A 527297-nucleotide genomic window follows, 5' to 3' on the forward strand; every position below is an offset into this window, starting at 1 on the left:
GTAAAACCATTTACAGAGTAACGTTAATCATTTCATCCCAATCTGATTCCTCAATCTCGACTATAAAAAACGCATCTTAACAGGAAGTCGCCTTTATTCATTCCTGGATTTAGCGTCAGGTGAAGGAAAGGTTGGGCTGTGGGGTTTTCCCAAGTATAGCTCACTTGTGACACAGTTGATAACACTGTTCACATTTGTTCAGGAGTGGCCATAATAAACGTGGAATTTCCTGGAAATAGATCTAAACTTCTAGTCAACACAGTAAACCAATATGGCTGTACGCCTCCGTCGGCCAGTCAAGTTCCAGGATGTGTGGTCACAATCTCCCCGTCCATTCATGGGCTATGATGTTTATTATATGCACTTCATCATCAACATTCGCACTAAGGGAGCACCGAATTCGGATCTGCTCTTTTCAAGAGAACATTTCAACCGAATTTGAGCAGAATCCCTCAGGATCTTCCTGACATCACGTTCACGAGTGGAAACCTCCTATTATCATTATTTTTTACAGTGTGTTGTTTTAGTAGAAGGAACCGATTATTTTCATGCAGACGGCAGCTACATGAAACCGTTCATGCAGAGATTTAAACTACTGAAAAATCACAGTTGAACAACACTCATTTCAAACTCTCGATTCCCCCCCCCATCTTTTACTTACTTGTGAGTTACAGAGCATCATTTCTACAGGCCGCTTCAGTCATGAAATATATGTGATTACTGGTGAAATGGGTATTTTTCAGGAACGCCTTGCTTTTCTAGTAATAACAGCCTAATAGGTAACTGGTAAACATTGAGGAATATTCTGTCACGGTGTAGTGTTTTCAGTGGAGCACTTTTTAAAATGAAGAGACAGTGAATAGGATGGAGGGACACAGCAGGGTCCAACACAAACATCACTTCACATCCCACTGCTCCAACACAGTGAATTCACCCAGAGGCAAAACACAGGAACAACCTTTCACAAAATAACCGTATCCATTCTGCTACAGAAGAAAAAGCAAAGCTGAAGAGTAACTTTATATAGTGCCATCATAGAGTTTTTATTGAACTATATGATGATAAACCATTTTAATGCTCATTGCATCAGCAGTTGAAACTTATACAGCAAAAAAGGCGTTTGGGCAGAGCCAGTGCAAGAAGAGGAGGAAAGGGGGGGAGGAGCCTCCACTGAATCACACGGGAGCGCTCAGTTTACCACGATTCACTTCAGCCATTCTGCCTCCAACACAAGAGCAAGGAATCAAAATAAAACAAACAAACAAACAAAAATAAACCCTATCAACATTTTGTTCAAGTAAATGCACGAGGACAAGCAGAAAAAAACAACACAGCATCACTACTGCACACCTCCATGCACACCGGATCAACTCAGGGCCACAATGTACTTATCAATGCTAAATCACAATAATAATAATATTAATGACACACAATACAAAATGAAAGAATGGATAAAACAATCAATTAGAAATGTACTATTTGAAAAAAAAGAAAATAATCAAACATAATAAAACAACACTGATGGCAAAAAGTCTGTGCACTGACAAAAATACTTCAACACACAATTGACGTCCAGACACAGCCTGAGGCCAAAGATTCTGCAGTTTCACACTTTCAAGTATTGATGTTTCACCATATCACAATTTAACCAGAGAGGCAGAGTGAAATACAAAAACAAACAAACAAACAGAAACACAGAAAATAACAACACCACTAAAGTCATTTGTCATTCATCAGATCAAGATCACAGTTCAGACTGGAAAAGGACAAAGGAAAAACCCCAAAGTTCAAATCAATTCATCAAGTGTGTGTGTGTGTGTGTGTGCCTTCACTGACACAGGGCAGCAATGCCGTTTCATAAAACATAGCTTTTATTAACATAATGAATCCACCATTAAATTAAAAGGGCAATAACTTATCACAGGGAAAGTTTCAAACCAGAAACAGTTGAGTGGCAAAAATCACAAGATATTTGTGAGGTGATGAGAAACACATTTGTGTTGTTCTTCTACTGATGTAGTAGAAGCTTAATAAAAGGAATCTGTTCCAATGATATGATGAACGCTGGTTATGTACTGCACAAGGTCGACTGAGTCAAATTACAGACTTATTCAACGAGCACTGATCACTCTATATTTTAACGTCTATGAAGAGTCATGAGCCACAGCTATAGAAACTCATAATATAATAATAATAATAATAATAATAATAATAATAATAATAATAATAATAATAATAATAATAATAATAATTCATGATTGAGTGTGTGTTGTTGAGCAGGTGAGCTGGTGGAGGAAGAGGAATGGCTGGATCACAAACACCACCAACAGTTGTCACTCACTCCTAGTTTCTTTTCATGAGGGTAGACTGAACACTTCATCATTATTACCGATCGTTTTTTTCCTGCAGACCATTAAGTCATTAGATTTTAAACGAGCTGGGCCAGATGTCGCCAACGTGACTACTTCACTGGGATATTTTGGTGCTGATCCTGGAGGCTAAAAATAGCAGACAATCTGCCAGACAGCACAGGGGGCTGAGTGCTCTGCAATGCCCCCGTCTTCCTTATCACATCAGTGACGTCACTCAGCTATCATCAAGCTTGGATTACAGCCATCTTCTAAATTACTTTTTGGAGACAAATCTATTCTTCAATCTCGGGCAGATGGCCATCTGGCCCACTGTAATCGTCCCCTTTGCCTTATCTCCTTGTGACGATCTCCCCGACAGATGTTGAACTGCATCAGACCTGCTGATTAACGAGAACGGCCAGACAAATGAGGCAGAGAGACGGCGGTCGGCCGAGCTCACCTCCAACAACCCGTTCAGGAATCCTCTCAACCCCGTTTCCTGTCAAATGTGGACTTCAAAATACTATCATGATAAAAATGTAAATTAGCGCTTTGGGCTGCTGCTTAGACAATTGTGCTTAAATATGATCTCTTCCACCATTAAGCTCTTTTATAAATATAATTATATTTAAAAAATAAACATCTCATATGTTACACAACCATGATACCAACGGCATCAAGAAGTAATGAAAAGAAGCGGACCACTGGAGGTCACGTTCACAGGACCGACAGTACTTGACTAAATGACTAAATTTGCTGATTTGCAACAGCACAGGAAGTTTCTTTCAACTCTTTCACAACACTCTGACAAATAAAAAAATTTAAAATCAAATAGTCCACTTTTACACCGCAAATTAAAATGAGAAATTATTTGTATCTTATAAGAAGGAGTTTGCTTGCCCTTCATGTGCTTCAGCATCCTGTGTTATGTAATTGCCCTCGCTATCACTCAGCGGCCACCTTAATAACCAACACAGCTGGAGTGGCAGAACGCAGCGAAAACAGTCTTAGCTTCGAGTTCAAACAACAACCACAAAAGACAGGGAAAGAGAGAGAGAGCGAGCGAGAGAGAGAGAGAGAGAGAGAGAGAGAGAGAGAGAGAGAGAACAGAGTGGTTTCTGTGAACAAGCGGACAAACTGCTCAGCTTTGACCTCTTCGTGGGTCTCGTACAGCTCTGTTCATGTCAGGCCAAGGGCAAGCTCCATGTTCAATATCCGTCATCCTGAGGAAAAACTGGTTGTTTCTTAATGTCACGTTGGGTTTCCAGGGTTCGGAAAACAGTTACAGTGCAGATTTGACAGCAGGTTTTGGGGAGAATAGATTACAGACACATCCTGTGTCAAGGCACTTCTGCTGGTTAGGAGAGGGAGAAGCTTTGGAGGCTGGAGCGAAAAGGGAGAGAGACGAAGGAGGACAGAGAGGCCCTGAGCGCAGGCACTATGCTATAGAGTCCTCCTCTCCACGGAGGTTGAGGTTTTACTCCAGACAGAGAGAGTCAGCAGGACGGCAGCCGGAGAGCGCCACCTGCAGCCCAGGCAGGGTCCACAGTTGTGCGGTGTATTCCGAGCACCACGCTCCCTCCTCCCTGTGAGGGATTTTCAGGCGCTAACGAAGCGACACCTCAGCTGAAACTGAAGCACACAAACACAGACAAGTTGAGTTAACTGGTGTCACTTTAAGTAACCAACCAGTCAAGTTGCAGTTTACACCTGTAGCTGTCCAGACCATAGACTGTAAATAAAGTTGCAGTCTATGGTCTATTACTTCTCCACTTCATCCCACTCTCTATCGTAAATATCCCAGATCAGAACGCCGCCATCTTGCACATTACTGTTCAGTAGTGATCGGGGAAAGGATGCTTGGTGGTGAGGTCTCGTGGATACACACACTCAGCCAGTCTTGAGTCTTGACAATCTTGACTTTCAGCTGTCAATCATGACATCTCCCCCTTATCATCGAATAACTAATTAAAACCCAACTTACTGGAACAATTATGATTTGAACAAACATCAGTGTAATAAGAACTACCTAAAATGACCATCTTTGATCCATGTCCCATCAGCTAACATGGAGGAGAAGGGGTTATGACCTATACTGCAACCAGCCACCAGGTGGCGAAAGGGACACTTTGGCTTCACTTTTGGGGTCATGTCGTCCATCTTTATTTACAGTCTATGGTCCAGACTTGTATGATATATGTAATAAAGACACATTCTAATCAGTTCATCCTCGAGTCCAATTGAACATTCACAAGAGCCAGAACACGTTTTGACCTTGAAAATTTACCTTTGACCAGTTTTATCTTTATACCAAATTTACAGGAATTCCCTGATGGCATTTCTGAGCTATCGCATTCACAAGAGTGGGACAGACAACACAAATGTACAGGGCCTCTGGCTTCGGCTGTCATGTGTGTGGACAAATAAAAATAAACAGAGCAACTAAGATATTAATATTTGCCATTTTTGGGGGGAAATTCTTACAAAATATCTGTTTAGATTCATTTTCAACTCCAGACAAACTAAAAGGGGAAAATGAACGACATGCAGTTTAAAATACATTCACTGATAATTAAATCTGTTCCCTTGTGTCTTCTGCTGATGACCCCAAACTACAGCCATGATTCACTCACTTTAACGCTGCTGGATTCCTTGTCTGTTCTATTAATCACCGTGAGCGAAAAATGAATGAGACTGGGAGAACTGAGGTTGATTATAAATGGAACATAAATTGAATCTTTTGTTGCTTTAGGGGGAGGTCAGGTTTTCTTTTCTTAAGGAAGCTCAGATGCTCCCAGCCCCCCTATAATTCAAACCTTGAAAGTAGGAGAATATTACTCATCTACTTACATGAGGAAAATTCATTTGATTCACTAGAAGATACTGAGCTGTCTTCAAACGATGGAGAAGTTTTAACAGCACGATGATTTTCGATTTTAGTCCAGATTTCAGTTTCTGTCATACATTTACACAAGCCTTCATTTTAGACCGAATATTGGCTCATATTATTCCAACAAAAGCTATAGAACACCTAATGGGATCCAACATGTACCAGCAACACTCCTACTACTCTTAAAAAATACAAACCAGGTAAGATGATGCTCTGACAAATTTGTTCATATTTGCAGTAGAAAAATACCCAAACCAGCCGCTAGTTTTCAACAACAGTGCCTGAATGTGTTCTGTCAAAGCCCAAACTGATATTCCAACATAGTAAATGAATGAAATACTTACAAAGAGGCAGACAGAGAAATGTGGACGTTCCGACAGTTTTACCTCCTGGTGTTACTGCTAAAAGACGTCTGAGGGCTTTTAAAGTTTATGTTCTCGTACACACTCGACGAATCATCATTTGTCATCCTACAACAAGAGAGAAAATATTCACAGAGAAAACAAATTAACAACTTTATCAGGGTGTCTTCAGATTCACCAGGCTGAATTTGAGACTCCTTAATCTCACATAAAGTTAAATTTAATTCCAGTTTCATGGTGAAAGTATGATGGAGAACCAAAAAGGATGATATGAGCCGTGACTAAATTCAGAGGCTGCATTCTTTGGAGGGTGCGTTTGAAGACCAATTGCGTTACAGTGCCGTGACTAGATTGTCCCATTTCGAAGGCTCCTCAAGAAACGAAGGCTCCAAGGAGCGGATCCTTCCCGGCCCAAACTATCCCTGGATTAATTAATCGTTTTTTAAATGCTTGAGTATCACACTTCAACCCAACCGATTGTTACATATGTTCAAATCAAGGGGCATTAAAACTTGCTCGCCATGTCCAACTTCAGCTCTGTTGCTCAGCAACAGCAATAAAGGCGGAACGAGCTGGTGATGTTGATCATAGAAAGCTTTATTCCCGAAAAACGGTCTTATATCAGTTGGGCTTTCGTGGTCTACGTGGCCCACAAAGGAAGCGGTCTTATTGGGCCGTGTAGACTGCGTCCTTCTGAACTATGCAGCCTCTGAATTAAGACACAGTTATGGCCATGAATTATTAATAATTATATTCATGATTATTTCCAGTACTTCCCAACAGTATTCAAAAATGACTCCTAATGATATGATTAATTAAATGAATTCACTCTGGATCTAGGTAAGCAGTAGAAAATCGGCAGATGGATCCAACAGTGAAAAAAGGATTAATTCATTCAAGTTTGTCTCATTTAAGTTTTTGCTGAATGGAACATTGTCCATAATGAGACGACAAGCTTCCCACTGTTGCATCAATCCTCCTTTTAATTTATACTGTATATTTGTACCTATGATATATACGTTTATTTCTCAACAGCCTGCCATCACATACAACACCATATACGACACCATTACTGGCAGGCCAGGAAAAAAATACGTTTGTAATCAATACATTTTAAGGCCTCTCTTTTTTTAGACACATCATTGGACTTTTCAGTACTTTTCAGATTCCCTGTTTAATCCATTCTCTAATATTGTTCTGTGATCCTGTTTATCAATCAAATAATTGGCTGCTTAACCATCCCCACTGTACAGTAGGAGTTATACTTACACAGAAGACGAGCGTGAGGATGCCATGCTGGGTTTGGATCTTGAGTTGGTCATCTGGGGATATTTGATATTGGAATATTCCCTCTCCTTCAACTTATTTCTCTGCAAAGCATCAACATGAGTGAATGAGTCCGATTCAGGCTACAACCCATGTTACACACTATAACTGTCCACATGAGCGTTGTAGCTCTATATCAGTAATAATACCTGTCCATACTAACCCACCTGAAAAAGTTTATCACGTGACTTTTCACGTATACTGCAAATGTGCATGCCGATGTATACAGGAAGTAGATTGTCTACTCTGAATTTGGCTGCTCAGTTACAGAAAATATTATGAACGAGAAACAACAATTGTGAAAAGTCAGACGAAAGGAGCTGTAACTGGCAATTTGTGTTTCTGTCATCTTAACACTGCTGGTAGTCAAGTCATGACTGATAAGACCGCATAATGAAGCCAATGTGGACGACTGCATCATTGTTTCCAAACATCTCTGTTTTTTGCCCGTCTTAGTTTAGTTTTCAAACTAAGACTGGGCCAGCAGCGTTTCCAAACTTTTCTCTTTTAGGCACTCTAGTAGTGTGGGTGGCAGGTGTAAACATAGCAGCAATGATGCATTTTAAAACTAGAACTAGGACGTGGTCGTGTGGATGCAGCCTCAGTTTAAAAGACAAGATCCTTCGCAAAGACCTCACCAGCTGTCGCGAGTCCAAGACCTGAATGAAACTTTGAACAGTTCCACATTTAGTGGAACATCCCTTTGGAGATAGTTGTTTGCTTCACTGCTCTACCTGTCATGACATAACAAATGCTGCCGGCCTTCACACTCTGAGATCAAACACATAAATGTTTTAAAGCCTTCATTACTGTGCCAAAAAAGTGTTTTGTCCTCAATCTAAAGTCACCATAGATGTTTGATTTAAAATGCAGTGGAGTACCTGCTCCTCCTCCAGTCTCTTCTGAGCCGTTTCTATGTGCTGCTGCACAGCCATGTAGATGAACTTATACTGGGCCTCTGTCTGCACCATGCCCGACCTCTGCTGCCGTACCCTCTGGATGGTCTTAGGGATATCGATGTCACAATCTAGACCTAGAACACACACACACACACACACACACACACACACACACACACACACACACACACACACACACACACAGGAATGAGCCCAAACTTTCAAAGAAAAATAAAAAGTCAATTGTGTTACTTTTATATCTAAGAGTCGTACCTTGGCGGTTAATAATATCGATGAGAATGTCAACAACGATAATGGTGCCTGTCCTGCCGATGCCTGCACTGTGGGAACAACAGAGTGAAAAGTCAAACCATGTGTAATCAAAACCCTAAAAAAAAAATATCAAGGCAAATTTTTTTATAATTTTATAGTTATCAACATGTTTCATTAGGATCAAGAGCAGAAGGGTTTTCGCAAAACCTACATGTCGATGCAAGTAAAGTTTACGGTGGTGAATTGTAAGTTGGAACCAGAAATAAAGAGGCTTGTTGTTGCGTCAAATATAAAAATGCTGTTAGATCACTCTGAGAACTCAAAGTTATTCTCCCCACAATAACAACATTCATTTATCAACAGCCCACTGATCAGTGAATGAGTCAGATGTTTTCTGTCGCTCGGTCATCACGTTTGAACAACATGTTTTGGTGGCTGGGTATTGTGAGAGACATGGAGCGAGACTGGGCTTTTCTATTCACATCTAATGGACAAATCTGGTATATTAGCAACCAAACATGTCTGCTGTGAACGTGAAATACATCAGTGAATGCTTGCTGACAGCAAAACATCAAAAATATTTAGACATCTGTCAATCCAGCAGGAATTCATTCATGATGAACTAAATCTGTGTGACATCTGACATGAAAATGATATGAAAATATTGACATTTCTCAGCTTTTTTAAACCAAATCAGAAATTATAACTCTGGTCTTTTCTGTCAAGACGAGGTGGACGCCCTGACCACAGCAGAGCAACAACAAATTGTGCTGCTTCAAAACGTTTCAGTTCAAGTGGCAACACAAGGATTAAGTGTAATTAAGAGCCATTGTGTTTGTACTAGAGAGGACCAGCTTTATGTGATGAGAGAAAATCTTTGCCAACTCTGTGAAGACCTGTTGCTGTAACAAAGACACAATTTTCAAACTTAATTAAAGTGCACATCACTGATCAATTCAAAGCACATTTCATCAAATTTAAATTTCATAAATTCATGTCAATTCCAGCCAGTTAATTGTCTGTGTAAAATAATCTTATAATATCTTGCACCAAACAAAGGACATAATGTGTGTTTTAACTTGATAAGTGAAACTGGATAACTCTATCAGTTGTGAGGAGAAAGACAAGGTGAATGGTAATCCTCCTTACATTACACGCAGGTTCAATTTCTGTTCAACACATTAGTTAAGAGGAGAGTGCCACCTTGTGTTTTGTGTGGGTCTTAGAATAGTTAGTTTTCTTTTTCCCTTGTTTTCTTCTCTTTATGTAGATGTTTGTTATGTTTAGTGAGTTGTATTATATTTTATTAAGTCCCCTGATTTGTTCTCTTCTTTTCCCTCTCTGTCTGCTACAAACATCAAAAAGACAATTGCAACCTACAGAGCTTTGCCTAAAGCTACTTTATTGTCTAATGTTGTGAATGTCCTCACCAGGACTTGTTTTATGTAATATAGTAAAGCTGCCCTCATGTCTTTAAGGCTATCAGCCCTATGTGTGTGCATGGGTGTTCAAAGGAGTGCACACAAGATGGAATTCTAATTACTGTTGTTGATATCTGATAATAAAACTGTGTTAGTAGATCATCTCACTTATTCTCTCGACCCGACTGAGCAATATTTACGTTAAGGCCCCACCACTGTCTTCCAAGCAACATAATATAAAAAGTGTCCCTCCGTCCCTCCTGGTTGTACCTGCAATGGACAACAATGGGTCCAGTGTCTGGAATGGTGCTCTGAGTGCGGTTGACCTCCTCTAGGAACCAGAGCACACCGCCAGGCTCGTTGGGTACCCCGTGGTCGGGCCAGCTCAGATACTGATAGTGCCAGATGTACCTCAGAGGCTCCTTCTATAACGAAGACACAACAAAAAAAATGATTTGAAGAGGTGTTCCAATTTTTCATTTTTCATTACACACATACTCGTTGTTTTCTTATCTCTTTTGTCTCCATTCTGTCTCCTCAGGGTTCATCAAAACAGAGAGCCTCACTGTAAGACAACACAACGTCTACAATCCTTTTCCACACAGAGATACACTGTGAAGTCCAGAAAAGCTAATATGATTCTTCAGCAGTTTGATTCAGGCAATTCAAGTAGGTATTTTTCACATCGATAACCAGTAAAAAAGGTCTATGTGCTCACTTGAACTATGTTAACTGCTGCACTGTGATGGAGGAATAATCTCTGGTAGTCTGCCACACTGCAGATACACCAGCACTAATCAGTATCCCTGAATGCAGGACTATGCTTTTGTGCAAAGTGCGGATTGTTCCTCATTTCTTACAGTGGACTCAGGAATTAATGATTAGGATCAGAACGGAGGATTAAAGCAGCCGGGAGCCGTTACTATAAACAGTCAGTGGCAAGGAGCTTGGGTAGACTTCTCTGTCTGCTTCTGTCTCCTGCTTGACAGTAACCTTGATTAACTACAATATCTCAGAGAATAAGTGATGGTGGATTTACTTCAGCTCAACTGTGTTTGTCCAACACACAAACATTATGGTTTGACTGAGGCATCACTTGGGGGCAGTCTGTGGAGACATTTTGCCAGGTTGTTCTCAGACAGGCTTAGTAGACTGAGCTCCACCATTGTAGTTTTGAGTAGAATACAGGATTTTGAATAGAAATATACAGGATATTACATCTGCACACTAACTACAACAAGACTGGGTATCCTCAAGTTACATACCATTTTAAATTCCTCCATGTTCAACCAAATTAAGGATCACTGCTCTGATCAGTGGTAAAAAAAAAAACAGCCTTTTATTTACTATTATTTAACTATTATTTTCAGGTATAAATGAACAGCACTAAATCAAGGTTTTTATTATCTAAAGCTTCAGTGTAAGAAAACCTCTATAAGGATTTATAAAAGCTTGGGTGAGCTTTTACTTTCTACTATTTCTGAATCTGCTTCTTGTATTCTTCAGGGCCATAGAGTCAAACCTCCTGTAAGCTCAAGCACGTGCTAGAGGATTGAGTGTGTGTGTGTGTGTGTGCGTGTGTGTGAGTGAGTGAGGTGTAAGATAATCTGACCCCAGGTCAGTGGGTCAGCGCTGACTGAGAACACAGTTCTTCCTACCCGGTCCAGTCGGGTCACCTCCAGCTTCCTCAGGATGTAGTCTTGCGCTGACTGCTCATCCATGTTCCTCACTAGCACCTTCCCAAACTCCTTAGTGGCGTGGAGGTCCGGCCAGTAGCACACACATTTGTTCTGAAACAGAGGAAGTAGTGAGAGAGAGATAGAGAGAGAGCAGAGGGAGGGTGACAAGCATTAGACAATCTAAAGAATCAGCTCATCTCAAGCAGCTTTCCAATCAGCTTAACTGTCATACTATCCTTGTCAGCCGTCTCGCTCTCTCCCCTCCCCCCCCCACACACACACCATCATCCCTACTAGGCATATCCACCCATCTCTGTTAGAATCAGATAATTATATCTAGTGCACTCTTTCATCTGAAAATGAAGAACAAAATGGTTGATGGCAACACAGTTAACCAAGAGAAATGGGCTAAATCTGTAATGTACCAGTGTCAACACAGCTGATTTTATCAGCCCTGTAATGTTCTTTCACTTGTTAAAGGTGGTGAAAGCACCTTCTCCATTTGTTCACTGCTTGATTTTTAACATGTTGTGTTTTAGATTTGGGTTATTTCACTCCCGCTCTCACAATGAAATATTAAGTGTCCGATTACAAAACACCCACCACGGATCACAGATCTCCATCATTACAAATAATCAATAATCAATCAGCTCAAAGCAGTGGATTATTGAAACAACGTGAGAAAAACAATTTTTACTTTATGAATTACCTTCCAAGTTAACCAATATAAAAGACAGACGCATTTCACACCATTTATCTCCACTAGCTTACTGACTATTTTCTCTATGTTTAAGCAAAACACTCACCCGCCCTCGCTCTATCTCCTTCGTGGTCATGACAATGACGTGTGTATTCTCCTGATACACCATCTTCCAGAAGTCATTGACTGTGTTTTGTAGGCACCCCTGGGTGGCGATGAAGACTTTGCAGTCGTCCACGTGGCGTCCCTCTTCATGCAGACTCTGTACAGCACATACAGTTAATGTAGTAGTTTTGCTCTGAGACCTTAGAATCCTATTCTCACAGAAAATGCAATGATGATAAAGTAAAATATACAGAAATATAAAAAATATTTCACAATTAATATAAAAAAAACTAAATGAAGTGCTGCTACTAACAAAGGGAGTTTCTTTTTGAGACATTATCTACATTGACTGATAAATTTGAAGTTTTCAATTGATGCTGAACTAAACCTTATTTCAAATTTCTTTTTAAAGATGAAGCTCCCCTTTAATTCCACTTATATTGAGGCTTTGCTGAATGCTGTGTATTAATGTTATCAATCGAGCATAGGTGTTGATACAAGGTTTGTATGAATCTGAAAAGACTCACTCTGATGTAGTTGGCATTGATGTAATCTGACCCAGGAATATCTGGATCCATTTCCCTGAGTTCAACACGAGTTGTGTCGACTGAACAAAACAAAGTCAAACCGTCATTACTGCACAACAAAATGTTCACCTTTTTCAAGTCTAATGTCAAATGATAGGCTGTGAGTTATCAAAACCAAATCTTGACACTTAGCGGAGGCCTCTATAGGGTCTGTCGTATATTTGTGTCACTGTTTCCACAGGAAGTTGGAGAGACAGGAAATGTCAGGTTGCTGCTTGACTCACAGGGGAGGATATTCTTGTATCTGTTTTTACTCTTGTTTTCCGGCTTCTGGCCGTCTTTCCGGGGATACAGCAGTTTGCACTCCTGCTGCTGAAGTACCTGATGGTTGATGAAGAAAGAAAAAGGAGAGCGTAAAGAAAAATGACACATTTTCCAAAGAGGTTCGTAACTAAAAAGAACATCCCCTGTAATGTGACTGCTACTAGTGAGGTCATTAGGCATCACCGCTGAGTCTAAGAACATACAAACTGCATGTGTCAGTATTTGGGGTCCACACTTCAGAAGAAGAATTTTCTTTTCAAAAACACTAAAATAGACTAATTGTTTATGCATATGTGATCTTTTTTATTAACTGTTATAACTAAAACCAATTGTATGTCATACATATGGAGCCAGATAGACTCATTAATATGTTTGCACTGTTTTCCTGACTTCCAAATAATCTATGAGGTAAAAACATACAAGCAACAAATGTTAATTTTTTTGTATAAATTCAACAACCAGACAATGATCAGTTAATATGATCTTATTGACAAACAAACTGTAAAATACTTGTATTGGTTCAGTAAAAGCCTATTAATAATCCATCGCTTAATATGGACTCAAAAAATGGAAAATATTCGCATTTATAACATTTGTGATTTGTATCAGTTGCACAAAAATGACAAAAACTGAAAGAACACATAGGAATCAAATCATCCAGCTCTTAACTGAAATCTCATTTGATAAAGATGTTGAAAAATGTTGACCAACACTCTTAGCTGAAATATAAATATCCCCATATTGGTTTTAAATGATGATTGATAGTAATAATTTTGTTGTTGACAGTTTTGAGGATACATACCTCAAATTCTTCCCAGAATCCTTGTTTGGGCTTCTCAGAGTTGTCTGCTACTTTGTTGAGCTCCCGTACCCGGTTCTCAATGTTGGCTGCGTTTATCCTCGTGGCATTAAATGGCTGTTGTTGTCATGTTGGAACAGGAAATTAAATTTATCAACACAAAAGAAAACTAATTAATTCATCTAAATTTAAAAAAGCACAACAACAAGAACAGGAGAATAACATTTGAGTGTGGTTTGAATTAAACCAGCATATTGGAACACATCCACCTTCATGGTACTTTTTGCAAAAGATTCACCAGATTGGATTATTTAGTTTTTTTGTATATGTTAAATTTTAATTCCATACCTGTTTGAGGTGCACTACAATGCCACTTTTCTCCACCATGGGGTTTTTCTTGTAGTGATCCACCAGATCAGCCAATGTGTCAAACCTCTCACCTCCGCCCACGTCGTATTTACCGTCCTGCTGGAGACAGACATCGACAGTTGAGGCGTTATTAGGTTACATCCACACTATGTTTTAGTTTTAAAACACATCACTGTTGCAAAATTTACGCTTGCAACCCACACCACTCAAGAGCCTAAAACAAAGAACCCTCTGGTGTGTCTTAATCCATTTAAACAAAACTCCTAATAAACGCAAGTTTCTGTATATGTCAGGGGTTCTGCGTTACCTCACCTGGTAGCGTATCATAACATGTGTGACCTTGGTCTTGCGATCCACGTTTTCATGTTTCTCCTCATTGGTGAGAACCGAGAGGACGAAGTCGCCCGGTTTACTCTGGCTCTCCCGTACCAGGAAACTGCCGGCCTTGCCTTTGTCTGAGAGCAGTTTCTCTGCATCTCGCCCAGACAGGTGTCCATGGTACCACCTGCAGATGAGTTAGAGAACAGACTGTGAGAAACATACACTATAATAGAGAAACAAACTGGGAACTAGAGCCGGACTGACATATCAATATGAGCATTTCACAGACATATGTGCATCTGTATCAGTGTTTATACTTGCTGATATGTGCAGGTATACAAACTTTTATTAAAGCTATAAACAAAACAGAGAAGATATTTCTGTTTACGAGTATACAAACTTTAAAAAATTTGCTTAAATTCCCCATAATCATGGCTGTAAGTGTTCAAATCATATTTACTGGCTGTGACTATTAACGTGAAGCTACAGTACCTTAGAGACATAAAATATAAACATACAGCTGGCAAGACGTGTTCAAAAACAGAGTGACTATCAGCGTTTATTATTTCAGACTGGATGATTTCAGCAGCTGCTTCTCCAACTCATATGGAGATCAATACGCTCAGCCTCAGGCTGGCTGAGGTTTCAAGGTAGATGAATTACCAAGACAAGTGAGAGGAGAGCTGAGGCAGAAACTTGACCAAATGAGTGGGAGGACAAGCATTATGCTTCCTGCCACAAGGGAATTTTTTTTTTATATTGGTAGGTTATGGGTTAACATAACGTCTATCTATATGTGCACTGTGAGAGAAGACGCATACTCAAGAATAAAATTGTCTCTTACATCGATGCATCCTCACTCAGATGCTGATGAAAACCTGCAAGTCTGTATTTTTCTTTTTACCTGTGTGGTGTGTTAGAGCGTGTAGGAGGCTCAGATGTATGTAGAATGGAAAAACCACTTAAACCACAGCCATAGATCACAAGTTCATAGACCTAAACAGAAACTGGGATAAACACACTGCAATGTGCAAAGGTGTCGAAAAAGTGAATGTATACAACTCGCTCAGCAGCCGTTATATTTTTTTCAAAATGTTCAAAATGCTTCCTGTACGTGTGTGAGTGAGGGCGTGCATGGACTCCAGGCTTATACACGTGCTGTAATAACCTCACATTTCAAATCAGGTGTGTAGGTGTGATGACGTGTTTATCTGCGTCCAGCCCGTGTATACAAGAATGTTTGATGTTTTCGTGTAGCTGCTAGTGAGCATAAACAACAGCAGCACCACCCACTTTGTTTTTTTGAAGACGCATGTGGGAATATGCCACTATTTATGCATGTGGATGTGAAGTGCATCTAAGTTTATTGTGTGGGTGTGTGTGCACAGAATGCATCCTCTCTACACAAAGTCTATCTAAGCACACATATGTGAATTAGTAAATTTAATAAGTAAAATTCTAAGTGGAATTATATTGTGACAATACCATCACGCTGATTAAAAATCCTGCTGTTCAAATAGATTTAAATTAACAATTTATATATATTTTTATGAATATAAATAATGGATTTTTTAATTATACAAAAATACATGGCAGGTAAGCTCTACTAATCGACTTCGTCATTTTAGAAATGTGTTAATGTTGTGTAGTGTCTTGACAGTGTGCACTCTGAGTACTCTGTCTTTAAAAAACTCAACATCTTAACCATTGTTGCAAATTTAGCCTTATTTCACCATTTCAAGCGTTTTATGCACTTTAAGCACTAGAGACGGGACAGATACCTGCTGCCATCAGACGGATGCAAAGCAGTGGTCACCAACCTTTTTTCTAAGCGTAAGCGGAGATCTACCATCACGATATCTTCCAAAAAAAATCACTTATGAGGGTCATATTTACTATTTTTGTCATTTCTGTTAAAGGCTGAATGTACAAACATAAATATACACAAAGAAAGGCAGTTATGCAACTTTATATTTTTCCATGCGCAATATTCACAGTAATATCAATTCATATATACAGCATCTGTTCAATGCACAATATTTAGCTTCTCAGTTCAACAATATGTTTTGCAGAGGAGCTGCAACTGCAGCACAATGTTTTTACATAGAGGCTTTACCTTGAATATGGCCACAAATATGACTATTTCCTGTGATTCAAAATAGTCATGTCTACTCAAATAAATACCAGTACTATACACTATGAAGCTGTGCATCTTCCGCTCCTACACGTATCTCACAATAAAAAAAAACTTTTTAAACAAAAGAAAGGATTAGGTCAACAGAAAAGCTGGAGTGCTTTTATTTTAAAACGTTTACATAAAGTGTTGCAACAATTTGTTTGTGACAAAGCACTGGTAAGTATTGTTGTGGTAAAGAAGAAGTGATCATTGGTAGTGTATCGTTAGCCAGAGTTGGTTAAAATGTCACCATATTTTACACTGGACAGTCACAAAACTAAAATGGCGATGTGTACTGTATGCAAGTCTTCTGCTTTGATGGTTGTTGTATATGCCTATATTTATTAATTTGTGTTCTCTTTCAGGTATGACTTCCAAACTGGATGATGAAAGAAGTTATATCTTATTCATTCTATGTATGTATTTGTTTTTCAAAGGGTTTAACCTGAGCCAAGCCAACATTGATAGCAATCACCTCTTCCTTAGAGGTAAGTAGCAAAATATGTTATATACTTTTTTGGATCTAGTATTGGATCGGTACTCGCTATCGGCCGATACACAAAAACCTGGTTTCGGAATCTGTATTGGAACATCTCTAGTATAGACCTATGAACTGTTCAAGAAAATACCAGTTCACCTGGGAGCCTCATCTTTCTGCACTGGTGATGGCACTGATATGACGCCACTCACTTGTTCGTATGATAAGATGTAAGATGTTAATTGCAACTCTTCACTGATCTCAAAACTGTCTCTGTAGTTTCAGTATGGAATTTGCCTCCTAATTATGCAAAAACCTAAAGCATAATATTGAAAAAGTGCCTTAAAACAAAATTAGCATTAAAATCACAAGTATTCAGTATTTTGTCAAGTTTTAATCCCTGTAGGGTGAAAACGCCTCGCAACTGCATTTAGGCTGTAACAAGACTCTGTAACTGCAGTGAGAGCTGGCCTCATAACATTTCTCAGCTGGTTTGGCTGCTTCTCATGGCATTTACAAGCTCTTGAGTCCAACACTAAAGATGTGGGTATAAAAATAACCTATTATAATAGCCTATGGTCCGACACATACATGTAGTTTTAATGAATTCAGAGAAAACACTAGTTGAGCTATATTTTAATATAATATGTATATTTTAATATGGTTTTTCCACATTGTGTTTCTGTGTACGCAAATGTGAGCATATTTGCATGTGTGTGGGCGTTAGTGTCAGCACCTCTCAGAGGTGGGGTCCTTGCAGTTGAGTGGGTACTTGAGCTCGATGACATGGCCGTTCCTCTCCCGCAGCAGATCCTGTTGTTCTGTGTAATACTGGATCAGCTCGGCCAGCGTGGCAAACTTCTCCCCTCCATACAGGTCGTAGTAGTCGCCTGAGTTCTGGATCTTAATGTGGGTCACCTCATCGTTACGCCTGTGCAGGGGGAAAAATAAAACAGAGGGAATCAAGTCACTCAGTTTGTTATCATGCCTGTAAACAGAGGTGGACTCACTCCAAAGAGGCACTCAACATTTTTTCCGTTTGTATTTTTCTTGTTTGCTTGCACCCTCCAGACACACACACGCACAGTATATGCTCACACACCAAAAAATCAAGATCGTACACACTTTGTCGCCCACACTCACTCCCAGAGTACAAATGCACATAAATTACAGTATAAAAAGGTCCAGTTTATCAAACCATATGCTCCCATTTTAAAACACGATCTAACTTTCTTATACGTAGAAAAAACAGCAATTTGGGTGACATCTTTCATTTGTCTGCTGTTATTTTCTCACATTAATCTACCTAGTTTTGTATCTGCAATAGCTAGGCTTTTCTTATGAGGCTGACAGAGTAATAAGTGTATAACATGTAAATTTTATGAAATAACTTTGACCTTTTCCATCTGTGCCAGAACGTAAATGATAAAATAAGCCACAAGCCACAAGCTATTGCAGGAAAAGAAAATGTGAGCAAAAGCTACAAAGACGCAGTGATTAAAAAATAATAAGAGATCCACTTTATCTCTCGCAGAATATTTTTCACTTCCACTTCTCTGCAGAAAACAACACAAATCTTCTCAATACACAGTCGTTTTCATTTCTAATGTATTCAGAGGAAGCAGAGCAGGAGAGAAAAAAGATTCACGCAGCTGCCAAGCTCAAAGACCGATAAGCCAGAAAAACATTTGTTACCACTTTACATATTCAAAGTCCTCTGGCTGGTTTGAATAGGTGCACACAACACACACATGTATATAGAATTATATAGGATTTGCCTGGAAGGTAGTGAAGAAAAAGACGAATGCTTCTGTACTCCTGCTATGTAAATCTACTTTTCCATTTTCCATCTCAAAGAACTGCGTTGAACATGTTTCCTGAGCGGAGACAAACAAACATCCTGTAAACATATTAACAAGGATGACACACCAACGCATAACTGTGTCAGGGACCAAAGGGGAGTTAGCCAGGCAGTCAGTACAATCTGGTCTCCAGGATGAGATACCACAGTATCCTCTCTTCCTCAAACTGATTATCAGCTAATGGTCGTATCAAATGGCACAAATCCTATTTCCCTGCATCACTTTTCTTATTGTTCTCAAAAAATTCACATTCCTTTTTTTTCTTGCTTTTTCCCCATCCTCGTACTCAAAATACTGTAAATCCTCTGCTCCATCCTTGCATTCATCTGTCCCATAATCCATCTCTCTCCCTCTCAGTGTTTCCTAGTAATTGCTTTATGGCTCTATTAGCAGCTGTTGGCAAGGTGCCACAGGTCTACGACCGTGTTAAAGGCCCATTCTCATCTCTCAGACCAGAAACCTCTTTCATCTCAGAGTTTAACACCATTAAACTTTCAGTCACTTCCTCCCTCTCCCTCTCTCAGACATAGATAACCTTTATAGATGAATACAGGGAGGCAAGTTCAGCATCATGTCTGCTCAGCTCTGGCTCAGTAATGTTTGTTCTGATGACAGATTACTTGATGTAATGCCTTTTTTCATCTATGTTTTTCGCCATAAACATTTAGAATTATAACTACACTTTACTGCTCTTTTTGTGTAAAACTGTGTCAATCCTCTATTGACACACATCATAAACTATTATGGGTCTAGTAAGCTTATCCTTCAAACAATCTACCAACTGTTAAACATCCTAGCAGCAGAGTAGACGTGTGCATAAATCTGTCAATCTCTGCTAAAATGAATGAAATATTTTTGTATACATTATGTAAAATGACAGACTATACATAAAATGTTAATATCCACAAAGGGCAGTCATTTTGATCCATGTAGGAAGTTTGAAAGATTTAAAACATTTTAAAGTGAAGTACAAGGTTGTTCCTCCTTACTGAACAAAGTTCTGCATTTTCAAATGAGTGAACTTACATTCTCACCAACATCCTATATGGCTGCTACTGCTGCCATGGAGGTTATGTTTTCATGCCTGTCTGTTGTTTTCATCTCTAAAGGGACTGTTGGGTCTTGGCGGATGTATGAGTGCCCATCTAGTTTCAGCTGCAAAAGAATGACGATCTGCCAGAAAACGGCACGTCTGGAATAAGACTGATTGATTCATTCTGAAATTCTACTCACAATTTTTGGGATTTACTGACAACAAACTAGATTAATCTCAGCTTTACTGTTTTGTTCCACACGATAATCACATAAACCCAGCTAATTTTGTGTTATTATCCAAAGGCAAATAGTACAAACTTTAGATTAAATAACTACAAATGAAACTGTGAATAACTGTACACGTTCAGCATGACCGGACGAAAACCAATGTGTGCTTAGTATATCGTAAGACTATAATGTGGAGGTTGAGTCAGTCTTTAAACATATTCAATTTCATGGTGTGATGCTATCATGCTTTACTGGAAAAAGAAACGCAGCAGAAAGAGAGAAGATCATTTTGTCTTTGATTAATCTATGAGCTGGTTTGCATTGATAGGACCAAGCGAGCAGAGGTCCAGGCGTACGGAATGTCACACAGTCAGATCAGATAACAGCATTGTTATTCTGCTAGTTCAAAAGCCAGAGCAGCAACAAATCATATCTATGAGCAGGATTATGTGTACATTTTTCTCGCAACATTCAAACCAAAGCACTGAATCTTGAAAAAATAGTGTGTTCTAGTAATAAACAGCCTTTAGATCACTAACTCATTCACCCAGAAGATGAAGTACACAAACATGGACAACTGGGGAATATATTGCTGCAAAATGCACATACTTATGCACGTACAAAGTCTAGAATATATAAATTATTGCTTGCTTTGCCCCGAAGCCATTGCAAGTAATATTCTTCACTCAACACAGCCTGACACCACTGAGAAATCCCCTTTACTGCTCCCTGTCCACTTTTTAAATTGAGGCAGATAAAGTTACTATTCCACTCGTGCATATGAACTAGACTGCTGCACTGCTTTTTAACCTAGATTATCAAGGAGCCATGTTTGAACCTGACCTAAAATTTCAAATGTTATGTCAGGACAGCATGTTCTGTTTCTGAGGAGCTTGTCCTGAAAGGCTGTGGAAAAAACAGGCATACATCAAATTCATCATCTGGTAAAAAGTTGAGATTTTATTGAACTATGTACACTCGATATAGTCTCAGCTGTACACTGCCGACTTCTAAAGGCTGACCAAATTGAGACAAGAAGTGTTTGCAAACAAAAGGCACCCAAGAAATCTTACTCTTATCTTGTTTGTTCATAAGAGGCAGTAGATATGCTAAGTCAAAGGCTAAACTGAGCTGATAAAAAAAACAACAATAATCAGCAAAGGAATTGCTGGAATCACACACACACACGCAAACTCAAAAGTGTGATTATACCTCACTCAGGTTGATGACAAAAGGGCAACAAGTCTTTAGCATGTAAGGGCGGCGGAAACATGAGCAGCTCGTTGATGAGCTGTGGAGAGAGTGCATCACATACAGGTGGAAAACTACACAGGTTTTTCTGCCTAGCTCGTAGTTCAGAATAGCACAGTATAAAGCCCGACGCCCTCACACAGAGGCAGGGGTTAACAAAATTATACAAACATTAGTTAAGAGCATCCTATCATCTAATAGTCATCAATTAGCATTAAATTGTTCCCTATATTCAAATACTATCTTTTTTTTTTTTATTGAAAATGTATGACTCTGCTGTATTGTTAATGGTACATGCAATAGGAACTTCATGTTCTCACTTGTCAGGAAAGAAGAAACACTGACACAAGCATGTGCACGCTTTATAGTTGTGGTTGTTGTGTCTTTGTCCTTGCTGACACGCAGATCTAGTTAGTACCTAATGCCACTGTCAGCTGCGAGTGTTAAACTGGGCCATGTCACAATGAGGGAGGATAGATGTCACAATGCAACATTGACATTCAACACAGAAAGTAAGAAACTGCTGAACCACTCGGAAAAGAAGACTTGTGGAAAATATGCAGTTTAAATGCAATTTACAATCATAGATTGGTGAACTTCTCTTTTACTCAACTGTGTAAACCTATAAATAGCCTCACTGCAGTGGAAACAGATCTAAGCAAACCCAGGCTAGAATTATATAATACAGAGGCTAGGAGAAAATCCATTTGCTCTCTGTAGTAATTTGCCCTGGAGAAAAAAGAAATCTTAAAATTGACCTTAAAATTCCTCCTTGGGGTCTTTCGAGTGTATAAAGAGCATGAAAAATGATGGAGGAAACATGAACAGACAGCTCTGCTTACAAAGTTGGATTTGGATATAAATTATGGCTAAACTTTTCTACTTCCAACTTTCTCCTTTCCCTCTTTGAGGTTCATGAAACTCTGAATTGATTACATTTTCAAAACCCTCAAAAAGCTCTCATTAGCATCTTAGATGTCAGGCTCCCGACGCTTTTGAGCAGCTTCTGTTGACCTCGTGGACCAGGAAAGAAAAGAGGTGGTGGAGATAAGAGAGGGATGGGCAGAGAGAGGAAGATAAGAAAGAGCAGGAGGGACAACAGAGTCCCTCAGCATCCATTAAATCTGAACACTCACAGTAACTGTCCCGCTCCTAATGGCCACAGTAAGATGAAACCTGCCTCATGACGAGCTAATTAGACTCTCTGATTAGACACTGCCTGTGTGTGTGTGTGTGTGTGTGTGTGTGTGTGTGTGTGTGTGTGTGTGTGTGTGTGCGTATGTGTGTGTGTGTGTGTGTGTCTGTGATAAGGCTTGCTAAGAATTGCTTCAATTTGATATCTTCAGTAAATTCCAATATTTTCACATTTGATAGACTTCATTTGAAGCATGCCAGTCAGAGATATACGGCAGTGTAGCCAATTAAGAGCCCAGAGGGAAGAAATTCAAACATTTAAAACACTGGCTGAACTTTTCGGGGAGAGACTGTGAGTTGGTAAGAGACTACAGGCACCAGTATGATGTTACTTCATCCAGACACAGGGACAACAATGCAACCACACCAACGCAAAGGACGAATGGAAGCATGTGGGCAGTGACGGTTGCATCGTTTGTAAAGGCAGCATAAATGACCACAGTATTTGCATCTATATCAAGCTGCTCATCTGTCATTTTGAGTTTTGAATACAAAGTGTTGAGGTGTATGAGGCTGCATGTTCAAATATCATATGGTATAAATATAAATATGAAAATCTAGCTTGTACTAAATTATCACTAAATAATGGTAAAAAATAAAAGAGAAGGCATGTCTATAAGTCTGTTTATATTTTTTTTTTAAATGTGGCCCTGCTTGTGTGGTGTCATCAGAGTGTCCGGTGACATTCATATTCTACTCACAACGGCGTCATTTATACCATGTTTTGAGCCTATATGGGCAAGTGCGCGTTAGCATCGCTACATCCGCTATAGTAGCATCACCACTTCCGGTTGCCAACCTTTAGACTTAAAACGTGTCTACACGTCAACACTAATTACCCCTGAGACTCCAAAAGTGTTTTGTAGACTCAAACACTTCACCCACCCATCAATCTGCATAGTGGCAAAAGATAATGAGTGAATTTTCATTTTTCGGTGAACTATCCCTTTAAAGTCTGTAAAGACCACAAACCATGACAATAACTCAGCCCATATACACACACACACACAAACACACACACCCAGACACACAAACCACAGAAAGTGAATGTCAAAGGCTTAACAGGTCCCTCATTCTTCAACATCATTTAAAAGCTAAATGCTGTCTAACTACTCCTTCCTTGTCCTCTTTCTCTCTGTTTTATTTCCCCTCTCTCTCCCTCATGCACTGACACACATGCACACGCACACCTTACACGTTTTAGACAAATGTCGCCGTGCCAGCTAGTCCCAGTGTAACAAATGCATTTGGACTTTCTACCAGGCACATGGGTGACCGATGCATCTCTTAAAAGCTTCCGTTGCCAAGGAAGAGCCACTCTTCCAACTGCCTCTTCTTCTGTTTGTTTCCTGCTCTCTGTAATCACCATGGCATGATGCTCTAAACCCCACTTACCAGAAACCGTCTCTCTGCAACACACCCAGGCTCTCAATTAATGAGATTAAGATAAATGTGTTTTAGGTATGAATGACAGACATAACACAGAGTTACACTCAGCTGGACGTGATCGGCTCATTTCAGCTCTGAAAAAAAACTGATTAAGCCATGGTCACATAATTACTAAAAAGGTCCTGAATGTTTGACCTTTGCACTATTGAGCTTTGTTTGTGTGTAATCATATATCCAGACATTCAGATATAGACTAAAGCGCAGTGGACTGGATCACTCACAACGTGTCTAAAATGTAAATGTCGATGTCTGGAAAACTGTCTGACTTACCTGACAGAGAGGGTAAAATCCCCTGGATTGCTCTTGCTGGGCCGGGCCAAGAAACTGCCGTGGACTCCCCGGGTCAACAGGAGCTGCTCTGCCTCAATTCCGGTAATGTTGGGGTGGAACCACCTGAAAATGAGGGGACAAAAGAGTTGTTTTGACCACGTATGCATGTTGGAAGAATGTACTGTATGCTATCTGTGCCCCATCACACACCAGTGTCCATGCCTACGGAGACAAAACAGGCACCAGCACAATCGATCACCTGAGTTTAAAACAGTATATTCATTATTTGTTAAATTTACCAATCTAGTATTTAGCAATTAAGTATGTGAAGGTAGTGAATTTCAGTCCGTTTTACCTTCCGTGTATTTTAGCTTTCACTGCTCAGCTGCTGGACGTGAACATGAAATGTTTTGGTGCACAGATGATGAGAGCATCCTCATTCATCGAGCGGCTGTTCAATTTAAATGCTTTTAGGTTAAGCTAGTGAATTGTTCACAGCAGCCAGTGAGTCTTAATGGAGATGTGATTAAGGGAGCAGACGTTTAATGTTCATAAGGCACAAACTTGGGTAGTAGTTGTACATACATTCTTTTCCAACGTAGTCAGGAAGATATTCATTAAATGTCAAGTCTATCCATACACTTAGTTTTCAAGTGAATGGGTCTATGTCTCTTCTTTTAATAAAATTAATTGATAATAGATTTTGCTTGGAAATATTAATCCTAATCCTTCTCTTTTTAACACAATTATGAGCATTTCTAATAGTGGTATCATAGCATCATTTACCCTGAATTTATCCAGTAAACTCAATGTATCAACCTAAAATTAATTGTACTTCAGATCCTATCAGTTACCTGCTTTTTATGGTGTCACATGATTCATGTTTATTGATGCTTTAAAGTTACATTACGTCAATAAACAATAATATAGCAACATAAACTATGTAGAACTGTAGCAGTCTGACATTATTTCAAAGGGAGTTGTATAAAAAACGACCACTTATAAATCTAGGGCAAAACTGTAAGCAACTGTAACTGCAAATGTTTTACTATAATATCTGAAGTCATGATCATGGTAGTGGGTTAGGACATAGAATAGCTATATTTCTTTTAATTCAAATATAAAGTAACATGTTTTTCTTCATGAATCAGTAAATACGTGCAAACCTTATGTCGTGTCCATGTTTGAAAGGGAAGAACACAAAGTTTATAGTACAGCAAAGCCAAAGCTAATAATTACACGTTACTTCCTCTGTTGCAAAACACTGTGGCAAATATTTAGCCAGCGCACTTCTCAGGTAGGTTGACTGTTTATCTGCGTTGTGCACCCTCACTGAGTGTGTTTGACACTGCGACCTACACAGACCAGAGCATAGACATTATTCATTCTGCAGAAATAGTCGCAAGACATAAAGTGAGTACATCTACACAGTGGCATGAATAACAACTCTTTAATGTGTGATGGACTATATTAGTCTTAAACGAGGCAGTGGGTCGGTAGAGCAGAAATGTTGCAGTGAATGGCTGTAAGTCAGCTGTGTGGAGATTACACATAAACAGTGTATGATCTGTTGTCGATCAGTGGCGACAAAATATGTGCAATGGTTCAGGGACATGGGAGTGTGCATTTGGGGTCGGGGGGGGGGGGGGGGGGGGGGGCCAGGTGGGAGTAGGCTCAATGTAATCACTTTGGTAAACGTGTTGGAAAAAGTGAACGGGCCGCTTTTTCCTTCATGTGCGTATTTTGAAAAGATGCAGATTATTACTTTTAGGAAAAAGTTAGTAGCAAGATTATTCAAATACCAGAAGAATCTTTAGTTGCAGCCATTGTTAATGTCTATGATTCAACAAGAATGGAAGATATTTCCGACACTGACAGTCATAATGACTCGTGGAAATGATGCGTTTCCCATCCCAAATTGTAGCCATTCACAACAACCCCCGGCACATTACACAGGACTTATTATTGATTAATATATCCCAGTGTAGTGCAGGCAGCAGGCAACAGAAGAGCGCCTTTATGTAGCTCGTGCTGAGAAGATAGTATCTGAGGCTTTAACAGTGGGCGAGCATTTAGCCGTTTCTGTTTTTGCACACTGTACGACACAAACCCAGAAGTAAGACTCATGTGTCAGCTCAGCAGATCTTGTGTCACCTCAGAGCCTCAAACACACACCAGAATAATGTTGTGGTCCCTTCACGGTACAAAGGTCTGAAGCTCTGCTCGTTATGTGACAAAATGCTTTCTATCAATTTCTTCTATAAACATTATTGTGATCACTGTGTAATGAGAATATTTAGGCCTGACATTCAGCCGCTGGAGTTTCTCTTTGACAGAATTAATTAACAATTCAGAACAAATGAACTGCGAGTGACATTTATTATAACCAAATGGAAAAAAAGGCTCAGAAATGCTTTTTGGGAGTTAAATCTAAACTTCAGATGTAGGGTTGTGGAGATGAAGCAGCTGTAACCATGTTGCATTGGACACACAAACAAAGTGACACTGCTTGTCAATCACGAAGCAGCCTGACCTGTTTTTACAATGACCAGGTGGAAATATGAGAATAGTGGATGAAGAGACAGGTGAATTAATGATGCTAAATGTGTGATGGGATTTGTACAAGAGGGAGTTCAGACCAAGACAGGGCACAACATATCTCTGTTGTTTGTCATTGAGGATATTAAATTATTGAAGGTTTAACACTAGAGTAGTAAACATCAACTTAAAAAAAATAATAAAATCTGGTTGATCTACCCTGATGGAAAGGATATGAAGTATAGAGATGTGATATAAATGCCTATATCAATCGACAGGACAGGACCAGATCGTAAAACACGAGCCGTTTTCAGACATGAACCCTGGAGAACTGGCTCCCAGCTTTCTCCACAGTTTGCCTTTCATGTACATGAACAATACAGCAGAACATTCTCTGGTCAAGTGCATGACATGTATGGCACAGACGATTTTTCATCTTGAGAAATTTGTATTATTATTATTATTTTTTATTATCTGTCACGTTATAAAAACGTCATCAACACCCCCACGCTCCCAATGGGTGAATCCTCCGGAGGATCTCTTAAGCCATTTTCAGAAATGACATGCGGGTAAAGTTCGGAGAATTGGATACAGAGTTTACTGCAGTTTGCCTTTCACACATGCACAATGCAGCAGGAGCTTCTTTGCACAGACGCGTTCACAACAGCATCAAATCCTCCACATGATTCAGGTAAGAAGTGGGCAGCCGGGTGCAGCCGGTAGAGGCAGGAAGTGACGTATTAATTCCGCTGTGTAGATCACGTGACTTTCTTTACAACACACATTACCGCTGTCGGCTCTCATCGCCATAAACTCTCTTGACATCTTCATCGATGTCTTCTATGTGTGTGTCACCGCTTTTTCAACGGGAGATATTTGTTTTCTTTTTGTTATCAATTTTGTGTCTGTTGCACGTTAGAAGCATCACAAACCCCCGCATCGCCGGATCCCCTGCTGTGTTCTCCTGGATTTCTAATTTATACTAGGAGGCGAGGCAGTTTGCAGATAATCCGGAGCCTCTCACACGGACTCTAGAAAAAATACATAGGATCTGCAGAGTTCAGTGCATGTCTGTCATCTGACCCCAGACAATACTGACCTGCTGCACCATCTCTCATTGCACAAGCAGAGGAAGGATATTATAGGAGGAATTTCACAAAAAATGAATTGTAAGTGATCACTGGGGGATTAGTCACAAATATATCTAAAATGAGAGAATGATCTAAACAGGGCATAAGACATTACTGGAATCTCTGAAAAACTAAGGGGGAGGTTTGGTGGTTAGCTTGACCCATTTGGTGACAAACAGGAAATGATTCGAAGGCACTGAAAGAGTGATAAATGTATTATCCACAATACTCAAAGTAAATCCCATTGTTGTCTACATTTCCATTACATAATAAGGGCAAGTTCCGAGTCAGTCTGATTAATTTAGGAAAAGTCTTCTTAGCTGTGGACCACAACGCTAACGGCATCACTGTTTCTGTGCTTTGTTACTTACCAACTGGTAATCTGTGTATTCAATCTAACCAGACTATGTAAACCAATTCATGCTACTTGACTGTTTGCGGTAGTCAAAGTAACAGGCAGAATTTATTTGATAGTTGTTGTTATCAATTTGGAATTTCCATTTTTTATTTGACTTTATGTTTCCACTTGTCACAACTGTCTGTACAATAAAACCCAACCTGGCCAACGTATTTAGGTTACAGTAGTACTAGGGAGCCATTGACAGGTCATGGTGTCATCTGGTGGACAGATTACTTGTGGTATTGTGTTTAATCCTACACAGATTCATACAGAAAAATAATAACAGAGGGGCAAAATGCCTTATGTCACTAATCCATATCTAATCCCTCATCACAGTGCTGCTGTCGCTCGTAAAATAATCAAAACAATGGAGACGAGATGGAACCAGACACAAACATCGGACTGCTGCTTTAAACACAAAATAGAAGCAACTTCTCTACACGGCAACTTGTCAGATTAACGGGTAGCTGAGGGCAGGGAGATACCTTCTCCAGAGTGTCTTGGCATGCAAGTCAACAACATTCTTTATAACTAGATTGTACTCTTTGCTTCTTCGTAACTAATTCTCCTGACAAACCCACCTTTAAGTGGAAGAAGGGGTTGAATTTATACATGCACACTTCTGCACATCCTCATAGTTTCTCAAGTACACTTGTTCTCCTACAGCACTAGAGTCTGTGTATTTAATTAATTCAACAAGGAATCAAAGCTGTTATTTGTGGAGAGAGGGGTTCAAAGTGTTTTGAGGTTTGTCTAACAGCAAAAACTTGAATTAAGATGAATGGGATTGCTTCTACCCTACCTCACCATTCTGGTCGAAGCCTGACAGCCCCTTGCTTCAGCAGCATCAGATTTTAGTAATCCAGCACTGGGCACTGTTACACAAGGGAGGATGAGAAGGAACGAGGGAGATATAGGGACAAAAGGGTGAGGGAGGGGGCTGGGGGTGCTTGTAAAAGAGTTACTGGGTTAGATAGAGTAAGACTGAGACAGTGAGAGAAATGACAGAGAAGTGTGTGTGTGTTTGTGTGTTGTGGGGGGTGCTTTGCAAAGAGTGTTAGAGAGCGAGTGAGTGTGGGGCGGGATGGAAAGCAAGCCCAGGGGGCGGAGGCCTTTTAATCTGGGATTTGGACGAGCGTGAGCAGGCCTGATACCAGCACTCATCAGTGCTATCAGGCGTCCCCCCCCACATTCCCTTCTTTCCAACTTCAGATGCATGTGACAGGCACTGGTTGACTGGTCCACCACCCTTTGCTCACCTCAGTCAGCCTCACCCTCTCTCCTACATACCCTTAGAGGTCAGGGGCTGTCAAAAGGCTGCTCTGTAATGCCAACTCTGTGATCCTAACGCCAACAGAGCTTTTTCTGGCCGTAACACAGCCCAGGCCAAGCCAGAAGATCTGGGTGCCAGGTCTCTGGGAGCCACAAGGCCCTTGCTATCTTGTTGGAGGCTAAAAGCAACAGCTGTGTTGCCCGTGCCTAGAGATTACACCTAATCATGCAAGGCGTAGTTACATCGGATCATAGTTAGCCCTTGCAATCCAGCCAATTCAGCAGTACGCCATTAGGCTATTAATTTTGCAAGGGTGGGTTACAGATATTTGTAGATGAGGTAGAAAAATAAATGCAGAGGACAAAATCCCAAGAATGTGGTCACCTCAAAATGAACTACAATGACCCCTTGGATTATACCACTATTACAAAGGGCACATACTGTAGTGATTCCTTCCACTTTTCAGATATATAAATACAATTCCACTACTGGAAATGGCGATGCTAGCGGACGTGGCCTCGGGCAAGAGTGTGTGCGGTGCTCCAGAAGTTTTTTTTGGTCTCAAACACTTCACCCACCCCTCCATCGGCATAGTGTTGAGAAGAGAATGAGTGAATTTTCATTTTTCAGTGAACTATCCCTTTAACTACATTTGAAGTCCAAAGATGTCAGTGACTCTGTGCATCTAAAATGCTCATTGAATGAATAAATTGTCATTACAGTGTATATCAAACATCCAGTAGTTTAGCTTGGTATCAGTAATATATCGGTTGCTAATTTTAAACACAGCAGGAGGTTTTCTGCACAGACGCGTTCACGACAGCAACAAATTCTCCACATTATTCAGGCGAGAGGTGGAGCAGTTGGGTGCATCAGGCAGAGGCAGGAAGAGGTGTCAGCTCTTATCACCACAAACTCTCTTGACATCTTCATCGTCGTCTTCGTGAATGACACAGCGCTTTCACAGAGAAAAAGCTGTGTTTCCTAACTTCTCAAGTTTGGGTGCTCAAAAACTCCAGAGTAATATGGATGGCAGGCATAAACGGAGCAACAGTGATAAACTAAAACATAGTATTGTGGTTGTAACCTAAGAGAAAGTCTTCGGTTCAATAAAGTCATTAGGGTTTATCCCCTGGGGACCTTAAATGCCTTCCATCTGACAGTTGTTGAGATATAGTAGTCTGGGTGGTGAACCCAAAAAGGAGAAAAACAATGAACAGACCAACACTTCCATTGCAAGAGTTATGCCTCTAGCGTAGCTAAAAATATTATGGACATTAACTATATAATGTTGTAAACCAAGTGTACAACCCAAGAGGCCTTAAGCTGTGTTTGTACCAACAACAAACCGGAATGTTTTTTGCTCTGAAGCCACTTGACAAAACTGTGCATGGATATAAACGTGCCAGACCTGCTTCTCCCAAGTCCTTTTGGGATTGAGTATTGTCACAGGAAAAGGCAAGTGCTTAACAGACATAAATGTTGCATCATGAAGCTCCCTATGAAGCTTGCAGGGAGAACAAGGCAGCAAGTGTTTTTTCTCCCAATTCTTTTACTTCAATGGTGAAAGAGGAAGCTGGAATATGGGTGAACTGATGTTCTGACTCTGCTAAAAAAGAAAAGAAAACAGACTTTTCTGATGTTTTCTTTTCTGGCTTATGACAGGAACAATGCATTGGTTTCCTATTTTTTCACAGGAGTCATAAAATAATTAACCTTGTAAACATTCTGAAATCAGACGAAATTCTGGAAATGAATAGCTTTGGCTTTGAACATTTGGCTTAAATGCAACACTGGGACAATATAAGATTTCTGGGTATATCTCCCCAAACTATGTGGGGCCACCAAGATTCAAAGTTTTTTAACTTTAACTTTATGTTGTATTAATTCACATGTTTATAAAAAAGATCCATGCACTGCTTCACCTCTGAGAGCTGCGGTTCTTTTACATTTTAATGAAATACTTACAGTACTATTTTGATGCACTGCTTTAATGTTTGCCTCTGATTCAATCACTCCTTTTCCCACAGGGTAAATTAAACAAGGCATTTTCTTTTTAATTACAAAACTGCGTTTCTGTAAATGTCACTTATGCAATCCTGGCTGCAAGGCTCTTTGTAGGTTTTCTGGGAAGCCTTTTTGCGATTTGCAGTGAAGCTATTATTTGGTGATTTGGCTGCCTTCGTTGTCTACGGTCAGGACAAAATGTATTTGCCGTCTCTCTTTCTGTGTGTGTTGCTCTGTTTAATAATTAACTTTTAGGTCATCACTCACCAGGAAAACCCTGTATAGACAGAACAGTAGCATACAGAGTCTTAAGCTGCTTATTTGCTTACAAATGTTCATGCTCCAAATTAACTAGCAGTGGTAATATGTGGATGTAATTTCCATAACTCTATATCTGGGAACAATGTAAAAATACCAATTGTTTTTTTTCCGGAGGCAGACAGTGCTGATTTAATAACATTAACGTAATCTGCCATGCATTGATTATCCTATTACAAAGCTAACATGGCAGTAGGGTGTCAATTTAAACACATTGTAAAGCATACAATCAACTCAGAGGAGTAAACCTCTTTCAGATCTCTGGCCTCTATTAACCAATCACCATACACTATGTTACAAAATCTTCTCTAAACTCCCCAAATCTCTGGATATTTAAACCTACCAGGCTTGTTTTTACATAAAGCAGTGTAAAAAATATCTATAACATGAAGTTCAAGTTTTGTACCTTTTACTGGACCTACTTCATAATAACTGATACTCAGAATTTATAATGTTTCTTTAGTCCAAAATACATACATTTCTGGATTACCAAAAAGTCTATCTTTACACTTTTACAATTAGTCTGCACAGATCCTGCAGTATCAAACTCAAGAGATTATTTTTGTCCTAGACGTTATTTGTAGCCTTTAAATTCTACTGAAAAGATGTATCTGTGTAGTACAGTCCAATTTTAGTCATTGTCAATTTCAAGAGGTCTTTCGAACAGAGTGAACAGCATGGCCTCTCTATACAACCCTATCCGTAATCTCTCTCCCTCACCTCCTCATATCATGACCACAGGAGCAAGAGTGACTCAGGGCTTTCCAAGAATAGGATTCCCCTTTGAAAACCACCAGGTGCCCCATTTCCTTGCATCTGGCCTTGGGCAGCGAGAGAGAGGGGGAGATGGAGGGGGAGACAAGACAAAAGAAAAGGAGATTTCAAATAGAATGGTTTTATGGGATGAGGCATCCGCAGGGAAGTGAAAATTTAGTGTTGGAGAGTGCAGGACAGCTGGGAGCGGCAGGTTAGGCCCCAGGCTGGTTGAGGGGAAATGGGCCCAGTGTGGATCCAGCCACCACTCTATCCTCTTACATAATGTCTCAAGTTCAATATAGCTAAAGTGGGCTATTTAAAGCACCCCTGTCTAGGCCCACTGACAAAAAGGTGATATACTTAGTAGCCGCAGCGCAGCATGAAAGCCTCTGCTAGGGATATATTGGTCACAGGCAAGCCCTGGGGTGTGGGTTTTGGTAATGTTGCAGCTATTTTTAGCCCAGCTGATGATTCGGGGTATTTACATGGGGCACAAACCTCGCACACACCCTATCGCTGAATATCTTACTTCTCTGTGCAGTCCAAACAGTCAATGTAGTAGAATTAGCTAAATTACTTTTTGACTAGGCATGTGCATGCAGTTCGTTCTCAACACTTGCACATACAGTATGTAGAGGCTGAATGCTAGCGGTGATATGACGAATTAGGCTAGATAGACATTTCTTTCAAGAAACAACTAGTATCCAGAGTTTCCTGCTTTTTGTATTTTCATGGAGTAAACAGGACTAATCAAACACAGAGTAAAAGGGGTTTCCAGGCATCAGTGGTTAATAAGTAACTCCTGTTTTTTGGGGGGGTTTTTTTCATGGACACATCCAACCTTTTATTAGTAGACATCGGGAAACGCTATGGGAAACTGAAACTAGTACATACTCACTAGACGTCTTGCTAGGAGTGGCAAACCCAGATTCACCAAAAAACTGTGCATACACATAATTACTTAATAAGTATTCATCACTTTCACCATTTTGAAAAGCACAAAGAAATGCATTTTCTAAAGTGCTGGTCTTTGCACTTTTGTCTGATATCTGTGCGAAAACATGGGGAAATATGCGTATGCATAAGATTAAAATAATGAAATAATCCCTGTCTCAATTTGGATTGAATGCTTTACGGGGGGAAAATACAGTATGTTTAACATAAAAGTTATATTTTTGTGAAAAGTGTGGAATGGTCTTATGCCGTTTTCCCCCTTAGCATGCAAAACAATAAGGGACAGCACATTATAGATGTGGTTTAGTTAAGCATTGTGTTCACAGGAAAATGTTACTGATCATAATCAAAATCTATGGTGATGTCTGGATTTTCCATATCTCATCTGCAATGCAGAACTAAGGGCAGTGTTTCCCCTTATATGCAGGCGTTACCCACACTAATGAAAGAAGAAGAACAGAAAGAGCTCCATACCAACTCTTTAGAGATTATGTATATCACAATTATTTCAAACTTTTACCTTGTTTATGATTATTGAACGATTATTTTATGCGGCCCCCTCACACCCCAGCCCACCCCTGCTGTGTGCACATAAAATGTTGTCCCTTTTTTCAGTAAATTGCCCAGCCCTACATCCAGGTCAATTAAGGAGATAGCCTTGTCATTACATTACACAGGTAAATTAATACTGATGATGCAACAGTCTGGTGAAGCAAGTTAATTCTGGGAAGGAAAGTTAAGAAAGAAAATTTGGAACAAAGAAGAAAGGATATAAAAGTTTCCCTAAATCTTGAGATATCAGATGTCAGAGAGACAGACATTTCCCCTTCTCACGACTGTGCACAAATGAGTTGCGTGTACTTAGGCCTCAAGAGTCTTCCTGGTGCCAGCAAATACATAGATACCTTCCAGCACGTGCACAAAATAAACATTTTCACAGATGCTTCACCTCTGCTGCTACAACTGCATCCTAAGGGAAACGCTGAAGGGCATGTTAGTTTGAATGTAGTTTATGACCTACATATAGAAAGTAACAGAAAATGAATGCTTTTCACCATTTTAGGTCATCAGAAAATTAAGATAATTGGATTTGGCGGCCAGTTGAAATTATAAGCTAAAATAAAATTGCTAAATGTATTATTATAAACTTATTGATGTGATAATTTGGCATTAGTTTATATATATGACATGAGTGCAGGACAGCTCTTTTCCTAAGGAAAAATAGAAATTAGTAGGACTATTTGATTTGTATTGTGTGATGATGGGAAAAAAAGCCTATTGTTCCATATCTAATGTTTATTTTTTTAGTGTCACAAAATGTGCAACACAAACAATGAATGTAACGCATCATTCCAAACCAGAGAGACTCCAGCCAGCCAAGACAAAACAAGGAGCTCATACCTAAAGGAGAGAAATACTTCTGACACATGCTTTGGGTTTGAAAAGTCTGACACAGACCAGAAAACGGACCAGAAAACTCTATAATCTAATATATGTTAGTACCTTTTATTTGTCAAGTATCAATTGGTAATTATGGTAATTTATTCATTGAATCTACAGACAATGTGCATTGTTCATATGGGTCCTTGGTCATATCAAACATCCCTAATTATTGGTTGCAATACTTATACATTTGAACCACTGAAAGAGATGACACACAAGCATTTGAAATATGAATTTCTGAAAGTATCACCTTCTGTGACAAACTTTTTAATATGAGCATTGACCTCTCACCAAAGAGAGGTCATTAGTTCACTTTATATACCAGCCTTACTTATTTCACCAGTCAAAGAAAGTGAGAGAACGGCACTTCTTACTGAATCCAGTGAGCGTGACTTTAATACTCAAAGTCATTTATCTATAAAGAGGATCCAGAGGCAACAGCAGGTGTTTCAGCGTTAACCCCCCGACAGCTAAGCTTGGATTTACATGGCTCAGTCTGAGAGGAATGTTGTTCTGATACGTCAAACATCAAATATTCTACATACGCCTGGTAAACCGTGTCTTGTTGCCCTTTATAAGCACCTTGCCATTAAATGTTTAAGCATACAAGCCTAACTTGTATGATCATAACTATGATCATAGACATGTGAAGATGAACATTGTAATGCTTTGTCACAACTGCTTTCAGTTTGAATAAAATGCGAACCGTGTATCTGAAGAAAACCAACCGTTGGTTCAGGGCACTCCTGGAAATGTTGCCGGTGTTATCTTATTCCTCCACATGGGCTGTTGTTTTCCTGTCGGCTTATCGACAAAACTGACTCACTGTTCTCAGCTGGTCAGAATGAGTTTCAGTGACAGACGAGTTCTGCTCCATAAACAAAGAGGAGCAGAGGTGGTTTCCAATAGTGGAAACTTTGTCATCAAGAAAAAACTGGCCAAGTAAAAATGGAACAGCAGCGTTACGTGATTCTGCGTCATAACGTCTTACTCTGGGCCAGCAGTTACACTGAACACATTACAATGCTTTATCATTGTTGGCATGGTACTGTTACAATAACGTAGAGTGTGAATATTTCTTTTATGACTAAACTGCCACAAATGTTCACTACCAGAAACAATAACAACTTAGGTGGAAATTCCCGCCCCACTTAACAGTATGATGAATTAAATTCCTTCCTGAAATGGGGATCTGAAATGACACAATCAAGAGCAGAGCAGGTCCGTCAGATCGAGATGACACGCACAGGAGTATTGTTCCCCTGTGGTATTTCAGCCCAGGAAGTAGAGAACAAGCCACAGAGCAACAGCAGTGTGTGCTCTGGCCGGCGACACACCATGGAAATTGGCTGGCAAGAAAACAGCTTTTAACTTTGTCTCAGTGTTTCCGCTATCTCTGATCTCATCCTGCTGGTGGCTTTGGCCCCTGGGGCAACTCTAGTGATATAGTGAGGAATTGTGGCAAAAACAGTTCTCGCTTTAAATACTGTTTATCCACTATTCTTATCCATTGTGTAACATTTTATTCACCGTGAGATTTTAAACAAGAGGGGAACACCTTTACAATCTACCGTGTACTGTTTGCATCTTTTACCCAAGAGCAATTTATTCCAGTCATCTGAAACACACAAAGTGTTTTAAAGTGAAAATAAGAGTGAAATTCTAAGTTTAAGGAAATAACCCCAGAGTTCTAGTCAACATGGGCGATGGGGACTTTTGCAGAAATGAGAAACCCACTTACGGTCAGCACACACAGAATTTGATAAAGCTTTTCATCTGTGTCTTCACGTACACACAAATAAAGGGAAACGTCAAGTTGAGAGGAATTAGTGACACACGGTATCACTTTAAAATATTTACTATGAAATGTTTTTTTCTTGAATGCCACAGCCAGACTGGCCGCTTTACTGTTTCCGATCTCCCTTTGAAGTAACGTGCATTAAGCCATACCAGCTCGATTCTATTATGAACAATGCTCTTTTGCTCAAAAACTCGGCCAGAATTCAGCAGTCTTTGTTCTGTCAGAGTGGAAATAACGGCCTTTGTGTATTGTGGAGCTGGACTCAAATCAGCACGGTGGCCTTTTAACCTCCACGTCATTATTTCACCACTGCTTCACCTGGCAAAGGCACACCACGACACAACAGTCATATGTCAAACATCATCCGACACAACAACACGTCTGCTACCTTTTCCACCCTTATAGTGGCAGACTACTTGTATCAACTGTAAACTCTCTAAATTGCTAACATTGCATTTTTCTTGAGTCCAAAGCAGCCGTGATGAACAGGGGACAAGCTGAGTTCACATTTCAGAGGTCACCTTCCACAGAAATCTGTGGCATCAATGTTAAGCAGGCCACTGTCCCTGGTTTGTTTAAGGTGAACGGGCCTTTTCTGCCAGGACTTCCACTCTTTGGATCAATCTCCCTGAGGAGGTCCGTCTGGCAAACGTCTTACTCTCTTTTAAATCTCTCTTAAAGGAACATTTGATAGATAGTTCTGATCTTTCTGTCTATTTTAATCATTTTATGATGTTGTATTTGACCTTGTTTTTACTCGTTTCTCATCTATAACATTTTTTAAATTTCTGTGTCTGTGCTGTTGCTATTGCTGTGTGCTCTTCAAATTGCTTTTGATTGTTTCTTATTGTTTGCTTTTTAACTGATTCCAATTGTTTGCTTTTTAACTGATTCCAATTGTTTGCCTTCAATTTTTCATCATGAACTTGTAAAGCGCCTTGTAACAGTTTTTCAAAGACGTTTTACAGAATAAGTATTATTACTATAATTACTTGTATCAATATTCCTAAAGGTGCTACGACTGTTTTACTAAACAATAGTATGAATTGGTCATTTTAAATAGTTAATAGCGTGCACAGTTACTGTTTTCAAGTTGCAGTTACATACGCACTTACATGAGTGGATACCTGACACTAATGTGGCTGTGATGTTTCTATGAAAACTTTCATTTTTGGAGTTTCGCTGAAGTGTCCGATTTTTTTAGTTTTTGTTTTGTGTTTAAAACAATGTGTGGGACTCAGATTCACAGGAAGCTATAAACCAGTTTCCTGCACTGAACACACACACACACACACACACACACACACACACACACACACACACACACACTGGGGGGACAGACACAGAAATAGCCCATAGCACCAGACTGACTGGAGAAGTAGACTTTACACCACAAAGCCTGTGTGCTGTGTGGATATAAGTACATTCATATTAAAAGACTTAGCTGCAGCTCAGACACTCACACACTCACACACACACACACACACACACACACACACAGTGTAAATGCCCTATAACACTTTCACCGTTACCTCTCAGAGCAGCAGCTAAATTACACTCAACTCAAAGCTCGTCGCCCCTTGTGTTACTTTAAGTGCGTTATATAAGAACTAATGCTCCCTCACACGCAACAACACGGACACACAAAGACTCGACAATACGAGGAGACAAGTGTGTGAGTTCACTGTGTCGCTGGGACGGTGGAGAGAAAAAAAAGGAAAAGAAAAGTTGAGGCGCCGCTGCTCAGACTGTGAGTGAGTGTTAAATGTTCCGGCGCCATGACACACGGGTTTCGAACCCTCACACACACAGAGACGCAGCTCCACTGTACCTGCGAGATGTCATAGCAGTCTCTGGAGCTGTCAAGTGTCCTCACGCGGTGCTGCTGCCTCTGCTGAGCCGCTCACCAGACTGAGGCACACGGTGTCAGCGCCTGCTCGACCTGCGGGCGCCGCTGCTCGCAGGCACACACACTGCTTCCGGTTAGCGCCTTCAAAACAAAGGCCCTGTCCGGGGGCTTCAAAGAGGAACAGGTGAGTTTTCATGTTTGGAGCTTTATGGTTTTTTTTTTCTCCAATACGTTTTAATGAGAAATGCATGTGCTGAAGAATGACTTAATGTGAATAAAAACATTGAAATAGAAATATGTTTTATTGTCTTCGTTTGTGTCCTTGCTCACATGTGCAAACGAGTTATAAAAGGTAAATTAAAATAATATGTGTAATAAATATGTGCAATAAATAATACAGTAAATAACCTTTCAGCCAAATACCCTTCAACAACTGAAATCTAAAAAAAACTTTTGATACTGTGTTTTTATGTTTTATTTTTTTATTTGTGTATTACAAGTGCTCTGACCGATACTTTATTCTGTATTATTCATTTCCCCCTGGTATTTTATTCTTTTTCTTTATTCTGTTACATAACCCCCCCCCCCCCCCCCATTTGCAATACAATACAATGTAATACAAAGTTTAAGCTAAACATAAAATACATAAATCATTTATTTAAATTAAAAACAACAACAACAAACAAAACAAAACAAAAACCTTTCTTTTTACACAATAACAAGGTCAGTGGTAAACCAAAGGAACAGGTACAATTATATTTTAAATTATTATTATCAGTGTATATCAGTAATAGATGTTCATTTGTGATTTAGTTTTGTTCTTTTTCGATCAATCATCAATCAATCAATCAAGCGTTATATTTCTGTTTAATCTATTTTATTTAGATAATATTGATGATCTAAGTTAGGCTACACACACACCACACACACACACACACACACACACACACACACACACACACACACACACACACACACACAAGCACACATGTAGAGCAAGGGCTAGCACTGAGATCAAAAATAAATAGAAAAATTAAAAACATTCATTAAAAAAAGTGAACTGAGGAAACGCTATATCACCAATTGTCAGGACCTGTCCTGATGCCCTAAGGCATCTGGACCCGATCGCGCCCCACCTCCCATCAGAAAGGCCTTCCCAGCCCCAGCCATCCAAATAACCTCTGTGGGTCTTTTACCTGTGTAACTGCCCACCCTCAGCTGGAACCAGAGAGGACCCTCGGACAAGAGGCGAAACATCCCCAAGAAACACAAGCAAGCCCAGCCGCCCATGCACACCTGCACAATTGAAGATACCAACAGGGAAATACGAGAGGCAGAATTTTAAAAACAATAAAACTCAAATAACCCTAACCCAACCCCTAACCCGAACCCTAATGTGACAATTTTACTCTTATGTGTTGCACTCCACGTTTCCCTTCCTGTCCTGTTCTGTCTAACTCCAGCTAACTTGGTGCAGCCTGGAGAACATTAGAAGTTCTAAGTGACATATTCAGGTTAATATCAGCGGCCTCATGACCTGCAGGGTCCCTGAAACATGTGCATAAATAGATCATTACGTCCTCACTTCTGATTGGCTGACTAAGGTTTGAAACAGAAAATAGGAGCTCACACAAACAGTGTGTGACAATATTGTCAGCGATCATACGGTCTATGTTAATCTATTAGTAACTTTTTTTATAGAGCACTTTTCAGCACAAATTACAAAGTACTGCACAACAAGAGAACAAATGATTTAAATACAAAGTGCTGCACACCAGAGAAAAAAGGTTAAAATACAGAATTAATCAAATAAATAATAATGGTAACATGATAATAGAGATAAAAGAACAATAATAACCTGGCACCCGGAGTAAATTCAGGAATGTGCTTTTTTGAAAAACATATTTTTTTCGGCGAGACTTATAAGTAGACACCTTTTCATTTCTTCCTGTAATTGACTTACATATCAACTGTTAACTCCCCCCCCAAAAAAAACAGACGGCAAAGCTTCAACCAAACAACATATATCATAAAACTAGAATGGCACTTGGTAGAGCCCATAACCCAACGGTCCACTTAAAAATCAAGGTTGGATCTCAATATTATTTATTTATTTTTTATAAAAGAATACAAAGCTTAAGTGAAGAAAACTGATGACGGTGGTTCGAATATGACGCTGCGATTATGAACTTGCAGTGTTTTGCTCAGTGAGCATAAGCCCTGATATTGTGGTGTGGGACATTACGCAGGTCTCTACCTCATCATCTGTTCTGTCATAGAGTCATGATGGGACAACCTCCCAGCTCAGGAGGATGACGGTGGCGGCGGCGGCGGGGGAAGAGGGGTAAAAGTGAGGCAGAGCAGCGCTGACGTCACTTGCCTGTGGTTATCAGTGGAGGTTAATCTACTGGGGGATGGATGGGCTTATGCAATTGTCTGTAAACCCACAGGCCTCATGTCTATGGATTTGCTTTTCCACTGTTTGACCTAGTGTGCTGCTGGAGCCTACAGACAAACACTGAAATCATGCAGTGGGAATTTCTCCTCTCCGCGGAATCTCTCTGCGCCAAATGCAATGTGCGTCAAACAGGATAGATGGGTTTGAACACAGGGTTTATTGTTTGGGTCTGGTGAGCAGTTCGAATCATCCTGCTGCAGAACGGGAGGAAATTACTCTCTGATCGAGGACTTTGGGGAAATTGGTGAAGAGGGAGAGAATTAGCAAAATATTGGAATGAACCTCGTGCGTACTTAGTGTTAAATAGTACATGTGATTGAAATAGATTGGTTGACTTGAAAACAAAGCCATTCATTGGGTGGCTTGGCCCTTTGTATGTTATGTGGTGGTTTAAAGGATGATGGGAAACCGTTTTTGTGCTGCACCTATACGTGCACTTTTCAGGAGGTTAAAGGGGGAATATCGGCACATCAAGCTGTGTGTTACTGAGTGTGTGTGAGAGAGAGAGAGAGAGTGTGTGTTTTTCCATTAGGAAAGAGAAATCCTCTCGGCCCAAGTCATTGTAATTGTGCCCATTAGGGATGGTCCTTTGACTAAAATGGAAAAGATAATCTGCTTTAATTAAGGTGAAGTATTGATGTGGCCATAGGCTCTATAGGACTGTGAGGGAGAGCTGCTTTCACCCTGGCAACCAGTTCTTTACCAATTTAAGCGCATATCAATTTGAAATTTGTTGTATCCCAACAATAATGACTCAAAATACCGTAGACTTGATGCATTACACAAGTCAAGTAAATTGTCCTAAGTAAGAGTGTCCTGGTAAATGTTCACGCCATTCAGAAACAAAGAGAAAACAGTGGATGCCTGAATTGAAATTCCAACAGAACAGCTGGATTTGCCTGTGATGCAGAAATTATATCACTTGTAATGAAACTGCTGAAACATGAAAAACCACGGGTACGGAGCAAAACTAACTATTATCCCAAACTGTAGAATTGGTAAAGTCAGGGACGAAAGGGATCCTGGACTTGCAACATTCGCTTTTTATCACGACGCAGACTTACATCCTGTTGAGTCTGACAGCGATAAATAGACTCCAGAGCACAAAGCCTAGTTTCCCACCCAGGGGAATGGAAACCAGGATGTTCCATCTACCCTGAGGTGGCTGCTTCTATGGGCTCGTGGCCTTTGACCCCCTTTGCCATGAGACTTGCAGATCTGCCTGTACAAAGAGAGAAAAAATCCTAACGGGGAACAAAGGGGACTTATACTGGGAGTGATGCAGCTGGACAGCTGGAGGAGCCTTGATAGACAGAAAGATATTTTATTACCGCTTGGACTTTAAAAAAAGCTGAGAGAGGAACTTTGTTTCACAGAAGGGACTGAAGTGTGATTATGCATTAGGGCTTTTATGTAAGGGGAGCAACTGCGGTTTCTAAGGTTTTGAGAAGACATTTCTTAGAAGATCATTCAGTGGTTTTCCAAGAACAGAATCTACCATCACCGATGATGTCATGTTCTTGCCCAAGACTCTCGGGCCTACGTTTGGCTCAGGATGGAAGATTTCATGATATTTCTTCCAGAGAAGGCCTGAATTTGTTGCATAATTCAAAGAAATTCCCTTCAACCATTGAAAAGACTGCATTCCCAGAAGTGTGATAAACACACACACTCACACACACACACACATCTTTAAATGTTCTGGATGACTCAGAGCTCTTGCGTCTGCAGCCTCTCTCACAGGCAGGCAGTTGCTCAACACATGAATCAAAGTGGGCTTTCTGTGTGTCCTTGCTCGGTGAATCCTATATCCTCTGAAAACAAAAGTTTAACCGTGAACAGCCTCAACCCTCCAGCTCCCCTGAGTGTCATCCCGGCAGCGATCCTCCATTTCATTCATTATTTAGTTAAATACTTAGATGTCATATTTTGTGTTGTTCTAAATTCCCACAAGACTCTTTAATCAAAGCACTTACTCGTATTAACTTGAAAACGATCTCTCCCCAGAAGGATTCCTCAGTGGGCAAAACGATCTAATCTACAGCATTTCATAGAATTTTAATTAACACAACACAAGATTCAGTGTCCTTCACTGTCATTAGCGAGGAATACATTAAACTTGTTAAATCTCTCTGAATGAAAAATGCTCAGGACAGATGTGGGATGTGCTGAATGATGTATAAACCAATTTTTCCCCCTCTTGAGTTCTAGGCTTTCAATTAGCAGTAGGCAACCAGAGATTGCTGTAAGTGATTTAAATAATAATGACTGTAGCCAGAAATGCTGTTTATTGATGTGTGTAGGTGTATGAAGATTTAAATTGCTTTTGATTTGGAAGAAACACAGTTTGTCCGGACTGAAGTATTGACTTGGGACTTCCTCCATGCAGGTGCCTCCAAACTAACAATGACTTGGAGACTGACACTGCGAATTCATAACATACTCTGTCTTCATAGCAGACATGACCATATATAAAGAACATCCAGCTCAATGGGCTCACTTTCATTTGCTCTATTGCTACGTCCAGAGGTTTTATATGATTACCACCACTTGAATATATTATTTTACTTATTTCTTATTAGAACTTAACTGTCGCAGGCAAATGTGTAAAGTGATGAGCAGAATAATACAGTCATTTTCTCCATCCATTCATGAACAGAGTTTGCTGGCTTGTAACTGAAGGATCCAGAAATTATGAATTTATCAGATCCCAATTACTAAGGCCAAGAATAGACTTTAAGACTAAATAAACAGGCAAATTGGTCATTAACACAAACCTAAAGTAGAATGGCACCCAGAGAGCACATACCTCCGCCAAGGCCCAACAACTTTAATTGCACACACAAAACTCTGTCCCCTGAACATGCTAGACAATTATTCTCTGAGAAAATGTTGAAAAACTCTATCTCGTAATGTTAAAGGGGAAAGAAAAAATCCTGGATCTGCTCCTTTATAAGGATCCACACCAAAATGTGATGGATTCCTATACCCCATACTTCTACCCAGTTTCGTGGTGATCCATCCAAACAACCGGACAGGGGTGGAAACAGAACATTCTTGGCATACGGGCAATAAGACCACCCCTAACCCCAGAAAATGACAACAATCAAGATGGCTGACAAGAGTGGGATCCATTTGGTTGACATTTTATTTCATGGTGGTATGAACACAAGACAAAGGTCATAAAGTTAGTAATGTTCAGGTCATGCCACTCTTACTCGGTGCACTGCCCTTTGAGAAGGTTTGCGCAGTCAGACAGTAGTTTACAGAGGCCGGACATGGAGGCTAATCCACATGTAGACATAAATAAGAAAAAGAAAATAGATTCGGAAAACAGTAAATAGAGGATTTTTTTTTTTTTTGTAAAAAGCTAGAGGGGACATTTGCAGAGGCCCCCTGGGATTTTGTTGTGTATGAGCATTATTACTAATATAATTATTATTATTATGCTTTACTCATTTACATTATGGGGATGAGGCTAATACACTGGCTAAAGTAAGGAAACAGTTATATGGATGACGTCTTTGTCACCTGCTCAGAGTCGAGGTGACCGGTTTTTAAGGCAATTCATAGTTTCCACCCGAACCACAGACTGTTGTTGTCTTTACTGTTCTCCAGTCCATTCAAATATACAAGAATCCCTCCTCCACCTGAACGGGTCAAATTGGAACAGTTGTGGTAAAAATGAGACCAGTCTAAGGTTGACAGGTTGAAATGTGTCTGAACCAGAGGAGAGTTTCCTGGGTCTGGCACGGACACTTGATTACACACAACACAGTTTTAGCTCTCGGGCTATCCCTCCCCCATGTACATTAAGTATATCATCGTGTAGGTGAGCAGACAAGTCAGACATGGTTCCAGTGTATATTACTAAAAACATAAACCTCCACAGAGCAAACATTTGCTAAATTTACACTTAAAAATCGCAGGGCTGTACAAAAACAGGTTGCTTGATGATTGAAGAAGGGAAACATAATTAAGAACGCAAGGAAGGACAAAAAAACCCCCAAAACAGTACAAGACCATTTGATACTCAACCACAAACAGGCATGATTATGTCTTAGAATATTGCCAAGATTCTCATATCAAAACGAGAGTGTCTTTAGTCAGTCAACGCAGCTTATTGTGGTCCAGCAAAGACGACTCCACGTTGCATCAGTTCACCGATAGTTACAGAATTCGCACTAGTAATACAAACTCATGCGTCGCTATGTTAATTTGCAAGTACTGTAGGATTATGTATCTTATTCCCATTTTTCCGTGGCTGTTATGGCTTTAAAAGGTCACAACAACGTCACAGTCTCTTTCGCTCGCTCGCTCACTGCCAAAAGACTCCTCCAGGAATGTTCCTAGGTCAAATACGAAAAAAGGAAATCAAGTCTCAGAGTTTTTTTTTTTGTTGAAGCATTTGTGTTGACTGTTGTTGGACAGGACAATCCCAGGAGTAGTAGTAGTAGCTCTCCCCATGATAAGATCTCTCCTTGCTTCCTCTCTGTCTGTCCTTTTCTTCAGTCTTTGCTCTCAGCACCTCCTTAAGGTCAGATACGGTAACAACTCTTCCCCTTATTTGCACCGTTCAAGGTCCTGCTAAATTAACAGATCCCAAGAAAAGAAAAAAGAAACTTGACCAAAAACCAAACAAAAACACACAGGGAATGAACAAGCATCAAACATTATTCAGCTCTGTAGTTTCTGAAATTACATCAGTGGAAATAAGAGAATAAAAGGAACCTGTTTGAGTCAAAAGAGACAGAACAAAAGAACAAAACAGTGATATTTTTTCAAATTATATTGTTTTTTGGAACAAAATGGATAAAAAAATACCAACAAAATCCAGATTCAAACCAAACACTGCAGAAGTGCATGCATTTATAGTGGTCATCATTAATTCATCTGCTGATTGTAAAACAGAACGCACAATAGTACATGAAAAGCACAATTCTCCAAAGAGAACCCATCGTACATATTCACAGTCTCAGGTATTATTTATATACTCTATATTTATAACATTTATTCATGTTTATGATTAATGTCTTGACTTATGACTAATGATATGCGAGTCATCGTGGAATGCAGCGCTCTCCCTGCCGTGGCAGTTTGCAGTGTTAGTGAGTCATATTTCAAAACTAAAGCCTCTGATGGAATTCAGATCGAGTGGAGAGTTTTTTTCTTTTCTTCTCTTTCTTTAAATATTTTTCGGGCGCTGTGAGATGGGGGCTGATCGAGTGGTTATGACTGTGTACTTTGTCACTGCAGCAGCTTGACTGATATCTGAAAAGTCCCATTAGTTAAATACAGTGGACTACCGGGGGCTGAAAACAGAGTCATGATGGTAGACATGAGCCGGCTGCACCATTAGAAGAACTGCGCCTGCCGATCTACAGTGGTTGGCCGCGTCCAACCCTCCCGGGGGGGGGGGAATGTGTGTCTATGTGGTCATGGATGTGTACGCCATGCTTGGGGGAATGTGGACGATACATATGGCACCAAGACAAGGCAGCAGCCAGAGATCGTCAGCAAGGTCCAGCAGTGTTCAAGCGAGGAGACGGAGCAGGACTTTTTGTTTTTTTTCAATGTTGGCGTTTGTTTTAAAACAACAAAACTGACAAGAATAAAATCTCTTTTTTCAGAGATGCCTGTTTTTTCTTTTTGAAAAAAAAAAATAAAGAGCCAGGGTAGTAAAGAAAAAAAAACAGTGTGTTCTGTGAACAGAGGTGCGAAAACAAAACATATCAAACAAAAATTAAAACACCATATTAATTTTCTCTCCTTATAAAAAGCAATGAAAAGTATACAAAAATAGAAAATAATTACAGCAGGAGACATGAGCGCTATGGAGGGAGCGGGTGTCGGGAGGGGTTTTCTTTCCCCATTTCTCTCGGTATATATTTGTCCCTGCTGGGTTATTTGGCGGCGGAACAGTGTAATATTTTGGGGCTGTTTAAGGCGTCCTCCACCAGGTGGAGCTCCACGCCATCCACAACCACGTCTTTGATGCAGCCAACATAGCCGGTGCTGTAGGCCTTGGGCAACCGACGGGCCACAGCCAGCTCCTCCAGACCACCTGACGGGAGACAGAAGCAGGGGTTAATGGGATGATGATTCAACTCACACTGAAGAACAGGCGCGGCACGCATCAGAAAGATAATTACTACAAATTGAGACAAGCTCGCCCTCTCTGACGTAGCAGCGGCTTTTATGTATTTGTATTGATTTACTTCTACTACATAACAGCACTGTTCTAAACTCCACGCTCCAGGCTTTCTAAAAAAAATGTTTAATGTCAAAGGTCAATCCATGATATCCCTTCATGACATCTTTATTATGTCGGCTCGTCCAGAGCCACAGAAGACATTACACAACTCATCTTGAGTGTAAAATACTTGTAATTTACCAGAATAGGTTTTTGGATTTCATAACAAATTAAGCGTATCAAACGGGTGCTCCTTAAATGTTTATTAATGGTATAAAGCAGCTACGCGTCCTCATCTGATTGCATTAAATGCTTTGATTTGTTTTTCTGACACCTAACGGTAGATGATGGACATGACAGGATGACACTTTATATGTCAAACCAGCGTGATCAAAGAGGGAGGACGCCTCTGCAGACACCCGAGTTAAGATGCATGAAAGAATTGATCATTTCAAACTTGACAAGGTGCACAAAGAGATGTGCTGCACATGAAAGGTGGTGACAGAGTATGAAATTATGAATATCATCCTCATTATTTTTAATTTGTTTCTATCTTTGGTGCTTAGTGCTCGTTGCCATGCTTTGCACTCCCAAGACATCATCACCTGTCCGTCAGGCAGCGTGTTCAGAAGTGTGGCAGCTTTTCCTAAAGGTGGGACTTTTTACAAGGACAGCGCTTTTCTCTGGTTCTGCATCCCTGGCAGCTAACACAGCTAACTTTACTGTGTAATGATTACATATTGAGAACAACTAGAACAGACAGACAGAAAACAAATGCCATGACAAAAATAATAAAAGGAACAAACAAATATGACATCATGGGATAATCAATATATAAAAAAAGATTTGCCATATTTACTTGATATACATAATTATTATAGAGAATTTGTTTCTGTGTCTAAATGAACACACCATTTTCCCCATCCTTTTTCTCCCAGTTCTTTTTGGAGCCTTATGGAGTAAATCATCTGCTCTAAAAGGTGTTAATGTTTAACAATATTGAGGAAGTGGCCGGCATCAGGGAACCCTTTCTTAAGCCAGTATTTAGTAATGGCTTTTTTAACCGCTGCCAACAGAACCTTCAAGAGATACGTGTCATCTTTACTGAGGCCATCTGGGATATGTCCAACATAGAGAGATGATGATCAATGCTGTTTCCTTCCAACATTGTTAACTTGTCCACTACAAACTTATGAGTATTAGGGCTATTTTGAAGAATAAATATTAATGAGGTCTTAATATTACGAAACTCAAGGTGTAATTTAATGAGAAAAAAGTTTTGTTGGGAAATAACCAGCAACCAACAGAACGGGCAAGAGGTTCTCGTGGGTCTTTCTTCTGAATAGACACATTTTCTTGTACAGTCTACTTATAATGATGTGGAGCTGATGAACCAAAACATTGAGTATTTCATTATTTGTGAAGCTTATACCTAAGTGTGACTTAATACGATAAGCTGCATGAATCTCATTTAAACACAGGCGGCGGACTGATCTTTCCCCTCTAAAGTGAAACATACTGTAGCCTAACATTACGACTTCATTCTCATAATATTGTGACTTGTTTCTCAAAAAAGTATGGCTTTATTCTTGTAATATTATGACTTTTTATCCCATAACATTACAACTTTATATCTCGTAACATAGCGACTATATCCTTGTAATATTATTACTTTATTACTCAAAGTTCAACCACCTTAAAACTAAACAAAGAATCAAAGAAATTCTTAAATAGTTTTTTTTAAATCAAATGCTTAAATGCTGTGTGGGCGTCTGAAAACTAAATATCATTCACCTCCATCTAAGACTAATATTCTTGGTACGATGGAGGTATAAACTTCAAGGCCATAGCACAGGAGTTCATTGAGAAAATATCAAATGAACCAACTGTTCAGTGTATCTGTGAACTGGATGTAAGATGACTCACTTGTGTTGTTATCTATTGGTCACAGAAAGAATAAAAAAAGGGAAACTTCTTCTTATGAAAAGACCATGGATTTCTACTTCAAAGCAAAAGCTTCGGTCACTTGTGCTTTTCTTTTTGCTTTGGCTTCACATTTTTCTTACACTCTCAAATCATCCGAGCCTCTTTTTTCTTAACTAAATCTCATGAAGTTCTTTTTAGGAGGCTTGATGACCTAATTGCAGGCTGTGTGGCTGCCTCCTCCGTGATGGTGTTTTGAGCTTCTCTTTTGAGCCAGCACACCCAAAGTAGTCATTAGTGTCTTTCTCAATAAATCAGCATTAAACGTCTTTATTCAGAATTTCATCTGTTCTTGTGGGGAAGAGGCTGACCCTGAGTTTTGATGTTTTATCTGCTGCTGCTCTCTCACTCCCCCACCCCCCTCTCTGCTCTGCCGGAATCCTCCTGCATCCTCATCCCTTTTGTGTAAGTCTAACTCCTTTTCCCAAACACGTCTCCATCTCGTCCGTGTTTTTCTCTTTTCCGTCTGTTGGGATGAGAGTGTTCATATCCCTGTCGAGCTCTCTACATCCCCCCTTAAATCGGATTGTGTGCCTCCGAATCAGGGATGGACAGGGCTAATTTCATGCGTTACAGATGAATTAATGATGAACAGCGAAAAGGGGATTTAAAAAGGAGAAGAGCTCTCGATGGGAGGGCTGTGTGAGGATTATGTGTTCTTGCTGCAGGGCTCGCTCAGCACCTGTTCCACTGCACTGCCTCCCTGTGTGTACATATGCGTGTGTTGTGTTTGTATACGTATTCCAGACTGCACGAGTGCACCTCTGACGTCTCGGCGTGTGTCCCTTAAATGTCACTCAGGCTGCTTCTCCTCTTCCTCGCTGCGCGCTTTGCATTTTAAAGAACGGTCCTGACTTTATTTCACCGGCTCGTGTTATTTGTGCGGAGTGTTCATTCCTGCCGCGCCATGTGTGTTCTTTCAGAAACCATTTATTTAAGCCAAGTTCAGACCAAATTGAACTGGAGGTAGATAACTGGCTGACTTTGGTCATTTTCAATTCAAGGGAGCAACTTTAGAGTCAGTCAGATAGCCTTTCATTTCTCAACTCAACACCTGAATAGGCCTGGACAATCTGCTTCTTTTTTCCCCTGCCACAGACTTTTGCTTATCCTCTGCAATGCCAATGAGTTCACTGCTCATTTTTGGCAGCCTTCTACCAGTGGCTCGGATGAAAGAGTACGACAGAATTACAAGTATTCCCTCGGCTTGATGTATGGCATTTGTAGACACATTCTCAAGTTTGAATGACAGTTTTCTTTTCTCATCTCTTTTCTGCATGCAGGCACCTACCCAGCCACAGGGCTCCGTCTGTGTCCAGCTGTGTTGCTGCCAAAGGCGACGACCCTGTTATTGCTGCCTCGTTGCCGACCTGCAGAGATCCGTCTCTAAGTGCTCTGAGGAGGAGAAAGAAAACCAGACAGATGTAGTTGGAAGTTGGTGTGACGCACGTGCATCACACTGAATAGCAGCAAATTGCAGTTTCATTTAATCTGAAGCATGGAGACTCCATTGCTGCGCTGCCAGCACACTAAGCACTTACAAAACTCCCTTTGCCAAGCAGCATTTTAAATGTGCCTGTCTACCAGTTAACAGACGCCGGTGCAGCACCGCTCATTTTAGGTGGCTCTGCGTTATGCATTAGCAAACACTTAAGAATTGGGACGGCGGGGCTAATTTGAGCCCACTGAAGTGGGAATCCAGCAGCGAGAGCGTCATTAAAAGCGAGCGGCAAACACAGATAGCTTCCGTAACTATGCGAGCTCTGTGCCACATGCCGAGATTTACACCATCATCAACATCCAAATTATGTCATCTTCCAGCAACTCATGTGGTCTCCCTGTAAGCCTGCCTGGGATGAGATTTGGCCAAATCCCTCTTTGAAATGGATGCAGCAGCTTTTCAAGGATTGATTATTCCTGCCTTCAATGATGAAACCAATCTAATTATCTCCAACACTTTCGTTCTCAGCAACGTTGAAAGCAAAAGTTAAGCAGCGATAAGGCAGGGATCACACGAAAAGGTATTAAGTGGGTCATTTTCAAAGATGAGGCTGCTCAGTTGCTTCTAATGAAGGAATCCATTAGTGGGACGTCTCTGTGTTTTAAAAAGTAGTGCATGCTTGCGTGCTAAGCCTTTGATAGTATGTCTACTTGATGGGTTTATATTTACACTGTAGACAAGAAAGAAACCCTTACATATGGATTCATTATATATTTTTTCCACGTATGTGAGATAGGGTGTTTTTCAACACATTTTCGTTGATTTCTCAAAGAATAATTCATGGATCTTAATGAAAGAAAATCAGGGCGCTGACATAACAAATAAAAATGTGGATCTCCTGAATACGAATTCTAGTTTGATAGTTGTTCAATTCTAGTTGCCCAAGGCATATATGCTGCATATACTTAATATTTTACCCTATAGTCTCAATTTATTTTCCCTTTGTCAGAATATCTTCAAAAATAAATTCAAAAGAACCAATTTTCGACACGGAAAAGAAAATATTGTTGTACCAACTTTAAAAAGTTACTAATTTGAAAGAACTTAATTAATTTCTGTCCAATTTAAGTATTTCTTTTAACTTTATTTTGTTCAGTGTATAACCAGACTATGTTTATACAAGTTTACTGAATAAGAGATGAAAGAAAAAAGGTGTATAGAGTAAAATGAGACAAACTCAATATATAGCCCGCACACAGTCATTGGCAGCCTTCAGTGATATTTGGTTGCAGAGCCGATCGGCAACAATGGCAGCCTCTAAGTGTTTCTCTGAGTGCTGCCATCCTGAGGCATCTTTCACCTTTCTGCTGGTAGTTTCTGTCATTCCTCCATTAGTGTGCATTCAAGCTATTTCAAGTTTGCAGCCCTTTTCACAGCAGAAGATGTCATCTCTCTGAAGGGTTTCGATAGGATTTAGGTCAGGACTCATTGCTGGCCACTTTAAAACTGTCCATCTTTTCTTTTTCGAGCATTTTTCGCCTGAACATTGGACCTTCAACTCAAATTTAGTTTTTCTGACAATAAAAAACAGACACATTTTTCACTTAAATGCCTTGGTAATCTACTGATTTCATCATTCCAGGCTCCACAGCAGTGTAGACCCTCCACCATGTTTTACTGTATGTGAATGGTTTCTGCTCTCTTTTCTTCACCACTGTGAAAGAATTAGCCCCTTTTTATGAAGTATGACTTATATAACTTATATAATCTTATACATTGTTGGGTATTTTGATTGAGGAAAGGTGCCAAAAATTGTGTCCGGGATACATTTTGTCACTTTTTTGCTTTTGTTCAGTGCTAAATATATTTTTTACATAACTATAATCTAAAAGGAAATCATACAAAATGTGCATTTGCATTCAGGACCATTACAGATATTTTGAATTATATATTGGTTATTCAGGGCTAATTCAGGACTGCATGTGTTAATGCAGAAACTGCTATTAATTTTTAATTATTTTTTTCATTCATATCCTATAATATACCAAAATATGTTGGGATGATGCCACACGTTCTTCCTTTTTGAACATTCATTAATGTGCCTAAGCAATTTGATGTGCAATATGTTACACTCATGCATGACCAGGCATGAAAATAACCTTAATCTGAAACTAATCAGTCATCTCACTGCAAGGGATCACTGTGTAGCAGAGGATTTATGCAATAGATCACACAGTTTGCATCAACACACATAATACAGTATGGATGAAGACTAATCCTGGCCTAACTTTAAAAGCTTTCACTCACGATTCAACACTACCTGCAATATCCCATCTTACCTGCTGGCCTTGATGCGTATCCAGCGGTTGGTGTCGACACGCACTGAGGAGCGCAGCACCACAGGCTTGGAGCCCAAGTCGTATATCATCTGGACGTGTCCGTCCACGATGGCCAGGGCGATGTAGTCTGACCGCTCCACGCCCTTGCCGCTCCACAGCACCAGGCCCTGGGTCGCCTCCGTCCGGATGCTCAGCTCAAATTTGTTCACCAGCAGAGCCTTCTCACTGGAGAGAGCAGAAAACACATTAGTTAGCTGGTGGTCGAGAATTCATCAGAAGCTATTCCAATATTTGTTATCGCTGACACAGCTCAGTCGCTGCTTGTGTCATTTGTCGCTGCGTATGTGGAGCGAGGGACTTCTGCTGTTGTCTCGTGGGTTACATTACAAATGACTCAAGCATTACGTATGGTTCTGTTTGCTCGCACATTTAGCCAAGAAAGCTTTGTGGCTTGAGCTCGGAAGCCCCAAAATAACAGAGCTGCAGTGATTTTTCCGGAGAATCAGGAGGCAGACAGAGTTTAAGAGAGGCAGGGGGATGTTTTGGTATTAGCTTTCCTACATCCTATTGAGCCTGAGCTGCAGTGCTGCTCAGTGCTTCTCGTGTTGCTTTATGAGTGTGTCTGTGAGTGTCTATGAGTGTGTGTGTGTGATCCGTCTATCCTTAAGAGGCACTGTACGTCACTGATGTGCGAGTCGAATACACTCTGTGACATGACCTGACTCTACACCATCGCACATCCATCCCTGCATACAAACAAACTTACGTCAGACTAAAAAGTCCCTCTGTTTTCTAGGAGTCCAGCAGAGATACAGTGGAGCTCAGAGAATCCCACCTTTAATTTGTGTGCGTTTGTGATTGTGCGTCATCAATCAGCATCTGTGCAACTGTCTGCACATCTGCCAGATGGAGCTACCTCCACATTCTTCAAAGTGCAATCAAACACAAAGACATAAACAAGGTGAGAACACACACGACAAAGTGTCGATGACACATGGATTGAAAAGAAAAAAGATCAACAGCAGCATGGAGCCGTAGATAAAGATTAGACAAGACAGACAACAAGACAAGTGTAGCAAACAGAGAGGCTCATGGGAGTACAAACAGGACAGGAAATGGGAGGGGATAAGGGGAAATTGAGTCTTGGACCTTCTTCTTAAACTATCATTTTCTGTGCTTATTTATATTCAATAGTGAGCGGGAATAAAAAAGAAGCAATGGGATGATATTTAACCTTTTACAGCTCAGACCAACAAAAATCCTTGATTTTCGACTTAAAAGACATGTTTCTACTTCCTTGATATCAACTGAATCAGCAAAGGTAAACAAGAAAACCGAAAAAAAGTAAAAAAGGCATGACTTAACAGCGTCACATTCGTTTTTTCTCCAGTGAGAAAAAAACCCCACAAATACAGATCGGTGAATCCTCTCCTGGCAAACCCTCAAAGAGCTTCCAAGGCCCCATGAATCACCATGAGAGCAGCGCGTCAGCGATAAGGTCAAGGTTATTGAAAACACTGAATGTATCATGAGTAAAACAGCACAGCGTTGTAAATCTTATATACTCCACTGGCTTCTTAGATTTTCAGCGTGTATCTGTTTCTCTTTGTCAACAGAGGGATTTTATCTGCATACATGTATTCAAATTCTCAGCAGGCCTCCAGGTAGCAGTGCTTCTTTTTACCTCTAGGTGGCAGTAGTGGTTAGAACAATGATAATTAAAAGCCATCAGGGAGGACAGCGATTGCACAGAGGCTGCGGCTCTGAGTGGTTTTGAGCTGTTATCAGAGCTCAGAACTTCTGAATTAATTGAAGCATATGCAGCAGCGGCTCTTTGTGATTGGTATTAGTAACTCTATCTCAATAATGGAAACAATGTTGTCTCTGCGGAGGAGGATTTAGCCCAGTGAGAGGTCGGAGAGGGGTTGCCTGGAGAGGAGGGAAGGATGGGGAGGCGAGAGGCGAGCGGACGGCACCAACGTCTGAAAGCTTCGAGAGACTCACCTCTGCTCAGATGGGTTCTCCAGGGACTCGGGACTTAAGGGAGCAGGGGGAGAGAGTCAACGGCATGCAGTGTAAGCGCAGGAGGCCAGAGGGAAAGAAGGAAGGAGGGGAGGAGGATTTTGTGAGTTCACTGGGTGACTCACAAAGGTCTAGTTTAGATGTGGAGCTGCAAAAAAGCTTAACTTATCTGCTGTACTGCAATATCTACCGTGTCAACAGTCGATAACAACTTTTTGTGTGATCATAGGAAGTGTGTCGCTTAGCCCTGATCACACCACGACCATAAAAGGAGGTTCCCAAGGGAACCGCTTGCATCATGATGGATGATTTAATGCAACAAAATGCCCTCTGGATCAAGCAATGTTTTTAAAAGTAAGCATCAAGATTTAGTACATTCATGGTTAGTGTCAACTTTAAGTCAGCGTCCAATTATTGAAGACCTCCTTTGTATTTATGGCGCTGCACGCCAAAGTGCAGCAGCAATTACCTTCTGTCTGGAGATGAAAGTGGTGAATGAGAAAAATTGGTAACTTTTCTAAAAATGGGGTCAAGCACCATATCAGCGGAGTGTCATGGCCAGATATGATTTGTCACAGAAATAATGGGGCTTGAACAAATCGACCTGAGCTTTCAGAGAGAGGAGAGAGAGGTGAAGGAGGAGCGAACCGAAAGGTGCTCTAAATAGTAACAGAAACATTAACCCAAGGTGAGCGTTTGACATTTTGGCCTCAGCCAGCTCTTAATGGCCTCGACAGAAACGTATTAATTTCCTTTACAAAATCAAACCGTGTTCTGCTTTGCTAAGATTCACGTTCATTTTTGGTAAATGTTAGATCCATTTAACTTTTGACAGCCTGGCCCCGAGGACCACTGTCCCCTCCTGCTAAGTGAGATTGATGCCCATGGCTGCACACTGCAGAGATGTCTCAACTGGAGGTCTAATCTACAAAGGGAGACAAATCTGTGATTAACATGTCGCTGCCTCCCTGTGTGACCCACTCTGCAATTACTCACAATTACAGTTAGAGATTTGGCAAAAGGGAAATGATGGAAGCCCTGGTATGGACTGGAGCTCTGGCTTGAGTCCAGTCGGCTTCATTTTAGTTGAACTCCTTTTCAATGCTGTGGCTTTTTTTTTTAGGTTACTTACTAAGCTAATGAGCGGGGAGAAAAACCCTTAATAACTCAGTCATGACCTAGGGCTTTCCCGAGCAGAACCTCCTCAGGCACCAGAAACTAGGTTGAGGGGTATTTAGTATATCCTCCATATGCAGTTTTCAAGGGGTCTCATTAATTTCCACATAACAGATTATGCCATTCAGTGTAAAGTGCATGGCAATTCATTTTGTTTATGAAGGACTTACAGCCATGCATAAAATATTGCACATTCTTAGCACAGCAATTCATTTTCCTCTCGGGGGTTGAGCACAATGCAGATCATGCACTCATTCATGCTTCCCTTTGCACTGGGGAGAAAAAAGAAAGGATCTAATGGCACTGAAAATAATGAAATCTGTCAAATTAAATTATGGTCATGGAGCTTGAACGTAGAATATGACTTTAATGGTAAAGATGATTTTTTTCCCGTGTGGAAATTATGACAGGAAACTGAATGTACTTAAATCTCTTGAATTGGGTTAACTATCAAACATGGCTTCTTTGTTGGGGTTAGTTGGGCTTGATTTGAAACTGGGCAAATGCCCACTCGAAAATTCTACTTACTCTGGGATCTCATTGGTCAGTTGGCTTGAGTGAGAAGGAAAGACAGTGAAGGACATTTACATGAGACAAGACGTGTGGACAAACAACAAGGGAGGTTCAGACTTAAGGGACAGGACAGGACAGGACAGGAAACTGGAAACGCTGATAAGAACAGCAAAGACACACAGAAAGGCACACACATGTATGCAACAGTTTTCCAGCAAGTTGATTCTGAGTGAGTGCGAGTTGTGCGCGTCTCCTTCGCTGCTGTCAGACATGCATTGAACTCCGGAGAACCGTAGGACGTTCTCCGGAGGGGCTGCGTGGGAATGCATATGTCAGAGTGAGAGGCTCCTCCGAACTTTCTGCAGACTCCATAATAGCCTTTCTCCGGTTCATGTCTGAAAATGGCTAGTGAGAGTGTGATAATGATGTGCAGGCCATGGCCCAGTTTTCACACTTTCTGTGTGTTTGTGTGAAGAGCTGTGAGACTCAGATACAGAGCCATATGCCTGGTCTCTTTTTCAGGTTCATCACGGTAACATTTTTTGTCGATGCCAACGTGAAGGCGCACTCTTGGCAACCTCATAGATGGATGGAAGAGTAAAAATGTCTCATCAGCTGCCTAAAGGGACAAGATTTCTTCCTTTTTTTCTTTGGACACACATTCTAGAAAACATCTTACACTGACGTCATCAGCTTAACGTGGTGCATTATGTCTCCGGACGCCAGTTTTATGGAGAACAGTGATTAACACATTCAAAGTACGGTAACAAAGTTGAATCATGCATGTGCCCTCATTGTCCAGTGTGAGCTAAGCAGTAGACCACAGATTGAACTAAGTGCGCCCAGGGCAACACTGTGAGTGTTAACCGTCTTGCTAATTAGAGAAATCCTGTCAAAAGAGCAGGACTGACACAGACACGAGGGATGAGCTATTAGCCAAGCGCCTAGTTCACCCTGAAGACCTTGCACTGATGATATCATCAGCACTGTCATCACAGCTTACCCAGGGAGGGGACGGATAGACAAAGGGGTTATTTGGCTAATAGCTATTACAGTGGAGATGTTAGATGAAGCCGAATAGATGAGGATGTTCCCCTTGTCCTCTCTCTTACCTCTTTGTAACAGCGTTGTGGTACTCGATGAACGTCCGCCCGTCAAAGGCCACAGCCTCGGTCTCCCCGGCAGACTTCTCGTAGATGGCTGTGAAGACAGGGGCGGGGTGAGGGGAAAAGAGGATGAGATCATCGCAATCGATAAGACAGAGGGCTCGGTTATCATAGCTAAGGGCAATGGAGTGTGAGCAAAAAGGGCGCAGGGGGGGCGGGAGTGCGGGCGCGTTTGCAGTTTTAATTAACGTGAAAGGGACGGCCGGTCAGACGCACAAGGTTAATGGTGAAGGCAGGGACGGTAAGACGGATCAGGCCGGAGCGAGCATGTGTCGGGCAGAGTGACATTAGGATGATGATGAAAGGGACGTGCAACTCTTGAAAAGAGCATTTCATGAATATTCAAGTGACACGTTTCATCATTTTTATAACTACGGCCTTCATCTGAAACCACTACATAATAACCCCCGACATAAAAGAGACTGAACATGTGTAATGCCAACATTCTTAACTCTCCTAGGCAAATAATAATAATAATAAACAATAAAAAAGGCATTGTAGGCAGATATAAAAATCTAACTAGTAGCTCAGCATCCACTGATGCAAGCCAAGAACAGACTGTATTAGAAAAAGCTCCAGTGATTTCAATCCCACTCATGCCACGCTTTAAAAGCAGCCAGAAAGCTGCCAGGTATCCGTTTGGAGTAAAACCAAAAAATGTGGAATGAGGAAATAGTGTGCACAGTTAAAATGACTGATTGCAAATACACAGCCAATAGAAGGTGATCTCAAGCCAGCAAGTATTGACCAATCATATATATCTGGGCTGAGAAATGTGTTTAAACTTTAGGATCTTAGCCAGCTCATTGACTTCTCGTAGAGCGAAGACAAATGTGTAAGGACAGACAGCTGAGACGGCAGTAAAACTTACTGTTCTGACAGTGTCCCCCTGAGAAACCGTTCAGACAAACGCACTCATACGTGTCCAGCTGGGGAGTGCACTGCCCGCCGTTGTGGCAGGGATCCTGAGAACACGGGTGGTGCTGGAACATGGCTACGTTGCTGGAGCGCTGCGCGTTCTCCTCCCGGAGGATGGGTGTGCCCATCAGAATGATCTGGGAGCAGAAGACACGGGGGTTAAAGAGGCCACACTCTGAAGTCAGGTCACTCATTTCGGTTTATTACTACGCAGCCCGTGTAAACAGCTGCAAAGTGTCACCTGAGGCTCGGAGGGAGTTTGAATCACGCCTGAGAGAAGAACCTCTGTGATGTCATAAGGTGTAATGTCAGCTTGGGCTTGGAGAGCGCACATGTGCACAACGGAAAGCTTGCAGTGAGGCATGGGGTTTGAATAACTAGGTTTTTACCAGGAGGTGAGGGTTTGATCAGATGTAACAGCGGCGTGCTAACCCCACAGCCCTCGCTGCATTTTAATTCAAATGTTGCTGAATCCTGACTTGTGCACAGAAATATGCAGCATTAGCTTTTTTTCCCCCAACCGAGCCTTCCACACTTCAAACTAAAGCAAGGAAAAAAAGAAGAAAACCTGTCAAGTGAAACTGTTTTCACTTAGGCAGAAAAATGTGTGTTTATGTAGGTGTAAGAAGAAAATAACAATATATTTTCATGACCTCGAATTCATACAATATGTTTGATGTATAATAAATACATTCTTTTGCAAAGATTTAAAATACAGACTCGATTTTTACTTAACAATTGTAGATGTTCGACAAATGTGTCTAAACATGTGTTTATGTAAAACATGAATTATTCATTGTATTTTTTTAACCTTTCTTTAAAAGGGTCACCTTCATGATTCTCCTCTTTTTCATCTCTTACCTACATTTCATTGCTTTCTTAGTTATTGTTATTGATCTTAAAACACTTGATTGTCATTTGTTTCCACTCTGGGCTGTTAAGCGTTATGCAGCCTTGTGTTTTTTTCATTACAGTACAGCGTAATGAGCACAGTGATACTGTAGATAAGATGCTTTTCCTCTGAACATGAATGTCACGCTGTCAACATACGAGAAAACACCTCAGATATTAGGCGTTGATAGGAGACACATGTTAAACAGTACATCAAACCAGGAACACATACCATCCTCCTTTAATTAACTATTCCCTGCGAGCCAAGAAAGACAAACGCCACATTTAGTTTTTTGATTTGCACGAAACTGTCGAGGGAAAGTTTGCAGCAGAGAACTAATGACAAGTTTTGCGTAAACAGAAACATCCTGCCTTTGTTCTACCGAGTTATTTTTGGCATTCCGAGATGAAGTTTTGACTGGAAAGGGGAGAGAAAAAAAAACTGGAGGGCTGTCAGGCAAAGATCTGAGAACGGCAAAATGTAGGGACTTCAAAATGTGCATTCTATTATTAGTGCATGCTAATCCAAATGAGCAGAGCCACTGCCCGTCACTGTGCGGGCTTCTAATGGAAAATAGCTAATGTGGGGGTCTGTTGTGTGACAGCTGGGCAGCTAATAAGTTATCGTCTGACTCTGCTACTGTATGTCTGAGGGACACAGGGGCCCAGAGTCATTAAAATAACACAGTGTATTTACACCAGCCGAATGCATAAGCAGAGCACAGTGCTCCAACAAGAAACAGAGGCGTGTAAACATTTACCTTTTGGATTGTTCCCTTGAAACCATCCGTGAGAGCGGCGACTCTTGCCAGTCGGCTGTAATCAGGAGCTCCCCCGACGAAAAGCGACTCTTTCAGGTTAAGATCTACATGCAGATTCTGATGAGACAGGACACACAAGGGTTTTTAAACTAGTAAAGTAGAGCTCCACGTACTGTGCATCTTTCAAAATGCCCAGTTTTACCTTTTCCATACTGAACCCTCACTTTCATTCAGGGGTTTTCTTTTCAGCACCTCCTGCTTTATGGTTTTACTTTAGTTCATTATCTGTTTGTGTCCAGAGAGCCTGGAATAAGTTGTTATACTTGTAGTGAGGTAGTAAAGTGAGATTAATATGCTACATTTGCAGACATGTCACAATCATATGGATTGCCACAATAAAAAAGATTTATTCATATTGTGGCTGGCAGACGCTTTAACTGCACTTCCTTGCCTTCATTCTGTGTCAATACACTTGATACATTAAAACATAATTGATTCAATGTCTCTCAGACAGAGTGGTCAATTTTACTTTATCTGTGAAACATAAAAAAGAGACTACAAAGGGAAATCAGGAGCCGGTCGGACTGGAGATATGGAGGCTTCTTTACAGACATTTCTAATGAATGGAGAATTATAAGCACCGACCTTTCAGTTGAGTGTGGAGACACATTAATTGCAATTCATTTGCGCGACAGACTGCTATGAAATTCGATTCTTTCCACCGAACCTTTGGGAAGATTGCTTTGCATCAGCAAGGTGCCGCTTCCTTCGTTTTGCACAGAGGAGCCGAGGCAAGGAAGGAATTAATGATCTTTATTTTATGTAGGGCAGTAATTGCCAGAGGGGTAAAGTGGAGTTAATTGCTGGAAAAATGATGGAAGGGGCCAAATAAACAGGCTTTGTGCGGGCAAGCTGGCAGCGGCTGGGCTTTTATTTAGGATGGGATTTGGAGTGCAGGAGGCAGCGGTGCTTGGCTGCAGCCCGAGGCTGTGTCACTGCACCTTGAACCACTTCCAACTGAGACGGGATGGGGACCTTGGCCAAAGCTGCTGGACCCAGCTGTGGCTGTTGCCGCTAGGCTTACCCCAAAAGTTGAGACCGACTGCAGGAAGGAGTGGGCCACCTCAGTCTCTGTTACCGCTCTGCAGATACATCCACACTACTAAAGTTTCGCATCAACTCTGATACGGGTACGTCTTGCAATCAAACTACCCCGGAGTTTTAGAGCCGCTAAAATGGGAAGTTTGGAAACATTTTAGTTTTAAAACTCCGGGGCTGCATTTAAGTCTGGACGAGCGGAAATTGAGATGTTTGGAAACACTCATAACCGCTTGCTGATGCGGTCAAGACGTAGCCTTTGCTACAACAGCTCACGTGCTCAGGAAAGCTATTATTCGAGCAATCTGCATCAATCCCCATGTCCACGGATACGCTCATGCCCAGCGTACGTGTGCGTTTCCAGGCATTTTAGTATGGACAGGGATTAAAACTGATACAGAGGCAAAACGCTTGTGTGGACAGATCATTTTAGCTTGAAAACATAGCAGTATGGATGTAGCCTGCAACACTTGTTCTGCAGCTGAAATGACAGGTGCATACTGGCTGACGATGGTTTTTGTCTTGTTTTGTCACTTCTCCATGACTCTAACGTAAGATTTCATGCGATGAGAGGACGCATGGTGTTCTGACTCGGCTCACACAGGTGATAATCAGCATGTGGTGAAAGAAGACAGCTGGTTCCATGAGTGTGACTCCAGACTCTCGGTGACGTTCGGTGAGTGTTGTTTGCGTTGTGGCTGAGTGAGTGGGTGAAAGGAGTGAGCGACTTCGTGAGTCGCTCCTGATTGCGAAAGAAGTGAGAGCAGATGACAAAAGAACAGCCCAGCTTGGCTTGGCACCTCACCGTCTCCTACAGTGTAACACCCCCCCACCCCCACCCTCACTTCGCTCGCCTCACGTCTTCGCTCTCACTTTTGGACGGCCACGCAGCACTGGCGTGATATCTCCGCCTACACCAGACTAATGAAGACGTTCCCTTTGTTGCTAAAAACAATGGCCATCACAAAGATGACTGCCTTCTTTCCTCCCACCTTCCCGCCCCCTTCCACCCCCACAGCAGATGGACCGAGGTGAAAGCCAAACCGTGTTCTTTAAGAGCATCTCTACTTCAGTGCTCTGTGAGTGTGTGTGTGTGTGTGTGTATGGGCTTATGAAATGGGAAAGTTTTCCTACAGAACTGGCACCTTTAAAGCTGCCCGTCGCTCTGCAGAAGTACCTTTTATTTTCAGTTCGGTGCTGTTGTGTATGGAGAGATGAGGGTGAGAGGACATGGTGAGCGACTCAAATGAAACATGGGCTAAGGTGTGACTGGGACTTGTCTCATTACCTTGCGTGATTTCTTATTTTCCAGACAGCACATCATAGAGAAGGACAAAAAATAGGGAGGAAGAGAGTTAATAAGGGAAGACTAGTAAGTGTCTGTGCAGAGAAAGGCATGCTGAGCTACAGTAGGCAAAGTGCAAAACACACACAGACACACACCCTCAAGTGCACGTACAGTACACACACACACACACACACACACCGGTCACATCTGTGGAAGCATTAAACACAGTCGCAGCGTAGCACAGACAAGTGAGGTAAGTACATGTAATTAGAACACAACAAACCCACTTTCTTCTGCACATGCACCTTTGTATATGACACCGTTCACATGCACATGCGACCACAGAGCTGTGCGAGTGTGTGTGTTTACACTAAAGAGAGCCAACGCAAATAAGACAGCAAGTCTAAGGAGGCCATGCATGAAGCAGATGGTGTCATTAAGAAAAGATGAAAAAGAAAAAGAAAACTTCATGGATGAGAGGCTGCGAATGAAGCCACTTAACCCAAGCTCATTTACAGACTGCTGCCATTTAGAGAGGTGAGGAAGACTTTCATATCTTCTATCTGTACCTTAATGCATCTGACAGGTGTATTTCCCATCTTTGACATGACGACAATATCCCGGCATGCAATATGTATTCATACACATGCGTGTGTGTGTGTGTGTGTGACCACCTTTGATATTTTATAGGCTTCTCTGAGCAATGCGCACAGAAAGGTCCTTCCAGTTCTTAAAGCAGGACTGGGAGAGAGCCACACTTGATGGGGTCGCTGCATTGAGCTCCATAACTAGTCTAAGCTCATCCCTTGTGCCCCCCCACCCCCCACCCCCATCCCCTCATCCTTGCTTTCGCCTTGCTCTTCTCTTTTAATAAGATTTTCTGCCTGTGTTGCTGGAGTAAAACACAATTACCATACAGACGATGGGAGGCAGTGGGGGGGGGAAGGACAGCGGCGATAGGAGGAAAAAAAAGAGGAGCATTGCGTCTCACAGGACGAGGATGGAGTTGACAGAGTGCATGTTCGTCATCACCAATCACACAGCTTAATATAATTGGATGACTTACAGGCTTATCAAACTATTAGATCGCCTTCATTTGGACGCATGTACCTGCTTTTATTGGTCTAGACGTGGAGCTGAAGAGATTCATTACGATATTCCTGCTTCTGCTGTTATCTCCTTTATCTGCCTCTGCCTCTTCCTCAACGCCACCTCAAAGCCTGCGTTTATTAAATGGACTGTACACCATTTCTGTGGCTTTCTGTATGCAACACCAAGTTTTATCTCCAGTATGTCAGCAGCAGGATGAAAGGCTGAGAGTTTCTTTTCTTAGTTTTTTTTCTTTAAGTGGAATCATAAAGCTTCCAATATGAAGACAGGTTGTCAAACTGGCCGTCTACATCTGGAGCTCTCCCTCTCACCCTGACGGATGCTTGGAAATAGTGGCGTATTTTCAGGTGTGAAGCGTTGTGTAAAAACCTCAAAAACAAAGGGGGCAGAAGTTTTAGGAGTCAAATGTGCCTCAAGTAGCAAGTCGAACCACTTTAACGAAGATAAAGGGGAGCGCTGAAGCCAGAGGTTGTGGTGACGATGATCATTCCCAGGCAGTTGTTAGCTTGCTGTTTCTTACCGGTGCCTCCCCTCGGACAGGGTCCTTCTTGTTCACCATGATCTCTCCTTTGCGGTTGGAGCGCTCCAGGTTGATGGTGTTCCACACGTTCAGCTGGATTGGTTCTTTACTCCTACACCACACACACACAAGTACACACACATAGACATTCATGCGAGTCATATATCAATTGGTTAAAACATTGGAGCTGCCTGTTGGATGGAGGATTCAACTTTCCTAAGAATGTTTTGTTTTGTATCAAAGGGTAATTTCACCCCAGTTTTGGGTGAAGAGTCTCTCCCTCCAAATTCAAAAAAGCGCCTTGAGAATGCAGCGCTGGGAGGCGGAGCTAAGACACATCTTCATCTAGCTATGAGTTATGACTCGAGTAGCAGCGCACACTTTTCCGCAGAAATGCCGTTTGAAGTAGAGGGTTCTTGCCTCCAGAGTTTCCTGACAGCCAAGACCGCGGTTGTCCCGAGCCGTTTGAATCGCCGGCGCAGGCTGCTGTCTCAGCTAGCGATTCAAATAGTGTGTGTGTGCGTGTGTGTGTGTCTGTCAGTGTGTGTGTGTGTGTGTGTGTGTGTGTGTGTGTGTGTGTGTGTGTGTGTCAGCTGGGGAGCAGGAGTGGATGAGGGACGTCTCTGAACAGTAAACTATGTGGTGGTTTAGGGGTTTAATTTCAGGATAGATTTGAAAAACGAACGCAGCTTTCCACAGCTTCTCAGTCACGAGGGGCTACTCCAACTTTGATTAGAGGGTCTTAACATTTTCCAATATATATAAATGTCGTGACGTAAAGACACATCTCTAACGGCTGACTGTACGTGAGCATTGGCCCTGAAAGGACAGTTTGAAACACTGGGAGCCGTAATGAGCCACGTTCAACCTATAAATGTATAAATTTGGAATTAAATGTGATATTAAAACCAGCATTAATGTATTTAATGAAAGAGCGGTCATATTTTGGGGTTTTCAGCTCAAAAGAATGCAGAATCACTTCAATTTTCCCTAGTTGTCTAACTGAAACACTTGGACATACTAACCTGATGGTAGCAGGTCCCTTGCCCAGGTCGTAGCGGAACTCCAGGATCCCGTTGTTGAGGGACAGAGAGATGAAGTCTCCTTTTCCGTCCGACTTTTGGCCGTTGTAGAAGATCACACCGTTGGAGTCGTTGGCCATGAGAACCACTGTCATGCTGACCTTTTGACTACAGCCACAGAAAGAGACAAGTCAGTACACACATGTAAGAGTCAAACATATACCTGAACCTAAGCAGAGTTTGCTTGGTGCACCGGTGCTCTTTCTACATCATGCAGAGACATAATATATATATATATATTCTACATGCTAAGGCCAAGATAACTTGTTATTTATGTAACCCTCATTGTTAATTCAGCTCAGGCTTAAAGAAGAAGCTCTGCCCTGGGCGCAGAACAAGCTCGATGAAAACCAACACGATATCCAGTCTTCAGTAACACAAACTGCACAAGACTTGGCTGTGTGGATTTCACACAGGGACATGGGACTTACCGCAGATCGTGCCCGTAGAGATGGAGCCCCTTTAGCTCCAGGTACGAGTCTCCGTTGAATAGCGGCATGTAAGCCCCTCTCCTCTCAGCCACTGAAAAAACAAAGAGACTACATTCATCCTCAGGTCGCGCCTTCGGTGCTGACAGAATCAAAATTGAGGGATAGTCGGTGCATCTTGGAGGGACCTGTCAGCATTATGGAAAGAGATGGATTTATGTTTTCATAGCCTTTAGGATTAAGACTTTTTCCTTGACAGATATTCAAAGAAAAAAAAAAATATCAAAAACCTTACGCCAGACTGATTACACAGCCCGCCACGGTATGACAAAGAACCTTTGGAGACATTTGGAGAGTTAACACCACAGTCGGGAACCATTAAATAATGTAGCCATTGTATTCTGGCAGGCCTTTATACAAATTCATGTCTTTGTAACGGGGTCTATGTCTGGCTGTCCCGTCTCTGGCTGTCTGGAGTGATTAGAACAGGCTCTGTGCCATCCCTCTAACAAGTGGCCTGACATTAAAAACCATCCAAGTGTCACCCCGGGGTATGTGTTCATGGTGTTGGTTGAAAAAACGACCATTATTCAGAGGCGTCTGCGAGCTGCTAACACACATATGGACACAAACAAACACACGCACCTATGTAGCCGGCAAGGAAGCTTTTATTTGTAATTGGCTGGGATTAGCAGAGCCGAGTCGAGGATGGAAGAGGCAGACGGAGATGAGAAAGCTAATTAGCTTTTTTGCAGAAGACTGCTAATGATGATGGCGCGCAACATGGAGGAGAAGAATGGCACTAATCTATTAGAGTAACGGAGCTGCTGAGAAAATAGTTCCTTATAGGGGAGAGTGAAGGGTGGGGGGTGTCTCTCTTTCACCCTGTGCTGAAAATAAAAGCTCTGTGATCAATATGTCACCAGAGGTCCACGCATCGGAAAGAGTGAGTGACCAAGAAAACCCACATGACGTATGAGGGAGTCGATACTGGGAAACAGTTGAACGCTGTTGCATCTATCACTGAGGACGATGGTGAGACTTTATCCAGAGCGACTCGCTGCTGAGGGACGACACTCGGCTGCTGTACAGCAGGGGAGCGAGTGGGGTACCGAGAGCTAAATCCGTCCAAAAAGACAAAGTGCAGGAGATCGGGAAGGGGAAGCAGCAAGGCCTGCACTGAGAGGCGTGTTGGGGTGTTAGAGGTGGTAGGAGAGGACCGACCTCACAAGAGAAGAGGTTCTTGAATGTGGAGAGAGATGCTCTAGGTCTGACAGTGTTTGTTGGCTCACTCCACAGGTAGTTCTGTTTATATTTAAGAACTGTTACCAGTATTTGCTATAAAACCCATTAAACAATATCAAATGAAAAACACCCACTCATATATATCGGGCGCTTCCAGCTTATATTTATATATATAACCTTTGATCTATATTAAATATTGATCTAATATGCATCTACTCGAGAGATATATTTCTGTAGATCTCTGGTTAATTTAATGACACACTGCTTATTTTTTAATTTAGCTTGATGTTAGTATTATTATTATTGAAATACATGGGGACATGTATGTGTCCTCACTATTCCAGGTCATTTTGTTATAGCCCTTGTGATAAACATTTGTGAAGATTTTTTATAACGAACGTTGTAAGATAAAGAAAGACAAAAATAAAGCAGCCGAAATGAACAATTTTGGAGCTGCACACACACACACACACACACACACACACACACACACACACACACACACACACACACACACACACACACACACACACACACACACACACACACACACACACACACACACACGTTGGTTTAATGTCGCTACAGGGCAGAATGTAAAACATTGTTAAGATTTGAACTCTCCCCTGTAGTTCGTTTTTTGAGGGTGGGATTAGTCTAAGTGATCCAGCTTTCATCACTACAGTGTAATGATTTACACTATCACAGGCAGAGAGCACTGAGGAAAGTAGGCCATTCAATACTATTGGAACACCATTGAGAAAAGTCCTTGACGGTGATCTTATAACGGTGCCAGCCCTGAAGAACCCTGTTGGAATTGAAAAGGAAACCACAGCTCAGCTGCACATGTACACACTCAGATACACACACACTTTATATTATGACTAATACACCTGCAGGCTTCAGATGAGAGGGCTCTGGGCTACATGTCTTTTTAACTGTTCTCAGTGCAGCCCTCAGAGGGTATGTCCGCCTGGCTGCCACCTTATCTCTGAGCTCCTGTCTGGGGCCGACACTCTGGCTGAGTGACGCTCCCATTAATCATCACAGGCAGGGAGGACTGATGCGATTAGTCATCTCATTGATTCCTGTGAAAAAATAGCCTTTTGGAATGGGAGATGCTCTCGCTCACATAGCATTGATTTTGGTTCACCTCGATTTACTTTAATCACCTACTAACTGGGACTTGAGGCTCAGAGGGAGGTTGTTCCCATCTGGTTCTTCTAAATTCCCAGAGCTGCATATTCTCTTTCATTCCCAGTTGATCGTAGTCAACTTCTGCAAAGACTCGTGACAACATCTACAGATGCAGGGAGGGACGACCCACAGGTAGAGTTCAGAGTGTGACACTGCCAAAAGTGGTAATGATGAACATTAAAAGCTGCTCTGGTCTGTTCCCCAGCCGAGGCCTGACTCTGCCATGTTTGTAGCTCAGCAGGAACAAACCCGTTTGAACACTACACCTGTGGGCTGCCGGGCAGGGAGAGAGGAAGTGGAGGAAGGCTGCAGCCTCGCTGTCACTTAGCTAACAAGCCCTGCTGAGTCAATGTGGCGGATGGCCCGATGGGGCCAATCATCCACTTTACTTCTACATGCAGCCCACCAACTCACCAATCCCCTCTGACCCTGAAGCCCCCCCACCTTTCTGTGTTTGATCTTTCTCCTCAATTCAGGATTGATGGAAATGTCACAGAGCGGAAAGAAAACAGGAGGAAGAGAGGCTAAGAGGTGGGTGGTGCTGCGCCTTGATAAGCACCAGAGGGAACAATCGAGGCATGAGAGACAAGAGTTAAACCAGGTTATTCACTCTTTAGTCAAATTACCTTTTTCACAGTGCCTTCCTTCACGCCCCATGGGACACTCGCATTTGTAGCCTCCTTCTGGCAGCGCCTGGCACTGGGAGGATGGATGGCACCTGTTGGGCTCACATGGGTCGTGGACATCAGCACAGGTTGGACCTAAACACACACACACACATTATGAGAAAACGATAAATGATAATTATGACAACCACTGACATTTTCAACCACTTTCTCTCTCTGAGAGGAGGGTGTGTGTGTGTGTGTGTGCATACGTGTGTGTGTGGGGATTTCCTCTGTTATAGAGGTCATTTCCTAATAGGATTTGAAAATATTACACGTCCAGATTAAACAGTGGCGAGCATCCCTGCCATGTGGCTGTGTTCCGGGGCCAACGCCGGGTGTGGGAACGGCTCGCGCTCGTCTGGGGGGTGATGGTTTAGCCCTCTGCCTCAGCCCATCTGAATTCACCCGTCATTACTTTAGCAGTCGGAGCCTGTTGTGAGGAGAGCACTTTAATGAACCCCATCCCCGCTAAGCTCACAGGGCTCCCCCGCTTTTTTCTCCTTACTCACACCATTTGGAATCTGTCTTTTATCCCCTGCTCTTACTTCCTCCCTACCACAGCTCTTTTTTTTTCATATCGCTTCCTCCTTTCCCATCTTTTTATCTTTTAATACTCTCTCACCTCCCCCATTCATCTGGCTGTCCTGACATGTCCTCCATCTAAGTACACCTCTCTTTCCCCATTTATTCTCTCGTTCTCTGATCAATCCTTCTCTTTGAGACCAGACCATCTTGGCCACTTTCTAAATTGACATGATGACAAAATTAACTTGACTACCATTCACTTTACGTCCTGTTGCAGACACAAGTTTGATTACAGCAATGCCTCTTCTTCAGAGCAGAGGTTTATCTTTCATCCTTCTCAGGTCTCTCAGTAACAAATCATAAAACTATATGAAAGGTATTAATATTGTAACATGATGTTATATTGATCCACACTTTAACTTTAAGGAAAATCGCTCTTTTAGGGAAAATAGTTTCCCATAACCGCCGAGATGTACGAGTATAAAATACTTTACTATTAAAGCAAAAAAGTTAACTCTGACAATTTATTTGGTTCTGGAATGAAACTTTTTGAAGTAGCTGCGGAACAACCGGGCAGGCGTACGCTCGACTGGGCCCTGAGTGTGTCGGGTCTTCACTATTTTCTCTCAGAGTTGCTTGTTAGTCGGCATCTGCTGGAGGGAATAAGGGAGGAGGGAGGGAGGGACGTGCAAGTAGAGACAGGCCAAAGGCCAATCGCTGAGGATTGGGTGGAAGTTTCCATGTTTTCTGTGCTGATTCAACATTTAATCATTTCGGCATTGGACACTCTGATATGATGGAGTCGGTGTTTACAAAACGTCCACCGGCGCTCCTGCTGGGTGCAGAGTTACACTGTCAAATTAGGCTGTCAAGCTTACTTAGGATTTGTGAGTAAATCATGACCAGTGTGAATCCATGAAGAGAAGGCAAAGCAGAGATATAAACATCATTTTAACGACGAGGTGTTAGAAAAGTCTGAAAAGTACTTCTGAATGAGAATTCTTTTCTAAGTTTCCTGCGCACACACACGTGAATTAACTTCTCAAAACACCATGACTGAGAAGAAATCCCAGCGCAACATTAGAGAAACTGCTGATCTGCACCTTTTGTCGGCGTCTTACCCCAGAATCCTCTGCTGCACTTGCAGTGGAACATCTCGGCCTCCTTCACCTGGCACGCTGCGCTGTTCTTACAGGGATTCGGCTGACAGGGGTTGTTGCCACATTCACCCACGCCGCTGCCGTACAGGCTGTTGCCCCCGCTCTCTTGCAAGTTGAGCACTCGGTTGTTGACGTCCAGCAGTCGGATGCAGCCAACCAGACCTGTGGCCACCGCTGTCCTCTCCTTCACACTGAGGATGACACGGGAACCAGTAAGAATGTGATGACTTTTAATGTGTTTCTTTCAACGCACGGACAGATCAATTACCACACTAATCACACTCACAACACAGAACTTATGGTTCAGATGATGCAATGTGCTCAATATCCCAAGTGTTGTTAATAGGGTATAGGGCCAATTAAAGAAATGTCAAGAATAAAGTCACAACATTAAGAGAATAAAGTCTGAACATTTGGTGACTTATGTCCTAATTTTAGGCGGTTTGTCGTAGAGCAGTGATATCATAAGATCACCCAATTTCACAAATAATGAAATACTTTAATCTTTTTTCACATCAGCTCCACATTATCACAAGTATCAGGATTTTGAAATAAATAAATTGTGTAAGAAAGTGTCTGAAGAAAGAACTACTCAGACTTGGAGGAAATTGCCTCTTATGTGGAGGAGGAAACGTTTGGTAGTGGGCGACTGTCAGGCCATCGTTAATTACGTGTGTGCTATTCAAAGAGGTTTCATTGTTTCTCAAGAGACAATGAGATTGGATCCAGAAAGAGAGGAGCTTATTTCTTATTATTATTTCCTATATATGATTTTTCTCAAATTATCATGGCTTTATTGTCTTAATATTACAATTTTATTCTCAACATCTCCGAATTAATTTTTTCTTCAATATGGCCGTAATACTCTGTGTATTCTTGCTGAGCATGAAGCAATTTTATTCCTTGGCATATTACAGTAGAGGATGAGGCTGAAGTTGATGGATTTCAACACCTAAGACAAAGATGTTGTGTGTACCTAATTGTAAAATACTACAGATCTAACGCTGTATTATCCTATGAGACCAATAAATAAATGCTCCAGGAATTTTTTTAACAGTTAGCACACATCCAAAAACCTCTAATCAAGTATCTATACATAAAGCTGATCTACGTTAAGAGTTAGCCTAAGTAAGGCTGGATCACCAAATATACTCAGTAACTACAATAATACTTTGAACACATGCATTGTTAAAGATTCGAGCCTTAAGGTAGTTCCAGTCTAGTCCACCTGTTTTAAAGGAGCCTTCATAAAAAATAAATTATGATAGTAAATATATATGTGTGTGTGTGTGTGTGTGTGTGTGTGTGTGTGTGTGTGTGTGTGTGTGTGTGTGTGTGTGTGTGTGTGTGTGTGTGTGTGTGTGTGTGTGTGTGTGTGTGTGTGTGTGTGTGTGCAACTGGAGGTCAATATCAGCTCACAGCTATTTCTTTTGTCCAGAGGCCTACTACAAGGTTAATCTGGACAAGGGAGTGGGAGATTGGAAAAAAGGTTTGCTGTGTTCAATATAATGTATAAAATATAGAGATTTCCATAAATAGAAACCACAGTTGATGGATTTTTGTGTGTGTGATTCATTTCCTGCCATAATTGTTATCATAACGATGTGGAACTGCCGATGGAAGGTCTTACTCCTGCTTCATCTCCTCAGTCACTCCTCCGATGAAGAGGTTGGTGTCCAGGTTCAGGCCGTCTGTGCCGCGGGGACTCTCGCCCTCGATGTGCGGCTCGTTGTCCACGCTGAGCATGGCGTTTCGCCGATTGCGAGTCACCACCAGCTGATGCCAGCGGCCCTGACTGATTTGCACTTTGCTGACCACCGTCCCTGTGCCCGAACCCGTGTTGAACCTGAGGAGAAGGCGAACAAAAACTTGTTAGGCGCTCATTCCGTCAACTTTATACCTGTGTACTTTCAAACTTCATATCAGATTACAGCGCTCGAGGAGTTTGTTTTTCACACAATGTGTTGGCTCTTTATCAAGGCGCCTAATGACTAGAAGAAATCTGCTCATGTTGCTCAACAAAACAGAGGGATGAAATAAAGAAGGTAAGAGACTTCCCATTTGGGATTGCAAACTATGTGACAGGAATGAGCCAGTTATTCATTTAAGAAATGTCTTTCACGCCCTCTTTCTTATTGAACAAGACAAAGGCCATACCTTCACAGGGAGAGCTGTTGTGTATGTGCACCCACACATACAGAAGTATGAGCTCAACCTGAGAGCAATTATTTGCCACGAATAATTAGCTCCTCTCCCCACGTCTCAGATTTGCAGAGCTGTTTTGCAGTAATCTCACAGCTGTGTTTCTGCAATAGAGGCAGAGCTCCATTGGAAAGCACAAGTGACTAATGATCTCCTTTAGTTTGCTATTGATTTTACTCTGAATAGAGAAGTCCAACGTGGCCAGGTTGGGAGGAATTTAAAGGACTTCGAGGGTCAGGCTGAGACAAAAGACTTAAAATGATTAAGAAAGCGGACGGTGTTTGAAATAATAGGTCCATAACTGACGTGGTGGGGAATTTCTAATTAGTTCATTCGCATTTCTTCTGAAGGAGCAATTATGCTGTTTTTCCGGGAAAATATTTTTTATTCATACAGTTCCAGGACAGAGACGAGAAGTGTCTGAGGGTGTCTGACAGGAAAATTGTCTAATTTAAACAGCAACTGATGAAACTTTCTGTCGCTTTTAGCTTTGAGTCCAAAACTGATACTGTGCTGGAGGAGGGAAAAAAATGTATTCTCCTTCAACTCCTACCACACATCTTCACTGGGCATGACACCAATTTAACACGTCTGCATCAATTTACCAGTCGTGAGGAGTGACACTCAGCGTGGTTTCAAATCTAAAACATTTCACAGAAACTCTGAGTCACTGTAGCCATGGTGATTAAAAGAAGTGTCTGTTAACCAGGCAGCGAGGGTCATTGTTCAGTCTCATTATGGAACGTGTCCAGTGTTTCTGGAGTTTGACTCACACGCATCACGATATCCTGGTCTCTGCAGCATTGATTTTGTCCTTCCGAGTATCAATAATAATCACAGAATGACCAATAATGACAGAAACTTGCAATCACTTGGGAGATGTCGATAAAGTACTGTTTTAATGTAAATGTAATTTGATATCATGATAATAATTAAGGGCATCTCACAGTAAGAGGATTTTGAATCCCATTTCTTTCATGTTCACCCTGTGTCTGCGGGGGGTTTCCCTGAGTACCTCGGCTTCCTGTCACAGTCTAAAGTCATGCAGGTTAATTTAGAATTGACCGTAGGTGTGAATATGATCGCGAAAATATTTTTGTCTCTTTATGTCACTCGCACACTGGCACAGCTGTCAGGGGCCATTTGGGGTTCCACACACGGAATGGGGGAGACTGGGATCGAACCACCAACCCCCTGGTTAGTGGACGTTTCACTGCGACTCCTGAGCCACATTTCTCAGAAGTCTCAAGATAAATCGTCATATAAGTAAACTAGAATGGTACTCAGTAGATTTTTTGGAGATCCATGGATTATTCTCAGTGAATTCAGGGAAAATGTTGAAAAAGAACCAATGTCACAATGTTAAAGAGAGTGAAAACAAAAATCCGGATGTGCCCCCAATACAAATCTGCACCAGAATGTAATGGGTTCTGCCTTTGGTTAATGGAAAGGTAGTTTTTGGGTAATCCTGCTAACAAACAAACAAACAACCAGTCGAAAACACAACATCCTTAGCAGAGGTAACAGGGATATAATTCACCATATTCAAATTCAGAAATCTCTAAATATCCCTCTAACAAGACAATTCTTATAAGCATAGATTTACAAAATGTATTTCTGTACATTCTATATCTGTATGTAAAACCCCAGACAGTCAAATGCGTTGGTGAGTCATATCTGGACCAGCTTCTATACGTCATCGCTTCCATCTGTAAATGCACATATCCCACTTGTACGTCCAGCCCTACCTCTAAATATAGAGCATGTGATTAAAAAGAACAAAACTCAGATGTCCTGCACATATTTCCGTGCATATGTTCCCACCATCTGTAATCATGATATGTTTGAACATATCTCTGAAAGAACCGTATCACAGCTCTAACCTGCAGATCTGTGTCTGTATTTATTTTCTGGCAGTGTTGCTTTCAACATGTTTACTTGCTGTAATTATTTGCCTCATTATCTCTGGTGCTTGTGTTTGTTTCTTATCTCCTCGTCCTCTCTGCTGCTGCTGCTAATGCAATGACCCTCTTTCCTCACGGCGATCATTAAGAGTTTCATCAAATTTAATCAGCCGACACTCACCTGAGCTCCACCCGGCCGTTGACCAGAGCCAGAGAGATGAAGTCCTTCTTGCCCTCCTGGCCGTTGTAGAGCAGGATGCCGGTTGTCTCGGACGCTCTGAACTCCATGGCGATGCGGACCGTGTGGTAGGCGCTCATAGTCTGGAAGGCCAAGTAGGACTGGCCTCCAAATGACGGGATGAAGTACTTGATCACTGTGGAGGAATGGAGACAACAGGCCAATGCTCTCATTACAAGGTGATTTGTTTTATTGTGGCATAATACTAATGTGCTTGATTAAGGATGAGAGCTGCTCGTCGTGATAATCTCTCAGTTTAGTTCAAGATTGATGTTTTTCTACAACACACAATGAATTTATCACATGAAGAAAAGCTGAGAAAGAGGAGGGGCGGAGCTTTTCACACTTTCTTCCTCATACGCACACGCACACACACACACACGCACAGAAACCTTTGTTTTGTCATTACTTGACAATGATGATTTTCTCGCCCAGCTCCCTTTCTTTCTGTCCATCTGTCTTTCTGTCCGTCTCTCTGAGGAGAATGGAAGCTGATGAGCTCCCTCTATTCAAATGATTTGATTGATCTTGGGGAGGCTTGTGTGTGTGTGTGTGTGAGACTTAAATTTAGCCACTCTAACTCAAAGACACACACCGATTGTCACCAGCTAATCCCCATCAAAGCAAGTGTCAATTATCTTAAGATGCAGCGGCTTGAATTTGCTCTCGTCCCCAAACATCCAAAAGTAGGGTAAGAAGGATGGAACAAAAGAGTTGTGCTTCTCAGGAAGAACTTCTACTGCAGAGAAGAGTTCTCTCTCACTACCTGGAAAAGCTGCCGTTAAATTAACAATCTGTCGATGTGAAAGCCCATCTGGCTTTTAAAGGGAATGGTTTAAATCTATATAGTTTATTGCACCCAAAACACACCGTGATTCATTTACAGACCAAGTAAAACCAGTTTGAGCAATGCACCTGCTGCGGCAATCCCTTTTTTTGCTGTTATGGATTTGGCGATGCTTGCGAGCTAGTTCAGGCAGTAAACTGGAGCGGTACCAGTCTCATCATGTGACATGCCTGACGTTGGCAGACTGTTTAAGCTGCAATGATTTCCCATCTCTCCCTTTGCTTGTCAATGCCTCTGCTGCCCTGCGTCAGTATCGCTGCCTGATGATTCAGCCCCTCCACCACCCCAGCATCCACCTGTAGGCTCATCACTCCCCTCTGTATCTATGTGATCAGTTGCTTATATCATTAAAATGGAGCCCTCAACCTTTTGTGCTCAGGTTGAAAAAATTTGAAAAAGAATAAAACATGAGCTTTTCCCTGAGCTCTGATCTCTGTTGCCATGTTGAGCTTCAGATGTCACAATAAATCCACATCTGTGAACATCTGTCATTTACAATCAGTGAACTGAGTCATTACTCAAACTTCTATTCAAGTTTCCCCACTTTGTTTTAAAACTTCTTCCTTCTTCAAGAATAAATATATTTTATTTATACCCCCCCCCCCCCTCCCATGTACTCTCACCAACCCTCCAACATGCCGGAGACTCATCTGCCAATAACCACTCATCGGTTGAAGTACTTAAACCCTTGATCCTCACTCCAGTGTTCACCAGATCGTACCGAACTTTTGAGTTTTTTCTCGTCAGCGGGCTTGCTCCGCTCTAATGGAATCACTGTTTGCTTCACAATCTGCCTGCCCTGCTCAGCCTGTGAGGACTCCTGCCTCCAGTTCCACACCTCTGTATATCCCCCCAGCAAGATTAAGTTTTACGATAAGAACCTAAAAAATCGTGTCCGTCTCGTGTCCTGCATTTTTAGTCCAGTCCTTCAAAAGCCCTTCACAAAAACTGCCCAAAACCCTCCTCAAACCTTTGCTGCAAAATCAATGTAAAGTCAAAGTCGGCCACTGGTGGGTTCTTTGAAACAGTAAATTCTGACAGTATTATATTCAAACTCTGTTCCAGCTCCTTTTATTAGACGAGTTTGAAATAAAGTCAAACGTGATATAAGAGTTATCACAAATATTGGAGAAGAAATAAAGCTCACCCTTCTCGCACACCGAGCCCCCTCGGCCGGCGGGACACTTGCAGCTGAAGTCGTTGCCGTCGTCCTCGCAGGTGCCCCCGTGGAGGCAGGGGTGGGAGTCGCACGGCTTGTGGGCCTTGTGATGAAGCTTGCCCCGGAAGTGGGCGATGGTGGTAGCTGGAGGCTGAGAGGTCGTGGTGATGGCTGCTGTTGTGAGGAGTGGCGTGGTAACCGGTGCTGAAGTTGTGGTCGTGCGTCTGCGGGTGGTGCCCGGTGGCCGGCGGGTGATGTAGGGGGAGGTTGGCGGAGGCCTGGTGGTGGTGGTGGTAGTGGTGGTAGTGGTGGCGGTGGTGGTAGTGGTGGCGGTGGTGGGAGCAGCTGTGGTGACGGATGCCGTGGTGGTGGTAGTGGTGGAGAGGCCTGCGGGTGATGCCGGAGAGAACAATCAAAATTAGAATAGGAGAAAACATGTATTTAAGCATGTTGAGCCTGAGGTGCTGAGATTTCTTTTTCAAAACCCTTAAACCCTTCGATAAATCACCTCATGAATAACTTAAACCCCCTTTTCATTTTGTAAATCCCTACACACTACTGTATTACCATAATTGGTGAAGCGAATATTCTCGTCCTCCGGCTTCTTCACGGCGATGCCGGTCTCTTTGGAGGCCTTCAGCTGTTTCAGCAGGGATCCTTCGATGTCCTCCACTGTGTATCTTGTATCTACAAGGAAGCAGAGGTAGAACCACTCAGGACAAGTCTCCTGAGGAACACTCCCAAGCAAATAGAGGGCCCGAGCTTCCTTAGTGATACACTGGATACTATCTGAGAGCCTTGTGTAGGACAGGTAGAGGGTCTGTGGGGACCGCTTGTCCTCCACCTATTGGCTTTGTTCTAGATGAATTACCCTCATAACGTTCACTGCAGATGCTCGCTTTACTGGCCATGGAGGAGTGTTGCTGTACAGCGTTCCGATGCCCTGTACGAAGTGTATGAAGGATGCTAAATGACGCTCATAAAAGAAAAGAAAAAAAAGACAAGGCGGGGAGGTGGTGTGGTTTGTGTTGTGCAAAAGAAGCCTTGTAAATGTACGGTTGCTCCACATCAACCGGAGCTCAAATTTTATACATAAAAGATTCTAATTTAATGAATACCAGCACATTGAAGTGTGGCAATTAAAAAATACAGGCCTGTAATTACACCATTGTTAAAATAAACAAACCTTTAACGGATTAAAAAAACATGAGCAACTCACATCTAGTTGTTAAATTGTAAACTATCATAATATAACACAATATTTTCTGTACAGTGGATGTTATGCACAATCCAACATTTTTTACCATCGTTTTGGATGAACCTATCACTGGCTCTGATCAATATCAAACACCAATCTCAACATCTACAAAATCCAAATCGTTGCGAGCAAGCGATGAAGTTGGCACTGAGATAAAAACTGGGAGAAACATTCAGTGGCTCACAATATCATGAGCCAAATAAAAAAAATAATGAGAAAACACTCAGACGGCATATACTTCTGCCAAGGCTTCACAATACTCTTGAATGTGTGGTTATAATAATCATAGTGAGGTGTAGATGTTTTTAATCTGCAGCAGTGCACGCGGCAACAAAAAACAGATGATCAGTTTGCGCGATACTTAAGACCTGGTAATGTTTTACATATGGAGGAACTGTGGGAGGTGAGGCATAAACACTGAGTCACGGTCATTTCAATCAAAGTTTTTACGGCTGTAGTACCACTTACTGTTCAGTTAAGTTCCCTGGATACTCGGAGGGGATATGTGCAAGTACAGTTTGGTTTGCTACCTTCAGGAATAATGGGAATTCATGTCAAACAGGCCACTGATACTCGGATTTTAGTAAGAAGTTTTAAGAGAATGTGATGGCTGGATATTTGAAAGATCATTTTAAACTGTTAGGGGGTGGATTATGTGACAAGTGTGTGGAATTTGTTTAGATATAAAATTATGGAGCTCTACACAAACTCATCTGTGCATGAGAAGAGGCTAAAGGTGAAGAGTGAAAAGTAAATAAAGGTTAGTGCTTAAATAATGGTAACACAATGGCTTATTCTGCACCAAAAATCTATGTAGGTCTTCCTTGACAAATGGTCTAACTGTAATCCCAGTTTCATATAAATCATTCAAGTCATTTCTGAGATAGCCTGCTTGCTAAAAGACAAAGGGCGACGAACCATAACTGATTCCAAACACGTACAGTTCATTTTTCTGTTTGCAGTTCTGTTTTTGGGGGGAAATCTGCTCTCACCTGGTCTGAAGTGAGCCTCCACAAAGGCCAGGATGGAGTTGCTGGGTGCCAGGTTACGGACGCGAACGCTCATGAAATCTTTGTGCACCTCCGACTTCCTGAACAAGTCATTGAGCTGGAGGGGGGCAGAGAGAGAGAGAGAGAGAGAGAACAGACAGAGAGGAGAGATGATAAATGGGGCTGGTAATGAGCCCTGTGCTTTCATAGCAGCGGGTACAACACCAGAAGACTCTACTGTGGCTCAAAGGAAGAAAAAGAGACCCTCCGAAATTGGAGTGCAGAGAAGAAATCTTTTGGGTGTGGGTGCACCAAATGACATTTAGCAGCAGCCGTGGCATTAATTACAGGAACAAGTTTTTCGGGAGGAGCTACGATAAATGTCATGCTACCCTGACATGTGTTCGTGATTGGTTTTGCTTCTGATGCCCCTGCTGAGTGCGTGTTGTAACAGCCGGCGGAGCTCCGCGAGGACTCATACATTTCTTTAAGCCAACAGTGACATTACAGCAGTCGCACTGAAGTTGCCTTGAGCCAGAAATAAAAATGGACCAATTTTCATGCTCGAACTTAAAACATACACACGCTCAGCGACGGCGGTGGATTAATCTCAATCACACGACGGGCAACAAAAAGGAAAATCCTTCGCTTCGTCCTCGCCGCCGCCGCAGCTGGTTAAAATCACAGGAGCCACAGGGCCTGGTAACCCACTTTACTGGAGCATCCTCTTCATGGCTGCCTCCATTGTTCCCACTGAGGGTTCTTCCACACCGCTCATCTGCATTTCTAAAGCCAGTCATTGTCCGCAAAATGATTCTTTTTTAACAAAATCAGCAGGAACTTGTGGTAGAGATGACATATTATTTTGTTCATGCTTTTTACAAAAAAACATATTATTGAGGTTTTAGACACAAGTGAACGGTTACATTTATAATCCTCTGACTGTGGCTTAGAGATGCAAATGGTTGGGGACAAATTCCCGCACTGACTTAGCCCCTGCTCTTTCTTTCCCTCTTTAACTTTGCTGTCGCTCCCAGGTTCCAATTTATTAACTCATAGTTAGAGGTTGCTCAGCTGCGAACGAAATGTGCTGCGGCTCAATTCTTTGTGTGTTTGGACTGTATATCTGAGTATGTACTTTGTGTGTGTGTGTAAACTGTATGTGCGCCGCTTATAATGTCAGTACAGCACTAATTTTTAACTGTCTGTGGACATTGCACTGATGTCATCGTTGGTTTTACTTGTGTTTTGCCTTAGAATTGCCCTCTGGGGACAAATAAAGTTGTTTTAAATTTGAATATGAATTTGCTCAGTGTGTGTGTTGGGAGATGGGGAAGGAGTGGTTGCTGTCAAGTGGCGCACCAGGCTTCAGAGACACACAGGCTGAGAGCGCTAACGAGGCAACACACACAACACGCGCACACACACACACACACACACACACACACACAGACACACACAAACTGCTGTGAGGTAGCAGATTAGGTCCCAGTGGGGGCTAGTGACACCGATACAGCAGCTGTTGGTGTGTACTGTGTACGCACACACACACACACACACACAAACATACAAACACAAACCCCCATTTCATCTGAGGAGTGAGGCCCTGGCTTGACATCAGAGACATGTTTTCAAAGGTCTGACCTCAACAGAGAAAAGGGAGAAATGCGAGCAGGGTAAACCGCACCACAGTGATTACCGTACAGAGACTCTGCGAGGACTGGCCTAGCTAACAGCGTCTGGATCGTGACCATCCACACTTGACTCATATCCAGAAATAGGACTTGAGTTGAGCGTTCAGATATCTGAATCCTAATTAAACTCACACAAGATGCTGCTTTTCGATACTGAGGCGTTTGGCAAGGAATCAACAAATTAGTCTTCGCACTAGTCTGCAGAGAGCACTTTTTAAAATATTATAATTCTCTTTTTAAGCTTGACGAGTTGCTGGAAGCCTTATGTGATTGATATATATATATATATATATATATATATATATATATATATATATATATATGCTAACTCATACTAAAGTTTGCATGCAGTGCATTGAATAAATAATAAAAAAAATCTTAATTAAATAGCAGTATATGTGAGGAATATATATTTTCCTGTTTATGAAAAATAACTTTTGGATATTAGAGTCCAAAACACCCACTAACATCTGTAATGAGAATGGATTCAATCAGCATTCACTCCCAGGTCAAATGACTGCAGAAGCCAGAGGTTTTTATTGGTTTTGTTCAACAGTAATGGAAGACAGAACCTGGGTGAACACTCTATTTTCTTCTTCTTCTTCTCTTTTATTCTGGCAGTCTAGACACTGACACAGCGTTATGATTTGCATTGAAATTCCGGGCATAATCGCCCTGAACCTTTGTGACCGTTTTACATCTTGGGAGAAACAGAAACCTTTTTTTTCTGAGCTTCTCAGCTTCTGGCACATGATGTGGCAAACTGCGTATACCTGCTAATTTTTGTGCAGAAGAGGTTTGATAAAAAATATTTGAACTCTGATCCACTTTATATGTCAAACACTGGTATTTAATCACTGTATAAAAAGGGATCAAGTGTAAAGGGATCATCTGATGAAACTGATTTCCAACATTTATTAAAAATCGATGATGACGTTTCTCCCTGGCTGCAGCCACCGAGTGCGTTTTTGACTTTTTATCATTGAGGAAAGAAACCACTCCAGCCCAGTTTGCAGTGAAGCTCGCCTGAAGGGGCTGGGAGAATTAGATTAGTCCGGCTCTCTTTGAAGACTTTTGTGTCTCATGATTCTCTGAAATGTTGACTCAGAAGCTTTTCTACTCTTGATGAGAGCATGCTTAGGAAAGCACAAAATGTGCAGCCAGACCATGTCAGTGTTAATTGAGTTCTTTTGGACACTTGAGGCCATTAGAACAAACTGAAAACACAACATATGGCATTTTATCAAATTACAAAGGTGCTGTGGTGAACATGTCAGCGAGTTATTTCTTGGTTACACAGCTTTTATGGTCACCTGAATCAAATCTGAGTAGAACTCGATTGTTTACTCCTCTTTCAGCTGTGTTTCGATCTCCACCAAAGCACCAACGTACAGTGTCTGTCAGTTTGTCAAGTTTCTTTAAAGCTGAAAACAGGGGTCTTTATGGAAATGGTGAGTGATGTTTGTAGAGCTGAGAACCAAAGGAAAGAGCTTAAAGACGTGTAATGTCCGCTGCGCACCGGAGGATTATCAACCCGATTTGGGGTCCGATTCAGCCCCTCGGACAATAGCAGGGGAGTTGAGGCTGATCCGAACAAATCATCTTGCCAAATGATCATGTAGCGTGAGGGGTTTACAGACTTAGTCTGACCAACTGAATCAGACCCTTCCAGATGTTTGATATCTATGAGGGCTTGTCTAGTTTGAGTTCGATTGGGCGAGGGAGTGAGTGTAAAGAAACCCACATATAACTATATTCCAACAATTTACCTTATTCAGAATAGACATTATTTCGATTATGGTGTTTACATGAGTTGCTTATAGGATATTCCATTCACATGTTACAGAGCCTAGCCGGCTTATGACTCAGGCCCTGTTTTCTTTCTAATTTTGCAAAAGCTACAACTCCTTTCTATTTTTCCATCTTGTTTACACCTAGGGCATGTGTCGACAAGAAATTGGTAACTGTCAAAACAGTGATTGCTGTATAAAAACTCCAATTGGGGCGTTATAAGGCGATTAAGACGTATACATGTTCACATAATGTGACAAAGTGTCAGAATACTCCATATCTTGATTTGATCATTGCTTATTCCCGAGTATGACCTTATTCTGGTGAAGATAATAAAACAATGCTGTTAACATGGCTCTGTCACAAGAAAAACCTTTCATGTTACACAATCATCTGATTACATTGCCGACTGGTGAAGCTTTAAAACGTTGTCATCATGGGACCAAGTCTGAAATCGTCAGAGGAAAAACTACAATATAATGTAACATTAGCAAAGGCAGAGAAGAGTCATTATGTCTTTCAACTGATTAATTCGTTTTTTGCACATAACTTGTTTTACATTATATTAACTAACACTAGCCACCATTAGCTCCTGGCTGTTGGTTAATATCAGACCACTTAAAGCTGTGGAAGCAAAACCCCTGAGAATAGAAAAGTGAACAAAGGTATTTTTTAAGATACATGTTCAAACTTTAAAAGAAAAGGAAATGTGGACAGAATATTGTTTAACGGCTGATTTAGCCGGGAAATCATTCAGAATCATTGGCTGGCTGAACTGTATTCCGGGCACTTACAGCGCTCTCTATGCTGCGGGCTGTCTCTCCGAACAACTCCGACTTGGGGTCCTCCATCTCCGGGGTGTAGAAAATCTCTTGGCCCTCCACCTGGTCCAAGTGCAGGAAACCACTGAACCTCATGGTGGCTGGAAGGAGAGGAGAGGAGGGAAAGAAGATGTGATACTGAGACAGACGAGTTCAAACCTTCTACTATCACTACTCAGATCCCACTGCCTTCACACGGTGCCCAGTTTTGGGGTGGTGCCAATTTTGGGTTAGTGATGGATTGGGTGTTTGTGTGTGTGTGACAAAGGGAGGCGGAGTGAGTGTGTTGCTGATTGAGTGGGGGTTTGAAAGGGAGTGCGACCGTTATAGGTGAACATAGCGGAGGTTGAGGTGGTGGAAGTGATGGACTGTGAGGTATGGGAGAAGGAAGGAAGGAACATAGAAGGAAGGAAAGTTGGGGAAAATGGGCCAGTTTTACCAGACGGAGACGTGTCCCAAAAGCTGGTCGGGGCATGGAGGGCTGGGTAAAAAGACAACAAGTTAGACAGACACACAAATACATGAAGAAAAAATCAACACACACACACACACACACACTAAAGAGGAAAAACAGCCCACAGCCATTCGCAAAAGTGCCTTCTTCAGCAAAGAGAATGCCTCCCAGTACGACCTTGGGGGTTGTGTTGTCCACCATCTATCAACTCTTTATACGGTTTCTTTGTACTGCCGCCAGAGGAGAGGACTTGAAATAAAGCTGAGAGTGGAGGGGATTGGTGTGCCTGCGCATCTGTGTGTGTGTGTGTGCGTGTGCGTGTGCGTGTGAGGTGAGGAAAAGAGGTGCATGCGAGGCACTGATGCCGGGCTTCCACGCTGCTCGTAATCAGTGGAACAAATTGCCCAAATCAATCACGGCTGCCCCTGCCTGAGCAACACCAGGGAGAATGGGAAGAGCACTTGTATGATTATCGTGAAAGATAGCCGTAATTGTCTCCTTAATGCCACCAGACCGGTGACTGACACAGCCTGGTTAAAATTGCATGAAACGGACAGCAGTCACCACACACACACACACACAGACGCGCGCACACAGCCACCACGCCCGCTGTTCCCTCCGTCCCCACTCGTCTTTACTTTCACGGGCTGCACACATCGATTCAGATGTGATGGCAGCCATAAAATAGAGGCAAACGGCCGGGGTTTGGCCGATAAGACTAAGGGGGGAAGAAAAGAAAGAGAGGTGGCGGCGAGAGAGATCTGACTTTTAATCTGCAAAGAAGACAAACATCAGAGAGAGTGATTTTCTGGCCCAGTGCCGTGACGGACATAAAGAGAGTCAGAGAGAGAGTGATAAAAGAGGGACAGAGCCATTTGACTATCAGATTCTACTGAAGTGGAAATTATAATGGATTTGTTAGACTTCCCTTAGTGTGCCATTAACTCTCGCATGAGCATTTGCTAGCCATTATCTATGATGTCATATTGCCCTGTTTGAATGTTACATATGGAAGGCCTACGTTAAAGGCATTAAGCTCAAGAAGCAGAGTTCTCAGAGGAGGAACAGGTGAAAACACGGCCAACCACACGGAGTCTGGTTCTGCTCGAGGTTTCTTCCTGTTAAAAGAGTGTTTTTTCTCTCCACAGTCGCCAAAGAACATGCTTGTTGTGGGAAATGTTGGGTTCTCTATAATATTGTAAGGTCTTGACCCTAACATGTGAAGTGCCTTGAGTTAATGTTGTGATTTGACACCATACAAATAAAGTTGAATTGAGCTGAATTAACCATGGTCTGACATCTGGTGTGAGGGTTTATTTTACTAAATAGAAAAAAGGTTTCATCGTAGATCTTCTCGAGTGTGTGAACATGTGGCCTCAACTCAACCCTGAGCCATTTCACCATTTAATGTCTCAATAAAATGAGAAAACTGGAACAGTAAACAATTAGTCCTTTTCATTTTGAGACAACCGGCCGCATTCCGATAAATTGTACGCTACAGTGAGATGGTGGCCGATGGATATTCTAGTATGAAGGACATGTCATTTCACTTCTAATGAGAGGGGGATTGGCTAAGCCCTTCTCAGGAGAAAAAAGATCCGGCGTATTGATCTGCCTATAGCGCTGCCTGCTTTTATTGGCAACACTTGAGCTGAATGAAGTATTGATCGCTGGTGTGCCGTCATTGTTGGCTGAGATAAATATTTACAGGCTTTAGGGGATTTGTTACAACTGTTGTCTTACAGCTAAAATCTGTGTATTTTGTTGTTTGGATTTGGGGCCAAATGCCAACAAATCCAACCTTAATTGACATGGTGCACCTCACCTCTGTTTCCTATAAATTCTGAAAGAACTAAACAGCAGAGGGTTGTGGAAGGCCAGAGTTTGCCTCATATCTTCAGATCACGCTGTGATGTGTGGCAGTGAAATATGCTGGTTTATAGGAGGTGATGGGACGTTCATGCCAGAAAAGAAACTGCGCAGCTCTTTCAAGTCATGACCTAGGGCTCCTATGGGAGTCAGAGAGAATCTCTCCTTTCACTATCAGTCAGACTAACATAGCTGGGACAAACAGAGAGCAGATTTCAACAGAGGAATGGCGGGAAAGAGAGATAGAGAGGCAGCGGGGAGAAAGAATCCCTTTATCTTTATGAACCGTGTCTGGCAGAAGGCACTGATTGGTACACCAGCGCTTGTCGGCCACTGGTAGTCTCTCAACTCTCTTCCCTCTCAACTCCAGAGAGAAATGAACTGATGCAAGACTGGATTTAGACCGACTGGGTGGAGGGGAGAGAAAAGGACTAAGACAAAGCTCAAGAGGGAGATAGCAAACGGTGGCACTGGCTGATAAAGAGAATGGCTCGGTGCAAAAAGAGGTGGGAGATTAGAAGAAAAGAAGAGAAGGTGAAGTAAGATAGAAAAAAGCAGGAGTAAAAACATGAATATGTGTGTATATGTGTGTGTATTTACACATCAAAGCACAGGGCCCCCAATATATGACGTTAAGTCTCGTATCAAACTAGGACTGGGGAACCTACAGCCTCAGGGTCTGCGATGCATTCACAGTGAGGAAAAATCTCAATCTCGAGCATCATTACAGCTCGAAACATGCAGCTTAACTGGATAAGTTGCTGGTACAAATGTTTTGGGAAATAGTAAATGCTCTTTGCTGAGTTTGGATGCCCAACAAGCTCATAGCTAGGAGCTGCAAGAGACAGGCAACATAAAATTGTTCAAAAGTGTTTTTTTTGTCTTGCAGAACCATTGCAGAGTAGATTGGCTCAACATAATAAATATATTTCTAATTAATATTGGTGAACACCGCAAGAAATTTCCACTTTGTCTCTCAAGCCTGTGATGAATTTGTGATTGGGATCTCTGCCGAGGTTAATACGACGGAGGTATTCCTGTCTCTGAGGACCATGCGTGTCACTCAAGGTTTGTTAGAGCAAGTTGTTTTGGCTAAAACCAGCTGTGAGTAGCATTATCACTACCATCTGACATCAGACTCCAAAGGGAAGCAGCTCCAGCCATCACATTATTGAGATATAGGTGTTACCTAAATTTGGTTTATGGCTGACAAAGGATGGAAAATTCAAAGGGCCTCTTTAAGAAAAAGGTTCCTTGACCCTGTATAAAACCAAACTTAATTCAAAAGTCCTGAGTATTACTAGAGGAATGAAAGTGTGCTTTGAGGGTGGCAGAGTATGACTAATATCAGAGTCACATTGTGAGGTGTTGTCAAATTTATAAACTCAAATTACTTATGTCAGACTTAACGGTTCAATGTGTATTTTTTTTTCTTCCACTCACCAATATGATCATTTACATACGAGGGAGGTGATTAATGAAAGCACTGCTGCAGAAAAAATAAAACACCTGTTCATCTGGTTGTTGGAGGCAGATGGCACAATATCACTAATGCCAAAATAAACATTCCATAAAAACATGATGATTCTTGATATATCAAGAAATTCAGTTTATAAATTGAGTTTAATAAATGAAGAGTAGAGAAGAGTAATGTAGATGAGAAATAGACAAACAATCTGTGCTGTGCCACTCTATTATAAGTAGTTCTTTACTTGTATGTGATACGTAACCCTGACACAACAAAAGGCCCAAGTTTTCCAAGAGTGTTTTGTTTTTTATCACCTCCAAAGGAGGATATGTTTTTGTCTGCGTTTGTTCGTCTGTCTCAGTTATTTTGAACAATTGCGCATTAACTACAACGAATTACCGAATTACAACGGAATTCGGTGAGAGGATGCAGGACGGGCCAGGGAAGAACCCGTTCAATTTTGGTGCAGATCTGGATCAGGAGGCTGATAAAGGCATTTCTTTTAAACATTGTGAAATAGGGCTTTTTTCCCCCCTTTATTTCTCAAAGAATAATTCATGGATCTTAATAAAGAAATCTGACCTTTGTAGGGAACTGATATTTATCAGTGTGTGAAATTTGGTAGAATTTTTTATTTTTATTAAATATAAATATATAGTAAATACATGTATATATATTTCTCCACAAGCCCAGAGGAATTGAAAGCAAAAGAAAAAAGTAAGCAGATAACAAAATAATAAAAACATAATTTGTTCTGTTTTTGTACAGATTAAACAGACACAATTAACAAGTGTTAGTTGGTGGGCTTTAGAGGTGCAGTTATATTTTTATTTGGGAGAGAGGCAAGCTTGGTCCCTCTGTAACATCTAACCTTCAAAATTTAAAAAGATTTCTACCGTGGTGAACTATTCCTTCAATGATTGCTGTTGTTTCTTGAAAGTTGACAAATTATTTGTTGTTTGAATTTGCTAAAATCACAAAGGGTTCAGACATTAATGCTCGCTAATCGCTTGAGCTGTAGTAGATACTGTTTTGCTGTATCTTTGAAGATGGATGGTGAAACCTAGGAACATATTTCTCTTTCTCAAAAACACCATTGACTCAGTGGAGATTTACGCTCCTCTGACTCGCTGCATTCAGTCAGAGAAGCTAGTAGAGCGGCAGCTAGTGTGGAAGTGATGTCAGGATTTCAGCTCTTTTATCATATCTTATCACAGAGTACCAACAGAGAGGAGATGGAGGAGGGACAGCTGGGTAAGAAGGGGATTTCTGAAGGGTCTGGAGGGGTATTGACTTACAGGGGCAGTTGGCGCCCTCTGGAGTGTTGGATGGCGTCCTGCCGTCAGGACAGCAGCCGAACTCCGTGTTGTCGCAGGACGACCTCTCTTCAGGTGCGGGTACAGTCGTGCTTGCCAACGTGGAACCTGGGGGTGATAAACAAGGGGCTCATAAAATTAATAAACGCAACATTTGAAAACAGCTTATCTCAGAAAACAAGGGGAGAACTGGAGGTTGGTGGTTAACTGTGCACGTTGAGTCTGCACGTGCTGTATCCATTCAGTGACCACTGTGGAGGTGCTGAGGACAGGAAGTGTTTCTTAGCTTCAGATCTACAACTTCCTTTTGTTTCTTTTGGTCTGAACGTCTTGCAGATGGTTTTGTGTTCTCAGTCTGCTGAGCACTGATCTGATAAAGGCATTGTCAGGAGTGATTGTATGGCATTTTCATGGGAACTGATTTTACACCTGGAACTCATTTTGTCCGGCAGAGAGCACATAATGACCACCGCTGCCAGTCATGTGGCTCAGGGAGCACGTTAAATGGGTAGGGGGTGGGGGTGTGTAGTAACCGTTCCCTGCTGATTGGTTGGCTGACAGTTACCTTCAAGGTTCACCAAGAGGGGAAAAAAAACATAAAGTAGTTTGTGTTACAGTCACTGTATATCTGGCTATCTTGGGACATAAAAGTGGCTGGTCGTTCTCTCTGAAGAATGAGTGTGGAACAGGAGCGAACCAAACCTGAGTCCTCTCTAATGGCGGTGCTGGCGGAGGCGTTGTCTTGGTCGAAGCGGCGCAGTTTATAGCCACACTGAGATTAGAAATAATTGCAGAGGCAAACAGCTAGCGGCTAAACAAGTCGTAAAGACGTCAGAGGCAAGGGGACGTCTCGCTCAAGGACTCGCGGTCAAAGGATGCGAGAGGAGGGAGGATGGGTTGGGGTGGTTTATAGGGCATCTGTTGGCATGTGGTCCGCAGATTTACAAATGCTGGGCTGAAGGGGAGAGTGCCGGCGGTGAGAGAGAGGGCAGCGCACAGCAGCCGTGGGGATGCTGCACGACTCCATCGGGAGCCGTGAGGGGCTGTCAAATAAACACGCACACAGACACACACACACACACACACGCACACAGCAACACAGACAGCTGAAGATGCAGGAGGAGAGCAGATTTCAACAGAGCACGGATACAAAACGTAAAACCACCCACCTCTGACCTGCTCACATTTATATAGTCAGACAGTGATATGTGCACTCGGAATCGGTCAAACTGAGAGACGAATGGAAAGGGAGATAAGGGTAAAACACACACACACACACACCCACACAGAACAAAGATAAGACTTTGATACGCACAATGTATAAAATACACAAACAGACTGCAAAACTAAATTTGTATGTTCACTATGTTGAAATCTATACTGTCTAATCTCCTAATCTGCTTTTATAAAGGTATAAATATAAAAAGATATATATATATATATATAGAAACATGTACCAAAGCATGCATCTGGGTTACACATTAATTCAGTAACACACACACACACACACACACACACACACACACACACACACACACACACACACACAGAGCCACAAGACACTGGGTCTCCTTGGCAGACGAGCGACATGCTCCTCGCGTCACTGAGCACTCTGGTCAGCCTCTGACAAGAGAATAAATCTCTGACTCTGGGAGAAGGAGCGAGAAGGGGAGGAAGAGGAAGAGTTGAGGAAGAGCGCATTGGGGCCATGCTGTTCCATCAATCCTATCCTGTTATGGCGAGCTGTCAGCCAAGGTGGATGGATAGGCGAAAAACAACAACAGGAGAAAAAAAAGTTGTGATTGAAAAGTCTCAGTCATCCCTTGTTGTCCGAGCACAGGCCCACAAACCGCAGCTGGCTGTTACAGTCAGGAGGGCATGTCGAGATAGATTTGAGACTAGTCATGTGACAAGGTACACAGCCTCCACACACACACACACACACACACACACACTCTCTCAGTCGCATCAGCCTGTCAAGTCGGACTCCAGAGATCCCCAGATGTGGGCCAACAGTTTCATCTGGCCTGCACAGAGTGTATTTTACAGAGCCTGGGTTTGTTTTGCTAGCTGCTGAGAGCAAACGCTGGTGGAATGGAAGAAAAGAGCATGGGTGATGTTTCAACACTAAACCATGCGAATACATTCCTTTCTCTCTGAAATTGAGATATACATCTTTTGCAAGATGAAATGACACCAACAGCATCTGTTTACTTAGATTTACCAGCCTGGCTTTGACATTTCTCTCTCCCAGCTGTTACAGCCAGGAGGGAGAATGTGGAGAATACATAAATACATAAGCCTGTGCTGATTTCTGTGTAACTCTCAATCAACAGATGATGGCATGAATGTGTTATGATGTCAGCTAAGAGATGTGTGAGTTTGTCTAACCCACTCTAAACAAAAGCCCCCCCCTACAAACACCCAAAGCATTGTGGATAATGAAGTGAAAGAGCAGTGATTTACCAACAGTCTCTTCGGCCCCACTGGCCTCTGTTGGAACGCCGCTACCTGGTTCCAGTTCTGGCTCGTCCTCTTCTTCGGTCTGGTCGTCCCCGCTTGGCTCCCCGCTGCCCGAGCCCTCGAAAGAGGACACTGCAGCGGAGGGAGGGGGGCTGCTGCGGGATGAGGTGGTGGGGGCGGCGGTTGATCGAGGTGGCTGGATGTGGATGTCTGGGTGGTGGTGGTGGTTAGCTCGCGCGCGGTTGTGGGTGAGAGTGGAAAAGGGGGTGGTGGTCTCTGTCTCGGTCGTCCTCGGAGGTGGGAGGGCCCACACCATGTTGGTGGGGAAGGGGGCTGCGGTGGTGATGGAGACAGCGGCATTGGAGCTGGGGGTGGTGGTGAAGGGGTTGGGGGTTGGTCGCTCTGCCGGCTCGGAGATGGTTTCTGGTGGAGGGAAGGGCAGGAAGCAAGGAATGGATGAATGACGGAGCAAAGATGGAAATGTTTGATTTTAGCCAATAAACCACATCAAAGCCACTTGATGATCATTACATCCTAGTGCTGACCACATCTTTACCTCTACGTTGACAGAATGAATATGGCCTTTTTCGACCCTCTAACCCTTCTCCCTGATGCACAACGTCATTATGAAATTACATTAGAAAAGAAAACACACATATGCTCTAATTAAAAACCCTGTAACGGATGAGATGTCTGGAACCTTTACTTGAAAAACCCTGAGGAATGATAGCTCATTGATATACAGAGTGGTTATGGGACATACCAACAGATGACATCATGCAACCAGAGTTATATGCAATGAAGTGTGCTCCAGCTTGAGATGAGCTATGTTGCCCAAACAGGGCTGAGCTACTCCAGTTGGTGTCAATGCAAAGTGTGTGGTGCGATTGTGTGTGAACACATATGGAATGCATTTGTTTGTATGTCCATGTTTGTGTGCTGCATACATGCTGTGCCAATGCCCATGAATTATATATCCATATTCAAATGCTGCCCTCCAGTAGCAAAGCTTTAATCACCAACAGCCAGTGCCTCCGGTGATGAATGATTGATAGAAATGGGGCAAAAAAAGCCGGCTTTAACTCCGGCTTCAAAGAAGGCAGGCTGCTGCTCGCAGAGAGCATGAGCATCCGTCAACGCCACCACAAACACTCCGCTGTCAACAGATGCACACAGACACGCACACACACTTCAGAAAAAGAAAAAAAGAATCCCTCCAAATGAGGGAGAGGCTCTCTGCAGAGACCATCATTACCAATGCAAAAAGCTCTGGTGCAAAAGGACAAACTGTCTGCGATAAAAGAACGATAAATAGGACAAAAACTCCTGAGGGGGAGAAGTGAGTTGGCAGGGAGATACTACGCAAGTAAGTCCTTCAGATTTTGCAGAGGCACGCAGGCGTGACGATACCGCCATTCCCCCTTTACTTCTTCATATACCAGGAATGTAGATATGTGTTAGCATGTAGGTGAAATGAAAAGAGGATTATAAACAAACCCTATAGCATAGATTTCCGCTTCATTAGGATTTACCTAACATTATGTATAGGCTTTAATTACACTACTATAATCGCCTATTTGATCTGCAATTATTTACTGAGGTGTGAAATGCGATACCTACTGAGACGGCAGAAAGCCTGGGAGACACACGGGGTGTCAGCTTAAAGCTCAGCAGATCTTTGTTGAAAGAGAGATTTGGAGGGGAGAGCGAAGAACTGTGATGCTATCGCCGAGAAAGGGTGGCATGCGTCGCCTTTCCTCATGGCTACACCTGTCAGTCAGGTGGCAAGCTTAGCGTCAGGCTGCTCGCTCCATGGAAAGTGTCTGATGTGTGTTTGGGCTGTGCGTGCACATCTACGAAGCAGCGAGCTCCTCTGACGTGGGATAAGTAAAGAAAAGAACAACGAGCAGCACAGTCTGTTCAGCTGATGCTTCTCTTAATTAGGTTTAACAGTCCATTTGCCTGTGTTTGGGCTTTTTATTTTTACCAACGGTCATGTCACAGGGTGGGAAGAAGAAAATCACTGTCATCTTGGCCTGTGTCAGCCGTGTGGTTATCGTTGAAAGGTGCTTATTAAGATTGTTTGTGATGTCAGCCGAGCTCAGTGAGGAGGAGGAAAGGGGAAACCGGAGACCGGAGCAGAAAGACAATGGAACCACACAGGCAAGAGGAAGAAAATGATAGGAACAAACTCTCTAAAGAAAAGGGATTAAATCAGAAAGAAAAAAAGAAATAGGTTAACAAAGTCTGCAGTGGAAGGACTACAGGCAGGGTAAAATGACTGAGGGATTGAATAATGGGAGAAAATCACAGGACATTGGAGAGAAATGGTGAAGGCAGCAGAACCCTGGCTAACACACACAGGCGGAGGGGAGGGGCTGCTGGGGCCATATGCTGACACACGTTGCCAATTTGCCGCAAACCTACAGGTGATAACACCATATGGAGGAGGCAGGTCTTCGCCAACTTGGTGGTCATTCCCCCCATGGTGCTAGAATTTGCTCATTGGCCCAAATGCCCTCCCTCTGGTGCTTGGTACAGTAGCTTTTGCTTTTTGAGCTGGATGTCTCAGATATCGCTTCATCTTTTGCTGAGACGCAGCAAAGAAGACAGAAAAACTCCTCCCCCGACTCTGTGGCTGCGCTGCCTTTCAGCTCAGAGACTTCAGAGAGCTGGGTAACATCAGAACTAGTTTCAGGTTCTCTGTCACAGGCAGACAGATTTGAAGGTGATTTTTTTTTACTTAGCATGCCCATTAGTGGCAGACTGTGCAGCAGTGGCAGCTTGTTAATACGGGGCGCAGCCTCTCCAACATCCTGAGAAAAAAAAAGCCTATTTAAACATGTTAAACATAATTTAATTAGATAATAATAGTTTACTCGCACAATGCGCCTGTTAGACCGTGTGAGCATTCAATTGAAATAGTCTTCAAATTGTATTTGGTTAATTTCTGTCTAAAAATACTTCCTGGTGTGGGGCGCCTGGCCAAATAAGAGTGAATGGAAGTTCTTAAACTTTTGGTAACAGCGGGACCTGAGGCTGCTCTTTAATTGGTTGTTGAAGATTTTCCACGGGGGGGGCAGAGAGCTCCCACTTTTATTTACAGCGAATTGGTTGGTATTGATACAGGTGGCAAATCGGTCATTTCTTTACAAAAACACCCTTTTACAGGGCGTTCAATCGAGGAAAAAAGTTATGTCTTCCCCTGTTTGCTGTTTCAAAGTGTCGGCACGGAGATACTGTGGACAACGACGTGGGTGCGAGACCTAAAACATCTCTTTGAGAAATGCAAACAGCATGAAAGTTCCCACAGTCATTTAGACAACACAATGAGGTTACAGTTTTGCGGAAGGTTAAGCATTGCTCAGCAGCTCGATGAAGGCTACAGGACTGGGATATTGAAGGTTGTGTTGTTTTTGAGTCTGGCTTCAGTTTGTTTGTCCCCCCCAAACACTGCGGCCCCCACAAATAAATTGTATCACCAGCCGCCAGTGCTGTGCAGCAGTAGTCACACCCTGCGGTATAATAAAAACTTGTGAGGAACCAATGATGTTAAAAAGAAAGATCAATATTCACACATTAAGCCCCTGGCATTGCTCTCTTTTCAAACTACATAGCAGCTTGGTGAGCATTAGCATGCCACAGCGCTGAGGCCGGGCGTCTGGAAGCGCTGCATGTAAGCAGCGGGAGGGAGGGCGGGCAGGGCTGCAGAGTGGCGAGGGGTGGAGGCAGAGCAAATGCTAATTCGCACCCAGCCACACGTGAAATGAGCTCGAGATCTAACCCCCGAGCCGACAGCAGCGGCAGAGCAGCTACCCGCGGTGCAACCGTGTCCGGAAGAAAAAAAATTAAAAGATCCTCTGTGGCTGTCGGTGGTCCCGAGTGCTCGCCTGTCTCTTCCTCCCCCGAGAGCTGGATAGAGAAAATGTCTGCTGTGAGGCGTCTTCTTGCCTTCTCTGAGCTGCAATGTTAGGTGAGGGATTACATACAACCCACATCACTATTGCCAGGCAACAGAGGAATGTGAAACCAAACTGGATTTTGGCACCTTTTGCTGGTAACCCACGGCACTGAATTTCTAATAACCAGATGTTCAGGGACTTATCAAAGCCTCGCTGATCTCTCGCTGAGCATATTTCTTTTTTTTCTTATTTGTGTACCTGCAACGGTCTATGAATATGGCATAGTTTGGGTTCGACAAAGAGAGATGAATGACAGGGACTCTGCTTTTTTCATGACAAAAGTATTTGGTCACTTGATCTATGCCCACTGAGCGATGAGGTGAATGGACATTTTAGCAACCCAAAATGCCAGACACCTGGCAGTGGCTTGTGGCCAGAGCCACACAGCTGGCACTCCCCTTCCCTCGCCGGTGGCATCTCTAGAACCCTGTTGTGATGCAAGCTGGCAGACGGCGCAACAACTTCGCTCGACATGGAAGCCGTGGCCCTGGCACATGTCGGAGCACCTATTACACTGATCCAAACAATGTCCATCGGCATCTGGACGAAGGGGCGGGAGCTGCACCTTTTAATCGGTACACATGTGCTCTACATCCACCGTCACACTGAAATAGCATTGTGCTTCTGCCAGAATAATGCTGCGAGGGAAACCGTACATTTGCCCAAAGGGGGGGTGTGAAGATGAAGCCAAATCCCGACAGAGGTTCGACAAAGCAAAGAGCAAGTGTCACTGTTATCTACTGGGAATGCAGAGCTCAAGCTCCAGTCAAACTGCAGAACGCCTGGATTTGAAATGCCACAGTATCTGACGCTTTCTTGTTCTAATGTTTCCCCTGTGTCGCACATGATGTTGCTGTCATCCGACCGTTCACGAGAGGAAGACGGGGCTTACTTCACTACAGTCTATGCAGGGAAATGAGCTAAATATTTCCTATTTGAAAATGTTAATCATAGAGATTTAGAAACTATGAAAAGTAAAATTCTCAGCAGAGAACGTGAATACAAAATGACTGCGAACATGTGACTTTGAGCTTATCCGCTAATCGGAAATGTGTCCTTTGCGATGAAAAATACTTGGATTTGCCTAATCTCTGATTAGAATCACTGCTCAAACTGCTGTTATGTGCAGGTAATTTCTTGCAGAAGGAAGCGATTAATTCACGCTAAATGTTCTTTCACTTTGCTGTGTCTTTACTTTCTGGGACAGACACGGAGAGATGGATAGGAGGAGAAACAGCAGGAGAGAGATAATTTGAGGGCCACAGCGCTGCTCATTATCTTGTGAACAGGGGGGGCTTGACAACAGTTGGCCGTCTGTTCGAGGTGTGATGCATGGGGTGTACGGATGGGGCTCACCTGTGCACTGTCCGAAGTGTTGCACTGTGATGTCCTTGTCCTGTCTGCAGGCTATGGTCCTCAGCTGGCACTGGTCGGCATAGGTCACCCCATCTGAGCCGCACACCTGCTCCACGGTGACAGAGATGGAGAGAGGGGAGTTTAGAACACATGTTGAGTCCCTGCGGGCCGCTGAAACAACGTCTCCCTATTGATGCCGTGTTGCAAACTTGTGGATTCAAACTACTTGTTTCTTCACACGGTTCCCACCTTGGATTTGTTTTTCTCGTCGCAGTCAGGTGAGGGGCACTCGCAGTGGGCTTGGTCGTTCACCTCGATGCAGGAGGCTCCGAAGCTGCACACCAGCTCTTCACATGAAGTCGGAGCCTCGGGACCTGCGGAGGACATGAGATTGTGTTGTTGCACCTCCATATTCAAACAGTTTAGAGCAGTGCGGAGAAGCTGCTTTATGAATTCTGACTGTAGCAGTTGTGCAAAAGTGTGGAGCTAAATTAAAAAATAAAGTTGCCTGCAGATTTAATGTCTTAAAATTACAGGACTCTTGCTCACTTTTATTAAAGTTCTGGCTATAAACAGCCATTAAAATGGTTTCTCAAAATCTGTACAGCATGATGAAATGTGAACGTAATCACACAAAATAGGGTTACACTGCATTTTACTAATGCAGCTGCCGTTGCTTCTGAGCGTATTCCACTTTTTTCTAGAATGTCACACTTAAGATTTCTGATTTCTACAGCATGGTGTTTGCAGATAGACAGTATATAAAGATAAAGGATATGGAGTGAGAAAACACTATGAATATGGCAATAATAACAAAAATCTTTCAAGCTAATAAATTCACTTGACAGAATGATTTTGAAGGCATGGATTAAGTGTCCTAGCGACACTGGGAGAGTTTATCTCCCCCCCCCCAGAAGTGAAATCAAAGAATCGCAATTGCCCCCTGGTGGCTGGATACAATATAGGTCATGAATCCTGCCTCCTCCATGTTAGTGGATGTGACAAGGACCAAATTAACAAGTCAAAGTTTCAAATACATTTTTCTCAAAGATGGTTTCCATCATAAGCAGTGGTTCTCTTTCAGGTAAGTCTGGTTTTAATTCGTTTTTTGATCACTACTGCGCAGCCTGTAGCTCCAAACGATATTATCAGCATTCATATCCGGGATATTTTGGTTTCATTTATGAAAAGTAGGAAGTGGAGATGTGTTGTCCATCTTTATATAGACAGTGTGTCAGTGTGATGTTAGCATGTGTAACTGTGGTTTGGTGTCAAAACAAAAGAAGTTGCATTGCATGTCGAGAATAATCCGCATTACAGACAACATTTATGTTCTTGATCAACTAATTGAGCATGTGTTGGCTTGACTTGGGGGAGTGGTAGCACTAGTATTAGTAGCTAGGGTTTTAGATAACCACAACCTCCATCATGGTTGAGTTTAAACTGTGTCAAAGAGTTGGGGACAGACTGAAAATCGGTATAACAGTACAGCAGTGGTAATATCATGATAAAATTGTCTAGCTACCTTTATGTCACACAGTGTGACTTACACCTGGTTTCATAGACTGCAGCACTTTCCCTAAACTATTTTACAGGGGTAGAAAATATGAGTAATGTTTCGTTTTGTGTAAAGGTGTGCACTCAGGATATTTTGCCTTTGATGTCTTGGAGCCTTGGAAGTTGCCGCAGCAGGAGCCGGAGCTGGGGAACCTGCCATCCACTGGCCAACTGTGAGCGTGGGGTGTTTGCATTGTTGCAACATTAAAGAGGCTTAGAGTACCCCCCACCCCTCTGCTCCTGCTTTCATGTGCCACCACCTTTTCATCTGGCAGGGTGTTTGGCACAGTGCCCCACCACTGTGCCAGGATTGCTGGCTTCATTAAGCATTTGACTTCCTGTCGATATCTGATGGTGCATCTTAATCAAGGAGCAACAGGCTCCCACAGCATGAGCCCAACTTTGCTTCAACTTGATTTTTTGCTAGTGCAACCGCTGGAGCGCTTTTAATTATTAATCCAAGTGCAATCAATAGTCCTAACGCAGGAGTACAAACATCCACGTTCAAGTGAATGGTCCAAAATGGAAGATGATGTAAAGAAAGTAAAATATCAATGGGTGATATGTCATGTGTCAGCTGTGCACTCAAGTATTTTCCTAATCAGTATTGATTAACCACCCTGGAGCCAGTTCGTCCTGTGCCGATAGACCAGATGGATGTGAAGAGCAGACAGAGAAAGAACTGGGAGCTGCAAGGCTGATCCACGGATCAGGGGAGTGACAGAGGAACACTTAGGAAGTGTGTGTCTGGTTATGCGTGTGAGTATGTGTGTGTGTGTGGTTTATTATCGCTCCACTGGTTGCCTCGGCACGCTCTCTTATTACCTTTGTCGCAGCCATTCATGCCCATCTTGCTTCCATCTGGACACACGTTGCACTTCATGCCTTTCACTCCCGTCTTGCAGGAACACAGGCCTGACATCTGCTCACAGTCGTCCCGGACCGAGCCTGTGGCGTCGCAGTTACATGCTGCCGTGGAGAGGAAGACAAAAGAAGGGGGAGAGGGGTTGATGAGGAAAAAGCAGCAATTCGGGACAGTGACAGAAAGAGGAATTATTACGTTTAAAGTGTGTCTGAGGCGACCTAAGCTTCTGAACCCTATTACATTGTTGTCGGAGAGTCAAGGGTTGGGAACAGTTCATCCTGCCTTAGGGGAAACTGAGAGAGGAGGAGGAGGAATATGTAACAGAAACTCAAGGAAACAACGTAGGGAAGGACATCAACCCCATCATAGAATCAATGATGTGTGTTGTTTTTTCTGCTCTCCAGCTCAACCTGGTATTGGTGCGCTGTCTGCTGTGTTGTTGGGTGAGTGTGTGTGTGTAAACCTTGTTAAGGTCAGGCCACGGGTGAGGCAACTGCAGGCTTCCCGCTGCTGACTGAAAATACCCTGTGGCTTTGGAAGCGAATGTCCTATGATACCTCAGTGGCAGGGTATGAGCTGGTCACCATATTGCATTACACCAAGACAAACAAGGGTCCATGACCCCAGTGTTCACTTGAATACAAATGAATACAGACCGTTCAGTACAGTTGTGACATGACTGAAGGGCATATAAACCACTATTCAATTGGAGTTTAGCTGCTGGGTATAGCAGCTTTTTACTGTCTAACACTTCACAGATATTAATCCTCATCTTGAAGTTAACATTTACAGTCTACATGGTATAAAATACAATGTTTGTACTTTACGAAACGTGACATTTATTAACTTAATATTTCAGTTCTGATTGTTTGTATGGTGGCACAGTGGTGCAATTATTTCCCAGTTCAAATCCCAGTTTGGCCGTCATCTTTCTGTTTGAGTTGTTCTCCCTATGTCTTTGTGGGTTTTCTCAGACGTTAGGTTAACTGAAGACTCAACATTGTCCGTAGGTGTGAATTGACCTTTACCAACTGACTGCTCCTACTCTTGGAGTTGTGTAACAGTACAGCAATGTACACATGCTCAGTCAGCACAGACGCAAAGAGGCGATTGCTTACGCGTGCAGCCGCTCATGTTCTCCGTCACGATGCCACGGAAGTTCCAGAAGCCCGGCTCGCATCGGTCACACTTCTGTCCCCCAACGCCCGGCTTGCAGGAACACTGTCCTGAGGCTGGGTCACATGTGCCCTTGTAGGAGCCATAGGCGTTACACTGACAGGTACCTGAGGAGAACAACAGATGTCACTTTCAGCTTCTACTCGTTAATTCTTCACTGACTCAGCTCCTTTGTAACTGGCAACAGCTGAATAGTGTTTACTATGATAGATAATCTGTATTAAAGATTTATACTCCGCTCAACTGATGGCCAAGCATTATTCCAGAAGAAAAAGCTTCCAGATAAAATGTGCTTAGGTGACTTTCCTCTTTACAAAATGTCTGTATATCCTTCTTCATGTGTTTGAATTTTCCCCGTCCCCACTGTACCCCCCCCCCCCACCCCTCCCAACAGCTAAATGCAGAGTTTTCTCCTTCATTTATCATTCGTCAAGATCATCAGTCATCAGATGATTTTTTATGTTGATACAGTGTGAGATTATCATAATTATTCCTTGGATTAAGATGAAACGTTTTCTGCTCTGCAACTTTGCAAATGTAACAGTCAAGGACAATAAGGCCTGTGTGCTGAAACAGCCTGATAGTATCTACGTTTTTTTTTTTCCCCCTAATGTGAGTGAACACGTCAACAGAACTCGGAGCACTTCAGAGGGTCAAAAAGCGGGACGTGAAAGAGGACTTACTGGGACATCCAGCCAGTCCGACTCCTGCGGCAGCGGTCATGTTGTCGGAGCAGCAGCCGTACACAGACAGACTGCAGTGCTGAAGCGCTTTCAGCTCAGGCAGAGATGTGGCTGAAATCACTGATGAGGGAGGAAGGAAAAGGAGAGGAGAGATAGGGGGGGGGCAGATGGCACAAGGAGTGGGAGGAAGAACACCAACATTTGAGTGGGATTTAGACGACACAATCTCGGAGCAACGTGTAACTTTTTGCCAACAATGAGTTTGGCTCGGAGGGGGGGGGGGGCAGAGGTGGAGAAGCTGGCAGTCGGCTTCAAGATAACGATTCTATTTTCTACTTTCCCCACAATGGCTCAAAATCAGGAAGAAATGATTCTACTACCTCCAGTGAAAACAAACAATGGTGTCGCTAGTGAATGTGCCGGAGAGGACATTTGCCACCCACTAGGAGGCACGTTGTCTTTCTCATTTGTTCTTGTCTAATATTATGGAATTGTGCCGCTGCCCTCCAACCTTCCAGAATTTTTATTTTATATTTTTAAATAAATAAATGCTGCGTAATGTGAAGGAATGTGCCAAGCGGTTTTCTGCCTGTGCACAGTATGTGGAGAGCTTCTTTGTCTAAGGATGTGCCAGCCTTCACACCAGTGTGACAGCTCCGGATACAAAACTACATTCAACAAAATAAAAACAAATGTGTTCCCGAAACCTGGCACTTCTTCTGAAATTGGAAGAGAATAACAGAACATACAGTGGGAGGATAAGGGCGTCTGTTTAATGGCCGAGGCAAAAAAATATCATTGTGCGCATTCTCTCAAGGCTTTGGAGGGAAAAAAGTGAAGTTGTGGAGACAGAAAGCCGAAAAGCAGAAATCTTCCCCTTGTCTTTTTTCCCTCCGTCTCTTTCAATTCCCCTCCCGATCTCTTTTTCTTGTGTTGCTCATTTGAGCATTGGAGTTTGGAGGCTGGAGATACCGGGGCCATAAATCACGATGTTACTGGTGTGGATATGAGCCTCAGCCTAATGCTGATGACTCGGCTCACTCTTTTTTTTTCTCCCCAGAGCTTTTCCCACTCCAGAGATGGTCTTTGGACACAGTTCATTAAACGTGCCACTTTCCTGCGCTCCATTTAGCTATCTGTACTGAGCCTATTAGAACAAGGAGAACTTTTAATTTCATATGTTCTTCCACCCCTCCAGGGTTTTTCCTCTTCAGTAGCCATTGTCCGGCACAATGCAGCTCATTGTGATGTACAATATTGCCTTCACGTTTTCCAGGTCTGTGCTTTCTCTGACTGTATCTAGACTTTTTTATTCCTCCGAGGGAACATCTGCACGTCTGCTTGTCTACTAAACCAATGAGTACTGTATTTCTTTGGATTTCACAGAAATCCCTGACCCAGATTTGAGTTTGCAGGCAGTTATAAAGGATGGTTTGAAGCGCTATAAGAGGCAAACTTTACAAATGTGTGCGCAGCAGATGACACTGTTGACAACAAACCTGCAATAGTTCCAGGTTTGTCAAAATCATAAGCTCTTAAAAAAAAAGGTTTCTTTGGTGCTCCGCTAGTGACAGGTAGCGTGTTTTGATTCTTTTCTACCGGAGTTGAGGTCAAGCGAAGTTTCCCCCTACATAGTTAATGTGGAGGGCAGTGAAATTCCCAAAGATCTGAGTCTTTCTTTTCCATCAGCCAATAGGAGAGGAGAGCCCAGAGGTCTTGTACCCATAGAGGGCTCTTCAAAAAAAGGATTGATTATCCATGGTTGGTAGAGAAGCGTGACAGTCAGTGCCCAAGGAGGCCAGCTTAGGAAGGAGAAGAATCTGTAGGGATGTGTGTGAAAACACTGGCAGCTCGCTCATTCTCACTCCCTCTTCAACTCTCTCCATCCTCCTCTCTTTTAGAGCCACGGGGAATCAAACAGGCCGCGATGATCACACAAAATCCCTTAAGTGCATTTTGCTCTGCTCCCCGACCTGAGCTCGCATCGGAGGCAAAGGCTCGCGAGGAAGAACGAACCTTTGCCACTTAACCACAGATCTGACAACTATTCTGCGTGATAGATGGCACTCATTTACATGCACAGAGTGTTTTTTCTCTCTTTTTTTAAGTAAGTGGGGTAAAGTGGTATCCTGAGGGTTAGGAAACAAGCTTGTGAGCACAAGTTTAATGGTTTAAATTGTCAGAATATCTGGCAAGGAAAAAGGCATCATTATTTTTATCTGTACACATGGGCCTGTGAGAGAGATTCTTAACTGGCCAGCCTCAGAGAAGCGGCTCTTTAACCACAACCTTCTTTTGGTTGATTTGCTTCAGGCTACAGTGGTCACACAACAGCAGTGCTACACACGATTTCTACCCCATCAGTGGATGAAATGAGTGGAGAAATGTGATGTCAATGACAATGAGTCTTGGTGAGGGTGCTTCTTCGCAATGTCACTAGCTGTGAGTGGTGTAATGCACCAACCTGCACACGGTCCCTGATTCTGAATCAACAAGTGCTCTTGATTCTCACATCTGGCCTTCTTCAGCTCACACTCGTTGCTGTAGTTTTTGCCATCTGAGCCACAAACCTGCCAAAAAAAAAAAGAAAAGTTGGATACTGCACAACATACGGTTTATTCCACAATTCAATGTCATACTTTTAATGTGAAAGTGAATTTGAATGCATGGAAACAGTAGTTTGTTTCAAAGTAAATATGTATAAACTTTTTAAACAGCATTTTATGGTCTTCACAATCATCACTTTTTTTTTTTTTTTGTGATCGAAACGTATCTCCATGACAACTGAGAAAACTACTACTGTGGTGTGGAACAGGATCAGAAAGCAGATCCAGGATTTTTTTTTCTCCAATTGAAAACCAATTGGAACTGATATTTGTTATATTTGATATCTGAGTGTGTGCAATTTGGTAATCGGGATCTACTGAATTTAAATGTGGGCCATAAGGGGACTGCTGCGCCTCTTTTGAGGTATATGCACTCTACTGAGTGCCCTTCTAGTTTCAGGCTAAGTTGTTCAGAAGTGCCATTAACTGGAATGCCAATTTTGCAGCACATGTTTGAGCACAGTTTTTCTTCCCTTATATGTCACTTGAATATGTTGGTGATCTTTTGGCACCAGGGTTTACATCATGCTTCAAAGATGGTTTCAATGGTTAAATTCAATATTATTAAGTCAGTGAGTCATTTGTAGGCTACATTTAAAATAATCTTATAAATCTTGTAAAAGTTATTGTCAGTAACTACTAACCTAAATTGCATTTATCCTTGATTAACTGTGGAGACGCAGTCATTACACTATGTGTCTGATGTTTGTGTGTTGCACTTTGTTACTCTTAGACATAATTTGGACACTAATTGTGTGTTTAGGGAATAAAGCATGCGAGTGGTCGTGGAGTGGTGCTGAAGGCAGCCGTACCGGGTTGTGAGGCACACTTTGGCAGGTGAAGTCACACACGCATCGGTCCTCCTCTGCATCCTCATCCCACGAGCCTCCAAACATGCGGCAGCGGTCCTGCTCGCAGCTCTCCACTCCTGAGCCTGACCCTCCTGAGCCACAGTCTGCTTCAGACACCATAAATACACAAAATCGCATTAATAAAACATTCACATGCACACGGGGGAGATGCCCCCTTTTATCAGCACATCAGATGAAGTGTGCTAGTTGCTTTTCTCTTTATGTTACAGCTTCATTTATACACTGGGAACATCAAAAACTGAAGATCATTTACATTTCCCTCACGCTGGTTGCAAAGAGAGAAGCAGAGGCACTGTTGGTAAAACAAGATAATGACCCACCGTAGTAAGGGCAAGAGACTGACTAAATAAATTAAGAACAACATCTCTACACCAGAGAGGCATCCTTTTCATTTCAATTAAATCACAGCCGAAAAGGGGAGGGGATTATTAACTCTGACCTCCAAGTGTGCAGGGAGAACTGGTGGCCTCCTTTATGGGTGCCTGCTCCCTGATATGAGAATGCAGCTAATTGCAAAGTAAAATCTAATTATCTCCTGAAAGTTTCAAGAAAGTTGTCCCAGCAAATATTTAATAGCAGCCCTAAAAGGCCTTTAATTTGTTTCAAAAGAGCACTTCTCTTGTTCGCTGCTTGAGCCGACATCGTGTTCCTGGTGACAGAGGCAGCAAACAAAAATCACTAATCACTGTGCAGGATTTGTGCCTTCACAAAACTGCCGTCATTGTTGACCTGCTGTGCAAACTTTAGAAAAGACAAGGAAAAATAGATTCAAGACGGGAGGAAAAAAAACTTTTCCAGCAGCCCTGCTTGCTGTTTCATTTATGAAAAACAAATCGGGGGCTGTTGACGAGTGCAGGCGAAGAAAGGGGGAGGATCCTGCTTTTGAAGTTGCAAATATCACCTACAGTGGAACTCCTGAGGGAGATTATGGTGAGTGTGTGTGAAGGCAGGGCATGAAAGCAGTCAGCAAGAAAGATGGAGAGAATATCAGACGGAGAGAGAGAGCGAGAGGAACGTTGGGGGCTGGCAGAGAAAGTTCATTTGAAACAAATTTGTTATTCAAAAAAGGGAAAGAATGCAGACCAGCTAAAAGCTCCCGGTGCAGCTGAAAGGCTCAAAAGGTAATCAAGGCGTATCTTCCTCTGTCTGTCTACTTTTAGGGCTCATTCCACTCTGTATTGATGCGCCACTGCTAATGGTGAAATCAATGTCGTAGTGATGGAAGTGCCACTTAGCATAGCCCATCTTCGAAAGCAGATTATGGAGCAGGTCACAGTGCAGGGAAGGGGCTGGGGCCCATGAAGCTCTGGTCTGGTCTTTTATATGGGTCATCAGGAATGGGCTGTGACAGCTCTGAGGGGTCGATACAGTGGGGTGGGACTGGTGGGGTGGGACTGGTGGGGTATGTGTGTGGTGCTTTACACAATTACATCACATTAGTTATAATAACATTAGTTTTATTCAATAATGAAGCTGGAGCTTTGTGGTCAGGCCACATCTCCTGAAAACATCAGAACTCGTTAAAGATTCGCTCTGTCTCCATTTTGAAGCGGCAGAACCTCCGACCCTGTTCCTTGAGCTGGTATTTTGCTCTTGCAGCTCATCGATTGCGCGCCGCAGGCCGAATTAAACATAACATTTTGTGATGGGGCTAATGGTCTGGTTAATTGCTTCCAACTGCCACTGACGGTATCGCAGGTTGTCTGGCGCACGATGCGACTTGAAAAGGAGACGTCAGCTGACTCCCGAGCAGAGAAATAAGAGCTGAGACCCTCAGTGGGCCGACTGTGTCTGTGTACTGTACGCCAGCTCAGCAAGACAGCAACAAAAGAGGAAATGCAGGAGCCACCAATTCATATTCCGCTCATGCCCCCTTACAGAGACAAGATAAATAAATAAAAGAGGTAAGACATTAGAATGGAATAAATAAAAGTGAAGGGCAAAGAGGGGTCCTAATTAGCTGTTGCTCTTTCATGTGCCCACCACCCGCGCTGCCTATGAACCTTTCAATTAATACAACCCCAGCTAAGATGGCTGTATCAGCTATTCTCTCTGCTCTGCCCATCCGTTCCTTTTTACTCAATCATGTCAGGAGCCAGAGTCTATTTAGCCAAGGGAGCTCCATTAAGAAGACAGGATTCAGCGGCGGCGGGGAGAAAGGAAATGAATAGCATAAGAATAATGTCCATGAAAGACGGAGGAGAGAAAAAAACATCACGAGGATTTGACGGTGCAAATAATAGAAGAAGTGATGGAGAAGAGGCTTTTGTCAAAGCTGTCCAGAAGTGTGTGTGTTCGAGAAAGAAGGAGAGAGAAAGGGTAAATAGTAGAGGGATGGCAAGAGGTGAACCAGATTAGCTGTGTCAACATCAGTGACTCCAGAAGTGACCGGTATTCTCATGGTGCCTCTGTTGTCATGACCTGTGTGAATGTCAACTCGGATTTTATCATTTGAAATTACGGCGAGGATCGAAAATGACAGCGGCGTTCGCTGAGGGACGCGGTGTGGCGCCACTCTCCTCTGCTTTCGCTCCATCTATCAGTCACTCGCACGAGCAGCTCTGCGCAGATGTGACAGTGAGTTTATCCAAATATAAGTTCCCATAAGATAGAGAGGGATGGAGCGTCACCACCCGTGGGGCGGCTGCTTGAAGGAGGCACAGGGAGAGAAAGAAGCTTGCTCCCTTAACAGAAGGTTACAGGGCATGTGATGGATGGAGCATGAAGGTAAAATCCGCTGATCTCACGCCAATGAGCTCACACCCCTCCCGGGCTCACACTTTACGTCTCTTGTTTTTACCCCATTAGGGTTTTTTTTGGAGCTGTGTTTATCTGATCAGTTTGATTTGAGGAGCGGGGTGGGGGCCGTGTATCACTGTGTGATCCCGCGCTCATAATCTTGTTTATTAAATGTCTATTCAATTAAAAAAGGTCTGGAAACCCCTGTAGGTGATACACTGCTCTCAGTTGCCACTTTGTCAGTGTCGAGGAAAGGAGCTGAGGCCAGGCCTACCCGAGTGTGAAATTAAACAGGTGATAAATTTCCCTGTATGGCCAACAGTGGGCACACTGTCATTTTTCATTACTGCTAAATAAAAAGGCAGGAGAAAACAACTTCCATTTTTATGCTCTGTGTCCCCCCCCCCCCCCGCAAGACTAATGAGGATGGTTTTTAAGTCGGCTCTACGTAAGAGAATTAATCACATGTTCACTCCCTCCTCTGGCTTATCTTAGATATGAAGTATGGAGGGGGGGGTTGTGCACACGGATGATGTAGAGCTTTGCTGCTGTCTACAACAGAGCCAGAAAATACAGTCTTTGGTATTACATTTTGCGACAGGGTGCTGTTTTAAACAATATGTAATCCTAATTTCGCCAAAACCTACCCCACAAATATCCAGGCGGGGGTGAGTATATCAACAACAAATCCTTTTTATGGTATGTAGCCGAGAAGTATGCCACAGACAAACACAGTCATTTTGAGGGGGAAAAACAGCAACTAGATTTTGATCGTTTAACAATCACACCAGACGTCCTGTGGAGGGTGTGCTTCAGAATTTAAAAGGACTGGGGACAGAGCCTGCAGAAAAAAAAGAAAGAAACATGACTAGTGGACGCCCCTAGGGTGAAATTTATCGATTTCAGACGATCCCATTTCCACCCCTATCTGTGAAAGCATTGGTGCCCCTTTTGTGGAGAGGCACAATTTCGATGGAGAGGAGTGCAAAATGGAGAGAGACATAAGGGGGGTGGGAGGCAGGGAGCGAAAAGAAGAAGAAGACAAAAATAATCTATTGTATAAGCCAGGTGGTTTTCTCCGAATCAAAATGAGAAAGTGATGGAGGAAAAGGAGGACGTTCAGTGACATATGAGAGAGGAATAAAACAGAAAAACTAAGCCATCAGGCACCCCAAGCAAAGCAAAGCCTCTGGGTAGGTGGAATACAGCGTTTCTGCCTGATACCACACAACCCAAGACAATGAGGACAGAGTGTGTGGGTGTCTGTGTGTGTAGTGACAGTGAGTCTGCATCGCGGGCGAACAGTTTCACATTTCTTCATGCTCCAAATACAAAAAAGGTCACTTGTCTCCGTCAATGAAACAGTGCTAAATCGACCACAAGGAGCTTTGGCGGCACCATTCGGCTCACAGGCCCCGGGCCAGTATGACAGACAATGGTGGACAGAAAAAATGAAAAGATAGAAACACCCCCGGCTAGCAATCAAAAAGGAAGTTGGTTCCTCTCATCTCTTTCTGCTGTGTTCTCCATCTACACCCTTTTCTTCTCTCCAGCCATCCCTCCCGCTGGCAGGTATAATCTGCTCCCCTTCACACCTTGTCAGAGGATGACTGCGTTTCTCTGTGACGACCCACCAGCCACAGGGGGAACGGCACCGCCGCCGTCTGCATGACAACCAGAGGTTGCCGTGATGCGCTCCCTCCAGAGTCGTCCCCGAGATGGGGCCCGGGCGAGGGACTGTGATATGCTGCCTCGGTCTGTCAGCGCTGATCAAGATGTGATTTGCACGGCGAATTAGAGTTCATTTATAGAGTTTGTGGGGGGAACGTGGGGGAACGACGGAGCAACAGGCGTAGAAATCAGGGGACGCTCACATTAAGTGCCATCGGTCACACACGTAAAGCATAATTGGATAGAAGGGCTTGATGAAATACATAACGCAAATTCTCAAACATGAGCTGGCATTCAATAGCTGTGAAGGCAGCCCCTAATAAAAGCCAAGTGAAATGACTTGGGTTATCAAGACTCAAATGATAAATGTCTGCAGAGACGCTCCCTGTTGTTTTAACAGAACCTAGTGCTACTTCTAAACCTGCCTGTTTGGAATGGTCTGTTCTCTTGTCCTGTGATAAAGCTCTCGAGCCTCTTCAGAATGATTCCTTGTGATTAGTGAGTCCTCCTCAAACAGTTCTACTATACACTGTCACTTTTTACTGTTTGTGAGCTGGACGTTGTGTGCAGAGCTTTTTATAAACAGTCGATGGTTCAGAGTGAAGTTAGAAAACTTTGTGTTCATCCTACCTGGTTTATCTGCAATGAAGATTTTAATAGTCAATGTTTTTCATTAAATGAAACTGAATTTGCTTTATTACTGTTCAAGCGTGTGGTTTATATTTATGTTTGAATGATTTACTGAACGGCCTTTATTTTTGCAAATATTACATGTCGGCTATTTCGGAGGTATTCAGACCCAAGTTCATAACTTTTCAAAATAAAAGCTCTGTAGTTCAGCTTGACATAAAGCATAACAGCAATAAAAGGAACATTGTGCTTTTACTTTGAAGACATACTGCAAAACAGAAAGTGATTCTTGGTTAAATTATTGATTGAATATCTGTGTCGGTCTGATTTGGTGAAATGAAGAAAAACTAATTATAGACCTATTATATTTTTGGAATTAGTAGGTAGATGTTGTTCTCACTCTCCAATATAATATAATATATAATTACTCCTGCAAATATTTCACACTAAAAGCCTCCAAGGAAAATGGGAGCTTTGTGCTTTGTACGCTGGAAAGTTAATTTAAAATGTGACAATTTTAAAACTTTTAATAAGACTGTACAAGAAGGGTTTGAAATAGAGGAATTGAAAGGTAACAAAAAAAGCAAATAAAAATGGAGGAAGTATTGAATTGCATTAACAAGAAACAGCAACCAGAGAGAAGAGGAAGCGGAACAGAAAACAGGGAGGCTTGTTATGAGCTTGGCTTTATGTGCTCTTGAGGTAAATAAAGAACCTGGCCGCTATCTTGCCTCTATTTACGGCAGCTGAGGAAATGGAGTATGAGATGCACTGATACACAAACAAACAAGACAGGCAAAGCATGAAGATTATCATCTCTAAAATATACAGTTGACCTGAACTTAATCAGCCAGAAGTCATTTCTGTTCCAGTAACAGCTTTTTTTCTTCTTTTTATGGCCACACAGTGACTCTCACTTCATCTTTTGCTGTGTTAGCCTGTTGGCATCCTGCTGGTGGCATATGCAACCATTATGAAAAATCCACAGATGACTGAATACTGTATCACAGGTCAGTTGATAAAGATAATTACACCATCGCAATGGCCGACTGGTTAACATAATTACTCCATTTCAAAGTCCATTTCCTACCTTCATCACAGCTGCCGGTTTTAGCCACATCAATCCTCCTCTTCTGCATGCAGGAGGACAATCCGAGTTCACACTTGCTGTGGTAGGTGATGCCGTCGCTGCCGCACACCGGCAACAAGGCCTCGCCGAAGCACTCTGGGCACTTGCACTTGTTCTGGACACACCGGGCGCCCCAGGCACAAACAGTGCTGCCACATGTTTCTGTATCACACACACACACAGCAGAGGGACGATTCAGAGCAGGAAGGGAAAAATAAATATTCATGGAGCTAATGGATTTCATTCTCACCAGAACTTAAAATTCATCTCTGGAATAGATATTCAAATGATTCAGGCCACTTCTTTCTTACATACACATGTTTCCTCAGTAATTTCCCATCTGAGTTTTTTGTTATAATATGACCTGCCAGCCTGCAGCTTTATAAGTAACCTTATTTTTTATATCAAAATTTAATTCAGAGCCTGAGAAAAAGAATGGAGTACATCTTTGTCTAAACTTAGGATTCATGCTTAAAATCCTTTATTACATCCATCAAGGAGGTTATGTTTACACCCCTGCTCTTTTGTTTGTTGATTGGTTTTGTTTGTTTGCTAATAATATATTGCTCAATAATTTTTTTCTTTTACTTTCTTTAACATTGTGAGAAGCGTTTTTTTGACATTTTGTCTGATTTCTAAGGAAATAATTTCTTGGATCTTGATAAAAAGGAACATTTTGGCTATTGCTTACAATACGTGTGTGCAATTTGGTGCAGCTTGCTTAAACTTAAGGGGACTACTGGGCCTTGGCGGACCACTGTGCACTACGTGTTTTTATCTGATGTTGACACTAAAAAAAGAAGATACAATCTCAGTATGGGACACAAACCATATGAACATGCGCATTACTTACTGCACTCTCCTTGGCTGAGCACTCTGAGGTCCATCTGTTCTTTGCAGGCCCGAACATGCAGCTCACACTCGCTGTTGTAGGTGGTGCCGTCGCTGCCACACACAGGCTGGTGGGAGTCCACGCACTCCGACGTGCACACACACTGTCCGCTCTGGGCATCACAGATTGCCCCGAAAGAGCAGTTGGCACAAGACTCATCTAGGGTAGTGAAAAGGAAGAAGGCGAAGGCTCAGTGTCTGTGTCTTTATGTGAGCGTGTTTCAGGTATTATTACGACCCTGGTGGCAAGTTGGCTCTAAAATACATGTATACCATCAATTTGAGAAATGTTAGGTCACTTTATACTTCTTCTTTTGAGGCAGACCAGCAAATTGGATCAAATTTATTTTGTGTCATTAATCTGAAAATCCATTGAAGCGGATTTCAAACTCGCTGAAATGGATATTAAGTTGCAAAGGAATTAGCTTTTGTCAGTCTTTGGTCAGCTTTGCTCTGTGAATCTTCACATTAAACTACATCAATATTGTCACCATGGTAATCTTTATGCACTTTTTTGGTAAATTTTCAATCGACAACAAATGATAACAATGATAAAGATGCAAATGTGCTATTTTCAAACACAGTTATGAATTAACAGAAAAATCCTCAGTGTTTCAAAATTCATAATATAGATGATTGGCCATAAAACAATTAAATAGTTAGAATTCGCTGTTGTATTTTCTTTATTGTTGCTCTTGGCAGCTGTTTCATGGGGTTTAATGCACCGCAGCAGCACAAATACAAGAAGTGTGGGGATGCAAAGTTTCCATACTGAGTGTAGAATTGGTGTAAAACTTTACTGGATAGCAGACACAATTGATTTGAAATCCTTTAGAAAGGCCCACACCTGTCTGTTAAAAGGTTCAACGGTTCACATGCATGTGGGAGCTAAAAACCAAGCCATGAAATTCAAAAAAAAATTCCCCACAGACAGAGTTCTAGAGAGGAACGGATCTGAGGAAGAGGATAAAAAGAAAATGCTAAAGCACGGGGACGTTCCCAGGAGCAGGGTGGGCTCCATCACAGGAGAAACCACCCAAAACTACCTTTTTTTAGACAGCTGAAACTGAATAACTGAACACACAGAGCTTCAGAGGTTCTCTGCAAAAACTGAAGAGGCTGCCAGAAGGACACACGTCTCTGCAGCACTCCATCAATCTGGACTTTATGGGAGAGTGGTCAGAACTGCTCCTGAGAAAAAGCCACACGACAGGCTGGCTGGAGTTTGCCAAATGACACTTAAAGGACCCTGAAAGCATAAAGGAAAAAGATTGTCTGGTCTGATGAGACAAGCATTGAACTTTCTGGCCCGAATACCAATTGCTGTATCTAGTGAGGCAGGTGCTGCCAGGTACTCCTCATCACCTGGCTACTGCCGTTCCTTTGGGGAGGTATGGAAGAAACCCTGCCAACATTATCTTTCAGGGATGCTTCTGAGCACCAGGTACTAGGAAAGTGGACAGACATGAGTGAGAAAAGTTTCACTTTCCTGTTATTTACCACTTTGAAAGGTTTTTCATATGTATTCTACGATCCACAGCGATCCGAGTTTATCGGGCAGATGATTTCTACATTTGCTCTCCAAAAATATGCCTTGAGATACCGAAACCCCTTGAAGAGATTTCGGGGGGATTCACTTGGATCATTTTGAGGAAGTGCCTGAAGGTAATAGCGCAGTGGGCTCAGACATGGGCAGACTGATGTCACACGAGGGCAGGAAATGAAGGAGAAAGCCAACACGAGGCCTCGCAGAGAGAGACACGGCTTGCAGTAGACGCACCTCTCCCTCTGACACCAATTACTCCTCGAAGACTGCATTAGCGCAGCTCACTATCACATTCAATTAGGGCCAGGCTAATAACCGCTGCTGATTGAGCACTAATTGAGAGAGGCGAGGCTGGCCGCTGGAACCTTCCACATTATTAATCTGTTTATTACTCTTTTAGAGTCTCTCATTTCATTCATCTCTCCATCTAGTGCTGGCACCCGCTCCCTTCCTGGATTAACAGCCTTGACTTTGAACTGCTTATGGTTGTATATGACACTTAAAATATAGTACGCTGCATGTAGAAGCAATAGACTGTATTTTAGCAGAATAAGACCTTCCTATGATGTCAGACCTAAAAAAGAACAAGATGAGTGGAGTGTACAGGATCAATGTTTCCTCTAAATCAACTTATTTTTTTCTTTGAGGCAATTATTTGTGGTCCATTTATTTATGAGTTACAATTGAGCGAACTCCGATGAAATTTTAGCAAATAAGTGGCAACAGTTCTGCAAGTCCCTTTCTTCTTTCAACCTGACAATGCCTCTGTGCACAAAGCCAGACATATACAAATTGTCAGCAAGGGGTTTTCTGTGACAGAATAAATACATATAAAATATAAGGGTCTTTAAAATGGGGGGGGGGGGGGGGGGGGGGGGTTCCTCTGTGGTTGCGGCAGCTATAAATCAGGAAGTGGCGATAGCGAGTGTTGTCCTTTATCAGGCACTGCGTCCTGATAGGAGCCTCGCTTCTTTATCAGCTCTTGCCCCTCGCACCTGGCTCTCCACAGTGCCTGATCCTCCGGAAAGCATGCATCGCAAACAGACAAAAATGGAGGGGAGCTTCAGTTCAAAGGCAGGAAAAGAGGGGGGAATTATCGCCATTACTGTCAATATTAAGATGTCCACTTTCTGTCATCTCATTCAAATGCCTCACATGTCCGCCAGTGCAAGAGCCTCTGCAGTCTAACACAACATCAAAGGAAAATGCTTCTCATGTCAGGTCTAATAAAAACGACTACTTTATCCAAAAATTGAGCTGGAAGAGTAAACTAAAAGAGATTTGACCCAGGTAATCACCTTGTTCTGTTCAACTGCAGCTGAGCCGAGCTTTGAGCCGACACAGGGACACTCATGAGTGAATATGGGATGATATTTGTGAAGTGTTCATCACAGTCCTGACGTGAGTCTGGCAATGTGGCGTATTAAATGTATGCTGCTGTTGTGGGAAACCATTTTGGTAGTTGGAGAATTATTTCTTAAGGGTCTAAAGGTGTACTTAAAAAATGAAATTCAGGTCTTTTTGTAGTTTAATTCAGCACCTGCCGATGGACCCACTACACATCACGTACATGAGATGCAAGTGTTCATGAGATGCAAGTGTTCATGAGATGCAAGTGTTGGCGCTTACAGAGGTGCAATGACTGTAAAGAATAAAATGTATTTTTTATGATAAGAAATTAGAAAGAAATGAATTACATGAAGCTTGGAAATGAGAGTTTTTAATACAAACTCTTACTTTGGGTTTATTTAGTTAGATTTAGAGTAAGGGTCTAATTTACGTGTTTAAAACACAAATATTTCAAAAATGGCCACAACTGAGTAAATGATGTGTCACTTATTGTATATGAGAAGTAATTACACAATAGGTCACTGCATCATGTAATTGGGTAATGTATGACAGTATAACACAAAGATGGTAGTTATTTTATACTACTATAGTCTCATCTTTCCAAATTTCCTCTTGTGTCACTCCTCTAACTATCAAACCAAACTTATTTCTTTAGCTGAGGACCTGCTAAATTTAGCCAAGGTCCCCCAGAAACAAACACTGCTAACTTGCGATGCCCTGTGACAGCTCCCGTTGTTGTGTTTGATGGTACTGTTTATGGTTTTGGAAGCGAGCGTGAGGAACAGGGGCAGGGTGCTATGAAAAGTGGCCTTGAAAGTATGAAGGATTGAGTCATTGAGGAGTAAGAAAAAAACCAAAGGGCCTCCAGCTTTACAGCGTTTTGTTGATATCCTCAGTGGGAAAACTCTGAATTGTGGCCGAGGGGGTCTGGGCGGAATATTACCTCAGGATTAAGCAGAAAGAAGTAGGCTGGTTTGTGTTTTGAAGGCTTGTGAACATGCCTGGATGATAACAACTCCCCTGTCGATGCCTGCCTGGCCAACAAACTATTAACTCTGCCCCCCCCCCCCCACCCTTCCTCTGCTCCTCCTCATCTTATTTACCTCCATCTACTCGCCTCCCTCCATTTATTACTTTCCCCACCCTTTTTTCCTCTGCCCTCTTTTTTTACTGTCCGTCTCCGACCACTCTCACGCTGCTGGTGTGACCTATATTTCCTAGTCAACTGTGTATATCATATCCAACACCTGTGGGGGGAATTTGTTATTTCCCCTTTTTTTCCCAAAATGATTCCGGCACCACTGCTCTCAACTGTTTGGCTAAGGCTGTACAAATGGCCCTTTTATCCGAGGCAACTGATATCCAGCTGGGGGGTCTATTAACCGAGCGCCCCTCCAGCAGCCCACCTTACAAGGTCGCCTGCCACTCAGACGCGAGTGAAGGAAAAATCTCGGAATAATAAGAAATGTCACTCATATCGCTACTGGGTTGCATCTGAGTCATTTAGATAACCACTATTTTTCCAGCTCAGAGGGAAGGAAATTAAATCATAGCAGCGCCCATGAGAGACTGTAGCTAAACACACACAAACACACACGGTTTAACACACGTGACATTATATCCCACCTTCTGCTGCCCTCACCTGCGTCTCCTAAGATCATAGTTTTGAGTCATCGAGCCATAAATATTTATTATAGTGCATTTGGTGGGAAATAACAAAACAGAGCCAGTAAACAATATTCATATTTTTCTATGGCTATAAAAATATGAAAACATATAAAGACTGATTTAATGTGGCAGAGAGAAAACTAAAGCAATAAATCTGGACATGAATTAATGCCAATTAACAGTTAGTGTTAATATTTAGTAGTATTAGTATACTGAGTATAGTATTTGGGCGTCACAGGAAATTCTATCTTTATTCACCACTTTCTTCCATTGCTCCTGCCAACTTTTAATTCCAATGCTTAGAAGGCCATCTGAAAGTAGAATACATTATCCTCCTCTCTCTCCTTTTCTGCTCTATAAACATGTACAGTGGGTTAGTGATGGGAAGAGCCTGTGATAATTAAGTGAGATAATAGCTTGAGTCAGTCAGTTGTTATGGTGCTGAATAAGGTCCACTGAAGCTGTGCAAACAGCCCAGAAATAACCCACATCATCATAGCCATCATTCCTCGGCTGGCTCCAGCCCGGCAAGCCGATGCCTCAGCATTTTTATGGCACCGTTGCACTGATGCAGGCCTGTTCCTCTGGGAGCCAAGAAGCATCCATAGCGCTGGAATATAGACAGGGCCCCACACTCCGCCAGCGCTCTTTGCCTCCCGCTTTTTAAAATAAAGACTATTCATTACTTCAGAAGGACCCGGGGCCGACAGACCTGCCATCCACCTGCAGCGCGGCGCACCAAATTGAATCCGTCCGCCTGCCCACCGACGAAACACGCTCGTGCTCCATTTCGTTGGCATATATTCTCCTGTGCTGGATGTCATACGTGGGCAGGCAGAGAGGAAAAAGAGTCCATCAAGGACCTCTCCAACAACCACACTTGTCATCTACCTCTTTCAAAAAGAAAATCAAACTGCTGTTTGTTTTTAGGAAACAATCTAAAATAAACACGAGCCTCAAACTGTTTGCAGGCTTAATACCAGCAAACTCAGACAAATTCAGTTGTATTGATAAACCGTTAACTGCTCACCTCATCCACAAATACAGCACCTCAGAGGCCAACTCTATTTCATTCTCATTGTCGTGGGCTTGAATATGCAGATAAAAATCTTTTGTAAAACTGACTGACTGCGGTAGCTGTCAGAGTCGGGCCAAGGGGTTGATAACGCCTGCACTTCTGCCCAGTGGGTGTGAAAAGCGAATGGCTTGATTGCAGACGAGGAAAGTATACTCACTCAACAATTACAGTTCATAGGAAACCTGGCCTTGCAAGATGTATTAAACCATTCAGAGTATTCAGAGCGGGTTCACCAAGCTTTAAAAATCATTCAGAATGGCTATGTGCTCGCACAGCAAGTCTGAGGATATTTTTTCCACTTGAGGCCCCCGCTGTCACTGGTGTAATAATGACTAGATGATACTCCGACACTGCGAGACAAAGCCAAGTGACTCATGTAGCCAATTAGAGACAAAAATGCTCTGTGCTCCATCATCTCTGATAGAAAAGTGCATCTTTACTAAAAGGTCAAAACAAGCAAACCCTGGTGTAGAAGGGCTGAAGAAGAGCAGCAGAGGAGAGATGAAGAGTAATGGCCGAGGGATAAGTAAATTCAGACCTGAAGAAGTATTATCTATTGTTTATACTTTGTTGGGAAGCCCCAGGGGTTCGCGCATGAATAACTCCACATATATTAGATGTTCCAATCTGTGTATTATAATTCTTATGGGTAATGTAGCACTACTAATTAAATTGAGCGGAATTATATTCCACAGGTTGAGATCTTTTCCTACCTGCGAGATATGACTCAGGTTTCATATTCATTACGTGACTGCACTGTAAAGCTGTTTTCAGACAGAAACTCTGCAGAATGTCCGGACAATCACACATGAATTCAGAAACGTTCAAAACAACACAGGAATCTCTGAAGTGTTAAGGTGAGGGATGGTGCAGCGGCAGAGGTAAGCTCTCGAATCTCGTTGTCTTTCTAATCTTTGTTGGTGTCTTCTACGTGTGTGGCACCTTATCCTGATATTTTTGTTTTCTTTTTGTTTCTTACTGAGTTTTGCACCCATTGCCTGTTAGAAACGTTAATGGACTTGCTCACTGTGCATCTTGTGAATCTCCTGCTGTGTGCTCACATGGGCTCACTCAGACATGTGTGCTCTGACATACAGCCCCTGTGGAGAATGTCAGGAGATTATCTAGAGTTCAGTGCATGTTTGAAACCATCTTCAGAAGTAAATGGGCAAGTGGGCTTGCTAGTGTTTGTGTGTGAAACACTAACACGCCCAGTTGCCCATGTACTCTTGTACAACTTCTGAAGATGCTTGACTGAGAATCTTTACCAGATATGTCTGTATGTGACTGCAGGAATAGGTCATCGTACTATATTTCTGTAGCTGTAAGGTGTTTAGTAGTGCCGATACTCACCGCAGGGTCCTTTGTGCTGGATCTGGATGAACTTCTGAAGGGCACAACCCATCGCTCGCATCTCGCAGTGGCTTCCGTAGCTGTGGCCGTTGGATCCGCACACTGGGTCGGAAATGTGCGCGCAGGCCTCGGGGCACTCACACACCGGCTCGTTGTTCTTCACCACGCACTCCGCCCCATGTTCGCACTGCTTATCCAAGCATGGGCTTGGTATATTGAGATCTGGAGGCCCATCACCCAAGAGATAGAGAGAAAAGTTAGAGGTTTAGCTAAGAACTTGGAGGCATATCAAGTAGAGGTTGGAGAAAGGTCTGGGGCTGGAAAGGGCAAAGGTGACAGGGAGGTAAGTTAATAGTATAGCTACATGGTGAGCTGAGGGTTAGAACGGGTTTGGGGGAAGGGGAGAAATTATGGAAAATGCAATACAGCCCTATTCCTGTGACTCCTCTGCTTCCTATATCATTTCCTCCCTTGACATATCCTGACTGTTTGAGGAGTCAGTGGCATGAGGACAGCGGTTAAAAACATGGTCCTGTGGCATAATATAAATGAAACAGCCTACAAACAATGGTCGCAGAGCCTTTCTCTTTTTTTCAGGCTAGTAAATGGCTGGATTAATTGACGTTCCCAATGTGCCCCTTCAAAGGCTTCCATTTGCATCTCAGTGAGAGCCACTGCTTCTGCCAAAGCTGGTTGAACTGACATGAAGGAGCAAGAGAAGGAAGAGCATGAGGGGGAGAGTGTGTGAGACAGAGACAAAATTAAAAGAGAAACAGGCGAAGAGAAGAGAAGAAAGAGCCCTCTGCTTAATAATTCACAAAATGGCAAGCTCCTGCGCAGAGGCAGATATGAAATTTGAACATCACAGAGAGGTGTCTGCTTCAGTCTCTCCCTCTCACCACTGGCGCCAGCATGACTTCATTAAAACCAAGACTTGATTTTGCACCTATGATCCTCGGCAGCGGCAGGGCTGATATAACCTGACTTGATCAGGAGCGAGAGGAAACCAGAAAAAAAAAACACGTGCGAACAAACCTTTGATCGCAGCTTTCCGCCCCGACACAATCAATTTGTTATAGCTTTATGTGTCTATGAAAAAATTTCGTGGCATTGTGTAGACGAAGACAGGCTGCAACTGTGAGTGTGTCAGTTCGGAGGACTTGACTTGAGAATGAGAAAATTGAGGCCTTAAGAGACGATGGCGTGCACTCTGGTATCAAGAGTGAGTGAGAGGCGATGGCCTGGCTCTGTGATGATTTTACACTTGGAAGACTTCGCGCATGAGGCACGGATCACTCAGCTAAATGCGTGTGTGTCTGCAGATTAGTGGAAAAAGCCGACGGAGGCATCAAATAATATTACTGATGAGAAGCGCTGGGGAAAATTGAGAGAGGTGCATTTTACACCCAAAGTCAAACAAAACTTCTTCCTCCTCTCTAGTCGACGCTACACCTCTTGAGGGGTGGGTGCTGTCATGGAAACTGGCCCTTGTAATGACACCACCCATGGCTCCATCATTATCATGACCATTATGGAATTAGATGGCATCACAGGGGGCCAAGTTGCCATGCTTGGAGCCCCCATGATTCATTTATTAGCTCAGAAGCGTTTGGTGGTGACTCAACTCAAAGCACTAATGCTGTGGGTTAATTATCAGCTGATAACACAGACGGAGGAAATTAGCTTGTTTCACTCTAGTTTAAGTGATGCAGGGTGGATGTAACTTATGGATCAATGTCACCTGAACACGTTCAGACAAACACTGACCAATATAGATGTTGAAACAGCTAAATGAGGTGATTGTATAGGTTGTCCACTACTGTCCTGGTGTTTCCGACTAAGTTATGGCTGTACAGTACGTAACGGATTTGTCCGGATCTCGAGCAAGGACACAGACTCTCCCGTTTGGAAAAGTGAATGTCTCAGATTAGAAGGTGGAACGCAGCTATTGATTTCTGTGTTGCGATGCCAAGCTGCTGTGCATCAGAGGAGCTTGGAGGTGCCGCATAAATATGTAAGCTGTTCGGTGCTGCTTAATTTGGTATGGCTTCAAAAACAATTGATTCCTCCAGATCTCTTTTCAACACCTCGTTTGTGTGTGTGCCTGTGTGTGTGTGTGTGTGTGTCTAACACTTGTAAGCTTGTGATCTGAGCTTAACTGTACAACCTTGGCCTCCATAAAAGTTCACCAGCCCACTTCCCAAGGACAGGCTCCTAAAAACACAGCTGCAGTCTCCGATAACGCCTTTGTCTCCCATGCTCTTTGTTTCACACACATAAAAAAGATGAAAGAATTCCCCTCCAAAACTAATTTTTTTATCATCCTTCCTCTGGGGGGCAAAAATTTCCGCCTGATTTATTAACTGGAGAGGGTGTACGGGCGAAAAAGAAGGAGACAAAATTCTCCAAGTGAAAAAATCTTATGACACAGTTAAAAACCAAAAGCTGTCTTTTTACTTTCTCTTAGATGCTGGCAGAGGCTTTGAAATGGCAGCCTGTCACAACTAAGGCTTGTGGGAAGGCGTTCACGAGCCTGTTCCAGCTCTCTCTCTCTCTCCCTGGTCTGCTCCAAAGCACGAACATCCATTGTGTCCTGCATGTATCAGTGTTTCTGTCAAGCAGGTCCAGAGTAAACCAAAGTTGCTGCAAGGGTTTAAAGCTGTTTACGCATTCAATATTAGCTTGTTGAATGGGAACATCAGTTATGTCTCATAAGGTTGAGGAATTGGTTTGGTGGCCGTGCAGGTGCAGTGAGTGGTCTACTAAAAGTAATAAGAAACAGCAGTAGATAAAGACTTAAAATAGGAACGAATAATTCCATCTAATAATTCTGCTCTGCCGGTGTGTACTCAGCTCGGTTTCTGTACTAACTCGCCGGCTGAGAGAACTTTACATTCTCTGTGTCACACCAAGTTGGTATCCTCTCGGCCGCTGTGCAACTTTTCTATTTTAATTAGTGTGGTATTTTCAGGGCACGACCCAGAGGGGATTACTTCAGGCGAGGCCGCGCTGTGTCGACTCGGCCCCAGCGGAGGTCCGGGCCCGGGCCACCTCGAATACTGAGAGGACACATCCCGCTGACGTTCTGATGTGTGCTTTCCTGTCTGCCTCAAGTATCACTCCTGCCCGCTCAGTGGTGTTATCTGACAAAGTGAATAAAGTGGCGACAATGCCACGGTGTAACTTCTAAAGCGTAACAACCCCCTGTTAGGTGGGCGTGACGGCAGAGCGAGCTCCGGGAGGACTCGCTAAGCAGGCGCACACGGTTAACCCTCCGTAACATGTTGGTAAAATGCTGGGAGATTATTTTGGCTGGAGCGTCCTCCCATCTCCGCTTAGCTCATACATATGCTAATTGGACTTTTCCCCCTCGGGTCCATGTGCAATTCCAAATCGCTGCCTGTATTATGCAGGGCAGTGAATCAGTGTAATCCAGGTGATGCTTGCAGTGGCCAACTGGCAGCGGGGATCACCTGCAACTGCAATCCATTACAACCAAGGACTCCAATGGGGCACAGCCAATCTGCAGCAAGCTCCGCCTTCTGTGTTTCTTCACCTGCAGGGCTTTGATCCGACTCCCTTCGCCTTCCCCCGCATTAAAAACATTTATGTATCATATTAGTCGAGGGAAAAGGCGGTGCAGAGAAAAGAGTATATTAGCATACAGCAAAAGGCATACCCGCGGGCTGTGTCTGTCTACTGCTGAATACTTATCACAGGTTGGAGGTAAGTCGAAGCCTCTTTGTGCATTTACCCCGACGAACGTGCCGCTCTTCACAATGAAGACGAGCACAGAAAAAGCATTTGGGAAAGAAGAAAGCCGATCGTGACACGTATCTATCAGAGGTGAGACATTGTTTGTCTAATCCAAACAAGTGTTCCTAACATCAGGTTGTGTGCACCACAGTGAGCGATAAACACAAAAGGGAACAAGTGAAAACGCAACTACCGAGCTGAAAATTTATTATTCAGTATTTCACCAGTCAGGAGCTACAGCATGAGGGAGGGCTCAGAGGAAACAGAAGATGAAATGAAAAATGTATAAATTGAAAAAGAAACAAAAAAAACAACCAGCGTGGTAGCTCAAAGCCCGACGGCACGTAACACCCACAATGCCTTGAGTCACTTCTGACACCCTGTTGACCCACATTTCTCATGCAATTCCTGCACGACGACAGCCTGTGGGCAACAGTAAGTGGACCGGCGGTCCCTGGCTGCTGTCAATCCGGCTCCCACGGCAATTCCTCTAATTAACTTGATTAGGAAAAGCAGCACTGATGATCTCAGGATCCGACTTACATACTCAGACTCCACAACTGTTTGTGAGTCCAATCACCGCCGCTGCGTGTCAGCGCGCAGGCGAAGACACTCATCAAATAAACATGCAAATGATAAAATATTCTGCACTGAGTCTTGACACCTAAGGTGACTGATTTTCCCTTCCTGCTTTGCAGAGCTCTTTGTCAATGACAATGCGTGCACCGCTGAGTGATTCTGTGTTAACCTCCGAAGGCGACAGGCAACACATTTCAAGCAACAACTGGCACAGGTTTCTCTGAGCGCACACACACACACTCACACTCACACACACACACACGCGCTCAGTTGTATACACACAGGAATGACAAAAGAGCTGTGAATAAAGAATTCGTGTCTGCAAAACTAGCTTTTCCATTTGTTCACTTCTAGTTTGTCTGCCAATGCATTTCTCTCAGAGTGTGTCTTCTTTAGTGATTTTACAGAATGATCCTCCTCTGTGCTCTCAAGTCACGCTGCGGCTCGTCTCACTGTTTCATGAACGGCCAAACTACTGATTGAGAAACTCCTCTTCTTCTTATTCTAATAGCAGACGGGGAGTTTTTTGTTGAGCCACTTCACACTCACACTGTCACCTCCATTGATTCAGTGGAAGTGATTATGCAGCACAATAGTGTGACTCCTGTTTGTGATACCAACTGGGCCAAGGTTTAATAAAGAAGAGATTTTTTTTAAATATACTTTTTCAGAATAAATATAATGCATTTTACAAACAGTCCATCTATCTGATTTTAAATGAATAGAACTTTTAAAATGTCTTATTGTCCAAAGAATGTTTCACACTTCCATTTAGGGAAACAGGAGAGGGACTAGTAGATCAAAAACTACAAAAAGAGCTCCCGCACACTGTCCAACTTGCAATCAGTGATTTATTATGCTGCAACGTTTCGGTACCAGACCTTCATCAGGCAAACAGTGTCTCATCGTGAAGTTATTTTGAAGTTGCCCCTTGTTGAAAGTGTCTCTGAAGTTTTTGTTTTATTTAAAATGATAAACCCTATTATGTGGTTTTCGATCTTTTGTATTAACTTTTACCATCAGATGGGTTTTAGTCCATTGCACATCTGGTCTCTTTCTTCACTGTAGAGCTTTTTGCTGCTTCAGCTCACTGGGAACACTGCTGTCTATTATACACACACACACACAGACACACACAGACACACACACAGACACACGGTAGGAACAACTCTAAACAGTGACTGAACAGTGACTTTGCGACACATGAATACTCAACCAGCAGCTTCAAATATACAGTATATTTATAAAGCTGCAGGCAGAGAATCCCGGGGCCAAGCCAAAAAAAACCCATTGTGCAGAGTACATTACACAAAGGTGATGACACATTCATCATATTTTAACAGAATGAAAATCCTGTTGATAAATAGACTTCCTGTTGCATATGATGAAGATAAATTAAGTCGTCTTACATATCATCCAACTTTTTATGGGGTTGAAGCCAAGTGACCTTTTGTACTAACTCTGAAATTTGTTCCAGAGTTTTTTTTAGTGCCAGTTTTCATAGAAAGAATAACAGCCTTTGAAATCATTAGAGTGCCAGTGCCACCCCACAGTGCTTGGTCCTTTAAATATACTGCAGCAGAACACTTAACACATTTCTAATACAATAGCTCTGTTGTGCACTCACGCGTCGTTGTGTAGTTTGTGCTGGTGACCTGCTGTGCTGACAGTCACAGGCACATGGGAGGGTGAGGAAAAACAAGATTTCCCTGCTTCAGGCTAAAAATATCCTTCATGTCTTCCACAGCTATGAGACATTTAATCAAAACCTCTCGCAAAGCATTTACAACCAATTACAAGTTTACCAAAGCAGATATTCACTCACGTTTTAGTCAGACACTGGTCGAGGGCAGTCTTTGCTCAAGTGTGAGGTTGAAGTGATGATTTAATCAATTCCTGTAGTTGGATTGGTGTGTGTGTCTGTGTGTGTGTGTGTGTGTGTGTGTGTGTGTCATGGCGTCGCAACATGGCTCTATTGTGAAGTAGGTGATGAAAATTACAGCACAATCAATCATCGTGACGGCAAACGTGATGGAACTATAGAGTAAGAAAAGGAACAACAACAAAGATCATATTTTGTAACAGCTGAGGAGCTGTGTCATTTCATCTGCTTGTGTGTTGACGACAAACGACTCATCCCATTGTCACACAACTCTTATATTCAGGCTCATAATCGAACTGGTCAGACCTATTCACCCTCTTCCTTCCCAGCAGCCCGCTCTGATTCACTTCCAGGAAATCCTTCACTGGCTCACTTGTTCTCGGACATCTTAAAGATCTGTGACTCCGCCTGGTTGTGCCTTAATCAATTTAATGAGTTAAAAGAGCTTTAGATATCAATCAGATTGTTTTCTGTGAGAGGGACTAGACAGAAGACCACAGAGGTGAGTTCTCTGCACGACGTTTTTGTGTGTGAGGGTGATTACAGACGGGGGGGCGGGAGGAATTGGGGGAATGACATGAAAAGAGATTTATGACAGTGTCAGAATGCGGGAATTTTATCCGTTTGACAGCTGGCAGGACGATCGATCACCCTGCCCCCTGCACCACTCAGCCAATGAAACCAGAAAAGAGATCATTATTTATCGAGTAATGATAATTTCATAAATCAAACCCTTACTTTTCAGACATATAAAACTTTTTCTGTCTCTGGTGTGTGTGTGTGTGTGTGTGTGTGTGTGTGTGTGTGTGTGTGTGTGTGTGTGTGTGTGTGTGTGTGTGTGTGTGTGTGTGTGTGTGTGTGTGTGTGTGTGTGTGTGTGTGTGTACAATGATGACACAATTCTCCTTGTGCTGTTGCCGTTTGACAATGCGAGACCACAAGCACAATGGAAGAGTGTGTCTCGCTATGTACAGTGTTTGTGTGCGCACACACACACACACGCACACGCTGCATGCATCCCTGGGTGTCTGTTATCTCTGAAGTATCGTAAGTTGCAGTGTTATTACAGGGAGGCACCTATAGCTCAATTTAACTCAGACCTACGAACACAATGGAGTGAAAAGAAACTTCAAAAGAACATAAGGGACAAAGAAAGTTCTAACATGTTCACGCACAGACTCACGCACGCACAGACGCACGCACAGACGCACGCACGCACACACACACACACACACACACACACACACACACACACACACACACACACACACACACACACACACACACACACACACACACACACACACACACACACACACACACACTTTGCAGGGCACATCATCTGTCTGACTAAACCAGAAGTCTCAGTGGGCACCTACGCCTGCCTCTTTTGATGTTTAATTAAAACTGAATCGGGGGGTGTTGTTTGTGGCTCCCTGTTTTGAACAATATGCAAATGTCAATAAAGAAATGCACATTAAAGAAACATGCTACCAGTCGCTGACGGCTGGCTGCGATGCGCAAGGGAAGAGAGGAAGGATGAGGAGAGAGGGGGAAGAGGAAGAGGAAGAAGAAGACGAGGGGTGGGGGCGTAGGATTCAGACACTATTTGCCAGAAATAATGAAACGGAGCAAAACACATAAACGCTCACACTGTCATTTCCATAACGAGAATTATGCGCAACTCTGACGGCTGAATACTGCAAATGAGTGCCTGGGCCTCCTGATGCTGACAACTGGACACACACTCGGTGTTCAGCTCCGTCCCCGTGTCGGCAGGACGGACAGATCGCTCTCGCCAGTGTCACAACAATGATCAAAAATGTGGACAGAAACTCTGGCCAAAATTACGCAGCGTGTCCGCTTTGTGGATTTGCTGACTGAGGAACTATGACATGAAGCAGCACGAGCAGTTTACTCAGGCTCTAGCATGGATGCTGGTTTATCAGAGGTTTCATGGGAAATAACAAAAAGGCCTAGGGAGATCAATTTAAGACGAGTAAAATAAAAAAAGACCACCAAAAATGATCTGTATATGTAATGTCTTAAAATATACACGTAAATAACAGAAATAAACATTGTCACTAATAGACCTAAAAGGGAGACAAATTTGACCTTGTCTACACTACTAGGGATTTTTTAAAAACAGATATTTTCCTTGTTTTACAAAATATCCCCAGACCAGAACAAAAAACGCTCAAACAAACATGCCGGGCCATTAGGTGGCGATCAAGTCTACATCAACTATCTGTCAAATACCAGAGAGGAAAATTGTGAGCGTGCTCAGTGAGCATCTGCTCCTTCGACTGTCATAACTTTAAAACAGAGTAGCCCATCATGTCTTTAGTAAATTTGGACCATTTAATCTGTTTCATCCATTCATGGCCGATCCTTTCAGTCACACAGCCTAAGGCGCTATGGTGAATCAGAAGCTAAAATGGGATTTGTTTGTTAATTTTGTTTGTAATTAGACTTTTCTGTGCCAAAGAAAAAACGGCATATAACATGTTTTTTGTTTCTGGCGCATGTTTATTACACAGAGCAACAATGGGCATGTGCAAAGTAATCTGTGACGTCGTTTCCCAAACTCTCTGTTTTACATGTGCACACGGATGCACAGAAACTGCAGTTTTTAAAAATCTACACTTTGGAAGGTGTTTGTAAACATCTGAGTTTTAGGAACTGAAAACGCTGTTTGCCTGTGGACGAGAAGCATAAACTCAGAGGAAAAGGTTTCTGTTATAAGTCAAAGCCGCGTTTAAAATGGACTAAAACAACAACCATAAAATTGTATTTTTGACTGGAAAAAAATTCAATTTTCATTTGTGTGCCTACATATTAAAAACCTTCATCACTTGTTATAACTGAGACACTATGATTGTCTGGGTGTTTCTGTCGATCCGTTTACACTGGGAAACAATTTGGAAACAAAGTGCCGAGTGCAATATGGACATTTTGTGATATAATTTGAAAATCTGCCAACTGTTTTCACATGTATATATATTTATGGAAGTCTGTGCTGCCCGGGCTTTGGTTGTGGGTTAATATAATTTGCTGCTGAATCACATCCCTCTTCATTCTGCTTTTATTGGAAACAAGAAATTTACAATGCACCAGGGCAACAGGCTTCTAACTTCTTACCACAGACAAAATGTTGACGGGGTGAATAATGATCAGGGACATACATTTTTCTAAATCAATGCATGGCTACGGTGTGGTCAAACGTATGGAACAATTATGGTTGTGGCAAGTAGTTTAGGAAACTGAAACAAGTGATTAAGGTACGGGATTGATTGTAGATAAGGATAAAAAGAAGTGAAGATTAATCGTTGCTCTGCCGAGGGACACAAACCCCTGACGTCGGGCCCCGTCCTTTCTGCCTAGTCACATAATAGACTCCCTCCTTTCTTTGACACTGAACAGTGGTTCTGAATGTAAACTACATTCTGCAGTACAGCCCCACACTTCCTCAGGTGGAGAGAGTGCTGACTGCTGCATTTTACTGGTTAAACCAGCAAACGTCGCCGGCTGCAGATGATATCAGCTGGAGCTAATAAACATAAACACCAGGAGCTACTTGCCCAATTTTCCACTGTATGTAGTAAACATGCTCCCCACTGGCCAGAGTTTATACAAAGCCATTAAATGAAATGATCCTTCTGATTTGTTTACATCAATTTTAGGGGCTTAGGATCCTGCAGTTACACTTTGATGCACATGATACGACTGATCTGAACCCAACGGCTGAATAAGGAACTCCAGCAGGGGCGGATCCAGGGGCCAGGGGGCACATGGCCCCAGCTGAAACCTGATTGGCCCCTGAAGTTCCTCTGTCCTGTCTTTAGTCTCTTTTCAAATGCACTTACTGAATTCACTGACAATACTTAATAATAAATATGACAATTTGTTAAGAATATTTATTTTCTAACCTTTCAAAATATATTCAATGATGTGTGGTTTTGCTTAACACTATACAACGGTAAACAAGGAATGACTTGAATGTGCACCTTACTGAACCAGGAATTGTGCATGGATGCTGGACATATAATTGGTCCCTCTGTGAAAACTGTGGCCCCTTTATGGCCCCTGAGAAAAGTCCTCCATCCGCCACTAAATTCATTCAAGGAAAAGACTACTATGCATTCAATGTTTAATCAACTTCTCATTGTATGTTGTAGCTAGTACACAACCTGGTGTGATGACTGGCAGACAAAACACACCAACGGCACCGCCCACACTTCGGCTTTCCACCATTTTCCAGAATGCACCGATGTAACAGTCTCTGACGTGTTTCCATTTACTTTTGAAGGTTTCTACATTCACTTAGAAAATCGTATTGATCTGCAATGACACATCATATAAATGTGGGTAATTCCGGACCTGCTCACACAGCTGGTCTTCAAAACTGTTGCTGATGCCCTTGTTGACATGCCCACTGACCCTGTCAAGGACTCACTACTGCCCCAGACCTTTATGAGGGTACTGCATCTTGAGCACGCGTCACGTTACTTTCTGAGGATATGCAGAACCTACGCACCAAACGGACACAGGATACTCGAAGCAGCCATCTTGCGTACGCATACGCAGGGTTAATAGCAAGTAGTCCACCTTCTGAGTCAGCTAAGGCCAAACCTTTGTGTTTGAGTTGTTTTCAGGTGTTCAAAGAAATCCTAGAATGATAGAATGTACGGCATTCAGAAGGACTTAACAAAACACAGTTAAACTTCAACTCTAGTGCAGCTTCCATGGTCACAAATGGTCAAAAAAAGAGCTGCGTGCATTCATCAAGCAGATACAAGCTTTTATGAGACAGTCCTATTGATGGAGAGAGGGACCGTTTTGGGAGGCGAGGTTGGGAGCTGGCGTGCAAGACTGCATGCAGAGAGAGAGAGGAGTGCTTCGGCAGTGGGAAACAGGTGAATTCTTTTTTTCTCCGTTAGACAGGGAATAAAACACAGGGAGCAGGGAGAGAGGAAGACTTCTCCAACCTCCAGTTTACATCTTTGCAGGAGCGTAAACAGAGGGGAAAGACATTAATGACACAGAGACACACACAAGGAGTGAGAGGAAAAAGGGCAGCGGTACAAGACCCCTCCTGTTAGGTCCACACGGTGAGAGGGGAAGGGCTTCACCCCTCAGAGTCCGCCTGATGAGGTCGCCCACGGGGTGACCCCACTTTTCACCTGCAGCCACACAGCCGGGAAGACGGCCACACGGACAAAGATAGACAGACAGACTGACTGACGCACTGAAACAAGAAAGAATAGCTTTTTTTTTATACAAGAAAGGCAACACACATAACATAGAGACAAAGACAGAGGAGGGGGAAAAAAGAAGATAGAAGCCACCGAAGTGGAAGAGTAGAGGAGGAGAAGGAGACAGACAGCGGCTGGATGAAATATGAAGGTGGGGTTTCAGTTTGGGTGTGTTTTTGAGATGGGGAGGATGGAGCGTGACGAGGGTGAGGAGATGAATGGTAGGTGAACGAGTGGAGGAAGGCACACCCGTCCTGTCTGTTTGAGTTACCCCCCCCCCACACCCCCCACCCCAACTCAGAGATCATTTATGAACCATTTCAGACACTTCTCAGTAAACACAGTGAGCCGAGGTGATACAGAAGGAGAAACACACCGAGTATACATTAAATATAAGCAGAGAAAGACAAAGAGGGATTGAGAGAGAACAACGTTAGTGTTTGTAAAGCCCCCCCCTTTCCCATCCTCCAGCGCCACTCACCACAGGGCCCTGGGTGCCTGATGGGGATGAGGGTCTTGCTCAGGCACTCGGCCTTGCGTCGCATGCAGTCGTTGGTGTAGCTGTGGCCGTCCATGCCGCACATGGGCTTGTAGGTGCCGTCGCACTCGATGGGCTCGCAGGAGCATCGGGCGTTCAGCTGCTCAACGAGGCACACGGCGTTGAAGAGACACTCCTCCTTACACTCTGAAATGGTAGAAGGGTAATAACATAAGTGAATTCAGCATCTGTACATCGCCTATAACCCCTTAACCCTAACCTATGTCCAGACGCCCAAATCTATTAAGTAACCCCTCATTCCTGATATGGAAGAATCTGCAATTATAATATTTTTGCAACTCAGTTATTCTGTTGTTTCCTGTTTTCTGTCACCCGTCTGTACAGACACTGATAAGGCTTTTTAGAGCCACATCCATCTGCCAGTTTGGGACAGTGTGACGGATCCAACACAGAGGAAAGGACAACAGAAGTACTCAGCAAGCGTAAAAAACCCAACATGTCATGCTAGCAGGGTAGCGACAGAGAGATGATTGTTCCCGCCGTGTGACACTGCTGGTCCAAGCATGGGGAAATAAATCCGTTTTCATCCAAACAGTAATTACATGTTAGACTGGACTGATGTCACCAGCAGCGCGTGTAAAAGCTTGTCGTTCCCGCGGCAGAGGTTAAGCCTTTTGTGGAAATACCTGAAACTGAATATACATTTACGACAATTAATTCTCATTCAAAGAGGAATCAAATGGCCTGTTCACAGCTGTAGAGAACAAATATCCCAATGCCAGACTGGTAAAACTGGTCGGACAAAAGAGCACGAGATTGTTTATTGGTTTCTGCTTTTCTGTCCTTTTGTTCAAAACGCATAAGGTGAAAAGCAAATCAGGGAATTTGTTTTCTTCATTTTTGGAAAATTTACTTTGTTCGATGATGAATTTTATCAGAGCTCTGCAGCCATCAACACAGAAATAATTGCTCTCTCAACACAGTGGACTGGATATGTTCTTTTTACCTCCACCAGATAGGTACGGTTCGGCCGTTTGTTTGATTGTTGCTTGAAACTGGATGGGAGGATGCATTATGGGTCAGGAAATAGCCCATTAACTTTTGGTGCGGATCCAGGAATTTTTAAGCACTTTCTTTAACATTGCGTTTTTCAACAGGATTAATTTATAGATGTTGATGAAAAAAATCTGGCATATATCAAGAGTGTGACATTTGGTAAAGCTTGATTGAATTTAAGGCGGAGGTGTGTGCTCTTGAGTGCTAATCTAGGTTTGTCATTAGTTTTATTACAATATTATTCATGGCAAAAAAAAAATTTAACAAGCAAAACCCCAAACACACTCTGTGAAGTGAGACTTAACATCGTGGACGAAGTTATTTCATGCTCTTTGGTGATGTAACTTATGACAACTTACTGGAGATCGGGTTTTCCACGCTCCCATCTAACTTTAATAATAAAGTTCCCCCATAACTTTATTCATTTGGGGAGCTCAAGAAAATTAATTTCAGGGTCAAGTTAAAGTCTTAACTATTTGATTCATTACATTTTGACTCACTAAGCAGAAATCTGCGGTATAAATTAAGAAGAAAGAAAGAAACACTGCTAATGGAAAAATGGAAAATTTTGCATTGAAGTGAGAAAATCCAATTTGAAGCAGGCCTCTGTTCTGCAGGGGCTCACCAGGCTTCGAATATATTTCATTCCTGATCAGTGGATCAAATTTGTACAGCAATTCAGTTGCTTCTTCTTCTTTTTCTTTAAAAAGCCGTCATGCCACACTTAATTACATCGCTGCTGTATCAGAGTGAGAGGGCTACAAGGATGTGCGATGTCATGGTTACAAGTCGAAATGGCCATTTTCATTAGTTACCAATTTGTAATTTGCTTAGGGGTACGATTTCATGGATCTCTGTTTCAAATTGAATTATTCTTTGATTTGAAAAAGGCAGAGCAGTAAGGGTGGTGAGAAGAGAAAAGAGAAAGACCTTAATCCACTTGCCCACAAACACACACATCCCAACACACAAAACCGACACGAAAACACAAACTCACAACGCTACTTAGGCTGTGCAATTTAAAACCCACACACTCCATCGGTCTGTCAAGCGGAGCAGGAAGAAGACCCGGGGTGTGTGAAAGAAGTGTGTATCAGCCCTCACTGTCCACTGAACGTAAGTGTGTCCAGAAGTGATCTATTCTTGTCTTTGCCGTTGTCAGAGGTCTCACTGCATGGACGGGGGGTCTCTGCACATCACTGCTATTAACCAGCACAGATGCTGCCGCATGAAGCCCCGTCGACAACACAACGGCAAAATTGGATTTCCTCCGATGGCTATCAGACATACAGTAAAAGCTGACAGCCCTTTGTTGACTAAGGCTTAAGGCGCGTGTTCTAATAGCACAGATAACAGCCCTGGAGGCTCTTATCAGACTGAAGGAGGCTACTGCTGGCACGGATACAGTACAGATCCCGAGACCTGAGAGTCATTTATCACGGCACCACAGCCAGATTTTAATTCCAGTTCGCCTGTTCCTGCTCAAATCTAGGACAGAGATCACGTGCAATATGTAAAATTACAAGATTACATGTATCATAGTGTGATGCAGATGCCTCAAGATTGTGTTTTCATTACTATTTGTTGATTGTTAGCCAGAACGCTTTGCTCAATCCTTCAAAACCCATCTCACTACTTGTCGTATACAAACGCAGATATGTTGCCATATTTCAATGTAATCATTTGTCTCCTCATATCATTTATCAGGATAATAAGAAGAAGACGACAGGAAGGATCTGCCAAAACACCAAATCATAAAAATGATGAAAACCCTTCATGAATGTGCAAAGTATAATGTAGGTCTTTTAGGTCTGCTATATCAACAAAAATGTCCAATATTCCCTGGATCTGAATCTTAATGTAGACTGAAACATTCACAAGTGATCCCAGGTCAAGATCTTTTTTATGAGATCTCATTGCAGCTAATATTTTTTCATGGGTTTTTAACCCCCTTTAAAGGAAGCACAAAAGGTGTCCTTACCCAGCCTCCTGCACCGTCCTCCGTGGATCTTCCTGAGCTTGATGCCTTTCTGGATGCCCCTTGCTGTCATGGCACACTCGCTGGGGTAGGTTTCACCGTCACTGGCGCACAGAGGCTCTCTGTCCGGAGGGCACGACTCCGGCAGGCCAAACATCAAGGTCTGGCGGGTGTGAGACTCCACTCGGCACATTGTGCTCAGACTGTTCTCGTTGTCTTTGCACGGGTCTGCGGAGACACAGGCATTCATGAGTACAGTATGTGCTGCAGTATACATTTGCAGAATATGTAGTAAAGGTTGATCTGGAAAATATTTATGCAGGTTATATAAGAGAGCTGTGGGGCTTTCATCGAAAACATCTCCTGGTCCTCTGGAGAAAACTGAACGACAATATTTGGCAAAAGGAAAACTGTGACAGGGTAATATTTGTCCTTGCTTAATTACTTCAAAATCCAGCAACTGTTGATTTTATTTCCTAAGTAAAGACCCTGTTAGATAGATTGTAAGTTGTAGTAAACAACAATATACCTGTAATATGATGTTCAGGACAAATCAACTGAATATAAACTGAATGCAATAACAATATTAGTCTTGTAAATTCAGAGGGTAGATAAGAAGAAAAGAGAGGAGAGTAAGAGTGTGAAGAAGACGAGACATGACCCTCCATCACTGCTCCTCCAGAGATATCATCAGCTCTGCTCGCAGCTGAGAGCAGCTCAGAGTGGGACCTTGGATGTGAAAGGGGAAGACAAGGAAATGGATGAAGAGACTGTCGGTTTGATTTGCTCCCTGGCAACTCTCTCCTTCCAGGGGAGCATGGGTCTGGCACGTTGGGCCATATCAGCCCGTGATCATAATGGAATTGGTTTGTGGATGTGCAGGACAGGGGTGTTACTCCGTGAAACAGAGACCTGGGCTTTATCCTCCTTGCCGTGAATTCAGCGCGTGGGAAGGCAAAGGATTTATGTAGCATCGCAATATATTAAATCACTGCCAAACTGCCAGCGAGTCGCTCAAATCGCACCGAGGATGAAAGACGGTATCATCATGAAAGGAGAAGAAAGAAAGAGAAAGAGAGAATAAGGGGAAATGGTTTCCAAAGACCTCTGGAAGACGTACAAAGAGCAACTATGCAGGGACATGAAATGGGACGGAGGAGCTTGGCTGTTGAGGGCGGGGAGCCGGAGTGACCACGGCGAGCCGAGCCAGGCCTGTTAGCACGGCCCAGACTGTTCTCCATCAGCACAATACAAGGCACACGAGTAACCAAGCAAGCAGGGATTTTATCGTAATGCATGCAGTGTGTCTGCATGAGGCAGTGCCTCTCCCGCCAACCGGACCATTATCTGTGAGAAAGACCATTACCTCCCATTAACTGAGAAGAACAGGATCTGTGCTTTCCTCTCGCTGAGCAAGTAGGGTAATTACAAAAGGAATGGCCTGTTTGCTACAAAAACTAGCAGCGCGGATAAATCAACAGCATGTGTCTGGCTGCAGCCACCAACTCGAAATAGCCAAGGCTTTAGATGAAATGGCTGTAGGAAGATTTAGAGGCCCATCAGGACCGGCTGGTCCCTTGAGCTCCGACCCTCCCCAGGGAGGACGGGGGCCACTTGGGTCACTTTGGCCGACTCCGGCTGGATTTATAGGACCAACATTCCGCCAGCAGACCTGCACATCCATCACTCATCACCCACCAACCCGCTCTGTCTCCCAGGGGCTCCCGCTGCTAAGAGACAGTTTGTGTCTGACGTTCATTCTCCCCCATCTGGCTCACCACAAGAAAAAAAAGCCTCTAAAGTTGAGTGCCTTGGGAGTAAACAACCATCGGCTGATGATAACAAGGATGTGCAAAGAAGCTGGGGCCGACTGAAGACGGCAGCACTGAACACCCACTTGGAGAAAACAACAATTCACACCTGTATGGAGCAAGGCAGCCTGAATGATAAATGAGAATTAGTAGAGGCGTGTCATCAGTAAGTGGAGTATGTGAGGGAGAAACAACAAAAGTCAGAGTAAGTAAACAGTGAAGAGGAGAAAAGCAAAGAGACGAAGGGAGAAAGAACAGGATGGAGAAAAGACATGGACGGTTTTCTGCTTTTACCTTGTATCATTGCAGAGTTAATATCAGACAAATTTAAAGAGGGTATTTTGGGGCTGTCAGAAATCATGAGGTGCAGTTTTCACTAAAACTGGACGAATAATGAAGAATGATGTTTTTTTACAGGTACCCGGTACTTGGCATTTTGGATTTGGTCCTAATTTGGAGCTGAGTTTCGGTTCCCAACACTACTCTGCAGGGGACACAGTCTTTAAGCGGCTCAGGCTATGATTGAAAGTAATGGAAGTGTGACACCCGGGTGAATGCGCTGTCCTCTTCTTCATTTTGTCATTCTGGATGCTAACACTGAAGATTTTCACTCGTTGAACTTCCTGGCGTTGGTGCGTAAAAAAGCCACAGACTATTGTGTACTTATTGTTTTTTTTACATCGAGGGAACCATGTGCGTCAGTGATTTTTCTTATCGTGCAAGATGCAACACTGGCAAGACAGTGAGGCTTCCGACGGATTTGTGACATCAAACATTAAGCACCGGGGGGGGGGGGGGGGGGACGACAACTGAAAGGTAAACTCCTTCACTGGCAAAGGGAAAGGAGCCGTTCGCCTTTGTTTTGTGGGTTTAATCACATTTCAAAAAACATGTATACCCACTTATTTTGGTGTAAAAGAGGTATATGATGGCCCTGCAGTGGTGTCCAAGGTGGACCCCATCTCTCGCCCAATGTCTATATAAGTGGTATATAGCTAATAGAAGGATGGACATGAGAGAGAGAGAGAGAGAGAGAGGGAGAGAGAGAGAGCGATATCTCACCACAGGGCCCTTGGTATTGCACACGGATGTTCTTCTGGCTCTTGCAGGCGTGCTGATGGAGCTCACACTCGTTGCGGTAGTCCTGTCCATCACTGCCACACACCGTCTCCTCGGGCTTGCCCTCACAGCCGAGCGGGCACATGCATTTAGCCGACAAGCCGTCTGTTGACTGGACACAGGTGCTGCCGTAGCTGCAGATCACGTCAGTGCAGGGGTCTTTGAGAGCTGCAGGGACAGACATCAAAACAACACTGGGTCAGAAACAGAGGAGTTCTCACATTGAAGAGTGCGACCTTTCAACCAGCTGCACTCCAGGACACTCGCTGCCACTGTACACTGGAGTGAATCCAGGCCGCCTTTTTTAAGAGGCTGCAGGGGCACTACAGGATTGACCAGCGCAGTTACTCTGGGTTTGGCGAACAACTTGACACCCCTGGTTAAGGAGACACTGCCACAGCTGTCTCCTCGGCCTAGTTGAGTTTCATTTCGCAGCGCGGAGTGAATTGAATTAGGAGCTTTGCATTCATAACACATTCTCTTTTGCTATGCTCGGGCATGCTTTAATCGCCACGGCTGAAAAGCGACTCTCTGAATATTTACTTTTCTACAAATGAGAGCGAGCGAGAGAGAGAGAGAGGAGGGAAAAGGGAGAGAGCATTACCCCACCTCTGCCGCCACCCCCCGAGGTCTTTGTTTCCACCCTAATTAAACAGCGTGCCACTTGTCGCTGAGTGACTCATTCCAATGATGGGAGAGGGTGCAACTTTTAATTTTGTCTGTGTTCGCCACCGATGGGAGCGTTTCTCGGGTTTCATATGCTCGACAAAAGGCGGCCACCAGATTACAATCGCTGTCATCTTGCTGCATGATACATATTTATGACTGTCACGGACAAACATGGTCTCCCACGAGAGAGGAGCCGAGCAGCGGCAGCCCTCTCATTTCCTAAGCCTGCCTCTTTTAGAACAGATATTTACTCATGTTTGATATTATACCCTCTTTTGTTACAACCGACATCAATGAATGTAATTTAAAGGGGGTGGCTGCATATATTACATTTCAAATTCTTTGCTGTGCATTTTGTTTTTGTTTTTTTCAAGTGAATGAATTTCCTGAACATTCCATACCTGCCTTCCGGATGGTATGGCGCCGGCTTGTTAATAAGAGACAGGAGTGTGTGCAGAAATATATTATGGATGTGTAAGGAGACAGCAGTGCTACAAGGAGAGCTCTTGATCAAAGGATATCTCCCCCCCCCCAACCTCCCTTTCCTCATCTTCGTGACACATTTCCCCCTCCTTTCTTTTTCCACTCTCTCCTGTCAAGTCCTTTTGAGGTTCGGTGCGTTAGACTCGTTAACTAACGCTTTTTTCTCTCCTTCCCATTTTATATTTGTACCGTATTGCAGCAGGGAACTTTGAAACTGACTCCACGCCTAATTTATGGCAGAGACACCACAAAAGTAACTTCAAAATACAGCGCTAAATTACAGCTGGAGCTTAAGGAGACTGAAGGAAAGTGTGAGCCTGTGACTGGCAGTGTTTGAATGGCAGCCAATTCAGACCAGAAAGCGACTGTGACACTTATTATTTGCGTCCCGTCATATGAACAATGAGACACTGATGGCCTGTGGGAAACAGCGCTGCACTAAAGACCTTGCTGCATCTCTCGCAGCAGGTAAAAGGTCAGTGCAACCACAAGTACAAAGTCACACTCGCTACACAATCAACATGTCTAAAATGGTTTGGGCTCTTGTTATGTAGCGTAAAAATAACCTTCAAAGGCCGTACTGTTTACATGCACCTGCCGTTGGGAGAGGGAGGCGGTGTATGTCCTGTTTCTGTAGAAGTGTGGTTGTTAAGGTGGAGGCGGCAGTCACAGCTACTCAGGAAGAGGAGGAAACGGAGGGAGAAGCCCAGTGATCCTACCCGCATGGAGACAGGGGCCCCTGTTTGCTTTGTGACAGTAAACAGCATCCCCCTCACACTTCTTGATCTCATTAAATAATATCCCAGCTTTCTCTCTCTCTCTCTCTCTCTACCCAGCCTTCCTTTCTTCTGAGTGAAGCTGGCGTGTTGACAGACAAAGAGGGGCACGGGCACAAGGGCTAGGTAGAATAGGAAGGGGAGGTGGGGGGCTCTTGATTTGAATGCTAACAGGGGCCGATTTGGATACGACGCGTACCCTCGAAGGGGCGTTAGTGCAAATAAAAACCTCTTCTCAGACTCAGACAAGCAGGAAAATTGCCTTTGCGAGTGTGATCGGTGTAACAAGCGCACATTACAAAAATATATACTAACCACATTAAACTTCAGGGAATTCTCTGTTATATTTTCTCATTATTATTACATGAAAGGTGGCAAAAGAAAGAAGAGAAAGCGAGAGGCTGAAGAAGTCAGCAGCATCGGCTCCATTAAATTAGAACGATCCTCGATACCAATTAGATCAGTCTCCCTCGCTGGAGTAAAGCTCGGCGAGGTTTCGATGGCGGAAGATAATGAGTAAAAAACACAGATAAGGATACAGATAGACGAAAAGATAGAAACGCAAAGTGACACTGAAGCAAAGGCATACCGGCACAGATAGAGAGATGACATCTCAAGTTCGAGACAAGGGAAGGAGAGGACACCCGAAAGGACAGCCGGCTGTCTGAGACCCAATTAAAAGAATATTCCCTTATGTATTCACATGTATGATTTCAAAGACGAGCGCAGTGCCTGTTCCAAACATGGCCGTTTAGTTGGTCTGTGGTGATGCTGGCTGCAGCTTTCTCTCTGACACTGACACTTTTTTTCGGCATCGATTTTATAGTCTGTCTTTTTCATAAAATGAAACTGAATTTGCTTTATTACTGTTCACTTCAAAACTCTGTTAAGCAACTGACACAAGTTCACAACGTTTCAAAAATAAAAGCTCCGTAATTCAGCTCGATATAAAGCATTGCAGCAACAACGCGAACACTGTGCTTTCAATTTGCAAAGGAAGTGATTATATAAATGTTGCCATGACGGAGATCATCCCCCACGACTCCTGTAAATGTCTGTCAGTTTGAAATGGTAGAAATAAAAATAGTCACATGATCAAAATGCTCTGGTGGGACAGATATTATTGCTGGCGGGCCCGTTTTGACCCGCGGGCCACTGGTGTAATTTATCCAAGGATGTAGAGGAAGACATGTTCAACTCAGTCCCCAGAATGACTGTTACACTCCACCCCAACTGACTGCAAGGCGCTGGTCGCCTGTTTATTCAAAGTTTATTAATATTGAATATACTTCGTGTCCAAATCATACCAAATTCAACACTGTACTTCCCTGAGTTATCAACCATACACATGCCCAATGTGCAGCCAATGCGATGAACGTTTCTTGAGATATGCATTCCCCATACAGCGAACAGATGTCGGTGGAATTGCTTTTTTTTAGAATTCTATAATTCTTTTATATTCTTGGAAGCCTTTTGAACTCTTCTCTCTCCATTACAGCTGATTTAATTGCTTGTTCTTTCTGAACAATCGCTCTAATTCTTCTAATCACCGCCATGCAGCGTTTGAATGGACACACCTTCTGGAATATCTCCGCTCAGCACCTTCATTTGGTTCAGAGTGAAAGAGGCATTGTCTGCCCATCAGGAACGTACTGTGACTGCACTACCCGTCTGCCAAATTGTGAATTCATGTGCTGCGGCAATTCCTGAATACACACCTTCACACATCAGGTGTAACACATGAACATCCCTGCAGCTGCGTAAATAGGGGCACAAACTGAGACAGAAATCAGTCTGGTTGTCATGTACTATGCTGTAGCTGCAGAGGTAAGACGGCTTCCAGCAAGTAACTTGTTAGAAGAGTTAAATTTTAATGTGTGTTCAGATTGAGGGCAAAACTAGGCAGTGTGTTACAAATGCAAAGTAGAGACGAACACACACAACTTCATTCTTCCTGAATGTGCACAGAAGAAGGAGAGGAGAGGTGCCGCAAAGAGAAATGATGAAAAGACGAGCTGTTGGGGATTTTGTAGACAGATGAGCTGTCTAACAATTACAGGACAGGCACACTCCACACAGACATCCTAACTAGCTGCGGTGAGCATCCTCACAGTGAAGAGATACACTGGAAAACATGCCAGAAACTCTGCAGCAGTGAAAGTCAGAAAATCCACTTTGCTCTAAATCAGACACAACTTTACAGTCAGTCGTCCACATGCCCAAACAAGAGGGCCGAGCTGATTCGATGGAGGTAGAGCGGGTCGTCCATCGAACCAGTAGGCCAGCGGTTCGATCCCAAGAGGCATAATACTGAACCCCAACCCCCTGATGACTGTGTGATTGATGTATGACAGAGAGACACTGTAAGAACGTGTCTGTGAATGGGTGACAAATAAAACTGTGCTGTAAAGCGCTTTGAGTGGTCACCAAGACTAGACAAGATAAATAAACACAAATAAGTACAGACCATTTACCATTTAACTATGTTTATAGCAACAGCCTTTCAATAAAACTACATTTACTTACAGCTAGAGAATGTTTGAAAACTGAAAAGTACAGAAGCATTAGCACGGCACCAAGGAGATGGGGGTGAGGTTTCTCTGAAAAGTGGAGCAGAGGGGTTTTGGAGGATGGGGGATTACAGTGATCCTCTCCCCTCTGATCTCTCCCTCTGGCAGTGTGCAGACAGCCAGGCAGGTGGGGACCACTGCTGCTCTCTGATCCACTGTTTTGTGCTGCAGTTTATTAATGCTTCATTAGGGACAGGGAGCTGTCAGCATCATGCTGGCTTTACCTTGCCACAGCACCAGCACTGTGTGAGTGTGGGTGTGTGTGTGTGTGTGTGTGTGTGTGTGTTAATATAAGCCAGTGCACGTTTACAGGCAGCCGTGGAGTTCTGATAAGTCTGAAAGTGAGATTGTGACGTGCATGCATGTGTATCTGTGTGTGTGTGCGTGTGTGCGTGCGTGTGTCTGTGTGTGTTGCTACCTGTTGTGCTGCCAGTGATAAGGGAGGGAGCAGGGGATTGGAGCTAATCAAATGCAATGATGCGATGTGGGGGGAACTTGGCGACGTGTGTTCTAATCAAGCAACCCCCCCATCACCAGCAGGAGAAAAGGGAAGAGAGACAGCGAAAGAGAGAGAGGGAGACAGAGCGAGAGGATGTGACAGAGGGAGGGAGAGAAACAGAAATGAGGGAACTCAGTTTAACGTTGTTGAGAGACACAGCAAGAAGAAGAAAAGGAGAAGACATTCAGACATTTAAAAAACTGTTTGCTATTTTAAACTCATCGTTCAAAGGAACCTCTACATTTGACCCATTTAGCATTTCCATATCCTTAATCCAGTGCTAATCTAATCAAGCTACGGATCTTTAGAAGTATTAAAATGTGCTCTTTCAAACGTTGTGTTGCTTTGTCAGAGATTGACTCCTCTGTCACCTAACGTATTGTGATGTGTTGGTTTATGTGTCCAGATTGGGTGTGTGTGCTATATAACCCCTGCTGGTTGGTTTGAAGGAAAAAAAAAGGGGCGGCCATGCGAGGGAGGACTTAGAGGCTGAGGACGGAGAGAGGTGTTATGGAGAAGTGTGTGGTGGCGAGATAAGAGAAAAGGGTGAGAATGGGAGAAAGGAAAAGGCATCAGCGAGAAAATAAACAGTCGACAGATGAGATCAATATATAGAGAGATCTAAGAATTAAAATGTGGATGGAAATGTGCAGCCAGATATAAGTGATGAGGAGCAGGAGGCAGGGACGGAGGGAAGGCCAAAAGATTAACGGTCCTGCGCACACCTCCACAGCATGCTGTCCACACACACATGTCCACACACACACACACACACACACACACGCACACACACACACACACACTTTGAGGCCAATTGCTGGAAGATGATTTCTTGTGTTTGATGTAGTTCTTCAAAGAGCTCCACTGAACTGCAGCTGTTTCTCTCTTTTACATGCTTTGCGGTTTTACCCTTGAGAATAGAAAATGAACCAAGCAAGAGCCCCCGTCCCACTCCAGGCTGCCGGCCACACTCACAGCAGAGCGAAGCCGTGGGAGCGCACAAGTGTTTGTCTGGACAGATTTTAATCCAAATGTCCGAGCCGTGGTCAATGCAGAACTGTGACTGAAAAAAAAAACTGGTTTAAAAAGGACAAAGAACGAGGACGTAAACTACTGCACTTCATCTTGGCAGACAAAAGGGCATTGTCCCACCCCAAAAAGATTAATGTTGAAGAAAAATATAAATAACCCAAGATAAAATACTAAAATGTTACAATTCTGTGAGGTCTTAAGATTCCAAAATAGTCCAATTTGTTTCGCGGCTGTCATTTTTCCAGCGGCACATATCTCACGCTTGAAAGCCTCAGTAAAGCACAGGTGGGGAGCTGAAATGACTACACAGGACCCATTTATTCTGCTGAGTGACAGAAAAAAGCCAGAACGAGATTAAATCGTCTGGATGTGGCATTTATGACAAACACAGATGGAGATGTACAGGTCCCTCAAAGGGACACCGTATGATTTCACAGAAACCACTTCACTTAAACACAACCTTTGTAAAGGTTGTCTGGTAAATCCACCGGTGTCTTTGCTCTCAGTTGTCTAAGCAAACTGTTTGCTATCTGCACATCAGGTAAACACGGAGAAACAATGGAGTGGTGTTCCTGGACACCAGATGGGTAGAAGGAGTCTGATATTCCCCTTTTAGCTGATTGGGTAACAACCAACTACTTAAGGAAGAAAAATATGGCTCTTTAGTCACTAAATGTGTCGTTATGTTCACCGGCTATTTCCTAACTTTGTCTTGTGCTGAGCAGGTAGCGTACAGTCAGTTTACAAAGAAAAAAAAGCAGCTGCTTCTGCTGCTGGAATTGGAGTTGATTAAAACGCTAAGAGGGAACAAAGAGTTGCAGGCAGTAAAAACAAGCAGCTGAAAGATGCTATAGCACCAGGAGCTGAGGGAACTGCAGCGTTAGTGGTACTTTTCTGTGTGGTTTGCATCAGCATCCCCACTTCATATTAATTAGTATTTGATCCTTTATAAAGATATACCTACTAATTCCACGAACGTCTATCTATCTGTATGTGTGTGGCATATCTCTTACACTGTTCATTTAACTGGCTTCACACTTTGCTTTTCTATTGTAAATTGCCAGAGAGGGATCAGGGCCCATTTGGTGCAATTTGGACACGCAGCATGTGCAATATCAATCAAAACTGAATAAACAGGGAACCAGCAGGTGGTGGGGGTGGGGCAGTGTGCCTTCAGTCTGTGGACCGAGTTGAACAATTACAGCAGTGGTCGGTAACTCAGTCCAACTCTGAATCAAATATTTCTTTTATTTTCACCACATCTGACACGGACATACACGGGCTGACTGATGCTGATCACCGTCATGGCAACAACATTCACACAATCCGTATGAATGCATGTATATATCTCCATCTGTTTAGTTTCATTATTTATGGAATAAATTCAAGTTCAGAAAATGGCTTGCACTGCACGTCCCTTGTGTTCATTAAACTGTTGCACGTGATGGAAGTGATGATGGTTTATTTCGCTGTATAATCAGTGCAGGGTTTGGAAGAGTTCCTGTGTGCGACAGTGAAGCTGCAGTGTCGGTGGCCACCCGGTTAGGGCTGCACACTTGTTGTGCTTAGGTCAGGTGAGAGTGTCCTCAGAGTCTTCCTGAAGGACCCTCGTGATGATTACACATCATGTGTCGAGCCATCCGCACAGCTCAAGTGTTACAACTCACTTCATTTCAGAGCTGTAATCCCTATAAGCGAGCTAAAAGAGATGAAAGATAAGAAGAAAAGACAGACACCACTCTCTGATGGACAGACTGTTTAACCTTACGGCCTCCCTGTCACATTTGCTGCCTGTGGGATAAGGTCAGTATTACCGATTGAAAAGCTGTCAGTGCTTGTACCCAGAGTGGTGTCTCCTGGATTAAGGCTGAAGCTCGTTGAAAGCAACAAAAAGGGCTTAAGTGGCCAAATGAATCAGGCAGAAAATGTGATTACCTGCTTGTTTGTTTACCTCTTTAAGAATCTCACATAATCAATAGTGCATTTATATTGTCTTCAGTAGTTGCATTCTGCACAGGCCAGACACCTGATTCAAGTGATATGAAACCCATTAGACCCAGTTAGCATTTTTAGCATTTCTGCAAATATTTATACCACGGCTCTGGTTCAGTGATAAAGGGATTTTGCTATGCATACTTAGTTTAAAAGCTAAAAAACATCAAATTTACAAAGCACAATCATGCACACAAAGTGACGGCAAACTGAGAAACTGGTGTTATTTAAATGAATGAACTTCCATCAGGGAGCGACGCTCAATCGTGGCCCCAGAAAGAGGTGCAGGGACTCGAGTGGGCTAAGTAGCGCATATGCCACAAGTTTCCTTTCATTAGCTGCTGATTTAGTGGGAGCCAGTGGTGGTGAGGAGCCAAAATCAGCATTGATGTGCAGCGAAGCGTTGGCTAATCACACTTAGCCTTTGCCATCAACACAGACTAATAAGTGATGGCCACTAGGCACGATATGTTATTCTCATCTGCGGAAAAGTCAGTTACAGTCGGCGTTGGTCCATGTGTAAGATATAAGAGACCTGTTCAGACCCCTGACCACGTGTGATCGGATCGCTCAGGACGCCTGTAATACCAGGTCTGAATGGGGTCACAGTGGGATAAACGCATGAAAGATGAAATTCTAATTCTGATCATTCTAACTCATTATCGCTCTTCTTCAACAGTCCCATGTGAATAAATAAATGTGAAACAGTTGTCTGTTATAAGAACAATTACATCTACAGCCATTTCATGGAAATCTAGACTGAAGATAAACATTTCTGCTGAAGGAAAAAGTTTTCTTCCTGACTTTTTCCTAATGTTAACTTTAAAGACCTTTTTGTGTAACTTAGATGTTGGCAAAGAAGGCGACACAAAATATTTTATCTAATTTTATGACTAAAATAAGACCACAAATGTTTGAATTGAATAAAGTAGGTACTTATTTTTCATGTACTCCTGTATAATAAATAGTTTTACTAACACAGGACTCTACTGATACAATGCAGACATTACACCTCTGTTTGAAATGCTCACAGCTCAGACAACAGCTCGTGACTTGACTGTAAAAGGTCAGATGCCAAATTCTGAACAAGCAAACAAACTCATGACTTTTACATTTCCTGTGATTATTTTTGCAATTTACTGAAACAACATCTTTGGAAACCTCATCAACGGAAAACACAACGAATTATCTCTTGTAAGCAGATTGAGAAAATACCACGGTGATAATTAGTACCAGAGATTGAGGCTCGATAAACAAAACGACAAAGATCCGATGGCTTAGTTTAAAACTCTAGCGAAAAAGGCCAAAGTGCTGTTTATGAACTTCTGATTTTGTCTCTTTCAATTTACCCTGCTCGCACGAGCACGTTGCACACACATACACATACACACATGCAATCAGATAAACCAGTCAAATCAAGCAAACCCCTTGCAATATAGGACCCTGCTTAACATGACAAGAATTTAATTTAAGGTATTTTGATGGACAGCATGAAGCTTCAGCAGGAGCAGAGTGTCCTGACATTTATTCGGATGAAAATAACTTGGGATTGATTCTGTTCCTTTTCTGGCAAGCATTATTACCACAGACACTGAGAGCGTGCGTGTGTTTCTATTATTCTAATTGTGAATAAAACTGTTAGATCTAGGAGTAAGAAAACAAACACACCGGCGAGGAATGAGTGCACGTTGGCCTGACCTCACAGATGAAGTTAATGTGATTACAGTGTAAACAAGAAACAAAGTAGTACTCACACTGGTGCCAGAGAAAATAAAGCTTACGGTCAGCATCACCCGTCAAGTGACTCTGATAAACACTGTGAAACTGACCTATTCAGTCCGCTGAGAAATTGCTTTTTAACAGCGTTTATTTCACCATGAACAGAACATTGTGTCGGACACACAGCAGAGATGACGTGTTCAAAAATGTCCGGGCTACACGGCAACAAACAACAGGCAGGGACGACTGAGACCTCCTGGTGTGTGAAAGCCTTTCAGCCTGGAAAGTTCTTACTAAAACTCTCACTTTCAGCCATCAGGATAATCGATGTGTCAGTACGATCACTAGTGTGCAGACTGTGGCTCGAATGAGGACAGCGGCACCTATATATATATATCCGGGATATTTTACCTTCATTTTTGCACAACAGGAGGAAGTGAAAAGTTTAAGAAGAATAATACTAGCACACTGGATTTATATTCAAAGTCCTGCACATAATGCACGTGTGTGAATGGGTGAATTGCACAGTAAAGTGCTTTGAGTGGTCATAAATACAGACCATTTACCATTTATACTTGCATGTACTTCAACATTGCAGTTTGTAATTTTATTGGATATAAATTGATCTCAAGGTTAACCGATGGCTGTCAGACATATTAAAACTCTATTAAGTTTCCACTAATGCAAACCAAACATTTCCTGCTCCTGGAGCTTTTTGTTAAAACTGTTCAGCTGTTGCACCACAGAGTAGCTTTTATTAGGAAGCAGCCACAAGAAACGCTATTTATTTGCCACCGGTTGGCGCTGGTATTGATTACCGGCCGTGACAGCGAGCCTGGTATTGTTTTCACCTTGTGAGTCCCCAACTCTTTTCACTGTGCCCTGCTGTGAGATAAAGCGATCACGGGGTAAAAAAAACATTAACACGCCATTATTCTGTAATTGTCGCTCGTGGCCGCAGCTCAACGGAGGTTATATTGTCTCGATTTAGATTTCTGTTCAAAGAAATCCCTCTACGTGCAGTAAAAGGGGGGTTAAAGCAGGAATTGTCCAGGGACGAAGTGGTCGCTAAACCTTTTTCTCTTGTGCTGTGTCCGAAATGAGACACTGACATAAAACGGCAGTGAGTAAACGCTGTGCACTACAGAGGAAATAGAGTGATTTACAGAGGTCTGTTTCCAACAAGCGAAGACCTCTCTACATATTCTCTCCTTTAGCGTTTGTCTGTGCGGCTCCTGAGAACAAAAGGCTGCAGGGTTTCTCTCCTCCCACTCAGTTAACATTCACAGTCCAGCCCAGGTGTAAACAGTGTCTCCACAGACTGCTAACACGAGCACCAGCACGACTCTGAGTCACGATGACCTGGATCGATAACCACTGCACTGTGTCATTTGGGCTTTGAGACGAGACAATGCAAGTTGATTCACAAAACATGCGCGGCTACATCCATGTGGCTGAATATCTCCACACATGGTGCTCCCTCCCCACTGCAGAGGCAGAAGTTGGGAACATCTGTTTGCACATTTTAAATCAGTGGTGGAGGAATTTACACTCAGGTAAATTACACAGTCTTCCACCGAATGTAAAGACTGCGTAATTTACCCTCTGCTACAACAAACACAGAACTATCTTGAGGAGTGAATGCAGTTGATATATATTCCTTAAATGAACAGCATGGCAGGAGCATGTGCACATAAACACGTGGAAAATTACAGATATTTTTTAGATGTTCAAATATTTTAGAGCTGTTGAATGCTATCGTAGATACTTCTGATCACGTTGTGTTGTACATACTCTAAACCAAAGGCAGTGTTTCCCATTAATTATCTAGACATATTCTAATTTGTCCCACTGGAGTTTCATAATGAACCAAAACATTTTTGTCATTGTGTGTAAGCACTATGGTCCATAAAGTTTCTACTGTCCACGCAGTCAGACCTCGTATTTTCAGCTGCAGTAGTGGAAGCAATGCAGATCTTATCTTTCACTCTCAAGTCTGTGTACCTGTAGCTCAGACTGACCTTTGTGCAAGTGCACCCCCGCTACCGCCGTCAATTGAATTAATTCTGTAGGTAACACGGAAAGGATGAATTAATTAATGTGTCTGCATAATGTAACAACTCCAGACTCACAGTATGTATATTTGCAATCCTCTGTTGGCTGGTGACCTGTCCAGAGTTCAGCGGGTGGGTGGAAAAATAGAAGTATTCTTTAGAAATCTGGATCCTGACAGTTGCCACCATTCTTATTCCACAAAAGTAAAATAACATATCCACTATTGTCTGCCATGCAGCTAGTTATCCTTGCATTTTCAACACGGCTCTGCTTTTATTATTTTCACTTCTTTCCAATTCTCCCAAACTGTACGCAGGGAAAATAACAAATAATGATGTATTATTCAAGAGAAACAAAATGCATAAATAGATTAAAAAGTCTCAAAACACAACCTCTCGTGGTATTAAACAGGTATGCGTGTGGATGTGGTTGTGTTTTTTTGTGTGTCTAATTGTGAGTGTGTTGCCTGCAGGTTTTAGGAAAAGGTGAACGTTGGTGAGAGAAAGCGATGAAGAAGAAAGGATTTGTATCAGTGGTTGCAGATGAGAGGAACAGCAAGGAAAGATGGATCGAGAATTTCAGCAAAGCCCACTATCATCTCCTCGTGTGTGTGTGTGTGTGTGTGTGTGTGTGTGTGTGTGTGTGTGTGTACATGTGAAGGGCGATAACAAAAATGTATGTTTTTCAACTATCTGTTTGCAAAATGCCTGCAGTGTGTATATATCTCACTAAGTATACTTGTGTGTATGTCCGTGTAGCATTGATACAGTATCAGTACATACCCACAAACACACACACACACACACTATCAGTCAGTCCGTCAGGTTCTGCATGTTATGGTTATGAATAACAAGCAAGAGTCAATGCCCCGGGGAAATGAAAGCACGAAAAGCAAGTTATTTAGAATGACCTCTCGCCCTCTATGTGTGTGTGTGTGTTAGTGTGTGTGCGTGTGTGTGTGTGTGTGCCCATGCACATAAATGTGTAATCACCCTGGAGAAATTTGATTCCTCTGTGTTGGTGTGTGTGTGTGTGTGTAAGCATGTTGCGACTGATGAGAGGTGCTGCGAGAAACAGAAAGAAATCTGTTTCTTAAAGTCTTGAAGAGGTAAGTGCAAGAGAAAGTAGAATGAGAGAAGGCAAGAGAAAGTGAAAGAGCGAAAGTAGCAAGACTTGGCTAGTCTAAAGCAAGCAAATGAAGAAGAGGTGAAATAAAATGGATTTATAAAGGAAGCAGGAAAAGGGAGGCAAGAAATGGATGATAAAAAAGATTAAGGGAAAGGGGAGAAACAAGAAGAAGAGGAGGGAGTGCAGGAAAGAAGAAATAGGATGGATAAAACCAAGAGGGAAGATAAAGGTAAACACAAAAAGAGGAAAGGGAAGATTAGAGAGAGGAAGGGAAAGGGAAAAGCAAGAGGAGGAATAAAAAGAGAAAAATGGAAGGAAAGTACAGAGTAAAAAAGGGGAGATGCAGAGGAAGAGATGACTCCTTAGACTGTGCAGAACACTGTTATCTACTCTGGCAAAGCCAAAAGTCATCTCCGCCATCTACAGCTATTACCACCACTCCACTGTCACCGGGGGCAACCGGGCTTGTCACCGAGGTTACAAAAGGCATGATCAAAGCACAAACAAAAATCGAAGCAGAGGAAGAGAGGAAGGGAGAATGTGGAGGTAAAGGTACGGGCAGGTTGGCTTTCATCTACTCCCTCGTTCCAGCTCGGCTCCAGAATGTGGCATTTGCTTGCAGGAGATTTCCTGAAACGTTCCTTCCCAGCCAGCTTTAGGCTCTATGAGAGGATAAATCAGGGCTTTACTCGGCCCGGCCCAGAAACCTTAACAACCGGCCAGACCAGCACCAGACAAAAGACAGAATGTACTACTGAGACCGCTTGAGCTTCGCTGGGAGAAAAAATCAAAAGTTCAGGAACAAAACTAAACTAAAACACAACAGACAATTAAGAGGAAGTAGAACATTTCATTTGGTAACAAAGTTGTTTTCCAAATAAATGTGTCCGCCTTCTTATACCGCCTTCTTCCAATGCAGTACAGCAACAAAATGTGAGTGTGTTATTATGTTTATATGAGCAACTTCAGTGCACTTTGCACATATAAAATATACAATGCACAGATAAACAGTGTCATTAAATGAGATAATCAGAGTTAAAGCCAGAGACTACAGTGCCTCTGCGAAAAATAATCGGGTTAATGTTTACTTCCACACAACAAACCAGGGTTGTTGCTACCATAAGCTGACATTAGGCAAAGATTACAGTTTTGGGTAAAATATTCAGAAACAAGCCCCATGTAATGCATCACGGCAGCGCTGGCTTTTGAATATTTAACCAAGACCATATTCTTTCCGAACACTAACCAAATGTTTTGAAGTTTCCAAAACCATAACCATAAAACTGTATCATGATTTAGTTGCCAGGAGGGAAACGAATCCAAATACAGTGAGCAGTTAAGTTGTTAGAAACTGTAATCTGGGTGGTGTTATAGCGGCTGCAAAACCTACTTGCAAATGCAAATGAGCTGTATATGAGACAGGTTTAAACCGCTCACAGTAAAATATACAGCAGAATTACTGCAGCTGAAGAACATCACTTAATAGCTCTGAAAATGTCTGTATCTTACAGCCTAATACCACAAGTTGCACCACGTACTTTATGTTTAAGATGGGGAGGTATTCGTCCCTGTAGTGTTGGGTCTGAGTGCCTGCAGTGTGTTCGAGCAGATAGAGCAGCAGGTGTGGAGTACTGATGCCTTTCTGCTTTCACTGTGAGGACACAAGAGTGTGTCGGTGCCGGAGAGATAACACGCTCTCCAAAGCCCAGAGTGAGAGAGTGGAGAGAGGAAGTCAGCGGGCCGTGCTCATGGCCAACTCCGTGCGCACACACACACACACACGCACACAAAATCAAACTCCATTGATCACTCACCAGAACCCCCAGTCACTTCACCCACGCACACTTTTTTTTGTTGTTGCATTACTTGTTGCACTTCTTCAACAAGAAAAAATAAAAAAGTGAGAGAGAGATTTTGAAAAAAAGAAAAGAAAACTCCATGTTCCACTAGAGTGGCCACACAAGATGAGTTTTGCAACACTTCTGTAGCTCTCTCTCCGGGAGGGGGAGTGTATTTACCACTCTGTTCCAAGTTCAATATTAGACGAGTCAACATGGTGCATGCTCCCTGGCCAATTCTGGTCTGTGCATGCCCATACACACACACTCTAATACGCAGATACACAGGGCCAAATGTCTCTTGTCTCTCTGAACCAGAAAGTGCTTCTGCTGGCTGTTTCGCTCCCTCTCTCGTCTTTCTTTTCTGAAACGTACGCTTTTCCTCCTCGCCTAATGTTACCAGCCGCTCCTGCTGGGCCAATTTTAACGCAGCTTCTCCTTTTAATTTCGATGATATCTGAGGCCATTATCTGCTCGCCGCCTGCCCACTTGACCGGACGACCGCCGGAAATCTAACCCCGCCAATCCCAAATCATCCATCTAGAACAAAAGTGAGATAATGAAGAAACTGGCCCGGAGCCGGCCTAAACCATTAAGGTTGCAGGTTATGTGAATATTAGAGAGGAGCTCTGGGGGCGACTAAGTGCCCACGCCTCAACAGCATGTGGGTCGTTTTGTCCAGCCCTGGGAAACTTGGGCCATCAACTCAGCACATAAATGTTGTAATAACCAGTTCAGTGTTATGAGTGAGGTGTTAAGTGAATGTGGGTAAAGGGATTTTTTTTTCTGTTGAGCCAAACTGAGCTAGGCTGAACTGTACCGGCAGAAGAGTGGGAAAAGACGAGTGTCTACAAGAGAGGGTCAACAGGGGAATGTGGTGACATTGCTGCAACCATGTCTGACAAAGTCCAGGAGTTTAAACCACATGAACACGCAATATATGTCGGTATAACACAGGAAAAGTGTGCGAGCAGCAGGAAGTTAGAAGCTGTAACTTTGACTGTTCTCTTCCAGGTAACAGCGGGGTTCATTGAACTCTATCTCAGCAAAGTCTCAACAAGTCTCAACAATTCCCTTCATGACTACAATGTTGTAATTACCAACAGGAACAAAGGCCAAAACTATGAAATAATGCAAAGGTTGTACAAAACCAGAATTTACCAATAACATGTGTGCATGTTCTTTTAAATGACCAAAGAACTAATGTGCTCTGTGGCAACAAGTGAAATTTACAGGATAATGTCAAATGTAATGTCAAATCCAAATGTAATTTGGCAGTTGTTACCCAGCAATATTGATTTTAGCCACTAAAGGCTCCTGGTAACATCAGACCAAGTAGCTGTAACAGTCAAATCTCTGAGTGTTTGACGTGAGCAGGGGTGTACCTTATTGTTGAGGAACGATGTGAATCTCACATTGGGAAATGTAGAGGTGTCAGCATCCGCCAGATATCAGAGATCTGCAGTTTGATGTTCCCCTCCCGTTGGAAACAAACCTACCCCAGGGCCCAGACGTGTACTTAGTACTAACAAAATGCTCCATTTAACTCCAGTCCCTTTAAAAGGGGGATAATCTGTGAGGAGAAAACTCCTTTTGTGGCGGCACTCCTGAGTGCCAGATAAGACTCCTGACTTGATTTGCATTGGACATGACGGCTTCTCAGAACAGTAGCCAATTCACTTACCCCAATAAAAACCCACCATTCAAATCCAATGAGTCAAATGAGGCTTTGCACAAAAGCAGCAATCCAACCGCCCACACTATTCTTTAAGTTTAAAGCTCTCTCATTCTCTCAGCTCCCTCTCGTCTTTCTCCATCTCCCACTCTTCCTCCTTCCCGTCTTTGCCTCTCTTTTCCCCCATCAGGCCTGACAACTTCATAATCTGAGCCAGAGTGACCTGCCCAGACCCTCCGTGCCGCCTGGATTTATTGGAGGCTGAAAGAGAATAAGAACCTGTCACTCGGCTAACCTCCTAACACGCTCTCTCTCTGTCTCCCTGGAAGTCGGGCATGTAAACCATCCCGCTGGCCGAAATCAAAAATCAATCATAAAATCAGGTATCCACATAATTGGATAATTTGGCTATTTGCATGTTTAATTTTTTTGCTTTTACCTAAAAAGTCAGCTGATCAAAGGGATCTTAATCAAAGGTAAGACGGAAAAGCAGGCATTTAAACAATGTGTGTGGATCACATTATAAAGCATGGTCTGCATTACCCTTGACGGTTGGTTGTATGAATGTTGTTAAGTCATGATGGTTCTCATTGAACTAGAGATCATGGGGGGGGGGGGGGTTAACACTATGACCTGTAAGGTGAGAGTCAATAGACACTTTTACTTCAGCAGGTTTGGTGATTGAATTCTTCTTGGCGGCGGACAAAGACATTAAAGAGTTTCATGCAAAAATCTATAATAATAATAATAATAATAATAATAATATAACAGCACAGTATCTTACTTTGACATGATTGTTAATATCTACTTTCTTATCTATTTCTGTAATGAACATTGTTTTTACATTTGAACATTTATTTTACTGATTGCAGTGGTGACATTAGGGACTAATGTCTTCTTTGTCAAGCCTAACCGTGGGTGAGATAATTGGAAGTGAGGTAGGTAGGTGAACAAGTCTACTGCAGTGGTTGCCATGCACTGTTTAGAGAATGAATATTTGAAATGAAAAAAATAATAAAACATCCAGAACACACCTGTCTGCGAGCTGTCAGGATCTGTGCTCTCTGTAAAGTAGTCTGAATCGATAATGACGTGAACGATGCAGGAATAGAAGGGATGAAAAGAAACGCGACTTTCGACTTTCTGTTGTAGATTTGATCTGACAAGAGAGAACATCTCTGTTCTGGTGGTGTGTATGTAGGATTCTATCAGCAATACTATCATTAGCATCATCATTATTGTGGGTTTTTTTTTTAATAGTGACAGCTTGCCGTTGTTTCCAGTGATAATTATGGTTCTTCTGATGGCACTGAACCCCCCATGAACCATCATTACAGCACTAGTACTGCTTTCTCTCTCTGGATCTCTCTGTGCACCCTTTCACTCACTCAGTCACTTATTCACTTGGCTTTCGAAGTGCGTTTTCACTCTTGAAAGTCTGGACCAAGGTTCATGTCTGTGTTATATTGTTCACATTGGATCAAGCGAGTTATGGTTTAACATTGAAATTTAGGGAGCACACTTAATTTTATTTGACATGCAAACGTGCTGCCATCATCATCTATGTGAGCTGCGTTTATCTATACTTGATATCGATTGGTTTGTAGACGGGTGAGCCTCTGACGTCAGCAGGTTGTAGTCTTTCCGTTAAAATGGAGAAACTGAATAAACCAGTTTATTATCAATGTAATATCATTATGGTATTACTACCCGCATCAAAAAAACGTAATTTCAACAAAGACTGCAATCTTGTGAGCTGCTTCAGCTTCTTTTTCTTCTTTAGTTGTTTAATGCCGTCTCAACCTTACTGCAATTGGTCCAAAAATCGGAACTATCCCAAAATGTGTTTTCACACTGCAGATAAACCAAACCATGGTTCAGCTTGATCCGGATCGAGACCACCTCTTTTAGTCAGAACAGATTTTGGTCCTTTAGTCCCTCTGTCCTCTCTCCATCCTTTTTATCTCTTTATTTCCTCTCTGCCAGTGGTGAACAGCCACCAGGCTTGTTATTAGTGCCGGGTTGAAGCTGGTACTGTAATCAGACCCCTGGAATTAGCAGTGGGCCCAGACTGGCAGGCAGGCACAATGCTGACAATTCACTCTAGCTATTATTGAGGTTGCTGCAATGTTGCAGCTTTGGCAGGAATCCGCTGCTCCTCTCAGAGCCCGGGATCTTGATGGGCTTTACTGAAGAGAAACAATGAGAGGTACAGCAGGAGTGTAGGCACCCACCTGAGGCTGACGGATAAAACACACACTGAATGGCTTCCAATGGGAGCAGTGAGTGGCACAGTTTTTTTTTGTGAGAGTGCAGGTGGCTTTTAAGCACTGGGAACCTGGCCATATTGGAAAGACAATAGATTGGACATAATGGGGATGTGTTTTATTATTGGCGGATAAAGATAGGGAGGCAAAGCCTGTTGTATTAGGACATGGTGTAATAGAAATCCATTTACTTGACAATAACAAGCAATTTAGCGTCACTCAGAGGCTAGCAGCTTTGTGTTGGGCTGCTAATCTTCTGTCCAAAACATCAAAACATCCCAAGTCCTGTTTGTGTTCGCTGAAAACCCCCAAGTGATGGTGCACCATGCTTTAAGCAGGTGTTTACTTTACTTCCCAGCCTTTAAATTCAACTCTCGCAGCAGGTAATGGAGAGTGTCACTCTCCCATCAGATTGCCTGTAGGAATACTTCACATTCAGTGGTCTTTCAGGGGTTGATCTTTTATGACTCAAAAGCACCAATTTCATCTCTCGAAATGTTTAAACCCCATATATACTAGTGGCAACACATCAAAAAACACGTGCTGACATAAAAAATCATGCCAGAAACCTTCGATGTATATCAGTCAGTTTTTTCATCACATACAGAATGCCCAAATCTTCTTAATCTCTTTTGTCTTTAAAAGGGAGAAATGCACAACTTCTGTTCTTTATAACAATGAGCATGAGTATTTAAATGTAAAAATTTAAGCTGACTTCATATTCTTTCCGTTTTTAAAAGTAATTATGTCTCACAGTCCCACTCTAAAAACCTTGAAATAAGATGAGTTCACTTCACTAGTGTTATGCATTGAAAGTACATGAAATGATCTAAAAAAAAAAACAACGACTGACAATGAGATGGCTTTTGCTGTTGAATGGATATTTTCTGCCAGTGTCTCCAAAAGGGGGTTTCTTAGGTTGGTAGGAGATGGTACTTACAGCAGGGTCCCTTGCGCAGCACCTTGATGCGTCGCTGCGTGTTGCACTGGGCTTTCTCCAACTCGCACTCGTTGGAGTAGGTAGACGAGTCGGATCCGCAAACAGGCGCCACCAAGGATGGACATTCCACTCTCTTGCAGACGCACTCGCCCTTGGCCTGGTCAGTTGGGTCCCGCTCACATACAGCACCAAAACCACACAGCTTTCCTCTACAGCCTGCAAGAAAGACAGAGAAAGAGGGGAATTCAAAAATTGGTATGTTCAACAACAGAGCTCAGTATGTTTCGTACACATTTCAAGTCGAGTTAGCTCAAAGCTGTCTGATCACACACCTATTCCCTTAATGAAAGTGTTCCTGGCATTGCATTTATCCTGCATGAACACATTATGCATGCAACTCCACTTTTTTTTTTTTTGCAGCTAACTTTCTTCTTAGAGGAGTTTATGTTATGTTATGTTTATGCTTTAACACCAGACAGGCACGTCCAAACAAATGAATCTCAATACGCGTTAGCCGTTGGGGTCTTTGTGCAGAGCTCTGCTCAGTTCAGCAACACAAATGCTCCGGGGATTAAATGTGATCCTAGCGTAAAGCACACAGATGCTCTCAATTCATCCAGGAAGAATCTGTCCACCCATGCAGAGCAAGCACAGTGTGTTGCTGGGTGTGCTGAGCCCTTTGCAGAATATGGAAAAGCTTCGGTGTTAAAAAATGTTTAAAGTCAGCAACAACATTAAAATCAATCCTCAGTGTTGTGGTCAGTTCATTTTCATGCTCTGAAAAGACAGCAGACTTTGAAACATCAATGATCCACCGTCCAGGGACACATGGAGGGACGGAACCAACGGCACGAAGACAAACCAAGGTTAGCCACGCACTTCAAGGCTTCACGAGTCAAACAACAACAACGCTTAAGACTTTGATCCCTAACTTCCCACTGACTCCACAGCTTTGATCAGATGTGAAACAGCAAACTCTGAACTTGGTCAGATTAACAAGTGAGAAGTACGTTTGTGCGTATTTAGTGTGTGTTGTGTATACACAACTTCAACTTAGAGAGTAATTGACCTGCATCGTGGCAGCTACAGCTGTTGTGGGTCTGCACCCATTTTGAGGGCTGTTGGGCAGCCAGATGGCGTGACATCCCTGCCTCACCGGTGGCGAGGTGGTGGGAGGGCGCTCACAGGTAACCAACCAGTGGAATACAACAAATGAAAGAATGTAAAAAAATAGAAGTCCTCTCTAAAAAAGTTGTCTTGTTTAAAAAGGCAAACAACAGTGTCACTGCTGGGGATATGTCACACACTTACACACAAACAAGCACTCGCACACAACTAGTTCTTATCGCTGGCACCCAGGCCCAGGACTAAACGCAAGGCAGCATGTCCACTCACTGGCAGGTGGCTTTTTGCCGTACTGGATAGACCAGCAGACAGTGTGATAGACACACACATGTACACAAACTCTTTGTGTGCGGCACAGACAACTGGTCCAGCATCTGCCCAAGGCATCTCATTCTGTCTGTCTCCTCACACCAAACCACACTGTGTGTGTGTGTGTGTGTGTGTGTGTGTGTGTGTGTGTGTGTGTGTGTGTGTGTGTGTGTGTGACAGGCGAGGAGGCGGTTTTTGACTTGCCCACTGTTCCCTGTGGGAGAGCACCTGACAGCTACCTGAGCTCACTCTCTTTTGTACCAGGGGGGAAAAGAAGTGAGTGCCAGTGTGTATGTGTGAAGCTATCCATGAATGCATCTGTATTCCTGACAGCGTGTGTGTGTCTGCGAGGTGTTGGCATTAGGTGTCTCCCAGACTTGCGCACGCACACGCACACACACACACACACACACACACACACACACACACACACACACACACACACACACACACAGCCAGGTGCTTGCATGCAGGCCTTGTCATGACTGGCCCACTGCTCTGCCAGCACTTCACACCACGCGCCGTGTGTTTCTCTGTGTGTGTGCATGTGAGTGTCAGTGTGTAGCGCAGAGTCGAAGCCACAGGAGCAGTGACAAGAGGTGAAATGCAATCGAACTGTGTCACATGTGTACAAGAGACAGGGAGGGAGAGTGTGTGATAGTAAGACAGGAAAAAAAATACCAGCTACAAAACAGACTGAGGCTGCAGTTAACAAACGCAAAATAGGCAACACGAGTATATTCCAGTGAAGTCATCAAGCAAATAACATTAATAAGTTACAAAAAAGAACTGACAGTAAACACTGGCAGTGATCACACCAACTGAAGAGGAAAAGATCACGATTGCCCGCGGTGATTTGTAACCACATCTCTTCTGCAATGTTTTCCTATAAGAAAATCTCACTCTAGCCTGAAGCTTAGCTGACTGACAAAAGACTGACACCAGAGCTGAGGGCTCTGTCAAAGTGAAGGTATCAAGTGCAGGCTCTCGACCTAGCATCCAAACTGCACAGTACTTATGTAGGAGTTCTTACCTGGGAAAAAATCCTCCTGCTACCTGAGGAAAGTTTATCTTTAGAATGGAAAGAGGCCCTCTGTAGTTAATATGAAGAACAATATCTACCAAGGTTGAAAACAAAAGAAGACCACACACAAAAACAGTCAACGGTAAATTCCAATAGCGATGTACCTGACCCAGATACTATAATAGTTAGGATCCTGTGGACATGTCCTCGAGACAGATAGGCATTACTTTACAAGAACAACAAAAGTGATTAAATGTAAAGCTTCCTCAATGTAAAGCTTTTCCCTGAGACAGTGGCTCCAGCAGATTCCAGGAACGACATCTGAGCTCTCTGTCCAGAAGAGCAAAGTATATATACATTTATACATTTACATTAGGATCCACTACTGACATCAGAGCAGTAGTTAAAAACACTTTAGCATGGCTATAGCCTTCATGAGATATCAAAATAGAACCTTTATCCTGAATCAGATGGTACAGTGCCAATATTACATATGGCTCGATGCTGTTCCACTGGGACTTAAAGGTGAGTCATGGATGTATCTTCAATGCATAATATGTGTTTGACGGGTTGGATGGTTACAGATTACAGTGCATCGTTCAAACAAGTCCTTTTCAATGTTTGATTTGGAAGTGAATCAAAAGGTGTTCAGAATAAATATTTGTTTCCTAATCTAATGGATTACAGATGGCCTTCTATTTAAAAAAAATGCCATGTAATGTTTATTGAGTAACTGACTACATTTCAAGGTAATCCGACCCAACTCTTTGTACATAACAAAGCCTATGTCTGCTGTTGTGTCCAAGCAAGACAGCCGCCTGCAGCCGAGCTGAGGCGAAGACGGTGAATACTATAAAAAAATAAAAGCCTCTTTAAAGATGGATTGGTTGGCTGCATTTATATGTTCTTACACTGTGCAGTGTGGACACTGTTGACAGCTTGATGCTGTTAAACTATAGGAATACTGTCGGACAAAACATAGTGTTATAAACCACCCAGCAATTATCTTTCATCTTTTAAACTTATACTGCACATATTTACGTCTCTTAAGACCTATTAAGAAAAACTAAGCTTTCAAAGGTATGTGTTTCTGTTTGGGTGAATGCACAGAAACACTTAAGAGTTTATGTAATGTCCACAATGAAACCTTGTGAAAAGAAAGACATTTCCTCAATGGAACCTTCTTTCATTGTGGAAAAGTCTTTCAGAGTGCAACGAGTGCATGTGAGTCGGTCCGTGTAGGTGTGTAAGGTAATCTCCCTCCAGCCCCGTGGCGTTTAAAGCTTCACATCCATGCTGCTTTTTTTTTTCTTTCTATTGGAGACAGGGGAAGAAAATCCCATTGGGGAGAAAAGGTAGCGTGTCCAGGTTGTGCTTGTCAAGGCAAACGTCTTGCCCAGGTAACACTTCCTCCCATGTTTAGACATCTCATCCATTAAATATGACATGATGTCGCAGCCTAAGGACGCTCTCAATGCATCAGCGTGTTATGAGAGGGAAGGGACAGCGCTGTTGTGATTAAACGAGCAGTGAAGCAAATGTCACGGTTTTGTGAGTTGAAAGAAAATCGGACTCTTGTGGCAATTTTCCCCCAATTTTTTTTTTGTTGCCAGTTCTGATGTTTCAGGGTTGAATGTTGGTCTAAGATGATTCAGGTGTTATTGTACAAAATAATGCTGCCATGCACAGTGGAGGAATATGTATTTATTTAATCTTAATTATATGTTACCTGTGTAATATACTGTGCTGGTTTCTTGCTTTTCAACATTGATTCATGCAGACACCGATTCAATAAATATTCCCCAAAAGCAGTAGATCCTATTACTCTTGAGATTGTTGCTACTCTGTGAAGAAAATATCCCCAAAGCCCGTTGTGGTCAAAGTCAGTGTCATTGTTTTGCTGCCTTGTTACATTTAGCTCAGACAAAGTGAAAAAAAGGGGCAGCAATGGACTGTCGTGGAAAGCATGAAGGGTTCAGGCCCAATAAGGCTTGACAGAATCGCCGGACAAACTTAAAATGGCTACTTTAGGAAAGGAAACACTATTCTCTGCCGGGACTAGATACCTGTCAGGTTTCAATTATTTCACTGAATTCCTGTTTGGTTCAGCCGGACAAGGAACGGGACCAGAGGAGGGGAGGGAAGGAAGGGAAAGGGAAGGTGCGCATGAATAATTAACAGACCTGAACTTTACATGGGTGACAAGAATAGTTGCTGAATTACCGGGAGAGCCGGGGCAGTGATGCACAAATGGCAAATGAATAACTGGTTTTCCGCTGGAGCCAGTGGTGCCACGATCAGTTTAGAATCTGAACACTGTGGTTTCAGCGCTGATTAATGACCTATTGACGGTCAGGAAATCAGGACACTGATGTTGATGGAGGGAGATGCAGCTCAGTGGCATTGAGGCGACATTGCGTTAGCGTTGAATGAGTCTAAATTCATTACGCTCTAGCACTCCTGAGGGACATCTTCCACTCTCTGGCTAATAAACGGAGCCATTCTTCTCAGCTCAGGCTAAGTAATACAGATGTGCTCCTCGGGCGGGCCACCTTTTAACAGTCGTCTCTCTCTCTCTCTCTCCTCTCTTTAAGAGGGCTTTAGACTCTACATCAGTGTAGCCGCGCCAGAGGACCTTTGCGGTGAGGGGACAGGTTGCTATGGCAACAGCAAGTCATGCACCCGGCGCAGAGCAGCTTGCCTCATCCGACTGAGTGTAAAGTTTCTGCGATGCACACAGGTGGTTCGTATAGAGTATGTGTACACACATTTGAGGCTTCTGTGCGATTTCACTGCCCCTATATCACCTTCCTCACAGCGCTTCTTAGAACATTATTGTTCAGTAGACACCCTCCCTCCGCGTTGTGCTCTGGGGTGAGAAACTGCTTCTGACAATCTAATTCTCTCACTATGGCCATGTGCAGCACTGAGACTAAAGGGGTACTGTGTAGTTTTGGAGAACAGCAACAGATCGGTGTGATATTGATTAACAGTTGCCGAGAAGTTGCCTTCCTTGTGTGTCGATAACAGGGCAGTAGTCATAAGAGTCAATGGGACACGTCTCCCCCCCAATGTTTAAATATGGTCAAATTCTCCCCCTCCCCAATAAATTGAATTTTAAACTGGACGATTAATAATAATAATAATAAAACTGTTGTGCTATGACAGCTTTATTAGCAAAAAAGAACCGCCGTTCGAAATGGTCACGATGAAACTTTGAAAGATTAGGGTATTACGGTGTAGTGCAGCTCATATCCTGTTTCTGGCAGCTCTACATGTGGTTTGCCCAATATCCCTTTTCCACCAATCCGAACCAGGTTCCAGTTCCGGACTAGTGCTAGTGCTGGTTCGCAGTTGCTTTTTTCTAAGAGAAGTTTAGTGTAGGATCAATCAAAACCAATTTGATAAACCTTTTGCTAAAATAACTGTACTTGTCTTCATAGATCTATAGCAATGCATATATTTCTGGGCCCTAATGTGTTTGCTGTCTTATGTCTTAAGTCAAATGTATACATGCTAATTTAAATATGTTTATATGAATGTATATTTTATAAAATTTGATATATTTATGTAATTGTATTTTTTTAAATATAAAACATGAATATATAAAGTTATATAAAATACACATAAACATGTTTATATTACCAAGCACACATTAGACTTACAATAGAGTATTAAACATTGGATTAAATATAAAAATTCATCTTGTGTGTTAATAATGAGTTGTGAGATTTCGGTCCCCCCCAATGTTCCCTTCATGACTAAGGCCTTGGTCGATAAGATTATTTACAGGAATGAGTCTGGAGTTCCAAAGTGATGTACTTTGTCTTTACAAGGGATTGAATTAAGAAAAAAACACGGCAGGGTGGTCAACAGTTACACCTGGTAAAATATCTGAAGGGAGAAAGCAGCCCTGCAGGGCCTCTATTGATCCCTGGTGTGTGGTCGTCAGGGGACCGATGCAGTCAATTATTGATCTCAGTGCAATCATACAACGCCCAGCGTGAAATAAAGAAAACATCTGCTCACAAAGGAACAGCCCACCTTACCAGCTCAATATGAGAAAAAAAGCGGTTAAATGAAAATAAAGGGGGTGAAGGGGGGGGAAAGAATGGAGACTCTTTCAAAGCAGTTCCAGAAGAAAACTACTTTTTTTCTTGTCCTGCTTTTTCAACTGTGCTGTTCTTATCAGGGCAACAGCAGAATGAACAAATTGTTCCAAAACAAACTGTAAAGAGCTATTCGTTTACTTTCTCTGTGCCTTTAGCTGCACTTCTTCGCTTGAAGATGGAGGGTCTCTGAGTATGGGAGTAAGCCTTTGCATGGGTGTGTGTCTGGCTGTGCAGGCTGGTACAGTATTTTCCCATTCCGTTGCATAAAGGGGGCAATCAATTTCGCTCTCCTCCTCCTCGCTGAATGCAACACATAGGCTCGTACAGCTGAGCGCCTGGGTCCTGACCTCGCTAACACGCAGGATGAACTCATTTACAAACAGCAGCGTCTCGCCCGTGCACACAGCAGAACTACACAGGATCCCAGAGAATGAGAGATAAAGTTGGAGTCAGAGAGTCAAGCCAGGGAGAGGGAGGAAAGGGGAGGCAAGAATAGCTTTTCCTGAGAGAACGCGGGAGAGAAACAGAAGTGAGGGAAGGTTAAAGAGACATTTGAGGGGCAGAGGGAAACCGCCTACAATTCAAGCACGTCCGAGTTTATAGACATGCCTCATTCAATGCAGTAGGTCAAAAAACATGAGCTGCAAATACTCTCTGTGGCTTAATTGATCCAGAAACAATGTGCAATCGTTTCTTACTAACAACATGAGAATATAAAGTTCCAAACGTGCACCCACTGTGTCTGCATACAATTGGCTTCAAAACAGCAGAGTTAGTTGTGTTCATTTGCTATATTTTCATCTCCGCGTGAAAAACAGTAGGTCATATTTTAAATGAATTGTGACTCTGCTTGTTACTGACTTTGTTGTTCAGTCACCTCAGCCACTACCGTTGCTGCTCCTTTGAGGTTTTGTCATTGCTATTTGCAGTCTCCCCTGACTATGGTTACTTTTTTTACCTTTAATGAAGTCCCACTGGCATTAAGCAGAAATAAACACACCATACCAAAGCTACAGTGAATACACAAAAATATGTATTCTTTAGGTTCGTGTTTTCAGTTTGGGCAGATTCGTATGTGAGCAGTTTGACTCCTGCAGAGAAGAACTGAGCAGAAATAGTTCAAAGTTGTCACAATACAGTTAAAAAGTGTCGTCCAGCTACAGCATCAGTTGTATGTTCAAGAGACAAATGAGTGAAGACTTCGTATAGCACTCAAGTGACAAAGCCCAAAAGAAAGTGACGAAGTTAGGCATAGAGAGGATGTGAGGGTGGATGGACGAGCCAACAAAACATCGGACCCTAACATGCGTGAAAGCTGTTCATTTCTCCTTTCCAGTTTTATAACACAGCCACAATTATTTCTTGACCCTTAAACACATGTTTACAATTGTAACATGACGACAAAGGTTCCCTTGCCTCAATGACGCAATCCTTTTAAACCAAAGCCACAGTCTTTCCCTATTTTGTACCTAAATATGACCAAACTTAAACCAGAGCAGATTTCCTTTGAAATTACAGGCCAAAGACGCATGATATCAAAGAAATGGCAGAAGCTGATTGACTTTTAGTGTAATGTATCAGGATAAGTATTTAATTTAAGATGACAAATATCTTGAGATCAACAAGCTTTCCCTGGGGTAAAGTGGCAAGTCAATTCGTGGCCAAAATGCATTTTTTTGCACTCACACACTTGGGTGTGAGAAGCAATTTCAAACCCTGAAGTTGTTTTTCCTTTTGTTCACATCGTTTTGGGCTTTTGAGAACACAATGATTGCCAAAGCAATTAAACTGAGACCTTGATGAGAGAGCTTTCAAAGTACATTACAAAACCAACCCTGGAGCTACTTATGGTCGGTGTATGATCAGCCAGCCATTCAACCCACATAAAGTGGATAATCATCATGGGTTGTAGCCACTGTGATTTATTGATTATCTATTGACCCTTGTTCATTTAGCCAGAATGATGGCAGGAAGACTTTCAATTGTGCAGTGCAATAAACCAAAACCGAACCACTTAGACCAGAGTAAATACAATGTGGGTATTGAAATATGTTAACAAGTTATTGGTCTTTTCCAATCTTTTCTTTTTTTACTCATATGTTTGAGGTCTCAGAATACAGCAGATGCTGCGTCTTCATAAATCAGGCCTGAAATATGACAGCTCTTGACAGCTGAGAACATCTGCCTAATCACGCTTGTTATGGGAGAACAATACATGAAGGTTATTTGAAGAAAAACATTTGGTTATCTTTCACAATCAGGACGGGACAAGAGCGAAAAACAAAACTAAAACTTGGAGGGAAGAGAATGTTGTTTTGGGTATGAAAGAGTGAACGTGACCAACACAGGAAACTGCACTCCTCCTCATTCTGACGGACTTAGAGACATACTTGGTCAAATAGCGTCATATGAACATGACCCATGACAGTGTTAGTGTTAGTGGTTTGCTCTCACAAACTGAGGAGGTGCCATCTGGGAATCACATCACAGACACCACAACGGGTTGACGTCAAGAAAAGTGACACGTCCAGTATTACACGGGTTCTTCTTGATGAAAAAAATTATAACGTGTGCCTTAGATATGTTTTCATAAGAGCTGCGAAACAAACATTAGTTACGCCTCCTCCTCTGAGAATTAAAATTAATATTTAATGGTAAACCTCATATGAATACAGCACCTTGGGCTCTATTTTCCTGCATGTGCAAAGACGACGTAGGCACAAATGCAGCTTTTTTGCAATTTTCCTTGGGCACAGGTCCAGTTTTTTTGCGTCTCTGTCTGTTTGATCATTTCTTGCCCTGAACTAACGGGTTTCTGCTGAGGTGGGAGGAGAGGTGCAGCTCACAGGCTGTGTTTCTGCTTATTAGACAGCACAGTGGAAATTTGGTTGATCTTGAATTTTGCGTGAAAACCGGCTCAAATCTTTTATCGGAAACACAGGGCATTTGTTGTAACAGTCTTGGTATGGGCGTGTGGCATCTGAATACCACATCAACTTGAAAGTATCCTAGAAAACACATCGGACCTGAATTCATGGCAAATAATTAATTGGGAAACTATTCACTGAATGATTACGTTATAATTTAGAAAGATAAAACAAGCTATTGATATTTACATGAGTACACCGGGTCCTTTCCTTGTGCGATGCAGCTGATACAGATGTTTGACAGACAGCAGCTCCGGTCTTCTCTGCTTCTGGTGGCTGAGGAAGGCCAGGCTGCTGTCTGTTCAGCAATACCTGCAGTTTCATCCAGCTACACCTGACAGCCAGCTATAAACTATGTTTGTGCTCACAGGTGGATTCCTCATGCACATGTACCAGCCACACAGCCTTTTGTTTACATCAACTCTATTGAATTCAAAAGGATCCAAACACTTGTACACCAAGTATCTGGGGTCTGCAGATATTGAACCATGAATCTGCATGATTCATTTATTTGGGCCAACTCTGTAATTCTTTAAATCTTCCACGGGAGACGGATGGTTGCTATAGTTACAGTGGCTATCCATTTCCCATACATTGTATGAGCAGAATGTAGTGTGTTTTCAACAGATGTTTTTAGCCCGGCCCAGTCAGTTATGAGTGAACTTTAAGTCAATAGGTTTAAGTGTCAGTAGTTTCGCACTGTGCTTCTTATTACTAAGATGTGTTTGGTCTTTATCGACAGGAGAGAATAGAAGTGTGACGGGGTAGAGAGCGCAGTGAAGATCACGGTCTGAACCAAACCTATGGAGCTGCTGAGGACTCAGGTGTCCAATAGCTCAACTGGGTGTTCCTGTTTTTCTAGTTCTCTCTCCAAGCTTCCCTCCGCCCCAACCTTATCAATAATAGATGCATTGGTGGCAGAGCCCTATTCTGTCACCTCACATCTTCTCCAGAAACTCAGCAGCAGGCAGCCCGAGATTCCCCTCCAGTGGAGATTACAGCTGCTCTGCAATATACATGAAGAAAACCAGCATGGCTGCCTGCATGCTCCTGAATTCAATTATTCAGCTAAGCCACTATTACGAGGAGCGGAGCCCTCTTTTGTTCACGTCTCCAAGCTCATTGTCTGAGCTCACCGTCATCTTCCAGAGACCTGGGATGGACTCTTTATATAAAGACCTGGTTTTCCTATTAAACACACACTCACACGAAATCTTTATGCTGGCTAATTGCAAGTAGGCATTGTGTGGGAGTGTGAGGGACGATTCACTTTCAGACATGCAGAAAACAGATGCAAAGACACGCACATGCTGACGCATGTAATGATGCACGCTGAAGCACACACACACACACGGATCACACCCCAGTGGCTACAGCTAATGCCGTCTCATGTTGTTCACGCCTGTCTTCTATTCTCTGCACTCTTTTTCGCTCCATCCCACACCAACATCATTAAATGTTTCATGGTTCCATTTCCTCTCACTTTAATACATTACAAAGGAGTGTCTGTGTCCATGAGGAACGGGAGCAGCAGACACAACACACCTCTCCAGTTTCTATGAGAAAAACTAAACAGGATAACTGGGCAGCCATGCCCACTTTGCACAGAGCCGTCGGTGTCACCTCGCAGCCATAGCCAATTAGGAGAGAGACAGCAGCTTTCCCCAGGGGTCATCAGCCAAAATCAGGCCAGGGTTGGCAAGTTTCTAAAGATTTGGAGGATCAGACTGCCTAAAAGTTGTTTTCACCCAGGATTTGACTGCTACCAGAGGTAAAAAAAAACAGATATAAACATGTGAGGCGCCTTAGACTAACTGTGGGACCTTCATCACAGCAAACACTTCCTAACAGGTCTGACTGAGTCGCAGACAAATGATTTAATTGTTTTCTATCCATACTTTTATCTCATGCATTAAATCATCTCTATCTGGGCATTAAACATCATAACTGCGTCCACAGCTCTTGGCATTATTAGGCGGCTATCAACAAAACTGAGCCAATAATGTTGATATTATTTAGTCCCAAATTGTGTATTTCATCTTAACATCATCATAACCTACCATCAGTCCAGTGAAGATGGTGGTGTGCCCCTTTATATAATGAAGCAGAAAGTAAATGTCGCACACCAAAGTTCTCTGACCATCAAAGACCATTTACAACCCTGGCTTTGGCGCTGGCTGGAGTTTTGTCTAATATTAATATAGCATGTGGCATGACAGGTGTTCTGCTGCTATTCCGTGCCTGTTAACCACATCTGTATATAAAGATGGATGACTTGCATCCACACAGATACGAATTTGGCCGTCTTGCACCAATGACATTATTTGAAGCCACAGTCTGCACAGCAGTGATCAGGGAATGGAGCCATGTCATCAGGGTGCCACCGATACACAGAATCATATGATTTATTTGATGTGTATTTTGTCCCATCTGCTAACATGGAGAAGGCAGGATTAATGAGCTTTACTCCTGTCAGCCACCAGGGGGAGAATGAGACACTCTTGCTTAACTTTTGAGGAGCTGTCGTGTCATCAATTTTTATACAGGCTATGCGGTTAACTTGCATTTTTAGTGTTTACTGTTTTCTGCAAAAGTCCCATTCCGGGTTGTTTGTTTTCACCCAGAATGCATCTCTCTGTCAGGCTGAAGGCAGCAAAGAAAATCTGTCTTATGTTCTCTGGGGCATCTAGGTCTCTCTGCATCCCAAATACTTGCTGAACAAATTTAATACAAACTTGTTGGATTAAAAAGGTAAGAAATACATTCTAAAAAGTGATGTAATTTGATTCTGTAAAAAGCTACAGGCGACCACACTTCAGGTTCTCCAAATTGTGAGTGCGGGCCAAAGGAGATAATTTATGCGTTTTGAGGAATTATGGTACTTTAAAAGTGACATCTCTCTGATGGCAAATACTGCCTACACGCCTGATTGCTTTATTTGCCTGAATTTCCTGAACACCTGCACTTGTAATAAGTAGAAAATTATGTTTTTCATTTTAAATCAGTAAAAATTAGCCAGCCTAGAGTACCTAAGTTATTTCGTGATTGCAGCTTCAAAAACTGCAGTGAGTACACATGCACAAGGTTTTTTATACTATGCATGCCATGTTCTTTTTGCGGCAAAATATCAGTTCACATTACTTGCTGAGTGAGGGGCTTAGCTTTTGATGGTTTGAACATGTGACCACTTCAAGCCACTTCTTTGAACCGCCAAATCACCCCGCCAGATATTCCCATATGACGATAATTCAGTGTTTCTAGTTGCTGTTGCTCCAGGGGTCTCAGGCCATCGGCAGTTTCCTTTAAAGTAAAGAGCTGGAGAGGAAACCGAGCCTCCATGCTGGCTCCCACCATGGAGAGTAGAGGGTGCTCCTTTTTTTCCAGGATTTCTGGAGGGAGCCCAAGTCGGTGGCAGATGGCAGCAGGATGAGACTCAGAGACAACCTGGGGAGAGCTTGGAAGGCGAGCCAGGAAGCGGCAGCTCTCAAGTGCTGAGCTGGTCTGCGCTGAATAAAAGGGAGATGGCCTCCTCCATATGCTCCGTATCGCTATGCCTAATCACAACGAGGTGCCCATGGACCCGTTGCCATTGTCACTGGAGGGAATTCAGGATAGTTTAAAAAGAAATTACCATTTTTGTGGGCAAAAGCATGTTGAAGTGTGTTTAAAGCAGGAGTGGGAGCCAACTAGCCTTTTGCCAATTGGAATTAGTGCCACCATATGGGAGAAGTGAAAATAGGATGGGAGATTATTTTTGATGTCTACATTTAGAAGGGAATTTCAGGTCCAGGAGGTAAAGGACATTATCTTCCCCTAAAGCTTATAGATTAATATTGATGTGCCTGGCTGAAAAGACCCTGGAGGAAATATCGAGCGTATAGAGCTTCGCCCAATCATAAGGAGTTGATGAATGCGGCCCCTCAAGGGAGATGCCTTGGCCGGCTGAGCCGTGGGTGCCCTGGTTTTGTACTCATCCATAATGAACCCTATGGGTCTAGCCGTTAGTAGGGGTTCCCCCCTTCTGGTTGCTCTCCTGGGCAGACAAAGCACTATATCATTTCCCTCTGCCCCTCCCTTATCCCCTCCTCCCATCCTTCAGTCCTCCCCACTCACTCTCTGGTCAATAGCCCTGACCCGTTGATCAATACGGTCACAAATCACTTCATTCTATTTTTCTCCTCCCTCCCTCCCTCTTTCACTGGTGTCCATTACAGCCAAGGATAGGGAAAATAACGATTAGGGATTGTTACCTCTTCCTCACTCCTGGATTACTTGTTACTTGTGCACATTTCAAACAGAGAGTAAGAAGCAAATAGAGCCTATTAGAAGACCATCTGTAATTCAGACCAGCCCAGCTCCTTTAAACCCTGTCACCATTGCTGTTCTACATGCACACACAAACTCACATACACACTTCTGGACACTTTTATCACAGCCTCTCTCTGTTAATAGCCCTGAGAAGTGAATGTAGCGTATGATTGTGTTATTTCCAGGAAATCAAAGTGCAGTGTCGGCTGCCTATTCATCATGTTGAACTTTTTCTCTGAGATACCTCAGAGGCCACATAATGTTCACACGTACACACACACACACGCACACACACACACACACACACACACACACACACACACACACACACACACACACACACACACACACTCGGAGTGGATGGGCAAATGGAAGAAATCAAGAGGGAAAGAGTGCCTGATGTAGATTCAAATTTATAGGCAGCGTCTATGCACTGCTGGCTTAAGCATTAGTATTATAGCACCACAGGCCCCCGTCAGCCGCCGCTGTGGAATTAATTGCCAGTGACGTGAAAGTACCACAAAAAGTGCCACGCTTTTGCGCTTTTCATTACCGTACAGAGGGTCTTTCTGTGTGGCTTTGTAATATTTTCTCAGGCAAAGGGAGGGACGGAGGCAAGGGGGAAAGGAGGAGGTAGGGGAGGGGGTGTGGAGAATAAGTAATATGGAGCTGACTGGAAGGGTGTTTAGCTCCTCTCTGTTCATTTGTCTTCATTTCCCCTCTTTGGAACGCTTAGCCCATCCTGACCCACACCGCTGTGTCTCCACCACGCAACAGCTGTGCGCGTGAACACACAAGTGCCTGCCCGCACACACACACACACACTTGTGAGCCACGTACAGTATGCAGCTTTGCACATATGCATTTACACTCACAATCAGAGCCAGGCAGTATCATCATACCGTGTGAACCAGTATACGCCTGTTTATGCATGCCAGAAAAATAAAGTGGGAAGCAACACACACAAACACAATCCCGGCAGGGAGTTTGAAAAATGTTGGCAGGCTGGTGGACAGGCTTTTGGTTCCCAAATTTGACAGAATGGTCGGCATATTTTATGTGTTTATAATGGAATGATAATTGTTCTGTGGTATTGTGCCCCATATTTAGACATGATAAAGTCATATCGATAATAGTAAACATTATAATGTGTGTGGTGTGTGTGTGTGTGTGTGTGTGTGTGTGTGTGTGTGTGTGTGTGTGTGTGTGTGTGTGTGTGTGTGTGTGTGTGTGTGTGTGTGCAGTGCAGTGCGTGTGTCACACATTGCTCCACATGAAAACACATTTCACTAAAAAGAAGTGGCAGTTTTAAAAGGTAATGGAGTAAAAGTAGCTCACTATATTTAGATTTCCACATTGGAGGGGTAGTATATTTAGGAACAAGAGCTGCTCTGTCATCTGTCGCTAGCGTCAGATGACTGATGCTGAAGATGACTTAAGGTTTCAAAGAGTTCTTCGTGATTCACAATCCCATGATAGGGGTGTAAGATTTAGCTGGAGGCCTGATTCCTGCTATTTATGGAGACAGCTAATCAAATGCGCAACTGCAACTTTGATGTTATGTTGCAGTAATAAGAACAAACTTAAATATTGACATTTTTAATACACATTTATCTTAGAATATGGATAGAAAGAGCGATGGCAGAAATCCTCAATAAGAGACTGCACTGTTACAGAGGATAGTCAAACAGAGACAAGCCTGATAATTTAACAGCTTGATGCCCATTGGGTGCGACTCCCTCTGTCCTTGACTTGACCTACAGAAGTGCCCACCCCCTCAGAGTGTATAGGTTCCCTCTGCTGTTTATTAACGCAGGCAGGAGCTTCTACACCCGAGGCCAGGTTGGACGAAAGCACACATTTTTAACAGAAAAAAATGATTGTTACCAATGCCAATAAGGCCAAATAAGAGGTTTGACAGCATTGCAATTTGGTTGCCCGGGGCAACTGGGCAACTGCTACCCTCGAACCCAGTGCACATTCATATCGCTCCTTCCCTGCACTCCCTTCTGTCTTTGAATGTGGCTTGGCATGCCAGTGGATGCGCTTATCAAATTACGGCACATTCCTCTGCCAAAGTGCTGCGTGTTTCCTACATAATAAGACATGTGTTTAAACATTCTGCTCCACCTGCACACATAAATATGCATTCACTAACTCCAGACAACTGGGAGGGTTATACACACAGGCTGACTCGGGAAGGCGTATTTGTTTCTGCGGAGATGGAGGGGTGTTTTGTGTAACTGTGACAGTCACTGTACGGCCGTGATATGCGGGTAATATTTTACAATTTAAGTGGGGGGGATGATAAAGCAGGATAGTGACGAGGCAGGATACGGGAAAAAGAAAGCGAGAATGAATTTCTTTTTAGTGGTGCGGCATATGGCCTCCGTGACACCAATATCCTGTCTGTCTATTTAGACACACACCACATGGTCTAATCCAGGCATCTTTACAAAGAATCGAAACCTACACACATGAAAAAAAAAGAAAAAGAAATATCGGATGCATTACCAAAGGCTCCATTATGTTAAATCCACATATCCATTCATGGACTGTATGGGCAGATAAAGAGAGCAGAGAATGTGTACTGCTCTTTAATGAAGCTCATCTCTTAGGTGCTGTAACACTGGAGAGCAGAGGCTCTGCTTAATGATATCATTAAAGCCATAGTGACATTGGACGTGTGTGTGTGTGTGTGTGTGTGTGTGTGTGTGTGTGTGTGTGTGTGTGTGTGTGTGTGTGTGTGTGTGTGTGTGTGTGTGTGTGTGTGTGTGTGTGTGTGGTGAGTGTGGTGGCTGGTTCACTGCAGTAATGCAATAAGATCCGGTGTCTGGTCTTACAGCGCCCTATGAGGTCTGTGTAGCTTTCTATTGATTCATGTCTTTTGTTTCAACCTGTCCCTCCTGTGGGACATCAGAGACCAGGCAGAGCGACTGGACAGCAGCCCTGCAGTCTGGGGGGGTGGGGGGCAGATGCTCACTGAGACATTAGGACTCCTGGTGGTTACATAACAAAGCCTCAGTGAGCCTCACAAGTCATCGGTTCATGTATTTGTACAAACACATTAATTCAATATAAGTGGATCTAATATAATTGGGGCGATGACTCCAAAAGGTCTGAGCGCTGACATGCGGAGTCGTGTCGTTAAATCCACAAGGTCAACTCTGGATCACAGCCACAGTGATGTAATAACTATGTGATGCTGTATTGCTCCCTGTGGGGAGCATCTCTTTGAGATTACTGGAGTTCAGTGAACATGTGTCACCTGGCTGAAGGAAGGTGGGTATCTATTTCCAATACGTCACACACCACTGCACACACGTGTCACTGCAACTGGGCTTGTTGTGCTTCCAGTGTCACCGGTGACATTAAGTCCATAAACTATTCGGGACATATAGGTAACCTCACTGCAACATGTAATATCATTTATGATTAATGACATAAATGTTTAAATATGATGACAACTTTATTAATGTAAGAGATTGAGACTGAATTTATAATAACCACTAAACAATAAACCAATTAGACAACTGAGAAATCATTTTATAAGCAACAATCATTTGATGGTCAGTTTCTGTTATGTAAATTATTTTATAACCCAAAAATTATTTACAATCAATTATAGTTTCCAAGTTCTCAAATTGAATTTATCTGTTTGTTAGTTAGCAGAATATCTTTGGCCTTCGGACAAACATTTGAAGGTGAGGAGATACGTCTTTTCTCAAATTTAATTAAGAAAATAATTAGGATTAGTTGATAATGAAATTTGCTATTAATATGTGGGAAAATGTAATTCAACTTAGTGCTGAAATAATGAATTAGCCATTTGATGGAATATAGAATATGTAGAATTATATATAATCTTAAGCAGCCAAACACTCAGTGTTTCCAGAAACTACGATGTAAACATTTCCTGATTTTGTAATTTACATTACTGTAAGTCAAATCAGTGCTTAAACTCTGAGAATGTTACATTTTAGTTTTGATACATCGAAATAAATAATGAAATGTATGATATCCTTTTCTACTGCAACATAAATGTTTCTGCATAAAACAGTAAAACATGATTGTGAAGCCAGGCCTCTCTTGTGTCGCAACATGTGTGCATTGAGGCCTGAGGGCAGCCTGACAAATCATTCAGCATCCATCAAACAGCAGTAAGTGGTGTTGGTCTGGAGGAAATCAACACCCGTGTGACAAGATAAACTACATCCAGTGTTCACATTAGGCTTTGGTTCTTGTTTAAAGGGTAGATGGGTGGGAATACTAACAGATATATATTTATAACCATCTGTGCATCCATTCTGTTTAATTATGTGCTTATATGTACAATAGGATTCTGCCCTCTCACATATGCATAAACACACAAACCACCATCTCACTCAGTACACAGCCTGTTGTTTTGTTTTCTCCCTCCCACCCTTCCTTCATTCTCCCGCTCTTATTCTGGCCCAGTATTGGAGTGAAGGAGCTGGTGTGTGTGCGTGTGTGTGTGTGTGTGTGTGTGTGTGTGTGTGTGTGTGTGTGTGTGTGTGTGTGTGTGTGTGTGTAAAGCAGAAAATCATGCAGCAAAAAATGTCAACAGGCTCTCTGACTGACCAATGGATGGCTGATGTGAGTGTTTCTGTGGACAACTCAGAGCGCGTGACACACTTCAACAGCTCATGTCAGGTAAATGCATGCCTGTGCATGTGCACACGCAATCTGACTTGGCAGTTTGTAAAGAACATAATTAGTGGCTGCCACACTGTTCCCCTTTCCAAGACAATAGTTGCCTGAGACAGTGGAGGAGAGAGAGAGAGAGATGGCTGTGTTAATGGTGTGGACCCTGGCAATTAACACTGACGTAGGGCAAGTGCAGTACAGTACAGTGTGTGTGTGTGTGTGTGCGTGCGTGCGTGCGTGCGTGCGTGCGTGCGTGCGTGCGTGCGGTTCACATCCACCAGTGACCTTACTGTGGGCGGTTTGGTCTAAATGTACAGTCAGTGCCCGTGGGGTCTAACAAACAAGGGAAGTATTGTAAAATCAATTCAAATGGCCACACACAGTGTACACGACTTGATTCACATGTCCACATATATTCAAATATTTTGAGTGGATTAAAATAGTCACTAAATGAATGCAGTCACACATTCATAAATCAAATGGGTGTTGATAACCTGACTCTTACAATAAAATGATTTGATGTCACCGAATAAATTATCACCCAGCCCCACAATTACCATAAAATGAATCAACAGCTATTTTAGTAATCAATTCCTTGTTAATTAAGTGAAAATGCTGAAAATGTACAGCTTTAAACTTTTCATTTGAGAAGATTTGTTGTATTTTCTAACTTTAATTTTATTGTTATTATCAAATAATTGTTAGAATGTTTCCAATATTTTCTTTTATTGACTTAACAGTCAATTGTTCAATTAAAAATAAAAACAGGTTAATTAATTATGGAAATAATCAGCAGTGTGAAACGACTGTGTACTGCAACCACATTACATTGTGGCCATAATCTATACACATTTTATCATTAATGATCACAATGTTCAAAGTGGGACCAGGAGGAAAGACAAAAGAAAACTACTGAACAACGGCAAAAAAAACCACGTCAAAATCAATACGATTTAAATAAATGAAATAAGACCATGAAGCATGAATCATTTGCAGCATAATTTACATGTGTAATACGACCTTAAAAGGAGGGAGGGATAAAAAATGAATATAAAAAACAAAACAAACAGGACCACCACACTGTAAATGAGGAGTTCCAGCTGTTGTGCTTAACAGTCGATCAACAGAGCGTCTTCAATTCACATCAGTGACAAGCTGTCCGTTCATCTGCTGTGGAAGAAGGTTCAGTTTCTGTTTTTCACTGAAACAGGCAGCGGACTTGTTCAGTAATACACCAGGAAAAAAATGGGAACACTTTTGCAGAGCAAACCAAACTCTAGACGAGTCAACCTCACTGCTGCTGTAAAGTTTCACTTGGGCTAAAAGCAGAGCTTGACGGAAGGAAGTCAGCCACAGTGGATGACTTTTATGGCTGCTGCGTTCATCCGACAAAATGTACAATTCAGCAAACTGCTGGAAAAGAACAGAGGAGTGGCCGAGTGGATCCATATTCCTGCTGAACAGAGGGAGCGGAGGCTAAACAAGTGCTGGAATGAGTTTCCAGTGGAGCTCAGATGTCAGGTAAATTGAGGTTGCTCCAACTGGCACGTTACAATTTGTGGGGGAAAAGGGTGTAAATCATTCAGATGAACTTACCCTCTGAAATTAGCTGACAGCCCCACCAATGGGTTTCAAGCAATAATGGGTGTAAAGAGCTAGCGCTACTTTTGTGAGTGGATGGAAATCATATTACCTGCATCAAGTTGATTTATGCCATACAGATATGCCTTTCCCTCTGGAATTTCAAAACAAGAGTGCTATCAGCGACGCCGGCTTTATAACCCACACCTTTATAACACTAGATTTCTTCTTACCAGTGGTGGAATGAGAGAATTTCATTCAACACACACATACAACACACACTTCTTGAATGCCAAGTGAAACTGTGCCCTGTGACAAGATGGAAAGCAGGAAGGCGATGTTTGCCTCCATGTCCATTGGAGCCTTGAGTGCTATGTTTTTCTGTGTAAGTCAATGCAGGTCTGTGTGTGAGGGTGCATGCGATCCCATTCTGTACCGAGACAAGACAATTCAGTCCAAGGCCTGTGTGTGTGAGCCCCCGTCAGCTGTGTGCTACCTGCTCTTTTGCAGCTCAGTGATGTTTGTATTTCGCTGTGGTTGTTTGACCTCGACAGAGGTCACATCAGCTCCGAAGGAGAAAAACTATTAAAATAACAAATTTACGCCTCAAAATGAACAGCTTTTAATTTCCCTCTGTTACTGTGTGATGCGTCTCCCTCTTTGTTGACGAGTGTGTCAAAATAAAAATGCAAATGTGCGAACATAAATTCGGCAGTATGACAACAGAACACGGTTTATTCACAGACAACGGTTCCTCTCCCTCCCCGTTCTGTCCCCGTTCACTCTGGGGCTTATCTTTTACACCGTACACCAACCAATTTATATGGAAAATACTTCTAATGTGTGGCGACAAAAACACATTGCCCACAAACGTCTTTTAAAACATATGGCAGGCATGTTTCATCTATTAAAGGCTTTTTGGCTGAGCAATTTAGCATCTCCCAATGTTCAACGCATATGGAAGTGCTGATAAATGCTTCTCTTTGTCTCCGCAGCCTCGCGCTCGCTCTCGTTCTGTGGCCGCCTTTTCTTTCCACCTTTGGGAACAGAGTGGGAAGAGGGAACGCGGGGAAGGTATTCATTTCTGAATCATCATCGACTCAACTGCACGATATGTTTTTTTTCCCCCCCAGAGGGCACGCTAATGATCCTTAGCTTGAACGACATATGTCTGAGGCCGATTAAGACGCTGCATCCTGACAACATATCAACGGGGCTCATGTCAGGCTGAATTAGTTCAGCTCCAGCTAGGTGGGTTGCAGACCAGTAAGGGAAGTGAGACAGGTGGGATTACATCACATGCGAGGCGTTCATGAGCAATCGCCTCTGAAATGAAGCCTGGAACCAATGTGGTTTCCTCTGTGCTTGTTGTTTTATTCTCGAGCTGCAGAGTAGCGATTACAGACCAGTGAGAGATGTTGGAATTTTCTAAACCAGGGGTCATAAAGGGGCCAGTCAGATCCAGTCAGATGCACATTTAAGTAATTCCTATTTTACTGTTAGCTCTATAGCTTTGAGCAAAGTCCCATTTACATTGTACATTTGGAAAATTGGTCCTTGTTCAAGCACATTGTGTGACGCTTCTTAAAAAATCGTCATATTTTTTTGTTAGTATTGTTAGGAAGTGACTAGTGGTTTTTTTAGGCAGCTGATCAGACAGGGGCACTTCAGGGCACTTCTGCCCCTGGATCCACCCCCGTTTCAGACACTCGGACTGTGCAAGGCATTTAAGGGCTGCAGGTTAACCTCAGAGAACAATATCCTGTCCCAAAACCTTAATTTTGGTTTTGATAAGAGCCGTCCTTGGCCTTGGAAAACACTGCTGCATGTGTTTTCCTTGCCAGCCTTTTGTTTTCTTTTCATATGGGGAACTATTTCGAAATGATTTTGCTGCTAGTGTCTCACACCGTCTTCAAGCTTTCCTCATAAGCTTCTTTCGCTGGAGTTCACAAACTGTAAATATGGTTCTTTTGGATATAACAGTAAAACGGACCCTGTAACAAAAGCCTTTTTGACTCAGTGGCTGTTGTTTTATTTCAGACAGTACGCAGGCCAAAGCTGCAGCTGAAGAAAATGGAAAAAAGTGAATAAAGCTTTCAACGTTGTCTACAGTTGTTTACATGTCTAAGGAAACTTTCTCCATAAAAACCACCACCAACACATCATTAAATACAATCACAGGTATCTTTTGAAATCCTCTCAACACCATAAAAAAACACATCTCAGCAGTTTACGAATCTCCCTACGCTATGACTCATACGAGCCATTTTGTCGGCTTGTTCGTTTGCGCTCAGCTCGTAATTATGATATCTCCTAAAAGCACTTGAAGGCAGAAGAAGGTGACAGCAGTATGTGGGCTCGCTGCAGCTAAACTAGGCACATGTGTGGAGAGTTTGTCATCGGAGAGGGAGCCAGAGTGTTTGAGGCGAAGCAGCATTGAAATTTAGATTGCATCAGATTCTCTTTCCATTTAATGGAGTGCCAGACTGCATTAACATGAATCACTTACATGAAATGCAGGGCTATTCATATGGTAAATGATGCTAAGTATGTAATTTTTACAGTGTGCATTTATGGATACCTGCGTAGTAAAGATATGAAAAGTAACAAACGCCTTCGTCAGGAGAAATAAGAGAAACGGCGAGCGAGAGGGACCCAAGGGTCTTGATGCCCATTATGTTTGCAGCATTTCATTTTCATACACGACAGCAAGAGATACAAGTCAGCTGGAGTGTGAGTGTGTGAGTGTGAGTGTGTGAGTGTGTGTGTGTGCGTGTCTTAACCTCCGGTTGGAGCGGCCATTACCGCGTTCGCTACAACACATGCTTAGTTTCACTGAACAATTAACACCAAATGATGAATTTGTTAAGTGCATTACAGGATTTCATTCTCTCACATTCACAGACAATCTCTAGCGGAATAATATCCCTGTCGTTTAATACAAATAATTTCAACATAGAACGCTGCTTAAGCTGCGACATATAAATACTAATGTCCAATAACCAGCGCCCACAACAGATTAATGTTAATGCTTCTAATGCTCAAATATTCTCATGGGTTTAAATAAATAGAATACACATGTTGTGTCTGTGATGATAAAAAAAATGCAGTTCATCAGTGCACTACAATAGATTATATGTGCCATTAGTATAAAACCCTAACATGGTTTATAAAGATTGATTGAATGGAGAGTGACTTCATTTGTTGATGTTATTTATTATTTAATTCCTTTTCAGGGCATAAAGAAGTTGTTCGCTCATTAACTAAAGCTAGCTTGTGTATTAGCAAGCAGCCGCCTACTTACACATTTAACACAAACTAAAACATTATATCATATACACAAATCAAATGGAGGAAATAAATGAACCGGTTCTTTTTGTTACCACTGTAATATCACTAAAGTATTACTACCAGCATCACCACTGACCTTTTATATTGTGTATAAATGTTCATATCATAATGAGACTGTGGTAAGACAAACATAATGTATATAGTGTAAATGTATTAGCCTATATAAAACGCACATGTAGGGTAGGTATCACACCTCCAATGCTTTTCAATGTACTTTTGTCATTTTTTACTCTAAAACATATTGAATGGTGCTATATGAATAAAGAGAGAGTTGTTTTGTTATATAGTGGAAAACCAAACAGTGACTTCAGCAGTACTACTAACCCTTTCATATTAGACTGAGTTACACTGAGCAAATAAATTAAAGCTTTGTTTTCCCATTCACTCCAAGGATTTTAAATGACTCTTTCTACAAGGAATTCTCATTCATGCTGTCGCTGGGCAAAGCTATCAATCTCCCAGCACTGTCGTCTCTGCTGCGATCAATATCAACCTGCAGTGCCCTGCAAAGTGGGGAGAAATATTTAGGTTGCCGCGTTAAAATAAAACGACCTAGAAGTCTAGATCTGCAACCATATTATTAATTTGATGTAGAATTAATTGAGTTTATGTTTCAGCCCAGGCAATCATTTAGACTCATGTGTTTCCACACATTCTTTACAGCAGCTGGAGGCCAGGGTTTCCCCTGCCATCATAACACTTAGGAGCAGAACTCTGGCCAAATGAAGAGGGACAAAACACAGAGCAGGGAGAATGCAGAAGAGACAGTGAGCCAGATGAAGTTGATGACGACCCACTGAAAAGAAAAAGTAGAAATGCGATATTTCCATCTGCTTTGTTCACAGTTGCTGTTTTGCACAACCACAGTGTGCTTGTTAAACCAACAGCAAACTGTTACAGCACACAAGCTATAAGGAAACTGTCTGCATGTGGCCCTTTATCTTAGTTTGCCACAAATCTTAAAATGCGGCAAAACCTTGTAATCTTGTGGCCGAGACAAACCTTCCCCCTGTGTACCTTGCGGTGTACAGGGACACCACAACAAAAGTTACTAAAGGAAAGGAAAGTTGATGTGTGGTACCTTACACAACCACAAATTTGCTCATCCCAATTTAATCCACCGAACCATCCCTCCGTCCGTTTGCTCTGTTGCTTTTTCCTTTCTCCCATCAAGCTTTCACCCGATTCAGTGTTTTCACTACTTAGCTACTTTGCTTCATTATGTGACCACGCTGCCGTGTGCACATGCTCACTGGTGCTTGGACTAAAACGTTAACGGCAGAGACAGTAAATGCACCTGCCTGAGCGAGCCAGAGGCCACAAGGTGGACCGGTCTAATAATGGTTGAGGTGTGTGTCTGTGTGTGTATTTGTGTGAGTGTGAGTATGTGTGTGTGTGTGTGTGCTTGCTGAGGATGGAGAAAGGGGCTAGTGGAAAGGTTGTCATGAATAGTACATGAGGGTGGGTGGGGTCAGGTTGTTCAGTGTCCATCACCTCCCTGCAGATGATCTCCAGCTGGTTTGGGTGGGGGTGTGCGACTGGCCAGACACTAGTTTGTGTGTGTGTGTGTGTGTGTGTGTGTGTGTGTGTGTGTGTGTGTGTGTGTGTGTGTGTGTGTGTGTGTGTGTGTTTGTTAGCAGGGACTCGTCCATATTCATGCTTCAACCTTACCCATAAGTATTCAGCTCCACATGAGGCCATTTACATCCTGGAAATTGGGCCGGAAATAATGGGACATGACAATGGGGGTGGGACTCTGACCTTTGACCCATGCTTTGTATGTGTGTGCGTGTGTGTGCGTGTGTGTGCATAGAGCAAATAAAGACGCCTTATTGGTGTAGATGGTGTGAATTGAAGCCTTGCATATAAAAACATTAACACGGAAACAACACAGATGGCTTGAACAAAAAGAGTCATTCTGAGAGCTGCCCCGCCGCTTACATTTCAATCCGGCTTGGTTAGTGAGTACATACAAACAAGATGAACAGAAGGATGGATACATCTCCCAGTTTTATCCAACTGTCACGCACTGAATAGTAATAGCTGTCAGGCGGATGAGGTACACATCTCCAGCCATCCGTACCTTTGCTAAAATGAGACCAATCAGTTAGCAGGGCAGGGATTAGACCTGTGTCTCCACATGCAAAAATACACAGGAAATTGCACCGAGGATTGAAATAAAACTGATTCAATGAGAGCAGCCGCTTTATTTGTCCAAGCGCTTCTATCCAAATGCAGGACATGAGCATGAGTAGAATTCGTTTCATTCTTTCAGTAATCACCCCACAGATGGTACAATTCTGCCTATTTTCAAAAAAATTGCTCATTTAAAAAAATGAAAATTGAAATGTTTATTGTTATAACATTACTGGGAAGTGTTATAATGATTTGGGTGTCATTTTACCTGACTCCCTTTAGTGAATGTAACAGTAAGAAAATAATCAATAAGAACAAGCACTGCTGCCACACACACATGATGAATGGCTACAAAAGGCGGAATCTCACCACAGTGCAGCAGTAATTTGTGGCTTTAAAGGGGCACTCCACTGTTTTCACAAGTCAAGTGCTGTCAGCTCAGTAATGATGAGCTGGTATTACCTAGGTCACAACCTTAGTGCATTAAAGCAAACTGCTCTGTATAGACATTTTTCATTTTTCTCCGGTTACCAATTAATATCAAACAGATCGAGAATAGTCTCCTTCAAAAGACACAATAAGAAAAACTGTGTAATTCAGCTCAGATGTGATTCCCTTGGTGTTATTCAGTATCATTATTTTTGGTGCATTATTATCGTATTTATACATTTCTTTTGTGCATCCTATTCTGTGGTTTCAAATGTAATGCAATTTTTATGTTTTAATGTTTTATGTTTTTAAAGGTGAACCCCAGCAAGATCAGATGCTTAACTTAACTTATGTTATAAGATAATTAGCTAATGGGGATCCTAATAAATAAACAAAAAACGAGTTGCATTATGGGAAATGCAGGCCAGTATTTTGGGAGTGGGATCCATCACTGTCTCTGTTGCATTGTGATATATAAAGTAAAATACAGAATCAGTGCATTACTCTTAATGCCTCATTTACATACATACTGGGTCCTAAGAGATACAGTCCAAAACCTGCTGGTGGTAAAAAGTGCCCAATGCTGCAGTTTAAAGGTTAAAAAAAGTTAAATGTATCCAAATACACTCAGATGTGAGGGAGTCATAACCATTTGCATTCGTTTTGATTCCCTATTGAAAAGTAGCACATAGCTTTTTTTATAGTACTCTCACTCAAACAAACTGTAGGATGGTCACAGTTAATGGTGAACCAGTTCTCTCCGATAAATTGCTCTGGAAACTGATATAGTTGCAGTGTGAGAAAACAACAGCCCGATTGGAGCGGAGGACGTGAATTATGTGCTCGACTCAAACACTCTCACAAGCCGACCAGCAAGAGAGTCCACTTTGAATCCATGTGTGTGAACGAGGCCTAATTCACCTCTCTCTGCATTCACTCACCATCTAATACAAAGACTCAGTCGAATCCAACTTACATAATTTAAAAACTTTCTGGCCGCACGTCTCTGAGTCTAAAGACTCAGTAAACAGCAGTGACGTTTCATGGACACTTCAAAAGGAAGCTTGCTGCAAAATACGGTGAAATATTTGAGACCTCTCAGTGACTGTTGCTGAGATTTTATCACATAATTTGAGGGATGAATGGAAGCAAATGAAATCACTTCATCGCCGCAACTTGAAATACAGAGATAATGGCTGAGCAGAGTGTCAGTGATCTGAATCCAAACACTCAAAATCGTCATCGTCAAGAGGCTTTTTCTAATATTCGGGCCAGTCAAGTGTCAGTGCTGAGGAAGAGCCGAAGCTCGGGTATACTTTACATAAACTTGGTTGGATTTTTACTGAGGTACACATCTCCAGCCATCCGTACCTTTGCGAAGATGAGACCAATCAGTTAGCAGGGCAGGGATTAGACCTGTGTCTCCACATGCAAAAATACACAGGAAATTGCACCAAGGATTGAAATAAAACTGATTCAATGAGTTTAAAGGGGCTACACGGGTCTGGTTTTCCTCACAAGTTGATGTCCTGCTTACGATTCCTTTCCAGTTGGAGGCGGTGATGCACTACAACTGTGTTTGCTAAATGCTACAAAGAAGCTGACACCTGGGGGGGCATGTATCATGGCAAGAGGCAAGTGTAATAAGAAAAGGTTGAATAAATCAAAGAACCATATGGCCATCAAAACAAGAATCTGTGTTCTTGTCTGCTGCATGTGCTATATGTACACTGTTCATGGTCAAACATGTTTGGCTGCAGATAGATGTCGGCATAGGGGTCCGCCATGGACAATGGAGCATCGGACCTTGGAAAGTATCATCTCGGGAAAACAAACAGGCAGAACCAACCCCTACACACAAACACACACACTCCATCTGTAATGTATCTGTACTGCCTGCGTTTTCTCTCGTCACTCTATTCATAAGCCCTTACACTGATTCTCTCCCTCTCGCTCTCTACACACACACACATTCTACTATAGGCTACTATTGCTTATTAACACTGAACCAAACAGGCTGCCATGTTGCCGTACCAGTGGAATGTTGCTTAATAATACGGTGTGACGGAATTAGAGGTGCGACATGTATCACGGCAGCATCTGCGTATGCCATTCCTGCCATGCTCTTCATTTTTACATAGATCCGGCTCTGTGAGGCGTTAAAGTGGATCAACAATCCCTTCCATCTTTTAGACTGAACAGCGAGGCCGAATCAAGGCGCAACACACACACACACACACACACACACACACACACACACACACACTTCAATAATTGATATATTTCCCAGCACTCTGGTTAAAAATAGTCTGATCAACATTGCCTTATTCACTCTCAATGTTTCCCCACAAGCACCAGATCCAGAGTCAAAGGTGGACTGGAAACTTTGCACACAACGGCTGGAGCTGCAATCCATATCCGACACACACCAACACACACATTAATCCTTTACTCCATGGAGGTGAGAGAGATAATAAATGAAGGGCTGAGGAAGACAATGTTGCACCTGGGATACTCATAACACAGAGCTTCCTGCTCAGCACTCGTCCCTCACCGGGACCTCAGACGGCAGCATATGGCCCCACCAACTCCCAGACACATACAAAGCAAATAAGAATCTATATTAGCTTGTGCAATGCAGAAGCAATCCCACATAATCCTTCACTGCCCTTGAGCCCGTACCCCAAAGTGGACAATCTGATGGTTTAAAGGCCTGACAGAAGCTTGACTTGTGGCAGAACAGGTACAAAAGGACATTTTAGTGAGTTAAAAGCTTGAACCTGAGTTTATCCTTCCAGCCACTGACAAAGAGGTGCCATACACGTAGAAAACACAACTTGGAAAGACAACATGTTTTTGCTGATAAGAGCTGACCCTGGTGTCGATGTGCTGTAAAAAAAAAAACATGTGATCTCTGCAGTGGCATCAATATGTTACGTCCTGCCTGTATGCTGAGCCACCCCTCGCCTGAACGCTCTGGATATTTCTGTGTTGTTGTTAACATGCCTGAGCAGAGAATCTCCTGCTGCGTTCTTCATATATGAAAGGCAAACACCAGAAAAACTACAGACCCAATCGTGCCTGTGAAGTTCTATAAAGAAGATGTTCATGTGTTAGATGGTGTCCACAGTGGTGTTGTGTCTCCACCCGTTCAAGTTGAAATGTAACAAAACAGAAAAGGTAAATCGTACCAGAAATATTGTTCTAAGTTCAAAAGTGATGGTGTACTTACACTGCAGAGAGCTCCAATTAGTGCTTTATCTTTCCCCGAAGGTTTATAAAGTTACACATCAGTGTGAAATAAGCTTTGTGGTTTTAGTCTTCTTGTGAATCTCTGTAAATTCAAGCTCATGGCGAAAGCTGTGAATGCAGATGGCGAACGTGGCTCGGTTTGTGTGCTTGGGTGTTCCTGAAAGCAGAAGGGAAGAGAAATCGAGATACTCACTTTTGATTCTGCTCACTGATACTGCCTCTGGTCCCAGTGCAGTTCATGTTGAGCGTGTGTGTGTGTGTGTGTGTGTGTGTGTGTGTGCATGCGCGCGCTCACGCTGCAACCACTTTAAAGACTGTAATATATCTCTTTAAGATAGGCTTTCCAAGTGTGCGGCACATCTCAGATGACACAACCTGAGTTATGGCTTCACTTCCCACCTGTGCCTACATATGTTTGCATTCACAGTGCTGTGAGTAAAGCTGAGTCCCACTATATGGCAGTGGTGCACGATGCTGCTGCGTTTACAAAAATACACAAGCACTGACAGACATGACCTCTGGTGTTGGTCTAAACTTAATTAGATGCCACTGCACTACTTCTGTCAGAGAGAAATTTCCTGCAGAAGAATCATTTCAGCACTGCAAGCATCATGACACATGTTTGTGTCAGAACGTCTGGTGCAGCTGTTACCTCTGGACACCTTAGAGAGCCCCCTAATTACATATTTCTGCATAACTTAATCCATCAGTATAACTGAAAATTAATGCTGGAGTCTTGGGTTTGAAATGTACAGCGAAAGAGGCTCCTACTAATGAAACGTCATCATATAAATAATTCACGATCAAGTCACTAAAGCTGCTTTCATGCATGCACTGGACTCTGCAGTTCCTCCGCAGCTACTAGAGACTTTCTCCACCTGACCTCCTAGTATAATGTCCAGAATCACCGTGAGTGAGTGGGTTGGGGGGTTTGATGCACTTCTAACACGCAAAAAAAAAAGGGGTAAAAAACAGCGTCACACACGTAGACGACACCGACAAAGATGTCAAGAGAGTTTGTGGTGATAAGAGCTGACACGTGATCTACGCAGCAGAGTTAATACGTCACTTCCTGTCTCTGCCTGCTGCACCCGGCTGCTCCACCTTTCGCCTGAATTATGCGGAGGATTTTTTTGCTTTCGTGAACACGTCTGTGCAGAGAACTTCAAACCAAAAAGTTACATCTCCACATATTTGCCATGGCTTAGAAGAACAAATGAAGACATTTATAATGTGTTAGACAAGGATGTGTGAATACGTTTGGAAGCATGTATTTACATATATATATATATATATATATATATATATATATACACAGTATATATTTGTGTCTTTCATATGCCGCTACATTTTCCCAGTCTCCTGGGAAATGACAGATTCACTATGGAGATTGAATCAGACGCTTTGAGCTTTTACATCTCATCAGCACAGCCACGTCTCCCTCTATAAGGCAAATAGCATTAGTGTGAAAAAGCATTAGTGTGATAATCCTGTTTTTCATTATGTGCTATATTAGCTGTGTTTAATCTAAAATTGAAAACAACTGACAGTTCTTGTACCTGCGTTCTGCATATAGCTCAGAGGAGCAGTGAGCTGGGATAAAGTCAAGTGTTCACTGTCTCTGTTGATTTCACTGGGAGCTCATTAAAACTTGATGAACCTGAACACTCCCACTAAAAGCAGCAGTGTCTCTTTGACAGAGCGGGGCTTGACTCCGACCATTAGCATAATGTGTTCAGTGATAGAAATGGTGGAGATCGTTAAGACGACAGGATTTATGTAAGTTAACCTTTATGCCGAGAAACTTTAAATAACGCCCAAACCGTTCTGGACAAGTTATTCCAAGTTGTTTTATTTCCTGCCACGATTTATAGACAATCATAATGATTAATGCTGCACTTAAACACATTTATATTAGAACAGTAGGTTGAATTAGTATGTGCAGCTGGTGTCGCTAATAGTGACCGTTCTCATCAGCATCGTTTCTATTTGCAGCAGGCGGCTGCTTTCAGTTACATTAACCCACTGTACACTACCTGCTACAATATTTCATAAAGCAGCACTCACAGAATGCAAATACACTGAATGGTTATTGCTGAGAAAATGTGGTAGTATCTCAAACAGGGTTTCATACGGTTTATTATCCTTTCTAGTAAAAAAATGTTGATACTAGAGCCTAATGTATCTGACTACTAACTCTGCAGTTCTTCTTCTATCTGTTGGCTACAATCCCGCTGCAGATGTGTGTAAAACACATCATTTCCTGTGCGACAGAGCACTTCCCCCCTAGTGATTAGAACAAATGTAAAACCTCTGATGATTGAATACAGACTGAATAATTCAACATGCTACTTCGATGGACGGGGAGCAGAAAGAACAAGAGATGAATTCATAAAAAAATGTTGCAGATTGTTGTTAAAATTGTAAAAGTTTCTCAAAGCTGCAGCTGTGTATCCATGTATCGCTGTTTACTCCGTATGCACCACAGTATACAGCAAAAAGCCAATTTTGAGCTGGTTTTGAATTTGCATGAAAATGTATTTGGTCAGTGAGCAGCAGGAAAAAGACCAGATATGATCTCCTACTTAAGTTGGCTTTACAGCGCATCCTTTGACAAACACCAATCCCTGTTTGTTTACCTGCATTGGCTAGAGGGTGTGCTGATGCATAATAATGACAGTGTGTGTCTGTGTGTGTGTGTGTGTGTGTGTGTGTGTGTGTGTGTGTGTGTGTGTGTGTGTGTGTGTGAAGTCCCTCAAGCTAGGCTCCTCCTATCTCGAACACCATATCTCATCTTTTGCAGGAGGACCACTGTGACCAATCTAACACTGCCCCAGGAAGAGAAAGTGTGTGTGTGTGTGTGTGTGTGTGTGTGTGTGTGCGTGCGTGCGTGCGTGCGTGCGTGCGTGCGTGCGTGCGTGCGTGCGTGCGCTGGCTGCCATCTGCCCCTGCCACTGGCCTGTCTCTTTGTCACAGCTCCTGACCTGTGCTGCCCACTAACAGGCAGTGCTGAACCGGGCTGCCGTCACTAACAGCTCCAGTTCAGACGCACTCCAGACAAAAATGGACGAGGGCTAGAAAAATACAGAAAAGCTTCGTTATCTGGTGGAAAGACAAAAAATACAGGGCGTCACATCATCACCCAAACCAATCCGTGTTGCACTCAGCAATAATGGAACTAGTCAGGGGGGTGGGGAAAGTGATTGAATCGTAGCGTGGCATCAGATGAACCCAGCATGGCACTAAGGTAATTGCACATTCTTTTTTTTTTCTTTGGTGCTTCAGTTCGCACATAAAAGTCTCATTTTGAACAATGTATTGCCTCTCCGGGGATTGATGAGTGTTCCATGGCTTCGAGACTCTGAATTAAACCCCACCCTACGTGGGCGTAAATGCATTGACCCATTGCTGTGATTAAGTCCAACTGAGAGAATACACTGATGACCGTCCACTTGGCAAAACACATTTCAGCACCGCAATGATTTATTGACTTGATCGAGCTGATTTTGATCTTTTATTTAAACCTGAGCTATTGAAGGAGCAATGCATTGTGGGACCATTCAAACGCTGAATTTCTGTGCTCGGAGCAGGGCTCTGTGAGAGGCGACATTTAGGCCAACCTGTTTTATTCAAAGTTCTCCGCCATTGATGAACAAACACATGCACGCACACACACACACACATTGCCTTCACTTCCTTCTTAATCTTTCTTCCCTTGTCCCTCTGTTGTTCTTTCCCCTCCTGTTCACTTCCATCTCAGTTTTTCTCTTCCTACTTCTTTTCAGTGTTACACTCAGTGATACTTGAAACAGTATAACAGAAGAAGGTATATTTATAAAGTTTTTCAAAGGAAAAAAAATAGGACGAAAAGATTAAAAGTAAGCAAATATGAGGGTTAGGTCCGGAAATGAAATGTACGGCAACAAAGAAAAAATAAATCTCTATATATATACAATGATTGATGATCATTGTGACAGTGCTGCTCAGGTTGGAAACAGCAGTTTTCCATAGCGTCGTCAGCTGTCAGCCTAACTGTCTCTTCCTTCCTCCTCCCCTCACATATTTCCAAAGAGCCGGTGCACCAGTGTTACATTAAGTTAGTCCCTCCACAGCAGCTGTAGTGCTGCTTCATGCATGAGCTGCCTGCACAACTAATGGACTGAATTAGACACGCTCCTTATTCACTTGAGCCCAGATGCAGGCATTTGTCCTCCACATTTCCTGCAAACCAAAACTCACCTGCAGGTTGCCGCCACCGTTGGGGGTCAGCGTGTGTGTGTGATGATATTATGGTGGGAAGTGTTTATATGTTACTTTAGAGTGAGTAGAAGATGGAGAGCATATAAGTATTAAAAGCAGGAATGCAAAACTAGAAAAAAAAATTACAAGCAGGGAGTGTGTAAAACCATTTTGTCCTCAATCATTATTTGGCCGCTATCGAGCTGATTAAACAACCCTTCAATGAGGCCTTCAATCAGGCTTGATCTAAAAAGCAAGTATCTCAAGTACTGCCACTCGCAATCGTCAACATCTTGATGAAGTGGCGTTGGAGCGATCCGTCACTTAATTCAGAAAATTAGTTAAAAGCCATTAAAATGAAAGAAAAACGTGTCAAGCCGCAGACGAATAACCAATAAGAAGTGAATTGTTACAGTAAGATGACGTTTGGCTGTGTAGTGACAGGAGACAGCTGTGGCAGATGAGAGCCGACTGACACCAGTGGGAAATGTCACAGCTAATTCACATCACACTGGATGCCTTGTGTTCGACAAGGTGTGTGTATTTGTGTGTGTGTGTGTGCATGCATCTGGATGTGTGTGTGTGTGAGAGAGAGAGTGAGGGGAGTATGAGCTCACTTGCAGTGAAATGTCACGTGTGCAGCACATGTTGAATGCATACGACTGGATCTGAGTGCTTTGCAGTCACTTGATACACAACCCATTCAACCATATATCAAGCAAGACGTGTACATAAAACTCTTCACTCCGGGCGAGGCTGATGTGTGTGCATACTGGAAGTCTGTGTTTGCAGGTGTGTCTATCGTCAAGGATGTTTAAAACAGATTTACTGGAGCAAAGACACATTATTCTCATCCTCGTGTGCAACAAAACGTCTCAGACAAAATAAAAAAAATGTCTTCTGGTATTGTGTTTAAAGGGATACTCCAGAGATTTATTCCTGCACTATCGTAAAGTTGGGGGCTCACATGAGATGTATTAAAAAAAAGAGACCGGTCAAGATTGAAGCAGCAGAAGCTGAGAGGGTTTCGTAGACTCAGGTCTAAAGTAAAATGCTACATTTCCCATAATGCATTCAAAAGCATCTTTTAATTAAAACAACTTATTCTTATCCTCACATCGTTGAATTACCTCTCCCAAGTCTGAGATAACTTGCTAAAGAGATGCATTATTGCCTGTTAAACTTAACCCGGATTTTAACAAAGGGTTGGACCCAACCATTTCCAGTAAATACAGCAGCAGAAGCGCGCGCGTGCGCACACGCACACGCACACACAGTGTTTGCCTTCAGTGACATCGACCCCTAATTATAGAGATACAGACTGTACTGGGGTGCATGAGGCTCCAGTGGAAAAACAAGCTCTGCAGAGAAGATCTGCACACACACACCAGCCTGCCTGTGGGATTATTACAGGAAATATTTGACACTTTCTATATGGACTTTGTGCTCATTCCATCGCATGAATTCACACAAGATGAATCCTGTTTGAATAACCAAATTACAGAGACACAAACACCTCGAGGCACATACGTTCATATGCTGCGTGCAATCAAGAAAAGACACAAAAACTTCCCTCCTTCGCTCAAACAATAAACAGAACAGCTAAATTGTTCAAATTGTTCTCAATTCCTTATTCTATTTCAATTTCTCTCCTCCCCTTTTTCTTTCTCTCATTATGGAAATGGGAAGGCAAGCAGACATGCAGACCCCGGCACACTCTTTATTTGTTCTCTCTCGTGGATGGCTAAAAAAAAACTGAGAGTGATGTAAGAGAATGATGTGCACAAGAAGGGAAAAAAGCAATATACCCAGCTAACATTTGGAGGTAGGGAGGTAGGTATAGAGAGGGAGGGAGGGAGTTAGGTAGGGAGGTAAGCTGGGGAGGTGTAGGGGGTAGGTAGGTAGTAGATATAGGTAGGGAGGGAGGTATATCTAACCCTTATATAGATGTCTATATATAGGTTTCTCTTTTGAAGTGCAGGGGAAGAAAAAGGAAGGAAACGTACTCAGAGATCTAGATGGATCATCTACAACTAATCATTGTGACACTGTTTTTTGTGCATAACCATTTTCCATTACCATTACATATGACATTTATTACATCTTAAGATGTTGGAACAAGAGGCAGATTTAATATATACACTAGGTGTATATATCCATCCATTTCCACCGACATAACCTTCTACATAATTTAATTGGGGCTTCAGCACTGAGGAATGTTAAAAGAGCCTGAGTAGGCAGATTGTGAGGAATTATTATGGGTAAAAATGACTCGGGTCGGGTTCAACAATGAGGCAGATATGTAGAATAACATTCACAGAGCCAGGTGCATATCTGAGAAGGATTTTGTCCGCCTCACGTGTCAGCTTCAGGACAAAGTCAGAAGTCAGTGCTACTCAATACTCACTCCTTATTCCTGCCACACGCTGACGGTGGCGGCTCAGTCTCTGCCATGTGCACACATGAGTAAACCATTGACCACTGGAGGGAGAAAATCAGCAAACCCTGAACATACAAACTGCATAAATGCAATAGTTGCATGCATAAATGATAATTTTGACTTTGACAAGTGGATAAACTTTACCCTGCACTCTACCACTGACTTTTACTCCTGTCCCACTGTGGCATATAATATGTTGTCTCCCTCCACTCCCCAGGCCACGATATATAATATAAACTGAATATGATCTGCATTTCTATGAGTTTCCTTACACTGTGGGAAAAGGCCGACCAGAAACATTCAAATAATAGAGATGTACAGTCTTTTTCTCTCCCTTTCTTTCTTTGTCTCACCAGCTTGTGCCTCCTGTCTCACTCCGTGCTATCATAAATCTTATTAAAGCACAGTGACAGGGCAGCGATCAGCATGCTACACAGACACAGACACACAAATCAAAGCACAACTTGATGAAATCCCCCCTTCTGACTTGTGTGTGTGTGTGCATGTATTTTGAAAAAAAGGGGAAAAGGACTAGCGGGGCGTAAATGGTGTCGCTGACATGCTGCTGGGCCATGTGTCAGTGTGTTGTAATTGTGTCCAGTGGAGCCTAACACATATACTAATCTCACACACATAAACACAAACAAACGCATACACACACACAACCACAAACACCCACATGCTTCTTCTTGACGTCAAGGTCCAGAGGCCAAATAAAAACGCCATGACGACAACAGATATAGGAAAGAGCATCCCACTGTGTGTGTGTGTGTGTGTGTCTGTGTCTGTGTGTGCACGCTTGTTACGGGGGGTATTTGGTTATATTTTTATTGCAGCAGATGGAGCAAGCATACAAGCAGTGAATGATGAACAAAATCTTTACCAGCATGGATATGGGGCTCTTCTGTGACTTCATTGGACAGGTCCACAACTAGTTCCACATCTGGTTGCCATGACAACCTCTCATAAATGTACTGGTACAGAAATCAAGCAAACACACTAATGTCATCTCTTATGAATTGACAATTGCACAGAGGCAACTGTTCCACTCCACAAAGGAATTTTCACGCGTGTGTTTGTGCAGCTATCCTTAGTAGGACTTCACATTAACTGCCAAACCAAAACCTTATCGCTAAGCTTAACCTCGACCAGTTCATGCCTAACTAAACCTAACCACAAGTCCCATCTTACCCCAAACCCTAACCAGCAGCTCAGACATGACCGTTTGCCCCACTAGGACTGCACTATGGACCCCATGAGTTACACTGGTCCTGATAAGGTCAGTGTTTGTACTGGGAAAAGTCCAAAAGAGGCAACAAAAACAAGCACACACACACACACACAGTTAGTGTCTCTTGAACATTTCACCTCTTACCTCTTGTTTTTCTTCACTCAGCCAGAAACAATGTTTAAAGATTGCAGTTGAACCTCAGGATGTGTGCATGGACACACACACGCACACACACACACACACACACACACACACACACACACACACACACACACACACACACACACACACACACACACACACACACACACACACACACACACACACACACACACACACACTTTACAGAGCCCCTTACATCCGATTTCACAGTTTTTATCAACTTTTTTCCATGCCCGTATCTGTGCATGTGTGCCCGTGCGTGTGTGTTTCACAGAGCAAGAGAGCAAGAGAGCACTGAACTAAAGATGCCTGACTCCAACAGACGCCGTCACTTCTGCAGAAAACTGAGACATGTGCAGGATCAGTGTACGTGGGGTGTCAGTACACAGCACAATGCTCCATTAACTTGCGTTTCTCAATAAGGCAAACACCGGCTGGGATGCAGGACTTGTCTAATAGCAGGATATCACAGCATAATATTTTACAGCAACACACTGACACGGCGTGCCACTTATCTTCCTCTAATTAACAACCTGACAATGAAACTCTCTGCACCGGTTACACTTCCCGGTGTTGTTGTTTTCTGACTGCGCCTTCCAAGAATTAAATGATCGTCTGCCCATCACAGCTTAAAGTGGAACGACGTCGGAAACAACTTGCTGTTGTGTTAGTGAGAAGGAAGGATGACGCAGCCTTGCACCGGTGCCGAATGGCTACCCTGCCGTCACCGTGCAAAGAACATGGAGTGCCTGTTTAAAAAGACGTTAGGCCCTTCCGCATGATAATTACATCCAATATATGACAAAGAGATGAGAACAGGTGGGCTTTCAACCAGCTCTCGGCACTGTCATGCCGAGTGATAAGAGATTCGATAAGCAGCTAGAAACTATTAATTAGCTCCCATGGTTTCATACTGTCTGCAGAGTTTTGTTTACCCTGCTAAAGACATTTCTTCTATTCAATTTCAGGGACTGGACATTCTTGAAATTGTATTTTCTATTTCATTGTTCTTATCAAATCTCTTGCTCCGCTCTTGCTTTAAATCTCTGACACTGATAAAGCTGAATTGAAGCTGATATGCCGATGGCAACTGTGCAGATCAGTAAGGTTTCTATATAACGGCGAGGCCTAATGCCAAGAAGTCAGACGTAGTTATCGGGGTTGCCGGCTGACAGCCTCTTGATCACAGCCACAGATAGCTCAGTGTGCCGTCCGTCCACATCAAACAACTGCTGATCCTTACAAGGCCCAAGGTCCTGGAATAACCTGCAGCAGCGGTCGGCGGGGGTTGCTCCTGCAGCCAGGGGACATCTCAAAACAAACCGGCATCACTAACCGTGTAAACAATTACTCTGTGTCATAGGGAATCAAAAGCAAATAGTGTTGCACTTTACAGCTCCTGCCCACTCAGTTCTCTCCTCTCTGGCTAATATTTTTGTTTTTGTCTCCTCGGACGACTGCCTCTGACCCATCCTGGCAGATCGATACTGAGTGAGCTAGGTGAGATGAGGCGAGCCTTAGTGGGAGCGCTGTCCAAGATGGACGGTTAGATGTGGGAGGTGAGGGGACATTTGCCTTTGCCTTTGACCTTTCTTCAAGAAAAAAAAAAACCCTACTTACTGAGTTCTACAGATGCTCACAAAAGCATCTGCTGAGTCCACAGACGTGAGGGGAGCCGTAGGGATACAGAGTTCAGCCGAGCACTTTGAGAGCTCTGTGTACTTTAAAAGGGCAACAAACTTTCCGTTGATTAAGTCAAGGCTGCCCGCTCTGCTTTTCCCCACCAGCCTGCACAATAGTGGGATAACAAGCTGCTCTCTGTTAACAGCCGGACATGACAACTCTTGTGTGAAATCGCAATCCTGGAGAGGTAACTTTACAGTGTACCTTTGATATCTTGATGTGAGACATTCTCAGCCGGTACCCCCGCCCCGGCTTAGAGATGAGGTAGATATTTTGCCTCTGTTGTGTGAAATCTATGATGTGAAAAGATTTAATTAAGATAGGCCGAGGAGTAATAATTAATTCCGCCTCTCTCAGAGTCAGGCTTACTGTCAAGAACACAGGGAAAGGCTCTGGCCGAATAAATTACATGAGGGTTGTGCGCATATGTGTGTGTGTGTGTGTGTGTGTGTGTGTGTGTTATTCCCCCCTTCTGAGGGGGTTATGGGTGTGGAGCATTTACTGTGTTCTCCCAGAGCTGACAAAGAGTTATGTCAGTTCTTTAGGAAGTGGTGCTGCTCTCAAAATGTAAGTGAGCCCGCTGGCACTTTTTTTTTAAGGCTTTCCACCATCTTTGATCAAATCACATTACAGTCCAGGAGTTTACTTTGTCTATCAGCGAGGAGCATCCTCTCGGGAACGCTGTCAGTGACAAACGCCAAATTGAAGGATTCAGAGCGAATGGGCTCCTGCCAGGCAGATTGTGCGAGAGGCGGCTGCAGTCACAGGAGACCTCTGAACTGTCTGATGCTCCGCTCCTCTATTACGCTCCCTTTCTTTTGAGTCGCTGGCCTATTTTGGATCTCGTCTGACCTGTGTTTTGTCATCTAAGGTTGTAATATGATGAAATGAAGGATACCTCCCGGGAGTCATCTGCACCTGATTTTCCTCTCAGCCCGAAGACCTTGAAACAGATTTCAAGAGGTGATTCTCTTGTTTGTCCTTGTTCAGTAACGACTAGATTTGCTATAAATCACATAATATAAATGTCTACTTTGGTAATAACTCCTCTTAAATCTCTGTTAAAATACATGCCATAAATAAACTTGTATCTAATCTCTATAAAACATTATTACATCCTCCTTCCTATGTCCTTAGGTGGACAAACATGTAGTGTTTTCACTGAATGTAGACGCTGACAACTGGGGGGCCAAGAGCCTCATTTATGAAGCATTTCTGGCAGTTGACCCCTCCTCTAAAGTCCAACGTTAATCCCTCTTGCTGCAAATTCTCTGAGCTTTCTCGCGTTGGCCAAACACGCAACAACTGTCTTATTATCAGGAGACGTCAGGCAATAATGAGCGCGGCCTGAGCCGAGCAACTGCTGCTTTGAGCTTTCAGAAGAAGAGCCTGATTAAAGGCCTCTTTGTGACTTTTGTCACTTTTTTTGACTGGTGATTATAGGCTGTTCAGTGAGGAGGATTCGTAAGCTATTTGCGGGTGGCGCGCACCATAAATATCTTCTGAGAGCTTTGCTTATGTTGTGCCGAAACTGCAATTTTCCACAGCAAGTCCCAAGATTCTTTCGCTCTAATGTGAAGAACAAATTTCTTTTTTACTTTCTGCAGAATCTCCTCGTGCTAATAAGGACGTCTCATCAAACGCAGTTCAGAGACAAACTAGGCTGTTTAAAAATGCAGAGTCCTTGGTATCTTGTCTGTGATTTCCTGTAATTAAGTACTGGGGAGTGGAGCGTCCTTGGCGCTGAGGACAAGTTCAGTAGAAAAAAAAAAAGCCATGTGCTCTTTGGAGCAGATTTGACTAATAGCAGAGCTACACCAGGCCTCTGCTTGTCGACAACATCTTCTAAATTGCGCCTCCACCACTGCTAAAACCATGCATCTCCAACAAGTGGCCTACTGTCGTATTTGGGCCAACTCTAATTGTCTCACTAATCTCTCCAGCGTTAAATGACCCAGAGAAACTGCGTCCCACAGGGCAGGCTTACCCACTGATTGGAGACTTTGCTTTTTGTTTTGCTTGGCATATTAAAACAGCATAGGCTGCTGATGGAAAGCCTACAGAACTATTGCAAATGTAATTAAGGGCTAGCAGCGGCTTTTAAACGGTTGACTAGTGCAGAAACAAACTGTGCCCCTAAGACAGAAAAAAAAAAAGTTTAATACTTGGGAAATGAGTGGCTCGATCGATAAGCAGGGCGTTATTTCTTTTGTAGAGAAAAATTCGATGGAGGACAGAAATGAGCTGCTTCACTGCCTGCATACTGTTTCTCATTTTCCCAGTAGAGAGCCAAAATTTATGGCAACATTTGCTTCAAAAACAGACAAATACAGACCTCTCGGTGAGATATAATGATTTGTCAAGTCAATTTCATCTGTCATTAAAACAAAAACAAACGGCTGCTTTGAACTCTGCCAGCTGCAATTGAATATGCAGCGGTTTTGTGATATGAGGCAGAAAAGGGAAAAAATTTGACTCCTGATGTGTCGAGGTGAGGCCAAGTTGAAAAACGCTCCAATCAAAAGAAATGATTTATTTATCGAAGTCAAACTTCAGAGCCATTTCACACAGACGGCAAAGAGCCTATTGTCCCGATGTGGACAGACAATCACATTCATAATAAACCGCCTCTAATTTGATACATTCTTTTTAGGATGACATTTTTCGTAAAACCGATTCTCCAAACAAGCCTATAGAGCAATTACAAGACACAGACTCAGCAAGCCCCCACTGTGGCCTTTTGTCCCTGGCATCAGCTGGACACCTCGCATCATTAGAAACATTTCTATCCTTGTGTTTTCTCCCAACAAACCTCTGGCTTTGTAAAAATCCGCACAAGCAGGAGGATACAACACCTTCAGAACTAGTCGGAGCCCGTCCCTGTCAGCGCAGTAAAGAAACACGACGCCAAAGTGTATGACACTCACTGTGATGCTGCTGATAAATATTCATGACAGCAGCCTGAAAACCAGCTGTTTTCCTCCAATTAAAACTTGCCGAGCTCCACCGTTTTGGAAATAAATTGCTACTTTCTTTAATTAACGGCGGATGTTACTGGATCAGAAAACGGCTGAAACAATACAGCGGCAATTGCAACGATTTATATATAGTGTGTGTGTGTGTGTGTGTGTGTGTGTGTCTGTGTCTGTGTGTGTGTCTGTGTGTGTGTCTGTGTGTGTGTCTGTGTGTGTGTCTGTGTGTGGGTGTGGGTTGAGAAAAGCAAAAGGGATAACAAGGTGGGGTGACGGTGTTGCTTTGCGCCAACAAACCCTCAGCAGTCTGCAGTAATGTAGAATACTCTGGGACAGGGGGGGATATTATCCTATTAGACCCCATCAGGCGGATGTGAATGCTGCCACGGTAACAGGTATTGAACATCAGCCCGATTGGCTGTGTGGAGCAGATCAAATCAAGTCATCAAAAGATCTTTCTCACATCAAAGCCCTGAGCAGACCTGGCCACGTGCCCGCCATACCAACGGCCGTGGATACAACAAGCGGGAGCAGCCAAATCTGGCAGCGCACACAGACGCCTGCCCACTTCAAAGGAAGCGATGACCGTCTGAGGTCATTATTTGCAGGCACCCCCCCCCCCCCTAAACACTGGTGGTCAGTGAAGGCCGAGCAGAGAGAAATCACAGAGGACTTACCATCAGGAGGCTGGGCCGGTGTGAAGTGAGGAGGTTTGTCTGAAAGAGATAAAAGAGAGAGAAATAGGTTTTTAGTTTTGGGGGGATTCAGAGACTCCCCTGGGGTGAAGGCAGTGTAATTGAGTTGCTATGAAAAAAAAAAAAAGACCCATGCCTGACTTTTCTATCTAACACATTCTAATGCTGTGACTGGGCCCCTGTGGAGCCCAGCTGAGCTGATCGGCAGGGCTACATTTCAGCGATAGCAGTCTCATCATTGTTGTGACATTCATTGTTTCTATGGTCTCGTCTCAAACCACACTGCTTGACTCTTGTTATTATAACACATGAGAATTGAGAACACTGGTGTTTTTATTTGGGGTTGAAAAGTGTGAGAGGGGATTTGAAATATCAGTGATGTCCCAGTGATGACAAGCAGTCCATCAATGAAAAGGACTGCCCGGCCCCCAACCCCCAGCAACCATATGCAGAATGAATCACAACTCGTTTCCTCCAATATATCAAATGACATCATGCTTTCTCTCCTGGTCAACACCCAGCAGACGATGACATAAGGCTTTGTAGGATTGTGGGAACCATAAGACCGGAGACCTGCAGTGTCAAATGACTGAGTGTGGAGCAACTTTCAGGAGCAAAAACCTCATGAAACCCGAGTGCTTTGCAGTTTTTAAATTTGGTATTTAATGGTTGAAACTGAAGACAAACTTAACCAGGCAATGAACATGAATCGATAAATGTTTATGTAATGAAGGTGGATGAAGAACGTTAACTTTACTTTTAGGTTTGTTTTGCCGGGACACAAAGCACAAGCAAAACATTTTTAATTAAGACTGCAAGTAACATTAATTTTATGAATTTATCTTTAATAATATTTTTTATCTCAGGTTTATTTTTGGGAATATGACTGTTTAGGCTCCAAAAAATGTCTCAAAATGAAAACAACGAAAAAGCAATTTCCAACAGCCTGCGGGGACGGCTTCTTATTACTTATATTGTCAGAAAAACAATATGAAAACCACAAATATTTATTTTACAATATGAAGCAGAGACAAACAGCAAACTGTCATTTAATTTAAGAAAGCATTATGTTCCTATCGAATTCAATTTGTGGCTAATGTATTTTCGGATGATTTGCTGATTGATTAAACAACTAATCATTTCATCACTCAACAGAAAACATCGAGGAGTATCAGCCTCTTGGTGATCTTGGTAGTTCTACAGCATACAGACATATAGACATACTGGGGGTTGATGACGCTTCTTTGGGTCGACAGACGCAAAAAGAAAAAAAACTAAAAGAAAACAAATATCTCCCCGTAAAAAAGCAGGGAAGACACTGACGAATGTGTCAAGAGACTTTGTGGTGATAAGAGCCGACATCGGTGTCTGTGTGTTATCAAAGAAATCACGTGATCTTCGCGGCAGAGTTAATACGTAACTTCCTGCCTCTGTCTGCTGCACCCGGCTGCTTCACCTCTCTTTTGAATAACGCGGAGGATTTGTTGCTTTTGTGAACGCATCTGTGCAGAAAACCTCTTGCTGTGCGGTGCATGTGTGAAAGGCAAACTGCGGGTAAACTGCGTAGCCATTTCTCTGGATTTTACCCGCAGGTCATGTCTGAAAACGGCTTGAATGAGCAGCCTTTCACAAACACCATCATGTTGCACTGGTCACAGTTTACCAGAGCACCACAGTACCGAACACAAACCCAACTAAACCACCATCTGCACACTCACAGTCAACTAGGCTGTCGGACTCACTAAGCCGAGACCTGATGAGTTGTCAGAGCTGCCTGCGCTGAACAAAAACACCAACACACACATTCAGAATGGATGTGCAGCCACCCGGGCCGTCTCTCCAATGTCTCGGCACTGTGAGAGATAATGAGGAAGATAACACACATCACATCAATTACGCCGCTAACACATTTTTCTGGGACCCCGTCAACCACTGCGCCGAAGCCTTTCCCGGGACTTCTGCTATACCCGTCGGCGTCCCGAGACTGAGTTTTAAATTTAGGCTCACTTAAAATTGCTTGTCAACAGCCAGGCTTCAGGGGAGGAAGAGAGAGCGAGAGAGGAGAAAAATGAGGAGAGGGGAGAGGAGAGGTGAGGCTGGTGATACATGTGAATAATGAAGTGTCTGCTGAAGCTTTTTCCCAGTCAGTCTTGGTGGTAACTGATTTCCAACTTGGGGGGGGGGGGGGGGGGGGGGGGTGGAGCAGACATGCACAAGGGCTGCACTTCATGTCTGAGCACACGCAAACAAACAGGAACAGATACAGGCGTACAGTCGCACCAGGCAGAACAGAAAGAGAAGGTGGCGCACAGAGTGAGCCGAGGTGCCGGGCGAAGCAAAATGATTTCATCACATTTCCATCACGAAAGGACAAGATAAGGTCTTTACATAAACATATCAGGCTTTCCCATCTCCACCTGCACCTGGAGAAGCCTGTGCGAGTTCCTGTTCCTGTGTGAATGTCACAACATAGCCATCGTTCACCCTATATCTTCAGCAAATCAATATGTGTTTCACTTTGACATTTAGCATTGTGCACAAAGACGTGTGTGTGTGTGTGTCTTTGTCCGTGTGTTACCTTCCCCTTTGGTTTGCTTGATGTATAGTTGAACAGAATGATAAAGTGAGTCTGTTTCTATGTGTGGGCTCCATTGGCAGAGGTCTGAGGGTGTTACACACAGTGTGCATGTGTGTGTGTGTGCGGTTGCGTGTGTGAGCGGGGCGGAAGTGCTTCACCCCATATGGTGAAAACTGAAATTGCAAATCTGAGGTTGCTTGACTCCTCTAACACCCCTCCTCCAAGCGCACACACACACACACACACACACAAACACACACACACACACACGCACACGCACACACACACACACACACACACACGTCACCACTACCAGCACTATCACTATCCCCCTCCAGCTGTCCTTGTGGCCACATGGCGAGGGCACTTGGCAGCATAACAGACTCCCTTTTACTTCATCAATTTCGGCAGCACGCATTTCTTTTCTCTCAGTCCTCTGAGTGGAGAAAATTGCTTTAACTGAGTTTGTATTACATCTGTGGCAGAAATTGATTCTGTTACATGACGGGGATACAAATGAACCGTTGTGCTACTGGTCAAGCACACCCGCCAATTAAAATGAGGAGGACAAACTGATAAATATGAAGGAAAGATACAAACGTAGAAGTGAATGAGGCACACTGACGTAAACAAAGAAATGTGACGCAGTGGCATCCTCAAAGCGACGAGGACTCAAACACATCAACAGGCTGATAACAGACTATAAGAGAAAGTCTCAGGAAAAGGGATGACGTTAAAAAACAGCCATGCCTGAAGAGAATGAACAGAGTCTCTCCCCTCGACGTTTAAACCACTTCAACCTGAATTTGGCATCATGAAAATGACGGTGCTTATTTTACTTATTTTTTTACAATTTGCAAATGATTATGTGGCACAAGTCCTGAGAGTTATTTACAGTCTAAACAGGGAAGGCACTAATGGCTTGTGTAGGTCTGTGAGAGAGTCAGTGTTAATGTAGACTGGGGAAGCCCCAGGCAAGCGTGCTGTTGGTGATGTAAAGAAAAGAAAAGGTTGCACATTGTTTACAGGTGACCGGTGAATTTGAGTTGTATGGGAAACAATTGGCTCTTTGAGGCTAAACCTGTCATGACTATAATTGGGTATACGATCTGTACTTAAGCCTCATTTGATATAGGTCCCTAGATTTTGATTTCAAAAACAGGTATCAAAACAGATTCTTCTGGACAACACAGGCCATGTTCAGACCGGATTTTCACACCCGTCGTGAGAGATCCAATCACAAGTGGAGTTAAGTTTTACACTATTTTCACACCTGGCTTTAAAACGAGTCCTGGATGCGTCTAATGTGACCACTTGTGATTGGATCTTGCTTCCCTGCTCTATATGCAGATAAACATATCTATTTATACATATTTCTCTTCGCTAATTATCTTGTTTTTACCCCGTCTGACTTTACAGATGTTTCCAATGTCACCGTGCTTCAGTGTGTTTTAAAAGTTTTAAAGCCTGCAGACAAACAATGAAAGGAGGGGGGCTGTGACTTTAGCTGTCTTGATGTCCCTACTCAAGTGCAGATAAGGCTGTTATGAGAGGTGAGGTTAGAAAAAGGACATTTAATGCAAGCTATGTTTTATGTTTAGTACTAAACCATTTCTTTCAAACTAAACTTTGACTCAAAGGCAGCGCTAATGCTTTAAACTGGGGTTTATGGGGAGGGTTGGGTTTCAATTCACAAACAGTGAGCGATGCATTTAGGTATCACAAAAATGCACTAGAGACGACAACACTTGAGAACAACAGTAAAGTTGAGTGTTTTGAACCAACGTACAGTTGTTGAGGAACAGGAGCACAGCGAAGCCCAGCGTAGATGTGGCCAGCAGGATCAAACAGATGTTGCAGGGGATCATAAAGTAGCGCACCACCAAGGACACCTTGTGCTGGTACCTGCGATCCCGCTCCGGCGGCGTTGGCGACGGATAGTGGCACCCGCTCATGCTCCACTCCAATGACCCCCTCCCCTCCAGGGTGGAGGAGATGACGGGGCGAGGAGGGCGACGAGGGGTGCCCAAAGACCCGTTGGAAAAAATGATGGCGGTGGGATAAGGACAGAGGATGAAGATGAAGAGAAAATACAAAGCAAAGGAGATTCCGTAATGGTCCGTGTCTCAGCTGTGGTTCCAGCTGAGCACCGTGGCGGGGACCCGGTGACTGTTTCTGGATGAGAATCGCAGCAGCAAGCTTTCAGCGGTTTCCAAGTAACGCATTTTCAGAGATAATAACATCCATTTGAGAAATGAGGACAGAAAGGGGGACAGGGTCGATGAGCTCCTACAGCCCCCCACCTGTCCACGCAACCTCCATTGAGCTGTGTCTGCTGGGAAAGAGACAAACCGATGGGCTTTCAATGTGTGAGTAAATGTGCGTATTTTGTGAAGTGTGTTATACTTACAGTGCAAATATGTGTGTGGATTTAAGTGGGTGTTGGTAATGTGTTAGTAAATGTGTGTTAAAGCGCTCTTGGCATTCATGTGTGTGAGATGCATCTGAGCCAGAAATGTGGCCATTGGGATGTGGGTATTTTAGGATTGTCAGATATCCACAAGGAAAACTTCCACAGGAGACTGACAGTAAATCCACAGAAGGAATCTTCTCAGTTCTTCCCAGTGACCCTGACTGGTAATCAGACGGAGGTGGAAGGGGTCTGACAGCGCCGGCTCCTTGAGAACTCCCTTTCTTTGTCAAAAGCCTTTTGAAAACAAGCCAAGGTCTGGTGCTCACCAACATGTGGTGTCACAATTATTACCCTATGAACTGATTTCTGAGCATCTTTTCTTGCCTCCCTGTGGCTGCTGCCTATTGGGGCAACAATGCTTGTCTGCTCTCCTCAGCGATGATTTGCGTGGCGCTCCTCTCAGTCAACACAACTGCTTCTTTGCATCCGAAGGACTGACTTCTTGAACGGATTGGTTTGGGAGTTCCTGCCACGCTGAACAGATATACAACCACGGCACGCAAGATCTGTCCAAACCTGACACCGTCACCAGAGCAACTTGTGTCTTCTGCAGTGTGATTAGCCGGATGGCTGGAAAGCAGCTGGCTGCCTCTCGCTAAACCATATGCTCCCGGGATCGCAGAAATGGTTTGGGTTCCCTCCCCTTCTCCCCCGTGTGCCTGCCACGCCTCCTCAGTTCAATAACCTTCATTCCTGGCCACTCTCATGTATTGGGTAAGCAACTGCCCCCACACGCTGCTGGTGTGCTGGGACCGAAAGCAGGTCAGCAGAAGTGACGGAGACGGGAAAAAGTTGGGAGAGGAGGACGATCACAATCCCCTCTCCACCCAACAGTGCCGACCTGTGTCCTCCCCCAAGCAGCCACGGATGAGCAGGAAAATACAGAGACACTCTGAATGAATAACTCACAGAAAGAAGAGAAAAACCTGCACGATCAGAAATCAACCAAGAAGCTCGAGGCGGAGATTTGTCAGGCTTTCTTCCCTCGTGTCAGCATCCTGACAGAAAATCCCAGCCTAATAATGAGAGGAGATGGTTCTCATTGGGTCCTGATCGTAGTAAGACTTGGGTTGATTTTCTTTCTTCTGTTGTTGCCTGTCAGCAAAGAACTTGTCCTGTCTTTTCTTTTTTCCCTCTGGTTTGTCGTCTCTCTGTTACTCGCTTCATCAAGCATCCAGTCCCTTTCTCACTGCCTCTGTCTTGTCTTAGTCCAGAGGCGCTCCCCGTGTCCCGGCCACAAGGATTTATGTTCCAGATTCTGCTCTGTGGGGATCCAACATTCACTGGCAGCCAAAACAACAAATTAGGCTCCGGGTATTCATAGCATGCTTAATCCCCAGACAGCAGGTAGTGGTCCCAGTGTCAGCGCACTCAGTCAGCCAGCTGAAGCAGGGAGGAGTGAGTCAATGAGAGAAGTCAGCGAACAGACAGAGCAATACAGAGGGAGAGAGAGAGAGAGAGCGAGAGCGAGAGAGAGAGAGAGAGCGAGAGCGAGAGAGAGGGAGGAAGTAAACAGGAGGGAGGAGGAGTGCTCGCAGAAGGAAAAGCAGCTCATGACACTTCAGTCCACCTTTTTGTGGGTTTTTGTGGGTAGGGCAGAGGGGGGTTGAGAGCAAAAAGCAGCAGCGTGTCCCCAGTTTCCCAAACGCTCTTCTCCTCTCCACGCACAGCTCTCAGCCAGCGGAACGGATGAGCGCATAATGAGAGAGAGAGAGAGAGTGAGATACGAGTGGGGGAAGTGGATGAGGGGCTGCCTTTAACAAAGGCGGACGGGAGGAGGGGGTTGAAGATGGGTGAGGGAACAGGAGAAGAAAAAAACGAGCAAGAATAAAGGCTTTGGGGAATAGTACTCAAGTCCTGTCAGAGAGGGGGGCAGCAACAGTGCAGCAGGAAAACAAAAGAGGGCCACGGTCTTGGGAGATGTCAACCAACTCCTCCATTTGTTTATAGCCTAATCAAAAGAAAGTCTCCTCCACTAGAGCTGGAGAATTTCCACAAAGATTTAATGAGGCAAACTCAGAGAAAATAGGCATGAGGCGGAGGAGGAGGAGGGAAGAGAGAGAAACTTTAAAAAAGATTAAAGTCAATCACATATTGAGTCTCTCCAAACAGCCCAACTCGCTGGTTTTTGACCGATATGTGCAACCGGTGCAGAAATAAGCCTGAGAAACTTCACATGCGTTCCACACAAACAAGCCAATTTTCATTAATTAACAATCCCATTTGGATGCTTTTTCCGACTTACTTTCATGGCAACAAGGAATAGGTTTATTTTTTTCCACCCCCCTGCGCTAAACAATATAGCAAAAATGAATATTCAGCAGATCTGGCAAATGATCTGAGGCAGAAGCACTTCTATAAACTATTTCATGTCTTCTTTTTGGCCCTTTTTAATGCAGCGCATTATTGCTCTTCTAATGAGATAATGAGGTCAGAATAGAGGGGTGGTTACGCTGTGTTTTTGCAAGAGCCTGCATCAATATCTACTTTGAACAAACTCAACAGCAGCAGATGCAAGGCGGAATCCATCATCAATTATTTATGTTTTTTTTCTTCTTTGCTCTCTCTATCTGTGCCTCCATCTCCATCTCTGCCGTTCACTCCCCCCCCCACTCTGCGCTTTACACAAGGGTGCGCGCACACACACACATACGGTGATGCACATAGTGGCTGCATCCATAGACGAATTGCATGAATGCACACACAATTGTCTTTTCCCTCAGATAGAAATGAGCACACACACACACACACACCACTAACACACGCACACCAAAATGGCTCCTTCTGTCTTTTGGTCCCTGTTTTCAGCTTACAAGCTAACACTTGGACTCGGACACACATGTCTGTACACACACACACACACACACACACACACACACACACACACACACACACACACACACACACACACACACACACACACACACACACACACACACACACACACACACACACACACACACACACACACACACACACACACACACACACACACACACGCACAGGTATGTGATCTTGCTTCTCACCAAAGTCATTTATCTCTTTGGACAGAGCGTTCATTCCCAGAACTTAGCTGCGCTCCATGGGGGAGACTCTAGTACGAGGGGGCCAGGTTTTCAGACTGCCCGCTGAGGGTCAAGAGTTCAGTCCCTCATCATCAGCAACACCACCCACCCAGAGGTGCCTCCCCCTCTCCACTCTGTCCGGACACGATACCCCAGACAGTCCCCATCAGCTCTCACCTTACGTAACAAAACCTGATTGATGGACTGACTGAAAACCAAAAGGAAACAGCTGCTGTCTTATTTGTCGCCGCTCTTTTGTCCTCTCTTTTCACTTTTATACATAACAGTGTCTTTATCTTCCCGATGATTGTCTCAGCAAGTGGGAATTTCAGATGCAGCAAGGAGTTGAAACAACTGCAAAACAGAGGCGTGCATAACACATCAGCATCACAGGTTGTTACCATGAAATGAAATGTCAAATTCTCCCAGCAGAGGGCGAATGGGAGTCAGCTTGCCTGGCACTCTGCTCTGTTGCCACGACCCAAATAATATCTTCCGTTGACATCAAAGCCGAGCCGCTTTGATTCATTTTTAATGCCGCAAGTATCACACGAGGTTAACATCTCTCTCCGAAGGCTTTGAAATGGCAATTTAAGAGCCAAAGGAGCTGAACTACTAATGGTGTGTCAGGGGTAAAAGTTGATGTGTGTGTGTGTGCGTGTGTGTGTGTGTGCTATTCTTTAAGCAGAGGGGTAGAAATCTGTCACTTTCAATAACTGATTGACAGTTATGCTTCAATCAAAGTGTGTGTGTGTGTGTGTGTGTGTGTGTGTGTGTGTGTGTGTGTGTGTGTGTGTGTGTGTGTGTGTGTGTGCATGCGTGTGCGTGTGCGCATCCCAGTGCACTTCCCGGGCTTCTGGCTGACCAGCATTAATCTATTTGATCTTTTAAAAGAGAGAATTTATTGTGAAATTATGTGGAGAAACATCCTCTACCAAATCAAATAGATAAAGGCGAAATGTTCTTCATACATTTTTCATACAAGCTACATTCGGGCTTCACTACCACATGGTCATAGGTCAGGTCTTATATTTAATATTGTTGAAACTTTGCAGTGATTAATGATATCAGCACTGTATTGTATTAAAAACACTTCATCAGTATTGGGTCGGTGCTCTGAGCAGGAGAGTAATTTCCAATTTAACAAATGAAATGCGCCAATGTTGCAAAAAATCCAACTGACAGTCATTTGTCAGAGATTTTAAAGATGACTAAGCACACAAGGGCTGAATTTCGGAGAAAACGACTTTCTGGTTAAGAACTGATGAAATAAATACAAAACTAAGTCACTCAGTTTGATGATATTATAGGATGTCATTGGGAGTTTTAAAACCTTTTCTAAACTCACTAACAAAGAACTATCCTGAGTCAAGAAATACTCAGCATCAGTTCATTCATCACTTAATCTGTTTGGGAAACACTATGTGTAAGGATCTTTTGCTAAAATGCAAAAAGGGCTTTGTTCATTTGGGTTTGTATCAAAGCTTTCTGTTGATGAATATACCAACCAATACCGGCTGCTGCTTTCTTTATCGGCATTAGAGATCATCCTTCGCTGTTGTCCATTGTAAATGATGGTTACATGATGCTGATTAAAAGAATATATGTTAACAGATTCCTAATTTGTTGCAGTGACAGTCATTGCAGCCAGTGGCATCTCAAAGCTCAATCAAGGGCAACTGACTGCATGTTACTATATAGACCTGTTGCCCCAAATAACATGAACAAGCTTCAATGTCAGGCCACAAATTCAGCTGTCAAGGGCATGAGGTCACCTTCCTGAGGCCATGTCCGAGTCATCATGTGTGTCAAGCCGTGCAGAGACGCCACCAGGTGAACCAATCGTCTCGCTAAGATATTAACTCCAATCACCAGAGGTCAAATTTCCCTGAACCGTCCAAAGGATTCCCAGACTTTGCAGTCATCAGGCCTCCAAACTGAGGAGCAGTCAGGGCCAGGCCCTCTCACAGCTGTGCGTGGCTAACAACATTAACCTCTGTTGATTGGAGATGTAAGAAAAGAAGAGTGGGTGGTACAAGAACAGATGATGAACAAGATGTTTCCACGACAACTAAACATCAACACTACAATAAATGGATAAAAAAAAAAAATACAGTTCATCTGCAGACAGAAGCAACAGCTGGGAGGCAAATAAAGACATTAAATATTAAATGTCTTTGTCAGGTGTTGGGCCTCAACAAGCCTCAAAAACACCTGCAACACTGCACTCCTCAAAGTCTGTGAAAGTTCTTAAGACTATGAGGAAGAATTTACAAACTCTGGAAAGTTTTCATATTGCAATGATCTTGAGGTAAACATACAAATTTCACATTATAGATTACTCTCCCAGGAATGTGCATGTGTTTGGCCCTCACAGGGATCACACATTGCGTTCCATCGCATTGTGCTTTGTCGCATTGCACTTTGTTGCATTGCATTGCATTATACACTGCACTGTTATGCCGCATAGCGTTACGTTGCATTTCATTTGCACATCTGTATATTGGCCTGGCTGTATGAACATGGCGTAACAAGTCTCTTCCAGTTGAGTTCAGTTGGGCTGAGATCCAGTGGCCAAGAAGACCATCAATTGATCAAATTGTATTTGTAAAGCCCATATACACAAATCCCAATTTGTCTCAGGACTTAACAAGGTGCCACATCCTCCACATGTTCGTAACCCTCAACAAGAGTAAGGAAGAAAACATAGATGTGAGGGATCCCTCTCCCAGGATCAGGACAGAAGTGCAATAGGTAAAGACAGCATATGATTCAGTGTAATTTTCATACTCATCAGACCATAACCTGAGCAGTTGTACCCTGTGCGTTACAATTTATTATGTTTTCACACTGATTTATTAGTATCTATTTATTATTTAGCTGCATGACTTCAACAGACATGACCAGTCCTTACACTTGACTACAGGGGATAAAAAGCTGTAAACGGTCGGCATACAAATACCATTTCACTCACACTAGTACCTGAATTCCAATGTCCTAAGTTTTCAAGTTAAAAGGACAAAAACCTGTTAAAATGTGGTGTGACATTACTCAATGGCTTCCCACTTTATTTAATATTAGTGCTGAATATTCAGATAAGAAGGTTGGTGTTGATTCAAAGTCAAAATACGCTGTTGCTGACTCAGCGTATGATGATGGTGCAGCCTTCATATGAGCACGACTGAGAGAGTTCCCACACCGGGTGGGCTCCACACAATGTGACTCACAATGTGACACATCGTCCAGTATTTAATGTCAACTGAGTTAAACCATGACGCTAAAAGCAGTGAAATGCAGCCTATAGCTCAACATGAATGTTCACAAATCCAAAGGTCACAGCCCTCGGGTCATCCTGAAGTCTGGCTATTATGTAAAATACATGGATGGTTTGTGTAATCTGTGCATGTTTATGTTGTTTAGACCGTGAACCAGTCCTCCAGCTGATGCTGTTTAGCCATCCAGGAGGAGAAGGAGTCAATGGTTAATAGTATCCACCTGGCAACATTTGCCTCCTCCTTCCACTCCATCCTGCACTGCCATGACCTGCTTTTTCAGTCAGCTCGTAGCCTGGGGCCTCATCCAGGACGTGTCCACTGCTAAGCATTCAGTTCCCTCTCATTTGGTGAGGATTGTATTCCTCGCCTCGGGGCTCATCTGGAAACATGGCCTGAGGGCTGATGTTCTAAGGACCACTGCCCATGGGCCCTCCTCCTTCCTTTTCCACCACTCTAAATAGAGAAGAACTAATCTACGGTGGAGCGACTTGTTATTAGCAAGTTCTGATTTCTGGGCAGCCCCTCATACACATCAACACCCACAACAATAATGATTACAGGATGTAATATCCTCCCTACTCCACTGCCTTGCCCTGTTATTCAGGACTTCAGCAGCAACAATTTCCCCTCAACAGTGATGGAGGAAATTATTCCAATGGACGGGCACAGGCAGGAAAATAATGAGAAAGAGAATGACATTGCTAAAAAATAAAAAGTAGGGTGACAAACAAAGAAGAGGTGTGAAGAGGAGAAAGAGAACAACCTGACAGCTTGGCTGTGGTGGGTAGAGATAGTGGAGAGTGACACATATCCATGCGGCTGGCATATGCAGCCAATTGTGGCAGCAGCACAGGAAAGCTAGGAGGGAATCATAGGAGGAGTGGCTGGCCCTGACAGGAAAGGCAGGGCTAATGAAGCTGAAGGATGATGCAGATGTCTGTCTCTGGCCAAGTCAGCCATCTGTCACAGGGAACTGGCCAAGTCACACTCTGGCCCCATCAAGCGGAGAGAGCGGTGGGAGACTTGCGATGACCACTCATTTTGAGTTGGGAGCTGTCCTTTGAATATGGCCGATGCCCAACAGTGGCTTACCTTGCACTGGTACGGACAGAGGGCACATAAACATACAAGGGTGCTGTGCTCAAAGAAAACTTGGCAGTGGATGTTCAGATTCTTAGGCCTTGATTCATTATTATTTAATTGATATTTCTTAATCTCAACTGAGAAACTTTAGACAACAAATTTTTGCCTTGACCTTCTCACGCGAATATTACAAGTAGAGTATGTTTCATTTCCCATTGTCATGTCACCACAGACAGCCAATGTACGGATGCTTTATACACATTTATTTACACAAACATTTTAAAAAAGGTAGTGAGTAGTAAAGGAGAACAGTATGGGAGCCCTGAATATTACTATTCAGTGAGTTAAAGAAACATTAAAGTCAACGATTCGGGGAAAAGTCATTTAAAAGCTAAAAACGCTAAGGCCATGGGAACATTCTGCTGTCCACAAATGAGGAACGATGGAAAGACGGTAAGTAACAAATTCTTTAACATTTCTGGCAAATCAAAGGTTTCAGTTATTTAATGAGCAGCATATCTGAAGCACAACAGTGTCATTAAGTACAACGTCTTGAACTAGATATATTCTATTTTAGATTCCAGCCCCATCAAAGGATTTGTGTAGTGTACAGTGAATCCCTTGTGTGCTGCATTAAGACTCCTGCTTTCTCTGAAAATAAAAGGGCTGGTACCTTTTGCTTAACTATTGCATGACAGATCAACACATACAGACTACACACAAGCCAAATGAACTGGCATTTAAAGTGACAGTGATACACTGGGACCCTGTCATTTGGTTTTACAGTAATGAACCCCCTCTCCCCCTTTCCGCTTGTCTTTCTTTTTATCTTTTACTCTCAGCCCATCACTGGGCTGCTGGCTTCACATCGAGTTGGATCTTCTCAGATAGAGGGCAGAGTGGGAATATTAATTGGCGAGCAATACCTCCTTGTTGAGACGCAGCCCATAACTGAAACAGCTATAAATTATTTATATGCCTAATCAGACAGCATGTGCTCAAGTTATTCTTTCAAACAAGACAGGTTCTGTGCTATTCCAATTCCTTTTGATAGGACTGCAGTCAGACAAGCCTGTGTGCTGGATAACGGAAAATATGGTGCCACAATGACGAAATAGCCATTTTCTGGCTGAAATCACGGTCCGGAAAATGAATGACCTGCTTAGCACCAGGTATTAAAATACACCCTGAGTTTGGAGGGTTTCATTCTGCTCGACCAAAAAACAGATACAATGCAAGTGTAAATGCATGCAAAGTACACTGACTAATAGCAATAAGAGCATGCTGCTGTCATGTAACAATAAACAAAAAGGATTTGCACTGGGAATGTTAGACAAATCTGACCGGTGACATTTTTAAAGTGTATACCAGCCAAACATTTGAATGAGTGCTCAACTTTACGTAAATTTTTTTTTCAATCAAACAAACTCTATGGACAGAACCACTTTAATGATGTGAAAACACTGTTACAAAAACAACTTGGTTTGTTTTATGGAAAGATCATGGCTTGGAGTAGGGACCTTCATCACCATGGTTATAATTCAGCAGATAAAAAGGGCTTAGTATTTTACCTCAATACCTGTTAAATAAAAAATGGTTTCCAGCCATCACGAACACCACCACCGTTGTTAGAATTCTGCTGGTGCAGAGAAAGTAAAGTGAATTTTCCTACTATTGGTTGGTCTGCTATCTTGTACCATGAGCTCAGGGGTGAGCAAGGTCAGTGCAGTCATAGGTGGTTTGCAGTTAGAAGGAAACAGAAGCCAGAAGAGAACTGCTGTCGGACTCTTCCGCCCGCTGACGGACAGCAATATACCCTCCTGTAACCCTAAGACCGGCTGTCTGTCAACCACACGTCTGTAGCTGCCTCTTCTCCAGCCACACAATGCTCGGAGTCTCTTCAACACACACATTTCTACAAGATAAGTGCAATGACATGGCATTCACACACTTGCTAGAGAAAACTATAGAGACAGACACACATCTTCTTTCAAATGCTACAAGGTGCTGCAGGGTTAAAATAAATGGACTGTCACGAAATTTGCAAGAAAAACGAAATAAGAGGGTGAGAACCAGGTTCAATGGATGCTTTATAATTTCCACCTTCCTCAAAAAAAAGTTGAAGATCAGAAAAAGGCTCTAGCAAGTAACTGCAGGGATTTCTGCAAGAGCCAGTTTAAAGGACTCACTGATGTTTGCTGACCTCCCTTTTAATGCTTCAGCCAAGAAGTCACTCACCAACACTGATTAAGTGCAAACCCCAGTTTCAAACTCCTGTTTTGTCAAACATCCAACAAGAAGCTGAATGCAGCTTCTAAGAGCTGTCCTGTAGCTCAGCCTGACCTCTGACCTCCATCTGTAAGGGTCAAGGCAAGAGTATTTCTCTACATGGATCAATAAAGGATAATTATTCGTGCTGCTGGGTCACAGCAGAAAAAACTCCATCTTCTCTGTGACTGGCCTCAAGGTACAAGGTATCCTCAAAGAGCGAGGCAGATTTTACAAACAGTAGATTAATTAAGTCATTTCCCTTCTGTTGGCTGAACTAAATAAGGTGTGCTAAATCATGAGCACAGCAATAAAAGCTTTTCATGAATTTCTACAGTTTGCATTGCTTTCTGTGTAGAGTTCATACCGAATGTTCTAGCCTCGGTAATATGGATTTCCTCTGGAAGCTCTAGCATCTTGCTCTAGTCTGCAGTCTTTGGAGAAACACAGATGCCCACTGGTATAAAAATGTTGTTTTACTGTGAGTGTGTAACCTTTGCAGTGTACCTGTTTAATGTGCTTCCTTGCTTTTCTCCATGTGCTGGGATAATGGGTGGATGGAGTGATGGATGAATCTTGCCGTAGAAAGCCATTCTATGTAGGACATGGTGTGAGTAACCAATAATAATCTAGTGTGAATCAATGAAGGGTCTTTGTGTGCATATACATGTCCTTCAATCATGGCCTTTCTGCTTCATCTTCATCAGCTTGTGCGGAACAGCCAAGACTGAATCACTGCAGGGGCGCTATGTGCCGATGTGTCAACTCGTCTGTCATTCTGAAGTGGTGGGGGAGGACTCAGGGAGGAGGCGGAAAAGGAAGGAGGTCAGTGGACATGGTTTTTGCGAGCAAACGCATGACAATGATGAGCCTGGCGTGTCGCCGAGGCAACACGGCCTCATCCATTATTCATCTGGGTAACAAAGTGATAAACGAGGTAAATGAAGAGGAACAACGGCAGCGAAAATCATGCCGACTGACCGAAAGAGACATTTAGAAGCCGGCGGCACCAGCAGCATCCTGAGGTGCATATTAATCTGCGAGGTAAACAACAAAGTCTGGACACAGGGTCAAAGCACAGCCGCTCTCATCCTTGAGAAAAGTAACGCGGAGCAAGTCCAGAGCTTTGGAAAATGGGATATCTTCCACACAAAAAAGAAGAAAATGTGCTCGATCAGACCAGCAAAGACATGCAGGTGTTACAGGGGGGACTTGGCATCTTTGCAGGATGTATGGTGGCTAATTCTCACATTGTCAATCACCCACGTACCATTTACACCCCAGCACCCTTCACACCAGACATGTCACTGCGTTCCACCATCAGGAAACAGACGACTGAGCCCTCTACAGCACATGTTAAACTCCCGAACAGTTGCAGCAGTCTACCCGCACAGGTAAAGACAGCAAAAGCATTATCACGGGTCTCACATGTCCTGCCAAATTCATGCAACACGATCTGTACGAGACAGCGGGGGGAAGAATTATTGCCCTGTTGCTACGGTAACGCCTCGTATGCTGAAAACAGCATGCCGTGGTTTGAAACATTTTGATTTGTTGGATTTCATTTTGAAAACCATTCCGGTGACGCGGGCGAGGAAGGAATGAAAAAGAGAAAAAAAGGCCGATGTGGAAAGAGGTTGAGACAGATAAGAGATTCTGATACGGTGAGAAAAAGGCAAGAGGAAGAAGGAGAGAAAAGAGACGAGCCTTCACTCGCAGCAATTCAGAAGCAGTGCTTGAGACAATCTGGGTCACTTCTGTCACTGTATTTCTACAAGGCGAGTGAAAACACCTCATCTGCCACTCATTTCCATTCCAACACCTGCAAGCCATTTGCATTCTGCCAGTTTTACCTCTCCTTTTCATTTCTCCGCGTGCCACTACATTTCCTGAATGATAACACACTGGCAATTTCTACACTGGTGTATAGCATGGGCCAGGACACGACACCAGCTGCATCCAAAGCAGGAGCAAAACGGTGATCCCTTTTCCAATCTTGTCTTTCTTTCTCTTTCTCCGTCTCTCCAGCCTGGAGTCCCAGTCCTCCGCTCATGTTTCCACCAGCCCTCCCTCCCCACACACGCCCCCTTGATCTAATCCAGGTCTTTGCCATTTGACCCTTAAGAGTCCTCGCAGGGCCCGGTGACTCCCCCGGGACACAAGGTCGGATCGTATGTCTCGCCTTTCCACAGCAACAAATGAACCAGGCGCTCAATAGCTCACCTGATTGGCTGTCGTGAGAGCTATGCCATCAGTCCTAATAGCGGAGAACCACAGGGCCACCGCGCCCTCATATACTAGTATTTCTGGCAATTTGTAGCATAGCAATCAAACAGCCGTGCCGATCCGAGCAAGTTTCATTACAATCAATTATTTTTTCTTTTTTTTTTTCAAATCCTGTTAGAATGAAGACCAACCCCATTTTCACCAGCAGCAACGAATGTGAAAATGAAAATTACTGTCGTCTCAGGGAAGAGTCGCTCTACTCGTCAAGGCTGATCCCGCATGAGAAATACAACACGGCAAGAAAATAGACCTCAAAAAGATCATTTCATAGGCATATGGGCGGGAGAACTTTATATGCTGCCAATTGAGATATTCACAATGCATACATATTCATGAGAGTTTAAGAAGCACTGTGCAATTATTACACACTGGGAGCCTCAAAATGTCAGAGAGATTAAACTGGTTTTGAATTTTGAGGATTAAGAACCTGCATGCAGCACTTCATGTTTACCTATCAGGCCCTTCCACAGAGTTACCAAAGGAATATAAAAGAAAATAAGGATCTAACAGTGGCCAGCCCGACTTCCTTATCCAGCACTTGCCCGCCACTGTTTGCGAGACAGGATTTCAACTCCAGTGATAATCCTCGAATTTCATTTTTTCTTTAAACTTTACAATTTGAAGATTGCATTTATTTCTTTAGTGCAAACAGCAATGTCCTTTTCTTCAGATTGTCTGTTTCGATGACATTCAGTTTTTCTTTTTGTCTGTTTAGCCTTGGTGACCATAATTGCTAAAAGTAGCCACAGACCACTTCCATTCTGAACACACAAAAAGCATCAATCAATCCAATACTTCTCAGGATTCTCCTCTGAACGATTGACCAAACATCAATTATCAGACAGAAAGAATGAAAAAGCCTTCAGGTAGATTCATGCTGTGTCAAAAAATGAGAAAAATACTATTCATACTGTATGTATAAACATGTTTTGTTAATTAATGACCAGGAATTTACATTTGAAAAGGATGCAATCATTATTTTCATTATGCCCCAATGTTGATTATTTTTTTTATTTTGATGAGTCAATTAATCTTTCACTTCCTAAAAATTCCACAAGATAGTAAATCACCACAAACTCCCAAAGCCCACAGAGACATCTTTATCGGACCAGCTCAGAAATATTCAAACTATTCAATAGAAAGCAACATCAATAATTGGTAAAGGAAAATCCTTCAACATTTTGATAAATAATTGTAGGATCAAGAGATTGATAATGTCTGCACATGAGCAGGAGTCTCGTCATCATGGTGACTGCATCTGGACTGGTTCTGCCCCCATGTAAAAGCACTATAGGTTGCGTTTATACTTATACAGATTAAAGAAACAATACTGTTAGTTTAAAGGTTCTAGTTGCCAGATACTGTTTTAATTCGGGCAGAGCCAAGTTAGCTGTTCAATTGTTTCCAATCTTCATGCTGAGCTAAGCTAACCAGCTGTTGGGTGCAGCTTCTGGTATATAGGACAGTCTTATGAGGATTTTAAGTGTCAAACTGTCCCTAGTTGATAATTTGACAATATAATACGGACTCTGTTTACTTTTCTCAACAACATTTGACAATTTTGATCTGCTGATGATCTCATATCCGTGACATCAGTATTTGAGATGTGGTTAAAAGATTATGAAAAAGATTAAAAAAAAGTGGAGCCTAAGCAAAGATCATGTTGTCCAAAAACTACTTCTCAGTTCAAGAATGAATTTTCTCGCTCAGCTCAAACGATTATCAAACTTGTCCAATATTTTTTATGTCATTATTTGAGCAAGGCAATTTCGCTTCCCCTTTGACAAACTTTGATTTGGGCAAATGGTGCTTGTGTGGAAGCCCGACGGATATTTTGGCTGATTAGACAGGTGTACTTCTGGGGTAAGAATTGTGCCCTTAACAGCTGTAACAACATGTGCAAGGGGGGGTGAGCATTGCAAACCCCTTAAGTGGAGAGAGAGAGAGAGAGAGAGAGAGAGAGAGAGAGAGAGAGAGAGAGAGAGAGAGAGAGAGAGAGATCATCAGAGCCATTACTGTGTGATAAATGATTTGCTAGCTGGTGAGTTGCCCTGAGGGAGGTGGTAGGGCAGAGTGTGTGTGAGTGTGTGTGTGTGTGTGTGTGTGTGGGTGTGTGTGTGTGGGCGGTTGGGTCGGTGAGTGGTTAAGGGGGGTTTAAACCTGTGGCTTACGTCTACCAAGATCCCTTGGTACCCATGTTCTGCTAATGCAGTCTGTTTCATTAGAACCAGAGAGGGGGGTTGAAGGTACAGTCACGTACACACATCCACCCACACACAGACACACACACACACACAACTGAACTCTAACTGTATGAATTTACAGTTCCTGCCTTTTTCTCAAATGCACATATGCACCCGCACACACAGTTTGAGCTCAACTCTGTGCACTTTCTATCAGAGACAGGGACACACAATCAAACTTCTCCACACACACACCACCTCACACTTGCTCTCACGCACACTCTGCAGGCAATCACATCTCAGGGGAAAAGGAGCTGGAGCCACGGCCGAGCCCAGAAGAGGAGGAGGCAAATTAGTACAGAGTTGAAAGAGCAGAGTGGTAGACGGAAGGAGAGGGAGAGATTGGGGGAGGCGGGAGCGGAGGGCTGGTGGAAGACACCAACGGGAGAAGAAGAAGTGTGAGTTTTTAAGATAGCAAAGGGGGAGAGGTGTGAGAAGAGAGGGAGATACTAAGGAGATTGAGGTGCAGTAAGCACTGCATGTAAGGAGCTTGGAAAAGGTGGATGAACAGAGAGAGAGAGAGAGAAGACAGAGGGGAACCAGAATGGCAGCAAGGAGTAGAAAGGGTGAGAGTAAGGGTGAGGCAGCGAGAGGGTAATGACTGGTGGGATAGGTGCGAGCAGCTCCTGCCAAGATAGAGCAAGAACAAGAGAGGGAGAGAAATTGAGCAGCGTAACCCTCAGGACCCCGCTGTCGGCAGAGGAGAGTGGTGTGTATAGGTTGATGCGTGCATGTGTGTCTACATCGTTATGCGTTGCACACTGCGCTGGCAGGTCTGAGAGTTTGTGTCAAGCTCCTTGGCTTCTCCATAACTGAGATTGTGAGGGTATATATGGTGCGATTGCCCCCAGGGGAGCTCTTCATGCTCGGGTAAGACAGCCTGCTTGCCTGGCCTGCTGGCACCAACCTCTGGATGATGACCAGGAGATGAGACACAGCTGGATGAGCTCTGGCTCAGAGTCTGAGAACCGAATCACCAGGCACTACACATCCTGAGGCCGTGTGCTAAGATACAGGTGGAAATATGAAGAAGCTGAATGCATGCATTATGTGGAGTGTAGCTGCCTTCTTCAAGATCATCTTGTACTTAGAGCATCTGGGTAATTTGAATTGTTCACCATCTTAATATTTTAGAGGCAAATGATGAATTATTGATAAATGGTGATAATTAATTAATCAAAGCTCAAAATCAATGTCTTGTTTTTTGGCACTAGCAGAACTCATATATAAGAACACAAAGACTATCACTGCTGAAATAATAAAAACTCAAATCATTTGTGTTTCTTCTGATAAACAAAACCAGGCAGCACATTCAACTTTTGTGTGGACACGTTGTCTCTTATATTTGTCATCTGCAGAAAGTCTGGAAACAGGACAAATCTTGAAAATGTTTAGAACAAATACACAACCGTACAAACTCTTGAATCTATGGGTCAATTCTTGAAGGCTTTATTCCCTCCCTTTCATCAATAATACTAATAGGTCTGAATTTATCAATAATATCACTATACATATTTGGAGGGATGTGAGATAATATGCAAATATCCTGTGCTGGCACTGAATAATGATCTTCTAGCACAGATTAGGAATATTGGTCTGATGGAGTGGGTTTCCAGTAATGGCCTATCTGATTTTGCAGGGTTCTATAAAGTCATTAGAGCAAATCAGAACTGATTTCAATATTCCCTTTACAGGATCAGCCTGAGACTGTCAGAATCGGAGAATGCCATGGTCTCTGCCAAATCTCTCAAAAGAATAATTTCAGACACTTATGCTCTACCGCTTTACTCTGATTCCTTATGATTCCCTGAAGCCGTTGTGGGAGCGGGGTATCATTTAGTCCCGAAGATTGGGCCAAGATTTTCAATGGGATCATTTCTGAAATGTACTTCAATTTCTATACACAGATGAAACTTGATTTTTTTTCCCACTGGACTTATTTGACACCTATATGCCTCCAAAACTTCAACAGCTCAACCCTCAGTTCAAAAGGTGAAATAGACTTGTTCATGTGATCACACCCCAATTTTCTGGAAAGCTCTATAGTTCGCACTGTCTTCTACATTTTGTTTGCTAAACCATACTTCCAATCTTTTTTTTTTTTATACTGAAACTAAATCTCTTTAAAGTTTCAATTGCGTAAAAGGTGTACTTTGCTGCGGTGGACCACATCACAGGTCCCCACGGCCATTATGTGGATATTCTCCCAATGGAAAAAGTAACTTATGATCTCAAACATAAATCAACTACTGGAGACTAAAAACCACCTTCATTTTCTGTCCTACTGAGACTGTGACTCATTTGTCCCGACAAGGCACTGGTTGATGGTGTCAATCAATTTCCTCATTTCCTGTCACAATGTATGAATTCATATGAAAACATGTCTATCTTGTTTTTTTCCACATTTTCCCCTTTTTTATGTCTCTCTTTGATAACATTTTTTTGCTATAGTGAAGCATGTGTTGTTGCTTTGGGGTGGAATTTCTCTGTTTTGTCAGCCTAATAGTTTCCTGGTATTGTACTGACCTTTTTTACAGCATATCTTCACCTTTCCTTCGTCAACTGTTTGTTGTCAAGGCTGAAGTATTAACAATGATCCGGGGGTTACAGTATGTGCCAAGAAAAATACCCTGAAATGAGTGTCTGCGTAGGATTGGGTCCAGATTTTGCAGAAAGTACAAGCAGTTCATTGACCAGACACTAACTACTGTATGTGATAATAAACACTGTTGTGTTTGTCATTGGTTCAAATAATGTACTAGTTTTTAAGCTTCTAAATATGTCACATATTAGTACATGTACAATGCAATGAAATGTACTGAGCTAATATAACACATCCTGAAGCTCAGATGTCTGACCTTGGCTCAAATCAGGCTTTGGCTTCAAAGCCCAAATGGCCAATGGTGCAAGACATAACTTATAGTAAGCTTGATCATCCCTTCAGCAGAGTTTATCTTTGCTCAGTCCCATATCCCCAGGTCAATAATGTTGACTCATCCACCAGCCCTTCCTCTGTTGTTTATAAAGCACACCTTAGCCTTTTAGCCCTCTGCTTTGGCTCCATAAAGGAAGAAACAAAGCGAATGACCCCAAAGGACTGATGAAGACCCAGGAAAACAGAGGCAGATGCTAACGATAAAGCCCCATTCACAGGGATGACCACTGTGTACTTTCTTGTGGCGGTTTTCCTCCTAAAACTCACAAAAATCGCATTGGCATTTACCCAGAGGGATAAGGCTTGACGGGGAGATTAACAAGGCGATGATTTGTGGGTTGGAAAGACTGAGACTGCTGTCGATGTGAAGAAAGAGAAATGATTTGGGCACTCCTGCCCTTTAAAACCGTTCTTTTTCTCTAGTGACTCAAGCTTTGCTCTTTCCACACATCACTCTCCATCTTATCGATCAGGAAATCAGCTGCCTAATAGACAGGTAGTGCTCAACACTGAGCAAGAAGGCTCAAGGCGAAAGAGTCATGGAAACGGTCCAGAATATTGAAATGGACAATTAAAGCAGTCTTTTTGGAAGACAGACAGATAAGGACAGGCTGTGAGTCACACAGGGCTCTTCAGGTGGGAGGAAGAAGGGGGAGATTATTGTCTCCCGAGACTGAGGGGCACACAAAATAATTCACCTGGAAATCAATTTTCATCACATCTATTACAGACCACCGATGGACCGAGAAAGAAAGAGAACAAGAGAGACAGACCAAGAGAGACTCTAATTTCCCCTTTTTATCCGTGTTGTATTTTTCTTCTCTTTCACTGCCCAAACCATTTCCACAGCAGAGTGCACTGGCCACAGAAAGACATCTGCAGTCGATCATGATAAACAGTCTGCATCTCTCCTATTTGTTTCCCTAAAAACCACAGAGCTGCATCAGTAAAAGCTGCAGATGCTGCATCTCCATGAAACAGAGTCTTTCGGCAGTAAATTGTGATGTATGGGATTAAAACTTGCAGATTTATAAATGAATGCCAATGTCCTTAATGACACACTAAAATTTTGATTTAATAACGCACCCATTTTATTAGACAAACTACAAACCGAGGCTGTGATGGAGAAGATAATCTTGTTAGGGGGCAAAAGCCTTGGCTAGAGATCAGATTTCCCTCTGACACCCAAACTAATGAGATTACAGATATCTGTGTGATGGTAAGGAGGAGACAGCGTAACACTAGAAGTGGACAATGCTGTTTTCTTTATCTTGAAAATAAATGCAGATCATAAAATCGATCCCCATTATTCAACAGAAGTGGAGTGGTTGATTGAAGAGAGAGAGAGAGAGTGCAAAGAGCATCAGGTCGACCACTTTTGCCCTCCTTGTTATAGCAAAAGCCCACTGTCCCTCCGGCCTCCAACCAAACCACCAATTTCTCTGGTTTCCCCCCCCCCCACCGACTCCTCATTATCAACCAGAGAAATCAGCGCTGATATGCCTGGGTGTGTGTGAGTGTGTGGAGGGGAACTGCTCGATAGGGGAAAGAGGATATGAACCAGAGGGAGGAGAAGTGATGAGAGTGACTGAAAGGGGGGGGGGGGGGGTCTGTCAGCGTTTGTGGGTCAGCTTAAATGTTTAATGCTTTATGCTGATGAGCTGACACTCTTTCTGTCTCTCCCTCTCTCATCCTCAGAAGGATGCACTCTGAGCGCCATCAATCCCCTCCGCCGCTCAGACACAAAAACAATTCCCACACATTTGCAGGCATTAACCGCCCTCTCCGAACCCCCCTGCTCATATTCTCCCTAACCTCCCGGCATGCCAATTAAGCAGGTATGTAACAAGATGGCCAAAAGTGCTAATTAGGGCAACCTACCTCTGCTGCATGTCCCCTTATACCCACCTCGCCATCCTTTTCCCAGCAGCAGCTCCCACTTCTCTCTCCCCACTGACCCTTAATGGATTTCCATGCCTGTATCTCTCTTCCAGCACTCCCGTTTTCCCCAGTTACATCACAATAGTGAGTCCAAATAATGTAACTTTAATAGGCCCACTTAAGGATTCAGTCGCAAAGTGAGGATAGACGTCTCTGCCTTGAGCACACACACAATGATTTACCCTGGAGTACACATCATAATTGAAAGCGTCTGATAACAATTTTGCCTTGTTACATGCACTACATTAAAAAATGGAGAGATGGATTAGTTTAACACGACAGGAAGGAGAAAAAAAAACAATTCAGTTTGCCAGGTTTAGCAAATAAACCCCATAATGGCCTGTTTATCTTATCAATTAGGGAACCATAATCTTTTTAGAAATGAGAAATGGGGCTTGCCACAGGGCACAATCACCTCATAAATAAGGTACATTGCTAAATAAATCCCCAAACCAGTTTATTCAATTCACCGTTCAATGGATAATGGCTTAATTTCAACAATAATGGGAGTAGACAACTTGAGGAAATTAAAATGAAGAACTTGTAATTTCATGAGTCGTTTCCGAATGACCCCCGAACAACACACGGTTGCCCCTCACATGAATAGAGTGGAAGCCAAAGGCCACTGTTTATGCCATTTTTTGTCTGTCTGATGTACAATCATTTCAAAGACTGGTGCAGTTGGAGACACATTATTTTCAACATGTAGTCATTAAGGATTCAGTGGAAGCCTGGCTGTTAATGGCTTTTAGATGCTGGCTCCCACACCCTACTTGATGGGGCATGCGTTCCATTAAAGTGAGAGTATTTGGGATGCTTACGGTTCGATCATAAAGCCCCATATGCCGCGTTCTTATTTCCTCTGCTCCGTTGCAGGGAAGCGTCATCGTCGTTGCCGTGTGGGGTGACTACGCTGTGTGAAAGCCAACGTGTCAAAATCTAAATTCATCACTGTCAACGATGATAATTGGTGCTTAAAAAAAGGAGAAGAAAAGCACGCTCTGTGCTGCGGGGGTGATTATAGGCATCACACAGGCATACACACAGTCTGTTACTTGGGGCAGCTTCTTGCTCATGCTGTAAACATAGCCATATCTTATTGTTCGGGTGTCAAAGAGGATCCATTACATCGTGTTAACGCACAGAACAGAGCGCTGGACCATGTTTTTGGTGCTGAATGGTGTTTGTGTGGTGGGTTAGAGCTACAGCGAGGCCTCCAGCCATGCGTGGTGCGACAAACAAGACAAAACTGGGAGCTCAGCACTGGGTGTGGCCTGGATTCACACAAAGCCCCCAATGGGTCAGTGCCTAAGGAGAAGGTCTGTGCACGGATGGATGGATGGCTGGATGTATTGGGGACAGCAGAGTGGATCCAAGGAGAGTCAGGGCCAGCAATGGGGAGCTGGAGGGGTGATGGAGGTACAGCAGATGTATATGGGGGGGAAGGGGACAGTCACATATGGAGGATCTGGGTTATCGCTTTGGCAGCTATTTCGGAATGTGCCGTAGCAGACATTTAATGCTAGAAAAACTAAAATACACGTACAGTAAATGTGCAATGTGTATCAGCATAAACTGTATACCATGATCAGATGTATTTAATGCAAGTAAGTATTGATAAACGCCTCAAAATGCCAGTAATGGTCACATTTCCCCAACTACACTGAAGAAAATCAATGCAACCTGCAGCATACAGTATATCCAACGATTTAAACATGATTTAAATGTTCAACCGCATTTTTAACAAATGTGTCCTCAATTTTATGCCCCCCGCCAATAACACTTTAAGCCCTCCACCCCAACCAAATGCACAGCTGACACTATCGCTTTTAGCCCCCATTTTTCTTCAGTGTGGGTCTACAGATGTAACACCACAGCCCACACATCAGGGGCAGACCTGCTAATGGAAACCTCACCCCATTTCTTTCCCATGAGGCCGTCTGTCCGGACGAGAAAATGGAGGTGAAAGGGGGGCATTTGGCAAAGCAGGGGGCCGTGGGTGTGTGCAGAGATGGGACAGAATAGGGTACGAATTCTGGGTCAGAGACTCAGCACTGGCCTCTTAATCTGGAGATGGACGGCGAGGGGATGTGGGGAGACTACGCACACATACATGCAAACACACCAGATGGGAGACCCCCCCCCCCCCATCCACAATTACCTACTTAGTATGCCCCTGGGCAAGTGAACACACACACACACACACACGTACACAGACTCATCCCTTCTCTGCAACCCTCTGCATATACAGTAGAAGCGATCATGGGTGAAAAAGATTATATTTCCATAACCTAGATATTGTAACCCCCCATGACCTAGTGGGCGATGATGGAGGCACTGCCCTTGGCAACACAACAACCCCATTAACACAACACAATGCTGAAGCAGACTCTGCTCTGGCTTCTCCATCACATTAATGTCAAGTTGGGGTAAAACTACGGCTCAAATGATAAATTGAATATGAATATGAATATGCATGAACCACCACCTTTCTTTCATAGTTTCCTCTCCATTTCCTTCCTATTAATGATCAGGATGTATATGATGTTCTCATAATATGTCTGTATCAAATCCATCTCACTGCCTCCCCGCTTCTCATTTCTCATTCCTGTCACTCCCAGCCCTGGTTTTATAGCAGATGCACCATTAAAAAAAAAAAAACATCATTAAACTAAAATACCTCTGTGACAGCACATTTTGCCTGAGTAGCAGTTGTTTTTCATGTGAAAAGTATGTATTTGAATGGTAATGTCCTCAGTCTGCTGTGATTGTATTTCGTGAAGCCCTGATGAGTGTGACCCCAGAGGGGAGGGGGAGGGCGCCAGCGGGGGGGCTGAGCTCAGGTTTGAACTCCTCGGGAGGCGCTGCTCAGCTGGTGGAGCCGCCTCCCTATACTCAGTGTTGGAGCATTTGCGTCCTCTAGTGTAGCTACCTGTCCTTGCAGCTTGACTGCTGCAAGAGTGAAGGCTCTGGCTGATTTCAGAAGACAGCAGAGCACTTTGAGGTGAAACACAACAAACCTCATCAGTGTTTAATGTGTTTATTTCAGTCAAACTGGATGAGGGGTTAACTATTATTTATGTTTGATGGTAAATGAATAAACTAATCCTCTGTTGAGGTATGTAAAGAAACATGGAGGTCAGGGTCAGCTACAGTAAAGAAAATTAAATCAGGATGAGATTTATTGTTTGGCTCAATACACACATCAGCAGGATTTGAGCATCGGGTTGTCTAATCGAAGGAGATAAGTCTTTGGTAAAAATATAGATTGTTGTGGGGGGTTGAAAGAGAAGATCTCATTCAGAACATTTCAAAGAGCAGATCCAGAAGAAAACAAGTGTAATGTAGAAAAGCTGTTAAGTTATTTTAACAGTGCTCCTGGCCTCAATACTCAAAGAGAGCATGAAAACTATTCTATAAGTGTAAGTCTCCTTCTGTATCAAGCTATATCATGTCTCAGTTATAGGCGACCTTCAGACTAAATCAAGAAACAATAAATAGATTGTGTGGTTCTAGTGAGGGGAAAGATCTAGACACATGCAAATTCAACTTTGGACTTATTTGACCAATGGAATAATGAAAGGCTGACTCCAGCTAACCTGCTACATATGAACCACTGTGGCGACTTATGGCAAAACAATCAGAAACAGATTCCCTTCAGGTGGAAAACCACAGAGAAACCAGCCAGCAGGTTGGACAACACGAGACATCCTACCACAGTGTCCTTACATCTGTCTCTTCCTCTGATTACTGAACGACAGGCTTTAAGGTTTAGGACAGCAGTTTACTGAGAGAGCAGCATGCAGCCATGAGAGGGCAGCAAATGCAAGGAGTAGCCGTGTTCTGTTCAGTCAGTGGCAGGAGAGAGAAAGACAATCCTCCACAGGTAGAGTGAACCTCTCCTAATCACTATACAGACCTCCATCCCATTACATGTATCACTATGACAGATGAAGTAATAACCTATGAAGTTCATTAACTGAGTGCAACTGTCAATATACTGCATGTGCAGTTGTCAATATTACAATATATTTCCCCTTCAAAAGACCATATATTACAGTAGATTTACACAAATCATCAGGATATATTCAGTTATAAATAAAAACATCAGTGACACAATATGTGGGGTTTTAATATCCACTATATTTCTCTGGTCAATACTTGCAGTACTTACACGTATATTTGGAGTATTTGGAGTGTAACGCATGCACTGATACATTTGGGGAAATTAGTTAAAGAGAGAAAACCTGACCTGAAATTCTGTTTCTCACTTGTGTGGCTCCCGCGAGGAAAATCACACACTTTTAGTCTAAAATGATGATGAAAACGTGCTAAGTTCAGGATTCACTTCAGGGTAAAAGAATCACTGCAATGCAGCAGATCAAATCACACATATAACTGTGAAATTCTAACACTGGCAGAGGACCCAAAAAGTCTTTGAGAGACTTGAAGCAGCTAATTGTTTGGTGTAGATCTGCAGCAGCATTTACAGCAGGTGAAGCCAAAGCACAAACCAGGAAGAGGCAATAACACACAATGCAGGAGGAACATGCCGGGGCTAATGAGCTTGGCCGGGTCACAAAGTCTGATGGAGTCTTGAAGATAAGAGTTTGCATATGGGTCAGGAATCATAGTAGGCGCGAGGACAGTAAACACAGCTGAGGAGCTGCCTGCGGGCGGGGGTGAGGTGGAGCAAAGACAAGTGTTTAGGCCTGCAGGGCCAAAAGTTTGGATCAGTGCAACCGCAAGGAACCTTGGTCACGTTCCAACCAAGTCAATTAAGTTACAGCACAGTATCTGTGTGTGTGTGAGAGAGAGAGACAAAGAGAGAGAGAGAGAGTGCAAGAGAGAGCATGAGAGAGAGAGCATTCCCAATAAGGAAGAGAAGAACACAGCCCTGACAATGAGTTAACAGCCAACTAGACTCTCAGTGGTTTTTGGAGCTGCCAAAAAGAATATGTGCAGCTCAATAAACATGCCTCTGAGCAGCCATGATCTTCGCACTGAAGTCAAAGCAATTCACATCTGTTCATCAGGAAATGTACCCTTGAAATACTCCATCTTACACTGTGGGTTCAGATCAGTACCTTACTGTAAGTGATGGATATGTTTTTTTTTTAAATGTGCATGGTTTCAGAATGTTTAATTTCAAAAAACACCATGGCAACCTGTGAATTTATTCTTAGTAAGTATGATGATAGTAATCAAAATTGTATTAATTATGATCTCTAGACTTAACATTTAAATTAGCTTCTAATCACATAATCATGTGGGGGAAATAGTAATGGTCTTAATTTTATTTTCTGATTGCTCTATGCGTATCGACAGGGTTTGTCTTTAAAGTGACTTTGTCATTGCTGTGATAAAAACTAAAAGCCTGGACACATATTCAAACCATGATGTTAACTATATTTATTTTTTCTAAATTTGCTGAACTGTTGTGACCACAATTGTTCTATGCTGGACAATACACTGAAACATTATTTGATGATAAAATATTCCTCTGATACATTTGAGAATCCCCTCCAGCGAGAGTTATGAAAGTGAGGGACAAGAAAGTTTTCAGCCCTGCAGTGCTTCACAGCACTAAACATGTGCTGCTCAGAGCATTTCCTCTCTTTACACAGTTTGGTTTTTGGAATTAAACACTGTGGCACACACAGATGTAGCGAGACATAAACACTCTTTGAGAGCGCATGTGTCTATGGAAATAAACAGTCATACACGCTTTTGGAAATAAGTGGTTGTGTATACCAGCAAGAACTGACATGTAAACGTTCAAGGCCCCGACACCTTGAAATAGATACAACACGTGCACAAGATATTTACTGACAAGCATGAATCCAGAAGAGAAAGCATGAAAACCAAGGGAAAGGAAAAACAGAATTGTCCCACAACAGTTACAGAGTTAATGTCTTCAGAAACGTTTAGCTAATTGCATCTGACATCATGTTACAATGCAAGGGCTTTAAGCATAGCCTATTGAAGAAGTATATTTAATGAAGAAGCTTGAATGTCATAATCCACACTATCCTTATCACAACCAGTCATATCACTGTCATGTTTGTCGTGTGGGTGTGATCGTCTGACAACATGCAGTGCCTCAGTAATGCAAAGTGTTTGGCAGAAAATAATCTCAAATCATGGGCGTTGGGTCGTCTTGAAAAACACCAACAAGGAAGAGCTCTTAAAACATTCAGAAAATGTCCAATGACAATTTAACATGACAGGACAGAAAAACCAGGCTGAAAGGTCACTGACTGAAATCGTATCACCGGCAAGTCTCTGCAAGTTGATTTGTCGAAAACCAACAGCTGCCTGAAAGGCCGGACACCTTTCCAACAGCAGGAGCAAAACTGTCTGCAGTGATGTCAAGTATAAGTGAGTCATGGTTAAAGGGCTGAACAGTGAAACATCACGAGTAAGGTAGTTGAAACTGTGGTCTACTTTGTGTGCGTGTCAGCTCATTAGCCTCTTATCTGAGGAAGGCCTGGTTGATACTGAAGGTCGGGATGACCCTGACTACAGGGAGGCTTTCTGTTGGACTGATAAACGAGGATGCCTCCAATCCAAGGCTGGGCTTCTGGAGGGACGCCGGGGGGCCTGGGGGCCTCGTTCTGAACCCAAGGGAAGAGGCAGAAAGGAAGCTAAACAGGAGAAGGAGTGAAGGGGACATGACAGGGGGGGGTGGCGGTGATGGATAGTCCATGATAACATATGGGGCTGCAGCTCGTCTAGCCCAAAGCCTTGAGTCAGGGAAACATTCAACTGATAAAAAAAAAAAAAGGAGTAGTCTGGATCAACTCATCTATCATTTATCATTTATTTTAAGAAGCATAAAATCAATTATTACATCGTAATCTGAGCACCCCCTCCTCCACCCTGGCATTGTCCTGTGAATCAGCAAGTTGTACATCTCCTTAGATTGTCGTTAAATGAGCAGCCTTATCAAACATTGTCTCGACATCAAGGTCAGGAGTCTACACGCCGGTTCACAAATACAATACAATCCTCAATTGAATCTGTCCAATTCTCTCCTCCAGATTGTGATCACCTTTCAAGGGATCTATTGACTCTCATTGATTTAAACTTAAAGGAAGCAAAGAGTTAGAATTATCCAAGAGATAAGCTGTTGCTGTTCCTTTGACTGTCAGCTGCCAGTCAGAAAGTGTGCCTCTACAAATAGTCCAGTGGGAAATACTAAAATAAGCTGTGCAGCAGTGAAAGACAGTTTTGTAGTGGCCACTTATCCACCCGCATGCTGGATATTATTGAGGATAAAGCTTATCATTCAATATAAATAACAACGATCCTCTTGGGACAAAAGGCTAAAAAGCTAGAAGCTACAGGCCGTAACCCTCTGATCCTGATTGCAGCGCAGACTGACCTCCCAAAGCAGACAGCAGATAATTGCATCCTCTCACATTTGGAAATCACATTAAAGTGCTGATAATGGAGTTCTGGCTCAGAAAGAAAGAAGATCACCGGAGCGGACAAGAGGGACAACAGAAGGAAGGAAATTGGTATCTGCTTGATTCATAGCTAAGCCTACAACAGATGTCCTCTCCACTGGCATGAATTCTTAATGGTGCATTGGTTTTGAAAAGGGCCAAACTACCTGTTCCATGTTGAATAGGGTTGCTTGAGTAGAATGCCGGTGAGCAGATAATAGAATCTGTTGCTGATGAAATCCCTGCAGCTCACAGCAGAACGTGCTATTCATGAGGTATCAAACTCTGCAATGGAGCAATGAGGAAAATGTCCTGTCTGACAATGTCAATACGACAAAGGTCCAGCAACACAGGGTATTAAGAATATAAAATATCGTCCCTCCCCTTACTCTTTCCTCCATCCATATTTTAAAGTCAAATAAAAAAGAAAAAAGTGTAAAAAATCAAAAGATTAAAGAGCACATCAGAGATAAAGCCAACATTAAGAAAGATTCAAAGTCCAAAAGTAAAACAGAAGAACAATCGCTACATGTCTTAACTAGAAGATGAAATGGAAAAAATAATTGGTTAAAATGCCCCAATTTTTTCGGGATAATATTTAATGTCCAATTGTTTGAATTCACTTTAACCTTGTTTCAACCAAATGAACCTGGAACTTTTAATCCCAGGGAGTTCATTCAAGAAACACTAAAGTTCCTGCAGACTGTTCACCTGCATTTTCACATTAATCTAAAGACTTGGGGAGGTGGGAGTGGTTGGGGGGGGGTGCTAAAACTGATACTTTTTGGTTAGTAAAAAGATTTCCCTGGAACCTCCCCAGCGTTGGAAATGCTGGGAGATTCTGCGAAGGTTCCCAGTTCGTGGGAGAGGTTCCTGCGGTTGAAACGCAGCTTATAGGCTGCTGTGACTGTGGTCAGGGGACTGCTTGAGAAACAGGGCTTCCATCTCAAATGAACTGTTAGGATATTTATTGGTTGTAAAACGACAAAGCGGATAAACCATTTGTGCGATAGATGCTACGAAACAAATTTCACAATTCAAGATGCTGTGTGTCATAGCACACAGTCATATTACAGTGCAAAGTAGTACTCTCATTGGAACAGTGGCAAGGGTAAAAGTGGCAAAAATTGGAAAATGTGGTGATGGAAACAACAAAAGGCACGAAAGGAAATGTCACCGCTGTTATTACCCTGTGGTCTGAACCCAATTTGGTCAAAGGGAATAAACAGACCCAGCTCAGTCTGCAAGCACTTTGGAGCTGTGTTGCATTCTCCTCTTGCAGGTGCTTGTTTGCAGTGCCTTGCTCAGGGAGGATGGGAAGCCTGTATAGCGGCTAATGAGATCCCCAAGGAAACCCAACCCTGTACGAGTCACAGACTGTTGAAGCACCAGGGCCTCCATAAAGCCAACATGCATGACCTTTGACCTCACCCCTACCCTTATCCTTCCCACATAATCTAATGAAAATCTAAAGCCTCACTTGAGAATTGCTACCACACACACTCTGCGGGCAGGCAGATGCACAGGTGTGAGTATTTGTTGCACATAAATACCTACACTTGTTAAAGCCAATAAGAGTCACTGCTGCAGCTATATGCGAAACACACAAAATGTTGTTATTCAGGGACTTACAGCTCCACTACTCAATACTTTTCAGTTAACAATTCATCAAATGAATTGTAGTCGCATGTGTACTCTGCAAGATGTCGCTTAGGGTGACTAATCCACACACGACGACAATTGGACAGTTTGCCGCTTTTAGCCAATGATTGCTTTGATTTTCGGGCCCATAAATTCACCTTTCATCAACTACATGTCTTTCCCTGGCAAACCCTTCCTGACAAGCAGAAGTTGGTGTAGACCAAAACAGAGCAAAAAGGAGAGAAAACCTTGGATTCAAATAATTTTTGGTGTTACAGGTTTAAGTAGCAAATGACTGCCAGTATGTTAGCCAAAACATCCTTCGTAAAAAGGGAGTATTGAGTTTATTTTTGATAGATTGTGAATTTACTCCATCCTCAAGAGGCCAAAAACATCTATGTAAAAAATTAAAATGAACTAGCATTTTGTATGATTATTATTAATTTCACATTTATAATGATTTGACACAATACAATCATATAATTAGCTACCTAACATGACATCCATTTGTGGTTCTATAATTTGTCGACACACCGGTGGCATAGCTGTGATAAATTGAACACTGCAGCTCTAATTACATCACAGCAAATTACATGCATATAGAATGTATGAAATTAAAGACCCCTGCCGTTAATTCTGTCAGCAAGTACAGCTATCAAGCAGAGAACAGGAGAAGCCAAGGGGCTTTCATCTCCAAATTTCATGCAGGTAAATTGTACCCAGTCATAAACCTCACAATATTCCTTTAAAGTGTGCATTCTATTAAACTTGCATACTTATCATAGAAGTCCCATACTTCATTAAATCAGGCACACACACTACTTCATACCATTGACGTTTGTGTGTGTGTGTGTGTGTGTGTGTGTGTGTGTGTGTGTGTGTGTGTGTGTGTGTGTGTGTGTGTGTGTTTGTGTGTGCGCGCGCATGGCATTGATCCTCAAGTTCACAAGCTCAGTGATTTATGCCTCCATGAGAATGCTTTAGATTTTATCTGATCTTATCCGATGAACCATTTAACCAACTATGTAGCAGGACACAAATTCCAATAAAGTTTGCTCCTTTTTGATCAGGTCACATGATGATTAAACACGTAGCAAAAGAAGCAAAGGGGGGAAGTTTGGGAAAAGCAAGCGCTTACCTGCAATGATATATTTGTGAGCTTTGCAAGCAAAGGGCGGGGGGAAAAGAAGGAGGAAAACAGGTTAGTTTGCAAAAAAAGTCACACGATAGCCATAAGAATATTTTTGAAAAAAGATAAAAAGAGAGAGGTGAATAGGCCTGGGATGAATGAGTGATAGGAAGTAGATTAAAGAGGAGGATGAGGAGGAGGACAGTCTTTTTCCCATGTAACAATCAGTGTCACTAGCAAAACTATTTGAAGCAAACGTACAGTATGTCAACAATCACTTCCATCTTCCATCTATTCAGAATACAGCTGAGGTAAAGAAATGCGAGACATTATGAAAATGTGTTGTAATATGCACAAAACGTTGGACCTCATAGTGGACCACAGTCTACATTTTAAATTAAACGGCCTAAAGCCCTGAAGCACGAACAAAGTAGGACAATGATGTGGATAGTACCTTCACAAAACCACCCTATGAAACACAGACAGATACACACACACACAGCCACACACAGGCCTGTCAATTTACTGTTTGTCCAGCTGATACAGACTGAGGGTGCACAGGAGAGGCTCATCAATAAAACATGGACCGGTCCGAGAAAAAACTAGGAGCTATTTACCAGAGAATAAAACAGAAACCACAGAGTTCCTCCATCGATTGTTTTAACCAGGAACCCACGCAGACAGCCTGTCTGTGCTCTGTATAGCTCAGCTCATTCTGCACAGAGATACTTATTGGCATCAAATCAAATTGTCTTAATAAAATGTTGTTCAATGCTAAGGCTGAAGGGACTTTGGATTTCAGGTATGTAGGTAGCCTAGGAAAGCTAAAACTAACATAGTGCTGTATATCATTTCATAGATTCTTGAAGATGATCGTGTTCAGTTTATTGTGAAACTGATTTTGAGAGGTGTTGAATCAACTGTAGGATAATCTATAATTGGAATTGCTGCTTGACTGTATTGAAAAGTATACGCTCACACACACACACACACACACACACACACACACACACACACACACACACACACACACACACACACACACACACACACACACACACACACACACACACACACACACACACACACACACACACACACACAGGTTTAATACGGTTTGCATTGACTTCCATTCATTGTGGACAGCCTAACAAAAATCTCACCCCTAACCTTAAATAATCTTTTGCCTCATTAAGACCAGGCTTTGGTCGCCATGAGGTGTACTGATCCGGACAAGGTCAGAGTGTATAATGAAAAAGGTCCTCGAGAGGTAACAAAACAGCAAACACAAACGGACCCTGTCCTGCTTTTCAGATTGTTAGCCACCTTGGTAAAGATTCCCGCTGCTACAACATATGTAAGAACAAAATATTTTATAAGACAAATGAGCAGGAGAAACCTACCAAGACAAAGCAGTATGCAGTGAGCAAAAAAGCTACAGACACAAGTTGGTTTTAAAAAACACACACACACACACACACACACACACACACAGAAAAGCACTCAAAGGTCTGACATGATGACCTCAATGTAAAATTTATGAACTGATGTTGATTTTGATTTTTTAAATCAGTCATCAAAATGTCAGAGCAAACTGGTTTACTCAAATGTTGAGCTTTTGTTGCTTTGTAAGTTAAACTGAAGCTACAGTATTTATTTTGGCCTTTACATTACACCCCCCGATATGTTTATTTAATTTGACATTAGACGAATTACTGTCAGCAAAGCTGTTAACTCAGATCATTTTTCTTTTAAAGTTGTAAGTAGGTCTCTGACCTTTTGCTCTTGTGTTATTACAGCATTTCAGACAGCTGCATTTGTGTGAACAGTCAAGACGTGTGTGTTCACTTGGAGTTAAACCGGCTCATTGAAAAAAAAAGCCACCACCAGGGAAGAGGCTGTTTCATTACGCTGCTCCACCACCACCACCCTTTCCCTAATAACAGTCAGCTACGAAAGAAAAAATCTACGAGTAGCTCCACACTAAAACCTCACGCCCCGAATAAACAGGTGTTTTGATGGGTTTTGTCCCGGGGCGGGTATTAGCCGAGTGTCAGCTCTCCTCCTCTGTTCCACCCTCTTGCCTTTTCTCTCATCCTGCTTTCTCTCCTCTCGTCTTGATCCTCATTATTCCGGACTGGAGTCTTTGGGGGAGCAAATGGTCTATTATCCAAAGATGGAGCTTAAGACAACTTAAAGCTTTGGAGGAGTGGCTATTTATTTGGGTTGAAAGACGGGGAGAGAAGGAGGGAGTGTGTGTCTGGCCTGGCGTTCCCATATCACTTAGGTTAATGTGATTAAGGGTGAGCGAGAAGGGGGGGGGGGGGGTTGGGTTCATTTAGCTCAGAGCATGTTAGTTCTAAGTGATTCATGTCAGAGAGAGTCTGGGGGTGGGGGGGATGTCGGTCACAGGACTTCCTTTAACACACACACACACACACACACACACACACACACACACACACACACACACACACACACACACACACACACACACACACACACACACACACACACACACACACACACACACACACACACACACACACACACACAATAATGGGTGTGTGCTTTAGCGCCTGGTACCAAAATTAGTACACATGAATGCGCCCACACAAATGCTCACTGGTGCCACCCAAGGTTTTGAAATTAACAGAGTTCTCGTTATTCAACTTCACCGTACTCGCTTTTTTTCATGTAGCTGTCAAACGTTCCTGCTCCAGTGCAGTTCCATACGCCTGTGAGCCTCCGTAAAAGGCAGGACAGCTTATGACCGAGTGACTCTTTCCCGTTAGTTCTGTGGCAGAAGATGTGTATGTTTTCTGCTGTCCTGATGTCAATGGGGAGCTCGTTCCACCATTTGGGAGCCAGTGATTTTGTGGAGTGGCTAGCTCGCAGTGAGGGAGCAACAAGCCGATTGGCAGATGCAGAGCGAAGTGGGCGGGCTGGGGTTTAAGGTTTGACCATGTCCTGGATGTAGACTGGACCCGATCCTTTCGCAGCACGGTACACAAGTACTTGTGTCTTGAAGCGGATACAGGCAGCTACTGGCATTATTCTCAAATTTTAAAGATCTCAAAAAGTGAACGAACACACACAGAGATACAAGACAATCTGGTCTAAACTTTCAAAAACAAACTGTGTCACATGAGCTGCTGTTTCTCTTAATGCTGTTCTCTCTAACTGTGAACACACTGTGAGCACACATGAAGACTCCAGTCAAATATGTTGTGTGTTTGTGTGGAAGGAGGTCTTTGTTTGCAGCTCAGCTGTATACTGACTGCATAAAGAAAAAAAAGAGAGAGAGACCCCCCTCCTCTGAGAATACTGTCCCCTCTCAATAAGACTTCCTGGGAAAAAAAGCAGGATTTTACAGACAGGAAGAAAAATGTGTCATCCCTCCCTTCCCCTCTCTGGCTCTATTGTACACTTTTAAATACCTCCCTCTGTTTTACATTGGTCGAGGCTTTTAGGGGGGAAAAGACTATTTGCAGAGCAGCAGTAAAAGTCTGTGATTGCAATTGTCAACCTGCTTAAAATGCTTAATAGCAGGAAACCATTTTATATTTCAGAATATATTATATCTCAACTTTACAAAAGTCTTTACAAAGTCAACCCCCTCTCCACATACTGCTAACCCTCCAATACTTTCACAGACGGTCCAGTTGTGAACTACTTGTGGACGTCATCAGGGGGAATGAAAGCCGCCTTTTTAGATTCCTGAATCAAAAGGGACGTATGGGAGCTTCAGGCAACATGTGTGAGCCTGGACTGGGGAGCCTTTAGGTCAGCCACTAACACAGCCAAGGACTGGCAGATTTCTAAAGCACTTGGACCAGCCACTGCATTTTCACACGCACAACACGGTGGGTTGTAAAAAGTCCTATCAGTTTCCAGCTGTGCGCTGTATACAGCCCTTTCACTGTCCCCTCCTTTTCTCCAACACTTGGATAAATAGTGGCTGAGAAATGGGCCACAGGGTGAGAGCAGAAAAAGGAGGGAAGGATCCCTTCGGTACTTGTTTACCTCATACAACACATCCTTCATGTCGCCCCAGTTTATGTGGCCCTTGGTGGACTTTGCCAAACAACTGCTCGCCAGAAGGAAAAGCAAAGCTCCCATTGCTTATCTTCATTATGGTGGAATTGTCTCAGCGGACAGGAAATGAGGCTTGTGCTGCAGAGGCCAAGCGGAATGAGATCCACCAGCTCTGTCTAACCTCATTCAGCCATCATTTGGTATTTCTACTCATTAGATATAGTGGCGGGTGGGCGTTGGATCACGGTGTCAAGCATTTAAACGAGTTTATCTGCAGTAGATACCGATGAGAAGTGTATGACTGTGTCCGTAGAGAATCGGCTGAGGTTAACTCTCAGAGCACAGCAGCTATAGATTTCATAATGAGCCATTTTCATATGCAGCATCGTGATTATGTATAAGAGAAGCTAGAAATGCAAAGAGGGTTTCATTTCACTCAAGCAGAATCTTTTCACAACAGTGTAATTTCACGCCATGCAAATCTGCAGCTCCTCTGTGGGCCTGTGCCTGCCTTGATTAAATTTAGTGCAAGGGGAAAGAACACATCCCCAAAGCAAATTTCAAAATAGACAGTCAGGACAGACTCGAAAAGCCACTGCTGTGAGCAAAATAAACTGAAATATGAAGTGAGATTTTCTAGCTTTGCTCGGTGCTGTTGTGCATGTCTTTACTGACCCTAAGATACAGGCTACATCCATGCTACTGCATTTCATTTCGTCCGAGTTTTAGAGACGCTTAAACGGAAAGGTTTGGAAATGCTGCTGGCCCCGTTTTAGTTTGAAAACGCCGGTGCAGCATTTTAGTCTGGATGGGCAGAAATGGAGACTGTTGTAAACGCTTGTGTGGACAGAGATTGCTTTAGTTTTCGAAATAAAATGTAGTAAGTATGGATGTTGGCATAGTCTGGCATCAGACACACTCACCAAAAGCCAACAAAAAGACAGAAGCTTTCCTGATGAATGAAAACATTTGACTCTCCAGATGCCCCGAGGACTCCTCTCTTTTTACAACTCATCATGGAGATACCAGGAATTCAGCTCCATATTAGGGAGTGCGCATTATCCTTCTGCTGACAATGGGGCCTTGAACCCTTCCTCCTACTCCCAGTCTGACAGTCTATGTCTGTCTCCATTCAGGCCCTGCAGCAGTTGTGTTGCCTTGACTGCACTGAAATATCAAAGGTGCAAACTGCTGCAATTTGGCAGGGGGGGGTCCTCAAAACATCTTCTAATATGTAAATGAAAACAAGTAGCTAGGCGGGACAGAGCTGAGGTTTAATGTACTCCGTCTACCCACTTTACACACACATCCCAGTTTGGTTGTTTTGCTGACTGAAACCAAAGGGATTTTGCGATTTTCCGGTTGTGTTTCCATTTCGGTGTGGAGTGAAAGCTTTTTTTTTTTTTTTTAAACATGAAAGTGTTAGTGTAGATAGAAGTTTGTTAGAGCATGTAAATGTAATTTTTCACACGAGGTCCCAAAGCAAAACTCTTTTTAGAAAACATGTTTAACACCAATTTCAAAAATGTTTTAAACCCTATCCTTTATATTTACGCTCTGCATGGCTGGTCATCATGGGGAACTCCAAGCTCTAGCGTTGATATTAGGTTCATACAACTTTGGCGAGGCATGAAGGTGAGGTTTATAAACTGGCAATGTCTCAATACATCTGTGTTGCCTATGAGCTGTTACTGACACTCACTTTCATCTAATGGCCTTTGTTGTTAAGCGTAGCCAGCGGCTGACTAGGTGGTTGAGAAACAATGCCAATTTCATACAACTCTTGCAATTGTACTTGAAGCATTTTTGACATTAGTCAAATGATCATTTTTGAATGGCCTCAGACATCCCTGAGCAGCTGATTAAAATAGACAATCCACAAAAAACACACTGACCACAAAGAGTTCCGAAGAGAAAGTGAACCAGAGCTTTTAAGAGGACACTACATCACTCCAAAAAGTGCCATCTCATATTAGGCTTGTCAGGTCTTGGCTGTGGCAGCTAATGAATCCTTTCTCCCTGATGTATTCATCAAATGGATCAGGATCATGAGTCCACTGCTAAACGCAGGCTTGGCATGAACGAGCCGTCCAAGTGGCCCCGCTGTGTAATTCAACCAAGCAATTAATGTCGGCCTGGTCAAAGTCAAAAAGACACACGGAAATGAAAAGTACTGAAGACATTCATAAAACAATGAGTCTGTCCAGTCATGCTTCCCAGTGCCACTGATGACATCCCTGAATCCTCTGCCCATCCCATTTTTTCCGTGCATGGTGTCCACCCTCCGCCTCTTCCCTTTAGATCCTATCAGAATCACAACCTTTTCCCCTTTTAGCAGAATAAAGAGAGCCCTTAATGGCTCCTAAAGCTCTCACTATTAAAGGAAATTACTTTTAATTTGGCCAATTAACAAGCTAGTGATTTCATCAGCAGAGCGAGAGATTTCTGGAATAAGACAGCAAGCATTACAGTGAGGAAAAATGAGAGGACGACTGGGACCACCAGCTATCCCATGATCCACTTGGGATATTGCACAGGGGTGTAATTATTAAGAACACATAAACAGAAGAGCAGAACATCCAATCATGAGAGAAGAGGGATCTAAACCTGATGAAGAACACAGGCTGGAGTGATTAAGTGGCAGACAGAGGACGTGCTGAGGACAGTAACTGAGAAGTGTAACGTCCTTGGCTGCTGATGGGTACAGGCATCCTGCAGATGAGGGATATTAGAATGTGATTCATGTCCACACACTCGCAGAGTAGACTGCAAGATCGGTGTGCTGGTTAATGAAGGAGCAGCATGGTGCATCTAAAAGGCAAATGTCGACTGACACTCCGGTCAGGATTCTTATCACAGGAAATTGGTCAAGAAAGTGAGTCACACCCAAAATGTCAGAGACCTTTGCTAACATCTGGCTTTTGTCTGCAATGGGAATAGATACAATCAGCTTTTAGTCCCGGGTCAAATGACTCCGCAGTAGACCAATCGGCAGAGATGGAAATTAGACCCCTGGGTGAACATGGTAATTCAGCAAGACAGCGTGGTGTGAGAGTGCCTCCATTTTTGGTGTGTGTACGTAACATCGAACATGACGCACCAGGGAAAAACTCAAAGGTAAACTCTTCTACTGGCAATGGGAAACGAGTGGATCACTCTTTTTAATGTGTTTACCTGTGTTTAAAAAACCTTTAATCTATTTAGCATGTCGTAGTGCAAAGCTACGATGCAGTCGCTGCACATCTCCTAACTTGACTGGAGAATTCTTGCTAATCATATATGATTGGCACAAACTAAACATTTTTGTTAATCAATACATCTTTTAACTTATTAGTCTTTCATAAACAAAAGTGCAACACTTTTCAACTTTTCAAATATGATTTGTTGTTTTTCCCTGTTTTATATCTATAGGTCATGGACGAATCAATATGATGAATGGATCGAGTTGTGAACGCAAAAACTGTTGCACCTTACATAACTCCTACAATTACATGATTAGATTTTTCGCAAACAAGTGAAAACACCTTTAGTGATCAATTGAAATCTTTTCACAGAACAAATTAATGCTTTATGTTTGATGACTTCTCAAATTGGTATTTGAGTATTGTCCCTTAAAACGTACCTTAACTATTAAAACCAGTGTAACTGCAGTTGAAACTGACCTTTTTCCTAAACCACAGACATTCTCTGAGGATGAATGTATACGGACTTACTGAGATGGACATTTCCTGAATTGTACCAACTTTTAATACCACGCATTGTTTGTACTTTCAAATGAATTCATCGCCGCCCTGTCTGAAGCCCAAACGACAGGTCATTAATATCCATAAATGTCAGGGTCTTTAGTCATTAGACATTGTCTCTCTTTTCTCCAATAGAAAAACAGAATGGGACGTGGACAAAGCTCCTGTTTTTGTCTTGTGTGGGCCAAGATAAAGCACCGAGTGAAAAGGTTACCATCCATCTTCATCCGCCTGGCATGTGCTTTAGTTACTCCTGCCCTCAATGTAGCCTGTGTTTTTTTTTTGTTCGCTCTGTCTGTGTGTGTGTGCGTGCCCGCTATAGTGAGGTTAATGAAGTGCATCCACCTTGCTTCCGCCCCAAAATGAGAGACTTCATTAAGCAGTCTAGTGACTCGTTGCAACTTGGTCCTGGTAATACAGATGACATTCATAGATATATACACTCTGGACAATGACAGCGATGCCCGCAGATGTCCACAAACACATCCATTTAGTCCTGCTCAGAGAAATCCCTGACATCCCTTGTGTGGAATGCATCTCCCTAAATGTCTGAGTATTCCTGGATTGCGGGGAGAAGTGGGGAGTGTGTTCCCTGCTAACTCGCTGTTCTTACTGACACCAGGTCAGTCTGACCATAACTGACGTGGAGCATTTGATAATCATCGTAAAGCAGGAGGAACCATCCCACAATAGTGATATCAGCATCATGTCCTTTATTTCCTCTCCCTCGCCACTGTCTTTCTTTCCCCCACTCCCTTTCTCTCTCTCTCTCTCTCTCTCTCTCTCCGCTGTCTCTGTCCCTCCACATCCTTTCATCTCAACCTCCAACGCGTTTCAGGACGCAATCGTCTTAAGTGTTCCAGCTGACAATAAGAGCTGATGAGAAACCTTCCTGTAAGCGTTGGCTGGCTAAGGTAAGCTCCTGATCCACCCCACGCTGCATACAAATGCGGGGAGCTCATCCGTGCCTTCTCTTGTCCTCCTTCTTATTCTGGATGGTTCTACACAGTTAATTGACTGCACAACAAAACTCCTTTCCTCAATTTAAAACCAAGAAGCATCATACAATTTTTTTCTTATATATATATATATATCCAATTTACCTACTTTAGGAGCTGAGGCAGGCTTTTAAGACATTTTCTTTCTGCTATAAAAAAAACTACTTAAAGATGACTGATCTCCATTATGTTCTTAATGCTTGATTGTATTTCCAATGTATCCAATTTCACTAAAAGAAGAAACATACTCGTGGTCAGTGACTATATTAATATTCACATACAGTACATCCCTCACTCTAATCTTTCCCCACCCCCCCTTTAAGAGCAGGTCACTGCATATGATAGAATGTATCAACCCCCAAAGGCAAGACGTGGCTGACTCAGCATAACTCTGCCATAATCCTCTCAGCTCAGGACATTGGTTCAGCTATATCATCGAAGATAAAGGGCATCATAGGTTGCTGCGATCATGAGAATATGAAAACCCAATCTGTGAAAGTAAAAAGGGATTATCCTCCTGCAGCTCATGAGAAGTTGGACTTGGAGGTTATTGATTTTTCGATCTTACATGAACAGTCTTCATTAATTTGTCCAAACTAGCTGTCAGATTCCAAACTAGCAGCAATATGCAGCCTCCAAGCTGCTCAGAGTGTGAGTTCGCCTGTAGACAAGTCACTGCACCCAGATCCTCAATGCTGACGAAACCTGCAAGCATTGCACGTGAATAATAGCTCACACTGACAACTGTGGTTGACAGAGGATGTGACATGAGCAAAACTAATGACACCTAAGACAGATTGACGATTGCTGATGACTGTATCGTGATGAAATTATAGTTACTTGATGCCGCCATCTGTGAGTCAATCTTGGCAGTGCCTCCTCTTACTCAGCCATGTGGCATAAAACAAAGGTTAAGTGCCAGGAAACAAAGAAACAACTGTAGTTAATCATTCTTTACACGCCCATTAATGTTTCTTACTTAATGAGTGACTTCAACGTCAAATACAAAGATGCTGTAACTTCATTTTTGTGCCAAGTGAGAGTTTCAATATTTCATCTGCTGAGCAATACTCCAAAAAGAAAATGATTACATTACACAGCGTAAAAGAGAAGGATAAACCAATCCACCAGCTGATTTATGTGCACAATGTGTGCTTACTAATAAACCTGCTATTACTGCTGTGGCAGTTGAGCTGTGCCCTCCAACTCCAGTTTTACAGGAGCAGTTTTGACGAGAGACTCAATCTTGGAAAACCAGAGGAAAACTGGTCACAGCATTAACTGAGAACAGCACAGTTTCATTTACAAGGACAAGGTGACAGAGACAGAGGTTAAGATTTCGCCCATAAGATGAAAACAGCTGAGCTCAGTGTATTTGTCCATGACGACACTGAGAGCAATAGTTCGGTTCAAGCTAGTGTATGGATTGATCACGATCATCGATTTCCTCTCTGACGGATGAAGTTAGCCAATGTGAATGTGGTGAAAAAGTCATGTCTTGACTTTCTTCTAACCTCCACAGGACAAATCGAATACTTATGTGTGCAGTAATGAACCCTTAGTAGGCTTTAGTTATTCATTACTTTTAAAAGAAAAACATAGAACTCATACTTTCTGCACTGTGATCAGAGGAAATAATTTCTTTATTTGAAATTCATTTTTAAAAGGCGGGCAGAGAGCTTGACGTTAATTAGAAAGAACACGAGGACTTGATGTGACTTGATGACATGGAGATTATTTGAAATGAAAATGACCTTGTGGAATATGCTTTCCATTTTTTGCAAGGCTGAGTGTGTTACATTTACATATAATTAGGTTTAATTCATTTTAGTGATTTCTGATGCCAGTATTCCAGCATAGAGGAGATTCTTTACAATTCCCTGGACAGTCAAAAAACTGAAAATCCTTTCCATAGACTAAACGGTAGTCAAGGAGTTTATATGTATCTACAAGCTAGCTCAGCAGGTTTTGCAGACAAAGCTTGCACCATCACCTGCAATGGCACTAAAAAGAAGATGTGTAGAATAGAACAACTAGATTCGAAATAATCTCTGTTTTATTTTAATTATTTTAGTTTTTCTCCCTCAACAAATCGGTACAACTGTCTGAAGCATGTTTTACCCACAGACCTCATTCACGGCATTTGAACCAAATCTCAAGTCACAATTGCTTTTCAGCTGAGCTAAGAAAAGAAATTTAGGGAGTCCAAACCAGACCTCACATGACCAGCCTCTTGTATAATGGACGAGGAGACGAGTGTATAACAGTCTAATTGGCTCTGGGTGGATTTAATTACTTCACAGAATGGTCATGTCACAAACCCTTTATTAAATGCTGTAATCAACATGCTGCCACATAAACTAAGTCTCTGATGTGGTGCTCAAAAGTCATGCCTCCAAGTGTGTGTGTGTGTGCATGCGTGCGTGCGTGCGTGCGTGCGTGCGTGCGTGCGTGCGTGCTCTTGTACAGCTGTCTTTGTGAGGACCAGTTTGAGCCTGCAACCTACGGAGTGAGGACATTTTGGGAAAGTGAGGACCTTTTGGCCGGTCCTCACTTTGTGACCCCCCCCCCTTTAATGGACTGTTTGGGGGTTAAGACTTTGTTTTAGGGTTAGGGTTAGAATTAGGTTTAGGTTAAGGGTTAGGCATTTAGTTTGGAGGGTTAGGGTAAGGTGCTAGGGAATACATTATGCCAATGAGTGTCCTCACTAAGACAGCTGTACAAACGTGTGTGTGTGTGTGCGCGCGCACGCGCTTCCCTTATCCCTTACACTATCATCAAGCAGGTGTGCAGACAGGCACTATCTGATCTAGTTGTACTGATCAATTGAGGCTGAAAGCCTTGAGATGTTTTGTCAGGGAGAGAATGGGTCAGGTAACTTTCTGCTGCAACAGTAACGTCTCTGGGATTGATGAGCGTCTGGTCAGCTCGTTCTTTCACATGGCTTCGCTGCGAATAGGTCTGCAACCTCTATGTTCATTTTCAATTTCCGAGGGACGTTTACAATTGCAGACCTTCAACCGGTTCGAGCATTGAAATGTGTGATGTAGCACAAAGATGTAAACAGACAACACTATCTGAAATTCAAATTCAAATCATGTAAAACAGACAAAGGCGGCACCAGTGAATGTTTTGCTTGAGGGATGATCAATCAATCAATTATCAAAAGTGTTAATTTATTTTCTCCTGGTTGACTGCAATTAATCAACTAATCATTTCAGCACAAATTTATTCATTGCTTTGTTATTTTCAGTCACAGTGAGTCAAGCTGAAATATATAATCTTCTCTTCACGCTGCGTACCGCTGTCATGTCCTGTGTCCATGCTTGTAATACACAGTCAGGTGTGTGTAAACCATGAGATACACACTTACTAACATATTATTTGTCATTGTCAATTAATCTGCAAATTATTTTCTAAAGTAATCAAGTGGCGTTTCAGTGAAGGAAATGTAGTTGTTAATACTTTTATCTGACAAACAGTCCAAAACCCACATTTCATTTGAAAGATTAAGTAGCCTGCATTGGAGAAGCTGGAACCAGAGAGTGTTGAGGATTTTTGTAATGCTGCCATATATCGAATTTAATTGATCCAACTCTCACCTCAACGCAAAAAAATACATTTACAGAAAATCGAGTTTGGTATTACCTTCCTGCTGTACACTACATCCATGGAAATAATCTCTCAGGAGTAAATGTGGTTTATTGTGACCTGAACAAAACCTCAAGAAAAACCCTCAATAATAACAGTTTTGGTTGGAGATTACACAAGTGAATTTCATAGAGTCAAATTCATGTGTCTTGGGTTTTTCATATCAACTTCTCTTATTAAGGGGAGTCTATAGAGACAATATGAAATAAAGGCAGGATGAAGTGTTAACCCATGGTCATAAAAAATGGATTGACTGGATAAATCTTCCACTCTAGTGACCCAATCTCTACCTTGAACAACTCCTGTATGGATTAAATAACAGCAACACTGGAGCACCAAATGAATCTGTTGAAGCCACAGTTGGAGAGGATACAGTATAAATCCAGAGCTGGCATCAGGCCGCACTGTGACAGACCACAGCCTTATTTAACATCCATTAGCTTCCCAGCATTTACGCCCATCAGCAGCAGCAGCAGCCCAGGAATAGGAGCAATTCACTTGTCTCTACTGGCTCCACTTCCAGCTGTTTGAAAAGTAAGAGAGAGGCAGACTTGAAGAGAGAGAGAATACTATTCTGAACAAACATCTGGGTTGGCACCGAGGGTCATTTCCCCAATTCCCCTGAACCTCAAAGTGTGATATGCTGCAACTGTCCAATACAACAGTGCTGACTGATGAGACTTACCCTGTTAGGTGACAAAATAAAAACACGAGGACAGTTTCACTACATCTCCCACAATCCTCTGCTTTAATTCAATCGGTGGAATAACGTGGTTTAGTGTGGCATGTGAATGAGGGCCTGGCTCCAAAGTCTGCTTCACACAGATAATTCAATTAAGATGTACAAGAGGTGGAAAAGGGTCAGAGAGGACAGTCGGGATGTGTTTCTACTGTGTGCACATGTTGGATGGGGGTATTACCCTGAGGAACACCTAATACACACTACACACACACACACCAGCACACACACACACCAGCCAGCGAGCCCTGTTGCCCCAGTATTTTTGGGCTTCCCTCCAATTTTATGTCAGTAACTCGCTCCCATCTTCCCAGCGCTCTGAGCAAACAACAATGGCCACCTATGTTCCCAGAGGGAGAGCAAGGGATGCTGCTAGGACCCTGCTTTCCGTACACACACACACACACACACACACACACACACACACACACACACACACACACACACACACACACCTTGGCTGACATGACAAGGTCCACATAGTGAAGTAATGTGCTTGTTGGACCACATTTGCAGCAAGAAGTAAACTCTCCCAATATGACGTAACTTTACAGACAACAACTGTGAATGAGGAAAACAGAGAAAGGACACACACACACACACACACACACACACACACACACACACACACACACACACACACACACACACACACACACACACACACACACACACACACACACACACACACACACACACACACACACACCTCCACAGCCGGTCTTTCACGAGGTGAGATCTTTTTTTTATGGACTAGCCACAATAAAGAACACATACAACAACGCCATTGTAACCACATCAGGCGTTTTGTGTGGAGAGTTGTGGTGAGCAGGATGCTGAGGTTCTGTTCCGCGCACACGTCTTTGATTCAAGAGCAGACACAAAGCAAAGCGAAAGCGGAGCCGTCAGACTTTGAGAAAGAGGAGAAGTGGAATTCAGGGCAGGGCGGCTCTGCCGTGGCCATATGGTTAAGAGATTTTGTGAGTTGAGTTAGGTTGCATAGAAAGTGTCCACAGGGGGGAACAAAGGAGGAATTACACTTCAACTATCTACTAAAGCAGAAAGAGACAGGCTGCAGAGAGGAACACGTACAGGGACCGCACTAGAATCACTATGACGAACAATATATATTTATTATGTGATTGTTGTGAAGTTCTTGCTCAAAGCCCCCCATGGAGGTTAGTGGTCATGGCTTGTCACAGATCAGCAGGGGGGGCGACATCTTACTCAAGGACACTTCAGCAGGATGTATGTTTGATGACAGGAAGATTTACACCTTGGACATCTGCCTAAAAGCTGTGTCTCTTCCCAAGATGTCACGCCACCAGAGTAAAGCATAACTGGAGAATCTCAGCAACAAGATATTGACTACGTGCTGAAAGTGAAGTAAAAGCAAGCTGTATAAGTGCCAAAAGTATGTCACATTTAAGAGCAGTAGTTAATAGTTTGACAGTGTTTTACTGAGAAGCTTTCAAGCGACCACCTACTGCAGAAAAGGATGTGAGGCCAAAATAAATGTTTTTCTTTACATTTATGTTGAAGTCATTTGTATTCTCTAGGAAGTGATCTCAGGAGGCCGAAATTAAATATTCTATCAATTTTAAAATCGTCAAATCAGCCAAGAAGTAAGGAAGCCAAGAACTCATGTCAAAGCTTGTCAAAAAAATATTCACGGTGAGATTATTAACGTCAACTGGCATATTCTCTGTAAAGATTGATGGCCTTCATTGATACCAAAGACCTCGTCATCTTGTTCATTGTCAAGTGTGTGAATTTATTTCAGCAGCTTATAAAACGTTAATTGCACTGCTGTAAACCAAAGGTCCCTTAACTGTCAGGAGCCCATTTCAAATGGAAAAAGGTGTCCTTTAACTAATATTACATAAGAACAAGTCTCTGAGGAAGAGAAAGGTGAACTGCCGTCAGCTAAAACAACTCTCTACTGGAGGAGGGTGTAAGTTACTTCACATTTGGTATGTTTTCATCCACCTGTTTTGCAGTTTCAAGGTGTAATGTTTACTTTGAGTTGGGTTTGTGTGTACACCGGCACGCGCATCGGTAATAGTAGTATGGATGTAGCCTTGCAGTTGAAAGGTCAGATATTTCTTTAAAAAATATTTGCTAATTGTAATGAAAAGGATATGTGAAAAGGAAAAATTGGTTTATTGAAAAAGAAAGTTGAGTTTGTTATAGCTTTTTCAAATACCGCTCAGTTTCAGAACTTCAGTCTGCTCCTTCTGCTCTACAGAGAGCATTCATGTAACGCTTCCACTGTTACATAATGAAGTACGCAACCAGTCCAGACGGGGGCCCTTGTGTTGTTACTGGCTGATAGAAAACCCCACAGGGTGGATCACAGGAGAAATACATTGATTGAAGAAAACACAAATGACGTCTTGGGCAGGAAGCAGCGGCAGAGAGTCACTGATGCTCGGGCTAATTATGTAACCATGTCACATCATCCTTACATAAAAGTAGCTGATGGAAACAAACAATAACATTTCTGATTCAGCAACAGTGAATTGGAAACATTTTCTAATCATTACTAATTAAAGTTCTCGAACCAAATCCAATGTTTATAAATTCTGTTTTACAACCGGGTCGCTGTCACATCTGTTGGTGAAGAGGGGAAGAAGAAGAGAGGGAACGGTGGAAATCCACATCCATATCCGAGTGATTAGCTCTGAGGCTATGCCCATTAGGCAAATGCTGATTATTGGCTGCTCATTATTAGACTATTACGGCGTCATTAAAATGACATTATGAGCCCATTTTGTGTCAAGTGCTGTTAAACGCACACAAACCCATCAGCTCTGCATGAGAGAATTTTTTGCCCATAGGATTCACATAATCCAAAGAAAGAAAGAAAGAAAGAAGGGAGAGGGAGAGGGAGAGAGAGAGAGAGAGAGAGAGAGAGAGAGAGAGAGAGAGAGAAGGAATGTAGGTACAGGTTGACACAGGTTCAGCTTCAGACATGTACGAACTTGTCAGCCTCTGCCTCTCAGAGCTGCACCATTCCTACCTGACATCTCCTCTCTTTGCTTAGGTGTGCCTTTCCTTCTCTATTCTCCCCTGACACACACACACACACACACGCACGTACACAGAAACGCACACTTGGAGCGCTTTGAAGTTTGTGTAGTACATCTTTTTCTCATGTAGCTGTGAACCAAGGAAGATGCTCTGGGAAAATGCCAGAGAAGTCCTATGTCGGACGTTGCCCACGCTGGGAGTGTGTGTGTGTGTGTGTGTGTGTGTGTGTGTGTGTGTGTGTGTGTGTGTGTGTGTGTGTGTGTGTGTGTGTGTGTGTGCGTACGTGCGTGCATCAGGAGGGCCAGTCATTATGGGTGAATGGGCAGGATGGGACTAGAGCTGTCACGTGGAGGGGCTCAAGTTGCACACACAATCTCACAGAGTCCCACACACATACCATGTAGTTGGTGGGTGTCCCAGTGCCTGTCACTGTGTGGGATCCCTGCACTGCACTGATACAGAGGCATGCAGCATTTTACACACATGCATGCACACAAACACACGGGCAGTCATGTCACTGGTATGATTGCATGCAGGGATTAACATGAGAACACACCGTTTTCACGAGCTGTTTGCTTCTGAATGCAAAGACACAGCCGTTCTCTCAGAGTGACAATTTTGTAATGACTTCATGTGTTAGAAAGCACAGCTTTGCATGGGAAGGGGATATGATGGGCTGTAATTTTGCAGGCTTTACTAAGTGTAGTCATTTTGCTTGGGCAGATCATCTACTTCCTAAACTGCTCTTAGCATTCCACAGAAGAGAAAGACGCGTATGGTTGTCAACCAAGACATGGAAAGGATTAGGATGAAAGAGGAATATATAATCAGAACGCAAACTGCTTATCGAGATGAAATTTCCTCACTTAAATCAATTCATGTAGCAGACAGGAAGTAGGTTTTAGCAGCAGAAATACATTTGTTGAATGGAGAACCTTGTAGGAACATTTGCAAAACATGTTCACTCGAAACATGGATGGATTCTGCTGAACAAGTCGACTGGACGCAGGCCCAGGAACCCAAGGGGTCAGGAGGCCCCCTGGGTTCCCCTGCAAAACATATCCGAGAAAGAAACACAAAACGACCGAAATGAGACACACAACTAAAAACAGATGTTAAACCAACACAGAGAGATGTTATACCTCCACAAAGAGGAGCCAAACATCTGCAAAGATATGAAAAACCACAGACACATGCAAACAGACGAATGCGGTGTGTTTGTTGAGCATTTTGGTTGAATATGAATTTAATTATACTTTCAAATGATATCAATTTATATTAAATATTTGTCTGTTTATCATATACAGTAATTTGGGAATAGAGAAAGTAGTGCAAAACTGAAAAACACTTGATTGAAACCACTTGAATGATCAAAAAATCTAAGTTATCATATATTTTTTGTAACAAAAAAAAGAGAAAATGATGGACAGCGAGTTGAGAGCGCTCTCGGTTGTCATATGACGTACAACAGAAAGGCAAAATACTGGCAATTGGAAAAGAGTCAAACAAAATTGCAGCTTTAACAGCTTTGAAAAACCGGCTAACTTTAGTGTAAAAGAAGAATGAGAAATTACCCTTGGAAATCTGCTCCTTTCTATGAACATATAGGGACAGTATTGTAAATCAATAAAGTGAAACTGTTACACTAGATATATTTAAATGCATTCACTCAGTTCTGAATTCATGGAAAAGCAGCTTAACTAAGAGAAAATAAGAAAGAGTGGCCACACTGTAGATGTAGACCTGTTCTGCACCAGCAGCAGAGGAATAGCTGGAATTCCTCCCTCAGATGGTACGTCCTTAATCTCATTATCTGAGAGGATATGAAATCTGCATTCCTGCGCGCGCGCGCACACGCACACACACACACACACACACACACACACACACACACACACTCTAAGCTGCTCAGTGTGCCCTTTTCTTGTCGAAGGGGCCCCGCTGTGTGTGACGCGGTGGGCAAGAGCCGCAACCTTCAAGGTGGTGTTATGGCTGAACATGAACATTCCGACATTGGCCACACATATGCGCGCACACACATGCAACAAACCGAGAGCATGGCAATTCACACAGCACAATTTAGAGAAGAAGAAAAAGAGTCAATCTAATGCTGGAAAACTCGTGTTGATGGTTGAAGAGGCCCATTGAAGTGCTTCCGCCTCCAAAAACATGGTATGAAGGAAAAGATGTGGGTAGTGCACTAAGTGACAAGAGGACCTCCCACTTTAACAGGCACTGTGATGAGGCGTGACATCTCCTGACAGGTGTTTTGTCTCACTCAGAGCGGCATGATGTGGCCATTGTAGTGGGCACTTCTACTGAAAGCCTGAAGAAATCCCACACCAAACAGGGAGAGGAGTTTGGCATGCTACAGCAAACAGGGGAGCTCCTGCCTTAACAAACCGGAGCTTACATAAAACTCGACATCAATCAATAAGCCAGTGTGACAATGAAGTGGTATAAACAGTCATGAATGGAGCCACTGCACATCAAAGCCCACACGATCTGCTGCTCGTCTCCTCGGCAGAGTTTTTGTACTTCTTAGGGTCTCAGGTGCGTTTCTTCTTAAAAGCTGGTTAAATTCACAAGGCCTGTCTGGAATTTAATCAGCAGAAATCTTCGCTGAGCCTCAAAGAGAAGGCATTAAAATCCTATTATGACACACAAAGCCTCCACTGTTTCTCTGTAAGGCTACAGTGCACTTTAAAGCGCTTGCTAATGCTAACTAGCACCAGAGCTACCGCCTCAATTAATCATCCATAATCTTTCAACTGCTGTACCAATAGTTGAACATGTGCTTGGTGACGTTTTGGCCTCTATTTTCAGTCAATGACAAAGGAGCTTTTCAAAACGGGTAATACGTTTCCTGACTTACTTTCTGTTGCACCTGACTATCACAGCTGTATACTGGGTTAAAGGTGTATATTTATGGATTACGCAGCAGCATCAAACGCATCTAAGCCCATCAGTGAGTTGTGGTGGAGCCACAAGGACTAATGGGAGAGGGGGCTTGGCGGGACTCCTTTAACAGGAAGGGAAGGGAAGGGCCCTGAGTAGGGAACACATGAAAGGACGACTCCGTCATCTGGGAGCTTTAATGACAGACTGTGCCGTCTTGTTTTGACTGAAGAGCTCTTTTAATATGCATGACAAAAGACATCCTTTCATGGCAACAGCACCGAATCCCCTGACAAACTCCCGTTGTTTCTGCTGCTGCTCTTCATCGTGTCATCATCAGCGGAGGTCGAGGTCCCATCACAGTGCAAAGGCATCTGTCTGGGCAAAACCCTGTGCTTTTGATGGCCCATCCAGTGTGCTGGAGATCAGTGCTCTTCATGTACAATGAGTTCAAAACAAAGGGGCAGACAGTTCAGCTGCTGGGCCTGCTGAAATGGGGCACTAGTCATTTTACTTATTGTCATCTCCTGTTCTCAAACTGTATAGAGCTCTTCACTAATTTTTCAATGTCCTTGTCTGTGCTCTTAAACAACAGAGCCCCTCTGGCTGAGCACTGTTGTAGAATGTGCCAAGCAGAAATAAAAGAGTCAGAACAGGAAGGTGACCTCCGATGTGGCATGTTCTGTTGAAAAGCTAAAACGTTTTGCGGTGCTATAAATGATTTAACAGACTTTCAGTTGTACACCTAAAATACCACAATTTAACGAATTTTCCATGTAGAACCACGTCAAATTCACAGGAGCTGATGACTACATGGAAAAAGGCAATGAGCTAAGCAGAGGATGGAAATGTTTATAGGCTTGGGTGGGGTCTTCTTGACACAACATGGGAAGAAAATGAAGTATGAAAGAAAACCTAAGGTACTAATTGTAAAACGTGTCTGTATGACACAGCATCAAGATAAAAACAGTGATGAGAACAGTACATCCACTCCCACAGATCAGGTGGTCTTTTTCTGTCTTTACTATGGGGCTGGTGTTGAGGGGGGTTAGTGTATAGCAGATGTGGTTTGGTTTAAAGACCATGGCCATTATGAGAGGCAGATTAAAGTAAAGGGAGTGGTCTTACCTGGTAGGGCGTTGGCAGGACAAAAGAGGAGACAGCACATGAAAGAGAAAGAAAACATTAGTCACTGTTTACAAGGGTTTAAGCTACACATCCACACATTTGTATCGTGTAGTATACAATCACTGAACTGATAAAGTGCAGTCTAGACAGATGTACAGATTGGTTTCCTGGGAGTTCGAAAACAAGCCAATACTATAATGGACACATTGTCTGGAAGGGAATGGTCTTCCATCTTAGTATAAACCTGAAGCACTTTGGGTTAAGACACATAATGGCTGAGGTCATCAATCATCTTCATATTTCAAGGTAAAGATCTATACTTTCATTCAGACTGGCACTGCACGTATCTGCCTTTTTGGAGAACAACAAAGTTACACCGAGGCCTCTGACTTGGACGTTGTAATGGAATAAGCATTGATTGTCTTCCACTGCAGCCGGGGTTTTAGCCTGTATTGTTGCATTTGTTCAATGTCTCTTGAGGCTTTTAGATTTTTTATGGCAGTGTCCTATCAGAACAGAAATAAAGGCACTATGGGATGTGACTGAAAGCTCTAAAAAAAAGCTGGACTCTCTGGTGAAGGTTTTTTTTCTATTTACTATTAGGTCCAGGGCAAGCTGCCGCGCAGTCTATTGTCAAGATTTACAATGGTCCCTTCATCAAAAAGTCACTGATGCTACTCCACGTTCTCATACATCTATCATCTCTATCTCAGTAGTTGGCAAAAGTGTTGGTGTTATAATTGAATTCCCGCGGTTATAATTAGTCTTGGACTTGACTCAATTATCCACCATCAAAATCACTTCCAGGAGGCAGTCATTGTTTATTGTGCTTAATCAGTAACCAGAGTTAAGTCCACAGATAGTAGGTGCTCATAGTTCACAGTCAGTGCGTCGGAGTCCCTGTTGCAGAAATTATGTATCCCTCCAGGATTAAATGCAGTACAGAGAAACTCCTCCATCCATTTGTGCTACTTAGAAACCATCCTTCAACTCTGAGACATGCACTGATATATTTACAGCCCAAGGATCAGCTCACCAACAGGGTCCAATTGGTACTAAACAGGAGCCACAGTGGTCACCTTCCTATGTCATCCATATTTCAAAAAAGCATTCTGCCGAGGAAAAGTTTGCTGACCCAGAATATGAATGAGCACTGAAAATCACATACAGTAGACCAACCAGATAAGGAGATGGAAACGAATGCAGCTTTAAACAAGAGCCAAGTTTGGAGAAAACATTGTCTTAAATGTTTGATCCAAATCCACTTATCACCTCTGGCTTCGCCTTATTTGGTGAAATATTTTCAAAGTAGGGTATGGCACGTATGTAATCCTTTGAGCTTAACCTGGAACCTAGGGCTAGTGATGCATGATTTATCAGTGCTGACTCGTGGTGAGCATGAACTCTAAGACAAATCGTATAACAGTTCTAGAGAAAATGTTTTTTGGGCACAATCAGGAAGAACATCTCTCTTGTGAAAACACTTAGAAGATGATGACTGAAGGAAGAGACAGAAAAGGAGAACAGAGATTGTAAGAGAAGCTCTTAGTTTATCACTCAGCTTGGTGTCTTGATGGAGAGATACCCGGCAGTGGGGAAAAGAGCTCTAGACAAAACAAGACTGCGGCCCTTTCTCTGCTTGTCTGTCTATCTAGTCTTGGTCACAGGAGCAGGGGTTGTACACCTAACATGTCCCTGAAGCCTCTCCTCAGTGGGCAAGTCTACATTAGCCTAGCCTAGTACTGGCGGTAGAAGAAAGTGACAGGGGTCACATTCATATTGTTAGGCTGAGTCAATCCTTTCTTGCGGCTTTTCAAAGGTTAAACCATGAATAGCACCAGTGAGAGAACATAGAGGTTGAAATCCCTCCTTCTTTAAATTCCTGATTTACTTGTAACTCTATAAGGTTAAGCTGTTGCGAATGTACAGATCTGCACCCAAGCCTGGAGTGTAGTCTACTATAAAAAAAAATCTCCACCTCATATGGAAACATATCTTTAAAAGATTGAGCAGTATATTTAGCAACACATCCTGGCTTTTAGCTGCGAACCTTCCAGTGGAGGCACAGTGATGTTTATCTCAAATGGTGACACTCTGAATGGCTTAGACGAGTCAGGATGACACTCTGAGTGAGGTGGCTTTAAATGAAAAAGATACAGTATCTGTTAGGATCCAATAACCCCTCACCCACCCCCGGCCTGTCCTGCAGGCATGATGCAGTTTGACTCAGTGCACAGAGGCTGAAATTATATGGCATCACCATTTTAAACAGCAGACCCATATATCAGAAAAGTTAAGTAATGGCCCGTACGGTGCAGGGGAAATTGCCAAGAACAGCCCTTTAACTTCAATGGCACTAAGAGTAATCAAGTTCCCAAGCAATCTTCATTACACAGAGAGCACTCAGCCTTATTGAGATTCAGGGAGAGGGAGGTTGCTCGCGTACAAAAAGGATTTATTGATTGCACTTAATGCAATAAGCATGCAGGATCCAACGCAACAATTTCATTAGATATTTCTTTACTGCCACAGGCTGTGGGTGCTTGGCTCGGAAAGAGGATCAGAGATGCTGGCAACTTTTGCAGGAAAATCTCTGAGTAAGGACGCTGAGACAGGCCGACATGCTGCATACATTCCCTTAATCAACTTTAACCTTTTGGGGCTCGATGGGACACAAAAGGTTTTCTCTTTTCATGACTTGGAGCTGAGGCTTGGAGTTTTTCCTTGCTTGGACATCAACTTTGCAGCTGCATCAATTTACTTTGGCCTCTCATTCAGAAAACTGCTTGGTTTCACTTTATAATTTATAACCTGGTTAGAATTTTTCATATCTTCTAAAATTCAAGTTTCTTCCAGGCAAACTCTTTCATTTTCATTTTCAATAGAATTATTGAAATATTATTTGAAGTTAAAATTACTTTCAAAATCCATGTATCTATCCATCCGTTAGCTATATTGCTTGTACCTGGGTGTTAAACAGGGTTCAGTGAAATCCTTAAATCAGAATTAGATTTGTGTTTTGGATAATAGAGCTGAAACTGAGGGGACATAAAGAAAACTTCATCACCCATCCACTGAAACAGACATATCAGTTTGTCCCGGTGGACAAGATCCATAAGATGCCAGAGGAGACTCTCCAGACTGACAGCTTCAACTGCTTTGTTAAAACATCTAGTGTTGGCTGAAGAAATAAAAGACAGACGCCCTTTCTTGGTCTAGTCAAATTGGCCTTTTTTTCTCTCATTTAAATCATCTCTATTCTCATTCAAGGCCAGCTGGCCCTCTCTGCCCTCTGCAAACTCAGAGCCAGGGAGATAAATAAACTGTAGGAGAGGGGGGTCAGGAAGAACAGGCCCAGGTCTTTGGGCTGCTGACAGGCAGCCATGTGTTCCAGCTGTTTGGTCTTCCTCCCCCAACGTGAACCACTAGACAGATGACCCCCACTGACACTTCTGTCAACTCTTCTTCCAACTCCATCGACCACCCCCTTCCATCCAACCTGCTAGCCCCCTCGCTGACCCTTTACTTATTGGGTCAGGGCAATAAATACTGTGTGCTGCTTCCCAGAGGCCTGTTGACTTCAATTCACCCCCTGACACCTGTGCAAAGAGTGAGCGTGATGCTGCTGTTGAAACAGTGCAAACATGAGCAAATGAGGAAAGCTAACCTAACCTAACAGATATATAAAGTACAGTAAATCACTTTGTTACCCCTTTACAAAAGGGATTTGTCAGGCCTCTTTGTGTGTGATTTCATGATTCAGGGTCTGTAATTCTCTGGTTGAGTCCTGCGGAGTTAGAATTAGGAGACTTTCCATTAAAAAACATGTCAAGGGGACATTGCATTTTTATTGTGTCATTATTGAAGGGGGGTTTAAGCTCTTGACTACAATAAGGTAAAGGGAAGATGGGAGAAGTGTTTAAAGACGTCAAATTCAGGAAATACGAAGAATCGAAAAAATTGTTAAGGTTTTTTTTCCCAGCTGCACTGAAATTAGATTAGTCATACAACATTACGGAAAGTCTGCAAATCAGACAGCGTAGACACTGAGGGGGCGGGGCATTTAACACTTTGGTCCAGACTCAAACAAACAAACAAACCCACCATTAAAACAACCGGAGATATCAGGTCGAAGCTGAGGTTGCCCAAGGCCACTTTGTGACGAGGAACAGGCTGCACCTCCTCATTTCTGCCATGATTCAGCTTCATCGCAGCACTTGATTTGTGAATTGCTCTGGCAACGCACTGGCTAGAGTGACGTAGCAAAAGCTGACTCATCCTTGGTCAGCGACTCTAAAGAATTCTGCATCTTCCATTTGTATAAAGAGCAAAGTCCTTTACATCAGATATTTCCATATGTGAATGTGAAATAATGTCTTCTTATGCGCTTGAATTTCATGGTGCTTAATGCACAGGAAGGTCATGAATCATTCTAGCCCTCGTCTTAAATCATCCTTCATTTACTCCTTTTGTTTCACTGCAGAAACTCTCCGCTTAATTTAGCCATTCTCATATTCATCAGCCTTGATTGAGCTGCCAGAAGCATATTGACCTGTACTTGACACTCTCAAGACATACTGTATGTGCTGAGGGAAGTGAATGGACGGATGGTGGGTTGGTATTCCTGAGATGGATGGACTCGATTCATATGGACACTGAGCACACACACAGTGGGTGTGTTCACGTCTCTCCCTGGTTATTGCAGTAACCGTTTTTTGTTTGCGTTACAGTGGAGTTATGAATGAATACAATCAGCCCTGGATCACATCACAGTAGGTCAGGCTTCTCACATAGCAGGTGCTAAGCCTTTTGATGTTTCGGGGTCAGTGCTCCGATATGTTATCGTTGACAAATCACTGCCATGTTTGTGTTGCAGAATGGAGGGAGTGCTACCATTATGATCTCTAAGGTACAAAGCCTTTCAGAGGCAATGGAGCAAAACACTTCAGTCTTTTCAGACAAAATATTCAATCATCACAAGCAGTGTACTTATTAATGAAATTATAGCAGGAAAGTGCTTAAAGTAAAAACCCCAAAAAAGAACGAAAAATGTAGTTTGTGTTCCGAGAGATTGTTCCTGATTGGGCTGATAACTGCTTTATGACTAAACTTGTAAGATCCAAGTGCGAGGATAGCAAGTGCCTAGATGAAAGTTTGCCTGCAGACAGTGAGATGCCTTGCTTTAAGGAATTAAACCTTGAATTGGAGCTAAATATCACAATGGAGGGATTAGAAGTAATGTAGGACTGATGCGCGTTGAATATAAATAAAGACAGATGCCAAGATACATGAGAAAAAAATAGGATACCCAGCCCTTCCTCTCCTTAAACAGTGCATGCCATTCAATACCAAACAATACACCAAAGCACAGCTTAGCCTACATTGCAGACAAGACAAGCTTACAGTTACAGTGTGGCTGGAACAATATCATTTATCCCATTTACCCTCAGAGAAAGCATCGCAGCACAATGTATCAGGACTCAATCCAACTTGGCCATTTGCTTTAAGGAAGCAGCTGAGCTTCCTTGATGCATGAATTAGTTGAGAATTAAGTGTTTGACACAAACACTTTCCTAAAGTAATGGTCATTGCATTGAGCCAAAATGGCTGCATTTAATAATGAAGAGTTCTTATTTTATCAAGCCATTTGGCAGAGTTAATTCAAAGCCAATTAAAAACTTGCTATAAATCTATAGCAGCAGCTCCTTGTCTGTCTAGTCTGAAATGCAGTGTCTGTTAGTCTAATCCACTTGGGTTGAGAAAAATGTCTTTACCAGTGTGAAAGGCTACTAAAACCTACGATAACACCAACTTGATAGGAAGTAGAAAACAGTGCATCTTGCAAAGCAATCTTATGTTTTCACTGTCCTGCATTATACAGACATGCACAGACAAATAGCTGTCTCTCCCTCTGTGAAGCTAAATGATGGGGTATAAAAGAAATAGTAGGGGGGAAATCCTGCAGCGTGTTGTATGTCTCAAAGATGCATGTTAGGTGCAGTAACTAATTCCTATGTTTGTAAGTGTGTGTGCGTGCGTGTGTGTAGCTGGCAGGAGGGAGTTGACAAAAACGGCCTGACATTGAGCTTTTTCCAAACCTCCACTCTGACAGATTTATGAGCACCAGCAAAGTTGACAGTATTAATTCTAAAAGGGGGGAAATGTCAAGATCTCTCAGGTGACGTTCACCTTTTCATTTCACGGTCGTTTCACTGGTTAAGTGTGACAGCTGTGATTCAGCATGGTTCAGCTTTTCATTGGGAAACTTGAAAAGTTCCTGAAAGCTCAACGTGCATCAGGAGCAGAAAGACCCGCCCCGTGCCCTGACTCCTCTTGTTGACACAATGACACTAAAACCATGAGGGGATTTGCTTGACTGACACATCAAACTTAACACATGATGTAGAAAAAGACAGAAACAAAATCTCAAGATTGGTCCATTTTGACTTATAATGATTATTTATTTATTAATATAGATCCCAATGTCTTAGAATGAGAACAAAGAATTAAATGATCAAGTTTGTGGCACTATTGTGTGTCACAAAGCTCTCTCTCCATCTTGTTTCCTGTCTTTCTACCAATGTCAACTGTGAAATAAAGACAGACAAGCAGGAACTACAAGCATCGTTGCCTAAGTGCATGTAACAATTAAATACTGTGACCTAAAAAAAATGGTTATGGCCTGTTTAATTAATCCTGAACGTCAACTGAATGCGTTTCTAAATAAATTACTTTTAACATTGATAATAACGGAGACATTGCTGTACAACATGTTTAACATTTGTGAGCAAGGTAAAGGAATTTCATTTCTACTTTCTTTTTCTACGTTCTTGTTGCCATTATTAGTGTGCATGCCTGTGCTGTGTGTGCATGTGTGTGTATGCCTGTGCTGTGTGCGTGTGTGCGTCTCCGACCTGTGGTTCCCACAGATTGGCAGCCTTAGACTACCTGACCTGAGGCCCCGAGCCTCTCCACCCTCCCACCACTTCAAGGCTGTCACCTTTGACCTCTGGCAGTGAGAACTCGCATGGCTCTGTGATCTTGAGTCTCTCCCTCTTTCCCTACCTTCCTGTCTTTTGCACATACTTTCTCTCAATTTCTATGTGCGAGTGTGAGTGTGAGCGTGAGTGTGTGTGTGTGTGTGTACAAACTTCCCAAAATGCTCTGATAAAAAAGCGTCTGGTAACTGGGACAGATTTGTATCTGGCCTGCTGGTAACGGTTTGTTGAGAATAGGGAGAACATCAAACACAAAATGCAAACACCAATTGTTTCCTGCTGTTTTATTTGTTTTGTAAAACCCTAATTTGGTCAACACCCACCAGACACAGTAGTGTATGTCGTGTTATATTGAACCAGAACTCACATGACCAACCCAAATTGGGTCAAGTTGGGATGGACGGCAGGTTTATTTTCTTCATGGATTCAAACACATCCATGAATGTAGTATTCAGAATACATTCAGTGTCATCAGAGCAGCACAGGACATTTAGGCAAATCATTGAGATAAGAGCCCTCATCAAACAAAGCCTGTCGCAGTCCGAGGTTTAATTGAAAGTGAGCTCAGTTTGGCTGGCTTTGTGTGACATTAGCCAGGGTATGTGTGTCCAAACTGTCGTTCTCCCATTAGATAGTGAACTGAAAAATCTCAATCTTTACCTTCCAAGTAACCAACAGTTCTTAGCCAACGAGATCTGTGCTACTGTAAAGAATTCCTATTTGCCTTTATCATACAAATAGTAGATACTTCAATATGCCTTTGTGCATTTGTGGCAATTTAACCATTTCACCATAGCACCAGGTTCTATTCACTGTGTTCACATATAAAACATTTCAAAAGCATTTAACTTGCTCCTGTTTACTGATCCCATCGCTCGTTCACTATGTTTTCTGAAAACAACAGGAACAAACAGATACTTTTCAGCCATTTCTGTCACGATTCTTTTAATTTCCCCACAGGGATGGTGCAGTCTTAATTTAAAGTTATCAAAATTGAATCTACAACTTTGTTACAACTCTTGCACCCATGAGAGAACATGTTTGTCATTACCAATGCAGCGCTGTGAAGAACAAGCGTGCATTAGCATCTGCTGTACAGCCGTTAGCCTGCAGGAAGAGCGTCAAACTGTGAAAACACGCCGAGTTTACACAGAAACAACAAAAGACCAAACAGAGGAAACGTGAGGGAACTTGCAGCATAAGCCTCACTGTCAACCTGCTGAAATATCTTGCTGATGAATCTGGCTGATTTCAAGTGTCCTGTGTTGATAATGTACATATTTTGTGCATGTGTCTGTGTAGCAGTACCAATAAGCTTCCCTAAAAGAGTTCCTGGTAACATACCACATATCAGTCAGCCAAAAATAAAACAGCCTTAATTCACAATTCATGCATTTCCTTTGCATAGTGGCTTCTCAGTGTGCTTATGTGTGTTGTGCTAATGGTAGTACTGGATCTGGATTTGCATGGCAGCAAATGACATTGACCTTCCAGTAATGAATCACAGTAAAGCTGAGAGATCTTATTGAATGTGTCGACAAAAAAGCCTGCCCGCAGGGCTCTCAGCGGGAAACGGAGTGAAGGCGGGAGGAGTGGAATGAGAAAGGATCCCATTGTTGCAAAGGAACTCAGAGTGCAGAGGCACCCTGACACAGGTATTCTGCTAAATAAGGCCAGCATTGTACAGTGAAAGAACGCATACTGGCACAAAAAATGACCAGAAGGTGGAAAAAGTCACGTGGGGCTTCAGACACCTGCATGGATTCTAATCTTGGTATGATCCTCAAATGGCTGACACCTTAATTGCTTTTAGACCTGCACTGAAGTCTGGGCATTTTGCTGAAGATTTCCAGAGGGGCTGTATGTAGGGACGCAGATCAGTTGTCAGTTGCAAAGTCATTTACTCTTGACATTTGCCAGCCCCTTAGTAAAATGTCCAATTTGAGAAGGGGAGCAGGAAAATTCTCAGCGAGCAAGTCGATGCACATACACATATCTCAGGATGACACAGGTGCCATACATGTAGAAAATGCTGACGAAGATGTCAACTTGGAAAGACAATGAGATTTAAGAGGTTTTGAGGATGAGGCCCAGTTTCCGCATCAGAGTTTATACGTCATGTTCTGCCTCCTGCATGCTCCACCCGGGCGACGACATTCACCTAAATGTTTCAGACATTTTCCTGCTGTTGAACACATCTGAGCCGAACTCCTGCTGCGTTCGTCACATGTAAAAGGCCAACTAGTACAGTCTGAAATCAGCTTTTGGTTGTCGCATGTTTGTAAAGATTGGTACGTTCAAGTACTTCATTCTTGGATTTTCGAGGCAATGCTTCAAGCACCTACTTTTCATGTGCAGTATAAAACACAACCTTTATGAATGCCTCCAGGGAGAGTGTCTGAATATGTGCGTTTGTCCCAAAATGTGTAATTTATTGTGTATTGACATCAAACAATTCTAAGAAGATGACAGAGACAGCGGAATGAAGCCAGGAAGAGGGTAGGCTTTTTGATACTGATATTATTACAAATGCTAGCCAGCAAATACACTGCCTGTAAACCTAAGCTGCTATTTGGATATGTTGTACTGAATACCAAATACAGAGCTATTTTGACCCCTTACTACTTTTTCAAATTGATTGCTAAAAACCCTTTGTGACTCTTAGCATTAAAACATACCGTATATTGCTTAAAGCATTATATTTAGTGCCTTTATCTTTTCTTGATTCAATGGACTTGAGAGAAAACCCAGGTAGATTTTCTTTTTTCCTGTGCCCTCAAGGGTATAGTGCCACATACAGACAACTTCCTGCATTTATATGTCTCACAGAAATTAAACAAAGTTAATATTTTCATTGCATATTTTAAATTAGCCACAGGCACAATGTAAGTTTTAAGTGGGCCCATCGACAAAAGAGGACTCCCAAAGTAACGGCATAAACTCCTCCCTCTCTCCACTGCCCAGGTCACCACAGCATTTTCATTAAAGCATTCCATTCTCCTCGTTGTCCCCCCTATACCAGGCAAATGGAGATACAGTGGCATTGATTCATTTATTGTGGGCCCAGTGTGCTTTTCTCTGGCTCCTCAGCAAGTGGTAGCTGTGATTTAATTACCAGTGGAGAGATGAAGTCGTCTCCCCGAGCATAGCTGATGGGACCATTCTTCTTCTGAATTGAAAAGAAGGTTCACATCAAGTCAGCTCCTCATGCAAGAGCCCATTAGTTACAGAGAAGCTCAGGGAACCATCGACTGAGCAGCCCGAACGATGAGGCTGCATTGATCTCCATCAGTGACAGAGAAAAGCATCCACTTGATTGCTACGGTGTCTTGTCCACTAGAAATGAAAGTCACCCTCACATAGTTAAAGGAAAACAAAGGGCCCTTATTGAAAGACCTCCCATCAAATCTCACCCATGGATTGAACTTTCCCTGGGAAAACCAACATTATTGAATTTTCACAAGATTGTCTATTGACATCTTCCAGTGCTAGACTGGAGAGGGATTGCCTCTGGCTAGGCAAGTGCCAAAGGTCAAACATGCCTCACATGTCAATGAGACAGTAACAAGGCTTTCTATGTACACATCCCATCCAAGTCCATGTCACACAAAACACTTCACATCCACTGTGGCTGCATTCCTCTGTCTTGTCCCTCAACAAAGTGGGTTCACCTTAGGAAACGGATTGACCTGCTCAAGCCAAAGTCTACGCATGCAAAGTGCTTTGTCTTGCCTATTTTACAACAGGGACAGGACCACACACATGCTGTGGCCATGACCAGTGCTGGTATTGTTCACATGGTTGTCAAGGGGCTTTGAAACAGTGGTAAGAAGGACTGAGGATGGCCACAGTTGTTCAAAGCTAATGAATAGCCTCAGTTCCTCCTGCCGTCACTGCTGATAATAGCTAGGCTGGATGGTTATGGGGAAAACAAGGTTGTTTGTAGGTAAAGACAAAGTTGAGAAGAGCTCGAGAAAACTCTTGTACATGCAGTCACACACCTCCTGATACACAGACAACATGAGTTATTGTTCTGTTTCCTGATCGCTCTTCTGAAGCAATGAACTTTCAGGTACAATTACAGTTGACGGCAATGATTATAACAGCCCCTAACAGACAGCATGCGTGAGAATCCAGACAGAATCTGTCTCATTAGGCATTCAAATGAAGGGGATTATATTCAAAAGTGTTTGAATCAAGTCAGGCATGTAAAATGCTTCTAATCCTTTTGTCAGGCCCAATGCAACACTTTTGTCTTAATAATCAAACTCATGATGAATCTGTCAGCTTGTGTTATGATCTGCAGTGTGAAGAGACACTTCTGTGAAGATCATTTCAACAAACTAAATGGCTGGATGAATCTGTCAGAAATTAGTTCGGTGGCCTGAATACATTTAAATCAAATACTGATGAAAATGCATTTTTTTTTATTATTTTGACTCAAGTGACTACACAGTCCTCTCTGAATGTATCTGGGAGGGTAACTGAGGACATGTCTTGTCTGTTGGCCTTATCCAGCAGAGTTAACTTGGGCACAGGGATAACACATAGTCGGAAAGACAACACAAAGGTTCATTACAGATCTGAGAGTTTCATCTCTGTTGAAAGTGTATCATTCAAAGCAGCTTTAAAGTCATAGAACTCAACGACAGATGTGCTCATAGCTATATTTCAGAATGTTCAGGCCTCAAATGAAGACAGTCCAACCACCACCAATAAATTTATATTTTTGTTATTCAAAGTGAAACATATACTTGAAGGTAGAAAAGGGTAGAGAAACTGGTACAGCTAAGAGCTATGAGATGAGCATATGTAAAGCAGACTTCAAGTTCATTTAACACATTTACAGTCTGAAGCAACGGCTCCCAGATGCCCAAATTACTGCTAATTTCTATTATCATTAGCATCATGTCTGCCAGTGTCTTGTTAATACAGGTTTAACATGACAATGAGGTTTTCTAAATTAGAAGCTGAAGGAGCTGCAGCTCTCGTATAATTACAGAGCAAAGCACTGCAAATCATGACTTTAACAAGATCTCCAGAATTATACCTGTGATGGGCTTGTTTCCAGTGAGGTTAAGTGTTTTCAGGCATGACAAGATTTTCACAAAGCAGAACAGGCTCTACGTTTTGCCCTTCGGGACAATTAACTAAACTGTTCTAAATGATTCTATTTGGATAAGCATATAAAAATTGCATTAAGTGGAATTGATAATGCAAATGGAGAGAGCTGCACCACTGAAGATCTTGGCGATCAACCAAGGCCAATGAGTTTTAGAAACCTTTTTAGAAGCGCGTAATCTCTGATAACGAGGAGAAAATGTTGCTGTGATTAAAGCAGGGCTGACAAATGGGAACAACAAAGCTTTTCTGATTTCATTATTGACAGAGGAAACTCATGACCTGGGAGAATAAACCACACAGATATCTGCTTCAGCGGCACCATGGACACTGTCATCTCTTATCTGCCTTTTTGACCCGAGAGCTGTCAGAGGGTTTAGTGATTCCTGTCCCAACAAACAGAAGACGCCAGTGGGCGATAACAGATACCAGGAATGAGTCACATTTTAACAATAAATTCCCGCAAAGTTACGAAGAATTTCCACATCAACGAGGTCAAGATATTTCTACAGCACACTGTGTAAAGGAAAGGAATCCCCTATAAAAGCTAAATATTGTTTATTCTACAGGAATTTTACCTGCTATAACAATGTCATAAGATTAAGATTAAGTTGTTATCTTGAAATGTGATTTTTTTTTTTAAGAACAGTACACAGGAAGATGAAACAGTATTTACTTTCAACAAATTATATAAAGTTTGAAGATACCCAACTGATTGCAGTTTTTTTAAATACTAACATATCTTTCTAGACTTTCCAGACCATTCTTGACATACTCATTTCGGTCTCCCTCGATAATTAGTACTTTCAATAATAATTGTGTTAAATTTAAGACATTATCTAATCTACACACATAATTACTGTGAGTGGGGGCAAATCTATTAAGTCCATTTAACGGACCAGGACCTTCTTTGTGAAATAAGCGAGCCAGCATATTTTCTCTTCAGGGACATGCCCTGTTGCCTTGAAACAAATTCAATAATCCAATGCAAAATGGTGCTTAGATATTTTGAATCAGTAAAAATGAGATTTAATCATCTAAAAGTCTGATTCTAACGTTCATGAGTTGTCCATTTTGCAGTTTATTACAATAAGTATTAAAGCAGTTGTTGAACAACATCCCAGTGGCTCACACTCACTGCTAGTGCTTTGACTGTGCGCACGTGGGTGTTGAATGATTTCATGCATGTACCTTTAACCCCTCCCCATAATTAGAAACATATGGCCTGTATGAAAAGCTATAGGGACAGCCAATAGATTGAGGCACGGTCTAAACAGCTGTAGGTTTCCTCAACAGTTCAACCTAATGTAATAAAAGCAGTTCTGATGAAAAACTACCAAAACAATCCAGACAGGTGCTTCTAGACCACATTCATAAGCCAGGCATACAACATTTCCTCTCTGAGCTCTGGGGGCTTAGTCAAGTGGGAACATATGTTTTAAGAATCTGTTTCTTATTATGTATAATAACTGCCACCCTACATTTGGCTTTGGTTTGTAGTGCTTTCAGCCACTGGATCAGTGGAGTAGTGACGGGTAGCAGGAGCCTAAGGCTATTTAGTTTGACACCAGCTGAGGTACAGCACTTATCGCATCCACCACAGCCAGGTGGCTCTTGGCTATACCCTTCCCAAACCTCTTCTTCTTGGTTTTACTTTTCCTTTAAGCGAATAAAAAACCTCCTACTCCTCAATAAGTGGAGAGAAATTGGCTGGGATGTCCACTGGAGGGGTGCCAAGGTTTTCCAAACCTGGAGGCCACCTCCGATGGGAAAAGGCAGCACTTCCTGGGTCAATGGAGAGGATGTGGTGGGATGGAGCTACTATACGCCAGCTGTCAAGAACAAGATCCTGAGAGGTCGGGGGTTAACAAGGCTTGGCAGGGGTGTTCCCATGGTAATCACCATGGTAACACGAGGCCTCAGTCAGGAGATGGCTGCAGGGGGAGTTTAAGTCGATCTGGACGAGAAAGCTGAAACATGGGAGATTATTGAGGGGGGCGGAACGTGATGGATTCAGCAATGTGGTATACTTTACAAGCAATTAATTACCCTGCCTATGTGGAGAGCTTAAGTACTCTTTATGATCCGAGACCTGTTGCCATTGAGCCATTTGGGATGTGTTCAATTTACAAAAAGCAAAATGAGGTTTCATTTTATGAGGAGCCAAAGTGATGTACAACTGTAGTAGAAGGAGTGAGAGCTATATAACGAGCTACTTGTAGAAGAGGACTGATAATAAAGTGGCTGTGATGTTTTGCAGCTGGCATTCGGGGAACTAAATCACTGGAGGACAACATAAATGTTCGGGCATGATTTCCAAGAGAGAAACTGTGACTTTGTCAAAGTGCACTAAACAGAACAGGGGATACTTTGTTAGTTCAGTGACAGGGTACAGTGGCAGAAAAGGTTCTACAACACTGGAGACAGACTGTTAGAACAGCAAGGCCTTGTTTGCGTTAGTGTCCCTCATCATCATCATCATCATCATCATCGCCATTACCTTCAAAGTATTCTCATATAATCTTGAAAAACTTGTTATTGCATTGTAAACAGAATTAATATTTCAAATATATTCCCGCGAGGTTGTTGAAAGCCATTTCGGGAAAATGGAGTCAATTACTAGTAAACTCACAGTAGATGAAGAAGTTTGAGGGAAAATGTTAAAACGCTGCATCACAAACTAACGTCTGAACATCGAACTGAGATCTAACACTGTGTCTGCGAGTGGATATTGTCATTCATGAAGCTTTTCAGTGTTATGCCTTTAGCCAAAGAATAAAGGAAAAGCCTCAGCCTCACTATCTTTTTTAACATTGAACGATCTTATCATCAAATTAATGAAAGCCATGTTCCTACTTTTTCTGGCCAAACAAAGAATTAAATTTTCATTAGAATGTGCCAATAAAAACTGAAAAGTATAATTTAATTATGGTCCACATGAATAACATTGCAGAACTCCAACTGTGATGACTAATCTGACAGATGATGAGATGTCTTCTTTTCCTTGAACTAAACCAGAGGGAAATTGAAGCAGTTCTTAGGGTTTGGTTTCACTGGTTTTGTCTGTTGTTCTACTGAATGGTTTCTGTTTGTAGCCCAGGGGCTTACTGGACAGCAGTTCACTCTACTGTCTGGGCTATGGTCCAGGCCAGTGGTGGATTCTCTGGCTTTGGTTTTTAACCCCCGTGGTTGAACCTGAGATCCACAGCTTCTCATTACTTTGCAGTGGAAGTGCTAGGATTGCTTTATGAGCCATGGGAAAGTCAAGGATTCTCTGCCCACTACAAGCTAAGCTATGCAGTTACATCAACAGTGAGCCCAGGGACACATGGCTAGCCCAGGCTAATCCCAATATCCAATTTAAAATGTTGAGAAATTATAACCAGATGTCAAAGGCTTATGTGTCCCCCTCGAAGTCCAGTGGGCTGCAAAGCAGAGGAGGTTATGGAGAACATTAGACATGAGCGCAGCCCTTCCAAGTGGGATCTGAATCAGTTCATCTGGGGGGGATTCAAATTGTCCTCTGGACCAAGGCAATCTTTCGAAATAATATTTTTGCAATATAAACGCAGATATAGTTTTCTGTATGAGGCTGAGTGATGGTACCCAATGGGATATTAGCACACCAGGAATTCCCTGAATAAGTATGCAAATGTTAGATTTGTATAACATGTATGGTTGTATGTATGTCTAACATTTCATGGGGTATTTTGAAATTTATTACCAGAATTTTTGGTTTATCGAATGTTGTTCCAGTAGCATTGAATTAACTAAAATAACCACTATAATTTTAATTGTATCAATTACTTCTTTCCATTACTAAGACGAGACCATGATAATTGGGCACCAATGTCAATGAGACTACATCAACATGTTGTATTGTTGACCAAAAAATCGAAACTTCTGTCCAGAAAATAAAGAAATTTACCAAAATATCTAGAGGGGACATAAATAACGTATACCTTTTCTCCACAAAACATGACACTTCAAGGTGCAAATCTTGAACTCAAGTTCCAGGCTGTGGGTTTCTTTAATTCCCACAATGTCTTTTTGTAGACCTCATCAACACAAGCATGTACTGGCTGATTCCCATCAGAGTCAAGAATATGAGAATGTAAGTACGTCAAACAGTTCATGAATGCTGGGCTGTGTCTGATCAAGCTGTTTCCCATCCCTTAACATGTGTTATGGATGCATTGCATTCTGGTCTATTTATGTTATTATCAGATTTAGCACAGCTGTGAGATTCCTTTGAAGTTACTAGTGTAGTGTGTTTTTTGTCTCACACAGATCTCAGTGTATCATATTGTCTATGTGTGTTCATGAATTGGAGTCATCAAGCCTTGGGGTAAGAACAAATCTTCTGCTCAAGTTGAAACACTTTCTTTGCCACAATCAACGCCTTCCAAAGCAAACACACCGCCACTTGCATCTTTACACCGACTTTAGTTGTAATCCACTCCCTCACACATGTACTTGGTGATAAGTGGGAGCAAACCTTACGAAAGAGCGTGACAATGACAATGATGTCATCTAGCTGTGCACATTGATGATATACTGTACATATTGCTTGATGTTATAAAAACGTCTTTCGTATTATATTATTCTCTATCTTTCTTCCCTGAACAGGGAGGGACTCTGGACTGCCAAGACAAAATGAATAGCTCGTAACTCAAAGGGGGTCTACTTCTGTTGCATGGTTATGGCTGGAAAAGTCTAACATGGATCATGGTAAACCATACATGTAAATTATACGCCAGGCTGGTCCTCATGGACAGGCTCAAACCTCTCTAGTCTCTTTAACCACCTACACAAGAATCACTTCAATTAGTACAGAGTGATTCAAAGGATGACAGCCACAACAGTACAGTCAAGTGCTGAAATTAAACCCCACACTCGGACGTTCCAAGAAGCCTTTGCAAGTGATACACCATATGGCAAAGAGTCATGAAGGTGGAAGGAGGAAACAGCTGATGTTGTAACTTACATCTGCACAAACGTTCCCTTATATTTTCAAATCTGCATTTAATTTCATAGAAAACATGCTATATAGTCACATGTATGTAAAGCTGTTTTCAAACATGCACTTTATCCGCCTGACCTCCTAGTAAAATGTACGTAGAAATCTAGGAGAAGTCGATGTGTGAACACAGCAGGGGATCCCCGGTGCAAAAATGAAAGAAACAAAAAGTGAAAAAGCAGTGACACACACATAGAAGACGCCGACAAAGAGAGCTTGTGGTGATCAGAGGCAACACCAGTGTCTGTGTGTTGTCAAGAAAATGACCCCTGCAGCGGTGTTGCTACGTCACTGCCTGCCTCTGTCTGCTGCACCCAGCTGCTCCACCTCTCGCCTGAATAATAATCCAGAATTTACCCGCAGGTCATGTCTGAAAACAGCTTATAAGATGTCATGTTGACTGTGTGTGTGGAGAGACAATGGAAAATACTGTACAAACTGGCCCAGAAGTCTGTGGTGTTTTACAGCACTAGTGACTATTTGAACTTCGGCGTGTTTAATTGTACTGTTTGGCAGACGAAGTGGAAATCTGACACAAACAGTGCTGTTGTGATTCACCCTCTGTTCCTCATCTCGGCTCGCTTACTTCGCTGAGTGCATTTCTCAAACCCCTGTAAATCATTAGTGAGCTGCTTTAATGAACCGGTTGTTCACCTCTCTCCTTCTCTCTCTCTCTCTGTGTCACTCCAGCCCTCTTTGCTCCTTATCACTGCCAATTGACAAATCCAAATGAGCAAACATTGAGTCATTGCACCTGCGTTTGCGACCTTCAATCACTGCGACTTATCACAATAGCCTGAATTCAAACGCAGCCTCCAACTGCAGAGTGAACAAGAAATGTTGAGAGGAAAGAGGTGAACTAAGAAGTGCAGCCATTAAGGCCAGGTACATGGTTCTCTGTGAGGAGGCCTGCTTGACCAATGAAGCACAGCTATTTTCATCAAACTCAGGTTTATCACAGCTTTCAAGCCCCAAAAATTGATACATAATTTTGCAATGTGATTTTTGACACTTTAATACATATACAAAATTTAAAACTTTATGCTGAATGGCACCATGCTGCTCTTCAGAGATCTTAACCCTGAGTATCACAATCTTACCGCTTCATCGATTGTTGTCTAGGCACAAGACTGGCCGCCAATTCACCCTCGTCTGTCTGCACAGTACACTCCCTCGACTTATTCAGACTAGAGTTTTCTTTTGTGTGTGAGACTTCCCACATTGAACAGGTGAGCAAAAAGACTGAATCTGTGTCCTTCTACTGAATGTTCCACCCTGACAATAAGTCTCCCCATCTCTGAGCTCTCCAGACTCAATAATGTTTCCTTTCTCCCACATACTCCTTCATCTCTGCTCGTCCTCCCCTCTGCTGCTCCGACAACACCTGCATCCACAGCACAGACTTTTGTAAATGCCTCCATGTTACAAGTAGCAATTTAGCCAGTGTGCAGTTTCAATAAATTTCACCCTTGGCGTTTGAGCGTTTATGTACAGATTATATGGCTAAGCAGCCGTTTCCAGAGACTCAGACAGGACAATCAAACTGTGCAGAAGTAGAAAGATGTAGAAAGAAATAGAACAACAAAATGTAATGTAAGATTGATGAGTAAAATTAATAGTATCAAGCTGTTTGACCAAAAGCCATATTGCAGTATTTACTTTCATTTTTGGACTATTCATATTTTAGACCTACTCATGTAACAGTATTGTTGAGAAAGTAAGTGAATCAATCACAGAAAATTAATCAACAACCATTTCCAGCATGAAAAAATCCCAACAATTCCCTCCTTTCTCTTTTTGATTGTACCTTGAATAGCTTTGTGTTTGAGCTTACTGATTGGACAAAATGAACAATCAGAAGGTGTCCCTTTGGTTATCCCTCTCAGATATTATGGGAAGTCAATGTCCTGATAATGACATAGTCGATAATGACATGAAACATTAACTGTAGCAAATAGCCAATGCCACCGACTGAATGACGTTTGATGGCGGGACTAAGCGCTCATTATATCTGAGTGCAGGATGCACAGCATTGTTGGAAGTTACACCAGAACAAGGCCACCGGTGCACTGACACGTGACGACATACACACAAAACATGAATGGACGAAGGAATTTGAGAAATGTCCAAAAGTCAACAGAGGCGCAAATACTCGACTAAATGGCCTCCTCAGGTTTCATTGTTAACTTGAGCTGTTACTCATTGCGGGAATATAATCAAAGATTGCAACCTGGCTGTCCGACCTCAGCTCCCACTGAAATGGTTACAAATAAATGAGCAGGCAGGTGACAAAGATGGTAGTCTTGTTATGACTGGCTAATTTTTGAAGCATGAATGTAGTCGAAGTCACCACAATGCTGGGAAGAATCTGAGGACAGGGATCAAAAGGTAGGAGCAAAGGTCATTGATTGTGGGAGGCTTGAAGGTAACGGAGCCAAAGTGGTGTAGAAGTGACTGTGCATGTTATGGAGGTTGGCCAAAGGGTGGGGCTATCAGCAGGGGGAAGAGATAAAACAAATTATGGGCACTGGGTGAAATAGAAGTAGCGATAAGAAATGACAGAAAGTCACAGAAAAATAAATTGAAATACAACCTACGAAATGCATTTATGTAAAGGTCAGTGGGCTGTTGAAAGGGTAGTCTCCAAGTTTTTAACAAATTGGATCGTATTTTCATTTCCGTTTGGCAATCATTCGTTCATTTATACAGGAAGTGATCTCACCAAGGTGATTACTGAGTGAATGGTCTGACTGCTTCTGTTTTGTTGATCTGATTACAAGTAGGCACAAACGAGATTGTTACACTCAAAAGGTTATATTCACTTTGATTTACATTTTGCAGAAAATTGTTAGATACTGATTCGAGCTCCTTATCTTTTGCAAAGCCTTCAATCCTTCAATTCTTAAAGATCCTTGAGAGTTAGGATTTGTAGAGTGAACACTATGTAAGTAGACTTGTCAGACTCTTGTGATGGATCTGTGCCAACAGCAGCAGCCTTGCCATCCTTTCTCCTCCAGGTCTCTAATACAGTATGTGCTTGGTGTTCACTTGGTCCATCCCCAGCTCTCTCTCTCTCCCTCTCTAGTTGCCATTCCCCTCTCATTTGGCCCTGTTTGCTCAGTCTCAGCACAATCAAGTGCCCCCATCAGCAATGTGCATTTCATTACCTAAGTGCCAATTCCTTAGCAACCGAGCAGGTACAGTACTAGGGCACTTAACCATAAGTTGGCAACTGAATGCTAATGAAAAGACTCATGCTAGTGCCTTAACCCTTAGTATATGTTATTATGATGAATAACCAGGTTGGGGTTAATGATTCCCAAATAACTTCAGTTTACATGATGTGTTTCAGGTCTGATAGAGGAAAACTTCAAGAGGTCACCTTCATCAAAATCTTATCACTTTCCCTTCTTCTGTTTTGTAATGCCCTGAAATGTGGGCTTTTTTACCTGTGTTGATGCTAAATGAAGATATTTCATAGAAAAACATCTCTCTCTAAATTAATGCTGCTCAGTTAATTAAGTTAAGCTTCATCAAAATTTGACTTTACATAACCTGACATGTGCAGTTTGGTTCCAGTCTAATTATAAACATGCTATATGATGTATTGATTTCTTGCTCTTTTTGTATCCTGGACATCTACTTGCTGTTCGATGCACATCGAGAAAACTGAGTAACTGAAAAAAATTATCCGAGGCATTTTATGGAAGCTGAATCAATATGTCTAAGTAGCCTGTTTGAAAAGATCTAATGTCTTTCCGGGCTGCTGTCAAGTCTTTGGAATCTCAATGTTTCTCTCCCAGTCCCTTTGTTCCATAATTATTTTTCTAATTTTATTAAACATGATTGATAAGAATTATTTCAGAGGCCCTGGCACAACAGATGCTTAAGGTGCCTTTGTACGACCAGTTGAAACTACGCTGATGTTAGACAAAAATTCTTGGAATTTGCCCTGAAATGAAGAATCCAGGTTCAAGCATATTTGTAGGCAAGCATCTACCTGCATCTAAGTGTCTTCAAGCAAGACAGTGAATCCCTACCAGCTCCGGTATTGTTGTGCCGCAACTATACCACAACCTCTGACCTCCATGAGAAGGGGTGGGGGCAAGGGAAATCCTCAAAATAATCTATAAAGTGCCACATTATCACATGAACAGAACGGCTTATTTTAACAAAGACCACACAACCAAGGAAAAAGGTGATTGGAAAGATGGTTAACACTGGCGTCCAAAAGGCAGCGTGGCTTTCCGGTGCGGAGGAACTTCTCAAACATCTCCCTTCCCCCAGGCTTGTGATGGGGGAAATGGCCGTCGTCAGGTAAAATGACCCTTAATGCCTTCTGAATAGAGCGGCTAACTTTACGCAGCCAGGTCATTAGGGAGACAAAAGGGCAGGCTAAACAGCAGGAGAAGACCCCCAACCACAGTAACACACCCCCTTCCCCCCAGTCAAAAAAGAACTCCAAATGTAGCCAGGCTCTGCCCTACAAACACTCGTCTCTCCATGATTTCCCCCTGACGCGTCAGCCCTCTGTGAGCAACACAGCAGAACAGGTCGCTCCCAAGTTGGAAAGGCATGAAGCAAGTGGCTGAATCTGGAATGGAAATATTACTGGGGTGTTTGCATTTGGCTGCCATTCAGCTGAAGTAATCTGAATGACTGAACTTGTGGTGAAACTGATAATGGACCGGCGCAAACATCCTCCGCTGCCTTCTGGAATAGGCTAACAGTCCCCGCATCGAGTATTTTAACGATGTTTGCAGATGACTCGGAGGCCAGAAGGGGACCTAAAGGACGACTGAGGAGGAGGAGGAGGGTTTGAACTGTGAAGCTGAGTTTGTGTGCACTTCCCAGTCAAATGCTTTACATGCACAAAGAGCTGTGCACACATACAAACACACTAAAACACAAGCAGTCTTGTCTCACTTCACTGTCTTCAAATGTTAAATAAACCTGTGGTCCAGACATCAAAGTGACATGGTGTTTGTGCATGCAGGCATTTACAGCACTACTGAGTGACCACACAAGTGCCTCCACATACTGACAGGCCCACAGCATGGCAGACAGCCAGGCCTGGAAGGAGCAGAGCTACGCAACAGCAACATGCAATCCCTTCCTCTGAGGACTTGGTGAAGAATGTGGGAAATAAGTGCTAAGTTGTGCTAACTGGGAAATGTCGTACCTCTTGGTTTCCGTTTCCCAAGTTTAGACAAACACAAGTTGGCTATGTGCCTTTACAGCACATGGCCCTAAAAGAAACTAATACAAGAGGTTGAGTTTCAGGAACTGGTTTTCTTTAATTTTCAATGAATTTGTTAATTTAGTAAAATGTCCAAAAATAAGGGAAATATCTGAACCCAATCTCCTAAACCCAAAAAGCTGCAAACCATAACAATTTGATAACTGGCTTGAGATTCAGAGACAAATAAATGTTCTGTCCTAAAAAGTTCAAAACTAAAAACAAGCAATTGAAATAATCATAAGTAGAGAGTACAAGATCATTGGATCTTTAACTATTGTTAAAATGGAACATATGAGAGGCAAATATTTGGAAAATAAAGACATACAGTAGTAGTAGAGCCACAGGAAGACCAACGTATCAACCCCCTGATAGTGCTTCATGGTCATCACTATAATAAAAGTTGAAACTTAAAGTCAGTGCTAAAGATTGCTTTTTCTTTAAGTTGAGCGCCTGTCAGATCCGGGGTCAGGTTACTCCGCCATGCCGGCCAACAAAGGGAAGCAGAACAAAAAGCAGCAGCTCAAGCCCTGGCAGTGACTTCTGAAAGACTTGGTTCACTGAGAGCAATAATTTCACCTCATTTAGAACGAAATCCCCGTGAATAATCTCCCGACATGAGAACCTAGCGAACCCAGAATGGGCAGGATGAAGTGTGCTCGGGTGAGTGCATGTGTGGGACTTTCTGAATCTCCTTGCAGAGACCTATTGGGACTGGCTGGTTTTTAGGATCTGTGTGGTCATGTTAACACAACCACAACGGCTGATTCAATCATTGACATTGTAAAAATTACAACATTACACTACAATTGAAAGTCAAAGATGCAAAACAGTGCTCTATTAACTTAAGTACATGTCTTGATAAATGATTTCTGAATAGTGGAATGAATAATACACTGAAGCAAAGTCCAGAAGGAAGGACAAAGTTGTTTTTAACCCCAAATGTTATGATGTCAAGCGGTTAATCATTATTTCTGAGTTACAGAATTAGTTGAAGGCCCTTACAAATATTCCACTTACAAATGTTGTAATGCCTCTTGCAGATAAAGACAAAACAGAAGGACAGAGATTGAGAATGAGAGTGTGGCATCTCAGAGTTCAGGGCAACATTTTATCTGAAACTTTTGGATTCTGTGTGGGTGTGTGATAGAGACAGAGGACAGCAGTGTACCTCCATAATACCCCCCTTCCTGTCACTCTTTCAGAGCTCTCTTTATGCTTTGATGAACAGGCAGCAACAATACCCTCAGTCTTTAGACGCCTTGGTCCCTTCTCCTTAATCCTTTCTCCTCCCCACAGTTCCTCCTGCCATGAACTTGAGATTGCTGCCTCAAGGTGGTGTATGACTTGGGGGGGTTCATTCTTTTCAATAACCCTCCAACCTGTAAAAACATTTTTGTTGCCCCTCATCTCACAAGATGAGAAAGGGGATGATAATCATAGTCTAAGGACTGATTAGCGTGCCCACTGAGCTCAACTTCAGATCATTGATAATCGGCCATGATGGAAGACAGGTGGTTGGGAGGAGAGGGTTCAAAAAGACAAGAAGCCAACAACAAAGGCTACCCCCCAGCCTCCCACACCCCACCAAAAGCCGGCCTCCGAGCCTTTGTCAACACTGATCTAAAAAGGAGAAGCTGTGGCGGTGGCCTGAGGGTGATAATTTACAATCTGTTCCGAGGCTGAATGTGTATTCCACAATCCTCGCTCAACACTTCCCCGGCAGATACAATAATTAAGCCCCGATCCCTCCCCTGACAAGCTCAAGCTCCCTTTCGGTGCTTAATAAACGAGTAAGTCTGATAGCAGTTTGTTCTCAAAGTTTCCTGTTAATGAAAAAAACACCTCTTTCCCCTTCTTTCTTCTCTGCACATTTCAATTCTTCCGACTAGCGTCGAAGTAAAAAAAAAACTGTCTGCTTGCTCTCCAGAGGTTTCACACCATGCCCTGGTGCTCTCCTTCATTCACATGTTTACACAAATGCACACCACAATACAACTGTGCACACATCAGCAGAAAGAGACATTGAGACACACAAGAATCAGGATGATACACGACCATCACCCCACTCTGCACATTTCCATTAATAAAGCTAAACTCTTGGGAAAATGGCTTTTTAATAAGCATCAGACTCTAATGGCTATCCACAGAGAGGAGGTCTCACCCTAACTGTCAGCAGTTCATCTCAAACCATCTGAGTGATTTGCATGGGTCTAATTTCAGCTTATTCAAAGTACTGATGGTCAGGCTAAAGTGAGCGAAACGAAAACATAATGGCCGTGACTGACTGCAGGTAATCCACCAACTGTAAACTGTGAGGCCAAATGCCTCCTGGGCTTCTGAGACTTGATGGCGTCCATTTCTGTTTGTTATCATTTTCTGTTGAGGGATAGTGATGCATCAGGTGTGCGTCACGGTGGCTGAAGCCTCGGAGGACGGGAACAGGGCATAGAGAATGAAAAATGGATATTTCTCATTGTTAAATAATAAAGTAGAATGATCTCACTTCTTTAGCAGTTCTTCATTTGTTGATTTAGGTGCAGTCAGAAAGATCCCCACTCTCCCGAAGCAAAACCAGAACGCAGCATGTGCAAGAATTGTTGAAGAATACTGAAAAATTCTTTGAGCAGCTGCTGACTTTTTTTCCCTAAGATTTAATAACTAGTCTATGGCCTGCAGACAGAACACTTCAGACGCAAGGGCTACAAAATGTTACTCCAAAGCCAAATACAACAAACAACAAAGCAAATATCTTATTATATTGCTATTCTGGTGTTGTGAATTGTTTGTACTGCACTGGGTGTTTGTTCTGGACCTCAGCTCTAATGAGAGATGTATCAAATGTGGTGCATAAATTAAGGCAAACCATTTTCTTTAGAAATAAATCCAGCTTACTGTTAATTTAGAAAAAGCTTTAGTAAACTTTTTTGCTATAAGTCTTTGATTAAAGTGACCAAAATGTTGTGGCGGGGTGAGGTGGGGGGCATCGTATATTAATTCCATGTTAGTTTTTTAGACTGGACCACATCACACGAGGACTAATAACTGGTTTAGGCTCCATGTCCCTCAAGTTCATCCTGAGTTTGGAACATCTGCTTTTATCTTTTTCTTCCTTTTACCTGAATTCACTACAAAATACTTGAAAATGAATTCCTTAACTTAAATTCCTTTAATTGTCATTTTTAATCCATAATCCCCAGCTATCTAACTTCTGTTTGTACTGCCTTTGATGATTTATGTGTGTTAGCCACTGAACAAGTTATAACATTACTCTCCGGAAAGTAATTTTTGTAACATAAAGTAACACAAACTTTAACAACAGTTAGGATATTTATACATTGACCATGGATAGGTAGCTTAGCACTCTGGAGGTCCCGTACACAGGGAAGCTGGCTGCTTCATGAATGTAGGCCAACAGTCAGTAGAAAGCTCCCTCCTATATTTGCAGAGACAAGCCATCTCAATCCCGCTCTAACAAACGTAGACATTTAGTCTCTTCTCTTAATGCAAAGAGATCAAAGTGATTTCAACCGTCCATTAAAACTGTGGTAAGACAGCAAACAGGCCAGCCCACCAATATGTAAGTATGATAGAATTACTTCTTGTCAGGTTATAATCTCAAACTCTTCATGTTAGTACAAAGGTACATAATAAATAGTTCATTAGTACATTACATTGGTACATTATAAATTTATACTGACTTGAAATACACATGCTTTATACGGTGTCAGTACACCTTTCCACCTAGCTGTCTGCTTATATACAATTAACATTGATTACTATGTCACGTTGGTTTTAATTTTGCAGCACTTAGTCAAATATGAAATGATTTATGCTTGTGCACAGTGCAGCCCGCTATTTGTGAGGGTGAATTCTGTCAAACAGGATCAGTGTTTGAATTGGAATGTGTGACTATGATACCTTGATGCCAAATGAAGCTTATCTTAATTGATGGGACAGTGTGGTGTTGTGCCATGTATGCACAGTGCCGCTAAGAAACTACTGGCAGAAGGCCGGCTGTGCCAACACAAGCTTATGTTAGGCTTTAATGTGTGTGTGTGTGTAAGTGTGTGTGTGTGTGCGCGACTGACAAGAGTGTGGAGTTCATTATCAGAAGGGCTGTGTCCTTTTGGGCACAGATGAAGTCCAGAAGCATTTAGCTTAGTCTACTGTCGAAGAGGCTCCCTCTCCATCCATTATTTTCTGTCTCTCAAGACACCCATCTTCTAAAAAAAAACACAATAAAGTAGGTGGTGTGGAGGCTGTTGGCAGGGACGCAGAAGAAGAGAGGAGGACAAAAAGAAGGACTAGGAGGTTCAAGGAGGGGAGAGGAGAGGAAAAAGAGAGAAATCGCCTTTCAATTCCTGCCATTGTCTCGATGTAAATTGGAGCTGATCAAGATTCCACTAGCATCGTAACCAGCAAGTTCAATCTGCACAGAATGAACAGAGAAGGAGAGAGCCATACTGAAGGACAGAGAGAAGCATAGATCGAATACAACAGCGTGTTTAAGAGTGACTCACATACACACAGACATGCAAAACAAAAAAGCACACAGGGACAAAGAAAGAGATTCGGCTTGAGTGGGGGCAACAAACACACCACTTTAGCACCAATATAGCCATGAAAAGAAGAGGAAGGGGGTGGATGTACTTTGGAACAAGAGCACACACACACACACATATATATAACACACACATCCTGATTTCAATACAGCAGACTTGTTAAGCTCAAATAGTCTCAGGCTCAGCCTTCAGATCAGCTTTCAGTTAAATTTAGGACAGTTTCAAATGCAAACAAACATAAAAGTCAGCAAGACTCATAATACAAGATGCTTGTTTGATGCATAACGCCATTACAGCTCAATGCTTATTATATTATATGGGGGATATTTATCATAACTCTGAGCAGCAGTGACTTAGTGGGAGAAGAACGTGGATTTATGCCTGATTGTCACTCTGGGAGTGCTTCAAGGGTGTCTTTAGGGGTGTGTTCGTCTGACCCTGATTCAACCTCTCAACCCACACTCCCTTTGGCCTCAGGTAAAGGCTAACTGGGGGATGAGCTGTTGCCTTTCACTCTTCCCTTGGCTGGAATTGGATGCCTGGAGGCTGGATAGTCCTGCAGCAGCCTGAACCCTGCCTGGACCAGAATGAGGCCCTGGAAGTTAATAGGGGGAAAAGGACCCAGGGGAATTCCAGTGGGAAATTTGTAACCAAGGCCTGATCAAGATCAACTGTGAGCCAGGATGAGAAAAAAGAATGTGTTTTGGCAGAGTTCCCTAAACCCTCACATTTCTCAAACAGATAAAACTACTGCTCCCAAACAACAAAAAATATATCAAATGCAGGTACCATGTACCTGAGAAAGTCAGTAAAAAATCCCTCTACATCAGAAATGCATCAAATCCACCATCAATAAAAGTCCAAGCCAACCCAAAACCTAGGTTTGGATGGATAGATAGACAGAGAGATGGATAGACAGATAAACAGTAATGTCTGTCCCAAGTGACAGAAATTCTCCTTTTGAAAGGGCTCAACAATACACACAGTACATTACTATATCACTAGATTAATTTGAGACAAATGTTGCCTGCAAGTCTTTTACAAAAAGACAGGACATGACATATTTTGTCCTTTAACCAGACATTACACTTGCATGCTGTCAACTTGCAAAACTGTAGAGGTTCGTCCTGTTGTGCACAGAAGAAAAAGGAAGGCCTGAGTTATCTACGATGCTCTTTTTCCGACAACTTGTCCAAACAGGCTGTATAGCCTGCTGAAAAAACCAAGACCCAAACTCTCCACATTCAACGCCTCCATCCATCTCAGGGCTCATATATTTCCCTAAGAGCCCACTCAAACATGTCTGCTTCAAGTGCTCTTCCAGGACATGCTTCTATCCACTCAGTGCAGAGGGAAAAAGACTGCTCTGAAACCTTTTTTGTAGTTGTCGCTGTTGTTCTAATGGTCACAAGAGAATATTGTGGAATTTCAAAAATGGCAGTGCTGCATGGTATTAAGGCCACAGTGTCTGGGTAAAATGGTGTAAGGGGCTTCAGAGTGACAATAAGGTGGGATTCAGGGAGTCAGATTTGGGCATACCCCTGGCAACAGCTCGCAGGCTGTGATAGAACTTGTTCCTTTAGGCCAAGACTCTCTGAGGCGCCGTGCTTCTGCTGGAAAATGCTAAAAGCTGCCTCATGGCACTTGCTCCCATTTTTTGTTGAGTGTTGCAGCACAATGTGAGAGAGAAGCAAAAGCAAAGGACAAGATAACACAGGCATTTTAAATGATTTCATTTTATGATTAAGATGTCAAACCCTGTAGCTTTTTAAAAGGTGTATTCAATCCCATTGCAGAAACGTATCCTCTCATGTGTGTTCGTACTGTTTCCTTTTTCTTTCATTTCAACTTTTTCTTGTTTTGTACTTTCTTATCTTCTTTATTCTGCTTACTGTTTTTTATCCTTTTCCTTCTCCTCCACTTCTTTTCCACTGGGCCCTTCACTGTCTGTTTCCAACTCTCTCCATCACTAATTCTATTTAATAATAGACTTCACCTCTCTTTCCTTTGTCCCTGATATATTACTGACCATACTTTCTCTGTTATAGTTATTTGTCCTCCTCGTAGTTGAACTCCATCCTCCTCATATAATGAAGAAAATGGGTTGTACAGAGTATACGGCACCAGGAACCTACTGAAGACTAAGAATTGTTCAAGGTCATCAATGCTGCACGTATTTCTCATTGTACTCTGTGTCTCAGAGACCACAGTATTTCCATTAAATATCCTTGAATTTCCATATCTGTGTTAGCTTCCGACCTACTGCATGCTGAGGACATTTTCCAGTGTAATTGTGTTTCACGTTTCTCATTTGCTTTTGACTAACTAGCTGAGTCATCTGAAGTTCATTGTGCTACTGAAAAGATCCATCACATGGTTTTATAATATTAGACTCACAGATGTGATCCTTTGATTGCACTGAGCTCATAATTACTCGCATCACATCATATCAGTTTTACAATGAGCTGCTGACTGGAAGAAATGTTGTCAGTGTCTTGTTTGTAAGATCCACATCCTAAAACTGTTCCATTAAGATGCAGCTTAGTTAATGTCACTCATACCTGGTTCATGAGCATTAGTCACATTGTTTTTTGCTACACATAAACTAGCTGCCGATTAGCTTATTTAAAACAATGGTAATGTCGAACTACAATCCCAACCCCAAACCATCTCTCTTGTGTGCACACCGATTACGACAACCCTGTGAAGTCAGGATTTCAGTGATGCATTACTTTAGAGGCGTGTTGTCTGTTGAAAGCAATAACACAGCAAAGGTCAGACACAGGGACACATACCACATCATGTTTATTTCTCAGTTCGATGGAGAGATGGTAAAGTCTGTGTCTATGTCTATGTGTGTATGTGTGTGTACACAGCTACACACTCAAGCCAGTGAGAAATCCTCAGCTAGATATCTGTGTTTGTCTCTGAAAGCCATCACGTCCTTGCCATTGTTGGCTAAAACAACATGGGCCGGCCGAGTGCCTCCCTAAAGCCAGAGAAATCTGTCAGCCTGGAGGGCAGGCAGAGAGCGAGGAGAGAGAAAGAGGGGGGAAATTCCTGAGAGGTTTCATCTGTCAGGAGAGTTGTCATCTTTAGGGGGTTTGACATAAGATACACATTTTGCAAATTCCATCACTCAGGGGAACAACAGAAAGTCTAACATCTTAGATGGCAATAAATTCCCAAAGTGAAAATCCTGATTTAATCCCCACAGCAGCTCAATATCAAAACACCAATCTGTTTATTCATTTTAGTAAGATTAGATAAGTGTGTCTTCTGAACATCTTTAAAGGAAAATTCTGATTTATTGCAACCTGGATCTTTTAAGATCCAGGTTGTAAAAGAGCACTGAGCCGATTTAACAACTTCTAATAAGACACTATTATCCTGAAACTGACGTTTTAATAATTCACTCCTGTAAGTTCCTGAGGAAGCCGAGCGGGAGACACAGACAGAGGCATATGGAATGCTGGTGACAGGCCTGCACAAACTGCACCTGGCAGTTAATAGTATGACAGCTTTACAGGACACGGGATTCCGATGTAATTACAGGTGGGACTGCTGAACTGTGAGATAGGAACTCTGGGAGGAGGAAAATGACGACTGTGAGAGTATAGAGAAGGGAGGCCGGGGAGAGGGGAAACAGGTGGGGCAACAAAGGACTCTGGGAGAATTAAACATGTGGTGATGCTAAGAGGGGAGACATAAAACCACAGAACGGAATGGGTCAGAAAACTGTCATATATCAGTCCCGCCTGCCACTGAGCTGCATCAGAGAAACATCGGATTGAGCCAACCAAAACAAGTTTCAGGCACGGCACATGTCCGCATACGCACACACATTGACAGACAGACACATGTGCAGGTCGTAATCAGAATGGGAGGGGATGATTGAAGGTGACAAATGAAAATGGGAAGAAAATGAAACACATAATGGCAAACACAGAAGGAAACATCAAGGACAAGTCACATGGGAGAGAGGAGCTGTTCATCCTGGGTTCACCGTGACAACCCATTGACAGGGAGATGGATGGGAAGAAAGAAAGGAAGTTACAGAGACTGGCTTGTTGTCCGAGAGGCAAAGCAGCACAGGAAAAGTCAGAACATCCCATGATATTTTGCCCGTGAACATGAGACCCCCAACTGTCGGGTCTCCCTTACTTCCTGTATGTACAGATTCCATGTAGGGGAGGGAGGGTAAGGTACGTGATTTGTTGCGACTGTATTTTATTGCTGCAACAGGTAGATAGCACAAAGTTTATACTCCCTGCACGGAGCCCTGACCTCAGCCCTGTGTAACACCTTTGGGATCAAACTGAAACACTCACTGTCAGCCAGGCCTGATCATTCAATTCAATTCAATCATACACCTGAGGCTGAGTGGAGGAAACTTCCAGCAGCTCCATGATCACAAGGAAAGCCTCGCTTGAAGAGCTGAAGCAGAAACAATGATACCAGCATTACGTTACCCAGCCTCATTGACTGGCATATGGACAGTGGTATGCAACAGGTGCCTACCACGAGACAACAGGGAACATGATAGGTCTAATTTACCAGCATTGAGTCAGTGAATAATGAGCCAACAACCAGAAGGTGACAGAACGTAACTAACCCCCAGATGTATCCAACTATGGAGTAAACTTATAGTAAGTGAATGTATTTCCAAAGGTTTTTCAAAGACGTCCTTAATGTATTCTACAACAAATATAATTTTACAGGGCAAGAAAAAAAATGTTTCATTCTTCTTCACTTCACTTCCTCACTTGTTTTGTCTTGATGTGAGCTGCTCTGGAGTGACAGCAGAGCTGACCTAAATACAAATCACATTAGGGCCTCTGCTAACCCCCCTGGTGTCGCACCAAAAGCCTTTTCCTCAAACCTGATGTTTTTGGCATTTTGACAATAAGTAGCCGTGCTTGCCACAGCAGCTGCCCTGTTTCAGAAATGCAGGAATTTTGTCACTGATCCAGTTTCCCGGGGGGAGCCCCGATCTCATGCAGACCGGTCCTCTGAGCTCTTTATGTCTGGGATAGAAGAGGGAGGTTTTACGGGTCACTGTACATCCAAGTCCCTGCCCAGAGCCTCCCAGGTCACTGCAACTTTCCTCCAACACTAAAGGAAAGCTTAACTGGGACTTTGACACCAGCTAACTTTACATCTTCTTTTCAAAACAACTCCGTTTACCAATGACTTACTGAGTGACTAGATCATGACACATTTCACCAATGAAAACCTTTTTGGTGCAAATTTTATTTTAGTGACTTTACAACCGCAGCTGCTATGGATGGAGGTGCCATGTCGGAGACCGTGTGCCAGGAATTTAAGGATTGCTTCTGCCGATGGCTATTATGTGCATACATTTTCAAATGAGAAGCATCAAGATCTTTTAAATATATTTTACCCTTAGGGAAGTAAACTAAGAAGTACCGCAGTGCACAGTGTTATACAACAAACATGCACGTATTTTACAAATCAATGGAATCATCTCTTGGTGCTTTGCAAGAAATGTATAGTTGTCCATTTCACATGATATACAGTATGTTTGGACATGTTAAATGTTACACAGTATGTCTGTGTGTACACTGTTGGCATGTTAAGAGACAGGCATGTCACTACATGTATGTCTCTGGGTCTATTTTCAATACCATCTATGATTCTTATCAGCACGAGTGATACACTCTTGGTTTGGGCTGGGTTACAAGTCAAGGTGAACGGACTGAGGCTAAGTGATCCGTTGCTCTCTTCCATCTTTCAAGGCTTTTTCATTTCAGAGTTCTTTATTGCTATGCCAAGCAGGTTCTCTGCTCCTGCATTTTTAATTAAAAGTCTAAAATGTGCAATAACTCTGGAGAGTGTGGGCTAGCTGGCAAACAGGTCCATCAGTCCTTGTTTCTCCCTTTGAGCCTTTGTTGCCCGTTTTCATCAAAGCCTCCCATCATGCCTTTCTGTTTGTCCAATTCTGTTCACTTCACTGCATATATTCTTTGAAAAAAGCCACACAGCAGACACAGATTTTGCAAGGGTACACCTTTGTAGAAAAGCTCTAAACCAAGCAATTGAAGTCTGACTCAGAACATATCGTAATCCATTCAAAGACCGCAGGAAAATACTCTTAAAAGTCAGACTTCTTGACTTTCCATGATTCCCTGACGACAGAACTGGATTAGATAAAGAGCCCAGTTCTTTAGTTCAGTTACCTGGGTGCAACTGCATAGTGTTATCACACACTTTGTACAGCAACAACGTAATAAAATAACCCCCATCTTCCCTCTGGAATTACCCACATGCCTGTTATATGTGGAAAAGCCACATATACAGGAGGTCGTCATGTTTTGCTGAAGTGATGTTCTAATCTGTCTCTGTTACGTCTTGTTGAGATAAAAACATGAACAGGTGGTAGTAAAAACTGATATGTAAATTATAAGGCAGCAAACTCAAGCAAAAGAATTTCCCACTGAGTTTTATAGACCACCACCAGTGAGCTCAGAGGAGTGATTACACTAGAAATAAAATTACCCTTCAGAGAAAAGAGGTGTGAAATCAGCTGGTATATAACATACAGCAGATTCAATGAGGGAGGCATCTGTATAGACTTATCATATAGAACCCAAACTAATCACTACGATCTCAGCTGAGAGTATTCCTGGGAGTAAACTTAAACAATCTCTGTGCACAGGAGTGTTTTTTAGAGTCCCTATCAGGTTTAATTCTTTAAAAACCCCTCTTGGACACGGGAATTGTCCAAGATTGCTGGAATAATAGCTTGGCTCCTACACATGTAAGCAGTTGTATCATATAAAATGCAGAATATAACCGCACAACAGCTGTGAGCAAAGACAACATCAGCAACGCTTGTAATTGATTATCCATGTTGCGTTATACACTGGTAGCCGAGGCTAAAGCTGGCTGTTGTCTTCTGGAACGGGGTAATGTCTCCGTTTTAGCCGCTCTAAAACTCTGGAGTAGTGTGGACACCAGGTGTAACCATAGCAGAGTGGATGCTTTTTTAAAATGAAAATGTAGTAGTGTGGATGTGTCTCTCAACATCACATAAGTTCTTCCAGGGCACTGATTAACTGAATGTGTGAAGAGGCCCCTACATTTTTGGAGGGTTTTGTATTGTTCTTGAAACGAGGGAAAGAATTACAAGTAGACACCATGGCTAAAAACTAGAGTCTCCACTCTGCTCCATTTGGCCTCATTCTATCATTATCTCCTCACATATCGTGGAGGTGAGGAGGGAGGAGGCAGCCAGGTAGGAGCATGCACAGGAAAGGTATTCCAGCCGATTCCGGGCCTCCTCCTTGCACAAACAGTGGTGGAAAAAAAACGTCAGATTTTTTTCCACGAGGGCCAGGCTCACTCACTGAAGGAACACTCGAGGAGGGGCAGTGGCGGGTAGGGGGTGGCTCACACAGTCAACCCACATCCCACCCACCCCGAGGAGCATTCCACAGGACTGCCTGCTCGCCCATCATTAAGCAAGACCACCTGCTGGCAAATCAGGACCCCCATCATGTTCTCAGCAAGCCTGGCTAACCCCATTACCAGTGAGCCTCTGGACTGCTGTACACACAGATCATAAAGAGTTAGTGGTATGTTGAGCTTTAAAACACTGCTCATTAACGTCCCACAAGGAGTTTTGATTGTTCAACAAATGAAGCACACTAGCTGCACTCAGCATTGCCTACTTAAATAGATGCAGCATAAAGGGATACAAAAAAAAAAATCTTCAATGCAGCTGTTGCATGACTATGCACTGATTTGTAACTGGCTCATCATTTAAAAAAAAAAAAAAAAAAGGAAAGAGAGGAGGAGATCAGGACAGGAGGAAGAAACAGCCCTTTGTTGCTGTTCTTCATCAGGGCCTTGCGGGAAAGACTCTGGCGTCATGTCATCAAGAGCTGAAACAAAAGCAGCCGATAAACACAGCAAGGACATGATAAGATCTCCCTGTGCGCTCAACACTTCTCCATCAAGACACCTTCCTCTCTTCCAAACCCCAAACACCTCTGCCTTCTTTGTTGTCATTAACACAGCAAAGGAAGAAAAAGAAAAGAAAGAAGAAAACAACAATAAACGCTGCACACGCTCTTCTTACCCTTTTAACAAAATCTGGAGGACAAAGCATTCTGCTGTGATTTTGAATCACCCCTTTTCATTCACTTTTCCAAAAGCAGAACTTCATTATTGTTTCCAAAGACACAGTAAAGTACTGTGACTGATCCTGTCTGACACACAAGTGTCTGTACAGCACAACCAGCACCGGCACATTTTACTGAGTGGTAGCTGGAGGACCAGAGAAAGAAAGACTTTTAGTGCCAAAGGCCGTCCCCTTATCTGCCCTGGCAGGAGGCAAATTCAACATTGCAAACAGAATACATGTTGAGTTTTACAGTAACACCTTTTCACTATTTCAACCAGACATGCCAGTGAGGGCGTCAGTACGAATAGATAAGGCATAGGGAAACAGAAAGTGGGCCACTCAGTTTCGCCGTAAATATGGCAGAGGGCATTTTAAGAGCTGGTCGGCACTGCAAGTGTTTACTGAGATCTTGTAAACACTCCTCTAGGGAGGGCCGCACTGTCGCCGATGAAAGCCTGTGGCCAAGTGATCACACACATGGGCCGAGTGGCCCTGAAGTGCCACCGCCCAGTCCGAAGAGCACAGGTGTAGAAAGACTGTGAAACATGACGCCTGAAGGCATCTATCTTCACCCAGCCCTGATCCAAACGCTGACAAATATGCCACGGCAAACACAACATCTGTCATGGCCCACGTCCTTACATGTACAAAAGACGAATCCTGAGTTTTTCCTACATTCTACATCACTCATCCTATTTTCCTTCATGTCTGTGTCCTTCGCAAAACTCTCAGTGGCAAGGAGCTCACACAAAGCCTTTTTTCTTCCACCTCAGACAATGCACCTCCCAGCCTTGCTCGCTGCCAGGCATTCCTGAGTTTATCCTAGCTATCGAAAATGTCAAGAATGAGGAGAAAGCAGAGGAGGGTACAATAAGAACTGCAGCAGGTAGAGTCTTGTCCCGCTGCACTGACATCCCACAGTCGCCGGGGGTAGTGGTTGCATAGAACGGATGGGATCTGACTTGACTCTCTTAATTAAAACTCTGCACTGGAACAAGCCTCAAAGCTCATTCTCCTCCGGATGGAGGCATGCCAGCTAATTTTACCCCTCAAAAACAAAATACAGTTTTCGTGGTGGGATCTGCACCTGACAATTGTCCCAGGCTTTTACTCTTTGGATGACTCATGCACAAAAAGCTCCATAGCTTCCATAAGAGAACGTTCAATCACTTAACACATCTTTATACTAGAGCTCTGTCTAACTATTTGCCCCGATGACTTCTTGAAGAATTTCCTGGGGCTATTCTTTCTACTTTAGGGTGATATGAGAAAATAAGGTTATGAGAAGTAAATCCTCTTCAAACACAAAGCCACGAAACAAAAAAGGGCACATTCTAGACAGTTTGTTAGAGCCAAGAAACTCCCCTTTCCACAAGAGGAGTCCAAAAAGAAGAAAAGGGGGCCTGAATGAAAAGGTTAGCAGTGCAGTGTTTCGTGCCCGGACAGACAAACAGAAGAAGTTTTATGTGTGTGCCAAATGCAACTTAACACTGCAAACAAGCTCCATCCATTGGAACATCCTGCCACCCAGATTGTTCAGAGAGGAAAGTACCCAGAATCTAGACCCTGCAACTCTGAAGCAGCCCCAGAAAACCTACACAGCAAGGTGGTTCGTGCTCTGATTCACCCCCCCCCCCCCCCCCCTCGCTCCAAGCCAATCTTAAGTGTTAGAGTCAAACTTTGAACGGCTGCCAACATTGTCAAGCACCAGTAAAAGTTAGACAGCAGCGAGCTAGCTGCTCACTGGCATGGGGCACAGGCTGCTACAGTCTCACAGTCACGGTAGATGCTGAGATTTATTAGTCACGGCTGCATGGTTCGTCTCATAAGAGCCTGACAAATTACTTTTCAACCAAAAAAGGACTCACAGGAATATAAGTGTTTCATCAACTCTTTTCATGCTCAAGTTCTAATATGCAAATCAGTAGAATAAAAAAACATAATGTTACTTCTCACTTTTTTCTCCCAAACTCAAAAATCCATTTTCCTGTGTGGGCAGCTTTCATCCACTCATCACCTACTTTCTGCTCTTGAGTGGTTTAAGAGTCATTCTGTTTTTCTTGTAGTGAAGATAAATTGTGGGAACCTATGATCCCATTGTAAAAGCAAAAGCGTGAGAACCTGTGTTACATGCATGTAAGTGGAAAGCAGTTTAACCTCTGACTTAATAAAAATGGCTCAGCTTCAGGGTGCAGAGGTCGGGAATCCTCTCTAAACTATTCAACCCCCGTCCTCAAGGTGTTTATCTGCCACCTCAAGGCTCTGCTGGGAAAAGCTGGAGCCTTGCCATGGCAACAAAGCTCCTGAAATGACTCAGGTGTCCTTGTTTCATTCAGTTCTGGGAAAGTTTGACACCATGTAATTTCAGCAGCCACCAACATATAAAATCCTCGCCTCTTTAAGTGATTTACAGTTACTGTGAGTCTTCAAACCACAGCACAGATCCTATAAATGTATCACGAGTAAAAGTAAGACGAGCCCTGATAATCTTCAAATTAGCGTCAACGCTCGTTTATCCTTCCAACGTTGTAGTAATGTATATTCTAACCTACATAGAGTTCACTCTGGGTCTCATTCCATTCACAACAGACTGGCTGCTTACCTTCCACACAGTGCTCCACGTCCTCCAGGTTGCGCAGGGTAATCCTCATCAGACTTGAGTTGAGCATGAGTTCGTTCTTGTGTTCGGGTCCCATGGAGGCCAGGGCAGGGTTGAGAAAGAATATGCGAGTGTCGCCCGTGGCTACCTGGTTGTCGCAGATGCCCGGGTTGCCGAAGCCGCCAATCATCAGCTTGTTGCCGCCATCCAGGAGGATTTCTCGGTTAACGTCGGACTTGCCTTTCAAGTAGCGCCACACCCTCACCTTTAGCAAAACAACAAGAAGGAGACATCATGCTTTTTAGTGTCTTGTTAAAACTGGAAAAAAAGGATATTTTCATTTATAAAAAGGTGTAGGTGCTGTGGGAAATCTTAGAAATCTGGGAAATCTGAATGAGGGTTTACCATGAATGTCATTGACACCAGTGCAAGAGAAATATCCACCGACATTGTAGATAATGAGAGTAAATCTTAAGAAATTCTTTCTACTTTAATTAATCTAATTACAAGTGATCCAAGCACAGACTTTTTCCAGCCACTGGAAAACTAAGCCAAAACACTTCATGCACCCAAAGATGCCGCATCACAGGAAGTGCAGCCAAGGTTGCGCTTTATGCACAGTCATGAGTCGCCCCTTCGCTTCCATGTTATCCTGCCTCGTCTAATTGCAGCAGCACTTGGTGGTGGTTTCTGTTTCCAGAATGAGAGCCGTGTGCCTCTAATCTACTCCACTCAGTCACCGGGAGACGGGAAGCCAGTGGGCGCTGAGGAAAAGAGCAGCGGCAGAGCTGACCAAACAGGACTTGTTTATTTTGACAGATTATAGAGTGGTACGCCTCAAGTCTGTGATTGTGCGAAAGTTACAATGAGTAAAAACAGAATGGGGACAACAGTGGGTTGCTTTCTAAAAAAAAAATTGTGGGACAGTGGATGTTTTTCTTCCACCATTTCCTATTATGTCGTGCATTATCCAGACACTATTTCCTGTGATAAAAAATAATCTGTGAATTTACATGCACAGGTCTCACACGTGTGACTAATGTCAGTGCAATACATGACTGCTCATCTTTATAGCCTTGGGCACACCTTACCGCACCTGTCAGTACTCTGCTGAGAGGAAAAATAAAATCATCTTTACTGTGTCTGGCATCATTATAACAGGGACTAAAAATGGCTTCAGTATTCTTTTTGGTACTTAAAGTGATTCTGTGATACTTTGCAGGGATCTCATTACATATGATGGACTTCTTTTATCCCCAAAGGCATCACTGTTACAGCTACAAGTCAAGTGGTTGCATTTGTCTACAACACTACAGAACAATTCAAGACTCGGCACATCAGGTTTTGCAGCCACCGGCAAACGTTGCCTGTTTTCCCTCGTTTATGTGTAGGGATGAAGTGAGAGCAACATCCAGGGTCCACTGAGCCTCCTGCTGCAACATGTTTGGGATGATTACATGGTCGGTTAGCCCTCCCCTGTAGCTATGTAATTGGGAAGTGGAAATACAAATAAAAAAAAGCACACACCATCTATCTGTTTCTGAGGGCAAAGTGGATCCACTGTCAGTGGCCGTGAAAACGCTGCCAAGCGCTTCTGGATGGCTGAGTTTGTAAAATGTTTTTCAGGAGCTCTGACTGACTGAGAGACTTGGAACAAACAAACTTGGTGCTAATGGCTTCCGTCAGCAGCACGAGGGTGGATGCATTAAATGATAATAACCTCCAACAGTTCCACATTCACATGCTTTCCTGCAGGAAGCAGGTGTCCCTTTCCCAGAAGCGGCGGACATAGTTTCATAAAGCACTTTCAGAAGCACTCACCTTGCAAGAATAGGTGTTGTGCACCGGGTCCATGTTGATGATCTCGTCCACGGTGCCGGTCAGGACGACGTGGGCCTCCTCTTCCCGGTCCTCCAGCTCTTTCTCCGGGCAACTGGCGGTGCACAGAGCCACGAGCAGCCCCGCCAGGAGCAGCGCTGTCCGGCCGGCTCGGACTGTCCGATGGGATCCCATGGCCACCACAGAAGTAAACTTTCCTACACTTCAATTTTCTAGAGCGTCCGATAAAGAAACTCCAAACTATTTAGAATGCGTTCAAAATTTATTTTTGGTGCCTCCTTTCTAACAACTTCCCTACAGACGACCGGTGTCTCTTTCACTGTGCAGCCCTGTTCCCCGCATCCGCAGCCCGGGTTAGAAATCCCTCTCTGCCGCCGCCGGCTGGGAGACCAGGAGGGACGAGTGGAAGGAGGAGGAGGAGGAGGAGGAAGGGGCAGCTCTCTCTCCAGGAATGTAACTGCACGTCTCTCTCCCCCTCTCTTTCTTTTCCCCTCACACACACGCACACGCACACGGTGACGCTCCCGGATTTGCATGCAATCTGAATTGCTGATCCCACAAGTGAGGGTGATGTGTGTGTGCTGGGGATTGCGGTGTATCCCTGTAGAAAGTGTCTGTCCTACGCCGCCCCCAGTCGGACACACGGTGTCTCTACCTCCGGTGCCCATCATCAGCCCGTCAGCCCCCCGGACCCTGCAGAGGCACAGAGCAGGAACAGCCATTCTACATTAGATGGATGCCTAATGTGCAAGATACACAGCTTTACCTCTAGATCTAAATCCTTTAGCATTATTTGTTTTGTCATTTGTCACGTTGAACAAACGGATATATATGTGAAGTCATGGCATATTGGTCCGTTCTCCCTGCACCCCTATCCCCCAGTCTGGAAGTTCTGGTGACAAATTATATTAGGCATACTACTTTTTATTTATTAGAAATAGATTGTAGAACTATCTGCACTGTAACAAATTGGACGTTCATCTTTATTTTAACAAGAGCAGTGCCAGTTCTAAACCTGCCTGCTTGGAATAGGCTGTTTGTCTATTCCTCTTTTAAGCTACTCCAGAATTATTCCTTGTCATCAGCGAGTCATCCTACAATATACTGTCACTTTTTGTTGTTTGTGTGATGGAAATTGTGTATAGCATCACAGCAACAAAGCGAACATTGTGCTTTTACTTTGATTACAAGGTGCTAAATGGGAAGTTATCCTCTAAACGTTGCTGCCGTGACGGAGATCAGCACCCGTGAATGTCTGTGTCAGTTCAATATGGTGAAATGAAAAAGCCAATTCTTAAAATGATTTTGGATTTTATTGACCTATTATTTGACCACTGCTGTAGTTTATCCAAGGACAGAGAAGAAGACATATTCAACTCACTCTACAGATTGAAGACATGGCCTCTGCCCCCACTGACTGCTACAGAGCGCTTGTCGCCTGTTTATTCAAGTTTTTATTAATATTGAACATATCACGTGTCCAAATCGCACAAAATTTTAACACCTCACTTTCTCGGACAATATACAATACACATGCCAAGTGTGGAGTTGATAAGTTGAACGATATATGAGATATGTGTTCCACATACAGACAGACAGGCGTTTGTGGAATTAGTAGGTAGATACAAGACAGTGAAAAATGAGCGGTTAGATGGAGATACTCTTTTGAGGTTTTCTCTCATCTAGACATGTCTTTTTAGGATTTGGCCATAACAGCTTAATAAGATAGTAATACATCAATATTTACAGCTTGTTTCACTGCCCCTGAACTGACCAAAGAGTTTTATGAAACTTTAGATGAGCATTGCATTCTGTAACATCAAGGGCCCAAATATTCATGAGCTTAAAACTTGGGACTTAGATTGAAGGACCTCAGTTGGATCCTTCAGAGTGCTCTTGAAGGTACCACGGTTGTCAGAAGCCTCTTCAATTTCACTCTGATATGATTTACTGGAGGAATATAGAGAGCAGCTATACTCTGGTCCAAAGTTAAAATGTCTATATGATGTCTTGGACACATAGATTTGTAAACTGTGTTCTGTAGAACTACTGTCTGCACTCAGTGTAAAACCATCTCTGTGATTGAACACCCATGTAAACTCCACAGCTAAATAGGCAGACTCTAAACTCACGCAATGTCATGTACTATTAAAGATTCCCCTCATATCGTAAACCTTCCCATGTTTAAATCTGTAAATGCTACCATATGTCTTTTTTGTTAGAGCTCCCATTTAAGAACAGACAGTGCGTAAATTTCCACTCCTCAAAAGCTGTAATTTTAACTACCCTTCTATTCCTGGGGAAAATGACAGGCTTGGTTATGCACAGTTGCTAGAGAGGATATTTGCAGAAATTTGCTCTAGTAGGCCTCGGCTCTGACAGCTAAGTTAACCCTAATAGACAACTGTCGTTTGAATGAAAGATAATACAGTTTGTCAGTGCTTTTCGTCATTCTTCATACAGATAAGGATCATATTTGCACAAATGGGCAGAAAACACTGTTCGAATGCAATTCCTCTGTCCATATACATTATATAGTAAGAGTAATACAATTCAAATACAAATAATCCCAAATCAATAAATGGCATAATTTGTGGCATGTAAAGTCTTTGGCTGCTCCAGCGAAAGTAAATGGCAGACAGTCCTTGTGGTCTTAAAGAACATTTCTCTTGGCTTCCACATCCAAAAGAGCTTTATTTCGTAGCACTAATGACTAGTTTGAAGCAGAAAGTGCCCCCAAATTCAAAAACATTTCCAGTGCGTGTTATTATATCTTATAAATTATTCTTAATGTAGCTGCACGTTGGTCTCAGACAGGAATCACTGCTGCAACCTGCCAACAAAACCAAGCTCACTCTCAATTCACTAAATTCCTCTGTGTCTGTTTTTTGGTAGTTTTAGGTATGAATTAAAACTAGTGTTTTTGCAAAATGAAAAATGTTGTGGTATGTCAACACGCTAATTACAGTATAGTACACCAACATAAATGTATGTCCCTGTTATGTGAAAGTTACGATTCGTAATGTGACAGGTCTCAAACCATAGATCACCCAACTCTACAGTTATCGGCCTCAGCTTTAGCGTTTTAGTGTCTTTCAGCTTCCAGCTCGTTGTTTTAGTTTTCTGTCCAAGAAATTTGTCTCAGATCATAGACATACACTTAAGATGCACAAAGCGTCTCCACTTCTGCCAGAAATGAACTGTCATCTTGCACCGATGACATCATTTGAAGCCAGAGTCTGTGTAGTAGCGATCAGGGGATGGAGCCATGGTATTGAGGTCTGCTGATACGTGTGCTCGACCAATCAAAAGTCAGTCTCAGCTGTCAGGATGTATTACCAAATTTTATAGCTTCAAGGAATGAATCAAAAACTGTAGACAGTAGACAGACACTACTAGCTTCTAGTTAGAGACTAGCTGGTTAGCATCAACAGCTAGCAGCTCAAGAGCTACATATTTTCCATTAACCATTAGTGGAGACCAAAATGGAGGTAAAAGTAGAATAATAGTTGGACTTACATCTATCAGGAGACCAGAAACACCACTTCAAAAGCAAGCTAATGTTGTTGTGTGCCGGCTGCATGTGTAAGGCATGTTGTGTGTTAGCATGTTCACTGTGTCTCCTTTATGTCAATGTTGAATTTATAGCTTGTTGCTCTGCCTCTAGTGGTCTAGTGGATACTGCAGGAGACAGATGTGACACATCAAGTCTGCCACTTCCTAATCTCTCTAAACTGATCCTGGATGTGAATATGCTAACTTGTCGTCAGACGATGGCCGATGGGCTCTGAGATTGGCCACTTTCCACCAATTAGACATCCATCCATCCATCCATCCATCCATCCATCCGTTAGCTATAATGCTCATTTTTTGAGGGTGGTGGGGGGGGGCTGGAGCTAATCCCAGGTGACATTGGACAAGAGGCAGAGTACACTCTTCACAGGTCGCCAGCATATCACACACCCAGCACACAGAAACAAACAACCACTCGGTCTGACATTCATACCTGGAAAGAGACACGCACACTGCACACAGAAAGACCCTAGAAAGGCCGGCGGTCAGGTTCCCAACCTGAGCCTTCTTAAATCTAAACATGAAGAAGCTTTATATCAATTTTATTGTTGGTTCCATTACATCATTTTAACACTGAATTAGGAATATGTTACATAAACTTTGCATGTGATGACACCTGATTGATCTATGCTTTCAGCAAGTACCCCACATGAAATGTATATAATTGATAAGGAATCAACAAGTGTGGCCGCCCCACACCGAAGATCTCCACAGTCAACAAGTGCTTGTCATTGTGGGAATTGTTCTCTATAATATTGTCAAGTCTCGACTTTTAAGAAAACGTATGTTGTGATTTGAATTTGTGTATGAACCTTTAAAAAATACAAGACTGGGGTATTTTACAGATATATGTGTTAGTGTACAAAAACAGGCTGGGGGTGTAGATGGTGTTTTTAGCCTAGAAATATTTTCTGTATCAGGAAACAATCCTGAAGATAGGATCTAAACTCTGCTGCGGATTATCAGTCACGTTTCTCTGTGGATACAAAACACAATTATCGGAAGATCTCTCATAATGTGAAACTTACCAGAGCACACAAACGACGACGCCTCTCACACCTCCCCTCTTCTATTTATCTCCTGGCAGCCCTCCTCCTCCTCCTCCAAATATGTCTACACAAAAAACCCCAGAAACCAAACAAGCATTAACAAGTATTGGACTGAAAGAGGACATTTCACAGGCTGTTTGGTGAATCAAAGTGTAGACAGATACAAAATGCAGCAGCAGATAAAGAGGAGCTGGGGAGCAAAGACATCAGGCTACGCTCCCTCAGAGGGGATTTACTGACTGACAAGTAGGAGGTGTATGGAAAAATCTGGTGTATTACTTTGCGTGGACTTCTTTCTCCTGTCATAAATGTCAGTTTTACATCATATTTTTGACAAACAGACAAAGAAAGGCTATGTTAGCAGGATTTCATGACATAAAAGTCTCTTTTTTATAGTCTTGTTTGAATGATATTCACCTGTGAGCTCTGTCATACTGGACCTAGCCGTCATTTTCACAGTTCTGATGGTGATAGATGCCGACGGAGCCTTACATTACGATCTATTTCAATGGGTTAAATTTATGTTGATGGCTGACACAGAGGACCACATGGCAGCTGGAAAGAGTTGACTCTGTAGTCATCCGCGTGCCATTGGAAAGAAAGAGGGGAAACCTGAGATGCAACATTAGCAGGCAAATTGTATGCAGGGCCCGGGGGCTGCGTTACACCAAGAGGTAGCTGCAGGGCTGCACCTCAGTGCATCGTGGACAGTCTGAGAATCACTGCGCAGCTCGCTGTCGAAAAAACCAATCTTTGTGTACGTCATGTGATATCTTACAGTACGGGCCACATAAATAATGCACCACTCCTGCTGAAGTTATTCAGTGTCAAGGCCTTTTGGTTTTGTGTTTTTCAAACATCCCTCATCCTGACAGTGTCTGTTCATATCCTCTGTTTGTTACTTGTTACTCTGTGTTTTACATGGCTCTTACAGATAATGTGATAATGATAACACTCCCCTTAGCTTTACGCACACGCACACGCACACACACACACACACACACAAATTGAGACATTCCAGGGTTATCAAACAAGGCTGCTGTAGCTGCGTTTTTTCCCGAGGACAGGCCCAGTTGGCTTTATCAGGTATCAGCATGAGAACAGAGACTGAGCCTCGCCTGCCTGGCATCTATCTGCCTCGGATCACAAACTCAGTGTCCAGTTTCCAGCCTGCCCACTCTCTGCTGTCTCCCTATGCAACAGACCTGGCTGGAGGAATGATGCAGAAGAACCTATCTGGTGATGTGCTTAACTTGAAAAAAAAAAAAAAACTAAAAAGCAAGTCATTATGGTAGTTTGTGGCTGCTGTGTATACAGGTCTCTGTGAGTAATATCAGGACAAGGCATGAGATTTGAAGCATCAGTGAACTTCACATTTCAAGCCCAGACCAGGTTGTTTCCAAAACACCAAAGACAGTGCCTGAACAAAGCACCCAAGTTGGCTTGGTGCCTTGGCAACATGCCCTTGTTTTGGGAGCATCTGCATGTCTGCATTTGGATTTAGATTTGCACAAAAGTTACCCTAACTTCTCCATACTCCATGCACCTTTGCATATATAATATGTATATAATATTATATAATATTTGTGTCCATATCATTATTACCACACCGCATGCTTATACTGTTTTAAGCATAAAAAAGAGGAGGGAGGTAACTGTTGTTATACAGCAAAAGGATCGACCCAAACTCAGACTCAGGCAACACGGGTTTAGTGGAAAAGAAATGATTTCTATATAAAGGTCCGCGTCACTGAGTAGTGAAGACTGGAGAGCGGGCTGACAGGTGAGCAGGCTGTGGCAAGTGGATGGGAACTGGAGAGCAGACACGCACCAACAACGACACAGAGACACAAGGGAGGGGGAAAACAAAGGAAAAAACACTGGGGTCATGGTGACATTACATTTTTTACAAAACAGGTTTCTTTTCACCTCAGTGTGCAAAATGTGTCAAAATAAATCATTTATAAAATAATGTGATCACATTGACCCTCTGAAGGATCCCCGGATGCTCCAGGGTACTACATTGAGCTGAAAAAATAATCTGACCATGGTGTCTTCCAGTCAAACACACTTTCCCATTGATGCAATGAGCTGGGGAAAACATGAATGGGTCTGCACAGATACCTGACCTGGTGGAGTAATGGAGACGAGGAGTGCTGAAGCAAATCCAGTCAAATCACTGGATAAGAACTGAAAGGTGGAGCACTAGATTTTCTTTCTGCTTGAACATGCAATGAATAAATGCTTTGAGATTCCATTAAGAGACTGAAAGAAGGGAGGAAACCAATGTAGAATGTAGGTATAAAATAACATTGTGAAAAGGATGAACCTGTATCATGTTTCACCAATGATGTGTGTGGAGCTGCAGTTGCATGAACATTAATGAGCAGGGAGTCAGTCTGACTTTCTGACGAGAACTGGCTGAATGTGTTTTCACTGTCAGGCTGTGTGGGAAGGTTTTATACCAAGAGGAGCAGAGAGGTCAATACATGACAATTAAAATATAAATACCTGAAACCTTCCTCAGATTTATGAAACAGTGAATGTACTGACTGAATCGACTTGGAGTCTGTATCGGCTGTTGTTCATGTTAATCATCTTGGAGCGATCGTCAGTTTAACTTCCTGATTTATTGTTCTTGTCATAACGGCAGACTTTCACATTTGTTTATGTGTCTGAGAAACAGTTTCATTAAATCCTTGTTGAGCGGCATATGAATCCATATGCATTTTCATGAGAAATAGCTTCTCAATTGTGTGTTTCTGTACTTCAGGTCTTTTTTGCAGCTATTCCAGTGGGTGGCAGGCAGTGATTGACCTGGTGTTAAACTGGTGAGAAAAGCCCACTGACAAGCTGAGGTGAAAATTTGGTGTTATCCTGTGTCGGATCACAATCCTCCGACTGCAGCTCCACTTTCCCAAAACAAACAGTGGAGGGAGACGAGCTGCAGCAAACAGCCTGTGTTTTAGCTGCCTGACAGTTTGCCAGATGGCCCTCTGCTTTGTGGCGTCAAGTCCAAACAGGAGAGGTGGTTTCACACCTGGTTTTATCCCTGTGCATTTAACTGGAATGTCAGATAGTTCAATGCCTCAGGTTTTTTTCTCTCGCTCTCCAGCTTTCTCTTATATTTAGAGAGTCTGCAGATTAGACCTTTGCATGCGAACTTCGAAATGATTATTGTCAGTGTCTTTAGAAGGAACACACAGGTAAATATTCAACCCTGTGGGTGCACTGTGGTGTACTCCTTTTTCTGTCTCTCTCTCTCAGACCCAGATACGTATGTAATGTTGTTCCAAGTGTTCCTTTCCAGTACAAATGCTATCCTTAAAGCCCTTGAGGTTGTGCACCATCATTAGTATCTGTCTAATCTCATTGGATTACCATAGATAAGACTGAGTGGAAACAAGATAAAGAGGTGTCAGTGACACACACCATGTACACAGTGCTCGCTTCATTACAGATAGGGACCCAGATAAACTCCCCTCACTTCCTCATGTCACACATGGCGACGGTATTATCTCCAAGAGAAGATTTAGTGTTAAAGTATGCAACTTTCTTAACATTAACAAGGCACCTTATTCAAAATTTGTTTGATGGTACATCGAGATTTGGATTAAAGGGAATGGAGCCAATTCCATACATTTATAACTTTGGTGAGCGGGTACGATCTCCTGCAAGAAGTGTGTAACTAACTGATGGTCGCAGCTGAAATTACCAGTGTCAGGCCCAGTAATTTAAAGAGTAATGCGGAACTGGATACCAGTAAAAAATACTTGGAAGGCAGAGTTGGGTGTATTTGTTACAACGCCAGGGCTTCGGGTTAGGGAAGGATCATGGGTAATATCCACCGATCAGTTGGATTTCAGTTCAGTGAGTGGGTCCATGCAGTCAAAGCTCTGCTCTACATAGTTTGTCTTTTCTCGACATGAAAACACCTCAATCTCTCAGACAGAAGTGGGCTCTCAATTCAGGGGCTGATTGCTTTACAGCGCCGCAACTAGACTGTCCACTGGATGGATCTTTCTCGGCCTCCCAGGATTCATGTGCTTGGATGCCGAACATTTTTTCACAGATGTAATGGCGCCAGAAAGCGATGAAATGTCCAATGCTTGAGTATCACACTTCAAGTGAACCAAATTGTACACGTGTTTAAAAAATACCAAGGAACATTAAAACTTCGTCGGTGTGTCCAACTTCAGCCCTGTTGCTAGGTGACAACAATTAGGACAGGGTGAGCTGGTGACGCCAATCATGGAAAGCCTCTGCAGACCAGACCGTCTCATTTTGGTTCAGGCTTTAGCGTCTAAGCGGCCCAGGAAGGAGGCAGTCTATGTAGGCTGTGTAGACTACGTCCTCCGAAGGGTGCGGCGCCTGAATTTAGACACAGCTACAGAGCCCAACATAATGAATCACCACGTGTGGCTGCAGAGGGCGCTGTTGCTCAGTAAAAGTTACATAGTTTCAGGTTTCTTAGAAGTCAGCATCAAGGTCATGTGATAGTTTTCATTAGGCCCACAAAAAAACAAACAAAACAAAAAGGTGCAAACATTAAATTCAATATGTCAGTATTAGTTTCCTGCAAATCATTATGTTTTCTTCACAAACTGTGAAGTGGTTACTGGCCATATTGATGGAAGGGCAAGAGTGAATGATAGCCAACCTGTCTCCATTACTACTGGTCGGTTTGGAGACCTCTCCATCCATCTGCTCCTGCCCAGCCCTTGCTTGTTTATGCAGACTGGCCACAATTTACAGACGGCCATTTTGTCTAATTGAGACCATTCATTCACTCCTGGCTTGCTCTTTGGCAGGGGCGCACCAGAGTCCATTTAGGAAATGAGTCTATTGCAGACGCACAGAACCACGCCACTGCAGATGAATGGAACGATCTAAATCTGTCCGACTCATAGTGATTTAGTCGTCACCGTTGAGCTAATTTAGTATTCTGTATATGTTGGCTACTCCTGTTGCTGGATGTGTAATGAAGCCATTTTGATGTGAAACTGAATACTCTACCTCACTTTTAATGCACTATGTCATCATCTCTCGGTTTGACGTATTGAATCTCACCATAACAAAAGGATTACCTCGGAAGACAAGGGTCTGTGGTAGAAATGATGAGTAATGCCTGTGTGGAAACAGATACTGGCATCAGTGTTCATTGTTATTCTCCCTGATTAAGGACTTTTTGATGAACAAGAACTCAGTGTCAAAGGGGATTCTTATTTCCATATGCTGGCCTTAGGTTTCCCCTGCAATCTGATTCACGGATTAGCAATAGTGTTTGATCTATATGTCTCACCAAGGGAGGGAAACTTGATCAATATGTTGACTCTGCATGTGTGTGTCTGTGTGTGTGTGTGTGTGTGTGTGTGTGTGTGTGTGTGTGTGTGTGTAGCTGATCGTCCTTGTCAGGGAGCGGAGCAGCGTGCCAGAAGACAGATCAAGCACTGTTACAAGAAAGTGCAGCATCATCATGTCCTCCTTCTCTGCAGACTTCATTCCACCCAACATGGCTGTCCAGTTGCATTAGTTGATTGCACACTCCATTGTCTCTGTGCCACTTTGCACTTTTCATTAAACTAACTGTGCTGATTCAATTCCGCCACATTGTCTACTCATTGTACTTCGATTAGTGAGTGTGGACCTACCCGTATCAATCAAAAGAATATCCCAGATTACTGGTTAAGTCATTATGAAACTTGTATATAGACATTCAGTTATTGTCACTTCCTCTCTCAGACATCCAACACTGTGCAGGGACTGCTGTTGGTGCCTTTTTTTGCCTTGACGATCATGGCACTATGATTGCTCTCCCTGAAAAGGATGCATCATGATCTAGTTGGGCTTGGTGTTGGATTCATGAAATGTCTGCAGAATGGGAGGAAAGGTTTGTGGTTATAACTACATTGTTAGCCTTAGCCTTAGCCTTATTTGTACTGCATATACGTACAATAAAAGATAAATCAGTTTCAAATTATGTCACTGTCACTGCTCACAAACCTCCATGCATCTCCATGCCAGGTTATTCAGCAACCAATCCACCAGAGGGCGGCGCAGAGTCAAGAGTTTCTGACTAACAACAAACATGGCGTCAGTGGAGGACATTATGATAATGTACCTGTAAATAAAAGAAAATGTAAATGGGAGAGGTAACATCATACAGGTGCCTGTGGTTTTTTGCTAACTTGCAAAGTCTCTCCTCAAAAAGCTGAAATATCTTCTTCGTTTCCTATGGTCGTCTCGTTTGAACTATTTTGGCTACACTTACAGTGGTACTGCTCCATTTTGTGTGTTTTGTCTACAAGCATTCAGAAGACGTGCACAAATACAGACAAATTTAATGTATAGTATGGACAGATAGTTATGCCTGTTTCCGGAAAGCTATCTTTCATTGAGCATAAATGAGTGTTTAGTTACACTACACAGCAACTCCTAGCCTAAATTAGCCATTTTATTGTATTACATATGTAAAAACTACTGCAAACAAACAGGTTACTTGGTATTAACGTTAAAGCTTGCTGCAAAGTTAGTTAGTTAGTTCTAAGCTAATAAGATATATATCTACCCTTAGTCAGAAATATAATTTTCAGCTCTGCCATTTTAGATGTTTTTCCCCTTGAAGGCTCGCAAGCCCCACTTTTCACTGAATTGGGTTAATCCCCTTTAAACTACTGCAAAATCAATGTTCCAAACTTACATAACTGTAGTAGTAAATTAAAAATGTTACCTCCACCATAAATTCAGACTAGGAGAGTGCTGGGCTGTGGTATGGGATGAGAGTTGCCCCCAGCATATAGAACCAGATGCTGCCTCATGAATCCTAGCCCAAGAATCTGTGACTCACAGCAAATCCCTCCTTCTGCTCAACAAAAGGCTTTGAGAACACGTGAGGGACTGAGGAGGGAAGAAGAAAGAACATAGACAGGTTAAGTGGGAGCGGGGGGTGGGGTTAAATCATAAAGTAAAAGAGGGTAAGAGAGATGAAGGTGGGCAGGATTAGCAGATGATGGATGTTAGATGACTCAGGTGGGTAGGTATAGGAGCAGTAGGTGCAGGAGTGAGCTCACCTTTTCAATCTCCCCCCCCCACTTTCCTCCTTTAGTCTAGATGGAATGACCGGCTCCATCATGGGGGAAATATTTCAAAAGTTCAGCTGAGTGAAGAGACGAAGCAGAAAATAAACAGGAGCGAGAGCCGAGAAATCAAAGTCTTGGTCTGATGAAAGTGCACCCAACATCATGTCTGTCACTTAGCAGAGGAGGCTGGCTGCCTGTCAGGACAAGAGTCCTGGTGGGGGGGGAGCGTGCATACATTTGTGCTGCTCGAGTGGTTTTATGTATGTGCAGAAGTCAAGTGACTGTAAGTGCGTTTCATCTCCCCAAAGCACCCTCTGTCTTTCTTTGTTGTGGCAGATTGAGTGAGTCGGTGTCTCATGAGTGGATGTCTGACTTGGCCCTGCAGGCTTGAGAAAGGGAGAAAGGGCCCTTGGGGGCAAAATTGGGGACCTTAACCCCTTCTCAGTGATGTTACACCACCACATCCTTCACACACACGCACACACACACACACAGACACACACACACAGGTTTGGTCCTCTCCTTTGGTCCCCCATGAGGTCTACTGGTCCTGATAGGGTACTAAAGGTAACAAAAACGAGTACACCGACACACCGACACCGACACACACCGACACACACCGATAAGCATTACACCTTATCATTTGTAGTGTCAGATGCGTGCACCGGCGCACTCTACTTCACACTGATTACAGTATTAACCTGATTGGAGTTTAATTAACCTTTGTTACTTTGCATGTTAGCTGACAAATCACCCACTAATTGAATCTGCAAAAAAAGGGCAAATTATGACATTTGCCATCATGTCCCCTGATTTACTAAATATAACAAGCTTATGATCACAGAATAATAAAAAGCTTTATACTAGGACGACATTAAGTAGTTTAATAAGCAGAACTATGACTGTTATCCCATTTAAATCTATAGTATTTTTATTAGAATACCAGGGTACATCAGAATGAAAGATTTTTAGTAAACACACTAACTTGCAGATGTCTGTTTTACTCTGTGTCTAAATGATTCAAGTCTTCCATTGACTGAGAGCAGTAACTGCTCTGAAAACCCAATTTGAATATGTTCAAATTTTAAGACAACTCTAACCAGATTCTTCATATTGATATTCAGAGGTGATCTTTGTTTTTGAGGCTTGTAAAGTGCAAGTTTAGTTTAGCTGCAGTATGAGTTAAAAACATTTTGCCAGGGTCACAGTAAGTCTCATCTGCTGGATTCAGAATCAAATTATTGTTTCGATGACCAGGCTACTGCTTTGACCAATACTTTAATGATCCAGTGCGAAAAAACAAATCAATACATTTTCATATCTTTTTAGCCTGTAAGTAGTCTACATCCACAGCGGGATTCTCCCTGTATGAATGCAATAGGCGTGGGTGAGTCCAATGAACTAATAATAACTAGATAAATACTCCAGTTGGAGTTTTTTTTATCTTGTTATGTAAGGTTGGAAGTAAAGGCCTCTGGTACTAGATCTGATATGGGGATCTGTGGGTTTGTTGGATGATGGTTGATTAAGTGGCAGAGGATGTTATATGGATATTGGAAATTGCACTTTGGAGGCCAGGCACAGTGACTGTGGATGAGCAGACCAGGGTGGTGGTCCCCATTTTCCAAAGAGTTTAATTATCTTGGGGCCTTGTTCTCTACAGAGGTGAAGATGCATGGAGCAGGAGATGGACAGGGGGATTGGTGCGTCATCAACAGTAATACAGGCATTGTAGCGAATTGTCGTGGAAAAGAGGCAGCTAAACCTCAAGGGAAATGTTTCTATTTACCAGTCGATCTATGTTCCAATCCTCACCTATGGCCATGAGCTTTGGGTTTGACCAAAAGAAAGACTTTGCGGATCATAGCAATTGAAATTAGTTTTCTCTGTAGACCGGATGGGCACAGCCTTAGGGTTAGGGTGAGGAGTTTGGACGTCCGGAGGGAGCTCAGAGTAGAGACGCTGCTCCTTCGTGTTGAAAGGAGCCAGTTCAGGTGGTTCAGGCATCTTATCAGGATGCTTCCTGGGCACTCTACCCACGAGAGGTTTTCCAGGCAAGCATAATACAACATGGGAGGAGACCCCAGGGTAGACCCAGAACTCCGTGGAGGGCTCAAATATCCCAGCTGGCCTGAGAACACCTCAGGATCCCCATAGAGGAGCTAGAGAGTGTTGGTAGGGAGAGGGATGGCTGGAAACCCTGCTTAGCCTACTACAACAATGACCCCTGATAAATGGAAGAAAATGGATGGATATAGCTAAGTGGCTCAAAAGATTGCCATTACCCCGCTCTTCCAAACAGAAAAATATACGCTTTTAAAGGTCAAAGAAAATAGACCAAGAGCAGTGAAAAAGGTCAAACGTCTTATAAACCAATCTTCATTATAGACTTTATCTATATTGAAATTATGCATAGAACCCTATTAAGGGCCACAGATGAAAACCTCTGATGTACCTGGGTCATTAAAAGAGTGAGTGAGATGTTTATTTGGTAGAGGAAAGATCTATCCCACCATGACCTCAACTTAATGATGACAGAAATGTAAAAGCAGACGGTAATTAAGGTTAATTTTTATGATTAAAATACATTTGACATTTAAGGTTCAATTCCCTGCAGATGAAAAATAAGAGGGTATGAGTGTAATTAGTGTGTCGCACAGCGGTAAATGTCACAGTTTAGACACGGAGATACAATAAGACAGAAATGTTCCTTTCATTCCCAAAAGCAGGTTATTCACATGGACTTTGTCTCCCCCTTGAGCCTGAGGCTGAAACGTATGGAACACTATGGAAAAAATAAAATACATGCACATGTTGTCAAATTGTTATTGTAATCCTGTCAAATGAACATCAACAGCTTGCAAATATAATGAAAAATACCTGTAAGATTTTTTTGGAGTGACTATGTTGTCTTTCCATTACTGTCGCACACTGACCTCTATGTTTTTAAATATCTATACTTCTTGTCTTGATTATTTAAATATTCCTGTTTTTTTGTTCTTATCTATTTGTACTAACTTTATAGGAGATAATTAAACTGAAAACTGAGAATCATGAGTTATGCATATGAGAACAAAGCTTTTGACTGGACTCTAAATTAAGCTCCCTGTGCCTCAGTTATACTGAATGTGAACTTTCAGTATAACTGAGGACAAAGTGTAGAGTGCAACAAATACGTAATAAGTACTACAGAGAGATTTGTGTCATTACTTCAGACCTGTGATGTTTGTGTCAGTATGTTTGACGGGTATGTTTGTGACAGAACCTCAGATCTGTGATGTTTGTGTCAGTATGTTAGTGTCAGTGTGTTTGTTTCAGTATGTTTAAGTCTGTTTGTTTGTGTCAGTACCTCAGACTTGTGATGTTAGTGTCAGTATTAGTCAGTATGTTAGTGTCAGTATATTGGTGTCAGTATGAGTCAGTATGTTAGTGTCAGTACCTCAGACTTGTGATGTTAGTGTCAGTATTAGTCAGTATATTGGTGTCAGTATGAGTCAGTATGTTAGTGTCAGTACCTCAGACCTGTGATGTTTGTGTCAGTGTGTTAGTGTCAGTATGTTAGTGTCAGTACCTCAGACTTGTGATGTTAGTGTCAGTACCTCAGTCTTGTGATGTTTGTGTCAGTATGATAGCGTCAGTACCTCAGACTTGTGATTAGTGTCAGTATGTTAGTGTCAGTACCTCAGACCTGTGATGTTTGTGTCAGTGTGTTAGTGTCAGTATGTTAGTATCAGTACCTCAGACTTGTGATGTTAGTGTCAGTATGATAGCGTCAGTACCTCAGACTTGTGACGTTTGTGTCAGTATGTTAGTGTCAATAGGTCAGTGTCAGTGTGTTAGTGTCAGTACCTCAGACCTCTGATGTTAGTGTCAGTATGTTAGTGTCAGTAACTCAGTCTTGTGATATTAGCGTCAGAACCTCAGATCTGTGATGTTTGTGTCAGTGTGTTTGTTTCAGTATGTTTAAGTCTGTTTGTTTGTGTCAGTACCTCAGACTTGTGATTTTAGTGTCAGTATGTTTGTGTCAGTACCTCAGACCTCTGATGTTAGTGTCAGTATGTTTGTGTCAGTACCTCAGACCTCTGATGTTAGTGTCAGTATGTTAGTGTCAGTAACTCAGTCTTGTGATATTAGCGTCAGTACCTCAGACCTGCACTCAGAACCATGTGCGCTCCCTCCATCTCTTCAGCAGCTGCACAGCTCAGGCTTGTGAAGATTCTCTCATCACTCTTCATTCCTTCACTCCTGATGCCTGGAATTACTTTGTAATCAACCCAAGTGGACGGAGACCCACCTCTAGTCTGCCTCTGATTGGGTTAAATTTAGGCATTACGGAAAACAATTGGTTAGAGTAAGGGAAGTATGTCATGGGAAGCCAATCAGAGGGGAGATGGGGGCGGGTCTTTTCCCACATGGGGTGGGGAAAAGCGAACGGCTGCTAGCTTCTGGAGTCGGTCCAACTCAGCAGAGGGATACCGTAGCTAGCTAACCTCAGCCTGTACGAGCCGGCAGACTTACAATGAGAGATATCCTGCAAGCGACGAATAACTATTAAGTGGCCGATATATTAATATAAACACGTAAGTGGTGCAAAGTGTCTTTCTTTACTTGCTTGAGCTAGATAGCTTGGCATCAGGTCCGGCTAACGTTAGCTAAACAAAATCAGCATGGTACATTCATAAGGCTCCGAATTAGTGTTTACCTGACCCGAACCTACTACTCAGTGTTGTTCTAATGTGTAGACCATGCTATCTGCTTAATGTCTCTTTTTAGCTGTTGCTAACTAGCAAGGTTGTCGATAAGCATGGCTACCGTTAGCTAACCTGACACGTTAGCTGGTCATAGCACCAGCTGCTAACAACAACAATAACATTGACTTGGTGTATAAACAACTCTGGACTAATGTCCTCGCTTCCCTAACATGATGTTAATACTTGTTGTTATTTTACATTTTGCCCCTGTCTCCATAATACAGAACATTGTAGTGAAAGAATAAACGTCTGCTTTGTGTTTGTCTCCTTGAAGAGAAGGCCATCCAAATGGTGATCATGTCAGGCACAGCCACTGTGCTGCAGCAGTTTGTCAGTGGGCTGAAAAGTCGAAATGAAGACACCAGAGCAAAATCTGCCAAAGATCTGCAGCACTATGTGACCACCGAGCTCAGAGAGGTAACAGCAAACAGAGCCATGTGTGTGACAGAAGTCTGTCATGAGGATTCAGATACACTGTGCACTACAAAAGTGTTACTCCAACAAGAGCTGTGGAGTAATTAGCTGCTTACACTGCTTAAGGACTGGACTTGAATCCCCACTAATTTGTGGCTGTTAATATTACATAACACGAAGAGATTGTAGACTTTTAAGAAATATAGTTTTTTTTTTATTACTTTACTTCCGACATATTGATTTTTTGAAATGCTGGTTTTGTGTCTTCCACAGCTAAGCCAAGATGAAGCCACTACATTCTATGATGAATTAAACCACCACATTTTTGAACTGGTATCCAGTTCTGATGTGAATGAGAAGAAAGGAGGCATTCTAGCCATCGGTAAGATGCAAACACAGAAATGTATTAAGATACTGAAATTAGCTTGAAACAACTTATTTCCCTTTGTGTAAATTACATGAAGTTATGCACAAGAGTACACACGGTGTATATGTTAAACAGCACATAACTGATACTATAACTAATTTGTTTCAGTGAGTCTGATTGGCGTTGAAGGAGGCAATGCCACCAGGATCAGCCGTTTTGCCAACTACCTGCGCAACCTGCTCCCCTCCAGTGACCCTGTGGTGATGGAGATGGCCTCTAAAGCCATGGGCCACCTGTCTATGGCTGGGGACACCTTCACTGCTGAGTATGTGGAGTTTGAGGTGAAAAGGGCCCTGGAGTGGTTGGGAGCAGACCGGAATGAAGGCAGACGCCATGCATCAGTAAGTGACTTAGCAGGCAGCTGTTTGTTGTTGAAATACCAGTCCTTCTTGGTGGTGTACTATGTGTGCTGGAGATGAGGGCAGATAATAACTTGACTCAGGATTGGTCCTTTGCCCTGGTGTTTTTTTTGTCATTTTTTACTTTAGAAAGCTTTAGTAGGTTAATTGGTTGATTGGTGATTTGTGTAGCTTTCCCTGGAAATAAATCTTACTTGTTGCTGTTGGCAGGTTTTGCTTTTCTTGTAATATGGCCAATGTTTGTTTTTTTTAATTAAGGTACTACAACTACTACTGTGTACATCCATATTATGGTCCACAAATAAGATATAATTTTTGCAGAGAGAATATGACAAACTTACCAGATTTTTATTAAAGGATCATTAAATATTTTGCACCAATGTAAGAATGTTTTTTTATTAATTTTAGTTAACTTTGAGTTGTCTCTGTGTTCCTCGATTTTCTGCCAGTATCTGTAATAAAACAAGAAATTTATGGTTTCTCAGTTAGTTGGGCCGGCATACTTTTCGGGTTCTTTATATATTTAACTAGTGCAGCTTTTAATAGAAGACACTGTAGCTTTGTACCAGTAATCCAGTCAAGGTTTGAGCAAGGTCAGACAGGCATTCATGTTCATTGTAACGTTCATAGTAATCATAGTGTATTCTGACGTGCTTTCATTTGAGTGGCACAGTTTTATTCAAACACATTAATCAATGACTGCCTTTTTCAGTTTGCTTGACACTGAATGTTAAAGATATTCTGCCGAGACACTCGACAGACTCCTCCATTCTTTTGCCATTTACAGTCACCAGGTAGTGTTTAAGTTGGCTCCACTAAGTTCACAGCTCACACTTTAAGTGAAGAATTTCCACAGAGACATAAAAAATGTTGCATCTAGTTAGCAACTATTTCAGGAAAGAACCCGAGTTGAGGGGTGGAACGGTGGTGTGGTGGTTAGAACTGTTCCCTCACTGTGAGAGGGTTGCTTGTTTGAATCTTGGTTTGAAACAGTCCAATCACTGTTGGAGGGTTTTCTACAACAGTGCAAAGACATGCAGATTGGGGATTAGGTTGATTGGAGATTCTAAATGAGCCGTAGGTATGAATGTGAGAGTGTATGAGTTGTATGTTGGCCCCGTGATTAGCTGTCGACCTGTGCAGGGTGTTCCCTGCCTCTTACACAATGTCAGCTGGGATTGGCTCCAGCTCCCCCCGCGACCCTCAAAGGACAAGGGGTATAGATGATGGATGCACGAATGGATTTCTAATAATAATATCTAAACTTACTTTTTATTGACACTGGAAAGAAATAAACCTAAGAGAGAGGATTAATGATTAATGTTTCTGTCTGTTCCAGGTGTTGGTGTTGAGGGAGCTGGCTGTGAGCGCACCCACCTTCTTCTTTCAGCAAGTGCAGCCCTTCTTTGATAATATCTTTTACGCAGTATGGGATCCCAAGCAGGCCATCCGAGAAGGAGCTGTATCTGCCCTGCGAGCCTGTCTCATCCTCACCACGCAGAGGGAGACCAAGGAAATGCAGAAACCACAGTGGTACAAGGTAGAGCATTCCTCTTTGCACTAGCAAATCCCATGTGTTTTGTTTCGTATAACAGTATATGTTATATTGTATTAAACATCATCGGGGTCTTCTCTGTAACAGCAAACCTTTGAGGAGTCAGAAAAAGGCTTTGATGAGACTTTGGCCAAAGAGAAAGGAATGAATCGTGAAGACAGGGTCCATGGCGCCCTCCTGATCCTGAATGAGTTGGTTCGCATCAGCAGCATGGAAGGAGAGGTGGGTCCTGATTTCACAGTGAACACATTCTCATGTTTAAAAGCAAAACATTCCTCTCACTGTCTTTTTTTTCTTGGACAGCGCATGCGTGAGGAGATGGAGGAAATCACACAGCAGCAACTGGTCCACGATAAGTACTGCAAGGAGATGATGGGATTCGGAGCCAAGCCCCGCCACATCACACCCTTCACTAGCTTCCAGTCAGTGCAGCCGCAGCAGTCAAACGCCCTCCTGGGCTTGCTGGGCTACAGTACTCCTCAGGGCTTCCTCAGCTTTGGAGCCACACCGGCACCTGCTAAGAACTCTCTGGTTGAGAGCAGATACTGCCGTGAGCTGATGGAGGACCGATTCGATCAGGTGGATAGGGGTGGGAGAGGGAGGTCGGGGATGATTACAGTGATTACCAACACATACGCAGGATTATTTCATGTGCACCTGAGACTCCATCCACATTTCTATGTTCTCATCTTTAAATCCATCACTGCTGCTACTTTTACACCTGCCGTCCATGTTTTCGAGTGCCAGGTTTGTCCAGTTTTAGTTTAAAAACTATGGCACTGTGCTTTAGTCAAGACGGGCAGAAACGGGGACAGTTGGAATTAATGACACAGTCACCCACATTTGCTTCCTGGTTGGTCTCACCTTGACTACAAGCACTGAAGGCAAAGCACTGCTAAAATTAACTCCCAGTTCCTCATTCCAACTCCAGTCAGAACAGTTCCACCTCATCGTGGGTCCAAGGAAATAAATCCTTGCTCTTATTTTTCACCATTGCTGTTTCACATTCATAGTATTTTCTGTAACCTACTGCAAAGTGGAGAATTTGTGTCCTGTTTACACTGATATGCACACACACCCAGTGTGTGTGAAAGGTCACTTGAAATGTGTTTGAGGGTTTGTCAGAATTAATGTTGATGATTACTGATGCAGAGCTCATGTGGACGTAGAATGTTTTAAAATAATAAAGTAGAATTGATTTATCATGTATAGCCAGTGCAGGTGCAATGTCTGTCTTCACATAAATTTGCCCATAAACCTGAGAAAAATTGAACAAAGACTGAACATTATAAATCAGTTAATATTAAATGTAAGTGACACCCTTTTCAGCTCTGACAATGTTGTAGTTGGATTTGAAGTTGTTTAAGAAATATGTCACAATGTGAACATCACAACGCCAGTGCTATTTTGGGTTTCACAAATCATATTCCACAAAAGCTTATATGATGTTTTTTGTCCAGGTGTGTCGGTGGGTGCTGAAATACAAGACCAGTAAAAACCCTCTGATCCAGATGACCATCCTCAACCTGCTTCCACGCCTGGCTGCTTTCCAGGCACCTTCCTTTACAGGTGGGACGAGTTCATGTTTGACTGTCGCCCAAGATCCAGTTGAATCTCACACAGTAACCATCTCCCATCTTCTTCGCATCGAATTATTCACTGCTTATGTGCTAGAAATCCGAAGAGATCCTGACCACCGCTCTTTGGTCTCTGGGTCGATATCAGTGGGTTTTGATGTAACAAATGACCTGTAAATTCCCCTAGTCGGTTGACATACGTGTCGCAGCTTATACAAAGACCTACATACAGTATGTGTTTAATCTTTTGCATTGCGGTTGTTCCGTCCACTGTGCAGACCAGTACCTGTCGGACACTATGGGCTACCTGCTGGGCTGTCTGAAGAAGGAGAAGGAGCGGACGGCAGCTTTCCAGGCTCTGGGGCTGCTGGTCGTGGCTGTCAGGACAGAGATTCAGCCATACCTCACGAAGATCCTGGAGATCATCAAGGCTGCTCTGCCACCTAAGGACTTTGCACACAAGTCAGTAATCAAACACAATATATTATGTCAGCTTGTAGTCTTCAGAAAGTGTCTATTTATTTAAAAATTACTGCTGTGTGACTACAGCTCACAGTGATGAGACAGAAATGGTGATTAGGTAGTGACTCTGTTTACATGGACAATATTTACCCGATGAAGACAATAGTAATACAGTACCAGTAAACAGTATCTGATTAAGTTTTGACAGTTTTCAATAATAATAATGCTCTGTGGGAGACCTGTTTAAAACAAAATGTTGGGATACTGTCAATGAAATGAAAAGAGACTTGTCGTTACAGTGCATGTTTTTTCTATGTGCAGGAGGCAGAAGACCATGCAGGTGGACGCCACAGTGTTCACTTGTATCAGCATGCTTTCCAGAGCCATGGGTCCCAGCATCCAGCCAGACATCAAGGAGCTGCTGGAGCCTATGCTAGCTGTGGGCCTCAGGTAGGACAGAGTAGTATTGCCACACTGCTAAATAATTCATCAAAATTTTCCAATGCCTGGATTAAATCTTTTGGTTGGGTATAGTAGAGTATAAATTCTATGTAGGAACCTTATTTAACCATTATTTAATCACCTAAATCCCACTGTTGCATAATTTATACAGTAACTTTTAAAGTTATATTTGTGGACAACTGCAACCCACTTCCATGTCCTCATCTAAAGATACAACGATGACATTGAGCTGTTTGTCCATTTCCTCCTGGTCATCTAGTCCTGCACTGACAGCAGTGCTTTATGACCTGAGCCGTCAAATCCCCCAGCTGAAGAAGGACATCCAGGACGGTCTTCTAAAGATGCTTTCTCTGGTGTTGATGCACAAGCCACTGCGTCATCCGGGCATGCCCAAAGGCCTGGCTCACCAGCTGGCCTCACCAAGCCTCACAAACATCCCTGAGGCAAGTGATGTGGGCAGCATCACACTGGCTCTGCGCACACTAGGAAGCTTTGAATTTGAGGGTAAGAGCTTTGAAAATTCCCAGCTTTTAAAAAACATTCGGATCAAAGCAGGACTGTATTCTTGGGATTTGTTAATCTTTGTTGAAATATCTACAAAAAAACAAGAACTGTGTTATATATTTTGTTGACTTGTGTACTTATATTATCCAAAATGTTTCCAAAAATGTTCAAACACAGAGAAATCTCTAGTTATATTCACGATAATGGGACATTTCATTTTGGTCGCCTTTCAATTGCATCAAATCTACTGAACACATGTCTTTTTACAAATCTTGCAGTTCACCCATTTTTCGTACTCTTTTTTTCTGTTCCCAGGACACTCTCTCACTCAGTTTGTGCGCCACTGTGCTGATCACTTCCTGAACAGTGAACACAAGGAGATCCGGATGGAGGCGGCTCGGACCTGCTCACGCCTTCTGACCCCCTCCATCCACCTGATCAGTGGCCAAATTGTCAGCCAGACAGCTGTGCAGGTCGTTGCTGATGTGCTCAGCAAGCTACTTGTCGTTGGAATCACTGACCCAGGTAGGACGTGAAAGAATAAGAATGCAGGAGGAAAGGTGTGGTTGTACCATGTGGATTTGTTAAGTGTTGTTTTTTAATGTTGATAATAATAATAATATATTATGGTTTCTGAAAATTAGAACTCAAAATAACAAGAACCAGCATTTGATTATTAGAAATTCTGCATTGGTGCCTTTTAGAAAGCACAACTGTGAACAGCTGTAATGGCCCAAGATGTTGTCCCTGTTCCCGGCAGATCCCGATATACGATACTGCGTGCTGGCATCCCTTGATGAGCGTTTTGACACTCACCTCGCCCAGGCTGAAAATTTGCAGGCACTGTTTGTCGCACTGAACGATGAGGTGTTTGAGATCAGGGAGCTCGCCATCTGCACAATTGGACGCCTCAGCAGCATGAACCCCGCCTTTGTTATGCCCTTCCTTCGCAAGATGCTCATCCAGGTGGGAGGTGGCACTATGAGTAGTTTCATGATTTATTATGTCGGAAGGCCCCATTTGGATTTTGTTTTAACACAGTAAAATCTAATTGTTAACTCGGTCATGTTTTTTTGCATAGTTTGGTATTAAAGGTCAAAGATCAATCCCAGATGTTAAACAGTGTCAGTATGAGCGAAATATTGATCAAATTGAGGTCAGGGTTACAGTCTGCACTTGTCCAAAAACTTGCCGTAGTCAATCCGCTCATAAGTGCTTTAAATCAAGTACAGCACGGTTCATTTTTAGCCTGCCTTCAATATTGAATGGAAGTCTTTTCTTTGTAGGTCAAATCATGAAAACATTTGGTTTAGGACATTGGAGAAATTAACTGTTTGTATTATTTATAAATTAACACCAGTTTACAAGTTTGCTTATTACATTATTGAAAGTTTAAATATTTAGCCATTTCTTAATTTTGTCCATCTGTCAATACATATTTCCTTTGCTTGAAAAACTTGTTATCTGTTGTTTTAGTCAGTTACCAGTAGAGGGCAGAATAGGCCATGGTATTGTGCACAGCTTAAAAAGTGCAAGTGGTTTTCTTCTTTAAGGCATTAGAGAGCAGTTTCAACACAGAGACGCTTCCTCTAACGCCATAATGCACAGTATGATCTAATCTCATTAAGATTAATTACAGATGGAGAAGAGTGAGTTTTTTATGTTTTACTCAATTTGGAATTTTGCTGCAGATCTTAACAGAGCTGGAGCACAGTGGTGTCGGCAGGAACAAAGAGCAGAGTGCTCGTATGCTTGGCCATCTGGTCTCCAATGCCCCCCGCCTCATACGGCCGTACATGGAGCCCATCCTCAAGGTACAACTCTGTTCCCTGTCCATTGTGAAGGTGTATGAATTCATGAATGTAAACCAGATGGTTACCTGAGGCAAACATGTGCACTATTGTGTAGTAAGTGCACTTTACCACAGTCCATTACATTCTCATTTCCTATTTTTTCTCATTGTTAAACCTGAGGGCAACATTAGAGTTCAATGGGCTAGGTAACTCTATTACCTTTCTTTCTTTTACAGGCTCTCATCCTCAAGCTGAAAGACCCAGACCCCAACCCTGGAGTGGTCATTAGTGTCCTTGCGACCATTGGCGAGTTGGCTCAGGTAAAAATGGACTTTATAATTCTGTCATGTTTTATAAGGACAAGTGAATAATGAGAGTCTGTTAACCCGTGAGCCTTTTGCTGTAACAATTTAAATGAAAATAACTTATTTATTTTTTATTAAAAGCCACAATGGGCAACTGTAGGAACACAGAGAAACTCAAGTAATACAATAAAAAATGATTTACTTAACAAAAATGGGGTTCAGGGCCATAGCAGTATGGTGCATATTCGATGTATTAGGAATACCGAGGTAGAGTCCTACCCATGGTTGTGTGTCTCGCTCCACCCTGTCTAGGTGGTACAATAGTCCTCACAGAGGAGTGTGGAAAGTTGGAAACATGTTTCAGCGGAATAAAGGTGTTAAAAGTAAAATTTATTTCGCTCTTTGGACGTTAACTATGAAAAATTGTTCAGAAATGAACAGAGGAGGACACAAGAAAACATAGAAAATGCAAATGAACAAATAATGTGGGATTTTAAGGTGAAGACACTGTAGTTAATGTTGCAGACCGCAAAACACCCACCCACCCCCACCCGGACAAATCTGACCCAGGAACGTTGAGAAGAATGGACTGAAAGTAAAAAAGACAAAGCTCCAATTTACATGAAGTTTCAGAATAATATGACACATTAGGGGATGAATTGTGGATATAGTCATACAAGATTACTTGTCATGTTTATATAATTTGTTCCTCTAGATGTAAGAGGATCCTATTGACAGAAAATTGGACAGTTATTCACAGTTTTGATTGTTTCTCCTCTGCCTGTGCCGCCAGGTGAGTGGCCTGGAGATGAGGAAGTGGATGGACGAACTTTTTCCTATCATCATGGACATGCTGCAAGACTCCTCCTCATTGGCCAAGCGACAGGTATGTGAAGAAAGTGAATATCTGCTTCATCTGGTTTTAATATTTAATTTTCCTCAGCACTTCTCCAGGTTCTGTAAGATATTTATTTTGAGGATACAGTCAATGCACATTTACTTTAGTAAACACAACAGGATATAATATCTGGAAACGTTTTAAGTTGGTCAGAAAGTCAAGAGAACGTTGTGCTTCTGGTATTTCCTGCTCAAACAGGATGGTGTGCCAGGAGTTGAGAGAAGATAGGATTATTCAGAAGTATTACATTATAACTCCTGCAGTATTTAAATGGCTGATCAATGAGAGACTTAAAACTAGTTTTGAAATGTTGGAAAGACCAAGCAAACAGAAATAATGGTTGAGATGATTATATTTATTCAATATTTATCTTTCAAACAAAACCTTCAGTACCCCTGTCAGTTTGTTTTTCAATTAAACTCAGGTCACAAACATTGCTCACATAAATTGTCATTTACTTGGGACAAGAATAACGATGCTTTTATTTTATTTAACTATTCAGTGTGCAAGTAATGGCTTAATAACTTCTGAGTATGTACAGTAAACTGGATAAGCTGCACACTTGCTATACAGAACAAGATGAGCCATAAGAATATGACAATCAAAATATAGTAACTTTTGTTGCATCATTTATTTAATGGGCACATTTCAATGTGAAGAAAAGTTAATTCTAAACATTTTGTGTCATGCTGTTCTATCTGCGATCAAAGAGGTTCTGCGTCTGACTTTTCCATCAGGTGGCACTGTGGACACTGGGCCAGCAAGTGGCTAGTACAGGCTATGTGGTGGAGCCTTACCGCAAGTACCCTTCCCTTCTGGAGGTGCTGCTCAACTTCCTCAAGACGGAACAAAACCAGGGCATCAGGAGAGAGGTATGCACAGGGGCCTCTGCCTTCATTTTCCTCACAGTCGTCTATATAGAAATGTGAGACTAACGCCGTTCGTCATAGTGACTCAGTATGAGGCCGGAAACCCTACCTGTCAGCATTTACCAAACAAACAAAGATCTGTTAAGATCTACTGACATTGACCAGTGAATTATAATCACATGAATACCTACCATATGAGGCCATGCACATTTTCCATAGTTATCTGTAGCTATGTGGAACTTTTTCCTAAAGTCTTGTGCTCTGATGCAAGTGATAATTTTATAATTTCTTCTGTCGCCTATTAAATTATGTGCAGTTCACAGTGTGACTTGTCACTAAGTTTGGTGTGTGGCACATGGATATTGGCTCTGGCTTCTCTCGCAAGTTGTCTCATCTGTTAAATGGATCTGGAATCCCATTGGGCTTATTATCCAATGGCCAGTGTGTGCCCAGCGTAGGTTGTTTATTTACTTCCTGCCATGACCTCCAGTATTACTTTATCCTGAATTCAGTAAAAATATATTAATGAAGGAATATCCCACTATCTGATATTATCCCATATAAGCATCAAATACTCACAACCTGCAGGCCTGAAAGATGGCTGTGCTTACTGCTTCCTGAAATCAACCAGGATTTACAGCACTTACTTTTGATTTCAGCGGAGACTCAAAAGCTTCTCATATATACAATGTACTTCTCTGCTGCTGCTGTTTTCATTTCATTTTCATCATGTTCCAAATAATCCTCACTTTTCCCAAAAGGGGATAAATATGCAACTTCAACAGAGAGTCAGAGCTCAAATGAAACAATGAAACCTTGTGACTGTTTGGAAAAATGATTCATGAATAGCATTGACTTAGTTTTTTAATACTTCATATTTTGTAAATACTGTAATCGCACAAATAATTATAAACATAGGTAGTCAAATCAAAATCAAGTGCAAGAATCTGTCAGGATTTCTAACTGTGTGTCTTCAACAGGCGATCCGTGTTCTGGGTCTTCTCGGAGCTCTGGACCCCTACAAGCACAAGGTGAACATCGGGATGATTGACCAGTCGCGAGACGCCTCTGCTGTCAGTCTCTCTGAGTCCAAGTCCAGTCAGGACTCAGGTAGGATTATGTCACTATTACTTAATAGTTTTGGCTGTGACGCTCCACCAGTAGACCTTTTCTCAGGGCAATGGAGAGTCCCACTGTGTGGGTCTATCAACTGAACACCTTGAGTTGTTGCTATGATTTTTGTGCGTCTGTTTGAACCTAATGGAAAGTATTAAAAAAGAGTTTGTATATGGAGGACTTGTTATTATTGAGGCCTTGGACCATAATGGAATTTTGAGGAATCTTCAGTTAATGGCCAAGGCAGAGGTTTTATCATTTATTTACCTTCATGTTTGTTGGTTTATACGCAAGATCACGCAACAACTGAACAGATTTCCATTAAACTTGGGGGAAGGATGTTGTATAGGTCAGGGAAGAAACATACAGATCATTTAACGTTGTGTTTTTTAGCATTTTCACCAATTTCCCAGCGAGTAATTAAAAGATCTTGATATCTATGATTGTGTGTAATTTGGTGTAGCTTGATTGAATTTAGGTGTCTGTTGTGCTGTCAGAGGTATGCGCCAAGTGCCATAGCGATTATATGCTGTTTTGTTTGTAGCAGGTTAGATTATTGTGTTTTTCAGGAAAAGAAATTCCTTGAAAAGAACGGTGGATTTCCTGTCTCCTTTAAGCCCCGACCATCTCCCAAACCACATCTGCATTAGGAAACAAACACAGGCTGTCTCTGTACTAACATCAACACTCCAGGCAGGAAGTGGACCGATCTGGCAGCAGGAGGCGTAGATAGTCACACACATCTTTAAAGATGGACTGTGAGGTCTCTGTTATTAGAACAAACAATTTCAGTTTTAAAGGTAAAAGTTTTTTTTTTTTCATTTTAGAAGATCAATGTAAATGTCATTCAGAAAAAGGCATCTCAGATGTAAAACCAGACATTTGCAGGCATAATTTGCTGCATCAGTTCTTCTGTGACATTTAGATTGATAATATTCTATATAAAGAATGTGGGGCTGAAAAGATGGTTTTACACATTCCAGTTTTCACAACATTTTTAAGATCTCTTTCCTCCCAATTCAGCTTTACTTTCATCCACACACATACAGCGGACCTTACCACACTGTCTCCCACAAAACTAATTCAATATATGGCAGTAACAGGGGTGCTCGTGCACACACATGAAGGTCACTCTCACGTGCAACAGCTTTCGAGTGACAGGTACACAGACTGAAGAGTGAGAGATAGGGTCTTGCGTTTGAGAAAGAACTGCATTGCATGCCACAACTGCAGCTGAAACTACGAGGTCTGACTGTCTGCTTGATCAGTAAAAACTTTTTGGACCATAGCGCGAGCTTGCAGTAGTTCACGGTAGAGCGACAGCGCGAGCGACTACAAATAGTGCTGCACACGCAAAGTTAGAGATCTCATGTGTTATTAGGAGAAATGCAAAAAGTTTTATGTTTCATTATGAAACTGTGGTGGGACAAATTAGAAAATGGTGGGCCGCAACAGTCTAGATAATTAATGGAAAACACTGTATCCATATCCATCTTCACCTCTACCATCATTCTGTTGCGAGGACATAATTATTCAGCCAAAGTGTTTTTCTACAACCTGTAGTTACCCGCCTAACCAGAAGGTCAGTGGTTCCATCCAAGTCTGCCCCATTCTGCATGCCGAAGTGTCCTTGGGGAAGATACTGAACCTCAAAATTGCCTCTTATAGTAGAGAAAGTGCTGCAAATGGATGCACTGTATGAATGAGTGAAGGGCAGAAACTGTATTGTAAAGCACTTTGAGTGGTCATCAAGACTAGAAAAGCAATATATAAATACAGACCATTTTTACCCAATAACAACATTGAAAAATGGGGAAAAAAAACAACAACCTGAGAACAACAAGCAACCTACATACTAAATGTACCATTGAAACAACAGCAAAGGCATTAGCTGCAGCAATGGTCCCACACAGCACCAGAAAGCTACTTGCAATGGAGATCACTGACGCATCACAATCATCACGACATGCCTACTGGTCTGTGAACTGTGCATTTTAAACTGTCAGCAATGTTTTCTATTGTGCAGATTCCTGTAACCACTGACTGCCATGTGTCATATGGTGGAGGACCTTTTTCATATATGATGTTTTATGCTTCTCTGAATTGATCAATATTTAATTGTAAAAAATTAAATATACAAATCAATCAATATTTACGGGTGTGATCATCCCCTGTTGCATATTGAAACATTAATGCTTACAAAATATTCCCTCAGTTAGTAATAAGTCAGTGGGTAAAACACACCATTTAAATCTTAAGCACAGTTTTTCTTTAATCAGAATATAATTCTTCTTCTAAGGAACTCAATACATCTTCAAACATCCGACTTGTTGAATCTGGCCCACACAAACCACTGAAATCCTGCCTGGCCAAAAAACACTTATGATTATCATGCATGGTTTGGCTTGTTGACGTTTTATAAATCTACAGTTCGTTATGAATAGAGTGCAGAGAAGTGATACGTTTATGTTGTCAAGACAAAACGCAAGTTTTCTTTTACCCTGCAATTGAAAAGTCAGCCGCAGCTTTTGCTTTGGGTTTGTGATTTGTTGGAGCCTCAATTCTTCAGGATCTGATTTCCGGGCTTGTGTCTGATCTACACCCAGTTAATCCCCAGGATGAGGCCCTGCCAGTTGAGAAAGAAATATAACCAGCTCCCATCTTTCAAAGACGAGATATTTAATTTAAGGTGATCCACTTTTGTCAGACTAAAATCCCCTGTTTGATATATTGCAAATGGTTGACATCACTATTTTTACGTGGGAGAGTTGATTACAGATACAGCCCTCATTCACTTAAATGCATTACCATACCAACTGAATCATTCATCATCCTATTGCTGTCTGTTTAGTCAATATGTTTGTTGTCATAAACCATCAAGACAACGAATGAAATGGATCTGACAGAACACAACCACTGAGGCAGCGTCTGTGTGGAAAGATGCATTCATGTCCAAGTACTGTCGATGCTTACCAGGTTTTACATTTGAGTCAGATTCTTTCCCGGCACTCTTCCTGCAACACTGAATTTGAACCCATGAGATTAACTTCAAGATGTCAACCAATGGCTGCAAACACTGAATTCAGTTAGTAAGCAAGGGTATACATACGATGTGTTGACAGTATTAAGCTCGTTTTTTTCCCACAGCATGAAAGAAATAACACAATGAGGATTTTGTTCTTTTTAGCCACACTAGATGTGGGGTAAAACTCCACCATAAATATCTGCATTCATCCTCTGTTGACAGTGACAAACCACAGAAACTGTCATTATAATTTAAGAGGTTTTTACACGCCTTATCGTGGATGGAAACTTTAAGCAGTTTGTCATCTGCCATTTTTCTCCGGGGGATCTTGAAAATTCATAATAATGGCAATAAAAATGCTAATCTGTCTTTCGTCATGTGAACTGGGTATGGAGAATGCAGGTCTGCACTTGTCTGGTCTAGTCATGTGTCTCAGTATGTGACCTTGGACGATGTGGTAATAGTTTTACCAGTTTGTTCTCCAGCTAAATGGACTGTGACCAGAATTGGACGCTGTATATCTGTTGGCGGATTTGCCAGAGTCTGTGTCTGGAGCGCTAGCATCCTTGGCAGCATGTGTTTTGTTATGTGGGAGGTCAGTGGCTGAGTCCATCTTCTCACCTGACTTCAAACAAGACCGACCACGTCACTTCAGAACACCAGGCCCATAAAACTGAGGACATGATGTGTGTTTCTCCCCAGTAAGTGTTTTTCCCACTACACATCTGAAGCCGGAATTTCTACCGTACTGCTGCCTCACGTAGCTACGCTGATGCCTGTTTGTGGGCTTAAAAGATAACAGATGTGTAACCATCAATTGCTGACATTATCTGGACTTGCTGAAGGCTGGAATAATAAAAGATCCAACAGAAAAGCTGCCCTCTTACCTATAGGTTCCTTGCCAATTGGTTATGTCTGCTGTCCAGTCTGAGGGGAGACAAGTGGAGCAGCCGAAAGTGCACTCCTGCAGAGGGCCAGTGAAACGCTGGATACCAGACGTCTGTATTCTCAGATGTCTTGTAAAACCCAGTAGCTCTGCGATGTATGGACAGACTGACCCCATTTGCATTGTCTGTCACGGAAAACATTTATAAATAAAATGAATTAAAAAAAGAATTATGCATTATTAATGTTTTAAGCAAGGACCCCAACTGTTGCTTGGTATATTTTAAGAAAAACTAGAAAGAAGACAGACAATGTGCTTTCTAAATCTGGGCATGGCTCCCAAATCCTTCAGTTTCCAGTTCCTGAAGTGTTTCTGAAAGTGTATTGCAGATGGCAGCAAACACATGAATATCTTAAATTCAAGGCTCAAACTGAGATTTATCATGTGCTCAGATCAAAATGGCACTATTTTAAAGTAAACGGGCTGTGTTAGCATTGGTGTGTTCCTCCAGGTACTCGAGCGAAGATAAAATCCGACCTAGGAAAGCTGTATTGATTTGTAGCTCCATGAGCTGGCAAACGTTTCAGACACCGAAACACTGTCGTTTTTATGATGCCATAGGACGTGAAGTCTGGTGTCTTATATCTCTCATTCAGCGATCACAAGGTGAACAAAAGTTTCACTCTCGGTGTTCTGACTTTAACTGATCAGGAATGTGTGTTTGCACTGATTTGATTGGTCAAGGTAGAGCCTTGACGTATGATTGGGTTGTGACAGAAGTTGACTTAACTTGGACTCTATCTGGCTGACGTGTCTCCACTCTTTACCGTGCCAATGCAGCAATCTCATTGAATGGAGGGAGGAGGCTTACATTTTTTCAATGCAGTGCTTACGATCTGAACCCAAACTTGGCACTGCATCCAATACATCATAATAACAAAACAAAAATGAAATGTATCCCAAAAGAGAAAGTTTGTGTTGGCAAATAAAGTTATTATTCCATCGTTTTTCTTGGTATTTTAACCAGACCAAACACATGGGACATGGTCATCAACTAATGAAATCAAGCTTTGTCTTGTTAAAAAAGGAGAGAAATATTCTCATTTTATTTGTTGGCCAACATTAAAAAGGAGGTTTGTGCCAGAACTGACAAAGGGCCGGCAGCAACAAGCCAACAATATCGGCTTTCCTCTCCTATCAGCCCATTATTGGTGTCAAAGCTAATAGCCAACACCAGAAGCATTTTCAGCTGTATTTAGTTTGTGGAGAGAAGGTGTTGATCTGGATAGAGAGGGGGGTGGATCTGGGATGCCATAAATCACTGTTGATATAAAACGTGCACACTGGAGAATTATTGCCTGGCTAATGGTCTCTGAGAATCATGACAGCACAGCCTTCAGTCCTATATATTCACACTCGGTTGGGCCAAAGACGTTGGAGCTTGAATTTGATTTGTAGTTTTGAAACCAACTGCAATACTCGTGATGGTTTGGCCGCATTTAAAAAAAAAAAAAAGAAGCTTTTAGTCTTGAGAATGGAGCTGGAGGCGTTCTTTTACCATCTAACTATAGAAAGGGATCATTGCTGCTTACTGGCACGTGTCCTTGCTTCACATCGTAAATTAAAACAAAAACTTTCCCATCTTTCAACCCAAAAATTAAACCACTTTTTCTTTTTTTAGTACGGGGCGACACTAGAATAAAACACATTTAAGATATTATTATCAACTAATGTATTAGAAGTTCTATAATACTTTTAAATAGCAGGAAAACCCATCATTGCTTCTATTAGATAAAAAAGAGATTTCTATGCAAAATGTAGATATTCCATCTGTAATTTCTGTACTTCTCAAATGTGTATAATGACAAAGATACAGTTTGGTTTCTAATCAAGGATCAAGGATTCGGAGGGGCAATTACCTCTACGTTTTCATTTGCTTTATTGCTGTTAAATTTTGATGCAGATCTGGATCAGGGGGTGGATCCAGGATTCTTTTGTTTCTTTCTTTAATGTCGTGAGAAAGGGTGTTTTTAGAGTATTTTCAACTAGTTCCCCCCAAAAACTAAATTATTAATATTGATGAGATAAAATAAGCATATCTATGGGGAATTATATCAGTGTTTTCAATGGAATTCATTCAAATGCAGTCTGAGTGACAGGTACACAAACTAAACACTTGCAGGTAAGCTCAAAGTTGCAGCTGAAATTTTTCGGGTCTGCATGGATGGTAACAACTTTTATGGATTAATAGCTCTGTACATGGCTATAAAATACAGCAATTTAGCAAAACACCAAGTTAGAGATCTCTTATGTTACTGCAAGAAGTGTAAGGATTTGTTTAAAATGAACAAAAAATCATTATTAAACTGTGGCTGGACAAACTAGAATATGGCGGGCATTACACATTCTAGCAAGGATGGATATCTATGAGTATGTCTAATTTGGTGTGACTTGATTTGAATTTAAGAGGATTGTTGGGCCTAGCATGGTGAGGGGTACCTGAGACTAGATGGGAGCATGGTGAACTCCTTCAACAGGGTGGCTAGGATCCAGTGCAGTTGACTGAGTCCTTTTCAAGGTCCTAATTCTGACTGATTAAACCTTTATGAAATACTTAGTGTTTTGTTAATAGTAAATTTGGACATGGGAGTGGCTTGTGATGAGCACTGTTTCATCTTATTGAAGATGCAGCATTTGGAGGAAAGCAAAAGAGTTAATGGAGCAGTCCTGGTAATTTGGTTTACCACCAGAATGCTTACCGTAGATATTTGACAAAGTAGGATATACTTTCTCATTGGCTTGTAGCACACCATATAATAGTTTCTTCCACAAGAGTATGAGATGTTGCAAGTGTTGTATGATGAGTTAGTAATAAGATCCTCTACTTCGTCTCCCTCCCAGCCGACTACAGCACCAGTGAGATGCTAGTGAACATGGGCAACCTGCCTCTGGATGAGTTTTACCCAGCCGTGGCCATCGTCACTCTGATGCGCATCCTGAGGGACCCTTCACTGTCCAACCACCATACGATGGTAGTCCAGGCTGTCACCTTCATCTTCAAGTCTCTTGGCCTCAAGTGTGTCCAGTTCCTGCCGCAGGTCATGCCCACTTTCCTCAATGTCATCCGGGTCTGCGATGCCAGTATCCGAGAGGTAGGTGGCTCTATAGTATAAAAAATAAGAGGTCGTCTGTTTTGTTTTTTTTGTTTACCTCCTTTTAATAATCAAATGTACTCTCTGTGTTGTCTGTGCTCTTCTTGCCCTGCAGTTCCTCTTCCAGCAGATGGGAATGGTGGTGTGCTTTGTGAAGATCCACATCCGCCCCTACATGGACGACATCTTCACCCTCATCAGAGTGAGTAACTCTGTCAAACCCCCCTTCTTCTTCTTCCTCCTCCTCCCCTAAATCCCTAAACACTAATCATCCAGCCTCTTATTTTCTTGTGAGTCAGGCAAACAGCTGCAAACTCTTAATTGCACTCAGTTTTGCTCTGTACTTTCCTCATTAGAAGTAAATGCGTTCAGTGCCCCTGGATGAAGGTCTGGCTCGGTGTCTCACAGCAAAACACATCATGTGTGGTACTTAACTGTCAAGATTGGAGAGGCTGTGGAACTGAGACAATGAGAAAATCATGTTATTTATGTTTGGCTAATATTCTTTAGTTTCGACCTTCTAGTGTTCCTTATTGTTTAGAGTGACACGCTTTAACTGCAGTGCTGAATGCAGCTCAGATTTTCACTCATGTTGTTTGATTCATTTCTAAGAGACAACTGGTGATGACCCCTGACATTCATTCGTATCACATGAGGTGCACTAACTGCTATAGCCCCTGCACTTGCCCTGCACATAATTACACAGCAAGGCACAAAATATCATTTGACTGTCCTTGTGTTGGAATCTAGGTTGGACTGTTACCGACACTTTTGCAAAGGCGGTAACTCCTCCTGGAGAGAAGCAATTGAGAGAACTGGACCACTGCGCCTCAAGTCCGTCTGAGTTAATAAATGGCGAGTGAAACAAAGAATCTATTCATTTTAGCTCCAGATCAGCTACTGCATCCAGATGAGAGGGCTGGAATAACCATTCAGGATGTACACTCACTTGCACTCTAGTCAGCTGCCATGGGGAGAGAGAGAGAGAGAGAGAGAGAGAGAGAGAGAGAAAGAGAGTGAGAGCAGGAAGTTGGGGGCTGCTCGAAACCTCTGGTCACTGACAAAACACCTCCACCAGATCTCACAGCTGAGGCCCATTGACTGAGTGACGTGTTGCGTGACTTCAAGTCTTGCACCTTAACTCCAATTGTCATTATGTCTAATGTAAACCGAGGCCGTGCCTAGACTTTCCAAATCGGTGTCACGTGCCACACAGAGCGGTGATGTCAAACTCAGTGGACAGGGAATTGTCTCCATTCCTGGCTCTCAATGTATTGTGACGCTCCCTCGCTCGTCTGTGGCACACGACCGCTGAGTGAAATCTGTCTAAAGGTCTCTCTCACACTCGCCTTGTTGTTGGAAACACATTTTGTGTCAGGGCCAGGACAAACTAAGCACTGTATCAAAGCAAGGTGAACGAGGTGGTGCTGTGTGCTGGGCGCTTTGGATGTACACAAAATTTTATATGGAGAAATTGGACTTGCTTTAATTTAGGCCTCTCGGTTTAAGGTAAGTCATGTCTGTCTATTAGTTAAGGAAGTGTTGGTTTTATGCAGATTGTGCTCTTTACTTTGGAAAGTTTTGGTGATTCTCTACATATACATTCTCTACATATACACACAAACTGTTAAATAAGGTGGTAATCACATTTTTTTTATCATGAATTAATATTAAAGCTTGGAAACTGGTCAGCCAGGTCAGTAGGAGAGTGGATATTTATCATCTGAACCTGTGTAGTCTACATTTGTAGTGCATTGCATTACATTTCTTAACTAAACATAACCAGGAGAGAGGTTCTGGGTTTATCTATATCCAAAGGAAATACCCCATATATGATATTGCTGTAATTAATAACAACACACTATTATGTTCTGTGCTGTAGGAGTACTGGACACCAAACAACCCCATGCAGAACACCATCATCCTTTTGATCGAGCAGATCGTGGTGGCACTGGGTGGAGAGTTCAAGCTCTATCTCCCTCAGCTCATCCCACACATGCTGCGTGTCTTCATGCACGACAACAGCAACGGACGCAGTGTTACCATCAAGGTGAGTGAACGGTCCAGATGACAAAATTCGCTAATCCTGCTGTGCAATTATAAGGTTACATCAGGACGAAGTGGTGTCAGCATTATTTTCCATGAGTAAATCGAAGAGTAGCCCAACCACCTGCAGAAAAGCTGCTAGTACTCCCACATGAACTCACTGTGCTACTGGACAAAATAATATTTTCCAGCACTGCAAAATGTCTAACAGTAAAGCCTGTCGTTTTGTATTTATGATAGAGAACTAAATGCTCCATTACAGATGACAAAAAATCTTTAAATTGAACATTACACAAATGTATTTGAAAAAATAAAAACAGTAAATATACAACAAACGGAGAAGTTGTGGAAATTAATCCAGAAAGAAAAATGTAGGTCACAGAGCTGGAGCATCTTAAAACAAATTACTCTCCAAACTTAATAGCTTAATAAATGAATGATTGTGTTTAAAAGGGGAAAAGCTGCCTCTACGCTCATGCAGCAGAGAGCAGAGCAGTAACAACAAGTAAAAAGAGTCTTTTGAACATAGTTTCAATTAAATCAAACTGCATCTATCAGTAGAGGGACTCCAGTGTTTTATTTGTATTATTGCGCTCCCTTCTTACTGGATCAGGTTCCATGTCCTTCAGCAATGCAACATTTTCCATTTTGTTGAGTCATTGTAGATTTCTCAATGTTGTCTATTGAATAATTGAAGTGGTGGCCTTACATAAAACCTTATATCCAACTCTCTCTTTCTAACTGACAATGTTGGCAGTTGTTAGGCCCTGTCTAAGTATGTTTCATAATGCTTTGAAAAATCTGCATAGCAACCAGGGACATTTGAGGCCTGAATGCTGCGAATTGTGGAAACGCTGCTGGCCCCATTTTAGTTTGAAATCCCTGTGGATGTGTTTGAGTCTGGACGAGCAGAAACTCAGACATTTGGAAATGACTCGTACTTCCATGCTTGTTTCCTGATTGTATCTTATCCATCACAACAAATCCTTCCCTGATTCATCATGCTGCTTTCGTGGGACCCTTTTCCAAAATAAAACACCAGCCTTGTCTACCAGTGGTAGCAATTGCAAGTGCTGCTAGAACTTACTGTCAGTAACCGGTCTAACTCATCATCGATCCAATCAAAGAAATCCCTGCTCTTACTTTTCACCATTTCTGTTCCTTGTTGTCTGTATTTTTCGAGGGGACTATCTGCTTCCTGTTAACACCGGCAAACAAACATCAGGTTGTGGTTGGCTTTTGACACAAACAACTGAATGCCTGTCAAGTTCGGGTTGAGTTTAGCTTATTTTCTCTCTGGCTTTGTCGGTTTCACACAAAACATTGTGTGCCCGCTACTATGGATGGAGATCATTCTGAATTAATGGCAATTTCTTTTCGTTTTGCTGTCTTAAAATGAAAACTTGTCAGTATTTTCATTTTCCAATACTTTTCTGAGGGCCTCTTTTTGTAACCCCCCACTATTCATAAGCCAAATATGAATCAGGAGACACTGATTGGCAAAGCAGAGATCAACTCTTAAGTGCCTGGGATCAGATTTCCTCTCATTGACCTCCCGCTCAGAAAATATTGCTCCTGCATATAATACAAGCAGCTGCGCAGGGGGTCTGTAGTTTGGCTGCAGTGGGTGCAGGTTTGTGACTGAGGTAAATGCCAGTAAAATGTTTGATAAAATGCTGTTAAAGTTGTTAATGTGAGTTGTTGTGAGCATGGTAGTCATGCCAGCAGCAGCAGTTCACATTATTCCCTTTTTCCCCTGCTCTTGGCTGCACCACACAAAATAAATTGTGCCAGGTGGGCCTAGTCTGAGTGGGCCTTCAGAATTCTCCTAACAGGACAAACTCTGTGCAAGAGAAAGATGCACAGGAAAGAGTAAAGATAACTTACACATTTAGATGTGCTTGTAGTCTGTGCAGTATCTTCTGTTATCTACGTCTGGAGTCTTTTCTAACATATTGCTAACTTGAGACTGGAATATAGTATAAGATAGGTGTAATAGAGAAGTCGTAGTTTAGTGTCCACATTCTATAATGACTTTTAAATGGTAATATGCACGTCATAGTATAACATGGCCCTTAATGTGTCACGTAACTGATTTTTTGTTTTGCTTTAGAGTTGACCACTCAGCTTAGTTTGACATTTGACAGCTGTTCGTATTAATGGAAAAAAGTGACTCATTGTGTGACATATCTGGTGGAGAAAGTGCAGTCATTAGATTAAAAAGGTCAAATCTCAGATTTATTTGAGTAGATAATTTAATCTCATCAGCACTGCCAGTAGGAGTGAGCGCCGTTCAAACAGTAGACCCATCACTCCACACTCATTTAGGAAGTACAGGAGCTCGGATCACATTTAAATTATTGTGGCGCTGCTTTCTATTCATGGTTTTCATCATTATCCATCACAACCACTCAGGTCTAAGCCGTTCTCTTGTAATACAGCAGTTCAAAGACAGTATAGACCTGTAGCTGACACACTCTCCTGTTTCAGCAGCTGCTGCCAGTGGTTGTCAGGGTTTTCCTTCAAACCCTAAATCATGCTTTTGGTGAAGACCACAAAAGCAGAATCATAAGGAGCCGGGTCATCTAGTGCTCTCTCCTCTGGTGCTGTGTTGTCTCAGAGTCTGCAGTGTTAGATAACCCAACAGCCCACTGTCTGGATAGCCTATAACTAAGTCTGGAGTCTAATTTCAAGTGCAGGATGGGGGTCTTGAAAAGGGGGACCTGAGAATCAGGTTACCTCCTAGTCCAAAGTAGAAGAAAAGAAAAACACACTTCCATCATTTATGGGGCTGCTCTCTCCAGCCTCCACTACCCCACAGCACACATGCTTGTACACCTCCACCTCTGCTTCCTGCTGTCTCGCCGTTTGCAATCTAGACGTGCGGTTAGAGGTATGAGGAAAGTGCAGAAGCAGTCATGGTGTGTGATGAGGCCTGGGGTGGATTTGTTGGCTGCGACATACGTCATCCTTCAAGACCACCGTCTGTTTACGTACGCTGTTCACACATGGTGCACACACGATGGCTGCCATTACACTAGAGCACAGACACCTTTTCACAAAACGGCAACAAAACAATGTTGACGTTCTCATTTAAGGGGTATTATGGACAGCTGGCTGCCTGGATGGAAACAGCACTCTGAAAACTGTTTACACCCTGCTGTTTCATCTCTGAATCTAGGACTTTATGTTCAGACTGGCTTCAAAATGCCTGTGCCAAAATCAGACTTGGTGTCACCCTGTTAGACATTACATTAAGAGTTTCCGCTGTGCTCAGAACAATCTGTGTTATGTTTATTACATTGACTAATCATAAGGAGGAGGGTCACACTCAGTGATGAGTAGTCACTCTATTTACAGAGGACAGTAGCACAAAACATTTTGATCATTTGGCATACATCATTGTCTTCAGCTCATTTGTCCTCTCTAATGATGAATCATTGATTTAGATTCCCATGACCCTTTGCACAGTTAATGTCATGATAACATAAGCTCCCCTTTGTTTTCCATTGAAGTTGTGCTGCTAATTTTAATTATCTTGTGTAGTGTTGGGTGATGTCCTGTCTTATGACAATGTTCACATGGAAAGATCTGGATGGATGATGTCATAGGGGGTGCTTCGACCATTTGCTCAATCCTAATCTTGATTATATGATCAACTTATGCATGAAGTTCTACCACCAGATTGTTATCAGAAAGTAACCATGTACCTAGTAAGTAAGGGAGGTCACCTACAAAGTATGCCTTAAAGCAAACTTACTCTGGGCATGTGATAGGGCTACTGCTCTGAATTGATGTTGTCCCCACATTTCTCTGGTGACTGTCAACACTGGTTTGGTTGAAGGGGAACTGCAGAACCGCATTGCACGCCACTAGTGGGTCACACAACTGCAGCTTGAACTGTGAGGTCTAACTGCATAGATGGTAAAAGCATTATGGATCATTGCGTGAGCTCGCAGTAAACAGTGCTGCAAACAGTTCTGAACACACCTATACAATGCAGCAACTGAGCAAAAATACCTAGTTAGAGATATATCTTATGTTATTATGAGAAGTGTGCCGCAATCAGAGTTAATGTGAAACACTGCATGCATGTTCAGGCTGACATGCTCTGGCATACTGAACAGTAGGTTCCCAGCTGGAATCAAACCAGGGATATCAAGTTTACATCCATCTAATATATAACACAGTATTTTATTACTGCCACTACAAATACATTGTATGTTTTGAGTTTTGTGGCTCCACTGCACTTTGTATTGTATCTTGTAGTCTGTTTACTGTGAAGTTATCTGGTCATTCATCCACTCATTGTAATGCAGAGCTTTCCTGGAAGGCTGGCATGTACAGTATGCCAGTACTTTGCCAGCAAATAAAACCCCATCCGGATTTCCTTTTAGAATCCCTGAAGGAAACGATTTAGCCTGAACAACAAACTCATTAAAATGAACTGCTCATGTTAACTGTTGTGGTATGTGGGACTGAGCACTGTGTGCTTTATTTTGCAGCTGCTGAACGCCATCCAGCTGTTTGGTGCCAACCTGGACGACTATCTCCACTTGCTGCTGCCTCCCATTGTCAAGCTGTTTGATGCCCCTGATGTGCCCCTGCAGGCCCGCAAGTCAGTGCTACACATGCCTGTCCCCTTGCTCATGTATCTGTAGTAGGATCTAGTAAATGGTTAAAATACATTGTCAATGGAATCTTCAGTGGATTCTATTGTTTGTTGTATTAGTGTATCTTCTAAACATAATTTAAGTTTTTGTAGTGGCACCACAAAACTGGGAAAAACTAGAATTGTGCTCAGTAAAGTGCATACATCCACCCAACTGCAACTCTAAATTCAATCAAGTTGCACCAAATTTCTCACACTTGTAGATATCGGTTTCTTATTATTCCAGATTTTTTTTCTTCTCCATCAAGATCCATGAGTTATTGTCTGGGAAATTGGTAAAAATATTTCAAAAAGAACCCATCTTGCAATGTTAAACAACCTGATAAACAATTCCTGGGTCTCTCAAGATTCAAATGGTTCCTTTTTGGCCCTTTTCCCATCCTTACATCAACTTGCAAGGATATCTGTTTAGTAGTTTTTGCGTAATTCTGCTGAAAAACTAACAAATATACCAACAGACGGGTGAAAACATAAGCTCCTTGTTGGCGAGAATGAACCTAGACCGTTCCTGTGACACTGAAAAGAAGAGCTTGGATAGTATAATTGTTTACATCGCAACATTCGTATGTGGGATTTCTATGATACAGAAGAATCTACTTGGGAATATGTTTCACATATAACGATTTCATAAAGTCCTGCGGTGCGGCCTTGTCTCTCTTTGTCTCTGGATCTTTCTAGTGTTTAAGCAAAGCTGGGCTATTTATCTGTTTTTCCTCTGTGTGGCTCAGGGTTTCCTTGGAGACACTCGACCGGCTGACTGAGTCCCTGGACTTCACAGACTATGCTTCACGCATTATCCACCCAATTGTTCGGACACTTGACACCACGCCTGAGCTGCGTTCTACCTCCATGGACACCTTGTCCTCGCTTGTGTTCCAGTTGGGCAAAAAGGTAACTGTAGTTGTCCCCTGGGCTCCCTTTTAGATGTAGCTATTATTCAGGAGGCTACTTACAGCCTCCCCGCTGTTGGCCCCAGTCTTTATTACTTCCTGCCAGACTGCTGTCATTGGCCATTTGGTGGTGGGGGGTAGTGTTTATGAGCATGGATGAGGTCCTATTTAGCCCTCCCTCCCCTCCCCGTGCCGTCCCCTCCCTTATCCTTAAACCATCCTATCGTTTTCAGGTGTAACCTCAGAGCCACCAGCCTACATGCATGCAATGTCTGGCAGCGTGTGTGCAGGCGAAGCTTTTGATCTGAGACGGGTGGCGGTTAGATACAAGTGCAGTATAGCACGATACTCAGTTATTTGGCTCAGGATGAGGGTAATGGGGTAGCAAGAATAAACCACATAAAGCAGACATACACCCTTTTATTTACACTCCTTCGCTTCCCTCTTATTTTCAGTATCAGATCTTCATCCCCATGGTGAACAAAGTGATGCTGAAACACAGGATCAACCATCAGCGTTATGATATACTCATATGTCGCATTGTTAAGGTAAGTCACACTCAGTATATCCAAATCAATTGATACAATGCACATGTTCAACATGACTTCATGAGCTTTTGTTCTTCGCCTCTTGCCCAATCAGGTGCAAAACAGTATAATCCTTCACGACACATGGCCAAGCAATAAATGACATTATAATAAATAAACATTTTTCATGTACATTTCCCCATGAGCAAGTCATTACTGTGTGCTGTTTATCAACAGTTTTCCCCCCAGGAAGGAAATGCACTTGTACATTCTCAAAACACTTTTGAGGCATTAATCAAACACTTAGTCTGTGTGTGGGCTCTGTGTGTGTGTGTGTGTGTGTGTTTGTTGCCATTATAGGGTTACACTCTGGCAGAGGAGGAAGAGGACCCTCTAATCTTCCAACATCGCCAGCTTCGTGGTAACCAAGGCGATGCTCTGGTCAGCGGACCAGTGGAGGCGGGGCCTATGAAGAAGCTTCACGTCAGCACTACGGCACTTCAAAAGGTCGGAAGGGGAAAGATATATTCTTATGTCCACTGGCATACTGTAGTTGTTTACTCCACTTGTTATTGTGTACTGTAAATAGTCCTGTGTACAAGCCCATCGTTTACTTGTGGTGGTGACATACAGATCAACAAACTAAACTGCTGACAAAATACAAAAAGATAGAACAGATGAGCAGATGAACACAATGAATGCCGATTCATCCCTGCAGGGCACACGGGGTCATGAATGGTTTGAATAGTATGAAAATGATGTGACTCATAGGTCTGTATGGCCACAGTCACCAGATCTCAGCCTAGTTGAATGACTATGGGAGATTCTTGCCACATCACTCTCCACTACAATTATCAATCCTGCCTAATAGGCACTCTTTTGGAAGAATGCTGTTCCATTCTTATTTGATGACCCGCAGCAAGAGTTCTGTGTGCAACTCGGCCAGATCATCCCACACACACAAGCTGGAGAAACTGTGCTGCTCCCACGTAGTTCCCATTGACGTCAGGAATCAATGATTTCTGTCTCTTTGCAGGCTTGGGGCGCTGCCAGGAAGGTGTCCAAAGACGACTGGCTGGAGTGGCTGAGACGCTTGAGTGTTGTCCTGCTCAAGGAGTCGTCCTCCCCAGCCCTGCGATCGTGCTGGTCACTGGCTCAAACCTACATTCCCCTCGCCAGGTACACCCCCTCTGTCATGTCCTCCTCCCTGCAAATCTTTTTTTTGGCATCGTGTCTTTAATGCTCATGACAAACCACAACAACTAATACTAAATATATATACAGTAGCTTAAGGAAGTTCTCATAACTTCACTTTTTGTTCATTTTGATGTGATGTAGATGTGATTGGTTATGGTGCATAGATGTGGAAAAATAGCAATTTCATCCGTTCACAATCAAAACAATGTGTGCAGACCACAAAGTGTTTTTAATACTTTCTTCAGCCACAACATTAAAACTGGTCAGTAATGTGATTCAAATTTTATATTTTCAATTATTTTCCACTTCTTCAGGGCTTGACTAAGTCAAACATAAGAGAGATAAGAATTCAAAGCTCTTAGGAGTTTGATCGGCCAGCATTGAGCAAAGTAGTGAAATATCAGCTGCTGTTACTGAGCTGCTGCATGTGAAGGTGCTCAGTTACCAGCAGTACAAGACTGATGTCATTAGCTACTAGTTTCCAGATGTGACTGTGTCTGTAAATGTGAAGCAGATTGTCACTGAAAAATACAATAAATGCTCTATGATCAAATCTAAAATCCTGCTCCTGAAAAAAAATTTAAATTATAAATTTTATTGTATCACACTTTGTGTCTTTGTTTTAAATGATGTTTGTGTGGCCCTCAGGGACCTGTTCAACGCTGCCTTCCTGTCTTGTTGGTCTGAGCTGAGTGAGGACCAGCAGGATGAGCTCATCCGCAGCATCGAGCTAGCTCTCACCTCCCAGGACATCGCAGAGGTCACACAGACTCTGCTCAACCTGGCAGAGTTCATGGAGCACAGTGACAAGGTCAGCAGTGACCTGCAGCAGCACCACAGATTCACTGGGATACACTTTAGACAGGGGGTTTGCGCACATCCTGTTTTATTCGGCTGCTCTCAGGTCTGCATCTCAAGTTATAGTTTTTAAATTCAGCTCTTTCTAAATTCTCTTTGAAAGAGCTGACAAGTACGCCCACCCATCTTGAGTCTACAAGGGTTAGATGTTATACATAGTACAGATGACTCAACAATGATTTATCTGTTGTGGAGCTTTTTATACCAACTGTTCCAGCCCCTTTCATGAACATAAAGTGTAGTTGACGTGCATGACGTAACACAGAATACAAGATGTTGAAACACATTTGAAAATATGCTTCGGTGTGTTTTCAGCGGGCAAAGCAGCAGCAGCCCTCTCATCTGTTTGTCCGAGCCCAAGTTTTATCTTCCATTGCCATCATCTTTATACTAAATTGTGCATGAGAGCTTTCAACGAGTTGTTGAATTATATTTTGCATCTGCCAGTGAGTCATATGGTGAACCAGATGCAAAGTTCATGACTGCTAGTAACAGAACCTGCATTGTTGGTCTGTAAATGTATCAGTGCAAGAACTAAAGAAACCACCCAAGGCTCCTCATTAGCCCTGATATTTTGTGGAACCACCAAACTCACAACTCGGCACAGTCAGTATACTTTCCCTGTGGCATGGGCAACTCTTATGCTGGCAATTGAAATAGCACAGTAAAAAGTACTGTTTAAGTGGATGCCATGTTTCGAGGTCTGAATTTGTCCCACACTACAATCTATTATGTTGCTGAACAGTTAAAAGGAACAATAATGAAGCAGAACTGATAACACACCGGCTGTGATCCTTTTGATAAAGAGCAGAATAAGAATGTAGGACATATCACTTAAAACCACAGCAATGCTTTGTTACGCTGGTGTTGGGAGACAAATGTAAGGTTACTGAGAATGCCTTTCTGTTTGTCTGCTGTCTGACCACACATGTTGAGCTAATCAGTGACAATACTGTCAGGTTGAGGGCAGACACTGTCATGCTTGGGTCAAGAGAGTAATGGGTTTCAGCAGGGACCCCATGCTGTGCAGCTGCAGTAGAAACACAGTGTCCTACTTTGAGCTAGTGGAAAGAAGAGCATACTGTGTTTTTCTGTTGGCATCAAACATATATAACTACCTCATTCCAGTCATTCACAATAATTGGTTTATAGTCTTTGTTGAAAACTGTCAGTGACACATTAGCAGAATATTTTCTGTTGATGGCGCAAACAAAACAAATTGCTGATAGAAGAAAGTGGAGGTCACAGACAACTGTTCTTTCAAGTTGGAGAAAAACTAGTTTTTTCTTCATAGAGTTTGTTTCTTTTTCCAGGGCCCGCTGCCTCTCAGAGATGATAATGGTATTGTGCTGCTTGGTGAGAGAGCTGCCAAGTGTCGTGCCTATGCCAAGGCTCTGCATTACAAAGAGCTGGAGTTTCAGAAAGGTCCTTCTCCTCTCATCCTGGAGGCTCTTATCAGGTAGGAAGCAAACCTTTTAAATGAGAAACAAGCTCGATCAAATTGGTAACAGTTGGACTAGGTCTTTCTTCTTCACAGACATGGACTGAAAATAACAAATAAGAAATGACTGGACTTAATGGTCTGCATAGCTATTTGTTTGGTTGTGTAATGTCTCCTTTGGTCTCTATGAATAATAACAAATAATCTCTTTTAAGCTTTGAGATCACGAGATAATTCAGTGCAAGTGGGGGGCAAATAACTGCTCATGTCTGCTGATGTAGATTTCATCCTCATCATAAAACCCGGGTCTGACAGGTACCTCTGATTAACAGTTTTTGCATTAGAAGTCATTGCATAAAACAAATATGAAACTACCCTCTCAGAGGCGATAATAAATCCAATAAATACACAAAGATTATTATACATTATATCCTCTTGTCCCATAACCCCTTTGATATGTTCTGTCATTTTTTCCATCCCCCTTTTTCTCATCCCCCTTTTTTTCCTGTGTTTTTGGCATGGTACAGAGAAATCTGTTTTCCAGGCATCTAATTGGACGCTTGCCTCCTTTTCATCTGTGAGTGTCTGGACTTGTGTTTCTCAGGGGCCTGTTTTCAATTTCTCAGGAGCCTTGATGATGATGAATGATGGGAGCCGGCACTCTGGTGTTTTCAATATCCCCATCTGGTTCTCACCTCTCCAGGATTTCCCATAAAAAGATCTAGAGGCTGGTGTGCAAAAAAACCCTACGTAACCTGGCTATACTGAGTCGTGGCGGTATTAGAAAAAAAATGGCTTCATGTCTAATGCACTTTTTGATAACAAGGAGGCATCGTGACTGTTATTTCATGACCAGATGAGTCATGGTTTATTAGTGCTGGGACGATATTCTGATCTCCTGACTCGAATAAGGGTTAGGTCACAAATGAGTGCAATTATTATTAACCTTTTTAACACTACAGCATGGGGAAAATCGGATTATACACTTATAGAGACTATGTATATCATTAGACATTTTCCCCAAAACAACGCACATCATATAAAAATCTGTCTTTGTTTGTTTTTAGCAGCATCACTGCTATAGACCCTTTTGGCTTTTATTCTGAAGCACCCAGCCTGGGTAGGAAGTGTTATATAGGAACTTCAAGTTTCAACAATCAAACAAAACTAAGTGACAGTCAGCGGTTGGCAAAAAGTTCAACAGCTTTTTTTTTGGCGTTGTTCAAAATTAACTGATATTTAGGTGAATCTTTTTTTGTAACTTTGTAAGTGCAGTTATTTCAGCAACTGTCCCCTGGTACCCTATCAGGGGTGTTCAGTTAATATTCAGAGTATTAAATATGAATCTAATTAGTATACATCATCGTCATCATACATTTTATGAGTTGTAACTGGTATTAATAACGTGTGAGGGATTTTAAGAAAACCAAAAGTATTTGATTTTCAGACCGGACAGCTTTGGGTAGTCAGTGGATACGTCACGTTTTCCACATTATTCCCTCTACAGAGGAACAGAATTAATGGAACATTTGGCTTCTGGTGTTATTGGTACATTGTGCAGTGTCTTAAAATGGCCTGTTTCTCTTGGAAATTTTGTTGAATTTGACAATATGTTGTAGAATGTAATGATGAGGGTGAAGGTTGTGTCATAGGCATTACAAGATCTGTAAAAGGAAAGTACTTGATAATTTCAAGACTAACTGGATTTGGTGGTTCCATTACCAGTGTAGTGATTAAAGCTGATTATTGTTGGATCTGGACCATGTGTCAGTTATAACTGTAGCCATCTTTTTACCGTGAGCCATGGCACACACATTGGAAAGGAATTTTAAATTAGTATGTTCAGTTCTGCATCTCGGTTATTAGAGTCTCATTTTGTGATGGCCATCCAGTTATGTGCATAATTTCAATTCATGTCTCAGCTCCTTAAATGCGAGCGATGTATGAATAGATTGTATTGGATACACAGGCAAAAAAAGGAGTACAATGTAATTCAACCCAGTAGCGGTGCTATATATAACCTTTGGTTAGGATGTTCCTTTGTGGTTAGGATGTTTTACTTCTGTTATGACTGCAGTGTGGTTTTCCCCTTTCTGAGGAAAATAACAGGTGGAACCATAGACTGTATATACATATGGACGTCATAACAGCTCCCCATAAGTGAACCCAAAGTGTCTCCATCACAACCTGGTGGCTGGCTGCAGTATAGGTCATAAATCCTGCGTCCTACGCATTAACAGATGGGACATGGAGCAAACTAAAAAGTCAAGTACATTTTAAAGAAGTTTTTCTCAAACATTTCTGTCGTTTTAGGTAGTTCTTAACACACTGGTGTATGTTCAAGTTTTCATTTTTCTGGTAATTTTTGTTTTGAGTTATTTAATGATTTAAAAACACGAGTGAAATTTTATGATTGACAGCTGAGACTGACTTGCAATTGGTCTAGCTTGTGTATCTACCGCAGGTCCATCCCCTGATCACTACTGCACAGACTCTGGCTCATGAGCAACATGGCAGCATTCGGATCTTGAATATTTTAGCTTCATCTCTGGATCTATATATAAAGTCTATAGGGTGGAACAGGTGGAAAGCCACCAAAGCTGTGCCATCAGTAAGCTACATTTTCAACAATTTCACTTTGTGTTACAGTCAGACAGACCTCTTCTTCAGTGCTACATATTCCTACACATAAACTCACCAACTATAACATGAACCATCCTTTTACTTATATAGCCTTTTATATTTCCACACCATAGTTTCGATGATTTCCACTTGCAGATGTTGGGCTTCCTGAATGAGGAATTCAATCTATTAGGACCGCCTCTATGGAGACATAGAAGTTTTTGTCAATAGTAGGATATACGTCACTAGTAAAATACCTCTTATAGTTGCATTTACATCCCACACAACCCCTCAAGGTTGTTGGGGACAGAAGTTCAAATAGTTTGAGCTTCCACTACCTAGAAATAGAAAGCCCTGGTCATTTGTCACTGTCCATATGTCTTTCTTGGGTGCTCTTTATTCCACGTGTTCTGCTTTTATTAGATGTTTACCCCGACTGACTTGTCACCTTGTAAAAGGAAAATAATCTGACTGAGACTACTGAGCCTGCACAGACAGTGCTCCCTGTCTGTGGGTATTTGAATGCTCTGAGGAATTCTGTTTGTTAAAGGCAAAATTGTGTTATTGTTTTCAAAGTACTAAACCAGGAGGCTTTTAACACGATGGCTGAATAGTGTCTGTGTGTGTGGTCTTCATTCCTGTGTTTGGCAAAATTGTGTCTTGGGGCCCTTTTGGCCAGAATGTCAGGAGATGACCCGAGAGTCAGAGGTCATTGGCCCAAGGCAAATATGTTGCCATTATTAGACATGAATGGACACAAGGCCATGGTTTGCTTTTAGATTCTCACTGCGTTTGTCACATCTATACTATTTTGCACATGAATAGAAGTAAGTAAAACATAGTGCTGTAAAAGTATCTGTTGGAGCCATTGATGCGATATGTTTCTTTTAAAAAATATGTTTATTTTCTGTCACATAAAACAACATAATTACATAGCTGTACACATTTTACAAACTAAACATTTCCATCATCAATAGTTAGGGGTTTACAATAAAATGCAGTGTAATTAAAAGGAAATACCTTTGGTTTTTGGTCCCATTCCAGCTACTCCTTTAGTTTGGTTAATTCCTACAAGTTCTTATGATTTAAACCTGAACCTAGTGCTACCCATAAACAGCTTGTGTTAACTAGAAAAAAATACATCTTAGTGCTTTCAAGACAAATGAGAGAATGAATCAAAACCTAGTTACCCATATGGGACAGTGGTAAAGAGCATCTATCAAAGCTTTTAAAAATAAAATATTTTACTGATAAATACACAAGACGAAGTACAATTTACAATCAAACACGGCAGAAACCTTACACATTCATCTGACTGAGACTTAATTTGACCACCGCAAACAACATTTTCATTCCTTTCGCAGTCAATGGAAGGCTACAATTTCATTGGACAGGTATTAGTGAAATCTCTCAGCATTCATGCTCATGATCAAGATCCGGGAAACACAGTCGAAGCCCTTATGGTTGAAAACCCACTGGCCGGATCTTCATCTCCACTCTCTTGAGGGAGTAGTTGGGCCCGTGCCAGCCGTACCAAGTGATCCCATCTGTGTTCCTTGTGTGCTCGCCGTAGCGGTAAAAAACGCCATTCAAGTTTGAGTCGGTGCAGCAGTTGTACCAGTAGCCACCTGAAAGAAGGTGAGGGAGAAGAATTAGACTGTATATTGAAAGGAAATTGCTGCTTTATGTAATAATTGTATATAAATGACTACATGCATTGTTTTAGTTTGTAATTATTTACCTTTGCGCAGGGAAGCACAGTCGTCCACACATTTGTCGTTGTCCTTGTGTTTGGTGCTGAAGTTGGTGTTGTTGTGGTAGCGCAGGGAGTCTCCAGCGTTCCCACTGTAGTTGGCGAGGAAGAGCTTGTAGCTGTTGAGCTCATTGCTCACAGTGAAATAACCATACTCAGCGTAGCGTGACTTTCCTTCCCAGTCCTGCATCGGAAAACACAGAAAGAGATGGGACGGTTATAGAAGCTGAGCATATTGGCTTCCATCTTTGCCCAAAAGTTGATTTATTATAAATTTTCTTATGCTCAGTACCAGTTGGAGCAAATTGCCTCTTTGTTTTTGGCTATGAGACAGGTTATGGGTTCTCCTTTATTTTTGGTTTATGGTTTGTTTTTTCTCGCTCTTTAGAGGCTCAGTCTAAGCCTACAAAAGTGCCATGCTTTCAAATACGTACCTCCATCTCAATCCTGAGCACACTGGGCTGCCTTGTTATACGGAAGATGTGGTCATTGCCGAGCCAGAAGTCTCCACGGATGGATCCAAATCCACTTTTGTACTGTTTCCAGTCACGGTTGAATGATGTCAGGCCGACTTTTCGCCTTTGGATCAGAGTCCAACCGCCTCCATTTGTGTCCATATCGCAGAAGACCTGAAAGCATTTACCAACATTTAATCGAGTGCAGAGAGAAGAGGGAGAGCTTGTCATGCTCTACCAAAAACCACACAAGGAGAACACGCGATGCACACACGCCTCAAGGATAACTTACGCTCAGCTCAGGTGTCCCCAGAAACTCATCTTTAGGCAGTTTGTACTCGCCAGAGATCTTGTAGTTCTTGCTGTAGAGTGATGCACAGTCATATATGGCATCTAAAAAACAAAGACAATTTGTTATCGTAAAACCATATGCATTTTCATTTTTTTTAATTAATGTGACAGATTGGAAAAAAAGACGTTTACCCCCACCAGACGCAAAAGAAATCAGAGTGGGTGATATGCACTGCAAGGCTCAGTTTCTTCATAGTTCACGTATTTTACTCCTGTTACAGTATAGTCATGCCATTTAATAGGGCTATGAGATCATTATGGAGTAACGAGCCCAATGCTTTAAGGAGCCTGTGTGAAAGAGATGGAAACCTTCCAATTCTTGTAATCTTCATATCCCTTCCTGTTCTGCTCCGCTGTCTCTAATTCACTTGAGTTCTAAAAAGGCCCCTGTGTTCGCTTTGCCAGTGACATAGATGTGGCCCTGTTAGACCACAGAGTGGAGCTATTGAAATAATAAACTACGTCATGCCTACTTAACCTCTCTGTGCCAGCCAGTGCTGATTAGTGGTGTATTAAAGTTGACTTGAATGGTAGCGAGGATATGCTTTTGATGGAGCTCTTTATTGACAGCCCTGCTCATGGGCCTCCACAGCTCCGAACTAATGCTGCCAGGCAGCTCAAATGAGTGTGTGCACTGCAATCTCCCTCACCAACAATTTACAGCAGTTGTCTGGGACACACCAAGCGAGAGACGAGGCTGATTATAGCTTTTACTGTGCAAATAAATATAGTGTCGCTTGCTGAAAATATTTGACCTATTTGGGAACTGTTTTGTAGAATTTAGCCACAGACATTCCAGTGTAATGAGGCCTCTTTCACCTTGTTGTGTGCTGGAGTTTATCTCATGAGGTTCAAACATGAGCAGTCAATGAAAGGAAGCATTTCGATCCGTTAAGCTTCAATAAAAGATTTGTCTCTCAAAGGCCATTTTTCTTTTAATAAAAAAAGTAAAGGTTGCTAAACAAAAGGTACATTTTAAGTTCAGTCAAATCTTAAATCTCCATGTGTGGCTGAATTGAACAGCAGCTACTCAGCAGGTCACAGAAAGAAGCAGGCAGGTCAAATATGCACCAGACTCACTGGTGAATGAGTTTTACCATATGTGAACACTTAACACCCTCTCTCCAGGACTATTTTAATAATGTATATTGCTTTTCTTGGGAATTCAGTTTAGCAAAAATATTATTTTTTAAACCTTATTCCTACGTCTTTGACATATTATCACATCAACCAGCTACACACACATTTTTTTCAGTTTGTCATTTAGTTTCTAATCCAAGTGTTACTGCTCACCTGATGAGGTCTGAGTTGCCGACTGGAGGGTTTGTAGCTGCATGATCTCCACACGGTTGTTGATCTCGGAGTACTTGCTCTCTGCCTCTGTAACCCGTGCCTCCTGCTGCCGGTTCTGCTTGTCCAGCTCCATTATTTGCCTCACAACGCTCATTAAGTCTGTCTCCTGCTTGCGACCCAGCTCCTCGAGGAGACTGGTCAGATTGGCCACCTGAACCTTGAGAGAGCGCACGTCGTCGCAGCATTGAGCCTTCGAAGGCGCCAGTCTCTTCCTGGGATTCTGGGCCCATGTCTCTGCTAATAGGAGCAGCGTGACCCCTAGAGCCACCACGCTCAAGTTTACTTTTGCCATTTTGTACACAAACGCTCTAGATTTTCACACAATCTGAGGTGTGTGTGTGATTGCTCTTGGTGTTCAGAAGTAGTCGGTCCCTGCTGAAGGTCTTGCCGAGAGAGATAATAACTGGACACAAGCTTTGGGGGATCAGTTGAGTCTGAGCTCTCGGTTGACCAAAGGCTCACCCAAGCTCTGTCTTATGTCCTCAGTGAAGCCCTTCCTCTGCCTGAGCATCTTAAATATTTTGCATTTGGGTCCTCCCCCTCTCTCCTGGTGCACACCAGTCCCCGTGCTGACATTCTCCAACCTTATGGGTGGAGGACCTTTCCCAATCCTCCTCCCCTGGCCCACCTCCGCCTCTCCCCTCATTTTACTTTCACTCATTCCACAGACATTTTGACCACATTTCTCCTTTCTCTGCCGTGTGTTGAAGGTTTCTGGGCATTAATGTTGTTTTGCATCTGCCTGGTAGGAAGAAACAAAACAGTGGCTACTTTCTGAACTTGTTGCACCTCCAGTTAGTGGCACTTTTTACTCAGTGAAATTACAAACTCTGAAATGCTTGAACTGTATTCAACTTAACTTAAACTTAGATTGTTAATTAGATTGTTAAAATGTTTGCATACTTGTTGCAGGCAGTTGTTTGTAATTTTCTTCTCTGTTAACACTTTAATTATGAGTTCATAACAGATTTTACTAGCTCCCGGGGCTGACCACTTTTTCTCTAAATTTGGTCTTTACATGCCAAGAGATGTGTGAAGTCACTAAGTACTCTTAATTGTAGGTTAAGTGTTCTCTTGATGCTGGCCTTTTTGTCAAAGCAGGCCCGTTTCCCCCTGAGTGTTTGAGCATCAGATTTCAGAAGGGCGTTGATACAAGAAGAAAGCTTAGTTAAAAACTTCAGGATAGAATTAGACTACAAAATTGCATTTAGCGGTGAGACTTTGTTCAGGAGAAGTTCTGAATGTAATCTCTACTCGTGTAAAGGCTTTTCACTTTGCACCGTTGCAAATGCTCAAGTGGTTTACTGTTTTTCAACAGAAAAACCACAGAGCATTGAAATGAAGTAATATTCTCATGACTTTTATGAATAGCAGATGGAATTGGCAATTGTTAGAGCACGGACATTTTCCTGCTGTGTTACCACTGCAAAAAATCAGATTAAGAAAAGTATTAAACACTAAGTTATGGGAACCAGATATCGAGTACTTTCCCTTTTTCCATGGTTCCCTTAAGAAGTTGTCAATGTTGCTGCTCTCAACATAGTATAGTAGACTACGAACACAAGAACTCATTATTGTGCAAAATATGAAAGTCCCAATTTGCCGCTCTGCCATCTTAAGAAGAAAGCAACATTGGCTGTATTTTGTTTTAAATGTATCTATTTCAGTTGCCCTATTCACTGTTGATTGTAACTTAGTAGCTTCTAGTTATCAGTTGAGATATTTAATGGAGCTGCTTTAAAATCCTGAAGTCTCTTAATAAATCAAGAAGAAAGTGAAGCTCCCCCTGACTGTCATAACTAATAAATAAATAGATATTCAGTCCATATCATCTTTACAATTGTATCATTTACATGTCAATGATGATATCACCTCTCTAGTTATGCTTCACGATTTTATAAATTGATGCTATCACTGACATTAATACTTTGTTTCATCTTCACATATGCTTGGGGATATAGTCATCAGTATGTCCATACATCCGTCCGTCTGTCTGTAATCATTTTTTTCCAGAGCGGAACTTGAAAATCATGATTATGTTAATCGGTAGTGAAGTGATGCCTTTAGATATTTTGGGTTTGCGATGATTCTTAAATTCTATGAATGATCATTTTATTGCTCTATTTAGAATGTGATCTCTTAATTTTACATGGCTTGCTATTTGATATTTATTGTGTTTTGGTCACATTTGGTGTCAGTTATTTCTCTTGTTATTTTTGTAGTTGTGAAATGTTCTGTCTGATTGTGTTTATATTGTATTATAGTTGTTGAAAACTAGATATTAATTTACAAGGGGTATTAAATAAGAATGTACATCGTCTTCCCATTCGAAAAACAGGTCGGTTATTCTCGGAAAGGTGAAAACAAAATGTGTGCAATATCAGAGGGGTTTTCTTGAATCCCCAGTCTGTGGAATTTTTATTTCATCCCAACTCCCCTGAGGAGCTGCCAGCCCAAAAGAGATGCCTTTGGAGAAAAGGCCAAAGAGCTGGTTGTGGGGTTTCTTGTGGTTATCAGAGTATCCCATTGGCATTATGCATGACCTCTGTGGTACTCGGCTTTGTGCGACCATTTCCGAACAGAAGTGGTAAACTGCCATGACGAAGTGCCAGGGTATGCTGTAAATGCAAGGAATTGTGCTTAACAGCACTAACCGAGACATGGCCTGACCAGGACATTCCTGTCAATTTTTACTTGAACTTTATGGCTTTTCCCCTCTCCACATGGATGGAATGAACTGTCTGAAAAAGAGGGGGTAAGTCAGTCAGTCAGTAAAAAAGCTGAATTAATACCGTTTTTAAATCGCTCAAGATCTATTCTGTAATTGGCAATTTTTATTTTTGTATGTAAATAGAAATGTATGTAGACATTCCTGCTTGGACTAAATCAAACGATCAACAAATCAAGACATTTCACCCTCGGCAGCACATTGACTGTTCACCACTCACCATTCTTCCTTTAACATATTAATACCAATCATTAGTCCATAACAATGTCATAGCTTTCTTTGAAGTTTATTTTCTTTGAATATACACTCCCGTGTCCTGTACTGTATTACTGAGTTGGTCAGTACAATTTTTCCTTTATATGACATTATGTAATTTCTGGAAGTACAAAGCCTGGCAAATACCCTCATCTACCATTGTATTACGTAATCCTGCATCACCAGCGATGCTTTGTTTTTTCCTAAAACCTCATTTTTTTTTGGGTGTCCCTCCTGCCAAATGTTTAGCAAGAGTCCCTCACTTTTCCTCACGTGTTCTGGCAAACTAATAAGGAAACGTTCTGCTAAGCATCACCGTTGTGGGAGCTGCGGTTCAAATAAATAAGTATGTCTTTCCTCTATTTCCAAAATATTACTCAATAATGAAATGGTCTGTTATTGCTTCGAAGTGTCGAAGTGTTGAAGCTCAATATTTTGGATGTGTGTAGCTCTTCAGTTTTTACTACTGGTCACTGCTTTGCAATTTCCCCTTTGCTCTTTGCGTGTTTTTTTTTATGTTGTTGAATCTTCACATGTGCTTTTAGTTTTGTGTGGGGTTTGACTTGTAAGGCACATGGGAGTCATAAGCCATTGTTTCTTCTATGAAAACCATCATTGAAAGATATAAGGCTACTTTCATGTTTGATTAGCTGCAAAGTTTTAATTGCCTGACAAATTCTTAGTCTGATTTGAACCGAAACAACATCTTTTCTTTCAGTTTCCCCCATTTGTCAAAAAACCCAACACCAGCAGCTTACAATAATGTTCTGGTCAGCCCCAGCATTCAATGTCTCAGTTACATGTTTGTACTGATCCTTTTAGCATAAAAAAATGTTTTCATTACAACTTTAAGTCTTTAGAGTATTTAAATCTCATTCGGTTGGCATAAGAATCTTTGCTATGATATGTTAAATATAATGGCGCTATATCAGAAAGAAATTTAGATTTTGAACTCTACTTCCAACTCGGTGGAAGCAGAAGGTTTACGGGTCTTGTACTTAATAGAAGTTAAGTGTTTGCTCTATTTTTATCCTTCCCATCTTAGCTCCTATAAAAGTAACATTTCTCCAGTTGCCTGATGTTTCTAACTGTTCAATAGTGCGATGTTTTATGGTGCGTGGTGCCTGTTGACCTTCCTGTAAATCTTAACCTGAAGTCATTGATGTACGTCAGTCTCTTTTGGAAAATTCTGGATAATTTGCCTTCCTGGATCCTCTCATTGCCCTAACTGCTCTCTGAGTCACATCTCACTCTGCAGCGATGGATCCCAGCGGCATCACTTTCCTTTGGCCCTGGACTCTGTCATTCATTGCTAGTACAGGAAAGTCCAGCTGGATGCTGTTTTATACGTTTAGCAGCATGCTGTTTTTTCCCCTTCAAAACAGCTCCTTTAAACACCCACCCCCTCTAACCGTGTCTAACCAGGCTCTGTGTGAAGAATGCATGGCTCCCTTTAAAATTAAGAGGTATTCACTAAACTTTAACCAAAGCTGCTTCTTTATATGACTTCCTCGGTAAGCCCACACATTTCATTGGACAGGTCTTTTTTTTCTTTGCCCTTAAAGACAACTTGGACACCGTGCTGTGCTAATTGCAGGAGTCTACTTATCTTCGTTGAGTGCGAGCTGACTAAACAAAGTGTTTTCAGTCAAAATATGCTCTCTGATGGATATTATGTCCCTAAATATGCTGGAAAAAGGTTTTGTAATCAGAAGGTAACCGTGGGGGCCAAGCTGTCAGATGAGTACTCATGGGTTCAGTTACAGGAAAAGCAGGAGGTGAAAGCAAGAGCCAGTGGATTCCACAGCTTCTATCTGAAAACGTTGCAATTACATAATCTGTATTGACAGTAACCTCTTCCACCTGTCTGCTCTGTCCGCACCATTCTCCACTTTGAATTTGAGACATTTTGGAACCAGTTTGTCTTATTTGAAGGTTTTATACTTTAATATAGTTAACATAAGTTAGTATAGTTTATATGATTAACAATACAAATCTAGGCTAAAGGTAAACATTTCCCTTTCTATATCATAGATAATGCTATCATAGAATCAATGTGGTTTTGATTCGTTTTTAAAGTCTGACATTATAAGGCTAATTAATGATTTTCTTAATAGGCAAAGGATATATAAAAAATAGTGTAAATTAATCTACAGTCTGATATTTTCTTTTCTTATAGACTGACTTAATCATCATTACTGTTTCAAAAAATGAATGGGAATAGAAACGACATGCTTGACGATGCCTCTAAGCTTTTATCAAATCATCATAAGATGGATATAACCTAAATTCGACACCTAAGGCAAGCAGCTGAGCTACAGGTCAATGATCCTCAGCTAAACCTGGTCACGTATGGGGCAAAATAGTCAGTATGCACCGGGTCATCCTATTGCTCTGAAAGTGGACGACCTCATGCCCTGGCAGACCATCAAGCGGTCTCATGGCTTAAGCTGGTGATGGCTACCAGGTGGAGTCTGGATGCCAGCCATGCTTCGGCTGTCTATTCTCACCACCCCACAAACCAGTAGCCGGGGCAAAGGGTACTGGAGAGGAAAAGAGTGGATTAGCCACCATCCCTTCAGAATACTTCCCTGTGCCTTGTGTAAGCACAGTTGACCATGTGGCTCTGCTTCAGAGAAACATTTCGTGACACTGGAATAAAAACAGGACACAAAGCAAAAACACTTGTGCCAACATTCAGCGATTCCATTGTTTTTTCTTGCCTAACCATTAAGCCCTTTTATCTCTGTGATCTTAGTCATTTAAGCATGTCTTACCATTAATTTAAGTCAGGGGAAACTATTATTGTCTTTATTACAAAGCTGTATAAATTTACACTGATTACATATCTTTCTCCGTGCGTTTAGAATGATTTCCTGAATTATTCCAAACAAATAAATGCCTTCTATCCTCTTTGATCATGAAGCTAGTTTGTTGCCGCATAATTATTCTGCTTTAATCCTTTTGTTTAAACAAGCCATGTGTACTCCACCGCTTGTTTCATTGTTTTGGGGGAAGAAACAACTATAGCCTTGAGCCGACGTAATCTTAATAGAGGGAAATAAATGTATCAAATATCGTTGGAAATATTTATTGGATAATTTCACTGAAGATGTCATTTCAATATGTTGTCTGCAGAAACTCAGATCCCTCCAAAAACATTGTATAAGGATCTCTTTGTCCGCTTAGCAACGGCAGCATTCCAATGAGGTGACTCTCAGGCTTTTTCTTTTGGGGGGTGGCCACTGGAGACGCTTTGTTCTGTTGGCCTCTTGACCTGAAGGTGAGGAACCCATGAGACACATTCTGCCCTGGTGTCCCAATATGGCGATAGTGTGGTGTAAACATGGGTGGAATGGTTTCTCCGGCTGATGTCTCAATGGCCCCCTAACACAACAACTTGCTTGAAGAAAAAGAAAAATATAAATAGCCTGTTCTCTCTATATATTCTATTATTGGGACATTTTGTTTGTAGTTTATTCCCGCATTCCAATACCTCCTTCGAAAGCACAAAGGTTCTTATAAGATTTACTTCTGTTCTTAATGATTTTAAAAGCAATATATTTTGAAGTCAGTGGATGCTAAGTGTTTCCTTATGCTCAGAGAGAGTGGGTTAGTCAGATGGTGTCTGATAGGTTAAACCTCTCTTTAGCTACACTCATCCCAGGAGAATCTGGAAGGAAGCGGAGGACTGAAGTAACGACTTCCGATGCCTCCCTGCTTATCTCATGCAGTGATGCACTACTCTCTTAAGCTGCACAGAGACAAGATCTGTTGCTCATTATCTCCATATGCTTATGCCAGAGTAAAAGATTTATGTTGTATTCATGTATTACAATTTAGGATTTGGGTCCTCATTTTAGACAGTGTTGACTGACAATGGGCAGATATAGCATTTTTTAACAATAATATTTCAATGTCAACGTTTTTCAAAGGACTCTATCCAGGATGTCCATAAAAAGTCAAATTCTTTTTTACACATTAAAGGTATTTTTTTTTTTTAGGCACATGACCATCAAATGTCACAGTGAAAATTCTGTATTCTGCCAGCCTGAAGAAGAAGAATTATTAGGTTTAGAATGCTCTGCTTCGTTATTCTGTCTCTGGTTAAGTTTGTGTGGTCAACTAATGCCTCTTCGCCAGCTAAATAGCTTGTTTATGAACATAGGGAAATGCAAGTTGAAAGGCGTGGCTTGAGAATGACTCGAAGTACTACTACTTGCAGTTAAAGCCAGTGCCCGGAAGTGCATATGAAACAAAATGCACTGTGTCGAGAGTCTTTGAAACTCTGGGCAGTAGTGGAGTCTATATCAGACATAAAAGTGTTTACTTGGAACTAGTGTATTTTCCTTGTCGGTGTTTATTATTCTGCTGTGGTTTATGCAATATATCAAATGTCCGTATCAAACGGCGATATTGTTTTGTCAACTCAATTTCCTAAAATCAAGAGCGATTGCAGTGAATTCATTTGCTACATTCACCAATACTGTAGGAATTCATTGAGTTTCTTCATAAATATCTGGTGAGGAATGAGTGCAGTCAGTACATACTGTAATTCTGATATGCTTGAAGAATATAAACCCAATGAACAGCCCAGATTCTATGTGAAACTAAATTGGGACAGTACTTTATGACTTTGTTTATTATGCCTTTGTCTTCTTTTACTTCATATGTATAAAAACTTGCTGTCATTCACCCTTTAAATCTAATGACAACAGTAAGTACTTCAGTATTATATACTTTTAAAGTTCAGTCATGCTGGTAAAAGTATTTAGCTGTAAAAAATAGCTTACTAACCCATTAATGTTAGTAATTCTGTAATTGTCTGTAACTGATGTCTGAATGGGACTGTTGGTGCATCTAGTCTTTGGACCAAAGGAAAACAAAGCTACTCCATGACACATTGGTTTAGGAAAAGGTCAAATGGGTTCAAGATCCATCGAATTATTATTTTATTCTTTGGAAGATGATCAATCCCTATATGGTTGATGTATTTAAATTAGAGTTGATAGCTCTTTGAGAAAATTGCAGTTGTTGCTTTAGTTTAACCACTTACTAAGTTGTGTGAATTTTAATTGTGTGGTTGTATGTGTTTTTGAAGAATGTACTTTTCACAATTGTGCCACCTGTTTGCCAGAAGAAGTTAGTTTTTTAGTTGTTTTGTTTCTGCATCCAGGACCTGGATCTTTTCGTAAACATGAGCTCATCCTCAAGGGAAATGTTTATTTTCACTTAATTTCTTAAAATGCACTACTCGTATGCTCATGCCTTAGGAGGATTGTTTCCGAGGCAGTGGTTGGTTGATGCAGTGTTTTGAGTGTTGTCAGCTCTGACTCTCATCTGTAGCTTGCTAAGACGAGGCCTACGCAATGGAAAAAAACATCCCCAAGGTGCTAGATAGTTGGCTTCATTTTGTCTAAGAATATTTTTGATTGCATTTTGGCAGCCCCACCAATGAATAGCTCTTTAGGCACAAAGGCCAGACAAGTGTCAAACAACCAGAGTCACTTTTCCAGTGTGCATGTAGTGGTGCAAATGTCAGGCTCAGTGGTGTGAAAGATCGAGCAGTGTAATGGACCTTACAAATTTTTCTGTGTAAGCGAGCCCAGTGACATGAAAAGATTCCGCTAACTTGAAGATGCTCCAACAGTCTTCAACCAAACCAAACCAAATCAACAACTGATAATCTGTTAATTTGTGTGGGAAGCTTCTTTTCTTTTAAAGTCACAAAACTTACTTCTCATCCAGTCCTGTACTAGCTGATATGCTTTCTTCAAGAACCTGACCTGTCATTAAATTGGACAGTTTTCAATTAATTGTTGGTGCATTCATTGACAATGCAGTACCACCAAGGGCACTTTCACACCTCCCTTTTTTTGGTCTGGGCCTGTAGACTTTTCAGTTTAGTCCGAACCAGAATAACAGATGAAAAAGGTGCATCGGACTATGATCCTGATCAATGGACTGAAATTTAGTCCAACCAAAAGAGGCCGTATCCGTTCGGACCAAACTGAACCATGGATAAGTTTGTTTGTTTGCACCTTCTGACGAAGGTAAGGAAGCCCTAGCCTTTACTGCTCTCTCCAGATATAGAGTTCCCCAGGGTCGCAAGATTGCTGGCAGTCTTTACCTCTGTCAGTATAATGTTTAAACGATGAAGACATTTATTTGGCACGTACTAACTTTTGCTGAGTACTGGGTGTGAAGTTGGTGATGCTGTACACTGTAATTATATTACAGTGGCTATGAAATTAACTAAATTTGAATTGACTATTACCTGCCGAATCGACAACATGTCGACGTCAGACACAAGCCCTTCCATATATCAATCCATGTCAGGTATAGGCCGACACAGCTCATGGAGGTGATAACGACAGGATGTATTTACCATACAAAAGTCCTAAGTGCCCTCCCTAAATTGCAATGTGAATCCAAAACTAACCAGATCAGATGTTTACAATGTAACAAAGACATGGCCCTTGGTTCAGAGTTCACGTGTGAAAACACTTTCAGGTTAGTGATTTTAGATTTTTGAACCCCACTGTATATGTCAGTATACTTTAACAAATTTAAAGGTCTAAAGAAAAAAAAGTGAATCAATTCATTAGACGTTGAGACATTCCGTCCTTGAGTTTAGACAGCCATTTCCATTTAGAATTATTATATTCAACATTTGAGAATGGAGTCAGCACTTGGCAAGCAGACGGCCCAAAAAATCAGCATGGATCAAGTGGATATCTTCCTAATTAGATTAGATTAGGTCCAGTAGTGAGGATTTCTTTTTTTTCTCTTTGAGTTTCACATGCAGCGTACCAGCTCTGTGGGGGAAATATGTACAATTTCCTCAGGGATCATGCTCTCTCTCCTCTCAATGAAAAACCCAAGCCACTTTAGTTTTGGGGATTGAGTGTTATTCGATCAGAGCAGAAGGGATTTTCTTTCTACCCTAGGTTTTTAACTTTTCATCTGTGGTCAAGTGTTTAGCATCTGAAAAGAAATTATATAATTCCTCTCCCTCTCAGTGCTTTCTGACCCAAGGTAATCATGCTTTACTGTATTAGATTAATCAGAAAAGGCTGGTTCAGAGTTTTCGATGTGATAAATCATTTGTATTACACTCTTGAGACATAGTGGAAAGTGATGCGTTTCCCCCTGTGCCTGAAGCAAGGCCCCAGCTGAAACATTCACTTCTGATGAAATTATGCCAGAAACACATGTTGTCACTGTCAACATTTTAAAAGTTAAAAGCCACATATAAGCGATTGAGGTTTTTCTCTTCTCATTTGAACAGCAACGGTGCACTGCTCTGCTTTTGCAATAAGAGGAGCAATTAAAAAGTCCCAGTCATTAAGAACGCTGAAAGATGAAACTGTTCATTCTGGCCTCATGCATTTTAAGAGTGACATCAAGGATCTCCCCTTCTAAACTTCTGTGGGAAAGAACCACATGTTGTATTCATTCATGGTTTTAAATGAAACCTTAAAATAAATCTGAGTCAGGACATACCACTCATTGTCAAAATTTCATGGCAAAATATAATAAACCATCACAGTTTTACAGTTGATTAAAGTTAAGCCCAGGCGCTCTTCTCTGACTTCTCCATGAGTCACGCGAACAAATCCTAGAAAAGATCCACTCAGGAAGTGATACTTGTAGAGCTGCACGAGAGAGGCTCGGCCGTGGTCTCAAGAAGTTTTCTGATTGCTAATAGTTTGATGAAGTTTTTGGTTGAGAAGAACATTATGTGAGGCTCTTCATCTGGATGTGTTTAGACCGCATGTGCTCGGAGCTTGCAGCCAGATGGCTTCAGCCGAGGGACAATGAATTCTCCAGGGTCCAGAAGAGAGAAAGCCCTTATTCTGATTTGTCTCCTCAGATGAAACCACATCTGGGCAGCCTTGGTGCACCTCGTCAGCTTGTTTGTGGTGAGACATGGAACAGTATCATTTGAAAGTCCGATTTAGAAGACCAAGTACACAAAACATACCAGTGCAATACTGTCAATGTTATTTAGAATAGTTGATGCTAGTTGTGTTTATTAAATTCTGTGGTGTAATTATTGAATTGGTTGCTGAAACAGTGCATGGCACTCTGTCAAGCCCCTTGAGAGTCAGAGACAAATGCTCATTTACAAAAATGAGCTCAATTCCTCATGTTAAGCAATCACACTGCTTGTAGCTGGATTAACTTCAGGTCTTTAAGTTGCACGCTATGCGTCAGCTGTTTACAACAGCATCTTTTGAGAAATGACTTTAATTGCTGGAATGTGTGAAAGGACAATATAGTCCCGCATGACTGCTGTTTGTTTTGGTTTGTGTTGGATCGTTCATGGATGGATGGATGGATGGATGGATGGATGTGCACTTCAGCAGAGCACAGGACTATTGGGGTGGTGGCATAAAACATAACGGACTTACAGTGAATAGAGGACAGTCTTTGTTTGAAAAGGCCAACGGAACTTGTATTGATATTACCTCTAATTTAGTAACATATTCTTTATGGCATGCACCAACAGCAATCGTTTTTTATAATTCTTTTAATGCTATGGGGCTTCACTATTGTGACATTCAGTTTCTTTAGCTACCTGGCAAAGCTATCAGACGTCTTTAGTCATCCGTATTACATATTAGTAACAATTTAAAAAGGGTCCTGGTTAGGGGTTGTTTTTGTGTATTTTTAGTTTAAAATTCTCATCAGTTGTATACATATTTCTGCTTAAACCACAAAAAACAGACTGGTTATTGAATTATGGCAGAGTTGGTATCAGGAAAGAAAAGGGTGGAATGATTTTCTGCATCCTGAGTTGCAGAAAATCATTCCTGAAGTCCCCACACTGCAGAAATGTGGAACAGCACAAACACATCTTGCTTCATAGTACTCAGTGGATTTTGAATCTAGATTGACCCACAGTTAGCAACTCAAAGCATTGAGTCAAAAAGTCTGGCAGAGCTTTTTAAAACTTACTTGTCTTCTATTCCCAACTATGTAGACAGCTCCTGTTTTATTTATGTGTTATTTTACCTGCCATCATGAAGGTCTGCACCAGTGGTTCCCTGAGCTTTGCCACGACCACTTGCTGTGCCATTTCATCACGGTTCCTGGCCTTTACCCTGTGTCAGACCGAGTTCCTGACATATATTGTTTGCTCAAGTATTCTTCATCAGCTCATGTCTGCTGTCCTCAGGAAATCCACCGCATAAGGGAACTCTTCAAACGCTACGTTTAACAGATGGAATAGCCATGGCTGCTCACGGATTTTGCAGTTGAGGAAATATAATAGACTTGTGGCTTTCATTAGTGCTTCCAGATGTGGTGGCGGTGCGGGTGAGTGGAAGGTGCACAAAACGGGATTTGTGATGTCATGACAGATAACACGTCATTTGTCAAACGAGTGCGACAGATGTCATTAGGTGCATTTACTTTTCCCAATAAACACATTTGCTGAAAGAGGAAACATTTATGTTACTCCTTATTGAGGCAGGTTTCTTAGTTGGCTGGCAATGGTAAGAGTACCTCAGAATGATGGGTAAATGAGTTTTCATGGAGAAACACGATGGCACAGGGACACACTTCTCAACTTATAGCAGAGAACCCCGTGGTTCAGTGTCAGTGTTTCCACTGGCTTGCTTCTGCATCATTATAGTCTGTGTTTGTGGTTGAGAAGCTGGTGAGAAATCACAACCTTTTTTCTATGCTACTGATTTCTATTGGTTCATTGGTGCCTTCACAAAGATGGGTAGGATCTAGAAAGAACAACCTGGACCTCTTGAGCTGTTTCCAGACATGAACCCTGGAAAACATCCAGACAATTGGGTCAGGACTTTACCTTTCACATATTAATAACGCAGCAGATTCTGAGAATTCAGCGAATCTTCGGAGTGTTCAGGTTTGGGTTGGCGTCTGAGGGGAGCTTGCAGGAGGCGGGACATAATGTATACGCCTCCTCTTTTTCATCCTGAGGTATCTGTTTTATTTTTGTTACAAACGTTATCAATATGCCCACTTGCTCGAGGTTAATTCAATGTTCTCACATGGGCTCCCTCAGACAATCTCTAGAGCTTTAACTTAGGGGCTGGCAGGAAAGGAGAATATCCGGAGCAAGTGACTCGGCCAACTGCGTTCTCTCAGCCCCTCCAGATAATTTCAGGAGAATATCTGGAGTTCAGTGTATGTCTGAAGGCAGCTTTAGTGAAGCACACAAAGGGGATGGGAATGACATTACAAAGTGGAGAGGAAAGAAAGGGGAAGAAAATTAGTATTTTAAATTAATTATGGCTTTGGCTACGATAGCTTCCAAGTATTCAGATTCCCTCACGTTTTGCACACTGAAATGTGTTTATAGATTTAATTCTAATGGAAACAAATTGCTATCAGTCTATACTTAGTAACCTCTACTGACAAAGTAAAAATGTCTTTTTCAAAATTCATTAAGAATCAAAAGCTCAAAGACAGTTGGCTGCTGCACTCCAAACTGTGGTCTTCTGCATCCCGTTGCTTTAATTATCCTCGGGAAGTGTATGGAATTTGGCTGGAGTTGACCTGTGGCAAAATTGAATTGAGTGTAGGGCAGAGTCACATTGTTTTAATCAGTTTTATAATAAAATTTGAAATGATATCTACTAAATGAAAATAAAGTGTAATAAGGGGTGCAAATACATTTTCTGGGGAGACGGTATCTCAACACATTCAAAGTTCCTTCCCAGAAAAAGGTCAGACATGAGACATACTATCAACACAGACTCAGTTGAATCTCCTGTGTATAATCATTTACACGGAGGATGTGCAACATTACCATAGTATTTTGTTACTACAGTGATTTGAAAATAATGGATTTTCAGCAAGTACACAAGTCAAGCATTCTAGTCATATACTTAATATATGGAGAGATTGTTTCTCTTTGCCATTTGCCAGTCTTAATGACAATAGTACCTGTATCCACATGCTGTCCACATGTTGATCTCCTCAAATGTTCTTTCCTAGTTTTTCAGTTTTTTTCCCTAATTTTTGCTAATAGCTCGTCTTTGTTTTTGTCCTGTCTTGCAGCATCAACAACAAACTGCAGCAGCCTGAAGCCGCATCTGGGGTGCTGGAGTACGCCATGAAACATTTTGGGGAGCTGGTGAGCACTTGTTTTTTTTCCTTGGGTCTCTTTTTCCCCTCCAATCAAAACAGGGTACCTTATCTTATGTTGTATTCAGACTTGACACTGGGACCAAAAAACTGTTTTCTGTCAGCGTCCCCTTAAATGTTTTTCAAACTGGCTAAACCCGTGCTACAGCTCAGTCCAATATCTTTTGGCAACATGTTTCATTGCCCAGTTAAATACATTCAATCAGGTAACTGTAACATTTCTACAAGACACAGTAGAAAATAATTGCAGCATTTCTAACTTTATAGAGTTATAAAGTCCAACCTAGACAGAGTATAAACCACATTGGCGTAGCTTTACGTTTGTCCCTAAACTCGTTGATTTTCATACAGGACTCACTTGTTTGTGTTCTGTTCTGTTATTAGTACCCATAGCATGGCTGCACACAAACCTAAACTTTTGTTTTATGTGTGGCCGCTTGTCTACATTCACTTCTTCCCAGGGTATCCTTTCCTCCATACACACAATATAACATGGAGAAAAGGGTCATTTGAGACTCATACCCCAGAACACCCTGTTCTGAATGTGCTGCACGTGGAAAACACATCTGCTATGTTGTTTAGTAGTCAAGGACAAGGAGCAGAATCATGGACTTTTTCATCCCATTGACATGATATCTGGATTTTCTTACACCTTTTTATTTCTCGCTGCTGTGTGTTTTTTCAGAAAATAAAACTTTGGACTACTTTGTGAAAAGGCTTCACTGCTACATACCAAAAAGTAATAACAGTAATAATTTTTTAATGGCAAGCGGTTTGTTCATTCCCTAAAGAGCTTGATTTACTGTTGTCATCTATGTGGCTGTAGATGGGCCAAATAGAAAGCCACAGAACATCACTCCTGAATGTCAGTATTGCAATAGTTTAACGCAATTCTTAAATTATGCTGTATTAATAATATAATTTATATTGACAGAGTTCAGTCTTTAATATTCTTTTTTATTTCACCTCTGGAATCTTTCAGTCATGTAGAGGACTCCTCGTCCTTTATGAAAACTCTTCAGTATTTCATGTTCTCTGATTATGAACTTGTTCCAGGTATAAAATAATGTCATTTAACTATAGACATGCACTGGACACATTCACACAAATTTTCCACATTTGTTGTATAAGAGGAACGCACATTTTTTCCGCTTTCGTCTCACTCCCTTTTATTAAAACTGCATCAATGAGGATTTTGTTTGTGTCATGTATGGATTTACCTGACAAGCTTTTAGTATTGATCGCTGATAGGTTCTGGTTAAATAGATGGGTGTGGTCTGGGTGTATCTTGAGACCAAAATTAGTAATTACCAATAATTAACTATTAACAAATGTTGTGTGTTTAGCCTGAACCTTATCTAGCTTGTCCCAGCATTCCAAAGAATTATATTGTCATCGATAATGATCAAAAACTTATTTAGTACTTACTTAGAATTTATTTGACACGTGTAATTTATTCAGTAAAAATTAAAAGGGCATTTGAGCAGCTGGAACACATTCCTTTGCCTTGGAGACATCCACTCGACCCTGGTTTGCACATCGGCTCTATAGAGCTATTTTCTATCATACAAATGGAAAGACTGCGTCTGCTCAAACCTGGCACTGTGTATTGTTCCCCTGCTTCCATAGGGACTCGGACCTGCCTGGCTCTATGAATGAGTGTTGTCTAATCTGATTCATCTATTCATGTGATTTTACTTTCCTCGTGGGAAATTATTCATGTTATTTGGCAATATGCAATACATGTTTATTGTATTCTAAAATAATTGAAGACTACATAAAACAGCCATTTAGGAAAGAAAGGAACAATTGTATGCAGTGATTAACTAAATATAACTAAATATAACTAAATGCTGTGTGGTGTGAAAATGTAAAGTTCATGGCAATTTGTGGTTAGAAAAATCAACAACTCATTAGAAATCCTCAAATGTGAATTTAGGGGCTGTGCTGTGTGATGACATGTATGCGGTCAGTGGTGGGAAGATGCAGTGACAAAACATAGAATAGAAAGCATTCACTTGATTTAATGAAGGGGTTAATTTTAGCCAGACAAAAGTATTTCCCAGCCATTAGGACGCCCACGGTAAAGGTCTTTCCTTTTGCGTTTGTGAACTGTATTTATGTTTCTCCGTAACGGCAGGGTAAAAGCGAAAAGACTCAGTAAAAACAGTTTCACTGCCCAATCCAGGAACTTTGTTTATGAGGTAACAATTTGGAAAGCTTTACTGTGAGAGGAAAAGGTTGGAGCAATGTGAGAAGTGAACGTATATACAGTATTTGTTTGTACATATGTGTTTAATACATATATTTACAATAATTATAATCAAAGTTAGCTTTGAAAGCTGTTTGTAATTGGACAAGGAGTGTAGTTCCAAAAGTCTTTGCTCACACTAAAAACTATTCATTAAATTCTCAAATGAACAAAAAAATAAAACATGTTGGCCTGGTGATGAAGCACAGACAAAAGATCAGTGTTAATCGTGTGGATTTTATTAGTTTGATTGGCCCCAGTTTCTTACTTTTATTGTCTGTTTTTCCACCAGGAAATCCAAGCCACCTGGTATGAGAAGCTGCACGAGTGGGAAGATGCCCTGGTGGCATACGACAAAAAGATCGACATGAACAAAGAGGATCCAGAGCTCATCCTGGGCAGGATGCGCTGCTTAGAGGCCCTGGGAGAATGGTAGGTCTTTAGTAGTATCTGCTGTGATTTCAAGGCTACAACAACTCGTTCAAATCAGTGACTCCCCCCCAGGTCCCAGATTCATACATGTTTAAAAAGTATGCTGACCTGGCGTTTCTGTTTTTCTAACACAAACTGCTCTGGGCACATTGATATAAATATGATTCACTGAAGTGATAAAAGAAAGAGCACATTTGAGTTATTCAGTTCTTGGGCTCTAATGGATAGAGACAGCATCCGCGGGCTGTCGACTTGCTGTGAGCTCTTGATTCCCTCTTTTTTTTGCTCATAGTGCATTGGCAGCCTTTTCCTAACGATTCCTGTCATTAGCCCTTTGATGACAGAGCAAAAAGAGAGAAAACAGTTTCTTTCACTTGAATGATGTAATTTTACCAGGAAATGCATGAGCAGGCATCCAACAGCAGTAAGAGGCGCCGCCACTCCAATGAAAACTCACAGTCCCACGGCCGGGGCTCATCTCCATGACGACCGCTCACCTTCAAAGAGAATTTTTAAGGGGAAAGAAAGTCACAAGATGTCCGAAGTATTTTCTAAATATGTGAAACGTCAAAGAACGATGACGCTAAGCAGATGTTGGTTTACTTATGTAACCTGACTATCCAAGTACCATTGTTGTATAAAGTATGATTCATTTCTCAAGAAAGTGATTCAATCATTTTACAAGAAAGTGATTCATCTAGAGAGGGTTTGTGTTTATGTTTGTGTGAGTGGATCAGTAAGACTGATTCAGTACAGCTGACTTGAGTCAGAGCACATTGTTCCCTGTTAAATTTAGGTATTGTAACTGTGCTAATCCAAAACTGCTGAGAGAGATTATTCAAATACAATTAATGTTTATGACGGTTAAACTAAATCCTCAAAAAAATTGGGACATCCTGAAAAGAGTCTTTTGTCTAAGATGTCCATCATCATTTACAAAAGAAAATCTCAACACTTTATTTAGATTTATTCAGACGGCATGACAACCCAAAAGTGAAGCCAAAGCATCTTGATCGCCCCCTGGTGTTTGGTTGTAGTATAAGTCGTAACCTCTGCCTCCTCCTTCTTAGTGGATGGGAGATGGACCAAACCAAAAAGTCAAAATACACATCAGATACATTTTTAACGTTTCTGTCATTGTTCTAATCACACTGATGTTTGTTCAAGTGCACGTTTTTTCAGTTAAGTATGGTTTTAATTTGTTATTATTTATTTGATGGTATAAAAACGGGGTGACACGTCATGATTGACAGTTGAGACTGAGTTGCAGTTGGTCGAGCATGTGTATCGGTGGGACTGTGATCCCATCCCCTGATCGCCCTAACTATTATCGGCTCTCGGATCCTGTCAACTCCATATACAGAAAAATAGCAAAGAGACATGTTGTCATTGCTCGTTCTTGGGTCCTGATATGGAGCACGCTCTTGCGAACACTTTTATGGATTTCGGCCGTCATTAAGGAAAACATTTTCACCGGTGCTTGTCCTGCTGTGACAAATTCTGACGTCTGCGATGGGAACCGACTATTACACTTTCAGCCACTTTCACTCACACATGGACACATGGTCCCTTTTGAACTGGTACAAGAAAACACAACGGGAGGGATGGAGATGTCCATCAAGCACAATTGGTATTCCACCTGTGTGAGTGGCCCAATGCTGTCCAGTGTAGAGCCTCTAAAAACATGTTTATGCTAAATAAATGTCTCTTTCAAGCTCACAGAATTTATTTTAGAACCTTCCAAAGATGTGAAATACGGTGTGCTGAGTCATAACATAACTCAAACTCATCCTACCACTCTTTCCACACTGTTTGTCTGCTGTGGACACCTGGACGCCTAGTGTACCAGAGCTTTTTGTACTTGTTGCTTTTGTGTTGTATGATAGCCAGGCAGCTGGAGAACGACTTCACTCCTATGACCTCCATCCAAACCTGCCTCTCACTTTCTCTCCGTCTCTCTCTCTCTCTCTCTCTCTCTCTCTCTCTCTCTCTCTCTCTCTCTCTCTCTCTCTGTCTCTCTAAGTTCGCTCCAGCGTTCTGTAAAACACATGCGGTGGGCTTTGTGGTCCTGGACAATACAGCACTGATTTTTCTTAATGAGAATTTAGTCATGGTTAGATACACGTGACCCCAACAGGAACATCCATCTGTTTGCTGGGATACTTGATATTATGAGGCCGTTTGTGGAACGGTACACTGATTTAATATGTACATCTTTAAGAAGAAACAAAGAAATAAATAATGGGGCAGATGTAATTAGTAAAAAAAAAAAAATACTATATCTCCATTCAGTTTCCTTCTCATCCTGGGCCAAGAGGGCTTTGCTGTTCTGGTCAATGATTTCTTCAATTGTTGTTTAGTGCAGGGACAGTAAATGTACTGTCTTGGCATGTATATCTTATAATTAGGACTTGTGGACGTCAGGAGAGCCTTTGTATCTGTTTAGAATAAAGTCTGGTACATTATTACATCACTTTAGCCCCGGGATGGGAAAATCAAGCAACGACACACACACACACACACTGAAAGAGGAAGAGCTCTCAACGGACTGCATAGTCGTGGCAGAGTTCTGATAGCTTTACCTGGCAGAGTCTGCAATGCAGCTCATCTTCTTTTACTTTTTTGAAGGAGCTTCACATTCCTCACAGATCTTTTTGATGGCTCTAGCATTTTTTGGCTTTGCATGTTTCTCCTGTTCGTACAGTAGCAACCAGTCTCATAGAGACAACACACATAACTTATAGGCAACTGGTAGTAACGCAGATCGCAGTTGCTAAACAGCTTTTATGTACATTACTGCCACCTTCTGGTCACCATGACTCACAACTTACTAGCACACGCATGTAAAAACAAGGACACTTATATTTTCGAAGAAAAGACGACATTTTTTTCACTTAATAATTATTAAAAAATTCAATGCTCTCATTGTGTAATGCCATCTGAAATGATCTGCATATCACATCGTGTTTAAGAGCTGTGTGAAAAATTGCTGATATTTTCCATCCATCCATTCATGCATTCATTGGGAGGAAGCCAGACTACTTTCTCCTGAAAAATGCGAGGAAGCTGGAGTACATCCTCCTGCCCCTACTCAACAAGTTGGGAAACTGTAGTTTAATCAGTTTTGTTACTAATACTTAACTACAGTTCTAATTGTCATTGTTTTATTAATCAACCAGGAATGAGCATTTCACTCCTCTTTACCTTTTGTCCAACTTCACAATGTTATACCGAATATTCTTCAATTTATCTATTTATCTGTAATATATCAGCCTGGTGGTGTCAGTGTGTTCTCCCTGTGTCTGTGTGGGTTTTCTCCAGGTACTCTGGGTTCCTCCCAGATTCCAAAGAAATGCAGATTGTGGTTATTTTTCACACAGCTCTAATCCACTGTTTGATATGCAGATAATTTCAGATGGCCTTACACAATGAAAGAGTATAAGTCAATCCCTTTATGCATTATAGTCAAATGGCTTGTTAGTTGTCCATTTAGCCATTCTGCAGGTAGTATAAACTATGATACTCTGCACTTTGTTACCCGATCATAGCCCAGATCAGTTCCAAATTATATGAAGTCATAACTGGGACCAAATCGGGATTTGCCTTTTAATATGAACTGTATGGTTAATGTTTTCCAGGGGCCAGTTACACCAGCAGTGCTGTGAGGAGTGGACACTGGTGAGCGAGGAAACCCAGGCTAAGATGGCTCGTATGGCTGCTGCTGCCGCCTGGGGTCTAGGTAACCACTGAAGTACCCTATATCACATATGAAATATCAGTTAACAGTAATTACACAAATATGTTAAAAGTAATATGATATATATGATATGAAACAATGGACAAAATAGTAACAGTCTGGGAAGTCTTATGAAAAGGTTTGTTCATGAACATTTAGGGTCCTCTGTGTGACTAAATACAACAGTGCAAGCAAACCAGGCAGCAATGAAAACAGTAACAGCTCCTGCCAAGTCTCCCTCACATAACGAGATGGGATTGGTTTCCAGTCATAACATTGACATATCATAACGTGCAATGGTGGAGAAAAGCAGGGACCACACTGCAGAAGCAACCCCTGGGGATTCTGGTCTGACTACTGAGGCTTCGACTTTCCAAACTCAATTGCGAGACCTGAGACGATACAGCCGACCTTTAAATCCAAAGATTTAAAACATCTTTTGTTGTCGTTCTTGGGAAGTGAAGTGATTTTAATCATTTATGTAATGGCAAGAGGAGGTGGAGTGTGGTTCACAGCAGCACTTACAGGCTGCTAAACCTCTATCTGCTCCAGTCTTCTGTAGTGAGGTTATAAGACTTCCATATTTAAATATTACCCTCATTATCACAAGCGTTCTGCCTAAGCCTTTATCTGACTGATGTTTCTCCAGGGCACTGGGACAGCATGGAGGAATACACATGCATGATCCCAAGAGACACACACGATGGCGCTTTCTACAGGGCAGTGCTCGCCTTGCATCAGGACCTCTTCTCATTGGCCCAGCAGGTGGGTTACATCATCACTCACAAATACACCCAATGGAGCATATTTCCTATCATTCAATGTACATTAAAGGCCTCGTATGTTTTTTAGAAGATATCACATAAAGACATGCCTCACAGGACTTTGCCCCGTGGCTTCTGGAATTCTAATTCATCTTTATAGCGAGGTTTGAAAAGCTAAAATCATTGGAAACTAACGCTGCAAAGACACATAAAAATGACTTTACGACTATTCCAGTCAGGATTGAATTCCCCCATCAGCGCAGAATTTTCATTAAAAGAAATAAAATGGAGCAGTTTTTTTTATTCTTTTACAATGTCGCAGTTCTTCGGTGTGGAAATGTTATGTAACTCTTGAAATTGTAAATCGTCAGAGCGTTCAGTCTCAAACAAATAAAGGGGCCTGTTCCCCTCCTGTCTGCCTGTCAACAAGGTCTGGTAGAGGTCAGGGTGGTGTTTTCCTCATTTGAGGAAGGTGTGGATCATACATGAGCTCATGCTCCCTGGAAATGGATTTGTTCAAGTTGGATGCCCGCACGTCTAACAAACCCAAGCTGCAGCACCAACACCAGTAAACACCTGCTCCTCCAGTTTCCCCTGGACTCATCTTACAAGTGGCTTTTTCACCACAAAGCCCCGGAGGCCCGCTCTCTGTGCCCCCTCGTCTCCTCGACAGCCTCCCGCCCCTCTCTCATTTGCAGATTGACTCCAGGTGTGGCCTGTAGCACTCTGCATCAGCTGAATAGGGAAAGCAGACTTTTGACTCTCGCTGACAATGAGGCCACTCACAATGAATGAAGCGGAATGAAAAGCAGATGGAGGGAGGGTGAAAGCTTAAATGTCAACATGAGCTCAGTCAAGTCTTCCGGATGGGGTGGGTAATCCTCGAACTCGAACCTTTTGATTCCATAGGGTAGTTTCCAGCCTCCATAGCCCCAAACAGCCAGAGGTTTGCTCCAGGAGTGTTGGTGTGCATCTGTGTGAGGGTCAGGTTTCTTTGCTTTGGAAATCTCAGTGTTTGGTTGCAGCGATGATGTGTAGACACAGCAGTTGTGCTCCCTGCTAGTAAAGCAGTCTGCCGTGCCAAGATTCATGATGTATACAGTCCACCAGACTGCGTTTGATTTGTAAATTGTCTTCGAGCCCTTCCTTTGACTTCACAGTCATGTTTGGGCTTTGTTTTGAGTTTCCATTAGTGGTTGATTTGGCCCAGCTATTCACAAAGAGGCCGTCAAATCACACTATAAGGTAGAACCATATTACTGGACTTAAACCCTATGTAAGAACACAAGTGCAACCTTTATGTAAGAGGATTGGAGATTGGGTCATGGTTTGTTTTGTGCTGCTAGGAGCCAGACACTGCATTTATCAGGAGTCGTCTGGACTGCACATTTCCAATGAGGCCCCAGCACCAGTAACTCAGGAGTAAACAGGTCCATAACTGAGTGGGGGCTGTAAAGACGTAGCCTCATTGTCACCTTGTCCTAACCACCCTCCCACAACCCCTCCTCTTGTTGTGCATGCCTGAAAAGGTGTTTTGGCACGCCATCACTCCTTTCCCTCCCCACGAAAAAAATAATTGTTGGGAGTGGGTCTGAAACAGCTGTGTCCTGGCCTTCTCAGTCATTCTCCCTGATTTTACCCTCCCACAAATAACAGCTCCCTAAAAACATTGGCTGTACTCATGTCCCCGTTTGTCTCCTCTGCTGCACTGGATCAGGTGTTTCTATCAGTCGCTGTTTTTCCACCCGTCAGGATTCTCACTTGTGATGGAACATTTGAATGCAGTGTCCTTGACTGGGTTGTCCTGGTAGGAAAAGTCAGGGACCTGGAATTTTTTAGAAATGACTCAGTAATATACAGTAATACACCCAAAATAACAGGAAGGTAGTAAAAAAATCTTTGGTGTTCAGTTGAAAGTCATAAAAATGTTTCAGTACATCATGGTCATGATGGGAACGATGACTAACAGTCCCCATTCTGAATTCTTCTTCTTCACTTTCCAGTCCCTCTGCCCTCCTGAATGTGCAAGGTTTTTCTTTAAAGATGTGAATGACATCCACAACCATGATTATATCACCTTCATACTGTCACTCCTAACAGTTCATCTACTTCTGCTCATAAAACACTTGGCATCAAGGCGTTTGATACACAAGCTGGATTTCGAGACCTGTGTCACTGTTGGTAGCACATAAGTAAAAACAGTCTGAGTCTTTTGTTCGTTTGTACAGAGTGTTTTATTTCCCTGGGTTTCGTCCAATCCTGGCTGGTCCGCAAGCAAGTGTGACATTGTGTCATGGCAATCTGGAGTCATGCCATCATTACATTATTGGGTAAATGCCATAATTGCTATTTTTTCAGCTTTACTAATGAGTTTCAGTCAAATCGTAATTTTCTGAGAAATCAAAGAAAGTGTTAAGAAAAACACATCTCACAATGTTAAAGAAAGAGATTTGGGATCCGGATCCGGATCAGGGGGCGAATCCGGATCCGCACCAAAGTTCAGCGTCTTCTTTCCTGACCCATACTGCATTCTTCCATCAAGTTTCATGGTTTTTGCGTAATCTTGCTTATAAACAAACCAACAAACAAATGGACATGGGTGAACCCATAACCTCCTTGGTGAAAGCACCAAAGAATACATGTGAGGGCTAACTTACAGTATTTGAGTGAGTGGAGGAATTTTTTTTCTTACATTGTCATTGTTTTATTAATGTGTAATTGTAAACCTAAGGATCCATTGTGTGTTTTTGTTTTTAGTGTATTGACAAAGCAAGAGACCTCCTGGATGCGGAGCTGACGGCCATGGCTGGAGAGAGCTACAGTCGAGCCTACGGGGTAAGAGAAAATATTCAACCCCTGGCTTCAGTCTACTTTCTCATTTTTCAGAGCGGTCATGTGCGAACGGAGTATGTCACAACAACAAAGGGATGATTTATAGAACTTGATAGTGTCTGCTCTACACGCTATAGAAGTCAAAATCATAAATATGAATGCTTTCAACACAGCTTTGTATTCCATATTATTATCTGTTTACATGGAATTATCCAAACAACATTTCAAATCAGATATGACAACAGCAGTGCTCCTGTCATACAGATGGCGTCAGTTACAGTAACCTTATCCCCAAAAAATGTTTGATCCTGGTTGATGTTGATGCACACACTGTCTTTGTTCACCATGAAGACTGACAGCAGACACACATCAGCAGCCATCTAGACTTTGGATGTAGTTCCAAATGTCAGGTGTAAACCAGGCCATCAAATGGAGATGACTGACCTTTTCTGACAGAGTCCTCACAGGAACGTCCAGTTGCTTGCTGGATCTATTCTGATGAATTTTCAAGCTGCTATGATGCTTCTCATATTGAGCAGATGGGAATTTTTTCTCTATCAGGGCAATTTAAGCTCTAATTTAACAATGAACGCCTGGATAAGAATGAGTGTGTGCATATGTGTGTTTGTTTTCTAGGCCATGGTATCTTGCCAGATGCTGTCAGAGCTGGAGGAGGTGATCCAGTACAAGCTGGTGCCAGAGAGGAGGGACATCATCAGGGAAACATGGTGGGAGAGGCTTCAGGTAACCACAGCACATGATATATGGACACACGCACACACCATACACACACACACACACACACACACTCAATCACGTGTGCAACTACAGATGCAATGTAAAGCAGATGTTGGAAAGGCTACTGTTACTAATGGGAAACATTTCAAGCCATACACCATCTGTACAGTCAAAGACATATGTGAATACCTCAGTGGGGCTTCTCCATCGAGTAGGTCTCTATGTCCACTTCTCTGTGGTTATTTCAAAAATTGTGAGTAATTTCAAAGGAGATTTGAAATGTAGTGTCATGTTGTGCTGAGGGTGCTTAGAAAAAACATCAAGTGAACATCGGTAGTCCCCGCAGCCACATGGGGAACATATTATGGTTTCAAATTTGTTACAGTTTTAATGTATGTTTTTGAGGTGGACCCCAGGGAGATATGCTGTGCTTCAGGGCACAGCTAATGGTGATGCTAATAAATAAACAATCTTTCCAAACAAGGCTATTTGAAGTTCAGTAGCAATCTTAGAAGTGTAGTTACATCAACAAAGAAAAATGAAGCAGGAAAAATATTTGTTTGGCGCATCCAAGGTTATTGGCACTTGTTTGTGCACTATGTGCTTTATCACTGTAACTCTCTATCAGCATTTTCTTTCACAGTAGTGGAGGTGGTCTTATGTTGTAAAGAGCTGAATACTGAATCCAGGAGGCAGCCGCATGTCAACAACCTTTCACATTTGAATCTAAGTGTTATTGTATTATCGTATCGTATTATTGTAGTCGTAGAAGTTGTGTATATTGACAACAGCAGTGGCATAGGAGGTCAGTGTAAACTTGTGTTGAAGCTCATGATGTCATGCGATGGGATTGGATCTTATTACAGTGATAAAACAGAGTGACATGTTGAAAAAGTGAAGTCAGATCTGAGCCTTGCATTTAAAATGCAGTTGCTGTCAGCACTTGGGCCTGTGTGCTGATAGTTTTGTTCATTAACTGGAAGTCATGGTCAAAAGGGATGGTTAGCACATACAGTAAATAGACTTGTTACCCTGTTTACCCAGGGTGCAATGGGTTATTACAACTGACCTTTCCAAACACAGCTACACACCACGATCACTTCTGATCAAAGTTGCCTTTGCCAGCTTGAAATGACCTTTGTAAGAATACTCAGGGAAAAACTTGACTCATTTTTTGCAACCCACTGTGCAAACCCATCCAGACCCTGTGCTTCCCAAGACTGATTATGATTACTACTATTATCTTTATTAATTGTGAATTACAGAGTTGTACATGCTGTTAAATGAGACATGAGGACGTGTGGAACAACCACAAATCCACAAGTGGTTTGGAAATATATGCCGCTCGCCAAGTCTTTTGAACATGAGACAAATGCCATCCGATCTAAGATAATACTGTTAAAGCTCATCTTTTCCATGTTGGCTCTTTCACAGCTGAATCAAAATGTGATTATTTGAAATGACTCAGCCTTGTACATGCACTTTCAAGGAAAAGTTTTAAGTCAGGCAGATAAACTTTTGATCTGCTTTGTATCATCCCTGATTCTCTGTATTATACATGCCGTATTATGCTCAATTTAATGCAGCATGTATAATGCTACTTACTCTCATTCCCTGTGGGCATTCCTCATCTCCTGCTCACATTTTACTGACATTAAGGAAAATCCTCATCACCAAAATATAATAATCATCCTTCACCTTACTCACTGCTCAACAAAATTCTATTCATCTGCAATCTGTCATCCTGAAATGCTCCATCAAACCTAATGTTGGCATTGACTCTGCATAAGAAAACAGAAGACAAATAGCATTGTTCTTTCCATAAAACCAAGCAAGGAGACAAGAGAATTCTCTTATGTTTTCAAAGTTTGATATTATTCAGCACCAAGACCATGTTAAAGACAAAAACCTCTGTTCTCTTTGAAACTGTTGTATTTGTGTTGATTGGTTTTACCGAGCTGTCAACAAGCACTTATCTCCCACTAAATTTCCTGTGACATTTCAAAGGTTTCTACGAAATTAGATCGACCAATTTAATGGAAAACATGCACACGCACACACCTGTGCAGTAAAATGAGGATACTCTTGATCATCTTGACTTTTTCCATTCATAAAACGGAGGTTGGTTCGCGGGGGTATTTGGGATCAAGAGGGGTCTTTCAGAGCAAACCGTCTGAGCCCATAATGGCAGCACCAAAGCTGGGGCTGCAGTACTTGACAGGTTCGTCCTCTCTAGTGATTTATTTGAGGCTGACCTCACACATCTGTCGGGGAGTCGCGGTTCCTCTCCTTTACTCTTTCTTCCTCGAACAGTCTCTTCTTCATCAAAGGGGTTAGATGTAAGTGTGCTTTAAAATACCACTCCCCATTGATTTTTGTTCATGTCTGGAATGAGTGAGATCATCCACTTTTTTTCATGTCACAACCAACCAACTTAGCCCTAGGTAGCAGTTCGATACTTTGAGACCCTGTTGTGTTTTCTTATTTCCTCTAGATGCAGATCATGCATCTAGAGGAAATTTTTATTGGGAAATTTTTATTGGACAATTTTTTATTGGACATTTATTAACCAACCCTCAGCCCCATGGGACAGTAGAACAGTCAGTCAGTGCTTTAAGGCACCTCCTAGGGTTTTCCTAGGGTGGTTTCCTAAGGACCCAGTCATCCTGCTGGGCTTATAGTGCCCTTGTGTTAGTACTGCCTTGCCCCCTGACAGCCTATTTTGTATTTTTGCATGAGAGTGTCATAAGTTAGACCTGTTAGTCCAGCTGACAAATCTGTTGAGAATGCCATGACGTCCAGCTGCCCTGTTGACCCTGCGACAGTCTTGTCTGTGTCATCTCTCACGTCTCCACAGGCATTGGGTGGCCATGTCCCAAGTGCGTGTGAGACAGTTCCATGGGTGTTGCCTTCGTACAGCAATGCAGGTTATATTTTACCTCTTGGCTCTCTTCATCTGCTTCCATATCCTTGTCAAGTGTCCAAGACATCCTGGGAAGCTGAGCGCTCTTTCTGACAGCTCGTATATATTTAGCTGTTTTCAGTGAAGTCTTACTCTGTGAGTATGATGGTAATATACAGCACCACCTCCTGCAGATATGGCCCTAATGATCCTTTATATTCTGTAGTAGCAGTTCCAACTTCCATTGCGGCCTTTGTACAGACTCAGGGTTTTGTAAGTCATCAACTAAGAATCAACATTTACTTTCGAGGCTTAGTTTACTTGCATTGCGGCAGAAGAGTGGTATGTTAATCAATGCTTTGATCTCTGCAAAGTAGAGCCTCTATGAGCCTTTCACAGACATGTCGGTCTCTGTGTTAATTTTTGCCGATATGCACCAGAATTGAAGTTGTATTTATTTTGTTGTATTTGTGGTAAATATCAATCCTCAATTGCATTTCTTTGTCATATGGGTTTAATAATGACTGACGGAATCATCGCCAAATATATATATTTTTTAAATGTATGTATCAGCCAATAAATCATTATCTGATAATTCTTGCTCCCTAATATCGTTATCAGCATCGACCCCCAAAATTCCATATTTGTCTGGCTGTACTGTAAATGGCCTATTTTATATGAAACTTGATTGCCGTTCTTAAATAGAATAAGAGAATTGTGTGTATCTGGGAATATGGGAAGAAGAAGACCACATGATAAATAGTTTGTTACTTTAAATTAAGTTGGGTGAACTGGATAATTTGGTACTGCACACAGCCTCTTATCCTGTCATGTTAAATCTACTCCAGAAACTGTAGTGTTTTTTTTTTTTCAAGCCCCAGATTCCAACAGCTTACTAAAAGATTTGCGTGGACATTCTTTTGCCATCTAAGGAAGTACAGGAGGTTGAAAAAGGACTATGAAATTAGAAAATACAAAGATAGATTGAATTATCTTTGAAGGTAGTTGATAGATCTACTTTTTGCTGAAGTTGTTTTTTTATTTTATAACCATATGTCTGAAATTCATATAAAATTGTAAAGAAAAATGTTATCCAGCACAGAGTTTTGTTTTGTAGTTACTCCAATGTTGTTTGTGCTTCCTGCTGCTGCAGCACTGTGTTACATCATGACCATGAGGGTGAGGTTGGGGTTCAGAGAATATTTAATAGAGCATTTCTGCTAATGGACTTTACAAACCTATTTAAAATGACCTGTGTGTGTGTGTGTGTGTGTGTGTGTGTGTGTGTGTGTGTGTGTGTGTGTGTGTGTGTGTGTGTGTGTGTGTGTGTGTGTGTGTGTGTGTGTGTGTGTGTGTGTGTGTGTGTGTGTGTGTGTTTCTTTTTTCTGACACATGAACTTGCACTCACGTGTGGGCATGTTGACAACAGACACCATTGGTAGTAACACGTGTGTTCTTTCTCTCGAGTTAACAAGTATAGGTGCCTTTCTTTGAAGGGAGGAACAAAAGCATGAGGCGTTTTACTCATCGTCCCTTGTTTTTTTGTGTGTTATTCCCTCCAGGGTTGTCAGCGTATTGTGGAGGACTGGCAGAGGATCCTGATGGTCCGATCGCTGGTCATCAGCCCCCACGAGGACATGAGGACTTGGCTGAAGTACGCCAGCCTCTGTGGCAGGAGTGGACGCCTGGTCAGTACATTCAGTGGAAGGCAACAAAACTAAAGAACAATAATAACCTGGATCATGCTGTGAAGCTCCTATGCAGGATTTTAAAAACATCAGATTTTGTTGTAGTGTCAATGTGAAAAAGGTTTTACTGTATCGCATTTAAGAAAGGAGATCCTGCTCACAATAAAATACAGTAAACAGTAAATTTCCACAACAAACCATTTAAAATTAAACATCAGTGCAGTATAATATGTATTGTCCTAAGAGTCTTTGAATCCTGATGTCTGGCCCCGATAATTCATTCTATAATTAATTGTCAGCCCATAGCATTCAGGAGGAATAAATCAGAGCTGATTAAATAAGTCTTGTCAAACGGAAAAGGGAAGTTGAGCTCTCACAGAGTTAAGTGTGGCCATGAACTCCAGCCATGAAATTGAACTTCAGTTCAACCCTTTTTAAGTTGGCACTAATGAAAGTAGAGCAGCACTCTCAATCACACTGTTTAGAAACCTGAACCCACATATCTTCTCAATTTAAATGGTGCAATTTTCCTTTGCTTTTTTTTTTTTTTTACACACAGGGTGACAGACTGACCAACAATGATATCATTTAAAAAAGAGATGTGATTACTAGCAGTTGCAAAAAATTATCCCACTAAGACATTATACCTTGTGGAATCGCGAGGTTAAAGTTTCTTGGCCCCCTCTTTTTTTTTTGCCTCTTTATCGGGTAACCTGTAGTCAGTAGTCTGTGTAATGTCGTGGGGAAAGCTGCTGTTCTCGCCTTCTAACCATTCTTTTGCCCTTTGACCTCTGTTGCACTCTTCATCCCTTCAGGCACTGGCCCATAAGACCCTGGTGCTCCTTCTTGGCGTCGACCCCTCCAAGCAACTTGATCACCCGCTGCCCACAGCCCACCCACATGTCACCTACGCTTATATGAAGTATATGTGGAAGAGTGCCCGCAAGGTAGGAGCAAACAGATCATTGGTGGTTTGAAATTGAGACAATTTTTAATACATATTGTAATTTGTTGTTCATAGTTTGCAACTTTGAAATTAATTTCCTGTTGAGAAAGAGAAACAGTATTAGAAATATCAACACCAACCAGCCGCATCTGTAAAAAGGAATTGAAATTTAAGAATACTGAACAGGGAGACTACATAATATCAGTCTAGTGCCAGTAAAATAAAGCTCAATGACTCACTTCTACTCCAGCTGATTGGACCAATTGATTGTAGTTGCTCCACTTCTCCACAGAACCGCCCGCAAGTGATGTGCAAAAATGCTCATGCAGGGTTACACGTAACACCCACCAGCATGGTAAAGGTATTTGGTAAAGAACTGTAATAAATATTAGTTTTAAGAAGAAACAAATGTTTGGAAGATTCTCTGTAGTTGGGTTAGGGACTGTAGCTTAGAACTTACTTTGAGGTACAAATGTAAAACATTTCATACAAACCCTGTACAAACACACATGGAAACAATGTGGAATGAATTGCTTGTAGAGTTGAACCTGCAGAGGATTATCACCTGAATCTGCAGCTCCACTCTGCTTTACAGAACATTATAGTGAGTTGCATCAAATTTTTTACAGTCTGAGCACCAATTTTATTGTTTTTGATCATAGTAACTGAACTTACAGTGGCAAAGCTCCAGCAGGCAGCTGTTTTCAGTGAAAAAGCTCTAAAAACCCTGAGTACATTACTTGCTCAGCAACAAACAAGTAGCTGGTGGACATAGTGGAACATTTAGCAGCTAAAGAGCCAGATATTTCCCTCGGGAGCTGGTAGACACCAAAAACAGAGGGGAAAGTTATTGCAGGTATAAATCAGCCCGATAATGAGATGAACGTTGGCTGTTATATTTATTTGTGAATTTCACTAATAAGTCAATTGACTTTTCGGGAGTGATTTGTATGTTGTCTAAAAACAGCCGATCCAGATGATGATGTGGAGGAAAGAAATCCTTAAGTGCAGTTAAAGTCAGATTGAAGTCACAGCAGATCTCAAGTGAATATATGTAACTTTGGACAGCATTGCATTTATTCGGATTTAAAAAGTTAGTGTTTCAGAAATTGTAAGATTAAAGGGTTTGATTGTATGTGCATTCATTATTGCAATTCTTTTGGAGGTTATGTTGCTGCGGTTTGTGTAAAATCAACTCAGCTGTTACATTTAAATTAATGTTAATAATTTATCTTTTGTTTCCATGGTAGCATTGGATGAAGTGAGCCTCATTTTTTTTTGTTCAGAAAGATCAGTTCTGTCTGTGCGTTCAGAACATGGACACATTCCACTTTTCAGCTATGGTGACCTAACATTATACTATGTTTCACACTACGTATTACCAGAGCTGTTTGGTAATCACACACACACACACACACACACACACACACACACACACACACACACACACACTTTCACATATAGTATATATACCCCCCAGGCACACATAAACATACATATATATTACCAGGTGTTGAATAACTATTGCGGCTCCAGAGTGCAGGTCTCATTAGGGGACTTAGGTAAGTGTGAGTGCAAGCTTTACAGTTGTCAGGGCCAGCTGCACTGCTCACCAGACGAATGAGAATTTAAAAATATGCACACGCGCACACACTGTGTAGAACGCTCAGCATAGCTTGCTACGACTTGCTATGATTGGACTCTTCTACTGGCATTAGACAATTTCTAGATTATCTGATCCAGTCAAATAATTAAATCTTTTTCCAAGCAGTAATTTTAAACTTCTACATGTCAACTTAACTAGAAGCTCATAAAAAGTAAAGAAAAATGCTGACCACAGCAGTTATGCAGTCTGTCAGTATCCCAGATCTGTGCAAGTAGCTTTGTATGTAGCACAGACTACTTTACAGAGGTCCTAACTGTGATATGAACAGAAAAGCCCAATCTGTATGTGCTTACCTGCATGAAAACAGGACAGTTAAACTATAGTCTATAGATCTATAGAAAATAGAACATCTGTAGTCTATCTATACAATTCTCATTTATACAATCAATAATGCTAGTCAACTGTTCACTGTTAATCATATATCACATGCTAATATTTAATTCAGACTAATTTCAGGCACCACAGACATACACACTTCTCTGAGTGACACCAAGTCTTTACCTGCATTTGTTTTGTACTCCCCCAGATTGATGCCTTTCAGCACATGCAGCACTTTGTGCAAGGGATGCAGCAGCAGGCCCAGCACGCCATTGCAGCCGAGGACCAACAGCACAAGCAGGAGGTCCACAAACTGATGGCCAGGTCTGTCTGTCTGTCTCTTTTCTGGAAACACATTAGCAGCAGTTCACCATCTAATGAGCCTTTCTCTCAGAAGACGTTTCGACCTGTCGCTGTATCAAAAGCACAGGCGTGAACAGTACAATGAATGATGGCTGAACTCCATGTAGCTGCTTCACTTCCATGGTATTGTGCATGTTGGCTCACTGTCATGAAAAGGAATGGTGCTAATGGTAATGTGATTACAAGACATGGGAATTTCCTTGCTATGACAAGGCATAATGAGGTTGGATTAAGGTGACTATCAAGTGTCTACATACCTTTCCAGATTTTTTCTGTTTAAATATGTCTCTGCCCAGGCTTCAGCTGGAGGTATTAGTGTGTCGTGAATACCTGATTCCAAGAACACCTTAAGGGAGTTTCTCCAAATTTCCTTCACTTACATTCACTTGCAATCAATGATGAACTGATTAGATTTTAGTGGTCAAAGGTCACTGTGAGCTCACAGACACATTTTAGGACATAACTCAAGAATTGTGCTAATTATAACAAAAAATAACAATACACACTTAATACAATCATTACTTTTCTTTATAGTCTTCACTACACATACTCTGGGCAGACTTTGAAGTAAACTGCAACTCAAAGGGATAGTTAATAAAAATTCACTATCTATTCACCACTGTGCTGATGGAGGGGAGGATGAAGTGTTTGAGTCCACAAAACACTTTGGGGGTTTCAGGGGTAAACAGATTTCCAGCCAAATCCAATACAGTTGAAGTAACTGGTGAACGATTCTTCAAACGTAAAACAGATTATATTTCTCTGTAAAACAGAGAAATATAAGTTCTGAAAAAATTATCATATTTTCAAAAACCTGTCCTTTTGCGGTCTCATGGAACACGTTATTCTTTCCATTGCAAAGATATAATAAATAATGGCAATCCAATCATCAAATTCAGGTTTTTCTTGTTTCAGTAAATTTTTAGGAATCTGATTTTTTTTCCAGCAACCTGGTAACATTTTCTGAAGGCAGAACTCCCAAATAGAGAGACTCCAAATTAAATGGAATTTTAAACTGGAAAACCTTTTCCAAAACTTTATGACCTTCCTGCCAGAATGGGCCTAACATTGAGCTAGAGCAGGTTATATGATAATGATTTGCTTCAGAGGACCCAAATTGTCTCCAGAAACTGGACGATTTAGTAAAATGAGTCTTGAACTGGAGTAAATAACAACCTGATGAAGTTGTGTTGTGACAGATGATTGACTCAGTCTGAAATCTTGACACTTCAACAGTCTAACCTTTAACATTACAATGTCTTAATCCATACAGTCATAATGCAACGAATACAACAGTCCATGTGGCCCTTATATAGGAGTAATCTGAATACTTATACATTATGTTCATGCAGATGGACCAGAGGAAGCGTATCATTGCTATTCACTTTACAAGAGTGTAGGTGATTGCTGAAAATGTCACTGTAGTTATATATGTACATTTACGGTACAGTTTATCTTTTCTATTATCTATAATCAAAAAGTTGCTTATAAGCATTTACTAGTACGAAAACCAAGATACTAAGATGGCACACTTGGATAAATGAGTTGCATCACATACACAATGGTTTTGGAAAAAACAAACATTAGATGAATAGACAGACTGACTCCATTGCTTTGGTTATTGGTCTACAACACAAGCTGAAACTCTTGAGGGCAGGGCTGCACTGGGACAACAAATCGGCCCTGGTATTTTGGCCCAGACAGGCCCCATCCATCCAACCATTCTGTTTCTTCTCCATTTTTTTTCTCCATTCATTATTAAATGAAGCCGGCACAGAGCCGAAAGGGGGAGGTGTTTATGGGCCCATCAGACAACAACAACAACAAAAAAGACAACAGCGTCGTCGGACAAGGTACATCGGCCCACCGGGAAAGTGCCTGGTGTGCCAGATGGCCAGTCCAGCCCAGCTGGAGGGAAAGTAAATCCACAATTTGTCAGATTCCCCCACAGTAATGCCAATGCATAATGTGCTTAGTCGTGGTTTGGGAATTCTAAAACCCACTTCATTGAAACAGAGAGAATGTGAAGCAATGTGCAGCAAGGAAAAAGTCAGCTCACGTGTTTTCTGTCCTCAAAATGTAAACACCCAGGGTCACGTACAGTGCATTCTGCTTCTTTTCCATGAGCATGACCACAATCTGGCGTGACACCTTTTACTAGTCCATTGGCATCCTGTGGTCTTTTTCAAAGCTGGCCAGACTTTCTGAATGTCTCGCCTCAGACTTCTCAATAAAAGGATCCCTGTTGGCAGTCTTAGCTCCTCATCACCTACCACATGGCACCATGCTACAGGTTTCACCAAGTGTCTCTCCTCTCCCAGTGGGTGTTTCTGACCACACTGGCACAGCCATGGCACCTTTACGCCGTCATTACCTCTCCTCACTGTCAGAAAAGACGGAGTCTCTGCACCAGTTGGCAAACTTTACAGCAGATTATTGAAAAACTTGATCAAATAATTATCTTATGTTTTCAGATGCTGGTGTAGGACATTAGAAAATGGAAAGTTGTGTATCCTCCAAAATAGCTGGGAATGAATTCAAACTGTTAAAGTTGTTTTTCGTGCTCTTGTGGGCTCATCAAAATATTTGCAGGAAATATCTAAAGCTCCTTTACGATTGAGTGCTAGCGTCCTGCCAGTGCAGGAAAAGATAATTTGTCTGCGCTGTTTTATGTTCAAACAACTCAAAACAAGCAAAACGTGCAACACAGAAGCAGACAGGTATAATCATATGTACAGTAAATCATACAGTAGTCTTATCTGGGCTTGTGCAGTCATGTGCACCCTCCCATTTCATAAATCATACTTGACAACACACGCAAGCATGACAACAGGCAGCAGATTTTTTTTTTTTTTTTTCATTTGTGCTTCTTCCAGACAGTGACTCTGGCTGTGTGAGGAATGCATGTTAGGGAAAACACCTGTATACTGTCAGTCAGGACGTCTTCTCTCCAGACGTGCTGACACACTTTCCTGAATACAGGTTAGCTGTGTGGTATGGAGCACACCTGGACTGCTCCGTCAGACACACACATTCACACAATCGCATGGATGCCTCCACTCTCTCCCAAGAATCCTGTGTAATTTCACTGTTTCTTTCCTGAAGATCAGTAAGCCTGGCGTCTCCTGTCTAAATAAACAGGTTGTTCCCAAACACCCAGTCCTCCCCCTGCTGCTTCCCTAAAACTTCAACCTGTTAACCACTTACACAAACATTTTGGCTTCGATGCTCTGAATCCAAAGTGCTTTCCCATGGAAAAACACTCTATAAATAACATAATTCTAAAAGATTATTTATTGGATGTGGTCTGCAAACAGTATTCAAACCAGATAGATGGGTTGACAACACACTGCTTAATAGTTGCTCTGATTGGCGCCGTTGTGTTCGAATTATGTTTTGATCCCACAAAACTGGTCACATTATTTGCCTGTCAGCTTCTGTGTTCCTGTGACGGATGGAGTCAAGTCCCCCGTAGGGATCCCATTGTTGGATTAAATAGAAATGAAACGGCCTCGGATCATTGAAAAGCTCCAGATGGGATCCCAGACGATTACACTGCTCTTTTAAGTAGCGGTGATAAATGTGTGGATGATTTGAAAGTCCAGAATAATTATCTCACTCCTTTTTAATAACTGCCCTTGGTATACTTAATGTCACTACCAAGTCGTTATGAGTAATGACGTCGATGAAGAGTGATTATAGACTCATAATGATTTCTCTTTGTGGTTTGACTCAGCTTTGCATTTGCTTGCTTGTTGCTAATGTTGTTATTGCAACTGCAGAGCTTCTACTAACAACCATGACTTGTGACTTTAGGATGTTTGATGGTCTCAAAAACATTAAAATGTGTTTTTTTTGGGGGCTAACTTTTTTGTTCCCTTGCAAAATTTTTTTCTTCCTATTCCTTCTGAGCCATATGTAATAAAGAGAGGCTCTGACCCTATTTTTCTGTCTGAACCCATCTGAGCCCAATAGAAAACCAACCCGAACTGTGTCCAAACCCGACCAGGGCCTAATGTAGTTGATATAAGCTGCACTGAGTTTGTGTTACCCCGTCACTGACACACATTGTAATAGCTTGTTTACCCTTAAAACAGACATATGTAGTGTAAAGAAATCAGCCCAGCTAAAGTGACAGACTCGACCCGAATCCAAATATCATTTCAACATTTTTGTCTGAACCCAGCACAGCATTCTGGTGGGCTCGGGTCGGGTGTGCACACTGTTTTATGTAGCCCATTTCTGCTCATCATTACCACTGCAACCCTGCATATTGAATTTTACTTTTAACTGGGCATGAAGTGAACTACATGGATACAGCTAATGCAAATCATCATCACACTAAAAACCAGACATCATGTTGTCCTCTCATGTCACGTGATGAACAGCCACAGCAGTTGAGCTGGTCTCTTCACCTCTGCCACAGTATCCGTACTGAAAATACCAAACTAGCCTTTTTATTGTTAGCTGAAAGCCCATCATTTCTGGTGTGTAACGTAGTGCTGTAAAGACGGACACACCCTACAGGAGATCATACCGGCTCAAACACAAATTGACAGTGCAAGAACATGCGTTCAAGATGTGGAGTGAGGATGAAAGTTGTATTTCTCTTTATTACAAGCCAGCATGTCATCGATGCTTCACCGTGTGTGCCAGGTTTTCTGTAGACATGAAAAAATGATTTTTTAATTGGAAGAAAACCAGGTATTTGAGAAGTTATCTCAGATGAAATGTCTGTCTTTATGTTTATCCCTTTCTTCCATGTAGATGTTTCCTGAAGCTGGGAGAGTGGCAGCTCAGTCTGCAGGGGATCAATGAGAGCACCATCCCCAAGGTGTTGCAGTATTACAGCCATTCCACTGAGCATGACCGCAACTGGTACAAGGTCAGTACCTCCCCTTCATCTCTAACCTTTCACTGTTGACTTTTCTCTGGCCACAGTAAAATCCCAGCTGTGTCAGCAGGAGGCGGCCCTGACACTCATGTGTCATTAGGAAAACTTTAGACCCCATTTAAATTACCATTTAAACAAACGTATAATAACAGAGCTATTTTTCTACACACAGTTCATTTATTTTGCTCATCAAACTGTCACATTGGCGGTTCCTTTCCTGATGCATCAAATAAATGAGGTGATGGAATAGCTGAGAGTATCTCTGCTTTTTCTTTAACATGCCTGAGCTGCAGGCTACAAAGATGTCACTACACCCACATTACCCCTCTCCCCATCCATCCTCATGACTCCCTGTCGCCTGTAATAGCTGGTTGTATAACGCAACAAACATTAAACTTTTATTTTTGGATGAGAAAAATTACAGCCCCTTGGGAGATGTCTGTCCCCTTGGTAAACTGGAAAATTGCATCATAAGAAACGTGGAAGTCATTTCCAGTTTCCACCTCTTGGAAATCCAGCTTCACCCAGTAAGTACCATCTGTCTGCAGGCCTGGCACGCGTGGGCCGTGATGAATTTTGAGGCAGTGCTACACTACAAGCACCAGAACCAAGGACGCGATGAGAAGAAGAAGAAGTTGCGACACGCCAGCGGTGCCAGTGCTAACAGTGAAGCCAGCAACAGTGACAGCGAAGTCGACAGCACCGATCACAGTCCGTTGCCCTCACCAGGCCAGAAGAAGTACAATGAGGTGAGAATCGCAGAGGATGAAATCCTTTTCACAGCGATGTCTTCTCCCAGCGATCCCAATCAAACCAAGGTAGAAAACCTTAGTTTGGATACACACAATACACACAAATATTTTTGTCTTCATTACCCATGGAATGTTTCAGCCACTCAAGCAACACACCTCATCCAGTGCACAGTTTTAGCTCACATGCAATTGCTACTGAAAAACTACAGATCCCAATAGAGGGATAGACAGATAGATAGATAGATAGATAGATTAATTTGTCCTTTCGGATATCCATCATGTGTTACACAGCAGTTGTCAGACACTTTTCCCCAGAAGGCACAGTTTTAACAATTTTACAAAGTCTCTGCATCTTTTACAAACACAAGCCGAGCACTGACGTTCTGTATTTGTCGAGATATTACTAAACTAAACTCTTCTGATATTTGTACAATCAATCTTTTAATACTTCATTCCAGTTTTGCTCAGTCTTTGCTCTCCCCATTATTGGTAAAATTATGAATATTTGAGCTGTAAATTATAGTGAACCTTGCCATCATCACCCACAGTCAACACCTACAATACAGTGTGTTGTCGAATGTTGCTTATTTGATTTTGTCATGCATAAAAAGGCGTCTGTCTCGCCACAGGATCTCTCGAAGACGTTGCTCATGTACACAGTTCCTGCTGTTCAAGGTTTCTTCCGCTCCATTTCCCTGTCCAGAGGAAATAACCTGCAGGACACACTCAGGTGAGTTAAATGACTAACACAAGCTTGATGCACAGCAAACACACAGCAACCTTCGTCATGGACACTATGTGGCATGTTGGGATAGGAGGACCTCTAGTGGTTGTTTGTAATTTCACTATTCCATTTTCCTGTATGAGCTGGAAAACGAGGTTTCTATTTGAATTCTTGTCCTGTTTTTCACTGTTCAGGGTTCTGACTCTTTGGTTTGACTATGGTCATTGGCCTGAAGTGAACGAAGGCCTGGTGGAGGGCATCAAGACCATTCAAATCGACACCTGGCTGCAGGTAATACACACATACAGACACACATGGCATTTAGCTAGAGATAGAGAAGTTTGAAAAGGGAATACCTGTGGAAGAGAGAATGCTTGTGTAAGATAAATGAGTAATGCTGGTGTCAGTGTGTATTTCAAAAATACTTTAAAACGCACTATATTGTCAGTTCCTCCTCACTGTGTCTGTGCTGTATTTCATATCGAACCCCAGGATAAAGAGTTTTTATCCATGTCTCTGCTTTTCCAGGTGATCCCTCAGCTCATAGCTCGAATCGATACCCCTCGAGCCCTGGTGGGGCGCCTCATCCACCAGCTGCTCACAGACATCGGACGCTATCATCCTCAGGTAAGTCTGCTCACACCGCTGCAGATGCTTTATATGTTAATATAAAACAGAACCAAGACCACATTTGTGTTAATAACCATATAACCAAGCAGTCCCATCAGTGAATAGTGATGAATTGCTGGATTCTTCTCTTTTCTCGTCCAGGCTTTGATCTACCCACTGACTGTGGCCTCCAAGTCCACCACCACAGCACGGCACAACGCTGCGAACAAAATCCTGAAGAACATGTGTGAACACTGCAACACTTTGGTTCAGCAGGCCATGATGGTAAAGACACTTAATCATTTATGTTTTTCATCACTGGATAAAATAATCTTCATCCTTTACTTGAAGCGTGATGCAGATTTGTTCTCGAGCATGAAATGGAAGCTCGTAGGGCTGTGTTTAAAAAAACGATTCTCTGATTAAAATCAATCTTCATTTAAATGATCCATTATTGATTCATAAAAAGGACCAATCATTCTTTTAATATATGCATTTCCCCATTAGTGACCCCATTATACATAAGAACAGCAGCAACATTTTAGTGAGTTAGCGAGTCGCTTTTCTCATCTCATATCTATGTCCACTTGTCCGAAGTGGCATTGAGACGAAGTTTACATACACACAGGCCCCGGACCCCGCCCACACTCACAGAGCGACACAGACAGTGAAGCAGAGATGAGAGGAGCAGAGTCTGTTAATGTAAAAGAGCCAGTGTGTCTTATTTGTTGTCACTCCGTTCACCTGCCACGTGCAGCACGAGACGCGCACATACCCAGGACATCAGGTTTAAAGTGACCGGATACATCGATACAGATTCATGATAAATACTAATTCAAATGTCAGACTGAATATTCTTGCGAATTCAAAGTTCATTGTTGAAAGGGTTATTATTATTATGCTATAATATTATCATAATATATGTAGTATGAAATCATAACAGCTCTACCTTATCATCTTAATAATGCACCTGCAAGTTAGCGGTTTCCTTGCACAGTTTACATCTTTAGTTTTCTGACAATTTCTTTCATATCCAAGCATAATTGGTCTTGTACACTGAAATATCCCTATCTGAGTCAAAATCTATGAAGACCAGAGTTATTTGGAGAAAAAAAGCAATCTGTTTTTCTTCATCCAGGTGAGTGAGGAGCTCATCCGAGTGGCCATCTTATGGCACGAAATGTGGCACGAAGGCCTTGAAGAAGCTTCACGCCTTTACTTTGGTGAGCGCAATGTCAAGGGAATGTTTGCTGTGCTGGAGCCTCTACATGCCATGATGGAGAGAGGACCACAAACCCTCAAAGAAACCTCTTTTAACCAGGTGCGTCTCAGAATGGGGTTAAATTCAGACTTTTTTAGTGCAACAACACAAATGATCTGTCTAACATAGATTAAAGATTGCACGATACTTTGTTGTGTAAATGTGTGCAAAAATTAAGTTTTTGATATGTTTTAGTTCCTGAATTAAGTTGCTGAGATGTGACAACAAAAAACATATTTCGCTTCATTTTTGTACTAAAATTAAATCAGTTTTTAAGGTTTTACTTTTATTTTGACATTATTCTGGCCAGTCACAGGCACCCAGCACGCTCCCATGACCAGTACATGTAGGGCCGGTGCCTGCATGCAGAGAGTCGCATGCCCGTTATGGAAATGCAGTTGAGCTAAAGCAGAAATTACTTGTTTTATTTCGAGAAGTGGATTTGTTTCCAGTCCACTGGGCCACTGATACAGTGGAATTGTCTCCTGATAGTCCGTCAAACTATGACTGATGGAACCATTGTCACTGTGTTTGTGAGAGAGACATACACAGAGAGCTAAACTAAACACAATGTTGGGCATTTTGTATGTTATGGCAAGTGTAAAAAATATTATTCTACTGCAATAAGAATGACTTTGTGCTATAGGCTTATGGAAGGGACTTGATGGAGGCTCAGGACTGGTGCAGGAAGTACATGCGGTCGGGAAATGTCAAAGACCTGACTCAGGCCTGGGACCTCTACTACCACGTGTTCAGACGCATCTCCAAACAGCTGCCACAGGTGAGTGAAACTATGGAGTCAGTGCTCTGAATTTCTTATAAGCTACCTTACATGGATAACAATTTAGTTGTACAGTACAGTATATAGACAGATAGGTGTTTCCTTAAGTACAGGAAAGTATTAGTGTTGCTTTGACATGTTCACCAAAGGAACAAAGGCCCCTTGTATTAACATGTATCTTAGATGACCACTTGTGATCAAATCTCACTACCCTCGCTCTGCATACATATTAACAAATAATTAGATTAAAATGTCAGTGAACTTCAACTAAAAAAGCTGATATGAATCAGAGAAATGTGGATGAAAAGAGACCAGCACATCTATTATGGCTCTAGGGGAAAATCAAGCTGACATCCCAGCAGCTCTGCATGCCGATGTCCATTCCAATCTCTCATCAGATGTGATGAGAAATGTTCTTCTCTTTCATGTTCTGTGATCTCCTGGCAGGGAAATCCCAAATACTGTCTGTTAGTCACATAAAGTGGTATAATGGAAGATTTTGATAGAGGAACAGGGGACTTCTTTCATTCATCCATGTCTGGATGAACTCATTGAACAAGATGCCAACAGAAGTGTTGAAAGATAGCTGGGAGTGATGAGACAGAGAGATAATGGAAGTCAAAGAGGAATGGTGGAACATCATGTGATAACATTTCCCCTTTTGTATACATCACATCAGTTTGGAATACTAATTGATATGAGGACAAATCTACTAAAGACAGAATATATTGTGACATAGATTCTATAAGTTGCAGCTATGTTTGTCTCTGGCAATGGCTTCTCACAAGCTGTGCTGTTAACCTTCAGCTGTTCACTACCTGTTGTGATGAACAATTGCTTCACAATTAAACTTTTTCCTGCATTGTAGATTTTCAGTATTTGTCAACCTTGACAACCCCTGTCTGTTTATACTTTGTAAGTAAGATTACACAAAAACAACAGCTCGGATTTCCACGAATCTTGTTGCAGAAGGATGCAGCATGAGTCAGGGAAGAACTCATAAAATGAAAATTTAAATGCGATGAGGACCTGAGAGCAGCCAGAAGTGTTGAAATATTTAAAGGAAGCTTGAAACAGACCTCTTTAGCCTTGCTTATGATAAGGTGTGGTTTACTTAATTTTATTGCATCAAAATTATGAATTTAGTACATGTTTTACCCCCTGTTCCATCTATGTTTAATTGCCAGCATTTTTATTTTTTAAATCTTATTCTTGGCTCTTCAGTCAATTGTCAAGCATTTTTAAACTGCACTAATCTATAAAAAATTGTCTGTACAATTACGTTTGACTGATTGATTGATCTTTATAAACCAGTGTCCACATTAATATTGTCATTACGTGGCAATCAGCTGGATAAGCTGCTCCAGCTATGATGAAACCTGTCTGAGGCAAGTGGTGCAGATGTACGAGTCAGAGTCAGTGGCACAGCAGCAAGAGCTTAAACTTCACCAGCTCCAGCTTTTGTTGCTTCTGGAGTGAAGATGAAATTGGTCTGATAGATGTCATTTCTCACAGCTATCATCACATTGTTGAGGAATGACATTAAAAACAGTTCTGTCAGGAGCAATCACTTCACAGAGAAAATGGAGACAGGCATGCTATTTGACAGTGTGGCAGAGTTCTGCTTCTGGGGGGATGCTCCCCCGCTGCGGCATTACAGTAAGCAGCATGAAATACACAGCACTATAATAACATGCTGGGAGCAGTGCAAATATTTCCCCCACAGGGCATTAACATAGAAATACACCCTCTCCAGGATGCATCCAGACAGTAGCTTCACAGCAGGCTGAAGCTGTGCTGGAGTCACCATTCATCAGATTTAACAATTTAAGCGTAAAAGCCTTTAAATAGAACCCAGAGTCGGATTGTAGGCAGGTTAAATCACTGATTGTTGACAGTAGACAAGCAGAAAATAAGTTTATTGATGCACACAGAGAGTGAAATGTTCCCCAGTGATTTATTGAAGGTTGCGAATCAAGAACTTTCTGCAGATAAGACCTTCACTTGAATATGAGCCAGTGTCTTTCACTTCCGTGCATATTGCTGAAGCCACTGTTGACAGGAGCTGTTCAGTCAGTGGAGTCTAAAAACTAACTGTCTCTTCTCTGCCACCTCATCAACTCTCCACACAGCTGACCTCCCTGGAGCTGCAATACGTGTCTCCAAAGCTGCTTATGTGCCGGGACCTGGAACTAGCCGTACCCGGCACTTACGACCCCAACCAGCCTATCATCCGCATCCAGTCCATCGCCGCCTCGCTGCAGGTCATCACCTCCAAACAGCGCCCACGCAAGCTCACCATCATGGGTAAGATTAGGAGAAAATTGCACAGGCCTTGGCTCTGTACCCATTATATTAGGAAAATGGATTAAAGAGCATTTCTAGTCATATGCTTTCAGCAGGCGTGGGCCAGCACATTAGAGAAAATTCGATATTAATATAATCTTCCGCCCAAACAACAAAAAGCTCCAAGGCCACGATTTATTTGGAATTCATCAGTCACGGCAAAGTTATGTGTGTGGATAATACACCAGAGGGGAAAAAAAATCTTCTCCACCAACAGAAGCAAGGTCAAACCAGTGATGAACTTCATAAAAATAGAAATAAAATGACCACAGGAAAACCAGGCTCAGTGGCAGGTCAGCGTTGTTCCAAAGACGTAGTTTTTTCATTTTCCATCCCAGGAGAAATACTGCATGCAGGCACACATTGGATCCTCCCAACATTGTTCATGGTCATTAATTCAAATACAGAAATAAATAGGTCTGACATCTAATCCTCATGCTGTATGATGTGAAATACAACACTGAAGTGCTTCAACAGTCGCCCAGCACTATAAAGTCTCCTTGTCCTGCAGCAAAATCCTCCGAATATCAATCACAAACGGTTCACTGTACTTCACTCTTCTCCAGTGGCCAACGTGATACCTTGTTCTGATGTATCCCATAAGTGTTACACATCATCCTGTGTAAAAGATGATGGCCAATACATCACCTAACCTCTGGAGCAGGACTTCAGATTAAGACCTGTCACCTCACTCCAGGCCACGTAGATTTACTGTCCGTGCTCTATGCCCCTAGGGACTCTCGGCACATCGCTCACAGGGACTGGCATTGAACAGGGACTTTGTTTTACTCCTTCTACTGGAAGCATCAGTCAACTCCATTAAAAGATGTTATTTATGACAGTTACAGTGTGGGTGAAATCATTGTAATGTGGTCTGTTTAGAATATTAAGGACAGCATGAGAAAGTGGAACAAACAGACAAGTGACCTCATCTGTACCTCAGATAAGTTCAGTACATTTTCCTCTGTGTCATGATGAAAACTTGATTTTGCTTAATAGGATCAAGTTGATGTCACAGTTCATCCAGTGCACTGATACATATTTTCCACTTCGCTCCGCTCCATGTGAGTTAATGAAAAAAATGAATTGATTAGAGTGAACAGATAAAACTTCAGATATGAAGTTCACAGAGTGGAACTTGTGAATCTTTGAGTTCCTTCTTTCAGAAATCACATGTGGGGTTCCTTTTCATAGCAGTTATTTTGAACTCAACTCCTCATATCTGTTTTTTGGTGTGCGTGCCATTCCAAGTCAAAGAGAGTGAGGGATTGCTGGGACGAAACCTTCCCTGTGAACAATGTGGTTCATATGAAATCATTCACTGGGTGCTCAAGACATTGCCTCAGGCGAGAGTAGCGGAGACGCAGGTGCAGAGCAGCAGGAGCGCACCCTGGAGAAAACAGCCAGCACTCCCAAGTCCAAACATATAAAGTCTCTTACACAATGTCTTAACCCAGTTTATAGCAGCATATCAATGTTGTGTTTGTGGCGCCCTCTGTAGGCAGCAATGGCCACGAATTCATGTTCCTGTTGAAGGGCCACGAGGACCTGAGGCAGGATGAGAGAGTCATGCAGCTCTTTGGTTTAGTCAACACACTGCTGGCCAACGACCCTGCGTCACTGCGGAAGAACCTCAGGTAGAGCCACACGCACACACAACCATGTCTCCAAGACTTCAGAGGATATAACATTGACGTACATTGATTTCATGGAGAATTACTTTCACTTTAACCATATCGACTACTTGCCTAACCTTAATCTTTACCTCAACCTAAACTTAACCATAATTTTGTCTTGACAATGAATTGTTTGTTTGTCTGTTGTGTGTTTGTCTTGGTTGTGTATTTTATTGAACAGCATCCAGCGCTACGCAGTGATCCCCCTGTCCACCAACTCAGGCCTGATTGGCTGGGTACCCCACTGTGACACCCTGCACGCCCTCATCAGAGACTACAGGGAGAAGAAAAAGATTTTGCTCAACATTGAACATCGCATCATGCTAAGGGTGAGGAACCATTGAGATCCATAAGGTTCCTGCTACCTTCATATTAAAGAGATAAAGCATACTTAAATGTTTGTTATGAGCAAGAAATTATATATATATATATATATATACTTAAATCATATGACTATTGTTTGATGAAACACATTAATGCTGGTTTTGAACAATCTACCTTTATGTGTTAAACATGTCTCAAAATGACACCCAGTGTTTAATTTTTTGAATTTCCAGGGAGAGGCACTTCAGCCAAAACTTGGGGGTAAAATTCAACTTTTATAACTGAAAACAAACCAACCAAAGTTTAAATAGTGTTTTTCCCGTAACATTTAATGTAATATAAACATGTAAATATTGTTTGTTTACGTTGTTAGAGCACAGCCTTCACTGTGCTCAATCAGTTAACTCATTTAGTAGCATTAAGATCATTCCAACGCTCACATTCCCAGGATGCAGTTTAATCATGCTATCCTATTAAATGCAAATCCATGTGTAAATTAGCTTTCGTGTACATATGTTATTTACTGGTTTGTGCAAACAGCTGGTTTCATTCATGAAATAATTGTAAATGTGTATTTTTCACATTAGACATCCTCAGTGAATACTAAATAGTTTCATCAAAGCTCAAGAAGCATCTGTTGTTAGTGATTATATTGATGAATATCAATTAGGTTTTAATGGAAACACATTCAAAGGTCCTGAATTGGCATAAATTAAATTCATATCCCCCCCTTGAGAAATGCCTAGTGCGAAGGAGGCGAAGGAGCACACACAAGAACAACGTCCATACGTAATCCTTCTCACTAAAGTGTCGCTACACAAAGTGAGAGTGCCTCAGGTAACCAGGTTTGTGCAGAGGCGACAAGGCAGGTTAACAATCTGACATTCGCTGTGCAAACTCTGACAGAGATTTTACTGAAAACTGTGAACTGAGATACATTGGTCACTGTATCATCAGGGCCGAAATTCACTTCTGACTGGTGCAGAGTAGGATGACGACGTAGTGTTTGGCCACGACACGATTCAGTGGGAACACGGATAAAACAACAACATTGAGAAGACCAACACAAGATGTTACTCCTGACCCACAGGCATTACAGACATTGGTTGAAATGGGGACTTCTTTAAAAAACACTGCAAATTTGCATACATACCTTTTCTTCTACCAACAATGTATAAATGAAAATGATTTATTTTCTATTTCCTAATGATGTTTGAGTTATTAATTATGTGTTACATATTACAATTAAAGCCTTCCAGCAAGATATTATGCTGACTTGTCAATCAGTCAGGCAGTAAATCAGTTTTAGATAAAGAATGAGGACGATGGGAGGGTAAGACAGTGATAGATGGTCGTCTTAGAGTGTGAGGCAAGGTGCTTCTTTCTGAATCTGAGACTCAACAGTAAAGTATCATTCTGGACTTTTTCACTTCTACCTCAAGTTCGCAGGAAACTGTTTTCTATAAAACACCGACAGTTTACACCCTAATCTTTATAGTCGTTGCGGTGGTGAGGACCCAGGTTGCAAAGAAATACCTCTTTCAGTCTTTATGTGTTGTTTTTTTGTCAGTAATGTACCAGGGGCTTTCTAAAACTCTTAATGTTGTGCGTCATCACAGTTGTAGGTTTATATTCCTTTGGTATTTGATATCTTGCATCATTTGACTTGAAGGTTCCCTTGTTTTTCAGATGGCCCCAGACTACGACCACCTGACACTGATGGAGAAGGTTGAGGTGTTTGAGCATGCCGTCAACAACACGGCAGGAGATGACCTGGCCAAGCTCCTCTGGCTCAAGAGCCCCAGCTCGGAGGTGGGATGCTCTGCTTTTCTGTTAACAGATTGAGTGTACTTGATCTCTTCAGCATCCATCCTCATTTTCAGGTGGTCCTGAGAGAAAATGTCCCCAATGAGTGCTTGGTTATAGAAAAGAAAACCTACTTTTCTAAAAATAAACATTTTAGAAGAGCTATTGATGTTCTGGCGGTCTTTCATTAGATAAGAGGAAACAGAGTCCAGTCTCTCACATTTAAAATAATTGAAGGAAACACACTTGTAGTGAAGTGAAACACTTGGAACCACTGAAGAATCCGTTTTTTCTCCATCTTACTTTCCAACAACTGACGCAGCAAGACTTTACCAACAGACCTTTAAATTAAATCCATTTTTAAGAACGATAACACTTTGTGTACCTGATGTTCTACATGTTTAAGTGTCTGGAAAGCCTGCCCGAGACTTCTCTGCTGTTCTCCACACTATTCTGCTCGAATGTGAACCAGAAGAAATCTCATAATCCAGATGTTACTTCTCCTCCAGGTGTGGTTCGACAGGAGGACTAATTACACTCGCTCCCTGGCTGTGATGTCAATGGTGGGCTACATCCTCGGACTGGGTGACAGGTGAAGTCTTGTATTATTTCTAAATGATTATTGGAATAATGACCATTACCACAATAACACATTGACAACGAGACGATTTTTCCATTTGTCAGGCATCCGTCCAACTTGATGTTAGATCGATTAAGTGGGAAGATTCTCCACATTGACTTTGGAGACTGTTTTGAGGTGAGAAGAGATTTTCTTACCAAACATTGACCTTTACATTTACATGGACACCGATATTCCGACAATTTACATGATTCTAAATTTTGATTATGATGTTAACACAAGTTACTAATGGAATATTCCATTCATATTCTAGCTTACATGTCACAGATCATCATCTGATTATGCAATTGATAACTGTTTTACATTTTGATGTAGCAATATGCTGGGAAAACTCCAATAGGACGCTATAATGCAAGTGAGATGTATACATGTTTGCATAATCCGATTAAGGTTTGAATACTACACATGACTTCAATTAGTGCTTGTTCCGTGTGGGACCTTTTTCAGGTTAATCTTAAAATGCTGTTTTTAATGGCAGTGTCTTACTCAGATTATTAACAGGGTTAATATCAGAGTATCTCTGTCCATGTACACGTAGGTATTGTTGCCAACATATTATTCTCTTATATTTATGAGACTAAGTTTCATTTCAACCTTTAACAGGTGGCTATGACCAGAGAGAAGTTCCCTGAGAAGATCCCATTCAGACTGACGAGGATGTTGACCAACGCCATGGAGGTAGGCAATGCCAAACACTGTGTGTGTAGTATTGTGTGTAGAAAGTTTTCTGTCAGTCAGAGATCTGTTCAATAAAGATTCCAATGAACTACAAAACTGAACTTAAATGCTATCAAAGCTTTTTTATTTTTGTCAAAATGATCATCTTTTCCAAGTGCGCAGCGCTTTAACAGAACCTATGACTCACCGTGGCATTTATTGAATGAGCAAAGATGAAAACGAATTAAATATGAAAGCATCGAAGGTTTACATTTTATTCAGTAGCTCCTCTACCAAACCTCAAAGCACACACCTACCAAACTGTATGACACAAACACTAGATCTAAGTTCTTAGTTTGTATGCATTTTGTAAAGCGTGTGTTTGACTATGTGCCAGGTGACAGGCTTGGACGGTAATTACCGCATCACGTGCCACACAGTGATGGAGGTGCTGAGGGAGCACCGGGACAGCGTCATGGCCGTGCTGGAGGCCTTCGTCTACGACCCGCTGCTCAACTGGAGGCTCATGGACAGTAAGTGAAAGGACAGTAGCAGACACATCACATGCTTCAGACACAAACAAGCACAACAGCATCAATGACAATAATAAGGAAGTGGATGTGAATTAGTTCATCCCAGTATAATGAATGAATGTTTGCACAAATTCCTCCACTTAACGTAAATTTTATCATCACAGACTGAGAAACTATTTGGCTCATATTGTGGAGAAAAATGGAGCTAATGTTGAAAGAAGTGGTGTCGATGTCTGAAGGTCGACGGTTACATTCAAGAGTGAATGAAGCGGCTTCTCAGCAAATACTTTCAGAGTTGCCTGGAGGAAGAAATTGAATCCACAACAGGCGAATAAGTTTTATCATAAATAAGGCTCATTATTTACTGTTTTTATTATATCAAATAATAATAATCCAGTAGTTTGTTTCTTGTGATCATTAAAACAAATTCAAAATATTTAAAAGATTATACATAAATCTGTTAAACAGCCATTTTACAGAACTAACTGTAGGGCTTTCATTGTAACTGCAATATGGTAATACCACACTATTGACATCGACTGGAGGGGGTGTAACGCATGTTTTTTACATCACTAATGATTAAAGGTCAATCAAGATCCATGAATTTTCTGTGAAATCAAGGAAAATGTTAGAAAAAAACAGAAAAACAAACAGATGACTTTGTTACTTTGTTGGCTGAAGTCACAACTGATACCATGTTCTGATGAATGAAATTAATTGCAGCCTTATTGACCAAATAAGATGTCTTATTGAACGGTGTGAGAGGAGCTGAGCCAGAGTCATAAAATAGTATCTAGCATCCAGCCTTGCAAACCTGACAAACCACGCTCCCAACCAGGCCCATTATCATTTACAATTAGCAGTGAAGAATAGTCCAAAGCACACCTAACCATATCCTTACACCAACATCTAACCATATTTGGAAGTTCAGCTTCCTTCCTACCTGCAGCTGCATATACTTGGATTTACAAACATGACTGGAGACGTCTATGTTGTGCATCTAGTGCAGCATGAAAGCTTTCCTCCGGAACTTTATCATCACTAAAGATAATAGTCTGAAAACAGCGTGTGATGTGGTTTTGCAGCATAGTAGCACAAAAAGATTATGCACACAATATATTTATAGCTCATATATACGCACAAGCATTTAATTTGTTTCAAAACGGGGTCATTTTGCTCATTTAAGAAGCAAAGATATACCTTTAAAATAAAGCTGAGGATATATTACGTAATTGCACAAAAAGTACACGCACATATCACACAGCTGAGCCACCTTAATCTCTGCAGGGGAATTGTTTCACCTTCATGAACCTACCTTATTCATTGTTTTTCAAGGAATTAAAACAAAAATTTACATACTTTTCCCTGTTGGTCCCACAGCAAGCATCAAAGGCAACAAGCGTTCCCGAACCAGGACCGACTCGTACACTGCAGGACAGTCAGTGGGTGAGTTTGGAAACTTAAGCTACAACTGGTTGCTGTTTCTGTCTTAATGATGTGAGACAGAGTATAAACCTGTGACTGTGCACTGTCGTCTGCAGAGGCTCTGGAGGGAATAGACCTCGGAGAGACCACACACAAGAAACCAGGGACCACAGTGCCTGAATCCATTCACTCCTTCAGTGAGTCACCACTTCATTTTTTTTTTTCTTTCCATGGATTATCTGTAGTTGTACAACTCTTTGAGGTTTTCTCTGGCTGCTTTACCACAGTGGCTGTGTTATTCTAATGCAGCACTCAGGCCCAATTTGATTTCCCTCAGCGGCAAAGACTGCTGGTGGAGAGAGGGAGCCATTATATTTGATGAATTTTGTGAAGTTGTTGATGCCAGTGTGTTTGTGTTTTCTCTTTTGTTCAGTTGGAGACGGCCTGGTACAGCCTGAAGCACTCAACAAGAAAGCTATTCAGATCATCAACAGAGTGAGAGACAAACTTACAGGTGAGTTCTGCAGCACCCAACAGGCACAAACTGACAAAAGACTCTGGACAAAACATTACTAATGTACAGTTACAGACTCTCTCCCACTTGTAAACCATGTAAAAAGTGCTGATGTTCATTCATTAATTGGTAGATACATTTTTTCAGTGCTGCAAATGATCATTCTTACCCGTCTGCAGTCATATTATCAGGGCTGTAGTGGGGGTGGAACAGCGTTTACTCACTGGATATTGTCCGATTTGGAAAAGTTTGAGTCAAATTCAACACCATTGTTTGCTGAGCATTATATGACAGTGATGCTGGCTGGACATTGGCCATTTTCACAATGAATGCACTCTGTGTATGTTGTTATGTGTTGTTATTACACATGCATTACTGTAAAAGTAGGATTTTACTGTTGTCTTAATATGTTTTGGATGCAAAAACTTTAATTTGTAAAGTAGCTTGATACTATAGCTAGATAGAAAATAATAGTGGGGTAAAAATTACAATATTTGCCTCTGAGATCTAATGAAGTAAATGTATAAATTAAAATGTAATGTAGTACATCAAATTTGCATACAGTAATTGAGTAAATGTACTTAGTTACATTACATCATTGTTTACCCCACACCAGTACAAATATACAATAATAATAATAAAATGCTAATTTATTGAACTATATGATTCAGTTGTTCTTGTCTCCTAGTCTATATATAGTCTTGTATGCGGGTGACTGCAGTTCATCCACCATTTTAATAAAGGCCCGCGAGAGCTGCCCCAAAATTATAGTTTACCCACATTTTTTTTACCACTACAGTCCTGCGTATTACTATACAGTAGGCTTATCCACCACATTTTTCTGTGGAGGTAAAATCCTAAAATACCCGTTGTGTTGCTGGATACATTTTTCAAAACCTGAAGGAAATCTACTATTACCAGGCTGAATTTTCTGTCAAAGGTGGAGCGTTGTGATGAGAGTTTGTTCCTCTACAGGTCGAGACTTCTCTCACGATGAGACGCTGGATGTGCCAACACAAGTGGAGCTCCTCATTAAACAAGCCACGTCGCATGAAAACCTGTGCCAGTGCTACATCGGGTGGTCAGTACTCCTTCACATTCCCTGCTCCACTGTTTAGTTAGAGCAGTGACAAAGGCTGGACGTTTAATTTGTCTGAAGTCATGTTGTTATTAACTGAATGACCTATAACCTCTTTGATGAATATTGTTTTATCTTCAGGTGTCCGTTTTGGTGAAGACCTGTCTTCAGCAGCCGAGGAGAAGCACTCAACTCAAAGAGAATTCCACTGAAGCCACGATGCAGAGCAGCAGAGAATGTTTTTTTTCTCGATGTTTTTCAACTGCTGTTGAATTGTACGATTTTCCAGTGACACATTTTAAGTTAATGACAAAGTACTCTAACATCTCTGCTTTTATCTGATAATCATTTCTTCAAATGACTTTTCCACATTTTTAACACCATCATCACTACAAGCTCTGTACGGTGGCCAGAGTGTTGAAACATTTCTTACTTCACTCAAGGTGAAACCCCTCCAGTCCATTGTATCATGTTGAATTGATGAGATGGTCTGCCTTTTTTTCTAACTTAAGCTTTCTTTCGATGTAAACTCCTGACAAGATGAAAGAAAAATTTGATTTGAGATCATCATGAAGTACTGTACCGGCATTTGTGTGCCAATAAATCCTGCAGAGATACCATTTGTCTCTGTGCTGTGTTCCTCTGACATTGGCTGATCTTGTTACACCCACTCTGGTTATAAATAGAGGGGGGAAATGATGTTATAAAATTGTTTATTTTTGGCATCGGGTAAGTTTTTCTTTTATTGAAAGACAAGGTGCACCTCTCCCCTTGTTTTTCTCCCAGCGCCCACAGAGGGCACTCTAACTCCTAATAAGATCCTCTCTACTTAGAGGCGGAGGTTGCACTCAGCAGGCCAAAAGATAAAACCAGAACAAAACTACATTTCCAACACTCGAGGTGAGAGTTGCTGCTCTAACTGGAGTTACTCTATATTTATTTCTACGTTAAGAACCACAGGGAGACATGGTCATTCACAGTAAACGTAGTCCCTGCCAAATAAAAAACGATCCCAACGTCCCGAATGGCAGAGGCAGCAGTGGAGACCTAACACTTAATTTGGTTTCCTTTGCAGTTTTCTGGTCAATGAAAGGCAGTTTCTGTTTTACTTGAGCTCATTGCTATTCCTCCTCGTATTTCTCCATTTGTTTCTTCCCTGCATTCTCCTCTGAAGGTTAATTACTTGTAGATAGTTAGGGATTACGGATCAACAAGAAGCAGCCCATTGATCTCTTCCCTGCCGAACCCACCTCTGCAATGTCACACTCTTTACACATTGGAACAGAGGCCTGGTGATTATCTGTTCGTATCGATCGATTCCCTCTCTGTTTTCCCTTTCTTCCCCTCCCCCCTCCTCCCTTGCATCCTTTGCCTCCACCCACGTCACTTTTTTTCCCCTCCTGCCACCAAAAGCTCATTATTGGACTTTTCATAGTCTTTGTCACCATTTCTGTTGTTCTTTCTCCCTTGTCTAATTTGTTTGTATTTTTTCAGCCTCTCAAGTCTGCCGAGGTGCAGGCGAGTCAATAGCTCAAGTTAAATAGGCTGCATTGATTGGGCGAGGGATTTAGCTGTTTACCAACTGTGGAAATGGGCGAGGGCCACAGAAAAACAGCACGAGCGGCTGCATGGAGCCAGGCAGTGGTGACAAATGATACTCATTGGGAGACAATGCCCCTAAATGAGGGAAGGTGCCGGGCTTGGTGGGGGAGACTGGGGATGCAGCAGGCCACGCTTCATCAGCCATTAAGGTTGTCACACGAAGCCGTCCAGGCTTAGCACCTTGAGCCAAGACCTAAGGAATGATGGGATACAGCAACACATTCACCACTATATGCTCCCCCATAGGGCCTCTGACCTGTTTTCTTTTGCCTGCTGCAGTTCCCTCCATGCTTGATCTTGTCTTCCACCACATGTCCTTCCCTCTGGATGTTATTCCCCCTCTTTGAACCCTCATTAGCTCCTCATGACCCCAGAGATTTAACAAGGGCTCTCTTCAACATTACCATTTCACACAAACCAAAGCATAAAATCAAGAGGGAGATTCTCTTTTACAGTAAAATAATCTAATTAGCCTTAAATGTCTGAACATTAGCAAATCTGGCCTAAACTCCCTTAAGGAGATTGTCCATCTGTTTCTCTTTGCTTACAACTTTCCATCCATGGTGACCTCATGTTCTCCTGCATTTTTTATCAAGAGAAAGCTGTTCTACACTTTGATGTTTCACAAGCACCAAGGTCTGTAAAGAAGTCTTTCAACCTTAATGGGAAAGGGCAAAACTGCCTGATTAATTTCCTTCCCAATTGCACTCCCATTAAGTTGGGTGATTTAAAAACGGCTAAAATTGAGAGCTTGGGAGGGTGAGAGCTGGCTTAGCAAGGTAGTACAGAAACCATTCTCCCAAGCAATGTCATCCAAATCACCCCTGGGTGTTCCCAAGCCAGGTGAGATGTGTCATCCTTTCATTATGTTCTGAGTCTATCACAGTGTCTCCAGTCATATTCCTGGAAACCCCCCACACGTAAGCGCCCAGGAGACGTCTTGATCAAATGTCAGAACGATCGCAACTGGCTCATTTTCGATGCAAAGGAGCAGTGACAACATTTCTCAGAGGGTGAGCACAACCACCCTCTGGAGGAGACTTCTTCCAGCCGTTTGTGTCCTGCCATCTCATTCTGTCATTACCTAAAGCTTATGACTGTAGCTGAGCGTTGAAACATACATCCACAGTCAACTTGAGAGCTCCAACCTTCAAGCTCTACACCCTCCACATTGGTCGTGTGAAGTGCCTGCATTTCTGCTGATGCTGCACCAAAGTCTCCGTCCATATCATGCTCCATTTTACCCTCATTAAAGAACAAGACCCTGACATATTGCCACTCCTTCACTCGGTACAGCAGCTCACGCCCAACCCAGAGGGAGCAAGACACTGTTTTCCAGCAAAGAAAGAAATGTGCTGCCGTCCTGGTTGTGGCACCAGCGACTGCGTCTCTCCCATGCTGCTTCAGGACAGCAGCTGAGAATGTGGTCCAGAGTTCCTCTCAGTGATTTAACCTCTATTTAACAATAGAGGTTGACTGGGCAGAACATTAATCTCAGATTGAATGCAAAGTTTCATGCAGAGGGTTCAACCTTCCACAACCTGAACCATGAGATCCCTTCGGTCCATTGCTTGTTCTCATCTTGTCCATGCACCCTACTGCTGCTGCTGCTGCTTTCTTCCCACCTGGTTTGCATGTAGCTCTTCCTCAGTCCCCACTCTCACTTCCGTCTAAACCAGTTCCTCCCCCCTTACTGTTGGTTTGAGTGGTTTCAGTGCTGTGTAAACCTGCTCAGTTAACTACCACTGATCTCACCAGTACATTGTGACAGAGCCAAGATTCTGCCTGGTCCCCTGTTCCCTCCACTGCCTCCCTAACAGGTAATCTGCTGGATCACTGGGTTCATTGCTGCAGCTTCCTCGCTCCACTGGAATCACTGGGATTCTTCTACACTGAGGGATCGATGTCCTGCTTTTCAAGAGGTCAACCGTGTTATATTTCATCATATATGATGTTGGAATATCCATATTAATTATGTAAAATCAAATACATTAGTCAAGATCAATACAAGACTTTGGATCAGTTAAATCAGTGTGCACTGTGTGTGGTAGATATTTGGTGAAATACATACAAAATCTACAACCATTCAGTTCTCGTCTTACATAAACGTACCAGTATAATTATTATTAAATTGTTTTTTAAATTACAGACCAAAAGCCTGTTAATAAAACTACAACTATTGAATTATTGCGTTTTAGTTGATTGAATAAATAGTTCATGTTTGTAAAATGAGAATTACAGTTTAGGACGAATATGAAAAGTACAAGGATTTTAATAAAGTGAATGTGGAACAAATTTTGAGGCTAAATAAAAAATTTGTGAGAGATTTACAAGGCTGTTTTGATTTAAAATGCTGTTTGAATTAAGATTCAGAAGAATAAATCTAAGACTTTTGGTATCCTATCATAATTTGTTGAGCAATATATTCACATGTGTAACAATGTACATACAGTATAGTCTGGACGGTGCAGTATAAGTCCTGGCAAGGTAAAGAGTAGTGGGTGATGATGGAAACATGTAACAAGTCAATCACTGACGCAATCACCAGAATCATTTAGGCTAAACTCAATATGAAAGATTAATAGACCTGTAATTTCCTAGATGAACCATTTCTCTCACCACCACAACTTGACTGCACCTCTGGACTTTGGCGAGAGGAGTTGGCCTTTCAACACCGTCTGGTCACCGCAGCTCGCAGTCACCGTGCCAACAACGTTATGGGCTTTGCTTATCTGAAATGGAGGATCTTTGTCACGTCGTTACCCGCTGCCACTGCAGTCTTATCTCCTCTCCTGCCTGTGTCGAGCAGGCGACTTCTCACTGTGGCTCTCTTCACAACAACACAGACAGTGGGCCTTGGAAACGGGCGACTGTTGCTCGGGCACATCTGATCGTCCTGATGTATGCACACAGTCACACTCTGTTTAGAGTTATTTCCCTCTAAATCTGACACAAATGCCTGGTTTTAATGACTTCTTAGTCTTTTTAACTCATCTACAGTTCGGCATTACTCTTGAACGTGCTGGACGTGATTCTGAAGATTAAAGCTGTGACCATCAGTCAGATACACACTTCTCACTGGAGATCGTCCCCGCTCACCAAAGTTACATACAAGTGCAAGAACGGGTGTTCAGGGTGAGGAGTGGGGAAGTGTCACCATTCTCCATCAATTCAGAGAAGCATCAAACTAAAATTGCTATTTCAGGGACACAATTCACTTTCTCATCAGAAATGATGAGGGACCGAGCTTAGGTTTTTGCGACGACTCTACACTGGATCTCATTGAAAGAGACCTTGTGTTAGAAGCTCAAGGAGAAACTTGCAGTACTCGATTTCAGTCAGAGTCCAGAGCTGCAGTAGCTGGATTCACCAAACTCTCCCAAACCACCCACTCCTTGTTGTTCCCACCTTCCTCTGGGTATGACAGCACTTTGTCTCTCATACCACCAACCTCCCTCCAGCCCCCCCCCCCCCCCCCCCCCCCCCCCCCCTCTCTGGCATGGCTAACAGCTGTGACGAGAGAGGGAGAGACAGAGGTGATATCGACGGCCAGCCGGAGGAGTTCGATAGCAGGCTCTGGAGTTGTTTAAAGTGGGAGCCTGCAACCAGGACTCGGGCTGTCTCTGTGCACTGTGGTGTAAAGCCTGTATCGATGGACTTGACAGCAGTTTAGCCCGCTCGAGATCCGCTACTCTCTGAGGACACTTCAAACATGTTCCTCTGCCAGCTTCAGACTTGTTCACCGTGTCTATTAATGTTCCTTTGAGTCGGGTCAATAGAGATGTATGCCCAAAGATTTGCTGCTCATATAATCATCTGTTTGTCACAGAGCAGCAGCAAATAGTGGGGTAATTTAAGTAGTGTATTGGTTCAAATCTCCGGCACAGACTCTGTGTTAGTAGCTTATTGAGATGAGTGAATAAAAGCAAGTCCCCTACAAACATATATATTTTATTGTAACTGCACAAAATGAATAGAAACAGTCCAAAGATGAAAACCTGGGCCAGTTCAATCTGCAGTGGGCATTTTGCCTAATGCTGCCTTTAAACTGCACCATGACGTAGTTATCTGTTTGGAAATGTTCTTGTTTAATACCAAGTGATGTCTTCAAGCTGCACGCAGTGAGATAATGTCTGTGTTGACCAACTGTGCTGGTCTGTGATTCTTTTGGAGCGAGACAGGACAAGCAGCTGATCCGTAGTTCATAACCTTTATATTTATAATTGTCATCTGTTTGTTTGTTGGCAAGATTTCTCAAAATCTACTCAACTGATGTTCATCAAATTTTGTAAAGAGCTGGGGCAAGGAAGACCCCATTAAATGTGAGGGTTATTTTAATGTTGTGAGTTAGAGCATTTTCCAACTTTGTCATTGATTTCTTGAGAATAGTGCTTAGATCTGGATGAAAAAAATGTCCTCTCAGACTGGTACCAGTACAACCAATGCTTGCACTCATCACTGACGTGCTCAGGGAAGATGGTCTTGAAGGAAGCAAGGCCTCGGGGAGTGTTGATGCTTAGAAATATAATTCAAGATAGTGAATTTAAATGTGGTTTCAAAAGGAGACTGTTGGGCCTTGGTGGAGGTGTGTGCTCTACTGATCGTCATTCTTGTTACTAGATCAAATGAAACTGTGAAAACAATTACATAGTTTTAAATAGGGTCGTATATATTGATGAACCTAGAGAGAATTATTAGCAGGATCTGCAGCTTTATGGGGCTTTATAACATGTTTATCTGTTCTGATTCACTCTCACAGTGGTTTTAAAAATACACAGTGTCACACAGCAATGCACAGCAATACAGAGAAGAATAAATGTGTTTAAAGTGAGTTGTTGATTGACAACACAATGTCATGACGAAGGGACCTTAGCTACTGAACAAATCTGTTCTTTTTGTTGAATGTTTAAATGATGATAAAACGATTCCAAACTTATCCTGCAAGTATTTTATGTTGCTAGTTTTCATGAGTGGAAAACAGAACACTCACTTGATGCTGCTTTAACACCCACACAGTTTACAAGTGTAACTATAGACACAAATAGAATATGTAAATAGAAAACCGGGTCGGAGGCCGTGGCTGAGCTGAGGTGAGACAAAGATGAGATGAAGTCAAACCAGGAAACACAAAACACAAGTTATCATCATGTCACTGTTTTCCACCAAAAACAGCGTGTGTTTCAAATATGTTAAATACATTTCCGTCATAAAGCCTTGTTTATTCAAACCAATGAAAGCTGGGTTTGATTTTAAAATTGAATGGAACATGAAGAGAATCTTCAGATATTTTTCTATAACACACTGCAGGTTATTGTTGTGATTATTGCTCCAGAGGCAGTGATGCACCTCACGTCCCATGTGACCTCATGAGGAAGCACGAGGAGGCAGATGTAGACAAAATGGCGATGAGATCGGCATGGAGTGACAGCTTGCTCTAATGTTAGTTAATAAATAAAAGCAAAAGACTAAATGGTCAGAGAGAGGAGGTCAACACAGGTCATCTGCTCTTCAGGTGAGGTTTTATGTTTTGTAATATCTGTCAACAGAAGTAACACGCTAGCTGTCGTTAGCCTCGGAATGTTTACTGTTGGTTGGACTCGTCGGCTGCTTCAGTGTCTCCTGTGATTCCACTTGGAAAGTACTGATGTAATCATCCTAATTTAAAATCCTAAATATCAAACATTGTTTATCATTATTTGAGCCCCAAATGATTCTGTGGGCGGTTTAGGAGGTTTGACAATAAATCTGTGACCCCTCACACGAACAGATAACCTGGGCCCAACATCGGTACCCACCAAGGTTTCAGACCAAATTTCTCCTCTGATTCTCTCAGCCTGAAAGTCCTGTAGCCTGAGCCCAATTCAGTGTGTCTTTTTTCCTGAGTACTTGTTAGCACACATGCATCCTCATCGTATCACATGCAAAATACAAACAAAGTGAGAACCCACTCATAAAAACATTGCTCAATAGCACCTCTAGTGGTCAAAAACTCCACATGCCATCTTCAATAGCCTCTCTTGTTTATATCTGCACCAGAGACCTTGCTTTGAAAGAAAAACTGAGTGCTTAATGGCTCATGGAAAAATATTTTGACATTGCACTTTGAGAGTAGCTGGTACTTTTTATTTGGATTTCATGAATCATGGAGATATTTTAAGGATAAAGCAACAATTTTGTGCTTATTATTCCGCCATGTTGTGGTGACACGTTACTCGCCGGGAGTCAACCAGCACACACTTGTAAAAACAAAGTAAGCTTACGATGGCAGACAGAGCTCAACGCGCTGCATATAAAGAAAACACATGCAAATATAAAGAAAACACATGCAAATATAAAGAAAACACATGCAAATTAGGAAAACAACTTTGACGACATGTGTCCTGCAAAAAGTCACAACACAGGCACATAGGGAAACGCGCTGCAGATTGCGTAAAAAAAACGACAACTGAAATGTTTCCATTGGACCCAATGGAACCTGGCTTTACTTCAGTGCTTTGTGAAGTTCCATCACCGCTGACGAGAAGCAGACTTCCATAACTTCACAGCGCATGTGTAGTCAAATTTCTTTCTTGATTTGCACATGTTTTTCTATTTGCATGTGTTTTCTTATCTTGCAGTGCGTTGATCTCTCTCGGCCACTGTATGAGGAACCTCTGCATTGGTTAGGTTTGGTGGCCCCTCAGTGACACTGTTGAATTGCAGCTCTCTGCTCCCCCAGTGATGTGATCCGGGTCAGGGGGAGGTAAAGGTCCTCATTAGCTGTAAGCTTGGCCACTTGAGTCATCTGTGCATTCAGCAGTGTAGTAACAGTGGAGCAGAGACACAGACAGGACGCTGTGTTGTTGTCAGAGGACAGCGCTCTGAGCCTGCTAATGTTATTCCAAACTTGATGCAGTTATTGGACTGTCAGACCAACAGTGACCTCAGTGGTGTGTGTGTGTATGCGTGTGTGCGTGCGTGCGTGCGTGCGTGTGTGTGTCAGCGACTGTATGAATGTGCTCAGGGAGGCTGCACGCTCAGCAAAATCCATCCCTGAATAAAGAAGGATTGTTAAAACACTGTGTCTTTACTGTGGATGCAGCTGCAGCACCGGTCGCAGGAACTGATTCTCTTCTACTTGACATTTATTTATTGTATTTCGACTTAACTGGATCACAGCGAGAGATGGCAGAAGTGAAAAATCAGCCGAGGATGAGAGAGAGCTATATTTCCTCTGCAAAATAAGTGCACACTCGCATAGATTATTGACTTGAATTTCAACACTCTCAACCAGACTCCAGTCGTCTTATTTTTCTTAAAGCCCCTTGGAGGAACTTTTCATTTTTGTAGATTTCGGCGCCTCTGTGGACACAAGCAGTAGTGTTTCCAAACCTCAGTCTGTCCAGCACGTGGGTTTGTTTTAGAAGGAGTAATGAATAAGACTCACAGCTGTTTGCAGGATGCATAGCGATGAGGTAATATATCGTTTGTTGCTGTACGATTGATAAATGTACTATGACAACATTATGTTCATAAACTAACTCTGCCGTAAGTCGTATGGTCTGACCTCGTCAGGGGTCCGAACCAAGACACAGACATTGAGATTAGTTTGTAGAAAAAGCAAATTTTCTCCCTGATCGTCTCCTTTGCTGTTTTAGGTGATAAATAGGAAGCAATATTTAAATAAAAGTGTTTCCTAACCAGTAAAAACTATACTACTCTCAGATGTCTGCTCCATTAACTGAAGCAAATTGTCTTAGATGGGTGTAAAGTCCTCATTTTAAGACTGGAGGTTTCTTCTTGTTTCAGCTCATTCATCTTCATCATGTAGATGTCAGATGGTCCTGCAGGTCAGTGGAGTCCACCACAGACACGGTTTTACTCTGAGATGACAGATGCTCCCTGATCTTGTTTTTGGACGGACGTGGCAGTGAGGCTCCGTGACACCTGTGGAGAGAGAGAGAGAGAGAGAGAGAGAGAGAGAGAGAGAGAGAGAGAGAGAGAGAGAGAGAGAGAGAGAGAGAGAGAGAGAGAGAGAGAGAGAGAGAGAGAGAGAGAGAGAGAGAGAGAGAGAGAGAGAGAGAGAGAGAGAGAGGTCAGTCATTTAAAAATATGTTTAATTGAGGAGGCTAGTTTAATTTTTGAGCTGCACATACATCAATGTATTTGGTGATGCCACTTTTTAGCAGTAATTTTTAGCCCTAACTTCTGCTCTCTAAAAGATATATATATAAATCAGGCTTCTATATGTTTTTAGTGTTTTACAGACATGTGTGCACTAGTTACATCAGTTCAAGGCTGCAGACACCAAACCTTTAACTGAACATCACTACTAGAACATTCAAAAATACACATGAGTTCACACATATGTACTGTTAGGTGTCTTTGCCTCTTAACCTGATTATAACCTGGGTTTTACTTTCGGACTATTATTTTATGACATATGTTGCATTGAGGTGTTTGTTTCTCCTAATCAGATTTAACACTTGGTTTTATTACATTTGTAGGTGTTTATTAATGATATATAAGAAGGTGTCCTTTGGTTTCTCTAGAGAGGTGCTGTGAAATAAATTGTATTGTGATTATTATCACCCTTATCTTTTTAGCAAACATCATACTGAAGGATGAGGTTAATTGCTGGATTTTGTTATGTTAAAACAACTACAATATAGTTCTCTACCAGATTTAGTGCAAACTGGCAAAAGAACATGCAATTACCTCTTATCTATAACTGCTACTGTAATGTGTGGAGATCAACAGTTGGTGGCGCTAATTTCTGCACTCAAATCCCATTAAACCACTACTACATTTGGTTAAACATGACGGAGATATAGTATTTATGTTTTTTATCACTGCGTAAATTTGCAGTCTCCTCATCGCTCAACTTCGTTCTGTATGTTTTTCATCTGCCAATTTTCTTAATTTCTCCACTTTGACACATATTGCAAATTTTTTATTTTATTTTCATCACTTTCCCTCAGGTGATGCATTGAAACATGAGGCTGGAATGAAATGTTCTTATGTTTGGACCAGAACCTGGAATTTCAGGTTCCACTTGAGCAGCGTTTCCCTTTCTGCCGAGTAGGGTTGTATAAAACTCAACGCTAAGACGCAGCTAATCTAATGCCAAAGTCTGTCAGAGAAGTTTCCAATTGGTCAATGGCACAGATAAAAAAATAAATCAGTTTAACTTAGCAGGCTAACCCTGAGATTCCAGCACTTTTACCGAGATGAATTGGTTTTAAATGTTGGTGTAACCGTGCCCTAAACTCCAGATCACTGTGTTGTGGTTGGTCCTCTCCTCTGACGGGTTTATTATTTACAGATATCCTTCTGCACGCACCGTTGAGCTGTTCCTTGCATATTAATGACCTTCCTGTTGTCTTGTTCGATTCTGCGGTCGTCCTCTGACCTGTCTCACAGTATTTTCCCCCACAGAGCTGCCGGTGTACGCTCGCTTTTTGTAAACATGCCATTTTGTGAGGACGTGTGAAAATCGTACCCTGGGAGGAACCAACCATATCAGCCCACATGCCTGCACTCATGATCCCATGTCTTTTCCATGTGAAGTAAAGCTTCTTGAAAAACGTGCCCGCTCTAGTTATTTGCCGTGATTGGCTGTGAGGAGGCTGCAGGCTGTGCTGTGGTAAACCTGATAAACCTGAACCTTAACATACAACTGGCTCTGCTGCAGCATCAGAGTGGTGGACATTGTTGTCACCTTTCGGGCTGAAGGCTCAGATTGGATGCCCGTGGTCTCGGAGGCAGCCTTCATATCTGATTGTGAAATTGCTCCGAGCCCTTCGTAGCCATGTACCTAATCATTCAGCCTAAGTAACTTGTTGACGTGGGACTGTCCTCCAGCTGTCTGGGCGGCCCATCCTCTTGTCTCCCTGCTCAGATTTACTCACCGGGGGGAATAGCTATTACATCTCCTGTTATTATTTGCCATAAAAATGCGCTGAATGGCGACCAACTCTGAGGTGCTATAAAAAGCAGCGGGGTGTGAGATGGTGTCTGCGTGTCATCAATCAGACACAGTGGTGAAACATTGGGCCGGTGGGTAGGGGAAATTGATTTTTCTGTAAGTCTCAACGATTAGGGTGTGAAAGAGGGAGCGAGGGGGATGGTAGAGGAGAAGCTGGGAGGAATGGGACAAGATGGGATGGTGCGCTCTGAGAAAATGGTGGAAAAGCTTATGTCTTCCTGTGGGTTCATAACATTTAATCTACCATTTGCTTTTCTGGTTAAATCATGGGGGGGGGGTTCTGCGGCTTGTCCCAGCCAGTGTCTCTCAAAAGCAGGCAGGACGTTGGGCTCGGCTTGAAATGTGAATTAAAACATTCAATACCCAAGATCGAAGTCGGCAAACAGAGCTTTTTCACAGCAGACATTTTTATGTGGTCGGAGGAAAAGGTGTAAATAACAACCTTAATAAAGGCTTCCTCACAGTTAGGTGAATTTCCGGAGCCCTGGTGTTGTGCGGTCCACGTCACTACATCATGACTCACAGCTGTGGTTTTCCTGCAGTAACACATTAGACTATCGGCTGTAACAAAAGTCTGTTGTTGCTTTCAGAGCAGCATCCTACAAAAGTGTTTCTTTTTATTTTGTGCTGGTTGATTTGTGCTGTTGAAACATAATAATAAACCACACCGCATGACATATTCCTTCATTACATTATTTTGTGCCATTTCCTGCGAAAATAGTAGTGCAACAAATGTGCATTAACCTGCAGCCGAAAAAAGAAAAAAAATATGCTCCCAGTGAACACTCAGCAGTCGAGCAGCAAATTGAGATTCCAGGAATCATCATGTTGTTTTTGAGCAGCATCACTGACAGGTACAGTCACAACTGTAATTTTCATTTCTACAAAGTGCAGCAACAAAATGGCAGAGAGTAGGGTTGACAACATATCACATGTAGGATGATATTGAACTCAGTCTTTTCATCAGGCGCTATATGTGCATCTCTTATAGTCACTGGAGCGTCCATAGACTGAACATAAAGATGGACGACATCACTTCTCCCCAAAAGTGAAGCCAAAGCTTCATCTGGTGGCTGGCTGCAGTTAGTCATTACTCCTGCCTCCTCTATGTTAGCAGATGGGACATAGTCCAAAATAAAATGTCCACATGCACGTCAAATACATACAAGATTAATTCTGCCTTTATTTATTTTATCACACCGATGTTTCATTGTGAAAACCCAGTGAAACGTCATGATTGACAGCTGAGACTGACTCATGATTGGTTAAGTGTGTGTATGGGCAGGACCTCGCGCCGTTCTCTGATCTCTAGCACGCAGACGCTAGCTCCAAATGCACAAGATGGCAGTGTTCGTATCTGGGATATTTTGGCTTCATTTCCGGATAGTGGGAGGAAGTGTGGTAGCGTCCAGTCTGCTCTGAAGAAGGACATTTCATGACATCAGACAGATTCTTTAAAGGTGCTCTTTGTACGTTTTTGCTATTGCTACATTACATTAGCATCAACAGCTGTTTTTTAAAATTTAATTTAATTTCCTTTTTCTTTAAATGTCAGTTTAACATGTTTCTTAAAACTTGTTCTCTTCTTATTTCAAATTACATTTTAACATGTTTCTATTTTCATCTATATTGTATGTAAACTCTGAGCTGCATTTCTTCTATAAAAGGTGCCATACAAGTAATTGATTATGATAAGTTAGGTTAGCATGCTAACCAGCTAGCCTCAGTCCTGTCTCGTCCCTTTCTGAAAGCGAGGCTCGGTCCTGAAGACGCAGCGCTACTGACAGGGAGAAGGGTCAAACCTGCTAAACCTTTGGTGGTTTAAACTTCTAGAATGTGGCGATTTTAACTTTTCCTCTGTTCCATATTATTATGATATCTTTGTGTTTAGGATTCCTGGCTGGGAAAAGGAGGTAATTTGAAGATTTGGGCTGTAATGGGCACTTTCATCATTCTATGACATTTGATCATTTAAAGAACACACTCAGCTGTAGCATTAATATCTTCATGTCTGCTTCAGCCCATTTTCTTCCAGAGGATATCAGTCCCCAACAGGAGAAATGAGGAGATGGAGCATATTTAAAAAAAAGAGACCCTCTTACATGTAATTCAGCCTTCCAAGGATCCTCGAGCCTTGAAAATTGTGATTCACAGGAGGATTGGACACACACACACACACACACACACACACACACACCACACACACCACACACACACACTCATTCTCGCTGTGTCGTGGAGAAGTGTAGCTGTGTCCGGCCCATCCAGCTCCCTGGCCTTATCTTCAATTCATTCACCATGCATCATCCATACACATAACTGCACTGTAAGCTATGATTCAGTGAACTATTCTTATCATAACCCCGTGCAGTGATGTTCTGAGGCATGCTGGTGCACTGACCCCCCCTCCCCTCTGTCTCCAATAAGCATAACCATATCTGACAAGGCCAGAGCTATTGAAGGAGGGGAGATTCTCGCCTCCTTTAGATAGCTTTTCACGCTTCTGTTCTCTTGGCTTACTTCCACCGGCGCTCTGTGGCCTAGACCTCCTCCTCCTCCGCCCTCTCCCCCCTTCTTTAAATGTAGCTGTTTCCTTTTCCTCCCGTGTTTGCTCATCTGTTTCTTTTTGCCCCCTTCTCTCCGCTGCGTCCTTGGGCATTTAGCATCAACAGGCAGATGAGTAAACAATAACTCCGCAGACAGCTTCCGACAGGTAGGGATTGGATCCAGCAGGGATGAGTCAAGATATGGAGTCGCACTGAGAAGCGATTGGATGCATGTTACAGGATATAAGGCCACCAATCATTCTCTGCATTCCTGTGAGAATACTTAGCAATGCTTGGAGGGTTGGATATCGGAGTCACACACACACACACACACACACACACACACACTTGAATGAATTTCATTTACTACTTACACACGGCTTTTTTTTTCTCCAGTCGATCTTGTGTCTACAGAAATAATGTGCATGTGCCCATTATCTCAAGAAGGGGCCGCCGGAGCGTGAGGGGCATCTTTCGCCTGACTGACTTTCATTTACAAAGTGGCGATGTTACTTTTGTGTGGGGAAATGAGATAGCACTGCAGCAGACAGTGGGCTACATTATCCCGAGCCGGGCCCACATCCTGCTCTCTTTCTTTTTTCCTCTTTATCAGCGGCTTTTTCTCACATTGTTCATCAGCCCGCGAGAGACAAAAAAAACCCTGTCTCCCAGGATCAATTAGTCACTTCCAGGGAGTCGCGAGGCAGAGAGGGAGCCGAGGAGACAAAAGCCACGGCCATGTTGGCGTCACAGCGAGGTGATAAAGTGACATGGTCTTCCTTCCAGGCCATTAACGTGACAAGCAGTCGTTGTCCGGGGAAGGTGGACCTGACAGCAGAGTGGTGCCCCGCCAGGACACGAGGAGAGCTCTCAAAAGAGCAGTCGCTTTCTTTGACACACTTTTTCCCCCCCACTTTGCATCTTTACTTCCTTCTTTCTCCCTGATGTTTTCATTCAGTCTGCCTGCTCGCTCCTTCTCTTTTTTACAACTCCATCTCTGTCCTCTCCCCAGAGCTCCTTTCCCTCTAAAACTCTCCCTCCATCCCCCCCCCCCCCCACTTTCTTAAAAGCTGTCTCTTTTTAAAGCTCCAAAGTCCTCCCCTCATCCCTCCAAATTTCTCTTCTTTCATCTTTGACTCTGCTGCAGCCTCCTCTCTCTCCCTCCCTCTTCTCTCCCCACTTTCTTGCTTTGGATATCGCCCCCGTCCCTTTGCCGTTCCGTGTCCACCTTTTCCTCTCCGGCAACAACTCATCTGTTCTCTCTCTTCCTCGTAAGGCGATCAAAGGTGACACTGGTGATGCAGAAACAGTGAGCTGGCACAAAGAGTCACTGTAGGACACGGGGCCTCAACAAAACACGGGAGGGTAAACAGGGACTATTTTTAGGATGCTGCCGCCTCCTGAAGTAGTGCAGTGTCTGTGTACCTCCTTAAAGTCAGGACATCAGAGGACCAGAGGAGATTTCCTGAGGTTGTTAATGAGACATGAATGGGATGCGTGTGAGTGCATTACTGTGGCATCCAGTCACTCAGAGAAATGATCTGAATCAAGGCCGACTCAAGAGGTTTTAAAGACCATTTTCTACAAATCACTTATACTGCAAGCAACAAAATGGATATTTATATAACAACATATTAAAGGTTGAGTCATTCTAAATTGTTTTCTCTTTCCTTTTGTCTCTTTTATTTCTCTGTTAAATATGTGTGAAATGTTTTACTTCCCTTTGACTACACATTTCAACATAATTTAATGAAATTATTAATATTATTGTTATTCTTGATTTCCTCTGGGTCATATCTTTAAAACCCAACACGACTATTGTTAAAAAGGACTTTGTGACATTGTGAAAAGGGTTGGCTCGTAGTGTTGAACCTGCAGAGAATAATCACCTGAATGTGCAGCTCCTCGCAGCCTTACAGAGCTTTATAATGTGTTTCAGCTTATTGTTGAGCTGTCTGGCTCATAAATTTACCATATTGGTTCACTCTCACTGCTCCCATAACGTTGTTTCTGGAAGCAGCAGGGAGTTGTTTCCTGTAAAAGAAAAGCTCTGTAAACTCGCTGCACACTCCCCAAACAGCAGACGCAGTCACAACTCAGTCATTCAGTGAAAGTGTTTCGCAAGTGACTTGAAAAACAGAATCAGTTGCTCGTTACCTCTCCGTTACTCAGCTAATGTCAGAGGTAAAAGTCAAACAATTATCAAACCTCCCGTTTTAAATGGTAATTTTATACACAAGTTATTGATGAAATGAAAAACAGCATACGTCCCACGCAGTTTTCACATCGACTGTATCTATAAAGATGGACGACACTACAGCTCCCCAAAAGTGAACCCAAATCCTGTTGATCGCCCCCTGGTGGCTGGCAGCAGTACAGGTGCTAACCTTGGTAACCGCAGCTTCACTCCATGATCACTACAACACAGACATTAGCACCTGTATCTGGGATAATCTAGCTTAGTTTTTATAGAATTGGAAGAAGTGGAGATGCTTTGACCACTTTGAAAACCAATCCATGTTTTTCCCATCACGACTGAGCATGTGGCCAATGATGCTTGTGTGTGATTATTGATTTCCATTCATTTCTATTTGTTATTAGCACACTCTTAATCTGTCACAGTAAACATCAAGTGGGTAAACATTTTTGCCTGGTTCACATCATTGGAATGTGATGTATCATTGACTTTTCCTATCACATCTTAATTGTACAATAATGTACCAATGGCTGAACTATGGGAAAAATACAGCATTAAATCTAAAAAATGAAGTGTATAGCATTACCTCACATTATTTGGCAGAAGCATTTTGTCCAAAGTGACTTACAACAGCCTCCGGAAGAAGAACCAGACTCTATCAAAATGTACATCATAAACATCAAAGATTTAATCAGACACCCTCTGTAGTGAAGATGCTAAAACTTGGAACCACGCAGACATTGTCCTTTATGTGTCCTCCTCATTTTTTTCAGTAACATTTTCTTATTCATTTCACATCCTTAGACAAATCCTGCTTTGTAAATAATATCATAAGACTGAAACACAAATAAAATGTGCATAAACTGAGAATGAGTGGTTATATATTTGTGTTGTTCTGAAAGGCTTCAGAACAAACTCCCACTATCATAACAGGAGCACCATTCAAACCCATAATCATTAGTTTTGTTCAGTGAATTGTGTTGAGTTTGGACACAAGAGTATTTATCCAACGCGTGTGTGACCGGCAACTGAATACATTTTTGATCTTTTCTGCTTGCCTGGGTAAAAAGGCTACTCCGTTCTTTGAAATGTGCTTTATGTGTGTTGCATCTAACACTTAACATGTCTTTGGATGTGCGGAGTGTGTTTATGCATGGACAGGCTTTATTTGCGACGGCCCATCACACACTTATTCCAAATTGTGGAAATTGGTTGAACAGGGAACAAATCTTGCAACTCGTTAATTCTGCTTGGCGTGTTCACCTCAGCGAGTAAAAACTCTGTTATTTCTGCTTTTATGGGATTTATTTGGCGCGTAACTATTCCACGCCTGTGGCGATGGTCTTCACAATGTGTGAAGTGAGGGGAAGGAAGAAGGAGTGACACACCAATCCACCCTCTCTGTCTCCTCTTATCAGCCTCGCTTCCTGGACGAGGGCACCGCTGAGTTTGACCCAGCCACACTTCCTCCCTCACGGCACAACCTTCTGAAGGTAAAGTACATAGCTATCACGGTGACCTCTTTCTCCGAATATGGAGCTTCGCTGATTTCCAGTGTTTGTTTGGTCATCTCACGTCCTGAGCTTGTGAGTTTGACTCAAGTGTGAAAATTAAGTCCTAAAACTAAACCAACACCAGGTCAATGTACCCAACTACTAAGATTCATGTTGAAGTCATGGTGGGCCATATTTACCATTTCACCCAAATTTAATAAAGTAACACATTCTCACTTAATTTGAGATTGAGAAAGATTTCGTTCTTAAATTGAACCCAAAAGGCAATCAAATCAAATCAAATACATAAATAAATATTATCAGTCACCAGGTGGATATTTTTGATTGATGAAGAATCATCTCAACATCTATTGGATGGATTTTAAAAGCCTAATATTCAGGATTTATATATTTCAATTGCATATAAGAACCAATATGCTTAACCAGCTTTATAACACATACAACCTAGTTGTTGTATGTTAAATACACTTGGTATATCAGTGCTATTACGTTAATCTCCTCTTTTCTTTTATGCATGACTGAAAAATATGAATCACAATACGTTTATTAGATTATGTTAAAACTGTGTAATACAAATTATGTTTTAAAATACATACTTCTTTAAATATCAAGGTGATTGAATGAAATTCGACAGTTTCATCTTCCTAAAAGGAGGAATTTGCAATAACTTTGACGATCTCTTCACTTTTTTTGAATTTTTACATTTAAAATTTCAGTTTCTTTAATTAATAAATAAACCTCCCACACCAACACCAGTAAGATTAGTGCTAAATAGCATGATACTACTAAGCAAAGACCACGAGTCACATTTATACCTGCTCAACGTCTGCGTGCTAGTGTTTACCCCTGAGACTCCAGAAGTGTTTTGTGGACTCAAACACTTCCCCCACGCCCCCATCGGCATAGTGGTCAGTAGATAATGAGTGGATTTCCATTTTTCTGTGAACTATCCCTTTAACCTGGGGTAAATATCATTTCTCAAAGCTTTGAGCTCCAAATACAAAATTCCATCATCCTTCATTGTGGTGGTGATTTCCAATGAGAATTGAAGGTCTGCATTAGCCACGTGAAGTGACAGGTCTTGAGGCACAGATGTCAAGCTGTTGAGCTGCAGCAGAAATGAACACATACTGAAGATGTCTGCACTTGGTGACACTCTTTCTCCAAACCACTCCACAGGGCAGAGCCGCCCTGCGTAAGCTGCTTACATCTGTAGCTGTTCATTGGCTGTTGTAAGAAGAAACGTCTCCTCATTGGTAATCTGAGGGAAACTCCGCGCTACAGAGAATTCAAAGCTGTAGGTGGTCACCACACCAGCACAACACTGCGTACACTACCACTGATGGCAGATTCTTCTGTTTACTTCTTCTCACCATTATCCGATACAGTACGTGCACACACACATATACACTCCGTCTCCCTCCGCCCCCTTTACGCTGCCATGACAGCTTTGTCACAAAGATGAATTCATCGTCAGCGCTGCAGCCAAAACAAGTAATTTGATTGCCCCGACCACAAATTAAGTTAGTGTGATTCAATTTTCGATTTGGGCTTCTCCTGCAGCCATACATCAAGGAAGACATATTTCATTACACAGCGAAACCACAGGCAGGCAGGCAGCGGTGGCCCACCCCCTCCATAGGAAGACATCATGGGAGCATAATGGCATTTACTCGATACCGCTGCAGGTACAGTGAGGCCAGTGTCAGTGCCACCGGTGGGCTCGTTATCGACAGGGCAACTCCGCCACGCACCAAACAGCCAACATATTTAGCTTGTGCAGATAGCTGCATGCCGAGCTGTGACAACAGGCTGGCAACCATGGCTGCACAAAAAATGCACACAGACATGCTCCTCCCTCTCCTTTCGCAGGTGGGACTCACCTGGTTGAATGAAGACCTGCAGGAGGAAAGGAGAAGTAGAAGTTTGTTTGCTTTCACAACGCTAACAAGGGAGAAACATTCTGCCTTCAGTAAATGTGCCATTGGAGGCATCACATTTACATCACATTTACATTTTACATTTACATTTACATTTACATTTTACATTTACATTCACATTTACATAACATTTCTCTCTGGTATGTTGGTTCTTAAGAGGAGGAGAAAACATGGAACAAAAAGATATACTGTTCCCACAGCCTGACCAGCCCCGCCTCCATTTTTCTGTCCAAATGACGCATCATGTCACCACATCCTGCTTTCACTCTCACCGTAAATGACGCTGAGTTTCGGGAATCGACTCGTGACTTACTTCAACTGTGCAGCATTATTTTTATCTGCAGGCATCAGAAGGTAATTTTCTGTTGCCTAGTTTCATACAGAACACAGTTAATCATGGAGCAATGGTGGGCTGGATTGATCTGATAGATAGATAGATAGATAGATAGATAGATAGATAGATACAGTAGATAGATAGATAGATAGATAGATAGATAGATAGATGACACAATAACACAGAGAATATCTTTCTCCAGAACCTTATCTTCAGGCTTATTTATTTTTCAACCATTGGGGGGTTCGTTTCTCTGCTTATACAATGTTGCTGTCATCTAATCCTGCAATATAACGTTGCACGTTGTTTGAAAAAGCAAAAATAAAAAAATAAACTGTATATAATCAATGATTCAGGTGACAGGTCGACGAGACATCAGATAATGAACAATTCAAATCAATTCAAATCAAATAGACTCTGTACACACTGACAACACAAAAGTAAAAATAACAATTAATAATAAATTCATTATTGAGAGTGAAAACAAGGCTCAGTGTGTATTCCCAGCTATAAAGGTAGTGTTCTCATCTTGTTAGAATTCTGATTCAACACGATTACATCTCCAAGCTGTCTTCCTCCTGCTTAAGGTTTCTTCCTGGATTCTTGTCGACTACATAGGTTTGAAAACACGGTGCTCAATCAGTGACTGCTTCCTCCTCTTCCTCCTCTTCCTCCTCCTCCTCCTCCTCCTTCCCTCACGAGGCAGCCAAGATTTTTCTAATTAAACTGCTGCCTGTTCTTCTGAGTAACCAGAGTTTGAAAGCTGTGTAGTGAGTATGCACCACTCTGCCTTTATTTAAAATGAATATCTCTGGTGTGATGCTGCTCCTGTTTTAGTGTTTTTTTTTTTGTAAGTGTTATTGACAGCAGACTCTGTCCCGGTGTAGACACTGATGTTGTACCTAACAAATTACCTTGTTGTTGTATTCATGAAGTACAAGAGAATAATGTCTTTGCAGTAATGGGCTGTGATCAAACATGATTAGAAGTGAAAGCGTGTGATGGTTGTAGTATTTTCCAATGCAGACATTTGTCTGTATGTAAGATGCAGGAGAAACCTTGTTGGCACATGAGAGGCTCACACCTCTTTTAAATTTCATTTGCGACTTGCAGCTGTAAAAATGTACAGTGATTCATTTTTGTTTTCCTGTTTTGTTGCAGCAACGTGACTGGAAAGTCAAGCTCGACAAACAAAACACTGTGTCATATTTCAAATGCAAATGACACTTCAGCTGCAACTGTCTGCAGATACAGAGGCCATGTTTGTCTGAGCAGTTTGATTAAGAGAAAACTAAAGTTTGTCTTAATCCCCTGCACTGTATGTTTAGACCTACATGCTTAATGATGACAGTGATGGAGTGTGATGTGACGTGCAACCCACTCCATCAAAATGGTAATTTATAGGTAGAATTTCAACTTACAGTTGAGGGTTGGAAAGCGTCCAGAATCTGGGGCCGTTGGATTGAATGTCTGCTTTCTGCTGATGATGGAGTTCCTCCGGCCTCATCAAGTTGTGACCTGGTCAGCAGCTCAACTCTCCGGGCATGGTTTACTGTGCGGAAAATGGGAATTGCCCCCTTGAGGTTTGAAAAAAACTGTTGCTCAAGGTGAAGTATCTCTTGCACAACTCAAGTGGCAACGAGAATGTCAAGGAGTAGATACATACCTTCACTAAGACCCCCTATCAAACCACATTTATGTCAATAGATCCAGATTCTAATTTGGATCTGTATCAATTTTCACACACTCGTACATATCAGTGGAAAAATGCCCTCAAAATGTTAAAAAAGTGAAATGATCTGCACCAATATTTATTGGGTTCTGCCTTGGCTCATCATGCCCCACCCCTCCACAAAATTATATGGAAACCAGTTGAGAACAAACAAACAAACTGGAATGACACTCAGTAGAGTGCAGATCTCCAACAGCCTCCCTATGAAACCACATTTAAATTCAGTAGATCCGGATTTTCACTCAGATCTGCACCAAAATGTACGCAACCCACTAAATATGTCAGATTGTTTTATTGACGCACAACTCCCTCATAATAAAAATTTTGAAAAATGCACAATGTTAAAAATAGTTCCTTGATCCACCCCCTGATGTGGATCTGCACCAAAGTTGGATGAGCTCTTCTGTAACCCTTCAGTAGTTTTTGTGTACTGCTGCTAACGAACAGACAAACTCACACAAAACCTCCTTGGTGGAGTTTAAGATAATGATTTAATAGATCATGTAAAAATGAAGTTTCCCACTTGTTCCTGGGCTTCTTGTAGTAGCTGTAAATGTTGTTCCTGGTTGGTTGCCTGGACTCATAAAATGAATGTGTGCAGTTTTCCTCATATTTAAGTCACTGTCATATCGTCTATCTCTCTATGACAGCCAGCATGTCTGTCCTCATTCTAATGATCAGGACGTCATATGAAACAGAGTAACTTGACCCCTGGGCAGCTGAAAGTGGCTCCATGGGACATCTCACACCGTATAGGTATTCTGGGAGTGTCCACCTGGGAGGAGAGCCCAGAGCTCATTGGATGACGCCGCACCCCCCCCCCCCCCCCCGTCTGACCTGGAAACCATTCAGCAACGTCTCCAGGGGACATAGTTAGACCTCTGGAAATGAATGAGTGCATCATTTTGATGGAGTGCATCGGAGTTCATTAGCCATTTAAATTTGTAAATACATATAGAGTGAATTGACTTTATCTCTTTTGGGTTCTGCAGACTCCTTCTGGGAAATTAAATAGAAGCATAAATTACCAGCGTGGTCTCTGTCTTTCTCTAACTTGTGTCCTCTCCCTCCAGGGCTTCTTCCAGAAAGTCTGGGCTGCATGGTAACTGCTCTCTTGGGACCCTGAAATGGTGCATATCTATAATCCCTGGAAACCCTGTCCTCGTGTATAGGCCTCTACAAATGGGCAACAATATTCCGAGGAGAATATGGACATGATGACTTTGCAGTTCGTTACTTTAAAGAAAAAAATGGCCAATCAGGTTGGCAGTGTAATATGCCCTGAAAGAAAAGTGCCCTTCTCTTTCTCTGTTAAGTCTATCAATTCACATTTTCTTTTTCCCCCCCCTCCAGTACTGAAATGATCCCTCGTGGCATTGTGTCTTCAAGGCTGGCTGCTCAGTTATAGTGGAGATATGCTGCCTGTCTGGTGACGCAGGTTTCATTTGTGCACCGTGCAGGATGGAGGAGCACTCCAGAGACGGGGAGAGAGCTGAGACAGGAGGAGGGAGAGGGAGGCTGTGACAGAAACGCCCACCAAGCGTGGACTGTTTCTGTTCGAATGAGTATCTGTTGTGCCTCCCTCTTCATCCAGATGCCAGGGCTGTGGGATTCCAAATTACAGCTGTAAATTTTGCACAACTGCCTCATGCTTGATTACCCGTGATCTGAGTTTTCACTCTCTTTTTCCGTCGCTGCTCTTTGCGTCTCCTTTCATTTAGTCTCTTTTGCTTTCTTTCTCTTCCGGCGGCCCTGGTTCATTCTTCTTCTGTGCGTGTCCAGTTATGTCCACGCTTTTAACCTCGATGTACTTTTATTTCTGTGGTCTTCGTGATCTTTCTCTTAAAAGTCAAATTATCCAAATGTGACAACATCCATCGCTCTTACTTACGAGGTCGCACACACACACCATCAATTTTCAAAAAAGGGCCGTGTATTATGTCTTTAGTACAATTACTCCAGCCAGACTTTTTTCTACGTAGCATCTTGAATGCAAAACTTTGAATGGATTGTCCACTCACTGGAGATCACTTATTGCCTCCGATGGGGAGAAAGGCTGAACCTTTCCTGCAACACCCAATTCTCCTCTTTTCATCTGATTCTAGACGTCTGTGAGGTCTTGTGGCTCGCTCCCTCATCTGGTCTTAATGCTTTAATATTTCATGCAGTTCAGGGCCTTCTTTGTAATCTGCAGGCGCAGCACTTTTCTGGACAGTATTTGAATTATGTGCCTGCCGGCCATTCTCTGATTCAAGCAGGAAGCAGTCGTTTCCTTGAAAAGAAATAGGGGTCACTTGTCATAATGGTGGAACACTTCTTCGCTAAATGGATGCTAAGATTAGCTCTTCTGTAAAAGCATGAGTCATTATCCTCACTATGCAAAGTAAAGGAAGCAGCCATTCCATATTTAAGTGGACAGTGCCGTGATTCCAGCAACAACGGAGGAGGAACCCCTGGGGGAGGTGAAATGAACGTGAATGGCAAACGTCTGGGTGGCGAAATATTCCATCACAAATTCTAATTTAATTATTTTCTTTTTTGGTAGATGCTTTGACTGTTCCTCCATGAAATGTTAATGTGCACTGCTGAGAGGAAGACAACATGAGGCGAAGCTGCAGCTTCAAGACCGCTGTTCCAGAGCCGCGGAGTCACTTTGCCTCCGACTGCTTGACAAGCAAACACAAAGTTCCTGCTGTGGCTGTGTGTCTGGCTGCACCACGACAGTTTAACTCCATGGCTGAAAAATAATTACAGAGGGACACAAGTACCTTCTCCAAAAGAGGAAGATTTTGTAATAGCATTCACATATGTATTTGTACACACACACACACACACACACACACACACACACACACACACACACACACACACACACACACACACACACACACACACACACACACACACACACACACACACACACACACACACACTTGCCTCTTCAGGTCTCTCCACAGATGTTCTATAGTGTTTAAGGAGAGACACTACAGACAGAAACATGGTCAATTTTGAAATTTTGGACTATCAGACTAGTGTAAAGAAAATGTCCAAAATAACAATTCAGTTCCATATACACATTCCCATTTTATTCATATCTATATTTTGAAGGTGTTTGAAGTTTTGTTCTTATATTATTCAGAGCTTTCCCCATTAAATATGTTTTTTCAATGAACCTTCTGATTTATGTAGGCATAAAAAGACATTCAAAATCCCCTTTGTTAAAACATGTGTCTCTAATATGTCAACACAGTTAATTCAAGTAATTTGAACCTGGCTTCATCCAATGTTTTAGATTTCTGTACTAGAAATGCATTAAAATGCAAAGTTTAGTAAATACATTTTAGAAGATGATGCCTCATTTGCATATTTAAATGTATTTTTAAAAGGGGGAAGTTTCCTGGTGATATTAATTTAATTTTTTACCCTATTCACTTGCAGTGTTTTGTCCAGTCGGGACTCGTGGCCTTTCAAAGAGGGTCCGAGACTGTCCCGAAGCCACTTCTGCACTTCTGTGGTATTGTCCTACTGAACCATTGCCCCAGTTTCAGGTCGCGTGCTCTGTGGAGGAGGTTTTCTTTCAGGCCCTCTTTGAATTTGGCTGCATTCATCCGTCTTTAATTTCTAACCGGCCGTCCTGTTCCTGCAGCTGAGAAGCCAACTCTGTAGTCTGATGCTGCCCCCAACATGCGTCACTGTAGGGATGGTAAGAGCGAGGTGACGATCAGCCAGGAGGTCTAATGTAAACTGTTCACAGTGAGGTGTGAGGTGTGATTTGGGACAAATTTCTAAATAAATATTTGCTTATTCATGTAATTTTCCAGAACAATCATTTTCTCCTCGGTAATTGGATGCAATTTCAGGTAAAACTATCATTTGATTACCGGCTTGCAGATTATTAGCTTTTGCTGTTTGAGAAACTTTGATATTTTCTTCTGCAAATGTACCTGTTTCTTTTCCTCCTCCTCTGTCTCAGCACCCAGTCTGAACTTTGCAGATCAGAGTGAATTCAATGCTGCAGGATGTTGTTCAGCACATCGCAGATTCCCTCACTTCTTTGTTTTAGGATGGTAATATTTGACTACCGTAGTTGTTTTTGCAGCTTTGATTCCACTCACCATCCCCAAAAAAAGATGACCCACGAGGCACCTGGCTCCATACTTCTGCCGCCCCCCCCCCCCCCGTCTCTATCAAAGTGCGATTTCTGCAGCACAGATTAAATTACTGCCTATCAACTCTGCAGCTCCTGCACAGACAGATAGATTTTAAATTGCTGTGGAAAATCAGAAAGATCATCAGAGCGTTCCTTGTAATTCACACTTTTACTGGAGAAATGATTCAGAGTAGCCAATAAATTTCCCTTGTTACAAGAATTGTGGAGGAGTAAGAGTTTACCTGCTGGCTACTCCTGCTGTGGAGGAAATATGGTCTGTCTTTGACTGAGGGATATTCAAGATTGAATTTCTGTATGACAGAGAATGTATGACTTTGCAACAGTGATAACAAAAGCATTGTGACGGTGACATTTTTTGCTCAATACATTCATCTTATATCCTGGTTTACTACGCCTCGTCTCCTGATCCGAACAGAAGACAAAATGATGACAGAAGAATCAACTCAAGGTCATCTAACTGGCTTTTCAAATTCCTGCACAATTTACAGAGTTCATGGTTCAACTTTGTGCCACAGTTCTCACCGTACAAATCCCTCATCCCATAGTTTTCCTGAGCTTTTTTCAGACATGCACTCCTGAGAATGTCCGCGCAATTGGGTCCGGACTTTCTCCGGAGCTTTCACATTTTAGCAACGCAGCCAGACACGTTCACAACAACACTGAAATCTCTGGAGCGTTTAGGTGAGGGGTGCGTTCAGCATGCGGGAGGCAGGACATAATGTAAAAACTCCACCACGGAGATCATGTATTTCTATTTACAGTTTTACGTCTGTCTTGTGTTAGGAAAGTCATGAAAACACATACTCTCTCCAGAAACTCCAGAGGATGTTCCCAGCAAATGATTCATTCTTAAATACAGCCCCTCTGGAGAATGTCAGGAGCTTATCTGATGTTCAATTCATGTCTGAAAGCAGCTCTCGGGATATTTGGTTGCATTTCACCTCCAAAACATGTGACTTCATTAATCTGCTGGTTTACAACTTGTCTGACTGAAAGCTTGTGTTTCCTCCCACTTTGAACTTGTGTCACCGTGTTCAGATCTCAGCATTGCTTTGTGGAGTCCAATGCATGCACAGTATTCAGCCAGAGCAGAAAAAATAAGACCCAACTTGTAATAAACCGGCTTTATCCTTTAACATTCTGACACATAACAATAAGTTCACAGTCATGCAAATACCTCCCGATTAGAGACGTCGCAACTTCTAAATCCTCTGCGGGGAAAGTTCATTGATAGCTTCTGCAGCCACAACTTACCCAGGAAAGCTTCTTTTCTCGCCTGCCCTACATTCTGCAGCCATATTGTTTGCATTCAAAGGCAGTGCCCACACAGCTGGAGGATAAGCCAAGTCTCTCGGCAGATAAAGTATGGCGCCATTGGCTGCTGCACCCTCTTTTCATTTCCCTCTGTCTACTGGGGTGTCAGAGGCTCCTGGCCACAGCTGTAAGATGAATAGTACTGCACCACTCCACTTTGTCATGGTGTCCAAGAAATGGCATTGAGAGAGTCTCAGGCTCTCGCAAATGGGATCTCTGCAGCCCCGTGTAACCTTATATGTTCGGAATAGGCTGAATCTTTGAAGTTGTCCGACACCAACATTCCCTAGAGATTCAAAATCTCCTGTGGATACTGATGCAGGCAGAAGACCACATTTACTACATGCAACAATCCAAGCTTAATTTAACATCATTTCATTTGACTGTTAACATCATTTAAAGGATGTGATAATTGAGAATAAATAATCTACATCACCAGTATTCATTAGGCAGCCTTGATATGCATTACCATGTGTTTCAGTGTGTGCATGATGGTCTGGCTGTGTGCTATATTTATCTGTTTGTACATGTGCAAGGCCACATGTGTGCTTAAATAAAACCTCGCCTGAAATCCAGACGCACACACCACAAATCTCCCTGTTCAGTTTGGTTGTTCCTACACAGGGGGCAACAACACCTACCTGCTCTGTCTCACTGTTCTCATGGAAACGCATCAAAGCTGCCGAATGACAGACAAAAAAAACGAGAGAGCGGGAGGGTGGGGGGGTGATTCAAGGCACCCAAGTCACCCACTCAACCAGCACACACTGCACACATTTGTCGGTTTCAGGGTGCGCCCATACATATTTCAGTGGTTTGAAGATATTCCTCCATGTTGGGTTGTCCCCATGTGATGAAAGCAGGGCTGACACATAAGAGAGCCCGGGGCCGGAGGAGTTTGGAACCAAGATTAAATCAGAGATGCCCGTAGGCCTACAGGCGGTGATTACAACAGCTCCCATTAAAAGCAGCCTTGATGGAAATCCACAGCGGCATGTGTCTATGGGGAAGAGACAAGGGGAGGATGCGTGCACGGCCACCTTGTAGACATAAGGCAGTAAATGTTGTGGGGTTGAGTGGTAGTGATAGTGGGGCATATGCAGCAGCAACTGTTGTTGACTGTCACAACAGCTCCTCCGCAGCGAGCAGCATGCCAGAGCGAGACTGTGGCTGGGCTGAGGCGTTCGAGGGTATAAATTAGGATTGCCGTCTCGGATGAGCTTGTTCAGTCTGTGGCGTTTCTGGAGCACAAAGGAAACCTGCTGTGTGCAAGAGTAATGCTGATGACTGGATAATTCCTTTGATATGATCGCATAGCAGGCGTCCTCTGTCTTCATGAGCCGGGCTCACAAACAGCCAGAGCTGTACTTGGCTCAATATCACAGAAATATAGTGAGAAGCTGAGGGTTTGAAACTTTAAAAGACATAATAATTCACTTTTCCTCTTGTACCGAGGAAGAGTTGGATTCGTGAGCAACAAAACACATTAGTACTTCATTTAAATAAACTCCAACAGCTTTACTTAATGTGTTATGGCACGTTCACACAACACAGCGATGAGATCACAAACAAAGTCAATGCGAAGACACAAATAGACATGAAATTCAAATCATTAGCTTCACTCACTGGAGTCGAAACATTGGAACTTGAGCGAATAAGCAGCTTTGAGAATGAAACTCACCGGGGACACTCCTGACACCAGCCTGGCGCTGCCTCAGCAATTTTTGACAAACTGACATTATTGAGTCTGTTTGCTGTCTTGTTACAAGTGTCCTGTTACTGCCTTCGTTCATTAGCTTTGGATGATTTTTTTTTTTTGCAATGATTTCCTTGGGGCTTCTTGTTGTTTTCATTGTGATTGTTTTTTTTCTCTTCGTGCATTTTAAATTATTTCCTGTCTTATCTTATTTACCCTTGTGTCTCTTTTCTGTGCACTTCACTTCCTGTCGGTTTTCCCTCCTTCACTGATCACCTGCCCCTCCCTGATCACTTACTCCTTCGTCCTGTTAACTCCTGTATTTAAACCCTGTGTTTCCCTCTGCTCCACTTTGTCGTGTCAGAGAGCTTCAGTGTTTCCCTTGTGGGGGTTTTTTGTGAGTTTTTGAACAAGCTTTGTTTTTTGTCCATGCCTTTTTGCTTCATGGTTTTTGGATACCTCTTTCTCTCTGTGCACAAAACCTTTTTAGTCTAAATTAAAAACGTGGGACGTGCATCATCTACATTTGGGTCCACACCATCTCGATATGACCGTGTATGGGCTCTGGGCAGCGAGGGGAAGTGGTCTGGGAGACGTGATTTCTAAAATCACTTGTTTGCACATACAGTATATGAGTGTCAGTTCTTGACTCTCTGCATTCCAAGTCATTTTCTAACACTGGCTTTTCATAAGATGTAAATTCAGGGTCGACTGCTTCACATTTTAAAGCAGATACAATAAGTGTTGATATGCAAACAAAACCTTACATGAACATTGATACATAACGTGATATATTTTCAATGTTGGACAATATACTGTATGTTTGACTGTTTTTCTTAGTCGCATAAAAACTAAACTTTGTATTTCCTCTTGTTATCATTTTTATTATTCCTGTACTGTAACAGCCATATTGATTTTAGTATGTGATATGATTGTCGTCTATCTACAGTGGACTCCATCAACACGCAGCTAACTCAACTGAATGAGTTGTAGATTTGGACAGACCTCGTATTTTTCCCAGGAACACAATCTTAAAGTCTGCAAATCTAGACATGTGGGCCCAGTTCCAACCTGAACTATAATGGAGTGCTAATACAAGATGGCGCAAAAAGTGAGAATACGAAAAAAAAGTTGGCACTGAATGTTCAAAATGTTGGCATTCACCATGAGCTGTGGTTTTTGCAGAATTGCCCAATATTGACATGTTCACCTGTGTGTGGCTGGTTGGGGCTGTGAAGGCTCAGGGCTGTCTCACTGTGAAATCAGACTTTCAACACAGACTTTGCTGTACAAAGGTTTTATATATTAAACATTTGGGAATTCCAGCCTCACACTTTACAATCCACAAAAACACCTCCAGGTAGCCTGATTTTACAAAGTGCTGTGCTTTCCCTCACACAGTTTGGCGATGTAACATGTTTCTGCACTCACGCTGTCGCTGATGACGTCAGTTGCAGGGTTCAGGGCTCAGGTCTGTCTGGGGCCTTGAGTTCAGCACTGGTCAGGTGGCCCAGGGATGATAACACTGCAAGAACGTCTTAGGACAATTTAGAGAAAGTCATTGTACCATTTTACTGTTATTGCTTCATTTTTTATACAATTTTTATTGCTTCATTTTACTTGAGTGATTTGTTTACTTGTCAGGTGAGATTGGACGTGCTCAGGGGGATGTGGCTGTTTTTAATCACTTTAATTTGACTTCACTTGAGTTTCGTTGAACCTTATTTTTATTAGGTCCAATTAAATGTCTTTCACTCACTTATGAGATTTACCTACTGCCTTATGTTTTAAGGGGCTCTGCAAATAAATGAAACTTATGAATATTTTGCAGAAAACTACCCAGTAAAACCATGTTATCGAAATGGATTACTTTACGCCCAGTGAATCCAACAAAACACTCAAGCAATAGACAGGGGAGATTTGGCTTTGAGAAATACAGGAGAAAAAAATGATTGCACACAGAGAGATGAGGAGGCCATCCAGAAAATTCCTTTTATTGTTTGATATAGTTGATGCTGCAGCTGTATCACAGCAGCGAGTCAAATTGAGGTTGGGAGCCCTGTTCATCTCCGACACTTTCGGTACAATTGATTCAAACCCAAAACTTTGCGCACACTTTGTACCCGTGTGAATCCTGGTGGGAGTGCTTCAAATTCAGAGGCCCGCTACAGGAACAGAATATTGTTTGGCGCCGTGCCTGGCTCAGCCTTTGAAAGTCTTTAACTGAACAGTTCCTCTCAGCGCTGACAATATTCGGTACGAGGATGTGAAGGCTATCATTTGATCCAGACTATAGAGGCAAGTGTTTATCAGGAGGAGGTCCTTCAATTTGTTTGGCAGCGAGTTCATTTATTCCACTTAGACTGAGAAGAGAGAAGAGGAAGGAGCTGCACCACCCTTCGCTGCAAGAAAAATAAAATGGGCAGTAAGTACTTTTTGGTATTTATTTCTGGTTCAACAAACAGAAACAAACGCAAGCAGACAAAGGTTTTGACATGATATTCACATTCAGCTCCACGGGGCTACATCCCTGCTACATTCACATTTGAAAACCATCTCTGGCCACTCGAGCATTTTGACTCTGTAGCACTTTGAATTCCAGTCCAATCTAACACAGCTGAAAGTGCACATCACATGACCACTGTCGTATACAGGACACGAGCTGCCTTTAATGGGAAGCAGTAGGTTGTTAGATACAGAATTGTTGCAGATTGCTTGAATACGCAGTTGTATCATTGTAAAATACAGAAATGAATTGCACACGAGCTCTTAGCAAAGACACAGCAGGGTCAGCTACACTTGTAATTGTTGCGTTCTGTGGTAGCCGAAGCTAAGGCTGGTTGTTATCTTCTGGAAAGGGGGTCATGTTACGTTGTGACCAAATGACCCAATTAACAGGCGGTTGTGAGTTTTAGTCTGTTTCAGCCCGTTCAGACTAAAATGCAGCTCCTGGAGTTTTCAAACTAAAACAGGATCAGCAGTGTTTCCAAACTTCTCAGTTTTAGTGAATCCAAAAGGTAAGTTCGTTGTGTATGGCTGAGATGTGCACAGAGGCCACAGCAACTTTTCTGCTCTGTCAAAAGCAGCAGCAAACAGAACTACTTCAACAGAGAGAAGCATGATTTTCCATTATGTTATTTTTAGTCATACTATCACTAAAAGGGGTACTTAGCAAAATTCTGGCAACGTTTCTAGAGGGATTGAAAGTCCCACCTAGGAGGATTTAATTAGTGCTTTGAATGAATAACATTTCACCAATTTCTCTCTCTGTCCTTGGTAATCAGTTCTGGGCCATTAATGAGAGGATGACTATCGACTGGCAGAGCAGGCTGCTATAATTGAATGTGTAGAGGCCATTAAACATTCCTAATCAAAAGCAAATACTCCAAAGCCGCCGTTCCTGTAGAACAATGAGATGCAACAGCAATGAGGAGCATGTTTGCAGGGGGACAAGGGGGAAAATGATGGCTTAGTATCTATCCTCGTCTACAGGGTAGGTCTTTGTTTTCTTTACTGTGCTATCAGTGCCAACGGTTCAGAAGTTGACAGGCCAGAAAATAGGCTGGATTTCTCAGGGCACGGCACCATATTGAATTTGCCAAGTTAGTGATTTGATCCAAACAGCTGAAAGGGGACAGAGTAGAAAAACACTTTGTAATTGAAATGTTCTCAGAGGCTCCATCCTACATGCAAACAGGGCAGTAAATCACTGACAGTGACAATGGTGTGATGTTGGGAACCACTGCCCTCTTATTGACTTGGCATTATTGATCTGACTTCACTATCACCACAACTCATATGAAGTTGTTAGGTCAATATCGCTGGTTAACACAACCAAGAGTGCCTGGCCTCTGCTCGAGCTCTATAGTCTCTTTCGTGTGCCATAAAGCACTTTGTGAAAATGAGATTTGTGGAATTAATTGTGCATAAAACCCTCGTTATTGCGATTTTATTATCTTTCAATGTTCTTTACTGTCGTGTTTATGCAACTCCAAGATATCATGTCAATCAAAGGCTGTGGATGTGTCAAAATAATTTGATTTCTGTGACCTTTGTGCTTCTATAACTGTCAGACAGCCACGACTTAATGTTGTTGTTAAACCTCACATATGATTGATTCATCACATGAGCACATAGAATTGATGATCCAGTGTACATTAGTCCTATTCCCACATTACTCATGCTAGAATAAATATTTAACTGCAAGCAAATGTCATTATATGCAAATCTGTGGAGACCTATTAGGTTTTTACGGTGTGCTGAAAAGATTATTCGCCCCTGGGTGTTTGGAACAGGAAATGTAAACGCCCTCACAAATTGGCTACGCAGATTCATGTGTTATATCTATCAGCATATGAGATGAGCAGAAGCATGTGGGAACACTATTGGTAATTAAACCTTGAGGTTGTTTCATTGCGTATGTACAGACCTGCATGTTGATGATGTGGCAGGCTGGTGTTCTCTTGATGTCACCCACATGGTGATCCATAGAAGGAAGCTGGAAAGGGGGAAAACTCGGTGCGAATCATTATGAGGAGCACGTTGCGTCTTCAGTAATTGCACGAGGGACCTTGCTGTTGCACTTGAAATTGTTTGTTTTGTCCTTTCAAGGTCTGCTGCACCTCAGAAGCACAGGCGCTCCTTTGCCTTTCTGCAGCAGTTTGTCAACATGACTCTCTGTCCAGCGGAGCAGAAAAAGGGGGTCCGGCCCATGTCTCGTCTCCTGGCATGTCGCTCACATTGTCCGGATGAAGGGAGCGGGAAGGTGTTTATGCTTGTAAATACCAAACAGACATCCGCCTGCTGTGACCATTCGCAGGTCAAGCCATGTATAAAATACTGCCTGGGGTCTTGAGACCTCGCCTGGGTTCCAAACTTTTAAAAATTTGGAGACCGCAGCTTTAAGATTTGTATCAGTATCCTGGTTGTACACTATCAGCACTGCAATAGATTGATAGCCACAATACCAATCCTGAGTCAGCATCATGATTTATTCAGTATTCTTTTTATTTGTTTGTGAATCGTACTTTGTGTTCTGACTCCATCCGTCCATTCTGTATTCCGCTCGTCCTTGTGAGGGTCGGGGAGGGGGGGGGGTACACCCTGGACAGGTTGCCTGGGGTTCCCTGGTTTCACGCTTTAACACAGGTGGTTCTGGTTTGTTGTTGGGTTTGGCTGAGGGAATTCGCCTCACTGCAGAGATATTGTGTAGAGCACATTAACAAAGCCAGTGCTTATAACTGCCATCCAGTCTCCTACTATAAGTCCAAGTTTTCAAAGTATTCTATAGCCTAAAGTTGGCAGCTCACAGTAAACCATGCTAGCAACAAATGGTACCTGACTGTGTGTGTCTTCATATCAGTGAAAATGTCAGTTTGAGTATCAGGGACATAGTGAGGACACAGAGGCTCAGAGGAGAAGGACACGATGCTGCAGGAGTGGGCTGCGATCTATCTGTTACATTTTGGTCATATTTTTCACTCTGAAGCTGGTTCAACATTGGATCAGCTTTGAATCCAAGCAAAAAAAATCACAGCTGGTGTTTTCTGTATAAGAGCAAGGTCCAAACTTTTCAGAGCTACCTCTCTAACCCACTGGCAGTAAGAGGTTTTATTCAAAGGAGAGCTTTTTCTATAGAGTTGGAGTTCCTGCATGGTGCAGGAAAGCACAACTTTTAAGTGATAAGTCCTGAATTCTCCTAATGATCACACAGTTTGTGTAGCTGTGGCTTTATCTGCCCACCGTTTCATTATTTTGAAGAACAAAGGTCCATTTGAACAGATGCTTTGAGGCACCATATGTTCCTCTGCAGCATGTAAGCAAAGCCTGTAAACTGCCGGTGGATGGAAACCAAGGACTGGAGCTGCGTGTCCACCTGGATGTGGTCCATCTTACTTTGATATAAGCCAATAAATCACAATCCTCAAGTGCCCCGCTTTTATCCTAATGCCCATGCTCATGGATTTGGGGGGGGGGGGGCCTAATTGTTTTTCCCCTAATGATTTGACAAATGTTGCAATTAACTGAAACAAATTCTCCACCTGCTCCTGTAAAACCATATTTATGTGAATTCTTGAAAACATATGCATGATTAATAAAACAGAAAATGAACTGCAACATGCAATATTAGTTTCTTTTTAAGTAAAACTAAGAAAAATACTTTGAGTTAGTGTTTTGAATTTGATTGCCAAGTTATTACAAGTTCAGATCACTGTGTGACAGCGTTCTTGATCAAAACGATGAATCTCATCAGATCTGAGGCTTTGTAGTCGACCCTGACCTTTGACCTCCCTCTCCAAAGTCCTCCAATCTAAACACACTGACACATCCGCTCTGCCTTCAACATTAAAAATTTCTGCTCACGTGTTTGGAAACACAAAACATTTTATGTCCTGTAATATACAACAACTGAACAAAGCTATTTTTCTTTGGTTGAGATGTGTCACATGAAACAATGAAATGAAACTCCTCTTATTTGCCATTTTACTGTAAACCTGTACTTCCCACACTTAGCTGTCACATACTGTGGAACTAATATTCATTTTAAACTTCAATGCAAACACAATGACTCAGGTCTTCAAAAGTCGCTTGGACACTTATTCTGAGATCATCTACTCACATCTCTTGTTATTTTGAAGGCTTTTACTTGATCTATTGCTGCTTGAACTGTATCTCATTTATTTTTTGCTTTAGACAAAAAATATTTTAGGTTTGCAGTGATGTTTGTCTGTTACTTAGCAGCATTTCACAAAAAATACTGGACAAATTATTATGAAACTTGTTGTAAGGATGGCACATGAAGAAAGGACCTATTAATTGTTGGTGAGGATTCGATTAAAGGTACGGATCCAGGAATTCTTTTAAACTTTCTTTAACGTCGTCAGATCGGGTGTTTTCCAACATTTTTCTTTGAGAATAAATCATTGATCTTGTTAGATCCAAATAAAATCGTGTATTTTCATTAGAAAACGTTTGGGCCTTGATGGAGGTATGCGTGCTGCTGAGTGCCAATTTAGTTTATACTGATATTATTTGATTCACCTTTAAGATGATTTTCAATCCCTCGTTGTCAAATGTGAACTCCCTCTGCTCTGAAGTCAGCAAACTTCAGCTCTGCCTCACCTTCTTAGATTTTCTTGGCAGAAAGCTCAAAAAGAAATTACTTTGCTTGCTGCAGGATCTTACACATTACAGGCGTTTCCACATCAAACTGTAACTTGTAACTTTAAGTATGAAAAGCGCTGGTTAGTTCTGCTCAAGTGTCCAAGTGACAGTGCACCAGCAGGCTCAAAACAAAGACCCTGAAACTAAAGCAGCTAAATTGAAATCAGCAGTTATTCATTTCATTATTTAAACTTGCGCTTTAAAGGGATAGTTCACAGAAAAATGAAAATTCACTCATTATCGACTCACCACTATGCTGATGGAGGGGTGGGTGAAGTGTTTGAGTCCACAAAACACTTTTGGAGTCTCAGGGGTAAACAGTGTTGCAGCCAAATCCAATACGAATCAAGTAAATGGGGACTGCGTAAGCCACGATATTAAAACTCCTTCTTCAGATAGGAATAAGTTAACAGACAGAATCCACAATGCGCATAACAACCCTCTACCTGCTTCTCCACCAATAACATTTTAGACAAATCGCCAGATGAAATATACACTCGTCATGGTCCAAACAAAAGCAGCGGCGAGGAAGAGGATTTAAAAAGGTCACACACAAAAATGTGATCCAATGTTGGTATAAATATTGACATGGACCAGACCACTTTAAGTAGAGGTAATCTGCAGCTGCTGGGAGAGCTCAGTGACAAGATTGATACCACTCTAATGTAGGCTAATCTATACTACTGTAAACATGCAGTTACAGCGAGGAGCTTGCAAATTAGGGTAGAATTAAGAGTTAAATCAGGAAAACAGCTAGTTTACACAAACAGATTATGTATGGATTAGACTAACGAGATAAAAGGGGGTGATTTGTGAACCATACTGGTGCTGGCTATAGACCTTGTATAAAGATAGACAATGCAACTCCCCTCCCTCCCACTATCCAGAAATAAAGCGAAATATCATGTATACAATCGCTCCCATTTTGTGCTTCAGCAGCCATCGGGAGATGGAGCTGCAGTAGCAGAGTGACACTCAACTAAGTGGTTGTCAGTCGCAGCTGTCAATCATGGTGTTTCAACCCATTTTATAGCATCAAATAAGTATTTATAATCAAACTTAATAGAAAAATGAGCACTTGAACATACAACAGTGCGATAAGAACTGCCTACACTGAGTGTAGCCCACTTTGACTTTTAGTTTGGCCCAAGTCCTCTCTACTAACATGGAGGAGGCTGGGTTTATGACCTATTCTGTAGCCAGCCACCAGGGGGCAATTGAGACACTAAAATTTGACTTTTGGGCAGCAGACATTGTCCATCTTCTTATACAGTCTATGGTGATGGCAGGATGATCTTGTTAGCCTTGGACTCAGCTGTTTCCTGCGGTGTTCCAGTTTTTAGGCTAAACTTAGTTAGCTGGTTGCTAACTGTAGCTTCATTAGAGTAGTAGAATTAACTAACCTTAAACTAAAAACATTTAAGTTAGGTTCAAGACCCTCAAAGCTTTAATTAACAATAGTCCTTGGGGGAAAAAAGTTCAGTACTTATATATTTTCTACCACCTCCACAAACTATACACACAAGGGACATCTTTGTCCTTATTACAGATGACAGCAAAATGATACTGCGGCATTAATGATCATCTTTGCTAAAGCATAATAAAAAGAGCTCAAGCATTCTGCACGAATAAATTGCTTTTTTATTTTGTGTTTAGCACAGCCTCTTTAAGATACACGGTATGGTGTCGCTTACATTACAAATACAATCCACACACGCCTTAATGCAAATAAAAAATAAGTCTGTATATAAAAATTGACTGGCAGAACTTTTACTTCCCTGTCAGTCACAGTGATGGATTATGATTAATTACACTGCAACTCCTGCTGGGGAATCAGTCAGACAGACTGAGACGTGGTTCTTAAGTCTGATAGCTCGCTGTGCTGAGCTTCAGACGAGAGAAGAAAACAAACCTCATCTCAGCACCTAACTCCTTTTTTTCTTTTTCCCCACTACATATCATACCTGAAGTAAATAGGGTAGAATTTTGATTCTGACTCTGGAGGCATGGTTGAGAGGTTTTATAAATATTCAAGAAATGGTTTCCAGTTCCAATGGTTTTAGTGGGCCCCCTAAGAGAGAATTTTCATTTTTTTTCAAAGCTTAGAAAAAACATCACATCATTCAACCAAATTGAAAAAAGAGGTTGGCTTTGGAGATTTCCAAAACAGAAATAGTCTTCCCCTTGCAATGGTTCTAATGGCTAACAGTGGTCTTGGCTTTATAGTGGCACATTTAAGGGAGTTGATATTGTCTGAAACACTGAAGACCAGAATCGTTAAAGTCACATTCTGGGTCAGACTCGGGATATATATTCATCTTATCTGGGTTTATGGTAGACAACTATGGAGGGAGGGGTGACTTCAATGTATGAATGATTTCTAAACCGTTCCTTATACTGGAGAACAAATGTTGAACTGTGTAAAGCCTGTCTGGTCAACTGAATTAATCTGTGGGAGCACAGATTTAAGGCTTACATTTTAAATTGAAATGGGATGATTTCATCCATAGTCAGTGAGTTAGTTATTTTTTATTTTTTAAGAGATACAGCACACTTAAATTTGTTTTTTCAGCTGTAAACTAATTTATAATCTCTATCACATTTATCACCAAAACTATAAAAACAAATCTACGTGGGTCGAACATGGCTCATAACGCCACCTAGTGTTTCAAACCATCTTGGACTTCGCAGGGCCCATGCTAATGTAGAGTCAGGCATTTGGGGCATTTCTACGTCATCAAGTTAACACCCTCCAATTAAAGGTGGGTGTTGTGAGTGGGAATCTGGAAAGCTGCACCTGTTTTCAAATCTATGCTGAAACGAAACCCCTAAACCATCACATAATCTACCAATCAGAGACAGCCCTAATCGTCTACTGCCCATTGGTTGGCTGAGATGGCTGCCTGTGGGAGTAGATGTGTTTGAGCCCAGTCTCCCACCGCTGCATTCTAAAGGCATTTTGGGGAATTGCCAGGGAGAGACACTTCGCCTAACGCCAAAAGTTAGGGGTAAAGTAACACTTCAAGAAAAAGTTATTGTTGCCGTGAGCCGAGGAATTGTTTATACTCAACAATCAGATTTGACAATTCATTGATCTTCTAAAGATTTCACGAGTTCAACTTTTCCCTCAAGATGAATATTTGGGAAGATAAGGTTATCTAAAGAATATACATCTTATTTTCATTAGTTGGTTGTGATTTGTAGAAAGAGAAATATAGTTTGACTTAAACATCAAATGTATTTTGTGAGGGGAAAGTTACCATTAAGATATGAAGTGAGACAGCTTGATGCCTTTCACTCCATAATTATATGTGTAAGCCTAACACTGTAATATTATATACTGTATACTACATTTTTGTAGAGAGGATCTTAAATTAAATTCTGATTGTAAACCATTGAGAACTCATGGGGATTTTTTGAGCAATATTGCCTATCAAGTATACTTATTGCATCAGTAAAATCTGCAAGAGGATTAGGGTGTCCTAGAGCAGTTAATTAGAAGCTGAATCAGAATTATTCTCAACCATGGAAGTGTCTATAGTTTAGAAACTCCTCATCTCTGAGCAACAGAGCATCTAAACCCAGGAGGGAAGGGGCTGGGGGTTGGGGAGTGAAGGGTGTTCTTAATATTAAGAGGAAATTAAAGATCTATCTCAAGTGGTACATGATCAGAAATTGCTATAGCCGGACATTCCACTGATACAGCAGGGCTGAGAAAATGCATATCTATATCTATAGTATAATCCTATGGTATCTATAATCTTATGAAATCTATCAATATAATCTATATAAGCAAGTATTTGGTTGATATTAGAATAAAAATAAGTACTTTGAGTTTATGGATTGAATCATATCCAAAGGTTGAGGCACCCATTATCTTCCAGAGATGTAAATGTTTGGGATTAGAACATGTTCAAGTAGTGGATGAAGAACAAACCTTTGATCCCCTTTACTCCTGTCGTTATCTCCCTGTATTTCTTCCACAATTGGCCGAGTATAAGTAAACTACTGGTGCTTAGAGTGATGCAAAAACCGTCCAATAAAACATCCTCAGCTTTAAAGGTATACGACACCCTGCTGATGTGGCAGTGAGGTGCAATATCGACGAAGCCTCCCTTTAGTACACAACAAATGCTAAGTCTTTGCAGCCTGAGCAATTTTTCATACATTCCTCTGATGACGTGACAGGCCTCGGCCCCGGCCAATACGTCATCATAAAAGCCATTCAGTGAGAGGCTGATAGCCCAGCAGCGCATTTAGGGAACTTCTCCATCTGCTAATAAAGTGCACATTTACTGGTCATGGAATGTGGTGTGTGTGTGTGTGTGTGTGTGTGTGTGTGTGAGACAGGGGGGTGAGTTATAGTAATGGTCTCTGAGAGGCAAGGGAGACTTAAATGGTGCTCTTTCAGAAGACGGACTGGCATCTGCAACGCTTTAGCTCTCTCTCTCCTTCTCTCTCCTACGCCCACACAAACACAGTGTATATACACAAGAAGTATGTGTCCCTGTGTGTGCACACTTGAGTCTTGATTTGATATCATGCAGTATATAATAATCTAACTTCTGCTATAAAGAGCTCTGAGACACTGCCCTCGCTATAACACCAGTCGTCTTAAAGGAGAAAACCTCTCACGTTTTCCCCCAGTATGCAAGTGTGCTAAATGGCGACCGTATAGTCCCAGGACCATGCAGGCCCTGGGGGGGCTTTGCACTAATGAAAGAGGGGTGTAGAGAGAGAAGTAACAGGTCAGGAGGTGGGGAGGCTGGTGCTGCTCTGTGGGCTGAGATAGAACATCTTAATGTGTATTAATAAGCATCATCATCATCATCTACAGATTGGGATTTATAGCCTGAGAGTTTGGTTTTTTTTACCACTTGGAGGAGGGAATTAGGACACTGTGTGTGTGTGTGTGTGTGTGTGTGAGAGAGAGAGAGAGAGAGAGAGAAGAGAGAGAGAAGTCAAGGCAACTCAGGGTGCAGCAGCAGTATAGCAGCAGTGTTGCCTTCCATGGATTGAAGGGGGGGGAATCCTCCTGTTCCACGTCGCCTGCTGCATGTAAATGGAGCAGACCGGGACAGAGTAACAAGGCTGTGTTGGGTTAACGCGCTCATCCGCTTCCAGCACTTGCGAGGACGGGAGCTCGGCATCATCACTGACAAATTGTCCCAGAGCCTCCACCAGAGGGTTCGAACAGGTGACAAGTGCGCCCAACTTCCCCGCACCGTCGGTGCTGACGCGCTCTCAGTGCGCGCCACTGCGCTGAGCTCCGGGTTTGGACGTGACATTTGTCGTGCGCTGCGGTGCACGTGTGGCCACATATGACGCATCTGCGCCAATAGCTGTTTTTCAGGAGCAGTGTTTTTATTGTGGGCAGGTGGGGACACGTTTTCTGACAAGTTTCCCAGCTGTTCGCTGTGTGTTCGCCATGTCCGCCAGGCTGAACGTGCGCCTTCCTCTGTAGAGTGGCACGGAGCTGCGGCTCGGCGCAGCAGAAGTTGCCTGGGAAGGATAACACTGATGATGATAAGAGCGCGGAGCCCGGACGAGGAGATGAGGGGGGTGTTGAGCGGCTGAGATTCTCTCCCAGCATCATCAAGATCTTTCTCCGTGTGAGGCTCCAAACTGCAGGGGGCTGCTCACTCCTCTGCATCTACACACTTCCAGGTTTTTGCAGGAGCCCGACAGAGGATCTCGGCTCCTGGAGCCACAGCTGCGTAAACTTGGCCAGGTCTGGTGACATTGTAGCCTCAGTGAGCGCGCGCTGAGCCGCCTGGGTGGATATGCGGCTCAACGAGGGCATTTGAGCAGCAAAAAGGGGGGATTACTATCAGTCCCTCTCTTATTATAACCTCAAAATGGATGCCGACAACAGGCTGCGGAGACGCCACTGGATTAGCCCCTCTTGCGCTCATCTGCTTGACATCTAAACGGCACAGGCGTTCAAAGTTTGGATAATCTGAGAGGCTGAAAGGTGCAGGATGCAGTCTGGAGTGAAGACGCTCTCCGCAGGTGGAGGTGCGTCACTCTGCTGCCTGCTGCTCCTCTGGCTCATCTACTCCCATCTGCTCAGAGAGGGTAAGGGCAACTACAGCTATTTATTACTTTGTTAGAGGCACCATTGTCTCTGAGGGCTTGTTATTGGGATGCAGCTGCACATGCTGTGATCCAGAGGAGAAAATCCACACAGTGACGGATAAAAGCGCCCTGCATGGACTTGGAATGTGTCTGAGCTCATAACTATGGTGACCTTGTCTTATTATATTTTAATAGAGATTCTATGATACTGAATAGCCAGTGCACAGTGACATTATTGGACCTAACACTATACTTAAATACAGACAGTGTCGTTGTTACCATGTTTTCACAACAGTATTCCAATAGGACTATCTCTAAAGTTAAATCAGTGTTTTCAGTAGCTGTTACCTTGTTGCAGCAACATGGAGCCGGCTCTTTGCCACATCTTTGGGGTCATAATTGTGCTTGAAGTGAAAAAGCAATACACTTGACTGGTGCAGACAGAGAAAAAGGCCTGACACCAGCCTGCAGAGCTTTATAATTTCACTCAGGTCGAGGCTATATCCATCCATGCCATGCTTTCCTCCTGAATAATACATTCACTGGTGCAATTACACCTTCACCCTGACACAGAATAGAAAGCAAAAGGATGTTTGCCTGCACTTCATTGGCTGCCGTCCATGACATAACAGTTTGGAACCCAGCCGTCAAAGACACAGAGAAGAGGCTTAAAGCACTGGAACTTGTTGGGAGATGTTGAACACAAAGTTTGCAGATTAGATCTTTTAATCAAGCATTGGCCGGCAGCATAATTACTGTAGAGGGGGGGATAGTGCCTACATCAATGTCTTTGGCAGCTTGCCGGGAACAAAAGTAGACACTGATGTGAAAAATGAACTGCCTGTGTGCTGATATGTGCTCCCTTTGCCTCTAATTTGCAGCGTTTTCTCCCAGAATGCTTCTGTCACCAGCCGCTTATTGCCACCCATGATTCGATGGTGGATTGTTATTTGTCTTTCAAGCCTTTGCATATAATCTGAGGAGTCGCAGCGTACCTCCCCTTCCCCTCAGCCTTTCATTATTGACTCATTTCCAGCCGAAAATGAACTCATTAGCGTGTTATTGTAGAAAATCACTCAATCAATCTCTCGTGAACCTTACCACCCTTGATATTGGGAGAGTAAATAGATCCTGCTGGGTTTGGCCTGATGGTTAAAACCTGTGGAAAATCTGAGCTTTGACATTATCTGTATGTTGCTCGCCCCTCTTCTCGGCTCGCTCCTGAATTTTAAGGATAAAAGGAGTTTTATTTTTTTAAATCCATAATTGCAATCTTCAAGTACGACTAAAATCCTCAATTGAAACCAGCTGCGATGACCAGTCTGTGCTGTTGCAGAAGTATTTCTGACCATCACTGATCTTCATCAGCTGTAGTATTCGACACATTAACAGCATTTTTGTGTATTTTGGACTGCACATCACTAACAAAGACAAAGCACCCTTCACTTTCCATCACCAGCTCTTTACCACTTCCACCTCTATGACCCCCGAGGGCCCTGGAAGCAGCGTCAAGTGGGGGTGAACTGGTGGGCAGAGAGAGGTGAAGCCTTGTGGTGGCGAGTGGCTGCGTCGCCTCCCCACCCTCTCCACGGCTCATCTGTCATGGCAGCCAAGACAGGAAATCAAAGCGCAGCAGCCCTGTCCCTGCACGCCATTGGGCCAGCGCCCCACCACGATGAATGGCCTGTCAGCCGCTCTCAATGTTGCCAGCTTATTCAACAATAAATTTGGAAATGTCTGGATTTTCCCCGCTGGACCAGATTTGGGGTTCAGCAGTGAAGTAAGAGAGCAGAGGCAACTTCTCTCTGCTTTGTCAACCACAAACCATCGGGCTGGTGTGAAGAGGTGGTGGGCTGGAACGTTTTTTACCCACATTCGTAAGGTGGAGGTGAACAGTCAGTTGGCAATTCAAATTCAACACATTATATAAAAACAATTACTCAAATTGAGATAATGTGATATAATGAGGCCAATGATTCTTGGAGCAATTTCTTCGATTTAGATTTTTTTTTTCTTTGATGCTCAGGGAAGTACACATCGCTGTGGTTTCTGCATTTCAAGCAGCTTACACAACATCTTTTTTTGGAAGAAGTTTAAAGCTCTACTAAAACAATTTTTACATTAAAATGGAATGGAATTGTCATAAAAGGTTTGTGGTGATGAACAAACAGAGAACTCAGCTTTTTAAGATATTTTTTTTTTTTACCTCTTTCAGTTTTTTGTGTTTAAAGCCCACAAACTTTTCCTTCAGCATATGAATTGTTTTCAGATAAACAGACTGATAAATATTCTACATGTTACCTGTCCAGAATCAAACAGCAGACAGACAAACTTGAATGAAATTGAACATCTAGCAGCTGAGGAACAAGATATTTTTCCAGATGTTTCTAGACCAAAGAAGAGCTTACAGTAGAAACAACACCAAATTCATGTTAAAGAGATAGTTCACAGAAAAATGAAAACTCGCTCATTATCTACTCAACAGATGCCGATGGAAAACCGGAAAAAACTAAAATGCCTCCATACTGCTCCTGTGGTGTCATGCAAGTGTCCTTAAGCCCCGACATTCAAATTTGGACTCTGAACAGCAGCAATTAAACAATGTTTTTAGCCTAAATATCCGCTATCGGAAGTAGCGATGCTACCGTGCACCCCGCACGTGCCCCTGGGTGAGAGGTTGTGTACAGTGTGTGCGTGCAAATGTGGATGCGGCTCCAGAGGAGGATATCAGAGGTATTAAGGCTAAAAACATGGTGTAAATGACAACCTTTTGAGATGAATTTGAATATCGTGGCTTACACCGTCCCCAGTTACTTCAATTGTATTGGATTTGGCTGCAACGCTGTTTACCCCTTAAACTCCAGATGTGTTTTGTGGACTGAAACACTTCACCCACCCCCCATCGGCATAGTGGTGAGTAGATGAGTGAATTTTCATTTTTCGGTGAACTATCTACACACCGCACATTCATATATGAAGGGACCTTTTGTAGAGCCGAAACTCCAACTAGCATTGTCAGGAGGATGTGAAAGCTGGAACCCCTCTGAATACAATTAGAGGTGTAGTGACTGTGGGGCGCCACAGTGCTTATTTTACTCCTTGCAGATAAATGAGCCTCATCCTGTAATAGCGTAACATAGCTAATGCTAATACATTAAAACAACCATTTGAATATTTTGTCAATTGTGTCTTGCTACTTCCAAATGGCATTAAAAACACAGTTCATGCACCTTTGAGTTTCAGGTGTTCGGCACATGATTGTTTGTCTTCTCAGGTCTCATCTACCACTCAGCACTTTCTCAGATTTGTACAAATAATCTAGAAATGTCAAACATCACTTCCCGTGCAGCAAAAAAATAACTTATTTAAAATGTGGGGAATTGCAAGTATCATTCAAACAACAATAAGAACTTAGTGACTTGAATATGAATGAAACTAAACTTTGTGTCATATTAGTGCCAGACAGTAATGCCATGTTTACAGCACATGTCATAGTCCGTGTCACAGTGACATGTTTGAATAATCCAATCAGTGTCTCTGAACACAAACAACAATGTCCTGAAGCTGAGAGGCAGACACAACAATGTCTGTCCTGTCCTCCTGGACTGTGGCACAAGCTGTCGATGGGAATGACAGCACACATTTTATGAGAAATGTCTACAGGCTGTGTCACTAAATTTTGAGGTGACTCACTTTGGCTTTTACAGTCAGTACGTGGCTCCCCTGATGATGGACTCACATAGTCGGCCCACTCTCTGCATCACACCGACTCCCTGACTTCTCCTGTCCAAATGCAATTCACAGCGTAAACTGATTTTATCCCTGTAAATGATCCTGGATGCTTTCACAGCTTTAACAAGTCAGCTTCTGTGTTGGAGACAGGAAGTCTTCATGGGGTGCCAGAGTAATGAATTTAAAAATCTTTAGTTGGTATTCTCTTTTAACTCGGGGAGCAGCGGCTATCCATCCAAGCATTAAACTAATCAGAGTGGCAGAGAATTACAGACTTTTTGAAGTGAAAAGGGTGATTTTCATTCCAGTCTTCTACAAGGCGGCATTACGCATGCAAAGGGACACCCGCTTTGATTATGACCTTGGCTGTAAATTGTAAGCAAATCATCGAGGCCTGCTTCTATATGCGGCGTTGCTGTAAAAGTGTGAGCATCTTTATGGAACAAAATGAAAAGAATTTTTACAGCTAAATCAATTTGGCAGCTCACAAAGCTCATATCTCATAGCCCCCTGAATATGAATTCTTTCTAGCCGTCAGCTTTGACCTCCCTTGTGGTTGAGAGTAGTGCACCGCTGAGTTTATTTCTGCATTGTTATTTTCTCTGCAGAAAGCTCTGGGCTTGAAACTGTTCCATCATTGGCAGAGTGGTGTAAATGATTTGAGTTATGTTCCTTCAGTCTTGTGTCCTGTTCGGTTTTCTGCCTGATGCCGTGATCATATTTTCTATGGGGCCAGTTCTTGAATATTAAAGCCACATTATGGCATCATGTGGGGGCATAACGGTCTCCTGGAACTCGCCATTGTCTTTGTGTCTGTATTAGAGCAGGAGGGCATCCTGGAGGGTTATCTGAGTGAAATGTGAAGTGACTCACCGTAGCTTTACAGTCCTCTCTGCATTACATTCAGCAGAGCTGTTTATTTTCGCAAGGCATATTGCATATTCTCTCTTTGTGCCTCGAGCTTGTATTCATCCACAACCCATTTGTCTGAGTGTACTCTACATGTTAATATCTCTTCGGCCTGGATTGTGCTGCATCACTGCAACTGCAATCTATCAGGAGCCCCCATCATGTGTACTGTACGGGACATGTTGAAGGCCAGACCTGAATTACAGTGTCAGTCCTTGCAGGGGATGTATATGCATGGGGGAATATTTTCCATTTTTACGTTGCCCTTGGCAATGTCACACAATGGCGGCTTTGAATGTTAGCTGGTGGTAACTGTACAAAAAAAGTCAACTGAGAAGTCCTATAGGTCCCGTGCAGTGATGTTAGCAAGCTATACTGCACGCTCCTGCTTTCCAGTGAGAGAGGAAACAATCTCATGCTCGTGAATGCGGCTTCCACCCAAGGGAGCGCCATCCTACTGCTGCGACGAGAAGTTTCAATTTGTCGTTCCCTGTGGGCGGAGTAGTGTACAAACCTGACATGAGAATTAAATTTGGACGAATAGAGCACATCTCTGGCATCTCAGCGGGTGGGGGTGCCATACCTATGTCTCTTTCTCTGCGACCCCCACTGGGTGCTTGTGATGGCATGAAAATCACGCTCGGTGCGGTTCTAAAAATCCCCACATTTGGACACACCACACATTCATATATGAAAGGGCCTGTTTTTGAGAGCAGAAACTCCAACTAGCATCGTCAGGAGGATGTGAGTGCTGGAGCTGCTCCTCAATACAATTAGAGGTGGAGTGACTGTGGGGCACCACAGTGCTTATTTTATTCCTTGCAGATAAATGAGCCTCATCCTGTAATAGCGTAACATGGCCCTCATCTCCACCAGTCACCGCAGCTGCTCCCACACTTCCCTGTGCCATCGCTACTGATCCATTTCTCCAAGATTCAGATTAAACTGCATATTTAGGGACCATTACAGGTCCTCCAACTTCAGTAGAGAGTTGTTCTCGTGCATAAATATTGATCGGACTGCTCTAGAGTTTTCAAATGGTTAGTGGTGGTATTCCCTTTAAACCAAGCACATTAATATAAATCACATGTTTCGCTCCACTGCTCGGCTGCTGCTCTTGCTTAGCAGCAGCAGATCCCGACGGTGTCAGGAAGCGTATAGCATTGGGTCAGTCAAACATCTGCCTCTCTCACCTGGTGTCCTATTACATGCTACCGCCGTGCACGTCAAGGGGTGTTAAGGTAATGAGATGCACTTGGCCGTGGCTGCCTTGAGTAGCATATGCTCAGTCAAACAAGATTGCTGTTCGATGTCATCCCGTGTTGTTCATAACAGGCAGAGCTGTGAGACCATGAGGGGAAACTAGCACTGCAGTGAACAGTGACTAACCAAGGTGCGCTGGTGTTTGTCAATTCAAATAATTGCTTTGTCGGCAGGAAATTAAAAGGAAATAATTTTCAGAATCAAGTTCTTGTCTGAATCATTTGTTAGTGGGCGACAATCAGCCGCAAGAACAATTTAATTGAATAGTCTCCTGACATAATGGGGAACTATTTAGATGATTGAATAATTGTTGAAGTAATTTTTGGAGCCAGAATGCTGAACATTCCTGTCAGATATTCTCTCCTGAATATCTTTTGGCTGTTGGAGTGTTGGTGAGGACAAAACAAGCAATTTGCTTTAATCGACTTAGGCTCTAGGAAAGTGTGACGGGCTTTCATCACAATTTTCAAACATTTCAAATGTGACCAAATGATGAGTTTATCAAACGAGACAGTTGTCAAGATTGTCTCATCACTGAGAGAGACGGGAATTAATACGGACGATTTGACATGATTTCAGATACCAGGTGGAGCCCTGCTCACACAGAGTGGTCCGCAACTTAGGTGGGAGGCACTCAGGGAGATGTGGCAGTCACAGAGAGAGAAGAAAGGATATATTTCATTACACTGTTGGGTGTTATAATAAATTATGTTCACCAGCAGGCACCAGTTGTACTCATGTGTACCACTCAAGAGCTAATCTGCCTTTAGTGCTTGAATGAGGCCCAGTCTCCAGTTTCACTAATGTGGGGATAAGATGCTTTTCCTATTGGGAATCAAATATTTTTGATCTGTGGGACCGAGCAAACAGTTTTTCATCACTTTATGAAATTCCCCAATCACACCAAAGTTCTGCCAGAGGTTCAGTTAATGAGTTGTGGGAATCTCTATAATTTCTTAAGGTTTTGATATCTTGTTATAATGTACGTTGTGAGTTGACGCTAGACGAATAATTGGAATGAATACCAGCCACAGCCTTGTGTTAGGTCATCCATTAATTATAGGGTTTGTGTTTTGATTTCAGCTCATCCTGATCACACTTTAAAGAATATCTCAGCAACACATTAAAATATAAATTGCGCCTTGCATGCCCATTGCTACATGAGCGTATTTGAGTGTTTTTAATCTTCCATAAAAGATCAGTTGAATTCATATCTGATTTGATTAATGTTAATATGATTGTCATGCTCTTCTTACTCGTTCTGTCGGCAGCTCCATTTTCATCCTTGAGAATGGCACTTCTATAACAAAAGGAACATACAATGCTATGGAGATAATCACCCTCACTTATTATTGCATGCCAGGGCTGTGATTTGAGTCTGATTGGCTCTTTCAGGGAAAACTGGTTAGATTCAGTGCCAGGGCATCAAAGCCGAGCCAGCACGGAAAGGTTCTGTGCTATAGCTGCGTCTTAATGTGGAATAATACCAAATACAATACATATTGTCATGAATAATTAACTGCACTAGCTTAACAAGAAGTGGAATTCTTCATAAATATGGATCAAAACTGTAGTTTGCAAAAGCACTCTTTGCAGTAAAGCATTGTAAAACCTAACTTCCCATCTGTAGCTGCCCACACGTAATTACAATCTATAAAGGAAGATTGTTTTAGTATGGAAATGGAATCATTGTCATTGTTCACTCAGTGCAGCCTGTCATATAATTTTATGGCACATTCCCTGAGGAGAAGCAGAGCCTTTCTCACAGCCCCTGATCTGGTTTGAGTCGTACGGGAGCAGCGCGGAGAGTCTCATGCGATTGCCTGTTAGCTCTGATATAAGTATTTTATCAGTCAGAACAAACTATTGATGTACTTATCTGCACTGTCTTAATTAAAGAGACAAATAAGTAGAAAGATAAACTAGAATGAACCCGGTGTCTGATTGTTGAGGACAAATGACTAAAAACAACAGTAAATAGCTGGAATAGATTGATGTTTTCCAGAGAGATGATAATTGCTGCTTTTCATTCACTGTGTGTTGTTGGGGTCAGCCAGTGTAATTTATCTAGAGTTTAATAACCTCATCATGACCACCAGTTCTTAGTCCTGCAATGACGCACATTGAGTCAGAGGGAATATTGTGAAAGCGATTGTGGACTGCTGGCAGCCTATTTCAGGCAGAGATATTAAGATATTTGTGCTCCTGTGCTTTGGCGATCTGCAGTGTGTCTGATCAAAGCTCTGATATGTACTGCACAGACACATCTTTGCTCTAAGCTGTGTGTGCTTGAATGCCCGTGTGCGCACACACGCTGCCACTTTGCACTGGTGCAGTGTTGTGATTCAGCGATAAGGTCATCAGGCTGCCTGTCAGCGCTGAGAGCCAGTCTCCACGCTCTGTATCGGCTTCCTGTTGCCCTCTAGATGTCGTATATGACAGGACCCAGAGCCTGGACAGCAACGTGCCGCCATCCTTCACCGAGCAGGCTCCTCGCCGCCGCGGCTGTATGCGCATGTCATCATGTGAAATAGAGACGAGGCTAAGTGTCTTCACGGTGCTGAGTGACAGAAACCCTCTGTCATATGAATTAACTCCTGCGTGTGTGATGGAACGTTGGCCGTGGCTGAGGGCACTTTGCAGAGCACCCCACCACCCACCCACACACTTCACAACTCCCCACTTCAACTACCCCTCCGCCTTACTACTCTCTTCCTTTAGGCTTATTGCATGAAGCCCATTCATCTGTTCAGTGTTGAAACATGGCAGGGACAACTGATATCTGATGGCACCTCTGTCCTCCAAGCGCCCACCAAGTACACAAGGACTTGCCTCAGCAAAAAGAGAGAGGAGGGTGGGCTGAGCGGTAATGGTGATGGTGGGTGGGGGAGAAGGATGGACAGCCAGGCGGATGCTATGAAATGAAATGAGTATTGCAGTTCTTTGTAGAGGTGATTGTGTTTTATGGCTCCCGACGCTGGTCTAGGTAATAATTTTGATGTAAAAATACACCTATCTTATCAGCCTAAATCACAAAGTGTGGCTTCCACTGAGAACAGAAACCCACCAATCCATTAACTGAGATGCACATTTGTCCCATTAGCCTGGTAAGAGTTAGATCCTGTGTGGTTATTAGTGAGCGGCCCATTGAACCTGCCGCACAGGGGCTGGGGAGCCACATGAGAGCTGATGAGCAAGTGTTGAAAATGACAAAGGGTTCATCCTCTGGAGAGAAGGAATAGGGTGAATTTGCGTAATCTGGGACATTTTGGGCAATTTTGACACCTGCGACTTACTCCGATATCTGTTTTACACATTACGGTAACTTATTATACCTTTCTGTAATCCTTAAGATGTTTTCTCACCACACCTGAAGAAACATTCTGCCTGAATTCGATAATCTGGGACAGGTCACTTTGTAATCTAGGACACTTGTATTAGACTTTAAAGCCTAAATCACCTTGCTTAATGCATGCCTGGGTCAATATCAGCATTTTTTAAGCATTATGACAAAATTACAGAAAGCTGAAGAAGAAAATGTATATTATTAAAAGAAATGCCATTAATTCATATTTACATATAAAAGTCATATTTTCTTCATAAAGAACCCAAGTCTAATTCATTTAAAGCACTCTATTAGAGGTGTTTCACATAAAAAAAAAAAAATCAATTACAAATTGATCAACAGCAAGCAAGGATAACAATAACAGATTATTGATTCTGTAATTTACTATTCTATTGGGATTACTCAGGGAACAAACGGTCCTTGCAGTTGAGAGACTCATCATCATTGCTCACCCTATATTGTCTTCTCCACATGTTTGGTGAAACCAATGGCTGCAGACCCCAGGACAGACTCTTCTGGGCTTTTTGGATCATCTCTGTCCTAGAGAGCAAACTTAATATGTGCTAGTTAGTTAACCAGACAATCAGTTTAAACAGACAGGGACAGACTGTAGTTTCCATTAACTCCTGTCTGACAACTGCAGATCATATGCTACATCTCTTTAGTTTATCTTTTCTTTTTAATTCAGGAAATCCCTAAATGTATATTTCCCCCATTTAGAAACTTAAATGACTGTCCCACATTATCTAAAGCCTGCTGTCCCACCTTATCAATCATGTTTGATAAAGTGGCTAAAAACTAACTTTAAAAAAAACACATTTTAAACAACTCAATGCACATTGCTTGAATGAATCACAAACAACAGAATTTTATAACAATTAGGAGCATTGTCTTATTTAAGACAGGTTTATATCCTTAACATTAATCTTATCACAATCTTTTATCACTGACCTTGTCAAGCAATTCCAAGGGGGGGGAGCTTCTGATTGACATTTCCCCCGCCCCTTTCTGTGACATCTACCTCATGAAGTCATTTGATTTCAGTCACATGATATCCATGCTAACCTATAGTAAAAGTCCTGTTGACTAGATTTTGTTGGAATAGGAAATAAACAGACTGAAGCTTAGGTGTCCCACATAATCCAAATTCACCCTATGTTTTACAGATATAAGAATTTGAACATTATGTTTGATATTTGTAACAACAACATAAGGATCTTTCCTCTGGGGTTCAGGAATATTGACTGAGCCATTAGTTTTCCAGATAATTTAGCACAATCCAAATTCCTGGTAAAGAAAAAATTTAACCTAACAATCGTGCCACTGGATTACTTTGGATGTTTTGCTAAATTACCGTTATCCTCTGAGTTTTGGCCTCTAATCCACACGCAAACTACGTTTTAGGTCTAAACAGAGATTAGTCCACTATGACCTGAACTGAAATGATCAGGACCTTAAAGGAACTGTTCATCATGTCATGAGATGAGTGCTTACTCACTTTCTGACAGTTTCTGAGTTTAATGACAAGATTAGTAACTCCTTTCGAGTCTCTGCTGGTTGCCTGGCAACTACTCAGAGCCGCCAGGAAATAGTCTGGCACACAACTCCCTGTAAAATGGTGAATTGCATTTTACACGCTTTGGTTTTTATGTGGATAAGACTGGAAACGTGTTAATTACTAAGCCTGAGAAGTGCTGGTAGACCTCTGTTGTCTCGAGTAGTCTAAAATTGATCTCTAAAAGTATGTTTAAGTGCAAAGAACTTTGATGTTTTGCTTTTATTCTTTTTCAAAAACTTAATTTACATTATATTTCACTGAAGTGCAAAATGTAACATCTCAGTACTTTGATAAATACAGGCCCGTGTGTACCTTTTAAACCTCCCCCTAGTTTTTAATGTGCCTAATTGGTGATTATTCTTAAATAATTTTTGATTTAATAAAATTACCATAAACTAATTGAAAGTTAATAAATGTATATTACTTAAAGGTTAAGTTACATTCTCTAGAGTTGGAAGAATTTGCAGCTACTGGAGACCTAAATATTTTTTTTCCACAAGGCAGGTTCATCTGGCCTCGGTTAGGAAACACTGTGACCTTATGATGATTAAAATAAATAAAGGTTATGGGGTCGGCCACGATCGGCACAAATGATCCCCTTCACATCTCTAACATGTCTCGTCCTGAAACTTCGTATAGTGAAGCTCAAAAGTCCGAGCAAACCGCTGAGGTAATTTTAAGAGTAATTTGTGTTGATCAACAGTCCTTTCAACCTTTGCCATTATTACCGTCATTTCATGCTGTAAAGCAGTTAGCGTCTCACTTAATGAAGCTTCGAGGGTGTTGTGAGGCGACTGGGAGCAGCAGTATAAAGGAGTGATGGTTGGTGAATGCCAGGGATTGACCTTAAAGGAGCTGCAGCACCGACTCTCCTCTAATCTACCTCCCTGAGCTGATTTTATTTCAGTGTCAGCCTGAATGGCTTTCACTGGCAGCCCTCCATTCAATAAAGAAAAGAAGAAGCAAGAAACTCTGTTACTTTTTCCAGATCACTACATAGGTGAGAGGAGTCCCCACAACGTTTTTTTTTCTTTTTGACCTTTACTACTCCACCTAGAGCTGATATGTTGTGATATTTTAATTAAATCTAAATCTAGTCAGATATAGGGCCTGATCTGCTAAAGGTTTGCGCGTCTAAAACGTATGCAAACTTGATTTCACCAGCAAAAAAACATGCAAGCTGATCTACTGATCTTTTTTGTTCTTCTTCTTATGTCCTGCCATCTTGTTTTACCCACAGCATTCACTTTCTCGCAGATACTCTCCCATATTGCGTTTCTTTGAGTTTATTAATATTTCTTTGCTGTAGCTCAACAACATGTAGGTTTGCCTCTTCCACTAACACCTCCAATTGCATGGCATTAGATTTCGCTTTGCGCTTGCGGTCAGGCTGCTCTCCGTAATGCTCCATGGCGGAAACCAGTAACAACCGCAAAACGCCCACTAACCAAACGTGCAATCTGTTATAATGCACAGGCATTTTAACACTTTTTATTTGGGATAATAGTAGATCAGGCCCATAATGTATTCACACATGATAATAGTAAAAAGCTTTATTTCTATAGAACTTATCTTTACGGAGTTACAAGTAGGATTCACAGTAGGACACCCAAACAATAAAACAACAATAAAATTAAATAAAAGAAAAAAAACTGTTAATATTAAATGTAATGAATTCAAATCTGCTTCTAGTTAGGGAAGTATAACCATTGTCAGCTGATCTAAGATGAAGTTCAGGCTCGTAGGGAGTTGAAAGTCATGCATAAACAAACATGAAGCCATTGCAGCGAGACTAGAATGACTAGAGTTATATGGTCACGTTTTCTTGAACCAGTAAAGATCTTACAGCAGCAGCATTTTGAACCAATGGAAGGTGATGCAGGAATGCTTGAATCGAGGAAGTTATGGAAATCTGGTTGAAATCCCTCATGGACAACCCTGTGGGGGTCCTCAAGTGTGGCTGGTTATTGATTTTGTTTGCTCATTTTACGCTGCAACAAATTTCCCTTAGAGTTAAGTGACAAATTAATCATCTACATACATTGAAACCTTTTTTCCACATGTGCTTTTCAAAGCAGAGACAACCTCAAGCAGTTCACTGTGACTAAAACCTGTTTATCTATACAACAAAAGACTGTTAATAGTCAATGATTCCCTCAAACACACCAGGAAGGCCTGAATAAAAGACAATTAAATGTTCCCTCGGGTTTCTTGATTTTTTTCCCCAAACAAAAACTGCTACCTCAACACAAAGAGCTCAGTGAAATTGTCAGCTGCAAAGGGCCACACAGAGTTTACATTTCATAAAAGCCAAACACAGAAAACATGGTAGTTACAGCTCTTGTAACTACCATGTTTTATCACAAATGTTATCAGAGCCATGTTTTAGCTCCATCTGGAGTTCTGGCCTCAAAACCTCTTCCTCTGAAGTCTCTTCACCTGGACATGGAGTACGTTTGAATACGAAGCTGCTTTGTAATGAGCACGGTTCAAATGAGAATATTTTCGGTGTGCAATTTACAAAGTAGAAAGTTGAAGGAAAAGTTTTTTGTCAACTCCCCTGACATAAAAAAGTCAAGATGATGAAGAACATTTACCCTTAAATGTTTTTTTTTGTAAAAAAATGTTCTCTTTCAAGTATTCCATTTGCTGTAGAAACACCCTGGTGTGTTGTAGATTTCTGCAGATTCTGTAATTAATTTATAGATCATATTCTGACAAACTCTAAACCCCAAAACATGGTTAACCACAGGTTCCTGTCCAGGGACTTATCCATCAATTTGTAATGCCTGGAGAGCTCTGAAGTAATTCTCTGTGCATGGATAGAACTATAAAAATAGCTCATACACACACACACACACACACACACACACACACACACACACACACACACACACACACACACACACACACACACACACACACACACACTGCAGAGATTTGGGAGCGAGGTAATCATCACTTTAAGACATTCTATCCATTTGCCGTCTCAGTAGAGCTTCACATGGCTTGAAAATGAATCTTTAGTAGGAACACGGTGCCTGGCAGCCACTGCCATGTCAACCAAGTCACGCAGCATTTTAGCCAGTAGTTACATAAATAATTCATAAGTCAAATAAAACATCTAAACACCAAAGTTTCATTATTTTAAAATAGGTTTTTTTTTTCGCCCCTGGAACTAATGTATAATTTAAACAAAGGACGTACTGATCTCAAACACCACACCCGGATAGAAGATGCAAGTTGATGTATGGCTTTGATTTAACAACCTGTGACAAAATGATCAACTGAATATAATGTTTAGACATACAAATTATATATTATATAACATAAAAATGTAATGATAATACAAAATGAAATGATTGGCTGATGTCTGTCACTAAGCAACCTGCCTGCCTACTTGCACCCAGCCAGCACTCCCACTACACATGACTGGAGCCTACAGACGACGAGTCATTCATCGCTGAAGCAGAGACGATAGTCAGAAGTTGGTGAACGAGTCACGGAGAAGTCGGCTTCTGGTGGTTGTCAGTGCACCTTCATGTGTTTTGGGGGCGTGGCTTTGACAAGAGGGCTGATGGGAGTGGGTGGGATCTATCGATTGCATCTTTTCATAGTGAAGCCTGCTCTTGTTACCTTTTCCAGGATTACCAACCCTAACTTTAAATGAAAACCACAAGATTGGAGGAAAATGAAACAGAGAACTGTAGAATCATCCATGCTCAGCTTCCAAACAACACTTGGTGGTGCTTTCTGGGGGACGACATTATTTGAAAATGCATGTAGCATTACGTCAGTGACAGTTTTAGATTAAGACACAAAAACTACTTGCTTATGGTAATTTGACGACCAAGAACCAACACTAAAGGTCGATAGAACATGAGAAACAAACTGTGGTCTTGTTTTGTTGAACTAACCATCCAACAATACTGTGTATACTGTGCTGGAACGACGTCACCCATCTGCCCCGGCCTCTTACAGACTAGAGTCTTTATTTGCAGGGTATAAGTGTTCCTGATCAGGGAGATGTAAAATCAGAGGTTGATTTAGTTTTCAGAATACTGAAACTGTTTTAATTTTATCCTTACAATCTAAGAGCAGTAAAATGGACAGTATGTTGGTTAAGTACTTCCATATCTTGAAGCATGAAACTTGTATGCTTGTTAACTTGCAATTATGACTAACCAAATATAAAATGTCCCTTTAACAGATGCTTGGAAGGAGTTTTGTTTTACACATGATCACTTGTGAGGCACTTTTATCACAGGAGCAGCCAGCCATACTGTATTAAAACTGAAGAGGCAATCTAGCCCTGCTGCCTTTAAAACCCAGGCACCAGTTTCTCATTTTTCTATTTGAGACTCTAAATGAGAGTCATAAACTGCTCTGTGTCCAGGCTGCCCGTTGTCTGTGCCTCCAAACACCAGTTGCTCCTGTGTAATATGTTTATTACAGTCTCATTAAGCTGATGTGATGTGTTTTGTTCCTCGCTGCTGTGTATTGCAGGCCAGTTGGCGGTGGGAACCTGTGAGATAGTGATGCTCAACAGAGACAGCAGCGTTCCCAGACGGACCATTGCCAGGCAGACGGCCCGCTGCGCCTGCCGGAGAGGCCAGATTGCCGGGACCACGAGGGCGAGGCCGGCTTGTGTAGACGGTAAGTTCAATGACCTTTGTAGCCCAGAGGAGGGCAGTTGTCCTGTTGAGGGCAGATTTTACAGACTTAATTTAGAATGAGTTCAAGCCACTGGTCGATGGTTTGAGAACTAAGTGAAACACTACCTCTCAGAAAAGTGAATGTTTTTGTCCGTTCACTGGGAGGAGAAAATGTGTGAATGTGAAGCAGGTACACAACATTCTGTGGATAAATAAATGTTGAAGTAATCAAACGATGTTCATCAGATTATCAACTGTTAAATTATGCCTCTTTGTTGGACAGCATTTAGATTGTCGTCACTACTCAGGGGCACCACAGGGCTGTGTGACATCACCGCTACTCTTCACACTATACAAAGATGACTATAAAGCTGACATTCTGAAGACATTTATTTTGAAGTTTTCAGATGATACAGTACTGTCGTCTTTGTTGGGACCTGAAGATGACCCAAGAATTCATCATTGTTGTACAGATAGATTAGTGGAGTGGTGTGAAAAGAACTCACTTATTATTAACTCAAAGGCGAGACAAAAGGAAAAATGTTTGGTCTTCCAGTGAACTCATATCCTCCACCAGTTACCGTCCAAAGCTCACAGATAGAACAAGTTTCTTCCTACAAATATTTGGGGATCTATTTGGACGATGCTTTAACATGGAGTGCACTACATTACATACATAAAGCATCTATAGGTCGTTTGGAGCAAACAAACACATAATCTTATGATGTGTACAGCCTATTATCCAGAGAGTTCAGGAATCAGTGCATGGTTCAGTTGTCTTTCTGTGCAACTTAAAGCCCGGCTGACAAGACTGTTGCATATATCTGCTCAAAGATTGTGGGTCAACCGCTTGATTCAAGCTTTCAAGCTTTCAAGCTGTACACACTAAAAGCCTGAGTCCCACAGGCTCGACTGGACAGACTGAAGAACTCTTTTGTTCCTCAGTCTTTCAAATTGTTAAATCAGAGTTTGAGCTCTTTTTTTCTTTGAATTCCTTCTAAATTTGCACAGTTGTTGACTGGGACGCAAAAATTTGCAGATTTTTGTGATTATGAAGACATTATCTCAAGACCGTGACGAGGGAAATTCACTACATCTGGCACAAGACCTGATTAGATTTTATGGTCAAAGGACAAGGCCCAAAAGGCTCTGATTTTAAAAAAATACATGTTTGGCCAAACCTCAAAAATGAAGCCTCAGTTGGTGCAGTGTTTCCCACAGAATAAAATCTATGGTGGTGATGAGGGTGTTCATGCACGCTGCATGAAGGTCACTCGTGGCAGGTACACAGACTAAAGACAAGTTCTTGCTTGAGAGAAAGAACTGATGCCACAACTGCAAGCTGAAACTATGAGGTCTGACTGTCTGCAATGGGCTGTATCGATGTTATGGAACATAGCCCCAGTAGGTCACAGTCGTGCGAGCAAGCACGAAGCAAATAGCGCGGTAAGTAGCACTTACATTAGCAGTTAGAGGTCTCTTATGTTATCATGAGAAGTATAACAAATATTAATTTCATCACGAAATTGTGGATGGACAAATTAGAAAATGGTGGGCCGGCACAGACTAGATAATTAATGGTCTGGTTGTTTGTAAATCAATATAACTAATTGAATACAATAATGCAATGGGGATGTTTTATATCCAAAAGGTTAAAGGTCAAATTCACTGTGACTGTGAAAAAAACATTTTTCTGGCCATTATTCATTAACTGTAGTTTTTACTATAAATGCATTCACTGGACATTTATTTGTTCAAATTATAAACATTGCTGAACCCATCACAGCCACCTCTGTCTCCGCTGCAGTAACCATAGATTATTCACAACCTTCTGGATCAGAGGCCTTTAATGAGTGTCTGTGTTAGACCACTTTATATCATAGCTGTGTTGTGTTTAAACTACAAGCACTCTCTGAACATTCATAATGTTTGAAACAAGATTCACCTTTAATATGCACCATGTGAACACTGGATGAAAACTTGTCTCATGGCTTTACTCCACTGCAGGTGATCATAAAGTGAACTAAGTTATATTATAAATGTTTGTGTTAGTTAAAGCAGCTGTTTTTATTGTTTCCTCACTAAGAGTAAGATGAGTTGTATCTGTGTAGTAATGTGAGCAGCTGGTTGGATTATCTCTGCATAAAGACTGAGACCAGTTACAACGCAACTCAAGGAATGAACTGGTCCAAGCCAACAAGTAGCCCTGAATGTTAGGTGCTATTAGGCAGATTTAGTTTCCTTTGGACAGAGCCAGACAAGTTATTTCACCCTGTTTCCAGCCGTCATGGTAACATGTAGCTTAACTTGACAAAAAAGCAAAGCTGTTACTGTGAGGTTGGTAAACTGGTACAAAATCAGAACAGTGGAGTGTGTGAAAGATAACAATCAAACAATCAAGCTGGCAAAGTCACCGATGTGACGTTTGTAACAAATTACAGCCAACATCGTCATAAGGTATTTGCAGTGTTATTTAAAAGCTTTTATTAAATTATACATAAAATGAAATAATAACAGTCATATTCAAGCTCAGTAATTTTTTAGCAGATCTTATTACAGATGAACGTATCCCAGGGACAGGATGCAGCAGATGGATCCCCCCCCCCCAACAAGGACCAAAAGTAAACGCACTTGTTTGAAAACTCAACATAAACATTTGAATATTGAATATAGGTCTTCAAGGACGTGCAGAGGACATTCATGCTACACACTACAGAACAGTCCTGACATAAAAACTAATGTAACACATAATGAACAATACAGTATTCTACAGCAGCGACTATAAATACATTAAATACACAGTGATAATGGTAAGTAATGGAACGTGAAACCATTAACTACGCTTCAACAGAATCCAAGGGCCCTTTTTCCTGCATGAAATTTTGACATAACAGGAACATCATTAAAAATCCTAACAGCACTTTTAAAACACTGTCTCTGATCCATTGTGTCCCAGCATGCACTATACCAGGGCGCTACATCTGGAACACCGATATGTAGTTGTTAATGTTCTGCTGTAAAATGACAAAATATCACATGTTACAATATTCTTATTTTTACTTCTTATCTGGTTTAACATTACGGGTGGGGAATTAGTATAACTATGTCATACATTGGCATTAAAGATTCAGTGTGTTGGATTTACAGGGATCTACAGGGATCAACGCCTCTCTCCTTCCAGGCATGTAGGAGAACATACGGTGGCCTTCAGGTGCCTCCCTCTGGAGCCAGTGTTTGGTTTGTCCATTCTGGACTACTGTAGAATCATCATGACAGACTCTGTGGAAGTCGACCTGCTCATTATGTAGAAAGAAAGGCTTCATATTCATAGTTTCAAGTGATTATACACTGAAAACATAATTTTGAATATTATATTCAACTTGCGCAGATACGTCTCCCTACAGTCTGGACCGTCAATGATATTGTGAGAATTTGACACATTTACATCATTAAAATGTTCAGTGTCAACAAATATGGCAGAACGTGGTTTTGCTGCTGGCTCCACTGGAGGAATCAGTAAAAGATCAGCAGTGTGGAGGTGGTTTGATTATCTACAACAAATATGTAATACAGAACATAGTGAAAGAGGAAAGTAACAGCAGAAGAGATCATTGGCAAGTTGAGAAAGCAATCTCATCACAAGGTCACGTCATAAGAATGCTTTATATGTTTCACACCATATAATTGACCCAATCCACCCTCCAAAGGGCCCTCCTTCATATTCACCAACTTTAATTTTAGAATTTATATAAACTTATTGGAGGGAACCACTGCCGCACAGATCAAGGATTTTTTATTTCATGGTGAGGAAACAGAATGAAATCTAACAGAACCTTTTAGAAAACTGGACCCAGATTATGGAGTTCATTGTATTGAGTGACACAGTGTAGGCTGTTGGATCTGTTTGGGGCACACCGAGCTCTGCTCTGCCTCACCTGATGCAGAAGCTTTCTGGAGCATGGCGGCCTCTCTCTCTCTCTCTCTCTCTCTCTCTTTCTCTCTCTCTCATCTGATGCTAACACTCACTCTCTGTCTTTTCAATCAGACAGGTATGATTTATCCTCATCGACCTGCTGCTGCCTTCTGACTCTCCCTGAGTGGCTCTGTGTGGCTGGAACTTTTCAGAAAAAGTTATGTTTAAATGCCAGTTAACGAACATTGTTACTGTAGCCTGAATTTCAATTCATGAAATAGTAAATTCTGTATTTATGGATGTTTTTTGGCAAACCATTTCTCTTTGTCTGCACCTGTATTTTAACTACACTATTTACTACAAATAGGTATTCATCCATCATCTATAATAGGGAGGGGGGGGCGGCGTACACCCTGGACAGTTTGCCAGCATGTCTGAGAGAAAACAACCATTAACACACACATTCACACGTCTAACCCCAGTCTGCATGTCGTTGGTCTGTGGGAGGAAGCCAGAGTACCCAGAGAAAACCCACAAAGACACGACGAGAACATGCAAAGAACATACACCGAACTGGTATTCAAATTGGTATCCTCGAACCATCTTGCTGTGAGGTGACAGTTTACAACCACCTTACAATCGTGCTGCACAAATTGGCTAGTTAGGACAACCTGGCCTACCTGTTAACTCTGAGGGACTAGTGACATGAGTTGCTGTTCCAAATAGACTGTAGATGTGGTGGCAGAGCTGCAGGGATTCAACTTTACAGTCCAGTATTGGTTTTGCTTGATGGACTGGTTTAAGCTAACACATAACACATAAGAGCTATTATTTGCAGAACAGCAGCTGCAGAGGAGGACGAGGCTTCTCCTCATTCTAATGCAAAAAAGTTTGTTTCAGTTTTAATTAAGGTAACTCTCTGGATTATTTCTATGTTGAGCTGTCAATGATGCTGTAAGTGCACATAATGCATTTAAGTCAGAAAATACCATTATTGATGCACACCAGTTTGAATACTTGGATTTTTTTATAGGAGGTACTTTTAAACGGATGCCCTGATGCTTAAGGCCTCTGGTCACAAATAAAATACCAATATGTCCATACAGGTCAGAAAAAAACATAATGTGAAACCCCCAACCCCCCAAAAATACAATGGAACAAAATGTATTAGCCTCTTCCTCTCTCCATTAAAAGCAACTGCCATTGTAAGGTGGTTGTTCAAACAACCAATCAATAATCACCTTGCGTGTCAGCCTTTTTGGTGCCTTTTGGACCGTTTAACGCTCAACTACGTGACTGATCGTCTGCCTCTGGCCTTCTCTTGTCAGCCTCTGTGAGATCAGCCAATCACTATGTGCCTCCTTCGTTTTTCTTCAGTGTGTATCAAGTTGAACTCTCTTAAAATCACTTAAGGCCACTTGTGGTGAATGCAGTGTTTATCCACTTTATACGGTTTTATACTTTGGAGTTTCTCTCTGTGTGTTATTGGACCGTGTCTGGAGGAGGATTATAAGATGGATGAAAAGACTGGGGGGTGGACAAGGTCCATCTGAAATGCTGATTGGATCTCACAAATATCACAATCACATGTATCGGATGCGCCATTAGTTCCATCATGCAATGACTCATGTTGGTCTTAATCTAATCGGCCCGACACAAGACTGCAGTCCCACCGCCTGTGTCACACTTCCCACACGCTGCTTCTATCCAGCTCTCCCTCTCTGCAGAAGCCTCTCAACACATGCTAATTAACTTACAGAGGACTATGATTACAGCAGCAGGAAATTGATTATTACTGGCTTCCCGCCGCACCACACCCTACACTCCATTAATACCCAGCGCATTAAAGGTGGAACCTGTTGCTAATTTACAGGCTCTCCACTGACAGCTGAGATGGTATCCATCATCGCCTGGCTTTTAAGTGGAATTTCTGCATATTGCATGAGGATGCAATTGGTCTAATGCTGCCACCGTACAGATATCCTCTCTGACCTTTGGTTCAGAGTACATCCAGTTATGTTTGCCTTTCATGTGAATTCCCATAAATGCCCCTTTGCTCCTCTAAGCACATAAACCAATTTACTGACTTATAAGTATGTTTATTTGTATCCCTCACAATCGCTAAATTTTATTTCAGTGTGTTGTCATTAACACAGCAAGGTCTCGCTGTCCTCTGGGTCAGTCTAATTTAAGTCTCTCAGCAGCAGGAGTAGATCACTGCCTTTTTGAGATGTGGTGTGATAGAACAGTGAACGTCAGTGAAAGTGAAACCATCAGTGAGTGAGTAAGAAGAGGGCTTAGAGCTCCATCCTGTTATTGTGTGTGGAAATCTGATCATTCCTCTCCTTTCAGCCATGTTGAGTTTAGAGACATAAATGTAACCTAGGTTTGGGTATTGTTTGGAATATTTGTAGATATCTGTGCTGCATTTATACTTTTAAAATGGTTACTGTGCCAGAATTGATATGTTTTCCTTAAAATAAAATTTCAAGTTGAGAGTTAACATTTTAAAGGTCAATGGTTTAAAGTATATTTAACTTAAATATACAAATATAAATCAGTGCAAAACAAATTACATCACTAAATCACATAATAAATATATCGTAACCCAACTAATAATATAATGAATTATTAAATTACAGTTTCAGTGTTTAAATGAAAAGTACAAAAAGACAAGTTTCAAGACACATAAAACAGAAATCTGTTCTCAGTGGTGTCCGACTACCACAGACAGCAATTTCTAGCGTCATCAAGTGTTTTGGCTAAAGGTAAATGTGATACATCTAGATACAACATTTCTCTTAATCAGGATTTGTAGAACCCTAGTTACATAAATAACTCTCGTTTGCATTAATATTTACTTTGTCAAGAGATTGAGAGCATTGAACCATCCATGTTATGATCCAACTGCTATGCCCTTGATTCACTTCCAGCGGGGGGGTTGTTTTTGAAAGCTGTGGCTCAGTCTCTCTCCACATGTTTCCAACCATGTACTTACACTGTCACTGTCTAATGAAATGCTAAAGAAAAAACTGGTGCTGTAACAACGATCTGTCAGAGCTGTGAGGCAGGTGGGGGCGTGAGTGATTGTCAGTCTGTAATGCTGAACACTCCTGTCTTTCTGTTCATAAATTAAAACAACAGCAGAGACAATACATTTTTACAATCTCATCTGCACAGTGCATCACTGTTTGCAGCAGCGCGATAAAGGCTGGTAACAGCACTAAATGCTAAACAGGACCCAGGAGCACAGAGAACACGTGACGACAAAACTCAACTTTGCTGCAGAAGCCAACAAACTATAGGCCTCTGCCACAGTGAACAGATAAACTAAATCATCATTAGTAAACTAAAGTCTAAATAACTAATTTAATAATAAAAATGCAGTGGTCTCCAGGACTCGGGGACCAGCCTAACCGGTGAAGGGAATGATGACACTATGGAAACCTACTTGCCCTCAGTCTTCAGCAGCAGGAATTCAGTGCATGGGCACAAAGATGACAAAAACCTCCAAATTCAGCACCATGGACAGCGGTCAGAGCAGATTTATGGAGTGAATTCATTTTCCTGGAAAGACTACATGAGATTCAGTTCCAAACCACAGCCTCCAATATAATTCTAGATGTTTATAAGTATGTAGTGATATTACACTGTATTAGAGGCACAACTAAATAGTTGGAAGCTGCAAAAAAGCACGCACATCCAAGCTTGATAATCACTCACTGCTGGACATTGGTGCCGAAAACCAGAAAACAAGAATTGCCTGCACACTAGTTTATGCTCCCACAAACGTTTTATTTGACCTCCCAGGGAGGTAGCGTTTCTGGCACAGGCTCTCCGATCCATCCATCTATTATCGATACCCCTTATCATTTGCGGGTCACTGATGGGCTGGAGCCGTGCCGCAACATGCACAGGCCCTTCTTTAGACAATTAAACATTTACAAAAATATCTGGACGTAGACTAAAATCATTCGATTTTTGAGGTAAGATTAGACACTCTTGTCAACATGTCTTATATCATTTCCTGTCAGTACAAAAAGTGCATTAATGTCTCATATGTTAACTGGGGCAGTTTGCTAAGGATTATTATGTAGTGTGTACTTTACAGTATTGATTATGTGATTTTGGGACAAAGCATTTATTTTACCCTTGGCCGGCAGCACTGTCTGACTTTTCTGAATTCTAAATGAAATGTGTGGGCAGCGATAGATCTGCCTGTTGACGTGTGTTTATTCCTCTGTCACACACAATATCTCAGGTGCAAGTGGCTGCATTTTTAATGAAACCCACAGAAATGACACATCTTAACACAGTGTTCAAGCATTTCCGCTGTCAGTTAAAGTGACTGGCATGTTGCTGCTGGTGATGACGCACTAACAAATCAAAGCTGAATCTTTCATATACACGTCTCTCCGACACTGCAGGTTTGACAGTTGAGTTTGGTGCGCGTGCACAACAGCACTAAAGAAAATACTTAAAGGATTATCAGTTTATGTAAAATGAACTTTTTCCACTATTTGAGTTTCCTCCAGTAGCAATAAACACAGGATCATCAGTGTTCGACTGTCTACTCTTCGCAGATCTGCAAAAACTTGAAAAACGTCTTCAACTGAGAATTTTAACATGCAATACTGTTTTTTAACTGTTTTACTGTGCAATACCTAATCACCATGCACTTTTTTTAACCAGCTTTTTAACATGTATATTAAATCTTAGTACTGGTCTTTATTTTATGTATTAATAATCTTACTATTTATCTATTTCTATATATATTCATAATCTTATTACTTGTCTATTTTTATATTTGTTCATAATGTTATTACTTGTCTACTTGTTATATATTAATTATCTTATTACCTTTATTTTGATTCATCTTTTCTATATATATCATAATGTTTTGAGATGTACAGCAAATTTGGTAGTACAGTGCGAAATGACCATAAAGGCATTTTATTCTATTCTATTCTACTATATTCTAATTTGTTTCCTGTGAACACATTGGTGCTACACGTACCTTTCATAAAGCACGCCGTTTGATGTATGATCATGTTTGCAGTTGAACTATCAGACTGTGTCCATGCAACTTAATACGGCGAGTTAAGATTCAAGAGTCCCGTCTGAGCGATTAAAATCACCATCAAAAGCTCATGGATTTCAGCCACTTTGCTGTTTCCTGCAATGAATAAAAAATAAAAACCCAGGCTTACATCTGATGCAGCCCCTGGGACATTTTAAAATTTACAACAGTCTGCAGCTGGTGGCTTAAAGGAGACAATTGGACTGATATTTTCTTCTCTCTTACCATTTTGCTTGAATTCACACTTCCATTATGGCACACCAACTGCCAAGCAGTGAATAAAGTTTGTTACAAGTGAGACACCTACGAATTTATCGGCTGATTGGTCCAGACGGCAGCTGCACATTCACTTGGTTGGTCTTTATTTGTTTTAATTCACTGAACACCATGTGCATCTTTATATATTTCTTTTCTCTGCAGAATACTTTCTATTATTAGTCTCTTTAAGGACATATTTCAAGCGTTTTGCCCTCTTTTTGTGCTGCTGTGTGTCACTGTTGTGCAGGTTCGGTGTGCACACTGTACACAGGAGGATTATGTGCTTTTCCTTGCTTGTCTCCCTGCTCTCACTGTAATCTGCTCCCGGACTCGCTCCCTTTCCCTTGCTGCTCGGCCCATTGTTGCCATGCCACCACATCACACTGTAATCATACAGAGCTCGATGGCCGCTGTGATAAGAGTCTGCAGGCTGCAGGGAGACTGTTTATTTGCAAGCTGCAATCTTCTGCTTTCACGCCCAGCAAAATGATTATCGACTCTAAATGAGCAAAAAAAAAGTATAGCGGAAAAGAGGCTAAACAAAAGAAAGGTTTCCTAAAATTTACAATACAGGCACATCCTTGAGAAGATAGATACTTTTTATTTCAACTGCTTAGAGAGGCTTATATTTAAAACATGCTTATATAGGAAATGGGATTTTATATATTTGAACAAAATGCCGTAAGAAGCCTCCATATTTCTGATCTGCTCCTGTTTAGATTTGCTGTTGATGCTGCTGCTCTCAAGTGCAACAACAGGGTTATGTACTCGAGAGATATTGTGTTAATTTACATACATTATTTCTCCCAATTTTTTTATTTAGGTCAATGCAGTGCTGAGGTTTCCCTCAAAGCAACATTTGTAATACAGGAATCCTCTAAATTATCCTGATAGAATTGATCATGACTATCTAATAACTAAGATAATAACATTGGAGAGTCGGTTTAGATTCAGATTAATAATACTGTCACAGTGCGGCCAAATGGTTGAAATAAACAGATAAATTCCCAACAACTGATTGAATTGCTTATGTACCCAGTCCAAGTGTTACCAGACAGTTTTTCCACAAAGCCCTTTTGAAAGTGAGCCCAACAATCTCAGTAATTCCAAGCAACAGCTTGCTCAACAAAACACACAGTTTATGATGAAGTGTGTCTGCTGGCTGTGTTTAATATGCGTTCGGTTGGATTTTTCTGTAGTCATAATTAGAAATGAGAGACCGTCGGGCCTCTGGTTGCAGGATGGAGGACAGAAGACTGAAAATGTGGCCGCTACAAATTGATCCATGATTGAAGCTTAATTAACATCAGACAGAAACATTAAAAAAAAACCTGTTGTTTCGGGGTGCTCAGCTCATCGTGTTGGATACTTAGACGCATCAGTATTAGTGGCATTGTAACGCACAATTAATTGTTGTAATTAATGCTTTACAATATATCCTTTTTGAAATGCAATGGACCTTCTCTTTATGGGTTCCAGCAACTGCCTCAAAGGAAGCACCAGTATAAGTACCATTATTCAATTACCAGAAGAGACACAGTTAGTTGTTGTGGTGATTCATGCTGCAAGTTGTATCATGTTTTAAAACGCAGCGATCCATCTTCTGGTGTCGTTCCTCTTTGTGTTTCTGACACTGCCTCTGAAGTCCTGTCTTTTTGTTTGTTGCACCTCATCTAAATACATTTGAAATGAGCTGCCTTGTGGCTTTAGTAAAAAATTGATGTTATATTTTTACTTGTGCAGAGGCAGAATTTCATCAGACTAACAGTGGGTCTGGTTTAAGTAAGTCACTGTTGTGCCTTCTGCCCCATTCTGAGTCCCATCTGGCAGTGCTGTGTAGTGCAGGGCAGGGCAGGGCTTGGCACTGTGCATGGGGGGGACAGATGGTCGCATACGTGTGATCTAGTTGGAGGTCCAGAGCCGTACCCCAGCAGGGACCCTTGCAGCTGACAAGCCTGGGCCAACATCCACTTTCCCTGGGTGGGACTCCGACAGTGACTGCAACAGGACGGGCCACCCAGGTGTCGGCCCGGCAGACAGAGACGCTCTCTCTTCCAGCCACCGCAGCCAGCTGTTTCACCTCTGCTGCTATTACATCATTACAAACAAGGAGGGACAAGAATTACACAACAGCCCTGAGCTCATGTTTAAATACAACACAAACTACATCTACTTACTAATTCAACAAGCGTCTGTATGTATGTGAGCCGTTCATCAGCTTCACACTTGTGAATTATTAATGGCCCAAGGAAATGCAGTGTCAAATTTGGTGCGATTTGGATGCTTGATACGTTCAATATTAATAAAATGAGTCAGCACTCTATAGCAGACAGTGGGGGTGGGGACAGTGTGTCTTCAGCCAACTGACTGAGTTGAACATGTCTTCTTCTATGTCAGAGTTCGGCAACTGGGTCAAACCTCAGATCAAAATCACTGCCAGATCATTTTGATAATTTAGGTATTTTATTTCACAATATCAGACTGACGCACAGAGACCTGCCACAGGTGATGATCTCTGTCATGGGAACAACATTCACAGAATCACTTCCTGTATGGCAATTTGCTGCAATGCTTTATATCGAGCTGAACTACATAGCTTTTATTTTGAAAATATGTGAACTTGGATCTGAAGATTGTGCATCTGAAATAGCCGACATGCATTGAATGAAAAAATAACACCAGTGAATTATTCAATCTTGTTTATTCACGTGAACATTAATAAAGCAAAATTAGTTTAATTTTATGAAAAACGTTGACTATAAAATCTTCATTGCAGATAAACCAGGTAGGATGAACACAAAGTTTTCGAACCTCACTCTGCACCATAAACTGATTATAAAAATCTCTGCACACAACGTCCAGCTAACAAACAGGAATCATTCTGAAGTAGCTCAGGAGCTTTAACACGGGACAAGAGTTTAGCCCATTCCAAACAGACAGGTTTAGAACGGACGCTGCACTATAGTAATAACGATGCCAGCATAGCCACAACGATTCTCCGGCATTGAGTGATCCAATAAGCCAGGTGTATTAGAACAGCAGTATGTAAAAATCACACCACTGAGGGATGAAATATAGCAGCAGACAGATATTTATTATTTTTCATCACAGCTTCAGCTCACTTGGCTTAGAGCCTGTTGATGTGTGGAGGTGGTTGCAGCATTTACGCATTTCACTGTGTCTACAGTTGTGCGTGCCAGCATGTTGGACGGATAGGTTTGATGAATGGAGACAGGCTGAAGCCAAACTGCAGTGATGCCAAATTTGTTCCATGATGTTGCCGTTGAAGAAGTAGTGATGACAACACTGTCATATGAACAAACGCTGGCCGAGCCAGCACCGTGGGTTATGGCACCAGGACGTTCATGGAGTCATCATAGATCAAATCATACTGTCATTGATGGCATTGAAAAAGTAACAAGGACGAGGTATCGAGTGCCCAGCTACTCTGAGCTACAGCTAACAAATGCATTTATTTTAGCCAACCTCCGCGACTCTGGGCTGGCCAGCCTGATGCTCTCCACGGTTAGTCAGCACTCCAGCCACTTTGCCAGCTCAGCTTTTATTCCCGTGCCCTGGAAATTGAGTTTTGCTTGCCATGTAATGTACTCAAACCTACATCTGCAACTGACTGATAAATCTACTTTTTGTTGCGCCTGACAGATGGCTGTGAAAATGAAAATTCACCGCGGCATGTTGCTGTGTCAGGACAAAGGTCACTTTAGATCTTCCTCTCCTCTTGGCTCAGGGCGAGGCCGCGATGACCATTTTGTCTCCAAATCAAGTTGCGAAGCCTTAATGCTTTCTTTAAGCTTGTTTGGTTGAATGAGATGACAGGTTCCTGGATTGTTTTGTTCCACTGCTGAATCCTCCAGCTGCCTGACTGCACTGGGAGGACACACTGAAAATCCCTGCTCTCCCCTAAAGTGCCAACAATATCCATTATTTGCTGAGAGACGATGGATCTATATCTACAGAGCAATAATTGCGTGCTTGCGCGTGTGTGGTTACATACATGAGGGTGCCGTTCAGCCAGTTTGATAAATACCACAAGATGACAGGTCTTTATTGCAGAGCAGCAGTCGGGGTCTGACACTCCAAAGACCAATTTCAGACTGTTAACAAGGCCTGGACCAGGAATACCTCACAGCGAAATGTCACAAGGCCTCCCTTTCCACACCTCTTTACTCTCACTCCCCCCCCCCCCCTCCCCCCGCTCTGCCCCCAGCTCTCCCATGGCCATTCAACGAATTGTAGTTCCTCTCTTTCAATTTGCCGACCGTGTTGCCTCGTCCCACAATATGCTGCCCAGGGGGATCGTGGGTAGGCAAGAGCAGCGGCCCCGGCCAGGTCCGCGGAGAGCTGATAACCTTTCAGTGTTGCTTTAGCACGCTGTGTAAAGAACAATCAGTGTTTATCACCGTCGACTACAGGCGAATGCTGATTCAATGTCATGCAGACAGAGGGAGAGTGAGTGCATCACCGGCTTTCGCTCTGACATTCTCCAGCCGACAAATAACTTTTCGTCGACTTAAGATTTTGGGGCTTTTATTGCTTTTTCTCGTCTGTAATCCGCTCCCTCAAATCCATGGATTGAAATATTGCTGAGGATGTACATTTCAGATTTACAGAGCTCTGCAGCTGTCAAGGTAAAAAATAACACATTCATGCATTTTAATGAATGATTCGTGAATACTAACTATTATCCTACCATATGTTTTGAATTAGGACTTGATATGTAACATTTTCAACTCTAGAGAGTTGTATGTGTTCAGTCGGGCAGCAGCAGCCTCAACTGGACAGTGTAGCTGAAACAATGACCAATGTTGCATCACAACTGTGTAAAATGTAATGAAAATGAAATGTAATCCACCAGGCTGACAGTATTGGTGAATGAATTCAGCCACATTAACACCAAAACACAGATGTTAGCCAGATGCTAACAGTGTTCCTCCCCAACGCCCATTTTCCACTGGTCAAAAAACCCACCACACCCACGGACATCTGGCTTTTGTCTGCAACGGGAATGGGTATAATCAGCATTCACTTCCGGGTCAAATGACTCAGGTTTTAATCAGCTCCGGCTCCGGCTCCGATGGAAATGAGACACCCAGGTGAACGCGCTAGTTTGGCAAGTCAGCGAGGTTAAGCGTTTACATTTTCTATGTGCTCCAGATAAACATGATGCACCGGGGAAAAGAACAGAAAGACAAACTTGTCTACCCAATGTGAAAGGAGTTGATTGCCTTTTTAAAACAGGTTTAGATGCTTAAAAAAAAAAAGAAATTCTTATACCTGCTAATTTAGGCGTAAAAGGGGTATTAGTGACCAGGGTTGTGAAAATAACCTGTAACTTGAAGAGTTATCCACCTGTTTTGTACGTCAAAGTCTACAGTTCTCGACTGTATATGTGTATGTGGCTGGACCACGTACGAACGTCCAGGCCACCTTGAGAGGGAGCTGTGTGAAGTATATTGCCTCAAGGGACGTCACTAGAGGCAGCGTTGGTCGGGGCTGAAGTCTAAAAATGAAAAATAAATGGGAGTGCCACCTAAAATAATTTTAACAGAATTATGAGGGTAAGATTTAATGTAAATCTATATTTGTATTCACAAATAGCTAATTCATAAACATAAACTATTCATTTAGAGGCACAAATTAGTATTTTATGTTTTACCATGAATGCTACTGGGCTCTTAAAAATCCCATTAATGAAGGTCAAGATGATGATGAAGAGCTGCAGTGTTCTCCAGTTTGCACCCAGCCAGGCGACCTCTTTTATTTCTCTTTCCCAGTCTCTCTTCTTTATTTCTCTGTCATCTCTCTAATGTCACTGTTTAATTTAAAACAGGAACATGTAAATATTAAACAGCATTGACATGCCATCATTTAAAACAACTTGTATTGTTAAATTAGATTTTACAAGTATTTCCAAAAGGCATCAGGAGGCTGTAATCATACTGCATTATGCTGTGTTGCAGAATACAAATTGTTTTTTATTCATTTAAAATGCATAAAAATGCAAATGTAAAAACATGAGCATCTCAAGAAATTAACTACAATCACAACACAACATTTCTTTTGGCAAATGTTTTTCCATGTTTATGTGCACAGTCTTTGTAGAGCGATTATTCTCAGTTGAGGGAACAAGGGCTTTTTCAGCCATTGTTTCAAACCAACAATGAACCTGCAGTGTTGCTGCTCCTGCCATTTACTGGAGCTCTATTCACTCATGCTGCAGGAAGAGGTGCCCAACATTTATGTGATATACTTCATAATGTGCCTGGCCCTGATAGCAAGAAGACCGCAAAGACTCATCGGGAAACTATTGTAATGTCAATTGAGGGCAAGTTTCCCAGTGTACAGTGTAGCTTCAAGTCAAATAATCCAACCATGTGATGTTATTAAGTAATTATCATGAACAGGAATAGGAACTGAAACAACATGTTGAAAGAAAAAAAGCGAAGTTCTGCAGCTGCAGTAAAAGCAAGCTTTAGCAGGAAAGTAATTTATGGACCACCAGCTGGTCTGTAAAGGTTACTACCAGAGGCAATTCCGACATGGAAGTTCAACAAGAAGCTAATTAAAATACGACAGGCTTGTAGACACACCACCACACGAAGATGCTTTCCTGTCTGGTGAGCATAAAGATAAGACTGCTGTGCTGTTTGTTCTCGAGAAATGTAAGTCTTTACCAGGGTCTGTCTCTCTAACGTGCCTGTTTCCCCTCTTCTCTTTCACCATCCCAGCGCGGATCGTGCGGAGCCGCCAGTGGTGCGAGATGGCTCCCTGCATGGAGGGGGAGGTCTGCAGCCTCCTGTTCAACCGATCCGGCTGGACCTGCACCAGGGGCAGCGGTCGCATCAAGACCATCACGGTAATTTTCAAGACGTGACATTAATACACGACATACGCACTTAAAAGCGTTGCGCCCACATTTTCAGCATGTGTGACCCCCCGCCCCCCTGCAAGCTGATAGCGTCACATGAAGCCTCAGCACCTTGAGGCAGAACGTTCACACAGCAGGTCAGTGTCCAGGTTTCAAATGCTGCATCAGTTGCGAATCTCAGAGGGAAGAAATTTAATGCTGAGCTGTTTTATGTGAACCTGGACCTGAACTACAAAGCATTATCAGTGTGCAGCCTCGCTAAGTGATGTAGCAGCGGATGCTATAATGGTTTGATTGCAATCCACAATTTAAGGGTTAGGGGTCAGGGTCAGGATGCCCTAGTGGAGAAAAAGAAATCTAATAAACAAACTGTTGGGTATCACTTTCAATCACCGTCTCTTTTAGACTTAGAACATAATACTATAAAAAACTAGAGTCCTTTTCCACAGGTCAAAACCCACTAACACCCACCGACATCTGGCTTTTGTCTGCAATGGGAATGGAAACAATCAGCAAATGACAGAAGACACAGTCTTTTATCAGCTCTGATTGGCAGTGATAGAAACATGACACTCGGGTGAACACTCTAATTTATTCTTCTTTTTGCTCTCTGCACCTTTATAACCACGTTATAACGCACATCGAACTTCTGGGCGTTGGTGCTTAAATAGCCACTGTATATATAACTTCTTTTTTTACATCCTGGGAACAACATTTTTCTTTGTATCATGCAAGATGCAACAGTGGCAAGACAGTGAAATGCGAGAGCTTCTAAGTTTCTGTTTGTGACGTCGAACATGACTCACCAGGGGGAAAAAAACAGAAAGGCAAACTCCTCTACAGGTAATTGGAAGGTATCAATCACTTTTTTCTGGCAGGTTAAAAGAATGCTAATTTGCTGTAAAAGAGGTAGAGGCTCAAGAATGAGTGTTCTGAAGATTATGAACATTTACTTACACACCTATTAGACTGCTTTGTTGTTTGATCCTCTGGTCAGGTTTTATACACCACCCAGAAACACCAGCATCAACCAGAAATACTAAGAAGACTTAAGAATACTCGCATATCATTTCAAACTATTCTGTAAAGAACCTCTTCAGTTACCAGGAGTTACCAGCTTATATCAAAAACATTAGAAATAGAATAAGCTTGAAGTTGCAAGTGAAAAACACTGAATTTATGGTGATTTGGTGAAGGGTAATAACGAGAGTCATGTCAGTCTCTTGCCTTTTTAAACTCATTATTTTAGGTCCCACATCAGCTCTATCTGCTGCTGATGAGGCTCTCATACAACAATAAACAGTATAAACATCAATACACGGCTAATGGAAAACATCCGCTGTGACATCACTTGTTGGGATGCAGCCAACACGCAGTGCAACACACTGAACTGCTCACTGGCGAGCGGTTCAGCAGCAGGTCTCTGTAATGTTTAAACCATTATCAAACCTGTGTGGGCAATAATCAGAGGTTTCTCTGAGTGCATGCACAGTGGAACTCCTGACTCGTGCTGACAGAATGTAAAATCAAATATGAATATGAGCAGTCGATTAAATAAACTGCTCAAACATGAGATTAGGCACTTGATATCTCAGTGTAAGGCTGAGGAGAATAACAATAGCTGACAACACTCCGTGACCTCTCTGTGACTCTGTGGGAGACGGAAGTGAAAACACACCATGGTGAATTCTTAAAACCTTCAATATGGTGTCATCTGCTCCTCTGTAGGCTCCTCTTGCAGCGACACGCCTCAGAGCTGCCAAACGCTGCATTGCTAACTGAGGCTTTTCAATGTGATTAACTCTCATTCGATAAACACATCATTACTTCATCATCAGTAATGAAGATTCATTTCATCCGTTTTTTTGTATCATTATAAAGGAAGTAGCATGATAAATGAATTTGAAAGCCATGAATGACTCTGAAGGAAACCTACAGGCTGGTCAACAATAGTCGCTCCGCGGGCGCTACCGCTTGTCCACTCGATAGCTGAGTCGCCATGGATACAGGTCTCACTGTCGCTGTGAGCTTCACACTGCACCACTTGGCAATTTCACACTTTATACACAATAGAAATGGAGGAGTTCTGTGTTCTTTGTTTGTCATGCCCAAGAAACACAATTTAGTCTCCCCCCCCTTGCCTCATCTCTTCAACCTGGATCCACTGCTACAGTTGGTTGCATGTACACGATTGTTGTTCAAAAGTTGGCACCGGACAAGTTCAGCTTTTTGGGTTTTGGCTTGAATTGAATTGAATTAAATTCCGTGTGTTCCTTGAAAACACTTTTGATACCACGTCAAAATGTCGCTGTGTAAAACCACATAACATCCCATCGGCTGAAGGAAAATGTTGCCAAGCAGATACTCAAATCTGAACAACCAAATCTGAACTTCTCTTTGCTTTTATACCTTTGTTTAAGCGGTGATAAAAACCAAAAGCTTTGCTAATGCTCTCTTGTAGACAAAGCTTTGTCCCAATCGCGCCTGTGTGAATTGCGAAGGCCAAACTTAAATGAAACGGTCTGGTCTACGGAGGTTTTCTGGGATTTGCGTCACCAGCTTGTCCCGCCCTTACTGCTGTCGCCTAGCAGCAAAGCAGTTGAACGCGACGATGGTCTTCATGGTTTTTTGACATGTATCTCGAGCATCGGACATCTCGTCGCTCAGCATTATTTATTTAAAAAAATTGTTCGTTACAGAAGCGCAATGAATTCTGGGATAGGTTTGTTCGTTTTCTTGGGGATGAAAGAACACATTTGAAGGAGTCTTTCAAAAAGGACACTCCAGTCGCACAGCATGTGACACAATCAGTCTTCAAATGCAGTTTAATGTCGAAGGTTTGTAATCTACCTCAAACATATATTCAACATTTCTCTTCTGCAGTTACGTATCAGCCCACAAATCAATACAACATATCGGTGACATTCTAATGATTGGCCAATAAATCAGCCTGGTTGATTAATAGATTCTCATAGACGATTTCAATCATTTTCCACCATTGTGAAAGGAAAAAAATCAGCTCAGCCAAAGCAAGTAGACAGATATCTGCCTGAGGTATGAAGATGTCAAAATAAAAAGATAGAGAGAGACCAAAGGGAGTCGCAGTGGGATGTAACTTGAAGAGACAGAGTGAGTGAAACAGCACAATACAGCATGTAGATGTCAGCAAGAGATGACACGACGGTCAGAGCAGCAGAGACTGTTGTCCTGGTCATGAGGTACACAAGGCCACGGGTCAACCTGTCACTGGCTCTGTTGATTTTCACTCTCCCTCTTTAACTCGCTCGCTCGCCGTGTGTCTTTATCTCACTCGCTCCTCGGCCTCGTCCGTCCGGCAGCCCTGGGCAGCTGCGGCAGATTTCATGCATGCATTCCCATCGCGCTCTAATCTACCCTGACAGCACACTTAGATGAGTGTTTTGCATTTGCACATATATTTACTTAAAAACAAAATTTAAATGCAGATTACGTGTTCAGCTGAATATCCCCCATTCGCTGTCGGTGATCAGTGTTCTTTCCAGAAGTTAAGAACTTCTTAAGTGATGCTTGTGTTTTTCTTTCTCTCTTCTTTGTGTGTGGGGGGGGGGGCAGGGATAGTGAAGATTGAACAGCGGTGCAGAGGAGGCAGCCAGAGGTTTTTGTTGTAAGACCTAGAATGGGTGGAAAGCACATTCAGTGAGATAAAATGAGGACGATTGATCGGGCGGTGGGGGGTGGCCAGGGGGTGCAGAGTGCCAGGCGATCGCTTGGCAAGTACATGCGAGAAATCAAGTGGTAGAGACGGAGCTTTAATTGCGAGAGGATCTGTCTTCACGTGCACATGATCACATTACAAAGCAATCACTGTGACGTGTCTTTTGAAAGCTGACAATGGCTGCAGTCATTATTCATGTGATTCATGCGGTGGTGCGCAGGTTTGACGTAGGTGGAGTCAGCCGCTGGAATGAAGTGACAAATGTACCTGAATGCGGCAGATCATGCACGAAATTGTGCATCTAGTAAAACATACATTATGCTGTAAATATCGATTACGCACAGGGTTTAGGTTCAGTTGCATTTTTTACCAAATCAAAATCCAATGTCAAATTGCTCATTGCATCCAAATGATAACTGATGCCTTTTGGAAATCCCAGCTCAGTTAAAAAATGACTTCAAGGTTCAATGTGGTTTGATCAATCTGCGTTTTGTTGGCTGACGAGGCAGAAACGCTTTATTTCTGATTGGCAGCCTCATTAATGTTTACAACGTGTAGCTACATCCAGCAAATGAAATGAGTAGCAGAAGATATGAAATGCAGCTTAAATTGATTTGACACATTGAATATACGATATGTGATATGATAGAAAAAAATGTGCATTGGATATTTGCTTTGTACATGAGGTTATTTAAGTGGAGATAGGAAAGAGGAGTTCGGCAGATGTGTTGTTTAACCAAACAACATATTTATACAGTAAATCCTCTAGGGGACCATCTCTGCTGTCATCTGTTGTTTTTCAGTTGTATGTGTGTATCATGATTTGTCTTGTTCATCTGTTTGGGTTAGCACCTGACCTGCATGGGGCCTGTACTACAAAGAGACTTCAACTTACCCAGGATATACTTTCATTATCAGACTTGAATTAACCTAACATCGGCAATCCTGGAAAACCTCAATTAACCCTCTCAATTAACCCTGGGTTTTCTTATCCAGCTACAAACGCTTCGATATAACACAGGCAAAGTAGATAATTATGAGCAACTCAGTCCGGCTGAATTTTTTTTATTTTCATTTATAATCCTCAGAAACATTGAGCAGTTTTTAATAAAAATCTGATTAGTATTAAAAGCATGAACAGTGTCAGGTATCATGTCAGAATCAAAGAATATTTGTTGAATTAAAATGAAACTGTAATAAATGTTATGAATTCATATGTTATGATAAATGTCTCCCTCCGTTTGTTAGAAGCTCTGTTTTAAAAAGTTCGACCAGAAAATTGATTCTGCTCAACTATGAAGAAATCTGCTAACATTCAATATGTCTCACTCTATTGGTCAGTAGTTCAGTCGTTGATAGGTTTTGGCCTCTTATCATGAACTTAACCTGCAGGTTGTGACTTCTGGCGTGAACCATCTGTCTCAGAGACCCCTTATCTTCGTTTACAAGACAGAGAACTCAGTCCTGCTTACAAGACAGAGACCCCTGCACCCATCTGCTCAGACGCCTTGAGTGACCCCTGCAGTGAACCATTTGCCCAAAGACACTCAAAGGGAGGAAGCCATAAACATCTAAGTTCCTTGAGCAACACCCGTAAACATTAAGTTAACTCACAGAAACACATCTGTTCATACATTCTTCTACACACATGTCTGTTCTTTCATTAATTATTACCCAAATGCAGAAATTCCCAATACAGTACTGCAGGCTGCCATGTTGGATGCGGGCAACCAGTGTATGACACTTTTATTCTGAGTGCTGCTGGAATTGATAAAAGTGGACCCACTGATAATATTGTCCTGGTTGTAGCTGGTTATTCTCTCATCACTTTCACAACAGCTATTGGCCCAGGTTACCACATACTTCAGACAGTAATGGGCCCCATTGAAGGCTGCTGATGTCATTCCCTGAATTGCCTCCCGCACCATAGAGACACATATATTTCACAGGCTAATCATAAAAAAACAATGGCTGCGTTTCAATGAGATTTGCTGTGAATGTTCCTGATCTTATTAGGATGAATCCGGCTTTGTGTAATGACTGGATGACCTTTCCTCTAGCACCACTATCAGGCTAAAATTTAGACAGGAAATACTGACAATTAAATGGCAGTTTTACTGAGCATATCTATTCTCCTCAGAGGATTTCGACGCTCGGAAGAGACGCCATTAGAGCAAAGATACCAACCTTGAAATAATCCAGGTACAATTTACAACAGAGTATTCAACCAAAACCTGTAAAAATCCTACTACCCTACTCTCAATGCAGTCAAACAGGTTTTAATATAGGTTGAGTGTAGGTGTTCATTGGTTAGATACCATTTTTTCCCCCCGATATAGATTCAAATACCTTTACTTTTGCATAACGGCTGATACCGAGTATTGATCCGATACCAGTGCATTTAAAAAGAATAACAACTTATATAAAGTATTTTGACAGCTGTAAGCTACCATCCGTGTATGAAGGGATGATTGCTATCATTGTTGCATAGGCCTGGCTCAGGTTAAAGCCTTTGAAAAACAAATACATACAGAGAATAAATACTGTAGAACCAGTTTGACAGTCATTACTAAAAAAGATTACATAAAATAAGAGCTCGGTATCTAAACATCTCTAATAATAACTACTTTCCTTGTTATCCATTGGGGGGGAAACAAACAAAAAAATCAAACCTGCAAACACACAATTCGGTGGGGAAATGATCTGGCTCTCTATAGGTAAAATCAACCATTAATACATAATAATAAAACAGCAGAATAGTGCAATAATCCCTCAAATCAACTTGATGTATTAATAAAGTGATTTACGAGTCTAGCTGCATTACACACAAACACATTCTGTGCACCTGAACCTCTTTCATTTCACCACCCTCCCTCGTGCTGCCCCTCAGTGCGTGTGCAGCTCACGGTGGCACTGCCAGGTCACACTCTCCAGCCCACCTGCTAATGGAGTTTGCATATGCAGCCCCGCTCTCCACTGCCAGCTATCCATTAATATGAATCACTCTCTGGAGGCCCACCCAAACAAGCTGGCAATTTGTCTTCACTAGTGAGCCGCTGAAAGATCTACACATGATACTCTCCGTGGCGGGGAGTGCGTTTCAGGAGGGGTGGGGCGAGGAGTTATGAGATTGGTTTCATACACTTGACAGGGAGGGTGTGGATGAGAATGGCTGGGTTACACAAGAGCGCAGCAGCGTGCCGGATGTGTGCGAGTGTGCGGAGGGTGGAAAAGGCCGTCAGGTTGAAAATTGGCAAGACAGACAGAATTTAAGACGGTGAAATGACTTTTTCTCCTTTCAGGTGAGCAGAAGGGTTGTGAGATTGCATCACTTGCTCCCTGCTTGGTGAGACCACCACTGAGGTCTATTATTAGCTTTTGCTAATCAAGTGAATGGCTCAAAAGGAAACAAAAAAAACCCTCTTTAAAGATCAGACTGTTTCCCCAAATTTTTAGATACTTATAACCCTGAGTGGATCATATTCAGACTGCAGCTCATGTGCCCTCCGACCCTCAGACAATACTCGAAAGTCGCCAGGAAAAGAAATATTCCTACACCCACACAGCACCTGCCACTGCTCAGCTAGTGTGTAGCCTGGACAGAAAAAAAACTGTTGCAGTTGGGCATTTTTGCCAAACCAAGGAGAGTAGAAATACACACACATGCAAACACACACACTCTGCACCACCCGGGAGGTTTTTTTTTTGCACTGATCGCCCTCGTCCAGCTATGTGCTCTCTGTTCCCGTGTCAGCCAGCCCGAAAAAGTGTGTGTAGTCCTGCCAGTGTGTCTGTAAACATGAAGACATCATAGCCAGTTAGCTCCGAAAGCTTTTTGAAAGGACGCCATGTGACCAAAAGAAAAATCGTGATTTGTACAGGAAAAAAAGAAGATACTGCACCGTACTGAGAAATAGAAAGAAAATAAAACAGGTGTTTGAATTAGAAATGTGACAAATGTGATGCATGAGGGAAAAACACGAGGAGAAGCTGGATTGTTCCGGTGGCACTGCGTCAATACAAATGTTCCTGTTCAGACTGATTGAGATATGAAATTCTCACCTCTTATAACGGAGGGAAGAGAAGGACAGATGATGTAGTTATATAACGCTCGCTAGCACCTCGGTTTAAAAGGCTTCAGTGTCTACGACACACGACCAGGCAGCCAAGTCATGTATCACCATGGTCACTGCAACCCATCCGACCCGAGACACACTTCCAATGAGTTCGCTTCTCTTCTCAGGCGACGCAGCAACATGGCTGTTTGTCTGCGAGCTTCTCGAAATGAATTGTTGATTAGTTGGTGAGGCTGGAGAGTCGCGGTGCAGACGACAGATCTCTGCTTGGCTTTGTGTCATTAGTGAAAAAGGATGGGAGAGGATGGAGCGCTCAAGTAAAAGTAAACAGAAAGGCAATAAGGTTTCAAATTGAGGCTCAGGTGCACCGCCAAAAGATGTCCTGGCATGTGGTCTTATTTCGAATGGAGTTTCAAGACAGATGGTGAAAAGTAATGTTGAGCTGGCATTATTTCACTTCTCCAGAAACTGCAATTCAGTTTATTTTTTGTACAGTTTTCTTAAATTTATTTAGATTTCTTAATACCGCTGATTCAAACTGTGAAACAGGCAAGTGACATTTTCTCTGTCTCGTGATTGTGTTTATTTTGTTCAGATCAGTCCCATGAAAAAAACCACCAGCAATGAATTTATCATTCTAATAACTACAAGCATATCTCATAATGAAATACATGATCTCATTCCTCTGTGCCACCGAGCTCAGTCATTGTCCAAATAAAATATATGAATGAATCACACAAATGCACCAGTACCGGGAACACTTTATTTCACTTGACTTACTACCACATACACCCTCATTTAATTTAAATTTAATTTAACTAAATGTGTATAAATCCACCGCTGAAAATAGTCCATGACAAATGCATTGTTTTCTCCAGTTCCAGTCATCTGCAGTAATGTTGCTCTAAACTACAACTCAACTGGAAAATACTGAAACGTATTTGTAAGCTTCATTTTTAAGGGATTCATATCGACAGTGGGGAACAATAAGTGGTTGAAAACGTGACATGAGGTAGGAGAGTCACAGTATTTGAAGATGGACTATGAGCTTGTTGGTTTGGGACAGAAGATACACTCTTTGGGTATATTTATATCATGGGTATTTTAGGGTGGTTGTTGTTTTAAGCCTTTATTTGATTGTGGAGGTATGATCTATACATGAGAGTTATTTTGTCAGTTGGATCAGATTTAGCTGTTCAGTACGAATAGTCAACAATTTGTTCATACAAAGTAACAAATCGAACAGGGTTTGGTGGAGTGTTCAGGGTGAGAGTGATGCTCATATAATATAATAAACAAGACAACCCTCCAAACTAATGCGTGCTAACTGCGCTAATGCCGGATCTGAAATGTGCGACAACTAACAAAAGCCAGAGATTATTTCGTATTAAGTTGCTCTCAGAGTCTTTTTAGGTTTTAGAGTTTGCAGCTGCCTGTTCCCGTCGCAGACATCTTCACAGAGTGGTCGGGAATTAGCGGAATTACTTTCCACCAGGGAGCAGCGTTAAAGCGAGGAGTGGTCGCTCTGCATCTCCCTCTGGGGACCGAAATGTCCCCTGAAGTAGCTTCACACTAACTGAGAATGAAAGCTCGATTTGAAGAATCTCAGTCCACTGTGAGGTCTTTGACTGATGATACTCAAACACTCAGATGTGGCCTTTTTCAATTTTTTTGTCTTTTGCTTCTCTTGAACTACCTGGTATTTTTTGTATTTTATATTTTTTGATAAGGTCTGTAGCGGTACTACATGCTTGACTTTTTTTCTATGTTTAATAAGCTATAAAAGATGCAGATGCGGACACCCACACATCTCACGTACATATTGCTCTCTTGCTGCTGATGCAACACAACCAGTTGAGATCTAATATAACATTAGTCAACCAGAGAAGCAGAGGTGCCTTTGTCCTTCTGATTTATTGCCTTTAAAAAGCTGCTTTGTCTTTGTTATATTTAAACCAACAATCTGCATGGGGCGATGCATATATGCTTCATGTGTGCACATCCCCGGAACAGTATTTTGCACAGATCCATGTATTGCAACAGTATTAAAAGCATTCTGTGGCCACTGCTGCTACTGAATAACAATAATCATGCAGAAAGATTCCGCTGAAAGGACAAACTGCTGCTGCTGGTGAGGGGAGCGGTCACATTAGCAGCCAATCTTTTGTTTGTCATGTGATTTCATTTTTATAGGCACATTTTCCACTCTTATAAAACCAAATCTCAATCCAAACAGCTCATCCCACTGAGAACAAAATCTATTTTCAAGAGGTGCTTTTCTTTTCTTTTGGCTTTCGTTCTAATGTGCAGTTGCATTAGCGTGTATGTGACTTTGCACTTACCTTTTTTTGGGTTATGTAAATTGTAGCTTCTTTTGTTCTTCTCTGACTTGTGTTTGTCACAGTGCTGCCTTCTGAACTTCCTGCCAACAGATTTGTATTCTCAGTGGGTTGCCATCTTTAGATAAAGGTGGTCTTTGATGGTGAAATCACTTTCATTTGGAGCTGCAGCGCTGTGACCAGCAGCATTCATTTAGCCTAAATAAAACGCATAATGAGAGAAGTAAAGTAGGTTGTTTCTTGAATAGTAACTCCCAGTTCTGAAGGCAACACAGAGTAAAAATGTGCCCCCGAGTAAGAGGATGTGGTTTAAATGGTCTCGTTTCTAAAACAGTGGGGAAATATCAGAGGAAATCAGGACCGGAGGTCATTAGAGAAATATTTGTATCTTTGAAATGTATTGGAAAAGAGTATTTTCAAATATTAGATATGCATTATGGGCACCATGCTCTGCTGGTTTTCAGTCTCATTTGCAGTTGAAATTATTCAAATCTGTTCACATGCAAGAAAATTCAAATCAATTGAATCTATTTCTGCACTGTTGGGTTCAAACATACAGAAAAAATATTGCTGCAACAGATCAGTATAACATACAACATTTTATGTTATAACTTCAGACAATACAATACAATACAATGGTTGGTTTAGGGTAATGAAAAAAAGACCAAACTACAAAAAAGATATAGACAAGCTCTGACAAACATCCACGAAAACAAAAACACAATAAAACTCCAAAAAGAGCAGTTTCTCTAAAAGTACAAAATTTCAGTTTCACATAGTGATGTTATAAGTGTGTATGTCATAATGTGAAACACATATTGTTGTAACTACAAACTTTTCACGTTAATACATTTTTCTTTTTCTGGTGTGGTGGCAATACCCTTTTGGTAAAACAAGAATTAATTTTGTGCAGCAGTATGTACCCAGAGAGCTGCATATCTGCAATAAACCAAAACTATAATTTTCGATTAATTGTCAATCTAATAACTCGGATGCACCATCCACCCTCTCTTTGATACAGACATCAGACAGAGGAGTGTTAGACTGCAGCTCATACGTTTTATGTTTCACTGGCTCACCTCCAGGCTCTCATATACATTGCCGTTTGTGAACTGCGAGTAGCCCTGCCATATTGCATGTGACAGCTTCTCTCTGGATCCTCGGGGAGAACATACTGTAGCCTTTGGACGAACATTTCTAAAATGACTGATGTTCCAACAGCATGCATGTCCCTGCCAAACAGACAGAGTACATGGAGGTTACAGTTGATAAGCAAATACTCTATTTCAGTTGCATTCACCGATCTTCTGCTTATCAAATGGCAAAAAGAAAAATGCGCTGCTTGGGCCTCAGCTCATCTGTTTGTCAGGTGCTATGGCATGATCATCGGTCTTGAGGAGATAGCGTGTGAACTGATGCGGAAAATATATTGAAATAGGTTAGATTGATAGAGATGTTCAGGAAAGAGCTAAATTGCTGAAGCGGGCCCCCGCGTTGTGGTATTGAACATGCACAATATTCTGTGTGAAGTCAGCTTCATGATTACATTGACAGTATCTCGTACTTTCTTTGGTAGTCGTCCACGGGGTGTAAAACTGCAACACATTGGGGTTTTTTGTTTTGTTTCCTCTGGTGCTGCCATCATCTATTAAACCAGTCCTTTTTTCACATTGACTTTGCCAGGCACATGTTGCCCCCCTCTCTTCTCTGTCTGTAGACCGGGAATGAATGTGGTCTCCAACGCTGTCACTTTTCGATCGCTTTATCCCACTCCCCTTTTTGAAGTGCTGTCATAGCCGGGCTTTGAACTGCCATTTGTGTTTTAGCCGGCACGCTGCTCGTCTCCACAGCTTCGTCTGGTGTGAAAATTGCCACAGCCACAGGCCACATTTCAGCGCAGGGGTTTTTGTAATAATAATTGCACAGAGCCTCTTTATGGACTGGACACATTCAGGCGAGCTCAGCAGCATCCTGTTTCAAAGCGCTGATGCTTTTTGTGCCCTTTGCATCTTTTGTTTATGCATTTTTAATAAATTGTTTAGTGATGCTTCCACTGATGCAGACAGCAGCAATCTATTGTTTTTTGTGCAATTTTAGATGCTGGATCCGCCCTGAAAACACAACCCCAGATCTGCTAGAAATAAGATACGATTACTCACAATACTGTTCCTTAAGTAGAATCAAAAATAATTTCCAGTATTTGCACTGTTTTTTAATTGTTATGCAATTCTCATACTACATTCACTGTCATAGAACAAATTGTGTTGGAAGGGGTATTTTTTAGATTATCACCTATTTATTGATAAGATAAGATTTATTGATCCCTCATGAGGGAAATTCACTTGTTACAGCAGCAGATAATCAAAAAGACGTCGGCAAAATAACAAGTGAAATTAAAAATATAACTGAAATAGACAGTAAAATTTAAATAGAAGTAAACAACCATCAAAAATGGAGATTGACACAAACTCAGAAAGGAGGTTGGAGCTGCTGCAACAAGCTGCCACTCATGCAGCGCCCTCTTGAAAAATAGATGCAGTTGTTCCGTATCCTGAGGGTGGAAGGATCGGTAGTGTTGTACACTGAGCACATTTCAAAGCCCCTTGATCGGCCCAATATGACTTATTTGATTTCATTTATTAGTCTACATAAATGAATTGACTTGACCATATGTTCTCTAAATTGCACAATGTTTATGTGACAGCTGTAAAATACTTTGCAGGTTAAGATTTTATATCAACTGATAACTAATGATGCATTGGTATAGATTAAACCACCTGCTCACGTTTATGCACCAGTAATAATAATAATATAAAATATATTGTAAGACTAACATATTTCCTTCTATATTTTCTTCAGCCTGTTCACTCCGCTCCACATACACATCACAGCTGAGTGTTTGGCTCTGCGTTGCTGCTGTGCATTTTACTTTCCACTCCACATGTCCTTTGCTTTGCATTACTTTCCTTCAGTATGAAAATCAATACCCACGCTCTTGCTTGAGTCGAGTTATCCATCACTATTTATATCAAGTCTGAATCCATTTTCATCAAAGTTTCATTACTGGTTTGAGCTAGCGCATTGCTGACGTTTTATATTAATCTGCACTTAAACTGCATTATCGAGCAGCTGTAATTTACATTTACAAAAATGAAGGTGGACTCTTGTAAAATAACTATTGGTTTTCCCAGTCGTACAGAAATGAACTTAAACCAGTGTCTGTCTGGGACAAATATAACCGAAAATGTTAGGTCTAGGTGAGTAGTGGTCAAAAATGGCTAATCGATCAAAAGACTGTGTCATGTGACAGAGTCCGACGCTGTGACTTCCTGTTTCTGGTCTGCTTATTTAGAAACTCTCTGGCGTCCCTTTTCACTTCATAACAAGGGCTCTGCGTAGGGTACACGTCTACAAGTAGTCTGCGGCATAGCTTCGAGGCAGAGGCATGAATTGGGTTTAATATATACCATCATGCATTGCGCTAGTGGTGGAGAGACCAGAGGAGTGAGATCAGCAGGAACAGTCTGACCTGTCATTTAAATTAAATAGAAGTACAAATACTAAGTGCAAAATAAACATTAAAATACTGCAGGATTTTCCACTGTCCACTGTTGTTGTTGCTGTCCTGCAACAGTGATTACCGGGGCAGAGAAAATGCACAAAGTATTGTCCTAAAGCCTTTTTTCTTTTCCTGATGAGCTCACTATGAAGTGTATATAATTATCACTATATAGTGAAGTAGGGAATAGTGAATGAGAGGTTGTTTTCGAACACAGCACTAGTCTCCCTCAGCAGGGGCGGATCCAGGGGTTGGATGGCTGAAATCTGATTGGCCCCTGTAGTGCCTCTGTAATAATAAATTAAGTTTTTTGAAGTACACAACTTCAGGACTAACTTAAATGTGCACCTTACTGAATCATGAATTTTGCATGGATGCTGGACATATATTTGGAGCCTCTGTGTAAACTGTGGCCCCTGATTTAGAAAACTTTTAGATCCGACACCGTCCCTCAGCTCTCAGCATTAAAATCTCTTTTAGGAAACATTTTTTGTTCTAAGTCTCACAGAAATGCTCTCATCAACCATGTTTTCAGCCACAACATGCTGCTGTTTTCAGCAAAACATCTCCAGACAAGCCGAACATCAGCTCTGCATCAGGCTCAGCGACGCAGGGTCTTCAGTGAGCTATAGCTGTGCTTGTTAGCCTAATGACAACAGCAGCTTGAGTGGTCAGTAATGGTCTTGGACCTTTGTGAGTTTCCAGCTGATGAAACCAACTAACTCCTGTGCAGGACTTCACTTGTTTTGAAAGACCTCCGGGAAAGGTCTTTTAGTTACTGCAGTGATGGCACAGTGCCTGTCTCCATAATGGCTGGTGGGGCTGCTGGTGAGAATTCTGCAGCTTGAAGTGCCACCAGATATACTGTCGCTGCTTTGTTTCCTCCTGAGCACTGAGCAAACAAGCTGTCTGATGTACCTGCAGCGGTTTCCCTCTCTCGGACACAAAGATTTCTGGGAGTTGTAATGTTACCTTTGCTGAGGATATTTGTGTGGTGCGAAACATACTGTGTTTAAAAAAATACTTTGATCCTAAAATATGCTGTGTTGATGATAAGGAAGGAAGTTAATTGAATCCCTTAATATTTTTTTGCCAATCTCCGCTGGCGCTCGCTCAAAGATCCAGGCTATGCACCTCATTTGAACTGTGAAACTTTATCATTTATGCACAGTGCTCAGTGTTTACAAGTGATGATGAAACAAGGGCACCCCGAGCTCAGAGACGAGGTCCAAATGCTTCAATTTCACCACAACAAAACCAATTAGCAAAGCTCTTATTAGTCTGTTCCCCACTTCCCCCTCTCTCTCTCTCACTACTATCTGTGAATCTCCCTCATCCTCAACGCCAGCGGGAGATAAATATGTCTTCTGTGTCCTTGGATTCCTGTCGTGTAAGCACTGGCGGTGGTGAGCACTGTTTACCGGTGTGCATGGCAGGCAAACAGCCGCCACGGTTTGTCCCCGTGGGGCCAAATTCACCTTGTTACCCTTTTAATTAGTAGGAGCAGTTAATAGTGCTGTCCGCTTCTGCCGCCTTAGCACTCTGCTCCGACTTCAAGAATCCCTCAGATCGATAGCCACGAGTCGCACTAAGGCAGGCAGATGAGCGAGAGGCGAGGGGATCTATTGTGAGAGCAGCTCAGATGCATTGGTGATGGTTTTTGGAGAGAATGTCAATAACATACTATTCCCTTTAAAGGAACCTTCAGGGCCTGTGTACGTATAACTATCCCTTTTTCCTTTTTCCATGTACATTTGAAGGGATAACAAGGTCTCTGGGTTCCAGGGACCTGCACATTCCTATCACCCAGTGTCTCCTCGTCCACGTTTCCTCTACCTCGAAAATGAATGTAATCAAAAAGCTAAGGGTTTGCTCTGCAGATTCTATTGTGCTCTTATAAGCTTTTATCCAACTGCTCGCCCTGTGCTCATTTCTTTTCTTGTTTTGATTTAAAGATGCAGTGGAAGTACTTAGCATTTAGATGACATGCTGCAGAAGAGGTGTGATGGATCAGTGCCTCTTCAGAGGACTGAATTTCCTCGACAGTGCCGCAGCCGGCCGACCCGGTCGGACAGACAGAACGACGGATCGCAGGACGTCAGGCTGGGTGGGCAGCGGAATACCAAGTCTGCCTCGCTGCTGCAGAGAAGCCTGGCACAGCCGCCAAGAGACAGGGGCTGCTGGGAATGCCAATGCAATGCCCAGGCAGCCGTCTCGCCTTGGCTCCTCCGATTGGCTAAACAGACCATTAGCTTCTTGATTATGATTAGCAGAGTCATTATCTACGAAAAAGTGGCTCATTCACCAATATTAAGAAGGCAAGGGAGCTGTTTTCTTCCTCCGGTCAAGGGGAAAAGTGTGTGTTTTCAAGTGTTCTCCTTGAGATGAATGCACGCGGCAAGAAGTTGTTGTTCACAGAGAAACAAAGTGGAACACTGTTTATCACCCTGCCCTACAGCTAATGCGATAAAAAATGTTCTGTCTGTGTGATGCCACTGATGGAAGAAAGGGAATGTCTCTCACTCGTTAACGCAGATGATGAGGTGGCCATTACTCGCTCGTATTTTCCGCTCGAGGAGAGAAGCAGTGTCCTCAGAGGTCATAAAAACAGGGAGAGAACAAAATAACCTTCATCTTCCTCCATCTCGCCTTAGATATAATTGGAATACATGCCATCTGTGCTTTTAAATGGACATATGCTGCTTTGTGTCCAAGGCCAATATGCTTAAGGAAAGTTGAATAAAACGTTGGTGAAGGCCGGTCCTCTGTTCCTCTGATGCTGACCTTCTGCTTCTCTTTTCCAGCCTATGCCCAAGGAGCCGTCGTAGGATGCAGAGGAACACAGCAGGTATGTGAGGTTTTAATGATGTATTTTATTCTACTTTGCATACCGGGTGCAAGTTGGGTTCACTTTGACATACAGCGCAAGCAACCCAGACACTTTTGATTGGTGCGTCTCGAAGAAAAGCAGAAATAGTTTCTTTTCAGGGAAACTTAGTGAACAGCAGAGTCTGCGCCTCCGTTCTAAGTTGTTATAAAGGGTCAGTGTAGCTCAGAGCTGGAATGAGTCTGATATTATCGTCTATTCCACTCTCACTACTGAGCTTAAATAAAGATCATCAAGAACTTGGAGCAGACTTGATGGAATCTACCATTTCTCAGGATTCAGTCACTTTGATGTATCAATGCAAAGAAGAGAAATCAAAGACGACAATTGGATTTTGGGAAATCCACAAAGATGAAAATAAAAAGGCCCGACTGGTTACATCAAAGAGAGAGGCTGCATCAAGTGTCAAGGCTTTCTTTTATGACCTAAGCGAAACACAGATATTTATTGGAGGCTCTTTTTCTTCCACAAACGCAACAACTGAAAGAAAATTATTTATATTATTTTCTAAATTTCACAGTAACATTTTCTTTAAAAATGTTGGTTGCCTTCCTGACGTTCCCTCCAAGTCGATACCTGCTTATGAAATGTCTGCGAGTAAAGGAGGACCGGTTAGCCTGATTCTGCTGGGAGTTGAACTTCCACAAAAAAATGTATTTTCTCTAAAAAACAAGGAAATCTGCTAAAGATTAAACTGAATTCCTCTCCTGAGAACACTGACTGAGTGTCTGTGAAGCTTTTATATTCTGCAAAACCACGGGCATTTGGAATCTGCATGCTTTATGTCCTCCTAGCCAATATTCTAAGATTGATTTTCCCTCTTCCACTGAGAAAACAAAATGAATCACGCACAATTACCAAGGACAGGGAGAAGAGGGGAATTGGGGGCGTCATAAATATTTATTTGCAAGCCCTGGGAATTTGTGCAATTCTGTGTGGATTTGCCAACTCATATTTAAGTGTCTGAATGATTTATATGGTCGGTCCTGGGTGTCACATTTGTCCACTGTCACCCCGAATCAGTTCTGTATTAACATTTATCCATTTATCCATATGACATATTCATGACATATCATTCAAATGGGTTTTCCTGATGAAATGATTGGTTAAATTAAACCATTAACTGCAGAATTTTACTGGAGATGAAATATATATTGGAAATGGAAAGAAATGTATTAGTGTATACACTCATAGACCCTTTTTAGAATTCTTCATAGAATTAGCTTTGTTAAAGCCGAATAAGTCAGATCCGTAATTCATAAAACTGCTGGTCTTAGCAATCAGTTTTTCATTCAGACTTGTCCATTCCATAAATGTTCAGCATCACTTAATGGAACAAAGCCAACACTATGTTTGGAGCCTCCTGCAGCAAAGGTAGAAGTGGCACAAAAACATCAGTGAATCGAGATATAAAAGAAGAAAAATGTCTCACAGGATGAATCAATGATGGGTTTTAAACCCTGCTTTTCCATTGAAGCATTAATCAAAGACCATCACAAGCATGAGTTGCTCTCACAATGAAGAACCTCATAATATTTCTCGTCAATTTCACCATTTATTAGATGGAGGTAATGGTGAAAGAGCGACTTAGCACATCACTTAATTATCATGCAGATGACATGATAATTAAATGAGTCGCTAAGTTTATTACATTTATTACGGGAAGACAAACACTTCTCTCTGCATATTTAACCTTGTTTCGGGATGCTGTCGTCTTTATGTTAATGATTTCATTTTGGTGTTGTGTTCCACTAAATGAAATGTTATGCTACATTTGACCTAGTGACACTTGCTGTCATAATTTTAACATAAAAGAGACTCGGGCGTCTATAATATTGTCAGCAAATCAACAAAGTTAATGACTAAAAACGTAGGTGTGTTTTTTTCCTATCTTTTTCAGGATTGTGGTCTCTTATTTTGACAGCGGGACGTATTTCACCTTAAGATTCTGTAACGCTCTCTGCTTGTACTTAGATTTGCTGTGCTCCAGCTTCAGCTCTTCTGCCCGAGCTCACACTGCTTTTGTGTGCACGTGAAACTTCTCAAATTTATCCCCTGTTCTTGGAAGTTTTCTTCTGCGCTTGGATGTTTTGTGCAACAAGTCTGTCATAATTCCCCAACCAATAGAATGCCAGGTGTAGAAATGACGGATGAAATTGCACCGCCCTCGTTTTGGTTATTTTTGCGAAAACACAGGGCGAAAAAAGAAACAGCAAGGCATCTATTTTATTTTTATAGTGAGCAACATTGTTCCCATAACATCAACTTAAACTAAAACCTAAAACTTAAGATCCTTGATTTTGCCGCTTCATGTTGACCAGTGTTCTACAGGACTCCTGCTCCATGAAGGTGTCGTCGTTTTTCAAGCCGGCCGTACAGGACTCTTAAAGACATAAAGCTAACAATTGAGGAATTGGAACAGACTTATTGCTTATTCCAAGTGCAGAAGAAAATATCCAAGAGCCGAGGAGAAATCCGAGAGCAGGAGCTGGAGCGTAGGACATCTAAGCACAAGCACTGTTTATTTGAGTGTGAGAGCAGTGTTGAGTGAAAGCATTACCAAATCTGAATGAGGAATCAATAAGTCCTGCTCTCAAACTGAAAGTCCACACTGTTAAATAGCAATAGCAGAAAAACATTTTTGATTTGATGTGATCTTGATCTGATCCCTGTGTTTTTCCTCCATTTCCCCAACAGGCTCATTGACATCCATGATTCAAAAAGGAACTGATGCCAGTCACTACAACCGAACATTATGTCGATTCACCTACAAGGCTCCAAAACTTGATCTTCAGTTGAAAAGAAATTAAATTAACAAAAATAATCATCCCTGAGCTTCTCCCATCACCGCAGTGGAAGACTCTCGGCAGCGACTTGTAAGAACTCTGAGAAGTCTCAAGTGAGCAGCATGGTACACCATCGCCATCGAATCTTCACTGCAGCCAAATTCACGGACTCATCATAGAACAAGACCCCTGTAAGGAACAGTTATGACCAGATGATGGAATATTCATTGAAGTACTTTACCTGTTGTTTTTAGTGAGTCACCGCCCGGTCTGCAAGGTGACGGCTCCTTGAAGGATTTTTCTTTGTGGCTTGAATTACACTTTGTCTCTCAGAAGTCAGCCCCGCTCTTTATCGTCACTGCTGTGAAACTGTCCAGGGTTATATTCCAGCCGAGTTTCTTTAAAGAGTCATGGCTTTACTGTTTAGCCAGCCTGCATTGTCCGTTGGATTCTAGCCTTTTTAACACCTCCCTCTCATTTGGCGGGGTGAAACTTTACAAGGCCGTAGCCTCCAAAATCTCTGCCCACACAGTTACGGACAAGGTGGACGAGAAAAAGCATGAAAGTGGATTGGGATGTTGCAGAAGAGGCGACAGATGAGTTGACTGTCTTTCCTCCGTGAATGAAGGGTATGAAGGTGAAATGTGGACATTTTGGATGATTTAGCTTATATCTCATGTTTTTTTTATTATGTGGTGCCAACATAGATTAGACAAGTAATTTTCTGTCAATGAGCCTCACACATCTTGTACACATCACCGGGAGCATTTGGCACATGTGGACCCCTGGCTCATTTTTATCGTCTGTATTTTGAGTGTATGTGAGTGTGTGTGTGTGTGTGTGTGTGTGTGTGTGTGTGTGTGTGTGTGTGAGAGAGAGAGAGAGAATGTGCACATGCAGAGATACACTGTGAAATAAGTAATGTCCAATGCATTATTCATACTCTTGTATATTTTTGGGACACGCCCAGACCAGAGCTCACCATCTGGCAAAGAGCATTTGTGATTTTACAGATGTTGGATTTCATTTGAATCTTTGTAGATGAATCCTGTGTTTGCCTTTTCTTTATCTTTTCTTGTTTTTTTCTTTAGTACATAGAGATATTTATTTTGGGGGAAAATATTATTGAAACTGGGTAAAGATCTGAAATATGTCACATACGGTAAGTTAAATTCTGTAATTAAAAATCAATTTATGTGTGATTAAATGTAGTTCAGAATCCTTGACTAAACTGACTATTTTCATATGAAATGTTTTTGGCAGGCTGCTGGAAGTGTTATTTGCTGATTTCGATTTTAATTCGTGTTTTATGTTCTGTGGATCTCATTGAAAGCGGAGTCGAAGAAAATGAGAATATGAACACCAGTATGATATAATAAAACACAATCCAAGTACCACAGTGTGACAAGCTGCAGTAATCTGCACAGCGTCCTGTTTGTTGCAGGTCGGTTGCAGTAGATTACATTATATTGTACAGGTTTCCCCATTTCTGCCTGTTTTGTTTCTTTTATTTCTTCTAAAAACAACAAGTTAAGCATATGAAGACATAAAGACAGTGTTCACTCCTGGGACCTGAGGCATGTGTATTTGGTGTGTGTGTGTGTGTGTGTGTGTGTGTGTAGATGGGTGGTCCAGGTATTACTTATGTTATGGGGACCTAAATCTGTTTAGACAGTCACATTATGGGGACCTTTTCCACCACTGACATTTTCAGGACCAGTTGACCTCATGGGGACTCAAACCCTGTCATAAAGAGGCAAAATATAATTTCTGAGGACCTGGTTGAGGTTAAGATTAAGATATGAATTGTGATTAGGTAAAGGACAGGGTAAAGTATGAATCGGTCATGGTTATGGTAAGCGGCTAGGAAATGCATTATGCCGATTAGTTTTTTCAATATAATAGCATTACAAGGGTGTGTGTGTGTGTGTGTGTTTTCCAAGTTAACAGAAGTTTGTGGAGTGAGATTGAAAAAATACCATTTTCCACCTGATCCCATGCTTTTGATTTCATATGGTCTCTTTATTTATCGCCTCTTTGGTTTTCTATCACCGTAAATACATTTTCCCCTTTGATTTGACTCACCGTCAGTGCTACTGCATTCACATTGAATCTTTTAGTAAAATGACAAAAAAAATCTGGACCTTCTGCTCTTCTGAGTGGTCTGAAAATGTGGTTACAGCACATATCATTAAACCAACTTGTGTGAGTTCTGACACTTGAGCTCTGATGCAGTGGGGGTGAGGGACTATCAAGTGGCCCCATGCTAAGGCCTAAAAAGTGCCTCAAACGTTTATATATAAATGTCTTGTCCTTTTATTTCACTCTGTGCTTGTTACGAAAGAGGCTTTGGGTGAAAAGTATGAAACTTCAGGCCAATTACTTCCCAAAAATGACAAAGCAACAGTAACTGAGACAAACTGGAACAAGAAAAGATTTCTTGCACAGACTAAAATGAAATTGGGTAACCCTTCCAAGTATATGATGTATTATAACGCAGACTTCCACGGCGGTATATTCGATTATAAAAGTGTTTGTGTGAGAGATGACTCACAATGGGCTGTGTGGTTATCGAAAAATAACCTAAATTGCGTGTGTGGAGTGATTTATTTTTCATACCGAGGCTGCACTGCATCACAAATTTGCCACTTTATAACATGGACGCCTCCCAAAGATGAAAATATACTATATGTCTTTTATTACTTGTGTAGTATGATCTATTAGAAGGAAACCTGCAAAGAAATATTTTAAAGATCCAACAAGTGGGAGAAGACATGTGTGGCTGCCATGTTAGAGCTGTGATCCATCCATCCATTATCTATAATTCTTATAGTTCGCACAGAGAGGCTGGAGCCAATCCCAGATAACATTGGGACAGGTCACCAGCGTACACACAGAGACATACAATCATTCACACCCACGGTTAATTTAGAGTCTCCTATTAGCCTTACCCCAATCGACATGTGTTTGGAATGTGGGAAGAAGCTGGATAACCCGGAGGAAGCAGACACTGGGAGAACATGCAAACCTCACACAGGATTCTAACCCAAGAAGCTTCTCGCTTTGAGGTAAAAGAGCAAAACACTGCACCACAGTGACATAGAGCTGTGAAAAAAACATATACCTCCACTCTAATCTTGGCTGAATATAATGTCCAGTGCAATTAAATGTTGTAACAGAAGTTAGAGTTTTAATCATCAAACTTGTGTACATTGTCGAGTATCACAGTTGCTGGTATTTCACTTCATCCATCGTAACATTTTCAGTAAAACTATTTTAAAAGGTCGCTAAATAATAAATAATTTCTGTACATTTGTTTATATATGGAGGGTTATGTTCCTAGAAACTAGAGTCTGTCTGTCTCAGAACATTTAGTACCACACAACTTAGTTATTTTCAGGAACATGGCAGAAATAGGTCACCTTTGCTGGAGGAAGGGTCAAAATGTACCATGCAGTATAATGAACAGTGTTGTGTGTTCCTCTCGGCTGTAGAAAGAGGAGACATGCGGTTCCTGCGCTTGCTGCTGAGCCAGTATTCCCACTCACCTCCCACAGTTAGAGATGTTCTTTCAGCGAGGCCCCGCTGCTGCTTTCTTCCATTCTGAATGTCTGTCTTGCTGTTTCAGGGTTTTTGAATGTGGGCTGCTGTCAGGATCAACAAATGGTACGGTGGTGGTATCCAGCCTCCTGCCAACTATGGTACAGCACAGTGTGTACACTGGAAATCGGAACAGTCTGACTTTACCAGAAGCAGACAATGAGCTGTCATGCTCTGGCAAGTTAACGTTGTGTATTCTGGATGCAGGAAGAACTGTGCAGTTCATCAGATCTTATAACTGTTTACGCAGAAAGAAAAAGATGAGCATTGGCAGGAGTGATGCTTGACATAATTATTATGTTAATTGTTGGATTGGCTTTTGTTAGAGGAGAACATTATGCATAGTAAAAGGTTGCAGCAAGTCTTATGATGCATTACATGTGTTGAAATATATTACTAGCCATCGGTATGTTGGGCGGGATGTCTCACACAAGAGCATTCATGGAAATCATGAATCCACAATTCAACTGCAAAAGCCACAACACAACTGCAAAAGCCACAACATAACTGTAAAAGCCACAACACAACTGCAAGAGCAAAATACAACTGTAAAAGCCACAACACAACTGCAAGAGCAAAACACAACTGCAAAAGCCACAACACAACTATAAAAACAACAAAACAACTGTAAAAGCCACAACACAACTGCAAGAACCACAACACAACTGCAAAAGCCACAACATAACTGCAAAAGCCACAACACAACTGCAAAAGCCACAAGACAACAGTAAAAGCTGCAACACAACTTTTGCCGTTGTGTTGACACTTTTGCATTTGTGTTTTCCATTAATGCGCCTGTGTGAGACATCTCGTCCACCGTACATCTGACATTAAAGATACGGGCAACATAGAGAATGACTTCACTACACAAACAACATCCAATATGACACATGTCAAAAAGCACAGGTCAACAAACAAACAGAGGTCGAGGAAGGACATCAAGATGAAGATTCAGGAGATAACATAAATAGCATTAAAAAAGACAATAAATATATAATAAATAGACATTTGTTACATGTGTTATCATGTCAAAGGCAAAGTCATAAAAGACGTCATTTAAAATGACTACTGTCTGAGTTTAGCAGCCTGATAGCAGAAGGAATGAAAGATTTGCAGAATGGGTTAGTTCTCCTCAGAGGTACAAGATAACGGCCGCCTGAAGGCATCACCGTGAACAATAAAATTAAAAAGAACAATAAAAGATACTTAAAATCCGCTCACTGACATTGACTGACAGTCCCTGACTGACATCAAATGGATTCTCTGTTGTCCACATTTGACAATAGACTCAGTGTTAATATCAAACTTAAGTTGACAGTCATAAACTAAATGGTCAGTGCATGACTTGTGTCTTAGGTCAACAATCATTTCCTCAGTTTTTGTTCCATAGATGTCAAGGTGGTCGTGGTTTGGGAACAGACAAGCTTTATTTCTGGGCTGCACACCTGAACAATTCTTATCAAAAACGTATAGTTTGTGTCATTGCCAGCCCATTAACAACCATCATGCAACACAATAACATCTGACAATTGATCGGTTCTGGTAATACGAGCAGATTTTCCGTTTTTCTACAGTGAAACCTTCAGGTGCAGGAGGAACAAGTGTTTCAGGGCTGCAGGCCTCTCATCATTGTGTTCCTGTCTGTGCCACCGAGACCTCGTCGACCACAATAGATCCCCGGCCGGGCCTAATGAGACACAAACACACCCCAGAGGCTGTGACGGGCTTGCTAAACACGCCATCGTTGAACGGAGCAGCACTGTAGCGAATTAGCATTTATGCCCACATAAAAATCCATTTACTGATCCATTAGCTTAGCATAGTGCTAATGAGTTGCCAGTGATGACTCGCAAGGGGCTCTGGTTTGCAAGTGAGCCATCATTAAAGGTAAACGCTTACGGGGCAACAGCTTCATGGGTTGCATTGCAAGGACTAGTACTCAGACTTGGTACTAATATCACTCTTCATGTGGGTCATTGATGTGTTTTCCATTTTGTCCAATTCTACTTCCATATTTTCTCAAATGCCGCCCAGACACCTGCGTGTTCTGCCTGTGGGAAATGGAAGTGCTGCTGTCACACGAAATCTGTTGCTCTATCCCTCCAACGTACAATGAGGTGGAGGCTGCACTCAACAATTACAACCTTTCCCAGCTAAGCAGAGCAGCACCGGCTGCGAAGAACCCTTTAAACATGGCTAGTTGAAAAGTAGAATACAATCAAAGGTATTACTGCACTGAGCCCTAAGCAGCTTATATCGACCCAGTGATTTCTGGAGAGATTTCCGACTTTCATTTTCCTGACCTCTCTATTATTACAACAGACATTTCAGTGTTCACTTCAGACTTGCTTACAGGTGAAGGTATGTGGAGCGTGGCACCTCGCCATATCCACTTGACACTGACGAATGTGTAAAGCAGACATGCAGCTGAATTAAATGTCACTCACACCACTGAGTGATTCCCTGTGAGGGAGAAGCAGGCAAAATGATAACGGCTTCATCTGAAAACGTTCCCTCGCTGCCGAAGGCTCAGTCCGGGGCCCATTTTTTCGGTGCCTCCACACTGAAGGGGAGCGAGCTCTGGGGGGAAGATGAAAGTATAAAATGGTCGTTTTGCTAGAGCAACACAGGCTAATTTATCATTCTCCAGGGGTCAGGCGACGCTCCCCTGGTTGTGAATTTTAATGTTGTTTTTTATGGGTCTTAATAAACTCTGTTTTGCTGCAAGCGTTTATGCAGAAGAGCACAACATCCTTCACTTGGCTCATTTAGCAAGTCAAGGAAAGAGGAGCTGGAGCCAAATTTAACTGATGGAGTCATCATTAATTTTTTACACTAATAGGAAACAGTGAGGTGAAATATTGACAGTATTGGAGAAGTAATGGGAATTATTTGCATGTTTTTTGAAGATCTGGGTTGCACTGTCAGACTGTGTATGCTACATTACATCAAGACATTACATAGAAGCAATATTGGTTTCGAATAATTTATGCATGCATTTGTGGTAAAATAAGACATTTGTACAGAAAAGGGTACTGCTTCGTTTTTTGGACCAGACTAGAAACAAGATATAAAACAAAAGAGAGAGGGAAAGGAAAAATAAAAGGTGGATATTCCTACACCTGTCCCACAACCACCTAACACTGCTACTTTGTGTTTAATTTGTAAGTTGTTGATGAAAAAAAGAAAGTAATGCTGACCATGTTTGGACTATCGTTCAAGATAAACCTTATTCTCTTCAGGTGTAATGTATCAGTTAGTTCTGTGATCCACAGCTTCACTGAATGAGGTTTGACTCTTTTTTAAGACATTAAGTAGTTTTTTTTTTAGCTGCTATCAGCCCAAAGGAGACAAAGTGTTTTTGAGAAGCAGCAAGTTTACTTAAAGCCTCCGGTTTTCCCAATATAATCACTTTAGCATTTGGCTCCAGTGGGATTTTCAGTATATTGGGGAAGATACTGAATATTTCATTCCAAAGGCTTTCTATTCTGGGGCAAATTACAAAACTGTGGATTAAAGTGACTTCTTGGATCCAGCATTTGTTGCAAAGTGGGGAAACATCAGTAAATATTTAGTTGAGTTTACATTTTGAATTGTACAACATGCCGCCCTTTAATCAGATCAGGCAATGTCTAGCAAATTTTGAAGCAAGTATGAATATAGCTTTCTTCCCCAGTGGTTTGAGATTGTTGACCCACCTTATCCAGGCAGCTCAAATGAATTAATGTTTTGTACATTGTAAATGAAAGATATCAAGTCATCTGTATCCGCCTGCCTGTTCAAACAACCATCAAGATTATCTGGACTTGCAGTGCTGTAGTCTTGCATGTATGTTTTCTCATAATCTCTAACCTGAAGATAACTGAAAAAAATACGTCAAAATTGATTGTAATGCAAATACAGTTAAAAATGAATTGTAAAGATATAGGCTTAACAAGGAAAAAACACAAAACTGTCAGTAACAGATCTTTTATGTTGTGTAAAAATGGGCAAACACAATATATAGCATTTGTCATGATTCTGCCTAAGACTCCTTAGTTATGGACGTTTTTTCTTGTGTTTAGATTTGTGTTCATACCGAGTTTCCCATTTTATTTTGTTTTTAAGTCAAATCCTCACTTCTGTCTTTGTCAAGTCGTCTGTTTAGTCTCTGCCTGTTTTGTCTCCGTCATCTCAAGTTCCTTATCCTGCCTTGTTTTTCCTGAACAGTTTCAGTTGGCCTGTTTGTTTCCTCCCCCTTATTTTGTGTTTTCAATAAATTTAGTTTTTTAGAATTGGACCTGCCTCCTGTCTCGCTCCTGCTTTTGGGTCCACCTACTCTCTAAAATTGTGACAGCATTTATTGAATGTGCATCGCCCCTCAGCTGCTTTTCATTCCTATTTATTCTGTTGCCAGAGAAGGTACCAAATTGGTTCAGCTTTTATAATATATTTGTGGAATCTTACTGAATTGACGTTAGTGTACAGTAGTGCATTGTCTCCATAAAGAGATATTTGATCTAAAATATGTCTGCCACTGCAGCTATATATACCTTAATGTGACCAGATGCCCTCAGCTTTGTTGGCCATTGCAATGTGTCAGTAAAACCAAAACAATATGCTAAAATACGAAAAAGATAAGTCAGCCACGTGAGTGTGCTTTGTACCAGTGTGTCTTGAGGTGTTTTTGGATATAGATAGCAAGTAATAACTGCTGACAAAAAAGCACTTAGTGTAACTGGACAAGAATTATGGCTGATACTGAAGGAGTTCGGAGTGCTATATATATCAGAACAAGTAATCTTAAGATCAGTGTGGTGAGGAATGAGCAGCTATGGCAGAGTTGAAAAAAGAAAGTGACTTGAAGGCAGTTTGGAAATAAAGAAACAATGTCCTGTACAAAATGTCAAAAGAACCTGTGTGATTTTGTCGATCGTTGCGAAGAAATTGTATTAAAGAGCTTTGCGACAGATGACAAGAGACAAATGCCAGTTAGTTATCCATGCATTTGAACAACAAATGAAGTTGTAGTTGGAAGCCATACAGAATTAATTGCCCGTTGGGGACAAATTTGAATTTGAATACAGTAGCATTCAAAAGAACAACATATACGTAAACAAGGCATGCCATGTAAATTCATGCAGCAATGGTAAAAAATGCTCACTCCAAAGCAAAGACACTTGTCTTCAAGAGTGTTCTTAGTGAATTAGACAAAGGTAAATCAAGAGAATTGAATATTGTTCTGTTTGTGGCATCAAAAGGACTCTGAGACTTTAAAAAACATTTCAAACATGCAATGCCCGTACAGCTGCGGCCATTTCTGAGAGTGGCCCCGAGAGGATTCAGCAGCTTGTTTAAGGCTACATCCACAGTACAATGTTTACTTTTGAAAACTCGACACTAGTGTATGGCTCTGTTGCAGTTTTAATCCCCGTCCATACAAACAAGCAATAAAATGCATATGACATGACTCCTCCTGTATAATGGGGACGTGTACACAGGAAGCATTTGGTTCTTTCATCCAGATAATAACTCGTCTCCTATGCATGTAAAGATTTGTATCATTGTAAAATGCAGAATTTGACAGCACAACAGCTGTTAGCTAACACAACAGGGTCAGCAACACTTTTAATTGATCATCCATGTTGTGTTCTAAACCAGTAGTCAAGGCTAATGTCGGTTGTTTTCTTCTGGAAGTGGGTCATGTGATCGGAGCCTGACAAATTAGCGAAGGCTATGTTGTGACTGAAAAGACCCAATCAGCAAGCAGTTTGATTTGAAAAAGGTCAAATAAATGTTTAAAAATGGCAACTTTAAAAATGTAACAATGTAATACGTGAGTGTTTTATGTCATTGGAGACCACAGTGAGCTGTACAATATTGGAGAATTCTAGAAATCCAGAATAGAATGTTTTCCAAACCATCAAAGGTATAAACACCCACTGAAGCTACATTCATTCTATTTCAGTCAGTTAAACTAACCTGCTAGTTGGAGCATTAACTTGACAAAACTTAGACTCTTTTCAGTGAATGGCATTTATTTTTTGAAGCCATTCAATTCCTGACATCAGTGATGTCTTTCATTTTTTCGGGATCGACCCTCTGGAGTGTTGATTGTTTTATGTTCCAGCTGACACTTAAGCAGATACAGTACATTATTACAGTAAAAGTAAAATGAAGAATGGTGGGTGTAAAGAGTGAATCAATAGTAGTTTTATTTTAATATATTTTTCACTTAGTATGTAGTGCTTATTCTTGATTGTTTAAAGTAAATATAGTAATATGAGTAATATTAGTTATAGGTCCGTCATTTATCTTTAAATCAAGTAGTAGTTTTGTTCTTTTTGGTGGAATTTAAGATTAGATTGTCAGATGATTTACTGAGCTTGAAACTGTCTTGGAACTTTTCTGCTCCGTGCATGGGAACTGGCTGTCATGCTCTATGAGGCTGTCAGGCTCTACGAGACAACTTGTGGTTTTGTGTTTAGACTTTGTCTTTTCTTCTCTCCTGTCAGGTGTGAGAATTATTTAGCTACGATGTAATTGGAATTTGGCCTCAGAAAACTGATCTCCTCCCAGACTACATCTTACACAGTGCTAACTTACCTGGGGAGTGGCTCCTTTGGCAAGGTGACCACCAACGAAACGGTTGATCTGAAAATAATCAGAAGCAAGGAGCAAATTCAGGAGGCGAAGATCGAGGTGCAGTACAACCTCTAAATACTGAAAGAGCTCAATGCAGACCGGTTAGGGTTAGCCCTGCTGGTATGAGTGCTGAGGAGCATTCCTTCTCACCGGCCTCCACCACCTGTGAGGCAAAGAAAGGAAAAAGGAAACGCAGAGTGTGGTAACAGGTTGGTGTTTGAAATATCTCCCTGTATTGATTATTTCATATTGTAGAAGAATAGTTCAGCAATTAGGTAAAAAAAGATTTTTTTTGCTGAGAATTAAATTAGAAGAATGATAAAAGTGTCATTAACTAACTAACAGGCTCGAGCCAAGTGCATTTTTTAAAATGTCAAACCACTGCTTTAAGTTCCCTGGAGATTTAATGTTCACAGACCAGATGAGTCGAGGCCAAAAAGAGGAAGGAGGCAACAACTGGCAGCTTCTTTGACTGGATGACAGAGCGAGAGAAAGAGGGATGGTCTTGATCCAGTGTCTGATGGCGACTCCTCAACACAGAAGAGGACGAGACAATATTCACTTATTAAATGAAAAATAAATCATATTACGTAAAGAATTTCTTTGTCATAGCTCAACTTAGGACCTGCTTTAAAACCATTCATCTGGCCACATTAGCCTCAACTGCCTTAAGTTTTGAAGAAACTATACTCCCCTGATCAACTGCTAGATTACTTTATTACTGAATAAACCGGTGAGGGAATTTACATTTGTTGTTGATGATACTGCTGCTAAACTTTACTTTGGAGCTGGGAAGTTACTTGTTGATGTTTGTGTGGAGGAAGCTTGTCAGAGCACCTCAAGCTAGGGAGAGTTAATTGGCACAGCTGAGTCTATTTTGTGAATTACTCTCCCTGGATTAATAAGGCACAAGAGAGAAAGAGACATAGAAAGAAGAGGCTGGACAGAGTTGAGCCGCCCGCCCAGCAGAAACTGCTGGACAACATATGTTAAGTGTTTATAATTTATAATTGCCCCTGTTATATATATAAAGCATGTTGAAATCAGAATGGTTTGTCTCTTACTGCTGTTGGGAGACCCCGGTCGCAACGTAGTTTGCAACAGCTTGATTTTACAAAAAAGTCACTAGTTATTGGTCCACTGAGTAGATTTCAGGTTGAGTAACTCAACCAGGTCCAGTTGACCTGTTTTTTAGCACTTGGATATACCATGACCTGGATAATTGAGAATCTCCACAGACAACAATCACACTTTCATGCTAGCGACCATAGACAATATAAAAATGGACGAGGCATTTCCACCTCCTCTCACTATCTAGAAATTAAGCTAAAGTAGCGTGAATACGAATGGTGCCATCATGTGCCTTTAGAGCCAGAGTCTGTGCAGTAACAACTGGGGCCGCAGCGGAGAGGTCCTGTCCATACACGGGCCTGACCAATCAGGAGTCACCTTGTTTTTACACCATCAAATAACAAATTTGAACCATCTTACCAGTAACAATAACACTTAAACATACATCAGTGTGATATGAACTACCTTAAATGACAGAAACCATCTTTGAGAAATATGTATTTTATTATATTTATTTGTACTTTGACTTTGTTTGGTCAATCCATTAGCACAGAGTTGAGATTTATGACCTACACTTCAGCTAGCCATCAGGTGGTGATCAAGACTCTCTAGTAAAGGTTTGGTTGTGCAAGAAAACTGCTTGATTAAGATTTGTAAAATATCATTATTTGGGTCTAAGGAAGTACTTTCTCATGGTTATTATAAAAATAAACAAACGTTTTTTTTCCTCAATCAAACTGAATTTTGGAAATACACTCGAGGAAATAATATTCAGAGATGGATGGGCCAAACTGTTAAACTATTAAAATGAACATCCTGCTGCCCAGGGTAAATATTGTGAGCTCAATGCCACCTCTTACTCCTCCACCCTAATACTGGAGCAAATTGCAGTCCGCAGTGACAACATTCTTATGGAGAGGATAACGCCCACGCAGCAAGCTCACCACATTGCAGCAAGAGAGGCAGGTTGGCGGTTTGTCCAACTTGTAACTTATAACTGGGTCTTTTCACTTAGAGCTTTATTAACCTGGTTTCAATTCGATGCTCGGGTGTCATGGGGGAGAGGTTGGTGAGCCCTTGCTCCCTTGGAGATTTTCTATATTTAAACAAGAAATTGTGTGGCTGTTCTTTTGCAAGGGACCTTTAAGACCTTTTCCAGCATAAACACTGACCTTGTCAGACTTGACCAATGACCTAATGGGGACCTGGTCCTAATGAGGAAAAACATCATTTCTGAGGTCCTGGTTAAGGTTAGGGATAAGATGTGAATTGTGTTGAGGGTAAGGTTAGGGTTAGGCACGAATTGGTCATAGTTAAGGTTGGGGATGTTTTGGTTAGGCTGTCCACAATAAAAGGCGGTCAATGCTAAGTCCTTATGGATGGCTGCGCAACATTTGTATGTGTGTGTGTGTGTGTTTGTCAGGACCAGTACACCTCATGGGGACCAATGCAGTCCTAATAAGGCAAAATATAATTTCTTCTTTGGTCAAGGTTAGCGATAAGGTTTTGGTTAGGCCATCCACAGTGAATAGAGGTCAATGCAATGTCATATTAAGAGCAAACATCTGTGTGTGTGTGTGTGTGTGTGTTAACCCTAATTTACAGGCGGTTAATTAGTAATTAACCGTAATATGAAGAAATTGTTAAGTAACAGTATAGTAAATATCAGCAAATTCAGTATAATGTTCTGTTTAGAATTATAATGCATGTCAATGTTGTGGGTGATGTGTTATTTTAGTCAGACACCTTTTTGGTCAGCCCAGGCTACACTGTGGGGTCCTAAGGTTCAAGAGTCAACAGCATGACTTCTTGTCTGTGGTTAATGGGGTCATGAAGAGTGTAATAGTTTATAATTTATTTAGTTTATAATTCTGTAAAGTGGCCTCATGCATGTTTGCTGAGCTGCTTCTGCTTATGTGTGTTGTCTAACTCATTATCTGTTGAGCTAATGTTAGATAATTAACTAAACTGTAATTTACAGTACAGTTTTACATTCACCCTTTCACACACACACATTCATACAGTTCATCTATGTGCAGCACTTTCTCTATAAGAAGGGGCAATTTGGGCTTCAGTATCTTACCCAAGGACACTTCTGCAGAAAGGGGAAGAATTGGATCGAGTCAGCAACCTTCCTGTTAGAGGACGACCGCTCTAACCCCTGAGCCACAGTAACTAAGCTATCTCTTAGCTATTCCGTTTGAACCATTATAATGGGGTATTGTTGGTGATAAATCCTTTAATAAAGTAATTGAACCTGATGTTTTACAGTTACTCAGTGATTAGTTACTGAATCTTAACTTTGTATGTATATTTTATTTTGTTTTACAGTACCATTCTCTGTCAGTTCAGGGGATTCAGTTATTCATCATCCATGCATGTTTATGCTGAATATATATATGTACTTATGCTCATCACTCAATTCTACTTAAAGAACCAAGAACTGTTTGCAGCATCTGCATTCACTCTCTTACTGTCGTGGATAAAATGGTCCCAGCGGTTCACAACATTTGAACATTCAACAATCTCCATCAGAGGATAATGTAATACTGTGGTAGTTACTGAGTATTAACCGCTTGTATCCCTTATTGTAATCAGAGTGGATTTATTTTTAGTGGAAAGGTAATATCATTATCATAAAGATAATTACATTTCATGATTCCTACCTTGTCCCCATTTAGTATTAGAGAATATTTACATATTTTATCCAAACAGGCTTCAATTTACAGACCATAAGAAAGTAATTACAATTAATGTTCTTTCTACCATGCTCATATATATGTTGAAACTACCCATATGTTTCAAAGAATACTCTGTAACAACCAAAGTACTAAGTTAGCCTATATGGTGGCCTGAACGACCCACGTGTTTTACCCCTTACATGTGGGCTATACACCTATTATTATAACAATTCATTCTTATAGAATTACCAACCAAACCCCTCTACTCTGCTTCTATTTTGCTATTTAATTACCCGGTAATTCTACTGCTACAACCGATTGACTTTAGTGTTTCTTAACAATTTCTTCATATTACTACGTGATTAACACATAATTAATGGCCTGTAATTAAAGGGTAACTCTCAGTTTCTGTCCGTTCAGACTAAAACGCAGCCCTGCATTTTTTAAACAAAAACGAAGGTCATCAGCATTTTCAAACTGAGAATCTCATATACTCCGTGACTGGAACCTAAGCTTGTTTCTGTTAAATCAAAACATGAATGTAAATCTCAACCTTCAGAAAGCTTAATATGTTTATATACAAATGCAGATGAACTCAACAAAAATGCATTCATTTAATGCTCGACTGATGCTCTCCCACTCATCTTCATTGTAAGAGCAAAAATAGAAAATGATCCGAGCAGAATTTTGTGTGAATAATATAAACATATGTAGATAAGATATATAGGTAGAGGATTACTGCTTTATATTTACAAATCATCAGATGTTGAAGAGGTTACAACTGTGGCTGATTTTCAAGAGAATATTTCTGTGTGGAGTAAATGCTATAACCATGAGGTTAATGAGTTTATTCATAACATGTTGTTTCATCATGTACAAGAACAAAGAGGGTGGTGATTTAGAAGCACTCCACATCAGTGTTGGATCTTATGCTTATAAATGAGGAAAATATGATGGATGATATTCAGTATCCAAGCAAGTCATGTAAAAGTGATAAATGTGTCTTGTAAATGTAATTACAAGAAAAAATTACAACATGGAAAATTCTGAAGAAGCCCATAAGGAATTGAAAAACCTTGATTGGGTTTAGTACTTATCTAATTATGATGTTGATAACAAATGGAGACTAATTAAGGCAGTAAAATCAGGCCAGGCTTGGAAAGTATTGCAAAAATGAAAATTAGAGAAATGAATTGTGTTGCGATTAAAACAATAACTCCAAATGACTCAAAATCACTACAGGAATGTCAGAGTAAGAAACGTAATTGTGATAACACAATATTCAAGAAAAATATAAGGATTATAAGGATTATCAAGTCAAGGCGCGATACAATTACATTTTAATTGAAATTAAGTGAATTGAAATATTATCAAAATCAACCAATTAATCAATGAATGCAGCTGTAACTTTAAAAAAAGTTATTACTCATTTGAAATAGTAATAAAAATTGAAAATCAATATGTGGCAATCAGTGTCGTTATTGTTATACAAATAGATCAATGTAGCCTATGTGGGTCACAAGTGTAAAAATATTTTTGGTTCATTATGAAATTGTATGGAGCTAGAAGACGTGGCTTAGGACACATTTGTGTTCACACTGCTGAAACAATATTGCCACAGGTGGATCAGACCACCTCGAGTGATCGAATATTAAATAACATTTAACATGTCCTCAATTCGTCTTGGGTGCGTTAACATCTGTCTACTCGTGATTGGATCACCTGAGACGCATGTATCACTCAATAATAATAACAACGTTATTCATGTAGCACCTTTCAAAACCTTACGCCGTTACAAATTGCTTTGCAAAGAGGACTAAGAAAAGCAAGAAAACAAAACATCAAAGACAATAAGCAAATTAATGCAATGGCATTTAAAATCAAAGACCGCAAAAAAAACTAAAAGCAATCAAGTAAAAGTATGTTTTGAGGGATAAATTAAAACCAGAGGGTTGGGGGCCAGACAGAGGTTTCAACAGTAATATTTTGTAATTTATTCCAAAACACAGAAAGCCAATGAAAGGTGGATATATGCTCATAATGTTGAGAGAAAACTGTGCATTTAACACAAAAGAACATTTCATGCAATTCCATCTGTGCTAGATGTGACTATCATAAGAGGCAGGAGGGAATCATTTGCATATTCATTACTATGAAAGAATTGGTGTAAGAATAGCGATGCAAAGCTAATGGTGAATTGTCGCTCTAAGTGTCGGGGCCGACTCGTGGACCACCCTGAAGAGAGGTTGTCAAGGGTCAAATTTTGCCATTGACCCATTTACGCAGCAGGAAATTCTCTGTGATGAGAGTATGGATCTCCACGAGGGCTGACTTGTTTATCGAATTTTAAAAGGTTAAGTGACACCATTTAACACCAGGGTCAATTCATCATGACTGCTTCCTGCTGCATCTGTCTCGCGGATCCCCAGCCCTGCGTGCTGCACAGACAATTAACAGGCCTACCGCTGAGGACTCGGTTGTTTATTTGAACGCATATTGCCTTTGGACAACAGTGGCCACTCATCCCTGGGACGCGCACAAAGAGAACATCCAGATGTCACGGAGGACGCTGGGTACTCACGTGAGAAAAAGGACAAATGCACATTTTATGAGGGCAACAACAGAGAGATGAAATGGGCTCAAAGTCAAGTGCGAAGCCTCATTAAATGTCAAAAGAAACACTATTTTCTATTCAAGGACAGCAGTCAAATGTCTTTATGTTGATGAACTGAGACATAATAGCTGTATTATACACAGATAAACAGCAGAGGAGCTCCAACATATTGTTTTTGTCTGTTTTATTGATTGTGGAAGTGGAGTTGAAACATCCTGACAGAATATAGCTGTTGATATTTTCCGTTTGTCGACAATAACACCATCAACCAATAAGACCTATTCCAACAAGTGTTATTTGTGTAGAAAATAATTGTTCAGGGAATTTCTTCGACTTTTTGAAAATGAACCTGTATATTTGTGAGCTGTTTTAAATTCTCTAGTAAGAAACAAATGGACATTGAATAGAGTGACACAGACAGAGAATTCCCAAACTTATGACAGACAGACTGACGTGGATTTGATCTTTTCATGGCATTTACCTACTAACTCCACAAACATCTGTGGGAACACAAATCTCACGAATCGTCATCTTAACAGCTCTAGACTTGTCAGGTGTGTCCTTTATGGCCCGAGGAAGTACGATGTTGAATTTGGTGCGATTCTGACACACAATACTTTCAATATTGACGTACATGATCTTCATTGCAGATTAATCAGGTAGGATAAATGCAAACCTCACTCTGCTCCATACTGTTTATAAAAAAGCTCTGCACACAACGTCCAGCACACAAACAATAAAATGTGACAGTATATTGTCAAACTGTTTGAGGAGGACTCACTAATGACAAGGATTAATTCTGAAGTAGCTCCAGAGCATAAAAAAAAAGCATTCTTTTTAAAATTAGAGTACACATGTATAATTCACTATTGCATTTTCAAAAAGCTGCAACCAGCATTCCCACAGGCCAGGCAAACAGCCCATTCATGTTAAGAGCTAGCACTGCAGGAGTTTACTGGAAAATATAAAAATGTACCAGTCTTAAGCTTTCACTCATTTTCACAACTTTATCACCTTTCATACATATTTGTGTTCATCATAGAACTTCTGTGTGCGATCAGTCTCAGTTTTTCTCTCTCTTTGAATCTTAATGAAGACAGACGTGATAAATTGATGCTTTTCTAATGCGCTGTTATGGGGCTCCACTCTGCTCCTCTTAAGTCTTATGGTTATCAGTGATTAAAGCCCATAATTTAACTTAATTATTATTTTTACTGCTAAATAGCTGCTTTATAGCTCACAGCCCTGACCTGCTGCGATAATAAAGACAAACCCTGCATTTCCTCTGAACCAGAAATAATTAATAAGAGAAATCGTTATTGTTCATGTAATTATTGTCAGTAAATATGGGCAAATAACCTGCAGCTGTCTATCCATTCAGACTCGCGCCTCAGCCCCATGACGGGTGATTAAGCACGATCTATATTTGCCCGACAGGAAAGCCTCCCTTTTCCATGCCTATGTGCAACCAAAGAAATGAGATATCCTCAACTGTGAAATATGTAAAAGTGGAAAAAAACATGTCTGTCATTGCAGGCAGTCTGTCATTGCCAGTCTTGATTAGTTCAAACTCTGCTGAGCTCAGTGCACTGTCCCAGCCCTCCTGACTCGAAGACAAGGTCCTCTGGGTTTTAGCTGTGACAGATTGAGGGTGTCAGGAGGGACTCCCAAGGGTTTGTGTGTCTCTGTGTGTCTCTGTGTGGAAACGTGTGCGTTCATGTGTATGTGTGTGTGTGGTACCCATTTCAGTGTGTGTACATGCATGTGCCTTTGTGCATCAGTGCATGATCTAATGTGTGTTCATTTCTGTGTATGTGCTCGCTACCCACACAGTGTGTGTGTGTGTGTGCACTTGCCTAAATGTGTGTATTTGCATGTGCATGTGTGTGTGTGTGTGTGTGTGTGTGTGTGTTGGAGGCTAAATGTACCAGGGCCAAAATTTCTTCTGTGAATCACGTCTCCCATCAGTCTGACAGTATTAAGCCGAGCCCAATCAATACCCTGAGGGCCTCCAATCCCTGCAACTGTACGACACACAGAGAGAGAGACAGACAGACACACTACAGCAGTTGTCTTCCAACTTTTTTCACCCACTTCAGAAGCTGAGAGAAATTCACAGCGCCCCCAACCCACACTTTTAACAATCATAAATAATGAGGGAAGCAATGGCTAAGAAACAAAGGATCCAATTTTAGAGATATAAAATCACAAAAGCATCAGCAAGCTCTTGTTTGTTTATTTTCCCCACTTAAAACATTTTCATTCAACTTGGTTTCACTTCATATTCCCCCCACAGCACAAACAGCGACTCTAGGAGATGCCCACAGAAAGCTGCATCTTTGGGTAAAGAGTAAAACAGCCAGGAGTCCTGCTCATCGCAGCTCTGAATAATTCCTCTGCTGGTTGAGGTATTTTCTTGCAGGGGGCTACATCAGGCTACACTGCTAGCTGTGCTGTCAGGAGTGAGTCAAAGGAACAACTGTAGCATGTCTTGGTCACACGCCACCGTTCTATCTCTGTCTCTATGCTTGCCTCCACTCTTTCATTTTAACCAGCTTCTGGTTCCTCTTGACAAGGCTGTTTGAAAATGAAATTGTTCATTTTAATCATGCTGCCAGCAAACCAAAGCAAACTGAACCGTTTATTTAAGGAAATTGAATTCACGCAAGTGGATGACAGAGTGGTGCAAACTATATATATATATATGTGTGTGAATCCGCTCAAGGTGAAAATGTTTCTACTTGAATATTTAAAGTTTAAAGTGGAAATGTTTTTAATAACTTTCCCGGGGCTTTATGACTTAAATTCATGAATGTACGCTGACAATCTGCCAACCGTCAAAATAGAAGCAAAATGTTAGTCAAAGAACGTCATCAAAATGAATGAATGAAATAGAATATTATTTTAAAAGTTATAAAAAAGCAAAAAGGAAAATAACCAAAGCTCAGTTGAGCTGTCACACAAACACACAGCTGTTACATACTTTGTAAGTTAGCTACAGAGGCTGTTTCTGGTGAATTAACAGTGACTGCACAGTCCAGTGGTCAAATTTGCGAGAATGAAGAGAGGTGATTCAGCAGGCGACTGTTTTGTGCCAAAAATCATTAAAAACATACTGCACCACCTGGTCAGCACAAAACAGCAGACAGACACATGAGGCAGCTAGCTGGTGAACATAGTTGAGCATTTAGCAGCGAAAGAGACACATATTTCCCTCAGGGGTTCATAGAGTCACACAACAAAGCTAAAAGGACACAGAATATTGGACTTGTACAAAATTAAAAATAAATGCTAATGGTGCTTCATTTCTACTAGATATAAGTAAAGACTGTGAATAAAGATGCGTCTTCACTTCCTCCTGTTATACAAAAATGAAGCCAAAAGATCTGATGTAGTAGTGATGGTGGTGTGGAGCCACAGTATCGACTAAACACGAGTAAGTCTCAGCCTTTAATCATAACAGTTTTTTTACCTACAGTTTATGGATCATAGACTGTTTATAAAGATGGACATCATGATGGCTCCCTATAGGTGAAGCCTGGTGGCTGACTGCAGTATAGCTCATAACCCCCAACCCCCTCCATGTTACTAGATGGGACATGGACCAAACTAAAAAGTCATAGGTAGATAGTTCTTCCTAATGTATGTTCAAGTGGTTCCTTTCCGGTAAGCTTTGGTTTGATTACTTATTTGTTGTTATAAAATGGAAGATGGCAGCAGCCGTATCTATTGTATTTTTGCGTAATGTTTGTACAGCAGGAGGAAGTGAAGATACATCGTCCAGCTTTATATACAGTCTATTCTTTAAGCAACCAGTTGTAAACTGTTTACTGAAAGGTTTGCTATACGAAACGTAAAGGTTTATGGTACGTCAGTGTTGCAAGTGGCCAAAAGTATAGTTATTGGAGGTTTAAAATTGTAGCCCTGAAAGCAGCTTTCCAAAGTCTGTGTTAACATCTATGACATAATGAATCATATTTAGGAGTTTTACAGATTCCATATTCTTACAATACGTACTACAACCAAAATGTGGCAAAATAACAAAGGTAAATGTAAACTTAAATCTCAGACGCTATTGTAGATATAAAAGTCAGTATATATGAAATGGTGTGATGACATATTAATCAGTTCACATTGGTTTGTTATAAAAGTTTAAATTTGAATATACAATCAAATCCCTGTCCAGAAAGGCGAGAGAAAGCCGTATGAAATGAGTGGTTGGCAGCATGCATCGGTGTAATGGCGATAGATAGACAGACAGAAAGAGATGGAGAGAGAGAGACAGATCAAGCATGTTTAGCTCTGTGTCCCCTGAGGGGACCCATGTCCAGATGGCTCATTGGAAAGAATCCTCCCCCCTCGTACACTAGAGTCCTGTCTCTCATGCAACACAGAAGGCTTGTTAGTCCACACTATTCCTTCTTACTATGGTCTGTGGTTTTTAATCTACAGTGTCTGTCCTGTATTTGATGCGTTCATCAACTCTTTGCTCTGAATTTATCTCATTCACTGTATTTTATTATTAAGTTCCTGTTCTCAGCCAGAATAGCAATGGAAGAACTCATGTTTGGAGTGAAATTATGTTTGACTACAAATGTCAGGCTCAATAGAAGCTAAATTAAACGTATTATTCTCTGTAAGTGTTTGCAAAGCTCTGCAAATGATAAGGGTTTACAAATGGCTGATTTTTCTTTTCTTTCACTATCAGGAGGTGCATGCTTAGGATGACAAAATGTTTAATTCTCTCCGTTCCTCTATTTTTGAAAAGTCCCAGTCAGCAACGTTGCTTTTCACCAGGGTTTTTAATGGGTACCTCTTTGGCATGCAAATCAATGAGTTAGCAAAGCGGGGATTGGAATTCCACACGTGTGGGCATTTGATCGGAATTTGCACCAAGATCCATGGGGCAAGTCGATCAAGGGTAATTCACTATGAAATATCCTGAGTTACGCTTCGGCAGGCGCATCTGGCCGCAGCCATTCATTTTGTTTAGCCATTCCAATGTGGCAATCAAAATGAATTAGCATGACAATTTTATTTCTGAAAAGGCTTAGGGTGGCCCATTTTTATTGATGAATTTCAATAAGGACTTGACAAAAGGTCCTTTGATATTGTCCGTGGCTTAATATATTGTAATATGGATGATTAAAGGCTGGTTTTGAGTAGTATTCAAGGCTATGTAGCAAAACATGATATCAGTAGTGGTTAAAGTAAAAGATTGAAACTTGATCTGTTACAATAAGTACAATAAGATTTGAAGCAAAGACAATTATTCAAACCTCCTCTGACAGTTGAAGGGTTTAAATATGTTTTTCAGTACTGGATCCACAAAGTAACTTCTATACAGTTTTCCAAACAACGTTTTTTCTGTTTGCCAAGAGTCTACAGTCACGCTAGCGGTTGACAGAGTGACATGCAAATTTTTAACAGGTAATACGTTTACTATTTTACGACCTGTCCATACCAATAATGACATTTTGCAAAACATGTCAAGTGCCTTTCAGAGTGCAAAATTTTCAAATACTCTGGTTTCAGTTTAAAACAGAACTTTTTGGAAATGTGTACAATGTACTTTGCGCCTGTCCACTGTTGCATGGTGTAATGAGCATGCGCTGGAAGCTACAACAATGGTGCCTATATAGTTGTTTCTCTACCTTTGGTCAGCACTGCTAGGTCTAATTACAAGTTTGCAGCTAAATTATCACTGCACCACATTACTGGCATTCACAGCCGTCAGCCTCACCCAATATTACTTTGAGCATTTTATTCTTCTCTGGTATTTGCAGGATCTTTGATGTAGACTTTATCGCCACCTACTGGCCTGGCATGCTTGTTTGAGCATTTGTTGTCGTGATGTGAAGGTGCAGGAAACCAAGTGTAGCAACACTGTCATCAGGATCCATCAGCTCATGAACATTCATATCTGTTCAAAATATCAGGGCAATACATCCAGTAGTTATTAGACATTTCAGTCTGGAACAAAGTGGTGGACTAAATGTGAAAATCATCATCCAGTGTGGCTGCAAAGAAAAATCTATAGATTAGTCAATAATAAAAAATCACTCAGAATTCATCCCTTTTTGCCCCGTTCAACTGTAACACATCAGACCAAAAACACTAGGCACATTAAAGTGTATACAGTATGTGTAGAAATAATTGGTTTCCACAATTACAGACAAGACTTTTCAGAGTAGTGGTCTGAACTTCAGTCCTAAAGCTTTTTGTGGGTCTGTGCCACTCATTATGCATCATTTAATTCTCCTCCAACGGCACACGACAGCACACCCGAGCAGTGGAGCTCCTCAAACACCCCAGGAAGTGTAACAGCCAGCAAATCCTACACCCACATCTTGCAACGTGGCAGCCATTATTTGCAGTGACTCCCACCAGGAGCCTAACTGCAGGCTTGCTGCTGCAGGTTGTTAGGGTTTTCCAGTGATAAACAGAAATGGATCCGATGCCCTGGCATCCTTAGCACTACCACCAGATCCGCTTTCATCAAAGAGCAGCTGGTGTTTGATCTAGCCTGGATCAAAAGGTGAAGGACAGAACTGTCCCGCGGTGCTACAAGAAACGTGGGGATGTCATGCAGAGAGAGAGAGAGACTGCAGATCGTAAACGCTGTAGTACCAAGCTGAGGCTGGTATAATTGAAACCAAGGGGAGTCTATCTTGGGTCCTGGGGGGATTTGCCAAAAGGCTTCATCTGCGTCTCTTCAAAGGCAACAGCTACATGTCACTCTGTTCACAGATCTTTATCCTCCATAACCCTTCAATCAGATAGAGATAGAAGCAGAATCACATCATTATCATAGAGAAGTAAAGACGACTTGAGGGGTGGAAGCTCTAACAAGTTGGGGATGACCCTTCATTGGTTTTCCACAAGAGGGTTTCTTAACCGACTTCTTAGTATATTTTAACACTCTTTTTTCCTAATGTCAACCCTGTTTGTGTCCAATTCACTTTGTTCTATTGATGTTCAATGACCAAGGAAGTAGCTTTTGGCCCTAATCATTCGAACGCACATCAGCTCCCTCCCGAAGGCGCATTCTCATTAGTTTCAAACGTGCATCAAAGAAAACAAAGGCAAGACCTTGAGAACGAATGGAAGAAAGAAAAAGACAGAGGGAGGGAGATCTGGTTCGCCTCACCATTCATCACCATCCATTTGCGTAAAGGCTTGGCCCAGATCCCCCGTAGTGGAATATGTTGATGAGGAAGAGAGAAAAAATGGAAGCGAGGGAGTGATTAGCAGAGTGAAAGGAGGGAAGGAGGAGGGGCCCTGGGAAGAAAGAAAGAAAGGAAATGAAGCAAGTGGAACAGAGGATGGATTGATGAGGAAAGAGGGAGAGTAAGAGACAATGTTCTCTATCAGATCAATGCTGCGTGTTGGAGGCCACAGCAGCAGAGCGGAGTGCAGAGATGCCGTGTCAATTAGACGAGCTGCCTCACCTCCTACTGTCAGACGCTGGCTAAAGCTCCCGGCAGTCGTGGCGGGTATTTCCTCATCTTCTCGACCCAGACAAGCTGACTGTTGCTCTGTTTGTGTCTACATGAGGCTACATTAGGTGATGCGGTGTGTTCGTGTGAGTCACGCTGTTCAGTGTTTGAGTTATTTTAAAACTTCAATTACTCCTAACTTAGATTAGTTGCATTGTTTGTTGCTCAACTGCAGGTTATTCAGCCGCGTTTCATCAGAGGTGTCTATAAAGTTCATGTTCCCAAATACATGCTGCTACATCCCACTGAGAGAACTATATACAGTATACTTGCAGTGATAAATCTTCATAGTATGAATGTTGAACCCTATAGAGCTCAACAGTGTGGTTCCGGATGTAAAAATCCCATTCATTTTCTGAATAGAGACTTTGATAATCAGCCATAATATTGTTACCATCCAATGTGGACTTAACACAAGCTACGAGAAAGAAGAAATTGACACGATTTTTTGGTCCTCTCAATTCTTGAGAGTAGAATAAGTGGGTCTGTCCAATCCTGAGGGGGCGTCAAGAGCAAGGAGAGTTTCACTTGCTAATAATTATTATTATCATTTCCTGGTCCATTTCAGAATGTCAGTGTTCGAGTTTGATACACTGCCAGCAATGCTGGAACCACACATTAATAAGAAATGGATCATTTACATGTTCCAAATGATCCTGAACAGCGGCTGGTAGACACACACACACACACAGACACACACACACAGTGAACCCTTACATCTTTATATGCCATTGGGTCTTGTATTTAATCATAACACTGCAATATCTGCTTCAGATCACATGAAATGATGTGTGCTCTGTAATTATGACACAACTGACATTTTCCTATAATGAATATGTGCTGGGCTCTCTTCTCTTTTATTAACTTGAGCTTTTATTAACTAGATTTTTTGAAATTATCCAATTTAGTCAGATGTTTCATCAGTAATCCGTATCAGTGCCTGTAATCTGTAGACAACCTACCCTCTGCCAGTATTTCATCGTAATACATTGCTTGTGTTTGAGAGTATTTGTGGATGTCAAACTTCTGGCAGTGCACATGTGAACCTGCGGTCAGGTCTGCTGAGAGGCATATTGGGCAACACCATAAAAACATTTCATTGCATATTAACCTAATAGCTGTTACTATATATATCACCTCATCACTCAGGCTCATTCAGGTACAGTATGTCCTTCCCCAGCAGCTCCCTGAGGTTTTTCGGAGGCAACGCTGCTGCTGAATTCTGGCAGCTGCATTCACGGGGCCGTGACCTTCGCGTCTTGTTGAGCTGGAGAGAGATCGGTCACTTTGCAAGCTGTTTACAAGCCGCGTACAGCAGAAATCCATTTAATATGCATTTAAAACAGGTGAAACATGCCAATTCGGTGAGATTATTTAGAATTTATTCAATGCAGTTTGACCCATTTCACAGATTTTGTACAGAGACAAGGATGAATGTCGTGAGAGAAATAATAATAAAGCAGGACATACAGTAGAGCTCTTACAGACAAAATGTGTCTTTCTCTATTCGCAGCGAGGAGGTTCTGGATTTGAATCTGACAGGCGACTGATGTGAAGTTTGTATGTTCTCCTCATCCATATACTCCAGCTTCCTACCATATTCCAAACCCATGCAGAATCTGTTAATCGTGGACTTTAAATTGCCGGTAGGTGTAAAAAGTTGTGATGGACTGACAACCTGCAAGGTTTTACCTGACACTTGGCCAATGTCTGCTGGGATTGATTCCACCCTGGTATAGATAATGGATGGATGGACCTCTTTGCATGCATGCATATTTGCTTAAAATGCAAAGATTATGAATAAAGCGTGAAAGTAGAAAGTAGTCTCTGGGTTTACAATTTGTAAAATTATCAATATTTTTTTCTGACGTTTGTCTCACATCACAATTTGCACACATGTTTCACATACATAACAAAGAACAGCACAATTGGGGGAGTTGGCTTGTTGACTTTCTAATCAAAGGTTAGACCATAGACTGAAGGGTGGATGCCATAAGCTCAGGAAATTAGCTGTGCACTGCTCTTAGACCCTGGAGGTAGAGAAGTTAACCACAGGTCCAAACCAAACCTTTTGTCCTTTCTCTTTTCTCTTGTAAAACTGAAACACTACCTCACTTTGAGTGGCTTTTAGTCTTATTAGAGCCATTGGAAAAAAAAACAAAAAAACATCTACTAAAACTTAGAACAATTAAACTAATGATTTGGCACACCACCTTAAGGAAAATTCAAAATGTAAGGCATTTGCACTTGTATGTTTTCTTCAGAAACGTTCACACATTTAAAAATCAATAGAATGCTACGTTAATCACGTTTACTCACAGACTGACACTTTTTCGTCCATCATCAAAGGTTCTTTTTTTTTTTTCGCATCTGTCACACGCCTTTAGAGAGTTGTGTGACCACTCAGACCGTGTGTGTGTGTGTGTGTGAGCATGCGCACGTGGTCCATTTTTAGCACAAGTGGTCACCAGACAGGGCGAGCCGAGGGGAGCGAGTGTGATTGATTGAGAGAATGAGTGAGTCCGACTGAGTTTTGAAGGAGTAAGCGTGCACCAGTAGCCTCTAATAAAGTATTAGCAGGACAAGCAATTTGCCTCAGTGCCAGGCTCCTTGGCATGAAAAGAAGGACTTTTACAATAATGAGAGAGGCAGAAGAGGCAGTGGAAATGAACTCTTATCTCAACTACAAGAGGAAAAGAGGGAGACTTAAATAGCATAATATATCAGCATAGTGCAGGGGAGGAGGTTAAGGGAGAGAGATAAATAGAGACAGAAAGAGGGAGGGCTGAGTACTCTCACGTTCGGCCTTATCAAGCCTCTGGTTTCTTATGAACCAGTTGAAACAGCTACAGTAACACCTTTCTGCACAAACGTGACACCTGTAAATTACAATTCATTAAAAAGTCAAACCCAGTGATTTATGAGTCGGTTTAATCCTTATATGGCAAACAGCTCCACAAATCAGAAAACCTGCACATCAATCTGTGATGTCATCATGATTAAAAACCAAGAGCTGCTCCACTGATGATGAATGTGAGCCTGGTTTTATTCAAACCACAGAATATTTTATGAATACAAGAAAAGAAAAAAAGCTCCCCTATTCTACCTGGAGGGCACATTTGGAAGCTCGATCCCCTTTTCCCAATTTATTTTTAATGCTTCTGACTTTTCTGCATGGAAGAACATTCACCTTCATTACAACTTTAGTCCTATTTTCATTTTTATAGTTGCTTGTAATTGGCAATAATAAAATTGTGTTCATCAAGTTAATTGGTGGTTGGCATTAGCTGCAAAGTTTAATGAGGCAAGGAACACAAGCAGCTGAACAACAGGACAGACAAAAAAAAAACAGTCAGTTCATCCGGAGTGTATTTATGTAGCTGTAAAACTGTAAAATGTTGGTAATAATTTCTCTTTACACACAAACAACTATGTTAAATCAGTGGGTCTAGTCCTAATGGGACTGTAATGTACAAAATGACCATAATCCTGTATTGAGGAAGATTTGAAACTAGTGATCAAGACCAGAGAAACTGTTGCTAATCGACTATATAAATCATGTGAGAAGTGGGGTCATTTTCTTGTAAACTTCCTTTAGCAGCCAATGGAGTCGCCCTCTGTTGGACAGCGGAGAGAATACAGGTTTTAGGCACTGAACTGGTTTCACCTTCCGAACCCTGAATCCACTTCCAGCAGAATAAAATAATTGAGATACTAAATGGCATGGATTTCATAATAATGATACTAATAATAATAATAATAATAACGAACTGATACTAACTTGATGATGATTAAATGACATATGTACATCATGTTTTAAGGCACTGGCTCCGTATTTTCCAGAGCAATGTTTTGGTCTACTGTTAGCTTTGACCAACCACTGGCTTATCTCACTACAGTAGAGCCCAGCATTTTCTTTTACCTTTTTTACCTTTTCTTTTGCCTTTCAGTTGTATTATGCACGGAGGGAGTGGTGGGCGGTAAGGAAACATCGAAGTGACTCAGACCAGCTGGATGCCAGCCTGCATTCAGGAACAGAAGACCGCAGGCCTCCTCCAACACCCATCACTCCAGGTACTGAAAGACTGGCGCTGCAGGACGCCAAGGAGGAGGAGGGATGAGAGTGTGAAGTTTTGTCCTGGTGTTGAGGCCAAAAATAACAAGATGTTCTGCAGCAGCATGTGCCACTTTGAAAACTGGGAAGTTGCAGGTGATTTTTTTTTTTTTTTTTTAGTAAATCTGACGGTATAATTGAGTGGAATCTTTATGTGCAACCTCCCGACACAGGGCTGAGGGCTTCTCACAGAAATTGCTCTATTGATTAATTCAACTTTGAATATGTAATCAAACTGCATTAAAATCAGATATGGGACCGCACTATGGCAGATATCTGATCATGTCTGTCGTATTCTCAGCTCCCCACTGATACTGTACATCGAAGGGATGTACAGTATCAGTGGGGAGCTTCATGGAGGACACTTTTTTTCTCAAATGATTAGAAATCTTTGAAAGTCAAATGCTAATGAAAAAAGATGAAAAGTATAAGCAGCCTGTGAAACTGTGTACCCATGCAATAGCTCATTGGATCTAACTTTATTGTTCATTGCCATGGCAAGGATAAATGAGAAAAGCTGGCAAAGAAAGGTCACTTTTCATGTCACTTTTTATTCTGCTTCCTCTCCTCCTTTCCTGTCTCTCTCTCGCACTTCCTGTCGCCCGCTTTCTTTTCCCAACTTATGTGAGCCCTCAGCTCTCTTGTTGCCTCCATCATTCTTCCCCCTCTCCCTCTACCCATCCTCTCGTGCCTCCTCTCATCCCTCTATCTCCTGCTCCATCTCGCCTCCCTGTCTTTGCCCTCCCCTCCCTCTTTCCCTTTTCTTCCGCAGCATGAAATGTGTAGCTCATTAGTTTGCTCGCCACACTGTCTTATGTCAGTCTGTCCTTCACATCTCGCTGCACTGCTAAGAAGTCATTTACGCAGCCATGTCGCTCCCCCACCCTCCTCTTCCGCCACCCCCTTTCCCTATTTTCCCCTCCTTGCAAGCCCCGCCACCACCACCCCCAGCCTCCATATGGTTTCATCATCATTTTGCAGTAGCTCCAGAAAAATACATCCCAGCCTCCTCCTACACTGAACACCCTGTAAAACAGAGGAATTTAAAGGGTGAGGCTTGAGACTTGGAGGAATCGCTAAGGGCGAGGGGATCAGGATTATCCCGGGAGTAATGATACAGCACTTTGATAGAAGAAGAGGGCAAGGCAAAAAGAGGGAGGAAAGGAGAGGAGGGAGAGGGATGAGAGGAGATGGGTGGAGGAGTAAAGCTTTAGATGATCCCAAAAATCATGTAAATGCAGACGGGATATGAAGGAACTGTTTAGCATTCATGGGAGTGGGTGGCAAATCAGCGGGGAGAAATCTTAGTGAGATTATTGACTAATGCCAACTCTCTCTCTCTCTCTCTCTCTCTCTCTCTCTCTCTCTCTCTCTCTCTCTCTCTCTCTCTCTCTCTCTCTCCCCTGCTTCAGAGCCAGCAGGGTGTATGGGAATCTTTTAAGGAGGTGGTGGGCAGGCAAAGGGGCCTGTGTGGTGGTAGGAACCTTGATGGTATAAAAGTCAAGTCTTCTCTGTGATGAGACGGAAGTTTTAGTTAAACTAACAATTAAGACTGTTTACTCATGTACTGTATTTAAACAGGACTACACTTTCTGAGTACCTGTGTGTAGTTGAGTACATCGACATTGTGCCACTTGGATGTATGGATGGATGGATGGATGGATGGATGGATAGATAGATAGATAGATAGATAGATAGATAGATAGATAGATAGATAGATAGATAGATAGATAGATAGATAGATGTGCAGTAATGCAACAGCAGTAATAACACCACTTTGTCACCAGTCTAACTTTTCACTGAGTCATTTGATCCATTTACATTATCAAACATTGATTTTTTTTAGATTTAAGTAACCCATTCATTTGTTTCAAGTACTTTTTATTTTGGGTTTGGTGTCTCTTACTTAAGTAAAAGATCTGAATATCGTTGAAGGTGGTATAAAAACTGCCTAAATAGTGACTCAGTGTGGCAGCCAGCAGTGAAAGTATGTCACAAACGTAGGTTAACCTTTATTGTCAACACTTTGTGTTTTACAGGTGGTGCTCTCTGTCCTTATCTCTCCTTTAAACGCTTTCTTAGTGGGTTTATTGAGGAGTATTACGTTGTCTCTGTTGGTGGTAGTTTTCTTTTATTAGTTGCCCACTTCTGTTCTAATTACCTCTGAAATCTTCAGCTCTACTTGTGCTAGAAAAACAAATGGATCTATTTGGTACAAGAGAAAGCAGATTGGGTAGAAATATTATGGGGAATACTGTAATTTCAACATTAAACAAACACTAAGGAGTCTTGTTTTGAGCATAGTGATGCATTTTGGGCCACAAACACTGGGTGTAAATGCCATGATAGAAACACATTCCATATGATACTTTCAATAATGTCACAAGTTTTATGAGTTTGATTTATGAGTTTTCAGTGCAATATTCAGTATCAAGGTATCCTCCGCAAAATGATTCGACTTGATCACCCGCAACCTTGACTGTTGACACAGGAGAGAATTCATGTACTGTGTGTGTGAGTCATATTGTGGATCTGTCTGTCACCAGCAGTCACACCATACCTGTCAACACTATCCATCATTCCTATCGTTCCCACAACACCACGACCACGTTCCCACCTTGCCAAATCACTGAGCGTCAGTAACAGAAGATGGCGCTGTTGTAATTTTGTATCTTCAGTGAAGGAGGCATAACCAATAAGAGAGGGATTCCCAGTAAATATGTGGAAATACTTGTATATTATTGGCTGACTGGTCTTCTTCAGCCGAACAATAACTAACACAGTCAGTCAGTGTGAGGGAGAATTAGATATAGATTAGATTTTAGGGACACACACACAGGTCTGATCATACTATGGTGGGCCTGCCTCAACAGAGGATGCCACTGGTACCGGCCGGCTGGCCTCTGGCTAACATTTGCTGATGATCCCTGATATCTGGTGGTGGTTAGGAACTTATCATTAAACCAGTGCAGAAGACCTTCATACGAACAAGAGATATTCAACATTTTGTTCTATGTTCTAAAATAACATACAAACATACATTCACCATTAAGGAACACGCCCCAACTACACATGATTTAATGGAATTCAATTTGATATGTTGGATATTGAGGAGAAGCAAATTAGGGAAGCAGGATGAAGGGATAAGGGTGTGAATGAGGGAAGAAGGGATGTGGGTAGGAATGAGGGAAGCAGGATGAAGGGATGTGGGTTTGGATGAGGGAAGATAGGATGGCTGAGGGGTAGATTGGTCGTCCTCTAACAAGAAAGCTGGCGGTTCGATCCTCAGCCTTCCCCACCTGCACACTGAAGTGTCCTTGGGCAAGATACTGAACCCCTAAATGGTCCCTCATAGACGTTGAATGCACTAATTCAAGATTCAAGAGTTTATTGTCATATGCACAACAATAACATTAAGCAGTCGCTTGCAATGAAATGCTTGGGTCACAGGCTCTCTTATAACAATGCTCAATCAAAATTTAAAATTTAAAATAAAATATACATATCTAAAATATATATATACACCTAAAGTAAAAAAAGAAAAACAATAGTGCAAGTGTGTGCAATAGTGCAAATATGCAATAGTGCAAATATGCTAAGGTGCAGAGTTATGACAGATTGGAGGAGTTTAAAAGTCTTATGGCCTGGGGGATGAAACTGTCTCTGAGCCTGGTGGTGCGGGCCCGGATGCTGCGGTACCGTCGGCCAGACGGCAGCAGGCAGAACAGTTTATGGCCAAGTCGCCTTGGATAAAAGTGTCTGCCAAAAGAAATGTAATATAATAATAAAGTATAATATGAATAATATGAAGGGGTGAGAATAGGGATGAGGGAAGAAGGATGATGGAATTTGGGTAGAGTTGACCCTTTTCTCTTCTTCCAGGAAAGAGAAAGGGTGCATCGAAGAATCTGAGACAAATGTGATGATGAGTTGACTGACTGTTTAGAGGCGTGGCCCTGCTCCTGAATCTAAGCTAACTAATGTACAAGTAACTCAAACTTTGCTGTTAAATTGATACCAATGTCGTTTCCTGCGGCATCCTCCCACCATCCTAACCTCTTTAAGTGGTTTTATATTGTTAATTCAACTATGTATGTATGTGCATTTGTGTATGTTAAGATAAATCCGTTCTTTTAGAAGAATCCTCGTTGGTGCGCAGATTCTTTCTCTCAAACAGCAGCTGCCATTTTCTAACTGAGTAACCATTTCCTATAAGAGATCAATTCCTTGATGCAGTTAGTGACTCTGACTGAACAGATAGAAGTTAAGTAGATGCAGTTAATTACTTTGCACCTCAGTGTGTTGTAAGTGCTTTGTAAAAAAGGGTAGAAAACATGGAACTCACGCAGGAAAATAGAGAAAAAGGAGAACGGAAGCAAGCTTGAGACAGGACCATTGTAACTGTAGGACACAGTGAGTCAGATGCAATGAAATGCAAATAACCAATGTTGACTAATGCAGCTGTTTTGATGCCTCTGGAAAACCCTGGGACTGGCAGGAGGCCATAATTAAGGGATGTAAGGATATGCTGTGAGTTACGTACATGTTTCTCATTCTCACGTTCGGAGGAACTGTCAGTGGACCTCTCAACCCCCGCATGCACGCATCACACTTATGCTTTATTCATATGTGACTCACTGTCTGTAGCAGGGTGTTAACTCTAAATGATGAGGTGCACCTATTAAAGGAGAAACTCAAATGTCAAGGGCATGTTTGCCTTAATGTGAAAAATTAAGTAGCTTTGTGCAGATATGGTGAATTTGACATTTTAGTGGCAAAAGGTGACCTGTCAACCCAAGACACGGCCTTTTCACTCTTTTAACAGAACCACGGTCCATTTATGTTTATGGATATTTTCTTTTTCACCAGATTTGTTCGTGTTTATGTTGTTTATTCAAATCATCCACTAACCCAGAAACACTTCAGATACTGATGGTATCTAGCTCATAACACATGCATCGGCACTGGATATTTTTTCTTTACTTGTTCAGTAAATGTTGCACTTTGCATTCTCAAAACTAGTGCAGTGCCTATTCCAAACCTGCCTGTTTGAAACGGGCAGTTCTCTTGCCCAGTGGTCCGGAACTACTTATTCTACCTATTGCTTTTCATAATTGAGTGCTCCTCAAACAGTTCAACAATATACTATCATTTTGTTATTGTTTGTGTGCAGAGTGAAATTAGAAAACATGCGTTCATCCTCCATGTTTTTTCTGCAATGAAGATTCTATAGTCAACGTTTTTCATAAAATGAAACTGTATTTGCTTTATTACTGTTCATGTGTGTGGTTTATATTAAGTTTGAATGATTTACTGGACTGCTGTTATTTTTTCAGAGGTCTGTTAAGCAAGCGATACAATCTTCAATCCCAAGTCTCAATATAAAACATTGGAGCAACAAAACAAATGATGTGCTTTTACTATGTAAACAAATTGCCATGTTGTTGCCATAGTGGAGATCAGCTGTGTGTTAATCTGTGTCTCATTTCGATATGGTGATATAAAGACTAAAGATGAGATTATTAAAATGATCTGGCAGCGATTTTTGGACCCGTGGTTTGGCACAGCTACCGACCGTTGCTGTGGTTTATCTGAAGATGTAGGAGAAGACATGTTTGACTTGGTTCATGGACAGACTGTTAATACACGCTGCCCCACCCCCACCGACTGCTTAAGAGTGCAGTTCGCCAGTTTGTACTAATATTATTAATATTGAAAGTATCCAAATCGCACCAAAATCCGCACTGCACTTTCTCAGGCAATTTACAATGGATTTACCAAGTGTGAAGACAATTAAATGAATGGTCTGCAACATATGTGTTTCACCTACAGACAGACAGACAGACAGACATTTGTGGAATTAGTAGCTTAACCTCAGAATAACTGAGTCCATCATCGCTGTCTGTCACAGTGTATTCTCAGTTGGTGAGGACGACTCAATGACAGCAGCATTTGCACAATAAAAGCTATAAGGTGCATATATATATTGTATACAGTGTTATGTAGGACAGCACGCACTAGAACTGCATTACCTTGACTGTGACAGATGACCGTTATTCTGCTGTCTACCTGCTCAACAAAGAGAAATGTTTATGACTGTTTGTGTGTATATTAGTGCGCTCAATCATGCATGCATTCTTGGCTCTGCATGCCAGAGTGAGAGTCAATCGGAGCGACAGTCTGTGTTAGAAGGGTGAAATAATAAAAGGGAGAGAGTGCAGAGGGGAAAGAATAAGAGGAAAAAAAATGCAGTAATGGGAAATCTGTCCAATGTGTAGTGTGTGTTAGCAGATTGCTATATTTTATGTAAATCTTAACCTTTCCACCAGTGCTGGCTATCAGGCTTGTTGACAGCACGGTGCGTATCTGTCCTGTTGACAAGACGAGCAAAGAGAGAAAGAGAGAGAGAAAAGACCTGCCACCGCTGACTAATTACACTGCAAGCAAACAGTTGAGTCCTCTGTTTACATTTGGACAGCCAAGGGAGGCTCAGATGAGCATCATTAATCAGATTCCTCTGCTGCGTCCTACCAACACACGTACACACATGCACTCATAACACCACAAATAGCCATCAGTCATGTTTTTGATTTGACATGAAGGATGGTCTCTCTAATTACCAAAGAGTTTGCTGTGATGAATCCCGATAAAGAGCGGGACCAGATGTGGTTAATCAAACCTCTCTGGGGCCACGGGAAGCCAACGCAGGGCTGCACAAGCTGCAGTCAAAGTCAGTGGGGACACGGGCCATTTCTCCCAAAATCATTTGCAAACTGTTCCATTAGGTTGCATAAGATACCGTATAGGATTTGATTTAGAGATAAAATAAATAGATTTTCCATTGACTCACATGGGTATTACCCGGTAATACCAAGCTGCTGGCCGCCTCTCCAAAAGTAGATCAATGGCGGAGAGAATATTTTTTAGGCTGATTGAAAGAATTGATTTTTTCAGATCGGTCACAAAGGCTTAAGAAAATCCTCCTGAGTTGAGGAGCAGCATTTTTAGAAGGACAAAGTTTTCTGAATGTGATCAAAAAGGCTAGTTACAGGTATTATAATGAAGGGATGTTTAATATTATGCAAAAATGAAGAAAGAAACCTTTGGATGGAATTAAAGGACTTCAGCTTTCCTTTTTCTTCATGTGACTCAACACTAAACTTCAAAAACCTCTAGTAGCTGCAAACAATGATGATATAACTCTGATTATCATCTTTTTCTGAAGGGTAAATGTAGGTAGTTGTATTTATTTATCTATATATTTCCTCTTAACATTTGAGAGGCCGGCACCAATCGATATCAATACTGGTTTTGGTTTCAAATATAAACTGGACATAAGCAAAGAAAGGACATGAAAGTAAAATGGGGAAAAAATGACATAATCAAAGTGTGGAGTGGAGAGTAAAGAAGGTATACGGTGAGGAAAGGAGTCCCCTGCCTTAACGTTTTAGCTGTGGACCACTGGTCATGGGCGGCTTCAGGTCATCTGGCACAAACACACTGGGCCCCAGTCAGAGACACAAATACACACTTAGTCAAGGGCCAATGGAGAGAAGAGAGAGCTGTATGTCCCACTGTATTTATCAGCAGAGGAAAAGGGTGCGTGATGCTGCAGAAATCGGAATCTGTTTACATGGTCACATTATCGGGACTTATCTTCCTTATAGTGACAAAAAGCAAGTCCCCATAGTAATAACAAGTAAATGTGTGTGTGTGTGTGTGTGTGTGTGTGTGTGTGTGTTAACAGGTGACAGGTCTTCTGGGCCAGTGATCTTGTTTTTGTTACCTCCTTAGGACCTTTTCCAGCATAAAC

At 42.0% G+C, this 527297-nt stretch overlaps 5 protein-coding genes and 1 long non-coding RNA gene across 18 annotated transcripts; 3 read left to right on the forward strand and 3 right to left on the reverse strand.

Moving 5' to 3' along the window:
- Positions 1-2215: 2215 nt before the first annotated feature.
- ptpn11b (protein tyrosine phosphatase non-receptor type 11b) lies at positions 2216-38875 on the reverse strand. Of its 2 annotated transcripts, none has more exons than XM_034591749.1 (16): positions 38741-38875; positions 24290-24412; positions 17737-17931; positions 14338-14530; positions 14005-14121; positions 13660-13773; positions 12818-12914; positions 12534-12613; positions 12008-12163; positions 11181-11312; positions 9793-9947; positions 8102-8169; positions 7811-7962; positions 6873-6973; positions 5586-5711; positions 2216-3983 (listed from the first exon to the last, which is right to left on the reverse strand). In XM_034591749.1, the coding sequence occupies exons 1-15, from the start codon at positions 38752-38754 to the stop codon at positions 5624-5626; spliced, it is 1785 nt and encodes a 594-aa protein (XP_034447640.1). In that variant the 5' UTR covers positions 38755-38875; the 3' UTR covers positions 2216-3983; positions 5586-5623. The 2 variants fall into 2 exon arrangements, with proteins under 2 accessions (XP_034447640.1, XP_034447639.1); XM_034591748.1 differs by having other exon boundaries at positions 14005-14124.
- Positions 38876-44346: 5471 nt separating this feature from the next.
- Positions 44347-293279, reverse strand: agrn (agrin). 11 transcript variants are annotated; one of them, XM_034591669.1, is made up of 41 exons: positions 292875-293279; positions 291057-291318; positions 233144-233164; positions 198749-198787; positions 156123-156338; positions 136423-136647; positions 133553-133777; positions 130498-130701; positions 118546-118767; positions 111513-111710; positions 110621-110821; positions 104431-104576; positions 103477-103582; positions 101013-101132; positions 100272-100436; positions 99114-99257; positions 96981-97105; positions 96732-96837; positions 91417-91836; positions 88933-89058; positions 83817-83944; positions 79541-79655; positions 77858-77977; positions 77616-77677; positions 77279-77585; positions 75228-75420; positions 72571-72786; positions 70902-71131; positions 69214-69348; positions 66149-66239; positions 65661-65825; positions 64636-64747; positions 63006-63017; positions 60620-60736; positions 58921-59104; positions 57996-58083; positions 56899-56922; positions 55177-55209; positions 53173-53397; positions 50684-50787; positions 44347-47280 (listed from the first exon to the last, which is right to left on the reverse strand). In XM_034591669.1, the coding sequence occupies exons 1-41, from the start codon at positions 293064-293066 to the stop codon at positions 47120-47122; spliced, it is 6285 nt and encodes a 2094-aa protein (XP_034447560.1). In that variant the 5' UTR covers positions 293067-293279; the 3' UTR covers positions 44347-47119. The 11 variants fall into 11 exon arrangements, with proteins under 11 accessions (XP_034447560.1, XP_034447561.1, XP_034447557.1 ...); XM_034591670.1 differs by lacking the exon at positions 233144-233164; XM_034591666.1 differs by having other exon boundaries at positions 77279-77677; positions 104431-104573.
- A 15698-nt stretch (positions 293280-308977) lies between these two features.
- mtor (mechanistic target of rapamycin kinase) lies at positions 308978-398702 on the forward strand. Of its 2 annotated transcripts, none has more exons than XM_034590217.1 (58): positions 308978-309173; positions 309619-309761; positions 310032-310140; positions 310294-310526; positions 311884-312084; positions 312187-312321; positions 312403-312678; positions 313560-313668; positions 313955-314138; positions 314460-314588; positions 314860-315104; positions 315420-315629; positions 315865-316070; positions 316796-316918; positions 317134-317217; positions 317996-318088; positions 318838-318972; positions 319950-320079; positions 326898-327148; positions 327264-327350; positions 329031-329198; positions 333700-333812; positions 334595-334757; positions 335212-335304; positions 335644-335790; positions 336320-336462; positions 337129-337291; positions 338652-338797; positions 359340-359415; positions 361970-362109; positions 365748-365848; positions 366495-366610; positions 369367-369444; positions 370078-370185; positions 374644-374769; positions 375585-375716; positions 377908-378023; positions 382830-382947; positions 383505-383774; positions 384338-384438; positions 384627-384723; positions 384961-385059; positions 385204-385326; positions 386180-386362; positions 386949-387083; positions 389216-389390; positions 390931-391066; positions 391287-391434; positions 393119-393241; positions 393745-393827; positions 393920-393992; positions 394479-394553; positions 394930-395065; positions 396446-396511; positions 396607-396687; positions 396924-397004; positions 397980-398085; positions 398224-398702. In XM_034590217.1, the coding sequence occupies exons 2-58, from the start codon at positions 309633-309635 to the stop codon at positions 398237-398239; spliced, it is 7623 nt and encodes a 2540-aa protein (XP_034446108.1). In that variant the 5' UTR covers positions 308978-309173; positions 309619-309632; the 3' UTR covers positions 398240-398702. The 2 variants fall into 2 exon arrangements, with proteins under 2 accessions (XP_034446108.1, XP_034446109.1); XM_034590218.1 differs by having other exon boundaries at positions 309010-309173; positions 309624-309761.
- angptl7 (angiopoietin-like 7) lies at positions 342283-345820 on the reverse strand. Its single transcript, XM_034590219.1, has 5 exons — positions 345254-345820; positions 343902-344002; positions 343589-343783; positions 343143-343338; positions 342283-343029 (listed from the first exon to the last, which is right to left on the reverse strand). Exons 1-5 carry the CDS (start codon positions 345603-345605, stop codon positions 342860-342862), a joined length of 1014 nt encoding a protein of 337 aa, XP_034446110.1. The 5' UTR covers positions 345606-345820; the 3' UTR covers positions 342283-342859.
- Positions 398703-439191: 40489 nt separating the features above from the next.
- Positions 439192-493356, forward strand: tafa5l (TAFA chemokine like family member 5, like). The gene is made up of 5 exons (XM_034590920.1): positions 439192-440337; positions 455652-455801; positions 471801-471928; positions 488413-488456; positions 491193-493356. The coding sequence occupies exons 1-4, from the start codon at positions 440241-440243 to the stop codon at positions 488434-488436; spliced, it is 399 nt and encodes a 132-aa protein (XP_034446811.1). The 5' UTR covers positions 439192-440240; the 3' UTR covers positions 488437-488456; positions 491193-493356.
- A 674-nt stretch (positions 493357-494030) lies between these two features.
- Positions 494031-495248, forward strand: LOC117764840. The gene is made up of 2 exons (XR_004614460.1): positions 494031-494438; positions 494470-495248. It is a non-coding gene; the product is annotated as an uncharacterized LOC117764840 (long non-coding RNA).
- Positions 495249-527297: the final 32049 nt, after the last annotated feature.

Source organism: Hippoglossus hippoglossus, chromosome 7, assembly GCF_009819705.1.
Source record: "Hippoglossus hippoglossus isolate fHipHip1 chromosome 7, fHipHip1.pri, whole genome shotgun sequence".
NCBI lineage: Eukaryota > Metazoa > Chordata > Actinopteri > Pleuronectiformes > Pleuronectidae > Hippoglossus > Hippoglossus hippoglossus.

Excerpts from the sequence above, each read along its gene's own strand:
- agrn (XM_034591666.1), bottom strand. The coding sequence starts at position 293,066 with ATGGGATCCCATCGGACAGTCCGAGCCGGCCGGACAGCGCTGCTCCTG. Across the intron at positions 101,133-103,476 it reads GAATCAGGGACCGTGTGCAG|TGATTTCAGCCACATCTCTG; the intron begins GTTGGTGCATTA and ends CTCCCTCATCAG. Across the intron at positions 83,945-88,932 it reads AGAGGGCGCCAACTGCCCCT|CCACCATGAGGTTCAGTGGT; the intron begins GTAAGTCAATAC and ends CTCTCCTTCCAG.
- angptl7 (XM_034590219.1), bottom strand. The coding sequence starts at position 345,605 with ATGGCAAAAGTAAACTTGAGCGTGGTGGCTCTAGGGGTCACGCTGCTC. Across the intron at positions 344,003-345,253 it reads GGCAACTCAGACCTCATCAG|ATGCCATATATGACTGTGCA; the intron begins GTGAGCAGTAAC and ends TTTGTTTTTTAG. Across the intron at positions 343,339-343,588 it reads TGCTCAGGATTGAGATGGAG|GACTGGGAAGGAAAGTCACG; the intron begins GTACGTATTTGA and ends TTTCCGATGCAG.
- tafa5l (XM_034590920.1), top strand. The coding sequence starts at position 440,241 with ATGCAGTCTGGAGTGAAGACGCTCTCCGCAGGTGGAGGTGCGTCACTC. Across the intron at positions 440,338-455,651 it reads CTCCCATCTGCTCAGAGAGG|GCCAGTTGGCGGTGGGAACC; the intron begins GTAAGGGCAACT and ends TGTGTATTGCAG. Across the intron at positions 471,929-488,412 it reads GTCGCATCAAGACCATCACG|CCTATGCCCAAGGAGCCGTC; the intron begins GTAATTTTCAAG and ends TCTCTTTTCCAG.
- ptpn11b (XM_034591748.1), bottom strand. Across the intron at positions 12,915-13,659 it reads GATTCTGGGAAGAATTTGAG|GTACTTCAGCAGCAGGAGTG; the intron begins GTATGTATCCTC and ends ATCAACCATCAG. Across the intron at positions 8,170-9,792 it reads CCCATTGTTGTCCATTGCAG|TGCAGGCATCGGCAGGACAG; the intron begins GTACAACCAGGA and ends TTGTTCCCACAG.
- mtor (XM_034590217.1), top strand. The coding sequence starts at position 309,633 with ATGGTGATCATGTCAGGCACAGCCACTGTGCTGCAGCAGTTTGTCAGT. Across the intron at positions 338,798-359,339 it reads ATCCTGGAGGCTCTTATCAG|CATCAACAACAAACTGCAGC; the intron begins GTAGGAAGCAAA and ends CCTGTCTTGCAG. Across the intron at positions 365,849-366,494 it reads TGCTGCCGCCTGGGGTCTAG|GGCACTGGGACAGCATGGAG; the intron begins GTAACCACTGAA and ends ATGTTTCTCCAG.